Here is a 576,716-nt window from a genome sequence, read left to right on the forward strand (position 1 = left end):
AGCTGCTGAAACTGAAGCTACAACTGCAGAAGTAAAGATTGACCTGCGTGGACTAGAAGATATCCTCATTTGAACTGCACTATAGGTTCATTTGAATCTCCTCTGAAATCCTCAACTTTTGGTGGTGGAATCAAGTCAATCCGACGGACGGTTTATAGGATATCAACTGCTGTAGTTTGAAGGAAGCTGTTGAAATTGAAGCTCCAACTGCAGAAGTGAAGTTTGACTTGCGTGGACTAGAAGATATCCTCATCTGAACTGCGTTGTAGGTTCATCTGAACCTCCTATGAAAGCTGCAACTTTTGGTGGTGGAATCAAGCCAATCCGACAATCGGTTTGTGAGATATCGTCTGCCCTAGTTTGATGATGAAGCCGCTAATCCTAATGCTGCTGATCTAGGGTTTGCTACTGCTGATATGAATCAGATTTATTGTACTATTTCTCTCTACTGAATTATTGAAGATAAAAGAAGATTTGATCAAAGGGTTTCCCCACACATTGTGGGGTTTGTCCCTGACTAGCCGCCACATCTTGTGTCTCTTGTCTTGGCTTGTTTTCTGTCGATCGTTTAATGTTCTATCTACACTTTACTTTATGTACATGTGATTTCTAATATGTGGAATATAATAAGTAAAAGAAGTAAATTATTATAAGCATAGAACATACCATATCTTAACATTATGAAATTTGCTCAGAGATAAGATATAATTTTGTTGGACAAGGCCTCTTTTCTACTTCCGAATTTTGATAACAAACATTAGTTATATGCGTTGTAAATGCCTTCTGGATGTAATAATACCATAGCAATCCTACGATTTTCTAGTTCTCACTCATGGAATTTTTTGTCTATGCAGTTCCCAAGAGTTAGTTCCATTGAATACTGGTAATTTTTTTTGGTGTTGAGGATAGTATCCCCATATCCAAGTGGGATGTGTAAATGCTATAGTGCTCCTCCTTTTCCATCGATGATCAAGGAATCTGATTCTTCTGACGCCGTTGCAGATGAAATACTATCTCCTGAAAAAGATGTTGCTAATAATGAAGATGTTAATTTTTGTCTAAAAGCATTAGGAAAGATACCATTAGAGATTGGCTAGATTCTAGTAATCTATATAGCTTCAGTAGAGTTTCCATCTTATGAGGAAGAACATGATCAAACTTACCACAATAGTTAATTGATTTGCAGTATGAGATTTAAAATTCGATGTCAATTCTGGAAGAATTGGAGGAGCTACAACAATTTTGGAAGAATTGGAATGAAATGGTTGTAGCCTTTGTAGGATGCCATGACTTTTAAAATGGATAGTTGGCTTTAAACTCTTCTTTGGATATAATATATATAACACTAAGTAGAAACTAAATATCCAATTTATCACTAGATTGCACTAGTTTTTTTTTACTATAATGAGAGTAGAAAAACATCATTTTTAAATTAAAACATTCCTTACCTGTAATGAGAGGAGAAAAACATCATAATTAAATTAAAACATTCCTTACCTTTAATAGTGCAGTAGATCTCTAAAGCATTTATAGGTCTCTCTCTATTACATTAAAGATTAAAAAGACATGACAAAAGAAACATGAATGGTAACCGGCCCAAATCAATCTCACTATCAAGATCAATTAGATCTGTCATGAATAAAAAGTTGTCAAAAAAAAATAGCAAACAAAAATTAAAAAAAAAACTAAAAAAACTAAAAAAAAGCACAATTTGGAACCCAATAGCAACAAGAATATGGGGTCTATTTGCTTCGAGTCCATGAGCTATTGGTCTCATACATTTTATTATTTTTTGTCTTCTTCCTGCCAATCAACATCTTAGAGAGATGTTTAATTATAGAGATGTGATTATATTCAATAATGTTAATAAATTAAATACACAACAATATAATATAATATATCAAAATTAAAAATAAAAATACATATTTTTGATAATTAAAATTTTAGAAATTATAATAATTAAAATTATTGTTGAACATATAAAAAAATTACTCTTGATTAGTTATGGATAAAATAATGAACATCCTTCAAAATTCGCTTGGCTTATTAGCTCGCTGATCTTATGGAATGTGACTAGTAGTGTATTGGATAAAATAATGAACATCTTTCAAAATTAGCTTGACTTCTTAACTGGTTGTGTTGAGATTGCAACAAGATGATGGAGCTTAGTGAAAAGAGTCGCCTTCACTAAGTGGGCCCGCAGGCAAATTATGGCGCAAGTTCTATTTTTGATCATAGTATGGGTGACTATAGTATGAGTGATCACAGTGTGGGTGACCATTGTGTGGGTGACCACAGGTGAGTGATCACAGTGTGAGTGATCAAAGTCTACTTTAGACTGGCTGTCAAAAATAGAAAAGTCAAATATTATTGTCTCATAATAATATTTGGACTATAAACTTGATCTTATTCTCTTGGAGCACTTCAGGATGAGCTACGGATGTGGTACATGCAGATCCCAGAAGGAAATACGTGGTTACCTATGGGATGACTAATATTTGCATGCAGGACTTCAGTTAGAACTCAAGTGAGTTGAGTTTAGTGGACTGGAGGTGCAGTTGATGGAGTTGTGTTCAGTTTAGCTTTGTTAAACTGGTTGTATTTAGTCTAACTGGCAAATAGACTAGAGATGAGTTGGGTGAATTAGTTATTAATTAATTCACAAGTTATTAACTCATAATGCAACTATATAATACATCAGTTAACTCAGCTGCATGTCAGTGCATGTTCAGTTCAGCAGGGACAGGTGTTAGAGGATCAGATTGCTATCAGTTGTGACTATAGTTGTGCATGATGATTTGCACAATCAGAGGGATTGAGTATGCCAATGAATTGGCCAATATCAAGAATTGTAGCCTGTGCTCACGTCCAACACAATGTGAGTGATTATTTGCAGGTCAAATACGAGTTTGGTAAACCATTCTCATCAATTCTTGAGCAGGTATTGAGCTGGAGAGGCAGGCAAGCAGTGGAATAGATTTGGAGATCAGATCTTAGCTATATTGTGTGTAACAGGTGGAGCTGGTACTGGATTGCTTGTGATAAGCATTGTACTTTGTAATGTTACATGGTCTCAATCATTAATATACAGATAGTGTGGGGTTTTTAGCGAGATGCTTTCCCCGGGTTACATACTGTGTTAATGTGTGAATGCTCTTGATGTTTTATTGTTATTGATGCTGCTATATTGATGATCAACATAGAGGAGCTTATGTATTGTGTATGTATTCCGCAATAGTACATGATCAGGATAATCTCTGTTGAATATGTGTTAAATTATTCAAAATTTCTACATGGTATCAGAGCTGTTGATCATCAGATCTACTATTCAGGAAGTGTTTACATTCTATTTCTTCAGGCAGAGTTTGTAATCGGGCCAGGTAGCCTCTGGATTCATCCTTCCTTTGGAAGGTGAGATATCCGGTGAATGCCCATACAGTCAATCTCTGTACGAGAAATATTGTGTTCTCACGAATCTTAGATCCGAGGCGGTTGAGTTGGTTGCTGGTGGAATTCGAATTTGCAGCAGTGTTTTCTTGGTGACAACGCAACAATGTCTTTCAACGGATTGTGATTGGAGTATGCTCTTGAGGGAAGCTCAAACTATATTGCATGGAAGGACAGCATGGAGGCAGTATTGGATGATAACGGGCTAAAGGAGTTCATAGAGACGGATGTCCCAAAGCCTACTGATGCTACTCAAGCTGATGCTTGGCAAAAGAAGACCGCAAAATGTCGAAGGATTTTGTTGGAGGGCGTGAAGGATCACATTGTGTCCAGCCTCCATGGAAAGGCTACTCCATATTTGATGTGGAAATCATTAACAGAATTATTCCAAAGCAAGAGCGATCAGAGGAAGCTGGCACTCAAAGATAAACTCAGAAACATCAAATGCGAGAAGGGTGACAATATACCCATGTATCTCACGAAGTTCACTCAGTGTCGAGATGAGCTGGGAAGTGTGGGGGTTACTGTCGATGATGAAGACTTGGTGAGCTTGGCTCTCCTTGGTCTTCCGAAGAGTTGGCATTCCTATCAGGACTCTGTCAATGGTTGGGAGAAATTGCCAGGATGGGAAAGACTATGGTCAGATCTTGTGTAGGAGGAGATTAGGCGGAGTACCAGGGACGGATCTTCGTTAAAGGGAGCTGATGAAGAGAATTGTGCTTTGGCTGCCAAAGCAAAGAAAGGGAAGAGCAAGAAAGCTTCTCAGTTTGGTGCGAAAGGCAAGAAGCAGGATATGTCCAAGGTGAAGTGTTTTCACTGTCACCAGCACGGACACTATGCCACTAATTGTCCGCAGAAGAAGAAGAACAAGTAGGGTGCTAGATCTTCAGCAGGAGAGGCTCTAGCCTCACAGTTTGAGCTTGATTTTTCATTGATCGCATGCTTGGTTTCAAGTGTGATGGGCTCAATGTGGTTCTTGGATAGTGGTGCGTCTTTTCACATGACGGGAGATAGAGATTTGTTCTCTGATCTGGAGGACAAAGATCTTGGAGTGCACATCAAGATGGGTGATGATGGTAGATCAGTGTGACCGGTATCGATACCATTTCCTTTGAGAGGGAGTCTGGTAAACCCTTCGTATTGAAGGAAGTCATGCATGTTCCAGGATTGAAGAAGAATCTTATCTCAGTGGCGATGTTAGAAGACAAGGGGTATGATGTTGTTTTCAGTGAGGGAAAGGCTTTCCTGCGCAGCAAGACAACTGGTGAGACCCGGAAGATAGGGGTTCGAGTGAGGAACCTTTATCAGTTGCATGTATATGGATGCGCAACAATGGCGGGCAAGGCAGAAGGATTGGTGAGCCGGGATGATGGCGAGTTGTGGCACAGGAGATTAGGTCACCTTCACCATGGAGCCTTGAAGATACTGCAACAGATCACTACAGGGCTTCCTAAAGGCACACTTGCGCAGTCAGATCAGTGCAAGGGGTGTACTTTGGGGAAGTTTGTGAAAGCCACCTTTCACGAGAAGGATAGTCGCGCCACGACGATCCTTGAGAGAATTTACACAGACGTGTGTGGACCTTTCTTAGTTGCTTCGATAGCAAAACACAGGTATTATGTGATTTTTGTTGATGATTTCTCTCGTAAGTGCTGGATCTTCTTCATGCAGAAGAAGAGCGAGACATATTCAAAGTTCTGTGAATTCAAAGCACTGGTCAAGAAGGAGTCGGGGAAGAAGGTGAAGGCTCTTAGGAGCGATAATGGTGGTGAATACATCTCGGACGAGTTCAAGGATTTCTGCAAGGCAGAAGGGATTCGTAGAGAGCTCATAGCTCCCCATAACCCACAGCAGAACGGGGTAGCTGAGCGGAAGAACAGAACGATTGTGGGTGCTGCACGGGCAATGTTGCATGATTAGGGCCTACCCCTTCACTTGTGGGCGGAGGCATGCAATACAACAGTTTATGTGTAGAACCGTTGTCCTCATAGGATACTTGGCATGAGTACACCCAAGGAGACTTATCTAGTAAGAAGTCTGATCTTTCTCATTTGAGGATTTTTGGTGCTAACGTTTACATGCATGTGACGAAGGATGCCAGGAAGAAGTTGGAGCCGACCGCAGAGGTTGGGATATTTGTGGGGTACACTAATACGCCCCACAACTATTGTGTGTATTTGTCAGACAGTGGTAAAACGGGATATAAAATTTCAGGAGGAGAAAGCCATGAAGTGTTCGCTTGAGAGGGAGCTACACTTGCATGCAGATGAGGAGCTATTAGTTCCTAAGGATGATCTTCAGGACGTGGATCAGCCACAGGATGAGGTTCATGGAGTGGAAGAGACCACTCATGCAGCGCCAACCATCAGAGGGCAAAAGCGCTTGACAGAAGCTGAGCGACTGGCTCAAGATGCAGAGAAAGTTGTAGGACCACCTACAGCCCAACGCAGGCAGAGACAGTCACCTGATCGGTACACTGGATACATGGCTCTGATGAGCAAGTGTGTTGTGACTGAGCCATCCTCTTTCGAGGAAGCTGTGGAGGATCCCACATGGGTAGACGCCATGGTGGAAGAGTATGATTCTATTGTCAGAAACAGTGCATGGGAGATTGTTCCTAGACCGGAAGGGAAATCAGTGGTGGGTTCGAGATGGATCTACAAGGTCAAGCAGGCAGCTGATGGGAGTGTGGAGAAGTACAAGGCAAGATTTGTTGCCCGAGGCTTTTCACAGATAGAGGGGATCGATTATGAGGAGACCTTTGCACCTGTCGCAAGGTATTCTTCCATACGGACGATTCTTGCTCTCTCAACGCAGATGGGATGGCACATTCATCAGATGGATGTGAAGACTGCGTTCCTCAATGGAGTCATTGAGGAGGAGGTGTACATTGAGCAACCCGAAGGCTTTGAGGTCTTCAGTAGTGAGTCGCATGTGTGCAGGTTCAAGAGAGCGCTGTATGGGTTGAAGCAAGCACCACGTGCTTGGTACACACGGATAGACAACTATTTCACAGGACTTGGATTCTCCAAGAGTGAGGCGGATCCTAACCTATACCAGATTGTGGTGGAGGGTAAGTTGCTTATCATTATACTGTATGTTGATGATTTGATTCTAACGGGTGATGAGCTGTTGATACTGTCATGCAAGAAGGATCTTGCTACAGAGTTTGAGATGAAGGATTTGGGCCTCCTTCACTATTTCCTAGGATTGGAAATATGGCAGCGTAGTGGTGGACTGTTTGTTTCTCAGGGCAAGTATGCTCGGGAGATACTGGAGAAGTTCAACATGCATGGCTGCAAGCCTGTTGATACTCCTCTTCCTGGAGGTTGGAGGAAGGAGGATGCCACTTCGGGAGAAGAAGTGGATGCCACTGTTTATCGACAGTTGGTGGGGTCGCTGATGTATTTGGTCAATACACGACCTGATATATGCTATACAGCTAACCAGCTTTCACAAGCTATGGTTAAGCCTACCAAGCTCTTCTGGAAGGCGGGCAAGCATGTATTACGCTACTTGAGAGGCACATCGGGATATGGTTTATGGTACAAATAGGAGGATGAGGTGAAGCTATGTGGCTTCACGGATGCAGATTGGGCAGGGAGCCCAACGGACAGAAAGAGCACATCAGGAGGGGTCTTCAGTATTGGATCAACAGCAGTTTCTTGGTACAGCAGGAAGCAGAGATCCGTGGCACTAAGTTCAGCGGAGGCCGAGTATATGGCAGCAAGTTTGGCTGCATGCGAGGCTATATGAATGAGGAAGATCCTGGTTGGTTTGTTTGGTTCTCATTTGGATCCTATTGTGATTTACTGTGATAACCAGAGTTGCATTAAACTCTCGGCTAATCCTGTATTTCATGATAGATCTAAGCATATTGACATCAGGTACCATCATATTAGAGATTGTGTGCAGCGGAGGATCATGTTGCTTTCATACATTCCAACGGAGGATCAGGATGCTGATATTCTGACGAAGGCTCTCACCAGGAGCAAATTCGAGTACCACCGAGGCAGGATAGGGGTTGCTAATAATCCATATCTTGTCGAGAAGGAGTGTTGAGATTGCAACAAGATGATAGAGCTTAGTGAAAAGAGTCGCCTTCACTAAGTGGGCCTGCAGGCAAATTATGGCGCAAGTTCTATTTTTGATCATAGTGTGGGTGACCACAGTATGAGTGATCATAGTGTGGGTGACCACAGTGTGGGTGACCACAGTGTGAGTGATCACAGTGTGAGTGATCAAAGTCTATTTTTAGACTGGCTGTCAAAAATAGAAAAGTCAAATATTATTATCTCATAATAATATTTGGACTATAAACTTGATCTTATTCTCTTGGAGCACTTCAGGATGAGCTACGGATGTGGTACATGCAGATCCCAGAAGGAAATACGTGGTTACCTATGGAATGACTAATATTTGCATGCAAGACTTCAGTTAGAACTCAAGTGAGTTGAGTTTAGTGGACTGGAGGTGCAGTTGATGGAGTTGTGTTCAGTTTAGCTTTGTTAAACTGGTTGTATTTAGTCTAACTGGCAAATAGACTAGAGATGAGTTGGGTGAATTAGTTATTAATTAATTCACAAGTTATTAACTCATAATGCAACTATAGAATACATCAGTTAACTCAGTTGCATGTCAATGCATGTTCAGTTCAGCAGGGACAGGTGTTAGAGGATCAAATTGCTATCAGTTGTGACTATAGTTGTGCATGATGATTTGCATAATCAGAGGGATTGAGTATGCCAATGAATTGGCCAATATCAAGAATTGTAGCCTATGCTCACGTCCAACACAGTGTGAGTGATTATTTGCAGGTCAAATACGAGTTTGGTAAACCATTCTCATCAATTCTTGAGCAGGTATTGAGCTGGAGAGACAGGCAAGCAGTGGAATAGATTTGGAGATCAGATCTTAGCTATATTGTGTGTAACAGGTGGAGCTGGTATTGGATTGCTTGTGATAAGCATTGTACTTTGTAATGTTACATGGTCTCAATCATTAATATACAGATAGTGTGGGGTTTTTAGCGAGATGCTTTCCCCGGGTTACATACTGTGTTAATGTGTGAATGCTCTTGATGTTTTATTGTTATTGATGCTGCTATATTGATGATCAACGTAGAGGAGCTTATGTATTGAGTATGTATTCCACAATAGTACATGATCAGGATAATCTCTATTGAATATGTGTTAAATTATTCAAAATTTCTACAGGTTGATCTTATGAAATGTGACTAGTAGTGTACGGATGCTATTGATGTCTTTGTTGAAGAATCTAGGGCATGTTATCATTAGTGAGATTATTCTTATCATGATAAAATTTTGTGAAGTTCTTTTATAATTTTATCTTATATTGATCTTCATATTATTATTAGAGTGTGTTCGCTTCTGTTATCACAAAATCAAGCACTGGAAGGCTGCTGACCAGATAGACTCTGTGTAACTATTTCAAACCAGACTTTTGACTAAGGCTTAGCCTCCTTAGCCTGAGAGGGCTCTCTCAAAAGGTTATAGATTTTGAATATTGATAAGATGGCTAACTCTTGTAAGGTGAATTTAACAAACATGCTGGCTGGACAGACATTACAAAGGCTTCCATTGGGCTCATGGAGTCAATCATGTTACAGTAAACCATAAAACTACTCATTCATAGAAGTCAGGGCATGTAATGTTTAAACACTCAAGACACCTCTCAAATAAACCTCAACTTACAAATACACACAGGAAATTAGAGCAGCAGAGTGAATTCTGAGTGATTGTGTATCTATAAAGCTGTAAAACATAAAGGATAAAACAAAACCACATATATCTTGAGCATCTGAAACAATGTATGAATCCTGAGAAGAAAAAGCAGTCATTTGTATTACTGAAAACAAGTTCTTACATAAGCCAAAATAAACTCTGTTTCTCAAAAACATCCAACAACCATTACATCAAAGTTTGATCTATATATAGAGGTACACCCTTAACTAATTTGAGCTTCCTCCTCCAGCATGAGGGGAGCTCGATGACTGCTACTAATTACCCCTATCTACCATTTAACTAACTTATTAAATACATTAAGTGCTGAGCTGTAATTACAAAGAGTCCTAACTAAACTAAAACTCGGATTTTATTCTCTTTGTAGCATGATTCTTTTCTTGATCCTTGACACCTGTCTCCTTAAAGTTTGGCCGAGATAGCTGAGAGAAGGATGCAATGAACAAGCTAGCCTTGGATACTGAATGCGCTGATGGTTCATTAATCATAAGGATAAAACCCCTGTTTTTCCGGTCCTTGTCTCCCACCATTCTTCAAAAATTAAGCAACATGTTCCCAGCTCTTTAATACCCCAAAAATAACGAGCATCACCATATTTTAGATGTGTTGGAGGCTTCGTTTATGGGCAGGTGTACAAGCCAAAACAATACTCCTCGTATGTACCTCTTTCCAAACCCTAATAACCGAAAATAAAGTGCCTTTATGATGAAAACTTTAACTCGAGACAAAAACACTTCACTTTACAAAAGAGGCACACCTGTCATCATTTGAATGGCTTATGTTAGCTTCATGTGGTCTCCTTAATGTTCCTTAGGTGTTTCCTTTGGCAAATTCTTGATTCTCCCATCAAACTATTTGTCTTCATTCAAAAACAACACCTACAGCAGTTTCGTAGCGCGCTACGAAACTGCTGTTTAATTGAAAAAACACAGTCTTCCTTTCATGGCTAAATGATTGCCAGTGTGTAGCTTCAACATCAGCAAGGTCCGAACACTGACCATCCTTCTCATGTAACTGTCCTGTTGTTTCAATACCTGCTTCCTTATGTGTTGAATTGAAATCTGAAACAAACTCATGTTTGGCTCTGCCATCCGAATCTGTTTCCATTTCTGATTCCATGGTAGTAAGAGCATCCATATAATTGTCTACCTCACTAGCTACATCACCATTCTCATCCTTAAATGCATGGACTTCTGGTCTACTTTCACCATTGACTGACAAGTCCTTTTGTTCCACTTGAATAAAATTCTCAGAAATTCTCTCTGCATCCTTATCCGAATGCTTTTCAAACAGCTTCAACATATGTAATGTGTTTATTCTGGAGAGCGTGCCCAAAGATACCGGCACATTTGAAACCTTGAGATAGAAATTCTGTATCTGACGACTCTCTCATTAAAAAATCACTGTGCCCTTTCCCAAAGGAATGCTTGGCAAGCATATTGAGCAGAACATCATCCTCATATTGAACATAGGAGCTTCCCAACCAATAGTTTTATCAAGCACTAACATAGAGTTCCTTGAAGCTCAAACATCTACCAACATTCTATTCTTATATGATGAAAACCACAATCTTGAATGATCACTATCGTTATTGTAGCTTCGCTTGGAATGATGTTTCTTGTCATTTTTATTTCTTCCACTTGTATGACTTGATTTCCCTTTGTGCCTGCGCTCTGTATCTGAGATGAAAGAATCATGCACATCTTCGAAAGATATTTATCTGATCCGGTTTCCTTGAATTGAATTCATTGAATATTTGGCAAAAGACAAAGGCATTAAAAATTACAGTGTTTCTCACTTTGGTTGCACGGGCTGTCTTATCATTTACAGTGAGTTGAAACTGAATGAATTTCTGAATGTTTGCATAAACTGAACGACTCCACCGAACTACCTTCACAACTGATGCAAAATTATCATCTAAAATGATGATATCTGAACTTTCTTTGACAACTTCTGTTCCTTGGATACCCATGGATAGACCAATGCCCGCCTCATGAAGTGCAGGTGCATCATTTGTTCCATCTCCAGTTACCTCCATGACATGACCTCCTTTAGGTCCAAGATCCCTTGCAGCTTTTTATGCCCCTGCCTCTATGTATTTCTTGGCGTATTTCTTGGCATTGTCTCAAGCACCGCTCGTATTGGAAGCTGACATTGCAAACTGTACACCGGAGACATTTGAGTCACAGTCCTCGATACCTTTCGTTATCAGAAAATCAAGCACAGGAATAATGTTTTTTGATTTACTTGCTATTGTACTCCAGAGTTTCTCTATTTCATCTAGAAACTGGTCGCCATGACATGACATTACATAGTGAAGGCTCTTCAACAATCTCTCACTCCATCCCGATTCTAGAAGCGTAACAAAATTCAAATTTTCAATCCAAGGGGCCATGCATGTCAATACTTGATGTTGAGCAATGATATCAACAGCATCTAGTTGTCTTAGCATGATTTCCTCACACAGGAGTTCACTCAGCTCCGGATGCCCCTTTGCTAGCTTTGCAGAGAGTTGATATTGGAACTGTTGATAAGAATCTGGAAGACTGCCAACAACTGCTGCCCGATATCGACCTGCGCCTTCACCTTCTTCTGCCCACTCTCTAATAGACAGGGTCTCAAGCATTTGCAATGCATCATCTCTTATTTGTCTTGAGGGATCAACTACTTTGTAAAGTATAAGGCTTAGCAACCTTTGTGTTTCACATTTTGGAAGTTCTTGCCGCATGTACACCTCTGCCAGGACAGTAAAGTACCCATCTGCAATTGATGAATCCGATGAGTAGCACTGGTCTATACATACTGGAAAAAGATACAAGTTACTTTGAAGAAGATCCATTAGAGCTGTTTTTGCAAGTATAACTCTGGACTGGCCCCCTCTCTGTCGATCCCGTCCTCCAGAGCGGGACACCTCAAAAGCTCCTCCCACACCAACTTAGAATTAGAAGGGGTTCGAGGATCTGCTGGTGAGTAACCAAATGGCGTTCTTTGTGGTGGGTCCACGAAAAGACCATTTATCCAGGAAACAACACGTCCACTCATCTTTCTTGATATTTCCTCACCCACCTTCCCCATATATGCATATAATTTCAAGACGAATAATAGTTGCTCTACAGAAGTGTTTGAACTTTTTACATGCTACACCCATCCTGACCACACCACCTGGAGGTGGTCCTGTAACCAATAGACTACCATCCGCCGTCACCATTGCTCCTTCTATGCCAGGTTCATGCAATTCAACACAATTCCACAAGCCTGACGTCCAATCATGAGGGCTTTTACTCTAAGCTAAATCATCAAAGCTTCCCGTCTCTAGAGATAAACTCAAGTGTGTTGCCCGCAAAAACCATTTTCTTTGACTGGAATCAATAGGCTGGCCCTTCCATAAAGAAAAACAAGCTGGATCTTTTTCAAGATTGAGAAGTTCAAATGACAAATATGGTGACTGTATAAAAACCAATCTTTCAACATGAAGTCTTGCCCCTGTGAAGCAGTTATCAACAATTTTGCAAATGTCTTGATCTAGCTTTGCTGCATCTACCGCAATTGTAAGGTCAATCTCCTTGAGACTGAAGTAAAGGGCGTTCACCGAAGTATCAGGTAAAACATCACCAGGATTTACCACAATGCCATCAGCCACAAAAGAAGTAATTCTTAAACATGATTCCTCTTGAAGATTAATCTTAATGGGCTGCAACTGAACAACTGTTTGTGATGGACCAAAAAGGCTCTGGTGTGGCTCTAAACACTGCAGTGTCAATAGTAGCAAGCACCATTCGGGCAGAAACCTTATCATCAGGTGGAAGTAAATTAGAAAAATACCTCACAAACGACCCAAAGTAATGACCTGATTTATTGTTTGAACAAATCCCCAATTTCGTAGCACGCTACGAAATCACTAAAACAGGTTGCGCTGCGAAACTGCTAAAGGATTTATGCGCTGCGAAAACACTTTGTCCTTAAGCTAGTCTGAGCAATTTTGGCAACAGAATTTTCAGTGATAACAGCTTCATCAAATTGCTATCAAAACAGAAGAGACAAGAACACAAAATATTTGGCTTTCTACCAAGGCCAAAACCTCTCCCTCTTGGAGAGGAAAACCCGCACAAATTTTTTCTTATAGAGATTCCAATTGATGAATACCAAGACCATGATCCTTGACACATTCTGCCTCTCCAAAACCAAGACATCAATCCCTTACTTCTGAGATCATCATCATCACTACTACCATGATTATGTCAACACCCCACCCCACTGTTGCATCTTCACTTGTTGTTCCTTTCGCTGAGATCATCATTGATATACATTCACATCAGTGCCACCGAGATAAGTTTGTGAGATCACCTTCCATACCACCATTCACTGAGTTATGAGAGATATCGAGATCAAGAATCATTATCCTATAACTATCATAAGACTTTATATAAGAACATATCACATAGATCATTCACTAGTCATCAATATACAATGATCACCAAGCATAAGTCATCATATGTTGCGTCTATATTGAAGTTAATATCATTACAGATATGACTGGGAGAATTCTGAGATAGTATATGTGATCATCGTTATCTTCTATACCATAATAGCTATGCCGAGAATGTAGCACTACTGCTGTCCATTACGCTGAGACTACTACAAGAATACCACCTGAATCTACTTCATCAATGGTATGCCGAGATTGTAGTTATGCTTGGAGAGAATGCAAGGTTACTAGAGGCATATCCAAATTATTATCTGAGATTGAATACTCTTCACTATAATGCAGAGAGTGTTCCTCTGTTTACCCATGCGAAGATCATAGTGATAACATTCAATCCATCATCCTAAACGATTGTCTTCTTGTAGTACGAGGTCTCCTTCCTGTGTATTCTATTCATCCAAGACTTGGTCTGTCTGCCCTTATACCCAACCAAGGTGTAGACATACTCTTAAGAACTTGCCCTAATGCGGATCTGCTTCTTAGAAATCCCAGAGAGAATTGTGAGTTCTTGTTTGCAGATCCCTGCACCCATATTCACACGAGATTTCAGAGAGAAATGCAAATTCTTCTTGTTATTTTTGTGCTGACCCTAGACGGTATTTATAGTCGTTCATGCTCCTATTTTGAGCCAACGTTACCAAGTGAAACGTTGTGACTATTTCTTCTAGCCGACATGACTTCCATTTATCCAATTAATTCCATTTTGGAGCTGACATGGTGATCTCTTTGTTGTTTTGCATGCAGACTTTGGTGTGTTTGTTTTTGGAGGATTGATCTTGGTCATGGAGGGCTGCTACATACTTGTATACATTTTCATAGGCTCATAAAGCGCTTCTTTACATATGACATGATTCTTTGACATATAAGTAAAATCCTAAAGACATCAAGAAGAAGTCTTTTACCTAGTGATACTTCTTGCTCATGAAACCCATGTAGCAAGGCATACAAAAATAATTTATTTCCTTTTATAACATCATTTACAAAGATCACGTCATTATGAAGGAACTTAGTTACACTTTCTTCAACACTCCCTCTTAACTAGAGAGGTATTCAAAATGGTACTTGGTCATTCTCAATCTGAAGAATTTCTCATAAGAAGAATCAGATTTGCAATCCATCTGTTATAGCATCATTTCAACCAACATTGTTTCATATAGCAAGGCCTTGACTAACAGCTCTATCTCTTACTTAGATCAGAGCACACAATGTTGGCGAGACCAATCATTGATAAACACACATCATCATTGTCTCTCTTAGGGTCATACCCACCCTGGTGTTCTCCGAGCATACCCTACTAGGACTATTCTCATCTTGGGCTCCTAGCCCTCAAGAATATCAATCCTCTTGCCCACTCTTGTCTTGTTCTTCCAAAGGAGGAAAGGAGGATACTTCCATGACATGATGGAGGAAAGGAGGAAAGGAAGCTACTTTAGCTGGCCCTATGAAGGCATGTTGAGATCATTCCATTGTGAGATGTTTGAGATCATTGTGGGAGTCACCAAAGTTGTTTCTATGCATCTTGAGGTCTGACTACTTCATCCTCTGATTGTTGTCTTTCAAACCCCTTGTTGTTGTAGACTTGTTGATGTAGGCCGCCTCTTAGATCTTGGTCTTGTTCTTTGAGTGTAGATCCTGATTCCTTCAGCTAGTTTGATGCCTTGTAGTAAACTTGACTTATGAATGTCTCTTTTTTGCCCTTCCTTTGACTTCTGAACCCAACCCTCTGATACCATGTTGAAGAATCTAGGGCATGTTATTATTAGTGAGATTCTTCTTATCATGATAAAATTTTGTGAAGTTCTTTTATAATTTTATCTAGCTTGATCTTCATATTATTATTAGAGTGTGCTGGCTTCATCAAATTGCTATGAAAACAAAAGAGACAAGAACACAAAATATTTGACTTTCTACCAGGGCCAAAAACTCTCCCTCTTAGAGAGGAAAACATGCACAAAATTCTTCTTATAGAGATTCCAATTGATGATTACCAAGACCATGACCCATGACAGATTCTGTCTCCAAAACAAAGATATCAATCCCTTGCTGTTAAGATCATCATCATCATTGATACCATGCTTATGTAAACACCCTACTGCTGTATCTTCACTTGTTGTTCCTTTTGTTGAGATCATAATTGATGTACATTCACATCAGTGCCACCAAGATCAAGTTTGTGAGATCATCTTCTATAACACCATTCACTAAGTTATGAGAGTCATATCCAGATCAAGAATCATGATCCTATAACTATCATAAGACTATATATAAGAACATCATTCCTTGTCATCAATATACAAATATCACCAAGTATAAGTCATCATATGATGCATCTATCTTGAACGTTAATATCATTACAGATCTGACTGGGAGAATGTCGAGATAGTATATGAAATCATCGTGATCTTCTATACCATAATAGTTATGCTGAGAATGTATCCATACGGCTTGAAACCCTAACCACTAATGGCCATTTTGCTGAGACTACTACAAGAATACCACCTGGATCTACTTCATCGATGGTATGTCGAGATTGTAGTTATGCTTGGAGAGAATGCCAAGGTTACTAGAGGCAGATCCAAATTCTTATCGGAGATTGAATACTCTTCACTGTAATGCTGGGACTGTGCCTCTGTTTTCCCATGCAAATATCATAGTGATAACATTCAATCTATAGTCCTGAACAATTGTCTTCTTGTAGTGCAAGGTCTCCTTCCTGCGTATTCTATTCATCTGAGACTTAGTCCGTCTGCCCTTATACCCATCCGAGGTGTAGACAGACTCTTAAGCACTTTCTCTAATGCATATCTGCTTCTTAGAAATTTCAGAGAGAATTGTGAGTTCTATCCCTTCTTGTTTGCGGATCCCTGCACCCATATTCACATGAAATTTCATAGAGAAATGTGAATTCTTCTTGTTATTTTTGCGCTGACCCTAGACGGGTATTTATAGTGGTTCATGCTCCTATTTTAAGCCAACATTAACAAGTGAAACATTGTGACTATTTCTTCTAGTCGACATGACTTCTATTTATCCAATTAATTCTATTTTGGCGCTGACATGGTGATCTCTTTGTTGCTTTGCTTGTAGACTTCGATGTGCTTGTTTTTGGAAGATTTATCTTGTTCTTGGAGGGCTGCTACATATGTTTATACATTTCCATAGGCTCATGAAGAGCTTCTTTACACATGACATGACTCTTTGACATATAAATAAAATCCTAAAGACATCAAGAAGAAGTCTTTTACCTAGTGACACTTCTTGCTCATGAAACCCATGTAGCAAGGCCTACATAAATAATTTATTTCATTTTATTACATCATTTACAAAGATCATGTCATTATGAAGACTGAGCATAGTTACACTTTCTTCAATAGTCTTAGTGTATACATTCATTCCAGTGAAATGAACTCAATCAAAAGGATAGTAAATATTTTATGTATATGTATAAAAAAAAATCAGGTATATCGAAGTTTTTGGATGTTAAAATAATTTGTGGGTTTGAGTATTTATTTTATACTACATAGCTAGGTATATAGATATATATAAACACATAGATAGATTCCCTCTTTTATATTCTAATTCTAAGTAGTTCAACTACCTACTATATTTCACGTCTTATTAGAATGCAAGCACATCCTTCGAGATTAATTCAATGTTCAATTTGGTGCCGAATCAACGATTTTCTTATAAGTTTATGCCATTAATAATTACATGTCATAATAATTTTCATTTACAAATTAAAATATATATAAAATTTTGCAATACCCGTCGATACATGTTAGTTAAAGAGAATTCTGAGTACAATGTATCTGAACTAATAATTACATGTCATTACATGTCATAATAATTTTAATTTACAAATTAAAATATACAGACAATTGTGCAATACCAGTCGATACATGTTAGTTAAAGAGAATTCTGAGTACAATGTATGTGAAAGGAACATATAATAATTATATTATAATTAAAATTTCCTAATATTGAAATATTATTTGATGAATCTTGCATTATATTTTATTTTTGTAATTTTCTCTCGATCAATGAATTATAATATAAAATGCTAGACCTCAAATTTAAATTTCTAGCTCTCAAATTTGGGAAGAACAGTTCAAGTTGTTATTTGGCTTGTTGTGCTCAACCATTTTTTTTCCAAACCCTCAGCTAATTGAATTTTATGCAAACAATTAAACCTAAACCTCGAGTAAGTAATAAGTAATATATCAACATAATTCTTATTCACAATGTATTGGTAGCATTATTTTCTCCTCTAAATTCACCTATATTTTGGGCTCCAAAACAATAGAACTGATGCAAGTATAAGATAAAATCTCAAAAGAGGCGTCTTCACTATAGACTTCTCATGTTACGCCCTTGAGCAGGTTTAGTTAACTTATGGAAAACAACACCCGTGCAATCCATGGCCTCATGAAGTTTTGAAAGTTGTAATAGATATCATGAGGTTGAAACCTTTAACAACCCCAATAAATTAATTATATTTCATTTTGATAGGCAGTGAATTAAATATAGATACCGTGACCTGTGAGAAGGAAACCTTGTTTCATATATCTCTGTAATTAAAAGAAAGTGATCAACAGTAACACTAATATTACAAAACTGAACATAGTCAAGTCTTCTGAAACATGTAACTATTACCTTAAATGCTCTATGTATGTCAAGGTTATTTGGAAGACCATCCTGCATCCATGGATTGCCAACAATAGTTTGCATCTTTAGCCTTCATGTCGAGATTTCTGGATGAATGATGAGGGGCAGTGTTGTTATTGGCATTAGATGGGTGAAAGTTGCATTTGCCTCTTCACCCTTCCAAAAGGTCATGGAAGTGAAGGCTGCTTGTTGGTCATCTGAATAGGCTTCCACACAATTCTGCCCAATGTTAGCTGAATCCAGATGCACAAATGCTTTTTTCTAGTTTCAAGAAGGAAAGATAGACCTCATCCTTGCTCCACTTTTGCTTCAAAGAAGATGAAATGCCCTTTGATACTGAACGAGATTTCGAATTCTTGTTACTGCTACTGTTTCTGGAGAGAAGAGGGTGTAGGAAGTTGACATAGAGACGTTCGAATCTGCTGAGGCCCATGACCACGGATTTCAACTGCCCACTCTGAAGCGAGGCGGTGGATAGCTAATGGCACGTGCAGATGGCTTCCCAAATATCCTTTTTGCAGGTGGTGGATAGCCATTGGCGCGTGTAGATGGCTTCCCAGAGATCCTCGTTGTAGCTGACTTGCTTCCATTTATTTCCCACCCAAGAAAGCCCTCTACCTGCTCTCCTTACCCAGTTGAGTGCTTATTCTACCATCCTATCCCTTGGAGCGGAGGCTTAGAATTCAAAGCGGAGCGGTTGAGCAACTAGATAGAGAGTCGGTCGAGTACATAAATGACCTCATCCAATCCCGCGCTCTCCTTGCGATATAGATAAGGCCGAGTGACTCTCTCCCATTATCTATAAGAAATTCCCCTTCTCAGTCGAGTTTCTTATAGATAACAACCAACATTCATATTATGTATGTAATAAGGTGACGTGCAATTACTGTCGGAGGGAGCGAGCAACAACCTTCAAGGCACTCGCTAGGTGAGGCATGAAATTGGGCCCACACTGGACCATTCATACATTTATTGCCCACCCAAGAAACCATGGCCATTTATTGTTGACCTAAGAAACCATGACCAGGAAGAGTATGGTCAGCTCGCAGTGTGCGTAATGTGCTTTGATAGATCCAACAGTGGAAAACTTAAACAGATCGAACGATCGAAAATAAAAAGGTAAACTTTGACAGATCCAATAGTTGAAAATAAAAAGGTAGACGATGGTAGGCAGTGCGCTGATTCAAAAAGAGACACCTTCGGTGTAATTAGCTATCTTTCTTTTAATTTATTCATTGTAAATATTTGGTGGAAAAACTATAGCAGAATAGTCCCAAAATTCTATATACTTTCCATTTAGGGGCTTAATACTAGTAACACTTCATGATGTCAGTGCAACTGAAGTGTCTTTGAATGAAGCACAAGAAGTTTCAATTAAACCTCTATTTTTTATAATTTCATCAGTTTTAATTTATGCTCTTCATCCTCTAATTAAAATATGACCCTCATATTGATACAAGTTATAATTCCACCACCTTAATGTTATGGTTTATGTATGCTACAATATTAGGTTGCGAGTGAAGTATATTAACAAGGAAACTAACACATAGATCATTTTATTGGATGCAATTGACACAATGAGTCCATGGAGGTTGGAGGCCAAGAGGCCTATCATGGATGAGGCACTTGAGATGTTGGAGCATGATGCTAACGTGTTGGCGTAGGGGAGGGGGAATTTGAGGATGGTGTTGCACTTTTGGTAGAGATGGATTTGGAGGAGACCAAGAGTGAATCATAGCCACAACCTCCACAAAGAGAGGCAACCAAGAGAAGGCATCTCACTTCCACCTTATCTCTAGCACCTCCACCTAAACCCTAATAGCCACAACTTCTACCTCAGGCTTAGGGCCAACTTGTCCATGTGTTTCTTCCAAAGGAAGAGCACTGACCTTCACCTATAAAAGGGGTAGACATAATCAATGATTCCTTAATTCATTTGTCCTTATAATATCTAGATGCATCATGATGATTCATCACATGAGAGAAATTTATTTGTGTTTTCATGTGATTTCGTATCATCCCATCAAAACTTAAGACATATATCATAATTTAAGTATATTCATTGATGTTGTTGACAAGTTATATTCCAAACATTTTGTAGATTTTTAATGTAGATTAAACAACTTATGTGATATTCTAAAACACAAGACAAGAATCTACTATACTCTTCAGCGGAAACCAAAATTGATTGATGAAAACAATAAGCAGAAAAGGAAGAATATCAATCACACATAACACAATATTTCTCTGGGGAAAGCAACTGCTAAAAACCACTGACTATCTATATTTCATTAACCAGAAGATATGAGAAGAAAATACAATGCTTGTTCAACCCGAACAATTCATGCACAAGTACAATCTCTCTCTCTGCCTCACAAGCTAGCTCAAGCCAACACTTTTGTTGCCTGCCAAGCCCCTACTTTCTTGCACAATTGCTGAGAAAATTAGCCCATATTTAATTGGAAAATACACTCTCCATAACTGTGCAATCCATCCATAGGCCTTCAACTGATTGCATGCATCATCTGTACAACTTGGAAAATTATACAATTGATAGCACAATGTCCTTGAACTCTAATCTCAATTGGGTCTTCCTTTGAATTGACATGCATGAGTTATTTATGAGAGAATATTCAGTTAACTAATGTGGTACTGAGGATGCACTGGTGCCCGTCCCCACTACTAGACCTCCTACTAGTTCCTCCAACAGTTAGAACTAGTTTAATTTACTATAACTCAGTTACATTGAGTTAATTAATTACAACTCAAAATAACTCAACCTGGGCCCCTAAAATTTATGGATCACTCTACATGACTCTATATATACTTCCAACTTGAATTTCCTAAGTCAATTAAGTCAATTTAACTTATTTAACTATTACAAGTTGCTATGAGAATAGAATTTCAATTTAATTCAAGGACAAATTAAATTGGAATTTCTTGTTGCTATTTTTAACACTCCCTCTCAACAAGAAAGGGATTATCTGCTACCCCAATCTTGCCTTTGTGAAACTCGAATTTTCATTTGTCAAAATATCTGCATCCTGCTCCTCTGTAGGAATGTACTCCAGCAACATAATTCTCCTCTTCACACAATCTCGAAGATGATGATATCGGATATCAATATGTTTGGACTGATCATGAAAAAATGGATTTTTAGAGAGTTTGATACAACTCTGATTGTCACAGTAAATCACACTTGGATCCATTTGTGGACCAAACAAACCAACAAGAATCTTCCTCATCCAGATAACCTCATAAGATGCTTAACTAGCATCCATGTACTCTACTTTTGTTGAGCTGAGTGCAACTGATCTTTGTTTCTTGCTATACCAAGAAACATTTGTTGACCCAATACTTAAGATCCCACATGATGTGCTCTTCTTGACGGATGGACTCCCTACCCAATCCACATTAATGAAGCCTTGAAGCCTCACTCCCTTTGTTCGTTTGTACCATAAACCATACTGAGTAGTGCCTTTGAGGTATTTCAACATATGTCTGGATGCCTTCTAATACAACTTGGTCGACTTAACCATCGCTTGACTAAGTTGGTTAACTGCATAACGCATGTTTGGTCATGTGTTCATCAAATACATGAGTGAACCCAAAAGATTCCTGTAAATAGTAGCCTCCACTACTTCACCGGAAGTAGCATCCTCCTTCCTCCATTTACCTGCTAGAGGAGTCTCCATGGGTTTACTAATCTCCATGTGGAACCTTTTAAGTATCTCGTTGCCATACTTTCCTTGAGAGACAAAAAGTTCCTCACACCTTGCCATACTTCCATACCCAAAAAGTAGTGCATGAGCCCCAAGTCCTTCATTTCGAACTCTCTTGCAAGATCCTCTTTTCAAGACTTGATCAACTAATCATCACCTGTCAGAACAAATCATCGACATATAAAACAATAATCAGCGATTTACGTTCAACCATAATATGGTAAAGGTTTGCATATGCTTCACTTTTGGTGAAACCCAACTCGATAAAATAGTTATCGATCCTAGTGTACCAAGCACAAGGTGCTTGTTTCAGTCCATACAACACTTGCTTCAGTCTACACACATAAAACTCTCTGTCGAAGGTCTCAAATCCTTCAGGCTACTCAATATACACCTCTTCCTCAAGCATGTCGTTGAGGAATGTTGTCTTTATATCCATCTAATGTATCTTCCATCCCATCTGCACTGACGGTGTTAGAATGGATTTGATTGATGAGTACCTTGCAACAAGAGCAAAAGTCTCATCGTAATCAATCCCCTCAACCTGAGAATACCCTCTAGACACAAACCTAGCCTTGTGTTTCTCAACACTACCATCCACTGCTTGCTTTACCTTGTAAATCCATCTCAAACTCACCACTAACTTGTCTATCGGTCTTGGGACTGTTATCACCCCAAGAAACTCTCCTAGGTTGTATATCAGAGATGCTCGGGAACATTACAAACTCAACAAAAATGTTGGAAATTGGTGGATGAATGAGAGAAATGATGCATATTCAATCTAGATAACCACTTCTACTATGCTTAACCCTAGACATGGGTGAACACCCACGGACTACAAGGCTTTAGACCACCAATTGCTCACAGTTTGAGGAACAGGTGAAGATGGAGAATACTGATCACACCAGCAGATGCACAAGACCCTGTGATGGCCAGCTGCAATCAGTAAGGAGGTCTGCAAATCTATTTCCTAATGCACAGACAGGATGACAGCTCTCTAGCATTAAAATAACAAAAACCTGCATACAAATTCAATGTTACAAGTTAGATTCTAACACAGAGGTGGGATGACAACCCCTCTAATGCTAAACATCAAGAGTACATGAACAAATGCATAACAGGCACAACGTGGAAAAAAGAAGAAGAAGTGGAAAGTGAGCAATTAACAGCAAAAGAAGCTTGCATTAGCTGAAAATGAAGACCAGAAGATGCAGATATCACAGTAGTTACAGTCTCCAGAAGTTGAAGCTTACATCAAAATAACATTCATCAACTCATTACATCTTGTTTTTTGAGTATATATGGAGTTTGTTTACAAAATAGCTCTGCTGACCTATGCGTGGAGGGGTCATAATTGACCACCAACCACATTTACTATCAGATATGGTATTTGATATAACTTGATTGCTTTAATGGACAAAACGACCTTTCTGTTGCTCTGCTGCACTTCACGAACAGGTGAAATGTCGTGTTTATTTGCTCAAGGCTGTCCTTCTTGTCCTTGGCCGTGTTGCTCTTTGAATGTGGTAGCTAAGGATTCAATGCGCAGGTTGTTGGATCATGGCTTCCTTCCTTCTTCGCGTGCACAGTACAAGCCAAAAAACACGAAAAATGCATGGAAAATGGACGATGGGCAGGGAATGAACATTGGTCATTAGATGGCTCAGACGGACAACTGAGATCTGATGGCGGGAGGCGATGGGAAGACACAGAGGTGCAATTGATTATAAGCCGTCGGATCAGACAGATTGGACAGTGGAGATCGGATTATGGAGGCTATCGGGAGGGAACGCGAATAGAGGAATGTGGACCGTCGAACCATGGTTGGGCAGATCCGACGGTCAATGGGCGGCAGAGATGTGAGAGTGTTAGCTAGCAGGGACAGTACTGGATGGAAGTAAGCGGTTTCCCCGCACCGCTCACGGGAAAAGAGTGGTTTTCGTATGCGGAGGAGTGATCGAGTACCATAACGACACGTGGCAGAAGCGATGGGCACTAAACCACTCTCCCTGCGGGTTATCGCGTGCGTGGCTTGCGGGATGAAGGCTAACGAATGTTGTCAGATCATACACTAGGCACGATCAGACTGCGGGAGGTGTACGTATATGTCTATTGGTTTGATGTGACAGGTGAGGGCCCCAGAGGGTTATATGATTTGGCAAAGGCACGTAGTTATAATTGTTAAAGCCTTAGCATCTGGGGCTAAGCGAAAAATAATTTTATACGGAGTTTCAAAAGATTACAGAAGAAAATGGTAATAACGGGGTTAAGGGAGGGTAAGGAAAATGAAGGGGAAGGAGGAAACAGAGGTAGCGTGAGTTATAAGGGAATAAGGCAAATGAAAGGGAAGGATAAAATAAACTGCTGCAAACCCTTTGCAACCCAAACCAGCACTGCCTAATCTGATTTTATTCATCAAATGTTGCAAATTGTAGCAGAGTTAACACTGGCTCCTTCTGGGGATGAGATCCTCCTTGTGAAGTCTCAAGAACTTGCAGATCAATGCCTTCCTAATGAAAAACAAAATAACAAACTTCCTAGTGTTCCATTGGGCATGGAGTCTACTGCATCTATACTCAAACTGATAAAAACCAAATATTTACAACTTTTAAGGCCAAAGACCTTAAACCACATAGTTTTTTAGAAAACGCCCATTAACTGAGCCATCAAAAACTGCTTCTCTTCCCATACTTTTTAGTATGAAGGTGTTGTTCCCTTGAATCTGTGAAATAATGAATGGCCCTGTCTATAAAGCATCAAAATTCCCATGACTTCCTTTCTTTTCCTTCAATGCATCCCACTTCAAAACCAAGTCTCCAACCTAAAAATTATCTATTTTTGCCTTCTTGTCAAAGGCTTCCTTGATATTTTTTTGATGTGCTGCAGCCTTTTCAACCAGCTGTTCTCTAATCTGATGTACTTCTGCTAAATCAGTGATCCTCTTAGCCATTTCTTCCTCTTCATTCTGTTCTTCTTGAAGGAATTTTGCCATAGGGAGAGTTAGCTGAATTGGGAATACAACCTCGGTGCCATATACCAGCTTGAAAGGAGAATTGTCTGTGGATTTCTTAATAGTCACTCTGTCAGCCCACAATCCATACTTGAGCTTTGAATTCCAATTCTTTTTATTGTCTTCCAATAGCTTCTTAATTATTCTTATCAGGCTCTTATTTGAAGATTCTGCTAGACCATTTTCTTGTGGATAATATGAGGTGGAATGAACCAGTTTAATACCCATTGAATCACACATTTCCACCAATTATTTTGCCCTAAAGGCTGTTGCATCATCTGTGACTAGTTTATGTAGACAACCAAATCTTCTGAAGATATTCTCTGTCAAAAACTTCATGACCACATTATGATCAACCTTCCTTGTAGGGATTGCTTCAATCCACTTAGTGAAATAATCAGTGGCTATTAATATCCATCTGTGCTGGCCACTGGAATGTGGATTGATTTCTCCAATAAAATCCAAGCCCCACTGCTGAAAAGGTCCTTTTGCAAGTATTGGTTTCAAAGGCAGGGACTTCAATTACTGTTTTCCTTCAAATCTTTGGCACCTGTCACAAGATTTAACAAATGAAAACACATCAGAAAATAAAGTGGGCCAATAGTACCCCTCTTTGAGAATCTTATGGGCTGTAGTCTTCCAATAATGGTGCCCTCCACATATGCTAGAGTGAAACTGCTGCATCACTTCTATTGACTGTTCTTTGTCCAGACACCTCAAAAGCACTCCAGATGGATACCTCTAGAGCAGATTTTCAATAATGCAATATTTAGCTGCTCTAAGCTTTATAGTTCTGATTTGACTTTGAGTAAATCCTGAATGGATTTCTAGCTTCAACAAGAAATTAATTATTGCAGAATACCAGTCACAAGAAGCTAGATTCTCGGCCACTGACTGCTTTCTGTCCGGTTTAGCTGTTCGACCACTTTTTGTAATTGTAAACAGGAAATCAATATCCAATGATCTGCAATTTTCTTCAGCCAATAATTTGGCAAGACCCTGACCTCTGACTAGCTTGGTGGGCTTCAGCTCTATATTAAATTCTATCATTTTGGCAATCCATTTTTCCCTTCTTCCATCAGCATCAAGTTGTGTTAAGACATCTTTTATTGCAGCAGAGGGTACATATGCAATTATCTTGGAATGCAGAATATAGAATCTAAAAGCTTTCAAGGATTTGATAAGAGCATATTCCTATTTTTCAATAATATCATACTTCAATTCAGCATCCCTCAAATTCTTGCTGAAAAATGCTACTGGACGTTCTGAACCTTCTTCATCTGCCTGCAATAAAACTGCCGCAATGGTGTCTTCAGAGGAAAATGAGAATACATGGAACTCCTTGCTATAATCTGGACTTATTAATGTGGGAGCCTCCATAATAGCCTTTTTAATGGACTCAAATGATTTTCTTGCTGCATCAGTCCATCTTAACTCTGATCCTTTCTTCAACATGGAGGTAATGTGCTTCACTAGTTCTGCAAAATTTGGTATAAACCTCAAAAAGTTAATTTTGCCCAGAAAGGACTGAATATCTTTCTTTGATCTAGGGACAAACAAAGTCTATATTGCTTTTACTCTTTCTGGGTCAATTCGGACACTTGCAGTAGACACAACATGTCCTAATAGCTTGCCTTCTTCTAAAGAAAATTGTGATTTCTTAGGATTGACTGAAATTCCAAACCTTCTGCACTTCAAAAACACTTTTTTTAAATGCTGCAAATGATTTTGATGGCTGCTAGAGTATATTGTTATGTCATCAAGGTAGATAAGGACAAATTTGTCCTTCTCTCCTACAAATGCTATATCCATAGCTCTCTGAAATGTTGCTCCAACATTCATCAATCCAAAAGGCATCTTAGCATACATAAAAGTGCCCCAATGAGTGGCAAATGCAGTATTCTCTTGGTCATCTGGATGCACAACAATCTGATTAAACCCTGAAAATCCATCCAAGAAAGACATTACTTTGGCTCCTGAGATTTTTTGCGACAAATGCTCCATTTTGGGTAGAGGATAGTTGTCTTTCTTGGAACATTTGTTCAAATTTCTGAAATCAACACACAGTCTGACTTCTCCATTCTTCTTCCTCACCACCACCAAATTGGCTACCCATTTTGAATATCTGAGAGGGACTATGATCTTGGCAGCTAGCAATTTTTTAATTTCTTTTTCAATCAGTGGAAGAAGCATAGGATTTATTGGTCTCAGCTTCTGTTTGAAAGGAATAGTGTCTTTCTCAAGAGGGATTTTATGCTGGATTATGTTCGTATCATAAGTTTTCAGGTCACTATACTCCCAGGCAAACACATCAGCAAATTGCTTGATTAGTTTGCAGTATTCAACACTTTGATCAGCAGACAGATGAGTGTATAGATGTATGTATCTAGGCTGATCTGGACTTCCTATATCATGCTTACAGACTGCAGATTGGTCTTCTTTTTGGGCAGCCTTGTAAGGCACATCATTTTGGTCAAACAGTCTTTCTAGAGGAATTAGACCCTTGGGAATATGATTGCTGGGAAGTTGGACAATGCTTTCTTTGCCAATTTTATTTCTAAGCTGGGACTTGGGACTTTCTGACAAGGCATCATTCTCTTGGTCAATTTGCATTTCAAAAAACTCATCAATGACTTGAAGAAACCTATTTATCTCATCATCATCATCAAAAACTTTCCAATGGTGGACATTATCAGGCAAGGATGGTCTGTACTTCATTTGGACTTCATAAACTAGTCTGGGAGGCATGGGAGGTATAAATAGACTAGCAGACATAGCGAGGGAATCAACAAGCTGATTTTGGGCTCTAGGAATGTATGAAATACAGAAACAATAAAAAGAATCTCTGATTCTCCATACCTCATCTTTGTATGCTTTCAGCCTTGGGTGCTTTGCTTGAAATGTTTTATTTACTTGCTGGATAATCAGATTAGCATCTCCAAATACCTTTATACTCTTGATTCCTCTGTCTTTTGCTGCATTAAGGCCCAATAGCAGAGCTTCATATTCTGATATATTGTTTGTCACTTGAAAAGCTAGCTTAAAAGACAGCTGAATGCTTTCTTTCCCTGGAGATACTAGCACCACCCATGCTCCTGCAGTCTCCTTGGAACATGCTCCATCAAAGAACATCTCCCAAACCTGACTTCCTTGCTCTTCTTCGGCCTGAACTGTTGGTTTCCTGAGCTGCATTGAGGCCTTCTGGGATTCTTCTATTTGGAGAATGCATGCTCTAAAATCAGTGTCCACAGCATAAATGGGGTGATTAGTAGGGTTCTTCTCATCACTAATGATGTATGCCAACTGTGCTTCTCTATATAATCTCCCGCTTTCTCCTCCAAAAACTGGGACAGTGGCATAAGATAGATCATTCTGTAATGTCCCACCTAGTCTCTTAATCCACCCTCTGGACAACAACATGCCAAACTTAGGAGGGACATCTGCTACCACAATATCCATCATCATACTCTTCATGGGCAGTTGGGTTAGGGTAATGGCCAGATCTTTGATTAATCCCATGCACTTCACTTTCCTTGAATCAAAAGAGAATAGATCATGATAAGGTCTGGTGATATCAAGGCCTAACTCTTCCATGACAGCTTTAGGCATTAAATTGTGGCTGGCCTCTGTGTCTAGCAGGAAATTGTGGAGGATTTTGTCATGAATGGTCAAGGAGACATAAAAAGATGGGGAATTATTGTTAGCAGGTTCAATCATGGGACTAAGCACAATGGCAGGCTTGTTATCTTGCAAATTGATGGAGTCAGTGGACGTTTGTGTGGTTTCTAGCTCAAGAGCTTCAAGGATAGGCTTTCTAAATATTTCACTCTTTACCAACTCTACCAGAGGCACATATATTTTTAATTTTTGAACTTCTGACTCAAAGCTGAAAGAAGAAAATAACTTATCGGAACCTTTTATCTCTTGAACTGGAGCTTTGAGGATGACTGGATCAGCTGCTGGTCTTCTCTGTCTGATATTTTGTGACTCTGTTTGGACAACAGCTCTTTGGGCAGGACTCTCCCTGACATTTTTTGCATTGGACCTCAAATTGTATCTTTGCTGTTCACCAGTTTGTAAAACAGTCTCTTTGTCCCATTCTTGACTGTCTTGTTGTTGCAGCAATGATTCTTCATAAGCAGCCAATGTCAAAAATGCAGCACTGCCTTTATCTTCCATGCAGTGAATTTCATCCTCATCTTCTTCAAATTGTTCCTCCTCCATGAATACATTTTGGAAAGGAGCTTTAACTTTATGTTCTTGTTTTGATTCTTCACCCCTTTGAATAATTTGCAACTGTTCATTTTCTCTTCTGAATGGATTTGTATTTCTTGGAACAAATGTATTCTGCTGCCTTGTTTTTCCTGAATTCTGCTCGACCTTCAGCTTAGAAATTTTAGCAGCCAATGACTCTATCATCTTAGTCATTTTATCTAATTTAGGTTCTGAAGATGATGTAGAGGAGGTAGAAGTCTGCCCTCTTTGCCTCCTTCTGTCAACTTGATTTTTTAGCTTTTCTGAAGCCATAATATTGGATTCCACTTCTAGTGTTGCATCCTGCATATCAGCTAGAGTGGCACATCTTCTTTCTCTCAATAACAGGCAGAAATCAGAGTCAAAAGCATTGGCATAAGTGAGTTTGGCAGAGGTGGGGGTAGGCTTTACATCAGCTGGTATCTTAATGTACATTCGATTGAATCTTTTATTAAAATCAGATAAAGATTCACCATTTTCCCTCTTCAGATTACCAAACTCAGTATGGTAATACAACAAATCCTTCTTATCTCCCCAGTGTTTCAAAAAAGCATCATCTAATGCTTCAATATCAGTTATAGATCTCTAGGGAAATTCTCTGAACCACTTCCTGGCCTCTCCATCAAGGCTCTGGACAAAAACTCTCATCCACACATCATTTTCACTTATATCTAGATTATCAACATAACTATAAAAAGCTTCAAGATGTTCTTCTGCTGTCACTCCCTCTGTGCCAGTGAACTTAGGCATATATTTATGATATTCTCCCATAGGCATAGGATTTAAAGGAACAGGCAAGACTAAAGGTCCATATCTAGCAGCAACAATTCTTTCTATCTTCGTGGGTGCTTGCTGACCTGCCATAATTGAAATATGTGGAATAATACTGGCAGATTGAGTAGTATGAAATAATGAAATGGATGGCAGAGACAAAGGGATGTTTTGGACTGAATGGGAACCTTTCTTTGGACTGAGATTCAAAGGGGAACTAACTGCACAATGGGCTGAATTAATATCTGAAGAAATTTCCTTATTAACAGTGCTGGGTTCTAAATCTTCAAACTGAATATCTTCAGCTATAACTTTATCTTTCAGAGATGAATGAGATTTCTTAGGCTTACCTGATCCTGATGCCCCTTTATGTGATGCTTTTTTCGACTTGCCAGTCCTCTCAGGGTCAGGCACTGATTCAGATGGTGATTTCTAAGGATTTCTTCGAGTATGTCTCACAAACTAAGCCAGAGCTTCAATGTGGAGTCGCCAAAGGATGGTCTTCCTCCAGTGGAGTCGCCAAATAGATGATTACAACCAAAAACTGTGTTCAAACCTTGTCTATCATCAAAGCTTGATGTTGTGTCGTTCTCCCAGGGAAGCTGAGCTTCAATTCTCCTCTCCCTGGCAACAACGCCAATTAATGTTATCACCCCAAGAAACTCTCCTAGGTTGTATATCAGAGATGCTCGGGAACATTACAAACTCAACAAAAATGTTGGAAATTGGTGGATGAATGAGAGAAATGATGCATATTCAAGCCAGATAACCACTTCTACTATGCTTAACCCCAGACATGGGTGAACATCCCCAGACTACAAGGCTTTAGACCACCAATTTCTCACAGTTTGAGGAACAGGTGAAGATGGAGAATACTAATCACACCAGCAGATGCATAAGACCCTATGATGGCCAACTGCAACCAGTAAGGAGGTCTGCAAATCTATTTCCTAATGTACATACAGGATGACAGCTCTCTAGCATTAAAATAACAGAAACCTACATACAAATTCAATGTTACAAGCTAGATTCTAACACAGAGGTGGGATGACAGCCCCTCTAATGCTAAACATCAAGAGTACATGAACAAATGCATAACAGGCACAGCTTGGAACAAAGAAGAAGAAGTGGAAAGTGAGCAATTAACAACAAAAGAAGCTTGCATTAGTTGAAAATGAAGACCAGAAGCTGCAGATATCACAGTAGTTACAGTCTCCAGAAGTTGAAGCTTACATCAAAATAACATTCATCAACCCATTACATATTGTTTTTGGGGTATATATGGAGTTTGTTTACAAAATAGCTCTGCTGACCTATGCGTGGAGGGGTCATAACTAATCACCAACCACATTTACTATCAGATATGGTCTTTGAGACAACTTGATTGCTTTAATGGACAAAACGACCTTTCTGCGGCTCTGCTGTACTTCACGAACAGGTGAAATGCCGTGTTTATCTGCTCAAGGTTGTCCTTCTCGTCCTTGGCCGTGCTGCTCTTTGAATGTGGTCGCTGAGGATTCAATGCGCAGGTTGCTGGATCATGGCTTCCTTCCTTCTTCGTGTGCACAGGACAGGCCAAAAAACACGAAAATGCATGGAAAATGGAAGATGAGCTGGGAATGAACATTGGTCGTTGGATGGCTCAGACGGACGACCGAGATCTGATGGCGGGAGGCGATGGGAAGACATAGAGGCGCAATTGATTATAAGCCGTCAGATCAGACAAACTGGACGGTGGAGATTGGATTACGGAGGCTATCAGGAGGGAACATGAATAGAGGAATGTGGACCATCGGATCATGGTCGGGTAGATCCAACGGTTGACGAGCGGCAGAGATGCGAGAGTGTTAGCGAGCGGGGACTGTACTGGATGGCGGTAAGCGGTTTCCCTGCACCGCTCACAGGAAAAGGGTGGTTTTCGTATGCGGAGGAGTGATCGAGTACCATAACGACACGTGGAAGAAGCGATGGGCGCTAAACCACTCTCCCTGTAGGTTATCACGTGCGCGGTTTGCGGGATGAAGGCTAGCGAATGTCGTCAGATCATATGGCGGGCACGATCAAACGACGGGAGGTGTACGTATATGTCTATTGGTTGACGTGATAGGTGAGGGCCCCAACGAGTTATATGATTTGGCAAAGGCACGTAGTTATAAGTGTTAAAGCCTTAGCGCATGGGGCTAAGTGAAAAATAAGTTTATACGGGGTTTCCAAAGATTACAGAAGAAAATGGTAATAACGGGGTTAAGGGAGGGTAAGGAAAATGAAGGGGAAGGAGGAAACGGAGGTAGCGGGAGTTATAAGGGAATAAGGCAAATGAAAGGGAAGGATAAAATAAACTGCTGCAAACCCTTTGCAACCCAAACCAGCACTGCCTAATCTGATTTTATCCATCAAATGTTGCAAACTGTAGCAGAGCTAACAGGGACCACATCCCAAACATTGTTCCTGACAATGGATTCATACTCCTCAACCATGGCATCAACCCAAACTAGTTGCTACATTACTTCCTCAAAAGAGGATGGCTCAGTCTCTACACATCCGCTCATCAAAGCCATGTAGCAAGTGTATCTCTCTGATGACATCCTCTTCCTACGCTGTGATGTGGGTGCTCCCACATTCTCTCTAGCATCATGCAATAACCCCTCAGCCTCTGTGGTGCATTTTCTCCCATCTCTGGAAGACTCTGCATGAGTGGGTGTCTCCACTCCCTGATCCTCTGCATGTGGTTCCTCCAAATCGTCCTGAGGTTCCTCCTTAGGAGCTAAAACCTCCTCAATCGCATGTAGTTGAAACTCCCTCTCAAGGGAACATCTCATGGCCTTATCTTCTTCGAATTTTACATCTCTATGAACCATTTTCATCTTGTTGGTTGACAAGTACACCTAATAGTTGTGAGGTGTATCAGTGTACCCCACAAATATCCCCAACTCTATTGTTGGCTCAAGATTCTTCCGCGCATCTTTGGTTACATGGTAGTAGACTGATGAAACAAAAATATTGAAGTGTCCCACATCTGGTTTCTTCCTTGAAAAAACCTCTTTTGGTGTACTCATCCCAAGAATTCGACGAGGGCTTCTGCTCTGCAAATAAACAACTATGTTGCATGCTTCATCCTACAAGTGTAGTGGTAGGCCTTGATCATGCAACATTACCGTGCTCCTCCTACAAAGCTTCTATTTTTCCTTTCAGCCACCTCATTCTGCTGTGGGTTATGAGGTGCTATCAACCCTCGTTGAATGCCTTCTGATTTACAAAAAAAATTGAACTCATTCAACACATACTCTCCGCCGTTATCACTCCTAAGAGCTTTAACTTTTCTGCTAGTATCTTTCTCGACCAGTGTTTTAAATTCACAAAACTTTGCAAAAGTCTGATATTTCTTCTACATGAAGAAGATCCAACACTTACGAGAAAAATCATCAACAAATATAACATAATACCTGTGCTTAGTCATGGATGCTGTCGAGAATGGTCCACACACATCTGAGGGAACTCGATCGATATTTCTTCTACATGAAGAAGATCCAACACTTACGAGAAAAATCATCAACAAATATAACATAATACCTATGCTTAGTCGTGGATGTTGTCGAGAATGGTCCACACACATCTGAGTGAACTCGATCGAGGATTGCCTATGCTCGACTGTCTTTGTCATGAAATGAAGCTTTGGTGTATTTTCCCAATGTACACCCTTTGCATGTGTCAAACTTCTCTAGTGTACCCTTGGGAAGACCAGTAGAAATTTGTTGCATGATCTTCAAAGCACCATGGTGCAAGTGACCCAACCTCCTGTGCCACAACTCACCAATGTCTCGGCTCTGCACCTTCTATGCTTTCATTCTCAAGGCAGCACAATCTTCTACCTCCAACTTGTAGAGATTCTTCACTCAAACCCTTATCCTCTTCACCTGTCTTGTGGCTATGTGATGAAGGAATGCCTTTCCCTTACTAAATATCACATCATAGCCTCTATCCTCCAACATGGCAACAAATACCAAGTTATTATTCAAACCAGGAACATACATAACATCTCACAAAGTGAGGGGAGAACTTGACTCCCTCTAAAAGGTAACTGTACTAATCTCAATAACGCTATACCTCCCGTTATCACCCACCTTGATATTCATATGGAGATCCCTCTCCTCCAAGTTACTGAAGAGCTCTTTGTTACCAGTCATGTGGAAAGAAGCTCCATTATCCATGTACCATACACTACCCATCATCGATGACACCATATAAGTGATGAGGGTAAAGTCAAGTTCGAATTGTGAGGCAAGAACCTCACCTGCCGCTCCTCCTAAGGGCTTCTTACCGACCTTCTTGAGCGAACACTTTGTGGAAAAAAGTGTCAGCTCGTGATAGTGAAAGCACTTGACTTTCGATATGTCCTTCTTCTTTTCGCCTTGAAAAGAATATGATTTGGAATGGGATGACTTCCCCTTCCCTTTCTTTTCCTTACCCGCTGTTAGTGCCTAGATTTACCTCAGGCTGAAAAGGTAGGATCCAGGGCCAACATGAAACCACGCTCAACCTGGTAGCTAGCCCTACCAGGTTAGGAGAGGGCTCTCTCCAGGTCAATCTCAGCAAATTATGATCGATGAGGGCTTGAGATGACTGAAATATCTACTAATCTTAGGCTAGGTATAAGTGCAAAAGAGTTTGATTTGATAAAATGATGATTTTGTTGGCTCAGATGGAAAGACAAATTTTGGGTGCGGGGATTGAGGCTCAGTCCTGCAGAGGTCTCAATGGGGCAAGGTAGGCAATTGTTTTTGGCACTTCAATTTGAGTGAGATGGATGGATTTAGACAGGTGGGGAGCTGAAGAGGGCAAGATCAATCATGGATCCTCTCCAAACAGCTGAAAACATCAAGAAACTAAAGCAAACTTCAAGTAGAGCACTTTCAATGGATTCTACTTACACTCTTGTTTGTTTAGTTCAAAAGAAACAAGATAGCTAATGGCATACAATCACATAAATAAATTCACAACTACAAATGAAAGCATTTTACCAAGACAAATTTCCACATGGATCCCAAAGAGTGCTGCAAACCCTGATCTCAATTCCTTAGCCAAAATGTTGATATGAGTGTACAATGAAGCTCAAGGCTTTCTCAAAAGTCCAACCATGCTAATGACTGAAAAACAACATAATATAGACAAACATAGTTCTTCCTTGCCTCTAGGGGTCGAGCACACATGTTTAGGAGCTGTTTCAACTAATTCCAAACTGAGAATTAGAAATTAGGCAACATATCAACATGCCTCTAGAAACAAGGGAACTGATTCATTCAGTTTCAACAACCTTTAAACTGATGAATCTACCTCTACAAGTGAAAATTTAACATATTTACATCAAAATCCATCAATGTACATTAAATTACATCACAAATTTTCCATTAGGAAAGTGAAAAAGTCAAACTGGCCAAAGCTGGGCGAAAAACAGAGCAATACTTGGTCAAACTGGCAATTTTTCCTCTATGCGTTGCCCCTGATTCTCTATTCGTAGTGCCTATTTGGACCCACTTTTGGAGGCCTTTCCGGTGTCCAAATTCACTCCAAGTGTACATGTTGGAAAGCCCTGCCTGTCTACTTTCCAACCCAAGTGGAATTTTCCAATTTGGCCTCCATTTTCCCCTCCAAAATTCAGTTCTCCCAACACTTCTTCCTGTGTGTCAAAATAGGGGCAGTGAGGTCATTTTTTGAGTGTTTTTAACATTTTTGAGGGCTCAAAAGCTGTCCAAATTTCTTGGCCATTGGTAGGAAAACATATCTTTCCATGCCAAATCCAAAAATGCTAAGTTTTTATTATTTAGAGGTTCCTAGCAAAAGCGAGTGCCACGTGGCGCAACGCATAGAGCATAAAATCCAGTTTTTGTGCCAAAAAAATTCCAAAATGCAAAAATTGCTCCAAATTTTTTGAAATTTGGGTTGAGTCTTCTCTATCAAGAGCTATGTTGGGCTAAGGAAGGATTGACCAATATCTAAAGTCGATCATGCTCCTTTCGCCTCTTTGATGCCTTCTTTAATTTTGCTTTCAACTTCCTGATTCTCGCTTGGCAGACCAAGTTCCTTGACAAGTAATGATATGACAAGTTTCTAAGCATATTCTTCTCATTGATGGCCTTATCTAGCTTCCTCTCCAAGTGGATATTGACTCTTTCAAGCCATGAATCCCTATCGGCATTAATCTCCTGCTCAAGTGAAGTGAACTCCACCCTCCTCCTTTGGGTAGCTTGGCGATTCTCCCGAATGTTTTGCAACTCCATAATCACCTGCTGGTCCTCAAGCTGCTTATTCCTTTGCTCCAGGTACTGTATTGTCCATTGGGCTCTATCCAAGTTGGTGGACAAGGCATCAATGTCCGCCTGCTGCTCCTGAATGATTTCTCTAAGATTTGTGCTTTGCGAGCCCATATCAGTATCATCACCCTCAATGAGAATGAAATTAGTCTCCCGCTCACCTGATGGTCCTTCCTCCTGCAGTGGCCTCTTGCCTCAGTCCTGAACCTGTTGTGCTGATGATGGAAGCGATGCCCCTTCCACCCCAGGTGGAGATAACACTCGCTTTGCTGTTGCAAACAACCGTCTAGTGCCCTTCTGATAGGTGATAAACACCAGAATGCTAGCGGTTTGTGTCTCATGGCCCTCATGCTGATAAGAAGGTCCACCTGTCTCATGCAAAGCCTCTAAAGGTCCCTGTGGATCTCTGAAAAACTCACGAGAGATGAAGTCCTCCCAACTGATGCCCTGTAAGCCAAGCTGATGAATGACCACAATTTTAATGAGAGAAAAATGGTAGATACTGTTGAACTGCTGCTGAGGAGTCTTGTGCTGCACTAGGGTGATCATCTTATCTATGTTTCGGCACATGAAGTAAGGGATGTTCATCATCCATACCCGGGTAAAATGCATCAGCAGCCTGATATGATAAGCATATAAACGGGAGAACCGGCCCTCACAGCTGAAATACTTCATGATCAGTTTCATTAAAGGAGCATATTCATCTTTGAGGTACCGAAAAGGAAACACTCTCTTGAGCTGTCTCAAAAAGCCGGGCTTGATGTATGGTTCATAATGTTGCTGGACAATTTTTTGCCTCTTGTTCCATTGCTCTCCAATGTTGGGAATACTGGTTGCTAGCGAAATGGATTCTAGTGTTAATGTGAAAGTGGCACCAGCTAGAGTATCTTGACCATCATGTAAATGCAACACAAATAAGCGGGCCAACTCATGGTGAAACTGAATGCTAGCAACCTTCTCACAAAATTCATAACATGACTGATGTTGAAAACAAGAGATGGCAAGAGGGTAGGCCTGTAATTCAGCAAGAGTGGTTGGTTCTTCTCTGATATGTTTGCCACCTCTATGAGGCCTCCTGGGTGCATGTCCCTCTGTTGGTGAGTCACTGTGGGTCTCCTCTTCATAATCATATGAAGGATCAAATGCCATATCTGCTGGTGAATAAACTGTCTTGGAGTTGTAGGTGTTGATGTGTTAAACTGTCTTGAACTATCTATGATGATGTATTTGACCTCTGCCACCAAGGGAAAACAATGAAATGAGAGATTATGGAGGGTAATTTAGGGAAATAGGGAATTAGGGAATGACTTAGGAGGGGCTAAGGTTTGGAACTTTGTTTTTGGGATTTTGGGAAATGGGAATTGGGGTATGGGATTAGTGAGTTTAGGGTTATGTGAATTTGGAGAATAGGGAAAACAAGGGAAATATGAAATAAGGGAGTGATGAGGGGAGGGGATACTTGGTAGCAAAACAGTCAATACAAAACCCTAGCAACAATCTCCTTTGAAAATTTTGAATAGATAGGGTTTGTTTTCCTTTAAACATTCACCATGCAACAAACACCATCAAACATCCATCAAATTTGGACGAAGAGCAATGACAAAAGGGTCAACCTATTTGGACAAGTGACAATCCACGCGTTTGGGTGATTTTGGAGAAAGTATTTGAAATTTCGGGCTTTTTGGCTATGTGCGCTGCGCCCAACGTATGCGCCATGCCTGTGCAAAATTGAACTGGATTCTGAGGCCCAGTGTGCCTCGCCCAGTGACTTGGAGCGATTTGCACCAAATTTTCTCACTTGCTCACCAAAATCACTTTGCCTTGCTTCTACTTTGCAAATGAACTTTTGAAATGAAGAAATGACTTATAAACAAGGATCTTTTAAATTTTTGGCTCATAAAACCCATTTTTACAATGTTTTGAAATGACTTTATTTTTTAAACTCTGTTTTTGGACTTTTTCACTTCCTTTTAGCTTTGTGATGAACTAAACGACCTGTGCTCTGTTTGTTTTGCAGGTGATTGGAGCTACTGGGGGTAAGGAAAGAAACTAGGGTTGCAGATGGAGTGATATACAATGAAGAAAACAAAATTTCATGATTTTTGTACAGTAAAATAAAAAATACTCTGTTTTTTCCTCAAAACAGAGTTTTGAGGAAAAACACATGTCTGAGCACTTGATGATGAAATTTATTGATGCTGGAACATCCTCATGGCTTGCTGGTTGTTATTGGACACTTTGACACATTTTTTTGCAAAACCCTAATGAAACCCTAGACCTAAATGACAATGAAACCCTAAAGCAAAACCTTTGCAATTTTCAAGACAAAAGATGACTGTATATTCTTTTTAATGAACAAACATGAGCCAGCAGGTAAATGTCATGAGGGAAACTGTAGGAAAGCCACTATCGTCAGATGGTCCATGCACCTAGTGGAATGCAAATGACTGGGTGAGACACCTAATATGAAATGCAACAAGAGGACTTGATCTCTGATGGAGGGATGAAGATACCGACACTAACACCCGCTAAGGCACAATTCTCCTTATCATCATTATTTGATGAGGATCCGTATTTGATGTTCCACCAAATCTCTTCATGTACCAATTTGGACCATAATTGTTCCCAATCTGGTAGCTTCTCCCTCCTGTTAACTGAGTCCTGATAATTGTTCCAGCTCTTGGGAAGTCCTAGAAGAGCTAGGCTCACCATATCGTCTTCGGAAACAGTAATCATGACACTTCCAAGCTCATCCTGAAAATGGGTGAACTCGGTTAAGTATTTCAGAATTGAGTCACCCTTCTCCATCTTGATCTTTCTGAGTTTGTCATTCAGTGCCAACTTCCTATGGTCACTTCTATTTTGAAACAGGTTTGTCAATGCCTTCCACATTGCGTATGGAGTGTCCTTACTGTGGAGAATTGAGACAATGTGATCTCAAAATCCTTCCAAGATAATCCTTATCATTTTTGCCACACACTTTGTCCATTCAGCCAGATGTTTAAGATCAGATGTTGGAGGCTTAGGAATGTCATGATCTATAAATTCCTTGAGGCCATTGTCTTCCAACACTCAAGTCTCAGATCGTAGAATGACATATTGTTGACTCTGAAGTATGAACTTGGAAATTCCATTTCACCTGCACAACAAACTCAGATTCTCCTCTTCTATGCTATCTTCAGCTCTGATGCCATGTAGATTTTTACTATAGATTCAACAACTTATGTGATATGCTAAAACATAAGACAAGAATTTACTCTACTCTTCAGCAGAAACCAAAATTGATCGATGAAAACAATAAGCAGAGAAGGAAGAATATCAATTGCACATAACACAATATTTCTCTGCAGAAAGCAACTGCTAAAAACCCCCGACTATCTATATTGCATTAACTAGAAGACCTGGGAAGAAAATACAACACTTGTGTTAGGGTCCAACCCTAACCCCATTATTTATGTAATAGGGTCGAGTCATAGTTATATTTAGTTAAAGAGTCAATAAAGCCCATATTGATAATTGTAAGTGGTTGACCCACATTTAAAGAAGGGACCACAGTTAGTTGCAAATGGGCCATGGTATTAGATAGATGGTATTATAAGAACCATGGTACTGATCCATGGTATTGCATGTATGAATCCTATATAAAGGATAGAGACTCCCCATTGAGGAGCGTCGTGTCTTATTTTGTAATCGAGCCCTGCTCTATTGGAGGTTGCCCCCTCGAAGAGGCAAGTGAACATTGCTTTCCTTTCTGAATAATAAAATATAAGCTATTATTTCTCATTGTTCTGTGTTTTTGGTTATATTTCTTCGCATATTTGGTATTCTAGTATCTTCTCGCAGGTTAAGAGCATAACAGGTGGTATCAGAGCACTTTCCAAGGCTGGTGGCATCTCCATTTTTAGCAAACAAAATTTGAGAGACGTGTTCCGACGTCTTTAAACCACGGGATCTGTTGTTGAGCACATAAACTTGCAGATTTAGGGAGGCATGCACGCAGGAAATACAAGAGGTGGTCATGCTTATTGGACTCCCTTGTAACCCATGTGGGTACCCCCTCGAGTAGTAGCGCATTATATAGAACAACGCACAGACTATCTTCCACGTACCCTCTAGGTATATTGGAAGCCCCCTAGGCTCACTTGAAACCTCGCCGTAGATAAACCGTTAGTTTTCTTGCTGCTACAGTACACCGAGAACAGCGCCCAGGGAGATTACTCGTGTGTACGATAGGGTAGTCGGGTAGTACAACTAAGGGTACGATTGATCCTCCTTAGTTAGTGCCCAAAAAGATTGGGTCGAGTACTACTATTGGACCCTTATGTATATTGCAATCTGTAGCACCTGACACTCCTTGAGACCATAGTTCCCTTGTCTCTCTACAGATCACCCATCATCTTCTTTGCTGGATCACATCTAGCAAGTTGGGTTTTGTCGCAGCAGCAACAATCAAATCCGCAATTCAGATCTAGTAGCAGGGGTTTGGTCGGTGCCACATTCCTACTCACACTCAGCAGTTGAGGGTTTCACAGATAGATTTGACTATTTGTGTAGGGAGGCTTGTGGCTCCTATACGTGGGGTGATTCTCGCAGGACATTGGTCTAGATTAACTTTTCTAAAAATTGGCTACTGCAATATTCCTAAGTGAGGAGTAAAACTTCGTTCGAAGTTAAAAATAAAAAATTAAATTAAATAAATAAAAAGTCTAAGGCCCTCTCGGGACGCTTATAGGAGACTTAGCCCATAAGAATCAAGACGACGGGCTGAGCAAGGTGGTCCCATTCACTTGACAGCTTCAAATTTTCAGGTGGTCCCAATTTCTTTTTCCAATAACGACAAGTGCACTGGATCTATGCATGGTACAAACCAGAGCTCAAGCTATGTCCAATGAGAAGATAGACACCCTTAAACAAAAGTTGGATGAATTAACGAAGCAAATCTAGTCCTTAAGTGACGCAATCACAAAGGGCAAGTCAGGGTTACAATCAGAGGCATATGCTTTTAATGAAAAACATTAGGGTGGATCTAGCCATTCTCTTCACTTCTATGGAAACCACCAACAGTCCCACCCTCGACCACCCAAGCTGGACATGTATAAATTTGATGGCTCTCATCTGACCATATGGATATCACAAATGGAGCAATATTTCACATTGAATCACATCAAAGATGATGAGACTAAGCTAAGTGTGGGAAGCCTTTACTTGGACCAAGAAAGATGGCAATGGTGGAAGTGGCATCAACGATGCTATGCAAGGCCAATGACTTGGCAGATATTCTCAAAAGCCCTTTCTCATCGCTTTGATCATGAATCTAACTTTTTGGGTCGTCTTACTAAGCTCAAACAGACAGACCTAGTACAAGAATGTATTAAAGCCTTTGAAGCATTAGCCTTCCGCATAGGAGGTCTAGCAGATGAATTCTACTTGGAATGTTTTATCAGTGGTCTCAAAGACGCCATACAAGCCCACGTCCAGATGTACCACCCAGCCACATGGTTGGCAGCTTGCATGACGACTCCTAAAGTGGAACGCGCATTAGTGGTCTAGTCACCTCATCCAAATTTCGTAGCCAAAGGACGCCCCACCCAAGCTCTAAGCACTACCCAAACACTTAAGGTTCAAAAGGTGTCACCAGTAGAAATGGCAGAAAGAAGAAAGCAAGGATTGTGTTACTACTGTGATGACAAATACTCCCTGGGGCATAAATGCAAGGAACCCAAATTCTTTCAAAATGATGCTACGGAGGAAGCCCCACCCGGTGAGGGACCAGAGGAGGAAGATGAGGACAACTAATAGGACAATGAGCTCCCAGCTACACTGGAAGAACCAATTATCTCGCTCCATGCTTTAGCAGGCATTTCTTCTCCCCAAACTCTAAAAATCATAGGTTTTGTTAAACATCACCCTATAGTAGTCTTGATTGATAGTGGCAGCACACATAATTTTATCCATCAAAGAGTCGCAGAAGCAGTGCATTGTTTTGTTAGAGCAGTCTCTAATTTCCAAGTTCAGATTGTTGATGGGGGGACAATGAAATGTGACGGCCACTGTGAAAAATTTCAAACTTCAGATGGGGGATTACCACCTAAAAACCCACATGTTTGCCATCAACATGGGTGGATGTGACATTGTCTTGGGGTCTGAATGGCTCCGCACACTCGGCCCAATCACAATGGATTTCCATGAGTTATATATGAGCTTTAAGTAGAATGACCACATGCATACCCTCTGTGGACTCCAAACAGGTGCTCCTTCTATCATCAACTCGCATCGGACAGAAAAGTTGTTAAAAAAGGGCCACCATGGAGTTATCACTCAATTTAATGCCATCCAGGCCTTCGAGCCCATTTCTCTTCATATTCATCTTGAGATGCAACAGGTCTTAAACAACCCTCAGTAGGTCTTTGAAAAACCTCATGAGCTTCCACTGTCGAGAGGGGAACATGATCATATCATTACTTTGGTCCCAAGGGCACAACCACCAAATGTGCGCCCATATAGATACCCTTTCGCCCAAAACAATGAAATTGAAAAAATCATCAAGGAACTCTTGGAAGCTGATGTCATTCGTCCTAGCATTAGTCTGTATTCATCGCCTATGGTCATGGTGCTCAAGAAATATGGGGAATGGCACATTGTCCAGACTTCAGGGCCCTCAAAAAGCTGACGGTCAAAGATAAATTTCCCATCCCAGTTGTTGATGATTTGCTGGATGAATTAAATGGGGCTCAATTCTTTACTAATCTAGACCTTCGCTCGGGTTATCACCAAATTCGCATGAAAGAAGTAGAGATTCCAAAGACTTCTTTCCAAACTCATGAAGGTCATTATGAATTCTTGGTAATTCCATTTGGTCTCTGTAATGCCCCATCCACTTTTTAGAGCCTCATGAATCACCTGCTCAAACCATATCTTAGAAAATTTGTCCTTGTGTTCTTTGATGACATCCTCATCTACAACCTCACCTGGGAAAAACATCTTCAGCATGTAGACCTACTCTTGCAACTGCTCCGGAAGCATAAATTATTTGTCAAATTGTCCAAGTGCTCTTTTGGCATGAAAGAAGTCGAGTATTTGGGCCACATTGTGGGGCGTGAAGGTGTCAAGGTGGATCCCAAAAAGATCCAGGCAATGCAGGATTGGCCCCAACCAAAGACCTTGAAGAGTTTGAGAGGATTTTTGGGTCTCACCGGCTACTATCGCAAATTTGTCCACAATTATGGTCGCATTGCTAGACCCCTCACTCACCTTCTCAAGAAAAAAATTATTCCTCTGGAATGATGAATCACAACAGGCATTTATAGCTCTCAAACATTCCATGTGTTCCACTCCCATATTGGCACTACCCGAATTCTCCAAATCTTTTGTGATTGAATGTGATGCTTCAGGTACGGGTATTAGGGTTGTCTTAATGCAGGAAGGTTGACCCTTGGCCTTAACTAGCCAACAACTAAGTGGGACAAATTTGGGACAATCTACCTATGAGAAGGAGATGATGGCCATCTTACATGCAGTGGATCCCTAGCGACCATACTTATTGGGGTGGCATTTCCAAATCCACACAGACCATCAAAGCCTTAAATATTTTTTGGAGCAATTCCTATCCTCACCACAACAAAATAAATGGCTAGCCAAAATGTTGGGATATTATTATGAGATAATTTACAAGAAAGGGTGCAAAAATGTCGTAGCGGATACCTTATCATGCCAATTTGAGGAGGAAAGCACCCTGCTAACAATCTCTCTTCCCATTCCAAAGTGGATTGAAGAGGCTCGCAAGGAATGGTTTTCACATCTTTCGCTCTCTCACCTCATTAATCAATTGCAAGCAGATCCAAATTCCACAGCGGGCTACTCTTGGCAGGATGAGATTCTTCGCTACAAGGACAAAGTAGTGATATCACCAACATCCACCCTCAAAAATCGCATTTTGGCAGAGTTGCACTCATCTCCCTCTGCAGGCCATTCAGGCTTTCAGAAGACTTAAGCTTGCACTCGGTGTTCATTCTGTTGGACAGACATGAAAAAGAACATTCTTACTTTTGTAGCTGAATGTGATGTGCGTCAGTGCCACAAAGGAGAAACAGTCAAATCCCCAGGCACTTTACAACCATTGCCCATCCCTACCTCAATCTGGACATATGTTTCTATGGATTTCATTACTGGTCTTCCGAAGTCAGGCAACAAGTCATTCGTCATGGTGGTTGTGGATAGACTTTCTAAGTATGCTCATTTTTGCGCCCTACCCCACCCTTTTACACCCGCTTTGGTGGCTCAATCTTTCATGGACCAGATCTTCAAATTTCATGGCATGCCCACTTCCATTGTGTCTGATCGTGACCTGATCTTCACCAGTGACTTTTGGCAGGAATTCTTCAAGCTACAAGGTACCCAACTCCAACTCAATACTTCCTATCATCCCCAAACTAATAGTCAAACTGAAGCAGTTAACAAATTTCTGCAGAGCTACCTTAGGTATTTCACTTTAGAAAAGAAACATCTATGGGTACAGTGGTTACCTCTAGCAAAATGGTGGTATAATACTAACTATCATGCCACCACCAAGATGAATCCATATGAAGTAGTTTATGGTCAACTCCCCCCTTCACCTCCTTCTTATATCCCGGGATGCTCTAAGGTACAAGTAGTGGATCAACTCCTCCAGAATCATGCAACCATGCTTGCCCACCTCAAAGATAATCTCCTTCAAGCTCAAAATTGCATGAAGCAATAAGCAGACCAACATCGTTCAGAGCGTACATTTCAAGAAGGGGATTAGGTATTCTTGAGGCTGCAACCATATAAGCAAACATCACTCAAAGACAAGGGTTGTCAGAAATTATCTCCAAAATTCTATGGACTGTATCAAATACTTCAGCACATCGGAGAAGTATCCTACAAGCTAGCCTTGCCACCCACTGCAAAAATCCATCCCATCTTCCATGTCTCGTGCCTCAAGAAAGTGGTTGGGAACAATTGCAGAATTCAAACCAGTCTAACCGAATTGGATGAAGAAGATTCAATCTGGCTCCAAACTGAACAGGTTATTGACACGCGAGAATGGCACCTGCGCGGTCGCACGATCAAGGAAGTCCTCGTCAAATGGAAGGACACCTCTCCAGAAGATGTGACCTGGGAACCAACCACTATTCTTCAACAATTTCTGCAGCTTCAGCCTTGAGGACAAGGCTGTTTTATGAGGGAAGGCATGTTAGGGTCCAACCCTAACCCCTTTATTTATGTAATAGGGTCGAGTCATAGTTATAGTTAGTTAAAGAGTCAATAAAGCCCATATTAATAATTGTAAGTGGTTGACTCGCATTTAAGGAAGGGACCACAGTTAGTTGCAAATGGGCCATGGTATTAAATAGATGGTATTAATAAGAACCATGGTACTGACCCATGGTATTGCATGTATGAATCCTATATAAAGGATAGAGACTCCACATTGAGGAGCGTCGTGTCTTATTTTTTAATCGAGCCCTACTCTATTGGAGGTTTCCCCCTCGAAGAGGCAAGTGAACATTGCTTTCCTTTCTAAATAATAAAATACACATTGTTATTTCTCATTGTTCTGTGTTCTGGGTTATATTTCTTCACATATTTGGTATTCTAGTATCTTCTCGCAGGTCAAGAGCATAACAGCTTGTTCAACCTGAACAATTCCTGCACAAATACAATCTATCTCTCTACCTCACAAGCCAACTAAGGCCAACACTTAGCCAATTTTGGTACCTGTCAAGCCCCTACTTCCTTGTGCAATTCCTGAGAGAATTAACCCATATTTAATTAGGAAATCCACTCTCCATAATTGCACAATCCATCCATAGGCCCTCAATTGATTACATGCACCATCTGTAAAACTTGGAAAATTATACAAATGATAGTACATTGTCCCTGAACTCTAATTTCAATTGGGTCTTCCTCTAAATTGACATGCATGAGTTATTTATGAGTGAATCTTCAGTTAATTGGTGTGGTACTGAGGATGCACTGTTTCCTTCCCACTACTAGACCTCCTACCAGTTCTTCCAACAGTTAGAACTAGTTTAATTGACTATAACTCAGTTAGAATGAGTTAATTAATTACAACTCAAAAGAACTCAACTTGGGCCCCTAAAATTTACGGATCACTCTACATGACTCTAGATAGACTTCCAACTCGAATTTCCTAAGTCAATTAAGTTAGTTTAACTTAATTAACTATTACAAGTTGCTATGAGAATATAATTTCGATTAAATTCACAACTTAACTCAAGGAAAAATTAAATTGGAATTTCTTGTTGCTATTTTTAACACATTTGTTAACATGATAAATTTTATGTTAGTTTGAATTATTATTAAATAACACGAATCTCTCTCTCTCTCTCTCTCTCTCTCTCGATATATATATATATATATATATATATATAGGAACATTATCATGTTCATATCAACAAAGATGAAAAGATAAACCAATGGGTTGTCTTCCTTTTTATATACTAAATATAAAAACACAAAGATCTGTGTTGTAGTTAGTCCCAGTTATAGGTCTATTTGGGCACATCACTCCCGACATTCAGAGCAGCACTTTTAAGGCTCATTAAACCCTAATTTAGTTGTTACATGCCCTATAAAAGTCAACTCATTGAATGCCTCATTCTATGAAAGTTTTATGCCCTGAAGCCTCCCTGAAATGCCTCCTATGGACACCAGCATAGCCCAAGCCTTGAGACAGTGCGCTGTAGAGCAGGCAGGCCCACTGTGGCCTGAACTGTAGTGCACTTAGGCCCTCTTTAGCCTGCGCTAATTTGCATAGGGTTCTAGGAATATTCCTTCACTCTATATGATTATAGAAGGTTCCCATCTCTTATCTACTCCTATGAGCTCGAAATTAGATAGGCTAAGGATCCATTAACCTCCTATCCTCTCATCCCTTGCTCCATGGAAACTAACTCCAAGATTGGAAAGCCATTCAATACCCTCATTTATGACAAAACCACCTCCATTTCCTATAAATTGAGCACTCATCATAGTGATCAAGGGGATAGAATCTGAAGTTTGTAAGAAAATTTTGTTGGTTTGAGGATTGAGTTTATGTTAAGTAATGTTATGCTATTGGAGTGTTGAGCTTTTGATGTGGCAACGGTTGAACTGAAGCTAAAGGAGTGGCACATAATCGAATTGTATTGGGTGATACTCTTCTTTCTACATTAATAAAGAGCTTATTCCTTTTCTCATATGATTGTTCATATCTGTGATGATTATGTATTTCAATGTATTCGATTCCATTGTTTTATAGTCGATAGTTCATGTATGCTTTGATCATTTCTTGTTTCTGTTTTTCTTGATGCAGCTAGCTTTTGAGCAGATTTAGTTCAAGTGGGAGCGATGGGAGCGATTCAAAAGAGATTTAGGAAGTGAAAGGCAACAAGTAAGTTCCTCCATCTCATCTATTTTCTATAAGAAAAGGTTAAACTACTTTCTTTATGTTGTTCTAGGTGTAGTCACCCACCTAGGGAAAATGTGTTTATCTATAGATGCAAATTCCATGTAACAAATTGGCGACCATACTAGGGAACAACTATCATTATTGGTGGCTTACCCTCATCATATTACACCCTAGTAGACTTTGCTTAGCTTTATTGATCTTATTTCAATCTTTTTGAAGTGTTTTTAGTCAAAAATTGTGCTTGAATGTCCCTTGAATTGACTCTCTGGCACCAGCGCAATGTTAGTCTTGACACAGTGCACTATAGAGCAGCCCCTGCCTTAGAGACAGTGCATTGCAATGCACTGTCCCCCTCTCTGGCCTGAGCTGATTCCTCTTAGGCTAAAAAACCCACCTTTGGTTTGATTTTTCAAAAGTTGCTTCTCTTGTTGTTCACTGAAAGATCAATGATGTTTGTGGTTCTGAAATCAACTTGTATTTCTCTTCCTAGTGCTACTTTGGCCTTGATTATTTAGTGTTTCTTAAATGATTTCTTTATCATTATCAATTCATTGTCAAAGTTAGCTTATAGTCAATTAACCTTTGCTGAAAAGAAAGTGTCGTAAAGTCTTATTTTCTTTCGAAAAGGAACTGTTGTAAAGTCTTCGTTCTTGCAAAAGATTGATTAATTATATGTGCATTAGTTTCTTTTTGTTCATCTTAAAATTAAGGGAATTGAAAAGAAAAACTTTCATTATGAAATTAGAGGTTTGTGTGTGCTTGTAGGAATAGTTTAGGAAAATTGCATTAGATGTGCTCTTTGCTCTTTGATTAAACATTTTGATTGCTCTCTCCCTTGTAGTAGTGTTTTCATTGTTCAAAATCAAATGAAAGGAATGTTTCTTGTTATAGTTGCATTCTAGGAATTTCAAAGACATCACGTGGTGAACCTGAAAGACAAACTCTTAATCAATATCAACTTAAAAGTTGTCTCAATTAAGCTAATGGAGCATTGTCACCTAACGAATAACATTTAGAGGTTCTAGGCTAGAGACGTGTTCTGGCGTCGTAAAACATAGTAGCTGTCGTTAATTTTCTGCGATACATTCCGAGTGTGATACCTCATTCCACGTACGTAAGTATATCGTAGCTCGTCCATGTGCCTTAGGGTATATAGGGCGGTGTTATAGTACGAAAAGTATAAAGGAATTCTCTCACTGTGTGGTTTCACATCAGACAGCGCTAACACGGATTGGGCCTCCACGTACTTTCGGGTATATATGGGAGGACTACATTAGGTTGTTATCCACCCTTAGGTAACCGAGTCGGCCACCTTGTACACTATGATACACCGAACACAACATTTGAGGAGATTACCTGCACGTATGTTAAGTCCTTGGTTTACTAAGGCAGTATATTGCAGTTCATAGTTGCTTGGTAAACCTTTTTCCTAGATTACCCTCTTTTTGTTTATTTCTTTTTGTAATAAAATCAATCAACAATCGTGGAGGAACATCAACCCTTCCCCTGTCATTTGCGGAGGACAGTGAGTAAACTTCTTTTACCCCCTGAAGCTACACCTAGCCGGCAAAATAATTCTCGTTTGACTGAATCCAGTACATCACAAACTTCTGGTTCTTCATCCGAATTACTAGAATCACCTATACTGGTAAAAATGTGACTTCATTTACTCCTATAATTACTGGTACATCTGTTACTGAAGTAGAATCTCCAAAATTACCCGAGGAAACTAGAAGTGAACCTAGTGAAATGGTAACCCAAGTTTTCCAACAAGAAGTTGATTCTCAACCCAAAGTTGTTCAACAAGAAATTACTTCTGAACCTGAATCTGTTCAACCAGAAGTTGATCTTGAACCTGTTATCACAAAATTCGACCCTAATTGGCTGATGATCAGGAAGACTTTGAGTAACTATTTCAAACCTAATTTTGGCTGAGGCTTAGCCTCCTTAACCTGAGAGGGCTCTCTCAAATGATTAATGATATTGATAATGGATTAGATGGCTAACTCTATTGAACAAATGAAGAAATGTAAGTGGTTGAAACACAATAAAAAAAATCCATTGGGCTTATGGAGTCAGAAAAGCTTAGTATGATAGCAGTATCAGCTAAACATGGAAGTCAGGGCATCAAAGTTCAATATATCAGTTAACACATAGAGACATGTAGGAAAACACAATCCATGAATGTATGAAGGAAGTTAGAGCATGTCAATGAGTTCTAAGTATCATACATTCATACTACTGCACATAAGGAAATAAGGAAAAACATAAACAAGTCACCATTGAACTCCTTCTGAATCTTGAGAAGTAAAGCCAAAGCCTGCATTCATAAAAACATAATCTTCTACAATGGAACAATATGAGTCTTTCTCTGAAAATTTCCCCCTTTGTATATCAGCTCTTCTGCTATATATAGAGCTCTTTACATAACTTAGATTCCTCCTCTAGGATGAGGAAAATTCGAATTCTACCTGACCTGACACCTATTGACACTTAAAACTAACTATTAAATGCAAAGGACAACTAACTAACAGTCCTAGAGACCTAAAACAATTAGGAGTGTAACTCCTCATTATGATTAAAACAACCTTATCTAGGAATTAAACACTCCTTCTGACACCTATTACTCCAGGAATTCGAATTTTATGGTGCTCATAACCCTCCAACCAGCCCTTGATGACTCATCCTTTTACTGTTCCTAGAAATTAGGAGACTGTTCCTTGCTCTGTTCTGGCTGAAAAATAGGTCTTGGGACAGAGCTCATATCTTCTCATAAAAAATGTATTTGGAAAAACTGAAGGAGGTTTTTGTGAACCAATCCATACTGAACAAAAACCTCTCTTGGTTTTTTGAAACACCTTTCCTACCACCCAAAATGTGTCTTTGAAAAACATGTGTAAAACAGAGAAATATGCTTGTGAAAAACTGCACCTACAGCAGTTTCGTAGCGTAAGTTTGGTCATAAATTTCTCCCATCTCATAACGAATTTGAAGAAAATGAAAGAGTTTTTTGTAGTTCAGTTTGTTAGGAAGAAAAGCCTCTTTCAGTTTTCAAAATTGAATTCTCAGCTGTTCAGGAATCTCATTGGAAGTTAACTGCTAAAACAAAATGACAGTTTGACTGATAAGTTGACTGATAAAGTTTGGAGTTCATAAATGTCTTTCCTTTCCTCTGGTTCTGCCTCTTGTATCTCTTTTGAATGCCTTGTCACAAGTCTTCTTATGCATGAAAGGAACATGGGAAAAAACAAGACTAACACACCTCACCTTACTTTTTTGAAATTTGAAAGAATGCGTACAAGACAGCTAACGAATCTAATGATGAGGATGAATGGCTGCATGTGATAGGCATGGTTCAAGGACTGACACATGGTGATGAAAAATTAATGAATTTTGATGGAAAAGACAGTTAGACAAGATCTGGCACAAATCCTTGATTTCGTAGCACAACTAGTGTAAATTCTGTGTTTTGCGCTACGAAATCTCCTAGTTACGAAACTATCTAGGTGTTTTCGTACCGCACATAGTGTATTTTTGTGAGTTTGCACTACGAAAACTCCTAGTTGATTTCGAAACGCATGTAATTTTAGAAACAGCCTTAACACATGACACTTTGAATAAATGTGGGACCAATGGTGGGTAAAACAAGATTGTTGACCATATTTAACAAAGGGAACAAGACTCCTAGGACTTGGACACTAAAGCAAACATGGAAAAACTAAACCTGGACTAACACCTAACCTTTACAATCAAAATAATGTGAACAATTTAAAAATTGCTTCTTAAGTGATAACAGAACCTATCACCATTCAATCAGAAGTTACTTCTAAACCAGAAGTTGTTCAAGAAGCCCAACCTGAACTTGTTGTTCTTTTACCAGAACACTTGGATCTTGAAGTTGAACAATCAGAAGTTGTTACCATATCGGAAGACGATCGACTGGTTCATCCTCAAACATCTGTAACTGTCGAGACTTCCCCTTTACCGCAAGAACAAATACCGGAAATCTATTACGAACCTGATGGTGAAATCCTTCCACCTGGTTTGATTTCAATAGAAGAGGAACCTGAGGAAGAAACACCTAGAAATCCAATTCGATTTGGACCTGGACTTTATCTTTATCCTCATACTCCTCATTTTACTGCTCCTTTTGATCCTGATTACTTTCAAACACCAGTTGATTCGTTAGGAAATTTATTACAACATTTGACTATGACAGAGTCAACATCCTAGACTGTACCATCTGTTACAGCTGCGACAGAATCCTCTGTCACTACTTCTTCGATGTTTACCACAATAGCTGAGTCACATTTGTATGGTGTTCCATCTATCCCACCGGTTTACCAATCTTTATCTGGAACCCACTCAGGTGTTGCTTCTAGTCCATGGTCTTCACCCATGTCCTCTATAAGAATTTTATCTAGTTCTTCACTTACGGATACTGAACAACTTGACCCATCAAGTCAATATCAAGCTGGTTCATCTAGTTACCGTCCAATGTATCCACTTTACACTGGACTACCCCCATATGGAGAACAATATGCACAATCTCCTTATCCTCCATTTTCTAGGGGGCAACCATATGGCAGTATGTCGTCATCTTTAGGTTAGCCTAGAATGACTATTTGTCAGTGGCAACCAACAATGCCTGTTCAACCAAGGCTTGTGTATCCATCACAACCTATGCAATCCGTCTCATCCATACCTACTATGCATATTGTTACAACTTTACCACAGTCGCAAGCTCAATTAGTTGTATCTCAACCTTTGTAAGCTGGTCCTTCAACTTGAGACCCTCAAGTTTCAGGTTTACAGATTCAGCCTTCTTAGGCAGTTTTACAACAACTGTTTGTGCCAGGAATTCAACAACCTCAGGCTAGTTTACCATAGACTAGAATGGCTTAGAATTACACTGGTTTAGTATATTCACAACCTGGTCAAACTTACATTAGTGGGCAATAACTGTTAAATCAACAACCATGGCAACTACATTATCAACAACAAAAATTCCAGCAATACCAAACTTATCCTGGACTTGGTCAACAAGCCTATGCTAGGTTTGGTCACCAACAAGTTTACCCAGGTCCTAGTCAACAAGCCTATGCTGGGTTTGGGCAACAACAAATTTATCCTGGTGCTCAACAACCACCTTATACCAAATTTTCTCAACAAACTTACCCCTATCAACGTTACCAGCAGCAGATGCCTTATGCTAGTATGCAAAGGCCTATTTCCCAGACAATTCCATCTTACCCTAGTTACGCTCAACCTAACCTCAATAGACAGTTTCCTTTTGTTGCAACACTTGAATTACTAGATCTAAATCGGCTTACCAATGATACAATTCTTTATGCACCTTGGTGGCTGGTGATTCCTCATAAATTGCCTTCCGATATTCCGAAATTCAATGGAAACCGTAGAGAAGACCCATCCAACCATGTTATGACTTTTCATTTATGGTGTTCATCAAACTCCTTGAATGATGATTAAGTTGGATTATGTCTTTTCCAGCGAACACTTACTGGTCCGACTGCAAAGTGGTACATTGAGTTACCACGAGCTTCATTCAATAACTTTACATCCTTAGCTACCACGTTTTTAACCCACTTCCAGTTACCCATACGATATGATGATGTAACCCTAAGGCTGCCACAACCAATATACCTTATCGAGACTCATTTTCCTCATAATGGCCCCTTCCTGAGCTTTATACGCACTCATATATATATCAGAAGCGTTCTTTGGCGCTTTTTCCTTTTATAATCTGGAATCATGCCTTTTATTGAAAATACAAAGAACCACAGGGAATACACGGGAAATTCCACCCCACTATGCTTAACCAGACTTCAATAAACATTATACCTACGTTCATAACCCTATCGGGTCCACACATAACCCCTTTACCATTGATTTATCATAATATCGCTATCGTGAACCATCGCAGGTTCATATACATCGGAATATATAGAAAATACGCAGAGATACATTGAAAACCACACAAAAGCATTGATATTTACCACTTCTACATTGGAACGCTTATCGTATGCGAAAGTCAATGCACCGAACTTTGGTGACCGTTGATCTGGAACTATGAGATCTGATGGTCCAGATTAAATCACCTTATCGACAATTGACAGTCCCAATGGTCTGCACTATCGCGTTATCCCTTTGGTGGAGGTCCGATGCGATATCGCTAATTGCTATCGGTGATCACAATACGCCACTTAACACTTTACTGCTCCTGCTCCGAAGTGCCGATGCGATATGTCGGCAATGGCATATCACCGGGTTTGGGGATAGGACTGTGATCTGTGCCAATTCGATTGAGCAATGTGATATATATAATATTACTCGGACCCGATAAGTCCCAAAAGTAGCGTTTATAATATTTCAAATCCATTTTGCTGAATTTGCTAAGTGTTTTGCACGATTTCTTTATGTAAATGGGATTTCCACTTGCGGACCCAAACTACACCAAATTTTCCTTAACCGCAGGGATTTCTACGGCAAAGTATGAAAACACAAAGATAGTACCAAAATCATTCGAATACAGAGAAAAAGCAAGCAATCGAGGCCTCCACGGGCTGTTTATATAATAATGCATGCAACACTGATTTATTCACAATGAATCCATTACAGAGTCTTGGCCTTGGGCCAGATTACAACATTAAGGACCTCTGTCTCAAAAGAAATACAGTCCACACTGTCTTACTCTCGCTCTACTAACTCCACTCCTCAGTCCTCTCTAGCCTGATTCTACAAATTAGTGGCCCTTTTTCTCCTATGATACTTGTAGGCTTACATTACTCTCGAATTCTCTCTAATCCTCCCTCCCTATTTCTCTCTCGGATCCCCTCTCAGAAAACAAAGGAAATTAGATATTTGTCATACCTAACAGTTTCCTTCCACAAATGAAGGAATAGACTATACATTTAGAAATCAAATCATATCCTAAAATAAACAAACTAAACTACTTGGCTTGATCTCCACGCAGGGAGGATCACTTTGCCATTTATTCCCAATTCAGTTCAGAATTAGGCAATAATTAATTACTTACATTTATTTTGAAATTAATACAAATTAAACAACCAAGTATTCCTCCAAACTTGCATTAGCCACAACATGTGACCACTTGCATCACATTGCTAGCTAGGCCTAGATGCTCATGCATCAGACTCCCAAAGTTTAAATTAATCATGATCTCCTGATCATGTGCTTCTGATCCGTGTCCTCCTGAATCCAATACTTTGTTTGGTAGTCTTTCCTTGGTTACTATTGTTGTTTGTTGTTCTCTCGGTCTCCATACTTTATGTTTCATTGCCCCATTAGCTATGATCTCACTGTTTGCTGCTGTCCTTTTCATATATTTTACTGTTGTTTGCTCATCATTACAGTTTATGAAAGGCTCCCACATCTTAATTTGCAGTTTTCTATTTCCTTCACCTATACCATTCATTCCAACCAATCTTCCTTTCTTCTGTTGTCCTTTATTTGTTTTATTGGAATGCTGCTGTATGAGTCTCCACAACTCATTCAATTCTTTGTCCACTTCACTTCTCATATGTTGAATACTATTCTCCTGCAACTGATTGTGTTCCTAAATAAGAACATCATAATCTCTTTGCCAATACCTTCTCCATTTATCTCCTGCAACAATTCCAATTCCTTCTTCTGGTTTCTCATTCATGACTTCACTACTTCTTACTTCAAATTCCAGTATACCTGCAATTCTACAAATTTCTTGAAAATGCAGAATTTTTCTTTCTTGATTAGGTACTTGGAATATTTATTCTTCCAGTAACTTCATTTCTGCATTCTTAAGAATTACGACATTATATTCGTCTACATCTGAAATGTCATCTTCAGTGTCTTCTCCATCAATAAATACCTGTAGTATAATAGTAATTCTGTTACTATCATCTCTTGAATTCATTTCTTGTTCAACACTCCCATATTGTAGATTCAACATCATTCCATCTTTTTGAGACATTCTGATCTCACCCTTCATTAATTCGATCTAATCTTCAAAATTAACTCCTTGGTTCAGATTGACTTCACATTGCCTTGTTCCTGCATATAAATCTTCATCAGAATTAATCAATTCAATAAACACAAATGCTTTACCTTGTTTCCTCATTGTGCCAACATTTCTGAAAACTTCTTCTCCATATTTTTCATTCATGACAACTTTGTTCTCATTCAGTTCTGGTTGTACAATTTGATCATTTATTCTTCGGCTTTCTTCAAGGTCAATGATCTTCAATAACTGTTTATCATCTACAAAGTCTTCTATATCAACTTTTAGTAGCTATTCTCCTCTGGCTTTAGCCTTCAGTAGTTGTCTAATATCTGCATAATTCACTACAGCTATGTTCAACAGCTTCTCTTTCCTCTGCATCATAAGATTATGTGAATTTACTTCCTCTAACTTCTGAAACACCATATCTTTGCTTTTCCTTTCCCTTATAACAACATTAAACAGTTGCCTTACTTCAGTGTATCCTACATTTACACACAAAATATTAGTCTCAAAACTATGAGAAACCAAGGTCTCCTCAAATAATTTCATCATCAACTCTTCCAGTTGACTCCCACTTCCTGAATACATCATAATATTGTCCAGTTGGTTTGTATTAGCTTCACCAATTTTCCTGAGAAAACTCTTTGTTGCATATTCATATGAATGGATCTCTTCCCTTCCAAACATTCCTTTGATCTCAATAGTTTCTTTGCCATCCTCCTTTTGAATTATCCTTTGGATGTCACTTGACTAGACATCTCCCTTCACTTGACTATAACTTTTCTCCTTATTCTGCATATGACTGTGAGTAGTCATCTCTTCAGCTGTTAATATAATAATTTCCAATAACTGCTTGTCTTCCCTCAAGTCTATATGACCTGCAAACGCACAACAACTTTCAGTTTTCAAAATACAATACCTTTCATATTCTTTTGATGCTTCAAGCACCAATCCTCCATCATAGATCTTTTGAATTTCAACAGACCCTTCTTGCTGTGACTCCATTCCTTTGAGTCTCTCCTTCTCTAACAAATCAATATGAATTTGTTCAAGTTACTTGAATTAGTTTATTAGCTTGCCATTCCACCTCTATTGCAATAGCTTCCACTTGACCCTTTTCTTCATTCTCCATCTGTATCTTGGATCTTCACTTTTCTTTCTTTATACTGTCAGACTAATCTCTTTTTCTTCATTCCGGTGCCAGTTGCTATACTTCTGCAATCTAATGCCTTCCTCAAATTCATTCTCATGTTGCTAATCATCTCCTTTAAATTGCCGGTTCCTTCCATCTTCATCTTGTTGAATTAATACTTTTGTTTCCTTCATGTCTTTGAGGACATAACTTCCTTGTTGCTCCTGATTTTCCATTTCACCTTCAAATAATATATGCTCAATTTCTCTGATGTTAGCATCATATTTATTAATGTTGTCTTCCATACCTACAGTCACATCATTAACTGAAGAGTCTAAACATTTAATTGACTCTATAAATGTTAGAGACAATTTATCCTTATCATGCATAGTAACCATAATCTCCTCTTTATTAGGTTCTGAAAGCTTCGTTTCTCCTTCAGGTTCCTTGAGCAATCTTTCCAAGAATTCTAATTCCATGTGAAATCTCTTCAGCAGTTCATCACAACTTCTATTCTTTTCCTGGCAATCCTCCTGAATTATCTTGTTTCCTACACTGTCATATTGCAAAGTTCTTTCATCAATTTCATTAGACAATTTCATTTTCTTACTTCCTTGTAATACCACTATGGCATTGTCATTAGACTTCTGGTCCATATCAACTTTATCTGATTGTCTTACCCCAAACAGAAGTTCATCTATGAACTCTTTCTGCTGCAATAAACCAGCACTTTCTTCCTCTACAAGGCATTCTCCATCATACTTCACCTTAAGAGCTTCATTCCTGCTTGTGACAGTTTCACTAGACTGTCCATCATCCTCTACATATCCTGCAAACATACACAAACTATGAGAATAAAAATCACAAGGCTCCATTGCCTCATCTGCTTCCCTTATCATCATATCTTTTAATTGTTCTGAACTATGCCAATAGTCCATGAGATCTTCAGCTGATCTCTCATTATCCTCTTCACCCAACATTTCACCTTGTTCTGGTCTACAAATGGAAACTTCCATTTCTACTTTTGCTTCTCTGAGTTCCTCTGGTTCCTCTTGAGCACTCAATATCTGCTCAATCTTTCTCAACTCTTCTTCTATCTCTAAATTCACTCGCTCATTTCTCTTCTCTTGTAGCCTCTGCCACTTTACTCTCCTTCTCATGGTCCAACCATGCTTCTAGTCTTCATCACTTCTCTGCGGCATCTCCATCAATATTCCAATCTGGAAATCTATCTCAACTTTCTCTCTGTCAAACTCTTCTTGACTCATCCTCATGCCATTTGCTTTGGTATCTTTCCTTCTGTTGTGGCTTCTTTCTGAACCTCTGCTATGACTATCAGTAGTCATCTTCTTCTCCTCTCTCTTCATGAGCTCCTCACTCCTCTGCAACAAGCCTCTGCAACAGCAAGTCCTCCTTACTGTGATATTATCTCAATAAGCTCTCCTCACTCAGTCTTTTGGTAAGCACGGTCCTCTATTTGGAACCTCCTCTTGAGCAACACCTTTGCTCCTTCTAGGCTTCTGCAATCTCTCACTCTCTCTTGAGAACACTTCAGCTGTCCTCTCTATCCAATCTCTTGTTGGATTCTTCAGGTTCACTGCCACTTTAGAGTGCTTTCCTTGCTCTGTTTTTAAGAACACATCTCGTTCTTCTCTCACAGCTTCTCTTGTTCTATATTGCTGCAGTCTTCACACTTTCTTATGCTGTCACCTGTGTTTTGAATGGATTTCCTCTGTCTCTTGCATCTACAAGTTCTGCTACACATCACCTCTGTGTGCCTTCCTTATGTCAGATTAGAATATGATCCTTCCTCTTAACTGCATAAATACTTTAACACATAACTTTGTTTTTAATTCCTTCATACATAATTTCTCTGTTCTGTTTAACCCCAATTATTCAATTACAATTCTGCTCTGCTATCAGTTATTTCAATAAAAAACCTGCTCTGATACGAAAATGATGCAACCCTAAGGCTTCCACAACCAATATACCTTATCGGGACTCATTTTCCCCATAATGGCCCCTTCCTGAGCTTTATACGCACTCATATATATATCAGAAGCGTTCTTTGGTGATTTTTCCTTTTAAAATCTGGAATCATGCCTTTTATCGAAAATACAAAGTGTAGAAATTTTGAATAATAAACACATATTCAACAGAGATTATCCTGATCATGCACTATTGTGGAATACATGCACAATACATAACCTCCTCTACATTGATCATCAATGTAGCAGCATTAAAAACAATGAAACATCAATAGCATGCACACATTAACACAGTATGCAACCCGGGAAAAGCTTACAGCGAAAAACCCCACACTATCTGTATATTAATGATTAAGAACATGTAACATTACATAGTACAATACTCCTCACAAGTATCCAGCACTATCTCCACCTGTTACACACAAAAATAGCTCAGATCCGAACAAGTCACAGGTTCAAATCTCCTCCGCTGCTTTGCCTGCCTCTATTGCACAATACCTGCTGAGAATCACTCACCTTGGAAATCACGTGAGCACAGGCTATTCTACTGGGCATATACTGGGCAATTATCATGGGCATACTCAATACATTGCTTGTGCAAGATCTCATGCACAACTATAGTCACAAATGATAGCAATCTCAACCTCTAACACCTGTCTCCACTGAACTGTACATGCACTGAGTTAACTGATGTATTCTTCAGTTGCATTATGAGTTAATAACTAGTGAATTAATTTAATCAATTAATTCACATCACTCATCACTAGTCTATTTGCAGTTAGACTAATTTCAACTAGTTTAACAAAGTCAAACTGAACACAACTCCATTAACTCCACAGAACTCAACTGCTTGAGTTCTAACTGAAGTCCTGCATGCAATAGCTCAACTGACTCACAAGAAAAGCGTATTTCCTTCTGACAGCTGCATGTGCCACATCTGTAGCTCAAATTGAAGTGCTCCAAGAGGATAAGATAATGTTTATAGTCTAAATATTATTATGAGACAATAATATTTGACTTTTCTATTTTTAGCCTAGTAGTCTAAAAATAGACTTTGATCACACCGCTGTGAACCAGAAATAGAAGTCCATCTATTTTTCCCAACATGACCAATCATCCATAAAAAACATCCTGCAACTCATAGACCATGATCCATATGTCTAAAAATAGACTTTGCGCCATAATTTGCCTGCGGGCCCACTTAGTGAAGGCGACTCCTTTCCACTAAGATCCATCATCTTGTTGCATTCTGAACACAAAGAACCACAGGGAATACACAGGAAATTCTGCCTCACTATGCTTAACCGGACTTCAATAAACATTAGACCTACGTTCATAACCCTATCAGGTCCACACATCACCCCTTTACCATTAATTTATCATAATATCACTATCATGAACCATCGTAGGCTCATATACATCAGAATATATGAATATGCGGAGATACATTGAAAACCACACAAAAGAATTGATATTTACCACTTCTACATTGGCGTGCTTATCGTATGCGAAAGTCAATGAACCAAGCTTTGGTGACCGTTGATCTAGAGCTATGAGATCTGACGGTACAGATCAAATCACCTTATCGGTAATCGAGAGTCCCAATGGTCTGCACTATCGCGCTATCCCTTTGGTGGAGGTCTGATGCGATATCGCTAATCACTATCGGCGATCGCAATACGCCACTTAACACTTTACTGCTCCCGCTCCGAAGTGCCGATGCGATATGTTAGCAATCGCATATCGTTAGGGGTTTGGGGACAAACTTGTGACCTGTGTCGATCCAATTGAGCGATGCGATATATATAATATTACTCGGACCTGGTAAGTCCCAAAAGCGGCATTTATATTATTTCAAATCTGTTTTTCCGAATCCGCTGAGTGTTTTGCACGATTTCTCTCTGTAAATGGGATTTATGCTTGCGGACCCAAACTACACCAAATTTTCCTTAACCACGAGGATTTCTACAGCAAAGTATGAAAACACAGAGACAATACCAAAATCATCCGAATACAGAGAAAAAGCAAGCAATCGAGGCCTCCACGGGCTGTTTATATAATAATGCACGCAACACTGATTTATTCACAATGAATCCACTACAGAGTCTCGGCCTTGGGCCAGATTACAACATTAAGGACCTTTGTCTCAAAAGAAATGCAGTCCACATTGTCTTACTCTCGCTCTACCAACTCACTCCTCAATCCTCTCTGGTATGATTCTACAAATTAGTGGCCCTTTTTCTCCTATGATATCCGTAGGCTTAGATTACTCTCGAATCCTCTCTAATCCTCCCTCTCTATTTCTCTCTCAAATCCCCTCTCAGAAAACAAAGGAAATTACATATATGTCATACCTAACAGTTTCCTTCCATAAATGAAGGAATTGACTATACATTTAGAAATCAAATCCTATCCTAATCTGAACAAACTAAACTACTTTGCTTGATCTCCACGCAGGGAGGATCACTTTGCCATTTATTCCCAATTCAGTTCAGAATTAGGTAATAATTAATTACTTACATTTATTTTGAAATTAATACAAATTAAACAACCAAGTCTTCCTCCAAACTTGCATTAGCCACAACATGTGACCACTTCCATCACATTGTGGGCAAGGCCTAGATGCTCCTGCATCATATGAAACTGGAATGGAACTATCAACTAACTGTAAACAGACTATGCCTACTCACATCTCTGACCATTTTCATGAGTGGCATCATCGTCGTCGAATGGTCAAAACTTATGTTCCTGATCAGCTTTTAGCTAAGTGGTTTATAAAATCCTTGTTGCCATCTATCACCGAGGATGTGGCTAAAGGAGTTTTCACTGAAGAGCAAGTAATTGCTCATGCTCAATACCTAGACATGATTTACACCCAATCTGGCACAAAATTCCAAATGCACCCAGACTAGCTTTCACTATTCCTCCACCCCCACAGAGTAAGGACTCTCATGCCAGTGACGATGTGATTGGTTCTTCAAGCACAAAAATAGTAGGTAGACCATATGGTCAAACACTTATTATTTCCAATCAAACTTCTACTGCATCTGATAACACTCCTGCTTCTGAAATAAATGTCGTGTCATCTGAAGAAGGCAAGGATTAAAAGCAACTTGGAAGCAAGAAGAAGGGGAAAGCTAAAAAGAAACAAAACCCTCCCCCTCAAGAGAAATCATCTCATTCCTCTTCTTTGGCTAGGAAACCTCGTTATCCATATTTGATCTGTAACGAGGATCATTTTATGCGAGATTGTCCTCACCGCTCTGAAATCTCTAAACTTCTTAAGACTTCTAATGCATTAGCGGTGCTGACATACCCTTTTCCGAACCCAAAGACTCATTTGGTTGCTACATATCATGCTTCCACTTCACAAGTGCTTATGTTATCCACATCTAAGCCTAAAAGTGATGTTTTGGTGTCAACACGAAGTAAAGATTATGGTAATCCGTCATCGTCGTCGAATAACTAGGCTTCAAATCAACCAAATCCTTCAACTTCAACTTCATCTGATCCTATTCCACCACCTATTGCACCAGAGTTAACAATAAAACCGCCTAAAGGAGTTGTACATAAGTCTACATTCAACCCTCGAGCTCGAGCAGCGCAAAACTATAACATAGTAGAAGATCTGGCTCAGTCACCTTCTACTATGTCGACGCTTGAGGTGCTTCAAAACTGTCCCTCCCAAAAGCAGGCTTTATTGTCAGCAATTGGTGGAATTGATCCAACGGATTCCAATCTTGTGGTTTTTAACCATGCAAGATATACGCCACAATTACCAGCTCAATTAACTTTCCTGATCCAAGTAAAGGCTTTGAATAAACTTGTTCACTGAACCATCATTGACGAGGGTGCTTCTACTTGTATCATGTCAATGAGTTGCTGGAAAACACTTGGCTCCCCACCTTTGTCACGGTCACCTACAACTTTAAAAGCTTTTGACAGTCGCACATATATGCCTTGTGGAATTTTGAGTAACCTGCAAATTGAACTAGGGGGCAAAACTGTAACTGTTGAAGTTGAGGTCGTTGATGGACCCTTGACTACAACATTTTGCTAGGAAGACCTTGGGTTTATGCTATGGTTGTTGTGGTTTCGACAGACTTTCGTATGATCGCTTTCCCTCATAAAGGCGGAATCACAGTAGTCGATCAGCTTGGTTTCTTTGCCTTTAGTTCACAGGCTATTAGACGCATTCCGTTAGTTCATGGACCCCCGATATCTCTTCAAAACATTAGAGTAGGTCTCTTTAAAGATCCTTCCCTAATGGGTACTTTTTCGCTACTATCACCATCACAAATGGCAGAAGTTACAAAAGTTGAGACTTGAAACATGATATCTTCCACTTCATCTGATTCATGGAAGATTCCCAATAATTATGATGATGATGTGCATAATGAAATCATGCCGCTAAGCCCCATTGAGCTTGCATAGAATCAATCTTTTTGGCTTGTGCCGCAAACCCAAATCCATTATCACCAATTATATGGGTTGATTGTAATGACCCACTTATAGCTATAAATAAAATACAAGTATTAGCATACATAAGAGGCCTTCATACGATAGCTACGTATGCATGGACCTGTATGTAACGCACTATATATATATCTATATATATCTATATATATATATATATATATAATAAACCCTCAAATGAACATAAATGTTAGTTTTAATGTTTAAAACTCTAATTTGAAAATTAACATTTATGAAATTAAATAAAATCATTAAAATAATAAGTAAACTTTATTAAATCAAATTTAGATATTTAAATAAAATTACCAAATTAAATCAGATTTTTGTTTTATTAAGTCGACACATATCATAATTTAGACACAGAGATGGAGGAAGTCGGTGAACGAAGACTTATAAGAAGGAAGGGGCGGTTGGAGAAAAGGGGAGGTCGAAAGGAGGAGGAAAATTTGGAACACAGAGTTTTGAACAGAAAAGATTGAGCCTTGTTTGTTCTGAAGATTTTGGGCACGGGGGAACAGAGTGCAGCAATTGAGAAGCATTCTGGACTGCGTACCTAGTGTACTTAGTTTGGCTGGGAGGTTATTGTCTTTTGGTAACTAGAGCGAGAGCTGGAGAAATTCTAAAGCCTCTTCATCCGTAGGAAAACAGAGCTGGAGCAATTCTAAAGCCTCTTCATCCGCAAGAAAACAGGTAGGTACTTCTCATTCCTTGATATATGAAATTTGATAAATTTCAGAGCATGTTCATAAAGATTTCATATCCTGTTTAGAGTAAAAATTTATTTAATTTACAGTCAGTGTTTATATTGATCGTTCATTAGAATATGGTACTTCCTCTGATTCTTTTTCACGTACATTCTCTACTGGTGAAGGAATCATCCAATCAATGATGACAAAAGAAGAACCATGGGAGATTATCATCATCGATCCCATCTTATAGATCACAGAGAAGATGTTTCAAATGAACCAAATCACCTTTCAATTGTTGATTTCCTTTCGAATTCTATATTTATAGACACAGTCGATTCTGAACGAAACTTGTCAAATATCGAAGAAACCATTTCTATCGACATTTCGACCAAAACTAGAATTGTAGAGAACATTCATGTTGGCAAATCTTGTTCTCCGTCCAAACTTGAAATTTATCGTTCTCTTTTCTGTGAATTCCACGACATATTTGCTTGGTCATATGAGGAAATGCCAGGAATTGACTCTAGTATAGTTCAACATGAAATTAAAATGTATCCTGATGTCAAACCAGTATGACAACGCCTCCGCCCTGTTCATCCAAAGAAGGTTGCTACCATTAAAGTAGAAATTGAAAAACTTTTGCATGCTAGTTTCATTTACCCTATTCCTTTTACCGATTGGGTTTCCAATCTTGTTCCTATCATGAAGAAACAAGGAACAATACGAGTGTGTGTTGATTATAGGGACATTAATAACGCTTGTCCAAAAGACAACTATCCCACTCCCTTCATCGACCAGATAATTGATGACTATGATGGATGTGAAATATTTTGATTTATGGATGGCTTTTCCGGCTATAATCAGATCAATATCCGCCTAGAAGACCAATATAAAACGACTTTTAGTTGTCCCTCGGTCACATTTGCATATAGGAAACTCCCTTTTGGTTTGAAGAACGTTGGGGCAACCTTTCAGAGGGCAATGAATTATGCCTTCCATGACATTAAACACATTGTTCAACCTTATCTAGATGATTGACCTACTCATTCACGGAAACAGGATGATCACCCGCAACATTTGAGAGCTATATTTTTGTAGTGCCGACACTACAAAATTCAACTAAATCCACATATATGTGTGTTTTGTGTTGGTTCTAGTCATTTTCTTGGTTTCGTAGTGTCTAAAGAAGGAATTTGACTCGACCCTTTGAAGGTTAAGGCAATTCTTGATCTGCCTCCACCTTCCAATTTACTACAGTTACAGAGACTCCAAGGGAAGGCTAACTTTCTAAGGAGGTTCATTCCCAACTACGCTGAAATGGCTAAAGGATTTACTCATCTTTTGAAAAAGGGGATACCCTTCCATTGGGATCAGGTTGCGCAAGCTTCCTTTGATGCTCTTAAAGATACCCTGATTCGAGCATCATTAATGTATGCCCCTAATTATCAAAATGACTATTTCCTGTATCTCGCCACTGCAGATACAACCATTGCTATGGTTTTAGTCCAAGAAGAAGATGGGACTGAACATCCGATCTATTATTTGAGTCGCAATCTCAATGATATGGAAGTTAAGTACTCTTACGTCGAAAAGTTAGCTTTGGCTACTATTCAAGTTGTACAGAGATTTCACCACTATATCCTGCTTCGAAAGACCACTGTCATTTCAGATTGCAACCCTATGACATACATTCTGTCACGTCAATTGTTGGGGGGCAAATACTCGAAATGGATCATCATTTTGCAAGAGTTTGATTTGGAATTCATGAAATCCAAATCAAATAAATCTCTAGTCTTCGCCGAGCTTCTTTGCGACCTTCCCTCTACTGATATCGATTCAATAACGAAACCATCAATTCTAGATAAGTCTATGTTCTTGATTTTGTCATCTGACCCGTGGTATGGAGATATACTGATCTATCCCCATACCCAAACTTTTTGGCCTGATACCTCTCGCTTGCAACAACAACGTATTCGTTACCAAGCCAAATATTATCTGATCATAGGCAACACTCTTTACCGTCATGGTAGCGATACGATTTTACGGAGGTGACTCACTTATGAGGAAGCCGAGAAAGTTTTGAATGATTGCCATTCTGGTGCTTGTGGTGGACATTTATCTGGTTATGCTACCGCACAAAAGATTCTCCGTGTTGGTTACTTCTGGCCAACTATATTCAATGATTGCATTATTGCTGTCAGAAGTTGTCATGCATGCCAAATTTTTTACCGCAAAACACGATTACCACTTGCACCACTGCATCCTATCATTGCTGTTGGACCATTTGCAAAATGGGGCATCGATTTTATGACATGTAACCCTACCTCGGTCGAGGGGCATGGGTATATAATTGTCACCGTGGACTATTTTACGAAATGGGCCGAGGCCATGCCTACATTAAACAACAACGGTGAGACGACTGCTCTTTTTTTCTTCAACCATGTGGTTGCACAATTTGGTGTACCACAAGCTATAGTTATAGATCATGGGTCGCATTTTCGCAACCATATGATAACTGAATTCACTGCCAAGTTAGGACTTTCACATGATAGTTCTACTCCTTATTATCTACAAGATAATGGACAAGTTGAGGCCATCAACAAGACCCTTAAGCAAATGCTCCAAAGAATGATAGGAGTTCATAAAAAAAATTGGCATTTGATGCTGTACTCGGCTTTGTGGGCGTATCGAACCTCGGTGAGAAATGCAACTGGATTCACACCTTTTCAATTGGTGTATGGTTTGGAGGAAATCTTACCTGTACAATGTGAAATTTCGTCATTAAAACTCACGATTGACCTATTACCCGACACTTCTGAAGAAGAGGCACGTTTCTTAGAGCTCATCCATCTAGATGAAACCCGTCGTGAAGCTGCATTGGCTAATGAAGCACATAAGAAATGGATAAAGGCACAATATGACTGAAATGTCAAGCCTCGCATTTTCTTAGAAGGAGACCTGGTCTTGCTTTATGATCAGGAAGCTGATAAAGTAGGAGCAGGGAAATTTGAACCATTGTGGATGGGCCCCTATATTGTTAAGTGTGCTTTGGCAAAAGGTGCTTATGAGTTAGTTGATTATGATGGGATTCTATTGTCGCAACCCTGTAATGGGTTGTATTTAAAACGTCACTATGCATGATTTTGCGTGGTAATAAGCACTGTATATATACTTTGATTGCGTGTGTGTGTGTTACAGTGTGACTTTTAGAGTTTTTATGTGGTTAAGTAATCTGCTTTACATTTGTTGTAGATGTCGGAATCTTTGGAACCATTTGTTGGTTATGCCATTGGTGTTAGTCATAGTACGTAGAACCTATCTTCTGCAGCATGGGCCATATTCATTCCAAGTGGCGAGTTAGTGAGTTTTCAAGGGATTTGTATCAGTCGTTCTACGAACAATATCGTTGAGTATAGCGTGTTGATCAAACTCCTCTTTGATGCCATTTCACTTGGCATTCGCTGAATCATCATTAGGCTGGACTCACAACTTGTCGTACTGCAACTAACAAATGTTTATACTGTTCGAAATCCAACAATTTATCGTATGTTCCTTAGAGTTCGTCTCTTGGAAAGACATTTTGATTACATGCAATATCAACACATTTCCAGGAACTTTAACACATTAAATGATTCATTAGCGAACTATGTGTTAAATAGACATTTGCGACACATGTAAAAGTAAATTTTTTCAATTCACATCAATAGTTGAATAGGATTGCACATGACCACATATATAAAAACATTGAAAGAAAAAATATATAGATGTTTTAAAATTTTTTACAAAATTTGTGTCCAAGACATGTTGGCCATCTAACCTCGAAACTCAAAATGCACATAGAAAAATATCCTAAGTAGACCTAATGATGCTCATGATAACAGGTCACAGCCTGAGCTATCATGTGCAATAGCCTCATCCAACAAATAGGAACACCAATAGTGTGGCGTTGTAGCCTCATCGGTAACTCCTCAATCCGGATATCCGGAATACTGAGAGTTAAACCCTCTATATGATCCTGCAACTCTACTAGTGTCTCGGTCAAATCCAAATCTTGGAGAACTGCTCTACCGACATTTCTCCATGCCGGTTCACCTGCCTCCTGTTGATGACCCATAGGTTGAACAATACCAACATCTGCATGGATGAGTACATTTTTAGTTTAGTCTTGGAAACATTAAAAACACAAAAACATGTAGAAACTAAAAAATTAAAAACATTTGGTCAAAACAATTTACCTATAGCACCCCATTGGGCACCCACTGGTAACCTCAAATTTGGATCTCCACGAAAGTCCATCCCTGCATACGAATGATCCTCGATGACAAGGTGTTATCGACTAAGCCAACTGAAGAATGCAGGAGGAAATGAGATTGATGATTGGCCAGCACATCGAGCCATCAACTCAACCCATATCTACATCTGTGGATCTCTAGGACCAGTCAAACTCAGTGCCACATACTGAGGTTGCATCAATGGAATTCTCTCTAAGGTAAAGGCAATCAAGATCAAACCATAGCTAAAATTCTTCGTCTTACCACTCTTTACCTTGGTCAGCTACTCTTTTATAAAAGAGAGAACTACCTCACACCAATTGAATGTAGTTGGATCAAGGCACTCAAGTGCAAACTGCATATATGATTTGTTTGTCAGATGAAGTGTCGCACTGCCTGCCAACTTTGCGATAGTGAAAATGATTGTTCACAAAGAAAAATCGCAAGCATCCCTGATGTTGATCTTCCCATCATTGCTAGGCTATGTACTTGGCCTACAAAATTGTCGAATGTAGTCCCTCACTGATTCACCCCCCGAGCAAAACCTGAAAGAGATATGGGGGCACCACGTCTCGACAATCATGTAAGGAAATAAACATCATCAATCAATATAGGAAGAACTTTTCCTCCTATGTGAAAAGCCCGATCTGTTGGATCCCATGAATGAACTAGGAACTGCAATAGTTGTAGTTGTTGCCTCATCCCAGACAACCTAAAGTATTTGAGAAACCCACAGTCTATGAGGGCCTCAATTGTACCCCGATCATTAAAGGAAACCATATCCTCTTCTTCATGCTCTCTTTCTCGCTAAGTAATAGTCATTCTGATCTAATCAAAGCCCGCAATCAAACCATAAGCTTAGTTAGGATCCATTTCATGAAAAAAATTGAAGGATTTTTGGGTAAAACAGGAGAAACAAATTCATCAAATGCGCCCAGCACAGCCCAGGCTTAGAGACATTGCGCTGCAGAGCAGGTACCCTTCTATTTGGGTGCACTGCAGTGCAGTTTTCAATGTGATAGGTTGCGTTGATCCCAGGGCAAAGTATATTTACCCTAGGGACCCCAAAAACCTAAAAAACTTGCCTGAAACTGTAAAAGAATGCACTTAAAGGGAAGAGAAAAGGTAGATCTCCTACTTGGTCCTGATGGTGCAACAAATGATCCATAGAATCTCTCACAATCAGCTGCTGAAGTTCGAGGTAAAAAACTGGTTCAGAGCACAAAACTGAATGGTAAATATCAAATGGTGAAAATGACTTGGTAAATTCTTGTTTTATGGTTATTTCATGTCATTTAATGAATAAACTATAGTTTTTTACCCATTTTTACCAATGAAACAGGTATGTTTAATCCGTTTTGTGTTGCTTTGAACAGATTTACAACTAATATAGTAAATTTGATGTGCACGATCGTGAATTGTACTTTTTACCACAAAGCATAATTTTATCTCTTTTTCAAGCTCTGTTAACATCGAAAAAGGAACCCCCCCGGAGTCCTCTTTAAGCTCTTTTCAGACTCTCAAAATATGAAAAATTGCCGAGCGCTTGTCCTTTTCAGCTCATTAACGGATTGGAAATGACATCTACTCAATATAAGTTTAACCCTTTTCCGGATTGAGATAGATTATTTACGAAAAAGGAATATGTTAATCAAACATGGTCAATATGTTCTCTCTTGTATTATTTTACGTTTTTCGGACTTGAGAGACAAACTTACGAAAAAGAACTTGTGGAGTTTTCTTTTTGTCCATTTTCAAACTCTCTAAACATGAAAAGGATAGATTTCCCGTTGTAGTTAAACTCATTAAAACATCAAATAGCAACAAACTTGTCCATCATGACAAGACCGAGTTTCACCTTTGCTAGGCTCGTTAAAACATCACATAGCGATGGATTCACCTGAAAGGTGGAATTATACTACAAGCATATGTTATTCTCCTCAAGCTTGTTAAAAAATAAAGAGGTATTGGTTAGCAATGACTGGGGAAAATGGGAAAGGGATAAATCACTTTTTGGTAACAAGTCGCTCTTGAACATGACATTTTCACTTTATCTTCGTGACTATTTGCTTTGGGTTATTTGCTTGATGGTTATCATACCTATGGTCTATCACACCATCCATCACTTTGGTTTTGGGTCAACGCTGCCAATTCATTCAGAGTCGCCGACATGTTAAAGAGAAGTCACTCAGTAAAACTCATCCTTTGCAATACTCATAAACCTTCATTTTTATGACTACCATTCCTGAACCTTGTGTCGTCAGTTACATTCCGTCTCCAAAATCATTACACTCATTTTGTGTCGTTGATGTGGGATACATCAAGGCCCTCTTGTGATGAGTCGCTTCTTGTCGACATCAGCACATTATCCAAGAAGTTGACTTAGAAACACCCTTTCAGTACCTTGGGGCTTGCATACATCAACGGAAAGTTTCTCGCTTCCGGCGACAGGTTGACATCACTGGCCTTCGACCGAAAGACTTTGTACGGTGTTCGACATCAAAACATCTATTCACATCATGCAGAATGTACTGCAGTACCTTAAGAATCATTATCATTATCAGTGATCTCTCTCGCGTCTGTTAACAGCGTACATCATTGGCCGGTAATCAGGCGATGTCTTCCCATGTTCGAGTTTAGATCACATATTCACATGGTTAGACTTGTACTTAAGCGAATGATTGGACGAGATGGAAGACCCCAAATCTAGTTTCATCCATCCGGGCTGCGATTTCAGGAGAGTACTAAATCATCTTTACGATGGCTTTACACTGATGGTCATCCCATCATGGGTCTATATCTATAGACGACTATCTATGTACATGTAATGAAAAGTTTATACGCTGATTATGAGTATGCCTTCCCTCAACAATTCATGAAAAATCCAAAATATCATGATGTTATGTATGGTAATCGATGCAGGTCACTGTCTGTAGAAATTTCACCTGTAGAACAAACCGATATATGCAATGTCCTAAAGCATAATATTTGTTCTACTTCTACAAAACATTAAGCGGAAGCATAATCGAATTCATGAGCAACATCAAGTAGAAACATGCATAAATGATTAAGAGAAATCAATCACACATAACACAGAATATATCACTAGGGAAAGCACCAGCATAAAACCCCAACACTGTATTATCAATCAAGTGGAAACCCTCTTCAACATACAAAAAGAATCAGCTCAATAGCTATCTTACTCTCTCTGTACTCTGATGATCTTCAATCAGAAGATGAAAATCATGGACTACCTAAGCCTCAATATATAGGCCACAAGTCCTCCAATCTCCTATAATAGATCATTCTCCATGCAAGGAATACTTACTAGAAATATCTAAGCATTTGATAGTACACTGTCCCACATCTGATCTCAACTGGGTCTCTGATAGAACTGACTTGCAACAATTATCCATGAGTGAATCCTCCGTTATCTAAAATAATAGTTGTCACAAGCATGCATGTATTAACAAACTATATTTTATTATTTTAACAACTTGTTAAAATAATCTAATTGGACTTGACTAGTTAGAACTAAGTCAACTGATTCTCTCATTATAGAACTCATACGTATTCCCTCAATTAGTGGAGGAAATTAAGGATAAATTCCTCAATCAGTGGGGCAACTCATGTGCATGCTCACAAAGACTTCAAATTCAAATTCCCTTAACTAATTAACTCAATTGAATTAATTAATTAATATTTCCAACTGCTGTTAAGACCAAAATTAATTTTACTTCCTATAGATAGATTAGGGACTGCTATAAATAGGAAGGGACCCAGAAATGCTATTTTTAGAACTTTCTATTTTTAGCAGTTTCACCTCTCACCCAATGTGGCCAATCACCTCACTGGCTAAACTGCTATTTTTAGACGTGCTATTTTTAGCAGGTCTATTTTTAGCACATTCTAAATTTAGCATTTCTTGTTGCACACTTTTCAACACTCCCTCTCAACAAGAAAGGCTTTCTCTCGAACCCGATCATGTAACTCTGGAATGTTCTACATGCAACACATCTACCCGGTCCACTTGCTCCAACAACACTTGGAACAAAAACACTCCCAACTGACCACTCTATTGGGCTAGGAACATACTCTAATGCTGAAGCTCTACTTGCTGCTGACAAGTGCTCTCTCTCTGACATCTGCGCTACTGCAACATCTCCATGCATCTCGCACCATTGCACACCTCTCTGTGCCACCTAGCATTGTGCAAAACACTTGTGCCTCTCGCATTACTGCAGACTGCTAGCTATGCGTTGTCTTGGGATTCCTTGCACTGTCGCTCTCTCTGCCGCTCCATCCGCATCTATCTCTACCCAATCAGTCAGTTCTTGCTACTCCACATCGGGGCTCCCATAGCAAGGTCTCATCCAAGAGGTTGGGTACCTCAAGGATCCTACCCCTCCTCCTTGGGACGATCACTCCACATCGCCCCACCTCCTACCTGGAGATATGGTTGCATGTGATCCCTCTGCCCACCTGGCTTGAAGTTCCCCCCTACTGGAGGTCTCTACATGAGTAGATGTCTCTACTCGATGTCCACTCAACTTCCCCTGGTGTGGCTACTCTACAACCTCCTGAAGCTGCTACACCAATCGTAGCTCCTCCATAATCGTTTGAGACTTCTTCTGGCTCTGCATGTTGAGAGGTAATATACCCTCCCTCTCAACCACCAAGTCTCTAACCTTTTCCTTGCTCCTCAAGGCTTTGCATGCATCTTGTACCTCAAGTGCATATAGGTTCTTGGCTAGCACACCAATCTATTTCCACTTTTCTGCCGTCACGAAATTTTCTAGAAAAAGAGCTGATTTTAAATCAGTGATATCTCCCTCATCCGAACTTCGATTCAGCCGATTTTTTTTTTGATTTTGGGTATTTTTCCACAAAGAATCCAAATTTGCTATTTATTTCTAAAAATTTTGTACAGAAATTTTCAGATCTGCTCTGCAAACTCTCGGCCCAAAACTCAAAACTTTGAAATCTCCTCTCAGTATACTGTTCTTCCTTGATCACCTGTGCTCTGATACCATGTAGAATTTTGTAGAATTTTTCTACAAATCAGCTAGTTCTGATACCATGTAGAAATTTTTCTACAAATCAGCTAGCTCTGATACCATGTATAAATTTCCCACCTGTAGATCACCTGGTAATGCAATGTACTAAAGCGAAACACTTGATCTACTTCTATGAACAATTTAGCGGAAGCTTAATCGAATTCATGAGCAACATCAAGTAGAAACATGCATAACTGATCAAGAGAAATCAATCACACATAACACAGAATATATCACTGGGGAAAGCACCAGCATAAAACCCCAACACTGTATTATCAATCAAGTGGAAATCCTCTTCAACATACAAAAAGAATCAGCTCAATAGCTATCATGCTCTCTTTGTACTCTGATGATCTTCAATCAGAAGATGAAAATCATGGACTACCTAGGCTTCAATATATAGGCCACAAGTCCTCCAATCTCCTATAATAGATCCTTCTCCATGCAAGGAATACTTACTAGAAATATCCAAGCATTTGATAGTACATTGTCCCACATCTGATCTCAATTGGATTTCTGATAGAACTGACATGCAATAGTTATCCATGAGTGAATCCTCAGTTATCTAAAATAATATTGTCACATGCATGCAAGCATTAACAAACTGTATTTTATTATTTTAACAAATTGTTAAAATAATCTAACTGGACTTGACTAGTTAGAACTAAGTCAAATGATTATCTCATTATAGAACTCATACTTATTCCCTCAATCAGTGGAGGAAATTAAGGATAAATTCCTCAATCAGTGAGACAACTCATGTGCATGCTCAAAGACTTCAAATTCGAATTTCCTTAACTAATTAACTCAACTGAATTAATTAGTTAATATTTCCAACTGCTGTTAAGACCAAAATTAATTTTACTTCCTATAGATAGACTAGGGACTACTATAAATAGGAAGGAACCCAGAAATGCTATTTTTAGAACTTTCTATTTTTAGCAGTTTCACTTCTCACCCAATGTGGCCAATCACCTCACTGGCCAAACTACTATTTTTAGACATGCTATTTTTAGCAAGTCTATTTTTAGCACATTTTAAATTTAGCATTTCTTGTTGCACACTTTTCAACACCGTCCACTTCAATTCCTTTCTGTCACATCGTAAAGCATATCACTCGACATTATCATTTTCGACTTCATGCTTCAGGGGGAAATTTTTACAAATCTATTTGGGCACATCACTCCCGACATTCAGTTCAATACTTTTAGGGCTCATCAAACCCTAATTCAATTGTTACATGCCCTAGAGAAGTCAACTCATTGAATGCCTCCTTCTATGAAAATTTCATGGCCTAAAGCCTTCTTGAAATGCCTCCTAAGGACACCAGTGCAACCCAAGCCTTGAGACAGTGCACTGCAGTGCAAGCAGACCCATTATGGCCTGCACTGCAGTGCACTTAGGCCCTCTTTAGCCTATGCTGGGCGAGATTGAGCAGAATTTGCATAGGGTTCTCGGAATATTCCTTCACTCTAGATGATTCTAGAAAGTTCCCATGTCTTATCTACTCCTATGAGCTCGAAATTAGATAGACTAAGGATCCATTAACCTCCTATCCTCTCATCCCTTGCTCCATGGAAACTAACTCCAAGATTGGAAAGCCATTCAATACCCTCATTTATGACAAAACCACCTCCATTTCCTATAAATTGAGCACTCATCATAGTGATCAAGGGGCTAGAATTTGAATTTTGTAAGGAAATTCTGTTGATTTGAGGATTGAATTTATGTTAAGAAATGTTATGCTGCTGGAGTGTTGAGATTTTGATGTGGCAAGGGTTGAACTGAAGCTGGAGGAGTGGCACAGAATCGAACTGTATTGGGTGATACTCTTCCTTCTACATTAATAAAGAGCTTATTCCTTTCTCATATGGTTGTTCATATATGTGATGTTACGCATTTCAATGTATTCGATTCCATTGTTTTATAGTCGATAGTTCATGTATTCTTTGATCGTTTCTTGTTTCTGTTTCTCTTGATGCAGGTACCTTTTGAGTGGATTTAGTTCAAGTGCGAGCGACGGGAGCGATTCAAAAGAGATTTAGGAAGCGGAAGGCAATAAGTAAGTTCCTCCATCTCATCTATCTTCTATAAGAAAAGGTTAAACTACTTTCTTTCTGTTGTTCTAGGTGTAGTCACCCTCCTAGGGAAAATGTGTTTATTCGTAGATGCAAATTCCATGTAACAATCCCTTGCCACTAACTAGAAATAATCCTTAAAGAACAAATGAGGAAGAACTTTGGAATTTCAACAATTGGTAAACTTAAAATAAATTGCAGTTAAATCAAGTAATATGACAATACTAATGCAATGCTTAAATAAAGCAAGAATTTGATGAGGAAATAAATAGTTCAATCACCAATAGTGAAATTATGATAAATTAAATGTAAATCATGAACTAGAGGTCACTTATCAAACAAGTAACACAAATAGCATGAATTTAATTTCCTTACCCTATCTAAGAAGAATACACTAAGTTTAGGGAAAATCTATATTAATGAGTTAAGAAAATAAAGTGCATTGCCTAGCCTAGTAATGTTTCGAGCAAAGTCACATTTGAGTTTTATGAGTAAATTCAATTTGAATTTGGTTTTTTTGATGCGATTCAAATAAGACTTTCCATTAAGTTCATTGATATACATACTTTCAAAATACAATTATTTTTTCTCTCACACACATATACACTATAATATATAAAATACACTTTATAGCATAAAATTTCAATACAAAATATATAAAATACTTTATAACATTGTATCTATATAGTTAATGTATAATATAGGGACTTCACATTAGGAGCCTCTAAAATATAGGGATCTTTTTAAGAAAACTAGAAGATAGGGCTTATTGGACATTTGACCAACAAAGATGACTCTCGCCTAGAGGAATCGTGAACATGGGATGTTAGAATCATCAAGAGGTTGAATTGGTTCTTAATCAGAGTTTTTAGATGAAGTTACTTGGGTAAAATAGTGGCTTGCTTAAGGAGTGGATTTAAACCATAATCCAAGTTTATTAGAAGTAGCTCCTACTCGTGGAAAGCCACCCATCCTTTTCAAATTAAAACCTAGGATGGATGAAGATGGAGAAGTTTGTACACAAGGTAAAACATGGTTGAAAACCCTATGCTACAAGCCTAAAAGTGTCTCCCTTGATTCAATTTCAACAAAATTTGAAAAAGGAAAAGAGAACAGTCCAATGGGAAAAGGATTAACACAAAAATATGACAACTTCCTCAAAGAGATGGAAGAAGCCCTAGGGACTCTTTATAATAGTGAAGGATTTGGATATCATAATAAGAATCAAATGTAGGTAAAGCTCTTGGAAGGAAAACAAACATATTGTTGGATAAAGAGAAAGAATGGATGATTAAAAACAAGGCCATTTTGCTACAAAAACGTGATGAAGGTTCCATTTTTTTTTTCAATATATGCAAACAATATGAAAAACATCAACTCTTTTTAGAAATTAACAAAGGGAATCAAATTTGGGCAGTAATTTTTAAGGATATTGAAGATGGAGGAGTCAATTACTTCTCAACCCTCTTTAGGGAGGACTCCTAAGCTACAATTGCTTAAGTAATTACGCTTTCCAACTCTTTCCCCAATTTTGTCAATCGAGAGGACAATCTGAAACTAATGAAAGAAATGGGAAAGGATGAATTGTAACAAATTTTATAAGACTTCCAAAGAGATAAAAGCCCAAGGCTATTTAGACCCCCAATGGAATTCTTTCTAAGATGTTATGAATTCATAGAAGATTTAAGAAGGGCATCAGAGGCCACCGAAACCATTGGAAAAATGCTTGGGAACTACAAAATTACATTTATAATCTTGTTCCCCTAAAAAGCGTAATCCGTAATCCTTTAAAAAATTTAGGCCAATATCCCTACATAATTATATCTACAAAATTGTTTCCAAAGTTATTGCCAGAAGAATAAAAAGGATATTATGGAAAAAAATCACCGAGAGAAGTTTGAGTTTTTAGAGAAGACAAATCCACAAACTAGTTTGAATAGCATAAGCAAGCTTACATTCAATTGAGATAATAAATCAAATATCATTGGTAATTGAAGTGGACCTCTCTAAAGCCTATGAGAGGGCGAGTTGGTTGTACCTAAGATTGATTCTTATCCAGTTAGGTTTTTGTCATCAATTTGTGTTTTGGGTGATGAGATGTATTATATTTGTCTTCTTTGTCATCTAACATTAGAAAAAATTTCAGCGTAAAAGTGCCCATGAAATTTTCATGTCATAATATGTAAACCAATCAAAATCCTTTAAATTTAAAAAGAGGTGCATGTAAATATTTTGGAGGAACAAAAAAAAAAAAAAAAAACAACAACAACAACTTATTTTTGGCTTATCTCTTTATAGGTTTACTCAAATTTCAAGTGTAGACACTCGTTTGATGCAAAATTAAATTCCACATCCAACGAGTACCCATTTTGTATATATTTTTGAGAAGGCCCACTTTGATAAAAATTGAAGATAAATTAAAAAAACGTGTTCAACACGTTTTTTAATGTATCTTCAATTTTCATCATTGCGGGTCTTCTCAAAAGTATGCATAATGAATACTCGTTGGATGTGGAATTTAATTATGCATCCAACAATTATCTACACTTGAAATTTGAGTAAACCTACAAAGAGATAAGTCAAAAATACAATTAAAAAAAAAGTTTTCTTCTTTTCCCTCTAAAATTTCTCTTATTTTATTATTTTTCATTAGGAGGTCACTTTTATTTTGAAATTTCCTCTAATGAACAATGATATTGCATCTCCCTTCTTTATACATAGTAGAAACCTTCGAAAGCAATGTCCCTCTCCCCTCTCCTATTCCTTTCTTGAAATGTGTAACTAGGTTTGGTCTTCATAATGTCTATTGTAATCATGATTTTATATATTTGATATTAAAGAGAAAATAAATTTATTACTATCATTCTTGATGCATTGGTTTCATACTCGAGATAAATTTATTTATAGATCAAACACCGATTAAGTGTTTCTAGGGCTTGTTATTGAGTCAACAAGTCAAAAGAGTCATTGTCATACATGTAAGACCCCTTTGGGCATGTTGTATCTTGTAAAGAATTTTTTTGTAAAGTCAAAAGTGTCATAAAGACCCTCCAAGACCTTGTCAAATAAGTCAACCTACAAGAAGGATCAAGCTGGCCTCATAGACAACAATTCAACCTCCTAAGAAGCATATATATAGGGAACCTCGACTTCATTTGGAGTGACATTCGACAAGCAAGAAAGAAAGTTCGATCTCCTCAAGAAAGAAGTTGGAAAATGACGAAAATCAATGAAAAGAAGAAAGAGAAGCAAGATCGAAGTTTTGGACCTCTCTCTCTTGTGTTAGGGTTTCTAAAGTAGCTGTTAGATCAAAATTACAAAAGTTGTCGAGGAAGTCGAAGTTACAAAAGACACTGTTGGGAAGTTGAACTTACAAAAGAAACTGCTAGGAAGTCGAAGTTGCACAAGAAGTTGTTGGGAAGTCAACGTTGGAGCTAGGTCAAAATTGTTTGGAAGGTTGAAGTTGCTGGAAGTTGTTGGGGGCCGAAGTTGCTAGAAGTTGTTGGGTCAAAGTTGTTGGAAGTTGTTGGGCCAAAATTGCTAGAAGTTGTTAGGTCAAAGTAGTTGGAAAGACGATTTCATCAAGAAGGAGAAGTTTGACTTGGTCTTGGAGGTGTCTTAGACAAGGGTCTTAGGTCTTGGAATTCATCATCTGAACATTCTATAAGAAGAGAAGAATTCTTGTAGGTTTTCCTTCAAGAGGAGATGTTTTGGCCTTGGCTTGCAGCCTACATTTTGTGTCCTCTTGCCTATTTGATCTTCATAGTTTGGTAGTTATTTAATGATTTGATCTTCATAGTTTGGAAGTTGTTTGATGATAAGAACATAATAATAATCAAGTGAAAGAGGAAGCTAATCAAGTTACGTTAAAATGCATCACAAGCAATTATCAAAGTAAGAGAAATCACCTAATCTAGCTTCCCCCAAATTTCTCAACACCTTTTAACAATTGAAGGATTAAGTAGACTAATAAAATAGGTTTCAAAAAGTGGTTCTTTCAAAAGGATATGTATTGGTCTAGCTTGTAATATCACACTCTCCTGTTTGTAGATAATATTATCATTTTTTGATAAGGTACTAAAAGGATTGTTGAAAAATTAAAAAATATTTTGAAGTTGTTTTGTAAAGCTACATGTATGATCATCAATATTGACGAATCCACTATCTCCATGTGGGGTATATTTAAACAAGATTAGGGATACTTCTCCCATTTATTTCCTTACTAGGTGATTGACCTAGACTAGGGTTTAAAGTATTTGGGGTTCCATTTAAAACCTAACCAGTATGAGAGGTGATTAGAAGTGGTTGATTACCAAAGTGGAAAAGAGAATAAACACCTAGTGCAATGGATGATTCTAGAGGGGGGTAGATAGTACTTGTTAACATAATTTTAGAAGCTATACTAGTACACCAAATTTCTTTGGCCTAGGTGTTGAAAGTGTCCTCCAAATTATCAAAAAATTGTGCTACAAATGGTACTTATATTGCCATTGTGGAAAAAATTATTATGACAAAAGAAAGTGGGGGATGGAGTCTAAAAAATCACTTCCCTTTCTCTAATGGCCTAGTTCCAATGAATGTGTGAAGGTTAGTACAAGGAAAGGGATTGTGGGTCTAAGTCACTAAAGCTATTTGGAAAGTTTTGAATTCAACCTTTCATTTGGTAGGTAATTAGTTGATCTAAAAAGTGAGTAAAGGTGATAAAGTACAAATTGACCTTGACCTTTCGATAGGTAGTAAGGTCTTGCACATAATATATTCTTGACTGATCCAAGGACTCAGAAATAAAGGATTTTATAATCTTAGACAAATTGTGAACTAGGAAAGTTGTACAATCTAGCATCAACTAGCTCACCTAGGAGGATGGTCAAGGAGATGATTTTGTAGACACATGGAATATTGATATAGCTCTTTTAAAAGACAACAATGTTAAAATAAGAGAAATTGATGATAAACTATTATTGTCCCTTAATCCCATTAAATAATATGTACTTAAACAAGGCTACAAAGCACTTGTAGAGGAAGGATTGGAGGGACAACATGTTTGGTGGTGGAGAGATGGAGAAATTTACATGTCCTTCCAAAAATAAAATTACAATGGCCAAGGTTGGTGTGGTGTATGCCAACAAGTGAAGGAAGCCATAGAATATAGAATTATGGCCTACCCTTTTACAAAAGAGGTATGGAAAGAAGCGGAAAGCATTACAAGGTTAAAAGAATTCTAGGAAGACAAAGATATGGAAGAAGCTAGGTTTTGAAAAAAGTAAACATCAAAGATTAGCATTCTCCCACTCAACATAGCTCGGAGAATATGACTCAGACATAGATATAGAAGAATATTTTAAATCAAGGTTCTGAAAAAAGGACATAACGAAGATTAACATTCTCCCACTCAATATAGCTTGGAGAGCATGGCTTGCTAGAAAGCTAAAGCTATTTGAAGGAAAGGAGACTCCCCTTCTAAAATATCCAATTCAGTCTTTAAATACCCTAAATCACTCCTAAATGCTTACCGAAAGGTTGAGGAAAAAAAAAAATGCACTATAAGAAGAGGTCATTAATAACACTGTTCTTTGGAAATCCTTTGATGGTGCCTCACATGGAAGTCCTCCAAAAGGAGGTGCAAAATGAATCTTATATCTTTCTCCTAATCACTATATATCATTCAAAGATGGAATAGGACAAGAATCTAATAATTTCTGCAAACTAGTGGCACTCAAACTAATCCTACAAGTGACCCAAGAACATAGGGTTTCACGACTGCAAATTTTTGGTGACTCACTAAGTTATCAAAACACGGGGTTTCACAATTGCAATTTTTTAGCAACTTACTAATGGTTATCAAATGATTATGAAAGGAAGTTTCAAACAGAAATTTCACTTTACAACCCCTATATGATGATACTCAAACTCAAACGAAAGCTTTCTCACATATCTATTTCACTCATGTGTAAAGATAGGAACATGATAGCAAATGCCCTCTCAAAAGAAGGATTTCAATTGGAGCATGATGCTTTGATTATGTCCATCCTAAATAATAGGTACACAAGTGATTTTTCTCCTGATCCTTGGTTATAATGTTACATGTTACCACATTAAGACAATGAACTATTTCATATCTTTTACTTTTTGAATGGTCTAACCATTATGTTTTCTTGTTTGAGACAAGAAACTAGACTATTTTTGATGATACAGTTTGATATGTATGAATTAATAGTGAGGTGTGAAGAATTGTAGTTTTGGAAGGCCAGTGGACACCATTTTAATGTCGCACATAATTTGTTTATAAATAGAATTACAATTTTTCCTTTAATTTTTTTTTTTTTTTTTTATAATATATAGTTATAAAGCACAAAAGGTATACCTTATAGCCATCCTATGAGTCACAACTTATCTAAACAATCACTCTTAAAAATTCAAGCGCTGTTGCATAGTCACCAGATTACTTGCCGGCACAATAGCAAAGTGACACAATGCGATGAATGCTTGGAAGTTGGTAACATATAAAGGAATACTCTTCAACATAGTTGCACAATCAAAGGATTACCAACGGCAAAAAAAAAAGGAATACTTGTTGGGACAGTTGCACAATCACAACTAATAGATGAACCATCATCTACACATGGTCATTGAGATGGAAAGGAGTGCACGGATATTCGAGCTAAATCGTAAGTCGAGGAAAGTCTAGGAGTATTTTCACTTCTTTTAAAGAATTTACAAAGAAAAAAAGGCTTTCACTCTTCAAAACCACACTGTATGGTTCAATAGAGGTGAATTTCATTACTGAACTCAACGAATTATATTTTCTTTTGAGGTTTGCGTAATTTTTAAGGTTCAAATTTGGGGAACCTGTGACTTAGGATTCAAGTGATTTACAACCGACATTGACATATGTTTCAATCTGAATCATTGCATCCACAATTAAATTTGATAATATTAAAGAGACTACAATGTAAAATTAAAGGATTGGCCCAAAATTACCGGTATGGATAGGTCAATGTACAATAGTGAGATTAAGCAATAAATTAGAAATAGATCAAGCATTAGAGATTGGTTCTAAGACAACTAACGTAAATTGGTTCTAAGACAACTAATATAAATGGCATCAATTCAATGCCCTTAACTTGGTAATGAACAATAAAGCACAGATTGAGAATATCCCTATCAGTGATGTAAGGAAATATACGTCACTTGCTTAGATCTAGTAACGATCTAAATGATTCACAGAGTGGATAGATTTTTTTTTAATCTAAAGAATACATTATTTTTAATAATCTTATCTAACATGAGTACGTCTAAAAGCATCTAAACAAAAGCTTCGTCGAGTACGTTTAAAAGCATCTGAACAAAAGCTGTCTTTAAGATGTCATTGTAAGTTAAAAAACCTCCATTTCTTACAGAAGACATTCACGATTACTAGATATTGGTGCATATTTTTACAAGGTCGTTCATAAATGGTTTCATTTGTTGTTTCCGCAGAAACCTGCCATGTACTAGACTGCGTCTTGGAAATAAAAGTAACGGTCTCTTTTGTGAGCATACTTCATCCAATTATTTCTCCTTTGCAGTTGAATCCTTCCTTGATCCCCAAGGCAAAGAGCTATTCAGCTCTGGGATAGGTTCTTCAAGAGGGCTAAATTCTTTCAAAATGCTCTTCATAAATTTATTGCTCCTCTCTTGCAACATGAGCTGTACAATGTTGAAACTGGCAGTATTCCAATCAATCTGTGGCTGATCAAATGTACCTTTGATTGGAATCTATTGAGACCATTAGCATTCCAGAAATAAGTTAACGTTTCATTGAAAAGAATGCTAAATATTACACTACATTTTAGTCTGTATTTTACTAGCGTGACTAGTTATAGATTAGTGAAAGTATACAACGTAAAAGATGTATAGAGGAATTAATCTGTAATTCACCTTCAAATAATAATTTCTAGGCAAGCTTGACAACCCCATAATTTCATGCAATGTTGTCTTTGGAATGGCTAATATCATTTCAATGGTTTCTTCAATCAAATTTATTGCTCCCCATGATGCCACATGTAATCTTTCTGCAAAAGTCAAACAAACATAAAACAGCCATGCATCGCAAACCTTCTCTTCCAAGTATGTGTTTATGTACTGTAGTGAACTTTCCACATTTACCTTTACTAACTTCAAAGTTCAATAGCATACTAGATTATCGGTATTTCATGCGTGTGTGCAGAGAAAACTGAGAATTTACGAAAGTATTGGGTGGAAGAAACAAAACCAAAGTCATTTTTAGAGGCACCTACTAGATTCCTACAGCAGGGTGTTAGCTAGCGTCATCAAGGACTAGATTCATGGAAATTTATAGCTATTTAGGAAGTAATATTGAAAAGACAAAATAATTAGATAAGCTCCCAAACTCATAAAATTAGCAAGAGTATTTATTTAGTGGCTGCTAAAATCAACAGGCTTGAAAATAATAGAAAAACGGACATGTAGATCATAGGATTTCCCCAATGTTAGCTGTAATTTGCCGTGCTCACAATTCTCTGCAAGACCCTGGATGACTTGGCCTAGTGCTATAGAGCCTTTCCTGAAGTTGGTAGCTATCATTGGGAGGAAACTTCCAATTTTCTGCATCATTGCATCAGGCCTCCTATTTCTTTTTAGTAAGTAAAAAGATGTTTATATTATCAATACAATACACAGATACACCATCCTCAGCTGTGATATACTTGGGCTCTTGTAAGTTTTAGGGTACCATTTAACCATTCCAAAAAAATGAAAACCAGATCCTCCGTGAGAGGCACAGGAGAGATCTCCTCTTTCTTATTTTTGGCATCAGAAAACCTACTGGACAGACTCACACTTCTAGTTTCCCTACTCATATGCAAATAACAGACTATAACCTTACCCAACATCTACTATTAGTAGCGGATTATACAACTTTGTTCTACTAGATATGGTACACGCCATTAAAAAATGAAACGCCTTTTCATCATAGTACATTTTTAACCTCCCAATGACACCTCCAAAAGTAAGAGATGGAAACCATCGATTCAGCTTTATCAGGCAAACAAGGACAACAGGTTCAGATAACCTGTCTAAATCAAAGGACGCTGTGTTAGAAGCAACAGGGACAATGGCTTTTGTTAACAATGAATTTACGAATGGTGAATTCGAGTGTTAACTTCATTATTGTTCATAAGCATATTCAGGATCAGGTTGGACTTCTGCTTAGTTCATCTTGCTCGTTCTGCATCAACGGTTCATAGAGTCATTCATTCTCAGACAATCTTATGGACATGATCCTTTATGGCAGAGTTGTTAGATTTCAGTTTCCAGGATTTCAATTTCATTACAGGAATTAAGTTTCAAAGATCACTGTTTCCATGGGGATAGTATGTATAAACTTCTAAATATATGGTAATCAATGCAAAATAGAAAATTCACGTCTTAACTAGAAGTTTATCAAATCTTAATGCTGCACATTTTCAGCCTTAGGGAAATTATGAAATATAAACATAAACAAAAGCAACAGCTGACAATATTTAAACTCTTCCCTCTGCTTGTAAATAACACAGTAGTTGGAGCACACATACACCATTGTCTTTGCCCTAGAGCACTACACTCCAACAATACACATGCCTGACCTCCAAGGTGATGGTGTCTACAAGTAATGCTCCAAATGCAAGGGCACTCCACAAGATAAAGTTCAACACTCCTCCAAGCCTCCAATGACTACAATCAACCTTGTAAGCCATGTACTCCACTAGGTCCATTCCCCCTGTATCATGCTACCCCATGCTATCTAGGGCCCAATGCCCTCCTCTAGGATGCCAAATGTTCCTTGTCGAGACTCCAAAGCAGGCCATTCTCCAAGCAAGCAACCTCCTCCATGTGCCCAACATGTAGAATGTCAGCAAGCTGTCTGAAGATCTTCAAGGCCCTAAGGAACACTAACATGCAAGCACTCAACTAAGCTCAAGAAACCATTGAGTAAACCACCTCCAATGTGGGAATTAATTACAGAACATCAAGGGGCTGATCATACACCATGTATCCCACATTTCATGCAACAACCCCAACCATCGTATAAACCTAAGTTGCACGAAATGCCGAAACGTTTCAGAGTTTCCTAAATGGGCACGTTTAGAAACGTCACCTCCCAAAAATGGAAACGTCGACCAAAACGTCAGCTGAAATGTCATATATGTCTAGATATATATAAAAAAGGTCATAAATAAGTGAATAATGCATTATCTTGCAAGAAATTAGTGAATAAGACCCATAGATGACAATCTATAAGGAAAACAAAGTCTATATTAACTCTCATACATGAGTACATGATGGTCAAGTTTCCGTCAAGTTTCAAAGTTTCGGGTACGGGTACGGCACGAAATGTTGGGTTCCTAGAAGTTTCATGCAACATAGGTATAAACACTTCTAGAAAAACCATGAAAGCTAACATAGTACATGATACTATTCTAGCTAGCTTCTAGTTTAGAATGCTAGAGCTTGCATGCAAATATTTGATGATACATCCATGTTCCTTACTGCCATATGGGTCAGTTGGGATCATTTTTAATGACGTGATGTTTTTTGTGAGGATGCTATTTTAGTAGGTGGTGCTAGGGAGAGTACATGGTAGATTCAGTGGCATATTCTTGTTCCTTGTGATCATGCGAATTATTGAGAAGGTGAGATCATTTTCAACAACATCAAAGGACATTGGTGAAAATGCTATTTTAAACAAGTGGGGTTAGATGGCTAAGATGGTAAATAGGCAACATATTCTTGTTTCATGGAGTGCAAGTCAAATGAGTCTGTTAGCCCTTACACTAACAGGGGTACCTACATATTCATGCAACATTTGTTCACAGTGCACATCATTGTAAGCCCAAGGTCATAGGTTAAAGCCATCTAACAACCATCTGAGGCAAAGTATCAGGTATCCTAAAGTCTAGACCTTGTTGGTCAAACCATGGCCAATCCCTTTGAGTTCATCTATGTTCCTCTCGTCCTAAATAAGATGGAGGACCTTGGATGGGCTTACATGAAGATTCATGGTTTTAGAGGAACCTTGCTTTTGTAGAGGCGATCACCAGCATAGGAACTAGCCTAGCCCATGTCAAGTGTGCCTATGTTCTTTCCACATGGTTACGAGTCTATTGACTCTGTAGGTGGCCTTGGATTTGGTGTAGTATCTCTTAGATGTTTCTCAAACATGGCAGTCTCATAGTCAATGACATTTCATGCTTCCCCAAGGCAATTCACTTTTCCCAATGCGAAGTGGTACAAAAAGTCCAAAGTCAACATGGTCTCAAATTGTTCATTTCGATGAGAGGATGACATGCCACATGGAATATTTTCCATTTGGTAAAGGCATGCTCAAGTTATGGTTGGTTAAAGTTGGTCAATAGGTGCTACAAGTTTTCCAGGGACAAATCAAGGGTAGTGATGGACTACTTTTGACATGCATTATGTCAAAACTAGCCTACTCAATGAGAGGAAGAAAAGCCATGTTTCAATTTTTTGAGTTCCTCAAGGGCATTAGAGATCTATTGTTTTGTTTGAAAAGTAACCAGGTCCGGTCTTCATATTTATCTTTGTACTTGTATCAATTTGTATTTTATGTAAGAGAAGAAAAATAATTTTATTTAAGCATGGGTTTCCTGCTCAAGTCTAGGTCAAGCATGTTCTTCATGCTCCTAGGGTTTAATGAGTCAAAAAGAGTCTTTGTCATATGTATAAGACCCAATTGGGCAATTTGTATTAAGAAAGAAACATTATTTGAGTTTGTAAAGTCAATTTGGACTCCCAAGACCAAGTTGGCCCTGCCAGTGAAAGTCGGCCTAGAAGAGGCCTATTTGACCCCTTGAAAAGGGGGTATAAAAGGGAAGAGACTTAGACTTTTGGACATCAATCACAAACAAGTTCGATTTGCACCTAGACAAGAATAAATCAAGAGCGGAGGACAAAGAAATAAGAAGAAAGACCAAGAAAAGGAAGAAGATCTGAAATTTGACCTATTTCTGCCTACATGTGCGAAAGTCTAGGGTTTCTATGCGAATTGCAGGGCTGAAAGTTGCAGGCCGAAATTGGAGACCTAAATTGAGGCCTGAAACTTTGATTGGAACAAACTTTGAAGAGGTTGACCTTTGTTGACTTTGGAAGACGTTTTCTTGTTTGGAGAAGATCTTTTGGAAGGTTGACTTCGTGCTTGGTGGAAGTCTTGGTGTTGGTTATTCGGTCTTGGAAATCTCATTTTGATCTGATTCTTTAAGAAGAGGATTGTTTGAGTTTTCCCCAATAGTGAGATTTTTCCCTGGCATGGAGCCTATATCTTGCGTTCTTTGTGTTATTGTGATCTTCATGTTTCTGATCATTGCTTGATGAAGAAGTAAAATGCCAACAAATGTCACAAGTAATTATCAAGTAAGGAGAATCAACATTAATCTACAAATACCTTGATTTTCCAACACGGTGTCAGAGCTAAGGTCGGTAAAAGGAGGCTAGAAGATCACTCTTGTTGGCATAGATGAAGATACTTCTACAGCGGTTTCTCCATTGAAGGCGAAGTTCTATGGCAATTTCTTTTCAGAATAAATGCAGTGATTACACTTTAATTTAATGAGAAACTCTGTGGATAAGGAAACAAGTTTCACTGTGGAATGGTACCTATGATGTTGGGCACAAAACAAGATCCAATTTCTTCCTCTTGACAGAGATCTGAATTCTGTATGATACTAGTAAACTTCAGTTGTTAAGGTATAAATGGCATGATCTGAGTTGCAAAGGTATGATTCGAAGTCTACTACTGTTGCCAAGATTATAAGTATGTCTGTAATCCAAGTCACAGTATGTATATATGATATCAGTAAGCTTCAGGAGGTGTTTGATCAGAACTACTACAGTGATCAGAAATTATCAAGATAGTATTCTCAAGCAATCCAAGTTTTGTTACAATAGTTTGGATCAACATCTTCATAAAACAAAGTCGGATTTCGAAAGAATGGGCTTCGAAAAGTTCTGAAGCAAGTTTTATGTTCAAGACAATGATATAAGTTCCCTTCTGCGCGATGCAATGATATTCTTTATACTCCAACAGCAGATACGAGATACTCTTCCTACGGTTGACACATTCATGATGCAAGACAGAGACATGATTCAATGCAATGATTGTAAAGCAAAGTGGCAATACTGTTATGCTTCTCCAAAATATTTTCCTACACAAGTTGTCATGGACTGTGATCTAAATTATTATGATCTGAGCCTTCTGGACTGAGATACGAAGTTACTATGACAAATTCAAAGTGGTGCAAAATTCATCTCCTTGACAATGCAGCAGTGATGTGAGGGTAATTCGACAGGACTGTGACAAAGAATCTGAAGTCTTAGGAGCACTTTTCTGAGACATAAATGAAGCAGTTAAAGAAGAAGGTCTAACCTACATCAATAAAGCAGACATGTTGAATAGGACCAAGCTTCTTACCTGGAAAGAAAGGAAGAATAAGATTGTAACAGAGTGCAATTTAAACACGAGGAAAGCTACCTGAGGCAGCCACAGATGTAGAGGATGCAGACCAAGTGAAGGAGTGGACAAGTTTTGGTGCATTTATGTGGTTTGGCTTTGTGCAGGACTAGAAGGAGGTTGGCTGAGTTCAGAGAGCAAGTTCAGGGCATGCATTGAAGGCTTGAATCTCCCATGACTAGACCGTAGGTTCCTTGGAAGAAGGCCAAATCCTATAGGTGCATTTCAAGAGGGCTGTAAGGCCTAGAAGGAAGACAAAACAAGTGTAATGTCCCTTCCTAAATTATTTTGGAATAGGATTAATTTCTACATTTTTGGGCCAATTTTGGAGGTGATGGGGCCCATTTCATTTTTATTAGAAGACTTAGGAGATAGAAGTAAGCTACTTTGGGATTTTGTTAGCAGCATGTGGGACCACCCACACAACGAAATACGCACTCCCTAAGCCAATAGTTCGAAATGCGTGAGAGGGAAAATTGAAAGCTTAGCGGGGGGCCCACAAAGGATGTTAGGTCCCTATAATACTAGTGATTCCCCCATTACTATTCTCATTGTAACCCTTATTGTTATTATTGTGCCTCTATTGTCCCCATATTGTTATTAGTGTGCCCCATAGAAGCCCACTATTGTTATTGTTGTGCCCTTATATTATTATTGTTATGTTGGCTTTGATTATATTGTGACCCCTTACACTCCTATATATAGAAAAGAGGTTTAGTCATTTGTAGCATCCAAGAATCGTTCATTAGTGTAATGTAAAGGAGGTTTCCCCCTCGAAGAGGTTGATTTTGAAGTCGTTGATCTATCTTTTCTATCTTTTTGTGAGCTGATTCATAACATTTGGTATCAAAGCTTTGGATTCTAGGATTTCATTGCTCCAAATAAGTCATTGTGGCATTTTCGCTATAACTTTTTTTCTGTGACGTTTTAGAAGCTAAAAAAACCCATTTGAGCCGAAATATCGATGATTCTTGGGTCCGAATTTCAAATCTTGTTTCGCTATATTTGCAGAGATATGGTCTAAGAAAGTTAGGGTTTTTGCAGGCTCCCGAATTATATCCCAAACAGGTGACCTTGAGAAAATCGTCATAACTTTCTCTTTGAGTATTAGATTGAAATTTCGTAAGAAGTTACAGAAAGAGGACAGACTGTAGTTTTCTGTACATCGTTCTCAGGTCTGAAGGTTGAAACAGTGACACATGGCACTTCGTACAAGTTTGATTTACTGAAGAAATGTATAATTAGGTCATCTTGGGAGATTGGGCATAACTCTTTCTTAGAGAATCCAATTTCGATCAGACTGGTGGTGTTGGAAAGAGGACTCAAAGGGCTACTACAGTTCGCAATTTTAGACATTGGAGATGTTGAATTTTCTAAGTCTATCGATTAGAAAATTAATCTGTATTCTGTTGGCTTATTTCTTCTACTTGTTTAAATTCGAACAAGTTATTTAAAGCATTTAAATACCGAAATAAACACAATACAGTTACAACATCTACAAATCATCAACTGAAAGAAAATAAGCACACAAGTGACATCGTTATTTTTGGACAGATGTCCCCAAAAAAACCCAATGTGGGAAAACCGGTGCAACTAATCAGAGGGTTATATTATTATGTAGTCTTTCTGAGTACAACAGAGTGCCTAACCAGCTCACCCAACAGAGAAAAATACACGACAACAATACCTCTATATTCGAAGATAGGTATTCAAAAAACCTATCCCATGAAACCCTCTTCGACACAACTAAAGCTCAGTGATGGCCCTTCTGGCCTCTGCATCAGCCTTTCGTTGACCTGCGTCAGCCCTCTGAGGCACTGCGCAGCCTTTGGAACCCTGTGCGTCACTCCAACAGCCTCTGCGTGGATGATGCAGTCCCTCTAGCCTCTGTGCTGTCTCTGCTGGGCTCTGCGTACCCTGGACTGGTTGTTGCTCTCGCTTTCTCTGCTTTTGTGCTGGTCTCTCAGTATTGTCTCTAACTCTCTGCCTCTGTGCCTCGTACTCACTGCCCCTCGCTGCTAATCACTGATTCAACTTTGCTTGGCAACCCCGCTCTAGCAAAATGAATGACTGATCACTCTGGTGTGTTCTCTAATTGACCCTCAAGCCTCTTCTTATACTTTTCTCGTTGGTCTTTCAACAATCGAGATTAAATCTCTAATCAACGGCTAAGATTAGATTTAGCTTGATCCATGACTTTTGGAACCTTCTAACCTAGTTTTATATTAATACCCATTAATATTTTATTTTTCCTAAGTTTAGATTTAGGAATTTCATTAAAAATATTAATTATTTTAATATCTCCCAAATCGGGTACAATCTCTCCGAACCATTTCTGGGTCTTGGAGATTTAATGTGCTTTAGCCTTTCCACCAATTTCCATGGCTAGAGCACATCCGATGCTACCTCAAATCAACACTCCCTCTTAGCAAGCACTGTGCTTTAGCAATACTCCTCACTGAGCACTACTCTGATTATATGGCACCGGTACCTATGTTGATGCTAGGCCTCCCTGCCCAACATCCTCTGACTGCTGCATCCTGTACTGCTGCCCATGGCCCTGCCACTGCCACTGCTGCATCTGTACGGCAGCTCCCTTTGCATTCGTGCTGCAGCTAGTCTATCCTCCCAACACTGCATCGGCACTGCATCCGCCTCTCATCATGTTGCATCGTGCTACTTCATACTACTACTACACTGCAACTCAGTTACTGAGAAGCTAAGTTGCATGAAACGGGGAAACATGTACGAGTTTCCGAAATGGGCACGGGTATGAAACGTGACCCCCTCAAATTTTGGAAATGGGGAAACGTGAATATATATATATATATATATATATATATATATATAGGATATTTAAGAAATATGTGCAATCATAAAGCATATATGATACATTCTAATTTATTATATTATGATAAAATTGTCAATTGTCAATGCATAAACTATAAGTCTCTAAATTTACATCACATTTACTCGTGAATGATCACATAATGAAAATAGAAATATCCAAAATTAGCCACGAGAAATTTCTAATTTCTTGTCTTGTGCTTGATTGGGAGTCTCCTACATAGTCGAACGACCTTAGTGCTCTTGATTAAATAAAAGTTTCATACCCTAGTACCCTACATGCTTTTGATTATTGGGAGTCTCCCCTGCATAGAGGGCTTGGTTCTCTTGATTAAATACAAGTTCCATACTCTAGTACATGATAAAATCCAATGGAAACATTGCAATCCCTCCAATCCTGAAATCCTGAAAAACAGATAAGTCTGCTGGATTTTGAGTGAGACCTAAAATTCTACTTTCTCCATATGAAATCCAATGAGGGCAAAACCACTCTCAAACATCCTGAGTCATTTCATGGTAATGTTAAAATTTAAGTAAAATGATGAAAATGAAAAATAAAGGAGAATATCACTTTTACTTTAAGAATTTAACATTACCATGAAGTTCATTTTAATAACCTAATTAAAAATTAGAAGACAAAAAAAAAGTCAAACTGCATGTGGAAACGGCGTCGTACGGCCCAGAAACGCGTTTCCGGCCATACTGGCCACGTTTCCGCCTCGAGAAACGTGCCAGTACGGCCGGAAACATGTTTCTGGGCCGTATCGTACGCGTTTTTGAGTTTCGTTTTTGTTTCCGTACGGAAACTCCTCCCCTGCCCAATTTCTGACATCCCTGTCAGGCTAGAAACACTCCCGATGTTGAATCTCCCTTTGCTACTAACAAGTGCTCCCTCTACTAACCTTTGCGCCGCTGCAACAACTCCCTGATTCTCACACCGTTGCACACCTCTCTGTGCCATCCTGAACCTTTGCAACACTCCCGTGTTGCAGCCTGCTAGCCTCGCGCTGCCCGGGGACTTTTGCACTGTAGCACCCTCTGCCGCTTCATCCGCATCCATCTCTACCAACATCTGCCAATCCTGCTACTCCTCTTCGAGGCTCCCATAGCAAGGTATAATCCAAGAGGTTGGGTACCTCAAGGATCTTGCCCCTTATCGTATGTAATCCTCTTGACTACAGCTCGATGTCTCCCCACTTCTTCTCAAGTGCCACATGAGCACTCATGGCACAATCGTCATCCTCGACTTCTTTCTCCACCCTCGCTGGCACTGCCTTTGAGTCAGAAGCTCTCCCTTACTCTTATTCCTCGGAAAATGGTTCACATAGTGACCCAGTTCCCCACAATGGAAGCACTTGACCTTGGAGATGTCCTTCTTCTTCCCCTTCTCCTGCTTTCCCACAGATCCTAGAGCCGCATCCTCTTCCTCTTCCTTCTTGATCCTGATCCCTTTGCCGCTACTTCCCACCTTGGTCAGCCATCTAATGTCTTCTTGATGAAGAACCGCCCATAGTTCTTCCAAATCCAAAAGACTCATCTTGCCCAATATGCTCTAGACAAATGTCTCCCAATCCTCTGAGACTGCGTTAAGTGTGGTCCTTACCATCAACTCTTGATCCAGCGCGGCCCCTATGGAAGTCAGTTGGTCACGGATATCCTTCAACCGACTGAGGAAGACATCTATCTGCTCTCCCTTTTGCATCTGGTATGACCTTAGCTGATTCTCTAGGAGCATCTTCCTTTGCATGGAAGTATGCTGGTGCAATGTCTTCAAAGTGTCTCACATCTCCTTTGTTGTTTCCTTCTCAGCAATATGTGGGACCACATGATCCTTGACCCCATCAAGGATGATACACTTTGCCTTAGCCATTGCCTCCTCGTACCTTTCATTAGCTACCCGGTCAACTGGGATAGCCATCACTCTCAAGGCAAAGCCCTTGATATGATGTCTGTCTAGAATGGACAAGATCCTGGCCTTCCAGACCACAAAGTTAGACGCTTTGTCTAGCCTGTCCTAATCTCTCAACCCATTCACGACCATCTCGCTGCTCTTCTGTAGACTCCTCCGAGTCTCTCTACTTCTCGACTAAAAGTTTTCAGTTCGACTCCTGCTGAGTCTCTCTACTTCCGGTCTGTAATTTCTCAGTTCGACTCCTCCAGTCTCTCTACTTCCTGTCTGGAAGTTCTTCTGGAATCCCTCTAAGTCCTAATTTCCCTCCTCGAAATCCTTCCTCCAACTGTCAAGTTGCTCCTCTCTGATTGTCTGTGCAACTGCAACACTGATCTGGATTCGTTGGCTAGAAATCCGCCTAGGAAGCAACTTCCTCTACCTTGGTCTTTCCCTGTTAGGTATTGTTCTAACCACAGTACCCCACCAGCGTCGCTCCCGGAAACTACCCACAACTTCCTTTGCCCCAACAACTGAAGGATTGAGCCTCTTAGCTCTGCACAATCTCGACACCGGCAAAACAACTCCCTCAGCCAATTGCGTCAGCCCTTCTGGTCTCTGCGTGGCTCTGTGTGAGCCTCTCTGTGCCCTTCTCAACCTCTGCGTTAGCCTCTCTCTAGCCCAAACTGATGACGTAGTCCCTCTGTGTCAACCCTTCCTTTGTTGCTTTTGCAAGGATTAGCTACTGTCACTCGGGACAACGGATTCTGCTGCAAATGCTCTGCTCAGCTGATGCCTTCAGTTCTCTTATGATCTGTAACTATGCTCTGGTACCATGTTGAATTTTCTAAGTCTATCCATTAGAAAATTAAGCTGTATTCTGCTGGTTTATTTCTACTACTTGTTTAAATTCGAACAAATTATTTAAAACATTTAAATACCAAAATAAACACAATACAGTCACAACATCTACAGATCATCAACTGAAAGAAAACAAGCACACAAGTGACACCCTTTTTTTTGGACAAATGTCCCTGGAAAAACCCAATGTGAGAAAACCGGTGCAGCTAATCAGAGGGTTATATTATTATGCAGTCTTTCTGAGTACAACAGGGTGCCTAACCAACTCACCTGACAGAGAAAAATACACAACAACAATACCTATATATTCGGAAACAGGTATTCAGAAAACCTGTTCCACGAAACCCTCTCCGGCACAACTGAAGCTCAGCACTCGCTCTTCTAGCCTTTGCGTCAGCCCCAGGACTCTCTGCATCAGCGCTCTAAGGCACTGCGTAGCCTTTGAGACCCTCTGTGTCACTCCAACAGCCTCTGTGTGGATGGTGCAGTCCCTCTGGCCTCTGCGCTGTCTCTATTGGGCTCTGCGTAGCCTGGACTGGCTGCTGCTTTCGCCCTCTCTGCTTTTGCGCTAGTCTCTCTGTATTGTCCGTGCCTCTCTGCCTCGTACTCACTGCCCCTCGCTGCTGATCACTGATTCAACTTTGCTTAGCAACCCCGCTCTAGCAAAATGAATGACTGATCACTCTAGTGTTTTTTCCAACTAACCCTCAAGCCTCTTCTTATACTTTTCTCGTCGGTCCTTCAACGCCCGAGATTACATCTCTAATCAACGATTAATATTATATTTGGCTTGATCCATGAATTTTGGTACCTTCTAACCCAGTTTTATATTTTTATTTTTTTTTGACAGATTCGGTTGCTATTATAAATCTAAAAAAAAGGTGGGAGACTGAGCTCCAAAAATACATGCTGAGGTGCCAAGAAGAGCTAGGGAAGAAGGAGTTACAGCTTAAACAAAATTCCTCCTTAATCCTGCCCTTTGGGCTTCTAAAAACCAAAGACCAAACGTAAATCCTAACAAACTGAAGTAATAAATAACAACATTTACAAAGCATCAGTGTATATTACTGTGGCTGATGTGTCGAGCAACGGACTCTTCAGGTTTTTCGTCGACGCCGACTTGCTTCAAGCTTGACGAACTTGTTGGAGCTGCATTTTTCTTTTCTGTTGTTCCGTTGTTCCTGCTGTTCCGATTTTTTTGCTTTAAAAAGCCGAGGGGTATATAAATAGAGAGGGGAGAACAAAGGCCTTCGTTTCTCAGTGAAAGCAGAGAAGTAAGAACAGGCAAGGAAGGAACTGCGAAGGGAGGAGTATGCGATGGGGGAAAAATAGGGGCAGTCACTGAAAAAGAGCGTTGTGAAACAACAGTGATCCGAAATGATTGAAAGAGCCGTGGAACAAGCGAAGATGGGATGGGAGGCTTGGGGGTAAAGAGAATGCATCCTAGTATAAGTAGCAAGCAAATGGAGAGGCGTGAAGGACATGATCACGAGGTGAGTGCTGAGGTGGTCACGGATTCTGCGCAGGCAACATAGATTCAAAAAATCTGAGAAGACTGCAAGGAGAAAAGGGAGGATTTCCGACAGCGTGGAGCAGATAGCCTCGGGATTGTTTTTAATTTGGTCAGGGTACACCCTGAGCAAGATGTGAGTCTTTAGATATGAAATTTTTTTACAAGTCATGGGAATCATGGAAGAAATTGGAATTGTTCCTCGTTGTTACAGAGGATATTTCCTTTTGGTCTTATACAAGCTTGGCTGGCGCGTTTATCAGCGTCTCGATTGATGGTCCAAAGGATATGGTAAAATTGGAAACCCTGAGTTTGATTGATCATGACTTGGCATCTGCTGATGGTTTGCTGTAAGAAGATGTTGGAGGCTTTTCATTTGCTAGTCATTAAACTGATAATGATAGCAGAATCGCCGAAGATCACAGCTTTCTTGATTTCATGAATTTGTAGTTGAAGAATTCCTTGATAGAGCGCCAGAGCCTCTGCTCTGTTGTTTGAAAGGATCCCTAATCCCCACTCAAAGGTGACTAAGGGCTCACCATTGGGTTTGTAGATAACTCCCCCTGCTCTCGTTGCTCCTGGATTTGATTTGGAGGCACCGTCAAAGAACAAGGAGTGGGTGTTGCTAGTGCGGAACCACTTGTTGAAGTCATCCTGCTTTAGTCAGATTTTCCACTTGTGACTGTGATTGCTGTTTAAGTCGCTATAGATTTTCGTAGCTGGCAGGATACTGATCTTATCTATCATACTCCTTATGAAATCTTTTTCTTCAACCCAAAGACTTGTCATGTCCATTTTTTTGTGCTCTTAGAAGCGATGGTTTCTATCGCAAGGCTTTTAGCCTTGCTGCAAAGATCCCTGATTGTGGTCTCTTTATCTTTAAAGATCTTGTTGTTCCTAGCAATCCAGATCCTCCATAAGAGGGCAAATGGGAGGGCATCCCACACTCTCTTGGCAATGTTGTTTTTCATGGATTGCCAGGGGTAGTTTTTTTTCCAGTTGTTAAGGACCTCCCCAATGGATTGCTGAGAGTTCCAGGTAAAGGGAACGATTGGGGTAATACTGTTCCAACAAGAAAAAACAAAAGGACACGAAATGAAGAGGTGCTGGATGGACTCCTCCACTTCTTGGCAATTAGGGTATCTGGAGGGTCTAGCAATGCCTTTTTTTTAAAGATTTTCTGCAGTGAGAGTTTTTTCTTTTAAGAGGGTCCACATAGAAAATTTCACCTTAGGGATGGCTTCTAATTTCCACACTGTTTTCCAATGTGTCCATGTTGGTGCCAGGTAGTCCCTGTTGCATAGATAATTGTATCCTGCTTGTATTGAGTAGTTGGTGCCAGTGGGGTCCCATCGGAATCCATCCTTGCCATTTTTTATTATAGGAGCAATGTTGTGGAGGTGTTTTTGAAAGTTGTCAAGATTCTCTTTGAGTCGTTGAGGGATGGGAGGAAGGCTCCATCTCTTCCAAGCTTGGGTATTTGTGTCCCATTGCGAAATTTGATCTAAACTGTATATTCCTTTACTTTGAAGAAAGAGAATTATTGGAGCCATACCTGGAAGACTGCTAATTGGCTAATTCCCCATAATTTTATCAGTGCCAATGTTGATTTTGCTGCCGCCTTTGGGAACCTTGGAGACATTTTGAGCCATAAAGGAGATGGCTTTTTACAGAGTTTCCAGATCCTTGTGCTGTTCCTGTTGGGTATTTCAGTTGTAAGCAGATGTTGCCTTGGGTGGCTGAGATATTTGGCCTCCAGAACTTTTTTCCACCAAGCTGATTGGTCTTCAATAAGCCTCCAAACTATCTTGCTGCCAAAGGCTGAATTGGTGAGAGATGGGGATCTAATTCCAAGACCTCCTTTTTCTTGGTTTTGAATTACTTGTTTCCATCCAACCAAGTTATATTTTCTCTTTTCATTTTTCCCTCCCTACCAAAGGAAAAACCTGAGAATACTGTCCATTTTGCGGAGAAAAGAGGCTGGAGCCTAGGCAAGGGAGAAATGGTAAAGAGGAAGAGAGGAAAGGCCCGATTTGAGCAGTACAAATCGTCCAGATGGGTTGAGCCAAGTGGCTCCCCACTTTTGCACTTTTCTTTTCATTTTATCTGAAGTTGTTTCCCAACATCAACTCTTGCGTTTCCTATATTCACTGGCATTCCCAAATAACTAAAATGGTGCCAATTTAACTTGCAAGGCACACCGAAGATGTTGGCTATGTTTTGAAGCGTCTGAGCTGAGGCGTTCCATCCATAAATACAACTTTTGAAGTGATTAATCATTCCCCCTGAATATCTCATGAATTTGTCTAATAAAGATTTGAATCTTCAAGCTATGATTGTGGACGCCCCTCCAATCAGCAGGGTATCATCAGCAAATCGGGAGTGATTGATGGTTTTCACTCCATCTTCAAATTTGATTCCAGTGATGAGGCTTGTCTGCCGCTTATGGTCAAGGGCACAACTAAAGGACTCAGCGATTAAAAGGAAAAGGTAGGGGGACAGAGGACAACCTTGCCTTAATCGTCTTGAAGATTGAAACGCAGGGCCAAGTCTGCCATTGATAAGGGGAGCTATCCAAGGGCCAGAGATACAGGCTCTTATGAGATCAATAAAGAAGGATGAGAAGCCCATTTTTTGAAGAACAACAAATAGAAAGGAGTGTTTAACCCTGTCAAAAGCGTTTGCCAAGTCCAATTTCAGGATGAAGCCCTTTTCATTTCTAGAATGGCTTGAGTGAATGGCTTCCTGGACTAAGAGAATAGAATCTGAAATATGCCTATTTGTCATAAAGCCACCTTGTTTTTCATAGATTAACATAGGCAATAGAGGTTTGAGACGGGAAGCAAGAATTTTTGTGAAAATTTTGTAGGAAGAATTACATAAGGATATGGGCTGGAAACGGGAGAAATTTGAAGGTCGGTTCTCCTTTGAAATGAGGGCCAGATGTGTTGAATTTGTGTAGCCTCCTAGTTTATTTTTCCTCTGAATCCATTTAAAGTATTTGATGAGGTCCTTTTTGATCATTTCCCAATACTCCCTCTAAAAACAAATAGGAAAGCCTTCCGGCCCTGGTGCCTTGTCTAGCTAGAGGCCCCAAATTGCTTCCTTGATTTCTTCTTCTTTTATTTCCTTTGTCAGCGTTTCATTTGCTTCTGCTGCAATATTTTTTGGCAAATGTTGTAAGAAATCAGCGTAGTTTTCATCGTCCCCTGATTCAGTTAGTAGCGCTTTAAAATGTTCTGAGGCAACGTTTTTGATGGTAGTTTGATCATTGTGTTGAGTGCCTGCATTATCTGTGATAGCTGTTATATTATTTCTGATTTGCTGAACAGTGGCTTTCTTATGGAAAAAAGTTGTGTTCTTGTCTCCGCTCTTCAACCAAGTCTGCCTTGATTTAATTCGCCATTTTTCTTCCTCTTCTCTTCTGATACTGTATAGCTGACTGTAAAGATTTTCTTCTTGATTTTTTTCAGCCTGATAATATTCTTGCTTTTCTAGTGCATAGTGAAGTTCTTCAATTTTGGCTTTCACTTCTCTTTTTTTTGCTTCTGGCTCTTTATATTGGGTTTTTGCCCAATTCTTGAGAGCATTCTTTACATTTCCAAGTTTGCTTTCCCAAATAAAACTTGGAGATCCTTCGACACGTTGGCACCAAGTTTGCTGGACCAACACTTTGGCTGCATCAATGTCATTCCATAAAGGACTGTATTTAAAAGGGAGAGGGCCCAGGGGGCAAAGAGATTCAAGGGTTAAAGCAGTGGGATAATGGTCTGAAGCAGCAAAAGGAAGGATGGAAGCGTTGACAGTTGAAAAGGTGGAGAGAAGGGATACATTTACCAGGATTCGGTCGAGCCTTTCCATAATATTATTTCTCCCCAGTCTGCGATTACTCCAGGTGTATTTGCAATTCTTTGGAATGATATCGACAAGATCACCATGTTGCATAACATTTTCTGACTGATTTCTAAAAGGATCTGGGTTTAAGCTGCCTCCACATTTTTCATTAACATGTAAAATGAGGTTTAAGTCACCTCCTAAAATGATGTTGTTGTTGTTTTCTTCTGCTATATTATTGTTGAGAGAGTCCCAACAAACTTCTTTATCCCTGTAATGATTCGGGACATAAACATTGTAAATTACTATCTGTTGACTGCTGATAATATTCTGCAATACAATCTTGACCCAATGCTGTTCTACTATTTCTGCTGTGCTGTTCCATTCCTCTTGAAGCCAAAAAGTAGCAATTCCTCCTGAGGCTCCTCTGGAATCACATATACATCCTTTGTAGCGCTTATGTTGTTCAATAATCTTGTTCAATAATCTTGTTCATCTCTGGCTGTCTTTGCTTTGTTTCTTGGAGTAAAACAATGGTTGGTTTATCTTGGTTAATAAGATCCTTTAAGGCATTTGATTTGGATGGGTGCCCTAGTCCCCTGCTGTTCCATGAGAGGATTTTAATCATTTCAGGTGAGAGGTGTGAGGAGTTGCTCTCCCTCCCGTGTCTTTGTTTGCTATGTCTTTGTCTGTTAGTCCTTGAATATATGATTCAATGGGGTTCTGGAGCCCCAATGCTATGTCCTTTTGCGCATTTCATCCCTGTGTTGTTTGGCAGACTTTCTTCCAGGCTTCTTTTGATTGTCTAGAATGGATCCATGTTCCTTGGAATTGCTTCTGGTGATTCTAAGAGGGGGAGGATCAGACGGGAGGGAAGAGGAAATGACTTGGGGAAGGGGAGACGAGGTAGGATCAGATTGAATAAAGGGAGGGGATTCCTTGGGAAGAGAGAGGATGTGAAAGGGATTGGAAGAGGGAGAAGAGGTAAGGGGATCCAGCTGGTGATCAGAAGATAGGGGAGGTTGTGGGGAAGAAGGGGGAGGAAATGAAGGCGGGGGAGAAGAGGGAGGGGAAATTGGAGGAGGTCGAGAGGAAGGACCTGCTTCATGGGATGGTTTAGGACTACGAGTTGTCTTTTTTCTTTTTAACGGTTTCCCATTGCTCTTCTTGTGGATTATTTTCTACATTAGAGTTTAGTGCAACGATTAGCAAAGTGACCGTACTCGTGACATACCTTGCACTTGAAGGGGATCTGTTCATAGTCAAGCTGCTGAATGTGTGTCTAGTCGTCAACCTTGAGCTTGATGGCTTCTGGCAGACCTTTACCCAAATCTTCTACACAGATGCGGTCACAGGTCTGCATGTTATCTTTCGGTTCACTCCAATCAATGTATTTCCCAACAACATTCCCAATAGCACGCATAGATTCGTTTCCCCAGCAATGCAAGGGGAGGTGAGGAAGCCGGACCCAAACAGGGACCGCATTAGGAATATCAAGCTTCGGGTCAAAATCCAGAGTCCATTTGTTTAAATATAAACCTCTGGAATCCATGAAACAAGGCCCATTACGAAAGATTAAATCCTTGTCTTCCTTTGTCTCAAAATGAAATGTAAAATATCCCTTTTCACAAAATCTGATAGAGATTTTCCCTTGTATTTTGTCTGTCCAATTCCTTTCACCTGCCTCTCGACTGTTTTTGGAGAGGGCCAAAGTCCTGTAAATTGCCCAATAAGTCCTTTTTTCTGCCAAGGCAAGAGCAGCTATTCTGGGCAAAGTTGGAGGGAGAGAAACTTCCTGTAACCCATCAAGTTTTTTCCCAAACTTTGAGACTAAAGGGCGAGCTCGCTGAGGAGGCATGGACTTGAGCAAGGTAGAGAAGGCGTGTTGGTGAGCTGCCTCCTTCGGCGAAGCCTCCAGAGGGGCCATTCCGAGCGGTCGAAGATCGATTCAGACCTAATGTTTGTAGGTGGCGGCGGGAGCAGAGCGCGCGTCCAGTTACCAAAGATTTCCACAAAAGTCCTCTAACCCAGTTTTATATTAATACCCATTAATATTTTATTTTTCCTAAGTTTAGACTTAGAAACTCCATTAAATATATTAAGTATTTTAATATCTCCCAAACCGGATACAATCTGTCCAAACCATTTCTGGGTCTTGGAGATCTCATGTGCTTTAGCCTCTCCACCAATTTTCATGGCTAGAGCACATCCGATGCTACCCCAAATCAACAGGAGATCCGAAATTTCAGAGATACATCGATTCAATATCAAGCTCCTACAAAATGAAAAAATGTGTGTAGTTTTTTTAAAATTTTGCATAAGTTTGGTTTGAAAAATTAGTTTGAAGGAATTCAAAAGGCACAGTGAAACATAATTATCATTAATTGATGCCCAAAAGAAAGAAAATGGAGACACTTAGTAAGCAACTTGAAAGCTCTAGCATGACTCATGAAGAAGAGGAAGAAATGCAACATGATATATCAAAATTACGAGACCAAGTGCAACAAAATTCACTCTCACAAAAAGTAACAGAAGCTAAAGTGGATGGTTTAAAGAAAGGCGTAGAAGTTAAGATGGATGGCATGGAAGATAAGATGGATGGTTTAAAGAAATGCAAGGAAGCTAAAAAGAATGATGAAGAAGTGTGGGCACTCATTCAAAAGTTACAACAAGATCCTAGTACATCTGATACATTTAGCTAGAGAAATGATTCATTATGGTACAAAGATTGCTTATATCTCTATAAGAATTCCCAACTCAAACAAAAGATTCTTTTGGAATTGCACACTTCTCCCTTAGGAGGGCACTCGGGATTTTTAAAAACTTACCACAAAGTTAAGAAGGAATTTTTTTGGGATGGCCTTAAATTGGATATTCAAAAGTTTGTGGCGAAATGTTTGGTTTGCCAACAAAATAAAGTTGAAACAATTAAGACTCCAGGTCTATTACAAGCTTTATCCATTCCAAGTCAACGTTGGGAGGAGGTTTCAATGGATTTTATCACAGGTTTACCCAAGTCCGAAGGAAAGAGTGTCATCATGGTGGTAGTTGACAGACTTAGCAAGTATGCACACTTTTGTGCATTATCTCATCCATTTAAAGCCAGTACAGTTTCTACTGCATTTATGACAACAATTCAAAAGATACATGGAATCCCAAAGATTATTGTAAGCAACAGAGATCCCATTTTCATTGGAAATTTTTGTACATAATTATTTTCTTGTCTCGATACTCAGTTAGCTCATAGCTCATCTTATCATCCGCAATCTAATGGGCAAACTGAGATAGTAAACAAATGTTTGGAAGGATATCTTCGTTGCTTTGTCTTTGATAAACAGACACAGTGGGTCAAATGGTTGCCTCTGGTTAAATGGTGGTATAACACTCCCTTCCATACTGCAGCAAAAATGACTCCATTTATGGCACTTTATGGATATCATCCACCATCCAGCACATCATATTTAAGAGAAAATTTTAAGGTTTAGGCAGTGGAAGATCACATCGAGCATCAACAACAAGTTCTCCAGCTCTTAAAGGATAACCTCACTTTGGCGCAAAATGGAATAAAACAATACACAGATCAACATTGCAGCGAAAGAAGCTTTGATGTAGGTGACTGGGTATTCCTACAGCTACAACCATATAAACAAATGTCCCTCAAGCAAGCTAAGAAAGATAATAAATTATCACCAAAGTATTATGGTCCATACAAAGTGTTGCAGAAGACTGGTATTATGGCATACAAATTGGAGCTTCCTACAGCTTCCCGAGTGCATCTAGTTTTCCATGTTTCATGTTTAAAGAAGGTTATAGGAGACAAGCTCCCAATTCAAACAATATTGCCAGAACTTGACGAGGAAGGAAAAATCATATTGGAACCTAAAGCAGTCACAAAAACAAGAACTCGACAGCGACGAAATCGATCAATTTTGGAGTATCTCATCAAGTGGAAGAACTTACCCGCTGAAGATTCCACATGGGAGGATGAGAATTTTATACAGAAGCATCCAGAACTACTCAAATGTTGAGGACAACACTTCTTTGAAGGAGAGAAGCATGTCAGGTCCCTATAATACTAGTGATTCCCCCATTGCTATTGTCATTGTAGCCCTTATTGTTATTATTGTGCCCCTATTGTCCCCATATTGTTATTAGTGTGCCCCATGTTGGAATTTCTAATTCTAATCCGTTAGAAATTCTTCCTGTACTATCTAGTTTATTTCACCTACTTGTTTAATTACTTAACAAGTTATTTAACAATATAAATACTGAAAATAAATACAAGTACAGTCTCAACATCTACAGATCATCAACTGAAAGATAACAAGCACACAAGTGACACGGTTATTTTTGGACAAATGTCCTTGAAAAAACCCAATGCGGGAAAACCGATGCAGCTATTCAGAGGGTTATATTATTATGCAGTCTATTTGAGTATAACTAGGTGCTTAATTGACTCACCCGACAAAGAAAAGTACATGGCAGCAATACCTCTATATCCGGAAACAGGTATTTAGAAAACTTGTCCCATGAAACCCTCTCCGGCAAAACTGAAGCTCAGCGATGGCCCTTTTGGCCTCTGCGTTAGCCTTTTGCCAACCTACGTCAGCACTAGGACCCTCTGCATCAGCCCTCTGAGCCACTGCACAGTCTCTGGGACTCTCTGCGTCACTCCAACAACCTTTGCGTGCATGACGTAGTCCCTCTGGCTTCTGCACTGTCTTTGATGGGCTCTGCATATCCTGGACTGGTTGCTGCTCTCGCTCTCTCTGCTTCTGCGCTGGTCTCTCAGTATTGTCTCTACCTCTCTGCCTCATACTAACTGCCCCTCGCTGCTGATCACTGATTCAACTTTGCTTAGAAACCCCGCTCTAGCAAAATGAATCACTGATCACTCTGGTGCGTTCTCCAACTGACCCTCAAGTCTCTTCTTATACTTTTCTCATTGGTCCTTCAACGACCGAAATTAAATCTCTAATCAACGACTATGATTAAATTTGGCTTGATCCATGACTTTTGGAACCTTCTAACCCAGTTTTATATTAATACCCATTAATATTTTATTTTTCTTAAGTTTAGACTTAAGAATTCCATTAAAAATATTAATTATTCTAATATCTCCCAAACCGGTTAGAATCTGCCCAAACCATTTATGGGTCTTGGAGATCTCATGTGCTTTAGACTCTCCACCAATTTTCATGGCTAGAGCACATCCAATGCTACCCAAATCAAAACTCTCTCTTAGCGAGGACTATGCTCTAGTAATACTCCTCACTGAGCATCACTCTAATTATCTAGCATTGGTACCTGTGTTGATGCTAGGTCTCCTCGACCAACATCCTCTACACTATTGCATCCTGTACTGCTGCTCATGGCCCTACCACTGCCACTGCTTCATCCATACGACAGCTCCCTCTACATACGTGTTGTTGCTGGTCCATCCTCCTAACACTGCATTGGCACTGCATCCCCTCTCATCATGCTGCATTGTGCTACTGCATTGCAACTCAGTTACTGAGAAGTAAGTAATTGATCCCACTCAACATCTGACATCCTTGTCAGGCTAGAAACACTCCCAATGCTAAAGCTCCCTTTGCTGCTAACAAGTGCTCCCTCTACTGACCTCTACGTTGTTGCAACAACTCCTTGCATCTCGCACCGTTGCACACCTCTCTGTGCCATCCTGCACCGTTGCAACACTCTTGTGCCTCTCGCCTGTTGCAGCTTGCTAGCCTCGCGTTGCTCGGGGACTTATGCACTGTAGCACTCTCTGCCACTTCATCCGCATCCGTCTCTACTGACATTTGCCAGTCCTACTACTCCTCTTCGGGCCTCCCATAGCAAGGTATAATCCAAGAATTTGGGTGCCACAAGGATCCTGCCCCTTATCACCTATAGTCATCCTGACTACAACTCGATGTCTCCACACTTCTTCTTAAGTGGTACATGAACACTCATGGCACAATCGTCATCATCCTCGACTTCTTTCTTCGCCCTCGCTGGCGTTGCCTTCGAGTCAAAAGCCTCTCCCTTAGTCTTCTTCCTCGGACATTAGTTCACATAGTGACCTATTTCCCCACAATGGAAGCACTTGACCTTGGAGAGGTCCTTCTTCTTTCTCTTCTCCTTCTTTTCCGCAGATGCTAGAGCTGCATCCTCTTCTTTTTCCTTCTTGACTCTGACCCCTTTGCTGCTACTCCCCGCCTTGGTCAGTCGTCTGATCTCTTCTTGATGAAGAGCCGCCCACAATTCTTCCCAATCTGGAAGACTCGTCCTACCCAATATACTCTAGACAAATGTCTCCCAATCCTTGGAGACTGCGTTAAGTGCGGTCCTTACCATCAACTCCTGATCTGGTGTGGCCCCTATAGAAGTTAGCTGGTCACAGATCTCCTTCAACCGACTGAGGAAGACATCTATCTGCTCTCCCTTCTGCATCTAGTATGACCTTAGCTGATTCTCCAAAAGCATCTTCCTCTGCATGGAAGTATGTTGGTACAATGCTTTCAAAGTGTCCCACGTCTCCTTTGTCGTTTCTTTCTCGGAAATATGTGGGACCACATGATCCTTGACCCCATCAAGGATAATACACTTTCCCTTAGCCATTGCCTCATCCTACCTTTCATTAGCTACCGGGTCAACTAGGATAGCCATCACTATCAAGGTGAAGCCCTTGACACGATGTATGTCTAGAATGGACAAGATCCTGGCCTCCCAAGCCACAAAGTTGGATGCTTCGTCCAGCATGTCTTGATCTCTCAGCCCATTCACGGCCATCTCGCTGCTCTTTTGTCGACTCCTCCGAGTCTCTCTACTTCCCGTCTTGAAGTTTTCTTCTGAACTCCCTCTGAGTCCCGATTTCCCTCCTGGAAATCTTTCTGCCAACCGTCAAGTTGCCCCTCTCCAATCGTCTGTGCAATTGCAACACTGATCCGGATTCCTTGGCTAGAAATCCACCTCAGCAGCAACTTTCTCTACCTTGGTCTTGCCCATTAAAGATATTAATTATTTTAATATCTCCCAAACTAGTTGGAATTTGCCCAAACCATTTTTGGGTCTTGGAGATCTCATGTGCTTTAGCCTCTCCACAAATTTTCATGGCTAGATCACATCCGATGCTATCCCAAATCAACACCCCATAGAAGCCAACTATTGTTATTGTTGTGCCTTATATTATTATTGTTATGTCAGCTTTGATTATATTGTGACCCCTTAGACTCCTATATATAGAAAGGAGGTTTAGTCATTTGTAGCATCCAAGAATTGTTCATAAGTGTAATGTAAATGAGGTTTACCCTTCGAAGAGGCTAATTTTGAAGTCGTTGATCTATATTTTCTATCTTTTTGTGAGTTGGTTCATAACAAAGGAGGGAAAAAGGTTCCCAAAAATCTATAAAAAGGAGGCAACACTCTTCATTTGACATCTTTGGCATATCGAACTTTTGCTTAGTTACTCGAGTTGCTTAGCCGGGTCAATTGCTATTTAGCACGAGTTTTCTGAGTGGAGAACTCACCCTTTCTTTGGAGGACTTCGAGTGCCACACTAGAGAGGTTCTTCCATAATCTTCCGGAGGTGATTTCTAGTGTGATTTCCACCATTTGCATTTAGAGTTTTTCTGGTGGTGCATATTTCTGGAGGATGCAGTGGGGAAATCGAGTTGAGGTCCTTTGCATTCTTCAGATGTGCTATTGTCAGGAGAAAACCCGAGAGAAAAGCTTTGGTGATTTGCTGCTCACTTGGGTGATTTTTTGGGCTGAAGGTGATAGCTTTCTTTAGTGAAGATTTCGTAATTCCTGGGTCTAGCGCAGAGGGCAAAGATTGGCCACATGTGGGTGGTGGACACTCAACCATTGGAGTTGTTCCTTATCGGGAGAAATAAAGGAAGTATTGGTGCAGGCGATTGCTACCTTTCTAGAGTGTTTGGGAAGGATTTTGCTGGAGTATTGACAATCAGTGTGTTTCAGTGGTTCTGGAAGGCGTAGGGCTTTTTGGGGTCGATTTTGGAAGGTCAAAATCCAGCCAAACCATTTTTGAGTTTCTGTGGGTTTTCTAAGAGGAGTCCATGGTTAAAATTAGAATTTTTCGAGCAATATTCGGGCCTAAAATCCTAATTTTTATAACAGGGCAAATTGCTAGTTAACTAGGGAATTTGCACCATTTTGTGGGTTCGACTTTGGCTTGAAGATAGGCCAAACCCTTTCTAGGTTTTTGGTGGAGAGCTCAATATTATTTTGGCAAAATTTTCTAAGCACTTTTGGAGCCTCAAACAGGGGTTCTAGCTAGCAGTTGTAAAATTTCTATGGTCAGCGTAGAACATTGAGGAGAAGTCTTTCCTTTGCATCCGGGCAACATTTTTCTCCCCTGGGATTGTCTACCTTGCTTTTGCAAGCCAGGTGCACACACTCCATGCATTGTACTCTCCTTTGATAATAAAATGGCTTAGTTTGGCGCAGTTCTAGTGCAATTTTATGGGTGTATTGTTGTTTGAATTTTTCTGTCATATGTGTATTTTGCTTGTTTAGCATTGTTATTTACTTTTTGGAACATTACAGTGGTATCATAGCATGATCTTGGTCCAGATGTGGATAACCAATAAGATCATGGGAGATTTGGGCATGTATGCACAGTGACGGGTTACACCGTACACCACCCATGGCTCAAGGGAGATTCAGTGTGCATGAATTCTGGGGTGGAATCCGCTGGAACAATGAGAGGTTGGCTCAGTTGATGAAGGTGTCAGACCAGATCCATCCTTATCCTTACAGAAGAGACACTAGAGGTGCACAAGCCATGGGAGTAAAGCCGACAAAATCAGAGCACCAGATCTCTTGAAAAGGAGCAGGCAGGCCAGGGACAGTTAGAGTGTGACTTAAGGAGACGATTTTGCTGGTGGAGACTTGGTTTTAGACATCAAGGGCCTGAGAAGGAGGCCAAGGGTACACAGTGTCATGAGGAACACATCGATATACCCAGTGTAACACAGGAGTCACCATTGTTGAAGACCTCTTTGATAACACCAGTTGACACCTTGACAAAGAAACTGGAGCATACACCCATAGAGCCATCTGATGATGTGGTGTCTGTCGTTAATGAGGTGCCATTTGTTGTTGAGGTATCCATTGATGAGGTGTCCAGGATCGTGTCCAAATTTTCAAGTGATGGCAGCCCACAACAGACTAAGGAGGAGCTGGGAGACACATCCAATAGTGAGGTGCTGATGGGCACAGAGGCACCCAGATCCATGACAGAGTTCTTATGCGACAACTACCTACAACAGTATGGAGAGCACCTTGAGGAACGTGAGCTAGATGAGGATGTTATGCTCGATGAGCTACTTGTGTAGGGACAACTCAGGACTCCTGTTGTGCCCATGGTAGAGAATTATCTGTTGGACCTGCCATCGACTAGGAGCAAATAGATGTGCAGGCAACCAACAAAGCAGCAGTCCTTCCAGACAGTAACTCTCTTTAGGCTTATGTAGATAGGGCCTGCAGTATTGTTAGGTTACCTCTAAATGTTGGAGGGAGATTGGCTGGGTTACCTAGATAGGTTGTATATGATGACCGTGCCAGTGAGACAAGGCGACATGAGTTGTGTAGGGCGCAACACTCGCATGACGGACTTGCTATGTACTCGGGGACTCTTGCATTTGATCCCTCTCATGGGGTTGAGTGGCAAGAGATATTGAGTTGGTACCTGATAGGGCTGACTAGGTTTTTGGATACATCCATGATCAAGAGCATAGTTGAACAGGGGCCATGCTTTGCTAGAGGGGATCGAGGGCTAGATTATCATTGGGACCCAGGTGGGACTCCCCACCACTCCATGGATTGGGTCGGTCAAGGTATTAGCAGGATGGCGGATCTAGTGATTGGACTCACCCCCATTCTCATATTCCCACCAAAGTTTTGGACAACACCCATGACAGGTCAAGCAGACAAAGGAGGGGACAGACTCCATGAGTTGTCTCGGCATGTTGGCCATATGTGGGGGCATAGGATGATCAGTATATCTTGGCAGGAGTTTGTCGGAGGAGGTGGCATTGGTAGGCCACTAGACAGTGCCTTGTATGGAGTTGGGGATTCCTCACACTTGTGTAGGGCATGGAGTGTTGATTTGGGGTAGCACCAGATGTGCTCTAGCCATGAAAATTGGTGGAGAGGCTAAAGCACATGAGATCTCCAACACCCATAAATGGTTTGGGCAGATTCTTCCGAGTTAAGGAGATATTAAAATAATCAATGTTTTTAATGGAGTTCCTAAGTCTAAACTTAGGAAAAGTAAAATATTAATGGGTATTAATATAAAACTGGGTTAGAAGGTTCCAAAAGACATGGATCAAGCCAAATCTAATCTTAGTCGTTGATTAGAGATGTAATCTCGGCCGTTGAAGCACCAACAGGGAAAGTATAAGAGGAGGCTTGAGGGTCAGTTGGAGAACACCCCAGAGTGATCAGTCATCCAATTTACTAGAGCGGGGTTTGCTAAGTAAAGTCAAATCAGTGATCAGTTAGCAGCGAGGGGCAGTGAGTACTAGACAAAGAGTCAGAGAAAGTGTCAAGAGACCAACGCAAAGACAAAGAGGCAGACACAGAAGCCAGAGCAGGCCACGCAAAGCCCAACAGAGACAACGTAGAGCCAGAAGGGCCTGTGTCATCCACGCAGAGGGTAGCAGGAGTGACACAGAAGGCCTTAGAGGCTGCACAGTACCTCAAAGGGCTGGCACAGAGGCCAGAAGGGCTGACGTAGTGCCTTAATGGTGCTGGAGAGGGTTTCGTGGGGCAGATTTTTTGAATATCTGCTTCCGAATAGAGAGGTATTACTGTCGAATTATTTTCTCTGTTGGGTGAGCCAGTTTGGCACCCAGATGTACTAAAGACTACATAATAAAATAAACCCTCAGAATTGTTGCACCGATTTTCCCTCATTGGGTGTATTGTTGTTTGAATTTTTCTGTCGTATGTGTATTTTGCTTGTTTAGCATTGTTATTTACTTTTTGGAACATTACAATGGTACCATAGCATGATCTTGGTCCAGATGTGGGTAACTGGTAAGATCATGGGAGATTTGGGCATGTATGCACAGTGACGGGTTACACCGTACACCACCCATGGCTCAAGGGAGATTCAGTATGCACGAATTATGGGGTGGAATCCGCTGGAACGATGAGAGGTTGGCTCAATTGAGGAAGGTGTCAGACCAGATCCATCCTTTTCCTTACAGCAGAGACACTAGAGGTGCACAAGTCGTGGGAGTAAAGCCATCTACACCATGTGGGGAAAGCCGACAGAATCAGGGCACCAGATCTCTTGAAAAGGAGCAGGCAGGCCAGGGACAGTTAGAGGGTGAGTCAAGGAGACGATTTTGCTGGTGGAGACCTGGTTTTAGACATCAAGGGCCTGAGGAGGAGGCCAAGGGTACACAGGGTCATGAGGAGCACATCGATATACCCAGTGTAGCACAGGAGTCACCATTGTTGGAGACCTCTTTGATAGCACCAGTTGACACCTTGACAGAGAAACTGGAGCATACACCCATAGAGCCATCTGATGATGTGGTGTCTGTCGTTGATGAGGTGCCATTTGTTGTTGAGGTATCCATTGATGAGGTGTCTAGGACCGTGTCCAGATTTTCAAGTGATGGCAACCCACAACAGATTAGGGAGGAGCTGGGAGACACATCCATTAGTGAGGTGTTGATGGGCACAGAGGCACCCAGATCCGTGACAGAGTTCTTAGACGACAACTACCTACAACAGTATGGAGAGCACCTTGAGGAGCGTGAGCTAGATGAGGATGTTATGCTCGATGAGCTACTTGTGGAGGGACAACTCAGGACTCTTGTTGTGCCCATGGTAGAGGGGGATGGGCAATCATCTGTTGGACCTGCCATCGACGGGGAGCAAATAGATGTGCAGGCAACCAACAAAGCTGCAGTCCTTCCAGACAGTAACTCTCTTTAGGCTTATGTAGATAGGGCCTGCAGTATTGTTACGTTATCTCTGAATGTTGGAGGGAGATTGGTTGGGTTACCTAGATAGGTTGTATATGATGACCATTCCAGTGAGACGAGGCGACATGAGTTGTGCAGGGCGCAACACTCGCATGACGGACTTGCTATGTACTCAGGGACTCTTGCATTTGATCCCTCTCATGGGGTTGAGTGGCAAGAGATATTGAGTTGGTACCTGGTAGGGCTGACTAGGTTTTTGGATACATCCATGATCAGGAGCATAGTTGAACAGGGGCCGTGCTTTGCTAGAGGGGCTCGAGGGCTGGATTATCATTGGGACCCAAGTGGGACTCCCCACCACTCCATGGATTGGGTCGGTCAAGGTATTAGCAGGATGGCGGATCTAGTGATTGGACTCACCCCCATTCTCATATTCCCACCAAAGTTTTAGACAACACCCATGACAGGTTAAGCAGACAAAGGAGGGGACAAACTCCATGAGTTGTCTCGGCATGTTGGCCATATGTGGGGGCATAGGATGATCAATGTATCTTGCCAGGAGTTTGTCGGAGGAGGTGGCATTGGTAGGCCACTAGACAGTGCCTTGTATGGAGTTGGGGATTCCTCACACTTGTGTAGGGCACACAGTGTTGATTTGGGGTAGCATCAAATGTGCTCTAGCCATGCAAATTGGTGGAGAGGCTAAAGCACACGAGATCTCCAAGACCCATAAATGGTTTGGGCAGATTCTTCCCGGTTAAGGAGATATTAAAATAATTAATATTTTTAATGGAGTTCCTAAGTCTAAACTTAGAATAAATAAAATATTAATGGGTATTAATATAAAATTGGGTTAGAAAGTTCCAAAAGACATGGATCAAGCCAAATCTAATCTTAGTCGTTGATTAGAGATGTAATCTCAGCCGTTGAAGCACCAACAGGAAAAGTATAAGAGGAGGCTTGAGGGTCAACTGGAGAACACCCCAGAGTGATCAATCATTCGATTTACTAGAGTGGGGTTTGCTAAGCAAAGTCAAATCAGTGATCAGTTTGCAGCGAGGGGTAGTGAGTACTAGACAGAGAGGTAGAGAAAGTGTCGAGAGACCAACGCAAAGACAGAGGCAAAGACAGAAGCCAGAGCAGGCCACGCAGAGCCCAGCAGAGACAACGCAGAGCCAGAAGGGCCTCTGTCATCCACGCAGAGGGTAGCAGGAGTGACGCAGAAGACCTTAAAGGCTGCACAGTGCCTCAAAGGGCTGGCGCAGAGGACAAAAACGCTGACGTAGTGCCTCAATGGCGCTGGAGAGGGTTTCGTGGGGCAGATTTTCTGAATATCTACTTCTGAATAGAGAGGTATTACTGTCAAATTATTTTCTTTGTTGGGTGAGCCAGTTTGGCACCCAGATGTACTAAAGGATAGACTACATAATAAAATTGTTGGGTGTGGAGCCTGATTATCTTCTATATTCAAAGGTATCGCCACATAGGACCCCAGTTCGAAATGGGGGCGGCAACGCCGGCCGTAAAATATTCGCTGCAGGGGGGTCCAGGGGGGGCGACTGCAACCTTTGGGAGCCCCCCCTGGCGGGGGGTTTCGGGGGCAGTGCCCCCGAAGCTAAAAACAATTGTAAAATTGCCTTGTAAAAGTATAGTAATTTCTAGTCAATCTGAGCCGTTCATTAGGCGGATGATCTGACGGTAGAACTTATGTTTAGTTTAGGGTTTTTTGCCCTAGAAGGCAACCCCTCTCTTTGTATGAGGGTATTGTATTTAAGGCTGTGAGATAGATGTGTATTCTGTGAGCGAGAAACAGAGAGGTGAGACTGTGAGAGAAAACAGAGGATATTACAGCGGATTTGCTGTAGGTTGTGTCTCTTCATTTTGCTGGATAATAGAAAGGAAGGACTGGCTGTTCGGGGTGGACGTAGCCCAAACTGGGTGAACCACGTATATCTGCGTCTCTCTTGTTTTGTGCGTTTTCTGTGTTTATATTTCTGCAATATTTTATGTGTTCCATTGCTCCGTAATATATAATTTTCTAACAACTGGTATCAGAGCCGAAGGTCTATTTCGCTGATAAACTCGCAGGAAAGAAGGGTTCCTGGTTCGAGTGGGAGCAATGGCGGAAGATGGTAAGTTTAGGGTTGAGAAATTTAACGGCCAAAACTTCTCGCTGCGGAAGATGCAGATGGAAGATTATCTGTATCAGAAAGATCTATACCTACCATTGGGCGGAAAAACAAAGATGCCGACGGGTATGAAAGACGAAGAATGGAACCTTCTCGATAGAAAGGCACTCGGAACAATACGGTTGTGCCTTGCTGCGTCAGTCGCCTTCAACATTTCGAAGGAAACCACGACAGAGGGTTTGATGCAGACGTTGTCGAAACTATATGAAAAACCCTCGGCCTCAAACAAGGTATTTCTTATGAAACGGTTATTTAATATGAATATGTCGGAAGGTGGATCTGTTGCAAACCATTTAAATGATTTTAATACAGTTACAAGTCAGTTAAGTTCTGTAGGGGTAAACTTTGATGATGAAGTTAGAGCTCTATTATTCTTGTGCTCATTACCAGAAAGTTGGAATGGTTTGGTAATGGCCATTAGTAACTCCGTTTCTGGATCTAGTACTTTAAAGTTTGATGATGTTGTCGGTGCTATCCTTAGCGAGGAAATGCGACGGAAAAGCTCCGGTGAGACATCGGGAAATGCTTTGAGTGCAGAGTCTAGAGGAAGAAAAATGGAAAGAGGACAGAGCTCAGGATATCGCAGTAAATCAAGGAAAGGCAGATCCAAGTCCAGATCGGGGATAGTATGCTGGAAATGTGGAAATAAAGGACACCTAAAGAAAGACTGTAGATCTCGGAAGGGAAAAGAAGGAGATGCATAGCAAGAAAACAATCATGAAGCGAATGTGACAAGTGAGGTGTTACAAGATGCTTTGATTCTTTCTTTCGAAAATATTACTGATTCCTGGGTGGTAGATTCAGGGGCTTCATTTCATGCCACACCTGATAAGAAATACTTTCATGACTATGTTCAAGGAGATTTTGGACAAGTTCGTCTGGGTGATGATAAACCCTGTAAAATCGTTGGAATGGGTAAGATTCTTGTAAAACAGCAGAATGGAAACCAATGGCTATTAAAGGAGGTAAGGCATGTTCCAGATCTAAAGAAAAATCTGATTTCAACAGGGCAGTTAGGCGGTGAAGGTTGTGTGACAACTTTCACAGATAAAGCCTGGAAGGTCACTAAAGGAGCCCTGGTAATAGCAAAAGGCGAAAAGGTTGGTACATTGTATTTATGCAATGGTATTTCTAACTCTGTTAATGCTTTAACTTCCAGAGGAGCAGATGCAGCATTATGGCATCATAGGCTCGGACACATGAGTGAAAAGGGGATGAAGATTCTTCACTCAAGGAATTTGTTGCCGGGTTTGAAGAATGTTGATTTGGACTTCTGTGAGAACTGCATTTATGGAAAACAGAAGAGAGTCAGATTTCTCAGAGTTGGGAAAGAAAAGAAGAACGAAAAATTAGAGCTTGTGCATACAGATGTATGGGGACCTGCTCAGGTATCATCTCTTGGTGGCTCTTGTTATTATGTTACTTTTATTGATGATGCAACTAGAAAAACTTGGATTTATTGTATTAAGAATAAATCTTATGTATTTGATACTTTCAAGAAATGGAAAGCTTTGGTTGAGATTGAGACAGGAAAGAAATTGAAGTGTCTTAGATCAGACAATGGAGGTGAATATTGTAGCAAAGAGTTTGATAGGTACTGTTCAGAGCATGGAATTCGCAGAGAGAAGACAGTTCCAAGAACACCACAAGAAAATGGTGTGTCAGAAAGGATGAACAGAACAATCATGGAGCGTGCAAGGTGCATGAGATTGCATGCAAGATTGCCTTTACAGTTTTGGGCAGATGCTGTAGATACTGCTGTTTATCTAATAAACAGAGGGCCTTCAAGTTCCTTGGATGGTGGTGTTCCAGAGGAAGCATGGACAGGTAAAAAGGTAAACTACTCTATCTTAAAGCCTTTTGGTTGTGAGGCCTTTGTCCATATTGATAAAGAAAATAGAACAAAGCTTGAGGCAAAGTCAAAGAAATGTACCTTTATTGGATATGGTGTTAATGATTTTGGTTATCGCTTATATGATTACGAAAATCACAAAATCATTAGGAGCAGAGATGTAATATTCAACGAAAAGGTCTTGTATAAGAATCAGTTGCAGGAAAAGAGACAGGAAAAGGAAAACAAAGAATACGCAGTTCTTGATGAAATCACTGAAAAAGTAAAGGTGCCTGAAAATAATAATAATCAACAACCACAACAACAGCAACCACCACAACAGCAACAGACACCCCAAACACCTGAAAGTGGTGTTAGAAGATCTACCAGGATAGAAGCAATGCAGGTTGAAAGCAGGAAGAAGTGGGAGGTAGCCATGGAAGAAGAGATGGACTCCTTAATGCATAACCAGACTTGGGATTTAGTCAGGTTGCCTGTAGGAAAAACTACATTGAAGAATAAATGGGTTTACAGGCTGAAGGAAGAAGATGGAGGAAAACAGAGGTATAAAGCTAGACTTGTGGTGAAGGGGTTTGCACAGAAGAAAGGTATTGATTTTGATGAAATATTTTCTCCTGTTGTTAAAATGACTTCAATCAGAACTATTTTAAGTCTTGTAGCAGCTGAAGATTTGCATCTTGAGCAGTTAGATGTAAAGACAGCCTTTCTTCATGGGGATTTGGAGGAAGAGATATATATGCAGCAGCCACAAGGATATGAGGTGAAAGGGAAGGAGAAACTAGTGTGCAGGTTGAAGAAGAGCTCGTATGGCTTAAAACAGGCTCCAAGGCAGTGGTATCTAAAATTTGACAAGTTTATGTCTGAACAAGGTTATACTAGATGTCACTCTGATCATTGTGTTTATTTGAAAAAGCAAAATGATGGCAGCTATATTATATTGTTACTGTATGTAGATGACATGCTTGTTGCAGGATCTAACATGCAGGAAATAAATGTGCTCAAAAGAAAATTGGCAAATTCATTTGCAATGAAGGATTTGGGAGCTGCGAAACAAATCCTTGGTATGAGAATAACTAGAGACAGGAAAAATCGTAAATTAACATTGTCTCAGAATGAGTACATACAAAAGGTGTTGAAATGATTTAACATGCACAATGCAAAACCAGTTAGTACACCTTTTGCTATCCATTTCAAACTTAGCAAGGAAATGTGCCCAAAGACCCAAGAAGACATGGATTATATGTCTAAAGTTCCATATGCATCAGCAGTTGGAAGCTTAATGTATGCAATGGTCTGCACAAGGCCTGATATTGCACATGCAGTGGGAGTTGTAAGCAGGTACATGAACAATCCAGGAAAGGAACATTGGATGGCAGTGAAATGGATTCTCAGATATTTGAAAGGTACCACAAATCAAGCATTATGCTTTGGTGGTTCAAACATCTCCCTACAAGGATATGTTGATGCAGATATGGCAGGTGACAGAGATAACAGGAGGAGCACTACAGGATATGTATTTACTGTTGGAGGAACAGCTGTCAGTTGGGTTTCAAAAATCCAAAGTGTTGTTGCACTTTCAACAACAGAAGCAGAGTATGTGGCTGCTACAGAGGCTAGTAAAGAAATGATTTGGTTACAAAGGTTTATGGGTGAATTGGGTAAGGAGCATGATATGGGCACGTTATATAGTGATAGCCAAAGTGCCATTCATCTTGCAAAGAACTCAGCATTTCATTCGAGGACTAAACACATACAGCTCAAGTACCATTTCATACGATCAGTGTTGGAAGATGGAGAGTTGAAGCTGGAAAAGATACACACTAGCCAGAATCCTGCAGATATGCTAACAAAAGTTGTAACCAGGGAGAAACTGAGAATATGCTCAGTTTCAGTTGGTCTTCAAGGATGACGATGAAGATGAGAAACAACCAGGTCCAAAGAGGAGTCATTGTCCAGCAAATGGAGCAGCGATGGAGTTGCTACAATCAGTCTCCAAGTGGGAGATTGTTGGGTGTGGAGCCTGATTATCTTCTATATTCAAAGGTATCGCCACATAGGACCCCAGTTCGAAATGGGGGCGGCAACGCCGGCCGTAAAATATTCGCTGCAAGGGGGGTCCAGGGGGGGGCGGCTGCGACCTTTGGGAGCCCCCCCCTGGCGGGGGGTTTCGGGGGCAGCGCCCCCGAAGCTAAAAACAACTGTAAAATTGCCTTGTAAAAGTATAGTAATTTCTAGTCAATCTGAGCCGTTCATTAGGCGGATGATCTGACGGTAGAACTTATGTTTAGTTTAGGGTTTTTTGCCCTAGAAGGCAACCCCTCTCTTTGTATGAGGGTATTGTATTTAAGGCTGTGAGATAGATGTGTATTCTGTGAGCGAGAAATAGAGAGGTGAGACTGTGAGAGAAAACAGAGGATATTACAGCGGATTTGCTGTAGGTTGTGTCTCTTCATTTTGCTGGATAATAGAAAGGAAGGACTGGCTGTTCGGGGTGGACGTAGCCCACACTGGGTGAACCATGTATATCTGCGTCTCTCTTGTTTTGTGCGTTTTCTGTGTTTATATTTCTGCAATATTTTATGTGTTCCATTGCTCCGTAATATATAATTTTCTAACAAAAATAAACCCTCAGAATTGCTGCAACGGTTTTCCCGCATTAGGTTTTTCCGTGGATGAGTTGTCAAAAAATAACGGTGTCACTTGTGTGTTTGCTATTTCTTTCAGCTGTTGATCTGTAGATGGTTGAGACTGTATTGTGTTTATTTCAATGTTTATATGCTTAAATAACTTGTTTGTAATTAACAAGTAGGAGAAATAAACCAAAAAAATATAGATAAAATTTCTAACAGATAGACTTAGAAATTTCAACATGGAGGACGCCGAGGAGCAGAGCAGTAGTGGCATCACCACTAGTGCCTAGAGAGATTCACTTCTTGGGCCCCTCAGGGAGGATTTGGAGGGGAGATCCCCTCATCGGAGAGCATGGTGATGCGACGGTGGAGGTGATGATAAACGTCGGGTGTGGGCCAACGCATATGGACATAGATTTAGGCCATCACATCTAGGGATGGGTAGCAGCATCTAGCGTGGAGCAGTGGTCTACAGATGGACATGGAGACGCATGGGGGTGTGTCATAGTATACTGGACTGCATTGTAGAGTGGAAGCGCCTCACATCGCATTGAGTACATGGGGGGAGTGACAGGTGCACTAACACAGGACGGTACAGGATGGTATAGTCATAGCTGGAAGTATCCAGTGGTGTACCAGAATAGGTTGTGGCATATAATGGCATGTCGAGGAATGCGGCGATATTGGGTGGTATGCAGTGGTAGATGATGCGGTGCAGCGAGCGCATGGAGCGTTGCCTCCCAAGAGACATATGGACAGGGGCACTACCTGTACCACTAGATGCAACCCACCTAGGATCGATGAGGACATTGTTGAGCATCTGGGGACACCATGTTTAGTGGAGACAAGACTTCGAGGGGGTTATCAGTAGATTCGAGGTAGAGAGGGGGTCCTCCGTAGGATTGCTCTTGAGCATTACGACCAGTGTTGATAATATCGGCGATATATCGCCAAATATCGGAAATATTGCGATATTTTCAGCGAGCCGATATATCACGATATTTTCGGCTCCCGAAAATATTGCGAGATTTCTGAAATATCGGCGATATTTTCGAAATATCTCGCGACGATATAAAATATCGCCGGGCGTGTTTTTCTGCGGCTACAAAAAACGAAAATTGGTTTTTTTTTTCTTCATCTCTGTTTCTGAGTGTTGGAGAAGAAAGGGAAAGAGTTTTGTGGTGCTTGTCAAGGAGGGTTTGAAGATCAAACGACGATTATCACAACCAATTAAGATTTTTTTGTGGATCAAAGATTGAAGAATAGTGAGACAAACTTCATTTCTTCCATTAGCAGGTATGTTTAAAAACCCCTATATTAATGATTTTTTCATAGATTTAGGGTTATGCTTTCTTGCCTCTTTGCCTACCAACATTTTGTTTCTTTGTTTTTTTCCATTTTTTATGATTTTCATGCCCATAAACCAATGCAAGGGTTTTCTCCATATTTGGACAGCAGGCTTCATTTTTTTTTTCAACTTTCTTATGCACCCTCTTATTGCCATATTTCATTCACATTGCAAAATGCAAATAATGTAGTAATTTTTTTTGAATGAGGTTGTTATTAATTATTATTTTTTCATTTTGTGTTGGGGGGTTTAATGCCAATTTTTTGTTTTTTTTGTGCCCTAGGTTTGAATTAGTTCACTACAAATGTCAAATATGCCAAAAGCTTTGGACCCATTTTGGGAGTATGGGGAGGCTGTTGGTGGGGCAAATCAGGGATATATATCATGCAACTTGTGTGAGACCAAGATGTCAGGAGGGATTACACGATTGAAATACCATCTGGCTAAACTCTCTGCATATGATGCAGATGTGATGCTTTGTATGGTTTCTAGTGCAGAGGTTATACAAAAAGCTCGTGAAGCAATTGCTGAACAAGACAGAAAGAAAGCTGCTAGGGAGAGGCCAATGGTCTTAGATAGATAACTGCTAGTTTTATTTGTTTTGCAACTTTTGCTACATATAAGTTTATAACTCATGATGATGAAATACTTTTAAAGTTTTATATATGTGATGTTGTTTTGTTTGAGTCCTTGATTGGACAATTATCACTATCAGGGATCAGCAGGATATGTGATGTTATTTTGTTTGAGTCCTTGATTGGACAATTATCAGGGATCAGCAGGATTTGGTATCGCCTTTGAAGTTTGATGTATCATTTCTATTTGACATCATATATATCAATGCCTTCTTCATATTTATGTGCCAATGTGTTTAGTTCATGTTGTTATTGCTTTATATGTTTAGAAATCTGAAAAAAATGAATATATTATGCATTTTTTATGCTTGTCGATATTTGCTGATATTTATGCCGATATTTCCGATAAGATATTTTCTGGACCCTCACCAATATTTTCCCGATACTGATATTATCAACACTGATTACGGCAGACTCTTGATCATAACCATCCTCCTCTGGTGTTGTTTACAGTTGCAGAGTGTTTGTTTGTTGCCCCTTGACACTCTCCATTCAGGCAACAAGGCTTGGGAGGCTCACCCTAGGCAGTTGGATGAGACACCAAGTGTCATGAGCCAAGAGGAGACTCTCAAGTTGAGACACTTGGTAGGTGCACAAGTTGACAAATATAGGCTTAGGGATGGCATGGTTGATCGTCGAGGTAGCATATGTTCCACCCCTGGGCTCACACTTGGGTTGGCGACCAAGAGGGAGTTACATATTGTTTTTTTAGTTGGACAACTCGAGGCATTGGGGGAGCATGAGGTGCAGGGGGTGGTAGTCCTTGTCAGCAAGATGATGCCAAGGCTTTCGGCAGTACCCGAACACGTCATTAGGAGCTGGAATAATAGATCTTGCTGAGTGTTATAGACATATTTGGGCACTGCAACCCCAATCACATATGTCCATAAACCAAGGGCTTCTGTTAAAATTGGCAACCAGGGCAAAACTTCATGTGGGTCATCTTATTCATGGCGAATAATATTTTTATTAGATTCCTCTCGTCGAGAGGTGTAGGATTGATATAAAGATCATCCAATTCCGATAAGTATTCATGGAGATATGAATTTATTTTGATTATGGAATTATTATCAAGCCGACCTACAACTCATGTAGGCTCAGAAGCCCAACAGTCGCATCTATTCACCCACCAACGTTGTGTATAAATATAAGACGACTTTTCCTCATTTAGACTCAATCATCTCATCACATCTCTCTCTCTCTACTGCGCAGATATGAGTCTCTTCTCTACTGCGCTGAAATGGGTCTCTCTCTCTCACACATGTAAAGTCGGAAGCTGTTGAATTTGAAGCTGCAACTGCAGAAGTAAAGATTGACTTGCGTGGCCTAGAAGATCTCCTCTTTGGAACTGCGCTGTAGGTTCATCTGAACCTCCTTTGAAAGCCGCAACTTTTGGTGGTGGAATGAAGTCAATCTGACGAACGGTTTGCAAGATATCGACTGCCCTAGTTTGAAGCCGGAAACTGCTGAAACTGAAGCTACAACTGTAGAAGTAAAGATTGACTTGCATGGCCTAGAAGATCTCCTCTTTGGAACTGCGCTGTAGGTTCATCTGAACCTCCTTTGAAAGCCGCAACTTTTGGTGGTGGAATGAAGTCAATCCAACGAACGGTTTGCAAGATATCGACTGCCCTAGTTTGAAGCCGGAAACTGCTGAAACTGAAGCTGCAACTGCAAAAGTAAAGATTGACTTGCGTGGCCTAGAAGATCTCCTCATCTAAACTGCGCTGTAGGTTCATCTGAACCTCCTCTGGAAGCCGAAACTTTTGGTGGTGGAATGAAGTCAATCCGACGGTCGATTTGTGAGATATCGTCTGCCCTAGTTTGATAATGAAGCCGCTAATGTTGATGCTGCTGATCTAGGGTTTGCTACTGCTGATATGAATCAGATTTATTGTAATATTTCTCTCTGCTGAATTATTGAAGATAAAAGAAGATTTGATCAAAGGGTTTCCCCACACATTATGGGGTTTGTCCCTGGCTAGCCGCCACATCTTGTGTCTCTTGTCTTGGCTTGTTTTCTGTCGATCGTTTAATGTTCTATCTGCACTTTACTTTATGTACATGTGATTGCTAATCGGTGGAATATAATAAGAAAAAGAAGTAAACTGTTATAAGCATAGAACATACCATAACTTAACAGCTTCTAAGCCCTAAAAGTGTTGTTTCATACCCTAAAGGAGCAAGGTCAGCTGATTACATCATCTCCCAGAAGTTTTCCATGAAAAACTAATCAGAACTGGTCAAAGCAAGACCATACAGACTGCCCAGTGCTAAAGGTGCAATGCATCTCACCTGCCACATGCAAAAAGTGCGATGCATACTGGAAAGCCATTTTGTAGGGTGCGATGAGCGAGAGAAGACAAATGGCACAAGCAGTTTGCTAGGTGGAAACCCAGAGAATCTTCTAGAAACTGCTCATTTGACACTTGTCTCTCTGAGTTCGCCCAGGGATGAGTAAGAGATCTAAAATCTCCATGTTGAACTAAGAACTATCAGAGAGATGACACTAATCAAAGTCCCAGAAGCTGACTCATCCCCCTGCAAATATCTATAAATGGATCCCTCATCCAAGAGATCCAAGGGTTCGAATTTGATAATTTGCAAAGAGGTGCTACTGGTTTCTCTTTGAAGACATTGTTGGGTGATCTTGCTTTGTGTGAGGTGAAGAGGGCTTTCAAGTTGGGAGGATGGAGCTGGGTCAGACCAAATGGTTGTAATCCTCTCTTCTACGACTTTTACTAATAAAGCTATTTGAGTTTTTCTCCATATTCTTGTGTATCTCTGAATATTGTGTTGTTATATGCATTTATATGGTCAATATATATCTGATCCTATATTGTTTACAGTGAAAAATCTCTATGCTTTGATGGTATTATGTTGTTGTGAATCTACAGGTGCTCTTTGAAGCTGGACAAGTAAGGAAGCAGTGGCGAGATTCTGTCAAAGGGGAAAGGAAACAAGCAAGGAGCCAAGCGGAAAACTGAGGTTGGTACTCTCTGCTTCTTTCCCATCTCTCTCTCATAAAGGAAAAACAAGTGACTTTAATTTGTTTGTTTCTAAGATAGCTACCTGTCTTAGTGGGACTAGTAGCTTTGAATAGACACTAGATTTCCCGATAACAAAATGGTGACTCCACTAGGGAGCGAATAGTTTGATTGCTTGTCTCTATTTGTTTGATTCATAAACCACAGACAGAGCCTGAAGTTAAGCCAGCTAGCCTTCGAACTGCATTTGCTATGCAAGTGCAAAGTAGATCAACACTGCTTCAGTCAATCTCCGGGTTTATTTATGAACTGAACAATTGACTTGCAAACATCCTAAGTTCCCTAGAGTTGGCTTGAGTAACCTCATTAGATCAGCCCTATACTTTGTAGTTATTGACTATCATTTGCTCGGCCTAAATCCCTGGACTAAACTGCAAACTGTGACCAAAAACCAAGTTAAAGTCTCGTCCCTGGACCATCACACCCTGTCTTCTTGGCAATCTGGATGCATCGCACCTCCCATGTGCAGTGGGTGGGATGCATCCCTGTTTCCCTATGTTACAGGTGCGATGATCAGACAAGACTAGATCTGCCTCCAGATTTTGGTTTTTCTTCACTATCTTCAGTTTTATTCAGGAGTTTTGCTGTCTATGATCAGTAGACCATTGTAGAAACCCCCTTTCTTTGCATCATCCAACCTCCATTGTACAAAGAATTGTGAATGTTTTTATGTATTGTGCGCCATTTACAGTTTTATTTTACAAAGAAGTAGCTTAATCGAACTATCATCTTTTGATTTAGAAGTGTCGCAAGTGTCGTTTTCAGTCAAAGAAAAGAATCCTACTATTCTTGATAGTCGATTGTACTGTTACTCTTGTATTTGATCTGAATTAGTAGTATTTTAAGTGTCGAACCCAATTTTCAATTCAAAATTGTAAAGTGTCGTCTTGTCTCCTTTTTGTTTTTTGAAAAGAAAATCGTTAGTACTATCACTTTGGAAGAAGGAATAGTTCACATTTGTATTCAGCATTCTTTTTGTCATTCACACATTAAGAAAGCGAAAATAAATACATGCATGTGCATTTGCATTTAGACTGCTTGTTGATTGTGATTTAGGACAGTGCATCTAGTGTGTGCTCTCTGCTCTATGTTGAAAAGATTTCATTTATCTTTTTCCTTAGTAGCTAGGATTTGCATTGCAAAAAGAAGATTAAATGACTGTTTATCATCTTAGATTGCATTTTAGGAATTGTATATCTACATCAAGCGGTGAACCTTAAAGGCAAACTTTTTAAGAAAGATCAACTATAAAATAAATTCAATGAACATAAAAACGCTTTGGAACTTAATGCACAACATCTAGAAGTCTAGGCTACAAACGTATTCCGGCGTCGTAAAGTCTAGTAACTGTCGCTTTCATCGTAGGTTGGGTGATTGCTCCTCTTTGAGACGATAAGTGCCAGTATGGACTTGTGCTCCCATGTACCGTCGAGTATATATTGGGAGACCACAATAGGCTATATCTTTTATCCTTAGGAAGCCGTGTCTGCCGCCCTATCGTCGCAATGCACTGAACACAGCATTCGGGAAGATTGACTGCCGTACTGTAAAAAGTATTCTGCAGTTTTGCGATTGGTTTGGTAATCCCTCTATCTAGATTTCCAGAGTAGTCTCTTTCATTCCTTTTCAGACTCCTTAAAGGAAAAGGTCCATCTGAGCGCTTGTCACTTCAGGCTCATTAAAAACCGAAGGCGACTAGAGTCATCTTTGGCTTTTTCTCGACTCTTAAAAATTGAAAAAAGCAAGTTGTGTCAAAGCGTTTAAAATTTATTTAATACGGAATAACATTTTCCCCTCTTATTTTGAGTTGATCAAATAAATCCACAATCATCGAAGCAAGTCAATCAAAACCCAGTTGTTCGCATAGACTGACGAGTCAATCGTCTTTGACTCCGGAAACCAAACCATTCTGGGTTAAGCGAACTCGTTTAACTGGGTCAAAATCTCCTGGTTTGTTTGAAACTTGTGTTTCAACATCCTCTGAGACTCTAGTTACTCCAACCATTTCTGGTATCCCTGCCTCTACAGAAGAAGTTCCGCAGTTACAAGAGGACATTAGAACTGATCCTAGTGTAATAGTAAACACTTCTATTCCTGAACCAGCTCCATCCAGGGTTGATTCAGAAGGTGTTACCCCTCCAACATCTGTTGCTGCAGAATCTATACCTTCTTCGGCACCAGAAATATTTTACGGACCTGACGGTCTGCCTCTTCCACCTGGATTGATTGCTATAGAAGAGATTACGGAGGATCTTCCATCCAGTACTCCATCGCATTTTGGGACTGAGATCCACCTATATCCTTCTACTTCAGAGGTTAATACCCCTTCATCGCAAATTCCTGTAGAAGCACTGGGAAGTCTTTTGGATAGACTCGATCTGTCTGGACAACCATCGACATTTAGGACTGTCTCGTCTGATACAGCGGTAGCAGAACCTCTTGCCACCACTCCGACAATGTTCGCTGGTATACCATCTGTCCCAACTAGCTCTCAACCCCTAGAAGGAGTCCACCCAGGGACTATTTCGACAGTATGGTTTGTTCCCGTTTGTTCATTCGGAATAGTATCTGGAATCTCTTATGTTGAATCTCAACAAATTGATCCTTCACAACATCAATTTGGGCAGTCTAGTCTCCAAAGACCAATCATTCCCTTGAGCACTGGATTGCCGCCATATGAGAGTTCACAACCAAATTCAGGTCAAATTGGAATCACATCCAGCGGTTGGGTGCCAATACTGCCTCAACAACCAAGAGTTGTATACTCAATGCAACCAAGTCTCCCTATGTCAAACATCCCCACTACACCAGCTATTGTGATGGTGTCACAAGTACAAGCATTGCCTGTTATATGCCAACCTCAAGTTTCTTAGGTTGTTGTACAACAGCCTCTTGTTTCTGCGACACAACCGCAATCGCCAGTTAGTGGCTCCTTAACTAGAGCGACTCAGGCTCAAACGGGGACTATTACCCCTCATCTTGGTCAAATGTCCAATATTGGGCAACAATAAATGGTTTCACAACCATGGCTGGTGCAATATCAACAACTGCAATTCCAACAAGCTTACCAAGGACCTGAGCAGCAAAACTTTGCAGGTAATGGGCAGTCGTATATTCAAAACAGTTATAACCAATGGTCTCAAATTGGTTATGCCCAACCACCTTATCAAAGTTATCAACATCAAATGCATTATGCTAGTATGCAAAGACCCACTACTCAGGCGATCCCATCTTATCCTAGGTACGCTTCGCCGAACCTTAATCAACAGTTGCCCTTCGTGGCAACTCTAGAGTTACCAGATCTAAATCAGCGAACGAACGATCCAATCGCTTACGCCCCTTGGTGGCCGACGATTCCTCATAAACTTTTGTCAGATATTCCTAAATTTAATGGAAATCCGGGTGAAGACCTGTCGAATCAAGTGATGACCTTTCATCTGTGGTGTTCGTCCAACACTCTCAATGATGATTCGATTCGGCTTCGCCTTTTACAGCAAACGTTAACTGGTCCGGCAGCAAAATGGTATATTGAATTGCTTAGAGCTTCATTCGATAACTTCAGCGCCCTTGCCACAACCTTTTTAACCCATTTTCAATTACCAATAAGGTATGAAACAGGAACAGAGCTTCTTACCAATTTCAAGCAGACGACGGCCACTCACATATCCGATCATATTCATGAATGGTGATGTCATCGTAGAATGGTGAAAACATATGTTCCTGATCAGCTGCTAGCTGAATGGTTTATTAAGTCATTGTTACCTTCTATTACAGAAGATGTGGCAAAGGGAGGGGTCGTCACTGAAGAGCAGGTTATTGCTCATGCGCAATATCTAGACTTGATCTATACTCAGTCTAGAACGCTCTACGACAAAATCCCCGATGCTCCCAGACCGGAGTTTTCCGTTCCTCCACCTCCTAAATCAAACAAAAACTCTCACGCCGATGACGGTGTGATAGGTACAACGAGGAAAAAATCGACAAAGGCTACATCTAAGAAAGCCCATAAGATTTCTGATCAAAATGCAAATGAAGAAATTCTCACCTTGGAGGTTAATGCCATGTCAACTGACAAAGGCAAAGAACCAAAGCAACTAGGAGGCAAGAAGAAAGGGAAAAGCAAAAGGAAGAAACCGGATGATACGTATCCTAAAAAATCTTCTGCAAACCCTTCTAGGCAAAAGAAACCTACGCAGCCATGCCTCATATGCGATGAAGATCATTGGACGAGAGATTGTCCATATAAAGCTGAAGTTAAGAAATTCTTTAAGAATTCAAAAACCTCAGCAGTATTGACTGACCCGTTTCCAAACCCAGGAACCAATCTGGTTGCTAGTGACAATGCTTCCCCATCCCAAGTCCTTATGCTGTCCATTTCAAAACAACAAAATGATGCTTTGATATCAACAAGGAATAAAGATTACCGGAATCCACAGCTGTCGAATAACAAGGCTACTGATCAACCTAGTAGTTCGACAACAACTTTGACCGAAGTTGTGCCACCCATCATTCCTGAGCTAACGATAAAGCCACCAAAGGGAGTTGTACACAAATTGACATTTAATACTTGTGCCAGAGCGGCAAATAATTATAATATAGTAGAGGACCTGGCCCAATCGCCGTCCACTATGTCGACACTTGAGGTACTGCAAAATTACCCCTCCCAAAAGCAAGCTTTATTATTAGCAATAGGTGGGATTGACCCAACGGATTCCAATCTTGTGGCCTTTAATCATAAAGGATATGACCCGCAGTTACCAGCTCAGCTCGCTTTCCTCAACAAAACTGTTCATCGAACAATTATTGACGAGGGGGCATCAACATGCATTATGTCAATGAGCTGTTGGAAAACTTTAGGCTCACCACCCTTGTCGCGATCGTCGACGACGTTAAAAGCATTTGATGGACGAACATACACTCCATACGGGATTTTAAGTAACTTGCAAGTCGAACTGGGGGGAAAAACAATAGAGATTGATGTGGAAGTTATCGATGGAAACCTCGATTACAACATCCTACTGGGAAGGCCCTGGATTTATGCTATGGCTACTGTAGTGTCGACATACTTCAGGAAGATTGCATTTCCCTTCCAAGGGGGAATTACGATTGTCAACCAACAAACATTCCTCCCCGACAATTCACAAGTTACTGGAAGCATCCCGATGATCCACGGAAGCTCTCAATCGCTTCAAAATATCGGAGTAGGCCTACTAAAAGACCCTACATTGATGGGTACTTTTGCACTACCACCTCCAAACGACTTGGCGGAAGTTGCAATGGTGGGAACCTACAATATGGTATCTTCCATTCACAAGATGTCCGAAAACGATATTAGCATGGATCGTCACCAGGTGTTGCCTCCAAGCCCAATAGAAATATTGTAGCAATCAATGTTCTCGACATGGGAGGCAAACCCCAAGGAACACTCATCAAGGTTTGGGTAGATAGGTCTAAGGAGTATGGTACCTCTTCAGATCCTTGGTCGCATGTACATTCTACAGACGAAGGAATTGTTCAGTCAAAGAACATACCGGGGGCACCATGGGAAGATTACCACCATCGTTCCCATCTTCCGGATTACAATGAAGATTACTCCAGCGACCTTAATCATCCATCAGTTTTTGATTTTCTATCAAATACTGTAAACACGGCGGATTCCGAGCGAAATCTGTCTAATACTGAAGAAACTATCGCCATAAATATCTCGACTAAACTAGATGTTATAGAAAATATTCATGTTGGCAAATCTTGTTCTTCCTCAGAACTTGAAATATATTACGCTCTCTTTCGTGAGTTCAAAGATGTCTTTGCATGGTCATATGAAGAAATGCCAGGCATCGACTCGAGCATAGTTGAACACGAAATTAAGATGTATCCAGATGTCAAACCAGTAAGACAACGACTTCGGCAGGTGCACCCAAAGAACGCTGCCATCAAGGCAGAAGTTGAAAAACTTCTCCATGCTTGTTTTATTTACCCGGCTCCTTTAACTGATTGGGTATCGAACATTGTTCCTGTGATGAAAAAGCAAGGAACAATTAGAGTGTGTGTCGATTACAGGGATGTAAATCAAGCTTGTCCAAAGGATAACTACCCTACACCCTTCATCGACCAGATAATTGATGAATGCGCCGGATGTGAAATCTTTTCATTTATGGATGGATTTTCCGGGTATAATCAAATAAATATCCGCCCACAGGACTAGTCAAAGACTGCATTTATTTGTCCGTGGGGCACATTCGCGTACCGTAAGCTACCTTTCGGTTTAAAGAACGCAGGGGCAATTTTTCAGAGGGCAATGAATTATGCCTTCCATGACATCAAGAACATTGTTCAACCATACCTCGACGATCTTCTGGCTCACTCACAAAAGCGGACCGATCACTCAAATAAAATAATAATAAGTCAAAGTTTTGAGGAAATAAATGCAAAATTTTATTTTTAATATATTAAAATGCATTTAAAATTTCGACGGATGAGATCAAAGGAGATTTTGATCCCCATCGACGGTCGAGATCACTCTGACATGGATCACTCGAACTAGCCATGGGAAATTTTCCTTTAAATAGGGTGTCAGGTGTCATTTGAGATCATTCGATCTATGAATCTTGTGCTAAAGAAAGCTCTCTTGTAGTCATTTTTCATATGCAATAAAGAAAGACTTTGGGGTTGAAATCTTGCTGGTGTTACTCTTTTGGAATGGCTGTAAGATGTTTCATTTCTGTGCATGATTTTAATTTCAGCCATTGATAATAGCTTTATCAAGAGTGATTTTAAACACCGATATCTTGTTTAGTCGCTAGTGTTTGAATGCTAGTTAAATTTCTGAACATGATGGCAAGTATCTTCATTAGATTTGGATTTTAGTATGGTTTCTCCCTCTTTGTTAATGGTTGAAGTAAGTTGTGCAGGAAAATCTAGATTTCGAAGATCAACGGGCATTTGGGGAAGTTCTCGGCTGGACCAGCCAACTCCTGAGAAGCACTTTCTGAAGAGCCTAGCTAGTTTTGATCCTGGGCTTATCATTTGATTTTTTCTTGTGAATGCATGAAGGGTTTTCTGAAGCATCTCATAGCAAATCTAAAATTCTGAAAATATTTCTGTGGCATATTGATAAATCTAGCTATTTAGAGCCTTTAAACTGTGAACACTATAATTATTTAGCTAGTTTTTAGTTTCATTCCTACATATAATTTTCTAGGTGGTTGTTTTCGTCATTACAGGTTGCAGATCTGAAGGTGTAGTCTTGTTCTGAAGCCAGATCTAGGCCTTGGAGGGTAAGATCTGGCCTCAGCGTCATTTTTGTAGGGATATTCTTCAAAAGATTTTCAAGTTTTCTGAAGAAATTCGAGGGTTTGTTCAAGCTATCTATCTGCTGTTGCCTGGGGTTTCATTTTTCTTGCAGGAAAAATTTTCGAAATTTTTTAAAGGTCAGGTTGTGGGATTGCTTCTTCACCTCCACGCAGTTTTCTCCCACTGGCAGCATTTTCTCTCTCTGCTTGCAACCCTCATTCTGCCATCCTGGCTTTCTGCTTATCCTTGAAACCCCATTACGCTGCCACCGCCTAATTCGCAGCTCCATTTCCTTCCACGAAAACCATCCCACGCTGCCGCATTTCTTTCTGGCATTCTCAGCCACCACGCAAACCTCCATTGAGATGCCATTTCTATCCTACAAAGCACATAAAAAATCACACAGTATCCTCACACAACTGCTCCCTCTCTGCGTGATCTCCTTCACCCTCAGCAACCTCCCTCTCCGTCAACTTGCCTAATCCCTGCACGCAAGTCTCTCATCGACTGCTTTGCCAGCTCCATCTGCATCATAGCTCCATATTTCTCCTTTCAAACGCTGAAATTTCAAACCATTCCGCTGCTCCCTTCTTCCTCACGCAAACACCATTGCACAACTCCTCCCTCACGCTGGCACACCCAAGCTCCTCAGCAGCCTGCTGCTATTTCATTCCAGCTCCACACTCCACTCTCCTGCCGCTTCATTCTCACGCTCCACCTACAAACAAAACATAAAAACCGCACTCTCTGTAGCCACCAACCCCGCATGTTCTTTCCACAAGCTCTATCGGGCTGCTAGCTGCAGCCATCCACACATTGTCAACCTGTAATAGGTTTATCCCTTCCAAACGCAATTTCGTTCCTCCATTTCACAGGCTTCCTCACGCTACCAAAGCCTTTCTCCCCGCAACTAGCAACCCTCCTTCCTCTGCTATCTCCCTCGTCCATTTCTTAGTCGTCTCTTCCTTTGCCGCCGTCCTACCTGCAAGCGTTCCAAACAGTAATGAAATTTCGATTTTGGTAGTCATATGAGTTAGGGTTATTATTAGCATATTTCGATTTCATAGATTGTTTAGGTTAGCGTTTAATTTTTTTTATAAATTTAGTGTTAAATTTAGATTAGATTTAAGTTTTATTTTTTTTAGCTTTTAGTTTAGTTTAGTTTAATCTTTATTTTTTTAATTTAGTTTTGGTTTTATTTCAAAATCATAAAAAATAATAAAAAGGATAAAAAATCCTTAAAAAAAAGGGGTATAAAGTGTTTTTTAGATTTAGATTTTAGATTTGAAATTTTATTTAGATTTTAGATTTTATTTAAATTTAGTCTTATTCATTCCAGCTCCACACTCCACTCTCCTGCCGCTTCATTTTCACGCTCCACCTACAAACAAAACATAAAAACCGCACTCTCCGTAGCCACCAACCCCGCATGTTCTTTCCACAAGCTCTATCGGGCTGCTAGCTGCAGCCATCCACACATTGTCAACTTGCAATAGGTTTATCCCTTCCAAACGCAATTTCGTTCCTCCGTTTCACAGGCTTCCTCACGCTACCAAAGCCTTTCTCCCCGCAACTAGCAACCCTCCTTCCTCTGCTATCTCCCTCGTCCATTTCTTAGTCGTCTCTTCCTTTGCCGCCGTCCTACCTGCAAGCGTTCCAAACAGTAATGAAATTTCGATTTTGGTAGTCATATGAGTTAGGGTTATTATTAGCATATTTCAATTTCATAGATTGTTTAGGTTAGCGTTTAATTTTTTTTATAAATTTAGTGTTAAATTTAGATTAGATTTAGATTAGATTTAAGTTTTATTTTTTTTAGCTTTTAGTTTAGTTTAGTTTAATCTTTATTTTTTTAATTTAGTTCTGGTTTTATTTCAAAATCATAAAAAATAATAAAAAAGATAAAAAATCCTTAAAAAAAAGGGGTATAAAGTGTTTTTTAGATTTAGATTTTAGATTTGAAATTTTATTTAGATTTTAGATTTTATTTAAATTTAGTCTTATTTTGTTTAAATCTTGAATTCAAAAAATAATATCAAAAAAAAAAAAAAAAAAAAAAAAAAAACAGGTTTTGTTTAGCCTTGTCTTTAGCTTTTGATTTATTTTTGTTTAGACTTAAAAATAATAATAATAATAATAATAATAATGTGTCGAAGCATTTTTGTCACATTTAGTCTTGGCATATTCACTTAAGGATTTATCACATTTACAATTTTGGTGTATTTCGCTAAGGCTAATAGATTTTAAATGTGGGATTAATGTTTGTCATTTTTATATAGTTAAATACGCTTCAATTTTATCTGAGGATTAGCTATATGAAAGTGGTGAATCATTTTATGGAATTAGTAAGCATTTAAATTTTGTGATTGCTTCAAATATTTAATCTTTTGAAATTTATTTGCTAAAATATTGTGCATCTTGCATTTGGTGAAATTTATCAGTGCTTGAATTATTTGATGATAAATGATTGCTAGTCATGGAATTACAAATTTCATATTTTTGCAAGTAATTGATAAACAATTATTTGATCATTAACTAAAGGCACTGGTCTTAAGGCATTTAAATATTTAAATCTAATTTCAATCAAGTGCTTGTTTCCCCCCGCTAATTCTCAGTTGGTTTTCCTTTATCCCATAGGTTCTACCCCAACGTTGCACGAAGCGGGGATGCGGAAGCGTCATTTTCCAAAAATCTAGGAAGCGAAGCGTCCGCGGAAGCGTCTGCTATATATATATATATATATATGCATTTATACTCAAAACAAACATCCCAAATACCAAATTAATTATAGAAGACATGAAAACATGCATATTTTTGCATAAATCAAGATAGATATGGCATCCATGATTCCATTGTAGTTACTAGTATGTACAACAATCATCTATATTCTAGCTATTACAAACATACATCAAATTTTTAAGCATATTATAAAACATAAAACATTTAAGCATATTATAAAACATAAAACATAGAGCATATTATGATTTATCTAGCAAGTGAGCAACTGTCAACATTTTTCATGTCCAAAATTCAAATAATAATGTTTACAAAATATGTCACTTGGTCACCGCCAAGACAAAAAAGGTTCAAAATTCAAATTCACAAGCCTACAAGTCTAATGAGTAATCTATGACAAAAAGTAGCAGATTGTGAATATATCTACTAATCTCTCCTCCTTCCACCACGAAGAGAACGTGGCGGCGGGCCTCCACGTGGTGGCAAGGAAGAAGATGGTGCCTGTGGAAGTTGTGGCACTGAAACTGATGAAGAAGAACCCCCTGTTGTTGGTGTTGAACCATGGAACCTAGGAACCAAGGGACCAAATGGGGGTGGGGGTGGCATATCAACACGATCATCATCATCCTGGAATCGCTCAAAAAATTCATGCAAAAAAAAACACTAGTTAACAAAAAAATTAAAAACATGAATTAGAGAAATGCTTTATAAGGAAAAATTGCAAAATTCATACCACAATGGACATACCTGCATAAGAGCATCCTCTAATTACTCTAATCGCAACACTCCATCCTCCAAATTGGGCTCCTCTAGATTCTTGTCCCAAATCAATAGGTCTTTATTAGACTTTGCATCTTCACAGTAATGGGACAACAATCGCAAGTTGTAATGAACATAAACCAAGCTCTCTGCCCGGTCTAAACTCAACCTATTCCTTTTAACAATGTGGATGAAAGAATAAGAGCTCCAACACCTCTCTGCAGAAGAAGTGTTTACCACCTATGATAGCCCCCGCAATGCCAAAGCCTGTAGAAGTGGAGTACCCCCTCCATGCATGTTCCACCACTCAAGAGAAGAAAAAGTCTCTCGATCTTTAATTGCATGCATGCTCCCAGATGGACCAGTGTGAAGCGTATAGTTGCTCACCTGTCTCCATACCAATGTAGCCTCCTCCTCATCAGGAATTAATTTACTCAATGCAGCCATATATTTTCTATGAACCTCTTGATCTTGGTGTGGTTTTCTCCTGCTTTCCCCCCAGGTGCTAGTGTTGAAAGCCATGATGGATGATAGTATTTAGGTGTCAAAACATATGCTAATGCATGCAATGGAACATTTAGCATTTCCCATCGGTTTTCCACCTCTGCGCGAATATAATTGTACAAGGTGGTATCTCTAGGCTCAACAATGTATTTAATTTGCCTCAACATGCTATCCATTTTCTCATACACCTCCCCAATTACTGGTCGATCTGAATTTACAAACTTGATCATGTAATAAATTGGTTTGGTGAATTGCAAAACATATTTAACCTATGCCCAAAAGTAACTGTCAAGAATAGTGTCCTTGACTGCATTAGCAACATCTATGTCAGTGTTAATTTCATCCCATGATTCAGCACACACCAGATTAGTTAAAGCTTGTCTCACTTTCACTAGCCGCCTAAAGGTGAGGTAATAACTAGCAAATCTTGTCTTTGCAATTTTAGGCAACTGCAACTTGGAGTAAGTGCCATAGAAGTAGTTTACCCTTGTATGCCTTGTGATGAATTTAATGAGTTGCTTCCCTGTCCTGTAAAGCTCAGTAATCCACCCACATTCTTTGTGCTTCACAATATCATGCATCAAAAAGTTCAATGTGTGAACCAGGCACCCAGACCAAAAGATGTGTGGATAAGTATGCTCAATAATTTTTCCTGCTGCCTTACAATTTGCTACATTATCTGTGATCACGAACCACATTATTCGAACCAACATCTTTGATTGATTTCAATAGGAGATCTGCAATGTTTTGTGCAGATGCAGTGATGGAGGAGGAGTCATGACATGTAATAAATATTGCACCACTAGAAGAAACACCAAGAAAATTTATCAAATGTTGGTTTCTAATATTTGTCCACCCATCTGATACAATGGATACCCCAGAATCTACCCACTCATTTGTAAAACGTGTCAAAGCTCTTTGAACCTTAGCTTTTTCTCTTTCTAATAACACTGTTCTAGCTTTCTCATAGTTGGGGGCCTTGTATCCTTTTGGGGCTTCATTGATGGCCTTTACCATTTCATGCCAATAGGGAGAGCGAAGCACATTGAATGGTACACCGCAAGCACAAAGAAAACGGACTATCTTTCCATCCACATCATCCCTCCCAGCAACATTAAGGAAATCCCCTATTGTTCTTCTACCTCCAGAGCTTCAGAAGTACCATGAGGAGATGAGCAGCTACCAAATTTAGAGGTTCACTTGATTCAGAATGAGTTTTTTGTTTCTTGTTTTTTTGTTGTGCAGCCTCCTCTATTTGGATGTATTTTCTTCTTTCTTCAGTTGAAATGTTTGGGCAAATTTGTATCCCCACAGGACCCCTTTTTCATCACTGTCCAACACCCCACAAAGATGCCTCCTCACACGGGTATATGAACCACAATATGGTTTTCCTCCATGACAACCATGAGAGCACACAAATCTGTAAGATCCACCACCCTTTCCCCCATCAAGTTTGGTCACATAGTTCCACAAGGGTGTTAATGTAGCTTTCCCATCTTGTGTTTCAATGACCCCTTTAGGTTCATCCCCTTCCTCTTCAAACCCTTCCTCCTCATCATACATTGGGTCACTCATATTGGGACCACTGTCCTTTTGTGTTTCTTCCCTTCTATTCCTATTCCCCTTTGCCATCATTAAAACCAAGAGTGGAATGATACATAGAAGACAAAAGAACACCATCTTGGAGTATGGATATAGGTGGTGGACAACCTGTAAGTAAAGGAGCAAGTAGAAACAATGGGAAAGAGTAGGAGAGGGAGGAGAAAAATACAAAAAAATTGTAAAAAAAAAAAGGGAGTTTGGGGTTTGAACTTACCTCTTTAGCTCTTGTAGATGAAGTCCTCCAAGCTCCTCCTCCTTCTCCTAGCTCCTCCTCCTTCACTCCTCCAAGCTCTCCTCTCTTCTCCTCTCCTTTTCTCTCTTCTCTTCTCCTCTCCTCTCCTCTTCTCCAACTCTCATAAACTCAAAGTGAGAAAATGAGAAATGAATGGGGGCTTTATTCTCTTCATTCCTCACCTTAACCTCACTCTAACCTCACCCTAACCCACCCCCTTTATGCTAAGTTAACATAAATTAAAAAAAAAAAATGATTTTTTGCCTTGCGCGCGGCCTCTTCAGGAAGCGTACGGAAGCGTATGGGAAGCGTACGCTTCTTCCTCTGAAGCGCCATGCTTCCGACGCCCAAAGCATCGTACGAAGCGCGCTTCGGAAGCCTGGAAGCGGCGCTTCCGTACCACGCTTCCGAATATCCAGGAAACGGCAAAAAATTGGAAGCGACGCTTCCAAATTTCGGAAGTGCGCTTCCGGCCAAGCTTCCTAGGCACTTCCGTACGGGATGCGCTTCAGGGCTTGGAACCGGGGGGGGGGGGTGCTTCATGCAACATTGGTCTACCCCCTTAGCCAAGGGAGATGGCTTAAACGAAGAGATCGGGGATCAATGTGACAGCCCCCAGTCTGAGCGTTGTCACGGTACTTAGACACTTTGCGCAACAACATTTTTTGGCGCCACTGTCGAGGACAGAGTTTTTTCTGTCCTTGGTTCCTTTGACATTCGTCTCGTTTCTTTCCTCTCGTCCCTTCCTGTACTTAGCTCCTTCCTTTCGAGTTTCTCCGTGTTTTACTTTTTGTCCATGTGGCGACTCCACTTCATATATCCTCTGCACGAGTGTATACTAGAAGACATCCAAGCAGTTTGGTTAATCCTACTCCTGATCCTGAAAGGGCTCAGAGTACGATTACACAAACTCTCTTCTCCTACACTTCTTGTTAATCTCGGGAAAGAAGCCCTATCTGATATCCATTTCGTTTTTACTAGCCCGGTTGAGCATGACATCATGGATATATATGCCCCTTGCGATTTTTCTAACATTCAAGGTTATTCCCATGATATTCCAACACATGGGATGGATAAATTGCCTATCTTTCTGGGAAATAACGCAATTAGTGCTAATTCACATCTAAAAAATTTTAGTTTATGGATGGCTAAGTACGCAAGGTCTACTGATTTTAATCATGAAGATGTTCAAATGACTCTTTTTGTTCTAACCTTGGAGGGCGATGCTAACGACTGGTTTTCAGAAAAGCCTCAAAATTCATTTGATTCCTTGCAATCAATCGTTAATGCCTTTAAGGAAAAGTATGGAGATAATAGAGAAGGAATGCACCTCGTGAAAACTATTAGAATAATCAAAAAGAGAGAGAATGAAACCGCTAAAGAATTTAACAAAAGGTTTAATGATATTAGTGAGGAATTACCTCAAGATTATAAACCTACCGACAAATCTCTTCGAGATTTTTATATTGATGCCTTTAGCCTGAGCCCTCTTATGAGTTGGGACGTGCTAAACTTCCTAATTATAGGGATTGCCAAGCCTTAGCAGTAGAACTTGAAAAGGACAAGGCGGCATTTGGGAAGTCTGAGATCCTAGGTTTCGATAGGGCTACTACGAAACTAAAAGAACCTAAAGGAAAAGCGGATCAAGAACCTGATAGTGAGCTTATTCAGAAATTGCTCCAAAAGATCGAAAGCATGGAAATTAATCATACTAAGGAGATAGGTACTTTGCAGAATAGGTTGGTCCAAATGGAAAGAGCGCAAACACAAAATTTCCAACCCAGAAATAATAATACTAGAAATAACAATTGGAAAAAGAAGGGTCAATCTAGTGAGTAGAGACCTCCTAATCCGCTTACTAATTTGGTCGATAATGCTCCGCCTTACTGTCGGGTTTGTGATGCTCTTCATGAGGAGGCTACTTGTCCCATCGTTAGAAGAATTTTAGATATTGGAATGTTTGGGGCAGGTGATCAAATAAATGTAGTGGGTAACGAGTTTCCTTTGTCTATGGATGATTGGATGGAGGTTAAGGAAAATAGTTGAGATGTTATGCATCCCTCGTCAGCTTTTGGTATAAATAACCTTGAAAATGAAGATGACATTTTGGCTAAGTTATATGGCGAAAAACCCTCTCCAGAGCAAGTCATGGAAATTGCTAGAGACAAAGATTTGACTTATCAGAGAAGAGATCAAGATCAGAGCAGGAATCCCATTCCCCCTTCAACCTGTAATCCAAGTTTAAACTCTGGATTAGATGTTGATTTGGGAAGTTGGTTTAACAATGCGAAAATCTGGGTTCCTGTCTCCGAGATTGCGAAAATCCCTTCCTAAAGAAATAAGTTACTAAAAGTTATTCAAGGTCCTCAAGTAAATATTTCTCAACAGAAGACCCCGGAAGTTGATTATCACGATGCTCCCATACATTTACAAAGTTTAAATTCAGATAACAAAGATCACCAACCTTTCTTTATCACCTTGCTGGTTAATGGATATAAATTGAATAATTGCATGTTGGATTCTGGTGCATCAGCTTGTGTCATGACTAAAAGGGTCATGGAACAACTTAATTTAAGAGTTTCTAGACCCTACTACAATATATGTGCCATGGATTCTAAGAAGATTGAAGTTCATGGTTTGATCAAAGATTTACAGGTTCATTTATCAGTTTACCCGGACATTATGATTGTTATGGACATTGTTGTTGTTGATGTGTATGATGCTTGGGGGATGCTTTTATCCAAAAAGTGGGCTTCTGATTTAGGAGGGAGTATTCAAATGAATTGGTCATATGCTATGATTCCTTCTCCTAGAGGTGATGGTTTTGTGAGACTTAATAGAGAGCTCGAGAGAAAATTCCATGTTGGAGATCCTAAGAGACCTCACAACGAGATAATTAAAGAACAATTTGACATTGGGAATTACGCTATTATGTCTAATTTCATAGTTCCTCCTGGTGATAAGGTTGATAAAAAGATTAGGGATCTCAATGATAAAGTTTGGTACATGTATTTTGATGGTGCATAGTCTAGGCATGGTAAAGGAGCGGGAATAGTATTAAAGTCTCCCCTTGGTCATATTTTCAAATTTGCCTATCGATTAGAATTTAAAGCAACCAACAATGTCGTTGAATATGAGGCTTTATTGTTGGGTCTTGAGTTGGCAAAATCTTTAAGAATTAAGTTGCTTAGTATCAAGGGGGATTCTGACTTAATTATCATGCAGCTTAAAAATAAATTTACATGTAAATATCAGAGATTAAGGAATTACCGAAATGCTGTATGGGATACTATGGAATACTTTGATGCCTTTGACCTTGAAGCTATCCCAAGAGAGCATAATAGATTGGTAGATGAACTTGTCGTCGCTGCTTCTACTTTGCAATTGTCTGATGGGCTAATTGAGGATAAGATTAAAATGGAAATTATATTTAGGCCTTCTGTTCCAGATAACTCAGAGCATTGGCAGATTTTTAATGATGAAAAGCAAGTAATTCGTTTTCTTGATAATTTGGATGAGTTTGAAAATTTTTGGTTAAATTCTGAGGAGGATGGATCTAGTAATCATGAGCATATCATAAATCCTACTCCTAGGAATGTGGTTGCTTTAGAACAACACTTTGATTGGCATGATGCCACAAAGTTGAAAGAGGAAAATAAAATGGACCCAGGCGAATACCTCGAGATAAACATTGGTACTCCTGCAAGCCCAAAGATTGTTAAAATTGGTAAAGGTACTAGTGTTGAAGAAAGAAAAAGGTTAATCAATTTACTTCACGAATATCGAGATGTTTTAGCATTTTCTTATGATGAATTGAAAGGCTATAGGGAAGATGTCATGGAACATACTATCCCCTTAAAAGATGAAAATGCTAAACCCTTTCGCCAGAAACTTAGGCAGATTAATCCTAAGTTAGCCCCTTTGGTTCAAAAAGAGCTTTCAAAGATGCTTGCAGCAGGAATTATCGCTCAAACGAGGCATTCAACATGGTGTTCCAACCTGGTGATTGTTAGGAAAAAGAACGGTACGATAAGGCTTTGTGTCGATTTTCGAAATCTTAATCTAGCGTGTAAGAAAGATAATTACCCTTTGCCAAACATGGAGACTCTGTTGCAAAGAGTAACCGGTTCTGGAATGATGTCATTGCTAGATGGTTTTTCTGGGTATAATCAGGTATGGGTTAAAAAAGAAGATCGTCACAAAACCACATTCACCACACCATGGGGTACTTTCGAATACATTAGAATGCCGTTTGGACTAACCAACGCTGGGGCTACATTTCAAAGGGTTATGCATTATGCCTTCAAGGATTTAATTGGGAAATTTATCGAAATTTACCGAGATGGTCTTACTGTTTTTTCTAAGGATGGTATTAGTCATATAAGTCATCTTCGGCAAGTTTTTGATAGATGTAGAGAGTACGGGATTTCTTTGAATCCGGTTAAGTTTGTTTTTGGAGTAACCGAAAGGAAATTACTTGGCCATATCATTTCTAAAGATGGCATCAAGATTGATCCTAAAAGAGTTGAGGCAACCCAAAAGATTCCTCTTCCGCATAATCTTAACTCCCTTTAGTCTTTTCTTGGGAAAACAAACTTTATTAGAAGATTTATTCCAAATTACGCAGAAATAGCTAAGCCTATTCAGAGTCTTCTGAAGAAGGATGTAAGATTCATTTGGCAAGAAGATGGAAAAAAGGCTTTCCAGGAAATCAAAGGCGCTATTGCAAGAGCCCCTGTCTTAGTTAGTCCCGACTACTCTAAGGATTTCATGATTTTTTCTTTTGCTTCTGAATATACCATTGTTGGTGTCCCATTACAGAAAAATAAATATGGTCACGAGCAACCTATTGCTTTCATGAGTAGAGCGCTTCAAAATTCTGAATTAAAGTACAATACCATGGAGAAGCAAGCCTATGCCTTAGTCAAGTCACTTAAGCATTTCAAGACTTATGTGAGTTATTCTAAAGTCATTGCTTTTGTCCCACATTCTACTGTTAAAGATATATTAACTCAAACCGATTGCTTAGGGACTCGCCCTAGGTGGGTTACTAAAATACAAAAATATGATTTAGAAATTAGACCCACCAAGCTAGTCAAAGGCCAAGGCTTGGCTCAAATGTTGACCGAAGGTAATGAAAAGGCTCTTGGTCTGTTTTGTCTTAATGATCTATCTTCGCTTGAGTTACAAAGATTAGGAGAGCATGAGTGGTACAAGGACATTATTTATTATTTCTTAAATCTTACATGTCCTAACCATTTAGTCACTCATAAGAGAAGGGCTCTTAGATTAAAAGCCACTAAGTATTGCCTAATGAAGGATGGCCTTGGATGGAGAAATCTTGAGGGCATAATACTTAGGTGTGTTGATGAAATTGAGTCCAAAAAATTAGTTTCTGAGTTCCATTCAGGATTTTGTGGTGGTCATTATGCTGCTAGAACTACTGCCCACAAAATTCTGAGAGCTGGTTATTATTGGCCTTCAATTTTTTCTGATGTGCATAAGTTTGTTAGAAGTTGTCAAGCTTGTCAACTATTCACTGGGAAACAAAAACTTGCTGCCCTACCCCTACAACCTGTCATTGTGGAGGCACCTTTTCAGCAATGGGGTCTGGAGTTCATCAGGAAGTTCCATTAAAATTCTAGCAATGGCTACTCATGGATTTTGACTACTACTAATTATTTCACTAAATGGGTTGAAGTCATTCCTGCTAAGAATGCCACTGAAAAGGTTATTATGGATTTCATTGAAAATAATGTCATTACTAGATTTGGTGTCCCTGCTAAGATCACTACTGATAATGCCAAGGCTTTTAGTTCTCCAGAGTTTTCGTCTTTCTGTTTCAAGTATGGCATTATCTTATCTCATTCATCAAATTACTATCCTCAGGGCAATGGTCTGGTTGAATCAAGTAACAAGAATCTCATAACCATTATCAAGAAGATAGTAGGAGATAATAAGAGATCATGGGATAGCAAAATCAAGTATGCTTTATGGGCAGATAGGATCACTAAAAAGAAAGATACTAGTAAATCTCCCTATGAATTGGTTTATGGCTTGGATGTAACCTTCCCTGTGCACCTGAAATTGCCAACTTATTAGCTCCTTCAGCATTTTTCCACTAATAAAGATGTTGTTCAAAATAGAATAGATCAGATTGTGGAATTAGATGAAGCTCGTAGGATAGCTTTTGATACTATATGTAAAAATCAATCTAACATTAAGAAAAGCTTTGATAAATCATCTCGATCTAGATCTTTGCAGGTTGGAGATATGGTACTTCTTTGGGATCGCAAGAATGAAAAACCAGGAAAACATAAGAAGTTCGACAGTTTGTGATTGGGACCATACATCATCCGAGACATTGCTGAACCAAACTCATTCCACTTGAGCAGAATGGATGGCGAACCACTTGATTTACCTACAAATGGCCAAATGCTCAAGTTGTTCTTTAAAGATGATATCTGATACCATGGGGCATCCTCTGTATTGTATTTCTAACCTTACTCCTTGTCATTTCAGCATTTTATTTCTGTTTTAGGATTAGATTTGCTTTTCATTGTTACTAGATAGTTAATAAATGAAGAGCTTATATATTTCATGTGCTTAATGTTATATGATGATTTTTTGGATGGACGCTACTTATTTTTTGTTGTGTGTTGCGTGGATGCAGATTCTGGATTCTCACATTCCTACATTGCAACAACGTGTCCCCGAGTAGAGCCAAATGTTGACCACTATGTGTCAACTACCCATAGCAATACACCCCCTTTTTTCGCAAAAGGGATAACGCTTGATCGACGTGTCTGTGCCATCTGATTGTCATCTTCAGCCCAATCATGTTATGTTGTAAACCCAGTCTGCGTGTGTAAATTGTAAATAATCTTAGCAGATCTATGTCATGTATGTATTTGCCTAGGTAAACCTAATCTTCTAATGATGATCTACATTCCGGAAGGTTTTTTGTCTCACCGATCCATGATCGGCAGAGTTTTCCTTCAGCCTAACCCCAAAGCCGAAATGGATGTTGTCATTAAAATCTTAGGGGAATCCTAGTGTGCTAGGTCAAGTCTATGTAAAAGTAATTTGGAAATAATCCTAACTATTTGGTTGGGTTATTACAAATTGCTTGATTTGCTAGATTACATTTGTGTCGCAAAACTAGGTGGTCTATGAGGGCCTGTGTCAAATGGGTTTTTCCCCCTTAAGATGTAAAATTGTAAAAGTCATGATGTATAGTGTCTTGAGGGTTAGAAAATAATTAATCCCCTCAAAGGTCCTAGGTCCTAGGTAAAATTCCCAAAGGCTAGGTTCGAGAGTCCAAACATAAAAATTAAAAAATTTTAAAAATTAAAAATTAAAAATTAAAAATAAAAATAATTAAATTAAATTAAAAATATTAAAAAATTAAAAAATTAAAATAAAATAGTAAAATAATAATAAATCAAAGTTTTGAGGAAATAAATGCAAAATTTTAATTTTTAATATATTAAAATGCATTTAAAATTTCGACGGATGAGATCAAAAGAGATTTTGATCCCCATCGACAGTCGAGATCACTTTGACATGGATCACTCGAACAAGCCGTTGGGAAATTTTCCTTTAAATAGGGTGTCAAGGGTCATTTGAGATCATTCGATCTGTGAGTCTTGTGCTAAAGAAAACTCTCTTGTAGTCATTTTTCATATGCAATAAAGAAAGACTTTGGGGTTGAAATCTTGCTGGTGTTACTCTTCTGGAATGGCTGTAAGATGTTCATTTATGTGCATGATTTTAATTTCAGCCATTGATAATAGCTTTATCAAGAGTGATTTTAAACACAGGTATCTTGTTTAGTCGCTAGGGTTTGAATGGTAGTTAAATTTCTGAACATAATGGCAGGTATCTCCATTAGATTTGGATTTTAGTATCGTTTTCTCCTTCTTTGTTAATGGTTGAACTAAGCTGTGCAGGAAAATCTAGATTTCGAAGATCAACGGGCATTTGGGGAAGTTCTCAGCTGAACCAACCAACTCCCGAGAAGCACTTTCTAAAGAGCCTAGTTAGTTTTGATCCTGGGCTTATCATTTGAATTTTTCTTATGAATGCATGAAGGGTTTTTTGAAGCATCTCATAGCAAATTTAAAATTCTGAAAATATTTCTGTGGCATATTGATAAATCTGGCTATTTAGAGCCTTTAAACTGTGAATACTGTAATTATTTAGCTGGTTTTTAGTTTCATTCTTGCATATATTTTTCTGGGTGCTTGTTTTCGTCATTACAGGTTGCAGATCTGAAGGTGTAGTCTTGTTCTGAAGCCAGATCTAGGCACTGGAGGGTAAGATCTGGCTTCAGCGTCATTTTTATAGAGGATATTCTTCAAAAGATTTTCAGGTTTTCTGAAGAAATTCGAGGGTTTGTTCAAGCTATCTGTCTACTGTTGCCTGGGGTTTCATTTTTGTTGCAGGAAAAATTTTCGAAATTTTTTAAAGAGCAGGTTATGGGATTGCTGCTTCACCTCCACGCAGTTTTCTCCCACTGGCAACATTTTCTCTCCCTGCTTGCAACCCTCATTCTGCTATCCTGGCTTTCTACTTATCCTTGAAACCCCATTACGCTGCCACCACCTAATCCGCAGCTCCATTTCCTTCCACGGAAACCATCCCACGCTGCCGCATTTCCTTCTAGCATTCTCAGCCACCACGTAAACCTCCATCGAGCTGCCATTTCTATCCTGCAAAGCACATAAAAAATCACACAATCGAATCTTCACACAACTGCTCCCTCTCTGCGTGATCTCCTTCGCCCCTCAACAACCTCCCTCTTCGTCAACTTTCTTAATCCCTGCAAGCAAGTCTCTGATCCACTGCTTTGCCAGCTCCATCTGCATCGTAGCTCCATATTTCTCCTTTCAAGCGCTGCAATCTCAAACCATTCCGCTGCTCCCTTCTCCTTCATGCTAACACCGCCGTATATATACAAAACCGAAGCCCCCATCAAGCATTGGGTTCCAAAACTCCTGAAGAAATGTTCATCGATAAGAAACCTGATGTATCTCATTTTAGAATTTTTGGAAGCCCTGTATATTTTCATGTGTCGAAAGATAAAAGGAATAAATTGGGTGCATCTAGAAAGAAAGGAATCTTCGTGGGCTATAGTGAAAATACTAAGGGCTATAGAATCTATGTAGTCGGTCAAAGGGAAGTCGTGATTAGTCATGATGTCACCTTTGACGAAGATATGGCTCTCAGCAAGGTGAACAATCTTCCTACTGTGAGGAGGTTTCAAGAAGCTGACACCAGGGCACTGAAAGAAAAAGATGATGAAACAATCCCGTTGTGGAAGAACCCATGGAAGAACCGAGGGGGACACTTGATAATGCTGAAGGACACACTGCACCCTGAGGAACCTTTCGTGAAAGTAAGAAACCAAACAGGTATCAGGGATACCTAACCATCATGAGCACGATCATTCAAAATGAGCCTTCATCATTCTCAGATGTCGTCAAGCATCAAGTATGGAAGGATGTTATGACCAAAGAATAGGAGTCTATTATGAAGAATGATGTCTGGGAAGTGGTTCCTAGACCCCTGGACAAGACAGTTGTCACTTCTAAATGGCTTTACAAGATAAAGCATGCAGCTGATGGAAGTACGGAAAGTATAAAGCTCGTTTTGTCACTCATGGCTTCTCCCAGAAGGAAGGTATAGACTATGACAAGATATTTGCACCTGTTGCCAGATATACCACCATCCGCTCGATCATAGCCCTTGCAACTTCACAAGGATGGAAACTACATCAAATGGATGTTAAGACCGCGTTCTTGCATGGTTCGATCAAAGAAGAGGTCTACATGGAGCAACCCAAAGGATTTGAGATTTATGATCGAAAATCTCACGTGTGCAGGTTGAAGAAGGCCCTCTATGGGCTGAAGCAAGCACCCCGAGCATGGTATGAGAGGATCGATAGCTAGTTGATGAAGTTGGGATTCATTAGGAGTAAAGCCGATCCCAACCTTTACTTTAAGGTTGAAGAGTACAAACCTCTCATACTAGTGTTGTATGTTGACGACCTCTTTCTAACAAGCGCAGACCCTCTCATTCACAAATGTAAGAGGGAGTTGGCTTCTGAATTTGAAATGAAGGACATAGGACTGATGCACTATTTCCTAGGACTTGAAGTTTGGCAGAAGCCAGGGGAAATTTTTCTATCTCAAGGAAAATATGTGGTGAAGATATTGGAAAGATTCAGTATGGTGCACTGCAAGCCTGCAACTACCCCGATGGAGCTTGACTTCAAGAAGTTAAGCGATAGTGTTGCTGGACTTGTTTTACGAAATGCCACCGAGTATCGTCAACTCGTCGAAGCATTAAAGTTCTTAGTGAATTTCCCTACAGATATATGCTTTGCAGTCAACACGTTGAGTCAACATATGGTTGAACCTCACCACGTACATTGGATTGGTGCCAAGAATCTGTTGAGATATCTTCGTGGCACAATTACTTGTGGGTTAAGATACATTGCCGGAAATGTGAGACTACTTGGATATACTGATGCTGATTGGGTAGGCAGTGTGGTGGACCATAAAAGCACGTCTGGGTGCTGTTTCTCCTTGGGATCTGCTTTGATATCTTGGATAAGCAGGAAACAGAAGTCGGTGGCTTTGAGCACCGCCGAGGCAGAGTATGTTGCTACTAGCATGGCCTCCTATGAGGCAGTCTGGTTGCGAAAGCTCTTCAGTGAGCTATTTGGATTTACATTGGATACCACCGTGATTCTATGTGACAACCAGAGCGGGATCTGTTTATCATAAAATCTCGTATTTCGTGATCGCGCCAAGCATATCGATATCAGGTACCACTATATTCGAGATATGGTGCACCGAGGAGCACTAAGGCTCCAACATATCAATACATATGAATAGGTCGCTGACATTCTAACAAAGCCCCTAGGAAAGGTCAAATTCCTGACTCTCTGAGAACGACTTGGTGTCGTTCAGAGACCCTCTAATGAGGGTCAAGTGTGATGTACTGAGCTCTGGGAGCTCCAGGGCGGCACAGGGTACTTCTTGGAGCGACATATGACCATAGGGTGACTCACCATCCCCTGTTGGTGCACTTTGTACAGGGTAAAAGGTTCAACCTTCCCTTGTGACACCCCGTGGCGACTATGGAACAGGATGATTCGTTCTCTGTGGTGACTATGGAACAAGATGATTCGTTCTCCTGTGGGCCTGGATGATGTGTTCTCCATGGCGATTATGGAACAGGATGATTCGTTCTCCTATGGGCCAGGATGATTCGTTCTCTGTGGCGACTATGGACAGGATGATTCGCTCTCTTGTGGACAAGATTATTAGTTCTCATGTCGAGGCATCCTACCCATGTAGTCTAGGACTCATGGGAAGTACCTCTCATCTGATCAATGAGCAGGGAAATGAGGATAGGGACCATAGTAATACCGATGGACACATTGTTGTATCTACCATTGTTAATTTTTGGTATGTTCTATGCTAGAGCAATTTATTTAAATTTTCACAGTTAGCAATCACATCAGCATTACGATAAATTGCAGATAGAACATAAATATAATATGCAGAAGACAAGCCAAGACAAGAGGACACAAGATATGGCGCAAGCCAGGGACAAACCCCACAATGTGTGGGGAAACCCTTTTGATCAAATCTTCTTTTATCTTCAAAGTTCAGCAGAGAAAGAGAGAGAGAGAGAGAGTACAATTACAACAGAAGTCAACACTTTGACTTGTCTAGATCTAAGCATAGATCATCTTCTATAACAATGATACATGAGATCAGTTGAAGACATTCTGCTTCAACTGATTCTCCAAGGTGACGGCTTCACCTAACATAGTGTTGTAGCTTGTACTCATGTTGCATCCGTCACTGTGCTACACCTAGTCACTGAACTGCTCCCATCATCATGCTGCTCCTTACTAATGTGCCCATCATGCTGCATCATGCTGTCTCTTTCATCATCATGTTGTTGCTATACTTCTGTTGCTTCATCATGCTGCAACACCTTGTTGCTACATCATGCTACTGCTATACTTCTGTTGCTTCATTATACAACCATATGTATATCAGCCTTAGCTGCTTGCTATGGCTTGCAGCCTAGCAAAGCAGCTAGGCTATAGTTCCAGATTCCTAGACCCAAGGTAGTAGCTTAGCCCTCTGACTTCTAATCTGATGATAGTTGCTCCTAAACATATCTCATCCAAATTACTGTCATATACAGTCATCACTTTTATGCACTAAGGTCACTGTCATATCTGAAATTTCTGTCATGGATAAACTGTATCACATATCACTGTAACATATTTTGATCAAAATCCTTGTCATATAACCATATGCCTCTGCCATACGAACATTCATAACTGTAATGTGAGCCTAGCCATATTGAATACAATTCGAGTCCACTGTAGTGTGATGCGATGCCAGAGATAGAGAAAATTCGAGCCACATAAATTTCGTGCCAGAGAGAATATAGTGACCTTGCTGCTGAGATTAGAACCTTAGATATATATGAACCATGAGCTTCCAAAATTGCATGTCTCAGAGATCATTAGTGTGCCACTGTAATTCAAATGCGTGCCTCAATGTATATTAGCGTGCCATTGTAATTCAAATGCGTGCCTCAGATTATATTAACGTGCCACTGTAATTCAAACGCGTGCCTCAGAGTATATTAGGGTGCCACTGTAATTCAAACGCGTGCCTCAATGTATATTAGCGTGCCATTGTAATTCACATGCGTGGCTCAAATTATATTAACGTGCCACTGTAATTCAAACGCGTGCCTCAATGTATATTAGCGTGCCATTGTAATTCAACAAAGTCTTGGAGATATTCGAACCACAGAGCCTTAGAGATATTCAAGATACATGAGCTACAGAAATGCGAGCCTTAGATGAGGACTAAATCTCTTTCTTTTCTGCGTGTACATCTCCTCATAAGCGATTAGAGCCTGCGTGCCTCGTATCCAACTCTGTCTGCTGCTCATCCTCATATGCCTGCGGCTTCCTGCGGTTAGGGCATCAACCTTGGGCAAGTGTATTTTTTGGTTCTCTCCTTCCAAAAACCCAGACGTGGAGAGGAGATCACCTCAAGAATACATGTCCAAAATGACTTCGAATCCTCACCAATTTATACTAAAAATGTAGAGGTTGAATAGACACGTCGGTTGGGCTTCTAGAGCCTACATAAGTGCTGGTCGGCTTGATAATAATTACATAAACAAAATAAATTCATATCTCCATAAATACTTATCGGAATCGTATGATATTTGGATCAATCCTACACCTCTCGACGAGAGGGATCCAATAAAATTATCAGCTGCCATAAATAAGCTGACCCACATGGAGTTTTGCCCTAGTTGCCAATTTAACAACCATACTCCCTATGCTAGAATGACCTTCATTGACTTGGGATCAATGATATTGGTCTGGGACCAGTGAGAGTGGTACACACTCTAAGACTGACTTCGGGTCAGTGGAGGATGGTATGATACATCCTCGATCATTTCTTCTTCTTCATAATTCGAGCAAAGCAAAGCAGAACCAAGCAGAGCAAGTAGGGTCAAGCCATACCGGACAGTGCATTTGATGGATGGACAGCAGTGACAGTCCGACAGATTGCAGATAAAGTTCTCCCTATTTGAGAGGGAGTGTTAAAATTGGCAACTAAGGCCAAACTTCATGTGGGTCGCCTTATTCATGGCTGATTATATTTTTCTTGGATTCCTCTCGTTGAGAGGTGTAGGATTGATCTAAAGATCATCTGATTCCAATAAGTATTTATGGAGATATGAATTTATTTAGATTATGGACTAATTGTCAAAGTCGGCCAACAACTTATGTAGGCTCAAAAGCCCAACAGACACATCTATTCATCATCAACGTTTTGCATATAAATACAAGGAGCATTCTCCTCATTTGCACACTTCACTTCTCATCACACATCTCTCTCTCCTGCGCAGAAAAAGAGTCTCTTCTCTCTCCTATGCAGAAAGGTCTCTCTCTCACACGTGGGAAGGAAGGACGCAGTTTTCTAGGGTTTACAAGCTGCAGATTGAAACTATGACCAATGTTGACCAGCATTCTCTCTCTGTCGACTGCGCAGTAGGTGAAGCTGACTCTCTTTGGGAGGCCGCATTTTTTGGTGAAGGAATCAAGGTGATCCGACCGTCGGTTTGACAGATATTGACTGCCCTAGTTTAGGGCTAATGCCATTGATGCTGCTGATATAAATCAGACTTTTGTACTATTTCTCTCTGCTGAATTATTGAAGATAAAAGAAGATTTGATCAAAGGGTTTCTCCATATTGGGTTTGTCCCTGGCTAACCGCCACATCCTGTGTCTCTTGTCTTGGCTTGTTTTTTGTTGATCGTTTAAATGTTCTATCTGCACTTTACTTAATGTACATGTGATTGCTAATCTGTGGATAATAAAAAGAAAGATAACTGCTCTAAGCATAGAACATACCATAATTTAACACAAATCAACTAATCAAGCAGTTGTTGTAATGATGAGGTTGTTTGACAGTGCTTGAACCAGAACCTAATCGGAAATTCTACCAGCAATATATACACATAATACCTCTAGCTTTGTAAAATGAAATCTGGTTTGTCATTCAAACTAAGAAAATATTCCATATATGCTGCTATAGGATCATAAAAACCAGATTCTATCTGCTGCCCCAACTCATTAACATATGCTCTCGGCTGGAGATTGTCACATCCCTGTTGTAAATCAAAACATTCGTCAATCCAACCATCCAAGGGCAGCCTTACCTTTTCTTCTTTGGGAGGAGGGAGAGTTTCCAAGAACTGTTTAGGATCTTGGAAATCATATGATTCAATTTGAACATTCAATAGTTCAATTTCATTTTCTAATTTTTCAGCAACTAAACCAAGAAAACAATTTTTACTTTCAGATGTGAGTCGGTTGGATTTCATTCAACGAAACACTGATGTTGTTAACCTAGGTTGTCATTGATGTCAATATGGCAATATTCTAGACAAGTAAATGATGCTATGAAGCCAAGTAGAGCAAATCCATGAAGCAACAGGAGTATATCAATAAGGCAATATTCTAGGAGCAAAGAAACCAGAGGAGAAACCAGAGGAAAGCCAAGACAGTCAAGCCATTAGAGAGACTATCGGAGGCGGAGGAATTCATCAAAAGAGGAGTTAATGCATCAAAGGAGTATTGTAGAATATCAAAGCAGAACAGAGCTATCGGAGGAGGAGTAACATTGGAGGAGCCATATTGGGAGTATTGGGAGTAATATATGCCAAAGAAGAACTATCGGAATCCAAAGGAAGACCGATCAAAGGAGCATAGAGGAAGAGCGGAAGAGTACAAAGAGCGGAGGACATAGAGGCAGAGGCGGAGCAGTATATAATATAAACAGAGTTAAAGGAGCGGAGCAATATATACTATCGGAGGCGGATTATATATATATATATATATATATATATATATATCGGAGAAACCATATCAGTAGGTTCTATTATGTGCCGCTACCCGAAACCCCCGACAGCGATATACATGTGCAGACCCGACGATATATATGTCTGGGTGTATAAACAGTTGAAGTCCGGCTAAGTGTTTCGAAGCGGGATTTTCAGTGTATTTCATATGTATCCTTGTATTCCGGCTCTAAGCCTTGCCACATTAAAATATACGATTGCAATATATATATATATATATATATATATATATATATATATAATTGTGATACATATGCGGACCCGTTGCAACATTATAAAATGCCCTATTGATATATCGCATCCGCGGTAATCGCAAGTTATAAAGGGTTGTCACCCCCGAAAGCGCCGATTGCGATATATGTTGCAGACCCGATGGTCCTATTGTAACACACCCTAATGCTATATCGCGTCCGCCATGTCGGAAGTTATCCATTGCAAGTTATAAAGGGATGGCGCTATAAACTGCGATTGTGATTACACACGGACCCGAAGGGTTTATCAACTACAACTTAATATCATATCGCATCCGCAACAATCGCAAGTCTTAAAGGGATGGCGCTACAATCTGCCGATTGCGATAACGTTGTGGAGGAGCGGACCTGATGAAGTTATAGATGCGGGCGTAATGCATTTGAAGTCCAGCCTTAAGCGTTCGGTCGGGTTTTTCCATGTATTCCTGTGTATTCCAATAAATGTATTGGCCGGGGTTCTTAAGGCCAAATGCATAAATAAACGCTTCCGATAGTTCAGTGGGCCTGAACGATTGTGATTGTGATGTGGCATGTGGGGCCTCCCTGTTGGTACAGTCTCTCCGCAAATAATAAAGTCCAGTGTATGCATATGATTATTGAAAAAAGGGACCTCTCTGATGTATTTTAATAAGCATCATTTCTATTGTAGTTCGGCCCCTCTTCCTCTTGAACGTGTCCTGTGAAGCACTGGTTAATTCGAATAAGCAGAGGAAGCTAAAGCAACCAAAGGATCAAGAAGCCGAAGAAGTAAGCGATCGCAGAGGAAACTACAGCGTTCGAGGAGGGGAGCCAAAAGGTCGAACAAACATTGAGGAACCGAAAACTCAAGCGAGCAAGGAGGAAGCCAAAAGGTCAGGCGCATCGGGCATATAAAAATAGAGAACAATGAAAGTTTAAGGTTGTTGAAAAACTAGAAGAAATAGAGGCAGCCATAGGTCCAGCAGAACAAAACAGGGCTGAAGGTCCAACACAACAGGAGGCATTCGAAGGATGAGCATCTCTGTTGATCATGTTACCCTGTGAAAGACTCAGATCTGTGATGAATTAATTAGGTACACAATGCAGTCTGAAGAACTATTCTGTGATGTAATAAATAAAGTTTTATCTAACATTGTTTGAAGGGAGAAGTAGCCAGCAGAGAAGCAGTCACGTTGAAGAATTTAATGTGACAGTTAGAACAGAGGCTTGAACAGAAAGTTGGTTCTTTTGCAGAGCTTAGTGCAACTAATAGGAGACTCACTAAAGCTATGTGGAGACATTATCAGAGATCATGAAGGCTATTGCAGACTCTGTGTGGACACTATGAAGAGTTGTAAAGACTCCTTCATAAGAAGACTGGTTGCCATTGATGTTGTAGCATGGAGACTACAGTGAAGCTGTAAACAGACAAAAATCAGTAAAGAAGAGTTCTGAGAGCAGAACATTACTATAAAACATGTCTTGACAAGATTGGGTCGGAGCCCTTGGGGTTGGTGCCTTAGAAGTTGGAAGGATTGGAGTCCTTGGGAGTTGGTGCTCCTAAGTCCTTGGGATTGGTGCCTCAGGAACTAGAAGGATTGGTGTCCTGGGAGTTGGTACTCCTAAGTCCAAGGTTGGTGCCTTGACAAAACAGAGTTGGTGCTTTGAAGGTTAGAGCCTCACAAAAGTCCAAGTTGGTGCTTGGCAACAGATTGGAACTATATATATATTGTATCTATTTTACTGCAAAGATGATATTAATAAAAGAATTTATTCTTGTTGTTCATCTTGTGTTCTGAATGTAAATGTTTTAACTAGTAAAATAATAGTTGAAAAAAGAAACACTGATTCACCCCCCCTCTCAGTATTTCCAACACTTGGTATCAGAACCAGTGCCTTCATTCAAAGCCTAACAGCTTGAAGGTTGATCTTTAGAACACAAATGGCGAAGTCAAGGAAGAAAGTCTCCAATCCTCCTAAGGATGTCTCTCCCTCTACCACTAAAATAGAAGACAATCAATTTGAGGAGGCTCCATGGTTCAATGGGAACTTTAATATATGGGAAGCAAGAATGAGGAATTTCTTACAGACTCAAGGCATTGAAATTTGGAAATCAATGATTGTTGATAGCAAGATGGATGGAAAATCCAAGGAGTACAATGCAAAAGCAATGAAGGCAATCTTGAATAGGCTACCTGATTCCATAAAGAACAATCTAGGAAAATAGTCATCAGCAAAGGGTATATAGGTCAAACTTCATGACCTTCACTCAAAAGGAGCATTGACCATGACCATCAATCAAGAAGATGATGGAAATCAAGAAGGAAATCCAGAACCCATCATTGGAGCTGAAAATGAGAATGATGACATCAAGGCTACAGCAGACCTGGAAGATGAAGAGAATGAAAAAGATTTTGTAGAAGATCTTCTCGCTCAACTTATGGCTGCCATGGAAGAGATTAACAATTTGAAAAAATGAGGAACTTAAGAAGATAGCACTAGCTGGTGACCAAGATCAAACAAGGGAGAAACTTGACCTTGTCAAGCTTCAAGTACAAGAAAGGGATGAAGAGCTTGCCAAGCTTAAGAAGGAATTTCATCAAAGTAAAAGAAAGCATCATGAAGAAGTCATATCTATGACAAATCAATTGGATAAAGCAAAGAAACGGGAAGATACCTTGTCAAGTCAACTTGAACAAAGGCACAAGAGCTTGAACAAACTTGAAGAAGAGATTGGTCAGTACAAGGTAGAGGTCTCCTCTCTCAAATCTCAACTACAAGAAGCAAGGAAACAAGCACAAGGAGCTGAGAAGACAATGGAAGCATTGGAAATCATAGAAGGATAGGTTGATGAAGCAAAAAAGGAAAGAAACATCATGATATGTCAACTAAAAGCAAAGGATGAAGAAATCTTCAAATTAAAATCTAACATCAAACTTCTCAAGGCCAAAACATGTAAAGCTACAAGGATCAAGGAAGAAATGGAGAGCAGTCTAGCAAAGGAAAATGAAGAAATCTTCAAAATGAAGTCAGATATCATCTCCCTTGAAATAGAAGCAAATGAAGCTACTTGTATCAAGGAAGAAACTGAGAAACAACTTGGTAAGAAGAATAATGAGTGTGAAAGATTGGAAGAAGATATTGTCTTCCTAAAAAAAAGGTTGAAGAGATGAACAAAATCTTAAAGATCTCTCAAGCCTTGGATGACATGCTCAGCCATAAAATATGTCCATTTGATAAATCAGGTCTTGGGTATGCAGGTGAATCCTCAAACAAGAATGATAATGCTTCAAGCAAAAGGGATGTGAAGAAGCCAGAAAGAAATGGTGATGCTCCCAATTCCAGCAAAGGAAAGGAGAAAAATCAAGGCAACAATGGAAGAAATCCTGCTGCAAGAAGAAATATAGATAATGTCAAGGATGCTAGAAGTAATGGTTATCATCAAAGGAACTCAAGACAGAAAGACTTCAAAAGTACATCAAGGAAATCTCCATCTCCCAGGTACCAAAGTTTATTTCTTGGTTATTGTTATTCTTGTACAAACTTTGGTCACATGGCAAAAGATTGTAAAGCACACCATAAAGATAGATATTATGGTCTCCAACAATCTCCAAGGGACAATTTTGCAAGAAGAAATCATGAATTCTTATTCATGAATAATGTAGAATGCTTCAAGTGTCATAACATTGGTCATATGGCACGTGATTGTAACTTAACTTGGGCTCTTACACATACTAGAACCATGCAAAAGAAGAAAGTTACACAAGTATGGAGAAGGAAGCAAATACAATCTGAAAGTCTCTTGAACTCTCCAGTCAAAAACACATGTTGTTGACTTGACCTTCGACAATCTGAGCATTTCATGGGAAGACTCTGCCAAAAGAGATGATGCATACAGTTAGGGGGAGTCTATGGATCTTGATCATTATTGTAGAAGCTATTAGTGAAAGGGGCCTTATGAAATCCTTATTGAGCTATATTAACAATCATTCTTTGATAAAGATCATTTCTCAAGAGTACTCCACTGAAGAACATGATCCTATAACCATTCTTTGCATAGTTGTTGAAGATGCTTTCCACTTAATCACTAAGTAGTATTTGGAGTAACAAAGAAGGTCATATAATACTAGAGAAATGGGAAAAATAACTATGGTGCTGATATTACAGATGTTAAATGTCTCGACTTAGGGATTTGATGTGAGAACAGGAAGATTATGGACACAAATAGAGGCAACCTTCAAACAAATAGTTACATCTGAAATTGAGCATGAAGAAAGAGCAGTTGGCAACATCTAATCAAAATTGAAGCATTGCAAAAAGATGCAAATCAGCAAAAAGAATTTGGAAGACTGTCACAGATTGGATATAAAAATCAACTAGTGGAGATAACTTGCAGAAATCTTTACAACTTAAGTTGATACTGGTCACTTAGAAAATATAGCAACAGTGAGGCACAACCTCTCACCATTTCATCCAAATGCAATGATGTTGAATATTGGATGGCAGTGACTTAAGGAGAAGCACAAAGACACAAAGGAACTCGGATCTGAAGAAAGATAGCAAGAAAGACAATTTCAATGGCATTTTCTCTTGATTCAGACTATGAAGGCCTCTCAATTCTGACTGTGGAGACAACAAAATATGGATTGAAGCATAAAAACCTGGACTTGAACACTTGGTGTGTGGCTATTTGCAATCTGTTTGAAAGCATTGAAGTAGAGCATCTTTAAGCATTGTTGAAGCCATGATAAATTAGTTCTGGGACATGAAGAGGGGATAATGTGCTAATTAGTGATAAAGCATCAATCATTCTATCTTGAGTAAAAAGAAGAGCACTATGACAGGGGGAGTAACAGACAAATGAATATCTATTATTCATGAAGAAGTAACAGTGCGATAGGGGGAGTCCTTGTGCACTCCTTTGCCATTGATGTCAAAGGGGGAGAGAAGAAGAATATTGCCATCAATAACAAAGGGGGAGATTGTTAACCTAGGTTGTCATTGATGTCAATATGGCAATATTCTGGACAAGTAAATGATGATATGAAGCCAAGTAGAGCAGATCCATGAAGCAACAGGAGTATGTCAATATGGCAATATTCTAGGAGCAAAGAAACCAAAGGAGAAACTAGAGGAAAGCCAAGACAGTCAAGCCATTGGAGAGACTATCGGAGGCGGAGGAATTCATCAAAAGAGGAGTTAACGCATCAGAGGAGTATTGCAGAATATCAAAGCAGAACAGAGCTATTGGAGGAGCATAAACAGAGCTATCAGAGCGGAAGATTGAGGAGGAGTAATGTTGGAGGAGCCATATCAGGAGTAATATATGCCAAAGAAGAACTATCGGAATCCAAAGGAAGACCGATCAGAGGAGCATAGAGGAAGAGCGGAAGAGTACAAAGAGCGGAGGATAAGGCGGAGCAGTATATAATATAAACATAGTTAAAGGAGCGGAGCAATATATACTATCGGAGGTAGAGAGTATATATATTGGAGAAATCATATCGGCGGGTTCTATTATGTGCCACTACCCGAAACCCCCAACTATGATATACATGTGCGGACCCGACGATATATATGTCCAGGTGTATAAACAGTTGAAGTCCAGATAAGTGTTTCGAAGCGGGATTTTCAGTGTATTTCATATGTATCCTTGTATTCCGGCTCTAAGCCTTGCCACATTAAAATATACGATTGCAATATATATATATATATATATATTGCGATACGTATGCGGACCCGCTGCAACATTATAAAATGCCCTATTGATATATCACATTCACGGTAATCGCAAGTTATAAAGGGTTGTTACCAGTGTTGTTAAAATCGCGATAAAATCGCGATTTTATCGTAAAAGCGCGATTTTTTCATTTAGCCGATTCAAATCGCGATTTTTTACATAAAAATCGCCACCTTTTTTTTATAACGATTTTTATCGAAAAAATCGCGATTTTTTCAATAAAAATCGTGGAGGGCGCGGGCAGCGGGGTTTTATATGGGAAAATCGATTTTTTTTTAATTCATTCAGCAGTCTGCGCGGAGGAGGAGGAGAAGAAGTGAGGGAGAGGGTTGCCGTCGGTTGTGGGAGCGAATCGAAGCGATTTTAGGAGGAATCCAAGCCAAGATCGCCAATTTGTCCATAAACCAGGTATGTAGATTAATTTTTTTTTGTTTTGGTTCTATAAAAACTTTGTTTTTCATTGTTTTTAAAGAATTTTTGGAAATTTTTCATTGATTTGGGATGGGTTATTTGTTATGACTATGAGAACCAATTTTTTATTTTTATTTTCTCATTTTCTTTAAACATTGTTTATTTTTTTTGATTTTTCATTGTTTTTTGGCATTTGGTTGGGTAACTTGGGTTTAGAAATTGGGATTTTGGAAATAATTAGCTTGTAATTTTGCAAATGCTAAATTGTAATTTGTATTTACTATTATCATTTATGTAATCCTAAATTCCTATTTCCTAATCCTTATTTTTCCATAGGTTTGCAAATTCAAAATTCAAAAACAAACATGCCAAGGAAATTGGATCCTTTCTGGGAATATGGTGACCCTAAAACTCCGAATGATAGACAAAACTTGTATTGCAAGTTGTGTGGAAAGGAAATATTCGGGGGGGTGTACAGGTTGAAGTTCCACCTTGCACAAATCCCTGGACGTGATGTGGGGCCCTGTCTAAAGACAAATGCTGAAATTATCCAAAAAGCCATGAGAGCATTGGGAGAATTAGAGCACACTAGAGACGCCAAAGAAGAACTCAAAAGGCAACTAAAAAGGTCAGCTGAAGGAAGTGGGCCAAGTGGCACAAGTTCTACTGCAGCGTCAGTCAATCCGGTAGCTGCATCATCATATTTTGTTCCTCGAACCACACCTGGTTCACAACCAACTATTGGTTCAATGCTAAAAAGAACTGAAAAAGAAAAAGCTGACAAGTTGATGACAAAATTTCTCCTCTGGAGTGATATTCCTTTCAGCATTATAAGGAATAATCCATTTTTCCAACTTACTGTTGATGCTATTGCCAGTGTTGGCCCGGGGTACAAACTCCCTTCTCTTCATGATTTCAGAGGCCAGCTTCTTCAAGATGAAAAGCGTGACTGCACCCAAAGATTGGAGGATTTTAGGGCATCATGGGCACAAACAGGATGCACTGTTATGTCAGATGGTTGGACTGACCAAAAGGGGAGAACCCTTATAAACTTCTTGGTTAGTTGTCCCTTGGGGACTATGTTTATCAAATCTGTTGATGCAACTCATCAAATCAAAGATGCAAAAACTTTATGTGATTTGCTGGATGTGTTTATTTTGGAGGTGGGTGCAGAAAATGTTGTCCAAGTCATAACGGACAATGCTGCAAATTATGTTGCTGCTGGTAGAATGCTTATGGACAGGCATCCTACTTTATTTTGGACACCTTGTGCTGCCCATTGTATTGATTTGATGTTAGAGGACATTGGGAAAATTCCCTTTGTCAAAGAGGTTGTTGACTCATCAAAAAACATCACAAAATTTATTTACAATCACACATCTGTGCTTAGCTTGATGAGAAAATGCACCAACAACAAAGAGTTGGTGTGCCCCGCCATTACACGGTTTGCGACGAGTTTCATATCTCTTCAATCCCTCTTGAATTCTATGTGGGATTTGAAGAGAATGTTTCTTTCAGAGGAGTGGCGTGCTTCGTCAATGAGCCGCAAACCAGAAGGAGAGGCCGTCTGCAGACTAGTTTCATACCAGGAAGACTTCTGGGCGGGAGTGCAGGAGGTGTGCGCTGTTACAGAACCTTTGGTAAAGGTTCTTCGGTTGGTTGATGCTGAGAAGCCCGCAATGGGCTATTTGTATGAAGCCATGGATAGGGCCAAAGAAGCCATTCGGTCCTACTATGATGACAAGGGAGATGATGGGTTCCAGAGACAACTCCTTCTATGGAACGTCATTGATGAGCGATGGAACAACACACTCCATCGTCCCATTCATGCTGCTGGCCTTTTCCTGAACCCTGCATTTTCTTATGCATGTGGGTTTAATTTTGATGTTGAGGTCGTGGAAGGATTATTAACCTGTGTCCAGAAGATGGTGAGAACTCCAGAAGAACGTATGGAGGTCTCTAGACAAATTGAGCAATATAAGTTGTCAGCTGGCACATTTGGCTTTGAGATGGCTGTCATTGATAGGACGGTTAAAATGCCAGGTATTTTTTAGTTTGTAGTATGTACTTTGTAACTTTGTTTCAAATTTCATTGTTTCTTCAAATTCCATTTTTTTCTTATGTTTATTTAAAATTTTCTTTGTAATTTTGTTGTAGACGCATGGTGGAAGATGTATGGTGGCAGAGTACCCCTTTTGCAAAATCTTGCCGTGCGCATCCTCAGCCAAACATGCAGCTCCTCGGGATGTGAGCGCAATTGGAGTGTATTTGAAAAAATACACAACAAGAAGCGCAATAGGTTAACACTTAAACATTTAAAATATTGCAAATTTCCAAATAAATTTTTGAATTCATTAAAGTTTTAAACAATATTTTTTTTATAATATTAATTATTAATTTATTATTTCATGAACTTTGTACAGGTTGGAGTCCCATAGACTTAATGACATGGTCTATGTCTACTACAATCTTCGATTGTGGGTGAAACAACTAGAGAAGACACCTGATACGGAAGCCATCTCATTGGATGGGATTGACACCACTGCTGAATGGAGGGTTGAGACCGAGAGGCCTCTCATGGATCCCACTGAGGATTGGTTAGTGCAGGATGAGGGGGAGGAGGAGGGGGAGGAGGAGGAGGAGCAGGAGCAGGAGGAGGAGGAGTTGGAGGAGCAGGAGGAGGAGGTGACACCGCCTACCCGGGCTACCACTACCACCAGTAGAGGACGTGGTCTCCGTCCACCTCAGCCTCCTGTAGCTGCTACTACTAGTTCTTCAGCTTCTAGAGCACGTCAGACTCCACTGCCATTTCCACCACCACAGGCACCAGCTTCTACATCTAGAGGGAAAGAGAAAGTTGTGCCATTTTCTCGCAAGAGGGGCAGAGGAAATCAATAGGATTAGACTTTCATTTTATTGTATATGACATTATGACATGATGAGATACATTATCATATTTTTTGTTGATATTTTGAGGCTGAGTTGGACTTGGGACTCAGGACTTACTATTCAGGACATGATTCAATGTTATGTGTGATTTTAGCGCTAGAAATGATATTAAACATCTTATATATTAGTTTTTTTATCATATTTATGTGTCAATGTATTTATTTTATGTTGTAGATGGTTTAGATATTAAAAAAATTGAAAAAAATTGAAAAAAAATGAATATTTTTGTGCCAAACGATTTTTTCCCGATTTTAACGATTTTTTCCGCTTTTTTCCCGGCGCCGATTAAATCCCGATCGCGATGTGTGCAACACTGGTTGTTACCCCCGAAAGCATCGATTGTGATATATGTTGCAGACCCGATGGTCCTATTGTAACACACCTTAATGCTATATCGTGTCCGCCATGTCGGAAGTTATCCATTGCAAGTTATAAAGGGATGGCGCTATAAACTATGATTGCAATTACACACGGACTCGAAGGGTTTATCAACTATAGCTTAATATCATATTGCATCCGCAGTAATCGCAAGTCTTAAAGGGATGGCGCTACAATCTGTCGATTGCGATAACGTTGTGGAGGAGCGGACCCGATGAAGTTATAGATGCGGGGGTAATGCATTTGAAGTCTGGCCTTAAGCGTTCGGTCGGGTTTTTCCATGTATTCCAATAAATGTATTGGCCAGGGTTCTTAAGGCCAAATGCATAAATAAATGCTTCTAATAGTTCAGTGGGCCTGAACGATTGCCATTGCAATTGCGATTGTGACGTGGCATGTGGGGCCTCCCTGTTGGTACAATCTCTCTGTAAATAATAAAGTCCAGTGTATGCATATTATTATTGAAAAAAGGGACCTCTCTGATATTTTTTAATAAGCATCATTTCTATTGTAATTCGGCCCCTCTTCCTCTTGAACGTGTCCTGTGAAGCACTGGTTAATTCGAATAGGCAGAGGAAGCTAAAGCGACCAAAGGATCGGGAAGCCGAAGAAGCAAGCGAGTGCAGAGGAAACTACAGCGATCGAGGAGGGAAGCCAAAAGGTCGAACGAGCATTGAGGAAACAGAAACTCAAGCGAGCAAGGAGGAAGCCAAAAGGTTAGGCGCATCAGGCATATAAAAACAGAGAACAAGGAAAGTTTAAGGTTGTTGAAAAACTAGAAGAAACAGAGGCAGTCGTAGGTCCAGCAGAACAGAACAGGGCCGAAGGTCCAACAGGACAAGAGGCATTCGAAGGACGAGCATCTCTGTTGATCATGTTACCCTGTGAAAGACTCAGACCTATGATGAATTAATCAGGTACACAATGCAGTCTGAAGAACTATTCTGTGATGTAATAAATAAAGTTTTATCTGACATTGTTTGAAGGGAGAAGTAGCCAGCAGAGAAGCAGTCATGTTGAAGCATTTACTGTGACAATTAGAACAGATGCTTGAACAGAAAGTTGGTTCTTGTGCAGAGCTTAGTGTAGCTAATAGTAGACTCACTAAAGCTGTGTGGAGACATTATCAGAGATCATGAAGGCTATTGTAGACTCTGTGTGGACAGTATGAAGAGTTGTAAAGACTCCTTCATAAGAAGACTGGTTGCCATTGATGTTGTAGCATGGAGACTACAGTGAAGCTGTAAACAGACAAAACTCAGTAAAGAAGAGTTCTGAGAGCAGAACATTACTATCAAACATGCCTTGACAAGATTGGGTCAGAGCTCTTGGGATTGGTGCCTTAGAAGTTGGAAGGATTGGAGTCCTTGGGAGTTGGTACTCCTAAGTCCTTGGGATTGGTGCCTCAAGAACTGGAAGGATTGGTGTCGTGGGAGTTGGTGCTCCTAAGTCCAAGGTTGGTGCCTTGACAAAACAGAGTTGGTGCTCTAAAGGTTGTAGCCTCACAAAAGTCCAAGTTGGTGCTTGGCAACAGATTGGAACTATATATATATATTGTATCTATTTTACTGCAAAGATGATATTAATAAAAGCATTTATTCTTGTTGTTCATCTCGTGTTCTGAATGTAAATGTTTCAACTGGTAAAATAATAGATGAAAAATAAATATTGATTCACCCCCTGTTAAAATTGGCAACTAGGGCCAAACTTCATGTGGGTCATCTTATTCATGGCTGATAATATTTTTATTAGATTCCTCTCGTCGAGAAGTGTAAAATTGATACAAAGATCATCTGATTCCGATAAGTATTCATGGAGATATGAATTTATTTTGATTATGGAATTATTATCACGCCGACCTACAACTCATGTAGGCTCAAAAGCCCAACAGTCGCATCTATTCAAACATCAACAGTTGTGTATAAATACATGAGGACTTTTCCTCATTTGCACTCACTAAACTCATCACATCTCTTTCTCTACTGCGCAGAAAAGAGTCTCTTCTCTACTGCACAAAAAAGAGTCTCTCCCTCACACATGCGAAGCCGGAAGCTGCTGAAACTAAAGCTGCAACTGCAAAAGCAAAGTTTGACCTGCGTGGACCAAAAGATCTCCTCATCTGAACTGCATTGTAGGTTCATATGGACCTCCTCTGAAAGCCGCAACTTTTGGTGATGGAATCAAGTCAATCTGATGGACAGTTTGCAAGATATCCACTGCCCTAGTTTGAAGGACGCTGCTGAAACTGAAGCTACGACTGCAGAAGTAAAGTTTGACCTACGTTGACCAGAAGATCTCCTCATCTGAACAGCGTTGTAGGTTCATCTAAACCTCCTCTGGAAGCCGCAACTTTTGGTGGTGGAATCAATCCGATCTGACGGTCGGTTTGTGAGATATTGTCTGCCCTAGTTTGATGATGAAGTCGCTAATGCTAATGCTGCTAATCTAGAGTTTGCTACTGCTGATATAAATCAGATTTATTGTACTATTTCTCTTTGCTGAATTATTGAAGATAAAAGAAGATTTGATCAAAGGGTTTCCCCACACATTGTGGGGTTTGTCCTTGGCTAGCCGCCATATCTTGTGTCTCTTGTCTTGGCTTGTTTTATGTTGATCATTTAAAGTTCTATCTGCACTTTACTTTATGTACATGTGATTGCTAATCTGTGGAATATAATAAGAAAAAGAAGTAAACTATTATAAGCATAGAACTTACCATAACTTAACATGGTATCGGAGTTGAGGTGAAGACAAAGCCCGAGCAAGAGCAAGAGCAATCACCGAAGAGAAGATTGGCAAGGATATCCTAAAAGAACTATGGGGTCCTCAACACTCTTTCCTGCCGAAGACAAGCTCCGTGAGAAGCTGACTATCACGAATGGAAGATGTCTATCTATCTAACCCTTGACGATCAAGGAGTGTTGGATCATGTAAGAGGCAATATTGTTGAGCCTCCATCAAATGCATCTGCTGCTGCCTGGAACAAATGGAAAAATGGAGAAGTAAAAACAAAGAAGATCATCCGAGACTCTATCGACAAGCACTTGGTGGCCTACATCTCTGAACTGGACACCTCCAAGGAAATCTACAATAGACTTGTGAGTTTATTTAAAGTCAATGATACAAATCAAGTTTTGTTTCTTAGAAATAAACTGAGGGAAATCAAGAAGGGTAAAGATGAGAGTATACAAGCATACTTCTAAAGAATCACCAAGATCAAGAACGATCTCCTATCTATTGGGGAGACTATTACTGACAAAGAAATGGCACTCACTACTCTTGGAGGATTATCATCCGAATGGTACGTGTTCAGGACTACTCTTCTGAACAATAGTATAATTCCTGGTTTCGAGGAATTAATGGCTAGATGCATTCAAGAAGAAACAAGGGTAGAAGAGCAAAAAATGCCCATGCCTAAAGGTCCTCCTGCTGCCTTTTCTTCTCATGCTAAGAAAATAAATAATTTTGGGACTAAATCAAAAGGAAAGGCTGGACCTAAGGGTGGAAGAAAAGGACAATGTTACATCTGTGATAAAGCAGGTCACTATGCAAGGGAGTGCCCTGATAGAAAGGACTCACACCAGGACGATGATCAAAATCCCTCTGATGGCAATCAAAGGAATGACAAATTCAATATCAAAGGTAAGAGGAGAGTTGGGAATCAAGGAAGAGGACAACCATTCAAGAAGGCTAGAAATTCTAGGATGTATTAAATGCACCTGACCTCAAAAAGAACATGGTGTCCATCTCAGCAATGGAAGACAAAGGCTACAAGGTAACCTTCAACAATGGCAAGGTACATATATGGAAAATTAATGTTAAAGATGCGTTTACTCTTGGGTTTCATGTTGATTCATTATATCAGGTTGATGGAAGTCCGCTAGGTGTCATGTCTTATGACACATCTTTTCAGTCCGAACTTTGGCATCGAAGGTTTGCCCACCTTCATTATAAAGCTCTACCTGATGTAAGACAAATGGTGATAGGGATGCCCGAATTCCGAGTAGAGAAAGAAGGTGTATGTGCCAAAGGAAAGCTCAAAAGGGGACCATTTCCCTCAAGCCAAAGCAAGACCTCTGATATATTACAGTTTCTTCACTCAGGCATGCCTGAGGCTAGCATTAAGAGGGAGACTACTACTCCACATACTCCTGAGCAGAGAATGGTGTGGCGGAAAGGAAGAACTATACGATTGTGAAAGCTGTCCAGAGACTTCCGAAGTTTCTATGGGTAGATGATGTATGTAATATCCCTTATCAAGAATATACCTCAAACACAAGCAAACTCCAACCAGAGATGGACTGGGAGGGCATTTACCAGATATGTCACCTCTAAAAAGAGGATGAGATCCGGAGGCTACCTAGCCCTTTCCAGACTCTGTCTAAGAGTATAATAAAAACACACAAGTGGTATAATAGCCGAGAATGCTCAAAGAGATACAAATAACAATGATACGATATATATCAAATAAACCATAAGCAGATACACAATAAATGCAGAGAAAATGCTAAGAAATTTTATTATACTGAGTAATAAAATGAGTACAGGAGGTGATCAGGAAGATGGCACCTCTATTTGCACTAGGCAAGTGAAGAAATACACTCAGAATAGTGAAGGAATGGCCCCTCTCTAATCTGCGTCCAAGCTGCGGGGAAACTGTTGTGCTTTTGGTGCTGCTAGAAATCAAATGAGGATTTGGAGCTGCTGCCCTCCTCAGAAAAGGTTGAAACTCTGGAATCGGACTCTACTCAAGAAACCCAGAAAAACCCAGAAAGCTCTCCTAAAATGGCCGACCCCCGAAAATCACCCCCTTAGGGTTCTGCGCAGTCTCTCAGTGCTTTGCGCTGCCAATGAATGCAACCCTCCATAAATATGCCTGAAACCCCTGCCAAAAACTCTCCAGCTGCAAGGGTTGATCCCTTGCTCTACCTCCTAGCACCAAACTAGAACTACGTCCCTCTCTCAGTGCTGCGCAGTCCTCCAAAAGGCTGATAAACTGCTACTGAAATGCTGAAGTATCTACTGCTGAAACGCCAATGGAAATACCTTGCCCGAGCAGGCACTCAAAGTCCCCCGGGGCTAAGGGTGAGATCTCTGAACGGAGACACTCAATGCACTAAATAGTGCTGCAGACTAGCTCAATAGTCAGCATGCTCTAAGTCGACATGACTATCACAAATGCTCATACCTGAATGATCAAAATGAAGGGGTTCCTTTCTTATTTATAGCCTTTGCCTCTCTCAATCCCAAGGCTCACCTCCTCCTGCGTGATTCCCCTCTTGCCACATGTGTCTTCCCTCCTGCGCAGTCCCTCCATGTGTCTGCGTGGGCTCCATTTTTGCGTCCCCCTTTGGCCCCCTTGGCTCCCCTTTTAAGTCACAACGTTGTACTACTAAGAAGTGACCTTTTATTCTAAAAGTGAGGTATGTCCCCCTTTCTCACTTTTTTTATTTAAAAATAACTATAGAAGGCAAAATCTGGACAAAATCGAATATTCCAATTAGCCATGGCTAATTAGGAATATTACAATGTAACAATGCCTGATGTGGAGGAACCCATATCCACCTGAGCCTTCCTCTTCTAGGAAGAGGCCTTCATGACTTAGGGGGATACTTGATGATGCTGAAGGACATGCTACACCCCGAGGAACCTTCCGTGAAAGTAAGAAACCTAACAGGAATCAGGGATACCTGACCATCATGAGCACGATCATACAAAATGAGCCTTCATCATTCTCAGATGCCGTCAAGCATCAAATATGGAAGGATTCTATGACCTAAGAACATGAGTTTGTTATGAAGAATGATGTTTGGGAAGTAGTTCCCAGACCCTCGGACGTGAAAGTTGTCACTTCTAAATGGCTTTACAAGATAAAGCATTCAGCAAATGGAAGTACGGAAAAGTATAAGGCTCGTTTTGTTGCTCGTGGCTTCTCCCAGAAGGAAGGTATAGACTATGATGAGATATTTGCACTTGTTGCCAAATATACGACCATCTGCTCGATCATAGCCCTTGCGGCTTCACAAGGATGGAACCTACATCAGATGGATGTCAAGACCGCATTCTTGGACGGTTCGATCAAAGAAGAGGTCTATGTGGAGCAACCCGAAGGATTTGAAATTTATGATTGAAAATCTCATGTATGTAGGTTGAAGAAGGTTGTCTATGGGCTGAAGCAAGCACCCCGAGCATGGTATGAGAGGGGATCAATAGCTACTTGATGACGCTGGGATTCACTAGGAGTGAAACAGATCCTAACCTTTACCTTAAGGTTGAAGATGACAAGCCTCTCATACTGGTGTTGTATGTGGATGACCTATTTCTAACAGGTGCATACCCTCTCATTCACAAATGTAAGAGGGAGTTGGCTTCTGAATTTGAAATGAAGAACCAAGGACTTGAAGTGTGGCAGAAGTCAGGGGAAATTTTCCTATCTCAAGGAAAGTATGTGGTAAAGATACTGGAAAGATTCGGTATGATGGACTGCAAGCCTGTGACTACCTCGAGGATCTTAACTTTTAGAAGTTATATGGTAGTGATGTCGGACCAGATTTGGAAATGCCTCTGAGTTTCATAAACTCATTCGCATTGATGTTCTTGGTGAACCTCCGTCCGAACGTATGTTTTGCAGTTAGCATTGTGAGCTCATATTTGGTTGAGCCTCACTAGATTGATGCCAAGAATCTTCTGAGATATCTTCATGGCACAATTACTAATGGGTTAAGATACATTGCCGGAGATGTGAGACTACTTGGATATACTGATGCTGATTAGGCAGGCAGTGTGGTGGACCATAAGAGCACTTCTAGGTGTTGTTTCACCTTGGGATCTGCTTCGATATCCTAGATGAGCAAGAAGCAGAAGTAAGTGGCTTTGAGCACCGTCGAAGCAGAGTATATTGCTGCTAGCATGGCCTCATGTGAGGCGGTCTAGTTGCGAAAGCTCTTCAGTGAGTTGTTTGGATTTACATTGGATACGACCGTGATCCTATGTGACAACCAAAGGTGGGATTCGATTACTGAGGAATCCCGTATTCGTCGATTGCTCTAGCAGATAGACATCATCTAGGATATGGTAAGTCGATGAGCAAGGAGGCTCCATCACATTAAGATGATGTACAGGTCGATACACCTTGTCAAAGCCCTGAGGAAAGATCTGATCTGTGATTTTCCAAAACGACTTGGAATCGTCAAGAAACCCTTGTACAAGGGTCTGCATGTTGCATACATTGAGCTCTGGGAGCTCTAAGGTTTTGCGGTTCTTACTGGAGCGACATACGACCACAGGGTGACTCACCCTCCCTTGGTAGCGCACTGGAACAAGATGATTCACTCTCTTGTGGGACAAGATGATTCGCTCTCTTGTGGAACAGGATGATTTGCTCTCCTGGACAGCAGGATTGATGTGTTCTCCTGTGAGGCCTGGATTGATGTGTTCTCCATGGCGATTGTAGCAGGATTGATGTGTTCTCCTGTGAGGCCTGGATTGATGTGTTCTCCGTGGCGATTGTAGTAGGATTGATGTGTTCTCCTGTGAGGCTTGGATTAATGTGTTCTCCATGGCAGCTTGGATTGATGTGTTCTCCATGGCAGTTGTAGTAGGATTGATGTGTTCTCCTGTGAGGACAGGATTGATTAGTTCTCCTGTCGAGGCATCCTACCCATGCAGTCTGGGACTCATGGGAAGTACCTCTCATCTGATCAATGAGTAGGGAAATGAAGTTAGGCACCATAATAGTACCGATGGATGCATCGGTATCTATCGTACTCCCTATGCTAGGATGACCTCCATTGATTTGGGATCAATGATATTGGTTTGGGACTAGTGGTAGGAATGGTACATTCTATGACACTGACTTTGGGTCAGTTGTTACTGGTCTGGGACCAGTGGTACGCACTCTGAGACTGACTTTGACTTAGTGGAGGATGTTACTGATCTGGGACTAGTGGTAGGAGTTGTACTTACTATGACGCTGACTTTGGGTCGGTTGACACTGGTCTGGGACCAGTGGTATATACTCTGAGACTAACTTTGAGTCAGTATGATACATCCTCAATCATTTCTTCTTCTTCATAATTCGGACAAAAGCAGAGCAGAACAGAACAATGCAAGATCAGAGCAGATCAGAGCAGAACAATACAGATCAGTACAAGGCAGAACAAGACAAAGAAGAACAGGCAGAATAGAGCAGAGCAAGGCAAGGGTCAGGCTATACAGGGCAGTGCATTTGATGGATGAATAGTAACGACTGATAGACAGATTACAGAGGAAGTTCTCTCTAGTTGAGAGGAGTGTTAAAATTAGCAACTAGGGCCAAACTTCATGTGGGTCATCTTATTCATGGCTGATAATATTTTTTTTAGATTCCTCTCGTCGAGAGGTGTAAGATTGATACAAAAATCATCCGATTCCGATAAGTATTCATAGAGATATGAATTTATTTTGATTATGGAATTATTATCAAGCCGACATACAACTCATGTAGGCTTAGAAGCCCAACAATCGCATCTATTCAAACATCAACAGTTGTGTATAAATACATGAGGACTTTTCCTCATTTGCACTCACTAATCTCATCACATCTCTCTCTCTCTACTGCGTAGAAAAGAGTGTCTTCTCTACTGCATAGAAAAGGGTCTCTCCCTCACACATGTGAAGCCGGACGCTGTTGAAACTGAAGCTGCAACTGCAGAAGTAAAGTTTGACCTGCGTGGACCAGAAGATATCCTCATCTGAATTGCGTTGTAGGTTCATTTGAACCTCCTCTGAAAGCTGCAACTTTTGGAGGTGGAATCAAGTCAATTCGATGGATGGTTTGCAAGATATCGATTGCCCTAGTTTGAAGGAAGTTGCTGAAACTGAAGCTGCAACTGCAGAAGTAAAGTTTGACCTGCATGGACTAGAAGATCTCCTCATCTGAACTGTGTTGTAGGTTCATCTGAACCTCCCTCTGGAAACCGCAACTTTTGGTGGTGGAATCAAGCCAATCCGATGGTCGGTTTGTGAGATATCGTCTGCCCTAGTTTGATGATGAAGCCACTAACGCTGATGCTGCTGATCTAGGGTTTGCTACTGCTGATATAAATCAAATTTATTGTAGTATTTCTCTCTACTGAATTATTGAAAATAAAAGAAGATTTGATCAAAGGGTTTCCCCACACATTGTGGGGTTTGTCCCTGGCTAGCTGCCACATCTTGTGTCTCTTGTCTTGGCTTGTTTTCTGTCGATCATTTAATGTTCTATCTGCACTTTACTTTATGTACATGTGATTGCTAATCTGTGGAATATAATAAGAGATAGAAGTAAACTGTTATAAGCATAGAACACACCATAACTTAACACCCTCTCAGTATTTCCAACAGATGTTGAGAAATTTGAATCAACCTGAAATTTTGCTAGCTCATTCCTTAAAGTTAGTAATATTTTACCAAATAAAGGATTTTCCACATACCTTGTCATCGGTGATTACCATCAATGCTCTGAAACCTAGATTCTTTGGCAATGAAGTCACTTTGAACTTTGAAGCTCGGGATCTTGAACAATGGAGTCGCCAAGGTGGATGATTCAAACTTCTTGTGTCCGACTGCTATCCACCATCAACAACCAGATCTAATTCGTCGTCGTTCTTTCCCAGGGAAGATAGAGCTTTCGGTCCTCGACAAATGGCGCCAGTATGTAATCACTCCTCCGGATCTCCAAGGCTGAGTAAGAGTCCAGTTGAGGTAACCACAAACCATCCTTTTGACTTGGTAGCTAGCCCTACCAAGCCGGAGATGGCTCTCTCCAAAGGATCACAGCTAAGAGGGCTTGATGGATTAGGGTTTTAGGCTAGATATAGTAGCTCAGGGTTTTGATTTGATTTTGATTGGGGTAGTCACTGGATGAGTGAATTAGGTCAGAGAGTGAACTAGGTCAGGACAAAAGAGAATCAGAATTGCAGACATCTGATGCGGCAAGGTAGGTAAGTTACTTTAACACTTTGTAGTATAGTGATGAAATGGTTAAGACTGGTGAGGTGCTAAAAAGAGCATGAAAACCATGATTTCTTTTTAACCTGAAGAAATGAAACAATTTATGATGATTTTCCCAAAATAGAGCATAGAAGATGTATTTTGCTTATCACACCTTGAAAATCAAACGTATTTAGAAATGAATTGGATCATGGAAGGTACAAAATATTCACACACATGTAACTCAAGAAGAAACAAATCAAAATACCATGCCACAGGAATCCCACCAAAATCGCTGCAACTCATCCAATATATTCCATGTCAAAGTCTGAAACACTAGTACAACATCCAATGGAGTCCAACCAGTAGAATGACTGAAAAATTACTTGATATAGGCCTTAAACCAACTCATCCTAGCCTCAGGGGTTGAACCGATGAGAGGAGAAGCAATTACAACAAAAACTGAATTGATAGCTAGAGTGTAGGGTGGTCAAAGTGACTCATCCCTAACTTAAGTGAACTGATTCATTACATCTAATGGAGGCTATTTACCTAATGTACTTACCCTAGGTAACATTAAAAATATGATAATTACATCAATTAGTAGAATATTGATTTCCCATAGGTAAAAATCAAATTTGGAGAAGAACAGTCAAAAACTAGGCCAAGTGTCAAACGCGCAGCGCCAGTGTCAAATGCGCAACCCCGTCTTCAGACCCACTTTTGCCTACCTTCCTGGTGTCCAAATTGAGCCCACGATAGCTCATTGGAAAGCTTATCCTATCTAGTTTTCAAAACTGCCTTTGGTTTTCAAAATGGGCTTGATTTGACCATCCCAAACTCCATTCTCCCAAGACTGGTCAAAAAGTGTAGAATGAGAGTGCAAAAATGAAGTGTGATCTTGCAGGAAACTTTCTAAGGTCTTCCTCAACTCCAAATCGAGCTCATGATAGCACATTGGAAAGCTCTTTCTATCTCGTTATCATTGGACTCATCAAGCAAGTCATTTGGACATTGCAGATAGGCAAAAAATTGATTTTCCCAAGATCACTCTAGAAGCACAGCAACTCTCTTGTAGCAACTGTATTTTTTACATTTCTCCAAAACCATAACACCTGTATAAAAACAAAAGAAGGTTTTTCATCCTTGGAATATTATCGTTAAAAACCTCTCTCACTTTTGTGAAATTCATCTCTTTTTGGTTGGAAACATACTTTGAAGCAAAAATGGCCCTATGTGTTGCAAATGATTTGTCCCTTGGAATGACTTCTTGAAAAATGATGAGACATGATGTTTATGAGGTTGAATGGCCTCATACTTGCTAAAATGACCTCCCTTAGGCCTCTTCTACTTAGATGTCTCTGATTCCATAGCCAACCCTAGCTCAATGGGAGAGGAAATTAGGGTTTAGTGTAGGGCCGCAAAACAGTGGATTTGGGAAATTTATAGGAATGAAAGGAAATAAAGGGGATAGGGGGCTTCTAAGTTCTTAGGAAACTTTTGGGAGGTAAGGAGGGATGTGAGGAAGTACGGGAAACTGGAATTTTAAGGATTGAATGAGGGGAAGGGGTCCAAAAGGGCAAAACACAGGTTTAGTTTAGAAAAGCGTAAAAAACGTAACAATAGGCTAGGGTTTGTAGAAAAATGATGATTTTGAGGGATAGGAGTGATGGGAAGAGTTTAGGAAGGTATATTAAGGATAGGGGAAGGCGTAAGAGCATCATGATACAAGTTTTGTTGATAATTTAACCATGCAGGTCATGAAACCAAGAAAAATGTCTTCAAAACCCTAGCAGAGGGAAATGAGAGAAATGGGTATGGGAAAAGGTAAAGTGAGGTAGATGGAGTGTAGGTGAGTGAGGTTTTTTGACTAGGGCTACCATCAGTGAGTGAATTTTTGAATGAGGATCTAGGTGGAATGACAAAAATTTTTGAGCGAGACACTAATATGAATATGAAAAGAGAAGTTTTGATCATTGATGGCAATATGCAAACACTGACACTAACATCGGCCTTATTGGGGATGACAGCTCCTTTGAGGTGTCAAGAACACCGTAGACCAAGACACTAACATCGGCCTTATTGGGAATGGCAGCTCCTTGGAGGTGTCATGAACACCGTAGACCAAGTGCCTAACCATTTGGGCCAATACGGTCAAAAAATTAGAAACAAACTGAACACTGAAAACACACACACTGCAAACTGTAAACTAGACGCTGAAGGATGTTTGTCCAGCACAATGTTGCACGAAGCGGGAGCGAAGCGGGAGCGAAGCGGAAGCGGAAGCGTCATTTTCCAAAAATCTAGGAAGCGAAGCGTCCGCGGAAGCGTCTGCTATATATATATATATTTAATATTTTTTTGCATTTATACTCAAAACAAACATCCCAAATACCAAATTAATTGTAGAAGACATGAAAACATGCATATTTTTGCATAAATCAAGATAGATATGGCATCCATGATTCCATTGTAGTTACTTACTAGTACAACAATCATCTATATTCTAGCTATTACAAACATACATCAAATTTTTAAGCATATTATAAAACATAAAACATTTAAGCATATTATAAAACATAAAACATAGAGCATATTATGATTTATCTAGCAAGTGAGCAACTGTCAACATTTGTCATGTCCAAAATTCAAATAATAATGTTTACAAAATATGTCACTTGGTCACCGCCAAGCCAAAAAGGTTCAAAATTCAAATTCACAAGTCTACAAGTCTAATGAGTAATCTATGACAAAAAGAAGTAGATTGTGAATATATCTACTAATCTCTCCTCCTTCCACCACGAATAGAACGTGATGGCGGGCCTCCACGTGGTGGCAATGAAGAAGATGGTCCCTGTGTAAGTCGTGGCACTGGAACTGATGAAGAAGAACCCCCTGCTGTTGGTGTTGAACCATGGAACCTAGGAACCAAGGGACCAGATGGGGGTGGGGGTGGTGGCATATCAACACGGTCATCATCATCCTAGAATCGCTCAAAAAATTCATGCAAAAAAAAAAAAACACTAGTTAACAAAAAAATTAAAAACATGAATTAGAGAAATGCTTTATAAGGGAAAATTGGAAAATTCATACCACAATGGACATACCTGGATAAGAGCATCCTCTAATTGCTCTAGTCGCAACACTCCATCCTCCAAATTGGGCTCCTCTGGATTCTTGTCCCAAGTCAACAAGTCTTTATTAGACTTTGCATCTTCACAGTAATGGGACAACAATCGCAAGTTGTAATGAACATAAACCAAGCTCTCTGCCCGGTCTAAATTCAACCTGTTCCTTTTAACACTGTGGATGAAAGAATAAGAGCTCCAACACCTCTCTGCAGAAGAAGTGTTTACCACCTGTGATAGCACCCGCAATGCCAAACTCTGTAGAAGTGGAGTAGCCCCTCCATGCATGTTCCACCACTCAAGAGCAGAAAAATGCTCTCGATCTTGAATTGCATGCATGCTCCCAAATGGACCAATGTTGAGCGTATAGTTGCTCACCTGTCTCCGTACCAATGCAGCCTCCTCATTATCAGGGATTAATCTACTCAATGCAGCCATATATTTTTCGTGAACCTCTCTATCTTGGTGTGGTTTTTTCCTGCTTCCCCCCCCAGGTGCTGGTGTTGAAAGCCATGATGGATGATAGTATTTAGGTGTCAAAACATATGCTAATGCATGCAATGGAATATTTAGCATTTCCCATCGGTTTTGCACCTCTACACGAATATAATTGTACAAGGTGGTATCTCTAGGCTCAACAATGTCTTTAATCTGCCCCAACATGCTATCCATTTGCTCATACACCTCCCCAATTACTGGTCGATCTGAATTTGCAAACTTGATCATGTAATAAATTGGTTTGGTGAATTGCAAAACATATTTAACCTGTGACCAAAAGTATCTGTCAAGAACAGTGTCCTTGACTACATTAGCACCATCTGTGTCAGTGTTAATTTCATCCCATGTTTCAGCACACACCAGATTAGTTAAAGCTTGTCTCACCCTCACTAGCCGCCTAAAGGTGAGGTAATAACTAGCAAATCTTGTCTTTGCAATTTTAAGCAATTGCAACTTGGAGTAAGTGCCATAGAAGTAGTTTACCCTTGTATGCCCTGTGATGAATTTAATGAGCTGCTTCCCTTTCCTGTAAACCTCAGCAATCCACCCACAATCTTTGTGTTTCACAGTATCATGCATCAAAAGGTTCAATGTGTGAACCAGGCACCCAGACCAAAAGATGTGTGGATGAGTACGCTCAATAATTTTTCCTGTTGCCTTACAATTTGCTGCATTATCTGTGATCACTTGAACCACATTATTCGGACCAACATCTTTGATTGATTTCAATAGGAGATCTGCAATGTTTTGTGCAGTTGCACTGATGGAGGAGGAGTCATGACATGCAATAAATACTGCACCACTAGAAGAAACACCAAGAACATTTATCAAATGTTGGTTTCTAATATTTGTCCACCCATCTGATACAATGGATACCCCAGAATCCACCCACTCATGTGTAAAACGTGTCAAAGCTCTTTGAACCTTAGCTTTTTCTCTTTCTAATAACACTGTTCTAGCTTTCTCATAGTTGGGGGCCTTGTATCCTTTTGGGGCTTCATTGATGGCCTTTACCATGTCATGCCAATAGGGAGAGCGAAGCACATTGAATGGTACACCGCAAGCACAAAGAAAACGGACTATCTTTCCATCCACATCATCCCTCCCAGCAACATTAAGGAAATCCCCTATTGTTTTTCTACCTCCAGAGGTTGCAGAAGTACCATGAGGAGATGGGCAACTACCAAATTTAGAGGTTGCACTTGATTCAGAATGAGTTTTTTGTTTCTTGTTTTTTCGTTGTGCAGCCATCTCTATTTGGATGTATTTTCTTCTTTCTTCAGTTGAAATGTTTGGGCAAATTTGTACCCCCACAGAACCCTTTTTTTCATCACTGTCCAGCACCCCACAAAGATGCCTCCTCAGACGGGTATATGAACCCGTATATGGTTTTCCTCCATGACAACCATGAGGGCACACAAATTTGTAAGATCCACCACCCTTTCCCCCATCAAGTTTGGTCACATAGTTCCACAAGGGTGTTGATGTACCTTTCCCATCTTGTGCTTCAGTGTCCCCTTCAAGTTCATCCCCTTCCTCTTCAAACCCTTCCTCCTCATCATACATTGGGTCACTACTATTAGGACCAAGTTCATCCCCTTCCTCTTCCCCTCTATTCCTCACCCTTGCCATCATTAAAACCAAGAGTGGAATGATACATAGAAGCCAAAAGAACACCATCTTGGAATATGGATATAGGTGGTGGACAACCTGTAAATAAAGGAGCAAGTAGAAACAATGGGAAAGAGTAGGAGAGGGAGGAGAAAAATACAATTTTTTTTCAAAAAAACAAGGGAGTTTGGGGTTTGAACTTACCTCTTTAGCTCTTGTAGATGAAGTCCTCCAAGCTCTTGCTCCAAGCTCCTCCTCCTTCTCCTAGCTCCTCCTTCTTCACTCCTCCAAGCTCTCCTCTCTTCTCCTCTCCTTTCCTCTCTTCTCTTCTCCTCTCCTCTCTTCTCTTCTCCAACTCTCATAAACTCAAAGTGAGAAAATGAGAAGAGAATGGGGGCTTTATTCTTTTCTAAACTCACCCTAAACTCACCCTAACCTCACCCTAACCCACCCCCTCAATGCAAATCAAGTTAACTTTTAAAAAAAATTAAAAAAAATTCAAGTTACATTGCTGCCCGCGCGGAAATTTCCGGAAGCGCGGATCCGGAGCTCGTGAAGCGTGCGCTTCCGGGCCCGAAGCGTGGCGCTTCCGGAGGCCCGAAGCACCCTCCGAAGCGCGGATCCGGGGCAACGCAACCCATATTCCAGGAATCGTTTCAAAAAACCGGAATCGCGCTTCATGAATTTTGGAATCGCGCTTCGCCTGGAGGTTCCGGAACACTTCCGTACGGGACGCGATTCCGGCCTAGGATCCGCGGGGGGGGGGGCGATTCCTGCAACGTTGGTCCAGCAAGCTTATTGCACACTCATCCTACACTAATCTACTGTAAAATCACTGAATCAAGTGATACTAAAGTGCCAAATCAACCAATCAAGCAGTTGTTGTAATGATGAGGTTGTTTGACGATGCTTGAACAAGAACATAGTTGGAAATTCTACTAGCAATATATACACATAATACCTCTGGCTCTGTAAAAGGAAATCTGGTTTGTCATTCAAACTAAGAAAATATTCTATATATGCTGCTATAGAATCATATAAACCAGATTCTATCTGTTGCCCCAACTCATTAACATATGCTGTCGGCTGGAGATTGTCACATCCCTGCTGTAAATCAAAACATCATTAATCCAACCATCCAAGGGCAGCGTTACCTTTTTTTCTTTGGGAGGAGGGAGAGTTTCCAAGAACTGTTTAGATCGTGGAAATCATATGATTCAATTTGAACATCCAATAGTTCAATTTCATTTTCTAATCTTTCAACAACGAAACCAAGAAAGAAATTTTTACTTTCAAGTGTGAGTCGGCTAGATTTCAAACAACGAAATACTGATGTTGAGAAATTCTGATCAACCTGAAATTCTGCTAACTCATTCCTTAAAGTTAGTAATGTTTCACCAAATAAAGGATTTTCCACATACCCTGTCATCGGTGATTACCATCAATGCTCTGAAACTTGGATTCTTTGGCAGTGAAGTCGCTTTGAACTTTGAAGCTTGGGATCTTGAACAATGGAGTCGCCAAGTGGATGATTCAACCTTCTTGTGTCCGACTACTGTCCACCATCAACAACCGAATCTAATTCGTTGTCATTCTTTCCCGGGGAAGATAGAGCTTTCGGTCCCTGGCAAACGCCTCCAGTATGTTATCACTCCTCCGGATCTCTAAGGCCTAAGAAGAGTCTAGCTGAGGTAACCACAGACCAACCTTTTGACTTGGTAGCCAGCCCTACCAAGCCAGAGAGAGCTCTCTCCAAAGGATCACACCAAGAGGGCTTGATGGATTAGGGTTTTAGGCTAGATATATAGCCCAGGGTTTTGATTTGATTTTGATTGGGGTAGTCACTAGATGAGTGAATTAGGTTAGAGAGCGAAATAGGTCAGGGGAAAAGAGAATCAAAATTGCAGACATCTGATGGGGCAAGGTAGGCAAGTTACTTTAACACTTTGTAGTATATTGATGAAATGGTTAAGACTGGTGAGGTGCTAAAAAGAGCATGAAAACCATGAATTCTTTTTAAACTGAAGAAATGAAACAATTTATGATGATTTTCCCAAAACAAAGCATAGAAGATGTATTCAGCTTATTACACCTTGAAAATCAAACATATTTAGAACTGAATTGGATCATGAAAGGTACAAAACATTCACACACATGTAACTGAAGAAGAAACAATATAAAAATACCATGCCACAAGAATCCCACCAAAATAGTTGCAACTCATCCAATATATTCATGCCAAAGTCTAAAACAGTAGAACATCCAATGGAGTCCAACTAGTAGAATGACTGAAAAATTACATGATATAGGCCTCAAACCAACTCATCCTAGCCTCAGGGGTCGAATCCATGAGAGGAGGAGCAGTTACAACAAAAACTGAACTGATAGCTAGAGTGTAGGGTGGTCAAAGTGACTCATCCCTAACTTATGTGAACTGATTCATTACATCTCGTGGAGGTCATTAGCTAATGTACTTACCCTAGGTAACAATAAAAACATGATAATTACATCAATCATATCAATTACATCAGTAGAATATTGATTTCCCATAGGTAGAAACGAAATTTGGAAAAGAACAGTGAAAAACTAGGCCAAGTGTCAAACGCGCAACCCCATATTCAGACCCACTTTTGCCTGCCTTCCCGATGTCAAAATTGAGCCCAGGATAGCTCATTGGAAAGCTTATGTTGTCTAGTTTCCAAAACTGCCTTTGGTTTTCAAAATGGGCTTGATTTGACCATCCCAAACTCCATTCTCCCAAGATTGGTCAAAAAGTGCAAAATGAGGGTGCAAAAATGAAGTGTGATCTTGCAAGAAACTTTTGGAGATTCTCCTCAACTCCAAATTGAGCTCATGATAGCTCATTGGAAAGCTCTCTCTGTCTAGTCATCATTGGACTCATCAATTAATTCATTTGGACACTCCATCTAGGAGAAAAATTGATTTTCCCAAGGTCACTCTAGAAGTGCAACAACTCTCTTATAGCAACTGTATTTTTTACATTTCTCCAAAACCATAACACTTGTGTAAAAACTGAAGGAGGTTTTTCATCCTTGGAATATTATGGATAAAAACCTCTCTCACTTTTGTAAAATTCACCTTGTTTCAATTGGAAACATATTTTGAAGCAAAACTGACCCTATGTGTGGCAAATGATTTGTCCCTTGGAATGACTTCTTGAAAAATGATGGAGACATGATGTTTATGGGTCGGAATGGCCTCATACTTGCTGAAATGACCTCCAATAGGCCTCCTCTACTCAGATGTCTCTAATTCCATAGCCAACTCTAGCTCAGTGGGAGAGGAAATTAGGGTTTAGTGTAGGCAAAACAGGGGATTTGGGAAATTTATAGGAATGAATGGAAATAAAGGGGATCGGGGGCTTCTAAATTCTTAGGAAAATTTTGGGAGGTAGAGAGGGATGTTAGGAAGTAAGGGAAATTGGAATTTTAAGGATTGAGTGAGTGGAAGGGGTCCAAAAGGGCGAAACACAAGGCTAGTCTAGAAAAGTGTCAAAAGCATAGCACTAGGCTAGAGTTTGTAAAAAAATGATGATTTTGAGGGATAGGAGTGATGGGAAGTGTTTAGGAAGGTATATTAAGGATAGGGAAAGGCATAAGAGAATCAGGATACAAGTTTTGTTGATGATTTAACCATGGAGGTCATGAAACCAAGAAAAATGTCCTCAAAACCCTAGGAGAGGGAAATGAGAGGAATGGGCATGGGAAAAGGTCAAGGGAGGTAGATGGAATGTAAGTGAGTGAGGTTTTTTGACTAGGGCTACCATCAGTGAGTAAATTTTTGAATGAGGACCTAGGTGGAATGACAAAAAAATTTGAGCGAAACCGTAATATGAATATGAAAAGAGGAGTTTTGATCACTGATGGCAGTATGCAAATACTAACACTAACACAACCCACTATTCTGCTCAACCAACCTTTCAGCTAGCTCATAAGCAACAGGTGAGACTAATTGCTCTCTCCTCGACAACAATCGGGACTAAAATTCCCGACAAATGGTGTCACGACCTCTCATACATGATGACAAGATGGACTGTATGTGTGCTATGCCTGTGTCAGAATGATGTTTCCTAATGCTGAAGAAGCATTGGAACATCTGCAAGATAAGATCATCACACACAAGATCAAGCATTATTTCATAAGTCCTAGTCATGGCCATAACTCCTAAAATCTCAAGCTTCTTCCCAAAGGTAGAGCCCTCACTGTTATCCAAGTCCTGAAAGGCCCCTAATATCAGCGTGAAGACTCTCCTCATAATGTCATAATTGTAAGGGGGGGTAGGTGCAGTCAGCATCTTGATACTACTAAGACAGGAGGCAGCGATATGTCTAACCTCTTCTCAAGTGTGCTCCAAGAATCTCTGTTGAATCAAGGCAAGCATTGTTGGTTTGAGTGCCCAATTTAGGACCCTCAAATCAGATTGGCTCACTTTAGGAAGATGTGAATCCAATTTCTTCAAATAAGAGAGGGCCTTTTCAGTCACCTTCATGTCTTTCAAGTCTGATCCAAGTGCATAAAGCCAATTTCCTACCTCCTGTTCCTTTTGCAAATCCCTTATTTGCTCCAGCTGTAAGATAGCATGTACCCTTTTTGAAAAGACTCTGTTGTTTGGTTTTCTTCTTTGGCTCATGGAATCAATTGATGAACTGTTACTAAGGGTGTTTATGAAGGCTTTGACCCAATCATCCATAGTGGCTACTGTAGTGTACCAAGCAAATAGAGTGCACAATATCTACTTCTTCAAGCAAATGTTTCCAAAAATATTAGAAACTTCTTTGACACCTGGGAAAGTAATCTGATCCAAACTGAGCTTGACAACCAATTCGGTTCCTTCTAAATGCTGCTACAGGCCTATCCCCAAATGTAGGCAACTCTATGTATTATTAATTTGTCCAACAATGATGTAGTTGTAAGCCTTTCTATTTCAAATAATAAGGGGCTATGAGAATGAGCACACAGGTTCAAATATTCAAAGGCTCTTTTGTTTCTGAATATCAGTCCAGAATATGAAGTATACATTCAACATCGTCCAATATTTCTAACATTTTCATAGCAGAGAAATAAATAACTAAGAACAAAACAGATATAGTGGAACCTGGTTAGTGTAGATGGTGGTTTGCATAACAGAACCTTTCAGAGAGAGAGTATTTGTGTTCATTCATCAATAAATCAGCTCTTTCTTGCAACAACTTGTCTTTTCTCAGAAAATTAGCTGGTGGGCAACTCCAGCAAGGCAAATATCAGCAAGGATATGTAATCTGGAACAAATATAGAGGTTGAACAGTCAGTCGAATGAGTTCAAATCACCGACTATTTTGCAGCGAAACAAGCAGCAACACTTTGTCCTTATGGTAACAATGCACAACTCCTTTCGTATGTTGATTTTGGGTAGCATCGGATGTGCTCTAGCTCCGAAATTTTGTGGAGGGGCTAGAATACATGAGATCTCCAGAACCCATAAATCGTTTTGAGAAATTCCACCTAGATGAGGAGTTTGTAGAAATTTCTGTTTTCCCACCCCGGTTTTCAGTTTCTCCTTATTTCTCCCATTTAGTTAAATGCCCTTTCCCATAACCATACATTTAACAAGCTGAAAAAAATAAATTTGCTGAAAACACAAATTCTGAAAATTTTACAGAATGCTGGAAATTGCAGAAATAAAAATCAGCAGTAATAAACAGCCATTAAAACACATTTAAACACTGAGATTTTTGGTCAATGTGACCCTAGAAAAACCCCCTACAACTCTTGGGGAAAACTAGTTTGAGAGCTCTTCTTTATTTCTGAAAATTGCCTTTTTACAGTGAGAATTATTCAGCAAAAAATCAGCAAGCAAATTTACAACTTATCTCCTTTCCCGTGCCTCACAGCAATCTGGAAATTACAGCAAACAGGACAGCAATAAATGCTGTACGGCCTCCGTTTTGTGTGCAGAAAAATCAGCAAACTGCTCCTCGATTTTTGTGCAAAAATCTACCTTTCACTATGTGCTGAATCAGCGGTACAAATCTGCTCAACTGCTGCCTTGGAATGTGTGCCAAGCTGTTGTCTCCTTCTCCTCCCTGCTCAGAAATCTCTCTTGCTCTCTTGCTCTCCTTCTCCCAATCTGCTCATGAAAGAATGAATGACCTTTTCCTCCTTTTCCTCCTTTAATATAACTCCAAGTGACTTTTGGGTGATCCAAGTGACTTTTGGGTGATCTCTAAATCCAATGGCTGAAATAGATTTAGATCAATGACTGAGATTAAATGCTCATTTAAATCTCACTTTTTATTTTTTAATTCACCCCACTTTAATAAAGACCCACTTAGTCATTTATTTCCAAAGTCACTTTTCCTTTCTAATTTTTCATTGACTTTATAAAAGTTACTTTAAAATTAGACTTAGTAACTTTATCACTTAAAGTCACTTTTAAATTAGATTTAACTTTATAAAATTATAAAGTCACTTTAGGAGAAAAATTAAATTCTTTTGGACACTTTTCCCTAGGCCAAAGATCAAAGCCTAAGGGAACCACCTGTCCTCCGGTACCAAATTTCAACACTCCCTCTTACCGAGGAAGGTGTTCCTCACCACACCCATCTTGTCCCTGAAGTAGACATGCTTGCCCCGTGGTAAGGCTTTGGTAAGGCTATCTGCAACCTGCTCATCAGTGGAAATATACTCAAGCTTCACAACTCCCTTTTGAACATAGTCTCTGATGAAATGATATCTGATCCCGATATGCTTTGACCTGTCATGAAATACTGGATTCTCCGTGAGTTTAATGCAACTCTGATTATCACAGTAAATCACTGAACGTCTCAACGGCTGACCAAATAAGCCAAACAACATCTTGCGAAGCCAGATGGCCTCACAACTAGCTAGACTGGCTGCCATATACTCTGCTTCCGCTGAACTCAGTGCTACTGACTGCTGCTTCCGGCTGAACCATGACACTACTGCTGAACCCAACCCAAAACAACACCCTGAAGTGCTCTTCCTATCAGAAGCACAACCTGCCCAATTAGAATCAATGTATCCTGCCAATCTCACTCCATCTCCCTGCCTGTAGTCCAGACCATAATCCACTGTCCCCTGCAAGTACCGCAAAATGTGTTTTGCAGCCACCCAGTGAACCTTCCTAGGCTCACACATAAACTGACTCATCGTGTTGACTGCAAAACAGATATCTGGTCTAGTGTTGACCAAATACATCAAGGAACCAATCAGTTGCCTATACAATGTGGGATCCACCAACTCGGAATCCGAAGCATGAAGCTTCTTCCAGTTGGTGATCATCGGTGTCGACATGGGTCTACAATCCTCCATGTGGAATCTGCTAAGGATGTCCACAATATACTTCCCCTGCCCCAGGAAGAAATGCCCCTCCTCCTGCCACACCTCCAAACCCAAAAAATAATGCATCAAACCGATGTCCTTCATCTCAAACTCTGCCGCAAGATCTCTCTTGCAGTGCTCTATGAGTCTCTCTGCACCTGTAATGATCAAGTCATCCACATACAGCACCAGAATGAGAGGCTCCTCACCAATCACAATAAAGTAAAGATTCGGATCTACCTCACTCTTTGTGAAACCCATCCCCTGCAAGTATGCATCTATCCTGGAGTACCAAGCTCTGGGAGCTTGCTTCAGGCCATAAAGGGCCTTCTTCAATCTGCACACATGGGACTCCTTCCCATGCACCTCAAAGCCCTGTGGCTGCTCAATGTACACCTCCTCCTGTATGAAGCCATTGAGAAATGCGGTCTTCACATCCATCTGGTGGATCTTCCAACCCATCTCTGCTGCTATTGATATAATGGAGCGGATCGAAGTATATCGAGCCACGAGAGCGAAGGTCTCCTCATAATCAACTCCCTCTACCTGGGAGAACCCTCTAGCCGCAAACCTCGCTTTGAATTTCTCAATGCTGCCATCTGCAGCATGCTTTACCTTGTAAAGCCATCTGGAAGTAACCACGGATTTGCCCTCAGGCCTCGGCACCACCTCCCAAACATCATTCTTCATGATAGAAGAATACTCCTCCTGCATGGCCTCTCTCCAGACCTGCTGGCTAGCTGCCTCCTCATAGCTAGAAGGCTCAGAGTCAAGGATGCTGGTAACCATCGCCATATAGCTACAAAACCTCTCAGGTGGTCTACTCTCTCTGACCGGCCTCTTCGGCTCAGCAACAGATGTGGCATCTCTCAAGGTGTCCTGAAGCCACTTGGGCTTCCTCTTCCCTGAGCGCACTTCTCCCACCGGAGAATGAAACTCCTCCTCCTCATCATCATCAATAGCCTGAACTCCTGACTGTCTGTTTGCTGTCCTCTTGCCTACACCTGAACCTGTAGAAGCTGAGGTACCGTGTGAACTGTCCATCAATGGACTCCCTAGTGAACTGCTCTGTGAACTGCTCTGCATGCTGCCCGCAGCACCACCCCTCTGGCTCGGCGAGCCACTGCTCACTGACGGACCTGACATCCTCATAGATGTACCTCCGGATCCTCCTGATCCTTGCCCACTGGATCCCTGCGACTGACTCAACTGCTGCTGAGGGTCTGGCTGATCCAGATACTCTAACTCCCGTGACCTCCTAAAGGCCCTGTCCTCCTCGAACTTCACATCCCGTCTGACAACAACTCTCCTCTGTGCAGGAATGTAAATCCGAAAGGCCTTTGAGGTCTCACTGTAGCCCACAAAGATACCCTTCTCTGCGGTGGGCTCTAGTTTGGTCCTCTTCTCCTTGGGTATATAGGAGTATGTAATGCATCCAAAGATATGAAGATGACCAATATCAGGCTTCTTCCCAGAGAAAGCCTCCTCCGGAGTCATGTGCCCCAAGGCACGATGCGGAGTCCTGTTCTGCAAGTAAACAGCTGTGTTGCAGGCCTTTGCCCACAAGAACAATGGCAACCGCTGATCATGTATCATGGCTTTGGCAGCCCCTATGATGGATCTGTTCTTCCTCTCCGCAACCCCGTTCTGCTGGGGGTTGTAAGGAACAGTGAACTCCCTCCTAATGCCTGCCTCCGCACAATAGTCAACAAACTCTCCAAGGGTGTACTCTCCTCCATTGTCCGACCTCAAGGACTTGATCTTTCGACCTGTCTGAGTCTCCACAAGAGCTCTGAACTCCTAAAACCGCTTGAAGACTTCACTCTTGGTCTTCAAAAAATAAATCCAGGTCCTCCTGGAGTGATCATCAATGAATAAGACATAGTACTCATATCCACTCAAGGAAACATGAGACATCCGACCGCTCACATCGGAATGAATCAAATCAAGTATCCCCGTCGCTCTGCTGTCACTGCTGGGAAAAGGGGATTTGGCAAACTTGCCCATCGCACAACCTCTGCAAGTATCAAAGTGATCAGTACTGAAATCTGGCACACCTGTAGTGATCTCCCGCAATGTCCTCAAGGCTCCATGACACATATGTCCCATCCTGCGGTGCCAAATCTCACACAGCTCAGAACTGCTAGCTCTACTGTCGGTACTACTGCTCAATGCCAAAAGGGGCTGGAATGCAAACTTGTACACCTTTGCATGACGTACACCTATCACTCTAGCTGAATCAGCTGGAGTGCCCCTGGGATACATCAACACCTGTCCTCCCCTGAACAGTACCTCATATCCTCTATCCTCCAAAGCTGAGACAGATATGAGGTTCTTCCTCATCCCTGGCACATAAAGAACCTCTGACACCTTCAAGGGAGGTTTGGACTCCCTCTGAAATGTCACTGTCCCCACCCCGACTGCTCTAACAACTCTGTCATCACCGAGTATTACCTCAATATCAGTGCCACTCTCTGAAAGCTCTGAGAAGTACTCACGGACTCCTGTCATATGACGTGAAGCCCCACTGTCCACATACCAGATACCTGTAGATGCTCCGCTAATCGAGGGAAAAGCATGCTCCCTCTGAACCTGTGTGGCAGGTGATCCTGCACTAGAGGACTCACACGTAGTGAACGCAAACTCTCAGTCAAAACGACCAGCAAAGTCCTCAATCTCTGCTGAAGCTGCCACGTCCTGGTTCTTCCCCTTCTTCTTCTTCTTCTCCGGACACACAACTGCATAGTGTTCCATCTTTTGACAATTCCAACACTTCACCTTGGAATAGTTCTTCTGTGTGTTCCCCTGTTTACCTTTACCTTTGCCTTTGCCCCCACCACTGCTTGTGGAAGCCTGCTTCTTCCCTTTGCCTTTCTTGCCTCCTGCCACCAATGCTACATCCTCATCCTGCTCAACTGGCTTGGCTGCCCCAAGCTGACCTTTCCTGGTCTCTATCTGAATGTAATCATCCCAAAACCTCTCCCATGTGGGAAGGGTCTCACGTGCACAAACCCCATCAGCAAAGTTCAACCATGAACGGGGGAGGCCATTCACTGCAATCCGCACCAACTCAGTGGGTGGAATGGCCTCTCCAATCGCTGCCAACTCATCTCTCACATTAGTAATCTTTGTGAGATATCCAGCTGCACTATCATTACCCATCTTAATGTTCTTCAGCTTCTCCTTCAGGACCATCTTCCGGTTCTCATTGGTACTCTGGTAGAGATTGGACAATGCTGTCCACATCTCATGGGCATTGCTCTTTCCTCTCACATGAGGAATGCAATGGTCTTTGATTCTGTCTAGAATCAGCCTCTTACCCTTATTGTTCTTCTTTTTATACTCAGCCAACTGAGTAACATCAGTGGGCACAACAACAGGGTTCTGTGCGGTATGCACCATGATATCCCAGACTTCTGCCTCCTCAAAGATACTCTGCATTCTCTCCTTCCAAACACTGTAATTTGTATGCCCATCCAGCCTATCCTCCACCCTCAATCCCAATGACATCCTGTTGTCCTAAAACTGAAAAATAGCACTGTTGTAGTAAAGATAAAACCGTTGTTTATGAAAAAATCAGCTTGCTGGAATTTTTTGAGTGAAAAATCAGCAACTGTAATTTTTCCTTTTGTTGTCCCAAACTGCCCTTCAGCATTCAACCTCTGATACCATGTAGAAATTTCTGTTTTCCCACCCCGGTTTTCAGTTTCTCCTTATTTCTCCCATGTAGTTAAATGCCCTTTCCCATAACCATACATTTAACAAGCTGAAAAAAATAAATTTGCTGAAAACACAAATTCTGGAAATTTTACAGAATGCTGGAAATTGCAGAAATAAAAATCAGCAGTAATAAACAGAGATTAAAACACATTTAAACACTGAGATTTTTGGTCAATGTGACCCTGGAAAAACCCCCTACAACTCTTGGGAAAAACCAGTTTGAGAGCTCTTCTTTATTTCTGAAAATTGTCTTTTTACAGTGAGAATTATTCAGCAAAAAATCAGCAAGCAAATTTACAACTTATCTCCTTTCCCGTGCCTCACAGCAATCTGGAAATTACAGCAAACAGGACAGCAATAAATGCTGTACGGCCTCCGTTTTGTGTGCAGAAAAATCAGCAAACTGCTCCTCGATTTTTGTGCAAAAATCTGCCTTTCACTATGTGCTGAATTAGCTGTACAAATCTGCTCAACTGCTGCCTTGGAATGTGTGCCAAGCTGCTGTCTCCTTCTCCTCCCTGCTCAGAAATCTCTCTTGCTCTCTTGCTCTCCTTCTCCCAATCTGCTCATGAAAGAATAAATGACCTTTTCCTCCTTTTCCTCCTTTAATATAACTCCAAGTGACTTTTGGGTGATCCAAGTGACTTTTGGGTGATCTCTAAATCCAATGGCTGAAATAGATTTAGATCAATGGCTGAGATTAAATGCTCATTTAAATCTCACTTTCTATTTTTTAATTCACCCCACTTTAATAAAGACCCACTTAGTCATTTATTTCCAAAGTCACTTTTCCTTTCTAATTTTTCATTGACTTTATAAAATTTACTTTAAAATTAGACTTAGTAACTTTATCACTTAAAGTCACTTTTAAATTAGATTTAACTTTATAAAATTATAAAGTCACTTTAGGAGAAAAATTAAATTCTTTTGGACACTTTTCCCTAGGCCAAAGATCAAAGCCTAAGGGAACCACCTGTCCTCCGGTACCAAATTTCAACAAAGTTATTAAAATAATTAATATCTTTGATGGGTTCCTAAGTCTAAACTTAGGAAAATAAAAATATAATGGGTATTAATAAGAATATGGGTGAGAAACTTCTAAGTGATGAGAATCAAGTTTGTTTTAATCTTAGCTGTTGATTAGGGACTTAATCTCATTCATTGATTCATCAACAGGAAAAGTATAAGAGGAGGCTTGAGAGTCAGTTGGAGATACACTTGAGAGATTAGTCAGTTCGATTTTTCTGGGGCGTGGTTTGCTGAGAAAATTGAACAAGTGATCTGTTGCATTGAGAGGGGTAGTACAGCAGAGGGACTTTAGTCCAAGGCTGAGAATACATAGCAGAGAGGCAAAGAAGCACCAGGTGAGACAACGCAGAGGGAGAGCTCTGACGCAGTGACACAGAGGGAGAACTCTGACACATGCGACACAGAGGGAGAGCTCTGACACAGTGACGCAACTCCTAGAGGAGGTGACGCAGTTCCAACACAAAGCTTGGAGCAGCCATCGCTACCTAGCATTGGGAACAATGCAGTCACCTGTGGGGTTTGTTCATCTGTCTCTGGATAGAGGTACTTCTACCAGGTTTATTCTCTGTTGGTGAGCCAGATTTGGCACCCTAGTTGTATTCAGAAATTTGCTTAATAATACAAACCCTCTATATGCCGCACCAATTTTCCTACATTGGGTTTTTCTGGGGATGATTGTCCAAAAATAACAGTCTCCCTTGTGTATTTGTCTCATTTAATTTCAGTTAATGATCTGTATGTATGTGTAGTCTGCAATAGTGTTTTCATCGCTGTTTAAATAATTAAATAACTTGTTGAATGTAAAAACAAATAGGAGATGGTAAACCAGTGACTGCAGTAGGGTGTTTGATGTGTAGATAAAGAAACTTTCACATGGTATCAGAGCATTGCAGATCATAGGAAACTGAAGACATCATCCGAGAGATCCAGAGAATTTGTTGCAAAGAAACAGCTGTCACGAGTGACAACATCGTTTCAGAGGCAGAGGAGCAGCTGAAGGACTGGCGCAGAGCCAAAGAAGTGACACAGAAGCTCACGCAGTGCCTACGTCAACATTCTGAGTCTGCAGAGGGTGACGCAAAACCCGAGAGGAGCCTACGCAGTGACTGCGTTAGCTCTTTGGGTCAACGCAAAGCCTGAGAGGTTTGAATCAGTGAGTTGTCGGGCCTAGAGGAGAAAATTCGATTTGAGGAGTTGGTGGGACACTGTCGCTGCTGGTGCAAAACAGTGTCTGTGGAGATAAAGCCGAAGTAGGGGGAGTCACTGCCTTGACAGGTTGGAGAGGAGTGATTCAACATTTGGTCAGAGGATTTCCGTGAAGGAAATCAGGACTCGGAGGGAGTCTAGAGGAGCTTGTTTCTTAGAGGATTTCTAGCGTCGAAGAAATCTAGATCCGAGTCTTGCTAAATTAGCGGCAGGAGAGGGAGAAGAGAACCAATCTTGTTCTTTTGAGCAGAGACGGTAGTGAATGGACTGAGGGATCAAGATAGATTGGATGGAGCATCCAATTTTGTCATCTGGAAGGCTAGGATCCTAACAATCCTAGACAAAAGTCGCATCAAGGACTATGCCTTGAAGGTAGTTGTTGTTCCAGTCGACGTTGATCTGTTAAATAAGTACAAGGAGGCCCAGGCAAAGGCCAAGTGCATGATCCTAGATGGGGTCAAAGTTCATGTAGTACCACACATTGCTAAGAAAGAAACAACAGGGAGATGTGGGAGACGCTGACCACCTTGTACCAAGGCACTTCCATCCAGCGGAAGATGCTGTTAGAAAATCAACTGAGATAGTACCAGATGCAGAGGGGAGAGGAGATCGATCCCTTCCTCCTCAGGTTGCAAGGGATTCGCGACCAGTTGACTTCCGTGGGGTCTACACTAGATTTTGAGTTCATGGACAAGACTGGCCTAAATGCAGTCACCGCGGATTGGGAGACATTTTTCCAAAGTATCTTGGTCAAAGCGACTCTCCCCAGTTGGGAGGAGATGTGGGCAACTCTTCGACAAGAAGAGATCAAGAGGTTGACCAAGGCAGTGAGTAGCAGCAAAGGAGCCCGGGTCACGAAGGAGGAGAAGGATGCAGCTCTCGCATCATCGGGACAACAAGGGCAGCAGAAGAGAAAGAAGAAGGATATTTCCAAGGTGAGATGCTTCAAGTGTGGGGAACATGGACATTTCTCCACTCAGTGCCCCCGGAAGAAGGGCAAGGAGGAGGCTTCTGACTCTAAGACTACTCCAGCGAAAGCTGACAGGGAAGGCGAGGACGACGATTGTGCCATGAGTGCTCATGCGCCTCTGGAGAAGAGGTGGGGCAACATGGAGTTGTAGTCGAGAGGACTACATGTGGGATAGGATCCTTGGGCTGCCCAAACTCTTGGATCACATAAGGCTACGGGAGCCCTTCATGACAGTAGCAAAATGACAGGTTGTTGTAGCAACTACAACCACCCTCCAAAATTTTGCCTTAGCTTCGTTTTGGAGCCTACCTACCAACCATCCTCAGCAGCATGTCTTGCACTGTCAAGTACACGAGCTTCAATGGTTTTCTGGCAGATTGCCAGCCTTTGCATGATAGCTTGTTGCATCCTCCTCACAGGATGTTTCTCCGGACTTGGTCCAGCTGTAGGCTAAGCAGCTCCCTCAAGAAATTGCGCAATTCTAGAGGGAAACCAGCCTTCCCTCCAGAAATTGCGCAATCTTGACTGGCAGCCTACTGGGCTCCAGAATTGGACAATTCTGCCTGTCAAGCTTCATTAGAAAAACTGTGCAATCTGTCCCAGCAAGACTGCTCAGCCCAGAAATTGCGTAATTCTGGGCAGCAGTCAACTACTCAACCCAGAAATTGCACAATCCCTCTGGGTAGCTAGCCCAGCTCCCTCCCAGAAATGCGCAAATTTTCCCACCAATCAAGCAGGCTATTGCATGTGCCTTCAGGTTGACCGGTTCCCTCCGGGACCAAGCAAAACTGATTTGCATGCATGGACTACTTCTCCCAAGGCAGCATGCAAAAGCATCTCTTTATTCAGGGATCTATTTTTAGCAGCAAGAGGTTACATGCAAGGATCATTTCAGAAACCTCTCGCCAAGTGTCGCTTTTCCTAGATTTGTGGCATGCGCGTCACAACCTTGATTTTATCGAAACTCATTAACCAGACTCTGCGGAGCTCATTCCTCATATCGATCTTGCAACTCTAACATCCCACATTGCATCTAGGAGTCGTCGGCACATTCAGCTCAGTTGTTTTGGGGGTAAACCCGCTTTTCATGTCTTGCGTTGCGTTTCTGTAGCTTTCTGTGTTTTGCTTCGTGTGAGTGTTGTCTATTTGATTTCAGTGAGCACTTGTTGTCGTTTTGATGTATGTTAGCTTGTAGAAGCACCGTTTTAGTTTTAATTCGCATCTCGCTGTTGTCGCATGCATGACATTGTTTTGCACAGAGGGTCGTTGTTGCAGCGACTCGCTTCACATATGCATGCTTTCTCATTTTTTGAATCCTGCATTTGTTGTTTGCATGAATGGTCATTCACTTTTGTTTGCACTCATCTCACCATGCATCCAGACTTCTCATGTTTTCAGTCGCCTGTCGACCGGTCTAGGCTGCCTTGGCCCAGACCGTGTCCTACCCGACTAGCACTACACATTTCCGGAAACGAAGGCTCTGCCTTCCCTCCAGAAATTGTGCAAGTCTGGCCCAACACTGACCTCCAGACTTGCATTGCGCAAGTTTGGGAGGCAGTGTCCTGCTAGCCGCAAAAACTGGGCAATGCAGTTTGATAGTTGCATGTCATTGTTGACTGAAATTGTGCATTGCACAGTTTCAGTCCTCAGCAGGCCATGCTAGACTGTGCATTGCGCAGTTCCAGTAGTCAGTCAACCTCCTGATAGCCCAGACTATGCCTTGCGCAGTATTGGTAGTCAATCTCCCGACCTCCCAGCAGAAATTGCACAACCTTCACGATCAATCACACAGGTATGTTGCAAGTCAATCCTCAAGTTTGTTTTGGTTTTTGACTGACAGATTGTTTGCCATGAGTGTTGCTATGTCCCCAGGTATCACAAGTGTTCGTCTGTCTCTCAACAACACAAGTACAATGGCCTTCAAGAGAGCAGAGTCAAAGGACACCACCATTGAGAACCCAACGGGGTTTGCAGCCAAGCAAGTGTCTGTGAGCTCGCCTACCTATGAAGACATCAAGTTGTTCGTAGACAAGGACATCAAGATAATATGGCAACACCATTACAGCAAGCAGCACCATTGGCAGTAGTAGAAGGTAGCACACCTGCACGCAATGAATGCAAGGGGAAGGTTGTTGACAACACAGAGGCGAAACAAAGTTGAAAGCTCAAGCAGATCCACTTGTGATGAAAGCAACTTTGGAGACTGAGGCTATGAGATGACGACATGACATGAAGATCGCGAGAAGGCAGATAACAGAATAGAGAAGTTGCGTGTGTTGAGGCAGCAACTCAAGGAAGAATAGGAGTTGCATAGACGAGAGAATGAGTTGCAGCAGGAACAGGTACAACAGGGAGCGCAGCATGCACAGATGGATGAAACTGCGGTCGTACAAGTTATAGATCCATTCCAGCAGCTGGCACAGAGAAGACAAGGTGAGCAGTGTTGTTGATCACATGCAAGGGAATTCAACAGCATGCATGTCATTGTGCACACACATGTGATCCCACCCATTTGGCACACTCACCGAGGCAAAGACAAGAAGCAAGTCCAACTGGAGCTGAACATGTATTTTGACAAGTTGATGTGCATGGCCACTAGCACATGCTTGGAGAGAAGCGTAGACACTATGCATCAACATGTTGCCGGTCCGGTCGCACCCAAGACGACCATGTGCATGCTATCAGACGAGTTGGACAGAGGAGCCATATCAGTGCACCCAGATGCAATGAAGGCAAGAGTTCGCTTCAGCAAGATGTCACCATTGAGCGCACGGACACCATCATGGACAACCAAGCTTGGCATTAGCTCACCACCTTCGACCATCACAAGGATGTCAAAGAGTTGGTCTCACCACAATGGTCTGAGTGTCAGTGATGTCTTGCATGGCTTTCTCAAGCCATTTTGTCTCACATGGGCACATGTGCATTGTAATGTAACGTCTTGTCAAGTGGAAGTTCAAGTGTCGATAGTTGAATGTAACAATCATAGAGTAGTTGAAGAGTCATGAGGATAGATGAACGGTCTCAAAGGGGAATGTCAAGGGTCACCCCACCCTTTGCTATAAATAGTACCTCATAACTCATTGTAAAGGCTTTTTGTCAGCCAAGCTTTCGATAGGACTATCTTAGAGAGAGCTTGGACAGTATTGTAACGAGCCTTGGCTTCTCCACTGTGCAGAGCTAGTATATCTATTTAGAGGAGCATGTCAATGCTTGGGTGAAGTTTCAGTTACTTACTTCTCAGTAACTGAGTTGTTGTGCAGCAATTAGTAGTGGCAGTGCTATGGGTAGCATTTTGAGAGGGAGTTGTAGTATAGATGTAGCAGTGGCAGTGGAAAAGTCATGGGCAGCAATAAGAAAGCAACATACATGAGATCTCCAGAACCCAGAAATCATTTAGAGAAATTCCACCCGGATGAGGAATTATTAAAATAATTAATATTTTTAATGGGTTCCTAAGTCTAAACTTAGGAAAATAAAAAAATTAACAGGTATTAATAAGAATATGGGTGAGAAACTTCTAAGTGACGAGGATCAAGTCTGTTTTAATCTTAGCCATTGATTACGGACTTAATCTCAGTCATTGATTCATCAACAAGAAAAGTATAAAATGAGACTTGAGGGTCAGTTGGAGATACATTTGAGAGATCAGTTAGTTCAATTTTTCTGGGGCGCGGTCTGCTGAGAAAATCAAACAAGTGATCTGTTGCAGTGAGAGGAGAAGTTCAGCAGAGGGACTTCAGTCCAAGGTCGAGAATACATAACAGAGAGGTAGAGAAGCACCAGGAGAGACAACACAGAGGGAGAGCTCTGACACAGTGACGCAAAGGGAGAGCTTTGACGCAAGTACGAAGAGGGAGAGCATTGACGCAGTGACGCAGAGGGAGAGCTTTAATGCAGTGACGCAAAGGGAGAGCTCTGACGCAGTGACACAACTCCTAGAGGAGGTGACGTAGTTTCAGTGCAGAGCTTGGAGCAACCGTCGCTACACAGCACTGGGAACAACGCAGTCACCTGTGGGGTTTGTTCATTTGTCTCTAGATAGAGGTACTTCTGTCGGGTTTATTCTCTGTTGGGTGAGCTGGATTTGGCACCCTAGTTGTATTCAAAAATCTGTTTAATAATACAAACCCTCTATATGCTGCACTGGTTTTCCCGCATTGGGTTTTTCCAGGGACGATTGTCCAAAAATAACGGTGTCCCTTGTGTATTTGTCTCATTTCATTTCAATTCATGATCTATATGAATGTGTAGTCTAGAATAGTGTTTTCATCTCTATTTAAATAATTAAATAACTTGTTGAATGTAAAAACAAGTAGGAGATGGTAAACCGATGACTGCAGTAGGATTTCTAATGTGTAGATTCAGAAATTTTCACACCGTACAACTCTGGAGTGTGTTATCATGTTGGTATACACGTTGTCGAGGAAGCTTCAGTACAGTGTTTACTTCAGCGATAAAGGCTCGGCGCTTGTGCTAGTCAATGGGCAGCTTCAACAATAGACTTCGCTGGAATATCAGTCCCAAGATACCAACAACTCATCCCTATGACTATGTACTGAATCTTCCAGCAGAACAGTGATAGTAGGTAGACTTGACCAACTCGTACAGGAGTGGCTTGGCCTCAAAACAAACAGACCACAACTTCAGCAAATGTTTGAGGTTCGACCCTTCTCAAGGGGTGAAGTTCACGGCTCTTCAAGTGCACAGATCTCAGCCGTCAAGGGTACTGACACACAACACCTTAGTGTGACAATCCATCTATGTGATACCAAGAGAGATTTAATCCTCTAACAAAGTGAAAAACTCAACCTCTGACCAGGGATTTGTGGGCCCCAAAATCTATAAACTCAACCTCTATTTAGTCCAAGAAACTCGTCCAGCTTGAATAGAGAACTGACGGGCAACAATAGTAGTTACGTATTGCTAAAAATAAGTGATAACTAGGCCCAATAGCATAGTGAACTCGTCCCTTAATACAACATTGATCCCCTTTCCAAGTTGGAAGCAGTCGTATGTATCAGTTTCCTTTGGAAAGTTCCGGCAGTGAAGACTCAGGAATCGACCCAGCTGTAAGTGTAAACTCATCCAAACTCCAGCGTATACCCAACAAGCAAAACGGGTCTATATTTAGTGGGTACCAGCTCTCAGAAACGAAGGAATCTCGTTCCAAACATGTAACAATAACTCTGCCCACAAATCTGATACAGGTATTTTCTTTATTGGTTGTAGACTCAACCCTGTTAGGCTCAGATTTCGATCCAGCAAACAAGAGCTATGACCAACAACAAATATGAAGCGAACTCGTCCTTTTTCACAAGAGTAATCGATTCACAAAGTATTGTAGCTCGACCTCAACAAGTTGACTCTCTGATCTTTCACGTCCAACAGATGAGATTCTCGTCCCCTGTCTTGCTAGGAAAAACAACCCCTTCACACTCGGGACTCGGCCTTCTTAAATCTAGCATGGTTTGTTGAGACACCGCCCACAATCTGAAGGGTAATGTCGCCTCTTCATATGCCCAGGAACTCGATTTCAGCGAGAAAACGCCACCACTGTGCCCAGAATACTTAAAATGGGTTAATAACCTTCTGCAATTACCCACAGGCTCAACTGATTCAGCTCAACTCAAGTGAAGAATTGTGGCCCAAACACCACGATGGCTATAAACTTCAACATTCTTCCACCCAGTGACTGACACCCTCGAAGAAACTTCAATTTCCAGCACCTACGGAACAATAGATTTAGAATGTCGCTCTAAATAATTAACCTCCTCAATTATATCCACGACCTCTCGGAATACAAGCAAATTCAGCCCTTAAGAATTTGATAGATCGATTTGCAAAGAGCTAATGTAATTCGACTTCCTTTGGATTTATGGATTCAGCCTTCTATGCTCACAACAACCTACCTCAGCCTCCAAATCAAAATTCAATTCGCCCCTCCTTAAGAATGTATACGGCCTCTGCAATAAAATTATTGGACAAACGGCTACTGGGACTTGAGGAAATTCGCTCAAGTTTCAAGGGTTCCTTAACGCAACTAAATTTTGATGGCACATAGTAATTCTTTAACCAAAGTTGGTTCTCGTAATATTTACTGTCATAGAATATTGTGCCACCACTTTTGATTAAGACATTTGCTCACGGCCCACCAAACTGCCTACGAAATTCAGCTTTTTCACAGGAAAACGTTCTTGGCCCTTTTTTGAATAATAAACAATGGCCAACATTTCAATAATTGAACATGGAAATTGTCGATTGTTTAATATTTGCCTATTCAATGGCTTGAATATTTCTTCAGCGATGATGTGACTTCTCCAACACATTTAGAATAAACCAACGAACCATATTAACTACAACTGAAAACTGGGAACTCGTAGGCTGAGCCAAGATAGATGCTCTGATACCATTGTAATGTCCCAAATCAGAAATTTTTGGAGCAAGTACTTCATATAAAACTATAATGCATTTACCAGAAGATTGCCATGTAAAACCCAAACCATAAATCTATAAATTGCACAAAATCTCATTAAAGATCACAACATGAGGAGCAATGAGAAATGCAACAACAAAATCCAGCTTTATTATAGAAATATATGCTAATACAATAGCTGGGAATGGCCCTCCAAGATATATAATAATACTAAAACCGGCCTCCAAACTAAACATGAAATCAATCACTACACTTGTGGATTTTGAATGAATCCACCAAGGGGAGATGGGTGCTCGCCCAATCTCTCTATATCACCCGAGGGCTTTCGTCCTAGGGCTACCAATGGAGTAAAGAACCGGGTTCTCAACCTCTCATACAAAAAACAATATCAAAACCAAGATGTCCTCCAAAGGTCTCCTCCTCCTCTTTTATAGATTTGATGGACTCCTCTAGAACCTTCTATTTTATTATTAGTATTTTAATCATGAAGCACTTTTCCCTCTTTTATTTCAATTAAAATATTCTTTTTAATGTGGGAAAATGGTAAATTGGTCATATCTCCCCAGGTTAATGAAACTCTCATCTAACCATCCCATCATGTAGATCTTCTCGTTCCAGTTCCAACAAGCTATTACACTAAGGTGTTCTGCCACATATTCCTTCCGGAATGCCACCTTAAGCGTAATTAATTGAGTCAAGCCCACTAATAACTCAGTTTTCTAAAAGTGATCGGAATGTGCCGGAATGAATGGCAAAATGTGCGGATGATGGAATATGCCAAGTGAATGTCGTTGGATCTCATAGAAACTCCTCAAAACTCCATCGGGACCCCTGACGACATAACCTGCTCCATGGACCTAGCCATCCCCTACCCTGGAAATCCACCCTAGTTGTACTATGAAGAAGAATAAAAATGGGGACATGACATATTGTGTGAGCAGATTTGTGAAAACACTAAGGACAGTGAAGCAGTGGACATTCACTATCAAGTGGGTTGTGTTTGGAAGACCTTATGATAGAAATCTTGGAGCTATTGAAAGGCAGTTTATTTGGTGTCCTAAGGACTATCAATTTGAAGCAGCAATAGGACAGTTAGAGGGCTAAGGACAGTCATCTAAGAGGTAGGTAGAGGACTAACAAGAAAGTTTATTTGAAGACCCTGAGAGTTGGCTATTTTGGAAAGATGAGAATAGCAACTAGAGGGAAGAATTATTTGAGTCTATAGAACTGTGTTGACTGATAGGGATTGATTGGAAAGGTCAACTAAGTTGTGCTCAAGGTTGACTGAACAATAGATTGGCTAACCTTGTGTTGTGATAATCAGTCAGTTGAAGGAACTATGTGATGGATTATCTTCAAGGCAGGAAGCAGTGCAGTGCAGGAAGTAGTGTTGGACATAGTTCATGATGCAATTGGTGAAGATGTCAAGTACAGGATCATGGACTGTTAGGAGGCATATTTGGAGCCCTAGTTCAAGAAGTTGCAAGATGGGTAAACAAAATGATAAGAGGGCTGGTTGAGGAAGCTACACCAATAACAGGGAGTTGATGTAAGGGAAGTACAAGTACTTTTGGCACAAGCTGAGGCTTGTTGATGCACTCCCTATTTGAGAGGGAGTGAGAATGGATTTCTCCTCTCAGGTTGAGAGGGAGTAAAGTTGGACATTGGTTCTCCCTGTGTCATGTACTAGGCCAGGATTAATCGCCATAAGTCTAGTGCATGCATCACAGATAGGGAGAATGGACTGAATAAGTATGGTTCTCCTTGTTCAAGTACAGTAACGGATTAGGACTGATATCCTAAGTAAAGTACATGGACATGTATAAGGAGAATGGTGGATTGGATAAGTATATTAAAAAGACATTCATGAGTCATGTACTGTGATGGATTAGGATGGAGATCCTAAGTCAAGTACATGGACTTGGATAAAGAATGGTCTAGTGGACAGACATTTCCTTGAGGGAAATGGTCCAATGGAGGACATACTCCGGGTATCCTAGGTGGAGTATGTACCTCGGTGAGGCAGTGTGGTGTCCCATGGAATGCCTCCCAACATTGTGCTCTGATCTTGTTGAGAGATAGAGTGTACCTGTCAAGGCCTTGGTAATGTGACAATGTTGGCTATGATGATACTATCATCATTGATGCTTATCAATCTGGATCCCTTCTTATGAGAATATTTCAACTTGAGATAGACCTATTGAGTCATTATGAATACCTCCCTAGTTAAGAGGGAGTGTTGGAAAAGTAACTAGGTTCGGTCTTCATATTTATCTTTGTACTTGTATCAATTTATATTTTATGTAAAAGAAGAAAAATAATTTTATTTAAGCATGGGTTTCATGCTCAAGTCTAGGTCAAGCATGTTCTTCACGCTCCTAGGGTTCAACGATTCAAAAATATTCTTTGTCATATGTATAAGACCCATTTGGGAAATTTGTATTAAGAAAGAAACATTATTTTTGAGTTTATAAAGTCAATTTGGACTCCCAACACCAAGTCGGCCCTGCCAGTGAAAGTCAACCTAGAAGAGGCCTATTCGACCCCTTGAGAAGGGTATAAAAGGGAAGAGACTTCGACTCATTTGGACATCAATCACAAACAAGTTTGATCTGCACCTAGACAAGAAGAAATCAAGAGCGAAGGAAAAGGAAATATGAAGAAAGGCCAAGCGAAGGAAGAAGATCTGAACTCTAACCTATTTCTGCCCGCACGTGCAAAAGTTTAGGGTTTCTATGTGAATTGTAGGGTTGAGAATTGCAGACCAAAATTGCAAAACATAATTGAGGGCCGAAACTTTGATTGGAACAAACTTTGAAGAAGTTGACCTTCATTGACTTTGGAAGACTTTGTCTTGTTCGGAGAAGATATTTTGGAGGGATGATTTAGTGCTTGGTGGAAGTCTTGGTCTTAGTCATTGGGTCTTGGAAATCTCATTTTGATCTGATTCTATAAGAAGAGGATTCTTCGGGTTTTCCCCAATTGTGGGGTTTTGCCCCAGCGTGGAGCCTATATCTTGTGTTCTTTTTGTTTTTGTGATCTTCATGCTTTTGATAATTGCTTGATGAATAAGTAAAACAAAATAATAAAATGCCCAGGATAGCTCATTAGAAAGCTTATCCTATCTAGTTTCCAAAACTGCCTTTGGTTTTCGAAATAGGCTTGATTTGACCATCCCAAACTCCATTCTCCCAAGACTGGTCAAAAAGTGCAAGATGAGGGTGCAAAAATGAAGTGTGATCTTGTAGGAAACTTTTGGAGGTCTTCCTCAACTCCAACTTGAGCTCATGATAGCTCATTGGAAAGCTCTTTCTGTCTAGTTATCATTGGAATCATCAAGCAAGTCATTTGGACATTGCAGCTAGGAGAAAAATGGATTTTCCCAAGGTCACTCCAGAAGCGCAGCAACTTTCTTGTATCAACTGTATTTTTGACATTTCTTCAAAACCATAACACCTGTGTAAAAACTGAAGGAGGTTTTTCATCCTTGCAATATTATCGTTAAAAACCTCTCTCACTTTTGTAAAATTCATCACTTTTTGGTTGGAAACATACTTTGAAGCAAAATTGGCCCTATGTGTGGCAAATGATTTGTCCCTTGGAATGACTTCTTGAAAAATGATGGAGACATGATGTTTATGAGTTGGAATGGCATCATACTTGCTAAAATGACCTCCCTTAGGCCACCTCCACTCAGATGTCTCTAATTCCATAGCCAACCCTAGCTCAGTGGGAGAGGAAATTAGGGTTTAGTGTAGGCGAAACAGTGGATTTGGGAAATTTATAGGAATGAAGGGAAATAAAGGGGATAGGGGGCTTCTAAATTCTTAGGAAAATTTTGGGAGGTAGGGAGGGATGTTAGAAAGTAAGGGAACTGGAATTTTAAGGATTGAGTGAAGGGAAGGGTTCCAAACGGGTGAAACACAGGCCTAGTCCATAAAAGCGTCAAAAAAGTAGCAATAGGCTAGGGTTTGTAGAAAAATGATGATTTTGAGGGATAGGAGGATGGGAAGTGTTTAGGAAGGTATATTAAGGATAGGGGAAGGCGTAAGAGCATCACGATACAAGTTTTGTTGATGATTTAACCATGGAGGTCATGAAACCAAGAAAACTATCCTCAAAACCCTAGGAGAGGGAAATGAGAGGAATGGGCAAGGGAAAAGGTCAAGGGAGGTAGATGGAGTGTAGGTGAATGAGGTTTTTTTACTGGGGTACCATCAGTGAGTAAATTTTTGAATGAGGACCTAGGTGGAATGACAAAAGTTTCTGAACAAGACCCTAATATGAATATGAAAAGAGGAGTTTTGATCATTTTATGGTTGTATGCAAATATTGACACTAACATCGGCCTTATTGGAGATGGAAGCTCCTTCGGTGTCATGAACATTGTAGACCAAGTGCCTAACCATTTGGGCCAATACGGTCAAAAACTTACAACCAAACTGAACACTGAAAATACACACTGCAAACTATAAACTAGATGTTGAAGGATGCTTGTCCAACAAGCTTATTGCACACTCATCCTACACTAATCTACTATAAAATCACTGAATCAAGTGATACTAAAGTGCCAAATCAACTAATCAAGCAGTTGTTGTAATGATGAGGTTGTTTGACGGTGCTTGAACCAGAACATAATCGGAAATTCTACCAGCAATATATACACATAATACATCTAGCTCTGTAAAAGGAAATTTGGTTTGTCATTCAAACTAAGAAAATATTCCATATATGCTGCTATAGGATCATAAAAACAAAATTCTATCTGCTGCCCCAAGTCATTAACATATGCTCTCGACTAGAGATTGTCACATCCCTATTGTAAATCCAAACATCCATCAATCCAACCATCCAAGGGCAACCTTACCTTTTCTTCTTTGGGAGGAGGGAGAGTTTCCAAGAACTGTTTAGGATCTTGGAAATCATATGATTCAATTTGAACATCCAATAGTTCAATTTCATTTTCTAATCTTTCAGCAACTAAACCAAGAAAACAATTTTACTTTCAGCTGTGAGTCGGCTGGATTTCAAACAACGAAACACTGATGTTGAGAAATTCTGATCAACATGAAATTTTGCTAACTCATTCCTTAAAGTTAGTAATATTTCACCAGATAAAGGATTTTCCACATACCCTGCCATCGGTGATTACCATCAATGCTCTGAAACCTGGATTCTTTGGCAGTGAAGTCACTTGAACTTTGAAGCTCGGGATCTTGAACAATGGAGTCGCCAGGTGGATGATTCAACCTTCTTGTGTCCGATTATTGTCTACCATCACCAACCAGATCTAATTCGTCATCGTTCTTTCCTAGGGAAGATAGAGCTTTCGGTCCCCGACAAATGGCGCCAGTATGTTATCACTCCTCCGGATCTCCAAGGCTGAGGAAGAGTCCAATTGAAGTAACCATAGATCAACCTTTTGACTTGGTAGCTAGCCCTACCAAGCCAGAGAGTGCTCTCTCCAAAGGATCACAGCCAAGAGGGCTTGATGGATTAGGATTTTGGGCTAGATATAGTAGCTCAGGGTTTTGATTTGATTTTGATTGGGGTAGTCACTAGATGAGTGAATTAGGTTAAAGAGTGAACTAGGTCAGGACAAAAGAGAATCAGAATTGCAGACATCTGATCGGGTAAGGTAGACAAGTTACTTTAACACTTTGTAGTATATTGATGAAATGGTTAAGACTGGTGAGATGCTAAAAAGAGGATGAAAACCATGAATTCTTTTTAAACTGAAGAAATTAAACAATTTATGATGATTTTCCCAAAACAGAGCATAGAAGATGTATTCTGCTTATCACACCCTGAAAATCAAACATATTTAGAAGTGAATTGGATCATGAAAGGTACAAAATATTCACACACATGTAACTGAAGAAGAAACAATATCAAAATACCATGCCACAGGAATCCCACCAAAATAGCTGCAACTCATCCAATATATTCCATGCCAAAGTCTGAAACACTAGCACAACATCCAATGGAGTCCAACCAGTAGAATGACTAAAAAATTACATGATATAGGCCTCAAACCAACTCATCCTAGCCTCAGAGTTTGAATCCATGAGAGGAAGAGTAGTTACAACAAAAACTGAATTGATAGCTAGAGTGTAGGGTGGTCAAAGCGACTCATCCCTAACTTAAGTGAACTGATTCATTACATCTCATGGAGGCCATTTACCTAATGTACTTACCCTAGGTAACAGTAAAAATATGATAATTACATCAATCATATCAATTACATCAGTAAAATATTGATTTCCCATAGGTAAAAATCAAATTTGGAGAAGAACAGTGAAAAACTAGGCCATGTGTCAAACGCGCAGCGCTAGTGTCAAACCCGCAACCCCATCTTCAAGCCCACTTTTGCCTGCCTTCCTGATGTCCAAATGGAGCCCAAGATAGCTCATTGGAAAGCTTATCCTATCTAGTTTCCAAAACTACCTTTGGTTTTCAAAATGGGCTTGATTTGACCATCCCAAACTCCATTCTCCCAAGACTGGTCAAAAAGTGTAGAATGAAGGTGCAAAAATGAAGTGTGATCTTGCAGAAACTCTTGGAGGTCTGCTCAACTACAAATTGAGCTCATGATAGCTCATTGAAAAGCTCTTTCTGTCTAATGATCATTGGACTCATCAAGCAAGTCATTTGGACGCTGCAGCTAGGAGAAAAGTTTATTTTCCCAAGGTCACTCCAGAAGCGCAGCAACTCTCTTGTAGCAACTGTATTTTTGACATTTCTCCAAAACCATAACACCTGGGTAAAAACTGAAAGAGGTTTTTCATCCTTGGAATATTATCATTAAAAACCTCTCTCACTTTTGTAAAATTCATCTCTTTTTGGTTAAAAACATACTTTGAAGCAAAATTGGCCCTATGTGTGGCAAATGATTTGTCCCTTGGAATGACTTCTTGAAAAATGATGGAAACATGATGTTTATGAGTTGGAATGGCCTCATACTTGCTAAAATGACCTCCCTTAGGCCTCCTCTATTCAGCTCTACTCAGATGTCTTTGATTCCATAGCCAACCCTAGCTCAGTGGGTGAGGAAATTAGGGTTTAATGTAGGAGAAACAGTGGATTTGGGAAATTTATAGGAATGAAGGGAAGTAAAGAGGATAGGGGGCTTCTAAATTCTTAGGAAAATTTTGGGAGGTAGGGAGGGATGTTAGAAAGTAAGGGAAACTGGAATTTTAAGGATTGAGTGAGGGGAAGGGGTCCAAAAGGGCGAAACACAAGCCTAGTCTAGAAAAGCGTAAAAACCGTAACAATAAGCTAGGGTTTGTAGAAAAATGATGATTTTGAGGGATAGGAGTGATGGGAAGTGTTTAGGAAGGTATATTAAGGATAGGGGAAGGCGTAAAAGCATCATGATACAAGTTTTGTTGATGATTTAACCATGGAGGTCATGAAACCAAGAAAAATGTCCTCAAAACCCTAGGAGAGGGAAATGAAAGGAATAGGCATGGGAAAAGGTCAAGGGAGGTAGATGGAGTGTAGGTGAGTGAGGTTTTTTGACTAGGGCTACCATTAGTGAGTAAATTTTTGAATGAGGATCTAGGTGGAATGACAAAAATTTCTGAGCGAATATGAAAAGAGGAGTTTTGATCACTGATGGCAATATGCAAATACTGACACTAACATTGGCCTTATTGGGGATGACAGCTCCTTGGAGGTGTCAAGAACATCATAGACCAAGTGCAAGATAGCAATAACCTTTTAAGAGAAGATTAGTAATAACCTCTTTCTTGTCGAAACTTGCAAGATAGCAATGAATTTATCCACTTCATGCATTAACAATTGAGTTCCGATATGTCATCTACCCACCTAAATTTATCATTTGAGTAGGTAAGGGTAAGGAAACAACACAGAAGAAATAATAACTTGCAGTCTAGAAGTTTAGACAAGAAACAAAGGGAACACAGTCAGAGAATACTTCCTAATTACTGACAGTGTATAGTATACAACATATGTATCAGAAAAGAGAATCAATTCTTAAATATGATCAGCAATAACCTATGTGTTTCAAAACTTTTCAAGATAAAAATTAATATATCCATTCCAGGCATTAACCAGTGAGTAAATATATGTCATCTACTGACATTTATTAAGTGAATCATAAAAATTACATTACTCAAAGATTAAACATGCACTTCAGACTAAGTTTAAACAAAAGAATTGGGAGGATGAATCAGAGCACACTTGTGAATTATATTATTGTATAGTTTAAAACATAAGGTATCTGTCCAGGGATAAAACCATACAAAATATCAATGGAAACTCTTACAAAAACTGAATTTAATTTGAAACACAACTGTGTCTAACAATTTGAGCAAAATGGATGAAAGACACTCAGGCTCATATATAATCTACCAAAAAATACATCATCTGTATCCCCTATATATACAGTGCTGTTTATCCTTACCTGCAATAAGGAGATCAAATCGGGAGCATGTCAAGGCTCCACCTGTGTCAAAATCTGCATTAATTGAAGATGTTTCAACTCTTATTTCCTGTTTCTCTGGAACTAGGTTGTTCCTGCCCTTAGATAAAAGTGAGAGAATGCCACCCACCAAGGGACCACGTGCAACAACCTAAGGTTAAAAAACCATCAGAATTTGAAATATGAAGAATGAAATGAAAATATTGAAGAAGATCCTCTAATGCCCTTCTTATCATAAATAAAAATGATCATAATGAAATTATAATCATTATGAACTCATCAATTACAGTACTTGGCATCTTCTGACTCTCAGATAAAACTTCTTCAACCTATGTTTGAAAGAAGATTAAGATCAATATGTGCAGTAAATGACCACATACTACTTTCATTGGTTCAATACAAAGTGCAAAATGCTCTGTTGGTAAGATCATGTTCCTAGGGGAAACATATACAACCATATCTGGCATATCCTCATCCACTACTGCAGGACCAAGTATTTCACCGAGCAAAGGATTAATCCGCCTCAGGTAGATGCGACCAACATTTGGTGTTAAATCCATCTGCAATAGCCCATCCAGTAACATGTCCAATCACCAAATAATGATATTAGAAAATGAAATTGAAGAAATGATTGCTATATTTCTTGTTTCAGGTTGGATATATGCTTAAGAGTTGGAAACTAATAATTCCTTACTCCCAGTTTGATCGGATTGACCAGTTGTATCTGCATCTTCTTTGGATCAAGAAAACCTTCAGCTTTAGCTTCTGTGCATTCTGACCATAAACCCATACGCAACGGCAGAAATCCAGAAATACCATCAGTTGATTCAAATACTTGACCATTTTCAGTCGCAAAATGTCCCAAAAGCACTTCAGCAACTAGTCTCTTTCCTATTATTGCGGCCACATCTTCAGGGAGAAGAAGTTTCCCATTTATGACTTGAAGATCCCCACCTGGTGCCTTAATATTCAACGACAAATTAACATGAACAGAAGGTATAGTCATTTTTCTCTTTGAGACTCTCTTCTTTTTTTGATCTTTCAATTTCTCTCTACATATAACTGCAAGTACCAAGCGTGAAAGGCCAGAGCCTTTTTCTTCTTGTAGATCAATCATAGGAGAAGTGATCGTGCAGTCTCCTGTAGAAAAATATGCCACTTATTCTGAAACAATGAAATGATTACTACTATGCAAAAAATATAAAAATGCTATCTGCAAATAAACAATATATGAAAGTAAGCAAGTCTTCTTTGTCTATCAAAGGACTGAATTTGGTTTATGGCATTAATAATGCCAGAGGATTATAAGTAGTGGCATTAAATGAAGAATTACCATACGATGCAGCAGTAAGTTGCCATGTGTTACCCCTCATGTAGCATGAGGATTCTCCCAAGTTCCCAACTTCCAAGTAGGAGACCCTACCCAAGCAGGCTGAGTTTAATGGATTTTTGGCTTTGAAGACAAGGTCTTGGTGCCTTGATGCATAGTTGCTCATGGATTATCACTTTTTGTTAGAAGCTTGCATTTTGCACATGTGGAGTGTTTGGTGCCTTCATGGGGTTTTGTTAGCATAATGCACTCTTGGTTAACCCCTATCACAATCATAGAGGAATACCCATCAACTAAGGATCTTCCTACGTATATGATTACATCATTTCCCTAGGTGACATGGCATATTATTTCTCATTGCTACATTTGATACTCCTTGAGAAAGTGCACCCTCACTCTAATGCACATATCCCCAGAACACATGCCTAGGAAAATGGTTTTGCATTAGATGGTCGAGATATATTCTTGAGGGCCACTCCACAGTACTTGCCTTGGATCCTAGATGGTTGGTTGGGGATGATTTAGCACTTTTGTGAAAAGAACTCAAATTGTGTGTATTTTTCTAAAGTGCCCCCTTTCTTTTGCAGTTGGTTTTGGAGGTTTTTATGGCATTGGAATTAGGCACAAGGTTTTACGGGATGGCACATGGTTTTAGTTCTTTTATGTTTACTTTTGGAGAGTGTGCCACCCTTCATGCACATTCTCCTAGGTCATCCACTCTTGCGGGCCCTTGGATTATGGAGGTTTGGTTGTTTGCACATGCCCCTATGTGTTGGCACACTTGATGACGAGTTTGATTTGGTCATATTGCATAGATTGAAGTTTCATTCACAATCTTTGAATAAATCCTTGTTTCAAGGAGTTGCTTTTACAAACATTGCCAACTTTATATATATATATATATATATATATATATGTAGACCCACCTTATCTGGGATTGCTTAGCATGATTTAATTAGTGTCCATATCTTATTGGCACACATGTTGAGGCAACTCTATGTTTGAGTAGTTGTTATAACAACTAATGGACAGCTACTTGCACACTTATCTATGAGACCCACTTTTGGAGGAGTTGGATAGCTTTACTGGAGGGGCATCCTAGCTCAGGTGGAGATGTTGTTAATTACCCAACACCCTTTGTGCACCTTGAAGATATGGGGTACTCCTTGAAACCACCAAATTCACACCAACTTCTTCTCTTTGATAACAAAATCAATGCCCGGCTAATGCATGAGCAATCAAAAAGAAAGGAACTTTAAATAACCCTGTTGACCACACTTTGTCAACGTCCAAGAAGCATAGTACAAAGCACCCGACAATATTTTTCAAGGATCAATGTCATCATTCAGCTTTCAGTTTTATCATTGTAAACCCAATCTTTGAAAAAATTATTGTCAATGATGCTAGTATGACCATTAAGCCATGTAATAACACCTAGGTAAGCCTGTGATTTTTGTCAAAGGGTTTCATCCTAAGGAGTTTTCTAACCTCCCCGAATTATGTGTTTATAAACATGGATAATCGGCAAAATTTTTCTCCCAGTAATAACCCTAAAGCTAGGGTGGAATTCTTTGACGAGATCTTAGGTAAGTCCTAGTGTTTTTCGAGTCTATGTAAAAGTGTGTTTAGGAATAATTTAGTGCATGATTATTCATTTTTAGACAACATGGCTAAATTATTTTATTATAAACACACTTGGTTTCATACTAGATCATATTGTGTCGCAGAATTGGGCATTGTCTTGAGGGTCTGTGTCTAAATGTGTATTTCCCCTTCTAGGGGTTGAATTAATTTGTAATATTTTAGTGCATGGTTACTCATAGTTAGACACCATGACTAAAATATTTGAGGGTGAAAAAAATAATTAATCCCCTCTAGTAATTTAATTAATTTTTCCAAAAAATTAAATAAAAATCCTAAGCCAGAAAATTAATCAATTTTGAGTCAAAAAATTGTTTGAGAGGAATTAAATTCTCTCCAAGTGGAAAAAATAAAAAAAATTGTAGGCCAAAAAAGAATTAATTTTTGGAGGTCCTCCATCAAGGGAAAAATGGATTTTTTGAGAAAATTTGACCCCTTGGACCTTGGTGGTTAAGTCAAGGTGAACTTTTTGAGGATATTGGTCCAAAATATTATTTTTTGGATTAATAAAATAGGGGTTTAAAGAGAAATTCAATTTTTTCCTCAAAAAAAAAAAAATCAACAGTGGAGTTCAAGTTTAAAGGAATCAACGGATGAAATTATTTTGACGAGGAACAAGCTAACTAGTTGTTATTACTTATTTCCACTTGGAGGGGTTTTCTTCTCTCATTTTTGGTATAAGGAAGCTATAAAGCTCTTCATTTCATTAGGGATGATGTAATATGAATGTATGTATTGAGCCTTGCTCTATTCGAATTGTATTTCTCATAATAGAAAAACTTTGGGGTTTCAATTCATGGTGTTCTTCTATTTGTTGAACTGTGGTATGCGCTAGTAATTTTTCATGCTCTATGTTATATGCACTTCATAAATTATTATTTTATTTGCTGCAAGACGAAACATCCATTGGTACAGGTATCTTGCCTTAAGTGTTGGGTTTAGATCTACACCCATAGATCCAAATCTCTCATGATCGAACAATTTATCTTTTAAGTTTGAATAGAGATCGACAAGTACGCTAGCCCTTGGTCCCCAAATTCACAGACCGTGGAGAAGAATCGACCGTGTTTGGATTTTGAGCTTTCATTCTACAGGGTACTTTGCAGAAGCGTTTTGATTGGTGATTCATTTACATACATCATTCATTTTAAAATCTCTCAAAAAATTTAATCTCTTTCTCTTGTGCTATAACAAAATTTACATGCTAATAAGGGTAAATTTTATTTTGTAAATAGTGTAAATATTTGTAAATAATTTTTCTAACCCTTGTATTTTAAATCTAACCCATTTTTAATTTTGTATAGCATTTGGGGTTTGGGATTTTAAATTTGAATTTTTTGTATATATTGGGTATTTGGGTTCTCCATTTTTTCATTTTGCAGGTGAAAAATCAGGCTCTTGAAGATCCGAAGGCTGATATAGGCCCTAAAGGGTAAGATCTAGCCCTTCCAACTCCTAGCAACTCAACGTCCAACTGAAAAAAGGAGGCCGCAGCCCTTGGAGGAGGGTTTCATCACCTTTTTGAGGGTTTGTCTCTGGTTTGTAGGGGTCCAAGTCCCTTTTGGGGTAGCCGCAAGCCCTAGGAGGGCTATTCTCCCTTAACCGCAGGCTCTAAGAGCCTTGTTGGCCTAGCGGCAGCCTATCTAGGCCTAGCCACGTCCCTTTGTGGGCCTTTCTTGCTCATCTGTGGCCCTTTGTGGGTTTTTTCCCCAAGTGGCAACCCTCTAGGGCTTAGCCACAGGCCCTAAGGGCCTTCCCTTGACTTGCCGCAGGCCTAGACGACCTCATTTAGGGCAGCAACAACCCTTAGAGGACTATCCCTCCTATTTGTAGCTCTTAGAGGGGGTCTTCCCTTAGTCGTTGCCCTTATTGGGCATTTTCTTTCCATCGTTGGTCATTTTTCAACATATTTGTGGGGTTTTAAAATTTTGTAATATTCCTACTTAGGAAATACAGTGATAAACAAAGCATAAATTCACATTTTTAATGTGTATTGAGTATTTGTTGATCATTTTATTTTTTTGTGTATAAATTGTATTTTTTTTGCATATCATTGTTTGTTTAAGTTTGGAACATTACATAATTTGACACCTAATGCACTAGTCTCATACTTAAGAAATTCTTAAATATAATCAAATTGTGCTAAATAATCTTAACTTGTCAATTATCTTCAACCAAGTTGCTAGGTCATTCAGTTGTGTCTCTCGAACTCATCGTTTCATCCATAGGGACTACCCCCCCTTAGCCGGTTGTAGGGAGACAGCTTAAACGGAGAGGGTCGGGATCAGAGTAATAGCCCCTACCCTGAGCGTTGTCGCATCCACGAGCGACAACAATCCCAACCCAAATGAGCAATAAATCACTTCATCTTTAAAGGGTAATTGATGCATAAATAAAATCTCATAGCTTAAGCTATGCAAGAAAAAGAAAAGCAATGAAGAAAAAGGTGCACAAGAGGGGTGGTAAAAATAGACAAAGGAAAAGGGTAACTTAGGTCCCACAATTACTCCCTCTTCACATTATAATTCTCAGTAATGATGGAATTTCATAAACGGTATAAAGATTGTGGCATCCTCCGTGAATTAAACCCCCACCATGCCACTGACCACTTGCACCTAATGATTGATGGGTCGGCCTAGGAAATTGTTCCTCCCCATAGGGTTGGAAGCACCTAATAGGGCCTTTGGATAACCCTATGATATCTAAGCACGATAACTTGTTTACAAAACCTAAGCTAAGAAGACATTTGTATGAAGTACTTTAATGCCTTCTGCGTTAGATATGGCTCACTGTGAAACACTTATAATTACTTTACCGATGATGATGATATCACTTGATTTTGAGAGTAAGTTTCATATGCTTGCTATTAATTTGGCATCTCGGGGAGAAATTCCCTCCTTTGGACAGTCTTCCTCATCAAGAAAGACCCCTCCTAGCCCTTGGAAGAATTTAATTTGATCAAGGAAAAATATATTTTATTATGGAAACCCACATGTGCACAAAAGTACAAGTTCACTTTAAAGAAAAATTGGACACACTTGGAAGCATATAAATACAAGTCAAGTGACCCTCATTTGGATATCATTATCAAGCATCTTCTTCTCTCTTTTTTGTTTTGGCTTGCACAGGTTTGAGGTTGGTTCGCAAATTTGGTTCGTACAGGTTCAAAATTGCAAGGTCTAAGCTCGCACTTGTGAAGAAGGGTTTTGGTCTGTGGCCGCAGGGTTGGAACATGGAAATCTCGGTTGTAGCCGCATGCATACAAGGTTCTCCCTGTGTAATGTCCCTTCCTAAATTAATTTGGAACAAGATTAATCTCTATATTTTGGGGCCAATTTTGGAGGAGAAGGGCCCATTCGATTTTATTAGGACCCATTCAAATTTATTAGGAGATTTAGACTTTAGTAGCAAGTTAATTTGGTTTGGTTAAGTTATACGTGGGGGCCACCCACACTAGGAAAAGACGCACTCCCTAGTTCGAATTGCATGAGAGGGGAAGACGATGGTTAAGTGAGGGACCCACGATGGAGGGAGAATGGAGGGTAAAGAGATCCACGAAATCTATAAAAGGAAGGCAACACTCCTCATTTGATCATCTTTGGCATATCAAATTTCTCTTTGGTTGCTCGAGCTGCTTAGCCGAGTCACTTGCTATTTAGCAAGAGTTCTTCAAGCAGAGAGCTCACCCTTTCTTTGGGTGACTTCAAGTGCCACCCTATAGAGGTTCATCTGCATTCTTTCGGAGGAAGTTTTCATTATGATTTCCAACAGTTGTATCATGTGTCTCCAGGTGGTGCGTATTCCTAGAGGACACAGTGATGAGAGGCCGAGTTGTGATTTTGATATCTTTTAGAGGAGCTTTGGCTGAGAGAAATTCTGAAAGGGAGGCTTGGGTGTTTTGCTGCATTTTGGGCGAGTTTTGGAGCTGAGAGAGCTTCTAGTCAATAGGGTTTTCGCACTTCCTGGGCTAGTGCAGAGGGAGAATATTGTGCACACGTGGGAGGTGGAATTTCAGCAAGTGGAGGTGATTGTTGCTCTTCCAGAGCATTGGAGGAGGATTTTGTTGGTATATTTGTAGGCCATGAGCTTCAGCAGTCTTAGAGGGCGTAGGGCCTCTTGGGGGTCGATTTTGGGATGTTGGAACCAAACCAAACCATTTCTGGGTTTTGGTGGGTTTTGGTCAAGGAGCTTGGGGTTAATTTTGCAACATTTTCTGAGCACCAGGGGTGGGGTTTTTAGCAGTCTCTTTTCAACCAACAGTGCAGTATTCTGGGCAACGCAGAGCATCATTGGAGCAGTTATTAGCAGCATTTGAGATTATTGTTTCATCACCTGGGTCCTGTCACGCTTTCCATTGAGGCAAGCCCAAGTGCACTTTCTCCATTGGATTAATAAAATGCCTTTGTTGGTTCTTGCTTCTGGAGTTTTTATGTGTATTCGCTGAATGTTTAAAATTTCTGGTGTTGTATTTGTTTTTGCTTTACATATCACTATTTATCCAAGTTTGGAACATTACAGTGGTATCAAAGCTCAGATCTTGGATCAGCTATGGGGGATTTTCCTATGAGTGAGAAGGACCGACAGAATATTACTTATAGGAGGCAAAGGTACTGGAGCAAGCAGAGGGAGTTCAAGATCACTCCAAACACAGAGGATCGTGGGAGGTAGTGGTAACAGAAGACATGGGGGAGACCAAGTAGAGAAGAGATTACCTTTGACAGTCTCTTGAAGGCTCTTAGTGATTTGGCAAAGGGGCAGATGGAGATGTTGGATGAGATCAAAATGCAAAAACGAGAGTGGAGCACTCATTGAGAGTTTCTATTTGGATAGACTTCGAGGTGTGAAAATTTGTGAATCCCACCCGAATCTACTACTGCAGCAACTAATTAAACTTCTCCTATTTGTTAATTTCTTAAACAAATTATCGACTGCTTCCTACAACAAATATCGAAACTAATACAATTGCAGCCTTCACTTAATTAATTAATTTGCCCAAAACAAGTACAGAACAATAGAGAAAAATATACAAGTGACAGTACTTTTTGGACAAATGTCCCCGGAAAAACCCAATGCGGGAAAACTGGTGCAGCAGCTCTAAGGGTTTTTATTATTATGCAGTAATTCTTTGAATACAACTCTGGATGCCCTTCCGGTAATCCAGTTACAGATAAATAAACTGGCAGAAGAAACTTGTGAGATTACCTCACTCTACCCGACAAGTCCCGGCTGATCCGACAACTTAACCAACATATCCTCGACTATCTCTACGTTGCCCTTGCGTGGGCCCTGCATCAGCCTCTAGGCTCTACGTCAGCTCTGTGCGGGATCAATTTGCTCTCTCGAAGCTCTGACGTCAACCCTCTCGGCTCAGACGTCAAACCCTCCTACAAATTTCGGACTTCTGCTGGAAGGACTGCACTGCCTTTGCGTGAGCCCTTTTGGCTCAACATCAACCCTTTTTGGGTCCTGTGTTGCCTCCTCCTGGTGTTTCTCTACTGCGTATTCTGGCTCAAGAGAAGATTCTCCAACCAAATTATCCCTGCCCCTCACTACACAAGCTCATTACCGAAATTCTCCCGGCAACTCCTCTACTCTACTTCAAAAAATCAAATTTCTGAACTCTCTGTGTGGCTTTCCAAATGACCCTCAAGCCTCCTTAAATAATCTCCTCGTTGACATTCAATGACCCAGATTAGAAGCTAATCAATGGCTCTGATCATTTTTGCTTGATCCTCGTCTTCTTCTAGAAGTTACACCCACGGTTTATATTAATACCCTTTAATTATTTTATTTTGCTAAGTTTAGACTTAGAGTCCCTTTAAAAATAATTAATTATTTTAATAAAACTGTCTCCAGGTGGAATTTCCCAAAACGATTTCTGGGTATTGGAGAATGTATGTGTCTAAGCCTCCCTACAAAATTTGAGACTTAGAGCACATCCGATGCTACCAGAAATCAACACGTGGGCCTCTCAACAACTTGATCATCTGTCACCCACTGCGCAACCTCCATCATCGAGTGGGCCAACTCGAGCCACTCTACCTTCTTCTTACCTTTGGCACAAGGTGAACTAGGAGGGGTTGAGGATCAATCACCTAAGGGGGAGCATTTCAGGAGTGCCATTCCATGGGAGAAGACTTCAGAGGCACTATCTTTCAGAGACTTTTGCCAACTCAAACAGAATGAGAAGGGGAAGGGCTATGGAGCCCATGGTATGCAAAGTTATAAGCTGCAGCGCACCATTAGGAAGATGTACTTTCCCACCTACGATGGCACTACCAAGTGCACAGCATGTGATTGGCTGGAGAAGCTAGACACATATTTCCAACTCAACAAGATAACAGAGGTAGAGGCCATTAAAATGGCCACATTGCATTTGGAGGGGGAGTGTTAAAATTGGAAACTAGCGCCAAACTCCATGAGGATCACCTTATTCATGGTTGACAATATTTTATCTAGATTCCTCTTGTCGAGAGGTGTAGGATTGATCTAAAGATCATCCGATTCCATCAAGTATTCATGGAGTTATGAATTTATTTGTGTTATAAGACAAATTGTCAAGTCGGCTAGCAACTTGTGTAGGCACAGAAGCCCAATAGTCATGTCTATTCATCATCTACGTTTTAGTATAAATAGGAGAGGACTTGAAGTCATTTTGGACACACACTCTTCATGTGATCTCCTCCTCTCCACGTCTTTGGGTTTTTGGTGAAGGAGAGAGACACTAAGAGTACGTTGGGATAAGTAGATGATGCTCTAGTCGCAGTTGTTGATGCCGCTGATGCCGATGATGCTAATGCCGCTGATGTTGATGCTGATGATGCTAATGCCGCTGATGCCGATGATGCTGATGCCAATGATGCTGATGCCGCTAATGTCGATGATGCTGATGCCGCTGATGTCGATGATATTGATGCCGCTAATGCCGATGCCACTGATGCCGATGATGGTGATGCCGCTGATGCCGATGATACTGATGCCGATCATGCTGATGCCGATCATGCTGATGCCGCTGATGCTGATGTCACTGATGCCGATGATGCTGATGCCGCTAATGCTGATGTCATTGATCTAGGGTTTGCTGCTGCTGATATAAATCATATTTTTGTACTATTTCTCTCTACTGAATTATTGAAGATAAAAGAAGATTTGATCAAAGGGTTTCCCCATATTGGGGTTTGTCCCTGGCTAGCTGCCACATCTTGTGTCTCTTGTCTTGGCTTGTTTTTTGTTGATCGTTTAATGTTCTATCTGCACTTTATTTATGTACATCTGATTGCTAATTTGTGGATAATAATAAGAAAGATAAGTAAACTGCTCTAAGTATAGAACATACCATAATTTATCATGGTATCAGAGCTGAGGTGACGACAAAGCCCAAGCAACAGCAAGAGCAATCACTGAAGAGAAGGTTGGCAAGGCTATCTAAAAAGAACTATGGGGTCCTCAACACTCTTCCTTGTCGAAGACAAGCTCCGTGAAAAGTCTGACTATCACGGATGGAAGATGTCTCTCGATCTGACTTTAGAAGATCAAGAAGTGTTGGACCATGTGAGAGGCAATATTGTTGAGCCTCCATCAAATGCATCCGTTGCTGCTAGGAACAAATGGAAATCCAGAGAAGTCAAAGCAAAGAAGATCATCCGAGACTCTATCGACAAGCGCTTGGTGGCCTATGTTTCTAAACTGAACACCTCCAAGGAAATCTACAATAGACTGGATGTATTATATGTACCTGATCTCAAAAAGAACCTGGTGTCCATTTCCGCAATGGAAGACAAAGGCTACAAGGTTGCTTTCAGCGATGGCAAGGTCCGTGTATGGAAAAATAATATTAAAGATGCCTTCACTCTTGGATTTGATTCATTGTATCAGGTCAGAGGAAGTCCGCTAGGTGTCATGTCTTGTGACACATCTCTTCAGTCCGAACTATGGCATCAGAGGTTTGCTCACCTTCATTATAAAGCTCTACCTGATGTAAGAAAAATGGTGACCGGGATGCCCGAGTTCAGAATAGAGCAAGAAGGTGTATGTCCCGGATGTGCCAATGGAAAGCTAAAAAGGGGACCATTCCCCTCAAGCCAAACCAAGACCTCCGATATATTGCAGTTAGTTCACTTAGACATATCTGGTATGATTCCTATGAACTCCTTGGGAGGATATTCATATTACCTCACTCTTATAGATGACTATTCTTGCAAGACTTGGATATACTTCTTGAAAAAGAAGGATGAAGTGTTCTCCTGGTTTCGACACTTCAAAGCCTTGATCGAGAATCAAACCGAAAAGAAGATCAAGATTTTAAGGACTGATAATGGGATTGAATATGAATCTAATGAGTTTCATGACTTTTGTAAAGAGGCTGGCATTAAGAGGGAGACTACTACACCATACACTCCTGAACAGAATGGTGTGGCGGAAAGGAAGAACTGTACGATTATGGAAGTTGTCCATGCTATGCTTCATGATCAAAGACTTTCGAAGTTTCCATGGGCCGAAGCTACAAACACCGCCATATATATACAAAACCGATGTCCCCATCAAGCATTGGGTTCCAAAACTCCTGAAGAAATGTTCACCGGTAAGAAACCTAATGTATCTCATTTTAGAATTTTTGGAAGCCTTGTATATTTTCATGTGCCCAAAGAGAAAGGGAATAAATTGGGTGCATCTGGGAGGAAAGGAATCTTCGTGGGCTATAATGAAAATACTAAGGGATATAGAATCTATGTAGCCGGTCAAAGGGAAGTTGTGATTAATCATGATGCCACCTTTGACGAAGATATGGCTCTCAGCAAGGTGAACAATCTTCCTATTGTGAGGAGCTCTCAAGAAGCTAACACCAGGGAACTGAAAGAAAAAGATGATGAAACAATGCCCGATGTCGAAGAACCCATAGATCCTATTGATCCTCCTCCACCTGAGCCTTCCTCCTCTAGGAAGAGGCCTTCATGGCTTAGGGGGACACTTGATGATGGAAGTACGGAAAAGTATAAGGCTCGTTTTGTCGCTCGTGGCTTCTCCCAGAAGGAAGGTATAGACTATGACGAGATATTTGCACCTGTTGCCAGATATACCACCATCCGCTCAATCATAGCCCTTGCGGCTTCACAAGGATGGAAACTACATCAGATGGATGTCAAGACCACGTTCTTGCATGGTTCGATCAAAGAAGAGGTCTACGTTGAGCAACACGAAGGATTTGAGATTTATGATCGAAAATCTCATGTGTGCAGGTTGAAGGCAGCCCTCTATGGGCTGAAGCAAACACCCCAAGCATGGTATGAGAGGATCGTTAGCTACTTGATGAAGCTGGGATTCACTAGGAGTGAATCCAATCCCAACCTTTACTTTAAGGTTGAAGATGACAAACCTTTCATACTGGTGTTGTATGTTGACGACCTCTTTCTAACGAGCGCAGACCCTCTCATTCACAAATGTAAGAGGGAGTTGGCTTCTGAATTTGAAATGAAGGACCTAGGACTGATGCACTATTTCCTAGGACTTGAAGTTTGGCAGAAGCCAAGGGAAATTTTCCTATCTCAAGGAAAATATGTGGTGAAGATATTGGAAAGATTTGGTATGGTGGACTGCAAGCCTGTAACTACCCCGATGGAGCTTGACTTCAAAAAGTTAAGTGGTAGTGCTGCTGGACCTATTTTACGAAATGCCACTGAGTATTGTCAACTCATCAAAGCATTAATGTTCTTAGTGAACTCCCGTCCAGATATATGCTTTGCAGTCAACATATGGTTGAACCTCACCGCATACATTGGATTGGTGCCAAGAATCTGTTGAGATATCTTCGTGGCACAATTACTTATGGGTTAAGATACACTATCAGAGATGTGAGACTACTTGGGTATACTGATGCTGATTGGGCAGGCAGTGTGGTGGACCGAAAGAGCACTTATGGGTGTTGTTTCTCTTTGGGATTTGCTTTGATATCCTAGATGAGCAGGAAGCAGAAGTCGGTGGCTTTGAGCACCGCCGAGGCAGAGTATATTGCTGCTAGCATGGCCTCCTGTGAGGCAGTCTGGTTGTGAAAGCTATTCAGTGAGCTATTTGGATTTACATTGGATACCATCGTGATTCTATGTGATAACCAGAGCAAGATCCGTTTATCAGAAAATCACGTATTTCATGATCGCTCCAAGCATATCGATATCAGATACCACTATATTCGAGATGTGGTGCAGCGAGGAGCAATAAGGCTCCAACATATCGGTACAGATGAACAGGTCTCCGACATTCTGACAAAACCCTAGGAAAGGTCAAATTCCTGACTTCCCGAAAACGACTTGATGACGTTCAGAGACCCTCTGATGAGGGTCATGTATGATGTATTGAGCTCTGGGAGCTCCAGGGGGGTGCAGGGTACTTCTTGGAGCGACATATGACCACAAGGTGACTCACCATCCCCTGTTGGTGCATTTTGTACAGGGTAAAAGGTTCAACCTTCCCCTGTGACAACTCGTGGCGACTATGGAACAGGATGATTAGTTCCCCTATGGGCTAGGATGATTCGTTATCCGTGGCGACTATGGAACATGACGATTAGTTCTCCTGTGGACCAGGATGATTCGTTCTCCATGGCAACTATGGAACAAGATGATTCATTCTCCTGTGGGCTGGATGATTCGTTCTCAGTGGCAACTATGTAACAGGATGATTAGTTCTCCTGTGGGCCAGGATGATTCATTCTCTGTGGCGACTATGGAACAAGATGATTCGTTCTCCTGTGGGCCTGGATGATGTGTTATCCATGGCGATTATGGAACAGGATGATTAGTTCTCCTGTGGGCCAGGATGATTCGTTCTCTGTGGCGACTATGGAATAAGATGATTAGCTCTCCTGTGGACCTGGATGATGTGTTCTCCATGGCGATTGTGAAATAGGATGATTCATTCTCCTGTAGGCCAAGATGATTAGTTCTCCGTGGCATCCACTGGACAGGATGATTCGCTCTCCTGTGGACAGGATGATTCACTCTCCTGTGGACAAGATGATTCGCTCTCTTGTGGGACAGGATGATTCGCTCTCCTGTGGACAGGATGATTCGCTCTCCTCTGGATAGGATGATTCGCTCTCCTCTGGACAAGATGATTCGCTTTCTTGTGGGACAGGATGATTCGCTCTCTTGTGGACAGGATGATTCGCTCTCCTGTGGACAAGATGATTAGCTCTCTTGTGGGACAGGATGATTCGCTCTCCTGTGGACAGGATGATTAGTTCTGTCGAGGCATCCTACCCATGCAGTTTGGGACTCATGGGAAGTACCTCTCATCTGATCAATGAGCAAGGAAATGAGGATAGGGACCATAGTAGTTGTTGTCGCGCGGATTGGCACGACAACGCTCAGACCGGGGGCTGTCACTCTGATCCCCGATCCCTCCGTTTAAGCCTGTCTCCCGCGGCTAAGGGGGGTAGTCCCTGTGAGATGATGAGACCAACTGTCGACCAGTTGGTTGGGAGACACGAGATACGATATAAAAAGCACTCGATGGATTTGATTAATTTAGCAGACCAGTGCCTTAAGAGATTGTGGTTAAAACGATTACTTGTTAAATGATATAAAAATATGGACCATGAACAGCAATCATCTATCATCAGCTAAATCACAATGCTCTTAGAATGACCAAAACGATATCCAGCAATTGAGAATTTTCAAAAAAATGAATGCTTTAAACCACCATGAATCATAACCATTAACCAGATATCAATTTCGCATCTCGACTTGAAAATTTAGATCTCAGCATGAAAGATACGACAATTCCCGAAAATGACTGGATCTGACGAAGAGAATTTTCTATATTTTTTTATTTTATTTTTTTAAAAAATCTAAAAAATGAAAACTAGAAATTATTCAAAAAAAACTAAACTATATTAAAAATAAAACTAAACCTAAATTAATTTAAATAAATGCTTCTTTTTTTTTATATTTTTAAAACAAAAATTAAATTTCAAATTTAGACTAAAACCTACCTCTATAACTAAAACCTAACAAAAAAAACTTTTATGAATTTTTTATTTAAAAAATAAAAAAAACAAAAATTTATTTTTTTTAATTTTTATATTTTTTATTAAAACAAAACTTTATAATAAAACCTAAACGTAAAACTAAAAAATTAAATCTAAAATCAACCAAACATAAAAATGAAAGTCGATATATATACTTTGACCCCATTTTTTTGTTTTGTTAAATTTTTATGAATATATATCCAAATGGACTCAACTAAAATGACTTACGTTAATGAAATTTAAAAAAAAAGAAAAACGAAATTTCCTTACCTGATGCCCACGCGTGAAAATGTTTAAAGCATATTCAGAAATTACCTTACTCATGAGACACTTTGCCCGCGTGGATGGTTTGAAATTTGCAGACGGAAGCTGGGAGGTATCTCTCTGCGTGTTTGTAGACGCGCGATGCCACTGATCTGAACACTGCGGATGCCGATTTGAGGTGCGGAACAGGTTTAAGGTCTGATCGGATACGAAATGAAGTCGATTTACCTTGTGCTTATCATGCCCTTGCCTCAGTCGATGCAGGCCAAACGGAAATGCGTGGCCAGTCAGTTCTTTGCTAAGTCGAATCCATATTAAAGCACAATGCTGATGCCAGAAAACGCAGGAGAGTCAGCCGATCACCGGAGTTTGAAGGCTGGCGTAATGAAAACTCGTTTTCCTTGCTCACGGATGCACTTTGACGGACAAGCATACAGATTTATAGCTTCCAAAATTACTCAATACAGCACACAGTATGTCAGCTGGCGTTTGCTGAGTAATTGAACTGTTTCACGTGAGACTTTGCCGAATGCATACGCGTGATGGCCTGCAATGATGGGTTCAAAGACGTAAACCCTCCGTGACCTTACCATGGAAAATCTCAAGCACGATTCCTCTGGTCCGACTGTGTTATCAAAAGTTCATATACAACAGACAAATCTCCCAAAAGAAAAGGACCCAGTTGATGGCAGAGACGTAGATTATTTCCGAGATTTAATGCGTAAATGCCACCATCTATTCACTTGAATGCTGGGAGCAGATGCAAATGTTTCGTTGCTTGGATCTGGCTTGGTCCTCAGATCGATATTTGATATTTGCTTCTGCTCACCTGAAATCACCCAAAAATAATATGTACAAAAAAAAAAAACAAAATCAAAACCCTAAATAAACCTGACCTAAGCAAAACTAAAATTGAAACCCTAAGACAGCTGATTAATTTACAAATTTGGCCCCTTAACAGCCAGATTTAGCAGTAAGCACAGAAAATATTTTAAGAATAAAAATTTGAGGTTTTCACTGTGAAGAACTTCAGAAAAATATCTCATGCAAATCAGATAAATAAACCGAATGATAGACCCAGGATCAAATCCAACTGGGCTCAGCAAAAAATGCTTGCGGGAGTTGGCTGGTTCAGCCGAGAACTTCCCCGAACGCCCACAAAATTTCCTTCAATGATGTTTTCTGCACAGCTCAAAACAACCGTCAATAAAGAGGGCAAAAATGCTGCTAGATCTCAGGAAGTAATGGAGATACCTGCCATCACTTCAGAAACCCTAACAGCACCCAAACCCTAGCAAGTGAGCAAGATACCTGTACCCACAATACTCTACAAAAGCTATTATTAATGGCTGAAAAGAAAATATGCAGAAAATTAAACGATCTCACAGCATTTCAAGAGAGTAACACCAGCAAGATATGGACCCCAAAGTCTTCTTTTATTAACCAGAAACAGATTTACAAGAGAGCTTCTTCAATCTTAGACTCACAGATCCAATGATCTGAAATGACCCCTAGCACCCTATTTAAAGGAAATGATCCCAACGGCTAGTTCGAGTGATCCATGTAGAAATGATCTCGACCGTTGATGAGGATCAAGACATCTCTTGATCTCATCCGTCGATTTATTCACTTAAAATATTATTATTTTATTAGTTAGGGTTTTTGCTTTATTTTTATTTTTTTTTATTTTTTATTATTTTTTATTTTTATTTTTTTTTTTATTTTTATTCATTTTTTTAATTTTTTAATTCATTTTAAAATGTATCATCGAACTAAGCCTTCGGAAACATCACCTAGGACCTAGGACTTAGGACTCATGAGGGGATTTAAAACATTTTTCGACCCTCAGGACACATTTCATGATGATTTTTTACAATTTACATCTCAAGGGGACAAACCCACTTAATACAGACCCTCACAAATCCCCCAGCTCTGCGACACAACTATAATCTAGCAGATCAACACACTAGGATTCTCCTAAAATTCTAATGACAAAATCCATCCCGGCTTTGGGGTCAGGTTTGAAGGAAAACTCTGCCGATCCATGGATCGGTGAGACGAAAAACCTTCCGGGACGTAGATTACCACTAGAAAGTTAGGTCCACCTAGGCAATTCACATACACGACTCATATCTGCTAAGATTATTTACAATTAATACATGCAGACTGGATTTACAATTGGATTCATCAAGCTGCTGATGACTGCTGGATGGCACGGACACGCTGATCAGGTGCTGCCCCTTTCTGCCAAGAAAAAGGGGTGTACTGCATGGGTAGTTGACCAGTAGAGGTCAACATCTGGCTCTACTTGGGGACACGTTGTTGCTTGCAGGAATGTGAGAATCCAGAATCTGCATCCATACAACACAAGAATAAGTAGCGTCCATCCAAAAATCAGCATATACATTAAGCACAGGAAAGATAAAAGCTCTTCATTTATTAACTATCTAAAGCAGAAATGAAAATGCGGAAAAACAAGGAGTAGGGTTAGAAATACGATACAAAAGATGCCCCATGGCATCAGATGTGTTCAATAAAGTGCATACTGAGCATTTGCTTGCTTTCAGGCAAATCTGTCGGCTGCTTGTCGGATGTACCATGTCCAATTCTGCATAAGGTAGGACTTTTTCCTATCCGAAAATCAAGCTGCTCACGGCCGTCTAATGCGTCAAATCTTCTTCTCTTTTTCTTTCTCTTACGCTTTTTCTTTCTGGCAGGTTCAATTACTGATGACCTGGAACTTTCTGTTTCAAAACTATCAGATGAAGTATGCGTGATATGTCTTTCTTTATCCTGCATCTGATCTTTATCATTCTTAAGTCTGTCCGGATCACCTTCAATTAACCATCTTTCAATCGAATCAATAATCTCCTCATAATAAGATGGAGCTTGTTGCAACAAATGAGAAGGCTCTTGATCTGTTGATGTTCCCTGGTTTCTCTCATTTTCCAATTGCTGAAACCTTTGAACCTGTATTTTAAATGCATCTATCTGACTAGAGTGTTCAACCTTTATAGCGCTGATTTGTCTGGCATGGTGTTCTTGCATATCTTTTATTACTTTAACATTTCCTTCCTTTATGTTCATCAAGCAATGCTGTATGGAATTTATTTCTTCTCTGTGATTCGTTTGCATGTCAGCCAACTGATTATTATGATTGAATGTCATGATAGTCATTTCCTCATCCATAGTGAATAACTTATTTTGCATAGAGTCAATTTCCCTATCATGATCAGCTTTCATGGTCACCATATTTTCCTCTAAGACTGACATCTTGCTTTGCATGATTCTAATTTCTGTTTCACATTTAGTTTTTATGGCCTCAATTTCCTTAGCATGCTGATTTTGCGTGACCTCAATCTCCCTATTACGTTTTTCCAGGTGGGTGCATAAAGTTTTCACATCATTGACATAATTAGTTTGATTGATTTCCATATTTCTTACCAACATCATTAGATCTCGTAAAATTTGTTTTTGCTCTTCCCTCTCATTGTCATTTGTCCCTGATTTTCCACTATGATGATCTGCAATATTTCCGGTTGATGACACATTCTGATCTTGAAAACTTTCTTCAACAGCTTGACCTTTAATATGATTGCTTTCTTCCTTTTGCACAAATTTAGAGGTAGAAGGCAAGCTGTTTGGACTATCATATCTATCTTTAAAAGCATTGAGAATGTCTTGTAAAGAAGTGAAAAAATCATTAGGAAAATTATTAAACCAATTCAAGGCATCACCCTCTAAAGAATGGACAAATAGACGCATCTTGAAATCTTAATGATTATATTGAGGAAATCTACAATATAAGATCATTACACAAGTAAACATGTTTAAATGCTTTCTAACAGCGACCGAATCACCACCCGAGAACTTAAATAATTTACCAACGGCCTCTTTCGGAAGATCATGGAGATTATCAGTAAAATGACATGGTTTAAATGAATAATCCATGATGAACAATAAGGGATCAAATGGATGATAGAAGGAGATTTCTGCTCAAGAAAATTAAGAGATGAAAGAAGTGGAGTCGCCACCTGAACAATGAATCTGATTCTAGGATCCAAAAAGTAACCACAAGCAGATATGAGGAAAGATTTTTGTCTGGGAAAAATGAGAAAGTGGAGTCGCCACCCAAACAAGAAACAAACCGAAGAGATGCTACTGATATGGCGAAAAATAAGGCAATGAAAGATCCAAATGATAACCCCCAAAGGTCGAATCTGCCAGCTCAAAATGAGAGATGAGAAAGATGAGAAGGTGAATGTCGATGAAAACCTCCAGGAACAGAAAAACTCTATCCCCGGCAACGACGCCAAAAAATGTTGGCGTTGCCGGGCCAGATGAAAAGATAAGAAATGAGAAAAATGATTGTCGTTTTGAAAACACTGAGAAAAAGTGTCCCCGGCAACGGCGCCAAAAAATGTTGGCGTTGCCGGCTCAAACGAATGATAGACAGATGAACGATGAATGATGAAAAGATTTTGAAACACCAAGGACAGAAAAACTCTATCCCCGGCAGCGGCGCCAAAAAATGTTGTCGCGCAGATTGGCACGACAACGCTCAGACCGGGGGTTGTCACTCTGATCCCCGATCCCTTCGTTTAAGCCTGTCTCCCGCGGCTAAGGGGGGTAGTCCCTGTGAGATGATGAGACCAACTGTCGACCAATTGGTTGGGAGACACGAGATACGATATAAAAAGCACTCGATGGATTTGATTAATTTAGCAGACCAGTGCCTTAAGAGATTGTGGTTAAAACGATTACTTGTTAAATGATATAAAAATATGGACCATGAACAGCAATCATCTATCATCAGCTAAATCACAATGCTCTTAGAATGACCAAAACGATATCCAGCAATTGAGAATTTTCAAAAAAATGAATGCTTTAAACCACCATGAATCATAACCATTAACCAGATATCAATTTCGCATCTCGACTTGAAAATTTAGATCTCAGCATGAAAGATACGACAATTCCCGAAAATGACTGGATCTGACGAAGAGAATTTTCTAAATTTTTTTTTTTTTTTTTTTTTTTTAAAAATCTAAAAAATGAAAACTAGAAATTATTCAAAAAAAACTAAACTATATTAAAAATAAAACTAAACCTAAATTAATTTAAATAAATGCTTTTTTTTTTTTTTTTAAAACAAAAATTAAATTTCAAATTTAGACTAAAACCTACCTCTATAACTAAAACCTAACAAAAAAAACTTTTATGAATTTTTTATTTAAAAAAAAAAAATAAAAAAAAAAAATAAAAAAACAAAAATTTATTTTTTTTAATTTTTATATTTTTTATTAAAACAAAACTTTATAATAAAACCTAAACGTAAAACTAAAAAATTAAATCTAAAATCAACCAAACATAAAAATGAAAGTCGATATATATACTTTGACCCCCTTTTTTGTTTTGTTAAATTTTTATGAATATATATCCAAATGGACTCAACTAAAATGACTTACGTTAATGAAATTTAAAAAAAAAAGAAAAACGAAATTTCCTTACCTGATGCCCACGCGTGAAAATGTTTAAAGCATATTCAGAAATTACCTTACTCATGAGACACTTTGCCCGCGTGGATGGTTTGAAATTTGCAGATGGAAGCTGGGAGGTATCTCTTTGCGTGTTTGTAGACGTGCGAGGCCACTGATCTGAACGCTGCGGATGCTGATTTGAGGTGCGGAACAGGTTTAAGGTCTGATCGGATACGAAATGAAGTCGATTTACCTTGTGCTTATCATGCCCTTGCCTCAGTCGATGCAGGCCAAACGGAAATGCGTGGCCAGTCAGTTCTTTGCTAAGTCGAATCCATATTAAAGCACAATGCTGATGCCAGAAAACGCAGGAGAGTCAACCGATCACCGGAGTTTGAAGGCTGGCGTAATGAAAACTCGTTTTCCTTGCTCACGGATGCACTTTGACGGACAAGCATACAGATTTATAGCTTCCAAAATTACTCAATACAGCACACAGTATGTCAGCTGGCGTTTGCTGAGTAATTGAACTGTTTCACGTGAGACTTTGCCGGATGCATACGCGTGATGGCCTGCAATGATGGGTTCAAAGACGTAAACCCTCCGTGACCTTACCATGGAAAATCTCAAGCACGATTCCTCTGGTCCGACTGTGTTATCAAAAGTTCATATACAACAGACAAATCTCCCAAAAGAAAAGGACCCAGTTGATGGCAGAGACGTAGATTATTTCCGAGATTTAATGCGTAAATGCCACCATCTATTCACTTGAATGCTGGGAGCAGATGCAAATGTTTTGCTGCTTGGATCTGGCTTGGTCCTCAGATCGATATTTGATATTTGCTTCTGCTCACCTGAAATCACCCAAAAATAATATGTACATAAAAAAAAAACAAAATCAAAACCCTAAATAAACCTGACCTAAGCAAAACTAAAATTGAAACCCTAAGACAGCGGATTAATTTACAAATTTGGCCCCTTAACAGCCAGATTTAGCAGTAAGCACAGAAAATATTTTAAGAATAAAAATTTGAGGTTTTCACTGTGAAGAACTTCAGAAAAATATCTCATGCAAATCAGATAAATAAACCGAATGATAGACCCAGGATCAAATCCAACTGGGCTCAGCAAAAAATGCTTGCGGGAGTTGGCTAGTTCAGCCGAGAACTTCCCCGAACGCCCACAAAATTTCCTTCAATGATGTTTTCTGCACAGCTCAAAACAACCGTCAATAAAGAGGGCAAAAATGCTGCTAAATCTCAGGAAGTAATGGAGATACTTGCCATCACTTCAGAAACCCTAACAGCACCCAAACCCTAGCAAGTGAGCAAGATACCTGTACCCACAATACTCTACAAAAGCTATTATTAATGGCTGAAAAGAAAATATGCAGAAAATTAAACGATCTCACAGCATTTCAAGAGAGTAACACCAGCAAGATATGGACCCCAAAGTCTTCTTTTATTAACCAGAAACAGATTTACAAGAGAGCTTCTTCAATCTTAGACTCACAGATCCAATGATCTGAAATGACCCCTAGCACCCTATTTAAAGGAAATGATCCCAACGGCTAGTTCGAGTGATCCATGTAGAAATGATCTCGACCGTTGATGAGGATCAAGACATCTCTTGATCTCATCCGTCGATTTATTCACTTAAAATATTATTATTTTATTAGTTAGGGTTTTTGCTTTATTTTTATTTTTTTTAATTTTTTATTATTTTTTATTTTTATTTATTTTTTTATTTTTATTCATTTTTTTAATTTTTTAATTCATTTTAAAATGGATCATCGAACTAAGCCTTCGGAAACATCACCTAGGACCTAGGACTTAGGACTCATGAGGGGATTTAAAACATTTTTCGACCCTCAGGACACATTTCATGATGATTTTTTACAATTTACATCTCAAGGGGACAAACCCACTTAATACAGACCCTCACAAATCCCCCAGCTCTGCGACACAACTATAATCTAGCAGATCAACACACTAGGATTCTCCTAAAATTCTAATGACAAAATCCATCCCGGCTTTGGGGTCAGGTTTGAAGGAAAACTCTGCCGATCCATGGATCGGTGAGACGAAAAACCTTCCGGGACGTAGATTACCACTAGAAAGTTAGGTCCACCTAGGCAATTCACATACACGACTCATATCTGCTAAGATTATTTACAATTAATACATGCAGACTGGGTTTACAATTGGATTGATCAAGTTGCTGATGACTGCTGGATGGCACGGACACGCTGATCAGGTGCTACCCCTTTCTGCCAAGAAAAGGGGGTGTACTGCATGGGTAGTTGACCAATAGAGGTCAACATCTGGCTCTACTTGGGGACACGTTGCTGCTTGCAGGAATGTGAGAATCCAGAGTCTGCATCCATACAACACAAGAATAAGTAGCGTCCATCCAAAAATCAGCATATACATTAAGCACAGGAAAGATAAAAGCTCTTCATTTATTAACTATCTAAAGCAGAAATGAAAATGCGGAAAAACAAGGAGTAGGGTTAGAAATACGATACAAAAGATGCCCCATGGCATCAGATGTGTTCAATAAAGTGCATACTGAGCATTTGCCTGCTTTCAGGCAAATCTGTCGGCTGCTTGTCGGATGTACCATGTCCAATTCTGCATAAGGTAGGACTTTTTCCTATCCGAAAATCAAGCTGCTCACGGCCGTCTGATGCGTCAAATCTTCTTCTCTTTTTCTTTCTCTTACGCTTTTTCTTTCTGGCAGGTTCAATTACTGATGACCTGGAACTTTCTGTTTCAAAACTATCAGATGAAGTATGCGTGATATGTCTTTCTTTATCCTGCATCTGATCTTTATCATTCTTAAGTCTGTCCGGATCACCTTCAATTAACCATCTTTCAATCGAATCAATAACCTCCTCATAATAAGATGGAGCTTGTTGCAACAAATGAGAAGGCTCCTGATCTGTTGATGTTCCCTGGTTTCTCTCATTTTCCAATTGCTGAAACCTTTGAACCTGTATTTTAAATGCATCTATCTGACTAGAGTGTTCAACCTTTATAGCGCTGATTTGTCTGGCATGGTGTTCTTGCATATCTTTTATTACTTTAACATTTCCTTCCTTTATGTTCATCAAGCAATGCTGTATGGAATTTATTTCTTCTCTGTGATTCGCTTGCATGTCAGCCAACTGATTATTATGATTGAATGTCATGATAGTCATTTCCTCATCCATAGTGAATAACTTATTTTGCATAGAGTCAATTTCCCTATCATGATCAGCTTTCATGGTCACCATATTTTCCTCTAAGACTGACATCTTGCTTTGCATGATTCTAATTTCTGTTTCACATTTAGTTTTTATGGCCTCAATTTCCTTAGCATGCTGATTTTGCGTGACCTCAATCTCCCTATTACGTTTTTCCAGGTGGGTGCATAAAGTTTTCACATCATTGACATAATTAGTTTGATTGATTTCCATATTTCTTACCAACATCATTAGATCTCGTAAAATTTGTTTTTGCTCTTCCCTTTCATTGTCATTTGTCCCTGATTTTCCACTATGATGATCTGCAATATTTCCGGTTGATGACACATTCTGATCTTGAAAACTTTCTTCAACAGCTTGACCTTTAATATGATTACTTTCTTCCTTTTGCACAAATTTAGAGGTAGAAGGCAAGCTGTTTGGACTATCATATCTATCTTTAAAAGCATTGAGAATGTCTTGTAAAGAAGTGAAAAAATCATTAGGAAAATTATTAAACCAATTCAAGGCATCACCCTCTAAAGAATGGACAAATAGACGCATCTTGAAATCTTCATGATTATATTGAGGAAATCTACAATATAAGATCATTACACAAGTAAACATGTTTAAATGCTTTCTAACAGCGACCGAATCACCACCCGAGAACTTAAATAATTTACCAACGGCCTCTTTCGGAAGATCATGGAGATTATCAGTAAAATGACATGGTTTAAATGAATAATCCATGATGAACAATAAGGGATCAAATGGATGATAGAAGGAGATTTCTGCTCAAGAAAATTAAGAGATGAAAGAAGTGGAGTCGCCACCTGAACAATGAATCTGATTCTAGGATCCAAAAAGTAACCACAAGCAGATATGAGGAAAGCTTTTTGTCTGGGAAAAATGAGAAAGTGGAGTCGCCACCCAAACAAGAAACAAACCGAAGAGATGCTACTGATATGGCGAAAAATAAGGCAATGAAAGATCCAAATGATAACCCCCAAAGGTCGAATCTGCCAGCTCAAAATGAGAGATGAGAAAGATGAGAAGGTGAATGTCGATGAAAACCTCCAGGAACAGAAAAACTCTATCCCCGGCAACGACGCCAAAAAATGTTGGCGTTGCCGGGCCAGATGAAAAGATAAGAAATGAGAAAAATGATTGTCGTTTTGAAAACACCGAGAAAAAGTGTCCCCGGCAACGGCGCCAAAAAATGTTGGCGTTGCCGGCTCAAACGAATGATAGACAGATGAACGATGAATGATGAAAAGATTTTGAAACACCAAGGACAGAAAAACTCTATCCCCGGCAGCGGCGCCAAAAAATGTTGTCGCGCGGATTGGCACGACAACGCTCAAACCGGGGGCTGTCACTCTGATCCCCGATCCCTCCGTTTAAGCCTGTCTCCCGCGGCTAAGGGGGGTAGTCCCTGTGAGATGATGAGACCAACTGTCGACCAGTTGGTTGGGAGACACGAGATACGATATAAAAAGCACTCGATGGATTTGATTAATTTAGCAGACCAGTGCCTTAAGAGATTGTGGTTAAAACGATTACTTGTTAAATGATATAAAAATATGGACCATGAACAGCAATCATCTATCATCAGCTAAATCACAATGCTCTTAGAATGACCAAAACGATATCCAGCAATTGAGAATTTTCAAAAAAATGAATGCTTTAAACCACCATGAATCATAACCATTAACCAGATATCAATTTCGCATCTCGACTTGAAAATTTAGATCTCAACATGAAAGATACGACAATTCCCGAAAATGATTGGATCTGACGAAGAGAATTTTCTAAATTTTTTTTTTTTTTTTTTTTTCTTTTTTAAAAAAAATCTAAAAAATGAAAACTAGAAATTATTCAAAAAAAACTAAACTATATTAAAAATAAAACTAAACCTAAATTAATTTAAATAAATGCCTTTTTTTTTTTTTAAAAACAAAAATTAAATTTCAAATTTAGACTAAAACCTAACAAAAAAAACTTTTATGAATTTTTTATTTAAAAAATAAAAATAAAAATAAAAAAAACAAAAATTTATTTTTTTTAATTTTTATATTTTTTATTAAAACAAAACTTTATAATAAAACCTAAACGTAAAACTAAAAAATTAAATCTAAAATCAACCAAACATAAAAATGAAAGTCGATATATATACTTTGACCCCCTTTTTTGTTTTGTTAAATTTTTATGAATATATATCCAAATGGACTCAACTAAAATGACTTACGTTAATGAAATTTAAAAAAAAAAGAAAAACGAAATTTCCTTACCTGATGCCCACGCGTGAAAATGTTTAAAGCATATTCAGAAATTACCTTACTCATGAGACACTTTGCCCGCGTGGATGGTTTGAAATTTGCAGACGGAAGCTGGGAGGTATCTCTCTGCGTGTTTGTAGACGCGCGATGCCACTGATCTGAACGCTGCGGATGCCGATTTGAGGTGCGGAACAGGTTTAAGGTCTGATCGGATACGAAATGAAGTCGATTTACCTTGTGCTTATCATGCCCTTGCCTCAGTCGATGCAGGCCAAACGGAAATGCGTGGCCAGTCAGTTCTCTGCTAAGTTGAATCCATATTAAAGCACAATGCTGATGCCAGAAAACGCAGGAGAGTCAACCGATCACCGGAGTTTGAAGGCTGGCGTAATGAAAACTCGTTTTCCTTGCTCACGGATGCACTTCGACGGACAAGCATACAGATTTATAGCTTCCAAAATTACTCAATACAGCACACAGTATGTCAGCTGGCGTTTGCTGAGTAATTGAACTGTTTCACGTGAGACTTTGCCGGATGCATACGCGTGATGGCCTGCAATGATGGGTTCAAAGACGTAAACCCTCCGTGACCTTACCATGGAAAATCTCAAGCACGATTCCTCTGGTCCGACTGTGTTATCAAAAGTTCATATACAACAGACAAATCTCCCAAAAGAAAAGGACCCAGTTGATGGCAGAGACGTAGATTATTTCCGAGATTTAATGCGTAAATGCCACCATCTATTCACTTGAATGCTGGGAGCAGATGCAAATGTTTCGCTGCTTGGATCTGGCTTGGTCCTCAGATCGATATTTGATATTTGCTTCTGCTCACCTGAAATCACCCAAAAATAATATGTACATAAAAAAAAAACAAAATCAAAACCCTAAATAAACCTGACCTAAGCAAAACTAAAATTGAAACCCTAAGACAGCTGATTAATTTACAAATTTGGCCCCTTAACAGCCAGATTTAGCAGTAAGCACAGAAAATATTTTAAGAATAAAAATTTGAGGTTTTCACTGTGAAGAACTTCAGAAAAATATCTCATGCAAATCAGATAAATAAACCGAATGATAGACCCAGGATCAAATCCAACTGGGCTCAGCAAAAAATGCTTGCGGGAGTTGGCTGGTTCAGCCGAGAACTTCCCCGAACGCCCACAAAATTTCCTTCAATGATGTTTTCTGCACAGCTCAAAACAACCGTCAATAAAGAGGGCAAAAATGCTGCTAGATCTCAGGAAGTAATGGAGATACCTGCCATCACTTCAGAAACCCTAACAGCACCCAAACCCTAGCAAGTGAGCAAGATACCTGTACCCACAATACTCTACAAAAGCTATTATTAATGGCTGAAAAGAAAATATGCAGAAAATTAAACGATCTCACAGCATTTCAAGAGAGTAACACCAGCAAGATATGGACCCCAAAGTCTTCTTTTATTAACCAGAAACAGATTTACAAGAGAGCTTCTTCAATCTTAGACTCACAGATCCAATGATCTGAAATGACCCCTAGCACCCTATTTAAAGGAAATGATCCCAACGGCTAGTTCGAGTGATCCATGTAGAAATGATCTCGACCGTTGATGAGGATCAAGACATCTCTTGATCTCATCCGTCGATTTATTCACTTAAAATATTATTATTTTATTAGTTAGGGTTTTTGCTTTATTTTTATTTTTTTTTTTTTTTATATTTTTTATTTATTTATTTTTTTTATTTTTATTTATTTTTTTATTTTTATTCATTTTTTTAATTTTTTAATTCATTTTAAAATGGATCATCGAACTAAGCCTTCGGAAACATCACCTAGGACCTAGGACTTAGGACTCGTGAGGGGATTTAAAACATTTTTCGACCCTCAGGACACATTTCATGATGATTTTTTACAATTTACATCTCAAGGGGACAAACCCACTTAATACAGACCCTCACAAATCCCCCAACTCTGCGACACAACTATAATCTAGCAGATCAACACACTAGGATTCTCCTAAAATTCTAATGACAAAATCCATCCCGGCTTTGGGGTCAGGTTTAAAGGAAAACTCTGCCGATCCATGGATCGGTGAGACGAAAAACCTTCCGGGACGTAGATTACCACTAGAAAGTTAGGTCCACCTAGGCAATTCACATACACAACTCATATCTACTAAGATTATTTACAATTAATACATGCAGACTGGGTTTACAATTGGATTGATCAAGCTGCTGATGACTGTTGGATGGCACGGACACGCTGATCAGGTGCTGCCCCTTTCTGCCAAGAAAAGGGGGTGTACTGCATGGGTAGTTGACCAGTAGAGGTCAACAGTAGTAACTATGGACGCATCATTGGATCTACCATACTCCCTATGCTAGGATGGCCTTCATTGATCTGGGATCAATGACACTGGTCTGGGACCAGTGAGAGTGGTACCCACTATGACACTGACTTCGGGTCAGTAGAGGACTGGTCTGGGACCAGTGGTACACACCCTGAGACTAACTTTGGGTCAGTGGAGGATGGTATGATACATCCTCGATCACTTCTTCTTCTTCATAGTTCGCGCAGAGCAAAACAAAGCAGAGCATAGCAAGGCAGAGCAGAGCATAGCAGGGCAGAGTAGAGCAGTGGTCAAGATATTCAGGGCAGTGCATTTGATGGATGAATAGTAGCGACGGTCAGACGAATTGCAGATGGAGTTCTCCCTAGTTGAGAGGGAGTGTTAAAATTGGCAACTAGGGCCAAACTCCATGAGGATCACCTTATTCATGGCTGATAATATTTTATCTAGATTCCTCTCGTTGAGAGGTGTAGGATTGATCTAAAGATCATCCGATTCTGTCAAGTATTCATGGAGTTATGAATTTATTTGTGTTATAAGACAAATTGTCAAGTCGGCCAGCAACTTGTGTAGGCTCAGAAGCCCAATAGTCATGTCTATTCAGCATCTACGTTTTAGTATAAATAGGAGAGGACTTGAAGTCATTATGGACACACACTATTCATGTGATCTCCTCCTCTCCACGTCTTTGGGTTTTTGGTGAAGGAGAGAGACACTAAGAGTACACTGGGATAAGTAGATGATGCCCTAGCCACAGTTGCTGATGCTAATGCCACTGATGCCTATGATGTTGATGCCGATGATGCTGATGCCACTAATGCTGATGCCACTAATACTGATGCCGCTGATGTCGATGATGCTGATGTTGCTGATGCCGATGATGTTGATGCCACTGATGACGATGTTGTTGATGCCACTGATGTCGATGATGTTGATGACGTTGATGCCGATGATGTTGATGCTGTTGATGCCAATGATCCTAATGCCGCTGATGCCGATGATGCTGATGTTGATGATGTTGATGTCGTTGATGCCGATGATGCTGATGTCGCTGATGCCGATGTCGCTGATGCCGATGATGCTGATGTCGCTGATGCCGATGATGCTGATGCCAATGATGCTAATGTCGCTGATGCCGATGATGCTGATGTCGTTGATGCCGATGATGCTGATGCCACTGATGCCGATGATGCTGATGCCGCTGATGCTGATGCCGCTAATCTAGGGTTTGCTGCTGCTGATATAAATTAGATTTTTGTACTATTTCTCTCTGTTGAATTATTGAAGATAAAAGAAGATTTGATCAAAGGGTTTCCCCACATTGGGGTTTGTCCCTAGCTAGCCACCACATCTTGTGTCTCTTGTCTTGGCTTGTTTTCTGTTGATCGTTTAATGTTCTATCTGCACTTTACTTATGTACATGTGATTGCTAATCTGTGGATAATAATAAGAAAGATAAGTAAACTGCTCTAAGCATAGAACATACCATAATTTAACAGGGAGGCACACGACTGGCAGTTTCATCGCTTGGGCATACCAACATGACCTCCTATGAGGACTTCACACAGAGAGTAGTGGAGCGTTTTGATCGGAGGGAACCAGAGGTTCACTTAACAAAGTTGACCCAGCTCAAGCAGACAGGACATCCCGCGCATTATATTTCAAAGTTCCTGAGGGTCTTAGTCATGGTGCTAGATTTGTCAGATGCTAGGAGAGTATACACATTTGTGGAGGGGTTGACAGAGCCACTACGGGGACTAGTGAAGTCACGCAGACCATCTACTCTATTTGAGGCATTGACTTGTACGAGATATTTGCAGGGGGCCATCCCCAAGACCCAGGCACCATTTGCTCCACGCACTCCCTACCCTCAGAAGGGAAGTGACACTAGAGCGTCACCAGCACAAAGAGCATCCCAAGGGTAGGGATAGTTGGATGATGAGACCAGGAGAGACCTCAGGAGGAGGAAGTTGTGTTTTACATGTCGAGAGCCATGGGCACCAGGCCATCGATGTATAGCATGTCAGCAGGCAAGGCCCATTACATCAAGGTCTTCTCGGATAGTGATCAGGAGGATGAGGTGGAGTTGGAGCTTGGTGGGGGAGACAGCGAGGATCCAGCAGAGAGGGGACCACCACCACCACATGTGGGAGCACCTTTTGCACCAGCTGGGGGAGTCTTAGCTTCTTTGTGCGGGGTTCCCAAATCTTTTACCATGAGGATCAGAGGCACAGTGCAAGGGCAGCTTATCTCAGTTTTATTAGACAGTGGGGCCACTCACAATTTCATTGATGCTCAGATGGTCCAGGGGAGGGGCATCACCAGTGAAGAGTTTGAGGGGTTTTTAGTTCTAGTACTAGGAGACAGAACAATACAGTGCACTCTATATGTTCCCGCTCTAACAGTGACCATGGGGAACTATTCGATGACAAACCATTTATTCGTGGTGGACATACCGGACACTAATGTGATGATGGGTGTCCAATCGTTGTATTCCCTTGGCCGAGTGTCATGTCCCCATTTTTATTCTTCTTCATAGTATAGCCAAGGTGGATTTTTAGGACAAGCATGACCAGGTCAGTGGAGCAGGTTATGTCATCAGGGGTCCTGATGTAGTTTTGAGGAGTTTCTATGAGGTCCGATGGCATTCGCTTGGTATATTCCATCATCCGCACAATTTTCCTTTCATTCCGGTGCATTCCGACAACTTTCAGAAAACTAAGTTATTAGTGGGCTTGACTCAATTAATTGTGCTTAAGGTGGCATACCAGGAGGAATACGTGGTAGAATACCTTAGTGTAATAGCTCATTGGAATCAAAACGAGAAGATCTACATGATGGGATGGTTAGATGAGAGTTTCAGTGACTTGGTGAGACATAATGGCCAATTTACCATTTTCCCGCATTAAAAAGAATATTTTAATTAAAATAAAAGAGGGAAAAGTGTTCCATGATTAAAATAATAATAAAATAGGAGGTTCTAGAGGGATCCATCAAATCTATAAAAAAGGAGGAAGCGACTGGAGGATAGCTTGGAGTTGATATTGTTTCTTGTATGAGAGGTTGAGAACCTGGTTCTCTACTCCATTGGTAGCCCTAGGATGAAAACCCTCAGGCGATTTAGAGAGATTGGGCGAGCACCCATCTCCCCTTGGTGGATTCATTCAGAATTCACAGGAGCTCTTATTGGTTGCATGTTCATTTTGAGAGGCCAGAACCAGTGCCATAGCAGACCCATTTTGAGGTCGGATCTAGTCTGCAGTGGCTGTTTCAACATCTCATCTATGTCCAGCTATTTCCAGCTATTTCTTATTGTTATGTACTCCTGTTTTTGGTTGATATAATAAAGCTGAGATTTTCTTCCTCTCCTCATCGTTATTTGCATGTTCTATGTTGTAAAATTTTACATGGCAATCTTTTGTTTCTGAATGAAATTTTATTTGAAGTGAATGATCATTATAAGGGATGGGCTTGTTCCAAATTTTCTTCATTTGGGACATTACAGTGGTATCGGAGCTTTGGTCTAGGCACAGCCTGAGGTTTTGTTGCAGATCAACTTCGTGGAAATATCATAGTCGAGGGTTTAGGCCAAATTGTTGGAGATATCTTCCTACAAGCCATGTAAAATCATCTCCTATTTACTAAGTGTTGACCACTAGGTGTCAACGACCCATAGCGATACACCCCTTTTTTCACAAAAGGGATAGCGCCTGATCAATGTGTCCGTGTCGTCCAGCTATCATCATTAGCCTGATAATCATGTTATAATGTAAATCCATTCTACATGTATATGATGTAAATAATCTCAGCGGATCCATGTCATGTATGTAATTGCCTAGGTAAACCTATTTTTCTGGTGACGATCAACATTTTGGGAGGTTTTTTGTCTCCACCGATTCATTCTTGGATGGTCGGTAGAGTTTTCCTTCAGTCTCACCCCAAAGCCGAAATGTATTTTGTCACTGGGATCTTAAGCGAGTCATAGTGTTATAGATCGAGTCTATGTAAAAGTGATTTGGGAATAATCCTAACTATTTGGTTAGGTTATTTTATTACAAATTGCTTGGTCTCTTGAATTATATTTGTGTCGCAGAAATGGGTAGTCTGTGAAGGTCTATTACAGATGGGTTTCCCCCCTTATGATGTAAAATATATGAAAATTATGATGTAAAGTGTCTTGAGGGTTGGAAAAATAATTTATCCCCTCATAAGTTAATTAATTAAATTTTCTAACCAAAAATTAATTAAAATCCTAAGCCATAAATTTAATTAGTTCTAGGTCCTAGGTAAATTTAAATTTTCCAAAGGCAAAATTCATCGGTCCTTAAAATTCAAATTTTATAAAGTCCCGAGACTAAGGTAAATTAATTATTTTGCTAAATTTTAAGCCTTTGGTCCCTGGGGTTTAAGTCAAAGTCAAATTTTTGAGGAAATTAACTCAAAATTTTTATTTTTGAGTTAATTAAAATGCATTTAATTGAAAATTTCGAATTTCCTCAAGAATTTAATATTTCGACGGATGAGATTAAAAGAAATTTTAATCTTCATCAACGGTCGAGATTGCTTAAATCTGGAAATAATTTTACGAGGGTTTCATTGATAAATCTGAAGCACAAGTGTGAAATTCGTTTTTCTGAGTGTGTCTTGAGTTTTGGCTATAGTTTCTCTGTCTTCCTGAGGTTTTTTTTCGAAATCATTTTTGTTGCCTTGGGTTTATTCCCCTCTTGCTGTGTTTTTCTTATTCTCGCAGATTTTGGATTTTTTTTTATCATTATTTTTCTGTTAAAATTGGCAACTAAGGCCAAACGGGTCATCTTATTTATGGCAGCTGATATTTTTCCTTGATTCCTCTTGTCGAGAGGTGTAGGATTGATCTAATGATCATCCGATTCCGACAAGTATTTATGGAAATATGAATTTATTTGTATTTATTTGACAAATTGTCAAGGTCGGCCAGCAGCTAAATGTGTGGCACACATGCCCAGCATATCATATAAGTACAAGTGAGGTTGAGTCATTATTCACTCATCTCATCTCAACTCATCTTCTCTCTCCTCATCTCATTGGGCCAGCGAAGGAGCAACTTCTCTCACACGTGCAAGAAGAAGGATGCATTTTTTATTTAGGGCAGCGTTGACTTTTCTAGGGTTGCATTGACCAAGTGTTGGGCCGCTAAATAAAGCATTGACCAAGCGCTGACTTGCGCATGTTGTTTGGGGGTTGCATTGACCAAAGTGTTGACTGGTTAGGGTTGACCACAGGATGTTGATCTTTCACTGTTGTTTTGACCGTTGACCAGGGGTTGTTTTGGGTTGCCGAAGTTTACTGTTGAAGACCGAGTTCTTCAAGGTTGACTAGAGGTCAATCCAGGGCTGTTTGACAAAATTTGACTTTGTTGATTTTTCGTTTGCTGTTGCTGTCATAAAATTACAAATTTCTGAATTTGTACTATTTCTCTCTGCTGAACTATTGAAAATTAAAGAAGAATTGATCAAAGGATTTCCCCGCATTGGGGTTTATCCCTGGATAGCTGCAACATTTTGTGTCTCTTGTCTTGGCTTGTTTTCTGTCGATCTATTAATGTTCTATAAGCATTTTACTTTATGTTTATGTGATTGCTAAACAGTGGCTAATAAAAAGAAATCGAAGTAAACTGCGCTAAGCATAGAACATACCATAAATTAACATGGTAACAGAGCTGAGGTGAAGACAAAGCCCAAGCAAGAGCAAGAGCAAGAGCAATCACTGAAGGCTGTTGAAGCAATCTCAAAGACTTCATGGGGTCCTCATCACACTTCCCCGTTGAAGACAAGCTCCGTGAGAAGTTTGACTATCACGGATGGAAGATGTCTCTCGATTTGACATTAGAAGAGCAAGAAGTGTTGGACCATGTGTGAGGCAAAATCGTTGAGCCTCCATCAAATGCATCCACTGTTGCTAGGAACAAGTGGACCAGGGAAGAAGTCAAAGCAAAGAAGATCATCCGGGACTCTATCGACAAATGCCTGGTGGCCTATGTTTCCGAGTTGACCACCTCCAAGGAAATCTACAATAGACTGGTAAGCTTATTTAAAGTTAATGATGCAAATCAAGTTTTTTCCTTAGAGATAAGCTGAAGGAAATTAAGAAGGGCAAAGATGAGAGTATGCAAGCATACTTCTTAAGGATCACCGAGATCAAGAATGATCTCCTATCAATTGGGGAAGTCGTAGCCGACAGGGAACTAACCATCTCAACTTTCGGAGGACTCCCATCTGAATGATATATATTCAGAACCACTCTTCTCAACAATAATCTAATCCCAGGATTTAAGGAACTGATGGCGAGATGCATTCAAGAAGAAACTAGGATGGAAGAGCAGGGAATTCCTGCACTTAGAGGCAATCTCACTGCATTCTCCTCTCATGCTAAAAGGAGAAATAATTCCAGGGCCAGATCTAAGGGAAAGGTCGGACCTAAAGGTGGAAGGAAAGGTAGATGTTACATCTGCAACAAAATTGGCCACTATGCGAGGGAGTACCCTGATAGAAAGGACACATCTCATGACGATGATCAAAATCACTCCCGAGGCAATTCCAACAACAATCAAAGGAAGGGAAGGCTCAATGCCAAAGGAAAAAGGAATGACGGAAATCAGGGATATGGTCAACCCTCCAAGAAGGCAAGAAACTCCAGGTATGAATCTAACATTGTTAACAATAAGCAAGATGAATATTATCTACCAGTGGCCCCCTCTACTACTGCTCCCCCAAACTCGCTGGGAAATTGGCTTATTGATAGTGGTGCCTCAAAGCACTTCACTAGTTACAAAGAAGCTCTCTCTAATTTGATAGAGAAGGAGACAACCTGGAAATTGTTCTTGGAGACAACTCTAAATATCCCGTAAAAGGCATAGGGAATGTCTCTCTACAATTGAATTAGTATAATATAATTCACTTGCAAGAAGTCCTATATGTACCTGATCTCAAAAAGAACCTGGTGTCCCTTTCAACAATGGACGACAAAGGCTACAAGGTGGCCTTCATCAATGGCAAGGTACGTCTATGGAAAAAGAATTTCAAATATGCTTTCACTCTTGGATTTAGAGTTGACTCTTTATGTCATGTCAGAGGAAGTCCGTTGGGTGTCATGACTTGTGACACATTTCTTCAGTCTGAACTATGGCATCGGAGGTTTGCTCACCTTCATTATAAAGCTCTACCAGATGTGAAACAAATGGTGACCAGGATGCCCAAGTTCAAATTAGAGCAAGAAGGTGTATGTCCTGGATGTGCCAAAGGAAATCTCAAAAGGGGACCATTCCCCTCAAGCCATAGCAAGACCTCCAATATATTGCAGTTGGTTCACTCTGACATATCTAGTATGATGCCTATGAATTCCTTGGGAGGATATTTATATTACCTCACTTTTACTGATGATTATTCTCGCAAGACTTGGATATACTTCTTGAAAAAGAAGGATGAAGTGTTCTCTTGGTTTCATCACTTCAAAGCCTTGATTGAGAATCAAACTGAAAAGAAGATCAAAATCTTAAGGAATGATAATGGGACTGAGTGTGAATCCAATGAGTTCCATGACTTTTGCAAAGAGGCTTGCATTAAGAGGGAGACTACAACACCATATACTCCTGAGCAAAATGGTGTGGCGGAAAGAAAGAATCGTATGATTGTGGAAGTTGTCCGTGCTATGTTTCATGATCAAAGACTTTCGAAGTTTCTATGGTCTAAAGCTGCAAATCCTGCCGTATATGTGCAAAACCGATGCCCTCATCAAGCAGTGGGTTCCAAGACTCCAGAAGAAATGTTCACTGGTAAGAAACCTAACATATCTCATTTTAGAATTTTTGGAAGTCTTGTATATTTTCATGTGCCAAAAGAGAAAAGGAATAAATTGGGTGCATCTGTAAAGAAAAGAATCTTTGTGGGCTATAGCGAAAACACTAAGGACTATAGAATCTATGTTGTTGGTCAAAAGGATGTCGAGATTAGCCATGATGTCACCTTTGATGAAGATATGGCTCTTAGCAAAGTTGACAATCTTCCTATATTGAGGAAATCTGGAGAAGCTGTCACCAGTAAACCAGAGGAAAAGGAAGATGAGACGATGCCCGATGTAGAAGAACCTATGGATCCTATTGACCCCCCTCCGCAAGAACCTTCCTCTTCTAGGAAGAGGCCTTCATGGCTCAGGGGGACACTTGATGATGCCGAAGGACACATTGCACCCAGAGGGACTTTCTGTGAAAGTAAGAATTCGGCCAGGTATCAAGGATACTTGACCATCATGAGCATGGTCATTCAAAATGAGCATTCATCGTTCGCAGAAGTTATCAAGCATCAAATATGGAAGGATGCTATGACTAAGGAATATGAGTCCATCATGAAGAACGATGTCTGGGATGTGGTCCCCAAACCCCAGGACAAAGCAGTTGTCACTTCGAAATGGCTTTACAAGATAAAGCATGGAGTTGATGTAAGTGCTAAAAAGTATAAGGCTCGTTTTGTCGCTCGTGGCTTCTCTCAGAAGGAAGGTATAGACTATGACAAGATATTTGTACCTGTTACCCAATATACCACCATCCGCTCTATCATAGCCCTTGTTGCTTCGCAAGGATGGAACCTACATCAGATGGATGTCAAGACCGTGTTCTTGCATGTTTCGATCAAAGAGGAAGTCTATGTGGAACAACCCGAAGGATTTGAGATTCATGATCGGGAATCTCACGTGTGCATGTTGAAGAAAGGCCTCTATGGGCTAAAGCAAGCACCCCGAGCGTGGTATGAAAGGATCGGTAGCTACTTGATGAAGTCGAGATTCACTAGGGCTAAAGTCGACCCTAACCTTTACTTTAAGGTTGAAGAAGACAAACCTCTCATACCGGTGTTGCACGTTGACGACCTCTTTCTGACAGGTGCAGACCCTCTCATTCACAAACCTAAGAGGGAGTTGGCTTCTAAGTTTGAGATGAAGGACCTGGGCTTGATGCATTATTTCCTGGGACTAGAAGTCTGGCAGAAGCCAGGGGAGATTTTCCTTTCTCAAGGAAAATATGTGGTGAAGATATTGGAGAGATTCAGTATGGTGGACTGCAACCCTGTGACTACCCTGATGGAGCTTGACTTCAAGAAGTTAAGCGGTAGTGTTGCCAAACCTGTTCTACAAAATGCTACGGAGTATCGTCAACTCATCGGAGCATTGATGTTCTTGGTTAACTCCCGTCTGGATATATGTTTCGCAGTCAACTCATTGAGTCAACATATGGTTGAGCCTCACCACACACATTGGATTGGTGCCAAGAATCTGTTGAGATACCTTCGTGGCACAATCACTCATGGGTTGAGATACACTGCCAAAGACGTGAGACTACATGGATATACCGATGTTGATTGGGCAAGCAGTGTGGTGGACCGAAAGAGCACTTCTGGGTGTTGTTTCTCTTTGGGATTTTCCTCGATATCCTGCATGAGCAGGAAGCAAACGTCAATGGCTTTGAGCACCGCTGAGCTAGAGTACATTGCTACGAGTATGGCCTCTTGTGAGGCAGTCTGGTTGCGGAAGCTCTTCAGTGAGCTGTTTGGATTTACATTGGATACTACCGTGATCCTGTGTGACAACCAGAGTGGGATTCATTTATCAGAGAATCCCGTATTTCATGATCGCTCCAAGCATATCGATATCAGGTATTGCTATATCCGGGATATGGTGCAGAGGGGAGCAATAAGGCTCCATCATATTGGTACAAATGAGCAGGTCGCCGACATTTTGACGAAGCCCCTAGAAAAGGTCAAATTCTTGACTTTTTGAGAACGACTTGGTGTCATTGAGAGACCCTCTTATGAGGGTCATGTATGATGCATAAATTGAGCTCTGGGAGCTCCGAGGGGCTTGGGATACTTCTTGGAGCGACATGCGACCACAGGGCGACTCACCCTCCCTTAATGGTGCACTATGTATAGGGTGAAAGGTTTAACCTTCCACTGTGATATCCAATGGTGACTTAGGGACAGGATGATTGGTTCTCATGTCGAGGCATCTTGCCCATGCAGTCTGGGACTCATGGGAAGTACCTCTCATCTGATCAATGAGCAGGAAAATGGGGTTAGGGACCATATTAGTACTATCGATGGATGCATTGTTGTATCTACCGTACTCCCTATGCTAGGATGACCTCCATTGGTCTGGGATCAGTGAGAGTCGCATGACATGCTCTCTGGGATTGACTTCAAGTCAGTGGAGGATGGTATGATACATCCTCGATCATTTCTTCTTCTTCATAGTTCAAAAAAGCAGAGTAGAGCATAGCAGTGTAGGGAAGTGCATTTGATGGCAGAGATAGTACCGACGGTCAGACGGAGCAGCAGATGGAGTTCTCCCTAGTTGAGAGGGAGTGTTAAAATTGGCAACTACGGCCAAACTCCATGTGGGTCATCTTATTTATGGCAGCTGATATTTTTCCTTGATTCCTCTCGTTTAGAGGTGTAAGATTGATCTAACAATCATCCGATTCCAACAAGTATTTATGGAGATATGAATTTATTTGTATTTACTTGACAAATTATCAAGGTCGGCCAGCAGCTAAATGTGTGGCACACATGCCCAGCATATCATATAAGTACAAGTGAGGTTGAGTCATTACTCACTCATCTCATCTCAACTCATCTCTCTCCTCATCTCATTGGGCCAGCGAAGGAGCAACTTCTCTCACACGTGCTAGAAGAAGGATGCATTTTCTGTTTAGGGCAGCGGTGATTGATTTTAGGGCAGCGTTGACTTTTCTAGGACTACATTGACCAAGAGTTGGGCTGCTAAATAAAGCATTGACCAAGGGCTGACCTGCGCATGTTGTTTGGGGGCTGCGTTGACCAACGTTGACTTGTTAGGCCTGATCGCAGACTACTAATCTTTGACAATTGTTTTGACCATTGACCAAGGGTTGTTTTGGGATGCCAATGTTTGTTGTTGAAGACTGAGTTCTTCAAGGTTGACTAGAGGTCAATCTAGGGCTGTTTGACTAAATTTGACTTTGTTGATTTAGGGTTTTCTGCTGCTATCATAAAATTACAGATTTCTGAATTTGTACTATTTCTCTCTGCTGAACTATTGAAGATTAAAGAAGAATTGATCAAAGGGTTTCCCCACATTGGGGTTTGTCCCTGGCTAGCCGCCACATCTTGTGTCTCCTGTCTTGGCTTATTTTCTGTCAATCTATTAATGTTCTATCAACATTTTACTTTATGTTTATGTGATTGCTAAACAGTGCCTAATAAGAAGAAATCGTAGTAAACTGCGCTAAGCATAGAACATACCATAAATTAACATTTTCGTTGTTGTAGCCTCCCTCAAACGTTGTTGCCTTCCTGCGTTTCTCGTCCTCCACCTGCAAAAAACAATCTACAAAGCGGCTCTTTTCTCCTATGCGTCCTAGCTGCCTCTTCTCCATCGAACCTCTGCCTTCTCCTTTCGTTGGCCCTTTGTTCCTCGCTCATTTGACCTACAAAACAAGCTCCCTGCTCTCCCTCTCGCAGTCTCTCATATCATTGATCTCCATCCTTCACTGTCGTCGAACCTTCATTACCTGTTAAACCCTCCGCCGAGCTTCCTTCACTCCTCACCCTGCACGCTGCCATACCTGCAAGCCTTCACACAGCTCCTTCCCATCGTTCCACCATCGAGCTGCCATCCCTATCCGTTGCTCCTCATCGCTCCCCCGTCTGCCCTCATCCATTACGCGTCCATTACTCCGTTCTGCTCCATCACGCTGCCCTTCCATCCCTTTCCGCCGCAAACCTGCACAAACGCACACACAACCCAGCACGTCGATCTCTTTGTTTTCATTTTCATTGTATTTCTTTTAGGGTTAGTTCAAAGCTTTGTTTCTTTTAAAATCGGGTCTCATTCTTTGTTACATTAGATTTGTTTTCGATTTTCATTTTTTTTTGTTTTGTTTAAGTTTCTTATGAATTTTTTATTTCTCGATTTCTTTTTTTTATTTTTTTAGTTTGATTTTCATTTAAATAAAAAACACAAACTAAAAAATCATAAAAATCAAAAACCCTAAAAATAAAAAAAGAAGGGGCTTCATTTTTATTTTTTATGCGACTTTGAGAAATCCTAAAAAAATTTAAAGCAAAAGCCATTTTTCGCATTTAAAGATTTTAAATTTTTTATGTGGCCTTTGGCCCATAAAAAATTTAAAAAAATTATTAAATCATATTGATTTATTTTGGTCACATTAAAAAGTCTTAATTAATCATTTACCGCATTAAGTAGTGCTTCATAAAACTTAGCACATCGAAAAGGTTTTCCTAAGGACTAATTAAATTTGTCAATCTTTAGTTCCTTCTTGGTGTTCTTTTTGTGTGTTAAGGGTAAAATCTAAAAGAGAACTTTTGTGGTATTGACATTTTTTCATTTCTCTATAGTTAAATGCACTTAAATTTTTGGTATTTAAAGATTAACTATAGGAAAGTGGTAAATTTTCCTATATTTAGGTCACTAAGCATAAATCATTTTAATTTTAGGATTGGAATTAATTAGCATTTAAATTTCATGGTTGTTTAAAGTATTTGGATGTCTAGAAATTTAACTGTTAGAATATCTTGCATCTACCGAAATTGATCGTCATTGCTTGAAATATTTGATGTGTGTTACATATTAGATATATTGCGAATATTTTCAAGTAATTGTTAACGTGCTTTGTCGTGGAATTACAATAGATCACATATCTTTGTTTCCTAAGCTGAGTATTTGTGAACATCTGTTGACATTGATATTAAATTGCAAAGAAGTTTTTGTTCTCTTTGAGCTATAATTGTATTAGAAAGATTTGAAATAAGCTTGCGGTTTAATTGTAATATTTTCAGGAGTTTACTTTTAAGTCTTCATCCATAAAGCGAACATTTAATTTTGGTGATTGAGGGCTTCTGCGACACAAGTGTTTTCTAATCCTCGAGTCTAACTTCATCTCATCTTCTAGTGCATTTGCATATAAGTTAGCTTTGCATAATAAAATTTACTTCCAAGCATAAGCTTGGTCGATAGAGACATAGATATCCATCCATCTTTGCTTGAGAAGCCTGCTTTTAATAGTACTTAAAATGGTGACCTTGCAGTCATCAGAGCCACAACTCTCTACAGCGCCAGAGGCACCGGGTATGTTAGATTTTCAAGAGAGGTATCGTTAATCACACCTTAGTGTGCTTCGCCTTATCTTCTCTCTGCCAATTACTACGAAATCAGGCTCAACACAGAAAGGATCGAAGGATTCACATTTAAGTAGGCATTTAACTAAAATTAACCAAGATTCTTGCATCTCACATTAGTTTTAGGATTTGCATTTCATATAAGATAGTCATTCATCTAAGCAGTAGTTGTTAATCGATTACTTGGTCTTAATTTCCCTAGCAAGATTGTTGACTACATAAAGCACTGGTATCAATCATTTAAAATCTAATCAAATCCTAGAAGTCCTGCTAAATCTTAATCAAGTACTTGGTCGCTTCACTGTGTCTCCCAAACTGGTTGGTTCCCAACTAGTTCTTCTTCATTCCATTTTTCCATAGGGTCTACCCCCCCTAGCCTGTTGTAGGGAGACAGCCTAAACGGAGAGATTGTGGATCAGGGTGACCGCCCCCGATTTGAGCCATTGTCATGGTGCCTAGACATTTTGTGCGACAACATTTTTTGGCATTGTTGCCGGGGATAGACTTTTTATGTCCTTTATTTCTTTGACATTCATCTCATTTCATTCTTCTCATCCTTTCATCTCTTGCCAGGATAAGTTCCTTGTCCTTGGTTACTTGCTTTCGGATTATTTTGAGTTAGATTTTTGTTCGAGTGGCGACAACACTTCCTCTATCTTCTACAATAGTGTATACTAGAAGACATCCAAGCAGTTTGGCTAATCCTACTCCTGATCCTGAAAGGGCTCTCAGAGTACGATTACACAAACTCTCTTCTCGTACCCTTCTTGTTAATCTCGGACAAGAAGCTCTCTCTAATATCCATTTGCTTTTTCCTAACCCGTTTGAGCACGACATCATGAACATATTCACTCCTTGTAACTTTGCTAACATTCAAGGTTATCCCAATGATCTTCCAAAACATGGGATGGATAAATTACCTGCCTTTCAGGGCAATAATGCAGTGAGTGTTAATGCTCATCTGAAAGCTTTTGGTTCTTGGCTAGGTAAGTATGTGAGGGTTGCTGATTATAATCATGAAGATGTAAAAATGACCCTTTTTGTTCTTACCTTGGAGGGTGATGCTTTAGATTGGTTTACAGAGAAGCCTCATGATTCATTTGATACTTTGCAATCGATTATTAAAACCTTTAAGGAAAAGTATGGAGATAAGAGAGAAGAAAGGCATCTTGTAAAAGCTATCAGTATCATTAAAAAGAGAGAAAATGAGACCACAGAAGAATTTAATAAGAGGTTCAATGATATTATTAAGGAATTACCTCAAGATTATAAACCTCCTGATAAATCTCTTCGGGACTTCTATATTTATTCTTTTAGCCTTGATCCCTCTTATGAATTAAGACGTGCTAAACTTCCTGATTATAGGGATTGTCAAGCTTTAGCGGTAGAGCTTGAAAAAGATAAGAAGGCATCTGGGAAGTCTGAAATCCCAGGTTTTGATAGGGCTTCAACAAAATTGAAAGAACCTAAAGGAAAAGAGGTTAAAGAATCTGATGACGACCCTATTAAAAAATTACTGCAAAAAATTGAAAGCATGGAGCTTAACCAAGCGAAATTAATCTCTAACCATGCTAAGGAGATAACTACTTTGCAGAATAGGTTGGTTCAAATGGAAAGAGCTCAAACGCAGAATTTCCAACCTAGAAATAATAATAATAATCGAAAAATAATTAGCAAAAGAAATGTCAATCTAGTGAGCAGCGACCACCTAATCTGCTTGAATCCACTAATTTGGTCGATGAAGCTCCGCCTTATTGTCAAGCTTGTGATGCTCTTCATGAGGAGGCTACTTGCCACACGGTTAGAAGGATTTTGGATAATGGAATGTTTGGTGTAGTTAATCAAATAAATGTAGTGGGTAGAGAGTTTTCTTTGTCTATGGAAGACTGGATGGAAGTTAAGGAAAACAGTCGAGATGTTAGGCTCTCCACATCAGCTTTTAGTATAAATAATTTTGAGCATGAAAATGATATGATGGTTGAATTATTTGGTGAAAAGCCTTCTCCAGAGCGAGTCGTGGAAATTGCTAAAGATAAGGGTTTAACTAATCAAAGAAGGGATAAAGATCAAAGTGGGAATCAAATTCCCCCTCGAATTTTTAACCCGAGTTCAAACTCTGAATTAGATATCGATTTGGGAAGTTGGTTTAATAATGCAAAAATTTGGGTTCCTGTCGCCGAGATTGCGAAGATTCCTTCCCAAATGGCTAAATTACTAAAAGCTATTGAAGCTTCTCAAGTAAATGTTTCTCAATAGAAGGCACCTGAAGCTGATTATCAGGACGCTCCTATATATTTGCAAAGTTTGGATTCAGATAACAAGGATCATCAACCATTCTTTATTAGTTTGATGGTTAATGGATATAAATTGAATAATTGTACGCTGGACTCTGGTGCATCAGCTTGTGTCATGACCAAGAGGGTCATGGAACAGCTTAATTTAAGAGTTTCTAGGCCTTACTACAATATATCTGCCATGGATTCTAAGAAGATTAAAGTTCATGGTTTAATCAAGGATTTACAATTTCATTTGTCGGTTTACCCTGACATTATGATTGTTATAGACATTGTTGTTGTTGATGTGCCTGATGCTTGGGGTATGCTTTTATTGAGAAAATGGGCCTCTGATCTAGGAGGGAGTATTCAAATGAATTGGTCATATGCTATGATTTCTTCTCCTAGAGGTGATGGGTTTGTAAGACTTAATAGAGAGCCCGAGAGAAGATTCCATGTTGAAGATCCTAAGAGACCTCATAATGAGATAATTAAAGAACAATCTGACATTGGGAATTATGCTATTCTATCTAATTCCATAGTTCTTCCCGGTGATAAGGTTGATAAAAAGATTAGGGATCTCAAAGATAAAGTTTGGTACATGTATTTGATGGTGCATCGTCTAGGCATGGTAAAGGTGTTGGAGTTGTATTAAAATCTCCCCTTGGTCATATTTTCAAGTTTGCCTATCGATTGGAATTTGAAGCAACCAACAACGTTGTTGAATATGAAGCTTTGTTGTTGGATCTTGAGTTGGCAAAGGCTTTAAGAGTTAAGTTGCTTAGCATCAAGGGGGATTCTGACTTGGTTATCATGCCAATTAAAAATAAATTTACATTTAAAAATCAAAGGTTAAGGAATTATCGAAATGTTGTATGGGATACTATGCAATACTTTGATGCCCTTGACCTTGAGGCTATCCTAAGAGAACATAATAGTTTGGCGGATGAGCTTGTTGTAGCTGCTTCTACTTTGCAATTATCTGATGGGTTGATTAAGGATAAGATAAAAATGGAATTCATATTCAGGCCTTCTGTTCCAGATAACTCAGAGCATTGGCAAGTTTTTCATGACGAGAAACAAGTGATTTGTTTTCTTGATAATTTGGATGAGTTTGAAAATTTTCGGATAGATTCTAAGGAGGATGGATCTAATGATCATGAAGATATTATAAATCCTACTCCTAGGAATGTGGTTTCTTTAGAACGGCACTTTGATCGGCATGATGCCACAAAGATAAAAGAAGAAAATAAAATGGATCCAAGCGAATTCATCGAGGTAAACATTGGTACCTCTAGTGATCCAAAGATTATCAAAATTGGTATGGGTACTATGATGAAGAAATGAAAAAGTTAACCAATTTACTTTGTGAATATCGGGATGTTTTAGCATTTTCTTATGATGAATTAAAAGCTTATAGGGAAGATGTCATGGAGGACAGTATCCCCTTGAAAGATGAAAATGCTAAACCCTTTCGTCAAAAGCTTGGGCAAATAAATCTTAAGTTAGCCCCTTTGGTTCAAAAGGAGCTTTCAAAGATGCTTGCAGCATGAATTATTACTCAAACGAGGCATTCAACATGGTGTTCCAACCTGGTGATTGTTAGAAAAAAGAATGGTACAATTAGACTTTGTGTCGATTTTCGAAACCTTAATCTAGCATGTAAGAAAGATAATTACCCTTTGCCAAACATGGAGACTATGTTGCAAAGAGTAGCTGGTTCTCAAATGATGTCATTGCTAGACAGTTTTTCTGGATATAATCAGGTATGGGTTAAGAAAGAGGATCGTCACAAAACTACATTCACCACACCATGGGGTACTTTCGAATATATTAGAATGTCGTTTGGATTAACCAATGTTGGGGCTACGTTTCAAAGGGCTATGGATTATGCCTTCAAGGGTTTAATTGGGAAGATTATCAAAATTTATCAAGATGATCTTACTATTTTTTCTAAGGATGGTATTAGTCATATAGGTCATCTTAGGCAAGTTTTTGATAAATGTAGAGAGTATGGGATTTCCTTAAATCCGGCTAAGTCTGTTTTTGGAGTAACTGAAGGGAAATTACTTGGTCACATCATTTCTAAAGATGGAATCAAGATTGATCCTGAAAGAGTTGAGGCAATCCAAAAGATTCCTCTCCCCCATAATCTTAAATCCCTTTAATCTTTTCTTGGAAAAACAAATTTTCTTAGAAGATTTATTCCAAATTACGCAGAAGTAGCTAAGCCTATTCAAATTCTTCTGAAAAAAGACGTAAATTTTTCATGGAAAGAAGATAGCAAAAAGACTTTTCAGGAAATCAAAGGTGCCATTGCAAAAGCTCCTGTTTTAGTTAGTCCTCAATAATCGAAGGATTTCATGATTTTCTCTTTCGCTGTTGAAGATACCATTGCTAGTGTCTTATTGCAGAAAAATAAGGATGGTCACGAGCAACCTATTGCTTTCATGCGTAGAGTGCTTCAAAATTCTGAATTAAATTACAATACCATGGAAAAGCAAGCCTATGCCTTAGTCAAATCTCTTAAGCATTTCAGAACATATGTGGGCTATTCCAAAATCATTGCTTTTGTCCCACATTTTGTGGTTAAAGATATATTAACTCAAACTAATTGCTTAGGGACTCGTGCTAGTTGGGTTACTAAAATACAAGAATATGATTTAGAGATTAGACCCACCAAGTTAGTCAAAGGTCAAGGCTTGGCTCAAATGATGACCGAAGGTAATGAGAAAGCTCTTGGTTTGATTTGTCTTAACAATTCATCTTCGCTTAAGCTGCAAAGATTAGGAGAGCATGAGTGGTACAAGGACATTATTTATTACTTGTTAAATCTTACATGTCCCAACCATTTAGTCGCTCATAAGAGAAGGGCTCTTAGATTAAAAGCCACTAAGTATTGCCTCATAAGGATGGCCTTGGATGGAGAAATCCTAAGGGCATAGTACTTAGGTGTGTTGACGAAATTGAGTCCAAGAAGTTAATTTCTGAGTTTCATTCGGGATTTCATGGTGGTCATTATGTTGCTAGAACTACTACCCACAAAATTCTGAGAGCTAGTTATTATTGGCCTTCGATTTTTTCTAATGTGCATAAGTTTGTTAGAAATTGTCAAGCCTGCCAACTGTTCACCAGGAAACAGAAGCTTGTTGCCCTACCCTTACAACCTATGGTTGTGGAAACACCATTTCAGCATTGGTGTCTGGACTTCAATGGGAAGTTACATGAAAATTCTAGTAATGGCTACTCATGGATTTTGACTGCTACTGATTATTTCACTAAATGGGTCGAAGCCATCCCTGCTAAGAATGCCACTAAAAAGGTCATTATGGATTTCATTGAAAATAATATCATTACCAGATTTGGTGTCCCTGCTAAAATCACTACTGATAATGCCAAGGCTTTTAGTTCTTCAGAATTTTCATCTTTTTGTTTCAAGTATGGCATTGTCTTATCTCATTCATTTAATTACTATCCTCAAGGTAATGGACTTGATGAATCAAGTAATAAAAATCTCATAACCATTATCAAGAAGATAGTAGGAGATAATAAGTGATCTTGGGATAGCAAAATCAAGTATGCTTTATAGGCAGATAGGATTACTAAAAAGAAAGCTACTGGTAGAAGTCCCTTTGAATTGGTTTATGGCTTGGATGTAACTTTACATGTGCACCTTAAATTGCCAGCTTATCAACTCCTTCAACATTTTTCTACTAATAAAGATGTTGTTCAAAATAGAATTGATCGAATTGTGGAGTTGGGTGAAGCTCGTAGGACTTTTTTTGATAATATGTGTAAGAGTCAACCTAACATTAAGAAAAGCTTTGATAAATCATATCGATCTAGATCTTTGCAGGTTGGCGATATGGTACTCCTTTGGGATCACAAGAATGAAAAACTAGGAAAACATAAGAAATTTGACTGTTTGTGGTTGGGACCATACATTATCTGAGACATTGCTGGGCCAAACTCATTCCACTTAAGCAGATTGGATGGCGAACCACTTGACTTACCTACGAATGGCCAAATGCTCAAGCTATTCTGCAAAGATGATATCTGATGCCATGGGGCATCCTCTGTATTGTATTTCTAACCCTACACCTTGTCATTTCAGCATTTCATTTCTGTTTTAGGATTAGATTTACTTTTCATGTTACTAGATAGTTAATAAATGAAGAGCTTATATTTTCCTGTGCTTAATGTTATATGATGATTTTGGAATGGATGCTACTTATGTTATATTTTGTGTTGCATGGATGCAGATTTTGGATTTTCACATTCCTACAGTGCAACAACGTGTCCCCAAGTAGAGCCGTATGTTGACCACTACGTGTCAACGACCCATAGCAATACACCCCCTTTTTCGCAAAAGGGATAGCGCCTGATCGATGTGTCCGTGTCGTCCAGCTATCATCATCAGCCTGATAATCATGTTATAATGTAAACCCTTTTTGCATGTATATCATATAAATAATCTCAGCAAATCCCTGTCATGTATGTAATTGCCTAGGTAAACCTAGTTTTTTGGTGACGATCTACATTCTGGGAGGTTTTTTGTCTCACCGATTCATTCTCGGATGGTCAGCAGAGTTTTCCTTCAGTCTCACCCCAAAGCCAGAATGTATTTGTCACTGAGATCTTAGACGAGTCCTAGTGTTATAGATCAAGTCTATGTAAAAGTGATTTGGGAATAATCCTAACGATTTGGTTAGGTTATTTTATTACAAATTGCTTAAGTCTGTTGGATTATATTTGTGTCACAGAAATGGGTAGTCTGTGAAGGTCTATTGCAGATGGGTTTTCCCCCTTATGATATAAAAGATATGAAAATTATGATGTAAAATGTCTTGAGGGTTGGAAAAATAATTTATCCCCTCATAGGTTAATTAATTAAATTTTCTGACCAAAATTTAATTAAAATCCTAAGCCAGAAATTTAATTAATTCTAGGTCCTAAGCAATGTTTTTAAAACCGGAACCGGTGACCGGACCGGTCCACCTAATGAACCGGTTTACCGACCGGAACCGGTCTAACCGGGACTGGTTTGGTCTAAACGAACCGGTTTTTAAAAAATACATTAAATAATTAATTTTTAATGAAACAAAACTATTTTTAAGATGTAAAACCATGATTCCAAGCCAATAGAGACAAAATATGCAAAGTTTGCTCATTTATATACCATGCAAAGGTGAATATATCAAAATGGCACCGAGTGCAATACATATCATCGACAAAATAGCAAAATACATAAGAAATGAGGCTCTAAATGGCCTATAAAGTCCAAAAACAATGCTGCAAGCTATGAGGCCATTGGCCTACTACAAGTCTACAGTGTACACATGATCAATCATCAAGTCCATCACCACTACTAGACACAGGATCATCATCAGGAGCTACATAGACATCATCTGGTTCAGAGTCTGAGGATGCCTCAGCCTGATCTGCAACATCAGTATCAATGCCACCAATGACAATAGAAGTGGACCTAATGGAAGCACGAGTTTGTCGACCTGCACGACTAGTGCCTTCCATTGGTTCCTTGCCTTTCCTTGATGCCGCTACTGATCCTGGTTCTGATGCCGCCACATAATCTGCCTCATCCCCCGCTAAAGCCATGTCGATATCAAAATCAGCCTCAAACACAGGATCTTCAGTCTCCTCCACCCATTCTGATGTTGGATCAATATCGTCCAACACAATGGGATCTAGATCAGGCGATTTGCTCATCATTTGGTTCCTCCTCAGTCGAAGGTTGTATTGCACAAAAACAAGATCATTTAACCGTTTTTGTTCCAAACGGTTTCTCTTCTTCGTGTGTATGCGCTCAAAAACAGACCAATTGCGCTCACAACCTGAAGCACTGCAAGTTTGACTGAGGACTCTAATTGCAAACCTTTGCAATTGAGGACACTGGCCACCAAATGACTCCCACCAATGTGCTGCAAAGAAAAAGACAATAATTAGTAACTTAGTTTATAATTTGAATTGTAAAGAACGTAAACAATTTTAACTTGAAATGAAAAACAAAATGGAAATTGGAATTGCTTACCTGGTTGGTCCACATCTCTTGCCATCTTTGCCAAGTTTTTGCCAAAAGTACCACTTGCCATATTGAAAATAGTAAGCTGTCTATGTATTTCCAACTGGTCTACATGGTTAGGGACCATGCGCTCCAAGCAATCAATCAATCCAGCTCTGACCTCCCCATCATGCTGATCTCCTAGCCGATTTTTATAGTGATACCTTGGGTTCAAAAAATACCCGGCTGCATGTATAGGACGATGGAGTTGATTGTTCCATCTGTTATCAATGATCTCCCATATACGGCCATATTTAGCTAACCTGTCCTTGTAAGCTGCCCGTATCTACTCCTTTGCCTGATCCATAGCTTCATAAATGTAGCCCATGGCCAATCTTTCCCCATCCACCAAACTTAGCACCTTAACAAGGGGCTCGGTAATTTTCACAAGCTCTACAGACCTTTTCCAAAAATAAGTGTCAAACACTTTCTTTTTGGTGTCTTTTCCATCTGGTCTACGAGCCCACCGAGATTCAGACCATTCTTCAGAGGAAAACATTTTCTGCAAGTTTTTATGTTGACCATTGAGACATTGCAACGTGAGGAAGTGAGTTGCAAATCTCGTAATTGCAGGCCTAACAAGCTCTTTGCCTCCAGTGTGTTTCCTCATTAGGTTCAATACCCATGAGTGGTTGTAAATGTATTTTGTAATGCACTTGGCATGCTCTACAGTGTTTTTTACCCACTCCACTTTGCCTATATCCTCAAGCATGAGGTCTATGCAATGTGCAGCACATGGAGTCCAAAATATGGTCTTATATTTGGCCTCAAGCATCTTTCCAGCAAGAACATAGTTTGAGGCATTATCAGTGATGACCTACACAACATGCTGCTCCCCAACTTCCTGAATAACGTTATCCAAAAGCTCAAATAGAAGGATTGCATCCTTTATCTTATCAGATGCATCAACTGATTTCAAAAACATGGTTCCTTGAGGGCAAGAAACAAGGAAATTAATGATAGTGCGGTTCTTTCCATCGGTCCATCCATCTGACATAATGGAACAACCTGTTTTGAGCCATGACTCTTTAAACTCAACCAAATACTCATCAATGGAAGATATCTCTTTTTGCAAAAGAGCTCCCCTCAAGTCATGCATACTAGGGCCTTTGAAGCCCTTTCCTGCAGCTATAACAGAGTCCCACATAGCTTGGTAATAAGGTGAGCGAGCAGCATTAAATGGGATATCTGAATCATACCCCCATCTAGCAATGTATTGGTGAGAAGTTTCTTTGCATTGTTTTTTCCAATGTTGATCCAAAGTGGGTTGAGAACTTGGCTGGGAGGAAGTGGGATTAGATTTAGAAGAGGCAATGTTGGCAGAAGATGAGAAATAACTTTGGATGTTTGCTCTCTTTGTTCCTTTTGATGATTGGCCAACTCCAACAGAAGGATGAACATAGTGAAAGGGGTCATTGGTGGAAGGGATAGAAGTGGAGTCTTGAATCTCATAATCATCATACCCACTCTCTTTCATGGCTTCTATTAATTCCCTCTTCCTTGCAATTTCATCTTGGATGGCCTTCTCCCTAGCCTTATCCTCATAAAATTTTTCAAGCTTGGCAATGTATTCTGCCCTAATAGGACCTAACAGTTCTTTTGGTGCATCACATGGCTTTACTTGGCCTCTTACCCTAGCCAAGTGTTGTTTCAACCTAAGAATACCCCCACCTCCAATAGATTTATGGCATAATTTGCATATCATTTTTCCCTCAATTACATCACAATGAACCCATGCACTGTCCTTTCCTTTTGGAGCCATGTTTGCTTGAAATAATAACAATTTGCAAAGAAATCTGCCATTTAAAAAAAAATTGCAGCTAAGCAAAATGGAAAACCAAAGATAAATGTAGGAAAACAAATGCACATGCAAGGCTCAAGCTACAAAATTTGATAGCATATAGCTAGAGAGTTTATAGCATACATGATAGATCATAGAAGTGAGAAGTTTATAAGTATAACACATTAAAAAAAAATTCATGGACAGCAGACTCAAATGAGGAATTATCAAGTGCAAATCCTTACCTGGAAATGCAAACTAGCTCCCTTAGCCTCCTCTTGAAGATGGCAACTCCACTGACAGCTACACACTATCTCCAAAATAGCTCCAACTCCAACTCCAAGATGACTACTTCAGCAAAAACTCCACACTCTCCAAGCTCACAAACAAACTCACAAACACTCCAAATCAGTTGTGTGAGACAAATGAGAGTGAGAGGGGTCTCTTATAGCAAGTGTGAGGGTGTTTTTGGAGGGAAAATACCTTTCCCTCCCCCCCAAAACCCCTAAACCACAAAACCGCTGCGCTTTTTGTCATTAATCGGTGGGCTGTCCATAAACCGGCCGGTTTAGGACGGAACTGGCCGGTTTGATTAAACCACAAAACCGTTGCGCTTTTTGTCATTAATCGGTGGGTTGTCCATAAACCGGCCGGTTTAGGACGGAACCGGCCGGTTTGATACAAACCGGCCGGTTTTGACCGGTTAGGGCCAGATTTCGGGCACAGGAGGGAGCTGACCGGGTTTTTTAGGCCGGTTCGGACCGGCCAGGCCTCTAACCGGCCGGTTAGACCGGTAACCGGTTTTTGTGGCCGGTTTTTAAAACTATGGTCCTAAGTAAATTTAAATTTTCCAAAGGCAAAATTCGTCGGTCCTTAAAATTCAAATTTTAAAAGGTCCCGAGACTAAGGTAAATTAATTATTTTGCTAAATTTTAAGCCTTTGGTTCTTGGGGTTTACGTCAAAGTCAATTTTTTTAGGAAATTAACTCAAAATTTTTATTTTTGAGGAAATTACCTCAAAAAAATTATTTTTGAGATAATTAAAATGCATTTAATTGAAAAATTCGAATTTCCTCAAGAATTAATATTTCGACGGATGAGATTAAAAGAAATTTTAATCCTCATCAACAGTCGAGATTGCTTTGACGAGGATCAATCAAACTAACCGTTGGAAGATTTATCTTTAAATAGGAAGTCATTTGTTAGTTGATCCATCCGCTCTCTGGGTCGTGTGCTAAGCTAAAAGCTCTCGTGTAATCTTTTTTGATAATAAAGAAAGACTTTGGAGTTAATTTTTCGCCGATGTTATTCTTCATGGAAATACTGTAAGATGTGTCATTTTTATGCATAAATTTCTTTTTAGCCATTAATGATAGCTTCTGAAGAGTGATTTGAGTACAGATATCTTGTTCAGTCGCTAGGGTTTAAGTGAATTTAAATTTGAATGTAATAGCGGGTATCTCTATTCATATGAATTTTATTATCATTTTCTCACTCTATTTTGATGGCTAGAATGAGTTTTGTAGGAAAATCTTGATTTTTAAATCATCGGGCATTCAGGGAAGTTTTCAGTTGGACCAGCCAACTCTCGATTCATATTCCTTGAATAGCCCAGCTTGATTTGATGCCAGACTTATCATAAGATTTTTATTGGTGATGCATGAAGGGTTTTGGGCTAAGCACCTCCTTTTAAATTTAAAAATTTATTTTTTTCTGTGTTAAATTGATAAATCTGGTTGTTAAGAGCCTTAGATTATCAGATCAGGGAGCGGAGTTGGACTCACACTCGTCAAATCTGGTAGATCTACTATTCCTGTGCATAAATCTGTAAATTTTTTTGGTTTTTCTTACTTGGGTTTCTGGGGTTTTATTTATTTTTGGTATATTCGGGATCTTGGTGTTTTTGTTTTCAAGTACAGAATGCAGATCTGAAAGTGAAGTTCTAGGCCTTCGAAGGTAAGATCTGGCGTCAAAATTATTTTTGCAAGGAGACTATCCAGATTTTTTGCAGTCCAAGGGTTTTAAAACATTTTAAATCTGGAAATAATTTTATGAGGGTTTCATTGATAAATCTGAAGCACAAGTGTGAAATTCGTTTTTCTGAGTGTGTCTTGAGTTTGGGCTATAGTTTCTCTGTCTTCCTGAGGCTTTTTTTGAAATCGTTTTTGTTTCTTTGGGTTTATTCCCCCCTTGTTGCCTTTTTCTTATTCTGGCAGATTACGTATTTTTTTTTATTATTTTCGTTGTTGTAGCCTCCCTCAAACGATGTTGTCTTCCTGCATTTTTCGTCCTCCACCTTCAAGGTGAAGTTCTTGACATGATTTCTGTCAAGTACGGATAAGATTTTGGCCTTTTAGACTGCAAAGTTCGACGCTCCGTCCAGTCTATCCTGGTCTCTTACTCCGTGTAGTGCCATGATGCTCTTCTACTTCCCTCCTAGAAGTTCTCTGTTCGACTCCTCCAAGTCTCCACTTCCCGTCTATAAGTTCTCTTCTGGACTCCCTCTAAGTCCTGATTTCCCTCTTGGAAATCCTTCTGTCGCTGTCAATATGCCCCCTACTCTGATTGTCTTGTGCAACCACACCACTGATCAACGTTCCTCGGCTAGAAACCCTCGGCAGCAACTCCCTCCTCTTGGCCTTGCTCTGTCAGGTATTGTTCTGACTACAGTACCTCACCAGCTCCACTCTACAATATGCCCACAGCCTTCTAAACCCCAGCAACCTGAAGGTGAGAGCTCCTAGGCTTTGCGCAATCCAAGCACCAGCAACTCGGCCTCCTCAGCCAACTGCGTCAGCCCTCCCAGCTTTTGCATGGCTCTACGTGAGGCTCCCTTTGCCTTCCTTAACCTTTACGCTGCCTCTTTCCGGCTTACCCTTGATGACACAGGCACTGCGTCACCCTTCCTTGTTGCCACTCTGCTAGAAACAACTTTTGTCACCTTGGGACAGCTGTTTTCTTCTGCTATTGCTCCACTGGGGTGATGTCCTTAGTCCTCCTGTGATCTGTAATCACGCTCTGATATCAGGTTGAAGTTTCTAAGTTTACTTGGTTAGAAACCCTCTATGCACTTTATCTGATTTATTCCTACCTACTTGTTATTTTACTTAACAATTAATTTACAATGTAAATACTAAAAATAAACACTAGTGCTTGCTCAACATATTACAGATCAGCAACTAAAGGAAACAGAAACAATCACACCATATGACACCATTATTTTTGGACCAATGTCCCCGGGAAAACCCAATGTGGGAAAACCGGTGTAGCTATCTGAGGGTTTTCTAATTAAGAAATATCAGAGTACAATCTGGGTGCCGAAACTGGCCTACCCAACAGAGAATTCCCTTGGCAGTAATACCTCTCAGTTTCTGACAAATCTCCTGGCTGAAACCCCGGATAATCCTTCCGGCAGCTCCTCAACACCAATCTGCCCCAGAAACCCCAGCGTCAGCGTCTCTCTAGACTGTGTCAACCCCTCTCTGCTTAGCACTGGCCTTGCATCACCCCGGATGGATCTGCGTCAGCCTTAGGAGGCCTTGCGTCAACCCTCTGGCCCTTTGCGTCAGCAACGCTGGCCTCTCTGAGGCTCTGCGCAGCTCCTGGCTGCCTCTGCGTGGCCCTGCGTGAGCCCTGGCTGGCTCTGCATCACTCTCCCCAGCTACTGCGCTGCTCTCCCGGCACTATCTCTGCCTCTCTGTCTCTTTGTACTCAATGCCCCTTAGTTGCAACTCCCGATCACTAATTTTATCTCTTTTAGCAAACCCCGCTCTAGAGAATAGAATGATTGATCACTTTAGTGTATTCTCCAAGTGACCCTCAAGCCTCCTCTTATACTTTTCCTATTGACATATCAACGGCCGAGATTAAGTCCTTAATCAACGGCTAAGATTACATTTGGCTTGATCCATGTCTTTTGGATCACTCTAACACAGTGTCATATTAATCCACATTAATATTTTATTTTCTCTAAGTTTAGACTTTGGGACTCCATTAAAATATTATTTATTTTAATATCTTCTGAACTGTTTAGAATCTGCCCAAATCCTTTCTGGGTATTGGAGATCTCATGTGCCAGCCTCTCCACCAAATTTCGTGGCTATAGCACATCCGATGCTACCCCAAATCAACAACCATGCTGTCCCAAACAATAGAAAGCCTTCTGGCCAAATCACCTTCTGCACATAAAAAAATTCAAGGGCAGTGACAAAGAAAAATGATTTTTGACACCTTGGAGGCATCTTTCCACAATGAGTCATATACCATCTTAAAGAGGATTTTTTCCTCTTTCTAATGAGCTATTACTTGCCCCCAAACTCCTGGTGGTTGATGAGATATTGAATTTTTAAGGTACAAAATATATATTTGTAGGCTAGCCGACCTACACTTTGTCACTCATGTCGGCCTCCCTCTAGAAAGACGTGTCCCTTCATTTCAAACGCAAATCAGTATAAATACAAGCGGAATTCATCATTCTAGCACAGAATTTTCGGTGAAGAGCATCTAAAAAACACAGAACAGCGAGGAAAGGAGGACTTAAGAGCTGTTTGTTTCAGTTATTCCTTCTCAAAGTGGGACAGCAAATTATTTTGGCAGCCATATGTGGTAATAAAGACTTTGGACCTACAGTAATCTCTTCAAATCTGTGTGGCTCGGAATTGCAAAACCGTGGAGTGTTTAAGGGCCAAGAGGCCAAGTATAAGGCCCTCTCTTCTAGCCACAGAAGCAACATTACGTGAAGCCATTTGAACTGTATAGAAGTTCAGATTACAGTCATCTTGAAGGCTACCCTAAGACCTGTGGCAGCTCTTGTGTGAAGTTTCAGAGGCTTGGACCATGCACCTACCTTGACAGACTTTAGATAGAGAGCAGACCTTTGTTAAAAGCTTTGAACCTAACTTTTAATTGCAGAAGGAAATCTGGTCCTACAGTTGGATGTTTTTATTAGAATTTCTCTGTGAAAATTTGTGAATTGCAGATCTCTATTGCAGCTTCTCTGTGGTGACATATTGGAGACCTATAGTGGATTCTATGTGAACCTGTGATGACCTGTCTACAAACTCTTCGACCTGTGGACATAGACATCAATTTGAAATTTTGAATCTGTGGTAAAGCTCACTTAGGAAAGCATCTATTGCAGACCTGAAGTGGATCATTGGAAACATTTTTGTAGACCTGTGGTGATTCATTGGAAATCTGTGAAAGCTTTTTAAGGAGATACTGTCTTGGAGGAGAAACTTATTTGTAGATCTTAATTGAAGGCACAGTTGCATCTTGGTTGGAAATACTATTTTTTGTAGATAGTATTGAGTTTGTTTGGAAACTCTTTGAGGTCATTTCTTTGGACCTGGAATAATTGAAGAAGCATCCTTGGAACTTTGGAGCAGATTCTTTTGAAACATTGTTGTAACATCCCTGAAGTCTTGCATACCTTGAGGCAGTGTTGAAGAATTGTAGAAGCTGATCTTGGAGTCAATCTTGGAGACATGATGCCTTGTTGAAGCTCTCATGAGGTGACCTTGGAAAAAGTGTTTGGGTGACATGAAGAACAGTGGTGACACCTTCTGAGAAGACAAGGCTGTCATTGATGAAGTGATATGGAGAAGGCATTGCTAAAGAGATTGACAGGGCTCGTTGAAGAAGATATTGAGAGCCGTTAAGTACAACCAAACATACCTTGACAAAGTGAAGCAATAGGGTTGGAGCCCTTGGGGTTGGTGCCTTGGAAAGTCCAAGTTGATGCTTGGCAAATATAGGATTGGTGTCCTTGGAGTTGGTGCTCCTAAACTCAAGGTTGGTGCTTTGGATAAGATAGGGTTGGAGCCCTAGACGATCGGAGTCCTCAAGAAACCAGATCGGAGTCTGTACCAGAAAAGGGTTGGTGCCCTAGGGGTTGGAGCCTCTAAACGCAAGGTCGGTGCCTTGAGAAGATAGGGTTGGTGCCCTAGAGGTTGGAGCCTCACAAAAAGTCCAAGTTGGTGCTTGGCAACAGGTTGGAGCTTGGGAGTTTGAAGAGCAGTGTTTTCATCTAGGGTTGGAGCCCTATATACATTGTACTTGATTCATTGTAAAGATTATATTAATAAAAATATATATTCCTATTGTTCATTTTGTGTTCTAAATATAAGTGATCTAACTGGTAAAAGTAACAATTGAAGAGGAATATTGATTCACCCCCCCTCTCAGTATTTCCAACAGTACAGTCTCAACACATACAAATCATCAACTGAAGGAAAAACAAGCACACAAGTGACATCGTTATTTTTGGACTAATGTCCCCGGAAAAACCTAATGCGAGAAAACTGGTGCAGCTATCTTAGGGTTTTATTATTAAGCAGTTTCAGAATACAATCTGGGTGCCAGAAATGGCTCACCCAACAGAGAATGCCCTCGGTAGTAGTACCTCTCAGTCGGAGACAGATATCAGCCCCAATCTGCCCCACGAAATCTCCCAGCATCAACCTCTGGGGTTTGCGTCAACCTCTCTGGCCCAGCGTCAGCCTCTCAGGGCAATGTGTCAACCTCTGGAGGCTCTGCATCACCCACGCTGGCCCTCCTCAAGCTCTACGCAACTCCTGGATGCCTTTGCGTGGCCTCTGGCTGCTTCTGCGTGGCCTCTAGCTGGCTCTACGTCAACCCTCTCCTAGCTTCTGCGCTGATTCTCCCGGTACTATCTCTGCGTCTCTGCTACTGCATTCACTGCCCCTCAGCTGCAACTCTGATCACTCCTTTGATTTCCTCAGCAAGCCCTGCCCCAGAAAATCGAATTCTTGATCAACTCGATGTGTTCTCCAAGTGACCCTCAAGTCTCCTCTTATACTTTTCACGTCGACAATTCAACGGCCGAGATTAAGTCATTAATCAACGTCTAAGATTAGATCTGGCTTGATCCATGACTTTTGGACCATTCTAACTCAGTTTTATATTAATTCACATTAATATTTTATTTTCCCTAAGTTTAGACTTAGGGACTCCATTAAAAATATTAATTATTTTAATATCTTCCAAACTGGTTAGATTCTGCCCAAACCATTTCTGAGTATTGGAGATCTCATGTGCTTTAGCCTCTCCACCAATTTTCGTGGCTAGAGCACATCCGATGCTACCCCAAATCAACACTCCCTCTTAGCGAGGACTGTGCTCTAGTAATACTCCTCACTGAGCATCACCCTGATCATCCGGCATCGGTCCCTGTGCTGATGCTAGGCCTGCTGCCCAACATCCTCTGCACTGTTGCATCATGTACTGCTACCCATGGCCCTGCCACTACCACTGTTGCATTTGTACGGCAGCTCCCTCTGCATCTGTGTTGCTGCCCATGGCCCTACCACTGCCACTGCTACATCTGCACTGCAACCCCTCTCATCATGCTGCATCGTGTTGCCCATAGCACTGCCACTGCTAACTGTTGCACTGCAACTCAGTTACTGAGAAGTAAGTAACTAATCTCCCAACTCTGACATCTCTGTCAGGCTAGAAACACTCCCTATGTTGAAGCTCCCTCTGTCACTGACAAGTGCTCCCTCTACGACCTTTGCATTGCTGCAACAACACTATGCATCTCACACTGCTACCTCACGTTGTCCTGGGACTCCTGCATTGTAGCTCCCCCTGTTGCTCCATCCGCATCCGTCTCTCCCGACATCCGCCAGTGCTGCTACTCCTCTTCGAGGCTCTCGTAGCAAGGTATAATCCAAGAGGTTGGGTACCTCGAGGATCCTAACCCTCATCGTCTGTAGTCCATCTGACTACAACTCGATGTCTCCCCACTGCCTCTCAAGTGGTGCATGAGCACTCGTGGCACAATCATCATCTGTCTCCACTTCTTTCTCTGCCCTTGCTGGCGCAACCTTGGTCTCAAAAGCCTCTCCATTGCTCTTCTTCCTCAGACATTGGCTCACATAGTGACCCAATTCCCCAAAGTGGAAGCATTTGACCTTGGAGAGGTCCTTCTTTCGTTTCTCCTGCTTTCACTCAAATACTAGGGCAGCATCCTCCTCTTCCTCCTTGATTCTGACCCCCTTATCGCTGCTTCCCACCTTGGTTAGCCTTCTGATCTCTTCTTGACGAAGATTCGCCCACAGTCCCTCCCAATCTGGAAGGGTCAACCAGCCTAGTATGCTTTGGACAAATACATCCCAATCTTCTGAGACTGCATTCAGTGCGGTCCTCACCATCATCTCCTCATACGGCATGGCCCCTATGGAAGTCAGTTGATCCCAGATCTCCTTCAATCGACTGAGGAAGGTGCCTATCTATTCTCCCTTCTACATCCGGTATGACCGTAGCTGATTTTCCAGTAGCATCTTCCTCTGCACGAAAGTATGCTAATACAATTTCGTTAGGGCCTCCCACATCGCATTTGTCGTGTCCTTTTCAGCAATATGTGGTACTACATGGTCCTTGACCCCGTCAAGGATGATGCTCTTGGCCCTCTCCATTGCCTCCTGGTACTTTTCGTTCTCATCTGGGTCAACTAGGACCGCTATCGTGTTCAAGGCGAAGTGCTTGAGACGATTCCTGTCTAGAACGGACAAGATCCTGGCTTTCTAGACTACGAAGTTTGAGGCCTCGTCTAGTCTACCCTGATCTCTTCCCCCATTCACTGCCATTTCGCTGCTCCTCTTTTGACTCTTCCGAGTCTCTCTACTTCCCTCCTGGAATTTTTCGGTGTGACTCCCTCTGGGCCTCGATTTCCCTCCTGGAAACCCCTCTGCCAACATCGAGATGACCCCACTCCGATCGTTAGTGCAACTGCACCACTACTCCGGATTTCTTGGCTAGAAATCATCGGCAGCAAATCCCTCCTCCTTGGTCTTGCCCTATTAGGTAATTTCTGACCACAGTACCCCACCAGCTTCATTCCGCAACTTACGCACAACCTTTTATGCCCCAGCAAACTGAAGGTTAGAGCCTCTACGCTCTGCGCAATCCCGACACCAGCAAAATCCACACCTCCAGGCCATGGGTGTCAATCCTTCCTCACTGAGAAAGATGACCGGCCACTGCGTAGGTCAGGTCTGCTCCTCTCTGCCACAAAGTTGATCCTCTTCCTGGCTCGAACTGATGACGCAGGCACTGCGTCACCCTTCCTGCTTTTCCGCTAGGAACAACCTCTGTCACTCGGAACAGCTGTTTCTACTGCTACTGCTCTGCTCGGCTAATGCCCTTAGCTATCTAGTGATCTACAACCACGCTCTGATACCATGTTGGAATTTCTAAGTCTAACTATTAGAAATCCTTCCTGTACTTACTGATTTATTTCTTCCTACTTGTTATGTTAATTAACAAGTTATTTACAATGTAAATACTGAAAGTAAATACAAGTATAGTCTCAACACATACAGATCATCAACTTAAGGAAAAACAAGCACACAAGTGACACCGTTATTTTTAGACTAATGTTCCCAAAAAAACCCAATGCGAGAAAACTAGTGCAGCTATCTGAGGGTTTTATTATTAAGCAGTTTCAGAATACAATCTGGGTGCCAAAAATGGCTCACCCAACAGAGAATTCCCTCGACAGTAGTACCTCTCAGTCGGAGACAGATATCAGCTCCAATTTGCCCCACAAAATCTCCCAGCGTCAGCCTCTCTGGCCCAACATCAGCCTCTCAGGGCACTGCGTCAGCCTCTAGAGGCTCTGCGTCACCCACGCTGGCCCTCCTTAGGCTCTACACAGCTCCTAGATGCCTCTGCGTCGCCTCTGGCTGCTTTTGCGTGGTCTCTAGCTAGCTCTGCGTCAACCCTCTCTCGGCTTTTGCGTTGATGATCCCAGTACTATCTCTGCCTCTTTGCTACTGCATTCACTGCCCCTCAACTACAACTCTGGTCACTCCTTTGACTTCCTCAGCAAGCCCTACCCCAGAAAATCGAATTCTTGATCAACTCGGTGTGTTCTCCAAGTGAGCCTCAAGCCTCCTCTTATACTTTTCTCGTTGACAATTCAACGGTCGAGATTAAGTCCCTAATCAACGGCTAAGATTAGATCTGGCTTGATCCATGACTTTTGGACCATTCTAACTCAGTTTTATATTAATTCACATTAATATTTTATTTTCCCTAAGTTTAGACTTAGGGACTCCGTTAAAAATATTAATTATTTTAATATCTTCCAAACTGGTTAGATTCTGCCCAAACCATTTCCGAGTATTGGAGATCTATGTGCTTTAGCCTCTCCAATTTTCGTGGCTAGAGCACATCCGATGCTACCCCAAATCAACACCCACATGCGGCAAAGGGAGGCCCACGAAGTCATAAGGAGGAAGAGCTCCTCACTTGAGTATTCATTCACTCTTGCGTATCAAAAATCACTTGACTATTTGCTCTAGCTGCTTGGCCGAGTCAACTGGCTATTCAGCCACGAATCTCTCAAGCGGGAGATTCAACCTTACCTTCGGGGGACTACAAGTGCCACCCTAGGAAGGCAATTTCATAGCATCTTGAGGAACCTCAGGGATTATTTACAGCCAGTCCATTCAGCCATCATCCAGAAGTGCCTATTTTTGGGCCAGCAGATAGAGAACACGCAGTTGAGGGGAGAGCTTCATTGGGCCAACCATTAGCCGGAGAAACCAGGAGATTCGAAGGACATCATTGGGTCAGCACTCAAGAGGAGTTTTGGAGCAAGAGAGTGCAGCAAACAAGCAGTTCGAATTCCAGTCTTGGAGGATAGCGCAGAGGGCCAGTCTGGGCAACACGTGGGTCTTGAGGGAAAGAGCCACAACACTGGAATCACAGTTGGGAAGGAAGGAAATTCATAGGAGGGCTCATCCCAGTGATTTGGGGTATAGTTTTTGGGAGGTTTCCCAGCTTCACTCAGGTAGGCCGAGTTTACCAGTTGCAGCAGAGGTTGGGCTCCTTGGGGGTCAAATTTCAGAAGTCTGAACTAGGAAAACTCTTCCTGGGTTTTGGTGGGTTTTAGTTGAATATCCGGGAGCTGAAATCTTATAATTTTCTGAGCACGGGAAGCAGTGATTCCAGCCTTTTGATTCCAACAGACAACGCAATTTCTGTGCAGCACATATCAATTTTGGTGCAACAGTTGGGCAGCCTTCAGATGATAGATCAGCATTTGCTCACCTAGGTTTTATCACGCTTGTCCTTAGAGACAAGCCAAGGTGCACCATTCTATTTATCATTGTATTTTCCCTTGAAGATTTAATAAAATGGCTCACCAGTTCTCTATTTCCAGCATTTTCATGGGTACCTGATGTGTATTTCATTTTTTGATTGCTGGACTGTTTGCTTGCTTTGTTTATCACTTAATTTCTTGTTTAGGAACATTACAGTACCCGCTACAGGGGGTGCGAGTTGGTGAAGAGAATTGGCAGCAACAGTACAGGGACTGTGCATCTCTTTGAGGAGGCAGGCTTTGGAGGTTGTGGAGTGAAGGGAGTTAGGGGCTGAAACTTGATGTGAAGTCCAGGGAAGTGTTGTGGGGGCTTTTCCAGCATTTTGGCGGAGCAGAAAATGCAGCATTTGCTACAGGTTACATCTTCTGCTTGTGGAGGAGGGCCAAGCATTTGGGGGTCAATTTTGGAGCGTCAAAACTAGGACAAACCCTTTCTGGGTTTTTTTGGAGTTTTGACAAGGACCAAAGAGTTAATTTTGCAGAATTTTCTGGGTAGATCTGAGGGGTCAAACAAGGGTCCCAATTCAGCCAACAGCTAGAAGAGCTAGGGGAAATTTGAGCTGAAATTCTAAGGTCAACATTTCCAATTCCTTCGTGGGTTTTTGTGAGTTATTGGTAGAGAGCCCAAGGTTAATTTCCCGGAATTTTCTGAGCACCAAAGGAGGCCCTAGCAGCGATTCTTCACAGCCAATAGCATATTTCTAGGTAGTTCCAGCACAGAGCCAGGAGAGAGCAGCAACAGATTTGAGAGGGACTTCTTATTGTTCATTTGGGCTTAACTAGCCTTCCTTGAGCAAGCCCAAGTGCACTCTTTCCAACACTTCATTGTACCCTGTTCATATTATAATAAAATGGCTCAACAGCACAGATTTTGGTGAAATTTCATGGACTGATTCATGTGTTTGATTTTTGTGGTTTTATGTCTATGTTTACCTTGTTATTTACTGGAAAAAATTTCCTAGGAATATTACAGGAACTACCCCTCTTAGCTTGCTCTTAGGAGATAGCTTAAACGGAGTGCGCAGGGATCACAGTGACAGCCCCTGCCCTAAGCATTGTTGCATTAGGTATACAATTCAGGCGACAACAGTTCTCATGATGTAGTCCATTCTGGCTGCATGTGAAGGCACCTTCAACAAGGAGTCTTGTAATATTAGTGCAATTTATTTTTCCTTTATGAAAAGCATCATTAGTTATTTAAACGAGGCATTAGCTATGCATGCACTCACAATTAGGCTCCATCTTCATATTTATCTGAATTGTAATGTGGAGCTTTATATTTGACAAACTGCTAAATAACTAAGGTATTTGATACTTTTGAACTTATCTAATATAAAGAAGCACCAACAAACTTTGCAAATTAATAAAATGTGTTCATGGTGTCACTCACCAAGGCCAGCTTTGCCAGAAATAAGAGACCACAATGGAACTTTTGTCTCTATTTTAGGAATGTAGAGAACAGCATCACCATCTACACCTTGTAATAAGACATCCTCTATGATTAGAGGTTTTGTCCATCCAACTGACATCGACTTTATTGAAGCTTTACCTGCACATGCTTCTCATGAATTACTGATATTTACAAAGCTTCAATACTTTTTCCAATAATTTTCCTACTAAAAATGGTAGCAGAAGAAAGTGATAACTTACAGATAAGTATGCATTTAAAAATGACAGATAACTATCAACCCAACTGGCAATGCTCACAACAGAAAATTGGTACAAAACCTGGGATTACTTTGTTAGTCAAGAACTCTGCTGTATGGAGCCCAGTAGACCATGATAGAAAGGAAGGTGCTCCAATAATGACCAGAGATATAAGCAAACAAAATGTTGCAGTAGCTCTCAGAAGGTTGAATAGCAAGCTTTTCATCCATTCTATGAGTATGCTAGTCCGGTTGCTAGCCTTTGTTTTAATACACCTGGGAAGCTGATTGAAGTTATTTGTGTTGAATGAGTTTTGACCAAAATAACTTCTTGAATTCCCCTTGGACCAGTAATTTGAGCCATTGGAAAACTTGTAATTCTGCTCAACACAAAATGGGCCAAGGAATCTATTGCATTTCAAGAAGGCCTGTAAACCAAACATACTATTCACTTTAGTTTTCAACATTAACAAGCATTATCTACTAGATCAAGGAAAAATACCAAGTTATTTGCAAAGTTAAATTAGCAGAGATACACATGGGCTATCACGCACTAAAAAGGTGAAACTTTCCAGCATTACATAGGAGATAGAAATAAAAATATACATCAGGATCAAAATGAAGAGAAACAAGCATGCACTTGAGCAAAGCACAAACATTACATATTCATATAAGGGAGAAATCGGAAAACCTGGTATTTGGGGTGACAACTGATAGATTGATTATCTTTTATTGGTGTTGCTGATGCTAGAAATCTGAATAAAGCACGGTTGAAAAGAATCAGATGTTTTCAAAAGTTTATTTGCCAATGAATCAATTTCATTCAAACCAAACCACAAAGGTTCTTTGGACTTCTTCAAAAAATTAAGATACAAGTAACAAGGCTTAAACTGAAAGCATCCATCAAATTAGGAAAACTGCAAATGCACTGCCTTGAAATATGAACTTAGCAAGATCTACACAAGATTAAACTCAAATGTCACTTCCAAAGATGGAAATCATAGACTCATTTCTTGAAAATTATTTTCTTTCCCAAATTAAATGGATAACTACTAATAAATGCATAATCCCCAAGAAGGCTTACTAATAAAGAGTGTACATCCATATAGGTTGAGCACCTTAAGGAAGCCACTCACACAAATTGGAAAGTTTAAGTTGGATATAAGTTAAATTAGTAAAAATCCGCAAGTCAATTCACTAGAATTAGCCTAGCTTAGAATGTGATATCTTCAATAAGTGGGCTGTTGTAGGTCTCTTTAAATCTGGAATTTTCTAAATTTTATATCATAAGCACATTTAGAAGTAATCTTCAATTGTTTATAAGCACTTGTTTTGAGTTTTATTGCATTATCTTGTATTTGCTTGCTTTACTTAGACTTGTTGCACATCAGAAAATCTTTAAAGGATAATTTCAATTGTAGTTTAAGTGGTGAAATCAAAGACATTGTACACACTAAAATGGACATTAACAACATTAGTAAGCTCTTGCTCATGTTGAAGTTTCTAAGTTTCCTTAGTTTAGAAACCCTTCATGCACCTTTTCTGATTTATTCCTACCTACTTGTTATTTTTCTTTAACAAGTTACTTACAAAGTAAATATTGAAAAGAAACACCAGTGTTCTCAACATATTATAGATCAGCAACTAAAAGAAACAAGAACAAACACACCACATGACACCATTATTCTTGGATCAATGTCCCCGGAAAAACACAATGCAGGAAAACCGGTGCAACTATCCGAGGGTTTTCTTATTAAGCAATATCAAAGTACAATCTGGGTGCTGAAACGGGCCTACCCAACAGAGAATTTCCTTAGCAGCTATACCTCACAATTTGAGAGAAATCTCCTGGCTGAAACTTCGGAAAATCCTTCCTGCAGCTCCTTAGCACAAAACTGCTCTGCAACCCCAACGTCTGCCCAATATGGACTGCGTCAGCCCCTCTCTGTCTCACGTTGGCCCCGCGTCAGCCTTTCTTGGCCTGTGTCAGCCCCAGGAGACCCTGCGTCAGCGCCTCTCTGTCTCACGTTGGCCCTCCGTCAGCCTTTCTTGGCCTGTGTCAGCCCTAGGAGACCCTGCGTCAGCTTTCTGGGCCTCTGCGGCAAACACACTGGCCTCTGTGGTGCTCTGCGCAGCACTTGGCTGCCTCTGCATGGCCCTACGTGAGCCCTTGCTGGCTCTGCGTCACTCTCCTTAGCTATTGCGCTGCTCTCCCGGCACAATCTCTGCCTTCTTTGTTTCTTTGTACTCAATGCCCCTCAGCTACTCTCCCGATCACTGATTCTATCTCTCTTAGCAAACCCCGCTCTAGAGAATAGAATAACTGATCACTCTAGTGTCTCCTCCAAGTGACCCTCAAGCCTCCTCTTATACTTTTCCTGTTGACATCTCAACGACCGAGATTAAGTCCCTAATCAACGGTTAATATTAGATCTAGCTTGATCCATGTCTTTTGGTCCATTCTAACACATATTCATATTAATACACATTAATATTTTATTTTCCCTAAGTTTAGACTTGGGGACTCCATTAAAAATATTAATTATTTTAATATCTTATGATCTGTTTAGAATCTGCCCAAACCCTTTCTGGGTATTTTAGATCTCATGTGCCCCAACCTCTCCACCAAATTTCGTCGCTGGAGCACATCTGATGCTACCCCAAATCAACACTCCCTCTTAGCGAGGACTGTGCTCTAGCAATACTCCTCACTAAGTATCACTCTGATCATTCGACATCGGTACCTGTGCTGATGTTAGGCCTTTCTGCCCAACATCCTCTGCACTGCTACCTCCTGTACTGTTGCCCATGGTTCTGCCACTGCCACTGCTGCATTTGTACGACGGCTCCCTCTGCATCCGTGTTGTTGCTGGTCCTTTCAACCAGCACTGCATCCACACTACACCTTTCATCATGCTACATCGTGTTGCCCACTGCTGCACTGCAACTCAGTTATTGAGAAGTAAGTAACTGATCTCCCAACTGACCTCCCTGTTGGGCCAGAAACACCCTCTGATGCTGAAGCTCCCTCTGCCACTGACAAGTGCTCCTTCTCTGACCTCTGCTTTGTTGCAACAACTCCCTGCATCTCACACCATTGCACACCTCTCTGTGCCTTCCTGCACTGGTGCAACACTCCTGTGCCTCTCACACTGCTGTAGCGTTCTAGCTCTGTGCTGTCTCAGGACTCCTGCGTTGTAGCTCTCTCTGCCACTCCATTCGCATCCGTCTCTACCAACTCAGCCAGTCCTGCTACTCCTCGACGGGGCTCCCGTAGCAAGGTCTAATCCAAGAGGCTGGGTACCTCAAGGATCCTGCCCCTCATCGCCTGTAGTCCGCCTGACTACAGCTCGATGTCTCCCCACTTCCGCTCAAGTGGTGTGTGTGCACTCATGGCACAGTCATCATCTGTCAAAACTTCCTTCTCTGCCCGTGCTGACGCTGCCTTAGTCTCGGAAGACTCTCCCTTACTCTTCTTCCTTGGGTAGTGGGTCGCATAATGACCCATCTCCACACAGTGGAAGCACTTGATCTTGGAGAGATCTTTCTTCTTCTGCTTCTCCTGCTTTCCCTTAGATGCTAGGGTCACATCCTCCTCCTCCTGCTTGAACTTGATCCCTTTGCTGCTTTTTGGCTTGAGGGGGCCTAACCCAGATTCGGAGTTAATTAGCCAAACAAATCCCTGTACTACTGGCCCTTTCGGCAACAGCATGCGGAGCGCGGACTGAGGTCTCATCCGAAGCAATATGGGGGGGATGATGGAAGCAAGTTTCTGCACCCTTGAGATGTCTGAGGGTTCAGTTTAGTCCAACTGTGAACACATTCGCGCAGGTCGCTTCGCGCACTATCCTGACCTGTGAAGCCTTCGCGATCTGTTATAATCACCTTCGCGCAGCCCTAACCAGGGACTGAGGTGACTTTGCGCTACCCTAGCAGCGATCTGCACTACTTCCCCAGGTTACACCGTGTAGCTTACTTATCGTCTTATAACAACTAGTTATCTTCGCATAAATAGATACTTTATCTTATATTCACTTTATCAACACATTCAAATAAGTTCATGCATCATATAAACAATAGAAATGCAATTTCTATCCGATACATTCAATGCACAAAACAGCAAAACGATACACAGAAATGATGTAAAACTTCTCTTTATTGCTTCTCCAAAGGTTACAGACTCAACCTGCCCTGCGCACTCAGCTGCAGGGGTCCGTGCACTCAGCTATGAACTACTAGTCTTCTACGCACTCAGTTGCATAGCCTTCTCCTACTCTACGACCCAAAGACTCGACTCTACTCTTAGATAAGACTCAATTCTTCATCATTAGATCTTACTGACTTCCGTTAACTGATTTACAACTTAGAGCCTCACTCTATTTATACAATCCCATGGTCCGCAGACCATGGGTAGATTTCTAAAGCCGACATTACATTACAAAAATGAGGGCGGACAACCTTATGACTCATTTACAATCTTCGCGCCCACAAAACACGGAGTCTTTACATCGAATTTGGTCAAAATCTAGGCTTTAAGCCCCAAAACTTACCTTGGGGGATCCCGTGCCCAACAGGACCCCAACACAAATATCATGACTCGCCCTCGAGTCACTCTATTGGTTCCGGAGATCTTCGCGCGAAGACCTCCCAACTCTGTCCAAACTGCTACAAGATCGCAGCGCACTAAGCATCTACCTGTTGTATCTCCTGAACACGTTGTTTAGATGTTGTTGTACTGCTTCCTTTTATTTTCTCCTGCATTCCCTGCATCTGTTTATAGTACCACGCCTCCTTTCAGCTACCTGGAGCGCTAAGACTATCCTTCGGTGGGCTAGTCAGATAGTCGAGCCACCCGGGTATGGCTTCAACCAACTACCATTCACTCTTCTTGGGAAAGGTTCTCCATTTAACTTTTCTAACTACACCGCGCCTCCATCTGTGACTTCCTTAATAACATACGGTCCCAGCCAATGCATTCTGAATTTTCCTGGGAATTTATCAAACTTACTATCATACAGTAACACCAAATCGTTCACCTTGGAGGTACGCAACTTAATATGTCGATTGTGCCATGCCTTTTTGTGCTGCTTTTGTATTTGTTGGTGAAATCCAACCAAAAATCATTCTTCCTCGATTTCTTCCAATTGCGCGAGTCTTTCCTCCAGGACTCCGCAGTCCGTCATACCTGTGAATGTTGCTATGCGCAGACTGGCACGATGTATTCCATCAACATTATGGCTTCCACTCCATAGACTAGTCGAAAAGGTGTTTGGCCCGTTAGTTTCTTGCATCTCATCCTATAAGCCCATAATACTGCAGGTACACACAGGTCCCAATCAATTCGCTGCACATTATATACCTTGTTCAGTGCTCCGCACACCTCGTTAAATGCTTCCGCGTGGATAACCTTCTGCACGCCAGTTCTTTCCACACTCTATCGTTCCAACTTGAGGAGTCGTTTGCGCAATTGCCCCCCCAACACATGCTAATTGACCATATCTCCCAACGCGAAGTTCATGTGCATCCGCATAGGTTGTTTACCATATGTTTGTACCCACCTGGACAAATGCGCACGCGGACCATCCCGTCCATTGTATTTATCTTCCCATCGCAATATAGGTTTCCCAAACAATGTGTGCATCATTCTCCTGCATTTGCGCCAGTCCTCAAAGCTCCCTTTGTGCATACCCCACCACCTTGCACTGTGCAGGCATAGCGTGTAGTACCCAATTCAAGGCGTGGAAACGTTGCTTTTTTGGCACCTCCCTAACAAATCTGTCCAAGAAGCATCTACCTCACCTAAACCATCATATATGTAGCGCAACGATCTTGTCATCATATTACAGTTCAGCGTGGTTACCTCGTGTAACCGGTTCTACCATCGCTCTATCTCCTCATGAGAATCTGAAGTACAGGAGCTTTCGCATTCCCATGATATTCGTCCATCCGCAATGGGATTTACCCAGTCTTGCTCTCGCGCGGTTATCTTGTAGATGCAGTCCAAATCGTCGTCACTTTCATAGTCGAGCACCAGCTCTGTATAGCACGATCCTTCCACAGGGTCCAAGGGTATAACTACGCGCAAAGACTTCTTCCCAAAAATCATCTTGCGCTTCTTTAGATTAATCATCCCGTTCATGTCAATGGCCCAATCAATTCCTAAGAGCGTGGGGTAGGGATTGCGGTCATCAACAATATCTATCACTTCAAAGTCTGCTGCGTGCTCGCTCCCTCAATATCCGCAGTGATTCCCTGCAATCGCCCCATGGGTATTATCTTATGCTAGTTCGCCATTCATAGCTAAATAGGAGACGATTACGACATATGCCTCCCCATGCGCTCCCATGTCTGCTTCGGCAGAATGTTTACGTCCGATCCTAAATCCAGAATTACTTGGTCCATCCCATATTCTCCAATCTGTGCGGTTAGCCTCATTTCTCTTCCCATCCTCATCGCATGCTTTCCAATCTTCCTGACTACGCGCGGTTCTCCTAGCGCATTCCCAGTGCTTCTGTTAATGAGTTCCTGCAATCCTTTTACAACCTTACATCACGCAGTAGCTTCATGCATGTTTCCAGGAACGTCGTAAGCATAGATGGGTCCATTTCCAGCTCCAGTCTATCTTTGCTTCTTGAAGTGGAAGCATCAACAAAGCTCTTCTTAACTTCCATGAAAGTTTCCTTAGCGTGCTCCAAATCAAATTCTGCTTCTTTCATCGAAAAGTACTATCTTCGGGTTGTTTTCCTTTATCATCTCTCGTCGCGATTCCACTTCGGAGCACAATGTTCAAATTTGGATCTTCCTCACGCAGCTCATACCTCATCATCTGCAGGTTCTGAGTCAAGGGAGGCGGTAGCACTTCCTTGTCGCGTATCCTAGCTATCAATGTAGGACAATCTTCCGTCTCATGATCAAACAAGGTATAATACAGACATGATGGACAGGTTTTGTTCGTACAATCACGAGCATAATGTCCTAGCCCTCTGCAATTGTAGCATATCAGTTGTCTGCGACCTCTTGCAAGTCCTCCTCCACCTCGGCCTCTTCTGTGCCCCTAAAATCCGATTCACACCACTGCTGCGTTCTGGTCTAGGGGCCACGTTTCAGCCTGAACTCTATAGGTGGGAGTTCTATCCATCATCAGCTCATAGCTTCTACAAGTGCGCTCATCATGTCCAACTAATCTACAAAAGTTATAGAGCAACTGTTGCAAATTTTACGTGTACTTCTGTAATAAATAACAGTTGTCCGTAGCATGTTTTCCTCATATTTGACAAATCGCGCACCATAAAGCAGGTGTCGCGCTAGGCCCTACTTGTGCTTCCGGCCTTAATGGCATCGGTCCTCCTCCTGCGAGGTAATTCGTGAACACAGGGCAGTGGTCCTTATCATGACCCTGACCCTTGCATTTTACACACCACACCTCTTCGCGCACTTCTGGTCGGGCTGTCCTGTCCTGTTTCAGACTCTACATCTCAAGGCATAAGTTTTTCAACTGCGTGTGGATCTGTTGAACTCCCAAGTCAGGATCCTGCATCGGGGTTTCAAGCAACCTCATTGCGATCTCCAAGGCTTCTGCCTAAGTCGTTAACCTCTGTTGCGACAGCGTGTTCCTCAAATGCGGTGTTAGCGATGCTAAAAACCATTCGCGGTGCTATCCATCCATCAAAGTCATATTAGCTTCGCGAATCGTACACTTCAATCTCTGATCCAGCTCCCAAGGAGTCTCGCCTGGTAGCATTGTGATCTCTTTGAATCCAATGATCGACTGCGCTTCTAACTTCGGCCTACTAAATTCTCTATTTACGCAATTTGGATATCCGCGATTCCCGCATTCGGATTGTCATTAGAATGCATAATATACTAGGTCAGCACGCGATCCTACAGAGCACTAACTAGCGTCGCTTTCTTTATATTATCATCTTTAACTCCCTGCACTTCCCATATGGCTCTTATCATGAATCAAAGCTGGTCCGGATCTTCATTTCCTACTCCCTTGAACATAGGCAACTTTATCGCGCTTGCCATATTGACTCGCAGTGGTAGTGGAGGTGGTACGGGTGAAGATGGAGGTGAAGAGGGTGAAACTGGTGGTGGTGTGGGTGGGGGTAGTATGTGCGGAATCCTCTGCCTTATCAAATTGATCACACTTCGCAGCGAGACCTTCGCGAACTCTTCCTCGTCCCCTCGCGGAGGTGAAATCAAAGGGCTATTCTCTAGTCCCTTACTTCCTTCATTTCTATAGGTTTTTCCACTTCACATAGCTCCGGACATCAAGTTAATTGCATAACCCTTTTTTCACACAATAGCATTTTAATCCAAGTATTTGGAAACTTTACGTACTTACCCCGCAGTCCTTTGAAAAACCGTCGCTCTGCTTCGCTATAGTTGGCTGAAGTATCTACCGCGAACTCAGTAATGAATCCTCCTATAATTCGATCAAACCAGTGATCAACAATGCACGCGATCTTATCCTCCGATGCTTCCAATCTACGCACCAACTTTGGCGTCCACACAACAGGATTGTCGAGTTTCCACCTCCCTTGGCTATCTTCTAGTTTTGCGATCCACTCATACAGCTCAGTAGGAAAAGATGCGAAAAAAGATTTCGTGGATCTCTATGTATATGTAACAGTATAACCACTCTTCTTTTGTCAGTCGTGGATTCCTGTTCTCCTGCGCCGCGAACTCGTGAATTCTTCTGTCCAACCAACCTTCAATATCCTTCTTAGTTGGATTCCAATGATACGACATCAGACATCTTTATGCAGATTCTATTCCTGGCAACAAAACCATTTGTTGGCTTAAGGGGGCCTGACCCAGGTTTGGAATTAATTAGCCAAACAAATCCCTGTACTACTGGCCCTTTCGACAACAACCTGCGGAGCATGGACTGAGATCTCACCCGAAGCAGTATGGGGGGATGTTGGAACCAAGTTTCTGCACCCTTGAGATGTCTGAGGTGTCGGTTTAGTTCAACTGTGAACACCTCCGCACAGGTCGCTTCATGCACTATCCTGACTTGCGAAGCCTTCGCGATCTGTTATAATCGCCTTCACGTAGCCCTAACCAGGGACTGAGGTGACTTCATGCTACCCTAGCAGTGATCTGCGTTACTTCCCCAAGTTACAGTGCGTAGCTTACTTATCGTCTTATAACAGTTAGTTATCTTCGCGTAAACAAATACTTTATCTTATATTCACTTTATCAACACATTCATATAAGTTCGTGCATCATATAAACAATAGAAATGCAATTTATATCCGATACATTCAATGCACAAAATAGGAAAAAGATACACAAAAATGATGTAAAACTTCTCTTTATTGCTTCTCCAAAGGTTACATACTCAACTTTCCCTGCACACTCAGCTGCAGGAGTCCGCGCACTCAGCTACGGACTACTAGGCCTCTGTGCACTCAGCTACGAACTACTAGGGCCTCTGCGCACTCAGCTGCGGAGCCTTCTCCTACTCTATGACCCAAAGACTCAACTCTACTCTTAGATAAGACTCAATTTTTCTTCATTAGATCTTACTGACTTCTGTTAACTGATTTACTACTTAGAGCCTCGCTCTATTTATACAATCCCATGGTCCGCAGACTATGGGTAGATTTCTAAAGTTGACATTACATTACAAAAATGAGGGTGGACAACCCTATGACTCATTTACAATCTTTGCACTCCGCGCCCACGAAACGCGGAGTCTTTACAACAGATTTGGTCAAAATCTAGGCTTTAAGCCCCAATACTTGCCTTGGGGGATCTCGCGCCCAACACTGCTGCTACATGTCTTCGACTGTCGTCTGATCTCTTCCTGGCGAAGAGCTGCCCACATCTCGTCCCAAGTTGGGAGAGTCCCTCTGCCCAGGATACTCTGGACAAACACTTCCCAATCTTCAGAGACAGTATTCAGGGTTGTCCTCACCATAAGCTCCGATCTAGTGTCGCTCCTATAGCAGTCAACTGATCTCGGATCTCATTCAATCCTTCAAGGAAGGTGTCAATCAATTGACCCTTCTTCATCTGATACAACCTCATCTGATTCTCGAGCAGCATTCTTCTTTGCACAAAATTATGTTGGTACAGGTTCTTGAGAGCCTCCCACATCTCAATTGTCGTTTCCTTCTCGGTTATATGTGGTACCACATGATCCTCGACCCCGTCAAGGATAATGCACTTGGCCCTCGCCATCGCCTCTTCGTGCTTGTCATTATCATTAGGGTCGACTGGGATAGCTATAACCTTCAAGGTGAAGTTCTTGACACGATTCCTGTCAAGCACTGATAACATTCTGGCCTTCCAGACTGCGAAGTTCGATGCTCCGTCCAGTCTGTCCTAGTCTCTTACCCCATGTAGTGCCATGACGCTCCTCTACTTCCCTCCTGGAAGTTCTTTGTTTGACTCCTCTAACTCTCTACTTCCCGTCTGGAAGTTCTCTTCTGGACTCCCTTTGAGTCCTTATTTCCCTCTTGGAAATCCTTCTATCGCTTGTCAAGATGCCCACTACTCTGATCGTCTTGTGCAACTACATCGCTGATCCAGGTTCCTCGGCTAGAAACCTTCGGTAACAACTCCTCTGGCCCTGCTCTATCAGGTACTCTTCTGACTACAGTACCTCACTAGCTCCACTCTGCAATATTTCTGCAGCCTTCTAGACTCCAGCAGCTGCCTCTCTGTGAACTGTGTCAGCCCGTCTCTACCTCATGTTGGCTCTGCGTCACCCTAGATGGGTCTGCGTCAGCCCTAGGATGCCCTGCGTCAGCCCTCTGGCCCTTTACGTCACACTTCTTGGCTTCTGCGCTGCTAGAAACAGCGTCTGTCACTTCGAGACAGCTATTTTCTGTTGCTATTGCTCCGCTCAGCTGATGTCTTTTAGTCCTCCTGTGATCTGCAATCACGCTCTGATACCATGTTGAAGTTTCTAAGTTTACTTAGTTTAAAAACTCTTCATGCACTTTTTCTGATTTATTCCTACATACTTGTTATTTTTCATTAACAAGTTACTTACAAAGTAAATACTGAAAATAAACACCAGTGCATGCTCAACATATTACAGATCAGCAACTAAAAGAAACAAGACCAAACACACCACATGACACCATTATATTTGGACCAATGTCCCCGGAAAACCCCAATGCGGGAAAACCGGTGCAGCAATATGAGGGTTTTCTTATTAAGCAATACCAGAGTACAATCTGGGTGCCGAAACTGGCCTACCCAATAGAGAATTTTCTTAGCAGCGATACCTCACAGTTTGAGAGAAATCTCCTAGCTGAAACCCCAGAAAATCCTTCCGGCAGCTCCTCAGCACAAAACTGCTCTGCAACCCCAGCGTTTGCCCAATCTGGACTGCGTCAGCCCCTCTCTGTCTCACACTGGCCCTTCGTCAGCCTTTCTTAGCTTGCATCAACCCAAGGAGACCCTGTGTCAGCTTTCTGGGCCTCTGTGTCAGACACACTGGCCTCTCTAGTGCTTTGCGCAGCACTTGGCTGCCTCTGCGTGAGCCCTTGCTAGCTCTGCATCACTCTCCTTGGCTGTTGCACTGCTCTCCCAACACAGTCTCTGCCTTCTCTGTTTCTCTGTACTCAATGCCCCTCAATTGATCTTCCGACCACTGATTCTATCTCTCTTAGCAAACCCCGCTCTAGAGAATAGAATGATTGATCACTCTGGTGTCTCCTCCATGTAACCTCAAGCCTCCTCTTATACTTTTCCTATTGACATCTCAACAGCCAAGATTAAGTCCCTAATCAACGGCTAAGATTAGATCTCGCTTGATCCATGTCTTTTGGACCATTCTAACACAGATCCATATTAATACACATTAATATTTTATCTTCCCTAAGTTTAGACTTAGGGACTCCATTAAAAATATTAATTATTTTAATATCTCCTAATCTGTTTAAAATCGTATTGGAGATCTCATGTACCCCAACCTCTCCACCAAATTTCGTGGTTGGAGCACATCCGATGCTACCCCAAATCAACAGCTCGAACTATACACTATACTTTGAGCTGCCTTGACCTAGGGAGGACCCCCTTGACTAGGAACCTCATAGTCTAAAATGAGAAAGTTAAAGCCACTAAGGTGACAATGGTGGCCTACATATAGTTTCATATAGGGTCTCATTCCCATGACTAGGACTTTTGCACCTAATGAGAACCTTTGAGGTAAAAATTTGGCATTACTTCTGAGGAGAAAGTGCACACCCCAAGTTTAGAATACCTTAGATTCAATTGATGAACATTGAATTAACTTGTAATCATGTAATATCCCAAATGGAAATATTAAGTGTATAACAGAAACATGCACTAGACAACAATAGAGAAAATAAGTACAAACACAATATGCAAGTACACCACACAAAATTTAGAACAACTGCTGAGCCATTTTATTAAAATCTGAACAGGATGGAGTACATATAGCATGGAATAAGTGCACCTCGCTTGCATAAGCAAGCAAAAGCAAAACCCAGGTGGTAAGAAACGTCCTTGTTGTTGCACAAAGTGTCTAGGCACCGCGACAACACTAAGAGTAAGGGTTGTCACTCTAATCCTTACTCACTCCGTTTAGACTCTCTCCTAGACAAGTCAAGGGGGGTAGTCCCTAAGGTGAATGGATGAAGATAGTCTGTGGAACACAGACTCTAGGAGATTTTAAGGATGAACAACTTGATGAATTTAGAATAAGTCTCGGTCAATTGAGATAGATAGATTAAAATAAGACACAAGCACTAGATAAAAATGACTGCAGACCAATGCCTTTAATTTGAATTAACCAAAGACTAAATAATAACAAGTCACCAAGAGCAATTTATAACGTGGCAAAGCGACGACCATGAACAATTAATTGTAAAATGCCCAAAACTTTAGCATATAGGATACTCTAGCAATATAATCTTTCTCCATCAGGATTTTTAAACATTTAACGCACCTTGACAATAGAAAAATCACAAAAAATTAAGATTTTCCCCTTAACAACAAAAACACCAAGGAATTTTAAATTAGTATTTTAATTATTCCTTAGGCAATTAATTGAATGCGGTAAATGAAGAAGTAAAACAAATCAAAGGGTTAATAAATTAAATTTTTTAATGGGCCATAGGCCACATTAAAATATTTAAAGCGCAAATCCCTTTTTTAATTTATTTCATTTTCAATCCTAAAGTCACCAAATAAGAATTTAGATTTTTTGATCTTTTTGAATTTTTAAATTTTTAATGATTTTTAAATACTTTCTAAATGTTTTAGATTTTTTAAATGAAATCAAAAATTGATCAAAATGAAATGAAAAGTAAAAAACAAAAATCAAATTAAAACCAAAACGAAATGAAACCTAACCAAACCTAAAAAATAAAAATCAAACCTAAACTCATAACAATACAAATGAAATGAAAATGAAAAAGTCGAATGTGAGAAACAACTAACGCTAAAAGAGAATATAAATGAAAATAAAAACAAAAGCAATCGAAGTGTGGGTTTGCATTTGCAGGTTGGAATAACAGCTTGACGAAGGAGGCAGTACGCTGCAGGTCGATGGAGGCAGCGAGCAAGTCGCGGATGGATGATGGTGTATGCCGCAACGGGCAACAAATGAAGGTCAATGGAGGGGAGAGAAGAGCCACTTGACGGAGGAGGTCTGAGGACGGTGGACAAAGCTCAAGCGAGGAAGAAAGGAATGAAGCGAACGATGATGATGAAGGAAAAGAGTTGGACGGAGTTCGAGAGGGATGGAGGGTTAGGAAATGAGGGCCATGGACAGGCAAATGGCAGCAAAGGAGGAGCGATGGAGGGGAGATGAACTACATGGCTTTGTAGCTGCGTTTTGCAAGAATGGAATTGCGGAATGCAGGTCAAAGGAGGGAGCTGACAGAGCAATGAGGAGAAAGGATGGACGCGGGAGCTATAGATGCAGGCGAGGAAATCCAGGGAAAGGGAAACAAAGCAAGCAAAGAAGGCAGCAAAGAGAAGGGGCTGCAAAAGGATTCTCTCAAAAAAAAAATCGAAATTTTTTACAATAATAAGGAAAACCCAGACAGCAGCTCCAAGCAGCAAATGGTAGCTTTAAAAACCCGAAATAAACCCAAAAACAAATATTACATCAATACAATTTTTATGCTTCAGATTTCTTAGTGAAACCCTTAATGAAAAATTTTCCAGATTTAAAAATTTTCAAACCCTTGGACTGCAAAAATAATGCCCCCGCAAAAATTGGTTTTGAGGCCAAATCTTACCCTCCAAGGCCTAGATCTGGCTTCAAATCAAACTTCACCTTCAGATCTGCAACATGTATTTGAAAACAAAAAACACCCAGAACCTAGATATACAAAAAAAAAAAAAAACCCAAAAACCCAAGTCAGAAAACCAAAAAAATTACAAATCTATGCACAATAATGGTAGATCTATCAGATCTGGAAAGTATGAGTCCAACTCCGCTCCCAGATCTGATAATCTAAGGCTCTCAACAACCAAATCTATAAATTTCCCACACAAAAATTAATTTTTTAAATTTTAAAGGAGGTGCTTAACTCAAAACCCTTTGTATATCACATAAAATATTATGATAAACCCGGAGCTAATTTAGTTGGGCTCTTCAAAAAACACAGATTGGGAGTTGGTTGGTCCAACTGAAAACTTCCTCTAACGCCTGAGGATCTAAAAATCAGGATTTTCTTGCAAAACTCAATCCAACCATTAAAATAGAGCGAGCAAATGATAATTAAATTCAGATAAATAGAGATACGTGCTATTACATTCAAAATTTAAACTATCACTTAAACCCCAACAACTGAGCAAGATACCTATACTCAAATCACTCTTCAGAAGCTATTATCAATGGCTAAAAAAATTATGCATGAAAACAACACATCTTACAGTACTTCCATGAAGAGTAACACCAAGAAATTTAACTGTAAAGTCTTTCTTTATTATCTAGGAAAAAAATTACACAAGCTTTTTGCTTAGCACACGACTCAGAGATCGGATGGATCAACTGACAAATGACCTCCTATTTAAAGATAAATCTTCCAACGGCTAGTTCGAGTGATCCTCATCAAAGCAATCTTGACCATTTTAAAATATTTGGGTAAATTTGAATTTTTCAATTAAATGCATTTTAATTAACTCAAAAATTAAGTTTTTGAGTTAATTTCCCCAAAATTTTAACTTTGACTCAACCCCAGGGATCAAAAGTTTAAAATTTATCAAAATAATTAATTGACCTTAGTCCCTTGGCCTCTTAAAATTTATTTTTAAGGACCAACAAATTTTGCCTTTGAAGAATTTAAATTTACCTAGAACCTAGAATTAATTAAATTTCTGGCTTAAGAATTTAATTAATTTTTGGCCAAAAAATTTAATTAATTAACCTATGAGGGGATAAATTATTTTTCCAACCCTCAAGATACTTTACATCATGATTTTCATATTTTTTACATTAGAAGGGGAAAAACCCATTTACAATAGACTCTCACAGACTACCCATTTCTATGACACAAATATAATCCAATAGACCAAACAATTTGTAATAAAATAACCTAACCAAATAGTTAGGATTATTCCCAAATCAATTTTACATAGACTCGATCTAGAACACTAGGACTCGCCTACAATCCAGTGACAAAATCCATTCCTGCTTTGGGGTAAGACTGAAAGAAAACTTTGCCGACCATCCGAGAATGGATCGGTGAGACAAAAAACCTCCCAGAATGTAAATTGTCACCAAAAAGTAGGTTTACCTAGGTTGTTACATACATGACACAGATCTGCTGAGATTATTTACATCATATACATGCAGAATGGGTTTACATTATAACATGATTAGGCTGATGATGATAACTAAACGGCACAGACACATCGATCAGGCGCTATCCCTTTGAGAAAAAAGGGGGTGTATGCTATGGGTCGTTGACACATAGTGGTCAACAATCCCCAAGAGATGGAAACTTCTACTCAATATCCCTCTATGCAGGCCCGGAAAATTGGAGCTGCAACTACACTGAGAATGATGAAAATGTCCTCCTAGAGTGTCGGGAATCCCCTGGAATTGCAGTTGTAGCCTCCCCCAAAATTACTCCACCAAACCCAAAAAGGAAAGAACTCAACTCCCAAGCACTTGCTAACCCACAAAATGGTGTGAATTTCCAAGTGAGACAGGCAATACACACTACTTGAAATTGATTGTAGGTGCCCCAAAATTCCACCAAGAAACTTTCCCCAACTCCCGGGAAATTTATCTCCAAAATAGTCTCTCCAACTCCAGCCCTTCTCACAGCAAAGTCTCCTTTTCTCCAGCCCCAGCGAAATTGCCCAAAATGGTCCCTATGCAAGCCCTAAACCCACAAATTTTTCCTGTAGAATTCCCCCACAAATCTGTTGTACAACCACCCAAAATCTTTAGCAAACCACTAGGCCAAATTTCCCTTAAAATCCTAAAATTTCTCCTCCACAAATGTAGTTCCTCCAAATGTTGTGAAATTCTCTAACTGTGTCCCTTACTGGTTGAATTGGTTGTTCAAACTCCTGCAGTAGCTCTAGAAGCATCTTGTTGATGGTGAACGAAACTCCCCTAGGGATGGCACTCGAAGTCCACCAAAGGTAAAGTTGAGAATTCCTCTTGGAATCCCCTTGTGTTGAACAACACTCTATTGTCTTGGCTAAGCAACTCAAGAGAACTTGATTCAATTGTCAAACTATCAAAAAGCCCCAAAATGAGAGTCTCATCTCTTATTTATAGTTGGTTGCTCTTTGCTCCTTGTGGCCTCCACCCCATCGAACTCCCTCTCCTCAAGTCGAATTTCTCCAAGGGGTGTGTCTTTCCCTACAGTGGCCCCCACTTCCCACTACCCATCGAATCTCCTTTTTATTTACCCAACTTTCCTAAGTTTGGCACCAGTTGTCGCTTAGATTATACAGGCACGGTGCAATGACACAAGTCGAAGCCTGTCACTCTGGTCCCTGACCTCTCTGTTCTAGTTGTCTCCCAACAGCAGGTTATGGGGGGTAGTCCCTATGGAAGATGGAAATGCAAGACTTGTTGGCAACCAACAAGTCCAAGAGACACGATTGAATGGCCTAGCCACTTTGTTGATTATAGCAAGTTACGAGATTAGATTGAATTATTTATGAGACCCATGCCTTATGGAGTCAACTACTTGCTTTAAATCAATTAAATACCAAGTGACCAGATGAACAACCGCGGCTTAAATGCTTAACTATCTTATATACTATGCAAATCCTAAGACTTGGGTGAAATGCGATAACTTGATTGATTTTAGTTATATGCATATTCTAGGTGTATCCTTCCTCTTAACTATTTTGAAACTAGTCTCTAGAGTAGGTTGTGAGAGAGAAGCCAAGGGGAGACAAGCAAAGGCTTGCCTAACGATACCTCCCCTTAGGTTCTAGCCACTCGATGCCTCCGGCGCTGTAAAGACTGTGGCTCTGACCACTGCAAGGCCACCGTGTTAACCACTAAAGAGGTGCTAGGCTCCTCAAGCTAGATGAGAAAGGTGGTCCTATTCTCTACCAACCAGGCTTATGCTTGGAGGTAAGTTATTAATGCAAGACTAATTCTAGAATGCCATGCAAGATGGTTTGAGTGTTCTTGATTTAAGATTGTTAATTGATCTTAAGTACTTAGTTATGATTAATCTTATGACAAGAGTACTTAATCAATGAATGAAAAGACAATCTTATATGCAAGACAAAGTGCTAATTTAACTAGTGCTCAAAGATACAAGAGATAACCAAGATATAATTGCCCAAGTGTTAAACAACAAGATAGATGCTCTTAAAGAAAAGACCCACAATATGTATTAACCAATGATAATAATAGAGCCTAGAGCATTTATTACCACTTGAAGCAATTTAACCAAAAGCTCTTTTAGATACAATTGCCAACAAGAGATTGCTCCAATTTTAGATATTCTTTAAGCACAATCAGCAATGAGCCAATGATCACAATAGATTACCACAATGCCACTAAGGAAATTAGATCTCTAATGCTAATTATACAATAACAAGTGATTATGCTCAAGTCTAAGAAATGATTTCTTTAGTTAACACCAATTTAAGCAATATTCAACAAGAGATGAGATTAATGTGCTTATGTGATTATGTGAGACACTTAGTGCAAGATTTAGGTCTTTAGAGATTAAGGAATTTCACAAGAAAACACAATGTCAGATCCAAATCCAATAGTATCAATGCTAGAAATCTTGTTCACAATAGCACATTAAATAATGTAAGTGAATCCTTTCGACAATGAATAATTATCGTCAACAGAGCCCAAATAAGGAAATCTCTTATGTTCCAATGATAGCATTTAATGAGCAATAGGACAGCAGTAGATTAATTTATTTTAGAGCACTTTTAATTTGCAAAGATAAGATGCATATGCATGCAAAATGCAAGGATGAGGTATCTCACAATCAAACCACTTTCCCAAAATCAAATTTTCATTGAATTAGGTACCTTTGTATACCAATGCCATTGTATATATCAGACTTTGTGAAGCTTATGACAGTCAGCAATAAACCATGAAATGAGCCAAACAATGAATGCCCTCTAGATGCAATTAATTCCTTAGTGTGTTAAATAACTCATGAATGATTTTCAGGGCATTAAAATAAAATACAATTAAAAACCACTGTTAGGAAAAGATCAGAGAGATGTAGCACAACAGTGAGAGTTTGAAAGTTTTGAGGGCAAACCACTTAGGCTCTAGGCATAGAAGAAGACTAGTCCACTTGCCCAAAATTTCTTCAATAGTCAGGCCACCTGCAAACACAAGATTTGATCCCAAAATCTCGCAAACAACAAGATGTTAGCTCAAAAATCAAATGATAACCCACAAAGATGGAAAGAGGCTAGGAGAGGAAAAAAAAGGGCAATGCTAGGCCTTAGAATGCTAGCGTTAGGGGAATGAAGGGCTAGAAGGAGAGATAAGGGCCAATGGAGGCCACAGCAAGCCTCCTAGAGGCTGTGACTAAGGCAAACATGCATAATAGGCCTGCCATCTAAGGGATCAAGGCCCTAATGGGCCTATGGCTTAAGGAGAAGAGCTACAAAGGCTCATGGCAAGCCCTTCAAGGGTTTCCGTCTAGGAAAAAGGGAGGTCGAGGCCTCTTTTTGGTCTGCGGCAGGGATAGAGAGGGCTAGCTGAGGGTAAAGGAGGCAGCAACAAGGAAGAAAGAGGTAGCGGAGAAGAGAAGATGAGGGATAAGGGCTAGCAGATGAGGAGGGAGGCCTTTAAGGGCCTGCGGTAGGGCCTAAAGGCGAGGCCGAAGGTTGGAATAGGACCTTAAGGCCTGTGGCCTGGCCTAAAAGGCCAAAAAAGGCTGACATCTAGGGCTAATGATGAGGATGGCTAGGGTTAGGAGGCCAAAAATGGCCAGCAGTTAGGCTAGAGGATCAACGCTTGGCCTAGAGGCCCTAAAAATTTCTTGACACTCTATAGAATACTTCAAATTTGCTTCAGATCTTCAAATTCGTCAAAATTCACTGCAAAACCTTAATGTTGGCCTCGTAAATCAAATGGAAACTAGGTCTTACCCTCAAGGGCCTAGATCTAGCTCAAAACCCCAGCAAATCATCTTGAATCTTACTTGCACAAATGAAAATAGAATTTCCCAAAACCCCAATATATACAAAATTTAGAAATAAAACCCCAAACCCCAACTGCTGCAAAACAAGGGTTAGAAAATTTATTTACAAAATTATTTTACACAATATTTACAAGATATATACAAATATACAATGCTTGTGGAAATAAAATATTTTTTGAGAAAATAATTTTTTAAATGATGAACAATGACAATAGATCAAATGTGTTTCAAAACTTATGGTATTGCCCTGTAATATTCCTTATCAAGAATATTCCTCAAACACAAGTAAACTCCAACCAGAGATGGACTGGAAGGGCATTTACCAGATATGTCACCTCTGAAAAGAGGACGAGATCCAGAGGCTACCTGGCCCTTTCCAGACTCTGTCTAAAAGTATGGAGAAACACACAAGTGGTATAAACGCCAAGAATGCTCAAAGAGATACAAATAACAATGGTGCAACATATAACAATATAACCATAAGCAAATACTCAAGAAATGCAGAGAGAAATGCTAAGCCATTTTATTATACTGAGTAATAGAATGAGTACAGAAAGTGATCAGAAAGATGGCACCTCGACTTGCACAAAGCACGTGAAGAAATACACTCAAAATAGCAAAGGAATGGCCCCTCTGAACTGCGTCCAAGCTGCTGGAAAACTGTCGTGTTGCTACTGCTGCTAGAAATCAAATGAGAATTTGGGGCTGCTCCCCTCCTCAGAAAAGGCTAGAACTCTAGAATCGGACTCTACTCAAGAAACCCAGAAAAGCCCAGAAAGCTTTTCTGAAATGGCCGACCCCCGAAAATCACCCCCTTGGTATTCTGCATAGTCCCTCAATGCTCTGCGCTACCACTGAATGAAACCCTCTCGAAATCTGCCTGAAACCCCTGCCAAAACTCTCCAATATGCAAGGGTTGATCCCCTGCTCTATCTCTCAGCACAAATCCTACTGCAACCCCTCACCCAGAACTCTTGCCAGAAAGGACTGCGTCACCCCTCTCAGTGCTGCGCAGTCCTCCAAAACGCTCATGAAACTGCTGATGAACTACTGCTGAAATGCCAATGGAAATACCTTGCCCGAGCAGGCACTCGAAGTCCCCCGGGGCTAAGGGTGAGCTCTTCGAACGGAGACACTCAATGCACTAAACAATGTTGCAGACTAGCTAAACAGCCAGCGTGCTCTAACTCGAAATGACTATCACAAATACTCATAACAGAATGATCAAAATGAGGGGCCTCCTCTCTCCTTTATAGCCTTTGCCTCTCTCAATCCCAAGGCTCACCTCCTCCTGTGCGATTCCTCTCTTGCCACGTGTTTATTCCCTCCTGCGCAGTGCCTCCATGTGTCTGCGTGGGCTCCATTTCTGCGTCCCCCTTTGGCCCACTTGGCTCCCCTTTAAATCACAACGTTGTGCTACTAGGAAGTGACTTTTTATTCTAAAAGTGAGTTACGTCCCCCGTTCTCACTTTTTTATTTACAAATAACTATAGAAGGCAAAAATTGAACAAAATCGAATATTCCAATTAGCCATGGCTAATTAGGAATATTACATGCCCACAGCCTTAGCAAAGTAAGAAAATCAAACAAAAATTCTCGGATCCCAAACAAGGTCGGCTCTTTCCAAAGTCTGTGAACTCGGAGCCCAAGGGTCAATGTACCTGCAAACTCTATATATGTCTTCAAGTAAACTTGTTAGCCATATGGTGAATCAGATCACCTAGGATAGACCCAAAATCGACCAATAAAATGTTCTTATCATCGAAAAATGAATAAACAAGTTATAAAAATTTTAGGCACAATATAGCAAAGCACATAACCAACACATACCACAGATCATTGGACAAAGAACACCATGCACTGAACCCCAAAGTTTTTCTATTATGAAATTCAAATGATCCCAACAGATCAGTGAATCAATACCAGCATTACAAAATTACATAGACCAGAGTTAAAAATTTCATCATGACTTGAGAAGCAAAATGGCTTCTAATTTATAGATAAATCCTCCAAATCGAAAATAATGGCTAGTTGGCTTGATCCCCATCAAAATAATCTCGACCATTAATAAATATTTGATCATTTTTTAATCTCCACGGTTGAAAATATTTATTTTTGAGGAATTTTCGAATTTCTCTTAAAAACCATTTTTTATTAATACAAAAATAAATATTTTGGATTAATTTCCTCCAAAATGTGACTTTGACTTAACCACCAAGGTCCAAAGACTTAATTTTTCTTAAAACACCCATTTTTGCCTTGGTGGAAGACTCCAAAAATTGACTTCTTTTTTACCCATGAATGTTTTGGTCATTTTCCACTTGGAGAAATCAATTTCTCTAAAAATAGTTTTTTGACTCTAAATTAATTAATTTTCTGGCCTAGGATTTGATTTTATTTTTCTAGAAAAATTAATTAATTGACACCTAAAGGGATTAATTATTTTTTCCACTCTCAAATACTTTAGCCATGGTGGCTGATTGCGAGGGACCATGCACTAAAATATTTTTACATTACATATTACAAATTCAACCCTCAAAGGGGAAATACCCATTCATTACAGACTCTTAAAATAATTACCCAATTCTGCGGCACAATATGATCTAATAGACCAAGTGATCTGTAGTAAAATAATTTATCCAAATAGTTTAAATTATTCCCAAACCACTTTTGCAAACATTCGATATAACACTAGGACTCACCTAAGACCTTGTCAATGAATTCCACCCTAACTTTGGGGTTTAAGCTAGAGAGAAAAACTCTACCGATTATCCGTGTTTAGAAACACACATAATGCGGTGAGACGAAAAACCTCCTAAGATGAAATCCGTTGCCAAAACCAGAAGCTTACCTAGGTTGTTAAATAATTAAACAGTCATACTAGCATCATTTACATTACAATTTGCAGAAATTGGGTTTACAATGATACAAGAACTGGCTGGCTAATGATTCTAAACTTTGAAAAAAATTGTGCAACTGCTTCCCTGGACTTGTAACAAAATCAGTGCAACATCTGACTCCATATGGGGACACGTTGCTTCATCGAAGTGACGTGAGAATCTAGAATCCTGTATCCAAGAAAACAGAATTCCATCAAATAGATATCCGCTCACAATCAAAATCATCATGTATATATAGAATATATGCTGGAATATTGTTGGACACCTAATCCTCAATGGGTTAGCGTGGAAGCCGAATGGACAAAAAGAGTCCAAGAGACCTTGGGATGTGAAACCCAACGGTCACAACATGTACTATAAATGTAAATCATTTGTTAATAAAAATTGCACTTGCATGTTTTATCTTTCATATTTTATTGTTGCCCATGTGTGTTTAACATGGTATCAGAGCAGGCGATTGCTAGTCCTGCTCAAATTTGAGCCACTTGTTTTGTGGTCTCTATATACATGTCAGTTCTGTCTTTCCCCTAATCAGAGTTGACCAGAAGTGCCACCTTATTGAGCGTTTTATTCCTCATTCTGCGCCAATTCTTTCCTATGCTCTGTGCGCTCTCTGCCATAACCGTTGTCTGCCATTAGCTACCACCCCTGTCTATCAGGTCTGCTACTTACATGCACCAAGCGGTTTCAGCAAATTATCTCTCTGCCATTCTGAATCTGCTCAGTCTTAATAATCTGCTCTCTGTGTGATAATATGGGTAACGCTTGGTATTCCCATCGAATACCTGCTCCTACAGTGCTGTCAGCGTTCCATTGCCTGCGTTCCTACAGAGCTGCCAGTGTTTTGGTGCAGTGTGAGGTTTGACAACGGAAGTCTGTCTCAAGAACGACGTTATTCTGATCGAGGACAACCGGGACAGGAGGCCCCTCTGGATAAGGTTTGTTGAAACGGAGGAGCGACACCGCATAGAATTTACCCTCGTCTTTTAAGTAACTAGATGCGTCAGATTAAAGTTCTTCAAGCTGGGTTTCCAGAAATACATTTTTCGCACATTTGCGGGTCAAAGAATTCAGTGGAAGATAATCTTTCTAAACAGGGTCTACTTTGCAGTGTGGGTATAATGCATTTTCAAGTTTTGTTTCAGGATTCAGTGCAAAGCTCTAGCACTTTTTCATTTTTTAGAATTTGACGAGGACATTGGCAAAAATCCTGCTAAATTGGTGCCTTTGCCGGCCTGCGAGTCATCATATTCTTACAGCCCGAGCATGGCTTGCATGGGTTTTGGCGACTGCGCGAAAAATGCAAACGGATTGACGTCCCTGAGATTCATTGGCTGAATGTGCTGCTGGTGGGAATTGTGCTTCTGCGCCCCGCCCATCATCTGATCGCTATTTTCAGGCCACAGTGAGAGCCAAGGCCTGCTAGAAGGCCCGGCGTTTGTGTTGCTGACGAGAGATAATCCGCTCTCAGGAAGAGCCCCCATACGAGAATGTCTCATACTGAATGGAAATTATGCGGCGCCCAATGGAGGAATTCCACTGCCGCCCGGTCTGAAAGAAGAAGCCGATCTGACTCCACCTCCGACGACTCTGCTACAGTGAACTGCGTTGAACGTTGATATAGCAAGGGATAAGATTAATTGTTTAAGGGCACCAAAATCGTCGAGTGAACAGAACCGCTGATTTGCTGACATTAACGATTCATTTCCATAATTCATTCCATAGAAAGAGCCAGAGTCGGATATCATTTCATCGTGCCACCACCGGCTGAATTGGCTGAATTGTTATTGTTCGCGTTCATGCTACTGCTGGGTGAACTGTTATAGGTCGGAAAGGCGCGCAGGTTTAGCTGCTGAAGTATTCCCAACAATCTGAGTGCCTATAAAGAAATCGAGCCTTCAGTTTTTGGTTCTCAAATATTTCTTTTGATATTATCTACAAGGATCTGGTTTGAGCTGCCTTTAGGTTTTGAAACCTGAATCTATTGAGACTAGGACTCTCTCGTCCTCTATTTTTCACAACAAATGGCATAGATGGCATAGGCTCTGTAGCGAGGACATGGTAATTCGTGTTTTTGTTTGTTTCTAAAAAGGTATGGAAAGCATTCACGATTGTCCTCTGCATAATGTGATATTGCTATAAGCATAGGAAACCTTGTTGCTGGAGACAATCTAAAAACAGATGCAGTTCTATTCCTAGATCTATGATTGGTGCCTTCATTAAGTGTTTGGAGGGTGAACATCGTACATTGAAAAAAAAAAAAGAGTCTGCGTGGGAATTTTCCAACATTGCAGCTGGGACATTAGCTCACAAACAATTGATCTTCTCAAGTGGTGCAGTTTTCCCACTATTGCACTTATTGGCAACTACTACATTTGATATACGAGAAGAGGTGGCATTTGGTTTGGGCAATCTTTGCGATACTACAATAGGAAAAACAGGTGAAACAAGGTTTGTTTTGGAACACTTGACATTGTTTGTTGATAGAGGATGCCTTCCACGATTCATTAAGATCCTTTTGCTTTCAGAGGCGATATCCACCATGTATGCATGAAATCAATTCCATTTGGGATTAGTTTGATTACGAAACCAAAGTTTGCAGAGATATTTGTTCAAGTTGGTGTCTATCATTTTATCATTCTTTTTTGCTGACTTGAGTTGTTGAGAAGATGACCAGACTTGATACTATATTAGAATTATTGAACACTTTAATACATGTCAATGTTGGAGGGATGATAAACATTAGCAAGAACTCTCTTTGTGATATTAAAACTTGTCTGCAGTATGCACAAGAGAAGATAGAATTTTTGCAGCTCGAAACTCAGCTACAGCAAGAAGAATTAAAACAGAGGAGTCATCATTCTGAACATGTTTCTGTTCAGAACATTGAGACTGCAACCCATCAGAAGCAAGTCAATAATGTTACAGTTGGTTCAGATCCAGTGCCCAATAAAGCAGCAGTTATACATGCAAATGCAGAAACTCAATCTGCACTTTCCAAGCCCATCATCAGACCTTGGGAACAGCTTGTCCACAACAAGCACAAAAATGGTCTTGGATATGACAAGGAATTGTCCTTTCATATTCCAGACTATGCCAAGCCCATTCAGTTTTAGAGTGCTAGATTCATTCATGACAATTCACCTCTAGCTGTTCCAGACTCTGCCCCTCTTCCACAGCAACAACAACAGATTGTGAAATACCAACACTGTGACCGAGTTGGCCATTTGAAAGATCATTGTTTTGATCTTCATCCATGTAAGCATTCTCATAAAACCAACCATTCTTCACACAGATGCTTCAGAAACAAACGTCCTGCAAGAACAAAGATTCATCATGGATGGATCGCTTCTTGGCAATGGGCATCAATAGCGAAGAAGATATTCCAAACACATGTCAGAACTTGTTCCAAAGTATTGAACAATCTTGCAGTTGAGTTTTCTCCATCATCTCACCTTGTATCTGACAGGGGGGGAAATGATGGTCATCTGCAAGCTTCAAAGTCACATCAAGCGAGCCTGAGCCACAACCTGCCACACCAGTTTCAGCGTTGTAGCCACAAACAAAGATGCCCCTTAACATGCCTTCAGTTGGAAATCTGGGATACTTCCTCTAGCAGAAGACCTTAGCTTCTTGCCAGTTTCGGAAGAATTCCAAGAACAAAATTGAGAACACTTCCTCTAGCAGAAGACTCCAGCTTCTTGCCAGTTTTGGAAGAATTCCAAGAATTGCATTAAGCATTCCAGAGTTGTTGGTTATCCTTAAACCATCACAAGTTGAGACTTCCCTTTTCAAGTTGAAGTTCTCCCTTTTATGCAGGGTGAGACCTCCCTTTATTGGTTGAAGGTTTCCCTCTTCAAAACAATAGGAGCACTTCCCCTAGCAAAAGACTTCAACTTCTTGCCAGTTTTGGAAGAGTTCCAGGAACTGCACTAAGCGTTCCAGTGTTGGTGGTCATCCTTAAACCACTGCCCTTTTACCAACATTTCAGAAAGCACATCCAGCCTAGTGCTGCCATGCATTTTTGCACATTTTGTATTACAACTCTCTTCTTGGACTCATACATAACCCTTCGGATTAAGGGGGGGAATGTTGGACACCTAATCCTCAATGGGTTAGTGTGGAAGCCGAATGGACAAAAAGAGTCCAAGAGACCTTGGGATGTGAAACCCAACGGTCACAACATGTACTATAAATGTAAATCATTTGTTAATAAAATTGCACTTGCATGTTTTATCTTTCATATTTTATTGCTGCCCATGTGTGTTTAACAAATAGAAAAATCTAATCTAACAAACTAGAATATATAAATATATATAACATAACTGTATGAAAAGGAAACTAACTAATGACATAAATGAAAGGGAGTAGGGTTAGAAATACAATACAAGGAACGTCTTATGGCATCAGATGTCTTCAACATAGTGCATACTGAGCATCTGCCTACTTTCATGCATGTCTGAGGGTTGCTTCTCTGATGTGCCATGCTTGATCTTGCGTATCGTAGAACTTTGTCTTATCTGAATATCAAGTTGCTCCCAGCCATCAAATGCATCAAACCTCTTCCCTCTTCTTTTTTGACTTTTACCTTTACTTCCAACATACTGTGATGCTGATGATGCAGCCAATATAGATAGTTTGTCTTGATCTTGAAAGTGCTCGGATGAAAGATCTAAAGAATCTGAAGTATGCTCAATCTTATTCTGAATATATTTTGTCAAAGGTGATACATAGTCCTTCTCTTTCTCAATTTCTTTTTCAACCATGTCACTCCTAGTAAACTTGTCTTCAATTGGACAAGTGACCTCCTCGCAATGAGATGAGAATCGCTTTGGCAGACTGCGAGGCTTGTGATCTGTCAAAAGTTCTTTATTTCTATCATCATCTAATCTATGCTGAAATTATTGCACCTGCGACCTTTCCATCTTTTGTATCTTATTCTAAAGAGTGATCTGCGCAATTCCCATGGCATTCATTTGACTAGCATGTTCATCCTTCATAACATTGATTTCCCTGGTATGATTTTCCTCCATGGTATTCATCATGTTCTGGAAGGTCTGATTATGCTGAGTAACTTCCATTGCCTATAAACTACTTTTCATGACACTCATCTCCTTTTCATGATAGGTAACCAATTTTGCTTGATTAAGTTCCATGATTTTGAACATTGAAAAATTCCACCCTGGAACTTCAAGTGTCTCCCTAGTGGGGTAATTTGGGAGTCCAATTTGGGGCTACCCTTGATCTTATTGTAGGAGATTTACCTAGCTTTGCGTGCTTCTTGGGCGCAAAAGACAATTTTCATTACCCATTTGGAACAGATGCAGTGGTTCGAAGATTCTAAGCTTTTGGAGAGAATTTTCCCTTGGTTGTAGTTGGAGTTTGTTAACATTTTTCAGGGCAAAGATTGAGGGAATTTCCAAGGTCGAATCTCCCTCATTTAGACAATGCGCAAAGCTCACCAGCTAAAGCTTACGTAGGTACGAGGAGCAGCTAATTCCCGAGAGATTGGGGTTGGAGAGAAAGCAATTTCAAAGGAGAATTTGTGTGGAAATTGGATGGCTATTCAACAATTGTGTGGAGCAGATTTTAGCAAAGCATCTTCAGCAGTGCGCTAAGTCTACATGGTAGAGCCATTCACACTTTTTGGGGTCATCTAAATCAACAAGAATTGGGCCAAACCCTTTCTAGGGTTTGTTGGGATTGGCGTGTAGAGGTCAGAGTTAATTTTTTAGAATTTTCTAAGTAGTTTATAGGGCAGAATTTTCAATAGGTCGTATAGCCAGCTAGAGAGCCATTTGCACCATTTTGGAGGGCTTCTTCATCATCTAGATTCAGCCCAAACCATTTATGGGTTTTTCTAGGTTTTGGAAGAGGAGTTTAGAGCTGAAATTTCAGAGCATTCTAAGGAGTATTCAGCCCTAAAATCAACATTTCAACCAACAGTCAGCGATAGATTGTTATTGGGTAGTGCGCAGATCACTCCAGGGACACTTCCACATTTGGGATTAGGCTATGTTTTCTGGGTTTTGCTCAGCTTAAATAGCAAGCCCAGGTTCTATCATTTCAACTCATTTTATGTACTTGTTCCCAATTTATTAATAAAATGGCTCAAATTATTTGGCTGGCATTTCTTGCATGTTAAATTGCGACTGTGTTTCCATATTTATTGATGTTCTAAGTTCATTGTTTTAGTATCTATTGTTAATTTTTCCATTAGGAATATTACAATGGTATCAGAGCATGATCTTGGCCAGCTGTGGGGTAGCCAGCAAGATCATGGAAAATTTGGGCATGTATGCATAATGACAGGTGAAACCATAGACAAACCCATGTTGAAGGAAGATTCAATATGCAGGAATTTTGGGGTGGAATCAGTTGGAACGATGAGAGTTTTGTGAAAATTCCTTAACCCGGAATACTATTGCAACTACTGGAAATTATTCTCTTAATTGTTATTTTAATTTAACAATTTATTTATTGTTTCCTACAACAAACACTGAATAACTTACACTACAACCTACACAAATAAAACTGCGGAAGAATAAACGCTCGAAGAAATGCTAGTACACACATAAAATAACACAGTTATTTTTGGACAAAAGTCTCCGGAAAAACCCATCTTGGGAAAACCGGTGCAGCAGCTGAGGGTTTTAATATTAAGCAGCAGTGAAATAATCTGAGTACAATTGGATACCGAAACTAGCAATCCTGCAAAAAAAACTGGCAAGAAAAATCTAGTGAGGAAATTTCCTCACTCCATAGGCAAATCCAAGCTCTGACCTCAGCTGAAATTGAGTCATCCAAACTGGATCTGCACAACTACTATGTCACCCTAGCGTAGTCACTTCTGCACTCAATTCGAACCAGCTTCTCCTCAAGTCATTTGGTCTGCTGTTGTCTGTGAAAATGTCTCTTCTGGCCTCTGGAACCTCTACCCAAATTTTGGCACTGAAACTCATTTTGACCTAGCATAATCGAAGCTGCCTCTGGAGGCTAGTACATTGCCCCAGTATCAACCTCTCTGTCGCTCTTCTACCTCTCTACTGTTGAATGTTCTAAGTCTATCCGTTAGAAAATTAATCTATATTCTGTTGGTTTATTTCTTTTACTTCTTTAAATTCGAACAAGTTATTTAATACATTTAAATATCGAAATAAACACAATACAGTCAAAACATCTACAGATCATCAACTGAAAGAAAACAAGCACACAAGTGACATTGTTATTCTTGAAAAAATTTCCCCGGAAAAACCCAATGTGGGAAAACCGGTGAAGCTATTAAGAGGGTTATATTAGTATGCAGTCTATCTGAGTACAACTAGGTGCTTAACCGGCTCACCCGACAGAGAAAAATACATGGCAGCAATACCTCTATATTCAGAAATAAGTATTCAGAAAACCTGTCCCACGAAACCTCTCCAGCACAACTGAAGCTCAGCGCTGGCCCTTTTGGCCGTTGTGTCAGCCTCCTGCTGACCTACGTCAGCCCCAGGACCCTCTGTGTCAGCCCTCTAAGGCACTGCACAGCCTTTGGAACCCTCTGCATCACTCCAGCAACCTCTGCATGGATGACGCAGTCCCTCTAGCCTCTACGCTATCTCTACTGGGCTCTGCATAGCCTGGACTGGCAACTGCTATCGCTCTCTCTACTTCTACGTTGGTCTCCCAGTATTCTCTCTGCCTCTCTGCCTCGTACTCACTGCCCCTCGCTGTTGATCACTGATTCAGCTTTGCTTAGCAACCCTGCTCTAGCAAAATGAATGAATAATCACTCTGGTGTTTTCTCCAACTGACCCTCAAGCCTCTTCTTCTACTTTTCTCATTGGTCCATCAACGACCAAGATTAAATCTATAATCAATGGCTAAAATTAGATTTGGCTTGATCCATGACTTTTGGAACCTTTTGACCCAGTTTTATATTAATACCCAGAAATATTTTATTTTTCCTAAGTTTAGACTTAGGAACTTCATTAAAAATATTAATTATTTTAATATCTCCCAAACCGTGTACAATCTGTCCAAACCATTTTTGGGTCTTGGAGATCTCATGTGCTTTAGCCTCTCCACCAATTTTCATGGCTAGAGCACATCCAATTCTACCCCAAATCAACACTCCCTCTTAGAGAGGACTATGCTCTAGTAATACCCCACACAGAGCATCACCCTGATTATCCGGCATCGGTCCCTATGCCTCAAGGATCCTTCGCCTCATTGCCTGTAGTCCTCCTGACTATAGCTCGATGTCTCCCCACTTTTTCTCAAGCAGCACATGAGCACTCATGGCACACTCATCATCCTCCTCGACTTCTTTCTCCACCCTCGTTGACGCTGCCTTCGAGTCAAAAGCCTCTCCCTAACTCTTCTTCCTTGGCCATTGGTTCGCATAGTGACCCAGTTCCGCATAATGGAAGCACTTGACCTTGAAGAGGTCCTTCTTTCTCTTCTCCTGCTTTCTCGCAGATGCTAGAAACGCATCCTCTTCCACTTCCTTCTTGATCTTGACCCCTTTGTCGCTACTCCCCGCCTTGGTCATCTGTCTGATCTCTTCTTGACGAAGATCCGCCCACAGTTCTTCCCAATTCGGAAGACTCGTCCTGCCCATTATGCTCTGGACAAATATCTCCCAATCCTCAGAGACTGCGTTAAGTGCGGTCCTCACCATCAATTCTTCATCCGACGTGGCCCCTATGGAAATTAGCTGGTCACGGATCTCCTTCAACCGACCAAGGAAGACATCTATCTGCTCTACCTTTTGCATCTGGTATGACCTTAGCTAATTCTCCATGAGCATCTTCCTCTACACATAAGTATGTTGGTACAATGTCTTCAAAGTGTCCCACATCTCCTTTGTCATTTCCTTCTCAGTGATATGTGGTACCACATGATCCTTGACCCCATCAAGGATGATGCACTTTGCCTTAGCCATTGCCTCCTCGTACCTTTCATTAGCTACCGAGTCAACTAGGATAGCCATCACTCTCAAGGTGAAGCCCTTGATACGATGTCTATCTAAAATGGACAAGATCCTAGCCTTCCAGACCACAAAATTTGACACTCTGTCCAGCTTGTTGTGATCTCTCAGCCCATTCACGGCCATCTCGCTGCTCTTCTGTCGACTCCTCCGAGTCTCTCTACTTCCCACCTGGAAGTTCTCGGTTCGACTCCTGCTGAGTCTCTCTACTTCTTGTCTGGAAGTTCTCTTTTGGACTCCCTCTGAGTCCCGGTCTCCCTCCTAGAAATCCTTCTGCCAACTGTCAAGTTGCTCGTCTCTAATCGTCTGTGCAACTATAACACTGATCTGGATTCCTTGGCTAGAAATTCGCCTCGGCAACAACTCCCTCTACCTTCGTCTTTCCCTGTTAGGTACTGTTCTAACCACAGTACCCCATCAGCTTCACTCCGCAAACTACCCACAGCGTCCTATGCCCGAGCAACTGAAGGATTGAACCCCTTGGCTCCACGCAATCCCGGCACCGACAAAACAGCTCCCTCAACCAACTGCATCAGCCCACCTGGCCTCTTCGTGGCTCTGCGGGAGCCTGCTTCTGCCCTCCTTAGCCTCTGCACTACCTCTCTCTGGCCCAAACTGATGACACAGTCCCTTTGTGTCACTCCTTCCTCTGTCGCTTTCTGCAAGGATCAACTCTGTCACTCTGGACAACTAAATCTTCTACAAATTATCTGCTAAGCTAATCCCTTCAGTTTTCCTGTGATCTACAACCACGCTCTAATACCATGCTGAATTTTCTAAGTCTATCCGTTAGAAAATTAATCTGTATTTTGTTGGTTTATTTCTTCTAATTGTTTAAATTCGAACAAGTTATTTAATACATTTAAATATCGAAATAAACACAATACAGTCACAACATCTACAGATCATCAACTGAAAGAAAACAAGCACACAAGTGACACTGTTATTTTTGGAAAAATTTCCCCGGAAAAACCCAATGCGGGAAAACCAGTGAAGCTATTCAGAAGGTTATATTATTATGTAGTCTATATAAGTACAACTAGGTGCCTAACCGGCTCAACTGACAAAGAAAAATACATGGCAGCAATACCTTTATTTTCAGAAACAAGTATTCAGAAACCCTGTCCCACAAAACCCTCTCCGACACAACTGAAGCTCAGCGCTGGCCCTTTTGGCCTCTGCATCAGCCTCCTGCTAACCTGTGTCAACCCCAAGACCCTCTGCATTAGCCCTCTAAGGCATTGCGCAGCCTCTGGGAGCCTCTGTGTGGATGACACAGTCCCTCTGGCCTCTACGCTATCTCTACTAGGCTCTGTGTAGCCTGGACTGGCTACTGCTATCGCTCTCTCTGGTTCTGCGCTAGTCTCCCAGTATTGTCTCTACCTCTCTACCTCGTACTCACTGCCCCTCGGTGTTGATCACTGGTTCAACTTTGCTTAGCAACCCCACTCTAGCAAAATGAATGACTGATCACTTTGGTGTGTTCTTCAACTGACCCTCAAGCCTCTTCCTATACTTTTCTCGTTGGTCCATCAACGACCGAGATTAAATCTCTAATCAATGGCTAAGATTAGATTTGGCTTGATCCATGACTTTTGAAACCTTCTGACCCAATTTTATATTAACACCCAGTATTATTTTATTTTTCCTAAGATTAGACTTAGGAACTCCATTAAAAATATTAATTATTTTAATATCTCCCAAACCGGGTACAACCTGTACATACCATTTTTGGTTCTTGGAGATCTCATGTGCTTTAGCCTCTCCACCAATTTCCATGGCTAGAGCACATTCGATTCTACCCCAAATCAACATCTGCAAATGCACTCACCAGATCTGGAAATCTTCCTCTGACTTCACAGTCTTTGCCCCTCTGTCATTGCTTCAATCTCTAGCTCTCTCTCCAGCAACTGACTACTGCTACTCTGGAAATTGATCTAGTAATGAAATCGAACTTCTCAAGTATATTCTCCATCAACACATCGACCTCCTGTTATAATCCTCTATTGGAGCACCAACGGCCAAGATTAAAACTTAACCTGTAATGTTCCTAACTAGGAAATTCAGTGATACACAAAGTAAATAAAAAACCCAACATCCAAAAATGAGATACCATTAGTAAACACCCATGAAAGCACTGGAAATAGAGAACATCTGAGCCATTTTATTAAATATTTCTGGAGCAAATACTACAATGATGGACTGGTGAACCTGGCTTGTCTCCAAGGACAAGCATGACAAAAACCAGGTGAGCAAATGATGATCCTAGAGCTGCCCAACTGCTGCTCCAGAGGTAATCTACGTTGCCCAGAAAACTTCGCTACCTGCTGGAAAAAATGTGCTGGAAACCCTGCTTCCTATGCTCACAAAATTCTGCAACTTTAGCTCCCGACTCCTCAACAAAAGCCCACCAAAACCCAGGAAGGGTTTGGCCTAGTTCAGAGCCCTGAAAATCGACCTCCAAGGACCACGTCCTCCTCCTCAGGCTGGCAAACTCGACCTGTAGGAATTTACAGGGTAAGTTCCTCAGACAGAACACCAGAGGACACCGCTCACAAACAGATCGCAGATCAATACACCAGTACTTTTGACGTGGTTAAAACCCTCAAAGAGGGAAACAGTCCACGGCCTGAGCCAACACGGCCACTTCAGGCAATTTATTAATAAAAGAATGAAAATTTACATAAGCTTCTCTCATGAACATCTAACCTACAAATGACCCTCCATGCTCTTTAAATAGAGATCATGGACCAATCAGGTGTTAAGCCACGGATCAAGTGTCGGTAATACCGAGGAGAGAATGAACCGTCGGATCACTACATATCGTGACTGTCGGATTGTAAGTTACAAGATGTACATAGTAAAGAAACACACTTTACCTAACTCTATACTAGACCAAGTTGTACTTAACTATTTCCTATGTGTCGGAATATCCTAACATCCCCCCTTAAGAACAACTTGGGATAGGATTGAAGGATTTACAAATATGACACAATAGGAGAAGGAAGGAGGCACTAGAGCCTATCCCCCCTTAGTGACAACTTCCTGAACTCCAACCATAAATCGAAGTTTAGTGAACTTCGCCTCTGTGAGAGCCTTTGTAAAGATGTCTGCAACTTGATCATCTGTTGAACAATATTGCACTTCAAGAACATGGTCATGAATGAGCTTTCCGATGAAGTGCATGTGCAGTTCAATGTGTTTGTTGCACTGATGTTGGACTGGATCTTTGCATAGTTGAATGGCACTTTGATTATCACACCAAAGTGTAGTCAAATGTTGCTGCTGAAAGCCAAACTCTGACAGGATTTGACGAAGCCACAAGGCTTCCTTACTAGCTTCTACGGCACCACAATACTCTGCTTCTGCTGAAGAAAGAGAAATGGCACCTTGTTTCTTGCAAGCCCATGTAATAGGTCCTGAACCAAGAGTGAACACATAACCGGCAGTAGACTTCCAATCATCAGGGTCACCAGCCCAATCGGAATCAGTGAAACCAACCAATAGAGGAGATGCTTCGGCATTGTAATGAATCCTAAATTGAACTGTACCTCGAACATAACGAAGTATTCTTTTAGCTGCTTTCCAATGACTTTCACGTGGGTTTTGCATAAACCGAGCAACAAGGCCAACAGCAAAGGAAAGGTCAGGACGAGTATGGGTTAGATACAAAAGTTTTCCTACAAGTTGACGGTATAAGGTAGCATCAACTTCAGGAGAAGTACAAGTGACTGAAAGTTTGACTCCAGACTGAAAGGGAGAAGGGGCTGGCTTACAGTCTTCCATGTGAAAATGGCGTAGAATATCACAAGCATACTCGGATTGGGAAAGGGAAATACCTTCCTTGGATTGCAAGACTTGAAGACCAAGAAAATAATGTAAGTGTCCTAAGTCTGTCATTTCAAACTTCCTTTTAAGGCTAGACTTCACATGGTTTATAAGGTTGGGATCACTACCAGACAGGATAAGATCATCAACATAAAGAACAAGAATGATAAGAGACTTGCCCACTTTCTTGGTGTAGACAGTATTGTCAGAATGACACCTAGAAAAGCCATTTTCTAAAAGAAAGTTATCCATTTTGGCATACCAAGCTTGAGGAGCTTGCTTGAGACCATAAAGGGATTTCTTAAGCCGACATACAAGGCTGGAGTCTGTTTGTATAAAGCCAATAGGTTGTTCCATATAGATTTCTTCATGCAAGTCCCCATGCAAGAAGGCGGATTTAACATCCATCTGATGGACTTCCCATTTGAAAGAGGCAGCAAGGGAAAGAACAAGGCGGATAGAGTTCATTTTGGCAACAGGGGAGAAGGTTTCAGTATAGTCAATGCCTTCAACTTGTGAAAAACCCTTAGCAACAAGACGAGCTTTATGTTTATCAACTTTCCCATCTGGTCCATACTTGGTTCTGTAAACCCATTTGCATCTAACAAGTTTTCATCCCTTTGGTAGAGGAACAAAATCCCATGTATCATTTGCCAATAATGAATGATATTCTTCATTCATAGTTGCTTCCCAATCTGGATGGCCTGAAGCTTCTGCAAAGGTGTCAGGATCATAATTCATTGAAGCTTGAGCCAGTAAAGAAGAGGCTCTCTCGAACTGAGAACGTGTACGTTGCTGATACATAGGATCACCGGCAAGATCACCTGCTGGATCCCGAGTAGCACGAACCCATTTTGGAAGCTGAGGAGCTGAAGGAGGATCTTGAGAAGGTGGGGAAGGATTTTCATCCTCGCTTTCATCATCTGAAGAAGAAATATTTTCAAAAGTAGAAGAGATAGGGAGAGGTGGCACATCCGCCGAACTAGGCTCGCAAGCTGATATATTTTCAGCAAATTTTACATCTCTTCTAATGATAACATTTTTGGACTTAAGTGGAATAAGTCTATATCCTTTGACATCTTCAGAATATCCAACAAAAATACGTTTTTCACTCTTAGGTTCTAAAGCTTTATGTTTCTCATCTGGAATATGGGCCCATGCTTCACTTCCAAAAACACGAAAGTGACTTACATCTGGTTTGATTGAGCTCCATGCTTCTTCTGGAGTGATATTCTTTAAAACCTTAGTAGGAGTGCGATTTATTATGTAATTTGCACAGTTAATTGCTTCTGCCCAATAATTAAGACTAAGTCCTTTAGATTGAAGCATACAATTAGCCATTTCCTTTAAGGTGCGATTCTTCCTTTCAGCTACACCATTTTGTTGTGGAGTATATGGAACAGTATGTTGCATTTGAATTCCATTCTCAGTGCAAAAGTTGATGAATGTGTTTTTAACATATTCTCCGCCATTATCAGATCTTAGCTTAAGAATTTGATGTCCAGATTGTTTTTCAACAAAGGCCTTAAAGGCCAAGAACATGTTAAATACTTCACTCTTGAGTTTTAAGAAGTATACCCAAGTGCGTCTGGAGAAATCATCAATGAAAGTTAAGAAATACTTGTAGCTAGAGAATGAAGCAACTGGAAGTGGACCACATAAATCACTATGCACGAGCTGTAAAGGGGCTGAGGCGTGCCAAGAGGCACGTTTTTCAAAACTGTCCTAATGATGTTTTCCGAGTACACATCCGGAACAAACACCATCTTTGCAAGATACCATTGGAAGACCTGTCACCATATTTTCTTTACATAGATTCTGAAGAGAGCGATAGTTTAAGTGACCAAATCGCTCATGCCAAAGTTTGCTCACTTCATCATTATGAGCAACAAATACTGAGGGAAGATTTGATGATCCAAAGTTGTGAAACTTACACAACCTTGTAGAATCATCAGCAATGCCAGTAGCTAAAATCTGTCTAGGATCTCTTAGGTCCTTAATTACAACATCGTGAGGTGAAAATTCAACGATTTTACCTTCACCTGAATGGGTTACCTGATATACAGATAGAAGGTTGCAGGATAAGGTTGGAACACATAATACATCATTAAACTGACCATTGTCTAGATGAACAGTTCCAGTCCCTACAACACTAAGAGATCTATCATCACCAACATATATATTTTTGGTGTTACAATCATTTAAAGAAGAAAACATGGCTTTGTTTTTGACCATGTGATAAGAAGCTCCAGAGTCAATGAGCCACTCATGAGAATGAGAAGAAGAAGATACATTTAGTGCATAGCCAGACCGAGATGCTTGACAACCACATGCAGAAAGTGCCATTCCTGAAGATGAAGTTGAAGTTGAAGATTGCTCCAAATGGATGTTATGCTTCTTCATTGCTGCTTCCAAGGCTTCCATCTTCTTAAAGCATTTGGATTCTAAGTGGCCATCTCGATTACAAAAGTTGCAATGTCTATCAGTCTTCTTCCATTTGTTTTTATTTGTCTTATCATTTTGTTGAAATGATTTTTCATTTTGAGGCGGAAATTGCTTAGGACCCTTGTTTGGTTTAGGACCATTCCTTTTAGGACACGACTTCTTAGGATTCTTTGAATTTGGTTGCTGCTGGGCGGCTAACGCTTTCTTAGAAGAGTTTCCAAGATGAAGAAGACCAAGGTGTAAGAGTTTTTCTTGTTCTCTTATTAAAGAATCACAAAAGGAATCAAAGGAAGGGGACTTGTAGGCTTGTCCTTGAGAAATGAAGGCTTCTCTTGTAGAATGGAAGGTGGAAACAAACACAGAATAGGCTGGTCCCAATTTAGTAAGAATGGAGTAGATAAGGCTACTATCTTCTTTCTTAACCTTAACACCTTCCAAGAGAATTCTAAGGGTCTTGAACTTGGACAAAAAATCTTCAATGCAAGAAAAATTATTGGGGTCCAATGTAAGCAATTCATTTTCAAGCTGATGGGCTTTAAGTTCATTTTTAATTCCAAAGACTTTAGTAATCTATTTCATTGCTTCGTCAGGAGTATCAAGTTCTGCAATATGGAATCTATGATTTGGAGAAATAGACATCCCTATCAACCCACGTGCTTGGTCTTGCCTATTTTCCCATTTAGCTGCCTTGTCTTCATCTTTCGGTTTGGTCTCTTGGCCTGTGGCTATTAAGTAAAGACCTTTACTTCTAAGTAAATCCACAATGTAGGACCACCATTGGAAGTAGTTGGTGCTGTCAAGAATAACTTGGCATGGACTTTCCATTTTTAAAAAAACTGAAGCTATAGATGCTGAAACTAAGTGTTTCAATGGAAAGATCTCGAAAAATTAGGCTGTTTCAAAAAAAATGGTTCTGAAAATGGCTTCCGGATGAAGAAGTTATGGCTTTTTGAAGAAAATTTGATGAAGTCGTCGACGAAGTGCAGGAATGTGCGGAAATGAAAAATCCGCCCCCACTACTCTCATAAATTAGCTTTGCACCAAGTGAGCTATACAAAAAGTTTGAGAGAGAGAGAGAGCGGGGGGGTTGATGCTTTGGGTTGCGTGCTTACCTTGAGAAAGCTCTTTTTCCCTACAAAACAAAAAACACAAAACCCAACACGGACATACAAAAAAAACGAACCTTGCGGCTCGAAGTTAGCTTTAGCCGGAAACTAGATATTTTCAAAAACGAACCTTGCGGCTCGAAGTTAGCTTTAGCCGGAAACTAAATATTTTCCTCAATGTTTCTGATTTTCCGAGATCACACTAAGGCGCAGCGGAAAAGAGCATACGCATGAGAAAAATCCTTCCTTTCTGTTTCTGATTTGCCCAGATCGCACAGAGTCGCAGGGCAAAGAGCATACGCAGAAATGAAAGGTATAGATCCGATAATAAAAAAAAGCTAAATAAACCGAAAACCAAAATAAACAGAGAGAAAATAATTGTAAACTGCAAATAAACACTGTATACCTCCAGATCTTAAAAATGACGCAGCTAGGGCTACCGGAAACCTTTTCGCGTGAAACGAAAGGGGTTCCTCACTGGAACAGATGCTCCCAACACAACAGAGCAGTCCTCTCGGCCCGAAAGCAGTCAGAAACAGTAGATCTAGGAAACGGTAGTCGGATGCAGTTCTACCGGCTTCAGATTTGGATCACCAATGGACGCGGCCCTCAAATAGCTCTGATACCATGTAGGAATTTACAGGGTAAGTTCCTCAGACAGAACACCAAAGGACACTGCTCACAAACAGATCGCAAATCAATACACCAGTACTTTTGACGTGGTTAAAACCCTCAAAGAGGGAAACAGTCCACGGCCTGAGCCAACGTGGCCACTTCAGGCAATTTATTAATAAAAGAATGAAAATTTACATAAGCTTCTCTCATGAACGGTTAACCTACAAATGACCCTCCATGCTCTTTAAATAGAGATCATGGACCAATCGGGTGTTAAGCCACGGATCAAGTGTCGATAATACCGAGGAGAGAATGAATCGTCGGATCACTACATATCGTGACCGTCGAATTGTAAGTTACAAAATGTACATAGTAAAGAAACACACTTTACCTAACTCTATACCTAACTCTATACTAGACCAAGTTGTACTTAAATATTTCCTATGTGTCGGAATATCCTAACACGACCTGTATGGAATGGGCTGGGAAAGCCCTCCAAATCTGCCCCAAATACTGAAATGATGTCCCCTATGACTTTCCTCCCTTCTCCCAACTAATCCCAGCTCCGTAACTCTCTCCACCAACTCCCACGTGAGCCCCAGAAAGGCCCTCTGCGCAGTCCACCAAGGTTGTAAATTGAGCTGCCCAAATGCAACAACCTCCTGCTCCCAAACTCCTCCCAAAGGTTGATCCTCTGTTGTACTCCAACTCCCCAAACTTTCCCGGCAAGTGTTGCCTAGATGAACTCCCAATCACCTCTGCATGTTCCAAGAATACGCTCTGCTAGTTCGAACGCTGAGTCGTATGGCCACAAATCTCCTTCGGTTCTCCTTAAGGTAGTGTGAAATGCCTTCCTAGGGTGGCACTCGAAGTCCCCCGAAGGAAAGGTTGAGTCTCCCACCTGAGAAACTCGATGCTAAATAGCTAGTTAACTCGACTAAGCAGCGCGAGAAAACACAAGTAGTTTTGATGTGCAAGAATGAATGCCTCAATTGAGGAGCTATTCCTCATATCTTCGTGGGCCTTCCTTCCCTCATGAGGGCCCTTCTCCAAGTGTTAATTTTAGGTATGTTCTATGCTAGAGCACTTTATTTCAATTTTCCAGATTAGCAATCACATTAGCATTAAAGCAAACTGCAAATAGAACATAATTATAAATCGCAGAAGACAAACTAAGACAAGAGGACACAAGATGTGGCACTAGCCAGGGACAAACCCCAATGTGGGAAAACCCTTGATCAATTCTTCTTTTATGTTCTTCAAAGTTCAGCAGAGAAAGAGATCGTACATTTAAAACAGAAGTCAACATTTTGACTTATCTATACATGAGATCAGTTGAAAACATTCTGCTTCAACTGATTCTCCAAGGTGATGGCTTCAACTATCGTACTCATGTTGCATCCATCATTGTGTTGTACCTAGTCACTGAGCTGCTCCCATCACTATGTTGCTCATGTCCATCATGCTGCATCATATCATCATGTTGTCTCATCCATCATCATGCTGCCTCTTACATCATGATCTGAGACTGTTTATCATCCTCATGATGTTGAGACTGTAACCATCATAAACATTACTGCTTATGATCCTAGTCATTGTGACTGATTTATTACAATGACAATGATTAGCTTTATGTTATACATCAGTACCAAGTGTATGCCGAGATCCTTGTTACAGGACTTAATACCCTTCAGCTCCATCCGGTTAATGAGAACACTTATAGGTATGACGAAATGTTGCTTGTAGATATTCCAAGATCATCATTAGCCTTCTCTGATTTATACATCCGAAGATATTTCCTTCAATCACAGGTATGTCGAGTATCACATATTTCATCATTGTGATATGTCTGGACAGATCTGAATACAAAGCCGATATGCAACCCTTGTTACTTCTTGCAATCTTGATCATTGTTTATAATATGCCGAGGCTGCAATAGATACCCAGTCCTCTTTATTCGAGATGTATACGAGTGAGATTACTGCGTCATCAAGTTCAGGTATACCGAGATATGTATTTAGTCTGCGTCCTCATCAAACCTCCTAGAACCTTGCTGCTCCATCAATCTGGGATACCTTAATTCAATGTGGATCTATAAACCATGAATGCAGGTCCCTGTACCTGAGTTTAGTTCACTTCATACCTTATGCTTAGACTGCGGCTACTACACCCAACGCGAAGTTCTTATCTTCTTAGACTGCGTGAACATGTCTTTTTTGACTGCGTGATCAGGTCTCCATTGACTGCGTTAACAGGTCTCCATTTGCAGTGTTTTAGATTTCCTCATAGGCCTGCGGCTTACTACGACTAGGGTAGGGTAGATCCTCCTTGACAGCTTTCTTCATGACAGCAATAGAATCTATCCTTTATGACTACGTTTCAATTAGAACAGCAGTTAGGGCATTCCTTCTTTAGGACAGCGTTTGGGCCTCCATCTTTGGGTCTGTTTAGTTCTCCTTTGTGCAGCGTATAGAAGCCCTCTTTGTCTGCAGATATAGGGCTGTAAATAGGACCTGCGGTAAGGCTCCTTCTATGCCTCTTTTATGACTGCAGTTAGGGCTTATTCATAAGCTGGCGGCTAGGACATCACCTTTAGGCCAATGTATCTTCATTGTGTCTCTCCTTCACCAAAACCCAAAGACGTGGAGAGGAGGAGACCACACATGAAGAGTTTGTGTATATTTTCAAATGACTTCAAGTCCTCTATATTTGTACTAAAACGTAGATGATGAATAGACATGTCTATTGGGTTTCTGAGCCTACATAGGATGCTAGCCGACTTGACAATATGTCTTATAATACAAATAAACTCGTAACTCCATGAATACTTTTCGGAATCGGATGATCTTTAGATCAATCCTACACCTTTCAATGAGAGGGATCCAATAAAAATATCAGTTGCCATAAATAAGATGACCCACATGGAGTTTGGCCCTAATTGCCAATTTTAACAGTCCCTCTCAACTAGGGAGAACTCCATCCGTTGATCCATATGTCCGACTGTACTATCTCTGCCATCAGTGCCCTGCATTGCTCTGCTCTACTCAGCTCAGCTCAACTCTGCTCTGCTCAACTTTGCTCAGCTCAGCTCAGCTCTGCTGAACCATGACGAAGAAGAATTGATCGAGGATGTATCATACCATCCTCCATTGACCCGAAGTCAGTCTCAAAGTGTGTACCACTGGTCCCAGACCAGTCCTCGACCGACCCGAAGTCAGTGTCATAGTATGTACCACTCTCACTGGTCTCAGACTAGTCCTCTACTGACTCGAAGTCAGTCTCAAATTATGTAGCACTAGTCCCAACCCAGTGCTCAACCAACCCGAAGTCAGTGTCATAGTGGGTACAACTCCTACAACTGGTCCCAGACCAGTATCATTGATCCCAGATCAATGAAGGTCATCCTAGCATAGGGAGTACGGTAGAGACAACGATGTGTCCATCAGTACTACTATGGTCCCTATCCTCATTTCCCTGCTCATTGATCAGATGAAAGGTACTTCCCATGAGTCCTGAACCGCATGGGTAGGATGCCTCGACAGGAGAACCAATCATCCTGTCCACAGAAGAGTGAATCATCCTGTCCCACAAGAGAGTGAATCATCTTGTCCACAAGAGAGTGAATCATCCTGTCCCCAAGAGAGCAAATCATCTTGTCCACAGGAGAGCGAATCATCCTATCCACAGGAGAGCGAATCATCCTGTCCCACAAGAGGGCGAATATTTTCCACAGGAGAGTGAATCATCCTGTCCACAGAAGAGCAAATCATCCTATCCCATAATCACCATGGAGAACACATCATCCAGGCCCACAGGAGAACTAATCATCCTGTTCCATAGACGCCACGGGGTGTCACAGGGGAAGGTTGAACCTTTTACCCTGTACAAAGTGCACCAACAGGGGATGGTGAGTCACCCTGTGGTCATATGTTGCTCCAGTAAGTACCCCAAACCGCTAGAGCTCCCAGAACTCAATATATGCAACATGCAAGACCCTTTTACAAGGGACTCTCAACGACTCCAAGTCATTCGGGAAAATCACAGATTTGATCTTTCCCTCAGGGCTTTGACAAAGGGTAGCAACCTGTACATCATTTCACAGCGATGGAGCCTCCTTGCTCATTGACTTACCATATCCCAGATAAGGTAGTATCTAATGTCTATCTGCTAGAGCAATCATCGAATACGGGATTCCTCTATAATCGAATCCCACCTCTGGTTGTCATAGAGAATTACAGTGGTATTCATCATGTGTACAATAAACTCACTTAAGAGCTTCCTCAACCAAGCAGCTTCATACGAGATCATACTCATAGATATGTATCCAGTCTCGACGGTGCTTATAACAACCAACTTCTGCTTCTTGCTCATCCATGATATCGAAGCAAAATCCAAAGAGAAACAGCACTAACAAGTGCTCTAGTGATCCTCCACACTGCCTACCCAGTCAGCATTCAAATAATCATGCAATTTCATATTTCCGGCAGTGTATCTCAATCCATGAGAGGTTGTGCCCCAAAGATATCTCAGAGGATTCTTGGCACCAATCCAGTGAGGCTCAACCAAATATGAGCTCACCATGCTAACTGCAAAACATATGTCCGGACAGAAGTTCACCAAGAACATCAACACGAATGAGTTTATGAAACTCAGAGGCATTTCCCAAATCTGGTCCAACATATAACTTCTGAAAGTTTAGATCCTCGAGGTGGTCACAGGTTTTCAGTTTTATCATTCCGTATCCGGAATCCAACTCCCTCTTACTTCTGCAAATGAGAGGGTCTGCACCTGTCAGAAATAGGTCGTCCTCATAAGGTGCCGGTATGAGAGGTCTATCATCCACAACCTTTAAATAATGGTTTGGATCGGCATCACTATTAGTGAATCTCAGCTTCATTAGACAGCTATCAATCCTCTCATATTACGCCTGGAGTGTTTTGCTTCAAGCCATAGAGGCCTTTCTTCCACCTGCGTACGCGAGATTCCTGATTATCAATCTCAAACCCCTCAAGTTGTTCCACACCTGTGGACCTGCTACATGAGGGGAATGGTCCCCTTGTAAGATTTTCCATCGGTACATCTCAGACATGTACTTTCATGCTCATTTTGAATTCAGGCATCCTTTTCACCATCTGACTCACAAACCTCTGATGCTATATGTGTCAATGGACATGGTCCCTAGTGAACTTCCTGCACACTGATACAATCCTGAACTCAAAAACATCTTTGAAAATTCTATTTTCAAACACATACCTTTCCATTGATGAGTGCCACCCTGAAACCTTCCATTGCCGAAATGGACATCAGGTTCTTCTTGTGATCAAGTACATAAAAGAGATTTAGTAAGTGAACCGAGTTGCCCTCATTCAATTGAGAGGCAACACTCCCTACACCCTTTCCGGGATAGGTGGCATCCGCTCCAAGTATAATCCCACGATTGTTTCCATCTCTACCAAATTTAGAGAGAGCACCCTTCTATCTAATGAAGTGCCTTAAAGCACTATAATCCATAAGCCAGATTCCCAAAGAATCTGAAGAAGAGGGCCAACACAAGATCTTCTCAGAAACAACATTTGATTCTTCATACCTGGGGTTCCTTGCTTTCTCTGAAGAGTCGGACGTGTCCTTGATGACCTGCTTCAACTTCACCCTCTGTGAATTCAAAGAGTGATGAAGAATCCATTGCCCCTTTTTTCCTTTCCCAACTGTCTTCGGTGATTGCTCTTTCACTCTTGCTTGGGCATTGTCTTCACCTCAGCTCTAATACCATGTTAATTTTAGGTATGTTCTGCTAGAGCAATTTATTTCAATTTTCCAGATTAGCAATCACATCAGCATTAAAGTAAACTGCAAATAGAACATAAATATAAATCGCCGAAGACAAGCCAAGACAAGAGGACACAAGATGTGGCACTAGCCAGGGACAAACCCCAATGTGGGGAAACCCTTGATCAGTTCTTCTTTTATGTTCTTCAAAGGTCGGCAAAGAAAGAGATAGTACATTTACAACAGAAGTCAACATTTTGACTTATCTATACAAGAGATCAGTTGAAGAAATTCTGCTTCAATTGATTCTCCAAGGTGATGGCTTCACCTATCATACTCATGTTGCATCCATCACTATGTTGTACCTAGACACTAAGCTACTCCCATCGCTATGCTGCTCAAGTCCATCATGCTGCATCATATCATCATGCTGTCTCATCCATCAACATGTTGCCTCTTACATCATCATGATCTGAGACAGTTTATCATCCTCATTATGTTGAGACTGTAACCATCATAAACATTACTGCTTATGATCCTAGTCATTGTGACTACTTTATTACAATGACAGTGATTAGGTTTATGTCATACACCAGTACTAGGTGTATGTCGAGATCCTTGTTACAGGACTTAATACCCTTCAGCTCCATCCGTTTGATGAGAACACTTACAGGTATGACAAGATGTTGCTTATAGATATTCCAAGATCATCATTAGCCTTCTCTGAGTTATACATCCGAAGATATTTCCTTCAATCACAGGTATGCCGAGTATCACATATTTCATCATTGTGATATGTCTGGACAGATCCGAATACAGAGCCGAGATGTAACCCTTGTTACTTCTTGCAATCTTAATCACTGTTTATAACATGTCGAGGCGGCAATAGATACCCAGTCCTCTTTATCCGAGATGTATACGAGTGAGATTACTGCATCATCAAGTTCAAGTATGCCGAGATATGTATTTAGTCTGCATCCTCATCACACCTCCTAGAACCTTGTTGCTCCATCAATTTGGGATACCTTAATTCAATGCGGATCTATAAACCATGAATGCAAGGCCCTGTACCCGAGTTTAGTTCACTTCATACCTTACGCTTAGACTGCAACTACTACACACAATTTTAGAAAGGAAGAATGCGAAGTTCTTATCTTCTTAGACTGCGTGAGCATGTCTTCTTTGACTTTGTGATCAGGTCTCCATTGACTGTGTTAACAGGTCTCCATTTGCAGCGTTTTAGATTTCCTCATAGGCCTGCGGCTAGGGTAGGGTAGATCCTCCTTGATAGCGTTCTTCATGACAGCAATAGAATCTATCCTTTATGATTGTGTTTCAATTAGAACAGCAGTTAGGGCATTCCTTCTTTAGGACAACATTTGGGCCTCCATCTTTAGGTCTGTTTAGTTCTCCTTTGTGCAGCGTATAGAAGCCTTCTTTGTCTGCGGATATAGGGTTGTAAATAGGACCTGCGGTAAGGCTCCTTCTATGCCTCTTTTGTGACTGCAGCTAGGGCTTATTCATAAGCCTGCGGCTAGGGCATCACCTTTAGGCCAACGTATCTTCATTGTGTCTCTCCTTCACCAAAACCCAAAGACGTGGAGAGGAGGAGACCACACATGAAGAGTTTGTGTATATTTTCAAATGACTTCAAGTCCTCCATATTTATACTAAAACGTAGATGATGAATAGACATGTCCACTGGGCTTCTGAGCCTACATAGGATGTTGGCCAACTTAACAATATGTCTTATAATACAAATAAATTCATAACTCCATGAATACTTATCGGAATCGGATGATCTTTAGATCAATCCTACACCTCTCGATGAGAGGGATCTAATAAAAATATCAACTGCCATAAATAATATGAGCCACATAAAGTTTGGCCCTAGTTGTCAATTTTAACACCAAGCCATTTGATTCCCCTCCAAGGCAATTCAAATTGCTTGTGTGCCCAAGTGCGTTTTTCCACTTGCGTGGCCCCCACCTTCCACTAGCAATCTAATTCAGCCTTCCTTTCTCCTAAGTCCCTAAGTCAGAATTGCTTGGGTCCTTTTACTTATCAAAATTTATGCAAAATTGTGGAGAGACCAAAACCTATTACAAATTTATTTGGGAAGGGACATGACAATCCTCCCCTCCCAAATGTTGCTTTCCCTCAAGCAACTTCAGCGCTGGGTGCTCCAAAATGTGCTCACCCTACCATGTGGCATCCTAATACGACAGGTTCTTCCAACACACCAAAAAATCCCTAATGGTCCTGCTCCATAGCTTCCTCTGTCGAGCCTCCAAAATGGCCTCAGGCTCCAAAACCAAATAGCCCTCATCATCCAGTGGGGGTAACTCTACTACCGTTGTCACCTGTTGTCCCAACACCGTTTTGAGGCATGAGACATGGAAGATGTTGTGAATTCTGCTCCACTGAAGCAACTCCAGCTCGTACGCCACCTCTCCAACTCGTCTAACCACCTTGTACGGCCCATAAAAACGTGGTTGTAGCTTCTCAACCCCTTTTTGCTTCAAGGTGGACCGTCTGTATGGTTGTAACCGGAGATACACCAAATCCCCCTCCTCAAAGTGTCTCTCAGTTCAGTGCCTATCAGCATACATCTTCTGCTGATTTTATGTTGTTACTAAGTTGTCATTGAGAGCCTTGAGGATGTCTTGGCTCTCTAGGATCCAGCCTTTGGCCTTTGGGGCCCGGCTGTCTCCAAAAACAATGTCAACAAAAGATAATGCATCATAAACATACAAAGCACGGACAGGAGTAATATCGATGAACATGTGATGGGTGGTTTTATAGCAATACTCGCCCAAGTGCAGCCACCGAATCCAAGCCCTCTCCTACCCAGTCATGTAGTTCCTAAGGTAACCCTCCAGCCACTGATTAACTCACTCGGTCTACCCAACTGTCTGGGGGTGGTAGCTTGTGCTAGGTGTGAGCTCAGGATAAACCAATCTGAAGAGCTCCTGCCAGAATCCTCCCATGAACCTGTTGTCCCAGTCACTCACTATGTTCTTAGGAAGCCCATGCAACCAGAACACCTCCCTGAAGAACAACTCTACAACCTATGAAGCCGAATACCGAGTTGGGATGGCGAAAAGGTGGGCATACTTAGTCAACTGATCAACTACCTCATAGATGCAATCCTTTCCCTGTACTGTGGGTAGCCCAGTGATGAAGTCCATGGAGATATTCTCCCATTTCCCCTCACGGATGGGGAGTGGCTACAATAACTCAGTGGGGTGAATCAGTTCCCCTTTGTTCCTCTGACATGCCTCACACTCCTGTACGTGCCTCAACACGTCCCCCTTGAGGCCCTTCCATGTGAAACGCTCCCTGACTACCATGTATGTTTTTCTGAACCCCTGATGCCCTGACAATGGCAAGTCATGTGTTGCCTGGAGCACTCTCTCCCTCAACTGCAAGTTGAGAACCAGAAATATGCGCCCCTTGTAGTAGATGACCTCGCCCATCACCCGGTAGCACTCATCTGCGTCGGTCCCCTCCAGAATCTCGCATGTGCTCCTGTCTTTGGAATACTCTACTAACAACTGGGCCTTCCAATCATGGCAAATGCTCATGAGTGAGAGGCCAGCGGGTCTCCTTGATAGGGCATTGGAAACTACATTGTGTTTCCCCCGCACATACTATATGTCAAAATCATAGGCCTGCACCTTGCTGACCCATCTCTGTTGTCTGTTGTTGAGGCCCTGCTGCCCCATGAAGTGACAAAGACTATTGTGATCAATCTTCTCTCGGAATCTGTTACCCATCAAACACCGCTGAAATTTGGCCAAGCCATGCACGATGGTCAACATCTCCTTGTCATATATAGAATATGACGTCTCATGGGGTAAGAGCTTCCGACTCTCGAAAGTAATGGGGTGCCCATCCTAAGATAATACTGCCCTAATTCCCTCTCTAGATGCATCAAACTCCACGGTGAAGGGCTGGGAGAAGTTCGGAAGTGCCAATACTGGAAAACTGCTCATCACCTCCTTGAGGCGATCAAAAGCTGACTGTGCCCCATCAGTCCATGCGAAAGCTCCTTTCTTAGTCAAATCCACGAGATGAGCTGCTAACTGCGAAAACCCCTTGACAAACTTCCAGTAATACATGCAAATGCCCGAGAAGCCCCTCAGCATTGTCACATCTCTGGGTATCGACCAATCACGAATAGCTCGAATCTTCTCCTCATGTACCTTCATCCCATCTGCGCCAATAATATGCCCCAAGTAGAGCATCTCAATCGGGCCAAACTCACACTTGGACAGCTTGGCATAGAGTTGTTGTTCTTCCAAAATACGCAGCACCTCCTCCAAAGTGTTGGAGATGCTTCTCCCAAGTTCTGTTGTATATCAGTATGTCATCAAAAAACACCAATACAAACCTCCTCAACTGCCTCCGGAACACATGGTTCGTACATGATTGAAAGGTAGCCAAGACATTGGTCAACCTAAAGGGCATGAACAAAAACTCAAGGTGCCCATAATGGCATCAAAAGGCTATCTTGGGGATGTCCTGATCCCTCACCCTGATCTGATGGTACCCGGAACATAGATCTATCTTAGAGAATTACTTGATTCCTCTAAGCTCATCCATCAACTTATTGATGCGAGGAATGGGGTATCAGTTCTTCAATGTCTTCCAGTTGAGCGCCCGGTAGTCAATGCACATGCGCAAGGTTCCATCCTTCTTCACTAGCACCACTGAAGAAGCAAAGGGACAGGAACTTGGCCTGATGTGGCCCAACAACAACAGCTCTTTGATGGCCAACTCGATCTCGTCATTATAGGCCTTAGAGTGACTATAAGGGGTGCTAATCACTGCCTGACACCAAACTCCAACTCATTGGTGTGCTCAAATCCCCTGTTTGGTGGCTGCCCTGGTGGAATATCTCCAAATACCACTGAGTACCTGTCTGGCAAGGTCTGTATGTCTGGAGGTGGTGGTTGGGATTGTCCCCCAACCTCTGAAACCATTAGATCTATTGTCCATGCTATGTCTCCATGTCGCAGATTTGCCTACATCCTATGCGATGGGACTGTCTGTGGCGGATACGAATGCATGCCTCTAAGGACCACCATCTTGCCATCCGAGCCGATGAACTCCATGTAATGTTCCAAACTAGGGAAAATAGTGCGATGCAAAAGAGACAATTAAAATAACACCATAAAATTAAATCAGAGCATCAGAGCACAAAATTGGCAACCAAATTGCATTGTCTACTCATTTTATTAAATGGGAAGAGATGTACAACAAGGTGTTGGAATGTGTGCACCTGGGCTTGCTCTAGGCAAGCTAGCAAAAGCCCAAAATGAACAATGGAACACCCTCCGCAAATCTGCTGGTAATTCGGCCTAAGAGTTGCGTTGTTACTGCCCAGAAAGGTGTTGTTGCCTGAAATGATCTGTTGTTAGAGCTTCCCTGTTACTTAGAAAGTTTTAGGCAATTCATCCCAGCCTCTACGCAAGGAACCCATAATAACTGATGATGGAATTGGCCAAATGTTGACCTCGGAATTTTGGCCCAAATTTCCCTCAGCTCCTCTAGTTGCTGGCTGAATTGGGACCCCTATTTTACCCCTCAGATATACCTAGAACTGTGGCTCTAATGACTGCAAGGTCACTGTTTTAAGTACTATTAAAACAGACTTCTGAAGAAAAGACGGATGGGTATCTATCTATCTATCGACCAAGCTTATGCTTGGAAGTAAATTTTATCTATGCAAAGCTAACTTATATGCGAATGTACTAGATGATGGAATGAAGCTAGACCTGAGGATGGGAAAACACTTATGTCGCAAAAGCCCTCATTTACCCAAATGAAACAATCACTTTATCAGATGAAGACTTAAAAGATAAACTCTTGGAAATATTATAATTAAAACACCAGCTTATTTCAAATCTTCTTGATACAATTTAACTCAAAGAAAACAAAAACTACTTTGCAATTCGATATCAATGTCAACAAATGCTCAAAGTATGCTTAGCTTAGGAAACAAAGATACACAATCTATTGTAATTCCACAACAAGATTCTTTAACAATCACTTGAAAACATTTGCAAAATGTCTAGCATGTAACGAGCATCAAATAATTCCAAGCAATGACAATAGATAGATGGAAGATATTCAACAGATGCACAATGTCTTAGCAATTAAATTTTAAGAGATTCAAATACAACCAAGAAATTTAAATGCTAACCGATTAGATCCTAAAATTTAAATGATTATGCTTAGTGACCCAAATCTAAGAAATTTACCACTTTCCTATAGTTAGTCTTTATATATGAAAATTTAAGCACATTTAACTATATAGAAAAAGAAATGTTGATACCACAAAATTCTCCTTTAGATTTTGTCCTTGACGAATTTGATTAGTCTTTAGGAAAACTTTTCAATGTGCTAAGCAAGACTAAAAGTGACCGAAATAAATCGAAAAAGATTTAATAATTTTTTAAATTTTTTAATGGGCCAGAGGCCACATAAAAAATTTAAAACCTTTAAAAGTGAAATTTATTTCATTTTAAAACTTTACGATATCTCGAAGTCACATTAAAAATGAAAATGAAGCCCCTTCTTTTTTTTCTTTTTTTTTTTAGTTTTTTATGTTTAGAACTTAAAAAAAAAAATAATTAATTAATTAATTATTTTTAGAAAGAGAAATCAAAATCAAAATGAAATGGAATCAAAACCAAAATCAAACTCCCCCTTTTTTCTAATAGATTAACAAACAAAATCAAAAAGAGTTAGGACAAAACAAAATTCATAAACATAAAAAATAAATAAATCTAACCTTGGATTTTTATGTTTTAGATTCTTTTTTTAATGCAAATCAAAACAAAATAAAAATAAAAAAGTTTAAAGGCAAACTTATGAAAATAAATCAAACTAGGATGCTATGAAAAACCTAAACTAAATGAAACCAAAACAATGTAAAGTGAAAGGGAATGAAATAAAAAATCGAAGAGTTTTGATTGTGCAGGTTAGGTTTGCGGGAGCAGAGAAGTTTGACGGCGGTGACAAGGAATGGAGGTCGAGGGCAAGACGGAGGTGAGCAGCAATGGGAGGACGCAGCAGGTTTGGAGGGCTCAAGAGTGGACAACTAGAGCAGATGGAAGAGATGAGGAGTGCTGGCAACGAACAGGGATGCATGGATGGGCAACAGATGAAGAGCAAGCAGGAGGTTGCGGGCTAATTTTGAGGAGCTCCGCGGGTAGGCAGAGCAGAGAGCGTGGAAGGGTGCGTGTTTATGGAAAGAAGACAGTGTATGGAGCAGGTAATACGTGAGAGGAGGAGAGGCAGCATGGAAAGAGACTGCGGAAGTGCGAGGGAAAGATGGAGTTGCGGGAGGGTTAAGGAGAGGAAGGATGGTCACGGAGGGGTAGCAGATGGAGCCACAGGGAGAGCAGGCAGCAATGGAGCGAAGGTTTTGCGGATCTGGACAGCGCAATGGCAGAAGAGGATGAGGAAAAAAGCAGGTATAATGGAGCTATGGGGACTGCAGATTTGTAGAAAAATGCAGCAGAAAAGTGGGAAGATCTGCTAAATCTTCTCTGCAACAGGGATATGGCAGCAAATAGGAGACAGGCTTTCCCAAAAAAATCGAAATTTCTTGCAGCACAAAAGCAAACAACCCCAGGCAGCAGACAAGAGAAACTGGTAGCCAAATAAAAATTTTTGATTAAGACGTCATACCTCTGCTCAAGACTTACCAGTTAAACCCTTTAAAAAATTAAAATTTTCCAGATTTAAAAAAAAAAATAAGAAATCCTTGAACGGTAAAATAATGCCGCTATAAAAGCTGGTTTTGAGGCCAGATCTTACCCTCCAGGGCCTAGATCTGGCTTCAAAATCAAACTTCACCTTCAAATTTGCAACCTGTTCCTGAAAACACAAACACCCAGAACCCAGATACACAAAATAAATGAAAACCCCAGAAACTCTAGTCAGAGAAAATAAAAAAAATTACAGATCTATGCACAGGGATAGCAGATCTATTAGATCTGGTGAGTGTGAGTCCAACTCCGCTCCCAGATCTGATAATCTAAGGCTCTTTAAAGCCAGCTTTATAAATTTAGCACAAAACAAAACAAAACAAACAAACAAAAAAAAATTGAAATTTTGATTTTAACCAAAGGTGCTTCGCCTAAAACCCTTCATGCATCAATAATAAAATTTCTTATGATAAGCCTGGGATCCAATCAAGTTGGGCTCTTCCGAAAATATGAATCGAGAGTTGGTTAGTCCAATTAAAAACTTCCCCGAATGCCTGATGATCTAAAAAATCAAGAATTTCTTGCACAACTCAGTTCAACCATCAACATAGAGCGAAAAAATTATAATAAAATTTAGATCTAATAGAGATACATGCTATTATATTCAAAACTTACATTACCATTCAAACCCCAGCAATTGAACAAGATACCTGTGCTCAAATCACTCTCCAGAAAGCTATCATCAATGGGGAAAAGGAAATATATGCATGAAAGTAACACATCTTACAGCATTTCCACGAAAAGTAACACCAGCAGAAATTAACCCCAAAGTCATTCTTTATTGCTCATAAAAAAAATTACAAGAGAGCTTTCACTTAGCACATGACTCCAAAATCGAATGATCTCAACTGACCACTGACCTCCTATTTAAAGATAAATCTTCCAGCGGCTAGTTCGAGTGATCTTTGTCAAAATAATCTTGACCGTTGATGAGGACCAAAATTTCTTTTAATCTCATCCGTCGAAATTTTAAATTATTGGGAAAATCTAAATTTACCTAGGACCTATAGTTAATTAAATTTATGGCTTAACATTTTAATTAATTTTGGCCAGAAAATTTAAATAATCAACCTATGAGGGGATAAATTATTTTTCTAACCCTCAAGACACTTTACATCATGATTTTTACATTTTTTACATCTCAAGGGGGGAAACCCATCTGAAATAGACCCTCATAGACTATCTATTTCTGCGACACAAATATAATCCAGCAGACTAAGCAATTTGTAATAAAATAACCTAACCAAATAGTTAAAATTATTCCCAAATCACTTTTACATAGACTCAATCTATAACACTAGGACTCACCTAAGATCCTGGTGACAAAATTCATTCCGGCTTTGGGGTAAGGCTGAAGGAAAATTCTGCCGACCATCCGATAATGGATCGGTGAGACAAAAAACCTCCCGGAATCTAGATCGTTACTAGAAAAATAGGTTTACCTAGGCAATTACATACAATGACACAGATCTGCTGAGATTATTTACATCATATACATGCAGAATGGGTTTACATTATAACATGACAATCAGGCTTGATAATAGTTGGATGACAGAGATACATCGATCAAGCGCTATCCCTTTTGCAAAAAAAAGAGGGTGTACTGCTATGAGTCGGTGACACGTAGTGGTCAACATCTGGCTCTACTTGGGGACACGTTGCTGCACTGTAGGAATGTAAGAATCCAGAATCTGAATCCACGCAACACACAATATAACATAAGTAGCGTCCATTCAAAATTATCATATAACATTAAGCACAGGAAAGATATAAGTTCTTCATTTATTAACTATTTAGTAACATGAAAAGTAAATCTAATCCTAAAACAGAAATGAAACGCTGAAATGACAAGGTGTAGGGTTAGAAATACAATACAGAGGATGCCCCATGGCATCAAATGTCATCTTTGAAGAATAGTTTGAGCATTTGGCCATTCACAGGTAAGTCAAGTGGTTCGCCATCCAATCTACTCAAGTGGAATGAATTTGGCCCAGGAATGTCTCAGATAATGTATGGTCCCAACCACAAACTGTCAAATTTCTTATGTTTTCCCGGTTTTTTATTTTTGAAATCCCAAAGGAGTACCATATCTCCAACCTGCAAAGATCTAGATCAAGATGATTTATCAAAGCTTTTCTTAATGTTAGATTGACTTTTACATATATTATCAAAAGTTGTCTTACAAGTTTCATCCAACTCCACAATCTAGTCAATTCTATTTTGAACAACATCTTTATCACTGGAAAAATGCTGAAGGATTTGATAAGCTGGCAATTTCAGGTTCCCAGGTAAATTTACATCCAAACCGTAAACTAATTCAAAGGGACTTTTACCAGTATCTTTCTTTTTAGTAATCGGAAATCCTATCTGCCCATAAAGCATACTTGATTTTGTTATCCCATGATCTCTTATTATCTCCTACAATCTTCTTGATAATGGTTATGAGATTTTTATTACTTGATTCAACAATTCCATTACCCTGAGGATACTAATTTGATGAATGAGATAAAACAATGCCATACTTGAAACAAAAAGATGAAAATTTTGAAGAACTAAAAGCCTTGGCATTATCAGTAGTGATCTTAGCAGGGACACCAAGTCTAGTAATAATATTATTTTCAATGAAATCCATAATGACCTTTTCAGTGGCATTCTTAGCAGGGATGGCTTCAACCCATTTAGTGAAATAATCAGTAGTAGTCAAAATCCATGAGTAGCCATTGCTAGAATTTTCATGAAACTTCCCAATGAAGTCCAGACCCCAATGCTGAAAAGGTGCCTCCACAACCACAGGTTGTAAGGGCAGGGCAGCAAGCTTCTGTTTCCCAGTGAACAATTGGCAGGCTTGACAACTTCTAACAAACTTATGCACATCAGAAAAAATCGAAGGCCAATAATAACCAGCTCTCAGAATTTTGTGGGCTGTTGTTCTAGTAGCATAATGACCACCACAAAACCCAGAAGGAAACTCAGAAACTAACTTCTTGGACTCAATTTCGTCAACACACCTAAGTACTATGCCCTCAAGATTTCTCCATCCAAGGTCATCCTTCATGAGGCAATACTTAGTGGCTTTTAATCTAAGAGCCCTTCTCTTATGAGCGACTAAATGGTTAGAACATGTAAGATTTAACAAGTAATAAATAATGTCCTTGTACAACTCATGCTCTCCTAATCTTTGCAACTCAGGTGAAGATGAATCGTTAAGACAAATCAAACCAAGAGCTTTTTCATTACCTTCAATCATCATTTGAGCCAAGCCTTGGCCTTTGACTAACTTGGTGGGTCTAATGTCTAAATCATATTCTTGTCTTTTAGTAACCTACCTAGCACGAGTCCCTAAGCAATCAGTTTGAGTTAATATATCTTTAATCGTAGAATGTGGGACAAAAGCAATGATTTTGGAATAACCCACATAAGTCTTGAAATGCTTAAGAGATTTGACTAAGGCATAGGCTTGCTTTTCCATAGTATTGTATTTTAATTCGGAATTTTGAAGCGCTCTATTCATGAAAGCAATAGGCTGCTCGTGACCATTCTTATTTTTCTACAATAAGACACCAGGAATGGTATCTTCAGAAGCGAAAGAGAAAATCATGAAATCCTTAGAGTAATCAAGACTAACTAAAACAGGGGCTTTTGCAATAACACCTTTGATTTCTTGAAAAGCCTTTTTGCCATCTTCTTTCCAAACAAATTTTACATCTTTTTTCAGAAGACTTTGAATAAGCTTAGCTACTTCCGCGTAATTTGGAATAAATCTTCTGAGAAAAATTGTTTTTCCAATAAAACACTGAAGGGATTTAAGATTATGGGGAAGAGGAATCTTTTGGATTGCCTCAACTCTTTCAGGGCCAATCTTGATTCCATCCTTAGAAATGATGTGACCAAGTAATTTCCCTTCAGTTACTCAAAAAACAGACTTAGCCAGATTTAAAGAAATCCCGTACTCTCTACATTTATCAAAAACTTGCCTAAGATGACTTATATCACTAATACCATCCTTAGAAAAAATAGTAAGATCATCCTGATAAATTTCGATAAATTTCCCAATTAAACCTTTGAAGGCATAATCCATAGCCCTTTGAAACGTAGCCGCAGCATTGGTTAATCCAAACGGCATTCTAATATATTCGAAAGAACCCCATGGTGTGGTGAATGTAGTTTTGTGACGATCCTCCTTCTTAACCCATCACTAATTATATCCAGAAAAACCATCTAGCAATGACATCATTCCAGAACCAGTTACTCTTTGCAACATAGTCTCCATGTTTGGCAAGGGTAATTATCTTTCTTACATGCTAGAATAAGGTTTCAAAAATCGACACAAAGTCTTATTGTACCATTATTTTTCCTAACAATCACTAGGTTGGAACACCATGTTGAATGCCTCGTTTGAGCAATAATCCCTGCTGCAAGCATCTTTGAAAGCTTCTTTTGAACCAAAGGGGATAACTTAGGATTTATCTGCCTAAGCTTTTGACGAAAAGGTTTAGCATTTTCATCTTTCAAAGGGATAGTGTGCTCCAAAACATCTTCCCTATAACCTTTTAATTCATCATAAGAAAATGCTAAAACATCCCGATATTCACGAAGTAAATTGGTTAACTTTTTTCTTTCTTCAACATTAGTACCCTTGCCAATTTTGATATCTTTGGATCCCTAGAAGTACCAATGTTTACCTCGTTGTATTCACCTGGATCCATTTTATTTTCCTCTTTCATATTTGTGGCATCATGCCGATCAAAGTGTTGTTATAAAGAAACCACATTCCTAGGAGTAGGATTTATAATATCTTCATAATCATCAGATCCATCCTCCTTAGAATCTATCCGAAAATTTTCAAACTCATCCAAATTATCAAGAAAACGAATCACTTGTTTCTCGTCATCAAAAACTTGTCAATGCTCTGAGTTATCTGAAACAAAAGGCCGAAATATAACTTCCAATTTTATCTTATCCTTAATCAACCCATCAGATAACTGCAAAGTAGAAGCAACTATGGCCAGCTCATCTACCGAACTATTCTGCTCTCTTGGGATAGCCTCAAGGTCAAGGGCATCAAAGTATTCCATAGTATCCCATACCACATTTCGATAATTCCTTAACCTTTGAATTTTACATGTAAATTTATTTTTAATTTGCATGATAATTAAGTCAGAATCCCCCTTGATGCTAAGCAACTTAACTCTTAAAGTCTTTGCCAACTCAAGTCCCAACAACAAAGCTTCATATTTGGCAACGTTGTTGGTTGCTTCAAATTCCAATCGATAGGCAAACTTGAAAAATATGACCAAGGGGTGATTTTAATACTATTCCTACACCTTTACCATGCCTAGACGATGCACCATCAAAATACATGTACCAAACTTTATCCGTGAAATCCCCCATTTTTTATCAACCTTATCATCGGGAAGAACTATGGAATTAGACAGAATAGCATAATTCCCAATGTGACAAATCTATGATATTTGAATACGTAGAGTAGGGAAAGAGGATGGAGGTCTCGCGGAGCTATCGTAGAGGGCTAGGATAGACTAGCCGCAGGCGTTTCAGAACTACGGAAGTGCGGTCGAGCGGTCACGGGGTTTGGTTAAGTGTTAGGTCACATGCCGCAGGAGCCGCAGGTCTACGGGGAGTTACGCCGACCGGACAGCGAAAGAGACGAGCTGGAGGAAAGGCGATCTGGGGGTTTGGGCTTCCGACAGCTGACAACAATTGCGGTTAAACAACAGTTGACCGGTATGGAGATTAACGAGGAGATGGAGCTGGTTGATTATTCGGCGCACCCACTTGATGGTATTGCTATCTTCGGAAACCCTAACTATTTTCCCGCACCAGATGCAGACAACATCGCTTCTCAACACCCGCTACCTGTGGTTTCGTTGAATCCCTCCCCCATTCAGCCCGCTCTGGAGGCGCCTCCTCTCTCGACAGGTAACGCTTTTCTCCTATCATCTTACTTGCCCGATGATTATGCCCTCGATTTCCCTTCGCCGCCCCGATGTATAGTTCCCTCCGATCCGTCGCAGCCTAGGGCAGAAGCAAACCCTCCCTCTGCACCAGCATATCCCCTCCCTGCTGCAGATCTTGCGGAGACTAGGGCTGAAGAAACCCCTCCCATTGATCTAGCTGCGAACCAAACCGCTTCAGTTCCACCTAATCAGCCGGGGGAGCATCGGGCTCCGGAGTCAATTCACCTGGGTTCCGCTGAGATCAGGCTTTCGGGCAGCTTCAGCTCGCCTGCCCTAAATCCACAGCCTGAAAAACCCTCTCCTAGGGTCGGGACATCTAACACGCTGGTCGACCACCCTACTGCGCCTCGCTCAAAGAAGACTAAGTGTATCAGAGAAACTGTGAAAGACGTATCTGTATCCTTTGGCGATCCATCCAACTTTGAAGAAACCATGGCACTGGCTCGAACGACATTGGTAGGCCACGTTCGAGGACGTACTTTCACGGCGGAAAGGCTAAAATCATGGGTGAAAGAAATTTGGGGAGAAACGTTATCGGAGCTACCAGAAGTACAAAAACTCCCTCGTGGTTGGTTCTCACTACACTTCGCCAAGGAGGAACACACGAATACCGTTCTAGCACAGTACTGGCACATAGAATTGGCACCAGTACTATTGAAACGATGGAGCCCACTTTTCGTCCCGGAACGCGAGCAGATAGGAGCGGGACCTCTCTGGGTTCGACTGCCGGGATTACCACTTCAATATTGGTCTGAGGAGGCATTCATCAAGATCGGGAATGCGCTGGGAACATACTTAGACCATGATCGATCTTACAAGGAGAAAAACGAAAAAATCATTGCTAGAATTTTGGTCCACCTGGATACCAGAGAAGGGCTAGAGGGTAAAATGACCCTGAGATGGGGGAATTTTACCAGAACACAGATATTGGATTATGAAGGAGTTCCCTTCAGATGTAACCGGTGCCACCAAATCGGCCATGTATATAAGGATTGTCCATTAATCACCAGCCAGGATGGATCGCCCAATCAGGCTCAATCGTACTCCGGCAGGGCACCCCACATTATTCCTCGATCGCCAAGGATTAGTGCTCCTCCATCTATTCCTCGTTCGCCCAAGATCAGCGCAGATCATCGTGGCTCCCCAGCGGAAGAGCTACAACATCAGCATGTCCCGCCTCCGCCTCCAATGACCAGGGCTCGGGCAGCAGCTGCGGCCGCAAAAGTATCGGATACCCTCCCTTTCCCTATCTCTAAATCATCCGATATCGCATTTATGCACGAAAATTCATTTGTTTGCACCATGGTTCAGTGTAACATTCCCACTACTCCTCCGTCGTCATCCACTGCTCCGCCCTCACTGCCCTTCTCATCCCCGCCACCTTCGCCCATTTCATCCCGGACGACCTCATCTCATCCCTACTCCCTTCGTCCTAGGGCATCCCGCCCGGAGGCTTCTGAACCCGTCGCCGGCTTGGGTATTGTCCCTCTTGACACAGGGCTCCCTCTGTCCCGGGGTCGTAAATCAAACCTCAACAAAGCTATCAGACTTGCGGGCGCTGAAGTTGCGGCTGGGCGCCAAGCCACCATCGTAGGGGTCCTTAGAGCTTCAAACCCCCCTAAGCATGGTCCCCCATGAAGTATATCTCCTTCAATTGTAAGGGACTGGCCAGCGCCCCAAAAAAGCTAGCCCTTAAACGACTTTTTGAGGTCGAGTCACCGGATATCATTTTGTTACAAGAAACTCTTGGATCGGCAGATGCCTGTACCCGTGCTCTAGCCTCTATAGGGGCTCGATGGAACTTCATTGCATTGGATGCCTTGGGAAGATCAGGGGGACTGGCGCTCGGATACAACCCCTCCTCTATCAAGCTGGAATCATCCTGGGGCGGACATGGATTCCTTGGAGCAGACATCATCCCAATTGAACTCGGTCTCCCCATCCGAATCTTCAATATTTACGGACCTTGTCATCAAAGGGAACAATACTGGAGAAAAATCCTCAGCCACAATCTTCTATCCCGCGACAACATCATCATCGGGGGAGACCTGAATTTCTCCTTGGGGTTCAGTGAGTCTTGGGGTGAGGCGGCCCAGATTGACCCCATCACAAATTACATGAGAGGGTTATTGGAGCAGCACGACTACATTGACATCCTTGTACAGAAGCTTCAGCCAACATGGAGAAACAGAAGAACAGGAGAGGCTGCCTTGGCCAGAAGGTTAGATAGATTCCTCATAAAGGGTCCCTTGGTTCATCAATTGCATACATACAAACAGTGGGTTAGCAACGGTGGCATCTCAGATCACACCCCTATAGCCTTGGAAATTCGGGGCCAGGAACAGAAGCCAAAAGCTCCTTATAAGTTCAACCATATGTGGCTTCAAGATCCAAGTTTCACAAACTTGATCACATCATTCTGGCGAGCTCATCCTATTGAAAGAGAAACTTCGATGGCAAGGGGATTCGTGAAAAACCTAACTGAGCTGAAACATATAGTGATCAATTGGGCAAAGGAGAAAAAGAAGAATGAAGATGAACTACTTAACAAGGTGGAGGATGATTTGAAGGGTCTTCTGGATGAGAGAAATTTAGGGTTCTTATCACAGGATGAAAAGGCGCGACTGGTGGACCTGGAAAATCAGAAGAAGGCTATCCTTAAGGGAAGAGAGGAATCTATCAGGCTTCGCAGCAGAGCTACATGGCTGAAAGCGGGAGATGAGAACTCCAGGTTTTTCCATAATTTCGCCAAAGGAAGGAAAGTGGCAAACACCATTTGGAACCTCCCCCTCCCTGAGGGAGGCCGGGCAGATACTTTCAACAAGTTATCAAATCTGGGTACCTCACACTTCAGAAATCTATACAAGAGCCCTGGGGGTACAAATCTGGCGGAGATCATCAATGTGGCCACACATCTCCCCAGATTTGTAGAGGAAGATGATACAGAGGACCTGGAAGCACCTGTCACTATGGCTGAATTGGAAAGCACCATAAAATGGTTCAAGAAGGAAAAGAGCCCTGGTCCGGATGGTTGGACCATAGAGTTCTACTCTGCCTTCTTTGAACTTCTGGGAGGAGATATTCTTAAAGTTGTTGAGGAGAGCAGGAGCTCAGGGAGTATCTATCATGCAATTAATTCCACTTTTATTGCTCTCATCCCAAACGCTGACAACCCATCCTCCTTTGATGATTTCCGCCCCATATCCCTCTGTAATGTGCTCTATAAGATCATCTCTAAGATCATTGCCAATAGGATCAAGCCCATCCTCTCCAGACATATTTCTCCACAACAATTTGCATTTCTGGAGAATAGACAGATTCATGAAGCCATAGGCTCGGCACAAGAAGCAATCCACTCCATCTGGACAAAACATCTCAAATGCATTCTGCTGAAAATAGATCTCTCCAAGGCATTTGATCGAGTGAGCTGGCTGTACATTAAAATGATCCTCATCCATACTGGTTTCCCCCTCTCCCTAATCAATTGGATTATGGCTTGCATCACCTCCCCCACCTTCAGTATTCTGATCAATGGATCTGCCTCTCATTTCTTTCATTCAGAAAGAGGGCTGCGTCAGGGTTGTCCCCTCTCACCATTGCTCTTTCTCTTGGTCATAGAAGCTCTTAGTCGCCTCCTCATCTCTGCAAACAGGGAGGGATCCATCAGAGGTCTTAAAATATCAGACATCTGCTTCCTTACACATCTCTTGTTTGTAGACGATGTCTTAATATTATTGGATGGAAGTGTACAGGACTCGACCTCTTTCTCCCGCATTCTTGATCTATTCACAAAAGCAACTGGTATGGAAGTGAACAGAGCAAAATCTTCTATTACTATGGTCGGCACCTCTGTAAACGAAGCTCATGTTGCTAGAACGGTTTTTCCCTATAATACTCAGCCAATGGATAGAGGGCTCAAATACCTGGGATACTGGATTAAACCGAAAAGTCAGAAGATCGCCGATTGGGTATGGCTGGTGTCGAAGATAGAAAAAAGGTTAACTTGCTGGTGTCACAGATACCTCTCTAGGGCTGGGAGGCTTATCTTGATAAAAGCTGTGCTGGAAGCCACCCCTGTGTTCTGGATGGCCCTGGCATGGATTCCCCGGAACATATTGGCCAAGCTACAACAATTGTGCAACCGATACCTATGGGCTGGGAACCAAGACAAACGAACTTTCGCTTGGATCGGATGGAACAAGATTGCTTTGCCAAAGAAATGGGGAGGATGGGGACTGAAGGAACTCCCGATATTTGCAAAAGCTCTGGCCGGAAAAATGGGATGGGCTCTTCTGACTACCCACAGCCTTTGGACAAACATTGTGTTCCATAAATATATCTGGCCTCTCAGCATCAGCGATTGGGTAAGACTGCCTACTTGGAATAAAACTGGTATATCATCGATTTGGAAGGCCCTCCTGCATTCCTTACCTCTCATCAGGGACAACATAGTTTGGCGCATCAGAGATGGTAACAGTGCAAGAATTGGACTTGATCCCTGGTCTGGAAGTGGAGGCAGACACACTCTTCCACAAGATCTTATTGCATTCCTCTCAGCTCGAAATATAAAGGTTATTTCGCAGATTGCAGACCCAGCTCAATCAGACATTTTTCACCAAGCATGGAAATCTGCAATCCTATTAAATATCCCGAGAAGATGGCACACTGTCTGGGACGAATACAGAGAAGCATTAGTGGAAGCTCACATTCGCATAACAGAAGGCCCGGATGAACTCATTTGGCACCGAGCTGACCACGGTGTATATACACCCAAGGAGGGCTATCTATATCTCATTGAGCACCGGAAGCCTGAAGCTCTTGCGACCTGGTGGCAGAACATCTGGAAATATGCCGCTTCCCCTCGATCAAAATTATTCAGCTGGTGTATATTCAGGAACAAAGTTCCCACAAGTGAACAGCTCATGAAAAGAGCTATTCACGGACCCTCTAGATGTGTGCTATGCAAGGAAGAATCGGAATCGATAGAACATACATTTCTGAGATGTCGTGCTACCATAGAATTGTGGCGAAATCTTAAGGCACACACAAAATTCGCAGGGGACTGGAAGGGACCGAATATCATAACCGCATGGATTGATTGGGAAAAGAAAAACAGGGGGACGAAACTGATTAACCTTCCAATCATAGTTAACTGGGCAATATGGAAATCTCGAAACAGCGCCATATTCGATGATAAGCCTATTCACTGGACTTTGCTCGAAGCCAGTATTGTTGCTGCCCTGCAGGAATTGCCCGACCCTCCCCCTCCGTCCACTCGACAACCTGCACCGCATCCTCCCATCGACACAAGCATGCCGTGGGCATACTTCGACGGCGCTGCAAATCAGCAGAGCTGTGGAGGAGGCTTCATCCTCCATGTAACAGAAAATCACCATTACATAATCAAGGCTGGCTTGGGGGTTGGTACTAACAACTTCGCCGAATTGATTACCCTTCGCCACCTTCTACACTTTGCATTGAGGCACCATTGCATTAGCATCAATATTTTTGGAGACTCACAGATTATTATTAATTGGATAAACGGCACTGCTACTTGTCACACACACTCTCTCAGCACTATTTTACAAGAAGCACTCCACCTCAAAGCAGCATTTAACCATATTACTATCTCTCATATATACAGGGAGCACAATAAGGGTGCCGACAAACTTTCCAAGGAGGCATCGCTGATGGACAGAGGATTATGGGAGATTACAGAGATCACTGATCAACAGGAGCAAAAATTTTACCACCGGCCATATATAGATCCAGGATACCCAACCCTGGATCAGCAAATAGCTCATTAGACATATTTTTTGACAGCACTCTACAGAGATATAATGTAAATTTTGGCATTTATTTAGAAATGAACAGCTAAATGTAAGTGAACTGATAGCATACCCTGCGTGGTAATGCAACAAACTGATTTTTGAAGATACTCTGAATATAACAGACTCTATATGTAACTATCGACTTATTAATGAAATATACAGTGATTTTTCCAGAGGAAAAAAAGCATAATTCCCAATGTCAGATTGTTCTTTAATTATCTCATTATGAGGTCTCTTAGGATCTTCAACATAGAATCTTCTCTCAGGCTCTCTATTAAGTCTCACAAAACCATCACCTCTAGGAGAAGGAATCATAGCATATGACCAATTTATTTGAATACTCCCTCCTAGATCAGAGACCCATTTTCTAGATAAAAGCATACTCCAAGCATCAGGCACATCAACAACAACAATGTCCATAACAATCATAATGTCAGGGTAAACTGATAAATGAACTTGTAAATCCTTGATCAAACCGTGAACTTCAATCTTCTTAAAATCCATGGCACATATATTGTAGTAAAGCCTAGAAATCTTAAATTAAGTTGTTCCATGACCCTCTTGGTCATGACACAAGCTGATGCACCAGAATCGAGCATGCAATTATTCAATTTATATCCATTAACCATCAAAGTACTAAAGAATGGTTGATGATCCTTGTTATCTGAATCCAAACTTTGCAAATATATAGGAGCATCCTAATAATCAACCTCAGGCGCCTTCTGTTGAGAAACATTCACTTGAGGAGCTTCAATAGCTTTTAGTAACTTAGCCATTTGGGAAGGAATTTTCGCAATCTTGGCGACAGGAACCCAGATTTTTGCATTATTAAACCAACTTCCCAAATCGACATCTAATCTAGAATTTGAACCCGGGTTAAAAATTCGAGGGGGAATTTGATTCCCACTTTGATCTTTATCCCTTATTTGATAAGTTAAACCCTTATCTTTAGCAATTTCCATGATTCGCTCTAGAGAAGGCTTTTCACCATATAATTTAGCCATCATATCATCTTCATTCTCAAAATTATTTATACTAAAAGCTGATGTGGGAGGTGTTGACCACTACCAGTCAACTGCCCATAGCAGTACACCCCCTTTTTCTTTACAAAAAGGGGTAGCGCTTGATCGACATGACCGTGCCATCCTGCAGTCATCAAAAACTTGATCGATTTATGTTGTAAACCCAATTTGCATATATGAAATGTAAATAATCTTAGCAGATATGAGTCGTGTATGTAAATTGCCTGGGTGGACCTAACTTTCTAATGATAATCTACGTCCCGGAAGGTTTTTCGTCTCACCGATCCATGATCGGCAGAGTTTTCCTTCAGCCTGACCCCAAAGCCGGCATTGATTTTGTCATTAAAATTTTAGGAGAATCCTAGTGTGTTAACCTGCTAGATTATAGTTGTGTCGCAGAACTGGGTGGTTTATGAGGGTCTGTGTTAAGTGGGTTTGTCCCCTTAAGATGTAAATTGTAAAAGTCATAATGTAAAGTGTCTTGAGGGTTGGAAAATATTTTAAATCCCCTCATGAGTCCTAAGTCCTAGGTCCTAGGTGATTTTTCCAAAGGCTAAGTTCGAGGATCCATTTAGAAAATGAATAAAAATTAAAAAATTAAAAATAAATAAATAAATAACTGGAAAATAATAAAATAAAAAAATAAAAATAAAAATAATAAAAAAATTATAAAATAAAGCAAAAACCCTAAAAAATAATAAAATAATAATATTTTGAGTAAATACATGCAAAATTTCATTTTTTAATGAATTAATAATTTCGACGGATGAGATTAAGAGATGTCTTGATCCTCATCGACGGTCGAGATCATTTCGACATGGATCACTCGAACTAGCCGTTGGGATCTTTTCCTTTAAATAGGGTGCTAGGAGTCATTTGAGATCATTCGATCTCTAAGTCTTGGCTAAAGAAGCTCTCTTGTAATCTGTTTCTGGTTAATAAAAGAAGACTTTGGGGTTCAAATTTTGCTGGTGTTACTCTCTAGAAGTGTTGTGCGCTGTTTTATTTTCTGCATATTTTATTTTTCAGCCATTAATAATATCTTATTGTAGAGTATTGTGAGCACAGGTATCTTGTTCACTTGCTAGGGTTTGAAAGGTATTAGGGTTTCTGGAGTAATGGCAGGTATCTCCATTGCTTTTTGAGATTTAGTATTATTTTCTCTCTCTTTACTGATGGTTGAAGTGAGTTGTGCAGGAAACTCTTATTGAAGAAGATTAGCGGGTGTTTGGGGAAGTTCTCGGCTGAACCAGCCAACTCCCGCAAGCATTTTTCTTGCTGAGCCCAGCTGGTTTTGATCCTGGGTCTATCATTCAGTTTATTTTTTCCAATTTGCATGAGAGATTTTCTGAAGTTCTTCACAGTAAAATCTGAAATTTTCGATAATATTTCTGCTGTTACTGCTAAATCTGGCTATTCTAGAGCTGCAAAATTTTCTTGTGATTTTAGGGTTTTACTTTAAAATTTTGTCTATATCTGTCGGGTTTTGTTTTCTTCTTGCAAGTTACAGACCTGAGACAAGATCGGGAGAAAAGTTGATTTTTTTTATCAGTACTTCAACCTACAGTTTTCTTGGTCCTCTGGACGCTGTGTTAATTGTTTGACTACCCGCTGGTCGTTGAAGCATCAAGGCCCATAAATCTCGCATTGAAGGGAGAGTATTTCGATTCAAGAGTTTTGTTGTTCCGTTACCCACGTGAAAATATCAGATTGCCTACAAAATTTGCGCAGTTCTTTCCACGCCGTGGTTTTATGTAGCTGATAGCCGTCAAGATAAAAGGAACTGCAAAACGAAATATACACGGGGGGTTGTTTTATCATATGCGTAGGCTATTTGAGATTTGAGTCCTGCCTGCAAACCCTCAGAAATTTTACCCGCCGTCACAGTCTCCAGCAATCTTCAGCATTCTCAACGTTTGCAAACTGGTGTAACGTTTCTTTTGGGTGCACGTACGCAATAGCTTCACTTGTTAAATCTAAATGCAATAAGCGTTTGTAGAGCGTGACAGGGTAGGATTTGTGATCCATCTGAGTAACGATTTCTGTGACTGCGTTCTCATAATCGACCAACAGTTTCTCTACATCGATCGCCAGGTAAGAAGCCCGGTCTCAAACGACTCGTTCCAGCCAGTAATTTTTGTCCGTCGTCTTCACTCTCGGCCCAAGTAATGTCTGCGTATCGTTTTTTTTTTTTTTGGTCTCAGCGTGAGTAATTCTTAAGTATTCGTTCGCATTTCAGGGTTACGACTTCATTTTGGTAACAGCGATCAACATTTTAGCAGGTTTATTATTAATTTTGACGTTATGACATTTATTTTGCGTAGATTGTAGTTTAAACTTTTGAAAGGGTTCCTTTTTCTTTTTTTTTAGAATTCGATTCAGGTATATTTTATTTTTTATTTTTTAGTTCTAGTTTAATTTTAGATTATTTTCATAGTTTCCTTTTTAGGATTCAAAAAAAAAAAAAAAAAATTGTTAGTTTAATCCTATTTATTTTTTAAAAATTTAGATTTTAGTTTTAAATTTACTTTTAAAAAATCATAAAAATTTTCTTTTAAAGTGTAGAACTGGATTTTATTTAGCTTTAAAATTTATGCCATAATTTAAAAAAAGCATAAAAAGGCATTGTGGGAGTTTTTTCAGGACTTAGTTTCTCTCAGAAAAATTGTCATGTCATATTTTTTCATGCTGGAGGTTTAAATTTTCAAGTTATGCACACAAAATGATCATCTTGAAGATTTAGCTGCATAAATATGATATCTGGTTAATGATTCATGATTTGCGTGGTTGTTTAAAACATTCATCTTTTTCAAAATTCTCAGTTACTGGATATCGTTATTGAGCTTTGGTCATTATAAGAACGTTGTTGTTTTAACTGATATCTTGCGTCGTTCTAGTCGTCTGATGATAGATGAATGCTGTTCATGTTTTGTATTTCTATATCATCTAGCAAATAATCATTTAAACATAAATCTTGTAAGGCACTGGTCCGCTAAATTAATAAAATCATTTTAGTGCTTCGTGTCTCCCAAACCGACTGACCAACAGTTGGCCTCCTTCACCTCATAGGGTCTACCCCCCTTAGCCACGGGAGACAGGCTTAAACGGAGAGATCGGGGATCAAAGTGACAGCCCCCGGTCTGAGCGTTGTCGTGACAATCTGTGCGAAAACATTTTTTGGCGCCGTTGCCGGGGAAATTTTATTCTCGGCGTTTCAACGACAATCATCCTTCTCATTTCTTATCTTTTCATCTGGCCCAACAATGCCAACATTTTTTGGCGCCGCTGCCAGGGAAACTTTATTCTCGGTGTTTCAACGACTTTTTATCATTCATCGTTCATCTTTCTATTATTCGTTTGAGCCGGCAACGCCAACATTTTTTGGCGTCGTTGCCGGGGAATAGAGTTTTTTTGTCCTTGGTTTTTTCATCTCAAGCTATTTCGTGTTTTACTTCTTGTTCAGGTGGCGACTCCACTTCATATATTATCTTCAAGAGTGTACACTAGAAGACATCTGAGCAGTCTGTGCAACCCTACTCCTGATCCTGAAAAGGTCCTCAGGGTACGATTACACAAACTCGCTTCTCGTACACTTCTTGTAGACCTTGGACAATAAGCCCTCTCTAATATTCATTTGTTATTTAAAGGTCAAGCTAGGCACAGCATCATGGATATGTATGCCTCTTGTGATTTTTCTAATATTCCAGGATATCCCAACGATATTCCATCTGTTGGGATTGACAAATTGCTTAATTTTCAAGGAAATAATGCGATTAGTGCTAACTCTCATTTGCGAGATTTTAGCATATGGATGGCTAAATACGCAAGATCTGCTGATTTTGATCATGAGGATGTCAGAATGACTATTTTCATCTTAACTCTAGGAGGCGATGCTTATGATTGGTTTGCAGAAAAACCTCAGAATTCATTTAACTCTTTACAGTCGATCATTAATGCATTTAAAGAAAAATATGGAGATAAGAGAGAAGGAAGACACCTAGTAAAAGCTCTTAGCCTAATAAAAAAGAGAGAGGATGAAAATGTTGAAGAATTTAATAAAAGGTTTAACGGAATTGTTAGAGAATTACCTCAAAACTATAAACCTACAGATAAAACTCTCCAAGATTTTTACATTGATGCCTTTAGTCCTGAACCATCTTATGAATTAAGGCGTGCTAAACTTAATGATTATAGAGATTGCCAATCCTTAGCTATAGAACTTGAAAAGGACAAGGCCGCATCATGAAAGTCTGAGATCCCAGGTTTCGATAGGGCTGCTACGAAACTAAAAGAACCTAAGGGAAAAGCAGCCCAAGAACCTGAAAGTGAGCTTGTTCTAAAATTGCTTCAAAAAATTGAAACTATGGAAATTAATCATAATAAGGAGATAACCACTTTGCAGAATAGGTTGATTCAAATGGAAAGATCGCAAACGCAGAATTTTCAACCTCGAAACAATAATAATAGAAATAACAATTGGCAAAGAAAGGGTCAAACTAGTGAGCAGAGACCTCCTAATCCGTTGACTAATTTGGTTGATAATGCTCCTCCTTATTGTCGGGTTTGTGATGCTCTTCATGAAGAGGCCACTTGCCCCATTGTTAGAAGAATTTTAGATAATGGAATGTTTGGAACAGGTGATCAAATAAATGTAGTAGGCAGCAAGTTTCCTTTGTCTACGGATGATTGGATAGAGGTCAAGGAAAGGAATCGTGATGTTGTGAATCTTTCATCAGCTTTTAGTATAAATAACCTTGAAAACGAAGATGATATTTTGGCTAGGTTATATGGTGAAAAACCCTCCCCTGAGCAAATCTTGGAAATTGCTAGAGATAAGGGTTTGACCTATCAGAGAAAGGATAAAGATCAAAGCGGGAATCAAATACCCCTTCGAACTTTTAACCCTGGTGTAAACTCTGGAATAGATGTCGATTTGGGAAGTTGGTATAACAATGCTAAAATCTGGGTTCCTGTCTCCGACATTGCTAAAATCCCTTCCCAAAGAGACAAGTTACTAAAAGCGATTCAAGGTCCTCAAGTCAATACTTCTCCACAGAAGACTCGGGAAGTTGGCTATCATGATGCTCCCATATATCTGCAAAGCTTAGATGCTGATAACAAAGATCACCAGCCTTTCTTCATCACCTTATTAGTTAATGGGTATAAATTGAATAATTGCATGTTGGATTCTGGTGCATCCGCTTGTGTAATGACTAAAAGGGTCATGGAACAGCTTAAGAGTTTCTAGACCCTATTATAACATATGCGCCATGGATTCTAAGAAAATCGAAGTGCATGGTTTAATCAAAGATTTGCAAGTTCATCTTTCAGTTTACCCAGACATCATGGTTGTCATGGATATTGTTGTTGTGGATGTGCCTGATGCCTGGGGTATGCTGTTATCTAGAAAGTGGGCCTCTGATCTAGGAGGAAGTATTCAAATGAATTGGTCATATGCCATGATTCCTTCTCCTAGTGGCGATGGTTTTGTAAGACTAAATAGAGAGCCCGAAAGAAAATTTCATGTTGAAGATCCTAAGAGACCTCATAACGAAATAATCAAAGAGCAATCTGACATTGGGAACTATGCCATCATGTCTAATTTTATAATTCCTCCCGATGATAAGATTAGGGGTCTCAAGGATAAATTTTGGTATATGTACTTTGATGGTGCATCATCTAGGGCCGGTAAAGGTGCGGGAATAGTGCTTAAATCTCCCCTTGGTCACATTTTCAAGTTTGCCTACCGATTAGAATTTGAGGCAACCAACAATGTCGCTGAATATGAGGCCATATTCTTGGGTCTTGAATTGGCCAAGTCCTTGAAGGTTAGATTGCTTAGCATTAAGGGACATTCTGATTTAGTTATCATGCAGCTTAAGAATAAATTCACATGCAGAAATCAAAGATTAAGAAACTACAGAAATGCTGTGTGGGATACTATGGGGCATTTTGATGCCCTTGACCTCGAAGCAATTCCAAGAGAGCAAAATAGTTTGGCGGATGAACTTGTCGTGGCTGCTACTACTTTCCAGTTGTCGGATGAACTAATTAATGATAAGATTAAGATGGAAGTAATATTCAGACCATCTGTTCCAGACAACTCAGAGCATTGGCAAGTTTTTAATGACGAAAAACAAGTCATTCGTTTCCTTAATAGTTTAGATGAGTTTGAGGATTTCCGGATAGTTTCTGAGGAGGAGGGAGTTTTAAATCATGAGCATATCATAAATCCTACTCCTAGGAATGTGGTTGCTCTAGAGCAACATTTTGATCGGGATGATGCTACGAAGCTGAAAGAAGAAAACAAGATGGACCCAAGCGAATATCTCGAGATTAATATTGGTACTTCTGAAAACCCGAAAATGGTTAAAATTGGTAAAGGTACTAGTTTGGAGGAAAGAAAGAAGTTAACTAATTTACTTCGCGAATATCGAGATGTTTTAGCTTTTTCTTATGATGAATTAAAGGGCTATAGGGAGGATGTTATGGAACATACTATTCCCCTAAAAGATGAAAATGCTAAGCCCTTTCGTCAGAAACTTAGGCAAATTAATCCTAAGTTAGCCCCCTTGGTCCAGAAAGAACTTGCAAAAATGCTTGCAGCAGGGATCATCGCTCAAACTAGGCATTCGACATGGTGTTCGAATTTGGTGATTGTTAGGAAAAAGAATGGTACAATAAGACTTTGTGTCGATTTTAGAAACCTTAATCTAGCATGCAAAAAGGATAATTACCCTTTGCCAAACATGGAAAATTTGTTGCAAAGAGTAACTGGTTCTGGAATGATGTCACTGCTAGATGGTTTTTCTGGGTACAATCAGGTATGGGTTAAAAGGGAAGATCGTCACAAAACCACATTCACGACACCATGGGGTACTTTTGAATACATCAGAATGCCATTTGGATTAACGAACGCTGGGGCTACATTCCAAAGGGCTATGGATTATGCCTTCAAAGGGTTAATCGGGAAAATTATTGAAATTTACCAAGATGATCTTACTGTTTTCTCTAAAGATGGTATCAGTCATATAGATCATCTTAGGCAAGTCTTCGATAGATGTAGAGAATATGGGATTTCTTTGAACCCGGCTAAGTCTGTTTTTGGGGTAACGGAAGGGAAATTATTGGGCCATATTATTTCGAAGGAAGGAATCAAGATTGATCCTGAAAGAATCGAAGCAATCCAAAAGATTCCTCTCCCACATAATCTTAAATCCCTTCAGTCTTTCCTTGGAAAGATAAATTTTATTAGAAGATTCATCCCAAATTACGCAGAAATAGCCAAGCCTATTCAAAATCTTCTGAAAAAAGATGCAAAATTTGTTTGGCAAGAAGACGGCAAAAAGGCTTTCCAAGAAATCAAATCTGCTATCGCAAAAGCTCCTGTCTTAGTGAGTCCTGATTATTCCAAGGATTTCATGATTTTTTCTTTCGCTTCCGAAGATACCATTGCCGGTGTCTTACTTCAAAAGAATAAAGATGGTCACGAGCAGCCTATTGCTTTCATGAGTAGAGCACTTCAAAATTCCGAATTGAAGTACAATACCATGGAAAAGCAGGCCTATGCCCTGGTTAAGTCTCTTAAGCACTTTAAAACTTATGTGGGTTATTCTAAAATCATTGCTTTCGTCCCACATTCTGCTGTTAAGGATATATTAACTCAAACCGATTGCTTAGGGACTCGTGCTAGGTGGGTTACTAAAATACAAGAGTATGATTTAGAGATCAGACCCACCAAGCTAATCAAAGGCCAAGGTTTAGCTCAGATGTTAACTGAAGGTAATGAAAAGACTCTTGGTTTGTTCTGTCTTAGTGATTTATCTTCGCCAGAGTTGCAAAGATTAGGAGAGCATGAGTGGTACAAGGACATAGTTTATTACTTAATGAATCTTGCATGTCCTAACCATTTAGTTGCTCATAAGAGAAGGGCTCTTAGACTAAAAGCCACTAAGTATTGCCTTATGAAGGATGGCCTTGGATGGAGAAATCCTGAGGGCATAGTGCTTAGGTGTGTTGACGACATTGAGTCCAAGAAATTAATCTCTGAGTTTCATTCAGGATTTTGTGGTGGTCATTATGCCGCTAGAACTACCACCCACAAAATCCTGAGAGCTGGCTATTATTGGCCTTCAATCTTTTCTGATGTGCACAAGTTTGTTAGAGCCTGTCAAGCCTGTCAACTATTCGCTGGGAAACAGAAGCTTGCTGCCCTGCCTCTACAACCTGTTATTGTAGAGGCACCTTTTCAACATTGGGGTCTGGACTTCATAGGGAAGTTCCATGAAAATTCTAGCAATGGCTACTCATGGATTTTGACTGCTACGGATTATTTTACTAAATGGGTTGAAGCCATTCCTACTAAGAATGCCACTGAAAAGGTTATTATGGATTTCATTGAAAATAACATCATTACTAGATTTGGTGTCCCCGCTAAGATCACTACTGACAATGCCAAGGCTTTTAGTTCGTTAGAGTTTTCATCTTTTTGTTTCAAGTATGGCATTGTCTTATCTCATTCGTCAAATTACTATCCTCAGGGTAATGGTTTGGCTGAATCAAGTAACAAAAATCTCATAACCATTATCAAGAAGATAGTAGGAGATAATAAGAGATCATGGGACAGCAAAATCAAGTATGCTTTATGGGCAGATAGAATCACTAAGAAGAAAGCTACTGGTAAATCTCCCTTTGAATTAGTTTATGGCTTGGATGTTACTTTACCTGTGCACCTGAAGTTGCCAGCTTATCAGCTTCTCCAGAATTTTTCTACTAATAAAGATGTTGTTCAGAATAGAATAGATCAGATTGTGGAGTTAGATGAAAATCGTAGGACAGCTTTTGACGCTATATGTAAAAATCAATCTAATATTAAGAAAAGCTTTGATAAATGTTCTCGATCTAGATCTTTGCAGGTTGGAGATATGGTATTGCTTTGGGATCGCAAGAATGAGAAACCAGGAAAACATAAGAAGTTTGACAGTTTGTGGCTGGGACCTTACATTATTCGAGATATAGCTGGACCAAACTCATTCCACTTGAGCAGATTGGATGGCGAACCACTTGATTTACCAGCGAATGGCCAAATGCTCAAGCTGTTCTTCAGAGATGATATCTGATGCCATGGGGCATCCTTTGTATTATATTTCTATCCCTACTCCTTGTCTTTTCAGCATTTCATTTCTGTTTTAGGATTAGATTTACTTTTCATGTTACTAGATAGTTAATAAATGAAGAGCTTTTATCTTTCCTGTGCTTAATGTATATGATGATTTTTTGGATGGATGCTACTTATTTTTATCTGTGTGTTGCGTGGATGCAGATTCTGGATTCTCACATTCCTACAGTGCAGCAACGTGTCCCCAAGTAGAGCCAGATGTTGACCACTACCGGTCAACTGCCCATAGCAGTACACCCCCTTTTTCTTTACAAAAAGGGGTAGCGCTTGATCGACATGACCGTGCCATCCTGCAGTCATCAACAGCTTGATCGATTTATGTTGTAAACCCAGTCTGCATATATGAAATGTAAATAATCTTAGCAGATATGAGTCGTGTATGTAAATTGCCTGGGTGGACCTAACTTTCTAATGATAATCTACGTCCCGGAAGGTTTTTCGTCTCACCGATCCATGATCGGCAGAGTTTTCCTTCAGCCTGACCCCAAAGCCGAGATTGATTTTGTCATTAAAATTTTAGGAGAATCCTAGTGTGTTAACCTGCTAGATTATAGTTGTGTCGTAGAACTGGGTGGTTTATGAGGGTCTGTGTTAAGTGGGTTTGTCCCCTTAAGATGTAAATTGTAAAAGTCATGATGTAAAGTGTCTTGAGGGTTGGAAAATATTTTAAATCCCCTCATGAGTCCTAAGTCCTAGGTCCTAGGTGATTTTTCCAAAGGCTAAGTTCGAGGATCCATTTAGAAAATGAATTAAAAATTAAAAATCAAAAATAAATAAATAAATAACTGAAAAATAATAAAATAATAAAATAATAAAATAAAAATAAAAATAAAAAAAAATTATAAAATAAAGCAAAAACCCTAAAAAATAATAAAATAATAATATTTTGAGTAAATATATGCAAAATTTCATTTTTTTTATGAATTAATAATTTCGACGGATGAGATTAAGAGATGTCTTGATCCTCATCGACGGTCGAGATCATTTCGACATGGATCACTCGAACTAGCCGTTGGGATCTTTTCCTTTAAATAGGGTGCTAGGAGTCATTTGAGATCATTCGATCTGTGAGTCTTGTGCTGAAGAAGCTCTCTTGTAATCTGTTTCTGGTTAATAAAAGAAGACTTTGGGGTTCAAATTTTGCTGGTGTTACTCTCTGGAAGTGCTGTGAGCTGTTTTATTTTCTGCATATTTTATTTTTCAGCCATTAATAATAGCTTATTGTAGAGTATTGTGAGCACAGGTATCTTGTTCACTTGCTAGGGTTTGAATGGTATTAGGGTTTCTGGAGTAATGGCAGGTATCTCCATTGCTTTTTGAGATCTAGTATTATTTTCTCTCTCTTTTTGCTGATGGTTGAAGTGAGCTGTGCAGGAAACCCTTATTGAAGAAGATTAGCGGGTGTTTGGGGAAGTTCTCGGCTGAACCAGCGAACTCCCGCAAGCATTTTTCTTGCTGAGCCCAGCTGGTTTTGATCCTGGGTCTATCATTCAGTTTATTTTTTCTAATTTGCGTGAGAGATTTTTTGAAGTTCTTCACAGTAAAATCTGAAATTTTCGATAATATTTCTGTTGTTACTGCTAAATCTGGTTGTTCTAGAGCTGCAAAATTTTCTTGTGATTTTAGGGTTTTACTTTAAAATTTTGTGTATATCTGTCGGGTCTTGTTTTCTTCTTGCAAGTTACAGACCTGAGACAAGATCGGGAGAAAAGTTGATTTTTTTTATCAGTACTTCAACCTACAGTTTTCTCGGTCCTCTGGACGCTGTGTTAATTGTTTGACTACCTGTTGGCCGTTGAAGCATCAAGGCCCATAAATCTCACATTGAAGGGAGAGTATTTCGATTCAAGAGTTTTGTTGTTCCGTTACCCACGTGAAAATATCAGACTGCCTGCAAAATTTGCGCATTTCTTTCCACGCCGTGGTTTTATGTAGCTGATAGCCGTCAAGATAAAAGGAACTGCAAAACGAAATATACACGGGGGGCTGTTTTATCATATGCGTAGGCTATTTGAGATTTGAGTCCTGCCTGCAAACCCTCAGAAATTTTACCCGCCGTCACAGTCTCCAGCAATCTTCAGCATTCTCAACGTCTACAAACTGGTGTAACATTTCTTTTGGGTGCACGTATGCAACAGCTTCACTTGTTAAATCTAAATGCAATAAGCGTTTGTAGAGCGTGACAGGGTAGGATTTGTGATCCATCTGAGTAACGATTTCTGTGACTGCGTTCTCATAATCGACCAACAGTTTCTCTGCATCAATCGCCAGGTAAGAAGCCCGGTCTCAAATGACTCGTTCCAGCCAGTAATTTTTGTCCGCCGTCTTCACTCTCGGCCCAGGTAATGTCTGCGTATCGATCAACATTTTAGCAGGTTTATTATTAATTTTGACGTTATGACATTTATTTTGCGTAGATTGTAGTTTAAACTTTTGAAAGGGTTCCTTTTTCTTTTTTTTTAGAATTCGATTCAGGTATATTTTATTTTTTATTTTTTAGTTCTAGTTTAATTTTAGATTATTTTCATAGTTTCCTTTTTAGGATTCAAAAAAAAAAAAAATTTGTTAGTTTAATCCTATTTATTTTTTAAAAATTTAGATTTTAGTTTTAAATTTACTTTTAAAAAATCATAAAAATTTTCTTTTAAAGTGTAGAACTAGATTTTATTTAGCTTTAAAATTTATGCCATAATTTAAAAAAAGCATAAAAAGGCATTGTGGGAATTTTGTCAGGACTCAGTTTCTCTCAGAAAAATTGTCATGTCATATTTTTTCATGCTAGAGGTTTAAATTTTCAAGTTATGCACACGAAATGATCATCTTGAAGATTTAGCTGCATAAATATGATATCTGGTTAATGATTCATGATTTGCGTGGTTGTTTAAAACATTCATCTTTTTCAAAATTCTCAGTTACTGGATATCGTTATTGAGCTTTGGTCATTATAAGAACGTTGTTGTTTTAACTGATATCTTGCGTCGTTCTAGTCGTCTGATGATAGATGAATGTTGTTCATGTTTTGTATTTCTATATCATCTAGCAAATAATCATTTAAACATAAATCTTGTAAGGCACTGGTCCGCTAAATTAATAAAATCATTTTAGTGCGTCGTGTCTCCCAAACCGACTAACCAACAGTTGGCCTCCTTCACCTCATAGGGTCTACCCCCCTTAGCCACGGGAGACAGGCTTAAACGGATAGATCGGGGATCAGAGTGACAGCCCCCGGTCTGAGCGTTGTCGTGACAATCTGTGCGACAACAGGAGGCATAACATCTTGACTGTTTTCCTTAACTTCCATCCAATCTTTCATAGACAAAGAAAACTCTTTACCCACTACATTTATTTGATTACCTGCCCCAAACATTCCATTATTCAAAATCCTTCTAACTATGGGGCAAGTAGCCTCCTCATGAAGAGCATCACAAGCCCGACAATAAGGCGGAGCATCATCGACCAAATTAGTATGTTCAAGCGGATTAGGTGGTCTTTGCTTACTAGATTGACCTTTCTTCTGCCAATTATTATTTCGATTATTATTATTATTTACAGGCTGGAAATTTTGCGTTTGAGCTATTTCCATTTGGACCAACCTATTCTGCAAAGTAGTTATCTCCTTAGCATGGTTAGAGGTTAATTTTGCTTGGTTAAGCTCCATGCTTTCAATTTTTTGCAGTAATTTCTAAATGAGGTCAGTATCAGATTCTTGAACCTCTTCCTTTAGGTTTTTTCAATTTCGTTGAAGCCCTATCAAAACCTGGGATTTCAAACTTCCCAGATGTTGCCTTATCTTTTTCAAGCTCTACCACTAAAGCTCGACAATCCCTATAATCAGGGAGCTTAGCACGTCTTAACTCATAAGAGGGCTTAGGGCTAAAGGCATCAATATAAAAGTCCCGAAGAGATTTATCAGTAGGTTTATAATCTTGAGGTAATTCCTTAATAATATCATTGAACCTCTTGTTAAATTCTTCTGCGGTCTCATTTTCTCTCTTTTTAATGATACTGATAGCTTTTACGAGATGCCTCCCTTCTCTCTTATCTCCATACTTTTCCTTGAAGGCATTAACAATCGATTGCAAAGAATCAAATGAATTATGAGGCTTTTCTGTAAACCAATCTAAAGCATCCCCCTCCAAGGTAAGAACAAAAAGGGTCATTTTTACATCTTCATGATTAAAATCAGTAGCCCTTGCATACTTACCCAGCCATGAACTAAAAGATTTTAGATGAGAGTTAGCACTAACTGCATTATTGCCCTAAAAGAGAGGTAATTTATCCATCCCATGCTTTGGAATATCATTGGGATAACCTTGAATGTTAGCAAAGTTACAAGGGGCGAATATGTCCATGATGTCGTACTCGACCGAGTTAGTAAAAAGCAAACAGATATCAGAGAGGGCCTCTTATCCGAGATTAACAAGAAGGGTATGAGAAGAGAGTTTGTGTAATCGTACTCTGAGAGCCCTTTCAAGATCAAGAGCAGGATTAACCAAACTGCTTGGATGTCTTTTAGTATACACTCTTGCAGAAGATAAAGGAAGTGGAGTCGCCACCCGAACAAAAGTCTTAACTCAAAATAACCCGAAAGCAAGGAACCAAGGACAAGGAACTTATCCTGGCAAGAGATGAAAGGATGAGAAGAAAGAAATGAGATGAATGTCGAACAAACCAAGGACAGAAAAAACACTATCCCCAGCAATGGCGCCAAAAAATGTTGGCGTTGCCAGCGCAAATGAAAAGATAAGAAATGAGAAGAATGATGAGAAAATGTCATTGAAATGCCGAGAATAAAATGTCCCCGACAACAGAGCCAAAAAATGTTGTCGCACAGAATGTCTAGGCATTGCGACAATTCTCAGATCGGGAGCTGTCATCCTGATCCTCAATCTCTTTGTTTAAGTTGTCTCCCTACAGCAGGCTAAGGGGGGTAGAGCCTATAGGAAAAAAGGAATGAAGAAGAACTAGTTGGGAACCAACCAGTTCGGGAGACACAGCGAGGCGATCAAGTAATTGATTAAGATTTAGCAAAACTTAGAATTTGATTAGATTTTAAACGGTCGATATCAGTGCCTTATGGAGTCAACGATCTTGCTAGGGAAATGAAGACCAAGTAGTCGATTAGCAATTGTTGCTTATATGAATGACTACCTTATATGAAATGCAATTCCTAAAACTAATGTGAGATGCAGGAATCTTGGTTAGTTTTAGTTAAATGCCTACTTAAATTATGAATCCTTCAATCCTTTCTGTGTTGACCCTGATTTCGTAGTAATTGGCTGAGAGAAGATCAAGAAAAGCACACTAAGGTATGACTAACGATACCTCTCCTGAACTTCTAACATACCCGGTGCCTCTAGCGCTGCAAAGAATTGTGGCTCTGACGACTACAAGGTCACCGTTTTAAGTACTATTAAAACAAGTTTCTCAAGAAAAGACGAATGGATATCTATCTGTCTATCGACCAAGCTTATGCTTGGAAGTAAATTTTATCTATGCAAAGCTAACTTATATGCGAATACACTAGATGATGGGATGAAGCTAGACTCGAGGATGGGAAAACACTTATGTCGCAAAAGCCCTCAATTACCCAAATGAAACGCTCGCTTTATTAGATGAAGACTTAGAAGATAAACTCTTGAAAATATTATAATTAAAACACCAACTTATTTAAAATCTTCTTGATACAATTTAGCTCAAAGAGAACAAAAGCTACTTTGCAATTCAATATCAATGTCAACAAATGCTCAAAGTATGCTTAGCTTAGGAAACAAAGATACACAATCTATTGTAATTCCACAACAAGATTCTTTAACAATCACTTGAAAACATTTGCAAAATGTCTAGCATGTAACGAGCATTAAATAATTCCAAGCAATGACGATAGATAGATGCAAGATATTCAACAGATGCACAATGTCTTAGCAATTAAATTTTAAGAGATTCAAATACAACCACGAAATTTAAATGCTAACCGATTTAGATCCTAGAATTTAAATGATTATGCTTAGTGACCCAAATCTAGGAAATTTACCACTTTCCTATAGTTAGTCTTTATATATGAAAATTTAAGCACATTTAATTATAGAGAAAAAGAAATGCTAATACCACAAAATTTTCCTTTAGATTTTTCCCTTGACAAATTTGATTAGTCTTTAGGAAAACTTTTCGATGTGCTAAGGAAGACTAAAAGTGACCGAAATAAATCAAAAAAGTGACCGAAATAAATCAAAAAAGATTTTTTAATTTTTTAATTTTTTTAATGGGCCAAAGGCCACATAAAAAATTTAAAACTTTTAAAAGTGAAATTTATTTCAATTTAAAACTTTAGGATATCTCAAAGTCACATTAAAAATGAAAATGAAGCCCCCTCTTTTTTTATTTTTTTTATTTTTAGTTTTTTATGTTTAGAACTTAAAAAAAAAATAGATTTTTTTTTTCTTTTAGAAAGAGAAATCAAAATCAAAATGAAATGGAATCAAAACCAAAATCGAACTCCCCTTTTTTTTATTAGATTAACAAACAAAATCAAAAAGAGTTAGGACAAAACAAAATTCATAAACTTAAAAAATAAATAATTCTAACCTTGGATTTTTATGTTTTAGATTTTTTTTTTTAAATGAAAATCAAAACAAAATTTTAAAAAAAAAATAAAAAGGCAAACTTATGAAAATAAACGAACTAGGATGCTATGAAAAACCTAAACTAAATAAAACCAAAACAATGTAAAGTGAAAGGGAATGAAATAAAAAATCGAAGAGTTTTGATTGTGCAAGTTAGGTTTGCGGGAGCAGAGAAATTTGACGGCGACAAGGAATGGAGGTCGAGAGCAAGATAGAGATGAGCAGCGATGGGAGGACGCAGCAGGTTTGGAGGGCTCGAGAGCGGACAACGAGGGCAGATGGAAGAGATGAGGAGTGCTGGCAACGAACAGGGATGCGCGGATGGGTAACGAATGAAGAGCGAGCAGGAGGCTACAGGCTAATTTTGAGGAGCTCCGCGGGTAGGCAGAGCAAAGAGCGTGGAAGAGTGAGGGTTTATGTAAAGAAGACAGTGTATGGAGCAGGCAGCACGCGAGAGGAGAAAAGGCAGCGTGGAAAGAGACTGCAGAAGTGTGAGGGAACAATGGAGCTGGGAGAGCAGGCAGCGATGGAGCGAAGGTTTTGCAGATCTGGACAACGGAATGGCGAAAGAGGATGAGGAAAAACACAGGTATAATGGAGCTATGAGGACTGCGGATTTGTAGAAAAATGCAGCAGAAACATGGGAAGATCTGTTGAATCTTCTCTGCAACAGCGATATGGCAGCAAATAGGAGACAAACTTTCCCAAAAAAATCGAAATTTTCTGCAGCACAAAAGCAAACAGCCCTAGGCAACAGACATGAGAATCTGGTAGCCAAATAACCCAAAAATTTCCAGAAATTTTTTGATTAAGATGTCATACCTCTGCTCAAAATTTACCAGTTAAACCCTTCAAAAAATTAAAATTTTTCCAGATTTAAAAAAAAATTAAGAAACCCTTGGACTGCAAAATAATGCCCCTGCAAAAGCTAGTTTTGAGGCCAGATCTGTAGGAATTTACAGGCTAAGTTCCTCAGACAGAACACCAAAGGACACCGCTCACAACCAGATCGCAGATCAATACACCAGTATTTTTGACGTGGTTAAAACCCTCAAAGAGGGAAACAGTCCACGGCCTGAGCCAACGCAGCCACTTCAGACAATTTATTAATAAAAGAATGAAAATTTACATATGTTTCTCTCATGCACGGATTACCCTACAAATGACCCTCCATGCGCTTTAAATAGAAATCATGGACCAATCGGGTGTCAAGCCACGGATCAAGTGTCGGTAATACCGAGGAGAGAATGAACCGTCGGATCACTACATATCGTGACCGTCGGATTGTAAGTTACAAAAAGTACAACGGTAAAGAAACACACTTTACCTAACTCTATACCTAACTCTATACTAGACCAAGTTGTACTTAACTATTTCCTATGTGTCAGAATATCCTAACATCCCCCCTTAAGAACAACTTGGGATAGGATTGAAGGATTTACAAATATGACACAATAGGAGAAGGAAGGAGGCACTAGAGCCTATTCCCCCTTAGTGACAACTTCCTGAACTCCAACCATAAATCGAAGTTTAGTGAACTTCGCCTCTGTGAGAGCCTTTGTGAAGATGTCTGCAACTTGATCATCTGTTGAACAATATTGCACTTCAAGAACATGGTCGTGAATGAGCTTTCTGATGAAGTGCATGTGCAGTTCAATGTGTTTGCTGCGCTGATGTTGGACTGGATCTTTGCATAGCTGAATGGCACTTTGATTATCACACCAAAGTGTAGTCAGATGTTGTTGCTCAAAGCCAAACTCTGACAGGATCTGACGAAGCCACAAGGCTTCCTTACTAGCTTCTACGGCACCACGATACTCTGCTTCTGCTGATGAAAGAGAAATGGCACCTTGTTTCTTGCAAGCCCATGTAATAGGTCCTGAACCAAGAGTGAACACATAACCGACAGTAGACTTCCGATCATCAGGGTCACCAGCCCAATCGGAATCAGTGAAACCAACCAATAGAGGAGATGCTTCGGCACTGTAATGAATCCCAAACTGCACTGTACCTCGAACATAACGAAGTATTCTTTTAGCTGCTTTCCAATGACTTTCACGGGGGTTTTGCATGAACCGAGCAACAAGGCCAACAGCAAAGGAAAGGTCAGGACGAGTATGAGTTAGATACAAGAGTTTTCCTACAAGTTGACGGTATAAAGTAGCATCAACTTCAGGAGAAGTACAAGTGACTGAAAGTTTGACTCCAGATTGAAAGGGAGAAGGGGCTGGCTTACAGTCTTCCATGTGAAAATGACGTAGAATATCACAAGCATACTTGGACTGGGAAAGGGAAATACCCTCCATGGATTGCAAGACTTGAAGACCGAGAAAATAGTGTAAGTGTCCTAAGTCTGTCATTTCAAATTTCCTTTTAAGGCTAGACTTCACATGGTTTATAAGGTTGGGATCACTACCAGTAAGGATAAGATCATCAACATAAAGAACAAGGATGATAAGAGAGTTGCCCACTTTCTTGGTGTAGACAGTATTGTCAGAGTGACACCTAGAAAAGCCAGATTCTAAAAGAAAGCTATCCATTTTGGCATACCAAGCCCGAGGAGCTTGCTTGAGACCATAAAGGGATTTCTTAAGTCGACATACAAGGCTAGAGTCTGTTTGTATGAAGCCAATGGGTTGTTCCATATAGATTTCTTCATGCAAGTCCCCATGCAAGAAGGCAGATTTAACATCCATCTGATGGACTTCCCATTTGAAAGAGGCAGCAAGGGAAAGAACAAGGCGGATAGAGTTCATTTTGGCAACAGGGGAGAAGGTTTCAGTGTAGTCAATGCCTTCAACCTGTGAAAAACCCTTAGCAACAAGACGAGCTTTATGTTTATCAACTTTCCCATCTGGTCCATACTTGGTTCTGTAAACCCATTTGCATCTAACAAGTTTTCGTCCCTTTGGTAGAGGAACAAGATCCCATGTATCATTTGCCAATAATGAATGATATTCTTCATTCATAGCTGCTTCCCAATCTGGATGGCCTGAAGCTTCTGCAAAGGTGTCAGGATCATAATTTACTGGAGCTTGAGCCAGTAAAGAAGAGGCTCTCTCGAACTGAGAACGTGTGCGTCGCTGATCTGTAGGATCACCGACAAGATCACCTGCTGCATCTCGAGTAGCACGAACCCATTTTGGAAGCTGAGGAGCTGAAGGAGGATCCTGAGATGGTGGGGGAGGATTGTCATCCTCACTTTCATCATCTGAAGAAGAAATGTTTTCAAAAGTAGAAGAGATAGGGAGAGGTGGCACATCCGCCGGACTAGGCTCGCAGGCCGATATATTTTCATCAAATTTTACATCTCTTCTAATGATAACATTTTTGGACTTAAATGGAATAAGTCTATAGCCTTTGACATCTTCAGAATATCCAACAAAAGTACATTTTTCACTCTTAGGTTCTAAAGCTTTATGCTTTTCATCTGGAATATGGGCCCACGCTTCACTTCCAAAAACACGAAAGTGACTTACATCTGGTTTGATTGAGCTCCATGCTTCTTCTGGAGTGATATTCTTTAAAGCCTTAGTAAGAGTGCGATTTATTATGTAATTTGCACAGTTAATTGCTTCTGCCCAAAAACTAAGACCAAGTCCTTTAGATTGTAGCATACAATTAGCCATTTCCTTTAAGGTGCGATTCTTCCTTTCAGCCACACCATTTTGTTGTGGAGTATATGGAACAGTATGTTGCATTTGAATTCCATTCTCAGTGCAATAGTTGATGAATGTGCTTTTAACATATTCTCCGCCATTATCAGATCTTAACTTAAGAATTTGATGTCCAGATTGTTTTTCAACAAAGGCCTTGAAGGCCAAAAAAGTGTTAAATACTTCACTCTTGAGTTTTAAGAAGTATACCCAAGTGCGTCTGGAGAAATCATCAATGAAAGTTAAGAAATACTTGCAGCCAGACAATGACACAACTGGAAGTGGACCACATAAATCACTATGCACAAGCTGTAAAGGGGCTGAGGCGTGCCAAAAGGCACGTTTTTCAAAACTGTCCCGATGATGTTTTGCGAGTACACATCCGGAACAAACACCATCTCTGCAAGATACCATAGGAAGACCTGTCACCATATTTTCTTTACATAGATGTTGAAGGGAGCGATAGTTTAAGTGACCAAATCGCTCATGCCAAAGTTTGCTCACTTCATCGTTATGAGCAACAAATACTGAGGGAAGATTTGATGACCCAAAGTTGTGAAACTTATACAACCTTGTAGAATCATCAGCAATGCCAGTAGCCAAAATCTGTTTAGGATCTCTAAGTCCTTGATTACAACATCATGAGGTGAAAATTCAATGATTTTACCTTCACCTGAATGAGTTATCTGATATACAGATAGAAGGTTGCAGGATAAGGTTGGAACACATAATACATCATTAAATTGACCATTGTCTAGATGAACAGTTCCAGTCCCTACAACATTAAGAGATCTATCATCACCAACATATATATTTTTGGTGTTACAATCATTTAAAGAAGAAAACATGGCTTTGTTTTTGGCCATGTGATAAGAAGCTCCAGAATCAATGAGCCACTCATGAGAATGAGAAGAAGAAGATACATTTAATGCATAGCCAGACCGAGATGCTTGACAACCACATGCAGAAAGTGTCATTCCTGAAGATGAAGTTGAAGTTGAAGTTGCCCCAAATGGATGTTATGCTTCTTCATTGCTCCTTCCAAGGCTTCCATTTTCTTAAAGCATTTTGATTCTAAGTGGCCATCTCGATTACAAAAATTGCAATGTCTATCAGTCTTCTTCCCTTTGTTTTTATTTGTCTTATCATTTTGTTGAAATGATTTTTCATTTTGGGGCTGAAATTGCTTAGGACCCTTGTTTGGTTTAGGACCATTCTTTTTAGGATATGACTTCTTAGGATTCTTTGAATTTGGTTGCTGCTGGGCGGCTAACGCTTTCTTGGAAGAGTTTCCAAGATTAAGAAGACCAAGGTGTAAGAGTTTTTCTTGTTCTCTTATTAAAGAATCACAAAAAGAGTCAAAGGAAGGGGACTTGTAGTCTGTTCCTTGAGAAATGAAGCCTTCTCTTGTAGAATGGAAGGTGGAAACAAACACAGAGTAGGCTGGTCCCAACTTAGTAAGAATGGAATAGATAAGGTTACTATCTTCTTTCTTAACTTTAACACCTTCCAAGAGATATCTAAGGGTCTTGAACTTGGACAAGAAATCTTCAATGCAAGAAAAATTATTAGGGTCCAATGTAAGCAACTCATTTTCAAGTTGATGGGCTCTAAGTTCATTTTTAATCCCAAAAACTTTATTGATTTGTTTCATTGCTTCATCAGGAGCATCAAGTTCTGCAATATGGAATCTAAGATTTGGAGAAATAGACATCCCTATCAATCCACGTGCTTGATCTTGCTTATTTTCCCATTTAGCAACCTTATCTTCATCCTTCGGTTTCTTTTCTTGGCCTGAGGCTATTCTGTAGAGACCTTTACTTCTAAGTAAATCCTCAATGTAGGATAACCATTGGAAGTAGTTGGTGCTGTCAAGGGTAACTTGGTATTGACTTTCCATTTCAACGAAGACTGAAGCTAAAGATGTTGAAACTAAGTGTTCCAATGGATAGATCTCGAAAAATTAGGCTGGTTTAAAAAAAACGACTCTGAAAACGGCTTCCGGATGAAAAAGTTATGGCTTTTTGAAAAAAGTTGTTGAAGTTGCCGACGAAGTGCGGGAATGTGCGGAAATGAAAAAGTCCGCCCCCACAAAATGGAGACTTGAACCCAAGACCTCTACTCTCTTAAAATAGCTTTGAACCAATTGATCTATACAAAAAATTTGAGAGAGAGAGAGAGGGGGGGTTGCTTTGGGTTGCGTGCTTGCTTTGAAAAAGCTCTTTTTCCCTACAAAACAAAAAACACAAAACCCAACACGGACATGCAAAGAAAACGAACCTTACGGCTCGAAGTTAGCTTTAGCCGAAAAATTAAATATTTTCAAAAATGAACCTTGCGGCTCAAAGTTAGCTTTAGCCGAAAAACTAAATATTTTCCTCAATGTTTCTGATTTTCCGAGATCACACTAAGGCGCAGCGGAAAAAAGCATACGCATGAGAAAAATCCTTCCTTCCTGTTTCTGATTTGCCCAGATCGCACAGAGTCGCAGGGCAAAGAGCATACGCAGAAATGAAAGGTATAGATCCGGTTAAAAAAAAGCTAAATAAACCGAAACCGAAATAAGCAGAGAGAAAATAACAGTAAACTGCAAATAAACACTGTATACCTCCAGATCTTAAAAATGACGCAGCTAGGGCTACCGGAAACCTTTTCGCGTGAAATGAAAGGGGTTCCTCACTGGAACAGATGCTCCCAACACAACAGAGCAGTCCTCTCAGCCCGAAAGCAGTCAGAAACAGCAGATCTAGGAAACGGCAGTCGGATGCAGTTCTACCAGCTTCAAATTTGGATCATCAACGGACGCGGCCCTCAAATAGCTCCGATACCATGTAGGAATTTACAGGGTAAGTTCCTCAGACAGAACACCAAAGGACACCGCTCACAACCAGATCGCAGATCAATACACCAGCATTTTTGACGTGGTTAAAACCCTCAAAGAGGGAAACAGTCCACGGCCTGAGCCAACGCGGCCACTTCAGGCAATTTATTAATAAAAGAATGAAAATTTACATATGTTTCTCTCATGCACGGATTACCCTACAAATGACCCTCCATGTGCTTTAAATAGAAATCATGGACCAATCGGGTGTCAAGCCACGGATCAAGTGTCGGTAATACCGAGGAGAGAATGAATCGTCGGATCACTACATATCGTGACCGTCGGATTGTAAGTTACAAAATGTACAACGGTAAAGAAACACACTTTACCTAACTCTATACTAGACCAAGTTGTACTTAACTATTTCCTATGTGTCGGAATATCCTAACAAGTTCTTACCCTCCAGGGCCTAGATTTGGTTTCAAAATCAAACTTCACCTTCATATTTGCAACCTGTTCCTGAAAACACAAACACCCAAAACCCGTATATACAAAATAAATAAATCCCCAGAAACCCTAGTCAGAAAAAATTAAAAAAAAATTACAGATCTATGCACATGGACAACAGATCTATTAGATCTGCGAGTGTGAGTCCAACTCCGCTTCCAGATCTGATAATCTAAAGCTCTGTAAAACCAGATTTATCAATTTAGCACAAACAAAAAAAATTGAAATTTTGATATTAACCAAACGTGCTTCGCCCAAAACCCTTCATGCATCAATAATAAAATTTCTTATGATAAGACCGGAATCCAATCAAGTTGAGCTCTTCAGAAAATACGAATCGGAAGTTGGCTAGTCCAACTGAAAACTTCCCCAAACGCCCGATGATCTAAAAAATCAAGAATTTCCTGCACGACTCAGTTCAACCATCAACATAGGGCGAGAAAACGATAATAAAATTCAGATCTAATAGAGATACCTACTATTATATTCAAAACTTAAATTATCATTCAAACCCCAACGATTGAGCAAGATACCTGTGCTCAAATCACTCTTCAGAAAGCCACCATCAATGGCTAAAAGAAAATCTATGCATGAAAATAACACATCTTACAGCATTTCCACGAAGAGTAACACCAGCAGAAATTAACCCCAAAGTCTTTCTTTATTGCTCATAAAAAGATTACACGAGAGGTTTCACTTAGCACATGACTCTAAAGATCAAATGATCTCAACTGACCACTGATCTCCTATTTAAAGATAAATCTTCCAACATCTAGTTCGAGTGATCCTTGTCAAAGTAATCTTGACCGTTGATGAGGATCAAAATTTCTTTTAATCTCATCCGTCGAAATTTTAAATTATTGAAGAAATTTCGAATTTTTTAATTAAATGCATTTTAATTAATTCAAAAATTAAAATTTTGAATTAATTTCTTCAAAATTTTGACTTTGACTTAACCCTAGGGACCAAAGGCTTAAAATTTAGCGAAATAATCAATTTACCTTAGTCCCTAGATCTCTTAAAATTTAATTTTTAAAGGACCCACAAATTTTGCCTTTGGAAAATTTAAATTTACCTAGGACTTATAATTAATTAAATTTCTGGCTTAAAATTTTAATTAATTTTGGCCATAAAATTTAATTAATCAACCTATGAGGAGATAAATTATGTTTCTAACCCTCAAGACACTTTACATCATGATTTTTACATTTTTTACATCTCAAGGGGGAAAACCCATCTGAAATAGACCCTCACAGACTACCCATTTCTGCGACACAAATATAATCCAACAAACTAAGCAATTTGTAATAAAATAACCTAACCAAATAGTTAAAATTATTCCCAAATCACTTTTACATAGACTCGATCTATAACACTAGGACTCACCTAAAATCCTGGTGACAAAATTCTTTTCGGCTTTGGGGTAAGGATGAAAGAAAACTTTGCCAACCATCCGAGAATGGATCGGGGAAACAAAAAACCTCCCGGAATGTAGATCATTACCAGAAAAATAGGTTTACCTAGGCAATTACATACAATGACACAGATCTGCTGAGATTATTTACATCATATACATGCAGAATAGGTTTACATTATAACATGACAATCAGGTTGATGATGATAACTAGACGACACGAACACATCGATTAGACGCTATCCCTTTTGCAAAAAAAAAAGGGGGTGTACTGCTATGGGTCAGGGACACGTAGTGGTCAACAGGAGGCATTCCGATTGACTATGGTAATTGTTATTGTGTGCAAATTCAACCAAGGGAGAGTACTTTTCCCAGTGTGTCTGTTAATCCATAATGTACAACCTCAGCATATCTCCTATTACTTGGTTCACCCTTTTGTTTGTCCATCAATCTTTGGATGATAGGTTGTACTTAAATTTAGTTGAGTTTCTAAGGTTCACTGTATACAAGTCCATAATCTTGAAGTAAATCGTGAATCTCTATCTGATATGATTTCTTAAGAACTCCATGAAATCGAATGATTTCATTTATGAAAACTCGAGCTAAGTTAACAACTTCATAAGTATCTCTTACAGAAATAAAATGGGCATTTTTCGTTAATTTATCCACCATAACCAGAATGGCCTTATATGCCTTTGTGGAGTAAGAGGTAGCCCAACGATAAAATCCATAGGAATTATCTCCCATTTGGTCATAGGAACGTCGTGAAGTTGCAAGAGACCCGCTAGGCGAAGGTTGTCAGCCTTCACTTGCTGACATTCAAGACATTTTACAACAAATTGGACAATATCATGCTTCATTCCTGCCCAAAAGAAGAGTTTCTATGTGTCAACATGCACTTTCTTTACATCTAGATGTGTACAATACAATGCTTTGTGGGCTTCCTTAAGAATGGTGTTTTGGAGGTCTCCACTATCAGGAATGTAGATCCTTCCATTAAATCGTAACAATCCATCATTTTGTAGTTCATACTCTCAAACCTAGGTTCTTTTGGACCTTTACTATCAAGCCCAAATCTTAATTTTAAATACCAGTTATGTGTGCACATTTGGAAGCCCAAATTTCTACTGTAGCAACTGATTAAGTTCCTTCTATTTGTTAATTATTGAACAAATTATTTACTGCAATCCTACAACAAATACCGAAACTAATACACTACAACCTTCACCAATTAAAATTATAGGCGGAAACAAGAAACTAAGCAAGAAAGAAATACACAACACATTACACCGTTATTTTTGGACAAATGTCCCCTCCGAAACCCAATGCAGGAAAACTGGTGCAACAGCTGAGGGTTTGTATTATTAAGCAGTAGTTTTTTTAATACAATTCGTTGGATACCCAACTGGGTATCCGATACAGAGAGAAACTGGACAAAAAGAGTAGTGAGATGATCACTGGAAGAACCGACAATGATCTACGCTGCCTCTACGCAGTACTGCGTCAAGCCTACGCAGTCACTGAAGAAGTGACTGCGCTACACCTCCTTCTAATCCTCTAATGGCTAGAAACTTCAGCTTTCAGGCCTCTCGGTCTCACACCCCAGCTCCAACATTAGATCCTGACTGTTCCTCAGCAGAATTTCGATCTCCCTCTGAAGCTCTGCGCTGCCACAGTGTAGCTCTGCGTGGCCTTGCGTCAACCTCTCTGGAAGTCTTTCTGTCCTCTCTGCCTTGTACTCCCCAGTCCAGGAAAACTTCCCCTGGAAACTATCCATGCCCCTCACTGCAAAAAGTCTCCTCAATCGATTCTCTAGCAATTGTTGCACTGGCCTCTCTGAGAAATTCGATCTCTTGATCTCTCACTAGATGTGTTTTGCAAATGCCCATCAAGCCTCTTCTTATAATCTTTTCGTTGAGAACCAACGGCCCAGATTAGATTCTAATCAACCGCTTAGATCATTTTTGCTTGATCCTCATCTTCTTCTATAAGTTTCGCCCCCAGTTTGATTAATACCCTTTAATTATTTTAAGTTCCTAAGTTTAGATTTAAGCACCCATTAAAAATAATTAGTTATTTTAATAAAACTGTCTCCGGGTGGAATTTCCCAACACGATTTATGGGTATTCTAGAATACATGTGTCCAAGCCTCCTTGCAAATTTTGAGGCTTAGAGCACATTTGATGCTACCAGCAATCAACACTCCCTCTTAGCGAGGAATGTGCTCTAATAATGCAACCTGATGAAGCATCACCCTTCTCTGTAACATCTCCCTCTGCGCTACTGATGTTTGACATCACTATCTAACAACTACTACGCAAATGTTGCATCATTACTGTTGCTAACCCTGCCACCGTCAACACAACTGCACTGCAACCTTCTCCGATTGTTGTTGCTATTGTTGCCAACTCTGCACTGCTGCCAACTCTAGCTCTGCACCGCTGACTCTACACTACTGCCAACTCTAGCTCTGCACCGCTGACTCTCAACTGCTGCCAACTCTAGCTCTGCACTGCTGACTCTACACTGCTGCCAACTCTAGCTCTACGCTACTCAAATTCTAGCGCTCCTAGCCACTGCAACTGTCACTCTGACACTCCTCTGCGTCAACTAACCCGGTCAATCCTGCTACTTCTGATATGGACTCCCGTAGCAAGATATTGATCCAAGAGGTGGACTCCTCAAGGATCCTGCCCATTTGTAGTTCTTTCGAACTACAGTTCTAGATCACCCCACCTCTCCCCTGGATGTATCTACGCATCCATGACAAACTCCTCTTCTTCGATCTTTGCGGATGCAGCCTTCAGATCATGCTTCTCATCCTTGTCCTTCTTCTTGAGAGGACACTGTGTAGCGTAGTGACCAAGTTCACCACACCAGAAGCACTTGACCTTCGAAACATCTTTCTTCTTCTTCCGCTGCTCCTGCTACCCCTTAGATGTAAGGGCCACATTCTCTTCCTCCTCCTTTGGCTTCGTCCCACTGCTGTTGTTGCTACTATCAAGTTTGCACTTGACTAAGTCTATCCTCATCTCCTCCTGCTAAAGAGCAGCTCACATTGCTTCCAAATGTGGGGTCAAGATTTATGGCGGATGTGACAATTGTGGGTTGTGGGCGAATGAATGGATGAAGTTAGAATATTTGCATAATTACATTAATAATTAGGATTTATGGTTAATTAAAACCCATACCATATGCACATCTTTGAAATGTTATAACTTACGATAAAATATTTTCATGCTCCAATTGTATTCCATTTGTCTACCTACCCTTATCTTTCCTAACATTTTCTCACTTAGTTCTCTGAGTGCATTTAGACTAGCAACTCAATATTTTCCTTTTAATGACTAATCTACTTCTATCCCTTATTTCCTCCATTGGCTCAGATTAAATTGTTGAGCCAATTTTAATTGCTACCTATTGACAAACAATTTAAATCAAATCCAATCATGACTAAACTGTACAATTGGATTGTATGAACTAGTGTGGCATTTAAACAATCTGCACACAACCTTTATTTGCAAAAATAAAATTGACTAAGAGTAGTGGCATTTGGATTTGCAACACTTTCAAAATTTATTATTTTTCTTTTATTTCTAGCCTAACATTTTATTTTTGCCTTCATTTTTTAGAGCATCTATTCTAACATTTTATTTGATATGGACTTATTTACCAAATATTCCTAACATTTTTTATTTAATATTCGTTTGTCCATATCCTAACTTAACATTTTTTGAAATATATTTTCATTTTTTGACTAATTGATACTAACTTATCAAAACCAAAAAATGCTACAACAAGTACAATGCATAAAACGTGTGCACCAAGGCTTGCCAAGGCACGCTAGACAATCCCAGGTGAGAAAATGCTACCCGGATGCAAGGGAACAACTCCTCAGTGTACTGCGCTAGCCCTGGAATTTCTACACTGCTGGCTGAAAGGAAGCCCTGTTTGAGCCTTCAAAAGTGCCTAGAAAATTCTACCAAATTAATCGTGGGCTCTCCAACACAAACCTAGAAAATCCCAAAAAGAGTTTGGCAAATTTTACCAACCACTCGGAGCCCAGAATTTAAGCTCACTCCTCCCAACTGGCTGCCAAATAATTCTATTGTTTCGGGCACCAAAATTCCTCCAAAAAATTTGCAAAATTAGGAGAATACTCCTTGAGGCTAGTCCAGCAAAACCCAGAAATGATTTGGGCTAGTTCTGACCTCCCAGAATTAGCCAAATTTGGTGTTAGGCCCTCCTTGACAGATTTTGTGTCCCCCACAATCTACAACTGCTAAATATGTCACAATCCCTCCTCAATTAGTTGTAGAATGGCCCTACAAAATTCCTACGGAATATGTGTGTGAAATTCCTTCCCAAACCTAGCACAAATGAGATGAATACAGCCCCACGAAATCTGTCCTGCAACACCTCTGCGTAGGCCCTAAAATGGTGAATTTGGCTCTCACAGGAGCAACAACTTCCAGCTCTGAAATTCACCCCAAATGCTGGTCCACCCTCAGTGAAATTTCTCCTAAATTCGCTGGCCAAAATTCCCCTTGAAACTCCCTCAACTCAATGGAACAACTTATGCCCTGGTGTCCTCATGGAAATTTGAACTAGCTGAAACAAGAGTTGATTTGTCCCACAAACTCTAGCAAATCTCTCCCCACTAACTCTAAAAATCTCTCCTAGGGTGGCACTCTAACTCCAACGAAGAAAGAGATGAGATTTTCGGGGGGAAATCTCCTTGCACTAAGCAGCACTAGTAGTCTTGGCTAAGTAGCTCAAGAATACTCTAATTCAAAAGTTCAAATTGTCACAAGCCCCCAAAATGGTACCGCTTCCTTCTATTTATCTTTGTTGCCCCCTTTTCTCTCTTTGTGGGCCCCACCAATTTGGCCTCCTTCTCCCTAGCTTGATTTTCCTAAGGGGTTCGAATTCCCCTTTTGGGTGGCCCCACATCCCACTACCAATTTAATTTTTCCATTTTCTCTAATGTTGGTGGCCTCCATTTCTCCAAAATTAAGTGGGGACTCCCTCCACCCACTTTTCCTAAGTTCACGTACCAAAATATTTCCCACCACCCAAATTGCAAAAAAGGAAATTCTTCTTAACAAAATTAATTTAATTAGGAACATTACAGTCCTCCCCACCAAAAATTGCTTGCCCTCAAGCAATGCCTGAACAAGCACCCTCTCAATCAACTGACCCCAACAGTCTCTGCACACAATACCGAGGTCCCAAATGTAGCACCCAGCCATCCCTAATCTCTACCCTATCCTGCCAGGATCCCAAGCCATCCTGATCAGCGTGAGGAATCCCTTGCTCCACTCGTGGTCCATCTCAGCATAGGCACCAGACGCCCTCTTCATACTGCCACTAAGAAGAGCATCGCAGTATAAAATCTGGATCATCTCATTGTGAAACTTCTCTACCGAATAGTCCCTCTTGTGCACTTCAGGAGTGGACTCCTGAAGATGCTTGTCGGATTGAATCCTCATCTTCCTGAGCTTCCCCTGATCTCCTCCTGCTGATCACCCTGCCACACTAGTGAGGGTCCCCACACTATCAACAAATCACTAAAACCCAATGGAAGATCTGGATGACCTTCCTCTGTGGAAACTAGCTCACCTCTACGGGTAGCTGAACTGTTAAAACCTGTTATGCCAGAATCCCCTGCTCGTCGTAGAATGAACCTATCTTACTGACATCGTGACACCCCAATCATGCCCGACTACCCAACATGCTCATACCAAATCCACCTCTCTTGTAACGCTCCACCACTATATCTGTCATGATCAGCGCTATGCCCAACCTGCAAGGGAAACTATGCAATGCTCGAGTCCACCACTCCACGATTAGCCTCGATCCTGAGTAGCAACCTCCCTCGCTATATGACGAAGGTCTCAGCGACTCCCCATGTATCAGCCTGGGAAAGAATTGGATCACCCTCAATCATAATCTTACCCATCGAGAAGTGGAGTGATCCACTCACCAACTAGGTCCATGGATCCTCCAACCCTACTCAAAGCTCACAACTCCCACTCCTCACGAGTTGTCGTTGCGTAGCACTGCTACCTGCTAGAACACATTTGGCCCTCATCTCTGACCCTTGTATGTATCCCATAGGTGGACCCCACGTATCAGGAATCTGTCCCACGCATGCCAAGCTACCCTGCTCCTGTCAGACACACCATGAAATCTGTTATACCAATTCCTAATGATACACCCAAACACTGCTAGGAGTTTGGACACTCTCTTGTAGACGAAGTCTACCATCCGTTGTCCCTCATGCTCATGTAGCGCCTCAGACTACCTCGCCGAAAGTGTATCATGCAACTCCCTAGCGATCACCTCCCCAAGTGTGAGCCCAGGGGTGGAACATATGCTCCCTCGACAGTAGACCACGCCATCCCTAAGCCTGTATCCGTCAGCTCGTGCACCCACCAAATGCCTCAACTGGAGAGTCTCCCTCCTGCCCATGACACACTATCTCATCCAACTATCTAGGGTGAGCCTCCCATGTCCTATTGCCTGTACTAAGGGCATCATGGGGCAGCAACCCAACCCTCAGCAACTGTAAGCCATGCTGGAGAGTGATAGGTATGTAAGTCCCCACGAGTATGACCAAGAGTCTGCATGGACACAGAAAGGTAATCCCATGGATGCCCCTCTCTCTGTCCTGGTCCTGCTGATAACTCCATCGAAGACCTGTCTCTGTTGAACAAGATGTCCCCAGATGCTCACCAGCGCCCCCATCCATACAGAGTGAGTTGCATCCAATGGTACGCCTCCTCCCACTCCATGGTGTAAACCCGCGCACCACAGCACACCGCCATGCATCTATGTGCTCACCTACAAACCACTGCTCAACGCTGCATGCTCCTACATGCCATTGGATGCCAGGATCTAAAACTGAGATAGCACACGTCAACCCACACCCTACCGATATCACCACCTCCACTGTCGTGTCTCTATACCCTCTAATGCATGGGCCTTGCCTCGAAATCCTCCCTGAGAGACACAAGAGGTGAATCCCCTTATGGACCAGTGGCAATGCCACCACTGTGTTGCTCCTCGATGACCCCCGAGTCCCAACTAACTGCAGAGAGTCCCTGGCCCCAAACAAGGCACTATCTGGTGGCCTGCCAAAGGCACCTACTCCAACAAACACCTGCCAAAGTATGTTGATCATCCTGAGATCCCATGCACAACCATCATACCAAAATAGCCCAGGGAGTCCCCTCACAAACTAACCAACCACTAGTATTGACTGAGATTCCCCTAACGAAAGCATGTGCTCGACCGCTGGGTCAAATATACCACCAATGTTGTAGTCAATCTGCATACCTAGTAAATGGTAGGTAGTCCTGCCTGGATCCCAATGCCACCCTGGACCTCCAATATCCCCGATGCCTAAACGCGGCTACTGACTCTCACCCCGACCTATGACCAACCCCATATGCTTAGCCCACTCCATCGAGCATCCATCAACTCAGAATCTCTCACCATCCAACCCCGAGGGGAGGATCAAGAGCACGAACTCCCATAGAGAGAACTAGCCCCCCATCCTGCGAATGTTGCCCCCTGCGTAACTCATGTTGCCTCATCTCACTGATCTGATCGACACAAAAATCTTGTCGAGGTAATTCTACATCTCTCTTTCCACCGTGCAGAGGTAGCCTAGCAATGCTACAAGCCCTGCCTATATAGGCCTGAAGAGAGATGTTGTCTGGAGGTACTACAGCTCTATTGACAGTCTGTGCGTCTATCTTCTCTAAATCGATGTCTAGCCCAAAATATGATTGCTCGTATGTAATATCCGTAAGGAAAATTAACAGCGATAAACAGCATACATAGCAAACACACACAATATTAAATACCCAAAAAAACTCCAAGATCTGCGCAGAGCTGAGCCATTTTATTAGGATAAACAAGGGGTACAATATGAGATCAGAATGTATGCACCTGGGCTTGCTCAAAGCAAGCTAACAAGACCTAGGTGATGAAATCAGTTGCTCAACCACTAGGAAAATGTCCCCCACAAAAGCTTTGCGCTGGCCCCAGAAACTGCACTGTTGGCTACAAGAAATGGCTGCTAGGTCCTCCTCCGGTGCTCAGAAAATTCCGAGAAATTAACCCCGGTCTCCCCACCAATAACCAACCAAAACCCAGAAAGAGTTTGGCCAAATGCTGATCTCCGAAATTTGGCCCAATTTCCACTCACTCCTACAGTGGTTGGGTATATCGACCCTACTGAAAATAACATTGTTGATGGTCCCCAAAATGCATGCAATACTCAGCAAATTCCCTTCCGGAATGACCCCACAAGTTTCAATCCTCAATGCCTCCTCCCAAGCTCCCACGTGTGGTACGAAGATACCACTACGCAGGCCCACGCAGTCCCTAGTGGTGGCTTGGCACAACAATCTCACACAAAATGGAGCCCTGGAAACAATCCAAAACTTCAGCAATTGATGGTCATCCATGAAGGCCCAACAAATCCCCAAGTCCACAACCAGCTCCACCAAATGCTGTGTATTCCTCTTTCCTGCGTCCAACCTTCTGAACTAGCTCCACAAATTCGCTTGGCAAGCTCTCCAATCAAATAAAATGTGATGCAATTCACCTCCTTGGGTTGGCACTCAAAGTCCACCGAAGGTAGGGTGAGATTCTCGCTTGAAAATCTCATGTGCTCAAAAGCACATGCAGACTTGGCTCTCAGCTCAAGCGTGCTAGTCAAGTGTGAATGTCAAATGATCAAAGATGCCCAAATGAAGAGTGCACCTCCTATTTTAGTCATTGAGCCTCCAATTTCCCCATGTGGGCCCCATCCCTCAATTTCCCCATTTCTCTTCCCTCCATGAGAGCATATTAGCCAAGGGGAGCATATTTCTCTTTGGGGTGGCCCCCACCACCCACTAGCAAATCGATGTTTCCTTTTTCCTTATGTTGGAGCCTCCTTTCACCTCAAAATCGCAAATGGGGCCCCACTTTTCCTAAGTTGCCACCCAAAAATTGACAAAATTGGTCAAAATTAATATTTCACTTAGCAACCTTGCTAAGTGGTAATATCACAGTCCCCCCCACCAAGATGTTGTTAGTCCCCAAGCAACTACAAGGTTGGATGTTGTAATATCTTCTCACCTTCCCAAGTAGCATCCTCATCTAGCAGGTTCCTCCATCTGATCAAGAACTCCTTGATGACTCTATTCCTCAATCTCCTCTCCCTGCTCTCCAAAATAGCCTCAGGCTCCAAAACTAGATGCCCATCATCATCCAGTGGGGGCAACTCAACGGTGGTTGTCACACGATGTCCTAGTACCTTCTTAAGGCACGAAATGTGGAAGACATTATGCACCTTGCTCCCAGGCGGTAGCTCTAACTCGTATGCCACTTCGCCAACTCTCCTGGTCACTCGGTATGGGCCATAAAAGCGTGGTTGTAACTTCTCGGCCCCCTTTTGTTTCAACGTAGACCGTCTGTAATGCTGAAGGCGCAAGAAGACCAAGTCCCCCACCTCAAAGCATCTCTCAACCCTGTGCCTGTCTGCATACATCTTCTGTTGGTTCTGGGTTGTCTGCTAATTATCTTTGAGAGCCTCAAGAATGTTCTAGCTATCTTGTATCGAATCTTTTGCTCCTGGGGCCCAACTGTCTCCAAAAACAATGTCAGCGAAAGATAAAGCATCATACCCATAAAAAGCGTAGAACGGTGACATACTAATGGACATGTGATAGGTAGTATTATAGCAATACTCCCCCAAGTGTAGCCATCTCGCCCATTCTTGATGTTGCCCTGTCACGTAGTTCCGCAAATAACCCTTCAACCATTTGTTAACAATCTCGGTTTTCCCGTTAGTCTGGGGGTGGTAATTGGTGTTGGGTGTAAGCTCTGTGCCCACCAACCTGAAGAACAACTCTGCAACCTAAGAGGCAGAGTACCTAGCGGGAATAGCGAAGAAATGGGCATACTTTGTTAGTCTATCCACCACCACATAGATGCAATCACAGCCCTGTGCCATGGGAAGACCTGTGATGAAGTCCATCGAGATGCTCTCCCACTTCCCCTCTGGAATAGGGAGTGGCTGCAATAACCCTGTTGGATGAGTCAACTCCCCCTTGTTCCTCTGGCAGGCCTCGCACTCCTGTACATGCCTCAACACATCCCCTTTGAGGCCCTTCCATGTGAAGCGCTCTCTAACTGTCCTGTAGGTCTTCAAGAACCCCTGGTGTCCTGATAATGGCGAATCATGGGCTGCATGGAGGATCCTCTCCCTCAACGGTGAACTGGGAACCAAGTAAATGCACTCCTTGTAGTAAATAACATTTGTCATCACACGGTAGCGCTCATCCCCATAGGTACCCTCCAAGATCTCACACGCCTGTCGATCCTTGGAGTACTCCACCAGCAGTTGTGCTTTCCAATCATGGCAGATGCTCATGAGGGAAAGTGTCGCGAGCCTCCGAGATAGGGCATCTGCCACCACGTTATGCTTTCCCTTGACATACTCTATGTCAAAATCGTAGGCCTAAATCCTGCTGACCCACTTCTGTTGTCTGTCATTGAGGCCCTTCTTCCCCAGGAAGTGGCAAACACTGTTATAATCAGTCTAAACTCTAAATCTGTTACCAACCAAATACTGTAGGAACTTGGCCAAAGCATGCATGATGGTCAACATCTCCTTATCATAAATCGAATACAGCCTATCATGAGTAAGGAGCCTCCGACTCTCAATAGTTATAGGGTGGCCCCCCTATGACAAAATTGTGCCAATGCCTCCACCTGATGCATCGCACTCAAATGTGAATGGCCGAGTGAAATCGGGCAGAGCCAAAACTAGGCAACTGCTCATCACCTCGTTGAGGTGCTCAGATGTTGCCTGTGCCCTGTCAATCCATGCGAATGACCCCTTCTTGACCAAATCAATGAGGGAAGCTGCCAATTGTGAGAAGCCCTTCACGAACTTCTTGTAATAAGTGCATATGCCCACAAAACCCCTCAACTCGGTCGCATTTTGGGGCACTGGCCAATCCCGGATGGCTCGAATCTTCTCCTCATGCACCCTCACGCCATACTCTCCAATGATGTGCCCCAAATAGAGAATCCCTATTCACCCAAAGTCACACTTGGATAGCTTAGCTGAAACTGCTACCCATCCAAGATCTTGAGCACCTCCTCCAGATGTTGCAAGTGCTCCCCCCATGTCCTACTATCAATCAATATGTCATTGAAGAAGACAAGGACATAGCACCTCAGCGGCCCATGGAATACATGGTTCATGCAGGACTGCAATGTGGCTGGCACATTGGTTAGCTTAAAGGGCATCACTAAAAACTCAAAATGCCTATAATGGCAGCGAAATGTTGTCATGGGGATGTCCTACTCACGCACCTTGATCTGGTGATATCCCGAACGTAGGTCTATCTTAGAGAAGTACTTAGCTCCTCTAACCTCATCCATCAACTTATCAATCTGGGGAATGGGGTACCGGTTCTTCAGTGTCTTCTTCTTAAGGGCCCAGTAATCAATGCAAATCCTCAGTGTGCGATCTTTCTTCTTCACCAAGACAACAGAGGAAGTGAAAGGGCTAGAACTAGGCCTGATATGCCCCAACACCAACAACCCATGAATAACTCTCTCAATCTCATCCCAATAAGCCTTGGGATGTCAATATGGGGTCGTAATCACTGCCTCCACTCCTGGTTCAAGCTCAATCGTGTGCTCAAACCCCTTGTTAGGTGGTCATCCCGACAGAATGTCCCCAAACATTGTTGGGTACCTGTCTAAAATAGTTTGTACATCTAGGTGTGGTGGTTGGGGCTTACCCCCTTCATCAAATATCCTCAGCTCTACTAGCCACTCCATATCGCCATTTCTCAAATCAGCCTCCATCTTGTGCGTTGAAACTGTCTGTGGAGGGTATGAGTGCATGCCTCTCAATAAGACCATCTTCCCATCAAGCCCCATCAACTCCATCTCCAGCTTCTATCAGTCAATAGTAACACCCCCAAGTGAGTACAACCACTGCACACCAAGCACTATGTTGGTGTCGGGAACATCAACCACAAAGAAGTGGTCCGTCATAGAGTAGTTCCCATCACTACTATCATCCTTGGGATGTATTTGGTGCACTTCATCGTACGGTCTCCTAGTACCAAAACTGAGAACCCCTCAATGGACTTTGTGTGTATACCCCTCCTCTCCACCATCTGGGCATCTACGAAATTGTGGGTAGCCCCACTGTCCACTAGTATTGAAACACATTGCCCTTGCACTATGCCCTTGACCCTCAAAGTGAGGTACTTCGGCACTCCCCAAAATGAAGCGATGACTCCCGCTACTAGCAAGAAAAGGGCTCCCCCTGGTGGGGGTGGTGGGCCTCTACCTCCTCCTCCTGCCATAGGTGGACCATCCTTTCCAACATCTATCTCCTGCTCCACATCGTCCTCCGGCTCACTGTCAGAAAAAAACCTCTATGAAGTGGGCCTTGCCCTTGGTACACCAATGCTTCGATGCCCACGTCTCCTGGCAAGTGAAGCACAACTTCCTTCGATGGAGATCCCTCCTGGCCTCATCATCCAACTGTGCATGCCCCTGTGTGTCTCTCTGTGGTGGGGCCCCAAAGTCTCTCCCCCTCTGTTGAAACACGGGTCTGAGGAGTATTTACGTTTTGGTTCTGTGCAAAGCATCCTACAAGTCTCGAGCTCTACCAACTACGTCCTGCAAAGTGGTGGGCCTGTTGGACCTCACCAAGCCCCTCAGCCGCTCTGCTAGCCCCTCCAAAAACATGAAGACCCTCTTGGCCTTCGATAAATCTAGCACCATCACTGACAATCTCAGAAACTCGGAGATATAGGCCTCAGCACTCTCAGTCTGCTTAAGCCGTGTCAGATCTCCAAAGTGTTCCTCCAGGTCTCTCCTCTCAAAACGCTCCAACACCCTCCGAGTGAAATCCTCATAGGTTGTAACTCCTACATGTCCCATCATGGTCAACTCATGGAACCCCACCAATCATGGGCTTCCCCTCCTAAGTGAAGTGTGGCAATTTTTATTGCCTCCACCTCTGTCATTTGGTTGAGCTAGAAGTAGACATCTAGCTTCTCAACCCATGCCCTAGCTGAGCTGTTAGGCGAGCCATCAAAAGTTGCGAGGAATAACCTCCCCATCGTGCACTGTGTTGCACACATTTTGTCAAAGTTCCAAGGAAGCAGTGGTGCCAGATTTTTTCAAAAGATCTGGATCATCAACCAACAATTTTTTTGAGTCATTATAAACCCATTCTGCAAATTTGTAATGTAAATGATGCTAGTAACACTGTGTATGCATGTAACAACCTAGGTAAGCCTATTATTTTGGCAATGAATTTCACCGTAAGAGGTTTTTCGTCTCACTGATTATCTGTGTTTCTAAACACGGATGATCAACAGAGTTTTTCCCTCCAGCCTCACCCTAAAGCTAGAGTGGAATTTATCGTCAAAGTCTTAGGTGAGTCCTAATGTTTTAGTCGAGTCTTTTGTAAAAGTGATTTGGGAATAATTTAAGCTAATTAGCTAAATTATTTTATTACAAATCACTTAATCTGCTAGATCATGTTGTGTTGCAAAATTGGGTAAGTATTATGAGGGTCTATAACAAACGGGTATTCCCCCTAAGCGTTGAATTTGTAAAATCTTGTGTGAAAAATATTTTAGTGCATGGTCCCTCATACTTAGACACCATGGCTAAAATATTTGAGGGTGGAAAAATAAGTAATTCCCTCATGAGTCAATTAATTAATTTTTATGGCAAAAAAATAAATAAATCACAAGCTAGAAAATTAATTAATTTAGAGGCAAAATTAAAATAGAAATTAATTTCTCCAAGTGGAAAAATTTGTGGGTCTAAAAGAAATTAATTTTTGGAGGTCCCCCACCAAGGGAACTATTACCCACCATTTTGTGGGTAATATCCCTAGGAAAAAAAATTTCTCCAAGATGGTCCTCAGTGGGCAGTCAGTGGCCCCTTGCATCCACAGCTAGCTCATTGTGTCATTTCTCAGCCACAAGAGCCATCCATGTGATCCCTCACCCATTTGCCATGATCGTATGCTTGAAGGTGGGCCTCCCGAACCTAAAAGTATGCCTTGTCATTTGGAAATTGAGTATTGTAGTTTGCAAACCATGGACACTTATGAGCATGGATTAATGGGGTGATTCGGCGAAAGAATGGGCTAGGTCTGTGCTCTTGTCCCCTAGACACCTTATAGGTATTAACCTTGGATTATAGTCATGTGGGATCTCTTTTACTGACCATTTGACTCTAGGGATGGTGTTTCATAGGAAACCTCGATTTTGGTTGCGTGGTCCCGCTCTCTTATCCACTTACATTACCCTCTTTCCATTCATTATCACCCCATTCATCATTTCTCCCACTTGGGTCCACATTCCTCCACTAGGTCCACATAGGGTTAGCATGCCCCTTCCCCTTGCCCACACCTTGGATCATGGCCTGGAATTAAGCCCAGAGGTTGATGCAGCTAAAAAGAGAGATAAAAGCATATTTGGGTCCACATTCAACAAGAAAATGTACCACAAAATGCAAAAGATGGTCGAGACAAACACATTTAACACGTGGGCAAAAGCCAATACATGAGCTCTACCGCATCATCATGGCCATGACCCTGGTTCCTACAGGTTCCATGAACCTCCTTCATCATATAGGAACCCATGATTGTCCCAACCCCTAGTGGGCAATAAACCACCCTACCTTAAAAGGGGGTATTTGCTATTATATTTTATGCATCATGCTCTTACCCCTTTGAACCCCGAGCAGTTAATCAAAGAAAATCATAAAAAGGCAAAAGGCATATAAAGAAAGGTGGAAAAATCAAGGTCGGGGCACCTCATGTACTACGATTGCTCCCTCCTAAACATTATGAACCCAAGTGTGGCCTTCCCTCTTGTTAGCTACCCTTGTACCCCAGCATGTGACCCAGGGCTGCTCCTTCTCATCCCCTACTTCATTCACCTATATGTCACATGCCACCACCTCTTGAAGGATGTTCTTTCACTATATTATCCCCTTTAAAAGTAGAAACCCCCTAACAGGATTATTGGTTAACCCCATCTGGAGTTTAGGAGACACTGCGCATGTCGAAGCCCATTATGAAGTCGCCACCTGTGGTCCATGACTGGTAAACTTATTTACTTGATTTCTCTAATGACTTGTTGTACTGGAAGGCTAGGGGACGCATTAGATCTTATGCAGGATTGCAGATGGTTTCCATCTTGGGTTTGGTCTCCCTATACAGGGTCCTAATCCTCCAGAGGGCTACATTGGCATATGTAGGGTATACGTTGAGAGCCATGGGCCTCCACAATAGCAGATTGCACTCCATGGATCCCCACAGCCATTCAAAGATTGGACGAGTAAGATGCACCTGATCCATCATGCCCAGTTGGCCCCAGATTTGCACCACACAGTTAGCAGATGATCCAGGACTTGCACAATGATGTGGCACCACCTACACCATCATCCTAGCCCTTGCAGACGATCTACAGGCATCTTCAATTTGTTTGGAGACCCATGGGGACACTTGTATGCCCCCACATCTCATTGGAGCACCACAGGTTATTACAGGGGGGCAACCCTTTGTCCACTGCTTTTGAGGGTCCTACTCTTCATTGTAGTACCCATGGACCTCATTAGGCCTCTTAGAGGACCCTATGACATGCATAGATTATTATTTGACCTCTTGAGATGTTGGATATTTCATTTATGAGCTAATTTGGTAGGCTTGTCACCAAAAGTTGAATTATTAGAACATTATTTTATTTTTGGGGCTTATGTAGGCCAAGGAGGCTAATTCAAACTCCTAATTTGTGTATAAATACAAGTGAGGTGAGCTCATTTGCTCATCATCACTTTGTATTGGATCTCTTCTCTCTCTTGAGAATTTTATGGATGAATTTTGATGTGTGGATATTGATCTATCTTATCTTGGAGCTTCTCTTTTGTCAATTGTGGATGGTTGGATATACTCTGTTACGTGTAAGTACACGTTTTTAATGTTATTCTTTCTTTACTTTGTCATATACATTGCACTAGGATTTTCACTATTTCTAGGGCTAATTGTTGCATGCATTTACTGCTTCAAATTGTGGAATTTTGTCTCTATTATAGCATCTCTGAATGTATGGACCATGGAATATGAACGAAATCAGGGGTAATTCTATCAAAGAATTTGACCTTGATAAGCCATCTCCTTTGCACATCGAGGTATAAAAGTTGCGAGATTGTTTCTCCTTGACCTAGAAGGCTAGTGAAGTGGTCTTGATGCCTCCTTGACTGAGAATCAAGAATCCTACTCATATTTCATCATAGACTCCATTCTCCCAAGACTAAGGCACTGATCTACCAAGAGGTGGTCACCAAAAATCATATGTTTTCAGCTTCTTTCAGGTCTAGCCAAGTTGAGTCACCTAGGGCACCAATTTCACAACAAGCTAGCCCTCCAAAAGTTCGATCTCCTAGGGTCTACTACGTTGGTGTTTCCTCAAGGTCTCCTCCAATTTTGAATCCATTCTGACGGTGGAGTTGGGAAAAAAGCCAAGCCCTAACTCCAGGACCAAACTTTTCCTTAGCATCCCCAAGGCTATTGCCTCATAGGATCAAATCAACACCTTCAAGTGAAAAGTCTTTCATTGATCCTTTTCCCACCTTGTCGAGGATAAGAACATCATTGGTTGCTATACTCATTCCTCCTATCCTAGACCTGATCCACTTGGTCCCGTGTGGTCCTGTTCCTTTGAAAAGACAATTCTTCAAGAACCATCCGGGATACTAATTACAGTAAGGATTTTAAGGATTGGGAAGTTCCTTCATAAGTCATATTCCATAAACCTAACCCTTAAATCCTCTCTTCCTTTCCCTAGAAGACATTGTACCTTGCCTAGAAAGCAAGCAAGCTTTATATTTCTAACTCTTCCAGGAAAGGGATTGTTTGGGTCACTCCACATCATTTCATTGACTTATCCTTCATCAGTGACTCCATAATGCACCAAGTCTCCTCCCATTGGTGAAAGTACGTAAATAGAAGGGAGCCTTAGTGGAGGTGACAGTAGGCTAAGTCTCCATTTGTTGCCCTTGGCCTAGCATTTGCCTTTTAGGGATCCCCTTTAGGTCCCCTGCTAGTTTGAGTGGTAATAGGAACATTGGAAATTTCAAGAAAAATTAAACCCTTGGACCTTGGTGGTTAACTCAAAGTCAAATTTTTGAAGGAATTAATTCAAAATAATTATTTTTGGACTAATAAAAAATGGGTTTTATGAGAAATTCGAAAATTCCTCAAAAATAATTATTTTCGACGTTGGATATTAGAAGATGATCAAATATTTATCAATGGTTGAGATTATTTTGACAAAGATCAAGCCAACTAGCCATTATTTTCCACTTGGAGGATTTATCTATAAATTAGAGGCCATTTTGTTTCTCAAGTCATGATGAAAGCTCTGACTCATCTTTTGATTTGCTTAGATGCAAACTTGATCCTTGAATGTCTTTTTTCTTCCCTTCCTTTGACTTCAGCACCTTAGCTCTGATACCATGTTGAAGAATCTAGGGCAATTAGAGTTAATGAGATTCTTCTTAGCATGATAATTATTTGTGAGGTATTTAACTTTTGCTTATTAGTATATTCTTTAATGTTAGTGTGTCTTCTTTAGTTCAACAAATAGCTACCAAAACAAAGAGACAAGAACACAAGATGTTGGCTTTCAGCCAGAGCCAAAACCTCTCCCTCTTGGAGAGGAAAACCCACACAAAATTCTTCTTATAGAGATTCCTATTAACGAACACCAAGACCATGACCCTTGAATTACTAAGTCACTCCAAGACCAAGACACCAATCCTCTTCTTCATTGTTGTTGAGATCATCAACATCACTGCACCACTAAGATCTTCATTACTTGAAACAATGTCTTCATTGAAATCATGATTATCATCGTCCAGAATACATGGCGACACAGAGTGTCACTATAGGATAACCAAGATCCTTCTCCTTACTGTGATCTTCATCGAGACTATGATTGTGCACTCCTTGCACCAAGATCATTTTTATGAACGTGTCAAGATTGTCACCACTGTAGTGCCACTTCGATACTATATTGTACCCCGAGAGTGATCATGATGACCACCCGAGAAACACAACCATTGTACTCAACTAAGATTCTAAGCCATTGTGTCATCCGAAAAACTACAGGTATCCTTCTCCATCGAAAACCTAAACGACTATGTCTCCATCCGAAATTTTTGTGTCACTTGTTCGAGATTTCAAAGAAGAATGTGAAGATGTCACTGTGTTTATTACCAAGATTTCAGAGGTATGTCGATGTTTTGTTCTCTTCCACAATTGCAAAAACTTGTTCGAAAATCTGTCTCTGTGGTGACTCTAGCCGCATATTTATAGGTGTTTTTCCATGTACTCGAGCCGACATGATCCAGTGAACCGATGTGTCTCCTTGTGTCTGCCTTTAGTTCGATTTTATAGGCCAACATGACTACTTTCTTCATCCTTTTGCTAGCAAAATTCTTTAGGAGGATTGTGCTTGTCTTGGACGGTTGATCTAGTCACTAGGTTGACTCATATACAATTTATATATGCTCAAGAAGAGCTCCTTATACATGACTTTGACTCTTTGACTTTCTTAGACCTATGAAATGAGCAAGAAACTCATTCTTACAATTTACAAAAATAATATTTCTTTTCTTTTACAAGTACAAAGATCAAATTTACATTTATAAATAGCGAACCTAGTTACATTTTCTTCAACACTTACGACCTCGTCATAGGTATGGATTGGTTAAAAGTTCATCAAGCTTTGGTAGACTGTTATGGGAAAATAAGTCTTTGTATAAATTCTTATATTCCTGCTTAGTGTTTCACTAAGGGAATATCGAAATTTTGATCAATTTTGGAACATTATCTCACTTAGGAAAAAGGGGGCCTAGGGGACCCATGTGTGATTTTTGGCCTAAGAGGCACTCCAACTATAGGCTCAGCGAAAAATTGCGGCTTTGGTGGAACGTGGGGGCCACCACGAAGGCATTTTCGGCCCACAAAGGGAATACGCTTCATTGGCTCGAAGAAGGTGGGTGGAAGTCGATGTGGGCCCACATGGGCAGCCTTGGAGGCAATTCGATAAAAGGAGGAGCTCTCATTTTGGATCATTCATTCATCATTTTCGAATTTGTCTTTGACAAAGAGCACGCTTGAGCAGTGAGCCAAGTCTGCATGTGTTGTTCAACACATCGGGTGTTTCCGAGCGGAAATCTCAGCCCTTGCTTCGGTGGATTTCGAGTGTCAGCCCAAGGAGGGAGTTCTCTTCAGCATAATCCACACCAGCAATAGGAGTTCGAATTGCAGCAACAGAGGGAGCCACAACAGTGCAGGGACTGCGCAGTCATTGATAGAGGCACTCCAGGAGTGAGGGGAGATAAGGGAGTTTGAGGTGGAGAATTGGTGGGAAGGCTTGGGAAGCCTTCTAATAGGGTTTGCAGGTATTTTGTAGGCATTTCAACAACAGATAATTTAGGGAAAAATGTAAAAAGGTAGATTAGTGTCCCACAGGCCTATGTCATCCATTTCCTCCACAAATTTATCCTCCCGCCAGCAATATATGTCGAATAAATCGAACTTTGAGAGTGTTTCATGCATCTTAAAATCTCTGTCCGTAAGTGGTATGTGATCCAAATCCAATGGTGGGTGCACCATTGGATTAAATACTCCTTGTTCCTTTTTCTTTGGTGCCATGGTTGTCTTCTGAAGAAAAAACCTCTGAAAACTGACCTATGTTGAATTTGTAACAGAAGGGGATAAGAAGAAAAGGGAATTTAGAGAGGGAGAAAGAAAAGGAGTAAACCAGAAGTGGGATTCGAGAATGGGAATGTTTGATCACTGCAGAAAAATAGATCTTTCTGCGACTATACTGTTGTTTCTGTATGCACTGTGCGTTCTCTGTGTATGTCTAGAGGGAGATGAATTATGCCTGCAAACAGTGAGAGCTCATTAAAATTTGAAATGGATATGAAATGGTGCTTTTGTAGCTTTGGAGTGATGTCGTTGGATTGGCCTTAGTTGGCGCAGGTCCGTTGGCTAATGGTCCAGCCAATTAAATGCAGAACGGCGGGAACGGAGGTGATAAGCAGATGGGACGGGTTGGCGTCGTGAGGTGGCAGGAGCGACAAACGCTCACAACGGCAAAGTGGTTTGACTAACGGCATAAACCATTTTTCGGAGGGCCTGGGGAGTGGTAAGCAGTATGAGAGGAGGGGGTTGCGAAATCATGAGAGCGCGACACGTCGGAGGTTTGCCCCCCCCTCCCCGGGATTAACTTTCGAAGAGTGAGGGGGGGCCGAAAAAACACACGGGCCATTGGATCATATGGAGTGAACGGGGATTTGGTAAGAGATAGGGATAGGTAAGATGGGATGTGACGGGTAAGCACGTGCTGGGGTAGGGAAATAAAGAGGGGGCGGACTATAGGAAAATAGGGCTATAGAGTAAGGTTAAGGGATATGATATTGGAAAATAACTCCTTCCCCTTTTAATTTCTTCTCCTAACCTTAGAAAAACAATGGGATATTTCTTCCAACCTTAAAAGAGCATTTCATGTTTTTCTTTCTTTGAATTTTCTCAGTCTACCTACCCTTATTTTCTAGTCTAGCATTTTTTCTTTTTCATTTGCAGGGTGCACTTGGATTGGCAGACCCTTTCATTTTTTCTTTTATTTATAACCTACTCTATCACTTATTTCTCCCATTGGTCTAGATTAAACAGTTAAACCAATTACATTTCTACCTAGCTACCGATTTTCCAAGATTACGCTGTTTGGCAGATCTTTATTTTCTACCCTATCAACAGAAATTGAAATTTGTTCAATCATGCTTAGACTATATGATTTGAACAACATTTTGGGTTTTCTTTCTCTTCTTAGTTTTTCTCTTTTCTTCTTTTTCTTCTTTTTATATACCATCTTTTCATTTCTTTTCTTTTCTTTTCTTTTCTCTTTTTATTTTTTGGTGAAATCAATTGACTATTGGAATCTATGAACAATTTGAAATCTCCAAACTGCGAAATACTCAAGCACCTTGAGATCCTATAAATTATAGGACCCTAACAGTTCCTAAATAGAAAATCAAGTGATAAACAAAGCAAGCAGACAATCCAACAATCAGAAATGTGAAATTAACATCATACACCCATGAAAAAGCTGGAAATAGAGAACTGCTAAGACATTTTATTAAATCACAAGGACAAATACATTAGTGAATGGAATGGTGCACCTGGGCATGTCTCCAAGGACAAGCGAGACAAAACCTAGGTGAGCAAATATTGATCTGAGGGTTGCACAACTGTTGCTCTAAAATTGATCTGCGTTGCCCAGAAACTATGATGTCTGCTGGAACAAAAAGGCTGCAATCACCGCTTCCCGTGCTCAAAAAAATTATAAAACTTCAGCTCCCGAATCCTTAGCAAAAACCCACCAAAACCCAGGAAGGGTTTGGCCTAGTTCAGACTTCTGAAATTTGACCCCCAAGGAGTCCACCCTCTGCTGAAACTGGCAAACTCGGCCTATCTTAATGAAGCTGGGAAAGCTCTCCAAAACTGCCCCAAATCACCGGAAAGAGAACCCTTATAAATTTCCTTCCTTCCCAAATGTGATTCCGGTGTTATGGCTCTTTCCCTCAAGACCCACGTGATGCACAGTCTGGCCCTTTGCGTTGTCCTCCAAGGCTAGGTTTCGAACTGTCTATTTGTTGCACCCACCTGCTCCAAAACTCCTCCCAAGTGCTGACCACCTAATGTCCTTCAACTCTCCATGGTTCCTCCGACTAGTGCTAGCCCAATGAAGCTCTGTCCACAATTGCGTGTTCCCTTCTCTACTGGCCCAGAAATACGCACTGTTGGTTTGTGGCTGAATGTGCTAGCTATGAATCCTCCCTGGTGCTCCTCAAGATGCTATGAAACTGCCTTCCTAGGGTGGCACTCATAGTCCCCCGAAGGTAAGGTTGAATCTCCCGCTTGAGAGATTCGTGGCTAAGCAGCTAGTTGACTCGGCTAAGCAGCTCGAGCAAACAGTCAAGTGATTTTCGATATGCAAGAATGAATGATCCCCAAGTGAGGAGCTCTTCCTCCTTATGACTTCGTGGGCCTCCCTTTGCCTCATGTGGGCCCCTCCAACAGCCATATGATTTCCCTCCAAGGCAATTCGAATTGCCCAATGCGTTTTCCCACGTGGGTGGTCCCCACCTTCCACTAGCAAATTAATCTGGCCTTCATTTCTCCTAAGTCCTAAGTCGAAATTGCTTGGGTCCTTTTTCTTAACAAAATTTGTACAAAATTGTGGAGAGACAAAACCTGTTACAAATTCATTTGAGAAGGGACATAACAATTTTGATGTCTTGTATGAGTTATTAGTTTAATGTGTGGATTCTTTAGGCTTGTATTGTGACGATTATGCCACTGTTATATAATTATATCAAATCTAATACAATTATGCAATCCATTAAAATGAGAGATGAAAGTAATAGAAGGAAATCCCAAGACCTAACGCCCTATACCAAGTTTGGAGATGTGAGAGAAATCACTCATTAACACCTACACGCACAAAATGGTAGCTAAAAACCCAAAGATCGGACTTTTATCACTGTTGCAATCACAAATTATTAGAGATAAAATGTCAATTCCTTGAAGAAACTCTTGTTTGCAATGAGATCTAGCCTTTGTAGGGCTTAGGGCCTTCTTAATGCATGCAAAATAGGTCTCAAACACTAGTCTTTTAGGTTGGGTAAGGACTAGGGCCTTCAAAAAATGGGTTTTTCCCCAGTTTGAAAATAAGCAACCTGCAAAAATGGGCTCAAAAACCCTAGACGTCTAGGATTTTTAAGGGTTGGAAACTTCAAAAATTTACTCCTTTCTTTGATCCCTTGAGAGATTACACCTATACAAATAAAAAGAAAATCTCCCAAAAAAAACCCAATATATACAAAAATAAAATAAAACCCCAAAACCAAGTTGCTAGAAAATAAGGGTTAGAAAAATTTATTTACAAAAAATTATCTTACAAAAATAATTTACAAATTATATACAAATATACAATGCTTGAAGGATTTTTAAAGAATAATTTTTATAAAAAAATTGGCAATGGCTATATGTATTTCGAAAGATAGATATTAACCACAGTTGTTGGCTTATAGGGGCCTGACCCAGGTTCAGAGGTGATTAGCCAAACAAATCCCGAAACTACTAGCCCTTTCGACAACAGTCCGTGGAGCGCGGACTGAGGTCTCAACCGAAGTAGTATGGGAGGGTGCTAGAACCAAGTTTCTGCACCCTAGAGATGTCTGATGATTTTCAGTGGTACGCAGATTTGCCCTGCGCACGTCGCTACGCGCATCTATTAGTACCTCGTAGCCTGCTATGCTGCCTTCGCGCAACCCTGCTTGAGGCGCGATCCATGTTATGACCCAATTCCTTACTACTAACCCAATAATTGTCGATCCCTTAGCTAATCAGTGTGTGTCTAGTTATATTTAACACTGATCAGTATTCATATAAGTGCGCGCAATAAAGAAAACAATATATTTAAACAAGAAGTAGCACAAAAACAGATACAAAAAATTTGGAATCAAACTTCTCTTTATTATTCTTCTTCCTTGATTACAGACTCAACTTCGCCCTACGCACTCAGCTGCAGGGGTCCGCGCACTCAGCTGCAGACTCTACTAGGCTTCTGTGCATTCAGCGACAGAGCCTTTTCCTACTACTACAACCCAAGACACTTGGACCTTTTCTCTATGCTCGCTATCTTCTAGACTCCATTCGTTTTCATCTATCTCCTCTCTCCCTTACAACTTAGAGTCTCGCTCTATTTATACAATTGGTCTGCGGACCATGGGTAGGCCGACATTACATTACAAAACTTAGTGTGGACAACCCTATGACTCAACATACATTTCGCGCTTCGCGCCCACAATTTGCGGAGTCTTACAACATTATTTGACCAAAACTTGGGCCTTGAACCCCAAAACATGTTGTAGGGGGATTCTACGCCCAACAGGCCCCAAACACAAACATCGTGACTCGCCCTCAAGTCACTCTGTTGGCGCGGCGATCTTGGCGCAGAGTCCCTCCAACTGGTCCCGAACAGCCTGAATGTTTGCAGCGCACTGCACTGCTGCCTACTGAACCTGTTGCATTCTTGCTTCTGAACCCTCTGTTTCTGGCGTGTTGTGCTGCATCTGTACATGCATTCCTTGAATCTGCGCAAGCTTTCCTTCAATATCCACCGTGATTGTGAAGGCTTCATCAATCCACGGCTAGACGCGCGCTTTTAGAACTGCTTCTCTATGGCGTGCTGCATCCACCTGCTCTTTTAAGGCCTTGGCCTGCTGCATCCTTGCAAGTCGCTGAGTAAGGACTATTGTCTGCATAGTCCCTCTAATGTTGTCATATTGTTGCTGGAGTTCGCATGCCTCAGTCTCCAGCCGCTAAATGTTGGGGTCCTCCTGCAACATAGTGAGGACCTCCAGCGCCTGCTCCAACATGTTGGTACAGTCATAGACTGCACCTCCAATCTCTTCCATCCCTGCTGCAATAGTGCTGGTGCACTATTCTCTGACCTCTGGGGGAGTGGAAGGTTGCGCCTTCAGCCGCAGCTCAGCAATCTAGAGATTCAGCTCTAGCTGCACTCTTGTTATTTCCTCGCGCGTGTCACGGACTCCACTTGCCAAATAGTGGATCCGCACTTCTATTGGTAGGTCCGTTGCAATAGACAACTCTGGGACGCACCGACAAGTGTCGTCGACTGTCTATACCAACTGTTTGTTCTGTGATACCAACTCGTCGCGCTGCAAGCTAAGTTGTTCTATATTAATCTTCTGCTCACTCAGAACCTGGATTGCGCGGCTCTCTCTGGCACAAAGTTCTGCTGTTATCCCATCCTGCAGCTGATAAAGTGTGTCGCGGGGAAGGGCAACCAAGTTAAGGCCAATGCCTTTTGTTGTCACACAAAATGTCTAGGCACCGCAACAATGCTCAAACCAGGGTTGTCACCCTGATCCCCGATCTCTCCGTTTAAGCCGTCTCCCTAGGCTAAGGGGGGTAGACCTTATGGGATAAAGGAAGACCAACTGGGAACCCGCTGGGTTGGGAGACACAGCGAGACAATTGAGCGTTTGATTAAAGCTTAGTGATAATTTGATTAGATTTTAAATACTTAAGACCAGTGCCTTCGCTAGATCAAGTAATTGATTTGTTGCTGCTTGGAAAATAGAAATATGAACAAATCCTTTGACAATTGCTTGAAAATATTTACTGAAATGTCTAGCATATGATAAGCACTAAAACAATCAAGCAATAATTAATTTCTCCAGATGTAAGATATTCCAAAGCTGCAAAGAGTTCCAACAATTAAGTTTCAAATAATCAAAATTCATTATTCAGCCATGAAATTCAAATGCCAACCAATTCATAAAATGATTCACCACTTTCAGATAGCTAATCTTCAAATAAAATTTAAGCTCATTTAACTATATAAAAATGACAAATATTAATCCCACATTAAAAAAATTTATCCTTAGCGGAAAAGATACACCAAAATTGTAAATGTGACAAATCCTTGAGTGAATATGCCAAGACTAAATGTTTTCAAAAAAAAAAATTATATTTTTTTTATATTATTTTTTATTTTATTTTATGATTAGAATCAAAATCATAAAAAAAACACTAAATTCTAAAATAAGACCAAACCAAAACCTTAAAAAAAAAAAAAAAAAAAAACTTTATGATTTTTTTATTTTTATAATTTTTTATTTTTTATTATTTTTTATGCTATAAAGTTCTAAATTTAGAATTAAAATATAACAAAACTAAAATTAAAATCTAATCTAATCTACAGCCTAATCAAAAACCTAAAAGGAACTTTTTTATGCCTTTTTTATATTTTTATATATTACTTTTAAAGTCAAAATTTAAACAAAACTAAACTAAATTTAAATAAATCTGAAATCTAAATAAAAACTCAAATATAAAACCTAAATCAAATCTAAATTTTATTTTTTTATTATTTTTTATTTATAAAACAAAATGAATCTTAAATATATCTACTTCTAAAACTAAAACCTAAAGCTAAAAAGAAAATAAAAATGAAATCGATCCTAATCATAAAATGGACCAACGTCTAAATGAAAATCGAATGGAAAAATAAACCTAAACCTAAGCCTAAATGAAATCTAACATAATTTAAATTTTAATAGAAGCTATATACCCTAAACTATCAAACGCGTATCACACAATTAAAAAAAAATATGAATTGAATAGTTCCGAGTGCATTTGCAGGTATGGTTGATGGCAACGTGAGTGAGTTCAATGGTGTGGGGATACGCGGGAGAAATGCAGCGTGGAGAAATGGCTTGAACAGCAAATCGTAGTGATTGCAGGTGATGAATGTGTATGAGGCTGAGGACGCAGATAGCCACAGCGGCAAGGGAGCAGCATGTAAATGAATGGCAGCAATGGAGGGCTCAGCTGCGTGGAGAAGAAAACAACATCTGAGAATGGAGCGACAGGGAGCCAGTGCGCAGGAAAGGAAACCGATGATGGATGTGTTTGTCATTTTGTTATTGCAGGTCCATCGGAATGAGTTAAAGCGTGGCGGCGAAGGAAGGCAACGATGGCAACTTTGACGAGTTTGTAGTGAAAAGAGCAGGGTAGTAGCAGCAAGGAGAAGGACTTAGCGTTGGGAGAGAAAGATTCAGGTGGTGGTAGCAGCGAAATGGGCAAGGGATCGAGCAAATTTGGGCAGCAAACAAGAGTTGCATGATGGGTACGCAAGAGCAGAGAGGAGAAATGCTAGGAGAAGTTTGCGTGGAGGGAGAAAGGGACTACATGAGGAATCAGCGAGGAAAGCCGCAGGTACAGCAAGCCGATGAGAGGGTTCGAAACTGATAAGAAACCTCAGTTAGGTGTGAGGATGCGGATGTATAATTTCGAATTTTTCTTTTGATTTTCTAGGCCTGAGACCAGCGTACGCCCAAAAATTTGATTTTTTTCCTGCGAAATGAAACCCCAGGAATAGCAGACAGATAGCCTGAACAGACCCTCGAATTTCTTCAGAGAATCTGAAAATCCTTTTGGAGAATATCCCTGCAAAAATGATGCTGAGGCTAGATCTTACCCTCCAGGGCCTAGATCTGGCTTCAAAACAAGACTACACCCTCAGATTTGTAACCTATAATGACAATAACAAACACCCGAAAACAAAATATGCAAGAAACAAAACTAAAAAAAACTAAAACCAGCTAAATAATTATAGTATTCACAGTTTGAAAGCTCTAAATAGCCAGATTTGTCAGTATGCCACAGAAATAATTTTAGAATTTTAAATTTAGCATGAGATGCTTCAGAAAACCCTTCATGCATTCACAAGAAAAATTCAAATGATAAGCCCAGGATCAAAACTAGCTGGGCTCTTCTGTTAAGTTATGGTATGTTCTATGCTTATAACAGTTTACTTCTTTTTCTTATTATATTCCACCGATTAGCAATCACATGTACATAAAGTAAAGTGCAGATAGAACATTAAATGATCGACAGAAAACAAGCCAAGACAAGAGACACAAGATGTGGCTGCTAGCCAGGGACAAACCCCACAATGTGTGGGGAAACCCTTTGATCAAATCTTCTTTTATCTTCAATAATTCAGCAGAGAGAAATAGTACAATAAATCTGATTCATATCAGCAGTAGCAAACCCTAGATCAGTAGCATCAGCATTAGCGGCTTCATTATCAAACTAGGGCAGACCATATCTCACAAACCGACAGTCGAATTGACTTCATTCCACCACCAAAAGTTTCGGCTTCCGGAGGAGGTTCAGATGAACCTACAAGCGCAGTTCAGATGAGGAGATCTTCTAGGCCACACAAGTCAATCTTTACTTCTGCAGTTGCAGCTTCAGTTTCAGCAGTTTCCGACTACAAACTAGGGCAGTCGATATCTTGCAAACCGTTCGTCGGATTGACTTCATTCCACCACCAAAAGTTGCGGCTTTCAAAGGAGGTTCAGATGAACCTACAGCGCAGTTCCAAAGAGGAGATCTTCTAGGCCACGCAAGTCAATCTTTACTTCTGCAGTTGCAGCTTCAAATTCAACAGCTTCCGACTTCACATGTGTGAGAGAGAGAAACCCATTTCAGCGCAGTAAAGAAGAGACTCATATCTGCGCAGTAGAGAGAGAGAGAGATGTGATGAGATGAGTGAGTCTAAATGAGGAAAAGTCCTCTTATATTTATACACAACGTTGGTGGGTGAATAGATGCGTTGGGCTTCTGAGCCTACATGAGTTGTAGGTTGGCTTGATAATAATTCCATAATCAAAATAAATTCATATCTCCATGAATACTTATCGGAATTGGATGATCTTTATATCAATCCTACACCTCTCGACGAGAGGAATCTAATAAAAATATTATTAGCCATGAATAAGATGACCCACATGAAGTTTTGCCCTGGTTGCCAATTTTAACATCTTCAGAATGTGCTTATCAGGAGTTGGCTGGTTCAACCGAGAACTTCCCCGAACGCTCGGTAATCTCAAAATCAAGATTTTCCTGCACAACTTACTTCAACCATTAACAAAGAGGGAGAAAACGATACTAAAATCCAGATCTAATGGAGATACCTGCCATCATATTCAGAAATTTAACTACCATTCAAACCCTAGTGACTAAACAAGATACCTGTGTTTAAAATCACTCTTCATCAAGTTATCATCAATGGCTGAAATTAAATTTATGCACAGAAATAAAACATCTTACAGCATTTTCAGAAAAGTAACACCAGCAAGATTTCAACCCGAAAGTCTTTCTATATTGCACATGAAAAACGATTACAAGAGGGCTTTCTTTAGCACAAGACTCACAGATCGAATAATCTCAAATGATCCCTGACACCCTATTTAAAGGTAAATTTCCCAACGGCTAGTTCGAGTGATCCATGTCAAAGTGATCTCGACCGTCGATGAGGATCAAAATCTCTTTTAATCTCATCTGTCGAAATTTTAAATGCATTTTAATATATTAAAAAATTAAAATTTTGCATTTATTTCTTCAAAACTTTGACTTATTATTATTTTATTATTTTAAACATTTTTATTTTTATTTTTATTTTTTTTTATTTTTTAATATATTTTTTTATTTAAAGAAACTCTCGAACTTAGCCTTTGGAAAAATCATCTAAGACCTAGGACTTATGAGGGGATAAAACATTTTCTAACCCTCAAGACACTTTACATCATGATTTTTACATTTTTACATCTCAAGGGGAGAAACCCATTTGACATAGACCCTCATAGACCACCCAGTTTTGCGACACAAATATAATCTAGCAGATCAAGAAATTTGTAATAAAATAGCCTAACCAAATAGTTAGGACTATTCCCAAATCACTTTTACATAGACTCGATAAAGAACGCTAGGAGTCCCCTAAGATTCTAATGACAAAATCCATTCCGGCTTAGGGGTTAGGCTAAAGGAAAACTCTGTCGATCATGGATCGGTGAGACAAAAAACCTTCCAGAATGTAGATCATCACTAGAAAATTAAGTTCACCTAGGCAACTACATACATGACACAGATCAACTAAGATTATTTACAATTTACACATGCAGAGTGGGTTTACAACATAACACAATCACGCTGATGATGGTAGTCGAATGGCACAGACACGACAATCAAGCGCTACCCTTTTGCGAAAAAAGGGAGTGTACTGCTATGGGTAGTTGACACATAGTGGTCAACACCTTTCATTGTATTAAGTGTCACCCGCTCCATTGTGTTTTCCGAGACTAGCGCTCCATCCGGCAATGTTATCGTATTGGCCATTTTCGTGCGTAGCATCTGTCCTACTGTCGACGTGCCTACTGCGACATGGGTAGACAAGGTACCCTCCTGCAGGGGCCGCACCTGTAACTCCTACAGCTGCGCCCTTAGGGCCCCCAACACAGTCTGCTGCTCTGTCATAAAGTCTTGGAGCGCTTCACTAGTGACATCGCAAACCGTCTCGTCGATGTCATGGAGGTCACCTTCAGTTAAGGTGATCGGGTCGATAGCCAGCTTTGAGGCCTTGACCTTCTTTCTTGGGCCCGATCTTTTTGCGATGCGTGACCGCTTGAGCTGTGTAGAGGCGGTCCCTGGGTCCGCGGTCTCTTCTGCAAGCTCTGTGTCCTCTGCCTCCTACCCTGCAGACACTGCTTGGCCTTCCTCTGCCTACACTGTGGCGGCCTCTGCTATCTACGCTGCTGCTGCTGCTTCGGCGACCTTCTTCTGCTCCGCAACTGCCTGTGCTACTTCACGAACTACCCTGACCTCAGCTGCCGCTTTTTCGTTCCTCCTCCTCTCAGCCAGTTGGGTGACGCGCTGCTTGGCATCATCCTTCCTTTTCTGTGTTGTTGCCTTATCCAACTCCACCAAATCTGGGGCACGCCACTCGGGAGGCCATGTCTCTAACACTGTAAAGATCACATCATCAGTGGCTATGAATGGGAGCTTTGTCCACTGTTGCGCCAGATCTTTTCGTGCCCGGATGTAGATGTTGTGCATGTCCGCCTTGAAGTCTACAAAACTCTGCAGACTGTTGTGCACCGTGGGGGACAGGCACAGCCTCCTATTAATCCACATTCGGATGCTCGCCTCCATGAGCACCCAGAAAATCTTGTTATCGCGAATCCGTTTCGTGTCCTTGGTGGCCCAGAGCAAAGCGTACTTCGCAGCCTTTGGTAAGTCTCGGTCGATGCTCGGGAACTGGCTATCCTCCAACAGTTCCCCCGCTACCAGCAAGATGGATAAGAGCAACCACGCATAGTGGAAGGTCTTACCCTGTTCCTGGGCCTCCTGGTAGTTGAGCAAAAATTCTTTGCAGAGGAACTCGGCCCAATTGAACTGGACCCCTTCCGCACACTATTCGGCCAACGCAACTACCGGCGTTGGTACTTCATCGTCGTGGCATTTTCTCATTACTTTACCGGCCAGGAGTTGGGTGGCTACGCGCACCCCTTTATCCTTGATACTGGTGATAGCGTAACCCCTCTTTTTCTTCTCAAGCTTATATTTTTTCTTCATGGCTTCTGCGAGAGCCAAGTCGCTGCTTTTTCCTGCTATCGTCGCAGGGTCCTTTCCCTTACAGGGAAGCCGAGAAATTTGGTGGATGAGATCTGTCGTGATGGGAATAGGCTCCTCCAGCCATAAGTACCCATCATGCACCAGGCAAAGCAGCTGCCTGATGACAAAAATGGTGATGGGCGCGCAGTGAAAATGTGGTATCCATAGCAGATGAAGCAACCCAGCCTTTTCCACACCGCGCAGCCATTTTCGCGGCTCCAATGTTATCATCGGCCCCTCCGTATTCTATTTCATTAGGTTCGCCGTCTCTAAGTGCGGGAACTTCTCACTGTCCGCAAGGTCCCAGTATTCAAATTTCAAGGTGGGCACGCGACCTAGGAGTGGACCCTCAAAGGTAATTACATCGGGGAGGAGCGGGATCTGGAGTGCACTCTTCGTTGCATCTAGATCCTTTGGTACTTTGGCTTTCCCTTTCCGCGAAGGGACATACTCGGGCAATTTTACTGTGGAGCGCATTGGTTGGATGTCTTCCTCCGCGTCTTCTTCTTCCTCTACTACGGCAATCAGATCCTGCAAGTCCTCTTCCTCTTCATCTGTTTCAATGGTGACTGCCTTGCCTTTTTCTTCCATTGATAACTTGTGCTGCGGATTCCTCGGGGACATGCGTACTGGTCCCATTACCTGCTTATCTTTGGTCTAGGCGTCCGAGGTGATTTAGAGATTTCCGGCACAGCCCCAGTGCCTGTGGGAACATTGTGGATCTGCGCAGCGTCGCTGACGGTTCCTTCTTCAATGCCCAACCCATCCTTGGTGGTCGTCATCCTTTCTGCATTGTATGTGGTTTTTCGCAAACTTAAAGGCTCTATTATCGCTCGGCTCTCAACACTCTGTGCTCTATTCAACCGCTCAAATCTCAATTGCCCAAGTGTTATCTGTTGGCTAGCCCTTGGAGTTTTATAGCGCCTTTTGAATTCGAATTCAACCGTTCCCCCCAATTTCGGGCCATCAATACTTCCTTGGCGGCAGATTTTCCGAAATCTTTCCCATAACTCTTGTCTTAAATGCCCGTCGCCCGCTCCATTTGGCCTTAAATCGAACATCCCATCATGAATAGTGACACTTTTCATTGGTATAGTTGAGTAATTTTACTTACTTGTCATGGGCACTTTTGGGCATGGATTGGTGGGGGGATTCGGCGGAAAGAGTGGGCTAGGTTTGTACTCTTGTCTCCATTGCCCAATTTTGTGGTTAGCCTTGTCTCCTAGCCCCATGGGATCTGCTTTGTTGGCGATTAGCTTTAGGGTTGGCACTACATGGGAAATCTTGCTTTTGGTTGTGTGGTCTTGTTCCCCGACACCATATACATCACTCCCTTCCACTTATTTTAGCCCCATTCATCTCTTTTCCCATCTGAGTCCACATGTGTTCACTGGGTCCACATATGGTTAGCCTCTCACTCCCCTTGTCCACACCTTGGGTCAGGCTTGGAACGATGCCCGGAGGTTGATGCAGCTAAAAAGAGAAGAAAAAGCATACTTTGGTCACTCTAAACAAGAAATGTACCACAAAATGCAAAATATGGTAGGGACATTCAAATTTAGCATGTGGGCAAAAGCCAAGCATGAGCTCTACCCCTTATCCATGGCCATCACCCTGGTTCCTATGGGTCCTAGATGAGCCCCCTCCATCATTAAAAAACCCATGATTGTCCCAACCCCTGGTGGGCGATCAATTGCCCCACCTTAAGGGGGTATCCATTGCTATATATTACACAACATGCTCTCATCCCCTGGAGCCCCGAGCAATTATGAAAAAAAAACAATCAAAGGCAAAAGGCATATGAAGAAGTGTGGAAAAACAAAGATTGGGGTAACTCATGTACTACGATTTTCTCCCTCCTACACTCATATACTCAGGTGTGGGCTTCTCTTATTATAGCTACCCTTGTACCATGATAAGTACCCTGGATGATTCCCCTTACCCCCACTTCGTTCCATCACCATATCATTTTCCACCTATCACTTGGGGGATGTACCATGGACATGTCACCCCCTCTAAACGTTGAAACCACCTAATAGGGTCTTTGATTAACCTGCTTATTGGGCTTGGAGACACTTGTACATGCCAAAGCCCACTATGGAAGGGCATGCCACCATGAAGTGCCCCATTGGTTCCATTACTTGTAAGCTCTTTTACTTTATTATTCTAATGATTTGTTGAATGGGAGGGCAAGGGGACACATTGGATCTTATGTAAGATTGCAGGTGGGTCTCCATTTGGGGATTGGTCTCCCTATACGGGGTCCTAGCCCTCCTGAGGGCCACATTGGCACTTGTAAGGTGAGCATTGAGAGCCATGGGCCTCCACCATAGCTGAAAGTACTTCATGGATCCCCAGCACCACTCATTGATTGCTCGTGTTCTACCTTTTGGATGAAAATGATGCACCTGGTTCACCATGCCTAGCCGGCTTCACACGTGCACCATACACTTTGCAAATGATTTGGGGTCCAAATGAGAGCTTATGTCATCATCCTAGCCCTTACAGGCATTTTCGGTCCACTTGGAGACCCATGAGGATGTCCTTGTGCCCCCACACCCACTTGGAGCACCACAAAGATTTGCTTGGAAAACAAGGGGCCAACCCCTTATCCACTATGTTTGAGGTCCATTTTCACATCTTGGCACCCTCTAGACTTCATTAGGCCTCAAAGGCCCAACGAATCACTTTATTGATCATTCTACCCTCTTGAGAGGCTTATTCTTATGTTATTGAGCTATCTTGGTGGGCTTGTCACCAAGGGATGTTATTATTGCACATTATTTTATTATTTGGGGCTCAATTAGGCCAAATTAGGCAAATCAAACTCATTAGTGATTGTATAAATACAAGTGAGATGATTCATTTTGATCATCATCACTTGGATTGGATTAGTATCTCTTATGAGATTTTTGCACTTTTTGCTAGGATGGATTTTTCGAACTTTCGTTTATTCACTATGATGTTATTCTTGTTATCTTACTGGTTAATTGCATGTATGTTGTTATCTTTATTCTTCTATGAGTTAAACGTAATGCGAAATTCTTGTGGGACTTTGAATAAGTGATTAAATGCATGCATTGACCTTTGAGGGATTGGGTGAATGTTCCTAGAGGCACCTCTTAGGTTAAAAACCTCGAAACTTTGTCTCCTTCGTAAATTTGAAGTATAAATCTCTATTGATCTAGTTGTTGCCCTTGGAGAGGCTAGCAAAGATCAATTAGGGCTCCTTAGCTCACGAAATTTCATGATCTATGTGTATCTTGACTCCATTAAGCCCAAGCAATAAGGCATTGATCCTCGTATCCCTTTGGTGGTCAAAATAACATTTCTTTTGTTTCTTCCAATTCTAGGCCTAACCCCAGAAGATCTCGTAGGGCATCACACGAAATCATTCGTAGCCATCCAAAACCCTTGAAAATTGGTCCACTACTACGTTGTAGTTTGCTCAAGAGGTACTCCAAATTTCCAGCAATTCCAACAGTGGAATCTCGAGATATAGCAAGCCCTAGCCACAAGACCATTTCTTGCCCTAGGTTGATTTTGGGTTAGTGACCTCATCAAGATCATTGCATCTAAATCTCAAAAGAAAATTTGCCCTTTGATCCTCTTCTCTTCCCTAATTAGGTCAAGGCCCTCCTTGCTTTATCAATTCCACTTCCTTGACCTAACTTTGGGTCCACTTGACTCTCGTGTGGTCCCACAACCTAAACTCTACAAAGATCACATAAAGACCAAGTCTCCATAAGGATTTCTAGGCCTAAGAATCATCTTTACAAGATACATTCCCAAACCCTAGCCTAGAGAATCCTCTTAGCCTTCCTAGAGAGCCTATCACCTTGCTTTCCAAGCAAGAAAGCCACACAATTAAGTCTCTCTTACGAATAGGCATTGGGAATCACCCTTTATCCTCTCATTAACACATCCATTATTGTAATTCCTCTTATAGCAAGTCTCCTCCCGTCAGTGAAAGTCTGTAAAGAGCAGGGAGCCTTAGCTGAGGTGGCAGTGGGCTATCGCTCCATTGTTTCCCTTGACCTAGTAGTTGCCCTATAGGATCCCCAACTAGGACCCCTATTAGTTTGAGCGGTAATAGGCCAAACTAGCGAAATGAGGTGACACGAGTTACGCAGGGTGCAAGATTCGCAAGATGCGGGACTTGTTTCGTGTATGGGTTGTTCAAGCATTTGATCCCTCTCTCGGGGTTGGATGGCAAGAGATATTGAGTTGATATCCAGTGGAGCTAGCTAGGAGGTTAGATGCATCCATGGCCACAGTTCAACAGAGGCTATGGTTTACCAAAGGGGCTCGAGGCCCAGACTGTTGTTGGGATTCAGGTGGGAATCTCCATCACATCGTGTAGTTGGTAGGTGATGGTAGTCGCTGCATGATGGACTCGGTGGTTGAGCGCACACACCTTTTCATATCCCTTCAAAGTTCCTGACAACACTAGTGACTAGATGGATTGACAGCGGAGCAGGCAGATTTCATGAGTTTTCATGGCATGTTGGGCATACATGGGATTGTAAGACAATTAGCCTACTCTGGCAAGAGTTGGTAGAAGGTGGCATCAGCAGGTCACCAGACAAGGTATTGTATGGAGACGGTGCTCTCTCACTGGCATATTGGACACAAGAGCTACTGAGGATAGGCTCAACAGTGTCATTCATGTTAGCATGTGAGGAGTTAGGCCGCTCAGGTCTATCTAGGCAGATGAAGAGATATAGCTCACATCGTGGAGGGCTTACTAGCAAAGTGGTGGATGTGTTGGCACATGCGAGATGGCATATGATACAGGGTGGTACGACAGTAGGCAGTGGTACCCAGGGGTGAACAAAGATATGCCACAGAGTCTAGTGTTATGTAGAGGGATGTGACTTGATGCATACAAACCCAATTTTAGACCCTAGCATCCAGTGTTGTATAGGGGTATGCAGTGATGAGCAATGGCTTGCAAAGGAGCATGGAGATGCATGGTTGTTTGTTGTAGCATGTTGGTTTGCGTTGTGGAGTAGGAGCGACTCACATCGGATTGAGTACATGCGAGGAGTGTCAGGTATAGTGACACCGACAGGATACGAGACGGTACAGGATGGTACAGCAGTAGCATGGGGTATCTAGTGGTGTACAAGCATAGATCACAGGGTACAGTGGCGTGCCGAGGAGTACAGGGATACTCGGTGGTATGCAAGGGCGTATGGTGATGCACAACAGGGTCTTGGAGTGTTGCCTCCAAGGAGACTTATGGACGGGGACACCAAGCACACCTTTGGGTGTAGTTCACCCAGGATCGATGAGGATGTAGATTAGCGACATTTGATGGTATCCATAAGGACTCACATGCCTATCCCTCTTCTACATCGCTTGCAAGCACAAATGATTTGGAAGTTGTCCTTGACACTCTGGGCATGAGCAACAAGGTGCGGGGAGCTCACCTAAGATATTTGGATGCAACTCAATGCACCAAAGGAGAGACTTCTCAATGATGGCATTGGGTCAGGGCACGAGCTGACAGGTACAAGTTTTGGGAGTGCATGGTTGTTGCGGAGGTAGCGTATGTTCCACCCTTGAGTTCACACTTAGGGGATGCATGACACATTTTGGGTGAGGCACTCTGAGGTGTCACAAGAGCATATATAGCAGGTGATCAGCCTCTCTTACAAGCAGATGTTTAGTGGTCAATATTAGGGTGTGCTTTCAAGAGACAAGATAGTAGATCCCACGGTGTGGTATGGCGGGCGCAGGGCAAATTTCTATGCACTAGATTGATTCATGATGTATGGGGTCTATATATCGATTGCATGCAGGGAGCAGAGATGTGGAGCAGATGGATTCTAGTAGTCATCGAAACTATGCAACAGTAGATCTGGTTATGGTATCCAGGGACTCAATTGGCTAATAGGACACTCCATTTTGAGAGGCACAGGACCATAGCAGAGGGTGATCTAGCTCACTTTGGGGTTGACACATGGGGGGTCGTCGTAATGTTCCAAACTTGGATAAATAGTGATAAGCAAAGCAAAAACAAATAGAACACCAGAAAACTTTAAACATTCAACAAATACTCATAAACTCCATAAATAAGAACCAGCTGAGCCATTTATCCAATGGAGCAAGTACAATAGTATGAAGAAGTGCACCTGGGCTTGCCTCAAGGGCAAGCATGACAGAACCCAGGTGAAAAAACAATAATCTCAAATGTTGATAATAACTGCTCCAATGATGCTCTGCACTGCCCAGAAAACTGCACTACTCACTAGACAGGAACTGCTAGAAATCCCACCTCCGGTGCTCAGAAAATGCTACGAAGTACTCTTGAGCTCTCCACAAAAAAACCAGAAAAACCCAGAAAGGGTTTGGCCTATCTCCAAGCCAAAGTCGAACCCACAAAATGGTGCAAATTCCCTAACTAACTAATAATTCGCTTGTTATAAGAATGAGAATTTCATACCCGAATATCACCGGAAAATTCTGAAATTTTAACGACAAACTCCTCTCGCAAAACCTAGAAAAAACCCAGAAATAGTTTGGCCAGATTTTGAACTTCCAAAATCGACCCCCAAAGGCCCTACGCCCTCCAAAATTGTTGAAGCACATTGTCTGCTAATACACCAACAAAATCCTCCTCAAACACTCTGAAAAAAGTAGCAATCACCTCCACTAATGCTTTCCTTATCTCTCTCGACAAGGATCAGCCTCAATGGCTGAGTCTCCACCTCCCACGTGAGCACAAAATGTTGCCTCTGTGTTGGCCCAGGAAGTGCGAAATTCACATTGAATGGGAGCACTCTCCTCCAGTGCCAAAACTCTCCAAAATGGCAGCAAAACTCCTATGCCTCCTCTCTGGAAATTCTCTTGACCAAAATTCCTCCACCAGATGCCACAAACAAACTCGGCCTCCTTTCACTACGTCCACCAGAAATACACACCACCTGGAGATGGATGCAACTACTAGAAACCACAATGAAATCCTCCTACGGAAGAATGAAGATAAGCCTCTCTAGGATGGCACTCGAAGTCCCCCGAAGAAAGGGTGAGCTCTTCGCTTGAAGAACTCTTGCTAAACAACAAGTGACTCGACTAAGCAGCTCGAACAACCAAAGAGAAATTCGATATGCCAAAGATGAATGAAATGAGTAGAGATGCTTTCCTTATATAGATTTCGTGGAGCACTTTTCCCTCCATCGTGGACCCTCACTTAAATGTTAGTTTTTGGTAGCATCGGAAGTCCTCTAGCCTTGAAAATTGGTGGAGAGGCTAAGGCACATGAGTTCTAAAGAACCCAGAAACCGTTTGGTTAAATTCCACCAGGATTGTATTTTATTAAAATAATTAATATTTTTTGGAGTGCCTAAGTCTAAACTTAGGGAAATTAAAATATTAATGGGTATTAATCAAAATATGGGTGAGAATGATCTAGAAGGCAAATCAAATCATGTTTTAATCTTAGCCGTTGATTAGAGACTTAATCTCGGTCATTGAAAACTCAACAGGAAAAGTATAAAATGGAGGCTTAGGGTCCATTTGGAAACACACCAGAGAATTGATCTAGAGTTCGATTTCTAGGGCTAGGAAGCTGAGAAATTCGAATTAAGTGATCATTCAACAGTAGAGGGTAGTGAGAATCCGGGAGAAGGACTTTCCGGAGAATACTGACAGAGAGGCGGAGAGAGTTTGCAAAGAGGCAGCGCAATAGCCAGGAGAGCTGATGTTGGGCCAGTCTAGGCCCACGTAGTCCTGGTGCAGAGCCAGAAGGGCCAGTGTGGAGCAGAAAAGCTGCCTGTCACGCAGAATCCAGAACTGTCGGGAATAGCCAGAACTACCGGGAACTGCCGGAACAGCCGGGATAGCTGACGCAGAAAGAAGAAGAGGTGACAAAGAGCCTGAAAGGCTGGTGCAGGGCCTACACAGGGCCAATGTAGAAGTAGTCGGGGTTAGCCAATTTTGTGCTGGATCAGCTGGAATTCTGCAGGGTGAAGTGAGGTAAAACTCACTCAGATTTTCCGCCAGTATTTTTCTCTGTAAAGGATTGGTGGATGAGCATCCTAGATTTGTATTCAAATATTTTTCTTGCACAATAATAAACCCTCAAAAATGATGCACCGGTTTTCCCGCATTGGGTTTTTTCGGGGATTATTGTGTCCAAAAATAAGTTGTCCTATGTATCTTGTTCTTTACTTTGTTTTCTATTTCATGAGATCAAACATTTAATTAGTGTAGGTTGCAAAAGTAATTTGCTTCAGTATTCAGAAGAATAACTTGATAATATATGTTAAAAAAATCAAGTACGTGAAGTAGATTCAGATTTGATGCAATAAGGGTTCCTTCAGTGTGGGAATTTTGACATGGTATTAGAGCATTGATCTTGAAACAAGAAGAGCAGATCCAATGCTGAGCACTGAGGTTGAAAGCTGCACTTGGCAGCAATTCGAACCCCCTTGAAGGAATTGCGCAGTCCTTGTCGGAAAGCAAATCCGAGGAAATCTCTCTCTGAGTGAGACGACAGAGAGGTACGATTTCCAATTCGTAATTTTGCAGAGGCAAAGGGAGTGGCGCAGAGCCTCAGCACAGTGCTTGAAGGACGCAGTTTCTGTCGGGACAGAAATCCGCTGGAAAAGAACGAAGACACGTAGAAGGGGAATTTTCTCCTCAGAGAACTTTCCGCCAGAAAGTTCGAATTTCTCACTTGCTGAGCAGGTAAGTAGTTCTAAGCAATGAATAGAGGAGTCAGTTCGACAGTTGGGTGAGATGGCATCGCATGGGCTCAGAGATCAGGACAGGTTGGAAGGAGCCTCCAACTATGTCATATGGAAGACCAGAATCTTAGTTGTTTTGGAGGAATATGATCTCGAGGCCTACGCCAACAGTGTTGTAGTCATTCCTGCTGACAACAATCAAAAGAAGAAGTACAAGGCCGAGTAAGGGAAGGCAAAGAAGCTCATTCTCGATGGAGTTCGAGATCATGTGGTCTCACACTTACAAGGCGAGGATACAGCCTAAGAGATGTGGGAAGCCTTGTCTTCTCTATACGAAGGCTCTTCGGAACAGCGGAAGATGTATTTGGAGCAGAAGTTGCAGCGGACTTTGATGCAAAAAGGAGAAGGGGTGAACCTCTATCTTCAACGCCTTCAGGACTCTAGAGACCAGCTTGCTGCAGTGGGGTCCACTCTTCATCCAACCACGATGATGAGGATAACCCTGAATGGAGTCTCGGATGAATGACAAGTTTTCGTCCAAAGCATATTGGGCAGAGAAAAACTACCTTTATGGGAGGAGATGTGGGCGGCTCTTCAACGAGAGGAGTTAAGGAGGGACCTAGTAAAGGACAACCATAATGGCAGCAGTGGGAGTGGCACAAAGACGAAGGAGGAGGAAGAGAACGCAACTCTAGCATCGAAGGGACAACATAAGCAAAAAACGAAAGGAGGACATTTCGAAGGTGAAATGTTTCAGTTGTGGCGAGATGGACCACTATGCATCCCAATGTCCTTTGAAGAAAAAGGATAAGGATGAGAAACATGAACCTAAGGCTACTTCAGCAAAGATTGACAAGGATGAGTTTGTCATGAGTGCCCACGCATCTCCAGGAGGGAGATGGGATGATATTGAGCTGTAGTCGGGAGGACTACATGTGGGCAGAATCCTTGAGGAGTCCACCTCTTGGATCAATTCCTTGCTACGGGAGCCCTAGATTCAGCAGTAGCGAGATGGACTTAGTGTCAGATGATGTAGTGGAGTGTTTGGAGGACATATGCAATGGCTTGGGACCAGAGACTGATCAGCGCAGAGCAAGGTTGGCAGTAGTGCAGATGGCACAGTGCAGAAGTCAGCAGCAACACAAAAGATTCAAAGGGTCAATAGCAATCAAACTCCAACATTCATTGTATTATGTTGAACACAGTTAAGTTCAGCTAATTTTTTATGTTTTTCAGTTGCTTCTCTCAACAACTGAGCTGCAGTACGGATGTAGTGTTAGCAGTGGCAGTGCTAACAGCATAGCAGATGCAGCGTTTGAGAGGGAGTTGTAGTACAGATGCAACAGTGGTAGTGGCAGTGTCATGGGCAGTAGTACAGTAGCAACAGTAAAACTGCAGAAAGGAGGTGCTTTAGAAACAGAGCAACATGCAGGTGGACATTGTTGTTTGAGAACTTTCCTTGCTAAGAGGGAGAGTTAGTTTTTGGTAGCATTGGAAGTGCTCTAGCCTTAAAAATTGGTGGAGAGGCTAAGGCACATGAGTTCTAAAGAACCCAGAAACCGTTTGGTGAAATTCCACCCAGATTGTATTTTATTAAAATAATTAATATGTTTTTTTATCTTAAATCTAAACTTAGGGAAATTAAAATATTAATGGGTATTAATCAAAATACGGGTGAGAATGATCTAGAAGGTGGATCAAGTCATGTTTTAATCTTAGTCGTTGATTAGAGACTTAATCTCGGTCGTTGAAGACTCAACAAGAAAAGTATAAAATGGAGGCTTGGGGTTCATTTGGAAACACACACACACAGAGAATTGATCTAGAGTTTGATTTCTGGGGCTAGGAAGCTAAGAAATTCGAACTACGTGATCATTCAACAGCAGAGGGGCAGTGAGAATCTGGGAGAAGGACTTTCCAAAGAATAATGACAGAGAGGCGGAGAGAGCTTGCAAAGAGGTAGCGCAGTAGCCGGGAGAGCTGACGGTTGGGCCAGTCTAGGCCCACGCAGTCCTGACGCAGAGCCAGAAGGGCTAGCACAAAGTAGAAAAGTTGTTTGTCACGCAGAATCTAGAACTACCGGGAACAGCGAAAACTGTCAGGAACTGTCAGAACAGCCGGGATAGCTAACGCAGAAAGCAGAAGAGGTGACGCAGGGACAGCGCAGAAGTAACCGGGGTTAGCCAGTGTTGTGTCGGATCAGCTAGAATTCTGCCGAGTGAAGTGAGCTAAAACTCACTCAGATTTTGCACCAGTATTTTTCTCTGTAAAGGATTGTTGGATGAGCATCCTAGATTTGTATTCAGAGATTTCTCCTGCATAATAATAAACCCTCAGAACTATTGCACCGGTTTTCTCGCATTGGGTTTTTCCAGGGACTATTGTGTCCAAAAATAAGTGTGTCCTATGTATCTTGTTCTTTGCTCTGTTTTCTGTTTCATGAGATCAAACATTTAATTAGTGTAGGTTGCAGAAGTAATTTGCTTCAGTATTCAGAAGAATAACTTGATAATGTATGTTAAAAAAAAAATCAAGTAGGTAAAGTAGATTCAGATTTGCTGCAGTAGGGGTTCCTTAAGTGTAGGGATTTTCACATTAACCACCTCCATGCAAACCGAACTAGGGAGTGCGTATTTCCCTAGTATGGGTGGCCCCCATGTGTAATTTAACCACAACAAAATAACTTCTTCTAAGTCTAATCTCCTAATAAAAATCGAATGGGTCCGACTATCTCCAAAATTGGCCCCAAAATGCAATAATGAGCCTTGTTCCAAATTAATTTAGGAAGGGGCATGACAGTTGTTGAGGCCTCCACTATATGGCAAAGTAGGTTTTTCCAGTTGTAGCTCAGGATCGGGATTAGACATGGATGGGTAGATATTGATATCATAGAGATACCTGGGCAGGATGAGCTTGGCCTTCATCGGTATGTCGCCATCAAGTTTTAGGCGAGGAGGATATAGTGTGCACACGATGGGCAATCTGTTAGAGTCAAAGTGGCATAGCGACAGCATGGTGGCACCCTTCTAAGACTAGCATGGGACCCAGGCATAACAACACTTGATAACTCAACGACTTTTAGGGATGAACTAGCTACTATAGGGGGAGATCACTCAAAACTTCCATTGGGCTTCAATGACTCGCTGATGGCGTGGGGGACTTCATCAACATGGCATGTTGTGTTGATTTGGGGTAGCATCGGATGTGCTCTAGCCATAAAAATTGGTGGAGAGGTTGCACATGAGATCTCCAAAACCCAAAAATGGTTTGGGCAAATTATAACCGGTTTGGGAGATATTAAAATGATTAATATTTTTAATGGAGTTCCTAAGTCTAAACTTAGGAAAAATAAAATATTAATGGGTATTAATATAAAACTGGGTTAGGAGGTCCCAAAAGTCATGGATCAAGCAAAGTCTAATCTTAGCCGTTAATTAGAGATTTAATTTCGGTCGTTGAAGGACCAACAAGAAAATTATAAGAGGAGGCTTGAGGGTCAACTGGAAGACACGCCAAAGTGATCAGTCATTCAATTTTCTAGAGTGGGGTTTGCTAAGAAAAGTCGAATCAATGATTAGTTTGCAGCGAGGGGCAATGAATAATGGATAGAGAGGCAGAGATAGTGCCGAGAGACCTACACAGAGGCAAAGAGGCAGACGCAGAAGCCAGAGCAGGCCACGCAAAGGCTAGCTGAGACAGCGCAGAGGCCAGAGAGTCTACGTCATCCACGCAGAGGGCAGCACGAGTGACGCAGAAGGCCGTAGAGGTTGCGCATTGCCTCAAAGGGCTAACGTAGAGGGTTTTGAGGCAAACACAGAGGCCAAGAGGGTTGACGCAATGCTTCATTTAAGCTGAAGAGGGTCTCGTGGGGCAAATTTTCTGAATTGTTGCACCGGTTTTCCCAAGTTGGGTTTTTTCGAGGACGAGTTGTCCAAAAATAACGGTGTCGCTTGTGTGTTTGTTGTTTCTTTCAGCAGTTGATATGTAGATGGTTGAGACTGTATTGTGTTTATTTTGATATTTATATGTTTAAATAACTTGTTCGTAATTAACAAGTAGGAGAAATAAACCAGAGAATATAGATAAAATTTCTAAAGGGTTAAACTTAGAAATTTCAACATGGTATCAGAGCATGGTCGCAGATCACAGGAGAGCTGAAGGCATGAGTTGAAACAGAGCATTTGCAACAGAAACGGCGGTCCTAACTGACAGAAGTTGTTCCTAGCAGAAAGCGGCAGAGAAGGGGTGACGCAAAGGGACTGCGTCATCAGTTCGGGCAAGAGAGAGGTCAGTGCAGAGGCTGAGGAGGGTAGAAAAAGGCTCACGAAGAGCCACGCAGAGACCAGGAGGGTTGATGCAGTTGGCTTGGGGAGCATTTCAGCCAGTGTTGGGATTGCGCAGAGCTTAGAGGCTCAGTCCTTTGGTTGTTGGGGCTTAGGAAGCGGTGGGCAGTTTGTGAGGAGTGAAACTGGTGGGGTGTTGTGGGCAGAACAGTACCTCACGAGGCAAAACCAAGGTAGAGGGAGTCGCTATCAAGGCGGATTTCTAGCCAAGGATTCCAGATCAATGTCGCAGGTGCATAGGAGATCGGAGAGATGCAACTCGATAGTTGGCAGGAGGATTTCCAGAAGGGAAATCGAGACTCAGAGGGAGTCAAGCAGAGACCTTCCAGGTAGGAAGTAGAGAGACTCAGCAGGAGTCGAAGAGAGAACTTCCAGGAGGGAAGTAGAGACTCACGGAGTCGAAGACAAGAGCGGAGATGGCAGATGACGATTGTGCCATCAGTGCTCATGTACCTCCAGAGAAGAGGTGGGGAGACATCGAGTTGTAGTCAAGAAGACTACAGGCGATGAGGGGCAGGATCCTTGAGATACCCAATCTCTTGGATTATACCTTGCTATGGGAGCCCCGAAGAGAGAGTAGCAGGACTGGCGGATGTCAGTAGAGACAGATGCGGATGAAGCGGCAGAGAGTGCTACAGTACAAGGGTCCCCAGGCAACGCGAGGCTAGCAAGTTGCAGCAGTGCGAGAGGCACGGAGAGTGTTGCAACAGTGAAAGATGGCACAAAGAGGTTTGCAGCGGTCCGAGATGCAGGGAGTTGTTGCAACATCGCAGAGGCAATAGAGGGAGCATTTGTTAGTGGCAGAGGGAGCTTCAGCATCGGAAGTGTTTCTAGCCTCACAGGGATGTCAGTAGTTGGGTGGATTTGTTACTTACTTCTCAGTAACTGAGTTGCAGTGCAAGTAGCAGTTAGCAGTAGCACGATGCAACATGATAAGAGGGGGTTGTAGTGCAAATGTAGTGTCGGGAGAAAGGACCAATAGCAGCACGAATGCAGAGGGAGTTGTCGTACGGATACAGGAGTGGCAGTGGCAGAGCCATGGGCAGGAGTACAGGGTGCAGCGATGCAGAGGATGTTGGGCGGGGAGGCCTAGCATCAGCACAGGTACCGATGCCGTATAATCAGAGTGATGCTCAGTGTGGAGTATTACTAGAGCACAGTCCTCGCTAAGAGGGAGTGTTGATTTCGGGTAGCAACGGATGTGCTCTAGCCATGAAAATTGGTGGAGGCTAAAGCACATGAGATCTCCAAGACCCAGAATGGTTTGGGCAGATTCTAACCGGTTTGGGAGATATTAAAATAATTAATATTTTTAATGGAGTTCCTAAGTCTAAACTTAGGAAAAATAAAATATCAATGGGTATTAATATAAAACTGGGTTAGAAGGTTCCAAAAGTCATGGATCAAGCCAAGTCTAATCTTAGTCGTTGATTAGAGATTTAATCTTGGTCGTTGAAGGACCAACATGAAAAGTATAAGAGGAGGCTTGAGGGTCAGTTGGAATACACACCAGAGTGATCAGTCATTCGATTTTCTAGAGCGGGGTTTGCTAAGAAAAATCGAATCAGTGATCAATTTGCAGCGAGGGGCAGTAAGTACTAGACAGAGAGGCGGAGATAGTGCCGAAAGACCAACACAGAGGCAGAGAGGCAGATGCAGAAGCCAGAGTAGGCCACACAGAGGCTAGCTGAGACAGCACAAAGGCCAGAGAGCCTGCGTCATCCACGCAGAGGGCAGCAAGAGTGAGCCAGAAGGCCGTAGAGACTATGCAACGCCTCAGAGGGTTGACACAAAGTGTTTTGAGGCTGACGCAGAGGCCAGGAGGGTTGACGAAGTGCTTCAGTTGCGCTGGAGAGGGTTTTGTGGGGCAGATTTTCTGAATATCTGCTTCCAAATAGAGAGATATTACTGTCGGTTATTTTTCTCTGTCAGGTGAGCCAGTTTGACACCCAGTTGTACTCAAGGATATACTGCATAATAAATAACCCTCATAATTTTTGCACCGGTTTTCCCAAGTTGGGTTTTTTCGAGTACTAGTTGTCCAAAAATAACGATGTCACTTGTGTGTTTGTTATTTCTTTCAGTTGTTGATCTATAGATGGTTGAGACTGTATTGTGTTTATTTTGATATTTATATGTTTAAATAACTTGTTCGTAATTAACAAGTAGAAGAAATAAACCAGAGAATACAAATAAAATTTCTAAAGGGTTAGACTTAGAAATTTCAACATGTTGGTCAACAAGAGGATATCAGGAGGAGCTCATGCGGGAGAGACTTCGTCCCCACAGGGATTGGATTGTATCTTCAAAAGTTTACTCTTGGTGTGCATGAGGTGGACTACTTGGTAGGGCAACTTCATGGGGAGTTGGACAGAGTCCTACATTATCATGATGCTCTACTTATTGATAGCATGCGGAGGGCTTCTAGAGCTTATACCTGGTTGGATAGAGGGTGGAGCAAGGGGTGCTTCACGTTGATCATGATGGCTTGGGATCCTGGTATTGAGGGATTCCTTAATGACAGGATAGTGCATGGGACAGGGATGACTCAATGGCACATTTGGGATCATGGTATTGTTTGCAGTGACCGTTTGGGCCAGCAGATAGTGGAGGCACTTGTTTAGGCATTGCTTGAGGACAAGCAATTTTTGGCGGGGAGGATTGTAATATCCCCAATTTTGTGAGCTTGGGAATTTTGCCCAATTTTGGTAATATTAATTAAAAGGGGCAAATATTATTTTGGAGAAAGGTGACAAGTATTATTTTATTGGAGATTGGCGGCAAATTATTAATTTATTAAAATGAAGGAAAAAGTCACTTAGTGGAAAATGGCCCCCACCAATAAAATAATAATTAAAAGGGGAGTCTAGAAGCATGGGGATAAATTATAAAAGGAAGAGGGACTCATTTGTTGATCATCTTTTTGACTATTACACTTCACATTACATCTTCTCTTGGAGTTGTTTAGCACAAGAAGAGAAGTGTTGTTTAGCATAGGAGTTCCAAGCAGAATTCCACCCTCATTTCAGAGAACTTCTAAGTGTCTCCCTAGTGAGGCAAATTTGGGAAGCTCAATTTAGAGTTTCCATTGGGTATATTTGCAAATTATTACAGCTAGTTTGTGTTAGTTTTTGTAGCATCGAATGTTTTCTAGACTCGAAATTTGGTGGAGAAGATAAAATACATGTATTCTCCAAAACCCAGAAATGGTTTCTGGAAATTCCACCCAAAAGTATCTTAATTAGATTATTAACCAATTTTTTAATTATTTCCTAAGTCTAAACTTAGGGAATATGGTTAATTAATCAGTATTAATTAAGATGTGGTCAGAATCATCTAAAAGCTCACACAGATCGACAGGGAATTAATCTGGACCATCAATTATGATTTAATCTTAGATGTTGTTGCTTCAACAGAAGATTATAAGACGTCGATGGGTAGATGGAAAGAACACCAAGGTAGATACTCAGTTGCTCAAGTAGATCGATTTTCTCAGTGGCTGAAGTTCGGCAAGAGAAAATCGAGTCAGAGAGTGAGTTGCAGGTGGGAGAGAGAGGGCATCAGCAATAGTCTAAGAGTGTAGGACAAATCTGGAAAGGGCGGCACAGAGGAGGGACGCAGTTCATCAGCACAGAGGAGTGACACAGTCACTACGCAGAGGGTGGCGTGGTAAGGACAACGAAAGGGCAGAAGGTCCTCTTCGGGGTCAGAAAAACGTTGTGGAGTGAGAAATTCATCAGCAAATTTATCTCAGTGATTCTTCCTCTATTTTGGCTATCCGTATCTTGTACGGAAATTATTGTTGAAGATTAATAAAAGAAATCCTCATTTGTTGCACCGTTTTCCCACATTGGGTTTTTCCGGGGACGATTGTCCAAAAATAACTGTCATTGTGGCTATATATGTGCTAGTATTTTTCCTTGCATTTATTTTCCGCATAATTTTATTTGTGTAGGCTACAGTGTATATGTTTCAATATTTGCCGTAGAAAACTGCAAATAATTTGTTTAACCAATTTAACAAATAGAAGAAATAATATCAGTTGTTGCAGTAAAATTCAAGACAACGAATTTTCACATGGTATTGGAGCGCAGGTGAAGCAGGAAAAGCTCATTTGCAGACGAAAGAAGGATTTTCAAAGCACTGCGTAGGCAGCAGTTCAAAACCCCAAAGAGGTTGCGCAGTGCATTGGCTAGGTGGGCAAATTTTTGTGGAAAATTAATTCTCTGGGTGAGTCGACAGAGAATACAATTTTCTGGATCGATATTTGTCAGAGGCAGAGGGAGCAGCGCAGCAGTTTCCACGCAGAGAAGGACGTGTATTTTGCAACCGAGAATTTAGTGTTGCGAAGGAAAAATAACATAGTAAATTATGGATAGTCAAGAAGCCTCAAAATTATCTTCCAGATTGGAAGATGAGTTTGCATGTCTATCAAGTTCAGCATCACCTGGTGTATGGTATATTGATAGCGGAGCTTCAGCTCACATGACTAGAGTAAGGGAATATTTTATCGAGCTATCAAGAGGAGCAAATGAACTTCCAGAGCACTATGGGCAATAGAACTAAGTGTACTCCAATAGGGAGAGGCACCATAAATTTTCAGACAAAAGCAGGAACCAACACTAGCACCACTAATTAACTGCATGTGCCAGGATTGGGTATGAACATAATTTCAGTATCCTAGTTGCAGGACAAGGGGTACGATGTGTACTTTGTGGGAAAGAAAGTATATGTCAAGCATCCTAGCTGGAAGAAGATGAGACAGACTGGAGCTCAAAGCAACAAGCTATGTGGATTGCAAATTGATTCTCCAATGGCGCTAATAAGCAATGAGAACAGCAGTAGGAAGGCGGTGAACGAACTATGGCACAGGAGGATGGGACACTTGCACCATGGAGCACTTAGGATGCTCAGAGAGACTATAATAGGAGTTCCAGCTCTCAACACCAAGCACGATGATCTATGCCGAGGATGTGTACTTGGGAAGTACGCAAAAGTAGCGTTTCCCAGAAGTGAGAGCAGAGTCAATGGCGTGTTGGGATTGATATACTCAGATATTTGCAGCCCTATGTCCACCAGAGCTCTTAGCAGTGGCGCGTATTTCGTTACCTTGATTGATGACCATTCCAAAAAAACTTGGATCTACTTCTTAAAGACCAAGGATGAGGCCTTTGATCGGTTTCGAGAGTTCAAGACTCTCGTAAAAAACATGACAAGGAAAAAGATCAGGGTACTGCATTCAGATAATGGTGGAGAATACACGGATAAAGACTTTATAGATTTCTACGGAAGGGAAGGTATCAAAAGGGAGTGGACAACTCCCTACAATCCACAGCAGAATGGAGTAGCGAAACAGAAGTACAGAACTATAGTCAAGGCAACAAAGGCCATGTTGTATGATCAGGATTTGCCTAGATTTCTATGGGCAGAGGCATGCAACACAGCGGTGTACATTCAAAACAGGACAACTCATAGAGCATTGGGAAAGCAAACGCCAGTGGGAGTCTTCACCGGGAAGAAACCTAAGGTGAGTCATTTGAGGATATTCGGAAGTGTGGCCTATTATCACATTCCATATGAGAAGCACAGTAAGTTGGATCAGACTGTAGAAAAGGGGTATCTCGTAGGATATAGCGAGACCTCAAAGGCATACAGAATCTACATTCCTAGCAGCAGGAAGATTGTAGTGAGGCGAGATGTAAAGTTCATGGAAGATAGAGCTTTCAGAAGATCTTGAGAGATGCTTGCAGGAGATCAGTCACCAGGTGTTCTGTTAGTCCAGCAGCAGTAAGGACCGCAAGTAGAACAAGCAGGGGGACAGTCACAGGATTCGACTACAGTGACTAGTACCAGCATCTCCTCAGTAGTAGGAGATCCAAGAAGTTCTCAGCAGACAAAGCAGTAGGAATAGGTGGAGGAATAGATTGAACCTCCCACCACCAGTGGTAGGACTAGTAGGGAAGTGCGTCAGACCTTGAAGGACGCAGAAGAGTTTGTCAAAGCTCCTAGAACTGACAAGAGACAACACAAGCAGCCTGACAGATACTTGGCCTCGGTGGCCCAAGTTGCAGAACCCTCCAGTTTTCAGGAAGCTGAACAACATCAAGTGTGGGTGGATGCCATGGTAGAAGAGTACAGTTCTATCATGACAAATGATGTTTGGTTCCTAGAACAAAAGATAGATCAGTTGTGGGTTCCAGATGGATCTACAAGATCAAGTGCAGCGTTCCAGATGGATCTACAAGATCAAGTACGCTGCAGATGGCGGTGTAGAGAAGTATAAGGCTAGGTTTGTGGGAAAGGGGTATGCACAGAAAGAAGGAATAGACTATGAGGAGACCTTCACCCCAGTTGCCAGATATACCTCTATCAGATTCATCATATCCCTAACAACGCAGATGGGATGGGAAATTCACCAGATGGACGTCAAGACAACATTCCTGAATGGCGTAATAGAAGAAGAGGTGTACATAGAGCAGCCTAAAGGCTTTGAAACTCATGAGAAGCGCACTCATGTATGTAGATTGAAGAAAGCCTTGTATGGGCTCAAGTAGGCACCCAAGGCATGGTACAGTCAGATTGACAGTCACCTGCAGCAGTTGGGATTCGTCAAGAGTGATGCAGATCCCAATCTCTACTATTTGATGGTGGAGAATGAGCCTCTCATTCTAGTTTTATATGTAGATGATCTATTTTTGACAGGATCATCGGGGCTTATAAAGGACTGCAAAAGGAATCTTGTAACAGAATTCGACATGAAGGATATGGGGTTGATGCACTATTTTCTAGGTTTGGAAGTATGGCATAAGAATGGGGAGATCTTCCTTGGGCAAGGGAGATATGCTGCAGAAATTCTGAAGAGATTTAGAATGCAGGATTGCAGACCCATGGCAACCCCAATGATTACCAACTGGAAAAACATAGATGCATCAGGGGGCAAGGAAGTCGACCCACCTTGTACAGACAGCTAATTGGGTCACTCATGTATCTAGTCAACACCAGGCTAGACATTTGTTTCGATGTCAATACCCTTAGTCAGTTCATGGTGGAACCAAAAAGGCTACATTGGGCAGTAGCTAAGCACATTCTCAGATATGTGCGTGGAACAGTTGGACTCGGGTTGAAATATACTCGAGGAGATGACGTCAGATTGAGCATATTCATAGATGCAGATTGGGCAGGTAGTTCACTAGATAGGAAAAGTACCTCCAAGTACCTCTTCAACGTTGGATCTACGATGTTCTCTTGGTGCAGCAGGAAGCAGAAGTCCGTAGCACTGAGCTCAGCAAAAGAAGAAAATATGGCAGCCAGCACGACTATGTGTGAAGCCATATGGCTAAGGAAACTACTAGTGAGCTTGTTCAAGAAGAAAATGGGTGCAACCAATGTTTACTGTGATTATCAGAGTTGTATAAAACTCTCTAAGAATCCAGTATTTCATGACAGGTCGAAGCACATTGATATCAGATGTCATTTCATCAGAGATTGTGTTCAACATGGGGCAATCTAGCTATAGTATGTCCCCACAGGAAATCAGGTCGCTGACATACTCACAAAAGCTCTAGGGAGAGCTAAGTTCCTCTAGTTCAGAGAACAAATGGGTATGGTGGAGAACCCGTTTTAGTAGCAAAAACTAATGGATTCTCAGCAACAGTAGTTGAGAGGGAGTTGCAGTGCAGATACAGTAGTTGGCAACAGTTCAACAGGGCCAACAACAGCACAAATGCAGCACATATTAGAGTTGTGCAGTAGTTGGTGGGTAGCAGTAGCCAGATATCAGCAACGTGACAAGAGCTAGTGCAAAGACAGAATGTTGCTTTAGTTGCAGCGCTAGAACACTTTGCTCGCTAAGAGGGAGTGTTAGTTTTTGTAGCATCGGATGTGTTCTAGCCACGAAATTTGGTGGAAATGCTAGAATACATGTATTGTCCAAAACCCAGAAATCGTTTCTGGAAATTCCACCTAAAAGTATCTTAATTAGATTATTAACCATTTTTTAATTATTTCCTAAGTCTAAACTTAGGGAATATGGTTAATTAATCAGTATTAATTAAGATGTGGTGAGAATCATCTAGAAACTCACACGGATCGACAGGGAATTAATCTGGGCCATCGATTATGATTTAATCTTGGTCGTTGGTGCTCCAACAAAAGATTATAAGAAGAATTCGATGGGTAGATGGAAAGAACACCAGGGCAGATACTCAGTTGCTGAAACAGATCGATTTTCTCAGTGGCTGAAGTTCGGCAAGAGAAAATCGAGTCAGAGGGTACAAGACAAATCTGGAAGGGGCAGCACAGAGGAGGGATGCAGTTCATCAGCGCAGAGGAGTGACGCAGTCACTATGCAGAGGGTGACACAGTAAGGCCAGCGAAAGGGCAGAAGGTCCTCTTCGGGGTCAGAAAAACGTTGTGGAGTGTGAGAAATTCATCAGTAAATTTCTCTCAGTGATTCTTCCTCTATTTTGGCTATCTGTATCTTGTACAAAAATTATTGTTGAAGATTAATAAAAGAAACCCTCATCTGCTGCACCAGTTTTCCCACATTGGGTTTTTCCGGGGACAATTGTCCAAAAATAACTGTCATTGTGGTTATATATGTGCTAGTATTTTTCCTTGCATTTATTTTCCGCAGAATTTTATTTGTGTAGGCTGCAGTGTATATGTTTCGATATTTGCCATAGAAAACTACAAATAATTTGTTTAATCAATTTAACAAATAGAAGAAATAATATCAGTTGTTGTAGTAAAATTTGAGACAACGAATTTTCACAGTGTTTGCTTCTTCCAGGGCCCAGAAGTGGTTTGAATCATTTGCAGGCAGATCAGTTACGGAGGAGCAGAACATCGAAGGATTTGTAGGTGTTTTCCATTATTTTATCTGGAGCTTTTGCAGTGATTAGTAGGCCTAAGTTTGAGGGAACTCTTGGGGCCGAAATTATACATTTCTAGAAGTGCGTAGCTGGAAATATAGAGGTTGAGGAGAGATAAGGACCAAAGATTGGAGGTATACATCAAGGGAGAATTTAGCTAGAGTTGGGAGAGATTTCCAGTGGTGTATTTGGGCTTAATTTAGCAGTATCAAGACTGTGGGGCGTTTTCTAGCCAAATTGGGCAATTTGCACTTGTTGGGGGTCACTGGGGGTCGGTGGATTCAGCCCAAACCCTTTCTGGGTTTTTGTGGGTTTATTGAGAGGAGTCTCCAGCTAATTTTACAGAATTTTTCAGGTGATATTCAAGCTTGAAATCTTCATTCTTATAGCAGAGCGAATTGCTAGTTAGCTGGGGAATTTGCATCACTTTGTGGGTTCAATTTTGTCTTGGAGATAGACCAAACCTTTTTTGGGTATTTTCGAGTTTGAAGAGAGGAGCTCATAGCTACAATTTCAAAGCATTTTGGGCATTACTTTGAGCAGAACTTCCAGTAACATTTGGCATCCTATAGCAGATTTTTTGGGCATTGTGCATTATCAATCTGGAGCCATTTCAGTAGTTGGGTCAGCGAGATTTCTCCTGGGGTTTGCATAGCTTGCATAGCAAGTCTAAGTTCCAATGTTCTTACTCATTATGTACTCATATTCCTATTGATTAGTAAAATGGCTTAGTTATTCTACTTATTTTCTATGGTGTTCTGATTTGGGTGCTTGGACTTTAATTTTAATTGTTGTTCCTCGTTCATGTTTTTGGTATTTACTATTATTTTCCAATTAAGAATATTACACCTTCCTACATCTATACACCCAAATATGTGGTCAACCTTCATCATTACCACCCTTGAACCCATGGCATTTGGCCTTGAGACCCTTGTTTCCCAATCCACCTCGTCATTATCCACATGATCCCTATCACTTGAAGGATGTACCTTGGACATGTCTTTCCCTTTAGGTGTTGGGAACACCTAATAGGGTTGTTTATTAGCCACTCCTACCTAGGGAGGTAACACTATTACAAGTTCAAAGCCCCAAATTTGGAAAGGAAATCCATTATGAAGTCCCATTTGTGCCCTCGATTAACAAGTTTGGTTCACTTAGATGCATTAATGAATTATTGTACCTGATGATGAGGAGACATATTGGATCTTATGTGTAATTGGTAGGTGGTTTCATCATGGGTTGGGCAACTTAACTAGGGCCCAAACCTACCAAAGGATCATATTGACACTTGTAGGGGATGTGTTGAGAGCCATGGGACTTTGTCATGTGTTAGAGCATTACTTCATGCCAGGGGCACCATTAGCACCTTCAATAGCTTGTTCGTGGCCCCACATTATTCACAAGATGATGCACTTGGACCAGCATTGCCCCAGTTGGCTTTGCAGTGTACACATGGTTTGGCAGCTGATCCGAAGCCTAGAGGAGCTTTGTCTCACACTTGAGACATGGGAGGGCATGCACCATCTTCATAGCTCTCATTTGGAGCAGTCTACAAGTTTATCTTTCATCAAGAGACCCATGAGAGCAGCAATTGTGCCCTAGCACCACATGACTTACATAGAGACTAAGGGGCCATCCCCTTGTTCGTCCTTCATGGAGCCCTCTCTCATCATGGCACTCAGAGGACTCAACAAGGCCCTCCAATGGCCCTTCTCCATCATGACATCATCATTTCAGCTCACTTATGGATGGTTTTTTCATAACTTCTATTGGCTACTTGGTGGGCTTGTCACCAAGATTTGTTATTTGCACATTATTTTATAATTGTTGGGGCTAATTAGACTAAATCGAATTAGGAGAGACTCATATAAATAGAGATGAGTCTCATTTGTGAGAACTTATCATCATCATCACTTGGATCTCTTGTAAATGAATTCTGCACTTTTCTCTTGGGCGAACTGGAGACTCTTTGGTGCATTTTGATATCTCTGGAAGCTAGAATTTAGATCTTTCTTGGGCTACTTCTTGATTTTGTGGTTGGATATATCTCATTGTCATCTTGTAAGTAATATCAGTGTTGTGAAAAGCGCAAGTAAATCGCGCTTTTTTCAAAAAATCGAGCCTTTTTCCCTAAGACGATTTAATCGCGCGTTTTATGCGAAAAAAAAAAAAAAAAAAAAAAAAACAAAAAAACAAAAACAAACAGCTATATTTTTTGCCGATTTTTTCCGAAAAAAGCGCGCTTTTTTCGGAAAAAAGCACAGGGTGTCGAGGCAGCGGGTTTTATAATGCAATTTTTTATTTTTTTTTGCTCATTTGGACTGTGGGCGCACGTAGGAGGAGGAGGACGTCTTGGAGAGAGCAGCTGGAGAGTTTGTGAGAAAATCTAAGTGCCTGTAGGACAAATTCAAGAGGAGATCACCAATTTCTCCATAAAAACGGTATGTGGATTAATTTTTTTTTGTTTTCCTTGTTTAAAAACATTGTTTTTCATTGTTTTTGGTTGGGAAACTTCATATGGACACCATTTTCCTTTTGTTTTCATTGTTTTTAAAGAATTTTTTGTATTTTTTCATTGATTTGGGATGGGTAAATTGGTATGACTATGGGAACCAATTTTTTATTTTTTTTTCATTTTTTTTAAACATTGTTTATGTTTTTTCATTGTTTTTGGCATTTGGGTAACTTGGGTTTGGAACTTTGGATTCTGGAAATTTGTAACTTGTAATTTTGTAAATGCTAAATTGCAATCCTAAATTCCTATTTCCTAATCCTTATTTTCCCATAGGTTTGCAAATTCAAAATTCAAAAACAAACATGCCAAGGAAATTGGATCCTTTCTGGGAATATGGTGAACCTAAAGCTTCGAATGATAGACAAAACTTGAATTGCAAGTTGTGTGGAAAGGAGATACGCGGGGGGGTGTACAGGTTGAAGTTTCACCTTGCACAAATCCCTGGACATGATGTGGGGCCCTGTATAAATACAAATCCTGAACTTATCCAAAGAGCCATGAGAGCATTGGGAGAATTAGAGCACACTAGAGAGGCCAAAAAAGAACTCAAAAGGCAACTAAAAAGGTCAGCTGAAGGAAGTGGGCCAAGTGGCACTGGTTCTACTGCAACATCAGTCAATCCGGTAGCTGCATCATCATTTTTTGTTCCTCGAACCACACCTGGTTCACAACCATCTATCGGTTCAATGCTAAAAAGAACTGAAAAAGAACAAGCTGACAGGTTGATGGCAAAATTTCTCCTCTGGAGTGATATTCCTTTCAGCATTGTAAGGAATAATCCATTTTTCCAACCTACTGTTGATGCTATTGCCAGTGTTGGCCTGGGGTACAAAATCCCTTCTTATCATGATTTCAGAGGCCGGATTCTTCAAGATGAAAAGCGTGACTGCACCCAAAGATTGGAGGATTTTAGGGCATCATGGGCACAAACAGGATGCACTGTTATGTCAGATGGTTGGACTGACCAAAAGGGGAGAACCCTTATAAACTTCTTGGTTAGTTGTCCCAAGGGGACTATGTTTATCAAATCTGTTGATGCATCTCATCAAATCAAAGATGCAAGAACTTTATGTGATTTGCTGGATGTGTTTATTTTGGAGGTGGGTGAACAACATGTTGTCCAAGTCATAACGGACAATGCTGCAAATTATGTTGCTGCTGGTAGAATGCTTATGGACAGGCATCCTACTTTATTTTGGACACCTTGTGCTGCCCATTGTATTGATTTGAAGTTAGACGACATAGGGAAAATTCCCTTTGTCAAAGATATTGTTGACTCATCAAAAAGCATCACAAAATTTATATATAATCATACATCTGTACTTAGCTTGATTAGAAGATTCACCAACAACAAAGAGTTGGTGCGCCCCGCCATTACACTGTTTGCCACGAGTTTCATATTTCTTCAATCCCTCTTGAATTCTATGTGGGATGTGAAGAGAATGTTTCTTTCAGAGGAGTGGCGTGCTTTGTCAATGAGCCGCAAACTAGAAGGAGAGGTCGTATGTAGACTAGTTTCATACCAGGAAGACTTCTGGGCGGGAGTGCAGGAGGTGTGCGCCGTTACTGAACCTTTGGTAAAGGTTCTTCGGTTGGTTGATGGTGAGAAGCCCGCAATGGGCTATTTGTATGAAGCCATAGACAGGGCCAAAGAAGCCATTCGGGCCTACTATGATGATAAGGGAGATGATGGGTTTCAGAAACAACTCCTTCTATGGGGAGTGATTGATGAGCGATGGAACAACACACTCCATCGTCCCATTCATGCTGCTGGGCTTTTCCTGAACCCTGCATTTTTTTATGCATGTGGGTTTGATTTTGATGCTGAGATCATGGATGGATTCTTATCCTGTGTCCAGAAGATGGTGCGATCTTCAGAACAACGTATAGAGATCTCTAAACAAATTGAGACATATAAGATGGCAGGTGGCACATTTGGCTTTGAGATGGCTATCACTAATAGGACGATTAAAATGCCCGGTATTTTTTAGTTTGTAACTTTGTTTCAAATTTCATTGTCTCTTCAAATTCCATTTTTTTCTTATGTTTATTTAAAATTTTATTTGTAATTTTGTTGTAGATGCATGGTGGAAAATGTATGGTGGCAAAGTACCCCTTTTGCAAAAGCTTGTCGTACGCATCCTCAACCAAACATGCAGCTCCTCAGGATGTGAGCGCAACTGGAGTGTATTTCAAAAAATACACAACAAAAAGCGCAACAGGTTAACACTTAAACATTTAAAATATTACAAATTTCCAAATAAATTTTTGAATTCATTAAACAATATTTTTTTATAATATTAATTATTAATTATTATTTCATGATCTTTGTACAGGTTGGAGTCCCAGCGACTTAATGACATGGTCTACGTCTACTACAATCTTCGATTGTGGGTGAGGCAACTTGAGAGGACACCTGATGTGGATGCCATCTCATTGGATGGGATTGACACCACTGCTGCATGGAGGGTTGAGGCCGAGAGGCCTCTCATGGATTCTACTGATGATTGGTTAGTGCAGGATGTAGTGGAGGGGGAGGAGGAGGAGGAGCAGGAGGAGGAGCAGGTGGAGGAGGAGGAGCAGGAGGAGCAGGAGGAGGAGCAGGTGGAGGAGGAGGAGGAGGAGGAGCAGGAGGAGGAGGTGACACCGCCTACCCGGGCTACCACTGCCACCAGTAGAGGACGTGGTCTACCTCCTGTAGCTCCTACTTCTAGTTCTTCAGCTTCTAGAGCACATCAGACTCCACTGCCATTTCCACCAGCACAGGCACCAGCATCTACATCTAGAGGGAAAGGGAAAGCTGTGACATTTTCTCGCAAGAGGGGCAGAGGAAATCAATAGGATTAGACTTTCATTTTATTGTATATGAGTCTATGACATTATGACATGATGAGATACATTATCATATTTTTTGTTGATATTTTGAGGCTGAGCTGGGACTCAGGAGTCAGGACTTACTATTCAGGACATGATTCAATGTTATGTGTGATTTTAGCGCTAGAAATGATATTAAACATCTTATATATTAGTTTTTTTATCATATTTATGTGTCAATGTATTTATTTTATGTTGTAGATGGTTTAGATATTAAAAAAATTGAAAAAAAATGAAAAAAAATTGAATATTTTTGTACCAAACGCTTTTTTCCCGCTTTTTTCCCAATTTTTCCGATTTTTTCCGCTTCATTCCCAGCGCCGATTTAATCTTGCTCGCGCTTTTCACAACATTGAGTAATATTTGATGAATATTTTCTTTTGAAATGATGTCTAATGTATGGAACTGTTGCAACTAATTAATGCTATTGTGCCCTAGTTTATTGAATATCATTGAAAAAAGCTATTTTGGTTGGTAATTGCATATGTTACTCATTGCATGGCAATAGATGAATGTTCCTAGTGGATGAATTTTATTTTCTTCCATGAAAATCCATAAATCTTGGGTGGGTAAATGTTAAAGATTGGTTGCTAAGGCATCCATCTTCAGTCTCCTTGAAGACAGTTTTGGCAAATTTTGAATCATCTTAGACTCCATCGCCCAAGGATAAGGCACTGATCCGAGAGGTTTGATAATCATTCCTCCTTTCTCCCATTCTTTCCTCGCCTCCAAAATTTCAGCCCCTCTTTCCTTGGACATATCTCTAGGGCATCCAGCAAAATTCTTTAGAGGAGGAATTTTCAAAATTCGTTTGGATAGGACTCTTCCTTTGTCAAATTTTGGTGCAATTCCCACAGTGAATTCTCCATAAATTTGTGTGCCCTAGAAGGGAAACCAAGTTGGTTTTCCTTGAAAAAGGTGGCTTTCTTAAGGGTCATATGAGCTTGGTATTCAGTGCAATAAATCTTAAGAGACCTTCTCCCCCCTCTTACCTTGACCTAGTGAAAACCTTGGAGGAATTTCTTCCCACATTTATCCCAACCCTAGGTCTAGCGTAAGCCTTTACTAGGTCTCTCAGGAAGAGCCAAAGGCTTATTTAAGGTGTCACATCATCTTGCAAAACTTCTTGAGAGGTCCTATCTCTCTTCGGGGGTCTTGACTCTAGGCATATATATTATCATTGCAAATTTCAAACCCTAGGCCTTGACCTCCATCCTAGGTCTTTCTTGGAGAACCCACAAGCTTACTTGAAGAATTGAACCTTATATTGTGTCTCTCCTTGAATGGGCCTTGGCAATCACTTCATACCTTGTCATTGACATTAGCATTACAAGTGATTTCCTTCATATTGGGGCTCCTTCCATCGGTGAAAGTCCGTAAAGAGCAGTTGACTAAGGTGATAGTTAATCTTTGTCCCATTGTTGTCACTTAGTCTAGTAGTTGTCCCATAGGTTCCCCTCCTAGGGCCCTGCTAGATTGTGTGGCAACAGGAATGAAAGACTATACAAAAGAGTAAAATCTATGAGAACTAGAAGTCAAAGCTTAACATAGCAATCAAACCCAATTCATTAGAATTAAGAAGTGATGAGGAATTCTGAAAAGGTCAAAATTTCAAAGTATAAATACCCCCGAGAACAAGGAAGAAGGATTGATGTTGAATGTCGATGAAGAGGTAATACAAACCAAATAAATAATAATATGAGAAGTTTATATAAGAACATAAGAAGCTGACACGAAGATAATGCACAATCCTATGAGTGTTGACTAAAGTTTAAGAGGTTTCGCAATGAAAGAGGGGAGAAACAATGATAAAGAAGGAATTCATACTAAGCAAAAGAAGAATAGTCAATCACCTCATTCCTCGAACTTTAATTCTACATCCAGTGGGCACAAACAAAAAGAGATACTCTGGAAACAATTACAAAGAGAATTTATAAAAGCCAAAGCTCTTATTTTTTATGGAGAACTAGAGATGGTAGCTAGGAATAAGAAAATATTTCCAACTTTGCAATTATTCCAGCAATATGAAGGCCGGGATTGCATTGTATGACTCGATAGGAAAGCCATCCTTGCAGTGGAAACTCCACAAGAAAATGAAGAAGATCAAGGAAAACAAGTTGAGTTGGAAGATATTCCAACAATACTTTGGGTAAAAAAATTTGATGGAGCATGCTCATGAACTTCAGATGGGCCCATGCTTCAACTTAAATATAATATTGTATTTGGAAGTATCAAAATTATATTTATTTGAAAATAAAGAGATTGCATTAAAGTGGCACTGGTAATTAATTTGTTGACGTAAACCCAGGGCCAAGTTGACAAGGTAAAGATTGATCCCTACTGCCTCTAAGAGTTTGTTGGAATAATGGAGAGGAACTCCGTCTATAATGAGCCAAACCCCAGTAGACACTTTTTTGGCATGATCTCCAACTCCGTCTTAGCATTCTACATCATGTTTTGGCCAGCCAAGTAGTCATTCAGCAAGCAGAGCTGTCAAACAGTGGAGGGATTTAAGAATATGTTCACCATGTGACCACTACTAAGAAACCCTCAGACCTCCTTGCAGAGGGCAGAGTCCCCCACATCTTGTTGACAATTTCCCAAGGGGATCAAGCTCAAGAAGCTGTTGATGATTAGGACCTCCAATTTTCACAGAAATATCTCTATAAACGCATTGGCTCTCATAGCAAAAATAATGACAAGACAGCCCTTTCTAAATTTCATTATAATGGTAGCTTTGGGCACATCAACTAGAAAGGATCTATTGCTTAATTACTAGATGTTTTATAATGATGGATTGATTGGGCTCATGCTTTGAGGCTTTTAAATTCAAACAATATGGTATTCATGTAATATATTAGTTTGAAGGCCAGTGGCAGATTTTGATTGATTATGGATATGTAGTGAGGAGCTAGGATTCGAGGATTTTGTAGTGTCCCCAGCTCGTGGTGGAGGTCTATCTGTAAAATGCTCTGTAATTTACTGTATAGTTTATGAAATTTAAGGAACACTCAACAAATTTCCTCATTGTGATTGTTTCAGTCAATTTGAATCTCCTTGTCTCATTGTGCCAAGTCCCCTTTTTCCAACATATGCATCAGTGTACAGTGGCCTTAAGAAACCACTAAATCATGGTTGTGCAATATAGCTGTGATTAGGAATTGCTAATTGTGTTCAAAGGAGAAGGGTTTGCTGAGTGGTGAGTTGGAGCAAGGGCTGCCATAATTCGAGAAAATATTTAAGATAAATTTACTTATCTCTTCACGAGCATACTCTCACCTTCAGACATTTTGTTAAAGGATCACAACTGCGATGGACCAACTTAAAATCAATTAAACTGGCATTCAGAGTTTTGTACTGTAAATACTTTTAGAAAAACATAAATTGAACAGATATTCCATCAAAAGTGTCTTCTTTCACTATCAAGCTTTTGTCGGTTTTATGAAGGAAAAATGTTCTGAATTTTAACTTAATTAACAATTACCAGCATTTCATTTTAGCCAGCATAATCAATTCGTCTGGACTACAGAATGTAGCGCTCTCTTGCTTCACATTTACAGGTTTTCTCATGTATTCCTAGTTCATAAAAGCGTGTCATCTCGGAACTAATGGGAATATATGAATGGTTGCTTTGCAAAGCAAAATTACCAAGGCAATAATGTTTTTAACAGCAGTTTGTTAAATTCTATTTGTTCAGAGAAAATTTAGGCACCAACATTAAACACACGTCAAGTACCTCCCAACTAACTTCCGCGCTCCTATTTTAACTATCTTCCCAAAGAGAGTTCATCTCAGTACATCTGTTATAACATCTTTGAAAAGTGGCCCTAACAATATCATAGACATTTCGGATTTCTTTAACTCGGAATAGCATGCAATAGCTGTTATCTGCCGTCGTGAAGCGGCCTTTGTTCCAAAATATCACCGGGTATAAAGAGACATTGACTGAGGGAAATTACTCTGCAACCATAGCAACTATAAAACATTTCGGAAGGTACATTACGTGGGTGCAAACATTAATTGAATTTTTTTAAAGCTAGTAGTATCTCTTATACCCTGGATAGTATATTTTTAACAGAATACAGAGCAAGGCTGGGTTGAAGTTGTTCATTCAAATTGCTTTATTTTCCATTGCTAGAGAGAATATTAACCCTACCTATAGAAAAACGCATAGGATGTGAAAGGAAACGTAACATCTAGGGAATTGCGTTAAAGGCGAAGAAATACCAACAGTCTGCTCTGTCATAAAATGTAAATAAACGAAACCTGACAAAGATTAGAATGATAAATTTGTAAGGAGAAACTAAAATCCACTTAAAATTCTTCGAACACTAGCGTGGTCCATATAATTAATTTGTACCTGACAGACGCAAAAAAGATATAATGTTCTCTGTGAATCCGACCACTAACAATGGGATGACAGCTCTTCAGCATCACTGAATTATGCATTCTGCCTTCCGTCCCTAACATTCAAACCCCCAATTCTGGAGATGGAGATGAGTTTGTCTGTGACAACGCACGTGCAGAGAATTCTTCTCCTATTTTTGCATTGCAGGAGGAAGAATGCAAAGAGACAATTATTCCCTAGTACAAAACATGTTAATCATAGGGGAGAGATTTGGGACTAGTTATTGATATAGCACTTGCCCCACTAAACTATCAGTGATTGATACTTTTGAAACCAAAATTTAAATAGAAATAAATAACATTATGTATAAATAAGTATTAATTTATGTCCAAAAATCACCCATACATTCACTGGGCCCACAACTATCCATAAATAGTGTTTTACTACTTAATATAGCAAAACATATTGACCCAAGTAGAAAACAACTAAAGCCATAAAGGCTTCCACATTGGTCTATTCCAGAAGTACAAAACAGCATTCACTTCAACCCCCACTCATCAGAACTGCAACTTTGCATCCCAAATAAATATGCCTCACTGCACATAACAAAAGGGAATGTATGTCAACCATCACCGCTGTGTTGTTCAACAACTAAACACCCTATGTTCAATAAATGACACCCAACCCAATAACATTTAAACCCAGTTTGTTCAATAAATGACACCCAGACCCAATAACTGCAATAAATGACACCCAACTCACTCTATTTCTCATTAAAACAGATCAAAGCACATGGATCAACAAATAACCAATTCCCAACCATTAGATCACATCAAATTAAATCCATACCACACATTCAAAATGAAGCCATTGCAATCCATGTACATCCATGTCCACCAATTAAATTCAAGTCCCCAAAACTATAAAAGAAGTCTACCCATTGTTGAAGTTGCATTTTATGCTTTCAAACTATTCAGCAAACTTGAAGACAACATCACAAAATAGTGGCCAATATATCCAAGTTAGTTATATGAATTACAACTCATTCTTCTTACAATTCTATTTTCATTGTTTTCATTTATCAAATTTCTTACATGGTCTGTCTGGTCATAACTGCTAGAAGGATACCTGGATGGTTTCACAAACAGCCATTGAAAGTCGTTGTTCTTACAGTTCTGTCCATAGGGTTACAGTTAACCTTTTTTATACAGTTACAGTTAACCTTTTTTATACAGAGTTTATGTATGTGTTCTAGCTTATTATGGCGACACTTATTCGATCATCAGCTTAATAGTGATTACAGCTTACATATCACAGAGGTTACGTATGTCGTGTTAGTACTATAGTCACAGCTTGTTTAGCTTACAGGAATTGAACCTATTGAATACAGTCGTATCCATCTAATCAACCAACTTGGTCATAGCTCTGATTACATCTTATGCTTAAGACGTGTTGTTTTTTGTATGTTGAATATGGATATGCTTACCTTATGAACTATGATGAAACAATACAAGCTCTGATCATAGCCTAGGCTAAGTAACTGTTTAGTGATACTAATGAAGCTTGCGACTAGTGATAAGGAACATGTATTACTAAGGGTCTGTGTTTCTTACATGTTATGATAGTGTTAATTAGGGATATACCTATACAGATTACTTATAAGTTAGAACAGGTATACTAGTATGATTACGGTCAGAGTACTGGGATTGATGAAACTCGTGTATCTTACTCAATCTGTGATCTAGTATGAAGCTAAGTTGTATAAGCTATATAACATAATACATTGAACAAAGGTATGTATCATATTCAATGGATCTCATTCATCTTATCACTAGTAAGCTCTATACACTAAAAAGCTCGTATTAGTATCTGAGCATGGTTTCAGTTCACCCTTATCTATGAGTGAGCTAGAGCAAAGCTCTGTATAATTACATATGTTATATGTATATTAAAGCTGAATCCAGTGTATTAGTGAGATAACCAACCTGTGATATAGGTACTTTATCATATCTATACATGTATTTCTTAGGTTAGTACTGATAGGTCAACCTTTAGATGATGTTACTTATAAAATATCTGTGCTATTACTTATGCCGAGTGTAATGAGAATGAGACAAGCAAGTGATTAGGTAAACAAGCATGGTTAGAAAGAGTCATGTGTAACTACTGTGTTCTAATTCCATAGCTTGTCATAAGCTTAGATAAGGTACAAAGGTGACAAGCTAATCAATATACAACATGATATCCCGGGGTTCTCACTCTTAGTCATTCCTATTATATAAATACCTTTTTTTCTTATTGGTATATAGAGTATCGTTCTCTCCATAATCAATACATATGGATAGACTGTAATCATTGTATACGCATATCCTAATGTAATACATAATCAATACATATGGATAGACTGTAATCACTGTATACGCATATCCTAATGTAATACATAATCAATACATATGGATAGACTGTAATCATTGTATACACATATCCTAATGTAATACGTATGGATAGACTGTAATCACTGTATACGCATATCCTAATGTAATACATATGGATAGACTGTAATCACTGTATACGCATATCCTAATGTAACAAGCTCTGTTTCCTCATTACTTTGATTTCCATGGTTCTACTTATGGCACTGATTCAACCATTAGTAATGATTACACTCTACTCTATAGGGTAAGTACATATTGAATAGACCTGCTTATTACCTGTATTCCCTAATCTTTAACAGATATAAGGAGAATGACGTAATTCATACATGTTTACATACCTCATTGGTTTAGCTGTATAAAGCTGTTGAAAATAAATGGAAAATGATATTTGAAACAACTATCATAGAATCTACTTGATCCACATAAAAGTTGCTAAATTGATGTATGGATTTACTTGGAATGACATTTGCAAAATTTTGACACTGCCCTATGAAAGTGAAACATTTACTCTCATTATGAAAACAGTCACATACATGTTGATAATTTCCTGTAATAGAGGAAAAGTATTTTTGCAGAAGTAATAAAGCATACTTTGACATATATTCTAATGTCTAAATGCAACATACATGTTGATAATTTCCTGTAATAGAGGAAAAGTATTTTTGCAGAAGTAATAAAGCATAATTTTGACATATATTCTAATGTCTAAATGCATGCAATAATTTTACAAGGTGTTGCATCTATGGCAAAAGGAAGTTACTCTGCTCGTACAAGGAGAAGTGGCAGGAGAGTGACAAGGGGTGCGCAGCTGCAATGCACATCGTCTAATGATGACAGGCCAGCTGATGTCAATGCTGGCAATGCACCAGGGAACATTGTTGAATATGACCATGTGACAGCTGTTGATGTTAACACACCATCAGCCAGAGAACCACCATCAACAACAGTCCAAAGGGCAAGCTCAACTAAAAAGATCAGTGCAATAAGAGGATGGACAAAAGAACAAATGTTAGTTGCAATTGACGACATAGAGTTTAATGGATACTCAGTTCGGGCATCTACAAAAAAAACATGGTATTCCTCCCTCATCAATACATTATTGGATAAATGGACTGACTCATACAGAACGTAGAGGGCCTCTTACAGTTATGACTGAGGAGGAGGAGGCCGAGGTGGTTGAGTGGTGTAAAGAGATGGCCCAACTGGGACATGGGCTAGAGTTGATACAACTCAAATCAGCAGTTGCTCAAATCTGTCAAGGGAGGCCAAACCCATTCAAAGATGGGTTTCCTGGTAAATCATGGTGGTTTGGGTTTAAAAAAAGGCATCCAGAACTTGTATTGCGTACTGTTGAGGGCCTTGACAGAGACAGAGCATTAAATTTGCGCCCTGCAGTTGTGCAAAAGTTCTATGACACACTTTTTAGTGCTTATGATAAACATTCTTATGGAGCAGACCATATATGGAACTGTGATGAAATAGGTTTACAGGCAGGGAGGAATTGTGGCATGTGGGTAATTGCCCAGAGAGGGAGTCGAAATGTGCCAAAGATTTTGCCCAAGAGTAGGGAGTGGATAACTATTTTATGTTGTGTTAATGCAATTGGTACTTCAATCCCAGGATTTTATCTATTCAAAGGTAAAAATCAACTGAAAAACTATATACAGAACTGTGAACCAGGTGCATGCATGGCTGCACATCCCCATGCATGGATGACTAAAGAACTTTTTCAAAGTTGGCTTTTTCACTTTGCTGCATCGGTGCCAGGTGGCGTCTCGCCTAATAACAGACACGTTTTGATATTAGATGGCCATGGGAGCCACATGGATGTACAAACAATTTAGGCATCGACCTGTTGACAATGCCCACTCATACCACTCATAGGCTGCAACCCCTTGATGTTAGTGTGTTTGGCCCTTTCAAGAACTATTTCAGGTCGAAGCGTGCTGCGTGGATGGCAAAGAATCCAGGGGTTGAGGTGAAAAGGTTTGAGCTAGCAGAGCTTGCAAGTAAAGCTTTTAAAAGGGCTTTGACACCATCAAATATCAAGGCTGGCTTTAGGAGGACAGGAATCTGGCCACTGAATTATGATGCTCTTATGCATGACACTGGTTGTAGCCAAGCGTTTCATGTGGATGGTCAGGAAGAAGGGAATGTCCAAACAGGTGTTGAAGTGCAAGAAGTAGATGACCAAGATGATGTTGTTGCAGCTGGTAATATGATTTCCCTGTCTTAAGGACACTTATATGCTGAAGATGATGAAACTGTATGTGAAACACAATATAACAATGAACAAATTCCTAGTAACATGGAGATTGTTCCACCAACTCAAGAACATGAAATTCCTGTTGCTGATATTGCTAATGATATTGTTGAACATGCAGTTGACAATGACCAATTGACATTGCCAAGCCAATTAACCCCACCTTCATGGCTAGCAGAAACAATGATCAATATGAATGTACATAGTGTCTCAGCAACCAATGAAGAAAGCATGAACATGCCCTCACAACCAGCAGAATTGAACAGTGAAATTGTTCATTTTTTTGTGGACAATAGATCAATGGAAGAAGATGAAGGACATAATGAGGCATCAAATGAAGATAATGATATGGTTCAATCAGTTCCAACAGATACTGAAAGGGAAGTACCAAGCAATGACATGCAGGTGGGAGGGGTGGAGAAGACACTTAGACGATTCCTAAAGCTACCAGTAGAGAGAGTATCAATGAAAAAAAGCAAGGTGCACCGGGTAGTCTTCGTCTGGGCCGAAGCTCACAGTTACTCACCTCAGAGGACTATATAAACCTGTTAGTTGAGTCAGAAAAAAAGAAATTTGAAATGCAAGAATAAAAACAGAAAAAGAAGGATATAGTCAAGGAGAAGAAGGCAGCAAGGATTGTTGCAGCACAACGTCGAGCAGAAGAAAGGATTGAAAGAGATAAAGCAAGGCAAGTTAAGGACCAACAAAAGCAAATGGCAAGACAGGAAAAGGAAAAACGAAAGGCACAACAAATGCTTGAAAAAGAACAAGGGATGATCAACGATACAAGAATAGCTGATGAAACCAGGATTATTTTAAACTCATTAGACTCCATTGCAGATAATACACCATTATTCCAAGATCTCATAAACATTCAAGTGCCCCACTATCAAACTGAGGGTTTTCCCACTTGCCTTGTTCCTTCCAGAGCTGGTGTCAATTCTCTGTATGCTCATTACACACCTCCACTTAATGCAGGGGTCAGTAGTGCAAATGTGAGGTATGGGTACCCAGTACCTCCATGATTGGAAGCTGCAAATTGGAATCAATCATATGGCATCAATCAACCATTTCCTAATCAGCCCTTGACTGGTAGGCCAACCTACCTGGCTCAAGAAGGTAACTCGGGGAGTTTTGGCACTCAAGATTCTCAGGGCCATAAAGAATAGGGGTGTCATATGTTTTTGGTTCTAACCACATTATGATGTGGATTTTGGATGGATTGTATCTTTTTCTTGGCACAGAAACATTTTGGCTTACAACCTAGTAGTGATTTCTTGTGGCAACCTAACTGTGTGTTGATAAGAAATTTTCAATGGAATATGTCTTTCTGTAAAATATTAATTATGATAAAACTATTTCTATAAGTTATTCTGTGCGCACTGTACAAAGCTCTAAACTCACTTATGGCTCCAATAAGTGGACCGTTATCTAAAGGAACACCATTAAACTTATAAAAAATAAGTGCCATTGTAAATCTCTTCTAATGGGTCTGAATTCACTACACCACTATACTGTCCTGATTTAGATCGAACATATTTACCATATAAATTTTATTAGAAACAAAAACAGTTATAATGTGATGACAGTGCTGGGCAAGTCCACAATCACTTAACACTGAATAGAAGTCTACACTCACAATTAGAAACACCTCCTGCTCGCTTCTAATGTACAAACCATAAAAACACAAACGTTAACATGCAAGAATAACTCAGCGCGTTGCCACAAGAAGGCAATTAAGGAGTTGACAATATTAAAGTTGCAATAGCTATTGTTCAAATGCGTAGATTATCGTGCAGTTCTTCCTTGACTTTGTTTATGTTAGCAAAAGTTTCCTGGTCAGGTTATGATGCTAGAGCCAACCAAACCAGAGAAACAGTTCAAAAACTAAACTTGCTAAAATGTACAAAAGTAGTCATATCTACATGGAATGAAATCCCAAATTCAATGAAAAAAATACTATAGCAGGGACAATAAAAATGCAGCGTTTTTATCTATAAAGCAAACACAGTAACAAGGGGCTACTCTGACAGGCATGTCAAAGTGCCAAGCCAAGTCCACTCGAAATTTACATGAATTCTACAGAAAAAGATGATGGTGAGATTTTTCCAAAGGATGCCTTCGATCTCAACAAGTTATGCAAGTCAATTGAGAGCAGCGACAGAGAGTTTCGAGGGTTTGTTTGGGGTCATTGCTGCGATGTTCCATTTTCCCTTTGTCTTTCTGCTCGGGGACAGCTGTGGGGCGAAGCCCTCCGCCGAGGATGGCACGGGACGGTCGAGGGCACGAGACGGCCGAGGATAGCACGGGACGACAAAAGTAACAGCGAAAACAACAAAAATAACAGCGAAAACAACGAAATTTCCACAAAAACCCTAAACCTTCAACAACAAACAGCATTAAAATATCCAGAAACCCTAAACCCTCAAAAAAATCCTCAAAAAGAGCCATAAAATGCCATAAAAAGTTTACAAAATATCCAAATAGAGTTGCTTGTGTTGAAAAACACAGAGAAATTGCTGGTAGGATTAAAATCCTACCGGATACAGGCCATGGATGGTCACCGACCTCCCCCACCTTCCTCGGAGCTCGCCAGACCTTCTCCACACCTGCAACGACCTTTTCCACACCTGCAACGAGAAGAAAAAGCCATTAGGGAACAGAAAACCACCAAAAACACCAGCACAAAACAACAAATTCTTATTTTACCTCGAGCTCAGTAAAACTGCGACCGACTCCTCCCCAAACAACAAAATCGCTGAATAAGACCACCACTAGAGAAATGCTAAACAACCGGAATTCCATGCTAAACAACCGGCATTCCAGAACGACCAAGAAATCCAGGCGGAAAAGCATAAGAAAAGCAGAACCGATGTTCCAACCACAAACCCTGAAACTCCAGCGAACATTTGCACCAGCACCTGCATACCAGGCGAAGCGCGCAGGTACACAAACCCTGTCAACCGAACAAACACTTCGAACAACACACGAATAAACGACGAAGCGCGCAGGTTCTGGGGCCGTCTCGCGCCATCTTCGACGGGGGGCTTCGCCCAACAACCGGCCTTGAGCAGAAAGACAAAGGGAAAATGGAACATCGCAACAATGACCCCAAACAAACCTGTGAAATGGCGTGAACCCAAAGTTTTATGCAATGATATGATGGCCAACACATGGAGCTCCACGGTGGACAGGTGTCGTACCGGCTCCATGTGGTTTGACGCGTGGTTTTGTGACGTGGCGGGGAGGGCGCACATGTAATGGCGACCCTCCCCTAATGTTATGGTTTTACATTGCCGATAGGCTGCGACAGAATGACAAAATATGCAGTAGATTGTAATTTGTTTTCAAATAGATTTTATTTTTAATGAGTTGTTTTAGATAAAACATGTTTATTATGGTCTTATAATTTATTTATTTTTTAATATTATATTTCAATTTAGTTTTGGGGAAGCAGTTTACTTAGTAATGGTTTTGAAAATGAATGTTTTTTTGTGGTTCTTAACTTGAAGGTCTACTTACTGACCAAATAAGCAAGGCTTAACCCCAAGTGCCTCGAGGAGATTTGTCCCGTAACCTCCCAACTAGCAAGGTACTTAGCAACAGGAACTCGACCAACTCAGCTAACCCTTGGGGCTCGTGAAAATGAATTGTTATGTAGTAGGAGTTTTGAAATTCAAATCCTCTTAATTTACCCAATGACATACAAACCCTCATAAACATGGCATTGAAATTGTAGATCCCACAATGATCTATTGAATTGGCAATAACAAAATCACACTCCAATAAGAAAGTACCAAAAACTATGAAGATGAAAACCAGGAAACCTCAATGAACTTCGTTGATCTCTGAAGTAAAAGACATTGCAGAGGCACAAGAAAAGAAAGCACTAACAACAACTGGATGTGAAAGGAAACATAACATCATAGGGAATTGTATTAAAGGCGAAGAAATAGCAACAGTCTGCTCTGTCATAAAATTTAAATAAATGAAAACTGACAAAGATTAGAATGATAAAAATCCACTTTAAATTCTTCGAACAACAACGTGGTCCATATAATTAATTTGTACCTAACATGCGAAGAAAATATATAATGTTCTATGTGAATCTGAGCACTAACAATGGGATGACAGCTCTTCAGCATCACTAAATTATGCATTCTGCCTCCCATCCCTAACATTCAAACCGCCAATTTTGGAGATGGAGATGAGTTTGTCTATGACACTAGAACTGGAGAAGAACACAACGCACATGTAGAGAATTCTTCTTATATTTTTGCACCGCAGGAGGAAGAAGGCAAAAAGACAGATTATTTTGTATTACAAAACATGTTAATCATAATGTTATGGTTTTACATTGCCAATACATCGCAGCAAAATGACAAATTATGTAGTATATTGTATTTTCTTTCAAATAGATTTTATTTTTAGTTAGTGGTTTCAAATAAAACATTTTTATTATGATCTTTTAAAAACTTAAAATACATATATTTGTATTAAATTAATTTTTTTATTAATTTTAAAATAATATTTTATTTTTTAAAATTTTATATTTCAATTTAGTTTTGGGGGGTAGCAGTTTAATTGGAAATGGTTGTGAAAATGAAGTGTTATCTAGAAGGAGTTTTGAAATTCAAATCCCCTTAATTTACTCAATGAGGTACAAACCCTTGTAAGTAATGAAAAGGAGAAAATTCTATAGAAAAAACTCTTATCCAAAAGAAACAAAGATGGGAGTGCTTGGATAAACATGGCACTAAAACTGTAGATCCCACAATGATCTACTGAATTAGCAAGAACAAAAGCACACTCCAATTAGAAAGTACCAAAAACTGTGAAGATGAGAACCAATAAACCTCAATGAACGTTGTTGGCCTATGAAGTAAAAGACGTTGCAGAGGCACAAGAAAAGAAAACACTAACAACTACTTCATAAATCTTTCAGATAAGTCTTGTTAAAGAACCAGAAAAAAGGCTATAAATAGAAGCAATCACCATTAACCAACCATTGAACAATGAGGTCTAGAGACACTTACTGCAAAAGATGATCAAAACACAATACTACCACTCCTAAAAAAAATTGAAAATTATCACATTAACACAAATAAGGAAATACTATCAATAGGATATCAAGACAACACAATCTAGTCGATCAACAAAACATGCTCTACTCATCATCAAACTTCCTCGCCTCCCCTTAAACATAACTAAAGGAGCAATAACAATCAACAATAGACAAGAGGAATGTTGTTTGACTGCGCAACTAATAACACATGACGATATGAAGTTTATAAACATTGATTCAAATGATTCCATGACCATCGATCAATGTAACCATAATCAATCCTGATAGTTAGAATTTCTCCATTGTTTATCCTTTCACGTTCATGTCTTTGTAATGAACTAAATGCATACCTACAAGGTTTTTGATTCCTAGGTAAAGACCTCTCTTTCATACGAGGATGTTGATGTGGCTCAAATTTTTGTTTTGCAGGCTCAAATTGCTAGTCTAATGTAGCAACATTATCATCTACAATGACTATATCATCCATCTCATCAATTTGCACAACACAGTCAGTAGCAGAATGGTCCTCATGTAGAAATTAACGCATAGATTCAAAACTGCTCATGAAAATTACTAAATCACAAGACTTGAAGCTACTCTACTAATCTACGAAAGTTAATTCACCATCTAAAATAAGAATCATTGACATGCAAAAGGAAACATCACACATGCACAGAGATTTATATAGGGGAAACCAATTGCTCAAAACCCCTTACTATCTGTATTGCATTAATCAAAGAAGAGAGAAGAAATACAATGCTTGCTCAAGCCTGAGCACACCCTGCACTAGTATAATTTGTCCCTCTGCCTGACTAACTGAACCTGAGCCAACACTTAGCCAATTTCAAGCCTTCCCAAGCTCCTATTTCCTTGTGTTGATCCTCTAGGAATTAGGCCCCTCTTAATTAGGAAATTCCCTCATCTAGATTGCACAATTCTTCTAGGTCCTTCCTCTGATTGCATGCACCATATGTACACATTGGAATATGCTACAACTGATAGTACACTGCCTTGGAATCTCCATCTCAACTGAGTAACTCAAATTTTTTGCATGCATGAGCTAATTTAGGTTGATTGATTAGTTATCTAGATGATCACTGAGTGTGGTTGAAGTTACACTTTCACAACTTGAACTTCCACTAGTTCCTCCAACAATTAGAACTAGTTTAACTGGCCATAACTCAACCTAGGTTCCTAAAATTTAGGAACCCACTGCACACAACTAAACTTCATGTCCCTAACTCGAATTAACTTATTAGACTCCTATTTTATAGGAATCATCTCAAATAAACTAAACTTCAACTCATTAACTCGAATTGACTGTTCTTAATTGAGTGACAAGTGCTATGTCACCTCAGTTAACTCCTCTAAGTTGTTTGTTGATGTGGAAAATCAAATTTTCTCAATTTTAATTAAGGCAAACAAAATTGAGACTCTCGTTGCATTTTCAACACTCCCTCTCAGCAAGAAATGGATTATCAACCACCTATTTGCGGATAGATAACAATGTAAACATATAGATTCGCGCATCAATATAGCATTAAATCATAAACCCATTATTCAACATCACATAATCGCATTCATTCATAACAAAAGTAAATATATCAAAACACAGATAATTCCATAATAATCTTCTTTATTAATGCTTTAGATCTTCTTACAGACTCTAACTACCCTACGCACTCCGCTGCAGGGGTTTGCGCACTCAGCTGTGGACTTCTACCATAGGCCTCTACGCACACAACTGCAGAGCCTCTCTTCTACTCTAAGACTCTTCACTCTTTTCGCTGATGACCCATTACATTCATCATCTATTACTCCAAATCTGCCTTAGACTCTTCTAAGACTCTCATTTTTATGCAACCCCATGGTCCGTAGGTCTTCTAAAGCTGACACAACATACATAACAAAAGGGTGGAAACCCTTTATGACACTTTACATCTTCGCGCTCTGCAACCACAAAATGCAGAGATTTTGCACACTACAAACAAAAACCTGGGCTTTTAACCCAAAAATCGACCCTAGGGGCTATCCTAAACCTGTGGAATGTGCTGCATGTAACATCTCTCACTTTTATTGTTTCAACTGCAACATCTGCAACTGAGAAGCATCCAAAAAAACAAACTGAATCAACTATGTCTACAACTATCTACTGGGAAAATTGTGTTGTTGTTGACTCTGCTACTGAGCCTCCTGCTCTACTGTCAACACTCCTTTTCACTTCTCAATATCTAACTGACACTGATCCTCCTGCTACTGAATATTATGGGCCCCCATAGCAAGGTAATGATCCATGAGGAGAATGCCTCAATGGACCCTGCCCAAATTTCTGTAACTCTTGGACTAAGGATCTACATCGCTCCACCTCACTCCTAGAGGTATGGATGCATTTGCTCACACTTCCCACTTGGCTCAAACTCTCTCCCTGCTGAAGGTCTCTACTTTAGTGGATGTCTCCACTTTGCCTCGTCTCTGCTTCTCCATTTGTAGTTGCTCCGCAACTTTCTGAGGCTGCATGTTGAGAGGTCTAACATGCTCCCTCTCAACCACTACATCTCTAGTCTTTATCTTGCTCCTCAAGGCTTTGCATGCATCTTCTACCTCAAGTGCATATGGGTTCTTGACTCGAACCTCTATCTGCTTCACCTGTCTCGTCGCTATGTGTCTCAAGAATGTCTTTCCTTTGTTGAAGATCACATTGTAACCACAATCTTCCAAAATTGCAACAAAGACAATATTCTTCTTTAGACCCGGAACAAACATCACATCCTTGAGCCTGAGAAGGGAGCCCGACTCCCTCTGAAAGGTGACAGTACAATCTTAGTTGCACTGTGCCTTCTGTCTTCTCCAAACTCAATGTTCATCTGGAGATATTTCTCCTCCAAGTCACTGAAAAAATCTTTATTCCCTGTCATATGGAACGAGGCACCACTGTCCAAGTACCACATGCTCCCCATCACTATGCTCGCCATGCATGCGATGAGAGTGAATTCAAGCTCGAACTGTGAAGCCAAAGCTTCACCTACTGCTGCTATTGCAGGCTCCTTCTTGCTTGCCTTCTTGTGTGGACACTTTGTGGCATAGTGCCTGAATTCATGACAGTGAAAGCACTTGATTTTGGATAAGTCTTTCTTCTTTCCCTCTTGGATGGAATTAGCCTCACCTTGGGACTTCTTCCCCTTGGCCTTCCTTCCTTTGTTGACTAATGCAAATTCCTCTTCCTCTTCTTTGGATGAGGTCCCATCTCTAGTATTCTACCTTATTTCCTCCTGTACCAAGTCAGACCATAGGCGTTCCCTATTTGGTAGTTTTCCTCTCCCATTCACCGAATCTTGGTAGCTTTGCCAGCTCTTAAGAAGGCCTAGAAGGGCTAGGCTTACCAAATCATCTTTTGTTATAGTAATACCAACTTGACCAAGTTCATCGCATCATTGTGTGAACTTGCTCAAGTATTGTGGAATGGTCTCATTCCTCTGCATCTTGATATTTTAAAGCTTGTCTTTGAGTGCCAACTTCCTGTGGTCACTACTATTCTGGAAAAAATATGTCAGTGCTTGCAACATTACATATGGAGTCTCTTTCCCATGGAGATTTAATACAATATGGTCTCATACTCCATCCAATATGATCCTCCTCGCCTTGGCTACACACTTCTTCTATTCCGCTAGATCCTTAGCATCAAATGCTGTTGGTTTTAGAATATCATTATCCATGAATTCCTTCAACCCATTATCCTCTAGTACTGCCTCCATGTTGTCCTTCCATGAAACATAATTCAAGCTTCCCTCAAGGGCATACTTGAGCCTTAGTCCATTGAAATCCATCTTCTCAGTTCTGAAGAAAACCTGCAACACTAATTTGCAAATTCAAACCTCCTGCAATGATAACTTCAAAATCTCTACTCTACAATGGCTCCAACTTTGATACCATGTAGAAATTAATGTGTAGATTCAAAACTGATCCTGAAAATTACTAAATCACAAGACTTGAACTTGCTCTACTGATCTGTGGAAGTTAATTCACCATCTAAAAAAAGAATCATTGACATGCAAAAAGAAACATCACACATACACAAAGATTTATCTAGGGGAAAGTAACTCCTCAAACCCCCTTACTATCTTTATTACATTAATCAAAGAATAGAGAAGAAATACAATGTGTGCTCAAGCCTGAGCACACCCTACACTAGTATAGTCTATCCCTCTACCTAACTTACTGAACTTGGCCCAACACTTAGACAATTTCAAGCATTCCCAAGTTCCTATTTCCTTTCATTGTTCCTCTGGGAATAGGCCCCTATTAATTAGGAAATTCCCTCATCTGGATTGCGCAATTCTTCTAGGGCCTTCCTTTGACTGCATGCACCATCTATACACATTAGAATGTGCTGCAACTGATAATACATTGCCTTGGAATCTCCATCTCTACTGGGTAACTCGAATTCTCTACATGCATGAGCTAATTTAGGTTGATTGATTAGTTATATGGATGATCACTGAGTGTGGTTGAAGTTCCACTTCCACAACTTGACCTTCCACAATTTCCTCCAACAATTAGAACTAGTTTAATTGACCATAACTTAGCCTAGGCTCCTAAAATTTAGGAACCCATTGCACACAACTGAACTTCATGTCCCTAACTCGAATTAACTGAGCTAGACTCCTATTTTTTAGGAATCAACTCAAGTAAACTGAACTTCAACTCATTAACTCAAATTTACTATTCTTAACTAAGTGACAAGTGCTATGTCACCTCAGTTAACTCCTCCAAGTTGTTTGTTGATGTGGAAATTCAAATTTTCTCAATTTTGATTAAGGCAAAAATCAAAATTGAGACTTTCTTGCTGCATTTTTCAACACTTCCAACAATGCAATTTCAACTGGACTTGCAAGAAATGACACCTTCCCAAAATCAATAGAATCATATGTAGGTAGTAAAACGGTAGCTATAACATATCTAAGAGCTAGTTTAGATGTCTACACTTCAACCAAATAGGAACAAAAATGCCTTGACCATTTTTTCCAAGTCCTCCTCCAATATATCCCACTTTGCTCAGTTTTCAAGAGCCAATATCAGTAGTGTGTTTTTCAAATCTAGGTGACAAAAAGCTTGTGATGAGTCACAATCATAAACATCAAGCTTCTAACGAACAACAAGGCTACAATCAATATCATGAAGGGTGAAAGAAGATGAACTTGACAATTCAACAATGATGGTCTTATTCTCAACATTTTATAGTGGATTGACTTCCAATTCAAGGTTATATTTGCACTCCTACAATCCTTGAATAATCTCATTCTTTTCAGTCAACTATAACGATAATGCATCACAATCCTCTCTTACAATCTAATATTGAGAAAGTAGTATGTTGTTATCTTCTTGAAGAGGGGCAATGTCTTCATGAAGCATTTCGATGGGGGATTTTAAATAACCAACCTCTCCATTCTACTGGACATTTTTCTCCTCTAGCCTATATTTCATTCTTGAAGACAACATTTTCTAAGTGAGAGAGATTCTCAAATTCCTCCTCAAATCACCATGAATATAAGCCTTAATATGAAGATCATTTGTAAGATTGTGAACAAATATCCCCATTTGTGTCCCTAAAATATCAACCTTGTTGACTTTCTTAGCCACAATGGTCTAGAACCGATTCTTGAAATGTTTATGCTAGGTGATTTTCATTTTTCCTTGGATTGCAAATTCATCAATTAGCAAATGGATTTTTTATCTCTCAAACTAAACATTTTAAATATTGAGAAAATTTGTCATGGAGAACCGCACATCTGTGAGCACACCCATCATAATAGGATGTAAACTCAACCGAGATGTTGAATCTCCAAAGGTAAATCGGACAACGTACAACTCCATGATTGGTAGTTTACTTTATCCAATATCCTCAATACTAGATATTACGCAAGAGGTAGGAGTATTGGGCATATTTCAGTCAAATCTAAAGGAGATTCATGTGAATGCAATAAAGAGAATTTCAGATCCTTGAAAGGAACCATATATTTTGGTTTGTGGTATCAAAGAGGCACATATTTCACTCTCAAGGTTTATACATATGTAGATTGGACTTGAGTGTTGATGAAAGAAAAAACATTGTCGTATAAGTAGTTGTTTAGTCTTTTGGCTCAGCAAGAAATAAACTTCAATTTCCCTATCCATAGCTGAAGCAGGGTATATTGCAGCAACATCATGTTGCACTTAGGTTTTATGGATGAGGGAAAATCTCAAGGATCTTCGGGGAGATTGTGATCAACCTATTCCCATTATTGGTGATAACACTAATGCTATTAAAATCTCTAAAAAGCATGTTATGCACTCAAAGACCAAGCATATTCCCATCAGATACCACTTTCTCATAGAACAGGGTGCATACTAGACTGTTAAATTTAAATACATTGTAAGAAAGGAGAAAGTTGCAGACATATTCACCAAACCTCTCTCCAAAGAGCCTTTTGAATATCTTAGATAGAGGTTGGGAGAAATATCTCCTTCAGAAGGGGGAGCAACCCACTAATTATGCATGCCTAGTTCTTTGGTTTTGAGACAATAGGTGTTGTTGATAAGGGATGTCATTTGCACAAGAGCATGCTCAATCATTTTCCATTGATGTCAAAGGGGGAGAATTAAGCAGATGTAGTGAGAGCTAGGCTAATTAAGCAGACATGAGAAGAGCCAGTAGATAGGGGGAGTTCTTAGGTGCGGTACATCAACGACTAGACTATGTTTAATGTTGTCGTCAATGACGAAAGGGGAGATTGTTGAACAATGCGTTATCATTGATGTCAAAGTTAAGGAGCATGATGCACAATATGTTTCCATTAATGTTATGTGAATGCTCACTCAAGATCAAGCAACAAAAGACCAAGCAGGAAAGCAAGGTGTAAAGGAGGAAATACGGAAAACCCCAAATTTCAAATGAAAGGGGCAAACCTCAAATTTAGTGGAAACCCTGAATTTGCTAAAGTTCAAGCAACTTTAAAAAAGTGGATTTGAAAGGGCACTGAGATCGATGGCCACGATGCATTGCATAACCCCTCAAATGTGTAGAAGTTAATGAACACATGACATATCTGAGTATTTGCACGCATATCATTTTTGAGTATCCAGGTATCCAATCAAATAACAAAGTAGCCATTTTTCAAATGACCCAGATTCCATAGTCTTGTCCTGGATAATAGGTGTACAAGAGGTTCCTAGTCAACACACAATTGGTAGAATAACAGAAGGAAATTGGTAGTGACATGGATGAAAGTTGGCATAATTAATGATGTGGCAACGTGTGGCACTCAGTTTTGGACTTTTTTTTATGGTGAACTAGACATTTTGTGGATGACATAATGTAGCAACAAATCATGACATGTGGCAGTAAGGTGACATGGCATATGATGCAACATTCTTCAGGTTTAGTATCCAGATATCTAAACATCCATTCATATAATAACAAAACTCCTTCAAATGTCTTGAACTTTGGATTGATCTTGAAAAAAGTAATATGGGTATCTGAGAATCCATGTAACTTTGAAGGGCATCTTCATTAAAAGACTTGGATTCCATATTTATCAGACCAATTTGTTTAGACCATGGTCACAACACGTTGTTGTGGATGCTTAGTGGTTTAGCTCCTGGAGCTAACTTGTCATGAAAAACCAATGATTGGGTAATATGTGTATAATTTGAGTAATCCATGTAATCTAATTTTACACACAAAGCAAATAAAATATGGGTAATATGGATATTACACAACAAATCTGGGTCATCCTGATATCTAACCCTTTTTGGTGTTTTTGATTTGGGCTGCCAATGTTTGTTAACCTTGAGGTTTAAGGCCATGCTTTTGGGGTGCTCATGATTTTAGCCCCAGGAGGGCTTCAAGCAATTCTATTAGTCTTGATCAAGCTATATTCATCATTTGTTGACCCTGATCAAGCCATTACCTATAAATAACACAATCTAGAAGTTGTAAGCATGAACATTGTAAGTCATATGGAGAACATCTAACACAGAGGAGAGAGTCGAGAAGTTTGAAGTCTGTTGGGTTGGGTATGAAGAAATCTAAAGATGAATTTTGAAGAAGACATGTAGCTTATGTAGGGAACCTATCCAAAACAGAGTGTTGAAGTGTGTAATGAATTTTGAGGTATGTAAAGAAGATTTAATCTTGTAATGTTGTCTGAATTGTGAAATAATGTTGTCTAAGTTGATCAAAATGAGGAAATTTTATGGTTAAGTAAAACTCCATTGTCCAAGGTGCACATAATAAGGTTGAGTGCTGAAGTGAAAAAAGTGTTGCAGCAAGTGAGAGGAGCAATGTTTTAGCTATGCAATAGATCAATCATGTAATTAACAAAGTGAAATTAAAGAGATATAAAGTGAAAAACAAAGAGTAGTGTGCATAGTTATGAAGATCAAAGCTAGTGTGTTGTGTAGAATTATGAAGAACATAAAATAATAGAACTTGAAATTATTTAAGATCACAAGTAAATTAGGGGATCAATGTCTCCTTCAGGTTGGTGCTTGTAAATCATAGGATTGGTGTATCCTTAAGGTTGGTTCCTATAAATTAAGAGATTGGTGTCTCCTTCAGGATGGTGCCTATAAATGAGGGGATTAATATCCCCTTCTTGTTGGTGCTAGTAAATTGATGTAACAGTGGGCTAGTTCCTACAAGGATATTTATATAAATAAGTAATGTGATTTTCTCCTGTAAGGGTTTCCATGTGCATCTGGTGTTCTCATGTGTTGCTAATGCAAATGATCTATTATGTTGTTTGAAATGTTTAAACTGATATAAGTTGGCCATTATATTGATTCACCACCCCCCCCCCCAAAAAAAAGAAAAAAAAAATTATATTCATATTTCCAACACTAGTAAATGATGGGACCTAGTATTGCATCAAGGATGTTGCAACTCCTAGGGCGACCAACTTTACTTTATTAACCCAGGGTTCGTATAAACTTGGAGGTGACAATGCCATATGCACAACAGATGTAACAATCTACTCTTGTCACTTCTCAACTGGGGCGATAGACCACTAGGGTTTTTCAAACCAGTATTCTATTGACTAGAAGGAGGCTGACTATTGATAGTGAATGTAAAGCTATCTTTGATGCAGAAAGTAAATGCTTGCCTATTTTAAGGAAATGAAAGTGTTGAATAGAAAGTGCTATGAAATGACATGAAATTACCTAGCTAAGAATTGACAAACGTTACTTTGCATAAGAGACCTAATTTAACCTTGCATTCTATCATCTAGCTATATGGACTAAGTAGACATGGAAATTATCCTAACATTTCTATGATTGATGTATGCATGCACTAGCTAAATATTGCAGAAAAGAGTCTTTTGGTTTTCAATTTAGAAATGTAAATTCTAAGCTAAACAAGTTGATCTTTTGCAGGGGAGGAAGGTATGGGAAAACTAGTCCAAAATGGCATTGAGGGTTATGGAGTTCAAGTTGAAGGCCTACCCTAGGCTCTGATAATCATTTCTACCCAAAACAGTCTAAAACGAGCTGCTACAGGGTTTCCTGTAGTTGCTACAACATTTCATGTAGTTACTACAGGATGCCCTGATTTATTATAGGAAACTTAGCTAAAAGTTGAATTTGAGAAACTGATTTATTGATGGCTAAAGGCTTAAATCTATGGAATGGAATGGTTTCTAATTTATAGCAAACTCAAGAAACCAAAATGACAATTGCAAGTGCTTCTAAGAAATCATCAACAATGATCTACTCAATAAGAAATCCTAAGCTATGTAATAACCAAAAGATAAATATGTTTTTAGGGTTGTGAGAGTGGGGCCCTCAAACCATGATCCCATGAGGGAGATGAGAATGAGGCCACTGTCACAAGATTTTCTGAAGCATTTTCTTTCACTACTGTAACACTGATCTACTTCTCCAAGTAATGGAAGCAAAACTAAGCAATCATTCAAAGACTTGTCAATTAAACAAGGCAGAGATAACTTCAGCAGCTTATCTATGATTCTAATATAAGAATACATGTATAAAAAGAGGAACCTTTATTGCTAGGGTTGGGCCCTAACCCAAGAGCTTCAGCCCTCTGAGTCAACTCAGTGCTGGATCAAAGAAACCCTTTTCATTATCATCAAAATGTCAAAAATAACATGAGAATAACAGTCACAATATCTTAGCTCGAAATTGCCTCTTGGCTACAATAAAAAGTTGAATCCTAATGAGGCCCTAGGCCTTCTTATTTATACAACTGAAGCTACCAACAACTTCCTTAAAATTAGGGAGGCTTGGCTCCCAAACTCGAGATTGACTTGTCTTCAACTATCACTGGCTTGGCTGCCAATGAACTCGGTGGGCTTGGCTGCTTGTAACTCCGAGCTGATGAGATCTGGTGGAGGAATCTTTGAGTGATTGAGGAGTTAAGGAGGGAGACCCAATCTCCTAAAATCCCTCTTGCTTGTCTACTTCGAGTTCCTGCACTTAAATTATCCCAAAACTGCTCCAAATCCTGCAATTAATGCACATTAGGCCACATGACATAACATCTCACCTTTACCTTTCTCACTAAGCAAAATATAATAAAATGTGTAAATAAATGTGAGAAACATTGATTTTAATAAGCTGGAGAGTCGAATTAAGGCCCATATAATTTACCTATTGATGAGCCTCATCATCACCCCCCTACTTAAAGTGTTTCTCATCCTCTGAGCAACTTAGTCTATGTCCATATCTTTTTGTTGACAGTGTTGGACCCGCCAACATTCACGGGATCACCCCGGTATGAAGTCCCAACCAGACCTCACACTGTTTGGTGTGGGAGTCCCATCTGGTATGATGGTTCGGTTGCCATTGTCTTAAGGATTTGCTTCAACTCTTGGTTGTCAGCACAGGAGAGTGGTTCGCTTCGTCTTCGAGAAGTGAGGTTTGTGTGCCTGGTGACTGTAAGTGTACTTGTGTCAATGGTTCTTTCGCTGCGAGGGGAAGAAGGTGAAGGTGAGTTCCAGGTTGAAAGGGATCAGTCCCAACTCGGCTAGGAACACACAACACAAAAGGACATACACAGCTTCTGGCGGAGAAGTCCACTCGGATGCAGCAGTCACAACATACAATGTAAGATAACATGTACAACACTCACGGAACAGTCTGAATGAGTGCATCTGTTATTATAGCAAGGTTTAGGTGAAAGGTTTGTCTGATTTTTAGCAGAGCATTCGACACGGACGAGACAAAATTAGCAACATATAAAACACATTTCCATTAATAGATTATGCATTACAACAAATGAAACGATTCAGATGTAGAACACGGGTTAAAGAAACATGCATTACAAGTGTTAAAGATCAATCTTACAACAGATACAATACATGTGTGAAAACGTGCTAGCTTGTTAACAAGCTTCTGAATTAAGCAAAAGTTCCAAGACACATCATTACACCATACATCACTAACCCCGTCAGTGGGGCATTGGAGCCACTACTTACTCCTCAAAGAAAAGATTACAAACTCTCTTGCCTATGTGGGAGGAGCTGAGGTGAAAAGCCTTTTACATGTACAAATGAGGGGGTATTTATAGACAAGGGTGAAACTGACCCTTATGGTTGTTTAACTACCCTCATGACCGTTTAACTTCCATGACTTTTCTACTTACATGACTCTTTGTTCAACAAGTGGGTCTCTTGGACTTCCACGTTACATCACATTGATTGACAACAAGCCCATAGTGGAGATGTGGGCGACATGACTCATGATGTGACTCGACATGACTTGACATGACAATGCTGGTACATTTGTGCTACTGTTGGAGTGCATGTTGAGCTACAGTGCTGTTGGGTGATGAATGTCTTCATGGTGTATCATAGCTTCACCTCCACATGGTGAAATGCGCAGAGCCTTCGATGGTTCTTGGTTCGCTTGATGAAGCTTTAGCATGTTGTTCCTTGCTTGCATGTTGGAAGGCTTGACAGGCTCATCTATTTGCGAAGGTGCATGTTCGTCCGCTTTGCATGCTTTGTTGGTTCATCCGTTGGTGAACCTGTCATTCTACATGTGCTCCCTTCGTTCATCCCAATTGTCATCTTGCCATGTTTGTTGGTGTACCTGTACCTGTAGTCACTCATGATGAGACGACATCAAATCCAAAACCTCCTAGTCTACCATGACACATGATCATTCGGATGCAGGTGAATGGGAGAGGCAGCAAGGCTGTGATGCGAGATGATGGCTCCAGGCACTGCTGATGAAAACTACGCAAGGGTCACTGAGTGATGGAGATGGGAAATCTGAGTCGACAGTGGCTGTCTGCGAGGTTTGGCTTGGCTGGGAGGCAAAATTGCGCAAATTTTCGGAGGAACAATCTGGGCTGCTGGAAGGAAAGGTAGGCATGCTCTGCGCATTTTTCAGAATGAATGGGCAGCGGGGCTGGATAGCCAGATTTGTGCAATGTTCCAAGGAACGGGTCGGGCTGCATGAAGGGTCAGCAGGGATTGCGCAGTTTTTCTGGGGAATTGCCTGGGAGTCTAGCAGCCAAAACCACGTAATTCCCAGAGGGAACTGCCAGTTGGCTGCTAGGGGTCATTGGTAGCCAAAACTGCGCAATTCCCAGAGGGAACTTCCAGTTGGTTGCTGGAGTCACTGGCAGCAAAAACTGTGGAATTCCTGAAGGGAATTAGCAGTCTGCTGCTAGGGGCTGCTAGCAAGGAAAACTACATTGAGGCCGGGAGGTGGGCCAGCTAGCCATATTTGCGCAATTTTTGAGTTGAGCTAACTGATGGGTAGCGGAAGGCCTGCTCATGAACACTGCGCAATTTTTGAGATGAACAGTTGGTCAACTGTCGGGATGGCTGACTCGGAAAACTGCATAGTTTTCAGAGGGAGACAGGGACGGGCACTTGGTGGATGTTCGACCTATCTGTGCAATTCCTTAGTCAGTTGAGCGGGTGAATTCATTAGCCTCTACAAATTTTTTTAGGGGATTTAGTCCCAAGGTGACAGTCGGGTCCAACTATCCTGGTGGCTAGCATGAGAGTTGATTGAATTGCTTGCGAGCAATGCAGCTTGAAAAGACTATGTGCTTCTGCATTGTTCTGCTTGACAGTAGATCGAGTTGATGGCAGGGTAATGGTATGATTGTTAGAGGGGAGTCAGGTCCTCAGAACCTTCAACAAAAATGGCTATGTGTGAACAATAGAAAGACGCATCGGTGATCACACAAACACACACTCGCATGACTTGACAACAAAATGACCAAACCATCCAAACACACATGTTCAACAAGACTGACCGACGATGTAAGTGACAAGCTCGACACTCATGATTGATTGTTCATTGATCGAGACGACGCTTGTGAAATAGTGGATGTGACTCCATGTGTGAGGGCGACAGATGCTTTCATAGCGAACACAACAAGCACATACGAAGCAAAGACTTTGAGCATCACCAGAACATGGTCGCAAGCACGACTTAGACATCAGCATGCAGAGACTTGATTGCAATGAACAAGCAAGGCGAATGTAAAGACTCACATGAGATCATAGAGTGAACCCGAGTGTGTGTAGTCATCAAGCAAAACTCTTCAAGGGAGGCTCCGAAATTGGTGCAGGCCAAAATTTTGGAGGGTGGTTGTAGCCGCTACAAAACTTAGCGACACACTGGTAGAACTCCAACTTCTCTGTTTTGGTTCATTTCTAGCACGTTGCCTTGGTCTTTCGGGGAGTATTGAATCACTGCGTGGGTTACTTTAGTTTCCCCACTTACCCCGTGGACATACGTGGTTCACCCTTTGCCAACTCAGTCAAACGCAATCAAAAGTTCATCTTAGATCTCAGTGTTTCGAGTCCAGGAAGGGTAGTTTAGCTCGCGAGTTTAATATTTTCAGAGTGTAAGTTTTCATCTATGGTGTTTCTCTGCTACCAGTAGGCCTGGATAGTACCCCAGCAGAGTCACATAGGAAGACACACATTGCTCCAATACCAGCGAGCCTGGTCAGTACCCTGGTGGGGTTGCATGCATCACTTCTCTGCACAGGAAGCCTTTCTTTTCTTTCGCCTTTGTATTTTTCAAGAGGACTGTGCATAGGCACTTATTTATTTTTGGGGCAAAAGAGGGATCCCGACCTATTGAGAGCATAAGAGGTTGTTCCTTCAGAGAAGCATGTAAGACCTTTGACATAGGTTTGCTCGTTTAGATTTTCCCCTTCTCCATTTCTACTAGTTGGATGAGCTTGAACACACAGAGTAGAAGGCTGAGTATAAGCATGGGGCTTCCCAGTGTGGACATAGGTTCACGATTGGGCCAAAACTTCCCTTGCAGACGGTTCGTATTTTCCATCAAGACTTCATTGGTTGAATGTTACAACCAAGCATAGAGAAGACAAACACAAGACTAGCCAAGTGTTGCAGTGTCACAAGTTTCTTCCAATTTCAGCCACATACTCTATTCAAAAGCTAGTACATAGTAGTTGGCAACACTTATTTCCAGAAACAAAAATAGTAATATATCAAATAAACAAAATGAACGTGAACAAAAATAGTAAGCAGAATCAAACAAAGCAAAAGCAAAGATAATAAGCAAAACAAACCAAATGAAACAACAAGCAGCAAGCAGACTATGTACATGGCACGGGTGCGGCTCGACCTACTAAAAATAATGTTTGAGATCTTGGCCATTGGCAGGAAGGTTGTCAATCCTCTTGCCTAGTGATTGCAAATGATACGTGTGTGGGCCAAGCTTCTCATAGACTAGTGCAAGTCCACCGGGCTCCACTACCGGAACCTAGTGGCATTCTCGAAGACCTTCAAGTGAAGACAACACCGATGTTTCAGGTATTGTGTGCAACATGGGCTCAAATGATGGCACGAGGTAGGGTTTTATTTATTTATTTATTTCGGGAAGGGTTTAAGTTTTTGAAGTCAATGTGTAAGCAAATTTTCCTAGATTTTTTATGTGCAAGATTTAAATTAGAAAACCAAGTGTGATGACAGACTTTGCAATTAATCCAAACACTTAAAATGTTAGTCATTTTTTCAGTGAAAGGAGCGCAAACAACATGTATGTGTTACTTGTTCTTTGTTGCAATGGCTTGTATCCACCTTTACCTGGAATCTCATTTTGGATTGCTCGCGTGTAGTGTCTACTTAGGTCACCATTTACTCGTGTAGACCCATCCCGATACTGTTTAGTCAAGTGGTCAAAGATTTGTTGCTGTTGTGGTATGTAGCTTGTACCGAGATTAGCTATCTTCAGATCATGATAGCTTTCCAAGTTTCTCTATTCATTCATAGTGGGGGTCTCGTGGGTCCCGTTGTTTCTCGACCTTTGACAAAAAATCTGCAAACCATAGAGCTTGTTGAGGGAAACCCCACCCTCTGGAGTGAAGTTAGCCCTCGGCTAGAGTTTTTAGGGGTTTCTTGTGCTTAGCTTCATTAATTTTTATGTCCTTGAAAGCATCAACATTGTCCGCAAGGTACAATATCACTTTGAGTGCAGCCACATTGAGGCTGATGGTCCTTTGTAAGCTTAGCACGAGTGCTTCATACTTAGCAGCGTTGTTTGTGCACTCAAACTTCAAGCATCTTGAGATCATGCATTGTCTGTTGTTTTGGATGACTGAGATACACTCGATCCTTGAGCCATCATGTGTCTCTGATTCGTCAAAATCCATGGCCCACAACTTATCCATACATGGACCGTTTGGCATGCTAGTACTATTGCTACTATTGTTGCTACTACTACTGCCACTGTTGGTACAATGAGCTATACAAGTTTCATTACCATCAGTTGGGAAAGGAAGGAGTCCCAACTATGTGTCTGATGAGGTTGGAGCTGGCCGTGTAGGATAACACTCCAATGTTGTTTCCAGGAGGCAGTTGCCAAACATGAGTTCTACGAAGGCCAACGATTCATTCTCACCATTGAGGGGAGTGAAATTATGCTTCATGTACCTCTCGAAATCTACCCAGATTTGGTTGCATTTTTCCTTGTACAGAAGCCACATGTGAGACCAATCTGTAGCAAAATATCCGTCTAGCTTGCTGGACCAATCTCTGCTGAGTAGTAGATCGTATGCTTCTGGGATGTCTACAACCACTATGTTGATGCATTGGTGGACTTGACCGTCATGAGATAGTCGGATGATCATGTCTCATAGTTCACCAATGGCTGGTACTGATGTTCGATCAAGTTGGATGATTTGCATGGATGTTTCGCTCCATCATGCATTGATCTTTTTCGCAATGGAGAGCGGCATGACGTTGGCTGTCGTGCCGGAATCAACCAGACAGTTGTGAACATTGCAGTTGAAAATTTGAAAAGATAGCAGGAATGGGGGACAACCTTAGTGTTCTTCTTCCATCTAGAATGTATTGAGCATAGTGGAAAGTTATCCGGGAAGTGTGCTTGCTCCCTTTTTGGTAGAGGTTGCGTTGTCTATTGTTGTCTGTCCTAGTGCGCATAGCAGGATATCTCACTAACTATGGATCTTAGCCAACTCGAACAAACTGATGTTCGAGTTTTCTTTATGTCATCAACAATGTTGTAGTCTAGAGGTGGTAGAATTATCAAGGTGTTTGGGGTAGAATAGATGTTCATGTTGTTTGGCAGAGTGTTTTGCAGTTTGCTGCTCATGGAAGTACTCTTACCCGCTGCTGTCTTCCCGGACTTGTTTTGTGTTTTCTGCTTTGGGGCGGCTGGTGGATTAGCCTTCCTTATCAGTAGCCTGATCTTTTCTTGCACTTCTCCAAGTGTAGGGGGATCCCCTTTACTCCTAATATTGTGACGGTCATTTTGTCTTGGGGGATGCTTCTTGGTGTTTGTCTTTGACACTACTTGCAAGCACTGATATGCGTTCACCACATGCCTAGAACTTGATGCTTCAATAGGTGCAATACCTTCGTCATAATCTCTATCATCCGGCTGCTTTTGCATACCGCTCTTTGCATCAAGTGTATGACTGTATATTGAGTTTGCGACTCACTTCCAGTCCAAACAGAATTTGTCGGGGTGATGTTCTTCATGGAACGAACATAACTCAGGATCTGCACACTGATCGACATTGAACACAGAACTCTGTGCATTTTCTTGAGTGGACTAGTTGTTGCCTGATGAGTTGCTTCCCTATCTCTGTCTTGGCAGACAATTCCTTGCAAATGTGTCTGTTTTCCATTGTTTAAGCTTGGACACTTCAGTTGATAAGTTATTGATGAGGTGAGTGAGGGTTTCAATATCATTTGCTTCCTTGTCTCTACCCTTGTTCGCCATCTCTTGGGGCTTCCTTCTCGCGTCTTTCGAGTCCTTTGTTGGTTCATCATCCTTGATGAGTCCAATCACGTGCAGGTATTTCTCGACAACTTCCTTAATAAATCAATATCCTTGAGCTTTGACTGGTAAGGAAAGCCTTAGCTAAGAGTTTCAAAATAGCCTCTTCGCAATTTTCCAAGAGTGTTGGTTTCGCAGCTCGCTTGACGAATTGCGCAATGTTGGTCGGCAATGTGGACATGTAGTAATCAACAATGATGGAGTCATGAGTTTTGGTGTCCGCTATAATTTTTTTCAATATGCGTGTAAACCTCTCGTTGAAATATTTTACCTTTTCTTTTCCCTCCATATTCAGGCTACCCAATTCTTTTAGTAACATAGCCGGGGTCTTGTCATCAACAAAAATTTCAAGGAACATGCGTTTGAATGCACCCCAGTTTTGTATGGAGTTTGGTGGAAGGTTGTGATACCACGCAATTGCGCGACTATCCAAGGTACATGGGAACAATCTACATGCTACGCCTTCATGTCGTACCTCAAGGGTCTGCAGCTATAGGTAGAAGTTGTCCAAATGATCTTCTACCTTCATCATGCTGTCAGGGTTGAACTTGATGTTCATTCTCTCTGTTTGCTTCGGCATCTTGTGCAGAACAGCTGGGAGAGCCAATGGTCCCTGAGTCATCCATTCAAGATTTGGGTCAACCATCTCTTCTTCTTCATCCTCTTCCTCTCTTTCAGAGTCTAATGGTTCTGGCTCTGAGTCTGTTGGTTCGTCTCCACCTCCACCTCCTCCGCTGCCTTCCCCTCCGCCTCCTGTACCGGAGTCTGATCCCAAGATCACAAGAGTGTCTTGTTCGCCTTGCCAGAAGACTGGAGGTTCCTCTCTATCTTCAATAGCTTCTGCCAGAACTTCAAGTGTGGCAAGGACTGCTTCTTCCATCGATGACGCAACAACTCCCATGGGAGTGGCTTTTGACTTCTTTGACGTGTATGGAAGGTGTTGTATGCCCGGGATCAGTCTGACTGCTTTCGCGAACTAGCGAGTGATGGGACGGGAGGAGTGAAGGTGTTGATATGAAATATCGTGTTCAATTCTGGGAGGTGAGGAGTAACCAAATGCAGAGTCGCATGAGAGGGAGTGCGAGTTACTGCCTTGACCACATGATGGATGAGTGAGTGTGAGGGGAATTTCAGCCATGTACAATTGGTTTCCCTCCTTTTAGCACCAGAAATTTTGACGGTGTTGGACCCGCCAACATTTAGGGGATCACCCTAGTATGAAGTCCCAACTAGACCTCACACCATTTGGTGTGGGAGTCCTATCCGGTATGATGGCCCGATTGCCATTGTCTTAAGGATTTGCCTCAAATCTTGCTTGTCAGCATAGGAGAGTGGTTCGCTTTGTCTTCAAGAAGTGAGGTTCACTTGCCTTATGAGTGTAAGTGTACTTGTGTCAATGGTTCTTTCACTGTGAGAGGAAGAAGGTGAAGATGAGTTCTAGGTTGAAAGGGATTAGTCCCAACTTGGCTAGGAACACACAACACAAAAGGACATGCACAACTTCTGGCGGAGCAATCCACTCGGATGCGGCAGTCACAACATACAGGGTAAGATAACACGTACAACACTCACAGAATAGTCCAAGCGAGTGCATCGATTGTTACAACAAGGTTTAGGTGAAAGGTCTGTCTGATGTATGACAGAGAAGTCAACATAGACGGGACAATGTTAGCAACATATACAAAACATTTCCATTAATAGATTATGCATTACAACAAATGAAACAGTTCACATGTAGAACACAAGTTAAAACAACATGCATTACAAGTGTTAAAGGTCAGTCTTACAACAGATACAATACATGTGTGAAAACGTGCTGGCATGTTAACATGCTTCTGAATCAAGCGAAAGTTCCAAGACACATCGTTACACCATACATCACTAACCCCGTCAGCAGGGCATTAGAGCCACTACTTACTACTCAAAGAAAAGATTACAAACTCTCTTGGCTCTGTGGGAGGCGTTGAGGTGAAAAGCCCTTTACATGTACAAATGAGGGGGTATTTATAGCCAAGGGTGAAACTGACCCTTGTGGTTGTTCAACTACCCTCATGACCATTTGACTTCCAGAAATTTTCAACTTACATGACTCTTTGTTCAACAAGTGGGTCTCTTGAACTTCCACGTTACATCACATTGATTAACAACAAGCCCATAGTGGAGATGTGGGTGACATGACTCATGAATTGAAAACAACTTTGGAAGAAATCACATTGGTATATTTAGGCTGATGCATTTCGAACCAACCAGTGTGGATCATCATCAGGGCAAGATGAAAAATCAGATCTTACATGACATGACTCAACATGAATTGACATGACAATGCTGGTACATTTGTGCTGCTGCTCGAGTGCATGTCGAGCTACAGTGTTGTTAGGTGATGAATGTCTTCATGGTGTAGCATAGCTTCACCTCCGCATGGCGAAGCGCACAGAGTCTTCGATGGTGCTTGGTTCACTTGATGAAGCTTTAGCATGTTGTTCCTTGCTTGCATGCTGGAAGGCTTGATAGGCACATATGTTCGCGAAGGTGCATATTCGTCGCATTCGTCCGCTTCGCATGCTTCGTTCGTTCATCCATTGGTGAACCTGTCATTCTGCATGTCCTTCATTTTTTCATCCCATTCATCATCTTGCCATGTTTGTTGGTGTACCTGTACATGTAGTCACTCATGACAAGGCGACATCAAATCCAAAACCTCCTAGTATACCATGACACATGATCATTCAGATGCAGGTGACGAGGAGAGGCAGCAAGGCTGTGATACGGGATGATGGCTTCGGGCACTGTTGATGAAAACTACACAAGAGTCACTGAGTGATGGATATGGGCAATCTGAGTTGACACTGACTGTCTGCGAGGTCTGGCTCGGTTGGGAGGAAAAATTACGCAAATTTTGGGAGGAACAGTTCGGGCTGTTGGAAGGAAAGGTAGGCATGCTCTGCACATTTTTTAAAATGAATGGGCAGCGAGGCTGGACAACCATATTTGCATAATTTTCTAGAGGAACGGGTCGGGCTGCATGAAGGGTCAACAGGCAGGGATTGCGCAGTTTTTCTAGGGAATTGCTTGGGAGACTAGCAACAAAAACTGTGGAATTCCTAGAGGGAACTTTTAGTTGGCTGTTGGGGTCACTGGCAGCCAAAACTATGCAATTCCTAGAGGGAATTGCCAATTGGCAGTTGGAGTCACTAGTAGCAAAAACTGTGCAATTCTTGGAGGGAATTGGCAGTCTGCTTCTAGGGGCTGCTGGAAAGGAAAAATGCACTGAGGCCGGGAGGCTGGCTTGCTAATCATCTCTATGCAATTTCTGAGCTGAGCTGATCTGATGGGCAGCGGAAGGCCTTCTCATGAACACTGCGCTATTTCTGAGATGAACAGTTGGTTGACTGTTGGGATGGCTGACTGGGAAAATTGCACAATTTTCTTAGGGAGACAAGGATGGGCACTTGGTGTTTGTCCGACCTGTCTGTGCAATTTCCTCAGTTAGTTGAGTAGGTGAAGTCAGTGGCCTCTACACAATTTTAGAGGGGATTCAGTCCTGGGGTGAGTGCTGGGTCCGACTGTCTGAGTGGCCAGCATGAAAGTTAGTTGAATTGCTTGCGGGTAGCGCAATTTGAAAAAACTATCTTGGTGCTTTTGCACTGTTCTGGTTGACATTTGATCGAGTCGATGGCAGGGTGATGGTCCGACTGTTAGAGGGGATTCAGATCGTCAGAACCTTCAACAAAAATGGCTAACTGTGTGAACAATCGAAAGACGCATAGGTGATCACACGAACACACACTCGCATGACTTGACAACGAAACGACCAAACCATCCAGAAACACATGTTCAACAAGACTGACCGACGGTGTAAGTGACAAGCATGAAACTCATGATTGATCGTTCATTGATCAAGATGACACTTGCGCGACAGTGGATGTGACTCCGTGCGTGAGTGCGACAGATGCTTTCATAGCGAACACAACAAGTACATATGACGCAAAGACACTGAGCATCACCAGAACATGGTCACAAGCATGACTTAGACATCAACATGCAAAGACTTGAATGCAATGAACAAGTAGGATGTAAAGACTCACATGAGCTCATGGAGTGAACCTAAGTGTGTGCAGTCATCAAGTGAAACTATTCAAGGGAGGCTCCAAATTGGTGCAAGCCAAAATTTTGGAGGGTGGTTGTAGCCGCTACAACACTTTCATAGCTCTTATGGCCTCTCTGACATCCCAGGCCTTTGTTGATGGAGTTTCCTCTTGTGGATAAAACCCTGCATGTTTCTCTATTTCCTCCCATTGCTTTCTTTCCTCTTCCTCCTTTCTACCTTCTAGCATACCCAATAGCAAGGGTGGAATGAGTTTCAAACCAATCCAATTGATTTTGAGTCTCTGCAATGCATTATTATACAATGGGATCCTTTCTAGTGCATCTCTCATCCTCTCAGGGGAATGATACTCCCTGATCCTTAGGTTATATGGTAGGTTGATCCATCTGCTTTGGCATGCTTGTTGGCTTTCATTCCATAACAATCTCAAGGTGTTCTCAAAATGTGTGATTGCTTGCTCTTGTGTAGCTAGGTATCTTGGTGCAAGTTGGGGATCATTGGCGATGATGTTGTGGGTGCTAATGACAGCCATTAAATTTATATGTTTTGCTCTGATGTAAAGGGGCTCCCTTTCTTCTCTTTCCAAGACCCTCTTCACCTCCTTAGCCCTGGCCTCCTCATGAATGATACTTGATGCAAGGGCCATTAGTTGTAAGTCCCCTGACTTTGCATTAGGGTCCCAAACATTCAAGTTTGTTAAGACCAAGTTGTGCAAGTAGAATTCAAATATCTTGGCCTTATCCTCTAGGGTGCTCTTGTCACATAGTTTAATGAACTGCCTATAGTCCTTGAAAGACACAGTCCGTTGTTGTGCTATTGTCTTGATCTGAAATTACAGCCATTGATCTTTGAGGTATAAGGCATATGATTTTGGTGGCATCCTGCATTGGAGTGCCTCCATGGAGAGGCTTGCCATGGTGGCAATTGGCTCTCTTTTTGCTATAACTGCCTCCTTAGCCATGTGTTTTTTTCCTCTAGTTGAGATCTCATAACTTGTTCCCTGCCTGTTATCTTACTCAACTCTCTACCCGTCTCTAGTAGTTTTTCTTCAATATGGCCCACATCCTCTACCTTCTTTTATTTGGAAATTTTCATCTAGCAATGTGTCCTCCCTCTCTCTTTCTCAAGCTCAAAGAAGAGAGGGATGGCATATTTCTTTGGCATTACTCTGCCTCCCTCAATGAATCTCTAATAAGACCTTAGATTGGTCTATAGGCTAAGCTCATGCAACTCTTGGAACTCTCCCTCAAATGTCTTTGGAGAAGCTGCCCCCTCCTGCACTTATGTTGCTGCTTCCTTGCCTTCTCTCTATCCCTGTTGTCCTCCCTGTAGCTTTTTCTGTGTTTCCTATAATGCTGACAGAGTTTCCTGTAGGATTATCTGAGGATCCTGTAGAAGGATTTTTCTTTTCTGAAATGGGGTCAAAGGTGCCTTATCTTGCTTTGTTGATTCTGACTTGGTGACAGGCCTCCTAATATAGGTGATGGGAGACTTTGGGAAAGCTTGTTTTGATGTGCCCTCTTCACCTTTTATTTTGCAGGGAAACTACTCATCAATTATGATTGGAGACCTGGTGGGTGTTTGTGGTTTCCCTTGTTTGATTCTGGTACTTCTCCTTGTTTTGAAATAGAGGGGAGTCTGCCTCTGTCTTTTCCCTTTTGACATGACAAGTGTGCTTAGGGAAGTCAAGGCAGTAGTTGCCTCTTTCTCAGTGGGTTCAGGAGGCAACCTTGGAGATTCCTCCCTTTCCTTGGTATGTTCCTTAGGGCTTGCTTCTTCCTTATGTTCTTCCTTTTCACTTTTATCCTCTTCTCCTTCTTATTTTCCTTATTCTTCCTTTGTTTTATTTGTTTTTGTCTCCTCTTCACCACTAGAGGCATTGTCCCTATCATATTCAAGTGCTTGTATTTCGATCACAACCTCTCTATCCATGTGCTTAACTGTGGACCATTTAATGGGGATTCTTAGCTGGTTCAAGGGATCCTCTAGTATTAGCTTAATAAGTCCATCGTGTGCCAATTTCTGTTGTTTTCCCTCTTAGACCTTTAGGCTCATGTCTATTATTGATTGTAGCAAGAAGTAGGGTACATTGAGTCTTCTGTCAATGGGTATCTCCTCTCCAAATCTCAACTCATGGAGGAGTCTAAATTGGTAGCCATAGATTATACTAAGCCTCCCTTCACAAGAGATATATTTGAGAATATGATAGCTCACCTCATTCCAAGGATAGGGGAGGCTTTCCCTTCTTATCCCATTTTTGTCCTCAATTGGATCTTCATCCCTTAAGAAGAAGTTTTTCTTTGCAAAAGTGCTTGCAACCTTATCCTCCTTTCTCCATGGCATCCCTTGAGGAAGTGTAGTGATTCTGCTAATTACCTCAGGAGTAATTGTAATTGACAGTCTTATTACCACAATGGTAGCATTGGTTATAGCCTAAGGGTTAAATTACATGGAAAATTCTTGAGCTACATCATCATCATACCTCTGAGAAGCTCAAAGAATCCCAACCAGTTATGCCTTCTAAATATTTCTACCACAGGGGGATGGAGGTGTATCCTGAATGTCTATGTGGGTTCCCTTTTGTTAAATGCTCCTGTGATGTTTGGTTGGCCAGTTGTAGGGAGTTTGGTAGGATAGCCTTAATGTTTCTAGGGTGACTGAGAGTTTAGAATATTGGTGGATGGCTGCAATTTCTTTCTATCTCCACACAAATTTTAAATTTCACACAATTTTGTCTAAAACCCCAGGCCCACTGTAATCACTTAGAAAACTCAATTTTTTTCTTTTCCTAGCTATTAATTCATAACACATGAGATATGGGCCACCTACCTTTCATTGTGATGCTTTGGATGAGGAGAATTGTTGAGCAGTTGGACCCTAGGCACCCCCTTTCATCATTCTATGTGAATTTCCAATGCTTCCTGTAGCTCCCTATGTTTCTTGTAGTTCTATTTCCTATAGGGTGACTGAAACAAGTTTGCTTCCTTTATGGCTCTCCAAGGTGTTGTTGGTCTTTACTAATATCGAAATGAACAAATGGTGCATGAGAGTTTGGAATGTTTTCTATTTATGGTCGATTCCTTGGAGCGTTGTATTGGCTGGTAGTGTACGATATTTCCTCTTTGGGACCATTGGCCCACCATTAGTTATCATGCAGTCTACCCTCGTAATCATCACCCACTCTTGCACAACTTAACTCGACCACCTTTTTGACTTATTCTCCTTGATGTGACATTGCAACGTGGCATGCTGACTAGGAGTTCACTTTTTATTTTCGAGTTGAGGGTGGCCAAGTTAACTTCCCACCTCTAGCTTATAAGATCAAACTTTTTCATATTCCTACACTTTTATGATATTGTACTTAGAGAAGAATTTGGATGACGTGCCATATCTGTGCCTTCCTTCACTTGGTTGATGCATGCTGGGGTGTGATTATGATGTGCTTCTTTTTGTTCAGGTAAGTGCTTTTCCTTGGTCACTTTTTTGTATATTTCTTCCTGTTGATGTGGTTGTCTTCTTTGTTGTTATGTGCAGGTGCTTGGTCTCTGTTATTGTTGTTGAGCTCTGGATAGGAGTCATGATGTCTGTAGGGGTGTTGGAGCTCTTTACTTGCATGGATGGTGAAGGCGAATGCATGGAGAAACTGCTGCTGTGATAACGCAAGCTGCTACAGGGTTTCTTGTAGTTACTATAGGGAATCTTGTAGCTTCATTTTTCATCATTTTTTTGCGTTTTCTTTTTACTTGGAGGAGGAATGGGTGGTGATGTAGGAGTGGAAGGATGAAAATGGAGGAGATGGAGTGGTAGGTGAGTAAGGCCAATGATGGCATGACACTTGGACTCTCTTTTTTTTTAATTTTTTTTTTCTAAGTAGTTTTTGATGGACACAGAGGTTGGTATGGTCATGAGCTGGTGTTGGGTGAGAGGTGGTGAGGTGTATGGTCCCTTATTTCAACCTAGAACATGCCTACATCATCATTTTCCAATCGGGATTTCATTCCTGTAGTGTTTCAGGACATCCTGTAGTAACTACAAGAAACCCTGTAGAAGTCAGAAAACTGCATAAAAATTGGTTTTTGATGCCCGGAAGTGAGGATGGATGATGGAGACATAGTAGGCATGGGAGATATGAAGTGAATGGAGGAAGAATGGGGTGATTTTGGCTTGTTTTTCTTTGAACTCTGAGTCCTTTGTTTCCTTTAAAACCCTGCAAAAATCACAAAATTTTATTAGTGGGCAGGTTTAAGGTTCCTGCCATGGCATTTTGTTTTGTTTTGTTTTTGTTTTTTTTTTTAAAGAAACACAGGTCGCCTCAAAGGAGGGTTTCAACCTATTTTCCTACCCTAGGTGATTCAAGGGAGGTTTTCACCAAGGGATCTTTTTATTTTCCTTTTTTCCACTCTTGGGCTGCCTCAAGGAGGTTTCAACCCAAAAGTTGGTCTCAGGTGCCTCATAGAAGTTTTCACTTAGGTCCCTTATTGTTTTTTTATTTTCTTTTTTCAATTTTTTGAAAAATAAAATTAGTCTTCAAGAATTTGGTGAGATGGAAGCTGAGACACTTCCAAGCACATTCACTTCCTTACTGATGGTACTGATGAACTCTCCCCTTGACAGAGGTCTTTTATAGGCTTTCAATTTGTATCCATTGACAAGCAAGGGTATAAATTCTTCATAAATGGTCCTTATTTGCACAACCCCATTGTCATGGCACTTTTATATCAGATATGGGCCTAGCCAACTAGTCATCAATTTGCCTTTGAAGTCCTTGAACATGGAGTAATATAGCAGAACCCAATCACCTTCTTGAAAAACTTTGCCTTTGATGGTTTTGTCATGCCAAACATTTCTTTGTACTTGAATGAATTTTGTGTGTAGGAGGGCCTGCATCCTAAATTCATCTAAACCATTGAGCTAGAGAAGCCTCTCTTGTTGTGCCTTTGTAGCATCCAAAACCAACTGCACTGCCATTCTCGAAGTGTTGTACTCAAACTCAATGGAGAGCAAAGCCTTCTTCCCATAGACCAAGTCATAAGAGGTGAAGCTAGTGGTTGTCTTACAAGTTGTATTATAGGTCCAATTGGCCTCCACTAATATGTTAGCTCAATATTTTCTGTTGTTGCTCACAACCTTGGTGAGAATGCCTTCCAATGCTATGTTAGTAACCTCTACTTGTTCGTTGGCCCGGGGATGATAAGCAGTTGACTTCCTGTGTTTGACCTTATGCTGCCTCAACATATTTTCAATAAGGTGTGAGGTGAATTGAGCTCCCTAATCAGTGACTAGTAGTCTAGGGTACCCAAACTTGTAAAATACATTCTCCCTTAAGAACTCAACCACTTTCTCTTCTGTCACTACCTTGACAACCTTGGTTTCAGCCCACTTTATCAAATAATTAGTGCATACAATTATGTACTTTGTCTACCTTGATGGTGGATCAAGGGGCGCAATGAAATCCATGCCCCACTTGTCAAATGGCTTAAGAGTCACTTTATGTTGCAAAGGAATTTCATCCTTGGGAGTAGGTTTCCCCATTCTTTGGCATTCGTCACATCGACTAGTGTATCTTCTTGCATCTTGGTGGAGAGTGGGCTAGTAATATCCAGCTTGCAGTACCTTGAAGGTTGTCCTCTTGGCTGCAAAGTGACCTCCACAAGGGCCATCATGATGGGCTAGGAGAATGTCAAAGACTTCCTCCCCCTGACACATCTCCTCAAACTTTGATCTGGGCCTAGCTTGAAGATATTTTCCCCAATCCAAGTGAATGGGGCGCTCTTTCTTATAATTCCGCTTTTTTCCTTGGAGGACAAATTTGGAGGGAATTGTGAAACCACTAAGTAGTTGACTATGTCAACAAAACATGGAGAGAGAACTGAAATAGCAAATAAATTCTCATCTAGCATCTGATCATCAACCATTCCTTCCTCACCTATAGGCAAAGCAAGTCTAGATAAAAAATCTTCAACTACATTTTCTCTACCAAGCTTATCGATGATAGTTAGATCAAACTGTTGTAATAAAAACAACCATCTAATAATTTTGGCATGCACATCAGGTTTGTTCATCAAATATTTAATAGCAACATGGTTAGTGTGTGGTCTAAAATGCGGATGCAAATTAGAGTTTAATTTAATGTCAACCCGGGAAGGTAAACTTATAAGTGCTTATCTAATATATATAGACCTAGAAAGATTCCTAATTTGTCCAAGATCTTAAAGTCCCCTTACAGGAACATATTCATTAAAATCTCTTTCAATAACTAATCAAGCCTAGATCTAACAATTGTTTGAGATCTATGATTCTCTTACAAGAACATATTCTACAAGATCTCTTCCAAAATTAGATCATCTAATTAGAACTTAAAAGTGGAAATGAAGTAAACCTAGATCTAATCATTGTATGAGATCTTATGGTTCTTTTACAAAAACACTTTCAAATAAGATCCTTCCAATATTAGAACATTTAATAAATCTTGAAAGCTGAAATCAAACAAAAACATAAAGTAAATTATAAACAAATAAGCATGCAAGTGAGGCCATGGGAGCCCTCCATAACTCCACCAGCACACCACTTCAATGGAGACTCAGATGTAGAAGCAAAATTGAAGTATGATCATTTATTTCAAAATCTTCATTACAAACCAACTCTAAGATTACAACTCTAAGCTTTTAAGATTACATACTCCAAAATTCTAAGATTACAAAAGCTTCCAGATTAGAAATGGAGGAGATTGTACTCCTATTTATACAATGAGATGAGTAACAAACTCATAATGATCATCCACTAATCTTGCTTTAGTTTCATAAATCTCGCAACCATTTTTAACTACTTTCCCATTATTACAAAATATGATCCCTTTGAATCCTCCACAAATCTCTCACATATCTTGGATAAGATATGCCAACCAAATCCTCCATGATCTTCTCCTTAGGAATTGGATAAGATATGCCAACCAAATCCTCCATGATTTTCTCCTTAGGAATAGGATAAGATATGCCAACCAAATTCTCCATGATTTTCTCCTTAGGAATATGCTTGCATAATTATCTCCTTAATATAGTGGAGGAGATATGGATAAGTCTCTTGGAATTAATTCTTCACATATTTCCTACACATCACAAAACTCACATATTCTTGAGATATATAAAAATATGTATGTTTTCTAATATTTAATCATAAATTCACTTGTAATACAAAAATGAATAAAATGGAAAATAAGAAGGTGAAACCCAAATGTATTTATGAAAATGATATGATAAAAGGTTAATGGGATGATGAAATGTAAGGAATAATGAAGAAAAAGGTGGATGAAAATATGACATTTCTGAGTCCCAACATCCTCCTCAACTGAACTTGTTGCATGTCCTCATGCAACCGTGCATGGGTCTCTTTAAGAACATTTGGCATCTTGAACAACTTTGGCTTTACATGATGATGTCTTTAATAATGAATGTTTCCAGGATATGTGAAAGACATGAGTAACAACTTACATTTTCTTATGGTTGGTTCTTGTGTGACAACCATGAATACAAAGAATGTTGGTTCTTGTGTTAACAACATTCATTTCGTTTTCTGTTCTCTTTTCTTCAATAATAATGTAAACACTCACTGGAAATCATAAGCTATTAATGTGCATAAGAAAGCCCTTTTGTAATATTAATGAAGCATGCCAATATTGCATATGAGGCAAAGTGCAACAAAGTATCATTGGAAAATAAATGTTGGTGAATGGTAAATGAGAAAAAATGGAGTGATAGTGGTGAAGAAATGGAATCATGGAAGTGAATATGTAGTGTGGTGAAGAAATGGAATCATGGAAGTGAATATAGTTCTCCCCCCCCTCAAATTAATTGGTTGCATGTCCTCATGCAACTTGACATGGCTCATGAAAGGAAATGTAGCATGGTGAGGGAATTTTCCAAAATATTCAAGTTAGCATATAAGGAATTGCATGATTAAAGATTAGAAAACAATATACCTCTACTTACCCAAGAATGATGAACTATGCAAGAGGAATGTAGCTGATGCTGCTGCTGTTGGATCAGGAAAATGTGACTGATGTTGTTGTTACTGGATCCTGGGAAATGAAGGAATCTGAACTGCTGATGCTGAATCATGGAAAAGATAAACGCTGAAAGTGGAACTGTGGTACTCTAATAGATCAGAATTCATGCTGCTGTAACTGCTGAGGGAGTTGTGAAAAAGTGTATAGTTTTCACCTGCTACTAAACTTCTTGGTACAATTCTAATCATGCGAAAGAATGTGTCGATGTCGAGCATGAATAGAAATCATTGGATTACCGACCATTGATGTATGTCGTTAACCAATGCAAGGCAACTCACCATTGATGTCAATGAGTGCCAAGGTACCCGAGTACATCTTGCGAAGTTCGAATGGATGTGTTGAGGTCGAGCCACTTGCAAGATCTGAAGATCAAGGGACATTGATGTATTCCCATGATCGTCAGCGAGAGAACTTGCCATTAAGGCATGCAAGCCTCTAGGTACTCAAAAGGAACTCTTGTCTATTTCCCAGATAAGGTGCTGATGTCGATGGGGCAAGACTTGTTGGAAGGTGGGCCTTAAGGAATCCCACATCAGTCAATGCGAGTTTGTACAAAAAGATTTGGTAGGACTATAAATGGAAAGAACTCATGGACAAGCAGTTTGGATCAGCATGGCGAGGAAAACAAGGAAATGTAATCATGGAAAGGGAATGAGTTTTATTCAAAAGGAAAACTAGAAGGCAAAAATAAACTGAAAAGGATAAGGGAATGTATGCGATTCAGAAACATAGGCGTGCATGAAGTCGTGAAAGATAAGGTAATGGAAGATGGCTGCAACATAGGGATGGTCTAGGAGTTTGGAAGGAAAAAGGGAGTAATCATGACGCAAAAGGATCGTTGTGTAGTGGAAAATGTCATGATATGTGCAGTGAAGAATTAGCTCCTTCGAGCGTCCAAAAATGGATGTAAGGAAATGCATGGTGTATGAAGATGAACTCTTGCTGTGAAAAATGGATATGGAAATGTCATGCTTTATGGATTTACAATTGGTGGAATTCAAAATTTGCTTCCAAAAAGGGAGGTGCAAGGTAGTGGTTGTGGAGTTGGATTTGTCTTTAGAATTTTCATGAATTGTAGTCTTTGGAAGACCAATTGTCGTCACAATGTAATCTCCTTATGATCACTTGATTATCCTGTAACCTGTAAAAAAAACTTGGCAGAAAGAAAACATAAGTGTGTTCAAGAAGAAATGGCCATTTCCTTCATGATTCTTACGCAAAAATTTCATACCAAATAAAACATATTAAGGACAATCAAAGTGTTGAAATTGACTTAATCATGATATCAAAATCAATCCATTCTTAAAATAACCATGAAAAGTAATACTCCCTGTTTGGGTTAGATGAAATATGCTCGGCAAAAAGATTGGCATTAGAAAGATTTGTTGTGGTCTGCATATTAGTATGTGATATAAAAGCATTCAACAGAAATATGTTATGCCAACTTGAAGCTATTGAAACAAGATAATCATCATTTATAGAATCCTCCAAATGTTTGATAAATCGATCCTCAAAATTTGTTTCCAAGTGTTCCATTTTTTTTTATTTTCAAACTTGCATTAATTTTGTGAAATTTTTTTATTTTTTTATTTTTTTTAATAATAATATATATATGATATATATATATATATATATATATTATTATTATGTGGGAATTTTTTATATTTTTATTATTTTTAAAAAACTAAAATTTAAAAAGACTAACTTTTATCTAAAATTTTTTAAGATGATTTTTCACTCATTCACAAAATTCTTTATTGTTATATCGCAGATCAATTTTCCAGCAAAAGTATTTTTATTTGAAATAAATCAATAGATTTTCTGATCTTCCTGATCGCACGAAGCGCGGGAAGAGAGCATACTAATCTCTTGTTTTTTTTTTTTATTTATGCATGTTAGCGTGGATGGATAAAACACAATTAAGATCTGTGACAAAACCTTGCATTATCTACACTCTTTCTGCAATGTCACGGGGGAATTTAGACTCTCGGAAGACAAAGGTTTCCGATAATCAAGCTCCTGGCTCATCCGTGATACAGAAACAAGACATAGAAATGCAAAGATGTGCCACTGAATTTATTCATGATGATTTATTTTTTGAAAACAAAACTAAAAGCTTCTAATGATAACGACTTCTAATGAATTCTAATGAGATCTCATTTTTATTTTTCTAATCTATTCTATCTTAACTTAAAAGATGTTTTATTTTCTAAGTAAAAGAATGCTTCCAATGAAGCCATCTACGGACTAAAAATTCGAACATGCTCACATCAAGATTTAAAAATTTTACATTATGTTTTGCAAGTATGTGAGAATCCTGTCTTAGAGTTGGCTCAAGGTTATTGTCCTTGCTCTCCAAGAAGTACCTGTTCAACATTATCAAATTCATCATCCGTAGATGGGTTAGTGAGAAATGGGGGGTTTAAAATAAAAACTAAATTTAAAATAATTATGTACAAAAATAAAAATGCTCCAAACTTTGAACTCCTTTACGAACCTGCTGTCACCAAGTTCCACAAATTAGTCCATAAAAACAAATGCATAAAAACAATTACTAAATCCTTCTAGTTGCACTTCCCTGACAACGGCGCCAAAATGTGTGGTCTAAAATGCGGATGCAAATTAGAGTTTAATTTAATGTCAACCCGGGAAGGTAAACTTAGAAGTGCTTATCTAATATATATAGATCTAGAAAGATTCCTAATTTGTCCAAAATCTTAAAGTCCCCTTACAGGAACACATTCATTAAGATCTCTTTCAATAACTAATCAAGCCTAGATCTAATAATTGTTTGAGATCTATGATTCTCTTACAAGAACGTATTCTACAAGATCTCTTCCAAAATTAGATCATCTAATTTGAACTTAAAAGCGGAAATGAAGTAAACCTAGATCTAATCATTGTATGAGATCTTATGGTTCTTTTACAAAAACACTTTCAAATAAGAGCCTTCCAATATTAGAACATTTAATAAAACTTGAAAGCTGAAATCAAACAAAAACATAAAGTAAATTATAAACAAATAAGCATGCAAGTGAGGCCATGGGGGCCCTCCATAACTCCACCAGCACACCACTTCAATGGAGACTCAGATGTAGAAGCAAAATTGAAGTATGATCCTTTATTTCAAAATCTTCATTACAAACCAACTCTAAGATTACAACTCTAAGCTTCTAAGATTACATACTCCAAAATTCTAAGATTACAAAAGCTTCCAGATTAGAAATGGAGGAGATTGTACTCCTATTTATACAATGATATGAGTAACAAAGTCATAATGATCATCCACTAATCTCTCTTTAGTTACATAAATCTCGCAACCATTTTTAACTACTTTCCTATTATTACAAAATATGATCCCTTTGAATCCTCCACAAATCTCTCACATATCTTGGATAAGATATGCCAACCAAATCCTCCATGATCTTCTCCTTAGGAATTGGATAAGATATGCCAACCAAATCCTCCATGATTTTCTCCTTAGGAATAGGATAAGATATGCCAACCAAATTCTCCATGTTTTTCTCCTTAGGAATAGGCTTGCATAATTATCTCCTTAATATAATGGAGGAGATATGGATAAGTCTCTTGGAATTAATTCTTCACATATTTCCTACACATCACAAAACTCACATATTCTTGAGATATATAAAAATATGTATATTTTCTAATATTTAATCATAAATTCACTTGTAATACAAAAATGAATAAAATGGAAAATAAGAAGGTGAAACCCAAATGTATTTATGAAAATGATATGATAAAAGGTTAATGGGATGATGAAATGTAAGGAATAGTGAAGAAAAAGGTGGATGAAAATATGACATTTCTGAGTCCCAACAATTAGTACGTACAAAGTTCTTATAACTAGCGATGTAGTTTCTAAATTTATTGAAGGAATGGACAACAACTAGGAGCTCTTTTTCAGTCACAGTATAGTTCAATTCAGCCTTGGACAGATTTTTGGTAATGAAATAAATGGCATAAGGAAACTTGTCATCTATCTGGCCTAGAGCTGCTCCTATAGCTTTGTCAAAGGCATCAATATGGATGTGGAAAGGAAGAGCCCAATTTGGGCCTCAAAGTATGGGTGAAGTGGTCAAATTGTCCTTTAAGGTTTCTAGGGCCTCTTGGGAGCTTTCTGACCAGAAAAATTCACAGTCCTTGGCCAATAGTATAAACAAAGGTGAAGCTACTTTGCTGAAGTCCTTTATGAATTTCCTATAGTATCCAGCTAAGCCAAAGTAACTTCTGACATCCATCTGCTTCTGAGGATTAGGGACCCTCTTTATGATAGGAATTTTATTTGGGTCCACTTCCAGTCCTTCCTGAAATATTGAGTGACCTAGAACAATCCCTGCATTCATCAAGAACTCACACTTCTTAGGACTAAGGGATAGGTTCATTTAAATGCACTTATTTAATACTTTCCCCAAGTTAGAGAGAGCCTCTAGGAAATCACACCCATAGGGAGTGAAATCATCCATATAGATATCTACGGAGTCACGAACTAGCTTTGCAAAGATGCTCAAAACTACTATCTGAAAAGTGGCAGGGGCATTACATAATCCAAAAGGAAGGACCCTATAAGCAAAGGTACCCCAAGGACAAGTGAAGGTGATTTTATCTTGCCTCTGGGTTGATCTGGATCTGATTGTAACCACTGAATCCATCTAGGAAATAGAATAACTTCTTTCCTGCAAGACCATCCAAGACTTGATCAATGAAAGGTAAAGGAAATGGTATTTTTTTGTGGCTTTGTTTAACTCTCTGTATTCCACTAGATCCTCCATTTTACATTCTTCTTTGGGACCAAAAATAGAGGAACACCCACTCATTATTTGAGATGGAGTAAATGAACCCTGCATCTAACAACTTATGCAGTTCTCCTCTGAGGTTGTGCACTGGCTTGCAACCTTCATTGATGTAAATGTGGTGAGTACACACCGAAGGGTGCACTCCCTTCATTTCATTATAACTCTAGGCAAAGTCATCCAGATGCACTCTTAGCATGTCACATAACTCCTTTTCCTGATGTGGAGAGAGGGAAGGGTTGATTTTCAATGTTTTAGCTAGACCAAATTCTATCATCTTGACATGAGTAGGAATTGAGCCAGTTAGGCACAAATCAGTCTAAGGGTTATCTTCAACTTTCTTTACTAACTCATCAAGAGACATGGTGTTAGGCGGCTGATTCTGGAGGATTTGATCAATCAGGTCGTCTTCATTAGGTTTCCCCCCTCCTATAGTAGCATCTAGGGTATAGATTGGGTAAGATGTGGCAAAGTAGACTTCATCTTCCTTCTCCTCTTCCAACCATAAAGGTAAGTCATGCTCTAGAGATGGTTGAGTAGGAGGGTACAGACCAATTGTTTGGATAAATGCCCATTTTTAATGGTCATATTCCCAGCCCTGCAACTTATGTAAGCATAATCAATGGCTAGACATGGCCTTTGTTATGAAACCAGCTCACAAAAAGATAGAAAAGATAGTTGAACGCCTTAGAATTCAACCTCTTCGAGGGGGCAACCTCCTTTACATTACACAAATGAATAATTCTTCGATGATACAAATGAAAAGACCTCCTTTCTATATATAGGAGTCTAAGGGGTCATAATATAATCAGAGCCGACATAACAATAATAATGTAAGGACACAATAATAACAATAGTGGGCTTATATGGGGCACAATAGTAACAATATGGGCACTACATGGGTACATCAATATAATAAGGGGGTTGTACTAATAACAATAAGGGGTTACACTAGTAGCATAAGGGCCTAACATGCCCCTCTCCTTCAAAAAGTGATGTCCTCAACGATTGAGTAGTTCTTGATGCTTCTGTATAAAATTCTTGTCCTCCCATGTGGAATCTTCAGAGGGTAAGTTCTTCCACTTGATGAGATACTCTGAAATTGATCGATTTCGTAGTTGTCGAGTTCTTGTTTCTCTGACTGCTCCAGGTTCCAATATGATTTTTCCTTCCTTTTCAATTTCTGCCAATATTGTTTGAATAGGGCTCTTTTGCAACTTTTGAATAAGTGGCCATACTTTTTCGTCCTTCTTCCATTCATCCCTTGCTTCGTTTATCCAATCTAGTTGGATAATAGAAATAGCACAAAACAATGCTTCCACATCCTCATCCTTTCTTGAGAGTGTATCTGCAACAAAATTTTGCTTCCATTTTCTATAGATGATGTCAAAGTCATAACCCAACATATTTGTGACATTTTTTTTGTTCTTCTAAAGATAATAGTTGTTCTAAAAAGTATTTAAGACTATCATGATCCATTTTTACCTTGAAGTGTCTTCTCATTCGGTAAGGTCGCCATTTCTTAAGTGCATATAGTATTGCTAACATTTCCTTCTCATAAATAGCTTGCTTGAGATGTAGCAGTAAAAATACCCAATCACCTACATCAAAACATTTTTCACTACGATGTTGATCTACCTATTGTTTCATTCGATTTTGCACCAAAGTGGCGTTATCCTTTAAAAGTTGAAGAACTTGTTGTTGATGCTCGATGTGATTTTTCACTGCTTGAACCTTTTTCTTCTTGATATGTCCTTCTATCTTTAGAGTTTGATGAGTGGTAATTTCTTCCAATCCTTTACAAGAAATGGTCGAATTCATTCGTGATGCTCGATGTGATATTTCACTTCTTGAACATTTTTCTTCTTGATATGTCCTTCTATCTTGATAGTTTGAGGAGTGGTAATTCCGACCAATGAATTACAATATATGGTTGGATTCATTTCTTCTTTCTCGATGTCATCTTTCACTTCTTGCACCTTTTTCTTCTTGATATGTCCTTCTATCTTGAGACTTTGAGGAGTGGTAATTCTTGCCAATGCTTTACAAGATATGGTCTGATTCATTTCTTCTTTCTCTGGGGTTGGGTCCTAGTGTATATCCTCTTCTTTTGATGTTTATTGATCATTTTCTTCCTCCTCTTCATACTCTATGTAAAATAATTTCTTCTCAACACACTTATGACCTTTAGTGCATTTGCTATCAAAATTGTAACAAAGCCCTTTTTGTCTTTTTTCTTCCAATTGTTGTGGTGTAACCCTTGTAGGTTGTGGAAGTCCTTTTCTTACTCCTCTTCATACTCTATGTAAAATAATTTCTTCTCAGCACACTTATGACATTTAGTGCATTTGCTATCACAATTGTAACAAAGCCCTTTTCGTCTTTTTTCTTCCAATCATTGTGGTGTAACCCTTGTAGGTTGTGGAATGCTAGGAGAAACAACACTTCCATCTTTATAGTTGTGAGGGGTAGACTTCCTTGTTGCCATAATTTTACTTTCCACTATGTTACGAAGCCCCTTTACTATTTCCAATTGTTGTGGTGTTGCTCTTTGTATCCTCATAATGTGCTATCAATTCCTTCGTGAAAATTGACCTTGTGACAATTTGTTTACGAGAACAAAGCTCTTTATACCATAAAAATTGATTCGGTTCTAAATATGATCCGGACTTAAACAGGAACGCAACAAATTACGGAGATAACCATAAACACAGATATGCAGCGGAAATAATACTTCATTTCATTAATGTAAAATACTGAAATATGCTTACAAACAATAATGGAAATAAACTAGCTAGGGCGATGGTAGCTTATCTCTGAGAAGAGATGTGGTGGCTACATGCCTCTGAACTGTGTTACAATGAGGCTCGAACGCCTATTTATTGTTGAGAAACAATGGAAAACCCTTAACATTCCAAAACCTAACCCTAGAAGATGAAATGCCAAACTGTGGGCCCCGTTTGGGTAAATTGGTACACCAACTTCCCGGGTCGTAACTTTGGCATACGATCTCCGTTTGACGCGTACAATAGCTCGTTAGAAAGATCTATCCAAGCACTACCACTTTGGGAAGCAACATCGGTCCATGGACCCATGTTGCCCTAGATTTCCCAAAAAACGTCGTTTAGGGCCTCAAAACGGCTCCGGAAGATCAGGACCCGAAAAACTGCTAAAAATAGTAAGTTGTGCTACAATTAAGGAAACTGAAAATGCTGAGAGAAACAATGGTGGGGGTCCAGGTGGACTTGGCAGGTGGCCACCAATATCCACCTGGATCATTCCTCCCCCCTTAGGAAGCAATGGTCCCCATTGTGTTGAGTTCCTCCATGAGATGAGGAAACTTTTGCTGAACTTGTTCCCTGGTGAACCACTTGCCCTGGTGAAGGAGTTGGCCTGCTTTGACAACTCGATACAGTTGGATATTCTGTTGGCAAGTGTTCTTGATCTGTGTGTCCATGATCCGATCAGCTGCAACTTGTTCCATGCAATCTGGATTTAGTTCTGTGGGTGTGAGCTGTTCTGCAATGTCAGATGTGTCTAGCAATGGTGGAAAGTATGGCCGAAGGCGGTCCTCATTGAACACTGGGAGCAGGCCAAGGAATGGGGGAATGCTGAGCTCAAATGAATTATCTCCCATAGCCTTAGTAATTGTGTAGGGACCATATCGGAGTGGTCTTAGTTTCCGATAGGCTCCAGTAAGGCGTTCCTTTTGCAAATGCAACCAGACTTTGTCGCCCACCTGAAACTTGTGTGGCACCCGATGTTGATCATGTCGCTGCTTGTACTTGGCATTTGATTTCTCCAGAATTTCATGGACCTGCTGGCGAATATGTTCGATGCGCTCAATGAAGCTAGTGGCCTTATTTGTTTCAGACTGGACATGAGCTGAATTTATGTGAGTAGCTGCAAGTGGCATGGCCACATCAATGGGGCATAGTGGCTGGAATCCCAAACCCACCTGAAAAGGGTTGTGGCCGGTCGAGCTGTGAAGAGCTCGGTTGTAGCTGTGCTGAACATAGGGGAGGCTCTCGTCCCATGTGTGTGGATGCTTTGAGTTATACATGTGCAGAATGTGCACAATCATCCTATTGACGACCTCTGTCTGGCCATCAGTTTGAGGATGGAAGGCTGTGGATTTAGTGAGTTTGGTGTCCAGCATTGACCAGAGACTGGACCAAAATGTACTGAGGAACCGACTATCCCGATCTGAGATGATAGACTGTGGGATCCCAAAGTGCACCCGCACTCGTTCAAAGAAGAGTTTAGCAGTGGCTTCTGCTGTGATATTCTTCTTGCAAGCCGCCATAATGGCCATCTTCGAGAACCTGTCGACGACCACAAAAACATAGTCATTTCCATGCTTAGTGGAAGGAAGGCCTGACATGAAATCTATGGAGATGGATTCCCAAGGTCGACTGGGGGTAGGCAGTGGGGCATAGAGGCCTTGCTTCTTGATGGTCGGTTTGGCAATGGCACAGGCAGTACATGATCTGATGTACTTCCCAACATCCTGTCAAAGATTCGGCCAATAGAAATAATTTTGTAGTACTGCTACTGTTTTCTCGACCCCGAAATGCCCATCAGCTTGACTGTAGTGTGCTTCCTAAATCATCTTGGCATGCTCGCTTGAAGGAACACAAAGGTGACCCAGGTGGCATAACAGGGCATCCTGGAGGTGAAAATCTGGAACATGCCGACCCTCCAAGAGTGTCTGGTATGTGTGGCCGAATTCTGGGTCGCTTTTGTAGAGAAGTGGCCAATCAGAAGTCTCGTGCCCACAAGAGTTGAGCACGGTGGTTAACGCCATGATCGGTGGTCGACTGAGGCAATCTGTAACATTATTGGTGCTGCCCTTCTTATACTTGATATTCAAGTGGAACTGTTGCAGGTATGTAGACCACTTCTGATGGAGATCATTTTGCAATTTCCCTTGGGTCTGTATGAACTGCAGGGGTCGGTGGTCTGTGTGGATGACCGTTTCCTTCCCAAAATGTAATGCTTCCATTGTCGGCAGGCCTGCACAATGGAATACATCTCTTTATCATAAGTGGGGTACTTCCGGACTGTGTCTGAAAGTGTTTCACTGTGATATGCCACTGGATGTCCATGTTGAGTAAGGACTGCCCCAATAGCATAGTCAGAGGCATCTGTCTCGACCTCAAATGGTTGTTGTAAATCTGGTAACACGAGCACTGGTGCCGTGTAGAGGCGATCCTTCAACTCTATGAATGCCTTCTGTTGAGATTCAGACCAAAAGAATTTTGCTTTCGCCCCTCCCTTGGTGACTTGACTCAAGGGCCAAGTAATATGAGAAAACCCCAACACGAACCTGTGGTAGAAGTTGGCAAGACCTAGAAAGCTGCGGAGCTCTGTTAGAGTGGTTGGAGATGGCCAATCCTGAATGACTTGGATCTTGGCTGGATCCACATGCACCCCCTGTTCATCAATGATGTATCCCAGATACTGAACTTGGGTCATGCCAAAAGTGCATTTCTCCAAATTGGCACATAGCTTGTGTTGCCGCGGTGTTTGGAGAACCTGTCGGATGTGGTGGAGGTGCTCTTCCCAACTCTAGCTGAAGATCAGAATGTCATCCAAGTATGCTACTACAAATGAGTTGGTGAATGGCCACAAGGCGATGAACTCGGACGGATGTGACCTTTCTGCAGGAGCTCCTGAATCTACCTCTTGATTTCATCATTCTCCAGAACGGAGCACCGATAAATTGGTCCATTGGGTAGCGATGCGCCTGGGGTCAGATTGATGGAGTGCTTGACCTGACAGTGCAGAGGAACCCCTGCGGGGGAGGTGAAGATGTCCTCATACTCCTCCATGACCTTGTCCATCTGTAGTTGTTGTGCAGAGGGGCCCTGTCTGGAGGCCGCGACCACCGTCTTCTTCTTTCCTTGAGGGCGTATCATCAGGAAAACAAATTTCCTGGTTTTGGAAATGATCTTACTGCATTGTTTTGCAGTAATCAAAGAGATGGTGGTAGGTGGTGCTACCTCTGGTATCCTATACAACTTATTTCCCAATGTAATAATAACAGCCCGAGGCCTTGATTCATACACAACATGTCGCTTCCACAAGTATGGTTGTTCTAATAATACATCACAAACTTCAAGGGGAGCAATGTCACACAATACCTCATCCGTGAAGGGCTTGATGTTGTATGGAAGGCGGCACTGCTGGCTCACGCGAAGATCTCGTCCTTGGTGAAGCCACCAATGGTCTACGGTTGTGGATGTGCTGTGGTCGGTAAGCCCAACCGCTTCACGACCTCTGCCGAAATGAGGTTCTTTTGGCTCCTGCTATCAACAATGAACTGTATCGGGGAGCCCTTTACCCACATCTGGGAGTGGAAGAGACGTTCCTCCTCCTCTGGATCTTCAGGTTCATTTTTCTGGATCTTGGCGGTAGCAACAGTGGCATTGGGATCTGCATCAATGATCTACTTCCCTTTGTCATTCCCCTTATCATGTTCTGACTCAGAGTCGGAACATGCATCTGATTCTGAAACCTTTAGCTCAGCCACCAGTGACTGCTTGGCCCGGCACTCACTTGTGTTGTGAGTGGAGCTCTTATGGAACTCACACCATTTTCCCGTGTCCTTTTTCGGCTTCGCGGCACTGTTCTTTGCTTGCAGCTTCGGCGGGTTGTCTTGGGCTGCCCCACCTTGGCTTTGTCCTTTGTTCTATGGTTTAGGGGCACCTTTCTCCTGCTTTGGATTCGCAGATCCAAAGTCCCGCTTCTTTTGTTTAAACTTCTGCTCGACCTTGACAACATATCGGTATGCTGTGCCGAGCGAGGAGATGTTCAGGAATTGTATTTCTTCTTGGATGTACTTGTGCAGACAGCCATAGTATTTGAGTATCAAATGCTGCTCTGAATCCTTGATACCTAACTTTGTGCGAAGGGTATGGAAAAGATTGGTGAACTCCGGCACGTCTTGGTCCCTTCCCTACCGCAGCGTGGTCCACTTTATGTATTCATCCTCATAGCTTCCGACAGGGTAGTACTGATCCTTGATGGCATCTCGGAATGAATTCCAGGTGGGTGCGGCTGAAAATAGTGAGCCAGTACTTTCATCCTTCTGCTCGCAGTAGGTTTCCCACCAGTCCTTGACGTGGGGGGCTGCTTTGAGAAGAGCGAAAACAATCTTTTCCCGACTCGAAAATTCATGAACAGAAAAATAACCCTCTAGTAGATTTAACCATTTATCTACGGAATTTGCATCTATCTGACCCTCAAATATGGGGATTTCAAAATTAACTTGTACCTTAAAGGGCGTGGTGTTTCCAGAGTAGCTGCTAGAAGCCGATGCGTCACTTCTAGGTAGCCGCTGAAGGATCTGGGCAAAGCTGTCCATCATCGCATTCCGTTGTCGCTCGAGGGCTTCTTCGAGCAAGATTTTGATAGGATCTCCTGCCCCCTCGTCTTTCTTCTCATCCGCCATGGGAGGCCATCGGGATTTGCGAGGCTGGTCTTGTAAAGGTTCGACCAGTTCAAGCCCTAACTCCTTATATCCCGACCTTGTTGGGGACATGCAAAGAAAAACAGAGAAAAAGCAGACCGCTCTGATACCACTGATCCAGACTTAAACAGGAACGCAACAAATTACGGAGATAACCATAAACACAGATATGCAGCGGAAATAATACTTCATTTCATTAATGTAAAATACTGAAATATGCTTACAAACAATAATGGAAATAAACTAGCTAGGGCGATCGTAGCTTATCTCTGAGAAGAGATGTGGTGGCTACATGCCTCTGAACTGTGTTACAATGAGGCTCGAACGCCTATTTATTGTTGAGAAACAATGGAAAATCCTTAACATTCCAAAACCTAACCCTAGAAGATGAAACACCAAACTGTGGGCCCCGTTTGGGTAAATTGGTACACCAACTTCCCGGGGTCGTAACTTTGGCATACGATCTCCGTTTGACGCGTACAATAGCTCGTTAGAAAGATCTATCCGAGCACTACCACTTTGGGAGGCAACATGGGTGGATCCATGTTGCCCTAAATTTACCAAAAAACGTCGTTTAGGGCCTCAAAACGGCTCTGGAAGATCAGGACCCAAAAAACTGCTAAAAATAGTAAGTTGTGCTACAATTAAGGAAACTGAAAATGCTGAGAGAAACAATGGTGGGGGTCCAGGTGGACTTGGCAGGTGGCCACCAATATCCACCTGGATCAAAATATGAAGATGTAATACATACCTTTTGTAATAGTGGTACACCATGTAGATCAAAATATTACTCCCTTTAAAATATCCAATTTACCGGATCCTTGCATCAAACTTCCTCATCTTGCTTTTTCTTGATTTTAGGAGCTCAATCTTGAAATGACTGTAACTCTGTACTTTCGAATTGTTAAGTTCTAAAATTGCGATCTGTAGTAGCCATCTGTGTCCTCTTTCCAATGCCACCAGTCTGATCCAAATTGGATTCTCCAAGGAAGAGTTATGCCAAATCTCCCACAGTGACCTGATTATAGACTAGTTCAGTAGAGCGAACTTGTACGACATGCCACGTGTCACTGTTTTGACCTTTGGCTCTGAAAAATATATACAAGAAGCTATAGTCCGTCCTCTTTCTGTACCTTCTTACGAAATTTCAATCCGATGCTCAGAGAGAAAGTTATGACGATTTTCCCCAGGTCACCTGTTTGGAATGTAATTCAGGAGTCTGCAAAAAGACCAACTTCCTCAGATCATATCTCTGCAAATATAGCGCGAAAAGCTCTGAAATTCAAACCTGAGGTTCAGTGCGATTTCGTCTCAAATGGTTTTTTTTTTAATTCACTTCTGAAACATCGCAGTAAAAAAGTTATAGAGAAAATGCCACGATGACCTATTTGGAGCAGCGAAACCCTAGAATCCAAAGCTCTGATTCCAAATGTTATGAAACCAACTCACAAAAAGATAGAAAAGATAGTTGAACACCTTAGAATTCAGCCTCTTCGAGGGGCCAACCTCCTTTACATTACACAAATGAATAATTCTTGGATGATACAAATGAAAAGACCTCCATTTTATATATAGGAGTCTAAGGGGTCTTAATATAATAAGAGCCGACATAATAATAATAATGTAAGGGCACAATAATAACAATAGTGGGCTTCTATGGGGTACAATACTAATAATATAGGCACTACATGGGTACATCAATATAATAAGGGGGTTGTATTAATAACAATAAGGGATTACACTAGTAGTATAGGGGCCTAATAGCCTTCCAAGGATGAGAGGATAACCATTGAACTTTTTCTTAGGTTGGAGAACTAACAAGTTTGCAGGGTTTTCCCAGGAATCAATGGATACCATCACATCCTCATAAACTCCCTTAGGAGCTACTGTGGATCTGTTTGCAAGCTGCAAGATTGTTGCGGTCTTCTTTAATGATCCTTGGAGATTCAGTTTAAGCATAGTCTCCTTAGTCATCACATTTATGGTAGCCCCAAGATCGATCAAGATATGGAGGATAATGATACCATCAATGTGGACATCTACCACAGGACTTCCAGGGTCTAGATACTTTGGGCAAATCACTCTACCCAACATTAAGTGAGACAATTGTCCAATTACATTAATGGTAGGGGTGTCTTTCTTTCTCCTCCCAAGATGTTTGAAGCATTTCTTCTTGATTAAATTGTTGTAGATGGGGACATTCTTGATAGCTTGGAGGAGTGGGATTTTAATGCACAATTTTTTCAATTCACCCAGAAGTTCAGTGTCTTCTAGGGTGTGTTGGCTAGGATTGATTAGTCTCTTAGGAAAAGGAGGTGGATTAGCTTGAGAAACACTCTCTTCCTTTTCCTTTTCAAGCTCCTCGGGTGGAGATGGAGGTTGGTTATTTGGAAGCACTCTTCCAGACTTGAGCTTAATTTCTTGAATTTCCACAGCATAGGTAGGGTAATATGTCTCTCCATTATAGACCTGATGTGCCTGCTTGTTGTTCGAGCCTGGATTTGGCTGAGCAAGCATCTAAGGTTGCTCAGGTGGAGCAAGGTGAAGGAGTTGTGGCTGAGATGGAGGTGGAGGCAGTAAGGCTGGAGATTGGTTGTATGGGGGCCTCCACCCCTATCATGGTGTATTCCACTGAGGTTGTGCAGGATCATATGGATGAAATGATTGATTGGCAGGTTGGGAATGATATTGAGGTGCAAAAGACCAGGGAGAGGGTGTGTACCATGAAGGATGAACAGGAGGACACCAAGGGGGAATGGATGCATTCTAGTTGGGGTTGTAATATGAATAGGATGCCCCTTTCATGCCCTACTGGTATGATCAAGGTCCTTAAGGCTTCCTATGGTTGATATAGCAGAGTTGTTCAATCACACCTTCAGTTCCTTGATACACAACTTTCAATCCACACATAGAAGGGCACTTGTCTTTGGAGTGGTTTTCCTTATAGACTGAGCAGATCTCTATAAGATTAAATGGAGATTCATTTTTAGGGTGCCTCCTGGTGCATCTAGGACAAAATACAACTAAGGCTCTTTCTGCTTCCTCCTGCTTCCTCTTGATCTGCATGGTATCTGTTGGCTACTTGAATTGTTTATTGATTAAACAATCGAGTACCACATTAATTTGTCAACTCGGGAAAGTCCTTTTATTTCAAAGGTGACCTCGTACTGTATGTACTTAACTCTAAAAGCATTAAAAGCTGTAGTATACACAATTCTATTTTCTGTCAAACTCCTTACTCTATGTTATAGCAGTTAAAATATATTGCAGAGATGAAATGAAAGCAGTTAACTAAGAATACAAATCTGCAAAGAAAAATAATGGCTGCTCTGTTAGCAGAGGATCAGGACCCTCTCCTCAGGGTAAGGATGTTCAACACCTGCCCCTGTAACCAAATTGCCAATACAAACTGCAATTCCTAATCACCGGTGAAGTAATCTTTTACAATATCAAGCAACTAACAAAACAACGTATCAACAAGAGGAAATTATCAGAGGTAATGCTACAGAATCCAAACAGAGTATCAGCAAAAGTAAATTATCAGAGATAATGCTACAGAATTCAAACACACTCACATAGTAACAGAAAATAAATGGGTGAATCTTGTGAAGAAGGTGGGCCCTGTCCCTCTCACAAGATTCCCCAGAACACAGCTGCCGAATTAGATGCTCAGAACAACCTTTTATTCATCTGCCAAAATGTCCAGTTACAATGAAGATTCAGACTTGCTTTTGTTTTTCAAAATTTCCCTTACAACTTGTTTTCTTTCCCCCCCCCTTTCTAATGTAGATGTCTCCTCTTTATAGAGGAGACATCTATTACAATAGACCGTCATGGTTCATTCAGTTTAACCTTTTTGTCAAAAATAAGAAATCCATCCTTGTTACAGGATGCCGTTACAACAGTGTGACGGTGTATTCTTTCTTGGGTCTCTTACTGTTACACAGCTGGTAAACAAACCTCAACCGTCTTCTTGGAATCCTCGTACTATCCTTTGCCGCTTTACCATTGTTGCTGATTTAGTAAACTCATGCTGTTCCTGGTGTTTCAGCAACTGTAACTGTGTTTTACCCTTTCTGGGCAGTTGCTGATCGTGCTGTGTCAGCATGGAACTCTGCCGATCTTCTGATAGTTGCTGTTTCTGCTTGTCATTTCCGGTGTTCCAGTTGTTGCAAAATAACGTTTTCCCTGCTTTAGATAGTTGTTGTTGCTGGTGTTGCGGCAACTGCGTAGTTGCTGTTTTTGGTGTTGCAGCAACTACGAACTATAATTTCTGCAGACTTTAGACAGTTCAATAGTTACTTAGCAACTTGGTTAACTTCTCCAAAGATTAATTATAAAGATAACATGAATATGTAATGAATGATTAAACATATAGTAATGAGGAGAGTTACTTCATACCTTGGAATGATTAGGTCATTATATAATCAAGGATTTCAACTTATGGACTGAAGAGGGTAATATTATAGCAAAAATACAAGGTCAAAAGTGGTCAATTTGGAGTCCTAACATCCCCCCCAACTGAAAGGGTTGCATGTCCTCATGCAATGCTTACTCTGACTCTGAGTCGGAGTACTGGGATGAAGAGTGTAAATTACTGATACAGTAGCTATGGAAAGTGTAATCAAACCTGTCTCTGAACCCACAGACACTCTCTAGTTGCCTCCATGCTGCTACCTCTTCCTTGTTGGATGATTTAAACTGACCCTTATATTGCTGACCAGATAACCATAAGAGGGGAAATTTAAATCTGTAGCCAATCCATTTTTCAGCACATTATTCCATACATCTAACATAGTAAGGTACCCTTGAAATTGCTGCCTGTAGATTAGGGGGATTGCAGGGATGATACTCTTGTCTTTCCTTGGGACAGTTTTCCCAGAATAGGTTGTTGGCTTTAATAGCCAAAGGTGCCTTTGTTTTCACATAGTGTTGGCAATCTCGCAAGACCACTGCTTGTAGTTGCCTAATGTGATCAGTCATTCCAGGTTCACTTAACATTCTTTGGTGCTGTGCAATGAAAGTAGCCGCATTTTGGGGTTCAACCCTAATCCAAAGGAGGCAGTTCTGTTCATTGTGTTGTGCTGAGATGAAAGCGTTTTGCCAAGTGAGTTGGTTGGCTAGAAAGGAAATGAAAGCTCTGAGTTGTATGTCGCCAACAAGAGGGAGTATATTCATTTTTTTGTCTTCAGACATAGCTTCGTTGTGGAGATAAAGCTCACACAACAAATTCTGATCATTCTTGGGTGCTTCTGCAAAGGTTTCAATAAATTGTTCTGATGTAATCACCTGATGAGGTCTACCATCTCTAACTGCCTTTATCTGTAAGAATGTTAGTCGTTCCCTCAAAAATGCTGCATAGTTGAAATAAGGTCTTCTTGTAGCAAGTATTCTTTGAACCAAATCAAAAATTTGGGACAGTCTGGCTTTTAGTTCCTTAATTTCTTTGTACTGAGCTCTAGACTGCTCAAGTGATTCCCAATTCTTATATGCATAATTGAACCAGATTCCCTTTTGCTGTTGGAATGCTTTCCCTTCATATTCTTTCCACCATATTCCCTTTAATTCCTGAAAACTAGCGGTCTCTATGCATGCATCACTGATAGAGGGAGATTTAGTTTGTGTATAGGCATCAACAAGAATTTTCCGTTTTGTGATAATTTGAGTAGGCCGGGGTGGTTCTATGTCTTCTTCTCCTTTTCCTGCTGATTCCTGTGTAACAGCCAATTCTTTTTCCTCTTGTTCCATAACAATTTGGGTAGGCCGGGCTGATTCTATGTCTTCTTCTCCATTTCCTGCTGATTCCTGTGTAATAGACAATTCTTTTTCCTCTTGTTCCATAACAATTTGGGTAGGTCGGGGTGATTCTATGTCTTCTTCTCCATTTCCTGCTAATTCCTGTGAAACAGCCAATTCTTTTTCCTCTTGTTCCATAACAATTTGGGTAGGCCGGGTTGATTCTGTGTCTTCTTGGTCATTTGCTGCTGATTCCTGCATAACAGCAAGTTCTTCTCTTTCTTGTTCTGTAATTTTTGGGGAGCCCGCTGGTTCTTGAGTTACAACAAGTTCTTCTACTTCTTTCTTTACACTTTTTGGAGATCCTGCTGGTTCTTGTGTTACAACAGGTTGCTCTATTTCCACCTGTATAGTTTTTGGAGAACTTGCTGGTTCTTGTGTTACAGCAGGTTGCTCTGTTTCCACCTATATAGTTTTTGAAGAGCCTGCTGGTTCTTGTGTTGCAGCAGGTTGCTCTGTTTCCTCCTGCACAGTTTTTGGAGAGCGTGCTGGTTCTTGTGTTGCAGCAGGTTGCTCTGTTTCCTCCTGCACAGTTTTTGGAGAGCCTGCTGGTTCTTGTGTTGCAGCAGGTTGCTCTGTTTCCTCCTGCACAATTTTTGGAGAGCCTGCTGGTTCTTGTGTTGCAGCAGGTTGCTCTGTTTCCTCCTGCACAGTTTTTGGAGAGCCTGCTGGTTCTTGTGTTGCAGCAGGTTGCTCTGTTTCCTCCTGCACAGTTTTTGGAGAGCCTGCTGGTTCTTGTGTTGCAACAGATTGCTCTGTTTCCTCCTGCACAGTTTTTGGAGAGCCTGCTGGTTCTTGTGTTGGAGCAGGTTGCTCTGTTTCCTGCTGCACAGTTTTTGGAGAGCTTGCTGGTTCTTGTGTTGGAGCAGGTTGCTCTGTTTCCTCCTGCACAGTTTTTGGAGAGCCTGCTGGTTCTTGTGTTGTAGCAGGTTGCTCTATATCAGTAGAGGGTTGTGGTGGTTCTGTTTTTGCTTTTGCAATTTGTGTAACAGCAGGTTCTTTCATTTCAACTACAACAGCAAAAGGTTCTGGAATGACTCCAGTCACTGGTACTGCAATTATCTTGTATCCTGCTTGAGTGTATAGCTCACCACACTTGGTGCACATATATTCACTCTCTTTACTCTTCTCCGCTGTAGATGCTACCTGTGCTAAAATGTGCAGGTTGCGTTCATTTTGATAAGCTTCTTTGACCCTTATTATTTCCTCCTGATAATCCTGAATTTGGGATTTCAGAAATTCAATTTCTTCTTGCAGGGCAGATATGGTAGGCTGAGCTTGTGGAACTGCAGGTTCCAGTGGAGGCAGAGGTTGTGTTTCAGCATTCATTTGAACATTTATACCCCCAACAGGTGGTTCTTGTGTGTCACCTGGTGGGGTAGTGGCTGTTTCTTGTGTTGCAGCCACTTGGCCAATATTACCTTGGGTGTCGGCAGCTGGTTCTTGTGTGACAGCTGCCTCAAAAGATAATTTCACGAAACTGTGAACACTCTGCATCTCAGCCCCAGAGGGTGAGGAAGGGGAGTTTTCAGGGCTGGTGGGAGTACGGGTTCTTAACATGATGGGTGGAGAGCTGGGGAGAGTGGGGCTAGGGGGTTCAGCTGTTACAGACGACCGAGTCCTTTTCTTGGGTAGAGAAGCAGGGAATTCAGATATTTTTCTTTTTCAGCTAGCTTTCTTTAAAATAGGGGCAGTGGCGGAAATAGCAGCTGCCTTGACCGAAGCCCTAGTTCTTCTTCTTTTCGGTGGGGTTTCATTTTTCTGCTGCTTCTTTCGTTTGAGAAGGGTAATAGGGATGTTATCATCAGATTCGTCGGTAGAAATACCAAGTATGGGAGTGGATGGGCCGGTTTTATTGGGGGATGGGGTTGTTTGCATGGGTATTTCTACTGCTGGTTGTACATTTTCAACAACTTGTGGGGGAGTTTTTTCAGTTTGCTGGGGAATTTCTTGGGGTATTTGCTCTGAAGTATCCTCTGTTTGCTGAGGAATTTCTTCGGGTATTTGCTCTGAAGTATCCTCTGTTTGCTGAGGAATTTCTTCGGGTATTTGCTCTGAAGTATCCTCTGTTTGCTGAGGAATTTCTTCATCCTGCTGAGGTATGTCCTCAACTTGGTGAGGAATTTCCTGTTCCTGATGAGGAATTTCCTGCTCTAGTTGAGGGATTTATTCCTCTTGGTGGGGATTAATGAGCGGAGGGGGGTTATTTAAGGCAAGGCCTTTATTTATCAATAATTGAGCTAGACGGTGGTGTTTCAAGGAATGGAGCGGACGCTTTGCGTTGACAGTGTAACGTGACATATTTTTAAGACATCCCAATAGATAGTATGGCATATTTATCAACTAACCATGCCTCAAGTGATTCAACAAGACGAAATCGTGCTGGTAAATTACCTGGTACCAGCCTTCGCACGTCAGGTATTGCTTTACAAACTCAGCAACTTTCGGCCATGGTTGAGGCAGTGATTGAAGTGCTACGCCTCTGCCCTTGGGTTCCACCTGCTCGCCTAGTTGAAGAAAATCCTGCTGCGCGTTGAGGATCAGATGCTTCCTACTGAACCAGCGTGTGCCATTAGCTGGTAGCCCGGTAACTTGGGCTATGACTTCCTCTGTGACTGGAATTTGTACTCCCTGAACGACGGAAAACCCCTCTGTTAAATTGCATGCAAACTCAAGGACTTGCTGTGCGTCGAAATCTAGAAGTCTCCTAAAATAATATAGCCATCCCGCTTGCAGGAAAATTTGGTAGGCCTCGGGATAGAGCTCAAGAAGTGATGTTGTGCCAGGTTCATATGTGATGAGATTTCCTCCCATAGCTGTTGTTTCAGTGAGAATTCTCAGTACAGAGCCGAGTTTCCGAGTTCAGTCCAGAGTAAACCGTTGCAAATGGTAACATGACACGATGAGGTGACTTTTACATATTACCGGGAGAGTTAAGGGTGGCGGCAGTTGGCGTGCTATAAAATTATGACAGTGCTTTGGTAATCCCCCCCCCCCCCCCCCCAAAAGCTACGACTAAGTGATATGATTGGAAGTACAATTGTTCGGTAGTCCTATCAACGTCTCCACATTAACTATTATTTAATATCCATGCATAATCATGCGTACCTTTATATTTTACCTTTTTAGTTGCTGCGTCGAAAAGTCTTATCTTGTCTTTTGCTGGATTAATAATGATTAAATCGGGTCTAAAAGTATGAGAATACCGGCGGTTTTTATTACTGACGGGAAGTAATAGTGAAGGATTGTAATCATCATAGTGTATGGCTGGTTCTTTTGGTAGGAAATGGTATATTTTATGCAAATAATAATTCATTTCTTGGGAACTGAAGTGGAGAAATTGGTGATTTTTTAGTATAAATGAGAGAAATACTGAAAAAGGCATTACGACATCGGAAAGTGGTGTTGCAGCAACGGGGGTTGGTGTTGCAGCAACAGGAGATGGTGTTGCAGCAACGGGAGTTGGTGTTGCAGCAACGGGGAGTGGGTTGCAACCATAGGAAATGGTGTTGCAGCAACGGGAAATGGTGTTGCAGCAGCAAGAGTGGTGTTGCAGCAACGGGAAATAGTGAAAGACTGATTTATGGTCCAAAAAATGTTCCCAAGTCCGCAAAGTGATTCTTTTGAAGTTTTTGTTCTCAGCCATTTTCCAAAACTAAGATCTACAAAATAATGAATTGTAATATGGAAACCCTTGGCAGGGATTATTAGTTGAAAAGAATATCTAATCTAAAAAAAATACATAAATGAACAGAAATTTAAGTGCCTTGAGGGACAACAAGTTCCCCCAGGAAAGCATAGTGTATATCTGCCATGCAAGTAGCTTTAAAATCTTCTTTAGAAATAGGCCGCTGATACAAACGGAGTCGATACTGTTATAGACATTTTTGTGCCTTGCGTCACTGAGCATGAAATGTCAATAATTAAGGGATCCAAAGTCCCTAAACATGTTGTTCCTACCCCTAGAGGAACAAGGCCAGCAAACCACAACAGTTTATAAAAGTTCTCCACCTGAAAACACTCAAAAACAAGCAATTTCTGGATCATGTCAACTGCTCCACTGAGCATCTGCGCTGAATGTCAAGTGCTCCACTCTGTACCTGCGCTGAATGTCAACTGCAAAGAAGGCCACCTGCGCTGAGCGTACTTGGACAAGTGGCAGACTCATTCCTCAAGGTGTCAATGCCCAGGAAGCTTCCAAAATGACACTTGGATCAGGGAATTCGACTGGTGATGAGTAAGAGGTTCCAAATCTCCAAGTGGAAGTAAGAATCTCCAAGTGGACTCAAGAACTGAAGTGGGAGAGGACACTAGTCAGCTTCATGCCAGCCTCAAGCTGACTCATCCTTTCTCCAAAACTCCTATATATAGAGCTCTCTCATGAGGTCTAGGGAGGCTGGATTGTATGGTAAAGAATTGCTGTTGGATTGTGGTTAGATCATTGGGTGTTTATGCTTTTGAAAGGGGCTGAAGAAGGAATTCCTTGCTGCTGGGAAGGAGATGCTGGGTTGGAACCCTATGGGTTGTATCTCTTCCTGAACCCTGTTTATCAATCAATAAAGCTTCTCGGTTCTTTCCTATATGCTGGTGTTTATTGTATGATTTGCATTAGTGTATTTGATTTACTTCTAATCCTGAATCATTTATGAATATGTATATTTGCCTTTGTATTGTGTCCTTCTCTTGTTGCATGTAGCTGTTCTCTTGTCACAGGTAGCTGTTCTCTTGTGACCTCGTGGGAGCAAAAGCGAGGAGGCAAGTAGCTGTGGACACACAAAGGGGAGAGGATTTAGATCGAGGGACAACCGAAAGATAACAGTAAGTCTACCAATCTCCTCTCTTTCATATTTCATAAAGGAAGAAACCGAAGTAGCTGTATTCGTTTGTTGCTAAGGCACTATCACGCCTTAGGTGGATAGGATCGTCTTGCATACGCATTTTTCCCCACAACAAATTGGCGACTCCGCTGGGGAAGGACTTTGTTTTAGTCATTTTGTTTGAGCTTGCATCATTGTTTACTTCATAGACTCAACGGCAACAATCGAACTGCTTTGCAAAGTAGAATGTTGCTGCTTTGATCCTTTACAGGGTTTTTGTCTATGATCTTAACAATGGACTCATAAATGACTTGATGATCCTTTGTGATAGTCTTTAGTACCCTTTCAAAGTATCCCTCTGTTTATACCTTGCTTGTGTTTCTGATTTGGCCTGAAACAGTTGATTTTTGAGCATTTTATGACCCGGAAACCAAGAGAGACGAGAGTTTCTCCTTTCAGCGCAGGCACTGTGAAGGCAGTCTGCATTTCAACGCAGGTCCCGTGAAGGCTACCTGCGCTGAATGTCAAACTGACAGTGTTGTACCTGCGCTGAACCAGTGTGGCCTTGTGCAGCTGGGGTTCCTTGCTGTCTTTTGCCTGTTTTGATCTCTGTTTTTTGCTGCCTTTAACCAGCGTAGGTACCACATCTGTAATCCCTTTTCTTTGCTTGTATTCAGCCTCATTTTTGTACAAAAAGACTGTAAGTGTTTTTATGTGTTTGTGGCGTCATTTACAGTTTTCCTTTGCATGAGCGAAATAGTCATCCTGTAGCCTTGATTCAGATCTGATTGAGTGATTGATTGTGATCTTAGAAGAGAGTTCATTGGCTGTTTGCAGTTTGATCTATCGTTTGCTTTTGCTTATTGGTTTGAATTTGTGATTTTTAAGTGTCGAAACAAGTATTTCTTTCGAAAAATCGCAAAGTGATTGTAATCTTTTCTACCCTTGCTGATTTGGGAAAAAGTAAACTTGTTTATTTTCAGTCATTTAAAAGCAAATTCGAAGTTGTGCAAAAAGCTTTCTTTGTAGGCATTTATACTAAGAAAGTGAAAACAAACACCTGCATTGTGCATTTTGCATTTTGATAAGATTGCATGTTGGATTTAGGAAGAGTGCATTAGAGTGTGCTGATTGCTCTTTGAGAAAAGATAGTCGCTCTCTTTTCCCTTAGTAGCTAGGATTTTCAAAGTTGAAAGATTATAAAGCTTGCTTATCATCTTAGACTGCATTTAGGAATTTGTACCAATACATCTCGTGGTGATCCTGAAAGACAAACTTTAAAAAAGATCAACTTAAAATATATTGAATGAACCTAACAACGCTTTGCAACATAACGCTCACAGTAGAGGTCTAGGTAGAGACGTGTTCCGGCGTCGTTAAACGTAGTGACTGTTGATCTCTAAGAAGGTGGGTGATTCCTCCTGAGGGACGATTGCACTAATACGGACTTGTGCTCCCACGTACCGTCGCGTATATATTGGGAGACCCCTATAGGCATATATCCTTTATCCTTAGGAAGCCGTGTCGGCCGCCCTACTGATCGCAATGCAGTGAACACAGCATTCACGAAGATCGACCACCTGTACCGTAAAACGTATTCTGTGGTTTTGCGAAAAGTTTGGCACACCCTCTGCCTAGATCTCCAGAGCAGTTTCTTTTGGCCTTTTTCAGACTCTATAACAGAAAAAGCCCAACCGAGCATTTGTCACTTCGGGCTCGTTAAAATATCGAAGGAGACTAGAGTCATCTTTAGCTTTTTCTCGACTCTTTAAAACTGAAAAAGCAAGTTGTGTCTAAAAGCGTCGTTAACAATTTATTTTAAACGGAACAATCACCCTTATTGCCGCGTTGATCTTTAGGTTGAAAAGATGGAGCACACCAACCAAGGAGTTCCCCTTGGTGGGAATCCTAGTCCCTTCTCCTCTTGGGGAGATGTTGATGCGCCCCACATGGCCACATTGTCGCTTCCAGGATTGACAATTGGCCTACCTGTTTGGCTCTTTTCAACCAATGTCGTTCAGAATGCCACCATTCCTGAGCAGTCGAGTCAACAGTTAGATCAGACAAGAGTTGCCTCCCAGCCTTCTACTTCATCTTCCTCTCCTCCTTCCTCTTCGCTTGACGGAACTGGTCGGTCAAAGAACTGAGTTCCTAAGGAGAAAAAGGAGAAGAAGAAGAAAGAAAAGAAGCAGAAGGAGCCTAAGGCGACTAGGGGCAAACAATCGTCATCTAAACAAAATCCACACACTGCACTCGTAAGGCCTAAATCGCCATGCGTCATATGCAGGGGAGACCACTTCCATAGAGATTGTCCATGTATCCCTCGGATACTAAGAGACTGGTCCCCCCGTCTGCACAATTCGGTAACATCGACCTCTGATAGCCATGTCGATTGTTCACCGTCAACTAGTGGGAGTGAAGCTCCAGGACAGAGCAGGAAAGCTGAATTTCCCTGCGGACTGTGTGAAGGTGATCACGCCATCCACCGTTGTCCCTTCTTAGACGAGGCAAAAAGAGTTCTGGAAGATCGCCCGATATTACGAGCAAATCTTCCTCCTGGATATCAAAAACTCTTGCCAAGTCCCTCGCTAGTTGAGAATCCGGTTGACCCGCCCAGGTGGTCAGCCGAAGCACCTGTCATTGAAGATGAACCGTCTGGATCCATGCCTGACGAAAGTCAAAAGGTTGATACGGCAGTTGACCCGGTTTTGCCTTCAGAGGCTCCATCTTCGAATGACACCATCACAGAGGAGAATCAAGACGACACCGTCCAGATTCTCTTCATCAGCACCGACTCTGATGATCAAGGGGGCAATGCCACCATTCCTTTATCGCAGGAAGGAAGTTCATCAGAGCGCTACCCGGCCGTTTACTCGGTCCCACCACCAAGCAACCTGGTTGTGTCCTTTGATTGGAACCAACTAGGCAGACCCCGGTTGCCAGCCAGTATACCATTCAGAATTATTTGTCAAATATACAGGATGGTAATGGCTGGCACTATCATTGATGAGGGGGCATCTGTGAGTATCCTTTCCTCTATTGCTTGGAAAGCGCTTGGTTCGCCTGCGCTTTTGCCTGAGATGAGAAATCTATCAGGCTTTGATAAAGGAACCAGTCGCCCTTTAGGAATCCTCCCCAATGTGCCAATAACACTGAAGGGGAAGACCGTTCAAATGAACGTGATGGTCGTTCAAGGACCCTTGGATTATAACCTACTCCTTGGACGAGACTATATATATTGCAAGGGAGCAATAGTCTCCTCACTCTTTAGAGTAATGTGTTTTCCACATGGAGGAAGAATGGTCAAGCTCGTGGACCAACTTTCGTTTCCCGGATCACACATCGCAAATAGTCGCTTACCATCCCTAAATGGTCTATTCATGCAAGAAGTGTCTCAACCCATGGTCCGTCCTCCTGATAAGCGCGAGTAATTCGGGAGGACATGACTGGAACCCAGGGGGCATGCGTCCTGGTCTGCTTCGACAGAGAACTTTGGGTATAAGGTAGGATTTCCGCGAAAGAATATGACTAGTCCGTACCCCGTCCATGAAGGAAAAAGGGTTGTTCTAGAATAGGATTCTTTTGTCAAGGTACTTGGGAGAGACGGGGCCCGTCTCCCATCTTTGTCTATTTCGGTAGGCATTGCCAAAGAAGAGTGTTGTTTAACGAAACAATCTTTAGGTAACCTGAAAAAGGTAGGCCAAGGAAGTGTTTTGTCTAACGAGACAATCTTCGGGTAACCAGAAAGAGGTAAGCCTCCCTCAATAACACCAATGTTTTGTCTTTGAGTAGTGTTCTTCTCTTGCGATCTTGCGAAAAATCTATTAAAAGTCGGGCTAACGAGAGACAAGTATCGTATAGACCCGTTAAAATTAACGAGAAGACAAGTATCGTTAAACTGAACTAGCAAGACGACAAGTAGTTGTGAACACCCAAAGAAAAACAAAAGTGAGAAGGAGGAGGGGCAACCTTGAAATCATATTTTATACCTGGGGGCATGCAAACCCTTTTGGAGTGCAAGAAAAGAGCGGCTATTTACCTGTTTTTTGGGTTAGCTGTGTCGGAACCGGTTATTTATCTGTTTTTTGGGGTTAGCCGTTTTCGAACTTGCATAAAGGAAGGGTGCGGAGCAAAGCGTAGTGAGATGAAGCTCCATAAAAAATAGGGATCTCACAATGAGACAATCTTATCATATGACTGGTATATTGAGCAGTTTTAGCAGCATAGTTCATGCTCGTTAAAAAATAAACATAAGCTTTCGAGCAGTTTTAGCAGCATAGTTCATGCTCGTTAAAAAATAAACATAAGCTTTCGAGCAGTTTTAGCAGCATAGTTCATGCTCGTTAAAAAATAAACATAAGCTTTGAGCAAGTTTCAGCTCGTTAAAAAATGAACTTCCCGGTAAATAACCATTAAGAATGTAACCTGATCAACCATAAAAGCCTTGGTCGTGTTTCCGCAGCCTCACCTCCACCGTTCATTTGGCCGATCGCTTACCTCCATATGATTGTTTACCCATTTTGAGGAACAGCTGCGAAGAGTGATTTCAACTAGCCATCCTTGTGACACTGCCATGATTGGAAAATTCCAACCTATACCTGGAATCAGCTGCTATCCCTGTTCATCACTCGTTCCTCAAAAGACGAGTCTTCTTTAAGCTCTTTTCAATTGACTCGTAAAATATGAAAAGATTGCCGAGTTTTGGCCTTCCAGCTCGTTAAAGGACAGGAAGAGCTATCCCTCTTCTAGATTTTAATCTTTTTGGACCTGAGGGATTATTGCACAAAAAGATCGAGCGCTTGTTTTGTTCGGCTCGTTAAAAGTACCGAAAACTCATCCCTTCTGTATTGTTTTATACTTTTTCGGACTTAAGGGATTAGATGACGAAAAAGGAATTTTGGAGTTGACTTTATGTACCTTTTCAGACTCTCTAAAAATGAAAAGGGCCGAGTTTTCCTTGTCGTTAGACTCGTTAAAATTATTAAATAGCGACAAACTTGTCTTTAGACGAGAACGAGTTTCCCTATCGCTAGGCTCGTTAAAACATAGCGACGGGCTTGCCCGAAGGGCAGGTTATAGAACAAGCATATGTTATCCTCCTCAAGCTTGACAAAAATAAAGAGGTACTGGTCAGCAATGACTGGGGAAAAAATGGGAAAATCGAGAAGTCTTTGATGGTAGCAGGTCGCTCTTGAACATGACACTTTTCCTCCGTATCACATCGGGTTGGGTTGTTTCATTCACCGGTCACATCACCATGGTCTTTGCCACACCATCCATATTTGGGGTAATGCTATCGATCCATCGCATCAGTGTCGCCATATGTTCAAGAGAAGTCGTTCAGAAAGAGTCAACCAGGTCCCATCCACTGCCATACATTATCCTTCATCCATTCATGACTGCCACCCTGAATCATATATCACAGATTGTTTTCACCTCCACTAAAATCATTAGCTCCGTTCCGTGTCACTGATGTGGGATTCATTAAGGCCCTCCTTTGACAGATCGCTTCTTGTCGACATCAGCTCATTATCCAAGAAGTTGATCTAGGAACAACCCCTTCAGTACTTTGAAGCTTGCATGCCTCAATGGCAAGTTTCTCACTTCCGGCGACAGGTATACATCAATGACCTTCGACCAGAAGATTTTGCGTGGTGTTCGACGCCAAGTCCTTTATTCACACCACGTGAATTGTACTGCAGTACCTTGAGGGTCATCATCATTATCGGTGATTCCTCTCGCGCTTGTTAACGGTTTACATCATTGACCGGTAATCAAGCGATGTCTTTCCATGTTCGACTTCAGCGCAATTCTCACATGGATCGACTTGTACTTAGAGTGAAGATCGAACGAGTTTGAAGACCCCGGATCTAGTTTCATCCATCCGGGCTGCGATAATATATTCAGGAAAATAAAGACATTTGTTATGTACATCATTGCAGCAGATGATCATCCTCCTCAAAGGATGATAGTTTCGCCAGAACTATCAGTCTACCATCAGACAATCGTCTGTTCTATGTACCAAAATGTATTTATAAAGCTGAGCATGGGAATGCCCGCCTCAGCTAGATCATGAAAGCAGAATGAATCATAATGAATTGTATTGTATCTTATTACAGGTCTCCTCCCAGCAAATGGATGAACTTCGGACTCCCCTGGATAAAGCATTTCACCCGATAAACGGCCTCATACTTTAGGGGGCAACTGTTATAGACATTTTTGTGCCTTGCGTCACTGAGCATGAAATGTCAATAATTAAGGGATCCAAAGTCCCTAAACATGTTGTTCCTACCCCTAGAGGAACAAGGCCAGCAAACCACATCAGTTTATAAAAGTTCTCCACCTGAAAACACTAAAAAACAAGCAATTTCTGGATCATGTCAACTGCTCCACTGAGCATCTGCGCTGAATGTCAAGTGCTCCACTCTGTACCTACGCTGAATGTCAACTGCAAAGAAGGCCACCTGCGCTGAGCGTACTTGGACAAGTGGCAGACTCATTCCTCAAGGTGTCAATGCCCAGGAAGCTTCCAAAATGACACTTGGATCAGGGAATTCGACTGGTGATGAGTAAGAGGTTCCAAATCTCCAAGTGGAAGTAAGAATCTCCAAGTGGACTCAAGAACTGAAGTGGGAGAGGACACTAGTCATCTTCATGCCAGCCTCAAGCTGACTCATCCTTTCTCCAAAACTCCTATATATAGAGCTCTCTCATGAGGTCTAGGGAGGCTGGATTGTATGGTAAAGAATTGCTGTTGGATTGTGGTTAGATCATTGGGTGTTTATGCTTTTGAAAGGGGCTAAAGAAGGAATTCCTTGCTGCTGGGAAGGAGATGCTGGGTTGGAACCCTATGGGTTGTATCTCTTCCTGAACCCTGTTTATCAATCAATAAAGCTTCTCGGTTCTTTCCTATATGCTGGTGTTTATTGTATGATTTGCATTAGTGTATTTGATTTACTTCTAATCCTGAATCATTTATGAATATGTATATTTGCCTTTGTATTGTGTCCTTCTCTTGTTGCATGTAGCTGTTCTCTTGTCACAGGTAGCTGTTCTCTTGTGACCTCGTGGGAGCAAAAGCGAGGAGGCAAGTAGCTGTGGACACACAAAGGGGAGAGGATTTAGATCGAGGGACAACCGAAAGATAACGGTAAGTCTACCAATCTCCTCTCTTTCATATTTCATAAAGGAAGAAACCGAAGTAGCTGTATTCGTTTGTTGCTAAGGCACTATCACGCCTTAGGTGGATAGGATCGTCCTGCATAGGCATTTTTCCCCACAACAGATACCCATTCACTAGTAGTGGTGTTCTGCTATCATCAATCGTTAAAAGTCTGACTGTCCCATTTGGAAAAACAACATCTATTTCATAAGGCCCTAACCACCTTGTTCTTAACTTACCTTGGAAATTCTCAAAACGAGAGTCATAGAGTAGAGCCCAGTTACCTTTTTGGAACTGCTTTTGCTTGATGGTTCTGTCATGCCACCTACTTCTTTGTTGCTATATCATGATTGTTTGATGGATGGCATCCAGTCTCTTCTCGTCCAATTCCTGAAGCTGCTGCAACCTGGCTGTCTGTGCATCAGTCAAGTCAAGGTTAACAGCTAAAGCAGTTCTTAAAGTTTTGATTTCAAACTCTATAGGGAAAACAACATTTTTTCCAAAAACTAATTCATAAGGTGAAAAGCCCGTAGTATTCCTCCACGTAGTTCTATAGGCCCATAATGCCTCAGGCAACCTTTGAAACCAGTCCCTTCTATTCTCCTTTATTGTTTTTGTCAAGATGGCTTCTATGACTTTATTGGTGCTTTCTACCTGCCCATTTGCCTGGGGGTGATAAGGTGTAGTCATTTTGTGCTTAATATGATATTTCTGAAGTGTATCCTTGAAGCCATGAGAGTTGAAAGGAGGTCCTCCATCCGTGACTAGTTCTCCGGGTAATCCAAACCTAACAAAGATCTCTTCAAATAAAAATGTTAGTACTGATTCTTCATTAGCTTTAAGGAGTGCCTTAGCTTCTACCCATTTAGTCATATAATCTGTGCACACTAATATGTACACTCTTTGATTGGATGGGGGATTAATGGGACCTATAAAATCTAATGCCCATCTCTCAAAAGGTTCGAGAATTACCTGGGGTTTTGTAGAGCGATAAAAAGGTGTCTTTTTAACTCCTAATTACCTTCACATTAATTATCAACCCAGGGACGACTTTTTATTTCAAGAGTGTACTCAGTCTGAGGCGGCTATTTACTCAAGAGTAATGTTTTGCAGTATAGTGCTTAAAATGCAAAAGTAAATGAAAGCTGGAAACAAAATCTAATTGGAACAGCAAGAAATTGAAATGTTCTAAACTAAATCATTCACTCAAACAACCATCAATCGAGGATATAGTAGCAATAACTCATTCCTCTGGATATTGATGCAAATGAAATCAAACCGGAACAAGACAATCAATCTGGGAACGAGGAAGCAATAACCAATGTTCTCTACAGTTGACAGTCTTGCTTTAAAGCAATTAAAAGGAAATCGAAATTGAACTAAAGCTGCTATTGAAAGTAAACTAGGAAAACTCTTTAAAAGCACTCTTGCAATGAATCAACAGAAATGAAAAACAAAGCTTAATCTAACAAAAATGATTTATTAATGGAAAGGAATAACAATGCTAAAATACTAGAATTAAACAGTTATCTTAAATGGAACCAAACAGCAAAACTAAGTAATTAGAAAGACACAACAACTATAAATGTAATTGAATCAGCAACCTATCAGCATGAACATTAATCGCAGTTATTGAAGCAACATCAATCGTAGTTATAATTGAATAGTAACTTAATTGAACAGCCATTGCAATTATAAATGAGCAGCAATTAAATGAACCATAGTCTTAATTAGATAGCACAACATTAGATCAGAATTATCATTAAGACATTTCAAGTTATAATTAATAATTCTATCACTGACGCAATCCAATTATGATTTCAACGAAATGTTCATAAACAAAAGATTATTGAACAAACAATTTAAAGAAATGAAAAGGAAATCAAACCATCACATGAAAGCAATTGTAAAGATATGATACACAGCAGCAACATACTCCACCAGAGGCTGGGCCCTTAGCCGCCAGCGGATGCTGCTGGGCTACTTCAGATGAAAAGAATGAACAACAACTCCCAAATCAGGTATTAATCATTAAATGGTAAAATCATTACAACAGCAGCAGCTTTGAGACTTACAGCCTGAAACAATCCTTTCTTCCTCCTATCCTATCATGAATTCTTAATTCTAAATCTCTAATTCTCAATTCCATCATTTTTCCATCATTCGAATCCCCAAATCCTCCCCATCTCTGATCTCTGTTTTCATTTAAATAGAGAGAGATCAGAGAGAAGTTACAATAAAGATAAGTACAACATGATTTACATTACAAAATTGGATTGTTTCCAACCAATTGATAAACAAGAAGATATATTTCCATCCAGCTTTCAACAAGAGCAAGACGAATTTGGCTTTGCAGCTGAGATTTGGAGGACGGCCGCAACAACAAATCTGAGAAAATCGTGCTAAAAGAACCATGCGTTTCTCTCAGTACAAGTCGAATTTGGGCAAACCGTTCTTTACTAAAGTTAATTGGGTATGTTCTGGACAAAACCCATGTTCCAGATTTTCCAGATTCTGCTTCATTTGCGCATAATCTCATCCGCAAAACCGTCACTTCTTATTCCAACGAATTTCTGAGTTGGCACTTTTAATGATCAAATCTTCAATCTCGAAATTATCTTGGAGGCTAAAAATGGTGAATAATGTTACAAATGATTTATTAAAACTATCATTGATAAAATCATGCATAATTATCAATTTATTAGAAATAAAGGAGAATAAATAATATTCATCCATAGAAGCATAAATCATCATAAAATGGATTTATATAATAAATTATAATACATGACATGATGAAGAATAGTAGAAATGGGTGGAATAAGTGTTCAAAAGTGATAATAATAATGGCATATTAACGGCCCAACAGGTTTGAGTGGCATTTCATCCCTGTGATTAGGCTGGCCCATTCTTTGACAGCTATCACAAGCCTTCACATATTTCCTTGCATCTTTGAAGAGTGAGGGCCAATAATAACCCATTCTGAGTACCTTGTGTGCTGTTCTTTTATCTGCAAAATTCCCTCCACAAGGGCCATCGTGACAAGCTTTTAACACATCATAAATTTCATCTTCACCAATGCATCTCCGGATTTCCTGATCGAGTCCTGTATGGAAAAGACACCCACTTATCCAGCTGTACCTAGTACTTTGCTGAATAATCTTTCTTTTTTCCGTGTGTGATAGGTGCGATGGTAATTTTCCTGCAACTAAATAGTTGGCAATGTCTGCATACCAAGGTGAGTGAGCAGATACTGCAAATAAATATTCATCAGGAAAAGAATCATCTACTGGAATATTTTCATCAGTTTTTAATCGAGAAAGGAAATCAACAACTACATTTTCTTTTCCTGGCCTATCTACAATTGTGATGTCAAATTCTTGTAATAATAATAACCATCTGGTAACTCAAGCATTTGTAACTGATTTATTCATTAGATATTTAATGGCCGAGTGATCAGTATGCACAAAAGTAATATAGCCAGTAATATAATGTCGAAACTTATTGATAGCATAAATGACTGCTAGGAATTCCTTCTCAGTGGTTGTATAATTCAGTTCAGCTGGTGTTATATTCTTACTGATAAAATAAATAGCATAGGGAAGACTATTTTCTTCTTGACCCAAGACAGCTCCAATTGCAGTATCTGAGGCATCAGAGGATATATGAAAGGGTAGTGCCCAATCAGGTCCTCTTAAAATGGGAGCTGTAGACAACTGATGTTTAAGTTCATTAACTGCTTTTTCACAATCATCAGTCCACTTAAATTCAACATTTTTTGTTAATAACACAAATAGAGGAGAATCTATTTTGGAAAAATTCTTGATAAATCTTCTATAGTATCCAGCATGTCCTAAAAAGCTTCTTACATCAGTTTGTGTTTTGGGGATAGGGAGGGTTTGAATTACCTGTATTTTGGCTAGATCGACTTGAATTCCTAGGAATGAGATGAAGTGACCCAATACAATACCTTGAGTCATCATCATATGACATTTTTCAGTGCTTAAGGCAAGGTGTGCTTCTCCACATCGCTTAAGTACTTTTTCAAGGTTCTGCAGTGCATCCTCAAAAGTCACTCCATAAGGAGTAAAGTCATCCATAAATATTTCTAAGGAATCATTTAGCATATCAGAAAAAATCCCTATCATTGCTCTTTGAAATGTTGCCGGAGCATTACATAGCCCGAATGGAAGAACCCTGTAAGCAAAGGTCCCCCATGGGCTAGTAAACGTGGTCTTGTCCTGGTCTTGGGGTGCAATATTAATCTGATTGTCTCCACTAAATCCGTCCAAAAATGAAAAGAATTTATTACCTGCCAAATTATCTAATACTTGATCAATGAATGGTAAAGGGAAATGGTCTTTCTGGGTGGCTTTATTTAGAGCTCTGTAATCCACACATACTCTCCATTTGCCATTTTTCTTGGGTACAATTACAAGTGGGGAAACCCACTCACTATCAGATATAGGATATATAAATCCTGCATTCAACAGTTTTTGAAGTTCTTCCTTCACAATTTCCCTTAAATTGGGATTCATCCGTCGCTGGGGTTGACAGACTGGGCGGGATCCTTCTTTAATATAAATGCGGTGGGTGCATAGCTCAGGAGAAATCCCCTTCATGTCTGTATGATCCCATGAAAATGCTTCTTTATTCTCCCGAAGTAACTTTATTAAATGCTGTTTTTCATTATCAGTTAAGTTAGGATTTATATTTAATGTTTTGCCAGGCTCAATTTCTATTGTTGTACTTTTGGAGGAGCTGCCTACTATTGTCTGAGATAAATTTTTAGTTTTCAGGTTCTGCTGAGATTCAGATTCCAAGATTGCAGTGAAGTGATTATACATTTCTGGGCTGACCGAAGAAGGTTTAGAAATGAAGCTACTAATTAATTCATCTTCGGTAGAATCTTTGAAAGTTAAAGCTTGTCCGATAGTCAAGATAGGTTGGGTTTCTTCATCGTCATAATCTACCCATACAGAGTTGTCATTATTAATCATGGGTGTAGCATGAGGATAAAGGGTAAGCTGTTTGGTTTCCTGCCCATTAGAGATGGTCATTGATCCTGATCTACAGTTGATGAAAGCATCTGCTGTAGCTAGCCAAGGTCTTCCTAGAATCAGTGGATGACCCCCCACCTTTGTTTTAGTTTGTAACACCACAAAATCAGCTGGGTAATTCCAGGATTCTACAGAAATTATTAGGTCTTCAATGACTCCTTCAGGTTTAATTGTAGAGCGATCAGCCAGCTCTAGAATGGTTGAAGTTTCCCTAATAAAGTTTTTTAACTGCAGTAATTGTGCTGTTTCAAGCATCATAATGTTTATTGCAGCACCCAAATCTACTAGAACTTTAGAGACAAAGGTTTTTTCAACCTGAACTGTTACTGTAGGGTGACTAGGGTCACCATATTTCACAGGAGGATCCTTTTCTGTCATTAAAGCAGTCAGTTCTCCCATCACATGAACTGTGAGGGGGTCCTTAACTTTTCTTCCAGGTTTTTTTATACATATATCTCTAACAGTCCTAGCATAAATGGGAACATCTCTTAGGGCTTTCAATAATGGAATTTTAACATATAAATTCTGCAGTTCGCCTAAAAGGTTAAAAGCAGGTTGCTCAAGCGTTTTGGTGAGAGTCAGACGTTCAGGGAATGGCGGATCTGCTGTTTGAGCATTGTTGTTAGATGCTGATTCAACTGTTTCAGCATTATTGTTAGCTGGTTTTTCTTTTCCAACTTCCTCTTTATCAGAGTCAGTAATGTCATCAATGATGGGTTCAACAATTCTCCCTGAACGAAGATGGATATCGTTACATTGCACAGGGGAAACAGGCTGATTTTGAACATCAATTACTTGCAGAGCTTTATTGTTATTTGGGTTGGGGTTAGGTTGCACAGGCAGCTGTGGTCTAATTGCTTGGTTATTCGGAGGAGTATTGGATGGTAAGGAAAGAAATTGTGGATGCTGAGGAAATGGCATTTGCTGGGCTGCCCAGTTCGGATTCCATTGATTAAAATATGATTGCTTGGGAGCCCAAGGATTCCACATGGTAGGATCAGGAAAAGGAAGACTTGGTTGCTGCATGGGTAGAAAATTCATCGTATTAAAGGGTGGGTACTGCATTTGGTTCATGGGTGGGTAATTCGTTTGAAAAGGAGAATGATTATTCCAACGACTAAACGCTGTGTTAGAATTCATACCTTGTCTTTGTGGCCATTGCCTCCTCTGTGTCATCAGGTACATGCTTCAGCCTCTTCTTCAGTTGACTGTAGTGCTGCTTTTATTCCCAGCAGAGAGGGGAATTGCTGGGTCTCATGGTCCTTTTCACAGATCGTGCAGACTGGTACCTTATCTAGTGGGCATTCCCTGAGTGGGTGTTTTTCTCTGCATTTAGAACAAAAAATAGCTAGGGCAGCTTCTGCTTCTGCCTGTTTCTTTTTTACTTGCAGAGCATCAATTTGTGAAGCAAAAGAGCTTAACATTTCGGTTTTAAATTCTTCCAACAAATTACCTATTTCATCCCTTGTTGCTCCTCCACTTGCTGACTTCTGGACTCTTGAGTATACGCTGTCCCTGCTTTTTGGTCTGCTTACTGCTCCTCTTGAACATCTCATACAGAGTTTGATAATTTCATCAAATGGTTCCTTGGAAATATCCCCTTTTCCAAGCATATTTAACATGTCCAAGCAGTCATCTCATACCCCTTTCAACAGTATTGTTTTCAGAATATCTTTACTCATGGTAGGGTGGTCAGACCGCTGCAGATTATACTGCAGTCTTTCCACAAAGTCCTCCAGATTCTCGTCCTCCTTCTGAACCATTTTAAACAACTCTTCCTTCCTCTCTCTTGTTCGGCAGTAATCCTGATATTTGGCCAGAAAACTTTCTTTCATCTGATCCCAGGTAGTGATTGCCTGAGCTCCTAAGCTCATAAACCACCTTAACGCATTCCCTTTTAGTGTTGCTGGAAACAGTTTTAGTTTCTGATTAGGGCTCACATAATCATAACTCCTACATAGTATATCAAATTCAAAGAGGAATTCATCCGGGTCTTCAGAGGATAACCCATGAAAGTTGGGTAATGCTGAAAGTGGAATGTTCTTCATAGGGGTTGCCCCTCTCGGGAGCTCCCCAATAGGGAACTCCAGGGTAGAGAGTGAGTTTTCCCCCCTTCCTTCTACTCTGTTATCCTCCATTGGTCTTTTTCCTGAATCGCTTGCTCTATCTTCGGTATCTTCTGTCTCTTCAGGTTCTTCTACCAGTTCCTCAGTGTGCTCTGTACTTCCAGCTTCCTTTCAGGTCCTAGTACTTCCTCCGTCTGTCGATCTGTTTGTGAGGAATACTGGATCTGAGGTCTCCGGGAACTGGTCCTCTGTGATGTCTCGGCCTTTGAAATAATTTCGTCAATGAAGGTATTTCTTCCTCCCCCGCCTTTGCCGCCTGTGAAATGAGGTTTCCTGCATCCTCTCATGCACCTGTTATTTTTAAAAGGAAATCATTAATGCTTTTAAAATCTCTAGTCGCCTTCCCCGACAACGGCGCCAAAATGTTGGCTACTTGAATTGTTTATTGATTAAACAGTCGAGTACCACATTAATTTGTCAACCCGGGAAAGACCTTTTATTTCAAAGGTGACCTCGTACTGTATGTACTTAACTCTAAAAGCATTAAAAGCTGTAGTATACACAATTCTATTTTCTGTCAAACTCCTTACTCTATGTTATAGCAATTAAAATATATTGCAGAGATGAAATGAAAGCAGTTAACTAAGAATACAAATCTGCAAAGAAAAATAATGGCTGCTCTGTTAGCAGAGGATCAGGACCCTATCCTTAGGGTAAGGATGTTCAACACCTGCCCCTGTAACCAAATTGCCAATACACACTGCAATTCCTAATCACCGGTGAAGTACTCTTTTACAATATCAAGCAACTAACAAAACAGCGTATCAGCAAAAGGAAATTATCAGAGGTAATGCTACAAAATCCAAACAGAGTATCAGCAAAAGGAAATTATCAGAGATAATGCTACAGAATTCAAACACACTCACACACTAACAGAAAATAAATGGGTGAATCTTGTGAAGAAGGTGGGCCCTGTCCCTCTCACAAGATTCCCCAGAACACAACTGCCGAATTAGATGCTCAGAACAACCTTTTATTCATCTGCCAAAATGTCCAATTACAATGAAGATTCAGACTTGCTTTTGTCTTTCAAAATTTCCCTTACAACTTGTTTTCTTCCCCCCCCTTTCTAATGTAGATGTCTCCTCTTTATAGAGGAGACATCTATTACAATAGACCGTCATGGTTCATTCAGTTTAACCTTTTTGTCAAAAATAAGAAATCCATCCTTGTTACAGGATGCTGTTACAACAGTGTGACGGTGTATTCTTTCTTGGGTCTCTTGCTGTTACACAGCTGGTAAACAAACCTCAACCGTCTTCTTGGAATCCTCGTACTATCCTTTGCCGCTTTACCATTGTTGCTGATTTAGTAAACTCATGCTGTTCCTGGTGTTTCAGCAATTGTAACTGTGTTTTACCCTTTCTGGACAGTTGCTGATCGTGCTGCGTCAAGCATGGAACTCTGCCGATCTTCTGATAGTTGCTGTTTCTGCTTGTCATTTCCGGTGTTCTAGTTGTTGCAAAATAACGTTTTCCCTGCTTTAGATAGTTGCTGTTGCTGGTGTTGCGGCAACTGCGTAGTTGTTGTTTCTGGTGTTGCAGCAACTATGTAGTTGCTGTTTCTGGTGTTGCAGCAACTACGAACTATAATTTCTGTAGACTTTAGACAGTTCAATAGTTACTTAGCAACTTGGTTAACTTCTCCAAAGATTAATTATAAAGATAACATGAATATGTAATGAATGATTAAACATATAGTAATGAGGAGAGTTACTTCATACCTTGGAATGATTAGGTCATTATATAATCAAGGCTTTCAACTTATGGACTGAAGAGGGTAATATTATAGCAAAAATACAAGGTCAAAAGTGGTCAATTTGGAGTCCTAACAATATCCATTTACAGAGCCAGGGTATGCAACATTTCACTCTTAATGTCTTCCAACATGTTCCCAATTTCACTTTTGATGGATGTGTTGGAGGAGGATGAACTGGCCAAAGCTTGACTAGCACTACCCTTTTGTTGTAGTGGCTAACCACCCTCCAAAATTTGCCTCAGCTTCATTTTGGAGCCTCCCTACCAACCATACTCAACAACATGTCTTACCTTGTCAAGTACACAAGCTTCAGTGATTTTCTTGTAGATTGCCAGCCTATGCGTTAGGGCTTGTTGCATTCCTCTCACAAGCTATTCTTTGGACTTGGTCCAGCTGTAGGCTGAGCATCTCCCCCAAGAAATTGTGCAATTCTGAATAGCAACCAACCTTCCCTCTAGAAATTGCGCAATTTTGTCTGGCAACCTGCTGGGCTCCAGAATTGCGCAAATCCGCTAGTCAAGCTTCACTAAGAAAATTAGACAATTCCTCCCAGCAGGGCTACTCAGCCCAGAAATTGTGCAATTCTGGGCAGCAGTCAGCTGCTTTGCCCAGAAATTGCGTAATCCTTATGGGCAGCCAATCTAGCTCCCTCCCAGATATGCGCATTTTTTCCTCTCAGCTTAGCAGATTGTTGCATGTGCAGTTGGGTTGACCGGTTCCACTCGGGAACAAGAAAACTTGACTTGCATGCATGGGCTTCTTTTTCTTGGAATAGCAAAAGCAACATGCAAAAATCATCCCTAGATTTTAGGGAACTATTTTTAGCAAATTGAGGTTACATGCAAAGATTGTTTTAGAATCTTTCCTCCAAGTGTCGCTTTTTACTAGATTTGTGGTATGCATGTCATGACCCTCAAACTTATTTATTCGATGCTTTAGAGCTCACTTCTTCACATCGATCTTGGAGCTCTGGCATCCCACAACACATCCAGGAGTTTTCGACACATCCAGCTTAGCTATTCACGGGTAAGTGGTCGTAACTTGTCTTTTGCAACATTTTTGTCGCTTTTTGTGTTTTGGCTTGTGTCAGTGTTGTTTTCTTGATTTCTGTGAACGCTTACTATCGCTTACATGCATACTAGCTTGTAATAGAACCATTTTAGTTTTCATTAGCATCTCACTGCTATCACGCGCATGAAACTGTTTTGCACGAACGGTCGCCGATTCGGCGACTCGCTTCACCCACAAGCATGTTGTTCCATTTTCTGAATCTTTCATTCACTATTTTCATGCACGACTTTCACTCTTGCTTACACTCAGTATCACTGTGCATTCACATTCACATTTTCTTTTAGTTGCCCGTCGGCAGGTTTGGGTAGCCTTGGCCTAGAATCTGCCTCACCAAGACCACATTGCGCAATCCTAAGAGGGAAGGCTATGTCTTCCTCTCAGAAAATGTGCATTTCTGCCCAGTGACTATCCTCTAGTCTTGCATTGGGAAATTCTGAGGGACAGTGACTACTGGCCCAGAAAATTGCGCAATGCAGTCACTAGGCTTGCAACTACTACCAGTTGAAATTGCACATTGCACAGTTCCAACAGCCAACAAGCCAGCCTGGATTGTGCATTGCGCAATTCCAACAGCCAACCAGCCTCCCAGACAACCCATATTACCTTTTGCGTAGTTCTGGTAGCCACTCTCCTATGAAAAATTGCACAATCCTTGCCAGTCAATCCCAGGTATGTTGCATGCCATTCCTCAATTTGCTTTGGTTTTCACTGACAAATTTCTTGCCATGCATGTCGCTTTGTCTCCATATCTAGTAGGTGTTCGTCCGCCTATTATCAGTTCAGGATCAATGGTCTCCAAGAGTGTAGGATCAAAGGGCACTGACGGAAGTGCAACTGGAGCAGCAGTTGAGTGAGCGTCTACAAGTCTGATTATTTATGAAGATACCAATCTGATTGTGGACAAGGACATCAAGCTCAAATGGAAAGAGGTCAATGATGCATTTGTAGGCACATTTGGGGAAGACCTCAAAGACCTCCAAGTTTATGTGAAAATCCACAAGTCTGGCTTGTACCGGATTGCATGCAGATATCCCATGCTCCCATGTGCGGACATGATACATTGGATCGTCTCGCACACTGATCCTGAGATGATGACATTGAGCAGTTTCAGTGGGACGGAGGTTTCTACCTTCAGGGCACATGATTATGATGAGATGTATTAGATGTCGAGCCTATGATCATCATGGAGACTCCCTTCAGCATACCCAGCAGCAATGCCAACTCCAAAGACATTTTGAAGAACTAGCTGAAGGAGTCGGCCAAATTCAGGATGACACCCAACCAGGTATACAAGACGAAGATACTGTGGAAGGGGTATCAATACTTGGTCATCTTTGCATGTCAACTGTATGGCCAAGAAAGCACGAAAACCTTCCCACAGAGTTGGGTGATCGCGTTGCACCAATTGGTCAGAGAAAGCAAAGCATGCCACTGGTCCGACATCTTAGCTCATCAGTTGAAGGAACAAGTAACAAGGGCTCAATAGCCGCCCAAAGGTATGCAAGCAGAAATCTACATGTTTGCTTATATCTTGGATGCAATCTGTGCTCATCAGGATTTCTTAGGCTTGAAGTGGGCATGGACACTGGCGGAGACTGCTATGAACACTTATTACAAGATGTTGTTTGAATGCAGCTTTAGAGGAGTTATCACACAACTCTCTGATCATTTTGTCACCCCGCTTTACAAAATGATATTCGAACAGGATCCACCCTGCATGTTTAAGGTACCAATGGAGGCTCTGATTAACATAGATGATTGGTATGCCTCACCAATCAGCACCTTTATACGAATGTACAATGCAAAAAGCCTCCGCATGTTCTACCGAAGTTTTCCTTGGACAAGCTCGTCATGTAGGAAGTATCATATCACATCTCGGCAGGATTGACAGCTAGGTTGCATCGAAAGAAGAAGGCACCTTGTCCTGCCCTTCTGTTGTGGATCGGGTTATACAAGATACAAAGTTTCAAGCATGCAGATGTCAAAGTAGAGCAGATGAAGAAGTATCCATTTGACTTCCGAAGTTACAATCTGTATGACCCACATTGTCTTGTGAAAGATCACTATGCGAGAGTACAGTTCAACTGGATCCACGGGGCATGTCATTGGGCAGAGGAGACCCATGGAGATATTGTTACAACTCCTCCAGACTTAATGAACCAGTTGGCCTTGCTATGGAATGGATAGTGAAGCAACATGAAGCAGTATCCTGGAGAGCACCAGAAGCAGCAGTAATAGTAGAGGTGAACATAGCAGTGCACGACAAGGGCAAGAGGAAGATTGTTGATTGCATGGAAGAAGAGAAAAGCTACAAGTTCCAAGCAGACCCACTTGTGCAGAAAGCAGCTTTGGCCATAGAGGCGAAGAGGAAACAATGCGACAAGAGAAACACACAAAGGCAGAGAGAGAAAGACATAATGGAGGAAACAAAGAAGGAGTTGCAAGAGCAACTTCGGAAGGAACAGGAGTTGCACAGACAGGAGAAGGAAGCGTAGCAGGAATAGGTATAGCAGGGGGCACAACTTGTACAGATAGATGAAACTGCGCTCATACAAGTAGTAGACTCATCAGAACAATTGGCATCAGGCGGACAGGGTGAACCATCGCAGGAGCAGGACTTCGCTTAGGAGATAGAGCAAGCACTTGAGGAGATGGATACAAATATGGAGCAACAGGAGTTAGAGAAAGATATCGACCTCATGCCTCATTACTAAGAGGTCAATCCACCAGCTTCACCATGTCTAGAAGAGGAGCAAGTCCCAAGCGAACAAGGAGACACATAAATACACGAAGACAATCTGAAGGAGGAGTTGCACAACATCTCATTCGACGAGTCTCAACATAGAGTTGTGCAATTTTGCAGAGTGTCGACTCCGGATGATCATACATCTCCTGTGTAGTTTGAGGAATGAATGATCGTGTTTGACGTGCCTATACATCCAACAACATTGGCTAATGCTACCAGAGCATATGTCGAAGCCACTAGCTCGAGTGTTTGCTTCCTGATAGCTGAGAATGAGTGAATGGCGAAGGAGCTACAAACGGCCAAGCTGGGAGGTGAATTGGTTACAACATCCGCTCGAGCAGAATTAAAGAAGGCAATATTAGAGGAAGTATTGTCCCTTGACATAGTCATGCGAGTGTTGTATTCCAAGTTTGGTAACATGCATAAGGCAGTCGTCCATCTCAATGGGTGGCAACAATGATGTGCTAGAAGAGCACTTATCCTGTCGAACGTGCATGCTGCTGTTGATTACATGCAAACATGGATGATGAGATACAAGGGAGCCCCACTTCACTTGCCTAAGATGATGAAGCCCAGAGCAGTTGAGCTGAAGGCATGCATTCGAAGTCAAATCCAGAACTATGAATAGCTCCCGTAGCTCATCACTAATCTACAGGCTTCCCATGCACGTGTATTCAAGAGTATGGATACTATTGTGCGTGCACATGTGATCCCATCTTTTAGGAGACTCACTGAGGTGATGACAAAGTCACAAGTCTGACTATAGCTTGACTCGTACTTTGACGAGTTGATGCGCATAGCCACTTGCCCAGACTTGTCCATCAGTGCAGACACCATGCACAAGTATGTTGTCGGTCCGGCTGTACTTAAGACAATGATGTGCATTCTATCGGACGAGTTAGAGAGAGGAGCTTGAGCAGTGTACCCAGATGCTATGGAGGCAAGAGTTAGGTTCCAGAAAGATGTCACCTTAGAGTACACAGACACCCTCGTGGACTACCAACCTTGGCATCCGTTTGCTACTATCGACCACCGTGAAGATGTCGAAGAGCTGGTCTTCCAACAGTTGTCCAAGTCATAATGATGTCTTGCATGGCTTTCTCAAGCCATTTTGTCTCACATGGGTACATGTGCATTGTAATGTAACGTCTTGTCAAGTGTAAGTTCAAGTGTTGATAGTTGGATGTAACAGTCATAGAGTAGACGAAGAGTCATGAGAGTAGATGAACTATCACAAAGGGGAATGTCAAGGGCCACCCCACCCTTTGCTATAAATAGTCCCTCATAACTCATTGTATAGGCTTTTGGTCAACCAAGCTTCCGATAAGACTATATTAGAGAGAGCTTGGATAGTATTGTAACGTGCCTTGGCTTCTCCACTACGCAAAGCTAGTATATCTCTTTGGAGGAGCAGGCGGTTGTGGCTGACACGTTCCGCTATCAAAACTAGTGTTTGGACATGGATGTATTGTATGATTGTAACTTAACACTTCTTAATATAACAGATCCAACATGTTTCATACATATGTTGTATTGTATTTCAACTATCTTGAGTACTCTAAATGATATATGTATCTGTTTTCTTACGCATGCATGTGTAGCTTTTTGTATATGTATGTATGTATTTTCTGAAATGTGTTGTTAGTTTAACCATCACTTTGGATTGCTAGCTAACTTGCTTTCCATGTTTTGATGCATCTTTTCTCATGTGTTCCCTTCTTAACTTTGTGCTATCACAGGTTTCCAAGGGGTGCACTCACCTTACCCTCCATGTGTTAGAAACAATCATGCACCTTCCTTGGCTTACTGCAACTGTCACACCCTTGCTACCAACAAGGACATCTTACTTGCCTCTATGTGAAACCGTGGTCAAGGCATTACCGTACGACCCACTGTTGAGACTCCTACACCAAACAGTCTGAGGTCTAATTGGGACTTCTTATCAGGGAGATCCCCTGACATGTTGGCATGTCTAGCATCGTCAACATTTTGGGTGCTAGAAGGAGGGCCAGATGATAAGCTGTGTCCTCTCATCCTATTTTGAACCTTTGCATATCTATCATGGAGCCTTGCACTCTCCTCCCTCCACGATGTTTTTCGCATGATGAATCAGCTACCATCATGAGGGAGTTTTTTTATCTCTTGTCCACATACACATATGATGGTGAAGGCGAATTGGAATGGTCTGAGTTCTTACATGACTTCCTTGCCATGCTTCATGAGGAAGATGGATGTTTTGACAAACAGGCCAGTCTGCTGCTTGCATACACTCTTCGCAAATCTCCACATCGGTGGCTGTGCAACCTACCAGCTGATAGCGTTCAGTCACTTAAGAACTTATGTGATCTCATCGAAGACACTTTCTATCATTTTGATCCAGAACATCTTGACCAAAAACTGTTACAACGATAGAAGGCTCCGCATGAATCACCTATGGATTTTTGGCAGTGCTTCCGTGATTTGCAGTTTCAAGCTTCGAAGAGCCAGATGAAAATTTTCTATCTTTTGGATAGATTCAAGTGTTGTTTTAAGAAATCTTCCCATCCCAAGAAGAAGTTTGAACTTAAGCCTCACTCAGTATTCTTCAGTGATGGAGCTGCCTAATCACAGACAGATACATCCACTATCACAAGTGACTATCCATTGTCCCCTCAACAAGCAACTCCACCACTTTAGAGTGATGCGGGAGATCATGCTCACACATCTATTCAGCTGTCACATCCTCCCAACATCACTTCGCTTAACTTTCATGTAGAATTGGTTGTGAGTCCATCAAGTTGTCATATGCATTTTGTAGCACAACCTCCGTCTTCGTACTCAGATGATCCTTCAAATGATGTTGCCTTGTGTTATTCCATTTCGGACTCTACGCATGTTGTGAACGAGGATCAAGCCATTGACGGAGTTGGTGTTGCACAACCAACATGCACTATCATTCATGAAGGGTATGATTGGGAGCTTGAGCATCAACACTCAGCGAAGGATGTCTCCCTTTTGTCTAATCCCCCTCTGTTCTTTCCTGGCATCTTTGGTGAACCTGCCATCGATGATTCCACATGTGTATCTTCATCTACGGGTGCACCCATTGTTGATCACTTGTAGGACACCACTCGCAGGACACATTGGATGTCAGTCCATCATCCGACAACAGAAAGGATAGACTATTCTTTGAAAATCCACTTAACCTTTCATCTGCCTTTTCCGGAAACACAGAGGATGAATTTGTTCGCTTCTCATCTACCCCTCTATTTGATTTATCAGACCATGAGGATGCCGATGAAATCATTGATTTTGCTAATCGTGGATTTCATGATCCATTTACTCCCATATTCGATCACGATCATTATTCTATCACAGTTGATCTTTCGAAGCTACCTGTTTATGATTACGACAAAGTCAAAACACCCTAGACTGTCGAGGCACTTCAGCCCGAGCTGATGGTTATGTCAGGCACTCGCTGTCCTGAGGTTGGTTTCACTTCCGATCAGGAAATTGTTCAATCACCCAAGGCTCCTCATCATTCATCTATATGCATTGAAGATCAATCTCACACAGAGATCATGCTTCCTCCACTCGAACTGCACGATCCCATCGCTCATGCATTGGTGAAATCTTACATTACAAGCACATGTGGATGACGCAAGTTGTCTTTGTTTCTTTCGTTTGCTTTCATGTCATAGTCAAGAGTATGTGTATGCTTCAAAGTTGCACGCAGTGTTTCACAGGACCATGAGAAGTCCACGGACCACATGTCATGTACTTGCACTCATTTATGTCCTGTGGACACTTTCAAACATGAAGTGTGTTTGTCTTCATTGTTATGTCTTTCTTGTTTGCTGGTTCGCACAACTTGGTTGCTCGCGGACCAAGCCTTCACCAACATGTGTCAGCCAATGCACCGGTGGTTGCATTGGAAATATCACTTCACATGATCAAGCAGACCAAGCCTTCACCAACATGGGTCAACCAATGCACCGGTGGTTGCATTGGAAATATCACTTCACATGATCAGGGCCATGCACCGTTAGTTTAGGAGTAGGAGTAGTGTTTTCTTTCAATTTGTTTGCTTGCATTCTTGTTTGCTTACTTGCTTTACTTGTTTATTAGTTTTCTTGCTTGTTTGCTTACTCATTTTGCTTTTGCATTTACTTCTGCTTCTGCTTTGCTTTGTTGCTTTGTTTGCTTGTTTTTTGTTCATAGGTTAGTTTCTCATGAAACCATGAATTACCCTTGAAACAAGCTGGGTAAATTACAAGAGGTCATGTGAAACTCTCACTACTTGGTTATCTGTCATCCTGCCTCTATATGAAGAACTTGTTACTTTTATTCCATTATACGTCGATGGAAAATACGTACTGTTCGAAGTGAACCTTGGTGAAAACACAATGCTTGTGCGCTAACTAGTGTCACTTACTCTAGTCGGTTGTTTTTGGGTTAACCCTTGTCAGCTCAATCAAGTAGAGTAAGGTGAGGGGGAAAGCCTTAACAGGCACATCAAAGGTATATAATAAACTACTTCTATGAAGGAACAACATCTTCTGCTCTCAATACGTCGGATCCCTCTTCTATCTTTGAAATGAATAAGTGCTATGCATAGTTATGAAAAATGAAAAAAATGAAAAATGAAATTTTTTAAAAATGAAGAGTGAATAAGGCAAAAGAAGAGAAAGGCTTCTTACATAGAGAGGTGATGCAAGTAACTTCGCCGAGGTACTGACCAGGCTCACTGGTAGCGGAGCTATGCTTGTGTTCCTGCATGACTCTGTCGGGGTACTGTCCAGGTCTACTGGTAGCAGAGCAACACCAGAGATGAAACTAAGACTCTGACGACTATACTGCTTGTGCACAATATATCCCTCAACCCCAATCGAAACAAATATGTGACTTGGCTTGGAATGTGTCTCAATCGACCAAGAGTTTGGCAAATGCTATATCTTACAATCAAGCAAGTGTGGAAACCAAGATGAACTGAGAACTGAACAATACTTCCGTAGGTGTTAGACTTGCTCTTCATGAACAAAGTCCATTCAGAGAGCTGGAGTTTTACCAGTGCGTCACCAGGTGTTGTAGCAACTACAACCACCCTCCAAAATTTTGCCTTAGCTTCGTTTTGGAGTCTCCCTACCAACCATTGTTAGCAGCATATCTTGCCTTTTCAAGTACACAAGCTTCAGTGTTTTTCTTGCAGATTTCCAGCCTATGCATAAGGGCTTGTTGCATTCCCCTCACAGGTTGTTTCTTCGGACTTGGTCTAGCTGCAGGCTAAGTAGCTCCCCCAAGAAATTGTGCAATTCTGGAGGGCAACCAGCCTTCCCTCCAGAAATTGCACAATTCTATCTGGCAACCTACTGGGCTCCAGAATTGCACAAATCCGCCAATCAAGCTTCACTGATAAAATTGCGCAATTCCTCCCAGCAGGGTTTCTCAGCCCAGAAGTTGCGCAATTATGGGCAGTAGTCATCTGCTCTGCCAAGAAATTGTGCAATCCCTCTGGGCAGCTAACCCAGCTCCCTCCCAGAAATGCACATTTTTCCCCTCAGCTAACAGACTGTTGCATGTGCAGTTGGGTTGACCGTTCCACCCAGGACTAAGAAAACTTAACCTGCATGCATGGGTTGATTTTTCCCAGAATAACAAAACCAACATGCAAAAAGAATCCCTAGATTTTAGGGAGCTATTTTTAGCAGCTGGAGGTTACATGCAAAGATTGTTTTAGAATCTTTCCTCTAAGTGTCGATTTTTCCTAGATTTGTGGCATGCGTGTCATGAGCCTCAAACTTATTTATTCGATGCTTCAGAGCTCACTTCTTCACATCGATCTTGGAGCTCTAACATCCCACATCACATCCAGGAGTTTTCGACACATCCAACTCAGCTGTTCATGGGTAAGTGGTCTTAACTTGTCTTTTGCAGCATTTCTGTCGCTTTTTGCATTTCGACTTGCGTGAGTGATGTTTGCTTGATTTCTGTGAATGCTCGCTATCGTTTACATGCATACTAGCTTGTACTAACACCGTTTTAGTTTTTGTTAGCATCTCACTATTGCCGCATGCATGAATGGTCACTGATTCGAAGACTCGCTTCACCCACATGCATATTGTTCCGTTTTCTTAATCTTTCATTCGCTGTTTGCATGCACGATCATTCACTTCTGCTTACACTCAATATTGCCATGCATTCACATTCACATCTGCTTTCAGTTGCCCGTTGGCGGGTCTAGGCAGCCTTGGCTCAGACTTTGCCTCACTAAGACAACACTGCGCAATCCTGAGAGGGAAGGCTATGTCTTCCTCTCAGAAAATCCGCATTTCTTCCGAGTGACTGTCCTCTAGTCTTGCATTGCGCAATTTTGAGGGACAATGACTACTGGCCCATAAAATTGCACAATGTAGTCACTTGGCCTATAACCACTATCCACTGAAATTGCGCATTGCACAGTTCCAGCAGCCAATAGGCCAACTTGGATTTTTCATTGTGCAATTCCATCAGAGAGCCAACCTCCTAGACAACCCAGACTTCCTTTCGCGCAGTTCTGGCAGCTAGCCTCCCAGGAAATATTGTGCAATCCTTTCCAGTCAATCCCCAAGTATGTTGCATGTTGTTCCTCAATTTTCTTTGGTTTTAGCTGACAAATTTCTTTCCATGCATCTTTCTTTGTCTCCAGATCTAGCGTTTTTTCATCTTCCTCTTATCAGTTCAGGATCAATGGCCTCCAAGGGAGTAGGATCAAAGAACACTAACAAAAGTGTAACTGGAGCAACAGTTGAGTGAGTGTCTACATGTCTGCTGATTTATGAAGATACCAAGTTGATTGTAGACAAGGACATCAAGCTCAAATGGCAAGAGGCCAATGATGCATTTGCAGGCACATTTGGGGAAGACCTCGAAGACCGCCAAGTCTATGTGAACATCCACAAGTCTGGCTTGTACCAGATTGCATGTAGATATCTCATTCTCCCATGCATGAATATGATACATTGGATCATCTCTCACACTAATCCTGAGACAATGACATTGAGCAGTGTCAGCAGGATAGATATTGCTACCTTCAGGGCACAAGATTATAATGAGATGTATTAGATGTTGAAGCCTGTGATCATCATGGAGACTCCATTCATCATACCCAGCAACAATGCTAAATCCAGAGACATTTTGAAGAACTGGGTGAAGGAGCTGCCCAAATTCAGGATGACGCCCAACTGGGTTTACAAGACGAAGATACTGCGAAAGGCGTATCAATACTTGGTCATCTTTACATGTCGACTGTATGGCCGAGAAAGCACGGAAACCTTCCCACAGAGTTGGGCGATCACATTGGACCAACTGGTCAAAGAAGGCAAAGCATGGAACTGGTCTAACATCTTGGCTCATCAGCTGAAGGAATAGGTAACAAGGGCTCCACAGCCGCCCAAAGGTATGCAAGCAGAAATCTGCATGTCCACTTATATCATGGATGCAATCTGTGCCTGTCAGGAGTTCCCTGGCTTGAAGTCGGCGTGGACACCGACATAGACTATTGTGAACACTTATTGCAAGATGTTGTCTGAATGCAGCTTCAGAGGAGTTATCACACAACTGTACGATCATTTTTTCACCCTGGTTTACAAGATAATATTCGAACAGGATCCACCTTGCATGTCAAAGGCAACAAAGGAGGCACTGATTGACATAGCTGATTCGTATGCCTCACCATTCGGCACCTTCATACATATGTACAACGCGGAAAAGCCTCCGCATGTTCTACCAAAGTTTTCCTTGGACAAGCTCTTCATGCAGGAAGTATCATATCACATCTCGACAGGATTGAAAGCTAGGCTGCACCAGAAGAAGAAGGCACATTGGCTTGCCCTCCCGTTGTGGATTGGGTTATATGAGATACAAAGTTTCAAGCATGAGGATGTCAAAGCAAAGAAGATGAAGAAGTATCCATTCAACCTCCAAAGTTACAATCCATATGACCCACATTGCCTTGTGAAAGATCATGTTCAACTAGATCCACAGGGCATGTCATTGGGCGGAGGAAGACCCATGGAGATATTGTTACAACTCCTATAGACTCAATGAACCAGTCGGCCTCGCTATGGAATGGATAGAAAAGCAATGTGAAGCAACATCTCGAGAGCACCAGAGGTGTCATAGGTGAATATACCATTGCGTGACAAGGGCAAGAGGAATATTTTCGACTGCATCGAGGAAGAGAAAGCTGCAAGTTCTGAGCAGAACCACTTGTGTAGAAAGCATGTTTGGCCATAAAGGCAAAGAGGCAACAACGCGACAAGAGAAACACGCAAAGGCAGAGAGAGAAATGGAGAATGGGGGAAACAAAGAAGGAGTTGCATGAGTTGAAGGAGCAACTCTGAAAGGAACAGGAGTTGCACAGACATGAGAAGGAAGCACAGTAGGAACAAGTACAACAGGGGGCACAACTTGTACAGATAGATGAAACTGCGCCTGTATAGGTAGTAGACTCATCAGAATAGCTGGCATCAGGTAGATAGGGTGAACCATCGCAGGAGTAGGACTTCGCTCAGGAGATAGAGCAAGCACTTGAACATATGGATATAGATATGGAGCAACAGGAGTTAGAGAAAGACATCGACCTCATGCCTCATCACCAAAAGGTCGATCCACTAGCTTCAACATGTCCAGAATAGGAGCAAGTCCAAAGTGACCAAGGAGACACATAAACCCTTGGAGACAATTTGGAGGAGGAGACGCACAACATCTCATTCGACGAGTCTCAACATAGAGTTGTGCAATCTCATAGAGTGTCGACTCTAGATGATCATACATCTCCTGCGCAATTTGAGGAATGAGTGATCATGTCTGACATGCACAAACATCCAGCAGCATTGGTCGATGCTACCAGAGCATATGTTGAAGCCACTAGCTCGAGTGTTCGCTTCCTGATAGCTGAGAACGAGCAAATGGCAAAGGAGATATAGATGACCAAGCAGGGAGGAGAATTGGTTACAACATCCGCTTGAGTAGAATTGAAAAAGGAAATAATAGATGAAGTATTGTCCCTTGACACAGTCATGTAGGCGTTGTATTCCAAGTTTGGTACCATGCATAAGGCAGTCACCCATCTCAATGGGTTGCAACATCGATGTGCTAGAAGAGCATGTATCCTGTCGAACGTGCATGTTGTTGTTGATTACATGAAAACATGGATGATGAGATACAAGGGAGCCTCGCTTCACTTGCCTAAGATGATGAAGCCCAGAGCGGTCGAGCTGAAGGCACGCATCCGGAACTATGAAGAGCTCCCACAACTCATTACTAATCTACAGGCTTTCCATGTATGTGTATTCAAGAGTATGGATGTTGTTTTGCATGCACATGCGATCCCATCTATTGGGACACTCACCGAGGTGAAGACAAAGGCATAGGTCCGACTAGAGATTGACTCATACTTTGATGAGTTGATGCGCATAGCCACCAGTCCAAACTTCTCCATTAGTGTAGACACCATGCAAAAGTATGTTGCTAGTCCGACCGTACTTAAGACAATGATGCACATGCTATCAGACAAGTTGGACAGAGGAGCTCGAGCAGTGTACTTGGATGTTATGGAGGAAAGAGTTAGGTTCCAGAAATATGTCACCTTAGAGTACACGGACACCATCGCGGACTACCAATCTTGGCATTAGTTTTCTACTATCGACCACCGTGAAGATGTCGAAGAGTTTGTCTTCTAACAATTGTCCACGTCATAGTGATGTCTTGCATGGCTTGCTCAAGCCATTTTGTCTCACATGGGTACATGTGCATTGTAATGTAAAGTCTTGTTAAGTGTAAGTTCAAGTGCCAATAATTGGATGTAATAGTCATAGAGTAGATGAAGAGTTATGAGATAGATGAACTGTCACAAAGGGGAATGTTAAGGGCCACCCTACCCTTTGCTATAAATAGTCCCTTATAACTCATTGTATAGGCTTTTGGTTAGCCAAGCTTTCGATAAGACTATCTTAGAGAGAGCTTGGGCAGTATTGTAACGTGCCTTGGCTTCTCCACTGCGGAGAGCTAGTATATCTCTTTGGAACAACATGCAATTGTGGTTGTAATGTTTTGCTGTCAGAACTAGTGGTTGGACATGGATGTATTGTATGACTGGAACTTACACTTCTTAATATAACATAGCCAGAACGTTTCATGTATATGTTGTATTGTATTTTAGCTATCTTGAGTACTCTAAATGATATATGTATCTGTTTGCTTATGCATGCATGTGTAGATTTTTATATATGTATGTATGTATCTTTCTGAAATGTGTTGTTGGTTTAACCATCAATTTGGATTGCTAGCTAACTTTCCTTCCATGTTGTGATGCATCTTTTCTCGTGTGTTCCCTTCTTAACTCCTTGCTATCATAGGTTTCCAAGGGGTGCACTCCCCTCACCCTCTGTGTGTCAGAACTGCTCATGCACCTTCCTTGGCTTACTGCAACTGTCACACCCCTTGCTACCAACAAGGACATCTTACTTGCCTCTGTGCGAAATCACAGTCAAGGCATTATTGTACGACCCACTGCTAGGACTCCTACCAAAAATGGTCTGAGGTCTAATTGGGACTTCTTACTGGGGAGATCCCTTGACATGTTGGCAGGTCCAACATCATCAACACCTTCTTTATGGCTACCGTAGAATGATTTTTGAAAACTATCTTGATATCATCATAAGATAACTGGTAGATGTCCCCTCCCCACAACATGTTTATGGTTTCTAGGATATCTTCCCTGATCCCTATAAGAAGGAATAACTTGAGTGATTCAAGATCAAGCGTGCATCTGGCCCTTTCATCGCTAAGTTGGAACCTTTCCTCATAATCTTCCAAAGATTCATCATGTCCCAAGGTCATTTTAAAGATTTCCTCTTTGGTGTCTTTGGACCTAAAATAATCCATATACTTGTTGTTGAAGGCTTGTTGTATTTGAGCCCAAGTAGTGATGTTGTCCCCAGGTAAACCCATGAACCAACACAAGGCTGCATCCTTAATGGTGGATGGGAACAATTTCAACTTCTGGTCGTCAAAGGTATAATCATAAGTTTTGCAGATGAAAACAAACTCAAACAAAAATGTATCAAGGTCCTCTGAGGTTAAGCCATGGAAGTGAGGAAGGGAAGAGGGCTTATGTTTTTCATCCTATCATCTCCATTAGTTTATCTAATCGGTAAAGCACCCTCAGCTCTATTTTCAACTCCATTTCTATTTTCAATCCCATTTCTATTTTTAGCCATGGTGTAGGTTGGTGGAATGGTTTCTTCTTTTCCTTTCCCAATAGGCTCATCAAAGATCTCTCATTGTTCACCTAATGGGTCCTCTAGTTCACAACCACCGAAGAAGAGGGAAGGTTGGTTGTTTAATGGTGTGGGGGCATTTGGAAAAAAATTCCTAAGTTGCCTCTACTCCTACGACGCATGAAAGAGATTTGTTTTTTTCTTTTAGGGGTCTTTTAGAACTACTTGCAGAATGCAAAGAAAGCAGAAATTGCAATTATTTGCTGAATGGAACTAGTTATAGAATGGAAGGAAAGCAGAAATTGCAACTATTTGCTTAATGGAACTACTTGCAAGATGGAAGGAAAGCAAGAATTTCAACTATTTGATGAATGGAACTACTTGTAGAATGGAAAGAAAGCAAAAATTTCATCTCTTCACTGAATGTCAAATAGAAAGGAAAACAGAAATTACATCTACCTAGACACCTCCCCAGTAGCGGTGCCAAAAAGTGATGGGCCCCAGTATTTAGCAAGGATGTTGTAACTCCTAGGGTGACCAATTTTACTTTATCAACTAGGGGTTCGTACAAACTTGGAGATGATAGTGCTATATGCATAACTAATGCAAAAATATACTCTTGTCACATCTCAACTGGGATGATATACCACTCAGGTTTTTCAAAACGGCCTTCTATTGACTAGAAGGAGGCTAACTAGTGACATTGAATGTAAACATATCTTTGATGCAAAAAGTAAATGATTGCCTATTTTAAGGAAATGAAAGTGCTGAATAGAAAGTGCTATGAAATGACATGAAATTACCTAGCTAAGAATTAACACACATTATTTTGCAGAAGAGACATAATTTAACCTTGCATTCTATCATCTAGCTATCTTGACTAAGTAGACATGGAAATTATTCTAACATTTCTATGACTGATGTATGCATACACTAGCTAAATAGTGCAAAAAATAGTCTTTGATTTTCATTTTAGAAATGTAAATTCTAAGCTAAATAAGCTGATCTTTTGTAGGGGAGGAAGGTATGGGAAAACTAGTCCAAAATGGCATTTAGGGTTATGGAGGTCAAGTTGAAGGCCTACCCTGGGCTATGATCATCATTTTTGCCCAAAACAGTCTAAAACATGCTGTTATAGGGTTTCCTGTAGTTGCTACAGGATTTCCTGTAGTTACTAGAGGATGTCCTAATTTACTACAGGAAACTTAGCTGAAAGATGTAGGAAGGTAGGGAAGGTGAAAGGAAGTATTGGGAAGATATATGATGGTGGAATAAGGTATGAGGAAGGTGCATACTACCCAAGGATCAACCCAACTCTTTAGGATGGTTGGATTTGCTCAAGGTGGCTGTCCACAATGGCTACAAAACATAAATCTGAATTAGTGGTTGGTAGGATTGGGCGAGGGGTGGAGAAGACTTAGATGAGGCTGGTGGAATGAGTTCCTCCCTGTAGATTAAAAACTCCTGAAACAACACATATTCTTTTCTTCATTCATGCACGACTTTATGTAAATGTGGCAAAGATGAGTTGAATTTGAGAAACTGATTTATTGATGGCTAATGGCTTAAATAAATGGAATGGAATTCTTTCTAATCTACAACAAACTCAAGAAACCAAAATGACAATTATAGGTGCTTCTAAAAAATCATCAACAATGATCTACTCAACAAGAAATCCTAAGCTATGTAATTTTAAGATAAATTTGTTTTTGGGGCTGTGAGAGTGGGGACCTCAAACCATGATCCCATGAGGGAGATGAGAATGAGGCCACTATCACAAGCTTTTTTGAAGTATTTTCTTTCACTACTGTAACACTAATCTACTTCTCCAACTAATAGAAGAAAAACTAACCAATCGTTCAAAGACTTGTAAATTAAACAAAGCATAGACAACTTCAACAACTAATCTATGATTCTAATTTAATAGTACATGTACAAAAACAGGAACCTCTATTTCTAGGGTTGGGCCCTAACCCAAGAGCTTCATCCCTTTGAGTCAACTAAGTGCTGGATCAAAGAAACCCTTTTCATTATCATCAAACTATCAAAAGTAACATGATAATAACAATCACAATATCTTAGCTCGAAATTGCCTCTTGGCTACAATAAAAAGTCAAATCCTAATGAGGCCCTAGGCCTTCTTATTTATACAACATAAGCTACCAACAACTTCCTTAAAATTAGGGAGGCTTGGCTCCCAAACTCGAGATTGACTTGTCTTCAACTATCACTGGCTTGGCTACCAATGAACTTGGTGGGATTGGATACTTGTAACTCTGAGCCGATGAGATTTGGTGGAGGAAACTTTGAGCGATTGAGGAGTTAAGGAGGGAGACCCAATCTCCTAAAATCCCTCTTGCTTGTCTACTTCAATTTCATGCACTTAAATTATCCCAAAACTACTCCAAATCCTACAATTAATGCACATTAGGCCGCATGACATAACATCTCACCTTTACCCTTCTCACTAAGCAAAATATAATAAAAGATGTAAAGAAATGTGAGAAAAGTTGATTTTAATAAGCTAGAGAGTGGCATTAAGTCCAATATAATTTACCTATTGATGAGTCTCATCAGTAAAATCAAAGGATATCGCCTTATAACATATACAAATTACTGAAGTATTGGAAATTCAAAATGGAAAAGAGAAATTATTAACACAAATGATTAATTTAAATAAACAATTAGAGAATTACGAGAAACAGATTGAGGTATTGAATAAAGAAAGAACATAACATGTCTTTCAAGCCATTGAATCAACTCTAGAAACTCCATCATATCCAACAGTTTTAGCAGTGCTGGGATATTTAGTAGATCTATATGAAGACTTAGCAAAAACCCTATTATATTTGAGTATAAGGGAAGTAGAAGTGGCGAATACAGAAATAACTCTAAAATTCACATATTAAAATTTAAGGTTTCTTAAAAGGATGGCACATTCAAGGCTTATCAATAACATAGAGGAAAATTATAGTAAGACACAAATCATCTACAAAACACATTTGTAGGAAAAACTGATTTGATAGGATAAAGACATATTTTATGGGATCATATTATGTTCAAAATATCAAAATTATGGAATTATTTTGCATTGATTGGAGGTGAATCTACACTACCTTATTAGACAGATAAGTTATTCAACAAGTTTGGAATGAATTGGATGATAAACCCATAATGGCCAATATAAATATTTAGTTCCTCAGTTCTAAAAGTTGGCATGAATTGAACAAACTAGGGGTTACACAAAGGACATTTGTAGGGGCTTCACCTATAAGGCTATCTACACAATTTTTGTTTTTGTTATTTTGTTTAATTATATTAACCACATGCAACACGGGTAAATAACAATTTAAGGAATACAAGGCAATATATTTATTCTCTTAATGAAATAGAGAGACAATCATAAGATACTTTATTACCAGAAATGAGAAAAATTAAGAATTTCCATTTGACATTCATTTATCCATGAACTATAACTATAAGTGAATCACATAAATAAACCACACATCAATATGCAATACACATAACATTGTAAGGTCAATTCATCGATAATTCTATTATACTATTTAATGCAATACAATAAACATGTAGTGGAAATTTATGTAACCCGAAGTATCGTTCACTGAAGGGATGGAGACTTGACTCAACGTTGTTGATTCTTGCGCTCCTTGTGGTTTTCCACGTACGGGTGTGAATAATGTAGCACCCTTGGCCGAATGTCACCGACTCACTGGTTGGCCTCCCAGCCTACTCCTTAGGTACTCTTCTTCCCCACGGAACTCTGAACTGCAATGGGGTTGTAAGATAGTGGAGAAGTGTTAGCTAGTGGAGGAGAGCACTATTTGCTCAAGAGTTCCTCTCTCAAAAGAAAACCTCCACTAGACCAAACTAACTATAGTTGTATTCACTATCAAATTATTATTATCTCATCCATCCAATAATAGGGAAAAAATAGTTAGCGCGATGAGACATAATGGATAGGTAAGGTTTCTTAAATGTTGTGGAACCAAGGTTAAAGGGTCAATTCTCATCCCTTTCATATGTATACCATATTTCCCCATGACAAGTGATGAGTCTATCTTGAGATCATAACCATGATGGAACAATCGTGAATCATAGGCCACCTGCCTTGCCATGTGCTTTCCTTTGAGCAAGCGTACAAGTCTATAAATTCTTGATTGAGATGGGCATTTATAGATTTTGGGTGGTTTTATTATTCACCTCACATATTTATGGTGGCCAAGAATTATGATATGGAAGGATCCCTCATAGGGATGGTGGTCATGATGTCACCTGGAGGTTGTGCTTTCCCCTAGATATGTCTTTGATTGTAGGTAGAAGTACTGTTGATATCTCTTTGTACCTAGATACACAACTACCAAGTAGCCATGTTGGTCATTTTCACTGCCTATATGTGCCCTCTGGTTAGCCCATCTATGGGTATCTACTAGTTCTCTTGGGCATGGAGAATATGTGTTATGATGATCTTGTCATTGGGTCCCCACTCTTCACCAAAATTTACTTGGATTCTTTGGGGCTCAGGCTGGATGCCTCACCTCACGCTGATAATTTATCAACTCGCCTCTCCTGTATCATCTCACTCTACATACTACTTTGATGGGTTCTCATCACATCAATGTTTCCGATTTTGGCCCTGACCCAAGTTTCACTGTTAAGCTTGAAACTAAGGCGTCTCCTAGCCCTAGGTTAACAACATGTAGACGGTTCTCAGTATCATTCTATAATCCATCGAGGTCTCAGAGGAATTCCAGGAATCCAACTCATGGTTCACCCTTTTCTATATCGACAGACATTTGTAGTTCTACTTGGTTGGGTGGCAGTTTGGGTTATCTCACATGCAACATTTAATGGCTCTTGACTCCAAAATTCGTGGCTCGTGGTGCTTTGTTTTATGGCTTTGGTCTTGTCTTTGGAGCTTGTAGCAGTTTACCTTCTCGCAGTTGGGTTCATTCTCACAAGTTGCTCAAAATGCGTGCTTCTAGGTACACCATGGCATAGCCCAATTCAACCTATTCAAGCCTCTCCAAGATGACCCTTGCAATCCATATGCACTCTTGGACTGCCTCTTTTTACTCTATGAATACTTTTAGTTATAGAAGTTGTTGTTCTAAAGAGAAGTGCATGTCTCTTATTAGCTTCATTTATAAACTTTTGACATGTTTTTATACTGTCATATGACGTGGTTAAATGGGTACAATATATTCTCAAGATCTTAAGTTTGTGCTACTAGTCTGGTTTCCCTTCGAGTAAACCAATATCACAAGGTAACCTCTTATGTAATTCCTTTTTGAAGTAAAGAACAATCAAACTTTAAACAAAAAAAAAAAAAATAGGGCAAGAAAAAGGGCTCCTTTCCTATAACCTGACCCTCCTTTTATAGGAGGCTTCATATGTGACACTAGGCACTACATGCATAAATAATTATATTTATTAATCGAAAAGTTTTATTATTCACCCACCCATGTGTCACCCTCTCACCAAGGCCCTCTTAAATTATTTACTTAAATTATTATTCAAAAATAATATTTTTTCTCACCCCAACATGACTCCCTATTTATTCTCCTAGTTGTCTCTTGATTCCCCCTTTATGTTCCTTGATTTGTGCTCATTACTGAAGTAAATTGGTAAATCTCATATTTGGTCCCCAAACTACACCCCAGTTTAACTCAGTTTGACTCTTAGATGGAGATCCTTGTGTTGGCTCTTGCCACATGGAGGTTCTCTCATGAAATTAAATTTCTCTAATTAAATTTATTATTCTTTATTTTCATTCACCACCCTCTTTTCTTAATGAGGTTAAACTATTTTAGGATTAACCTTTCTAATTAAATCTATGCCCCTTTCCCCACTTTTGCTTATTAAAACACTTATGCATATTATCTACTTAATATTTTCCAACATGGGAAGGGTAGAGTTCTCAAGTGGTCTAATCTTTTTATTTCTTCTTATTCTCCCTTTACCTTGAGTTTCATTATTGATTTAGATAACTTGGTTTTAAAACCTCATTTACCACATTATGTGCATTATTATAATGATCATATCTTAATTATATTTTAGTAGTTCCTTCTTGATGCCAAGGGTGCCAAGTCGGTCATTCCCTTCAAGAAATCCCCTTTGAATTTCCAAGGGTGCCATGCCATCGGTTTCTTCTTGATGCCAAAGGTGCCAAGTTTCATGCCCTCCAAGAACTTCTCTTGAAGTTCTAAGGGTGCCAAGTTTTGTTCCCTTCAAGAACTTCTCTTAAAGTTCCAAGGGTGCCACGCCACTTTCCTTTCAAGCATCCACTGACTATAGGGGGGAGATCTAAGTGAAACGAGAGAGACCACTATCCTCTCCTATGTCACCCTCTATAGTGAGACTAATGGTGCTGGGGATCGAGGAATCTACCTTGATGTGCACCCCCAGTAAAATCCTTGTGAGGAACTGATCTGAATCAGATCCATAAAGAATAATTAACAGAGCCATGGCTGTACCAGGTCGGGACAGACTTCAAAGAATTTACAACAGCGATCAAAAACACCTCTAAACTAGTGGTAATTGCAGCCAGTGTGGAACGACGAGGACCTCGGTCAAAGCGCGTTGACTGAGGCCCATGGAGACTGCGCAGGAGGCGAATTTAGGCCCTGGGAGGCCCGTATCGGGAAATAGATGAGGTTTTTTATGTGCTAATCGCACATCGCTGGGCGAAAACCCTCAAAATGGGGAAGCCCCAAGCACTCGGTTGTGTGGGAGCCGGAAAACCATGGGATAAAAGGTTAAGCGCTAAAGGCGAGACCTGCTCCAAAACCGACGGTATTGATCGGGGGCATCCATGGGCAGTAAGCAGATTTGATGGAAAAGGAGAGATTCCACTCAGCATCGACGTGTGGCAAGCGGAGGAGAGAGAAAACCGCTGCTCATTGCGCGTTAACAGTCGAGCTAGTCAACCGTGCGGGACGAGCGAATGACGTCGGATTTGGGGGCTCCAGATCTAACGGCTGAGATTGCGCCCAATGGAGAAGACAAAATTGATGGGGGATTAAGCCACGATATGAAAGAATTTGAAGTCTGGATTGACCGCCACGAGGGCAAAAGACTCATTCCATGACGTAAACAAAGAAATGAACCAACGACGCAAGCTGGCGCAGTTCGCAGAAGGACAAGTGGCCATCCCTGTGAGCTTGATGATGACACTGGGAACAGGGAACTCCAAGCACAAATGCATGCAGGAAAATCAACGAAAGTGGAAGAGGAACCGAACCGCCATGAGCCTGAATGGCTTAAAAGCCATGAATAGAGAACAGAAAGGACAGAGGATAGAAGAGTCGGGAACCCAAAGAGGAATATCGAAGACAGAAGATAGAGAAGAGAAAGAATCAGTGAAGCAAAAAGCAGAAAGAAGACAGAGGGCTGAGCTGACCAAAGGCAGCGTCGAGCACCAGAGAGCTTGAGAGATTCAAGCCATCCCTGAGAGGATCTGTCAGACCAGAGAGGTCAAAGAGCTGGTAAGGAAGAGAGTCTGTGTACTCCAGTGGCTTGGGGAATCCAAGAACCACCCTGCCATGCTAATCTATTTAAGGAGAACCATATTGAGCTCCTTCATTGTGATTCTTTGCTTCAATACACAATAAAAGAAGGCCACCACTGAAAGCTGGACCAGAGATATAGCCCTGGAGGATAAGGTGAACTCCTTATTAATTTCTTGTGATCTTGTATTTTCTTACTGTATTTCTCTGTTGTTTTCCCTTTCAAGTGTCTATGTATTTTCAATCTGATCGATCCGTTGCTTAAATAACATAGACACACACCAACATATGAGTCTATAATACCTTAATTTAATAATTCTTAACTGAGGTCACTCATAGGGTGATTATCAGATCAGGAACCCAATCCGGGGCCTACCCCCATGACATCGTGATTTTCAAGGCAAAGGTATCCCACACCTTCCATCCCAAACCACAATGTGAGCGTTAGTGGGTGAGATTAGGGATGCTATCCCACCCCTCCCATGAATTTCCCTATATCTGTAAAACCCCATCACCCATATGTGAGTCATTCGGCCAAGCAACTAACCTGTGCATGTGGCCACTATCATGTCATTAGAATTCACAACAAAATTTTATATTGAACTTTAAAATTTTCTTGAGACAATAGTATGTAATTCAAACCAAATAGAGGTTGTCAAATCATCACATGCAAGGGCATCTGGGTGGTCTCCTGCCACACTCAATGATCATCAGTAATATTTGATTCATAATATTAGTCAACAATATAATTGTGTATGTTAAATCATCATCGTGGCATAATCATCAACATATTTTTAATTGAGCAAGAACTAATGCAACTCGACGCCTAATGAATCCATCATATGGGAGACATAGTCATAAAACATGTCCATCATAATTATTATAATCACAACATCAAACTAGAAAAACAATTATTATCACATCCACTCATAACAAGATTCAAATATATGGATCCTCAACTTGAGGTCCTCAAAGAATAATGTATCAAGGCTAATGGCATATCAGGTCAGTCAACCAAAGTGGGAACTACAACATCATTAACTATGGAGACAAATAAATTCATAACTAAGATAAATATCACCCATTAGGCTCAAAATAAACACAATGTATTGTAAAGAAATATGGAACAAGTTCAACAATTATTTGGAGATGGGTTTACCCGCTTGTTGGAGCAAAAAGGGGACTTTGATTTCACAAGAAGCATATAAAGTGTTACTTTTAAAAGAGAGAAAAAATTGACAAAATTTTCAAACACGTCAGGAACATTAAAAGGAAACTATTGTAGACAAGTTAATCAATGATTTCAACATCTTATGGTAGCTCAAAAATTTATTTGTTATAGTCCACACATACGAAAATATACTAAATTGGACATAGGATATAGAAAGATGACTACATTTGAATTAACCTATTTGGGAACATCTTAGTTGATTTTCATGATAAAGGATTCATCAAAACACCTTGAAGATGGAGATGCATGATATGCAGTAATGTTTCAGTCTTTTTGTCCAACAAATACTTATTTTTGTAATTCTAGTCCTATAAATTTACAATATAATTAATAGGTTATAGTATGTATTTTGTACAAAAATGGTTGAGAACTCAATACCAAAGTGATCAATAGTTTTTGTGTTCACTCAATATTATAATTAAGGATGATAAGCATTTTATCACATGGCTAGATTCAACTGTTCTTTTTATGATTGTATGTTTAGTGCCTTGTTATGTTTTCTTCTTAGTTTTTTAAATATTTTTCTGCTACGTGCTTGTTCCAAAATTGTAAATGAACCTAAAGAGTGATCTGAAAGTGATAAATGGGTACCACTTACCCTATCCTATAGGTTTAGGGTAATCATATTATTGAAGCAAATCTATGAAGTTTTATGTTTGTCTCCAACACTATTCTTTTTTCATTAATTATTGAAATCAAGTTTATAATTACAAACAATTATGTATCATAATTGCTAAATTCACTTGCTTAGCATGTTTTCTACACATGATATTTTGAGTATAATTATATATTCTTAATCCTCATGAAAGGTATCTTTTATTCCTATATTAAATTATCTCATTTACTTATTGTTTGTCATAACTGAGAGAATTTCTAAAGACTAATAAATATGGGGTATTGTTCTTGGGATCATTTAAAGAGTAATAAAAAAAATAGATCACATCAACTACTTGAGTGTACTAGTTCCTTAACATAGTTCTCTAGCCAAGAACGTCTTAAGGAACAACACCAAATTTGAATAGTCACCGAGAAATAAGGATATTAAGCTATTTTCCCTAGGAATACAATGTACACTTATTCTTGTTGGTGAATTTGAGTGTACTAGTTCCTTAACATAGTTCTCTAGCCAAGAACGTCTTAAGGAACAACATCAAATTTGCATAGTCATCGAGAAATAAGGATATTAAGCTATTTTCCCTAGGAATACAATGTACACTTATTCTTGTTGGTGAACAATAAAAGGTCGATTAAATAATTCACCTAGCGAACTCCACAACTCTCACATTCGCATCTCCAAAGAAGTTTACATAAAGTAATCCATATTTAGAGGAAGTGCCAATGTTATCAGATCTTGAAAATTTTGTCTCTTAGAGAAATTCAAGGGAAAAGAAGAATATCGCTTTAAGTATTCTTTCTCAACCTTCCATTTTTGTTAAAAATATTATTAATATTGACGAAAATTTACCCACTACTTCTACTGAAATTAAGCCAATTATCACTGAACTTGATATTAAAAAGGTTTTTCCTCTTAATTCCCAGTGTTTTCATATTCAATTTTCCTAAAAAGAAGCAGAAGTAAATGCCTATTTAAATCCTCTTTCTCTCGACACTCAACAAGATATTCTTAATTATTTAATGGCTAGCCAACAAAATCTCCCAAAATTAAATTCCTTAGTTGCCACTAGATATGCACCTCTTCAGTTTCCCGTGAACTTGCATGATTGTATTGAGGGTTATCTCAAACATTTACCTAGATTTATTGGAGAAACTAAAATTACTACGATAGATCATATCTCTTTTTTCCTTAATTGTGTTAATAATATGAACATAGAGGAGGAAGACATTTACGTGAGAACTTTTCTTCAGTCCTTGGAAGGAGAAATAAGAAAATGGTTCAAATAATTATAGTCTAATTTAATTACTTCGTAGGTAGTTCTTGAAACTATATTTATAATATAATGGGGTGAAAAAAGAGATTATTTGTATTATTCGACTGAATTTGAAATCTTAAAGAAAAATCAGGGAGAAACAATCCTTGAGTTTATTATAAGATTAATAAGATTTATAATAAAATTCCATTGGATATTAAGCTTTCTCAGCCAAAAGAAAAGGTAAGAAAAGGTGACTTATTTAGTTGTATTTGAGTTCAATTTTTTTAATGATAAGAGAAATAAAGTCTCTAAATTTTATAGTTATGCAAGATGATGCATTATAAATAGAAACAGATACGACATCTATAGGAAAAATTAGGGTTAGAGTAGACCTTGGTGAGAAGAAAAATAAAAAAGAAGAAATAGGCCCTTCAAGTACAACTAAAAATATATAGGAACATAAGATTGATGAGATGTCCGAAATGATTAGGAACTTATTAAACGAACAATCAAGGATGGAAGTATCCACTAAGAGCAACTTAGAAACCAGTAAATATAAATCTGATTCAATTTGGGATACCCTTTCAACTATAAATCTTAGAGGGAAAGAAGAAATATTGATCAACAATTTATCCTCCATTGGTTGTTGACGAGCTTCTCGATGAGAATGTAGTACTAAAATACGAAATATATTGATTTCTAATTCAATTCCTATCACTAAATTGGAATGTGAACACAAAATATTATTCCAAAGCATGGATCAAAAAAATGGTATGGATCTCAATCTCTCTTCTCATTATAAGTTTTTTCATGAAATCATTTAAGCAAAGTTGAACAAGAAATGTGATCTTAGACCCATAAAGCATGTAGAAAAACCAATAGATCAACCACATCCCAAAAAGGTTTTTGTCAAGTAGGAAAAAACCTTCTTCTTCAAGAAAGAATCCACAAACATATAAGGAAAATGAAGAGAAGGTGAAATCAGATAATTTAATAAAATCTATTAATTTGGAAAAGGAATCAGATAAAATCGAAGTGCCTATTCCTCTCATCACGTTAGCAAAGAATCCAATGTATCAAAAACAATTGTCAAAGTTCATTCAATGGCACCTACAACATAGCAAGATACCCTTAATTCAAAAGATGAATGTCCTACAGTGACATTTGGACCTAACCTAGAGGAGCAAGGAGATGCAGTTGATCCCTTTTATCATATCACTCCCAATATTCATGAACATATGTTGCATAATTTCATGTTGGACTCAGGAGCATCCCATTATTTGATTCCTCAAATTACGATGAAAATTTTAGGGTTAAAATTAAGTACATCATATCTTGATATGTATTCTTTTGACTCTAGAGGGGTAAAATGTATTGGTATGATCGAAGATTTGGTGGTGTATTTACATCAATTGCCAATTAAAAGTATTGTAATGGATATTGTGGTGGTTGGCATCCTAGCAAAGTTTGGCGTGTTATTGTCAAGATCTTGGGCTATGAACATAGGAGGTAGACAACAAATGGGTTCCACTATTCTTATCTTTGGAGGTGAATCCAAAAGAGAGACAACTGTACAAAGAGGGTAAATTTTCATATATTGTAAATGATTCAAACCACCTAGATAATTTTCGTATACATTTCATAAATCACGATCTGGGTTGTTCTATACCTTCTGTAAATAATAGTTTAGAAACATCATCTATTTCAAAGGATTTTTTAATCAATCAGAATGTTAACAATCTTGAAAATAAAGATTTTAAGATGTTCTTTGATGGAGCATCTTTAAAAGATGGCTATGGAGCTGGTGTATTATTAGTTTCTCCTACAAATGAATTTATTCCATTTTCTTTCAAACTTGAGTTGGAAACTATTAATAGTTTTCGGAATACAAAGCATTGGTTCTTGGATTGGAAGCAACAAAAAAATAAAAAATCCTCAATATTAACCTTTTTAGGGATTCTAAGCTAGTAGTCAGATAGGCAATAAATTATTTCCAAACCAAACATCCAAAACTTATATGATATAGAAATGATGTATGGGATTTGGTGGAGAATTTATTTTTAGCTTTAAATATTAATTCAGTTCCTAGAGCTAAAAATCGATCGGTGTATTATCTTATAGTTTTAGCTAGTACTTTCAAACCACCTACAAAACCACAACTTAGATATGAAGTAGAGATGAGGTATATGCCATTAGTTCTAGATAATATAAGGTAATGACAAGTCTTCGAGGATGACTAGTAGATAAAGAGGTTTATAAAAATAACTGAAGAGTTTTATGTTACCAATACTGACCAAATGAGAGAAAAAGAAGAGGGTATGGCACTAGTAGACTATAAACTTGAATGGATATATGTGATTGCAGATAAAAAAGTTATCCAATTAAAAATATTTTTGTTCTTAAGGGATTGGTAATTTTGGAAGTTTGTTTCGTTTAACTGATATAACTCTTAAAACCATTGTTAACATGCATACATAAGTTATGGAAGATTGTAACACTAGGACTAAATATGAACCAAATCTTATCAAGCTTTCTATCATTGGCCGAAGGAGTGAAAGAGAGGTATGCAAATAATTTTAAATGGTATATTGATGTTTTTGCATGGAAGTATGAAGATATTAATACCTATGATACCACTATCATGGAACATAAAACACATTTAAAGCTAGGGATAAAACCATTCAAAAAAAAGTTGAGAATAATTTATCCTCTTTGTTTCCTATGATTGAAAAGGAGCTTAAGAAATTATTAGATGCAAAAATAATGTTTCCTCTTAGATATTCAGAATGAATTTCCAATTTAGTTCGGGTCAACCATTTTCTCGACCAATGTTTGGTCAGGAAGAAACTCATGGGATTCAATTTTAGAGCGAGTGGGATTGACCAAACATGAGTTTTGATCAATCACTTTATCAACTAGTGGAGGGTTGAGGGAAAGCTTTCGATAACCAGTCGAAAGACGAGGTTGAGAAGCGGTAAGTTTATCCAACACTTTAGAGGCTTCATCCATATAACGACAAAGGTGAATGGGATGATTCCATTCACATAACCTGCAGGGAAATTTAACTTCTCCCTTTTTACCATGGGTTTTACTGTCATTAGTTGAAGGCTTATCACTAGCATGATCTCTAGAGGCTGACGACGAAGGTTGATGGGAACCTATGGACCACACTTCTAAGACCTTGGAAATGCTAGGACAATCTCGAAGAAGGTGGTAACCCTTACATAGCATGCAAGGGGATTTCACTTTCTGGGGCTGATTGGAAGGTTTATCAATGTCAGTTACATCGGTAGCATTGGTTTTTGCATTGCCCCCTTGCTTATTTTTCTTCTTCTTCTTATCTACTTGGTTACTAGCTTGCAGGATTTCACTAGATGAAGAGGGAGAAGAGGAAGAAGACCGAACATGCAAAGAAGGAAAAGTGTCAACTATAGAATCAACCAGAGGTTGATACTGTTCAGGTGGAGGAAATCTTGGTTGAGGAGGAGGTTGGACACTCAGAACCATAAGGGCCGAAAATAACCTAACTGGCAAGCCAATGGTAAAACGAGGAAGGGACAACGTTTCCATATAGGGAGCACCAACATTTCCAAAATAAGGAAAAGGACCAGGATTCCTGTCAGAGGAGTTTTCTTGGTTGGTGAACTCAGGAACTATTTCCATTAGTCTCAACCTAAGATCTGCTAAGGAGTATTTCCATAGGAAGGATGTTTTTCCGAGGTCAATTATTTGATTATATAACTTAACAAAAATAAATAAACAAAGGGTAACTAGGCATAAAGGTTTATGAAGAAACTGCGAACTGCAATATACATCTTAGCGAACTAAGGACTTAATGTACGACAACCAAAATCCCCAAAATCTATGTTCAGTGTATCACGGTATACAAGGCGATAGACTCGGTTACCTATGGATGGATAATAACCTATAGGGGACTCTCAAAATATACACGATAGTATGTGGGGGTACAGTCCATAGTCGTGTTGTCTAATGCGTAACCATTTGATGAGAGTCTTCCCATATACTTACCATGCATGGAGTGCCTCTGATATACCCGAAAGTACTGGAGAACGGTCCTATACACTTCCATACGTGGAATAGGATTCCACCCTCGGGATACAACACTAGAAAATAATGAGATCTCCTACATTTAACGACCCCATAACACGTCTCTAGCCTAGATCTCTAAATGTTTGCGTTAAGTTCCAAATGCTCCTTAGGTTAATTGAGGTAAATTTTAAGTTTATCTTCAATTAAGTTTCGGTTTTAAGGCTCAAAACGATGTCACCTGAACACCTATGATGCAACTATCATGAAAAAAGGATTATTTCAGTTTTGATTAAAGCTAAGCTAGTAAGGGAAGATATTCAAACAATGATGCAACAATGAAGAATGCAACAAACAAACCTTTCCTAACTAGATCTTTCACTTTCATTTTCCAAATGCAACCAACAAAAGCGAAATGATTTCAATTTTTCTTTCAATGAATGAGAATGCACTCAATGCACTTTTTAGCTTTCAATCACTAAACAATGTAATCTATGTTCAATAATGATCCGAAAAATGATTTTTCAAGGCAACATGATCTAATGCACTTTTCGAAAAGTAAACTTTGAGCTGAAAACTAAATAAATGAAAAATCAATTTCTTTTATGGTCTCAAAAGAACTAATAATTCTAAAAAAAAACAAATACATATTCCTTACAAACATATGAGAAACAAACAACAATTTTAATTGACTCAAAGGATCAAAGACTCAACCAAAATTTAGTTTCACCACTTCAAACAACGGGAGGGACTTTTGCACATCACAAGAAAATAACACAAATCAAAGAAAATTCAATGTACACAGAGCAAGGGAACACTTCAAAGATATAGACACACTAGACCTTTCTGATAAAAACCCTAAAAAAACTCTCATTTTTGGATCAACGCTACTTTATGGTAAAAATCTACGCTAGTAAGGTTATCAATGCTACTTTTATGGTAAAAGTATATGTTGATAAGGTTATCAATGCTACTTTTATGGTAAAATCCCATGCTGACAGGCTTACAGGACCTTCAACACGACTGTAATGAGAAAAATCAGTGCGGACAACACGATTGTTTCTGTCAAAAAGCGTGTTGAGCGAGGAAGACGTAGGAAAATAATGAGAAATCCGAAGAGAGATCTAAAATTGACACTCTAAAGAATGTACTACTGAGAATGAAAACCCAAAATGACCCTAAATCACATATCACAAGGAGGTTGGTCAAACTAATCAAAAAGACCAAACATAAAAGGAGGTTGGAAGGGCTATAGGCTCCCCAATGAAGTCACCATTTTGTTATCTAGGCAATCCCTTCTACGGATATAAGTGATCCCTTTAGCCCAATGAGTGGATCTAGTAGCAATAGAAACAAATACATGAAAAACTCTCCTAGTTTAAATCAGAATAGCATGAGAGAGGAAATATGGCCTACCTCACTCCTATGCAACCGCTTTTCGATGTCAATCTCAATCTCCTCACTTCCAAGCTCGATCCTCGCTATTCTATTGTGAATCAATACCTACAAGAGAGATCAAACAAAGACAACAAAGGAAAAGCATAACATATGCATTCTAATGTAAACCATACAATAGATCAAGGAGCATCATACTAAGAAAGTAGTCATTTACACGCTTATGGAAAGTAAACATGAATTGTATTAATAATAAACACAAGAGGGAAGCATACAACCACTGCCTTAATGTTGGATGCCTCATTCGGGATGGGTTTTCAAGTCCAAGCCAATACTTCTCAAGTTATCTTTTCTCCTTCAATAATTGGCAGCAATTAGGCAGAATTTAGCAGCAACATGACCAATGTAGTTTGACCAACCATTTGAGGGTATAAGGGAATGCATTTATAAGTAAGGAGAGGGATTTAGGGATCCCAAAAAGGGGAAGAAGGTCTACATCTTAAGGGGAAGGCCCCTAAATGTAGGATTGAGGATTCAAAATGGGAGAACTCAACCATATCCTTATTCAACAATAACCATCTCGCCGTTCTCGAGGCCTCTAGTAAGAGAAGCTTTTGCTCCATTTTGGAGAAACTGCTTGAAGAGGACCAGTGCGCTTTTTCATTATAATTCCCGTGCTAACAGCGCTAGACATGAGTTATGCAGAGTGTTACCAGTGTGGATTTTACTGGTAACAGTAGCGCTAGGCTTGCAAATAGGGTTTTTTGACAAATATTTCAGAATTACTTCAAGACATTTCTTCTTCTTTATTTTTACGGATGCTCTGATTAATGTTTTTCATAGTGAATTAATTGACATTTTTTATCATTTTGCGACATTTTGGGAAAAGTTCGACAACTTAGTGTATGAGACAGGGAGTGCAACAAATTACTATATAACAGATTCCCCTTAAAGCATGAAGTCAGAACATAGAGTGACAGCTGAAATGCTTTACAAGTCAAGGCAAGGACTTTTGAGAACTATCATTAGGAGACCTGCAAATCAAAATTAATACAACATATATGACATCTCTAAATAGGCATTTAACAATAAACGAATCCACGACATGGGCACAACCATCTGACTTGAAAGGATCATGTGTATGGATCCACGACATGGATGTAGCCATTCGACTAGAAAGGATCATATGTATGGTTTCACATCATGGACACAATCATCCGACTAGAAAGGATCATATGTATGGATCCATGACATGGATGCAACCATCCAACTAGAAAGGATCATATGTATGGATCCCTGACATGGATGCAACCATCTGACTAGAAAGGATCATGTATACAATTAGGAATACTAAATAACTCCATGCAACTTGGATTTATTAAATGAAATCTAGGGTCTTCATCTCTTTCCCGATCCAACCAAAGTTTGAACCTAACCATGTGAATAGACGTGATGAAGTTGAACATGGTAGAAACCACCTGATTATCGGTCAATTATGTAAACTATTGACATGTATGAAAGAAAACACCAATAGTGACAATGGCTCTCAAGGTACAACAACACAATCCACAAGTGTGAATAAGGAAGCTGAAGTCGAACACTCGTAGAATCATCTGATTGAAGGCCTATCATCAAATGAGAAGAACCTGCCACTGAGACATGCAAGCTTCAAGGTAATGATAGGGAGTTTCTAGATCATCTTCCTAGATAATGAGTTGGATTTGACAGGAAGTGATCTGTCGAAGGAGGGCCATAATGTTTCCCACATTATGGCCCTCCTTCGACAGAGAAGGTCAAATGGGCTATAAGAGGTTTGAATTTGCAGATGGAACTTCTCTTGAACATATCGGAGACAAGACTCGAGAGTTTGGAAACATTTGACTAAAAAATGGGATTAATGGTCATGATGACTGATCCGAATTGGATCCATGAAGATTATCAAGTGCCATGACCGTATCAAATCAGGATAGACTTCAAAATTTATGAACAAAGAGCGATCATGAAGACCTCTGGACAGTGGCAGTTTGTAGCCAGCAAGGAATGACGAGGACCTCGGTCAAAGCATGCTAACCGAGGCCCATGGAGACCGCGCAGGAGGCAAAACTGGTAGTTGGGAAGCTCGGATCGGGAAATGGAGGGCATCTAAGTGCTAATCATGCATCGCTGGGTAAAAATCCTCAAGAAGGAAAAGCCCCAAAGTGCTCGATCACATGGGAAGCAGGGAAACCGTAGGGAAGGCGCTAAGGTGAAAGGCGGGTCCCGCGCTCCAAAACCGGCAGTATATCAGAGGCATCCTTGGGCGGTAAGCAGATTTGGCAGAAAATGAGCGATTCCATTCAGCGCACGACGCGTGTCTGGCGGATGAGAGAGAAAACCGCCTCTCATCGCATGTTAATAGTCGAGCAAGTCAACCGTGCAAAATGAGCGAACACCGTAGGATATGGGGGCTCCAGATTTGACGACGAAGATTGTGCTTGATGGAGAAACTAGATTTGACAGGGGAATTAAGTTGTGGCATATAAAAGTCTGAAGTTCGATTTGACCGCTTAGTTGGCGGATGAATCATTTCATAACGTAACCAAAAAATCAAACCATCGAGGAAGCGCTGGCGCAGTTCGTGAGAGGATACGTGGCCACCTCCCTTTGAGATGTTGGCGATGACGCAGAGGCAGGGACTCCAAGCAAACAACAGCAGGCAATCCGAAGGGACGAAAGAGGAAGCAAACAATCAAGGACAAATTGGCTTTAAGCCATGAATAGGCAAAGAACAGAACGAGGGGAAAGAGAAAAAGAGAAGGACGAAGACAGAGAGAGCGAGAGAGAAGAAGAGACAGTGAAGCAAGAAGCAGAAAACAGAGAGCCGAGCTGACCTAAGGCAGCATTAAGCAGACAGAAGGCTTGAGAGTTTCAAGCAGTCCCTGTGAGGATTTGTCGGGAATCGAGTACCACATTGGGCTCCTCCCATTAAAGACCAGAGAGGTCAAGACTTGGAAAGGGAAAGAGTCTATGCACTCTAGTGGCTTCAGGAATCCAAGGACCACCCCACCAAGCATTATCTATTTCAGGAGACTTAAATTGAGCTCCTCACTGTAAAAATATGCTTTAAAGACACAATAAAAGAAGGCCACCATTGAGAGCTGGACCGGAGATGTAGCCTTGGATAATAGGTGAACTCCTATTTGTTGTGTTCTTGTATTTGCTTACTGTGTTTCTCTTACTGTTTTCCATTTTCCAAGTGTCTGTGTATTTTGAAATCTGATCAATCCGTTGCCTAAAATAACATAGACACACACTATCACATGAGTCTGTAATACCTTAATTAATTAATTAATTAATTGAGGTCACTCACAAGTGATTTTCAGATCAAGTGGTATCAAAGCTTTAGGCTGTTAAGGTTGGACAAGCTTGTGTTGGTTTAGCTGTTGAATGCTAACTAGATCAAAGCTCAAATTAGGAGAAGGAGAGTTGGTCGAAACTAATCCTGAAATTCGGAGAGTCTATCCTCGAAAGACAATGTCAGAGGAAGGTTCTATGGGGCCAGACCCTCAATTCATAGATATTTTCCTAGCCATAAAGTCCATGGTATAAGAAATGTATAGGAACTTTAGAAAACATAAGGATGAAGATTCATCAGGCTCTAAACAAGACAAAGGAGAATATGAGTCTCACTTCCATGACCACTCAAAAGGAAAAGGGAAAGAAGAAAGTTTTCTCACACCTCCTAACAGCCCTGAACACAAAAAGAAAGCATCTTTGATCAAACTAGATGTTAAATTTTATTTACCTATATATGATGGAGAGTTGAACGCAGAAAAGCTGGACAATTGGATTAGACAAATTGATGTTTATTGCAGAGTGCAGAATATCGATTCAAACAAGAGTAAGATTCAACTGGCAAGACTATGCCTTGGAGGCACTACCTTGGTTTGGTGGGGAGGTAGGACCCAAGCTGATACGAAGAGGCATGGTAAGACTATCTCTGTCTGGAGTGAATTTGTTTCTGCAATCAAAAAGCAGTTCTATCCATTGGCCTACATGCAGCAAGCCATGATGAGTTGGAAAACTCTTTGACAGTTGAAAGGGAAAAGTGTGCAAGGGTACACTAAAGAATTTAGAAAGAGAGCATTGATTCTAGGAATCTCATTAGACTCACCTGAGACTTTGTTGAAGTACATTGGTGGTCTACACAGCTACATGAGGCACACTATCCTCATGTTTATTCCCACTAGTATAGATGAGGTATCTGTACAAGCTACTCATCTAGAAGTTAAAGGAAAGCAAGGAAGCTAAAGGAAAGAATGGAAGTCCAAAAGTTGGGGGATCATCCCAACCCACTGCAAGAAAGAATAAGGAGAAAAGAAAGTAGAAATGGAAAGCAAGGAAGGCTAACACAACATAGAAAAGAAGGGCTTCATGCACTCACTATAAAAGGGATGGGCATGATGATGAGCATTGTTGGATTCTGCATCCAGAGCTGAGATCTAAGAAGTTCGAGGGCAAGAAGAAGAAGACTGCTGCAACTATTCAGAAAGATTTGGGGTCAGACTCAGGAGATGAAACAACCATTGTAGCCACAGGTATAAAAGGTTGTCTGCTTTAGAGAATGTTGAAATCAAGAAGTAGGTGTAGTAGTTGCTCAAGAAAGGGTTCATCAGACCTAGCACATCACCGTGTGGGTCACCAATCATTTTGGTGAGAAAGAAAGATGGCTCGTGGAGAATGTGCATTGATTACCGAGCACTGAATAAGATAACAATAAAAAATCGTTATCCCCTTCCTCGCATAGATGATATTTTAGATCAATTGAAAGAAGCTGTTTATTTCTCCAAGCTAGACTTGCATAGTGGATGCCATTAGGTCAGAGTTGCAGAACAAGATGCATGGAAAACTACTTTCAAAACAAAGCAGGGATTGTATGAGTGTCTGGTTATGCCTTTTGGGTTAACTAATGCTCCTGCTACTTTCATGAGATTGATGAATGATGTACTTAGACCTTTTCTTGATTATTTTGTTATTGTGTATCTAGATGACATTATAATATTTAGAAAAATGTGGGAAGAACACTTAAAGCATGTTAAGCAGACACTAGATGTTTTGAAAAGAGAAAAACTTTATGTTAAACTCTCAAAATGTGAATTTGGCAAAACATCTCTGAATTATTTGGGTCATATAGTAGGGGATGGTGAATTGAAGATAGATCCCTCTAAGGTGGCAATTATTGTAAATTGGCCTAAACCCAAATCTGCTACAGAAGTTAGGACCTTCTTAGGAGCAACACAATATTGGAGAAAGTTCATTTCTAACTTTTCCTTAATTGCATCTCTCTTACATGCTTTAACAGGATTGAACAAGGTGTTTCAGTGGGGAGGCAAACAGCAGAGAGCCTTTGACACCTTGAAAGAAAATATTAGTACACCACCTGTACTAGTACTACCTGATCTTCAAAGACCATTTGATATCCAAACAGATGCCAGTGACTATGCCATGGGAGTAGTGTTGACACAACACGGTAAACCCATATGTTATCATTCTGAGACCTTTAATTCTGCAGTAGTTAACTATCCTACATATGATAAAGAATTGTATGCATTAGTACAAAGTGTGAAAAAGTGGAAACATTACTTAATGGGCAAAGAGACAGTAATACTAATCATCAACCACTTCAATATCTACACTCCCAAACTAAGTTGCAACAATCAAGACACTATAGATGGATGGGTTTTCTACAACAGTTTCATTTAGTCATCAGATATAAAAAGGGCATACACAATAAACTTGCAGACATGTTGTGTAGACCTATTATAAATGCATCTACTATACTTAAGCATAATTATGTGTTACATGAGAGTTACATTGAACAATATGCTCAAGATATAGACTTTAAAGATGTATATGCAACTTTAAGTCAAGGAAAACGAGTAAAAGAATTGGATTATCATGTGAAGGACCGACTCTTCTATCATTGTGGGAAGTTATGCATTCCATAATTGAAAGAGTAAAGAAAATTTGAGATGCCCACACTTCTCTAATATCAGGTCACTTTGGGGTAAGTAAAATAGTTTCACAGCTGTAAAGATTTTGTTATTGGCCAAAAATGAACGAGACAATTTCTAGATATGTAAGAGAGTGTACTATGTGTGCTAAAAGCAAGCCCAACAATAGAACACTAGGCTTGTACACTCCATTACCAGTTCCTTCTCACCCTTGGGAAAGTGTTTCCATGGATTTTGTTGGAGGACTGCCTAAATCTAGGAAAGGTCATGATTATCTGTATGTTGTTGTGGATAGGTTCAGCAAAATGTGTGTTTTGATACCTTGTAATAAACAGATTACAACTAAATAAATTGCAAAACTATTCTTTGAACTTGTATGGGTTCATTTTGGATTACCCACTTCCATTGTATCTGATCGAGACACTCAATTTGTGGGGAAGTTTTGGTCAAGTCTGTGGGAAATGATGGACACCAAACTAAAGAAAAGCACAACTTTTCATCCACAAACTGATGGCCAGATAGAAGTAGTCAACAGGACAGTGATCCAGTTGCTCAGGGGATATTGCAGCAAACATCCTAAGCTTTGGGATGAACATTTATGTTATGTGCAACATGCTTACAACAGAGCAAAACATTCTTCTACACAGAGATCTCCTTTTGAGACCTATTTTGGTTTCACACCAAGGTCTCCTTTGGATTTTGTCTTTGGTAAAGACACCACAGTTGAGGGACACAGTGATGTGGACAGGGAAACTAGGTTCATTGAACAAATCCAAGAGATCCACCAGGAAGTACAGGAACAACTGGAAAAGAGCCAAGCCAAATACAAGGCAAGGCATGACAAGCATCGGATGGAGCATAGTTTCCAAGTTGGTGACCAAGTCTGGCTGTATATCGGCAAGGACATGATGCAAGGTGAAGGTAAAAAGCTAAAACCTATCAGGTATGGACCTTTCAGGATACTTGAGAAGATTGGTGAGAATGCTTTTCGCCTTGATCTACCAGCTTACATGCAAATCTACTCAGTCATCAATGCAGATTGCTTGAGATTGTCTGAACCTTCACTAATTGAGGATCCCGAAGAGCAGAGTCAATTGCCTTCTATTGATGACCTGCTACCTGAATATCTTAATGGATTGCAGGAAGACATAGTTTTGGACAGGAAGGTGAGGATGACGCACAGGGGAGATGTTGAGTACCTCAAAATTGGGCTCAAGGGTTTAAAGCCGAGCAGTGCAAAGTGGATAGAGATTGGACAAGTGAAACAATTGTACCCTCACTTAGTCGATGCTTGAAAACCAACTTTTGGTGGTCCAAAATCTTTTTCAGTGGGAAGGTTGTGATCTGAATTGGATCCATGAAGATTATCAAGTGCCATGACTGTATCAAATCAGGACAGACTTCAAAATTTATGAACAAAGAGCGATCAGGAAGACCTCTGGACAGTGGCAGTTTGTAGCTAGCAAGGAATTACGAGGACCTTGGTCAAAGCACGCTGACCGAGGCCCATGGAGACCCGTAGGAGGAAAAACTAGCAGTTCAGAAGCCTGGATCGGGAAACGGAGGCCATTTCTGATGCACTTAGCACTAATTGCGCATCGCTGGGCAAAACCCCTCGAGAAGGAAAAGCTCTGGAGTGCTCGGTCGCATGGGAAGCCGAGAAATCGTAGGGAAGGCGCTAAGGTGAAAGGCGGGTCCCACGCTCCAAAACTGGCCGTATATCAGAGGCATCCTTGGGTGGTAAGTGGATTTGGCAGAAAACGAGCGATTCCATTCAGCGCACAATGCGTGTCTGGTGGATGAGAGAGAAAACCACCTCTCATCGCGCGCTAATGGTCGAGCAAGTCAACCGCGAAAAATGAGCGAACACCGTAGGATTTAGGGGCTCCAGATCTGACGACAGAGATTGAGCCTGACGAAGAAACTGGATTTGACAGGGGAATTAAGATGCAAATATAAAAGTTTGAAGTCCAATTTGACCGCTGAGTTGGTGGATGAATCATTTCATAATGTAACAAAAAAACCGAACCGTCAAGGAAGAGCTGACACAGTTCGTGAGAGGACATGTGGCCACCTCCCTGTGAGACGTTGGCGATGACGCAGAGGCAGGGAATCCAAGCGAACAACAGTAGGCGATCCGAAGGGATATAAGAGGAAGTGAACAGTCAAGGACAAATTGGGTTTAAGCCATGAATACGCAAAGAACAGAACGGGGGGAAAGAGAAAAATAGAAGGACGAAGATAGAGAGAGCGAGAGCGAAGAAGAGATAATGAAGCAAGAAGCAGAAAACAGAGAGCCAAGCTTACCTAAGGCAACATCGAGTAGACAGAAGGCTTGAGAGGTTCAAGCAATCCCTGTGAGGATCTATCGGGAATCGAGTATCACATTGGGCTCCTCCCATTAAAGACCAAAGAGGTCAAGACTTGGAAAGGGAAAGAGTCTATGCACTTTAGTGGCTTGGGGAATCCGAGAACCACCCCACCAAGCATTATCTGTTTCGGGAGACTTAGATTGAGCTCCTCACTGTAAAAATCTACTTTAAAGACACAATAAAAGAAGGCCACCACTAAAAGCTGGAGCAGAGATGTAGCCCTGGAGAATAGGGTGAACTCCTTATTAATTTGTTGTGTTCTTGTATTTGCTTACTGTGTTTCTCTTACTGTTTTCCATTTTCCAAGTGTCTATGTATTTTGCAATCTGATTGATCCGTTGCCTAAAATAACATAGACACACACCAACACATGAGTTTGTAATACCTTCATTAATTAGTTAATTAATTGAGGTCACTCACGAGTGATTTTTAGATCAATGACGATATGTGACAATCAAATGAGAGTAAATTGGAATCCCAAAACCCATGAAGGCAAGTGATGAAGTGAGGATAACCTAAGCCTTACACGAGTGACATATAAAATTCATGTTCAAGAGCAACATGCGACCTTTCATACATAATACAAGACACATTTAATTCCATTTTCCCCCACTATTTCTAGCTAGTACCTCTTTATTTTTATTCACAAGCTTGAAGAGGATACCATATGCTTGTCGTATAAGTTCATCCTTCAGATGAATAAATGCTAGTATTTTTAACAAGCCCTAGGAATGAGGAGCTTGGTCTCATCATGGTGACAAGTCCTTCATCATTTCAGTTTTACGAGCTTGATGGAGGGGTAACTCGAAACCTTTTTCATGTTTAGAGAGTTTGAAAAAGAGGAAAAAAGGAAACTCCAGAGGTCCCTTTACATAGATAGTCTCTCGAATCCGAAAAGCTAGAATTTTTTTTTAAGAAAACCTCTTAGCCACGTGTGACCAAGGTATTCCTTTTTCGTACATTAGTCTATCTCAATCTAGAAAAGGGTTAAACTTATACTGAGTAGACATCTTTTCATTTACTTTTACAAGTTCGAAAAGACAAGTGCCCAACAATATTTTCATATTTTAGGAGCCTAAAAAAGCACTGAAAGAGGACTCCTCCTGGTAAAAAGGATAGAAACTGGTTTCGGTGATGATAGAACTGATCAAAACATGTAAACTTCAAGAGGCTGGATAATAAGACCACTCATCACAGCGGTTCCTCAAGAAAGGGTAAAATAATCAAGTGAAAGTGTATAATCGACCAAAGAGATGGTGACGATGGAATGAAAAACCAAGGCTCATCTAGCAAAAAGAGGATGATAAAAATAACAATCATGAGAGGTAAAGTGGGAGTGGTTTCATTTTTACACAAGCTTGAAACATGGAAAACTATGCTTGAGGATATTTGAAGATGGTTTCATTTTTTCACAAGTTTGAAACATGAGAAAAAACTATGCTTGGATTTGGTTTCATTTTTATACAAACTTGAAATGGAAACAAACTATGCTTGGATTTGGTTTCATTTTACATAAGTGAAACAGAAACAAACTATGCTTGGATTTGGTTTCATTTTTACACAAGCTTAAAACAAAGATAAACTATACTTGAGATAAGTTTGCATGCCCCCAACATAATGACTCAATTCTAGGTACATGCCCCCAAGCTTCATTTCATTCACCTAAGTAGATTACTGGTTACTAATAGGTGGATGGAATGAAGGTTCATTTATGAGATGAAGTGAAAGACTCAACTGGGAATTTGTGAGATATAAACAAAGACTTGAATTGAAAGGGGATTTGTTTCAATTTTAACGAGCTCGACATAGGAAAATAACCATGCTCATGACACCTTGTTTCTTTTTTTAACAAGCTTTACACAAGTAAGGAATTCTTCTCATGACACCTTGTTTCATTTTTTAATGAGATTGAAACAATAAAATAACTATCCTCATGGGGACCTATTTCATTTTTTAACAAGGTTGACATAGTAAAAGAACTATCCTCATGGGAGCCCTAATTACGACCTATAAGAGGTCATAGGTTCCAATAGGTTCTTATCAGATGGGAGAACAACACTCTGGAAGGGATACATATCAAGGGATTTAATTGAAATATTAGGCTCCAATGCCCCCAGTACATGGTGAATTATATCACTGACTAGATCATCAGTAGGTGAGGGCACGAAACATGCAACCACATAATTAAAATGTGGTGGGAGTGATACCACTTGCAATAAATGACCGTTTAGGGAAGATGGTTGATTGGGAGTCAAATTAGGACCAATGAACGAAAGTTGATGAATAGCTACAATTCTTCATGCAGGAAACATATGACCCGAAAGAGAGAAGAAACAAGAGCTCCCATGACATAAACATAGTAACGAACGAGGAGTAAATTAAAATCTAAAGGGCCTTGGATAACCACCACATCGAGATAGATGGTCTTTCCTCCCAAAGTAATAGGAAACTTAAGAAGGATCCCTAACAGTTGACTGGTTCCTCTGTTAAAAGATAAAAGATTAACGGGCACAAGTTGTGGAGAACCTAAAGCTTGCAAAGTAGTTGAGGATAGAATAATAACATATGCATCTTCATCTACTATTGTGCCAGGTATGAGTATATGATAATCATGTACTGTGATCTGAAAAGGCACATGAGAAGGAAGACGATATCCTTCCAGTCAACTCCAATCAAAGAAAGTGACTAAACTACTTGGAGGGGGTGCCATCAGAATGGGAGAATTTCCCCCTTGCATTACGGGATCAGGAGGATCGCCCCCCTGGATTGTGAGAATAAAGAAGTTGGTCACCCTTACATAGAATTCAAGGGAATTTCACTTTCCAGGGCTGATTGGAAAGTTTCTCAACATTAGTTACATCAATAGCAATGGCTGTTGGGTTGCTCCCTTGCTTATTTTTCTTCTTCTTAATCTTCCTTTTCTTCTTCTTCTTATCCACTTGGTTACTAGCTTGTAGGTTTCACAAGATGAAGAGGGAAAAGAGGAAGAATACCGAACAAGTGAAGAAGGGAAAATGTAAACTATAGAATCAACTGGAGGTTGATATTGTTCACGTGGAGGAGAGCCCAATTGAGGAGTAGTTTGGACACTCAGAACCATAGGGGTTGAAAATAACAAATATGGAAAGCCAATGGTAAACCCAGGAAGGGACAACGTTGCCATGTAGGGAGCACCAACATTTCCAAAAGAAGGAAAAGGACTAGGATTCCTGTTATAGGGTTTTCTTCGTTGGTGAACTAAGGAACCGTTTCCATTAGTCTCAACCTAGGATCTACTAGGGGGTATTTCCACAGGAAGGATGTTTTTTCGAGGTCAATTAATTGATTTTAGAACTTAACAAAAATAAATAAAAAAGGGGTAACTAGGCATAAAGTTTTACCAAGCAACCGTGAACCACAATATACACCTTGGCGAACTAAGGACTTAACGTACGATAACCAATCTCCCTGAATTTTGTGTTCGGTGTATCACGGTATACAAGGCAATAGACTCGGTTACCTATGGATTGATAACAACCTATAGGGTGCTCCCAAAATATACGTGACGGTACATGGGAGTATAGCCTGTAGTAGTGTTTTCTAATGCATAACCGTTCAATGAGAGCGTTCCCATATACTTACCATGCATGGAGCGTCTCCGATATACCTGAAAGTACTGGAGAACGGTCCTATACACTTCCATACATGGAACAAGATTTCACCCCCGGAATACAACACTGGAAATAGTGACAACTCCTACATTTAACAACACTAGAATACGTCTCTAGCCTAGACCTATAAATGTTTGCATTAAGTTCCAAATGCTCCTTAGGTTAATTGAGGTAAATTTTAAGTTTATCTTCAATTAAGTTTCAATTTTAAGGCTTAAAACGATGTTACCTGAACAACTATGATGCAACTATCATGAGAAAAGGATTCTTTCTGTTTCGATGAAAGCTAAGCTAGTAAGGGAAGAGATTCAAACAATGATGCAACAACGAATAATGTAGCAAACAAAGCTTCCCTAACTAGATCTTTCACTTTCATTTTCCAAATGAAACCACCAAAAGTGAAATGGTTTCAATTTTTCTTTTAATGAATGAGAATGCACTCAATGCACTTTTTACCTTTCAGTCACTAAACAATGTAATCTATGTTGAATGATGATCCCAGAAATGACTTTTCAATGCAATGTGATCTAATGTAGTTTTCGAAAAGTAAACTTTGCGATGAAAACTAAATAAATGCAAAATAAATTTCTCTTATGGTCTCAAAAGAACTAATAATGCTCAAACAACAACAAATCAATATTCCTTCCAAACATATGAGCAACAAACAACAATTTTAATTGACTCAAAGAATCAAAGACTCAACCAAAATTTACTTTCACCACTTCAAACATTGGGAGGGACTTTTTCACACCACAAAGAAACTAACACAGATCAAAGAAAAGTCAATGCACAAAGAGCACGATAACACTTCTGAGATCAAGAGACACTAGAACTTTCTGATAAAAATCCTAAAATAATCTCATTTTGTGATCAACGCTACTTTATGGTTAAAATCCACATTGATAAGGTTATCAACGCTACTTTTATGGTAAAAACCTGTGTTGACAGGCTTACAGGGTCTTCAATGAGTCTGTAATGAGAAAAATCAATGCGTACAATGCGAATGTTTCTGACAAAAGGCACGATGAGTGAGAAAGACTTAGGAAAATAAGGAGAAATACAAAGAGAGATCTAGACTTGACACTCTAAAGAATATACTACCCAGAGTGCAGACCCAAAATGACCCTAAATCACAGATCACAAGGAGGTTGGTTGAACTAATAAAAATGACCAAACATAAAAGAAGGTTGGAAGCACCATAGGCTCCCCAGCAAAGTCACCATTTTATTATCTAAGAAATCCCTTCTATGGATAGAAGCAATCCCTCTAGTATAATGAGTGGATCTAGTAACAACCGAAATAAATACATGCAAAACTCTCCTAGTTTAAATCATAATGACATGAGAGAGGAAATATGGCCTACCTCAATCCTAAGTGGTCACTTTTCGATGTCGATCTTGATCTCCTCACTTCCAAGATTGATCCTCACTATTCTTTTGTGAATGAATACCTGCAAGAGAGATCAAACAAAGACAACAAAGGAAAAACATATCATATGCATTCTAATGTAAGCCATACGGCAAATCAAGGAGCATCATACTAAGCAAGTAGTCATTTACACGCTTATGGAAAGTCAACATGCATTATATTAATAATAAACACAAGAGGGAAGCATACAACCACTGCCTTGATGTTGGAAGCATCCTTTTGGATGGGTTTCCAATTCCAAGCCATGACTTCTCAAGCTTTCCTTTCTCCGTCACAAATTGGCAACAATTAGGCACAATTTAGTAACAGCATGAACAATCTAGTCTGACCAACCATTTGAGGGTATAAGGGAATGCAAAAATAGGGAAGGAGAGGGAGTTACGGATCCACAAAAGGGAGAAGAAGGTCCACATATTAAGGGGAAGATCCCTAAAGGTAGGATCAAAGACTCAAAATGGGAGAACTCGACCATATCCTTATTCAACAATAACCAACTCGCCGTTCTTGAGGCTTCTAGTAAGAGAAGCTTTTGCTCCATATTTGGAGAAATTGCCTGAAGAGGACTAATGCGATTTTTCACTATAATTCCCGCGTTGACAGCGCTAGACACTAATTATGTAGAGGGTTAGCAGTGCAAATTTTACTGGTAACAGTAGTGCTGGGCTTATAAATTGGGTTTTTTGACAGATCCTCCAGAATTACTTCAAGACATTTCTTCTTCTTTATTTTTAGGGATGCTCTGATCAATGTTTTTCATGGTGAATTCATTGACAACTTTTGTCACTTTGCAAAATTTTGGGCAAAGTTCGACAGCTCAGGGTTTGAGACAGGGAGTGTGACAAATTACTGTATAACATTTATACAACTAGGCTTTACCGCAATATTGCTATTACTGGTCAAGGTATTCCTAGGACAAACAATAAACATACACTACCATGCTTTACCACAATCCTGCCAAAATCGGTAAAGGGATTCATAGGCCCTAAACAATCATGGATGCCTTCAAATTTCTTCACCAATACCTTGAGGAATTTTCCCGTCTCCACCCTCAGGATTTACTGTGTATCTCCATTACCGACCAAGGGATTCCTAGGCCCTTGGGAATTTTCCTGATACCACCTCACCCAGTTCCAAAACCATTCAACAATCCAGCTCAACCAAATAAAAGAACCCCAACACATCATGGCTATCTGGAAATGGCAAGGAAATGATGAAAGCATTATCACAGTTGGAAAATCCCATGCCAATGAAAACAAGAGTACCAAATACACACATGCATGCCAAAAATTAGGGGAATTTTGAGGTCTAAAATGGGCCTTTAAGGAAATTATAAAATAACAGTGAAAATAATAAAATAAGATTACATTACATCATCAAATTTTAAAGGAAAAAAAAACTATTTTTTCAACTCGTATTTTCAACTTATCTCCTTATGGGTTTACTCAAATTTTGAGCGAAAACACTCGTTGGATTCAAAATTTGATTCTTGATCTAAGGAGTACCCATGTTGCATACGTTTGATGGACCATGGTACACGAAAAATCAGAAATACATGAAAAATGTGATTGCAATTAAGTTTTTTCATATTTTTCATTTTTCGTGTAGCAGGGTCCAGCGAAAGTATGCAACATGCATACTCCTTGGACGAGGAATTAAATTTTTCATCCAACGAGTACTCCTTGAAATTTGAGTAAAATCTTAGGGAGGTAAGTTGCAAATACGAGTTGAAAAAGTAGTTTTATTATTTTTTAATATTTTTATTGTTTTACTCCAAAAATGGTGAATCATCCCCCATGGTTGACATCATCATCTTGAATCCTATTGGTTCTTATAAAGTTTATTTTGGTTGTAAATTTTTCTTAGGAGGCCCATTTTAGACCTCAAAATTCTCCTAATGACTAGCAAGGAATTCATACATGCAACTTGATACCTAAAAGTAATCTCGCTGTAGCCACTTGATCCAACTCTTCATTGCTTGATCTTTTCTTCCCTTTGCTTTATCATCCATCCGTTGCCTTCCTTTCTCCAATGATAGAGTGCTCCAAGGATGCTCAAGTGTGCAAGAGTATGATAGAATAGAGGGAAAAGAGAAAGAGCTCCAAAATTGAACTAACAAAAGGTTGTGAACTGATCCCTAGAAGTATTTTATCAATGAGGCCTCTATTTTATTCAATTTCCTCCTCACATGAAACTTGTGACCTTTCACCTTCCTTTTCTCCTATTTTCCATTATTTTCATAAATAAAATGCGACTTAATGCCTTTGTAATTTCCTTAGCCATAATAAACCAAATGAACACCCACTAGGATGTTTTGCCGAACATTAAACTTGGAATAAGTGTCCCATGACCTTGGTCTTATTTTGCCTTGTTTAACTTTATTACATGAACTTTTAATGCGGCCCTGTTACACCAAGTCCCAATTTGTAAGAAAAACTAGTGAATACAAAGCCATGAATTTGAGTATGAATTTAAATAAATTTCATTTAATGGAAAAAATGGTGCTACATAGACAAACAGGGGAAATGGACTTTATTGGCCTGATCAAATCAACATTGAGCACTTCTAGTACAAAGTATGCTTACAAATATGGACACTTAATCAGAATATGAAAGGATATAAAACACGACTAAACAGATGAGGATTGAAGAATTGGAGTACTTGGTAGTAACATTGGGAGCAAACCCAATGGACTCAAATTGCATCAAAGCTTAGGTAAAATCAAAGGACACTAATATCCTTTCTTTAAAGAAGACATTTAAAGTGCCTAGTTAAGAACAAGTACAAACTATTGAATTATTAGCCATTCAAAAGTAAGAAGAGCAATTATTAACCCAAGTGAATAATTTAAATAAACAAATGGAGAATTATGAGAAGAAAATTGAGGTATTGAATAAACAGAGGGTAGAACATATTTATCAAGCCACTACATCAACTCCATCAACTCTAGTAGTTTTAATAGTGCCAATATATTTATTAGATGCATTTGGAAACTTAGCAAAAGCTCTTTCATATTTTAGTCTTAGGGGAGTAGAAGTTGAAAATTTAAAAATAATTCTTACTATAAAGGATGAGGAATTTCACATCTTGGAAAAGCAAGTTTTAAAAAAGGATGGCATTATCAAGGTCTGTCAATAAAAAAGAGAAAACTTACAACAAGAAGTACATCAACTACAAAATAGACTAGTAGGAAAAACCTTTTTAATAGGAAAAATACATATTTTATGGGATCAAATTATATTTAAAATCTCAAAATTATGGAATTATTTTGTATTTATTGGAGATGAATCTACATTAGCTTATCATACAAAGTAAACTATTTAGCAAGTTTGGAATGAATTGGAGGATAAACCCTAATCACCAATATAATTATTAAGTTATTCAATTCTAAAATTTGGCATGAATTGAAGGAACTAGGGGTTATAGATAGGACATCATTAATTAAGGAGACAAATAAAGTCTAGACTAGGAAAAAATCACCTAGAAAGCTCAAAATAAATGAAATGTTGTGGAAAGAAATGTTGAACATTTTCTGAACAAGTTCAACAATTTGTTGTAGATGGGTTTACCCACTTCTTGGAGAAAAAAGGGCACTTTAATTTCATAGGAACAATATCAAGTGTACTTTTGAAAGACGTAAATAAAATTGGTCAATTTTCAGACATGTGATGGACATTAAAAGGGAAATCTATTATGGACAAGTTAATATATGGTTTCAACCTTATATGGTAGTTCAAAAATTTATTTACTACAGTTCCTACCTATGAAAAATATACATAATTGAATATAGCCTATAGAAAAATGGTTACTTTGAATTATCCTGTAGGTGTTGATTGATAATATCTTGCTTTATTTGCATGATAAAGGGTTCATCACGATACCTCGAAGATGAAGATGCATGATATATGGTATCCTTTCCATCTTTTCTCCAACAAATACTTATTTTTGTAATTATGGTCCTATAAATCTACAAATGTAATTAATAGGTGATAAAATTTCTTTGGTATAAAAACAATAAGAACTCAATACAAAAGGGATCAAAAGTTTTTGTATTGACTCAATATTATAATAAATGATGATAAGCTTTTTATCTGTTGACTAGATTCACCCTTTCTTTTTATGATTGTTTGTTTAATGCTTCTAGTTGTTTGCTCTAGTTTCCATACACAGTGGGGTTGAGCCATCTTTCCTCTTCCCTTGGTTTTCGATTGCCTCTCTGTTATGGTTGAGTGTTAAAACCATTTCCATAAATAAGGAGCTACACCATGACCAAGAGTATCTGACTCACGAGCATGTGAATACCTATCACGAGTATGACCATGAGCATCCTTACCAACCCTCCTTACTAACGCACTTAGTGATGGCATAATCAACACACCTATAGGAAAGTTGTTATGTTTCCTTCTTATTTTATCAAATATTTTTTGCTACATGCTTGTTCCAAAATTGTAAACAAACATAAAGAGTGACTTGAAAGTGATAATTGGGTACCACTTCCCCTATCATATGGGTTTATAGTAATTATATGAGTGAAGTGATTTTGTGAAGGTTTATGTTTGTCTCCAACATTGTTCCCTCTTCATTAATTATAGAAATCAAGTTTTATAATTACAAACAATTATGTCTCATAACTACTAAATTCACTTGCTTAGCTTGTTTTCTACACTTGAAATTTTGAGTATAAGTTTATATTCCTGACCCTCATGATGTCTTTCTTTTATTCCTCTATTCCACAATCTCATTTACTTATTGTTTTCCATAATTGAGAGAATTGCTTGAAGGCTATTAAATTTAGAGTAATGTCCTTAGGATCATTTAAATAGTAATTAAAATTTATATCACATCAACTACTTGAGTGTACTGGTGCCTTGGCATAGTTCACTAGGTAAGAACATCTCAAGGAAAAACATACTCGAACAAGAATAAGATTCAATAGGTTGAAACCATAATAGTATATAAATGGAGGGATTTGGTGAACTCTATAATCCTTTGAAACACACTTTATAAAGGTGTAAAAAAAAATGTTGAAATCCAAGAACGCTATATGTATTTTATTGAAAATATAAGAAAATTATCTATAAAAACTATAAGAAATTGAAATTGATCCTTGTTTTAAAGTTTGCAAATTCCTCTTGGATATGCAAGAAGATTATTTAGTGGGATATATAAGCCACCAACTATGGCCATATTCAAGGATATTTCTAGTAAAGATATGTAGCCACAATTGAGCATGCTTATAGTTATGTTTAAATAGGCACTTATTATATCAATTGCTTGGAAATTGGTGGAATTTCAAAGGTGGGGCTCGATTATGTAGCTTTTTGTTCCTATATGTTTTATTTGGATCATGAACTTGACTTTTCCTTGTCAATTTAAGATTGTTCCCATGATTTTCCATTTTCTTGGACTATTGGATTACCTTTTTTTAATATTAATTTGTATTAAAGTGATGCTTTTTTTTTAGTTCCAAAGTCCTACTCTATTGAAATTAATAGTTATTTACATCTTTGTTTATATTTTTCTCATTTTTGTTTTTTTGTTTTTGTTTTTCATCTCAAGATTTATCGAGTAAGAGGGCAAGTACCTTGGTTGAGGGAGAAAATGCAATATGTTATCAATGTCATAAGAATGGCAAACTAAAGTTATCTCATTGATTAAAATGAAAATAAAAGTGTTATTGCTTCTCTTATATTGTAGTAGAAACAAGTGTTACTTCTGTTATCACTCAGGTTGTTCCCTGCCTCCTGAAGGGAATATGGCCGAGGTAACCACTAACCAATCTTTCAGCTACAGGTCCTAGCCTACCTGCAACTAGAGAGGGCTCTCTCTTAATAATTTAGCTTTGTTTTGGAGTAATTTTAGGCTAGTTATGATGTACAGGGTTTTGTTTTAAATTTGGTTGGATGATGATTTCAGGCAGAACTGGTATGCAGTCTCAGAACAGTCTAGACTATTGGGCAATGGAGTCAATGATGGTGTACTGCTGAAAGTATTTCTCGGGGAAAAGGTAATGCTACAGAGCCAGACAGGCATCTATGGAACAATTCTTCAAATCTGGGAATCGATGGCATGAAATCAGGGAATGAAAGGCAGTCAAGGATCTTTCACTATACTGATAGAGGGAAAGTGTAAGAATATTATCTAGGAGCAATTAAGAATTCCTAAACAACATTCATAATGAGAGAATCAGTGCAAACATGAGCAATTAAGAATTCATATTTATGACCAATTCTGAAGAAAACACAGTTAGAAACAGAGATTGAGCAGAGGGTGCATTCAAACAAGTCCTGAGCTATTCTTCTTCTCTATTGCTAAGATCATGAAACATATATGTGAATTTTGCAAACACGGAAAAGACAAAACATGGTTTAGGAAAACTTATTGTTCCATTAAACGACACAGGAATTCTGTAGCAGAACGCAGTTCATTACTTTCACATCCAGACAGTGCAGAGACCATGAACTTCACCAGCCATTTGTATTATAAAGTCTGAAAATTTACAGCGCAACTCTTAGAGAGAAAATCACCAACCCCAAATACGTTCTATGGGGAGGTATATATACAAAAATGAGATACAAAATATCTAGATGATGAGTCTTCATGCAATAAATTACATCACCAACTCTTCCAAGGAAGTAAATGAAGAATTAAATGCTGCAGTCAGTATTGGTGCACTAGCTGTCTTTTATGTCAGAGAAATTTTGAATTTTTTGGACCAACAAAGTCGGCTGTGGCTGCATCTTTAATATGCGTTTGCTGGGTTTTGCTGTTATGCTGTCTTTGCTATGTCATCACTTTGCTGTCCCGCCCTTGGCATGCATATTTGGCCTTTCATAAAAATTGCCGTATTCACGCTTTGACTCCTTTTGCTTGCTGTCTTTGTGCTTTAACCGGTGGCTTGTGTACCCGATTTGCTGACCTGTAGATGACCAAAATATGAAGCTGATTAAAAGAGAGAAAGGATCGAGATTACTTTGGAAAAATCTCTAGCATTGCTTGCCACCAATCTTCTTTAGGCAGTTGATGTCTTTGTATCTTTATTAATGTCTCATCTGCCTCGGTATATCTGTAAAAATTGGGCGGGACCTCAAACAAGTGATTGATCTCATGCTCAATATAAAATAAGTTTTCCAGCTTGTCATAAAGGCTCTGTCCAGATGGAGGCCCTGTTTCCTCTGAGGTACTTGTGGATGTTGTAATCTGATTTGAAATAAAATTATTCATCCTGGTGGCATACTGTTCCCGGGTCAGCAGTCTTCCGGCGTTGGTTAACAAGCTGGGTAATCCCCTGTTTTGTAATGCTGCAAGCTTTAGCTTGAAATCATCTACTTCTGCCTGCATTTCCTGACACTTTCTTTCTAGACTTTGCACAAAATTTCTTAGAGTCAGCACCTTTTTTGCTGTCAGAACAGTATCTGTCCTGTTACTGATGTCTAATGCCGCCAACTCCTCTTTAGTATGAGTGTTCAGGAAATGAATCATTTTACTGGCCTGCTCAGGCATATTCCCTAATGCTGCTCTAGCCCTTTGATTCTCAAATTGAGCCAGGCCTATCAATTCTATCTGTTCATGCATGGTTTGGATCGATTTCCATTGGTGAGTGATTGATTGGCCAATTTTGGCCCACAAAATCTTCTTTATTTCAGCTAGAGTCTTGTCCAAAGTCAGCTCCTTCTCCAAGGCTTTTATTTTGTCATTCAAGGCCTTAATCTCCCTTGTTTTTTCAGCTACTGTCATCTTGGACTTATCGTAGCTTACTTCCAGTTTGGCCAACTTTTCCTTGGCCTCTTTCACCTCTATTGCCTGAAGTTCTAGCTCCTTGACAGCTTTCATCATTTCTTCCATGCTCATGCTAGACTCAGGTGCTGTTGTTGTTGCTGTTGTAGCATCTGTAGTTGTTGTAGTTGCTGGGATAATAGGAGGGGTCACCGCTGCTTGTGTAGGAGGAATAGTAGCAACAGTTGGAGTTGTTTGAGGTGGCTGGGAGGTCGACTCTCCCTGCTTGCCTTGGACTGTTCTTTCCAATTCTTTCTCCATCTGAATTATTCTTTGGTTCATTCTCATCAGTAGATCCATTGTATCCTCAACATCTTTTTCTTGTACCAGCTCTGCAGTTTGAGGGTGCATAGTAGAAGGCAACCCCAATTGTTTTCTAAGGGCAACAATATCATCTTCTTTTTTCTTCATAAGGGCTCTGACACCCTTAGGATCCTTAGGATCATGTCCTAGGTCCACAATAATGTCCTCCAATGTTTTTATTCTGTTATCTTTGGCTGAGGAGGACATTCTTTCCAAATCTAGTTGAGTATTTGTATTCTTCAAAGATTCCTTCAATTCATGGGCCAACATGGCCTTATCTGCTAGAGTGGCATAGACCATCTCACCTGTTTGCTTGTGCAATTCTATTTGGTCCATGGGGTGAATGTCCTTGGCAAGGACCTCTAAATTTGTCTTCACATAATCTGCAGCGGACTGTGGCTGCTGTATCTTCGGATTGAAATGGCTAAGAATCATTTTTTCTTCTTTGAAGTCATAGGCTGCCATCAATCTTTGTTGTTTGGCAAGTGTTGCCTTGAGGAACTGATCATATAACTGTACTCTTAACAGCTCATTTTGAGCCTTGATTTCCATGAAAGTAATTTTTATACCAGGTGGCCGCTTGCTTTGTTGTGTTGAGGAGAATACCTCCATGACATGCTGCCTCTCTTGCTCTTGCTGGAAAGAGCTAGTAGGTGTCTGCTGGCTTGCTTCCCTTTCTCTCGTTGGACTTTCTAGGACCTCTTCACTAACTTCCTCCTCAATTGGAGGATCAACTCTTTGCCTCTTGGCTTCAGGTTGCTGTGTAGACCCACTAGCAGGTGTGGAGTCTTCTCGGTCTCGCTTCTTACATCTTTCCTCATTAATAGGAGTTTGTAAAGCTAGCACTTGCAGTGCCTCTATTTGCTGTGGAGGAGCTTTTTCTTGAGTTTGCTCCTTTGAGGTGGTAGGTTGTTATGTAACCATTTCTTGCTCTACATCCATTGGCTCCTTGCCTTTTGTTGTACCTGTTGCTGGTGTAGACTGTTGTTGGGAAGCTTGCGAAGCTGCAGCTGTAGATGGGCCTTCTTTGACTTATTGTGGCAGTTTGAAAGTTACCTGGTCAAAAGAATCCAAGTCAAGAGTTTTTTCTAAATCTTTGACATTTTGCTCCATAATTTCTTCTTGGGTAAATTCCTCAGCTAGTGTCCCTGCCACCCACTCATCTTGGTTGGCATATTGTTCAATTTGTGGGAATTTACAATGCTCATAGGCTGTCAGCCTATATTTTACTTTTCTGGCACTGATAAAGCCCTCCGGGTCATAAGGGACCCACCAGAAACTTCTTTTTAACTTGAATTTCTCCTTCAATATTTGGTCAGCATCTTGCCAACCTTCTTTCTTGTTCATAATAAAGGGGCCTAGATGGTCTTTGAATTTCAGGCGAGCTTTCTTCTTGGCACTATGAAAATGAGTGAGATCTGAATTGATGAGTTGCCTGTAATACTCCAAGGCAAACAGTCTCATTGGTACATATCTTGGGAGCCTGTAAGGACAGAGCTCACAACCATAGATTCTAATGACAGTGTGATTTTGGTAGAGATACCAATCACCTATTTTGTAATTCTTGGACAGCTGCAAGATCTTCTGCATGTCATATGATAATCTAGGAGGGGGAGTTCTCATTAGGAGACAAGAGACTGGGTAGACAAATTGGTCAATGAACTCACAGTAGGAATATGGAGAGTTTTGAACCTCATGAAAAACTGATGACCAAAAGATAACAAACCTTCTTTCACCCTTTGAATCCAACTTCTTGATGGGACATTGGAAACATTCAGACTGGTAATACATGAATAAATGATAGATATATGATGAATATTTAAAGACTCCCTCCCTATCCAGTTTTACTAGCTGGTCATGTATTTTGTTGGAGATAAATTTGGCATAGTTATACTTGACAGCAGGGGGCTGTCCTGGGCTGTAGGCAGACAACAGAACCAACACTGTTTCATCAATGTGCTCACTTGTTTTAAAACCTAGCACAGAGGAAATCATATCTACAAGCAGCTTTCCCACCTCATTGAAGTTGACATATAGGAATGGAGGTGGCTCAGTAGGTTGGCAGTCTGCCCTCATGAATGTCTTGGCAATTCTTGCAATCTCAAAGCTGGAGAGCTTGGAGCCTTCATCCAGCAAGTATTTCATAGAGAAAGGAAACAATAGCTGAGTCTGTTTGAAGTTTAGCATCTGGTTGATAGAGTCAGGAGTAATATGAAAAGGTATGCTCCCAGATGGAGACTTGAAAACTCTCTGAGTTGGCTCATAGTTCTCAGCACATAGATGGATAATCTCAGGAAAAATATTAACGGAGGGGAGGGAGTAAAAAGGAAAATTAGACTCCCATATGCCATACATGTCACAGTTGTTTAAAAAACTGTTTCTCAACTGGCAGAAGGTCTGCAAGTGATTCCTGTCCCCAACCAAATCTTGAATGAGGTAATCTTTATCAGCTAGGGGCATTGCTTCAAGCTCTTTGTTGGGTGGGTTCATAGGAGTGATGTTTAAAGCTGTTGGAGTGGCCATTTTGAAATTTTTCTGTATTTGTGCTTGGAATAAAGATTAGAGCAGTAACAGACTGAGGATAACTGCTTCTGAGGATTTGCAAATGAGTTGCACAATGAGTTCAAATGAGGCAATAGTCTTCAATATCTGTAACTATAATGGAAAAGGCAAACTTTGCAGAGTTTGGATAAGGCCTCTTTTTTTTCTCTTTGATAAATTCTCTGGGTTGAAAGACTGTAAGGGCAAATTGCAGAAGGAATGGGGATTATTTCAGCCCAATTACTGAAGTCTTTTGCAGCGGAATGTGGCAAAAGGGGATAATGCTGAGCTTTTATGAAGTTCTTGCCGGGAATACGAGCTTAAAAACAGCTTTCAATGGTGAAATTGTAAGTGGGCGCAGGTTTACACAGTTTCTTTTGAGCTGGAGATTTATCAGTGAATTTAGGTAGCATTTGGGTACATGAGTGACTTTAATTTGGGGATTTGCAGGTATTTAAGCAAGTGAAAAGGAGAAAATGGCAAGAACAGGGGTAAACAGATGAAAATTAGGCAAATACCTGGTTTTTAGTCACCGAGGGTGGTCGAGCTGGTACAATGGCAAGCAATGGAGGCGAAATCGCAGGCAGCAGTGGCTCAATTGGTTGAATTTGAACTTTGGAGGCAAAATGACATAAAATAGCATGCGCAACACACCCAACTCGACCAATAAAAATGAACTAAAATGGTCGAATTCGCGTGTTTTTTATAAAAATTTGGGACTTTGGCGCTTTCGGTGCTTTTTTGGGATGACGTCAGCATGATGTCATCCGGCGGGTAGGGGTATGGCAGGGTGACGTGGCTGCTGACGAGGATGGTGACGCGGCAGAGGACACGGTGGCGGGACGGGAACACAAGCAGATGAGGTGGCGGTGACACGGGGCAGCGGCGGGTCGACGCGGAGGTGACGTCATGGCGACGTGGTGCTGACGTCACTAGCGGATGGCGGTTTCTGGTTTCATCCCGCACCACCTTTGGGCATAAGCGGTATCGGGGAGGGGGCCTCCGAACACGCCGGGAGGATGACGCGTGGCGAGGGTATGGCAGGGAAACCGCCCATCCCCCGGACGCTAACCTCCGGCGGATAGGCATATGAAATCGACCGCCCACCATTGATCTGCGGCTTGGAAGATCGGACGGAGGACGGGGCGGGCGAAGCGACAGTTGGTTAGGCGCGGGACCCGCCCGAATATAAAATGAAAATGCGCCATGGGGGGGGTTGAAAACTTAGGTTTATGATGGTTTATGGGTTTATGTGTGGGGGCAGCGTAGTTTGATGTTTTAAAAAACATTTAACCATTAAACTTTAACAATGAGCGCGAAGAGGAGAAGGGTTAGGTTTATAAACAAAGGGGGGGAACCATGGTTATTAATTTAACCAAAGGTTAAACTAACTTTGGATTTAGGACACGGAAGGGTTCATAATAGTCCCAAATGGACTATTATTTCCCAAAACTATGTTACATAGCTATAGTGCTATAGGGTAGGATATTTAGTATTTTTTGGGGTTTTTTATATGATTTTTTGTAAAAATAGGGATGGGAACATAGGTTAGGGAGCTACATAAATAAATTAGAAGTTAATATGATTTTGTGGAGTGAAAGTGCAGGGGCATGAAGCTAAGTTTATGAAAGAAAACTTAGATATAAGAAGTGAATGGAATGTGGAGAAATGTTTTTTACACAAGAAATGTGGCTTCTTTTTATTGAAGAAAGTCAAAGCTTGACTTAGTATTTTACAAAAATGAAGTGAAAGCAGGACTTGTTGGGCAGATCCCAAGGTCCTTCAGGGGATGTTAGTGAGTGATTTATGGGGGACTGAAAGGGGAATTAGACATGCTTCCATAGTTATGCCGTCAAACAACTGCTTTGAGATTTCTGTCATTGATGAGATGGACCTTGTTTGACAATATAAAGGTGATCCAAACCTTGCTGCTGCAACCTCAAACTACCTACCCAACCTAATACACCTAGTATTTTTTCTTCCTTTTGAATGGGTGCACTTAGACTTGCAAACCCTGATTGTTCTCTTTTCTTTTGACTGCCCTCCTATCTAAATGTACCCTTATCTCTTCCAAGGGCCCAGATTAAGCAGTTGGGCTCCTTAACTTCTCTACCTAGCTACTCATCTGCCAAGCTTAAGCTGTTTGGACAGACATTCTTTCACTATTCTACAACAACAATTTAAACATGGCATGGTCCAGGTTGAACTGTTGGGCCACCCATCAAGTGTGATAACAACAATACTTGCACATTGTGGACTTGCAAATAAGATAGTAGTGGCATTTTGACTGGCCACTTTCCTGGTCTTTCTTTGGGGTTCATTTTTATTTTTCTTTCTGACCAATTTACTCTTTTTTCCCTTTGATAATTCTTTTAGGGCATACCCTCTTCACATTTTTTAATTCTGTCTATCTGTATAGAAAATATGGAACCTTTGCAGCATCAAAGATGAACATATTTGGCACTTCCACTGTCAATCATGAAAAATGAAACCTATTGGTATAGGAACCTAACAACTTCCCTTTGATAATGAGCATTATATATTGTAGACCATTCTATGTTAAATATTTAGAATCCTACAATGACAAGGAAAAAAGGAATTTCTTAATTATGCTGGTAGGCATTTCCTCTGCAGGGTTGGGATTGGAAAACACTATTCACCCCAACCATTCCGATTTGATCATCCTTGAGCCAATTACATTCGGACACGTGGAATGAGTTCCAAGCAAGTTTTGCAGAGTTTTGGTCAATTTTCAGTCTATAAATGAGTCTCAAGTTGAGTTTCCACCGAGGAATCATTTCACGAAAAGATTCGACATGAATCATGAGTCTTGGGAGTCTTATTAATCCATTGTTATGATACTCTAGCCAACCATTAACAAGAATATGGGCAACTCCTACCTTCGTCTCTTGCAAGCAACTTGCTGGGTATTAATTGATGGTGTTTATGGAGGAATTTCCCCACCATTGCGTTTGCCGACAGTGTCATAAAAATTCTGCTTTTGTTGCTACTGCGGTTATGGTGTAACAGAAAAAAAGAAATTGTCATCAACCATGGGTGGAAGGACTAATGCATGTGGTTACCGGAGGGTAGAGCCAAGGTGCTTGAAGAAAAAATATTATTTTTATGGTGGAGTGAAATATTTTTCAACAATGCAAAAGCATGGGTTGTTTCCCTTCAAGGCATCATCTCTCACCCCATCCTAAGGAACAAGTTGTAGAAATAATGAGGCCTAAAGGTATGTATGTATTGATGCACTTCCCAGTTTCATCAAGGTTTCACACTGAACTGTAATCGAGGCCTTAATAACCCCATTTCCATCTATAGGCAACATGTGAGTCAGATAAACAAAGGCCTCAATCCCCCATTGTTATTGGTTATTATTAAACATTCACATTTTCTACTTTTTATTAGATTACTGTGTATGTCCTCCCAACTAATATCATCCATTATGGATGCACTACTTTTATATCCTGATTTTCATCCGCTATTCATAATTTCAAACTTTAACATCTTTCTTCTTCTGTCATTCAAACACATTGCTACTGATATTCTCTATATTGATTACTCATACTAATATGTTCAATCCCCTGATTGGATCCCACACTTTGTATGCCCTAAAGAACATGTTTTGTCTAATTTTTAAGCTTTACTACTGTTTTCAAAAACAAATCTATGTAACGCCCACCTCCCACATTTACCCAAGCTAACTGGTCCACCGAGGTAAACATGTGATGAAGAGTTATTGTGATATGATTCAACTCCCCATGTACAATTAAAGGCGTGGAATTGGCACACGAAAAACTAAATTGACCTTCCTTAGGAGCTATAGGACCCCCAAGGGCTAACCACCCACTCCAGGTGCCCAAACCCTGAGTTAACTTGCCTTTGTACTAACCTAAATCCATAATCTCTCCCATGACAAGCCCTCCATGCAACTGAAAGCCTCCAATCTCTCCCACAGTAAGGCCTCCATGCAACTGCATTATTTTTCAGGTAGTTTTGTGTCAACGACCTCGAAATCTAAGGCGCTTTTTGAGGGCTAGGACTCAGGCCTCTGCCCAGAACATGATGAAATTCTTAGAAATGATAAATAACAAGAAGATAAGGCCTCTAATGCAAAACTTGAACCAATTACTGACTAGACTCATCCTAACCATGACAAACATTTCATAAAACACATCATAAGCATGCAATGTATAGGTCATATAAACACATCTGAACATAAGGACCTCATACTTATCTGAGATTTGTCAAGAAGGTTTGATGCCCTCTCACAATAGTTTTATTACCATTTATCAGGTCATACATTCATTAACATTTCATTTACTAAACAAAACATGAGGAGATCCATAACCAAAATCTGCCATAAAACCATGCTTATAACCAACATATAACCAACAAAATAACAATGATAGAACAACCATCAAAGCCACATAATAACAAGCACATTTACTCATGAAATACAATAGCAAAATAAATTTTATTAACATGTGCAAAAGCCAACCAATTCAGGGACTTTCATGTACCACCCGATCACAGATTGGGTTGAACCAAATCTTTCTTTCAACTATCATCCTCGTGCCATATTCCAAGCATGAATGTGGGACTCGCAACAAAACCAACTAGGGCTTCTCAGGCTTTACCGCGTATCCTGCGATTACTGATCAGGGGATTCCTAGGCCCAAAAACCTCATCTGTACCACTAGGATTTACTCTGTATCCTGTCATTACTGGTCAAGGGATTCCTAGGCCCAAACAAAGAAACATACACTATAGGATTTACCACAATCCTGCCATATATTGACCGAGGGATAAATAGGCTCTAAACAAGCATGGATGCCTCTGTATATCTCCACCTAAAACTTGAGGAATTTTCCCATCTCCACCCTCAGGATTTACCGTGTATCCCACCATTACCGGTCAAGGGATTCCTAGGACTTTGGGAATTTTCTTGAGACCGCCCTACTCAGTTTCCAAACCATCTGGTAATATACATCAATTAAGTGAAAGAACCCCATCACACTATGGCTATCCAGAAATAGCAAGGAAAGCCTTAAAACCACTTTCACACCTGGAAAAACCTATGTCAATGACTGCAAGAGAAGCAAATACACACATGCATGTACCATGCATTCCAAAAATAGCAAGGAAATCATACATGTATCTCGATATCTGCAAGTAATCCTATTATAACCGCTTGATCCAACTCTTCCTTGCTTGATATTTTCTTTCCTTTTCCTCCTTGTCCTCCCTTTTCCTTCCTTCCTCCAATGCTAGAGTGATCTAAGAATACTCTAAGTGGGCAAGAGTATGAGAGAATAGGGAGAGAGCTCCAAATCTGGACTGACAAAAGCTGTGAACTGATCCTCAGAATCATTTTTATTAACGAGACCTCTATTTTCTTCAATTTCCATCATTTTTCTTCAATTTCCTCCTCACATGCAACCTATGACCTTTCACCTTCCTTTTCTCCTAATTTCCTTTATTTACATAAATAAAATGACTATTATTTCCTCTTTCCTTTCCAAATCCTTTGCCATTGCCTTTGCCAATTTCCCCTTATCCATAAGAACCAAATGAACACCCACTATGATTTTTTTTCCCAATATTAAGATTGGAATACGTGTCCCATGACCCTAGTCTTATTTTGCCTTTATTAACTTTTATTACATGAACTTTTAACCTAGGGTTGTTACAATCTAGGTGTTACTTCACATGCCATTTGTTTCTATGATTGACATTTGCACTGTTTGTCAATCTTGATTCCTTATCCTTCGTTATGTGTTTAGCCCTAGAAACTACCATCTTTCTTATCTCCTGAAACAAACTATAGTATCAAATACACAATTTCTACATTTATAAACAATATGCGAGTTCAAAATATGTGGTATTGCTATATGTATCCTTATATAGACCCGGATTTAGCAATATTCTGTACACAATTATGTGACAACAAAGTCATAATTACTGGGAACTAGATTTATTAAAGTCAACTTATTCAAGAAAGTTTCCTCTGTATCCTTGTGGTTTAGGGATTTTGTGAATGTCATTTGTTTCTCAATATAAATAATATTCTCATAGAATTTTGTTACGGTTTTTGTTTAAAACCCAATAGAGACTCCATCTAAAGTACTATTTACTAATGGAATCATGTCTAAATTCTTTGGCAAAACCTCATGTATAAATGGGTTTTGATTTCAGAGGTTCTATTGGCTCTTTTAGGAGAAGAAATTCTAGGAAATGGTATAACTTTAGGCTTTCCAAGGATATTTTTTTGCATCCTCCTAGGCTCACCTATAATTATAAACATAACAACTTTAATTCAATGTATAACCTCAAGAAAATGCCATGTGGTGTGACGTACCCTCTTGACATTCTAAACAAGGCACACAATTGATTTAAGAATGTCATTTAGAAACGTGTATGTCCTTAAAAGAACATCATATGGTAATGAATGCATTTCTTCTTGAAGAATTTACAGCGTCCTGTTTTGAAATCCTCCAAATATAGATATGAATCTATCATAAAGGTTTTCCTTGTTAAACATTGAACAATTGAATACTCTGACTCTTCGATTGAGGATTTTGATTGCAATGAATATGTTGTTTTCGTTGTCATGCTTATCTTGTTCTTCCATCCTCAAAGTAGTCCCACTGTAAATTTTTCACTGTTGGAAGGAAACTTGTTGCCATGTTCATCCTTTCTGTTGTCCAACTATGAAGTGAAGGTGATTCTCTTTAATATTGAATTCAACATACAATCCTCTTCTTCACAGTTTGTTGGTGCATATTATTCTCTTTTTGTCTCTCTTTTGTAACCATTGTCCATAACATAGCTTATGTATTAGACTATTTTGCATTATTTAGCACACAACCCAATATAATTTCTCTCTAAAATAAGGACCATGACCGTCCTTCTTGTTGACCAACTACAAACTCAAAGTGAAATCTTGTTTTATTGAAGAATTGCTTTAGTATATAAGGTATCTTCACTGATTTCTTCATGCACTTATTCATAGTTTATTGGTGCATACTTTTACCCAGTGATCTCTCTTTTGTAATAACGGTCCATAGCATAGCTTCATATCTAAGACTATTTTATATCATCTGGCACATAATATTTGATAATATATTTCCTCTATAATTTAATATAACCCGACTTAGGTTGTTCTTGTTTTTCTAATTAATAAATTTATTAATTGAAATAAATTTTTTCTTCCAATATATATATATATATATATATATCTTTCCAGGAAAGAAGAGCATGCTAGACTGAGTTCCATAATCAATGAGAAGTCCCTAATTTTCTTCGAAGAACAAGACTTTTATTCAAGGGCTTAATCAAAACCAAAATTCTATAAGTGCACTTGCATTTCATATTTTGTCTTCCCATGTTGTCTATTATTCCATGACATGTGGTCACTAGTGCTCGATGAAATTTTATGTTTCCAGTCTCTACTTTTCACCATCAATGCATTCATGAAGTGAATGGAAACTATGTTTAGTCATGTTGTAGCTGGAACGAACAAAAACAAAAAAATGTTTTCCTTCTGGAAATATGACTTCATTAAATGGGAAGAATCATACATTGCACATTGAAAAGGTGGTTAATTAGGCACCCTGCTTGTGCTTTCTGTGCACCCATATATCTGCGAAGGAAAAATATTATAGCTTTTATTTAAGGCCACTTATTAAATTTGGTGGGATTGCACCAAAAATAGTTAAAATTTTGACATCAGATAAGATGTGGTCTAAAACATAGATGCACATGTGAGATGAGAGTAAATGGGGTTGAAAAATATGGTAAAATATATCAACAATGGTTTATATATAAACATATACTTTGATTAATTAAATATAAAATCAAAGCATAGGAATAAAGATGAAACTATTGAAAAACATATAATTACTTATCAGAAATTCATGTTCCCTTTTCTGATAAGAATGTAATTACAAAAACAACTAGTTATGTGTCTTGGCAAGTTGCAACTTTTGGGTTCATAACTCAAATATATTCTATTCTAAAACCAATTTCTTTTTCTTGTCATTCATTATTATGGTTTGATTTATCACCTTATAGTTTTAAAACTTCATCACAGATAAAATGAATTACATCAACATGCACTTCAAATTGAGCATTGCTCTTTTGGAAAGAGCAGTCATTTTCTAAGAGTGCACTTGAGAAAATCCTAAATAGATATATTCTTGTTACTTAGTCCATTCCCTTATATATGTTACTTATCTCCATAAAAAAATCTTAACATTTCTATGAGGGGTTCAAATGTTTTTTTGGCCTTTTATCAATGCCTTATTAAAACAATTCCCTCAAAAAACTTTCCTACCAATGTTTTTTTCCAATATCATTTTTGAAATTTTAGACAAACTCCAATGTTTCCATGCTATGCTCCTTCATAATGTTATTTTTTCCTCAAAATTCCTTTCCCATGTTATGGAAGTATCATAAAACATTGTATTTTTTATTATTATGCAAGAGCAATAATTTTGATGAGTATGTGGGATGCAAAAATAGATTGAGTTGAGAGTTAGGCATGTGCATCTCAACCTTTTTTTTTGCACCGAATCAAATTCTACATATTCCATGATAAAGATGTGATGTCCATATTAGGGCTTCCCTAATTTGACAAAAATAGAAGTATGGATAAGATAAAATAGGATAAACAATTTAGGGATAAGATCAGTGTATTCTAGGTTGAGCTGTTTTTGGTTGGTGGTGATTTTTCATGCACATAAACCAATTTTGAAAAAAATTGTACTGTAAATTATGTACCTATGCATTATGATATTATCATTTTAGGGGAAATTTCTTGTCATAGAGTGCATGATTCTTTGAAACACCAACATATCACTTTGTCAAAGAGGTTATGAACTAGCCTTTATTTCTCCCTTTATGTATTTTTATTTTTATTTTTTATTTTTTCATGGTTGAACTTTGTGGCAACTTGTGGGACATGATAAGGCCTTCTTGCATTCCTTTCCACTAAATCAAAGTTATTAGCCCTTATGAAAATGCTTAATGTACATTAAAATTTATATATTTAGATTTCAAGCTTACTACATTGAGAAGGGGCTACTAAAAGAGTTCAAATGCATACGTTATTAATGTTTATATTTTGTAAATGAGTAATAGATCACATTGAGAGTTGAGTTAGTGAGGGCCACATGCTAGGTTATGATATATCCTTGCCTATCATAGCCAAAAAGGGTTAACACATCAACATAAACCCCAAGCCACAAAGAATTACGTTGTTCATATATAACTAATTTGATATTGATTTGAAGTTGAACAACAAACTTATCATTAGAAGATGAAGTTCTCCTTGGTCAAGCGGGGTGGGATCACTATTAAAAGTAGAATGACACCTAATTTTCAAAAAGAAAGGCATTTTCTATACATAAAATTGTTCTACAAAGTTTTCTTTTGTGTTGTCAAATAAGCTAATAACTTTGAAATACCACACCCCTCCATCAAAGCTTGCCAACAAATAGGGTTGAAAACTTTGTTAAGGCTTATGCCAAATAGTACTGAGAAATCTTTCCATTTTTAAGAAAACCTTTGTCATTCCAAGTGAAGGTAGTTGTTCCTTGTTTTCTAGACTATTTTTAAGTAAAATACACCCCAACAAAAGAGATTTAAGCCATCTATATTTCCATGTGGACTGAAATATACCTACATTATGCATCATAGGGTCAACCTTTTGTTCAATATATTTGTTATTTGTGGTCGTTGTCTCCTTCTCATTACCACAAATCCATTTCAAATCCCTCTAAAATAAAATAGTAAATATCACTCCCCTTCTCACCCTCTTGAAGTGAGGTACCTCCACATGAATGTGAGATTGGGGAAGGTATTGAATTTAATGATTGTGTTGGCTATCAGATCAAAGTGTGAATAAATTAGCCAACGGAGTAGAAAAAGAGTTGCTGAGTTAGACCATGGATGCTTTACTAGATTTGAAGAGTCCAAGAAAGTTTATTATTGAAAGACAAAGAGGAAAATTGATGATAAATATGTTGAAGATGAAATATTTAACTGAACTAGGGCACAATACTCTTTGGTTGATTTATCACTTGATGAACTGGAGACATTTATTTAGGAATCAGATGAAGGTGACTATTTTCAAAATGTTGACGATGATGAAGAATACAGGAAATTCTTAGCTGCTATGATGGGAAATTCAAAGGGAAATGATAAAGTGGCACACAAATAAGGAAGATGAGGATGATGACGATGAGGATAATGATGTAACCTTTGATATTTAAATTGAGGAGTCATTGGAAAGTGATGATGAATCAAGTTTGGGAAAGGGAAGGAAAATAAAACACTAAGAGAATTTTCATAGGCAAGAGAAGAGAAAAAAGAATCGTAAAAAAACTTCCTTCCATACTAAAGATAGGCTTCTCGGGCTTGCAAAAGCACCACTTCATCCTTTTCTTCCTTCAATAACAAATTCATAGACACGATCTTGTTATGCATAAGTCAAAATTATCTTATCTAACCAAACATCCCATGATGGGTTTCACATTGAGACACCAAATCTTATAAATGGATTTATGACCCATCAGATTGGGAAACTACATTGTTTGATCTGTGAGCATGCTCAGCTCCTTATTGAAGTCTTTTCTCTCTATATTTAGGATCCTCCTCAATAGAAAATTGCTTAGGAGGCTCAAAATATGTTGATTGAGTTTGTTGATATAAGTGATGACCTATTGTCATGGGAGAAAACTCCTTTCAGAAATTTTATTTTCATCGTCCATATGTTCATCCCTTTGTATAAAAGAATGTCCAATTACATCTAATGCTAATGTTGTCATATCCTTTTATGGAGAAAATTCATCCCTGGGAAACTTTTGAAGCTCAAAATACATGTCAGAAAACAAAATCATCCTGTCCAAGCAACATAGTAACCGCTTCATCTCTTGCAAATGATGTGAGCTTCCCATCTTCATATAGAGGGATTTCTCTTGGAAATTACTCTGAAAATCCTGGCACAACTGGATGTGATTCTGCTGCAAATGTTATGGAGTCAAGACGGGTTCCTATGATTCTTGGGCCAATATGGTCAATACTAGATGTAGATCCAATTGGCCATTTCAAAGATTTATTAACTGATGTTGCAACTATTATTTGCATCAAACTCAATCTCTTCTTTTGTAACTACTAGAAAAATACCATATAAATACAATCCTTTGTTATGGATATTTATCATACCATGATTTTTTTCTTAATCTGAACAATGCCTTAAACTCTTTATTGCTTTGGTCAGTTGTACATGATTACAGAAAGTGGTATGTCAAGTTTGGAGAGTACCATAACCAATGTGAACAAGAGCCACTCTTTTCTCTTCCAGTTGATCTAGGTTTATGTTTACGGTTTGGAATTCACTGCCAACAACTAAGGGATCTCCTTGATGCATAATACCAATTAGACTCTACACCGTTTGGTTTAGGGATCTCATTTGGTATATAGGCCCGACTGCCATATAGTTGGTTGAAGTTTTCTTTGGACGAGAAATGGAATATCGACTAACAAAATGTATAGACTTCAACAAACACAAGTGAGTAATTGACGAATGCTTCATAAAACAGATACCATAAATAACAATATTAGAACTTCAAAGCATGAATCTTAAGTAAAGCATCATTAGCAAAACTTCAAATAAGACCACGCATATCTAAAGGATAAAATTAACAACCAAGAATGAGTTCAATATGGTTAAGAATTTACAAACACAAGTGAGTGCACAATCTACAATAGTACTATGCCAATATCAATAAAGCAGTTTATCAACATAAGCACAGGGTCAACATATCATATACCATCCATGTGTTGCAAAGGAAAACTCATAGCACTAGAAGATACATGAGGAGACAGTACACCAAAGCTCATAGGAACCTCTAATTCACCAAGCTAATAATATTTTGGCATAAAATTACAAAGTATTCATCCAATCCAGCAATGAAAATATACTATTATTCCTTGCATTTATTAGAAGAACACAAGTTCTCAAAACAATATGTACCAGAATAAGTCCAAAGATAAAATTCCTTTACAATATGCCATGAGGGTGTATTTATAGAAAAGAGGGTGACTTTTGGTCTACCCTTGACTCTTAGACTTCCTCATAACCTTTTGAATTCCTCATGACTTTTAGACTTCCTCATGACTCTTCAAATTCCTACTTTGTTCTACTCTATCCTATCTTTCTATTCTCAACAAAATAAGCTAATTCTATCCTATCAATTTGGTAATAGATAATTCTGGAACATCTAAGTGTAGTTGCTCCATGAGGTAAGTGTGCTAGAGCTTGTATTCAATAGCTATTGGAGCTATCTTTGGCTGATCTTCATCATGCCTATGTATACATTCAAGGGCGTCTGGAATGAGGGTGCTTCTTTTGACATTGATCTAATTGGCTAGAGTCATCAACTTCATGTACATCCTCACCGGTTCCACCACGTACCGTGTAATGTTCTCCTTTGTAACTTGCAAGTCACTTGAGTTGGAAGCTTGCTTGAAAGTGTCGATAAATGCTTGAACCTCTTGTAGGATGTCCTCCTGCTTCCTCACTTCTCCAACTGCCCCAATAGAAGGAACCCCATGGTTCTCGATCACTGACTCCAATCCACTCAGAAGATTCCTGTAAGAAGTAAGAACCTTGTCCACATCTCTAGCTAGCTTGTCTCGTGATTAGATCTTAATGCGTAGCTGGACTTTATCATTCTGGGTGGTGATCCAATATTTCCTTGGGAGAACCGATGGTGCCTCTGGATACTTGTTTATCCACTCATGAATATTGTCTAGAGCTGTAACGACCTCTTTTAGCATGGACAATTTTTCTTTTGTGTTGGCCTGTATGGCCAGGATAGGGGCCACAATATGATGCAATTTTTACATCTCTTCATAAACCATTACCATGGATCCTCTCAGGGTTTCAACCTCTTCATTGATTGTGGCATGTAATTCCTTCGTGCTTGACTGAGCTAAGCACAATGTTGCATTCTCTTCTTCCATATTCCTTCTATGTTCTTCTACTCTGACGACTCTTTGTTCATATGCATAGAGATTTATTTGGAGTTGTTGTCTAGGTAAATCCTCTCTACGGATAAAGATGATCCCTCTAGTCCAATGAGTGGGACTAGAAACCTAAGTGACAATCTACAAGACACTTTCCTAAGTTGCAATTGAAATGAGAGATGAAGAAGGTGGCCTACCTCATTCTGATGCTATCTCGATCCCCTTTGTTTAAGACCTTGAGTCACTTGCATCATAGGCTCGTTCTTGCTGCTCACAATGTTTATGCACCTACACAAGAGATCAATAGACAACAAGACATGCAAATACAAATAACATATTCAAAATAAAAATAGATAACTGATCAAGGAATTTTAAGATAGATGATACATGAGCATACACATCAATGGAAAATGAACTAGCAGTTGTATATTAATAGAAAATAAGGGGAAGCATATAACCAAGCCTTGATGTTGATAGGCTCTCCTTGAATGAATGTCAAAGTCCAAGCTAAGCTCTCCAAGCATTCCTTCTCCAAGCCAAATGAGTAGCATATAGGCTCGATCTTAGCATAAGGGTGAAAATAGACATGGACCAACCATTTGGGAATGGGAGAGGATGAATACATAGGCAGGGAAAGGGAGTTATGATCTCTCCAAAGATAGGAGTAGGCCCTCATCTTAAGGAGGTAGCTCATATGGATAAGACCAAGAGTCCAAGTTGGGAGAACTCTACCTCATCTACGTTGAACAACCTCCAGATCGCCACTCTGGAAGCTTCTAGATCACGAAGCTTCTCATCATCTTTGGGAAACTTTACTTTTCAGGATCATCGCGGGTATACAAGTAAACAAAACGATGCCAAAATGATGCCATCGTGAGTCAAGTATAATACAACAGGCGACCATCGTGGTTTTCACTCTCATAAGAGCGATGATGCTCAAATTAGGGTTTAAGGGCTATTTCCTTCAAGGGAAGCTGAAGGCATTTTCAAATTAGTGTTTTAGGGAGGATTTGAGCTGCATATTTGAATGAGTACACTGCATGATGGTCATGTTTTGAGCACTTCAGGGTATGTCATAGGGAAGTGCAGGAGGTGTGAAAAAATACTTTGTAACAAGAGTTCTGCAATTTGCTTTCTCATTCTCCCAACATTTAGCTCAATCATGGTCACAAAGGCAGTCCAAACCGAGACGATCATCTCAGGGTTTACTGTAATATCTAGGACAATATCCTTCTCCGTGGTCACAGAAAAAGGCTCTACATGGTTCCTAGCATAATATTTCCTCCTTTCTTGCATGATCTTGCAATTGACCTGATCGAAGGTAAGCTTTGTTAGGTCTAGCACTTCATCCTCAGCCTCATTAGGAATGCCTATCACTTTGAGAGGAAGATGCCCTCTAGTGATGGGAGTGGATGGGTGGACATCTAGCAGAGGTAGTTCAACCTTCTCACTAAATTATTGTTGCTGTTTAGACTCCAGTTGGGATTTCATGTGAGCCTCTTCATGTTGTTTTCTTAATTCCTCTTCTTCCTCTCTTTTCTTTTCTTCCTCTGCCTTCCTCCTTTGTTCCTCCTCCAGTCTCTTCTTTTCTTTTTCTTCTTGTTCTTGTTTCTTCTTGAGCTCTTCTACTTGTTTGCATTTCTCCTCTTTCTCTTTCTGTTCCTGTCTCTTCTTCTGTTCTTCCTCTTGGGCCCTCCTCTCCTCCTACAATTTCAATCATTCCTCCTCTAGTTGTTTCTTCCTACTTTCTTCCTCTTGTTGCTTCTTCTCAAGATGGTCTTCGAGCTACTAGTCTCTTGATTTCTACAATCGTCTAAGTTCTTCTTCTCTTTTTTTCTTGAGCTCTTGCTTTTGCTTTGCCAAGGTTGCATTTCTCTGCTCCAATTTTTCATCTTCTTCAGCCTCATATTGGTCGCTTGGGGGATCTTCCATTTATTTTCCTTTGTGTTTCTTTAGTTTACCCGCTGCTTTTTGTTTCTATTTGTTCCTCTTAAGTGAAGTTGACCTTTCTTGTAAGATCACATTTTCTTGGGAATGCCTGACTTGCTCGTCATCCTTTTCTTGTTGTTAACTGGGGCTGAACTCCTTGGCTGCATTGTACCAATTTCTAATTTTGTCTTCGTGAGTGTGCTTGGTGTGCAGGTATGACTAGTTGAAATTAGCTTTCTTGCAGTGAGATGATACTACTCTTTTGGGGTCATAGGTATGGTGGTTCAAAGTCACAAAATGGAACCACTTTATCTCCTCGGCTTTTGCCTAACCTTCTTTGGATTTTTCAACCGTGTAAGCCCAGATAGTAAGAGGGAAGGTTAGCTAAGGTTTATTCTTCCCTTTTCTCAACATCTTTGAAAAGCCTTGGGTCATTTGATAACATACTTCCTGCATCATAATTTATCTATGGCAAATTGAGGAAACATGTGAGGGGTTTTGTATGAGACAAAGACCCTAATAAATGTGCCCCCCTAGATAAGAAACTAATCTTCCACTTTAACGATAGTCTCCACGACCCTCTTCGACATGCAAGGAGGGCCTGTATAAACTGGTATAATGGGGCGATGAACGTTTCAGAGGCAGATTCATGTACACTTTTATATCCTAGGTCCCAAAAGATCTTGTAGTGATGGTGTACACGCTCCACCGCAGTTGTGGTCTAGTTGTAGCTCCAATGATCAAAATGGCATCTTGCACAAACCACATCCAATAGGTATGAGTGTTGGCTTGAGGGTCTCAGACCTAGGTTCAGAGTTAGCTGCGCTAACCAACAAAACCCTATACCATTGGAACTTTCGGCAACAACTTGCTCGCACAGACCGCAGTCTCACCCGAGGCGATATTGGGGGATGCTGGAACTAGGTTTCCGCATCCAGAAGGATATGGAGTGTGGATCTTGACTTAGTCTTAGATATATATCTGATCTATGCAATATTAATTAGGATTATACCAATGATGGATGTCTGTGGCTGGGTAACCTTACTTATATGCGATCATTGACTAATATCGCCTCAGGTTAGACTGCAGTCTACATGAGCAGGTCATTGCCAAAAGGGTTGGTGGTATAGGGTTTTTTTGGTTAGCGCAACTAAATCTGAACCTGGGTCTGAGCCCCTCAAGCCAACAATGATGCCATGTAATACTTTGACGGTTCTTGTGCCTCAGGATGCTTGGCTACAACTATAGTAGTCCTTAATGCAGAAGCTAAGATACTCGCCTAGTTGAAAATTGTACCTTTAGTAGTGATGACATACATGATAGGGATCCATGTCCTGTGGAAGGTGTCAATGTCAGCCCTGCCGTAAAACTGATTCATCATGGCGACAATGATTTGGTAAACCTTTTTTAGACCCTTTGTCTTGTATAGTTGGTCATTCTTTACCCGGAACTTGGATGAGTCTTGCCACCATTCCCTCAGAATGTCCTTAGTTGGAATTAAAAAACCTATCATCCATCTGGTGTTAAATGATTCCTGCTTTTCTGGAAATATGTAGTAAGAAAAAATGTCTACCGAAAAGATAGACGTGAATGCTTCACCTATGTGATTTATCACTACCCATTGATCTGTGTCTATGTTCTGTATAATATAGTCGATGGTTTTGGCACACGTAAAGATAGGAGGATGCGAGGCAACTTTGTGGAGCCTAGATCTCTTGACGTTTATATACACTTAGAAATCCTCCTGGTCTTCAGGGATATCCTATTTATAAAACTCTTCATATATATCAAACTAGGAGGGCTTGGTGCTCTTGTTGAGGTTGCATGTAGTGTCCCTGTAGATAACAGGTGATGGGACCTAGTAAGTTTCCAGTGTGCTTCTTTCAGAGCTCTTCGAAGAAGACTTTACTACCGGGGGTGTCATCTCGCCAGAGAAAGATGATATCGAGATGCATTTAAGATCGACTTCGTCTGACATGTCAAGAAAATAGCCCCATGATGAGAGAGACAAAATGAATAATTAAAATTAGGAGAAAAACAAAAATAACAGCTTGTTGTGGCCAACAACAACCCCCCTTCTTATTTAGTGTTACTCCTAATACTAAATAAGTGGGGACCCTTAGTAAAAAATTTAAAAATTAATTAGTGCATGTATTTCCTTTTTAATAAAACTTACCATCATAAACTTAGGAAAATACCCTTGAAAAATAAAAAAAGCCTAAGTTTTATGATAAAGTAGAATTATTCCTTAGGAAATATCGCATCGCAAAAAGATAATAAATACCTCCTTGCAAGCCGAATTCTAAGATTGCAAGATCGCGATGCGAAACTACACATTAAGAAAACATTTATCGCATCGCATGCCTCAAAAATCACTTACGCTGAAAAAACTCAAACTGCCGATATGCGATGGCGCATATCGCAAATTGCATTTCGCAGAAAACAGATTAACAAAAATTGTCATATGTCATGCTCCTGCGATATTGCAATATTGCGATTTTGCGACAGAGCGACAAAGCGACATTGTGATATAGCGAGCAAGCGATAGAGAGATATTGCGATGTTGCGATCTGCGATATTGTGATTTGTGATATTGCGAAGCAAATCACAAAATCGCTTCATTGCAAATCTTTTGGGCTCGTTGTTCGAAAAAGTATTTTCCATAAACCAAGACATGGTTATGCGCTTTAATGCTAATTAATGAGTTAGTTGCCACTCATTAATGGAATATGGTTTTGTGCTTATCGAAAAGTCATTTCACATAAGGTGGTTTATTTTATATGTCTTCGACATTTAAAACTTTCCCGTCACCTTTCCTTATCATTATTCTCACTTCACTTGTAAACTGTAGGAACAAAGAATAGAGAAATATACAAAGCAGTACGCAGGATATTATGGGAAAGAAAGGTAAAACCCTTAGCTCTGAAGAGAAAGAAATGGCGCCTTTGTATACAGACACCGCCTGTAACAGAGACGCTGGTATTGCTACTTGGGAAGGCATGTATAGTCTACTTGAGGAAGAGAATCCTAGAGTGATGGAGGTTGAGGCTACTGTAGGCTCACATAGTTCTTCTGAGGCATCCATTACAAAGCTAGCTTGTTCGTTCTTACACAGGATAGCTGCGAGGCCCAAAATTCTTCCATACACGGACATGATTAAATGGATACTGGACAAAATTGATATCGGAGATAGAAAATTTAAGACTCAGGGTCAAGGACTCATTGGCTCATTCACTTCACAAGATTTGAGGCTCATGTATCATTTGCCAGAGCCACAGGCAACTTATAACAAACAGTTCATGGAGAAATTTGCCAAAGAGAATGAAGACCGAGTAGAATCCATCAAAGATTGGTCAAGGAGAGACGAACTGCTGAAAAAAGATAAACATGGTATGTATAGCACTGGTTCTCTCACCTCCCCATATTGCTTTGCTGCTGCTATGCTCTGTAGACTTTTTGGGAAGCCAGACATTAACAAATTTTCATCTGAATGGCTACCATTATTGGATGCCGCCACCAATGCTACTGTAGTGGATTGGGCTAAAATATTGTCTGATAACTTAGTCACAGCCATTGTAAATTACCGGTTTATAAGAACTATTTCTCAGAGAATCTATCCCCCTTTCTACTTATCTGCATATGTGATGGATGCGATATGTTATATTTCCAAGTTTCCTGTGATGGGTTGGAAATGGACGACTCAAGACCCCTTACCCATTCATGTTTTATCATAAAGAATTGTGGGAATCTAAGTTCACTCCATATTTCTACAAGATTTGTCATGGAATCATGCTGCCCATGTACAAAATGTTGTATGATAAATATGCTCCAAGGTGTTCTCCTTTAGCAGAGATAGACATACTCCCTGTCGCGAGATGGTTCAGAGAAGAACTGTTTACATATGTCAGAGTATTCGGAAGTGCCGCTTCCTCTCACATCTCACCTTTGTATGTCCCTGATAAACTCATGGCACGAGAAATTGCTTATCAAACCTGCGGAAAAGGAGGTTTGACTAAAGATTTGAAAGACAAAAAGAAGGCTATTTGGCTACAATTTCCTGTAGCCTATGGGGCCTTTTCACTATTTGATGTAGGCCATGCATTCAAGGAAGTAAAAAACATAATGTGTCTACAATTATTCAAGTTCCAAGGAAGACCGTTCGACCCTCATGATATTGCTAAGAATTTCACTGTCACAGTCAAAATAAAGGTGTTTACTAAAGAAAAAGATCTTTTTGATGACATATTCCAACAAAAAAGTACGCTTGAAGAAGTTCTGCATTCGGCTCAAATGCGATTCCCTCCAGTAGAATTTCAGCAGTTCAAGATATACAGGGAAAGGAGGTTAGCTAGTATTCCTTTGGAAAAAATATGCTTAGAACCCATAAGGGAACCAACTCCAAGTATTAGTCTTAGTGGAAGTTTAGGCACAGATAG

General features: G+C 40.4%; 2 protein-coding genes across 4 annotated transcripts; one reads left to right on the top strand and one right to left on the bottom strand.

Annotated features, from left to right (window-relative positions):
• Window positions 1-82,658: 82,658 nt before the first annotated feature.
• LOC149246764 (uncharacterized) lies at window positions 82,659-424,195 on the bottom strand. 3 transcript variants are annotated; one of them, XM_089458019.1, is made up of 9 exons: window positions 423,901-424,195; window positions 271,687-271,750; window positions 271,078-271,423; window positions 270,740-270,898; window positions 207,002-207,447; window positions 206,763-206,867; window positions 206,290-206,458; window positions 83,488-83,621; window positions 82,659-83,325 (listed from the first exon to the last, which is right to left on the bottom strand). In XM_089458019.1, exons 1-9 carry the CDS (start codon window positions 424,008-424,010, stop codon window positions 83,119-83,121), a joined length of 1,740 nt encoding a protein of 579 aa, XP_089314145.1. In that variant the 5' UTR covers window positions 424,011-424,195; the 3' UTR covers window positions 82,659-83,118. The 3 variants fall into 3 exon arrangements, with proteins under 3 accessions (XP_089314145.1, XP_089314144.1, XP_089314146.1); XM_089458018.1 differs by having other exon boundaries at window positions 206,688-206,867; window positions 423,901-424,193; XM_089458020.1 differs by lacking the exon at window positions 271,687-271,750 and having other exon boundaries at window positions 206,688-206,867; window positions 423,901-424,192.
• LOC149246765 (uncharacterized) lies at window positions 160,680-161,704 on the top strand. The gene is made up of 2 exons (XM_089455749.1): window positions 160,680-160,944; window positions 161,069-161,704. The coding sequence occupies exons 1-2, from the start codon at window positions 160,817-160,819 to the stop codon at window positions 161,541-161,543; spliced, it is 603 nt and encodes a 200-aa protein (XP_089311875.1). The 5' UTR covers window positions 160,680-160,816; the 3' UTR covers window positions 161,544-161,704.
• Window positions 424,196-576,716: the final 152,521 nt, after the last annotated feature.

This window comes from Pinus tabuliformis, chromosome 7 (assembly GCF_031772625.1).
Source record: "Pinus tabuliformis cultivar Carrire ecotype Pingquan chromosome 7, CPIR1, whole genome shotgun sequence".
NCBI classification, from domain to species: domain Eukaryota; kingdom Viridiplantae; phylum Streptophyta; class Pinopsida; order Pinales; family Pinaceae; genus Pinus; species Pinus tabuliformis.

Bases quoted from the DNA above. Each gene is read 5' to 3' on its own strand.
- LOC149246765 (XM_089455749.1), top strand. From the start codon at position 160,817: ATGTATGGTGGCAGAGTACCCCTTTTGCAAAATCTTGCCGTGCGCATC. The intron at 160,945-161,068 runs GTTAACACTTAA...AACTTTGTACAG, and splicing joins CACAACAAGAAGCGCAATAG to GTTGGAGTCCCATAGACTTA.
- LOC149246764 (XM_089458018.1), bottom strand. From the start codon at position 424,010: ATGTTAGGGACGGAAGGCAGAATGCATAATTCAGTGATGCTGAAGAGC. The intron at 270,899-271,077 runs GTTTTGTACCAA...AAGCATGTGCAG, and splicing joins GACTAACAAAGTAATCCCAG to GTAAAGCTTCAATAAAGTCG. The intron at 206,868-207,001 runs GTAAGGAATTAT...GGGCTATTGCAG, and splicing joins TCAATCCGATCAAACTGGGA to ATGGATTTAACACCAAATGT.